Below are 510,227 nucleotides of genomic sequence, written 5' to 3'. Positions count from 1 at the left end.
GCACGTCCACATCATCCCGAAATGGTCAATAAGTCTCTTTCTGATCCTACTTACTACTAGTCACCTGGCTGTGCCTCCAACATTATGGGGGATGAAATGCAACAGATTTTAAACACCTTTCTGCTTAAAGCAAACAGCGTTCTTTTGGCACTAATGTACTTAAAAATCCATACTGAGAGCTAGTTAACCCAGCGATCCGAAGGCTAGCAGCAACATCCAGGTGCAGGATGATTTCTTTTCAAGAGAAACTAGCCCTTCTCCTTTACACTGAAGGAATGCAAGAAAGAAATGAGATTCCAGTGGATTGACTTGCCTATAGGTAGTCTCTCATTTGATAATAAAATACTTGTTGGGATTCTTGTGTGGTTACTTTAACCTTTTTCCCCCTAGTCTTAGTCCCCGAACCTAGAAAAACGTGTTGCTCGGAATGAACATTTTCCAGTCTCTAGTAACTGAGAAGTCTGGAGATCAGGTGAAGCCAACATTATGGGACCCAGCAGAAATATCATGTTGTCAGGACATGTTTGTGCCACAATCAGACACAAGTGGTGAGAAGCCCATAAATGAACTTATGAGTTGGGTTTGCCCAATACAATAAGCCACAAGAAACAAATGGGTTAACATTAATCAATCATAGCATGTTATAGAAATGTAGATGTTACGACCTTAATTGACTTGGCCAAGCAAATGATTGAATGAATACAACCTATGTGCACTATCAATTACAACAATTATAGAGTTGGAAGGGATCACATGGATCATCTAGTCCAACCCTTTACAATGTACAGCAAAGCTAATCAGACCATTCATCAGAAGTGACTGCCCAGCTTCTTCTTAAAAACCTCCACAGATAGAGAACCCACAACCTTCATAGGTAGATTGTTCCATTGTTGTACAGATCATACCTTCAGGAAATTTTTCCTTATATTTTAATGAAATCTAGGTAGCTGCAACTTCTACCCATTATTTCTGGTCCTAGTTTCTGTGGTGGTGGAAGAAGGTTCATGGCCATCTTCCCTAGGGCACCCTTATGTACCTGAATGCTCACATCAAGTCATGACATCATCTCTCCCCACTGCCTTTCTGAGACTAGGCTGAAGCTGCCATAACCGAAAGATGAAGTAGGCAGGTAAGCAGAGAGGACAAAAGCCAGGAATCTTCTCTATGAGATCCCTTCGGGGAGGTAGACAAGAAGGAAGCAAGTTGTTAAGGAAACAAAGGACCTGAACCAGACAAAAGAAGTTGGGCCTGAGCACATGGAAACCCTCACTCCAATCCCATCCACTTGTAAATCAACCAAGCAAGGACTTTGGGGGATAAAAGGGGTCCCAAAGCCTGCCCACTCTGAGTCGTCTAAGTCATCTGAGCTGAGTCATCTGAGTCACCTTTGGATCCAGACTTGGTGGCTTCCCTCCCTCTAGCTAGTGCCTGGCAGCCTAGTTGGGAAGGACATAGGTAAGTGTGGATGAGCATGTATGTGTGTACGAGAAAGAGCAAATGTACCTTGCAACCAGAAAAGTTTTGCTGTTACTTTAAATTCACTGGATCTCCGTGTATTACAAAGAACCTCTTGTGCCTCAGTGTTTGGTTGGAAGTGATTTGTGTGTGTGTCCCTAATGATTTCCCGGCTGTTGACCAGGGCTGTGTGTCTGTTTGCTCCAGCCGCACCTATCTGGAAAACCCAGGTAGAAAGCAAGGGGGGCTTGCAAGATCCACGTGCCTCAACAGGCTGTGAGTGTGTGAGTGAGCGACCATAAGCCGAACCTGGGAGCAGCGTGTGGAACACCTTCTTTTCTGCAGCTGAAGCCAAAGCAGGAACCCTATATTAAAGTATGACAAGGGTGGAATTATGCAGCTTTATGAAATGACAAAGTTTAAAGCAACCTCACCTTAGAATATAGCGCATTATTGTGTTTTAAAGTTTTCTATTTTGGATGTTACAACTTCTGGGTGTCTTCCTCCCACCTCCGGCTGAATAGCAACATTTTTTTCCTTTTTCCTTTTTTCATATATTCTTTTTTCCCATTCTCCCCCACCCACAGAAAAAAATAAAAAATTCATATCAAGGCAATGTACCCTGATTACATCAAATAAAAAATTTACAAAGAATTCCACATCAAGCTTCAAAATCTCTCCACTGGACAAGTGGGCATCTTATTTTCAGTGCGGCACATGCAGAGATCTCCTCCGTCCCAACCCCATTTTTGACATCTTCCCTCATTAAGAGTTTTTGAAAAGCCTGACCTTAACTTATAAACTCATCAGTTGGCCTAATACAGTAAAGAAATTGCCTTGCTATCAATTGAAGGCTTCTACGATTCTAGATTATCATTTTAGTCATCAGTGCCCTCTGGTGGTTATTCACTGATATCAAGAGTAAGTTTTAACAATCAAAAAGTGCCCAAAATGATTTAATTACCTAGAAAGCTAGATAAAGCCTTCCTCGAGTCAAACTGAGCTGCTGGTGAATAAATAGACCTGTTCATCCAGTTTTCTTTGTAACAATACAGATGTCAGGGCATTTGACAGCTGCCCAAAACCAAAACTTTTCCAAGGACAATTCTCATAGAGTTCTCTTTAGCAAGATTTATTAAGACAAACAGGTTAGGGTTATGAGCCTTCCAGCTGCTGCATTTTTGTTTGTTTGTTTTAGATTTTTTTTATTCCGCCTTTATTATTTTTATAAAACTCAAGGTGGTGAACATACCTAATCCTCCTTCCTCCTCCTATTTTCCCCACAACAACCCTGTGATGTGAGTTGGGCTGAGAGAGAGGGACTGGCCCAAAGTCACCCAGCCAGCTTTCATGCCTATGACTAGAACTCACAGTCTCCTGTTTTCTAGCCTGGGGCCTTTACCACTAGACCAAACTGGCTCTCTTTTTTTTTTCTTTAAATTTTCAGTTTAGAACAAATAAATGTTGTTTGTGAAATTTCTAACATTTCACTCACTGCTGCTGTAACTGAGTCTATCCACCTTGCTGCTGGTTGTCCTCTTCTCTTTCCTTCCAACTTTCCCAGCATCAGAACCTTCTCCAGAGAGCTGGATCTTTGCATAATGTGTCCAAAATATGATAATTGGAGCTTGAACCTTTGTGCCTTGAGTGAGAACTCTAGACTGATTTATTCAATGATCCATTTCTTTGTTCTTTGTTTTCTTGGCTGTCCAAAATGTTCTCAGGAGCTTTCTCCAACCCCAAAGTCCAAAAGCATCAATCCTCTTCCTCTCCTGCTTCTTCAAAGTCCAACTTTCACTTCCATAGAGTGTCACAGGGAATACTCTTGCCTGTACGATTCTGATCTTTACTTTCAATTTAGAATAAATAAATAGGTTAAAATTAGAACAATTGTGTAGATTTGAACAGAGATGTTCTGATTCTCTTTCTAACAGCCTTCTGATCAACTGGTGAGGAGGGAACGCTGCAGTTGGTTTCTTGCCTATTCCTTTCTTGAATCTCTATCAGCCAGAGAAGCAACTCTAACAGTGAAAATGGTTTGCCCTTGCCTCTTGCTTCCTAGGACAGTGTTTTTCAACCTTGGGAACTTTAAGAGATATGGACTTCAACTCCCAGAATTCTCTAGCCAGCCATGCTGGCTGGGGAATTCTGGGAGTTGAAGTCCACATGTCTGGAAGTTCCCAAGGTTGAGAAACACTGCCCTAGGGACTGGCCCAAAGACACCCAGCTGGCTTTGTGCCTAAGGCAGGACTAGAAGTCACCATCTCCCATTTTTAGCCATAGCTACAAAGCTCCTATGAAAAAGGCAGTTATGCTCAGAATGGTCAGTAGTAAAAGGAAACGCGGCCACCAAAAAACACGGTGGCTGGACACCATCAAAGCCGACACCAACCAGAGCATAAAACAACTGGAAGAAGCCATACAAGATTGGAAAATGTGGAGAGCGCTGGTCCATAGAATCGCCAAGAATCGGACATGATTGGACAGATAACATCATCACGAAGCTCCAGTCCTGTGAGAGCTTTCTTTCTCCGTTTTTGGGGTAAAAGTAGTTTTTCATGTTTCAAAAACCATCACACTTTTCCAGCAACAGTTTTATAGTGTTTTTTGTCAAAGTAAAGCTGCTCAGAGTAAAGCAGCTGAATCATTAAAACACACACACACACGCACATCATCATCATCATCATCATCATCATCATCATCCATGGAACGTTTTTCGGAAGCTTTGCAAATCCTCTATTATGTCAGTTGATTTTGCGGGGAGGCAATGAGGGTGGGACACAAACACTGAGGTCTAATATTTGCAATGGGCAGTTCTTCTAACTGAATGTCTGTCACCCTTCAAAGTAGACCAGACTAGAAAACCAAAGGCATGCAGGCCAATACTACTTTTGATATAAAGTTAAGATAACAGAATCTTGTAATTCTGAATGTGCCTCCTCCCCCCCCCTTTATCTTAATGAGAACTGGGGGGTGTCTAAGACACTTACTCGGTTTACATATCTGGCCCAGAGTCAAATATCTTTTATCTGTCCTTTGTCTTGGTTGAGGCTGTTCCTCAAGGTTATTCCTTCTTCCCATTATAGTGTCGGATTTGAATGTGTACCCTTTGTTGGTTTGATTTGATTTGAAGTCTGTTCTAAGGAATTATAAATATGTTATTGTAAACTGTTCTGGGGCCTCTGTATTGTATGATCCCTATCTCAGTGGGGTTTGAATCCCACTGCTATGGAGTCCTGTGGTGAAACATAAAGGCCAGAGAGTAATTTGGCACATTAGTCTGAGGGTCATATTGGCCTTGGAAGTTAGGTGACACTGAAGAGCCTTTCTATTTATTTCTTTTATTTCTAGATCAACCAACAACAAGCTTTCTCAGAATGGATTATATCCGGGAAAGGCAACTTTGGAACACCAATGGACACAGTTGGAATTTTGAAAACATGACATGGACACACTCACAAAATGGCCGTCATAGGACACTTGCCTATTCATGAAACAGGCAAGACAGAAAACATCCATTTAGCAGAAGGCAGACTGTTGAGGCTGATACCCTTCTAGGATGCTGTCAGCCCAACAAGAAACCAATGTCATATAGACCTAAAACTACTTTTGTTGGAACAGCTATAGCAGTGCTTCCCAACCTTAGCCACTTTAAGATACATGGACTTCAACTCCCAGAATTCCCCAGCCAGCCATGCTGGCTGGGGAATTCTGGGAGTTGAAGTCCACGTATCTTAAAGTGGCTAAGGTTGAGAAACACTGAGCTATAGTAACAGAGTCTTGCAAGTCTGAATGTGCTTCCCCCTCCCCCACTTTATCTTAGTGTGAAGTAGTAAGGGGCTTGTCTGAGACATTTTCTTAAATCAGTATCTTGGTCTGGGCTCAAGCCCCTCTTATCTGACCACTGCCGTGGTACTGGTTCTTCCTCCTGACCTTCAAGGCCATTCCCTACGCTCTCTACAGATGCTCTCTCTCTCTCACACCACAGCTCGCAGGTAGGTGCAGGTTCCAACACTGGATATAAAGTAGCAGTGCTGTTTCCATTCAGGTGTCTGCAGGGTATGGTCAAAAAAGTCAAGATGGCATTCAAAGCTCCACCCATATTTATGTGCATCACATGTGCACATAAAACACACATAAAAACAAGATCTTGGCTTTTATGACTACACTCTGCAGACACCCCTGGGCATAGCTGAATAATATTATTTTGGCCAAAAACACTGGAAAGCTGTTGTTGGATAGGTATAACAGCTTGTCAAACACAGGAAAAATTCTATTTCCAGGCTAAAAGTGAGCAAAGAAATCCCAACCCCACATAACCTTTCCCACCAGCATCTCATTGTTAAAGTTCTTGCCCCATCTCCACAAAGACTGTCCACTCTTGCATATTAATTTGGTTATGGACTGCAAAATTCTGCATAGAAGAGTATTCCTAGAGATATTGCTTTTTCCTTTGTTAAAAGCTTCCCTTGGAAGATCAATTGAAGTATGGTCATTTCTCCATTTGAGTGATGATGAAAGAGGAAGCTCATTTCGTGCACTCACCCCCCCAAATTCCTATCTGCTCCTTGGGTTATTTATTTGTATTCTTACTCTGCAGGATATCCTATTTATTGTCCTGGGACTCTGATGAATTATCTATGTTCTATAAGGTGCACATGGTCTCCTGCAGCTTCCAGCCCAAGTTCTGATTTTCTTGCATTCCTTTGTCCCTGTTTCTCTCTGCATAACCACTCTGTGAATTGCTTTTGGCTCCCTTGCTGGGTGGAGAGATGCGGCAATTCATTCTCAATCTGTCCTCTTGCCTTTTAATCTCAGCAGCAAAGGAGACCTATCGAAAAATAAGTGGACTTCACATGCAAAAATCAACACCAAATTCTTCAAATATATAAAAAAAAATCCAACCGGATGGTGTTGGGGAGGGGGGGCTGTCTTTCATATTGTCCTTTGCATCCTGAACTCACCCCCTTTAATCTTGAGGTTTATGGCTAGAACTACAAATACCAGGAGATATCAAGGGCAGTGTTTCAAAAATGCAAGGAATTGCCAATACACATTCTCCATGCAAGGTTGCATTCTTCTCTCCTTTCACAGTCATTTCCAGCCATTGTTTCTGATTCCTGTTTCACTGTTGAACACAATAGCCATCCCCCTCCTTGCCTCCCCAGTGACTCACTTCCTGCCCTCGCCGTGGCCTATAGCCCAGACTCTTGGAAGGACTAGCTTTCAAGAGAAAAAAATATATATTTCTGCTCTTCTAGACATTCCTCTTGATCTTCTCCTCAAAGCTGTTGGCTGTAGATGGCACCACAAGATCAGGAGAGAAATGTTGATAGGACATCAGAGCACCAACATCCCACTTTGAGTTTTCTCTAGCTTTGAATGCTTCTCAGATCTAAAAAGGCACACATTACTCCCGTTATGGCTTTGTTCACAAAATATGTTGACCCAGGGTTTGTTTCATCAAGGTTTACTGAATAAAGTAGATGCCAACCATGATGCACAAGCCACAACAACTCAGTTTGTACCACGCACTATGGAGTAAACATTGTGTGATGGTGGGTGATTTTATTCCTTTCTGCCTATGAAGACTTCTGGCTTGCAGCAAGGGGATGGTTTCACAGCAAACTGGTCTTGAGGACTGTTTATTACCTTCTGAATTACGGGCAGCATGACATTCAATGCCTGGAGGAAAGCAATGGGCAAAATATATTTTCTGGTCCTGCATGTTTGCTTCGCCAATGTCACCAGGCAAATCCTGTGGAAGGGGGCTGCTCTGGCACAGATCTTGTCTAGCTGGTGACAGACTCAAAGGAAAGTAGCTTCAGGCACTCAGACTTGGCAAACAGCCAGCCTGGCTGAGGTTCTTGGTATGATGCCAACGAATGACATCAGGAACGCAACCCTAAGCTCCCTGGTCCAGAGAGAGGAAAAATAAAATGCACTTTTTCAACTTTCCCCAAAGTAGCTATTATGTTTGAAAACAATGGCTTAATGTCTGCCTTCTCAGCCACTGAAACAGGCAGTTTGGGTGGGAGCAGCAGCAAGCTCTATCAAGTGGACTCTTGTTGGTTTTAATATTGCCCTGGCATAAAGTTTTTATCCTACTTTCCATTTTCCCATGGGAAAAAAATGGCCAGCATGTCATGAAATCTGTAAGCTAGAATCTTCTCCTTTCCCATTCTCTGCCCCAATCCATAAGTAAGTAATTCCAGAAGAAAATAAGGAGATCTGAAGTAAAGGGAGAAGTCCGGTAGGGCTACCAAATTTGGCTGCAAAGACACAAGGATTTGACCTAGGGGGCAGCAAAGAGCCACAGAAACCAATACCTCTGCTGCCTCTAGTGGTCATCTGAAGTTTCAGACCTGGTAGTCCTAAAGCAATGTTCCTCAACCGCAGCAACTTTAAAATGTGTGGACTTCAACTCCCAGAATTCCCCAGCCAGCATGGCTGGCTGGGGAATTCTGGGAGTTGATGTCCACTCATCTTAAAGTTGCTGCGGTTGAGAAACACTGCCCTAAAGTAAGGAGAGCTTTAAAAAAAGTCCACATCTGATTAACAGGGAAGTATCACCTTGCCTTTCTCAGAGGGAAAATTTACAGCCAAGTTTGGAAACATCTGTGATTGGGTCAGTTGTTTTTCTTTCAGCCTCCGAAAAATTGCTTTCTGTGAAATGGATTTTGAACAGAATAGAAAAACATTCAGTTGAAGGGAGTAGCTTTACGGTTGGAAGCTCAGAGGATTATCTCTGGTGTATAGTCAAGTTCCTGGGCAAATTATTTCTCTTGATTAGATGGGCTTTAGCCATATGGAATTGTAGTCACTGCCTTCCATCTTTGTTTGATTGTGTTGCTAACAGTTAATATCTGTCCGTGGTGTCCTTTGGCACACCAATTCAAGGCTGAAACCTCCTTCTGAGTTCAGAGATCTTTTTGAAGGCTTTTCTGTGGGTTTCCATCTTCACTGTCTTTACAGATGTTGCTGTAATACTGCTTCTGGTCTCTTCTAACAGCTCCTTCCTGAGAGATTTTTGTATTTCTTTGCTTCTTCTCTTCTCTTCTCTTCTCTTCTCTTCTCTTCTCTTCTCTTCTCTTCTCTTCTCTTCTCTTCTCTTCTCTTCTCTTCTCTTCTCTGACATTTCTACTTTTTATTCTCACACTCAGTTTCTATTCTTCTCTTTCTTGGTCTTTGGCAGCTACTTTTCACATTCACCCTTGACAACTTCTTTGATTTCATTCCACATATTACAATAACTTTAATCTTCTTATAGTTGGTAGGTTTTATTGTATGTCATGTTTTAAGGTTCCACGCTATGTGAAGAGGCCATACAGGAAGTAGGTAAGTATTTTAAATATATAGAAGAAAGAAACATACTTGTGATTTCAATTTTTAGGTGTGAGGTTCATTCTCCTGATAATCAGAAGGAGCCAGGTAGCACCTTTTCAGACTAACACATTTTATTAAAAAGCAAACACTCGTAAGTCTGAAAAGGTGCTACCAGACTCCTGATTTTTGGATACCATAGACCAGTGTTTCTTAAAATGTGGTCCTAGAATCTATTCTAGGAGTCCTCAAAATCAAAATGATTTGCCAGCCTATGTTGAAAAATAATACAATATTAAAATTCCATCAAACAATCGTGAGAACCGATAGCAGCTGCCAATGCTTCAATTTTAATTTTTAATAGTAAATTTAGATAAATATAACCATACCAACCAAAGCTCTTTTGGGACCCTCCATCATTTTTAAAAGTGGGAAGGGGTCCTGAGTGAAAAAAGTTTAAGAAACACTGCCATAGACTAACATCACTCTCCTCCTACAAATTCTTCTGATAAAAACCACTAAGACTTTGGTGACTAACCTGCACCGGCATTGTGCCCAAGGTGTGTTCATGTGGGGCAATTCAAAGAGAGTGAATGAATGTCACAATCGTAGGTAATTTGATAAACATTGTCACATTTGTCATTCATTAGCTTGGAGGAAAATCAAGGAACTGACAGTGACTGGGAATGGAAGCATTAGAGCAGTGTTTCTCAACCTTGGGAACTTTAAGATGTGTGGACTTCAACTCCCAGAATTCCCCAGCCAGCATGGGAGTTGAAGTCCACACATCTTAAAGTTCCCAAGGTTGAGAAACACTGCATTAGAGGCAGGGAGGGATCAGCAAGAAGATGGCAAATTCCATGCCAATATAGCTTTCTGCCACCTCAAGAATGGGTGAAAAGCAACCTAACCGAACATCACGGAAAGACCCAAAGCTCAACGCATTTGGAGGGCACCAGGTTAGAAAAGGCTGGCCCGGGTTTTTCTTAGCTCACGGATGACTCGAGCGCCTTGCAACTTGCAACACGTTTTACCCCTAAAATCCAGGAAAAACCATTTGTGCAAATAAACACCAGACCAGACAGAGCAATCTGCTGGGATGAGAAATCTTCAGGCAGCACAGACACGCACAGCTCGTAAACCCAGACAGCACGCACTGTTCTCAAAGAGGCTGGGACATTTTCCTTATCAGTGCGCCTGAAGAGAGTCAGAACTTTGTGAAGTTGCCCCAAAGATCTTGTTTCCTCCAATTGAGCAGGGACTCTGATAATGTGGAAGGCTTAGAAAAATTCTTTCTCCCCCTGCCCCTACCATGCCATTGTTTAAAATCTGAAACTCAGAGGAAGCTTTCCAGAAGAGCAACAGCATTTGTTTGAATGTTGGTGCTCCCTAATAAAGGTATTACTGAGAGATGAGGCTTTTTTTTTTTCATGGACTAACACACCCATCTCTGTGGTTTTCATATATGCAAGACTGACTGGTACATCTAAGAAATTGGATACATCTTCCTGGGTTGCACAGCCAAAAGGAGCATGTGGGAGCATGAATGCAATGCCCATCAGTGACACTTTACTGCAGGGCCACCTTCTTCTGAGATTCTCCACACTTCACAACCTCTTTTGGAGGTCGAAAATGAAGCACTGCAAGTCATCAAAGAGCTCATTGTGTTTTGTTCAACAAGCTGTGGTTAAGCAAAGAGCGGTTTATCAGTACGTCATGGTTTTATCCACCAGGATGCACTGAACAAGCTGCCACTGGCTAGGTTCACTTGATAAGCCACGATGGTTGGATTCATCCAATATGCTTTGCAAGTGCCGGTAAAGACCTGAGATGCATTACCACAACATGCTAAGCTTGGTTGGTGCTAATGTGAGGTCATCAAAGCCCTGCGCACAAAAAATGGGCAGAGCTTCAATTGCATTGTTGTGACCATCAGCTTCACTTTTTTGACCATACCCTGTGGACACCTCTGCAAACCACCCCTGCTTTTGTCCCTCCAGTTTTGGGGTGTGGCCCTCAAGGTAGCGTACAATGCTTGCTATAGCTTGCAAGCCAACAACTTTGCTGAAACCCCAATCTGCTTTTTGAAAACACAATTCCACCTGGGCGCATGCTTTCAGCTCTCCCTGCCCAAATCTTGGTGTATCTTTGAGGGAAGGGGTAGAGCTACTAAAGACCCCCCAGGAAATGCAGCTTCATCCTTGTCCTCTAAGATAGTGTTTCTCAACCTTGGCAACTTTAAGATGTGTGGACTTCAACTCCCAGAATTCCCCAGCCAGCAATTCTGGGAGTTGAAGTCCACACATCTTAAAGTTGCCAAAGTTGAGAAACACTGCTCTAAGTTATAAAGAGGACCCTCTTTTCTCCTCATCAGACTAGTCTTGGTTTGCTTGTGGTTTGTTGAAGAAATCACAATTGACTGGGTTTTCACGACATGCTAAGCCATGGTTTATGAACCAGTATAGCTGAGCTCACACAACCAAAAAGTAAAACCAAGAAACTGCACTGGCTATGTTTGCACAGTAAATGTACTGAAAGAATCAATTTCCACAATGCACTGAAGCATAAACTAAGCACATGGGTTGCATTCACCTGGCATACTTACCCAAGTAAAAGATTTTGCAACTGCTTTCATACAACATACTTAACCTAATTACTGAACCAACCATTTTCCAGTGTTTGCTTCATACTGAACCATAAAACAATCAAATGGACGGTGTTTACACAACAAGCTAAGCCTCAAAACTAATCACAGTTAGTACTAACTAGTAAGTCTTTCTCTAACTTGTTAAGCATGGTGTACAAACATAGTTAACATCTCCTGTAAGCATTTAACTGGTCATTTTTGGGTTAGGATCATACCCCAATAATTCCAGAAGCAGCTGTTGGACAATTCACTTAATTCAGAGCTTCTCTTCCTGTATGAACTGGAAAAACAGGGTTAACAGGCAGAGCTGCCAGATCTGAGCTGTAAACATCTAAATCTCTAGCTAGTCCTTGTTTAGCGACTGCCTCACACAGCGACTGTTCGCAGTTACAACGGTAATGAAAAAGTAAATGTGTAACCTCACATTTACGATCTTTGCAGGTCTATAAAGTCAAGGAAACTTTAAGTCAGATCGTAAGCACAGACTTAAGTGATCGCTTTGCTTAACAACCCAATTGCCAGTCCCAACTGTGGTCGCTAAATGAGGACTCCCTGTAATTTCTTTGCTGCCATCTAGTGATTTATTTTTATTTTTATTGAACATTAATCTGCACACACAAAGAAGGAAAAGAACAAGACAATACAAGGTTGCAAAGGGGAAAAAAAGAAAGGGTACTGTTGACAAAAAAAAATAATAATCAAAAGTTGTATAATATTTCTATATACCATGGCTGTTGGTGAGATTAAGCCTACTGCAATGACCGCAAAGAATATAATCTGCACAGATTTGATCAAACAGTGATTCTTGCCTCTAAAGTTAGTATTCTAAGATTATTGGTAATTCTTTCTGATAAGGTTTCCTTTCTGCTTCTTTTCAAGAGCGGCAGTTAACCCTAGCTAGATCAGCATATATATTACCCAATTATTCTTCAAAATGTTGGAGGGGCTGCATTCTGAAGGGATTATTCTACATAGGTGGTGGTCATGTGAACAGCAACTTTTGGGTGGAAAAGTTTTAGTGAAATTAGCATTATTACAAATCAAAGAGTCAAATGCTCCCCCAACCAAGTCTGTTACATTTATTTATATCAGCGTTCTTCAACCTTGACAACTTTAAGATGTGTGGACTTCTGGGAATTCTGGGGCTTGAAGTCCACACATCTTAAAGTAGCCAAGTTTGAAAAAACACTGATTTACATACTATACTTAAAAATAAGGAGCTGATTGTATTCTTGCAGAGTTATTGTTGGAAATTGCTTGAAATTTTTTGACAACTGATTTATGGACAAATAAAGCTTTTTTCAATCACCTTATTAGAAAAAAAAATATGGCTGCTGCCATCTAAGGATAGTGCTGATTTTTGTAACCTAAATGTGGTAGGCCTAAATTCCAAATTAGCATCCAGTATCCAAACAGAGAGGATACAGAAATAGGAAGCTACGATGGCTCCGTGAATTGAATTGACTCCTGCCATATTGTCTTTGCAGGTTTCCCCCCTCTTTTCATCCCTTAGTGTGTGCAAGCCTCAGATCTTGGAGGTAGGCCAGGTCAGAAAACACTCTACGAGAAGTATTAGAACCCTACTTTATTGACCTAGGCTATAATAACAGCATCTTGAAATCCTGATAGCATTTCTCCTTCCTTCCATCTTATACTAAAGAGAATCAAAGCAGGGCAATCTTGATTTTCTTTCTCCATCCTCCCTTCCAGGGCTAAGCTCAGGTTTTACAAATGGTTGCCACCTATTTTCTTCAAGGCCATCTCTGTACCCCTCTGCAGCATGAGAGCAAAATGAAAGCAAGGATGGGAGGCGAGACTCTGACCACAGATCTTTTAAAGTTTTTCTCTCTGCTAAAAGTTTAAGAAACAACCAACAGCTGTGAGAGATTATAGAGAGGCTGGGAAAAGCATGGAAGGGTAGGATTCGACATAATCAAGAGATAGCAGGACTCAGTGGCCAGCTGATCTCCTAAACAGCAACTCAGCCAGCTGGGAAGAAGCATTTCAGAGCACTCAAAAAGACCCCGCCTCAATTAACTCCTTCAAAAGGAGGGTGATAAACTCCTTTTGCAATCTCCAAGATTTTGTATTTTCTCCCAAACTAGCATTAAAGATATATGACCACAGTCTGTGTCATTCTTGCTCCCTTGGTCTTCCCCAGCCTCGACAGGGGTGTCCGCAAGGTGAGGTCCAAAAAATCAAGTTGGCACCTGTGACCTGTGGGCAGAGTTTCAATCGCACCATTGCAGATGCCAACCTAACTGTTTTGGCCACACCTTGCGAACACCCCTGGTGGGGCTGGATAACAATCTATCGTCTCCACAAAGGCTGCTTGATGCTCTCGGTATAATTGGAACAGCCTGAGTTCCTTAGGTTGTTCCTATGTCACCCAGTAACTTGCTTCTCCTTCTTGGCCCAGCTAGATCAGCCATGGCCTGCGAACACCACCACCAACACACAAACCAGCCACATATAGATCAGCTTAGCATGTTGTATCAATCTTGCTGCTATGGTTTAGCAGGCCGTGGGGGTGCATCACGATAGGCTCGCAACAAAGGGCAACTCTGTAGTTTTTGCAAGGACGTGTCTGAGAACAGGAGGAACATTTCAAAAGCGGTGTTTGTTTTGAGCTCTGCAAGAGCTGGTCAGCTGTTTCTTGCAAGCCTGACAGGAAACTTTTCAGAAAGAAAAGAGGGAAAAATAGCAGGGGCGCGGGAGCCACTGCTGACCACCCAAGTTTTCTTCCCATTCCTTGCTTGCCAGCTCCCTGAACAATAGACTTAAAGTGCTTCCCACGTATGTTTGTCTCGGCAGCAGCAAAGGAGCCATCTTTGTCCTAACGCAGCACATTTTTCCTCCCCTCCTTCTGCTGAGGACGCACAGACTGTACGTGCTCCCTGAAAGCCAGATTTCAGGAACAGACGCGGAGCAAAACAGTGTCTGCCAATTCCTGTTCTTTATGGCGGATTCAAAGGGTCCCAGACAGATGGGAGATGAATGGTTTGCCTCGGTCACCCACAAAAATGCCTGCAACTTGCACAAGGGGATCCACAGGGTATGGTTAGGAAAATGTTAAATTGGTGGTGCAATCAAAGCTACTCGGTTTTATGTCCGTTGTGTGAATTCACCCCAATGTAGTTCATTCAACCCATTTCAGCGGAGTAACAGGATGGGTAAAGCATATCAGGGGGAATTAAGTTTTTAAGGCCTGCTTCACACAACAGGCCTCAGCGTGGCTTGTGTGGGCATCCATGCGGGTCAAGAAGGGACGAATGGTCTTATGTGCACCACAGCATCATTGTGCAAATGATGAGAATGATCTAATTGGCAAATGATCCAATTCACATCATTTGCACAATGGCTTCGCAGCACACGGGACATCATCTTGGCTTATAACAAACCCCTATTGTAGTTTGGTTCTGGTTTAGTGTGTTTTATGAATCTAGCCAGTTTGGTTTTGTAGCGTAATGGGTGGTAAGAGTAACCTTGAGGAAAGGAGGAAGAGCTGCAACTAAGACACAGTCAGATAAAAGAAATTTGAGTCTAAAGCAGAAATGTAATTTGAGAAAACGTCTCAGACTGGACCCTCCCTAGTTCCCCTTAGGGGGGGAGAGTATTCAGACTTGCAGGATTAATGTTAGTTAGCCCTTTGAGGCAGACCAGGCTAGAAAATCAAAGTTATGAATGTTATTGCTACTTTTATTATATAGTTTCATAACACAGGGTTTCTCAACCTTGGTAACTTGAAGACGTGTGGACTTCAATGCCCAGAATTCCCCAGCCAGCATATGCTGGCTGGGGAATTCTGGGCATTGAAGTCCACACGTCTTCAAGTTGCCAAGATTGAGAAACCCTGCAATAACACGTAGAGAGTAAAGATGATGTCGATGGATATGCAAAAGCCGTTACCTAGGCAAAAGGGGCTGAAGCAATCTTTAAGTCCAGAACAATGAGATAATATATGGAAGTGCCTCAGACAGACACCTCCCTGATTCACTGGAGTATAAGAAGGGGGGGGGGGACGGACAGCACAATCAGACTTGCAAGATTCTCTTCTTATAGATCATCTCAATAAAAATAGTTTTAGCGTTTTTATGAGGTTGCTTTCCTGATCTGGTCTACCTAATGGGGCTGACAGGTTTATAGACCATTATGCACGGTTTAGTGTGTTGGGTGATCCTGCCCAACATCAATAAACTATTGTTAAGCCATCGATGGCCTAGTTCTGCTGGGTGAACCTGGGCAGAAAGTTGATTTTTTTCCCCCCAAGACGAGACCCCTATTCAGAGGTCAGCCACCCTGCTTTCTGTGGGGTTTACTTTCAGAAAAGTATGCAATTGCCAAGATGAATGGCATTGATTAGGAACTGCCATTAGCAAGTTTAAAAATAGGGAATCTTTCTTAAAATAATTGCAGTCAGCGCTACAGACATGCTGCTGAGTCTTACCGTACTGTGAGGCAGCCCACGGAGCAGGGGAAAAGGTACTTTAAACAAGCATGTGGGAGGCAGTTTTTCAGAGGAAATTGTAGATTAAAAAAAAAAAAAGCATTGATCTTTCTTTGAAAACAATTAACATCCCAGCTCTTGAAATCCCAGTGCTCTACAGCTTCTCAAAACAATGTTTCGGCTGCTTGTGTTTAAACAGATCACATTTAATAACTGTTTTTTTAAATATTATGATTTCGGCTCCAGGTAAATATACTCGAAGGGGAATCTGTACAACACAGTGTGAAGCACAATTGAGTCGCCCTCTTTTATTTCCTATGGACGACTCCTGTGGAGTGGGCAGGAGGGGCTGCGGCGGGGGGTGTGTGTGTCAAAAATCCGGATAGCAGCTGCAACTGTGCAATTGAAGTCCCACCCCTTTTTACATGTTTTGTGCGTGCAATGCACATATGGGGCTGGGCTTCTGTTACATAGTCACAGCTGCCATGTTGGTTTTTTTTTTAATGCCCACCTCCCATGACCTTGCTTCTTCAGGTACCAAGCAGTTTTAGATACTAAACAGACCAACAGATATTGAACAACATGTTAGGCCAGTGTTTCTCAACCTTGGCAACTTGAAGACGTGTGGACTTCAGCTCCCAGAATTCCCCAGCCAGCATGGCTGGCTGGGGAATTCTGGGAGTTGAAGTCCACATGTCTTCAAGCTGCCATGGTTGAGAACACTGTGTTAGGCTAATCCTAGTTGCCTTATTTGTGGTCCAGCAGATGGGTTGGCCTAACATTTTTTGGGGGGTTACTGAATGAACCCAGTTTGGAGGTTCACACAATCCATTAAATCAAATGGTCTAAAGTTTGCCCAACATAGTCAACTACCCAAGAACAAAACAAAATGCTAAGGTTTAAGGCTAACCCTGACTCAGCTTCTGAGTTGTACAAATGGAGTCCCAGGGTCTTGAACTGACCCCCGTTAAGCTTGGAGTAAATGCAGCAAAAGTGTTGTGTGAACTCAGCCAGGGTGTCTAGTCTAGAAGGGTTAGGGTTCACCAGAAAAGTCAAGATGGTGGCCAGGACCACCTGATCATTAAAAGGGGTGGGGCTTGCATCATAGCCACCATCTTAACTTTGACTGTGGTTGGATTCAGAAGTGGTTTTCAGATGACACCCAGGAGCACAAACTAGCTAATCGTGTTTTAACCGTGCTGTGATGAAATGTGGTTTGACTCAGAGAAGTGGAGGACGACGCTTAGCCATTACAAAAAATATGTTTGACTCCCAGGAGAGCAGAAAGAATGAGAGAGAACCTCAAAGCAACTCTGCCTGCGTTAGGTATAAGTTGAAGTAAAGAGGCGCTTTCATAGACTTTCAAGATTCTGCTAATTATCCTACGTGCCCTAAAGTACATTCCATGACTTCTAGCAACTCTTGTTTCCTAATCTTGCCTACCTTGCAGGGCTGATGCAAGCATTGTACTGTTTGGAAATGATACAAATTGAAGTCCAGTGCATTCGGAAGACCCGGGGTAGAGAAAAGTATGATTTGGATAAGGCATCCAGGACCAGATGCAGACCTCATGAGACCCTAAACTATGGGAAGGCTCCACCTGGTGAATATTAACAGAAAACAAGGCATTAGAATGACCGAATTTGGCAAGAAGGCCATGAGGATGTATAACAAACCATGATGGGATGGGGAAGGGTCCTCTTTGAACCGAAGGCATGAATGCAGTGCAGAAACAACGCATATTATAATCAGTTAATGAGGGTCTTGTGGGCCACGCAAGAAGGCTTAATTTACGGAGGCTTTCATATATGGGATTGTAATAAAATGGAAAAAAAATCTGACAGACCCCTTGAGACTGTGAAGCCTTTAGCTTGTTTAACTGAAGTCTAAACCGCGCTCTGAGTGGATTATGCTAGGCTGAAAATGTTGGGTTAGCTTAGACATTGTGGCTTATTCAAGAAATCATGGTTAACAAATCATTGCCTCGTGCAATAGGCAAGCCCACCTTGGTATAGAATTGCCCTACGCAGCTGCAGTGAAAAGCACATTTCCAGAGAACATTTGCTGTCAAACTCAATGAAAGTGACTTTTGAGAAGATGGGCATGGTATTCAAATAGAGACTGGACAGGTATGTGTTGGGGATACTTTGATTTTGACCTCTGTACTCAGGAGAGGATAAATCCCGTGGCTCCTTCAATCTCTTCCCCCCAAAGGCACTCAGAGGTAGTAGCTCTACTTTATTGTAAGGTTGCATTAACAGAATCTTGCAAGTCGGAAAGTACATCTCTCGCCTTGACAGTCCAAGAAATCAGGGAGGGTCCCTTCTGAGACGTTTGCCACACCCTGTTTCCTTCTCTGGGCTCAGCTGCCTCTTATCCAACTGTTCTCCTGTCTGTGCCCCCCCCCCATCTCCCAAGGCCATTCCCACATACCATTACATCCATGGACAGCCAAGAAAACAAACCAATGGATCATCGAACAAATCAGCCCAGAGTTCTCACTGGAGGCACAAATGACCAGGCTCCAATTATCCTACTTTGGATACATCATGCGAAAACCCATCTCTCTGGAGGAGGCTCTGATGCTGGGAAAGGTGGAAGGAAAGAGAAGAAGAGGACATCCAGCAGCAAGGGAAGGACTCAGAGTGGTGATGGGGGCACTGTTGGAAGACCTGAAGGACCAGGTTAGGGACAGATTGTCATGGAGGAAATCTACATGGTTGCTAAGAGTTGGCAACGACTTGATGGCACATAATCAATCAGATGAATCACACCTGAGTCCCATCGCCCTCAGCCAACAGGCTTCCCCAACCTGGTGGTATTATTCTGCTATTTGGTTTGTAGAGTGGGGATATGGCATGCCTATTTTGCTTTTGTGTTCAAAGACTTTGCATATCTCATCATCCTGATTATCTCAGTCCTGTCATGTGGGTCACTCCTGCCCTCCTGCTAACTTCTGAGAAGTCTCTTTCCTGGATTTGCATAACACACCAAACCATAAATCAATCACACGAGCGATATTCCCATGACCCACTGAGTCACAGATTGGCCAACCGCCTTTGAGCTTAGCATGAGTTGTGTAAACCCAGCCCATGTGCCTCGTTATGGTTTTGTGAAAAGTGGCTTGAGGAAACCATGGTTTGGGGTTTCACCATGGGTGGGCCCCACAAATACAGAGGAAGACTGTGTTCAGACAACGCATTATCTGATAAAATGAAAGAAGCTTCTCTTTGCAAGCTGCTTTGACCTCCAGGAGGAAAAGCAGGCTATAAATAAAATAAACACATTTACCCATGGTTAACTAAACCATGGTTTGCTGAGCAGACTCAGGGGGCAGGGCTTGCACTACACACTTGAACCACAAACTAAAGAGCCAAGCTAAACATCCAAGTTTATGATTCACTCTGTGATGCAAAGCTGGAAAAACAGATTAACTGAAGAAGCTGTGCCCAGGAAGAAGCCGGTTGGGGTGACGGCCAGCCAGGGAATTTGCAGCAGGGGAAAAATTCAAAACTTCAGACTGGCTTTTGTATTAGTATATTTATTTGGCACGTGCTTATAACTAAATGCAGTACAAAACTTATTTTTCTCCCACCACCACAGCAACTGGGTAGGGTCGGCTAGGCTGGGAGGGAGGGAGGGACTGGCCAAAGCCCCCCACGGAGGGGGGCAGAATCTGGGTCTGCCCGTTCCTCGTCCGACTCGTGACCCGCCCTCCGATCTCAGGGTCGACCTCACTTCTCCGCCTCCGAGCCGCTTCCGAGGCCCCCGCCATCTAACGGGCTTGCGTTATTACGTCTTCCGAGGGCACCTCCGCATCGCGGTGGCTGTTTTGGTTCCCAGACGCACCAAGTGGGCGGGGAGGGAGGACGCGGGGGGAGGGGAGGGGGAGAAGAGGGAGGCGGGGCATCCCCCTCCTCCGCCTCCCACCAAAACTACGACTCCCAGCATCCCAGTCGGCTTTGACCTGGCGCCAGCTGATAGAGAGATTTCTTTATATATTTATTTAAATAATTAAAAAAAAAAGCCTCGAAGAGAGAAAGCCAAGACGGGGCAGACGGGGCCAGTTTGCAGCGGCTGAATAATTATTGCTGTTATCAGCCCCCCCCCCGTTCCTTTCCTGGGCAGGGAGAGCGGGACCTGCCCCAGAAGCTCTCCGCGGGGGCGATGTGCCAAAGGTGTCCTCCGTCCCTGGCGTTCGGATGCCCTCGTGAACTCGAAGGGGCATTTTCACGGCCATTGGGAAAGCGCCTGGTTGCTCCAGTGGAATAGAGCCGTCGGCGCTGAAAACGTCCAGCCCCGACATTTCGCTTGGACTCGAGGGGGCAGCCGGAGCCCTTCCCTCCCTCCCTCCCGCCTGCCCGCCCTCCCTCGCTCGCTCGCTCGCTCCGGCGCAGGGCAGCCCTCTCGCGACCAGCCCCGGCAGCCGCCCTGATGCCGAGACATGGATAGAGCCACCGTCGCGCGCGGAGGTGCCCAGAAGATGGTCGAGAGGAAGGAAGGCGGCGGCGGCGGCAGGGCAGCGGCGGCGGCAGCAGCTGGAGGCGGCGGCGGCGGCGGGGGCCGCCGACCCCGGGCGGCCGGGCTGGGCCGAGCAGGCTACGCGCTTCAGCAATGCGGGCAGCTTCAGGACCTCATCGACATCTCGCTCTCCAGCCTGCAGGGGCTGCGCACCAAGTGCGCCGCGTCCAACGACCTCACCCAGCAGGAGATCCGCACCCTGGAGGTACGCAGAGCGAGGCGCCCGTCCCTCCGCGCCCCCCGCCCGAGAGGGGCGCCCTCGGCGTCCCGCTTGCCAACCTCCCCACCACCGCCAGGGCGCAGCAAAGCGTCGGGCCGGTCTCGGGCCCGTTGCTGCCCCCTGGTGGGTCCTCGGAGCTTTGCAGCTCAAATGCGCCGGTCCGGCTTTCGGAGCAGGGGGCCGTTGGTGTGTTTGTGCGGGGGGTGGCCGATCTCTCCGTTGACCCCCTCCAGCCGCCTCCCAAAGGAGGCGCTTCTGGCCGTTTTTCAGAAATTTGGGGAGGCGGGTGGGCTGTCCCTGTCCTCCCCCAAGCAGCGGTCTTCCGAAGCTGGTTTGTTTAAGAGTTTGGGGCGGGGGGATTCTTGACTGAACTAGAGATTGAAAGAGATGCGGTGCGTGATTTCCTGCGACCAGCTGAGGCGATGAGAAAACAGGACGGGGATTGAAACCCTCTTTGTTTTTGGCCTTTTTGTGATGCGTCTCGCTTATGAATATGAAAGGCGTAATATTGTAAGAGCGTTTGGGTCTCGCTGGACCGTTGGGCCTGGGTTAATTACGCCCCCCAGACATAGTTTACCCGGATTTTTAAAAACCTTCACTTTCCTGGGAACGGGACCTGTCTACTCGGCGGTAACTGCCACTGTTTTCAGCGGCCTTTTCTCTGTGCAAGTGAGCTGTAAGGCTGCTGCCGCTCTCTTCCTACTCTCTTTGGCGGTTTTGACAAGGCATAATAATCCTTGGTTGGCTTAACCATGGTTAACTGAATTCACCCGCTGCGCTGAGTTCACAAGACACCCTGAACCAGGATGGCAACTCGCTGAGGGGTAAGCCATCCAGCCCTGTTTTAACCTAGCCCGTTGGGCACGTCCATCTTTTTCTGTATGTGAGAGTATTGCCATCATCCAATAATTCATTTTTCCCATGGAAATAAGAGATTTCTGTTCCTGGAGAATTGTTTTCCCTTTAGTCTTCTCCCACCTGCTGTAGAAAGGTGAATCTCCTCGCCATACTGAGTGTATATAGTGAATATACGGTGCCTCTTTTTGAACGTACACTGAAGAATACCCGTTTCTTGAAGCATGTTAGTTTATAGACAGAGCCACCTTTCTTATTTTGCCTGAAAAGAAATTCCTCCAAGCAATGGATCAACCAGCCCGAAACAACAGAAATCACTTGATAATAGAAAAACTCCCAAGACACAGATCCAAATGGCCTTTTGCCAATTTCTCTTAAAACGGTTTATTTTTATAAATGCATATTTTCTTGGGGGAAAAAAGGGAATGTGTATATAATGGAGTGTCTAAATGCATTCCATGCTGCAAAGAAAGGAAATGTCTTTTCTTGACTTGTTAGGGGTGGAGATAAGTGACTATCTTCCTGCAACAATAGATTTTTTTTAAGGGAGGGGATTTCTCTGCCCCCTTCCTGCTTGGATGTTTTGGACTTCTCTTGGCGTCTTTTGCTGAGACAGGATATGCTTCTGGCATCTTGGGGTGCATTTTTTTGTTAGAGGTTGGGGGTGAAGAAAATTGGCTCCTGCTTTTGTTCCTGTTCCCTCTATTTGCATAATAAACCAAACTAACCAACCATAGCGTGTTTGGTAAACCCAGCATATGTTGGTGGTTTATGGTGTTGTGGGCTGCACAAACTCAGAAAAGTGGGTTGAGTGAACATGGTTAAGTTAGTCCTACACCCTGACTGATCTCAGAGGAAAAAGTTAAGTAGGGTTGGACCTGGTTGGTACATGGATGGGAAACCACTAGGACATCCAAGATTGTAGGCTTAACTAGAAAATTTTTTTTAAATCCTGGAAGAAGGGAATGATTTTCCTATGGTTGGCAAGATAACTACATGGTGGTCACCTGGAATGAGTTGCAGAGTCTTTACTTTTTTTATGGATAAATATATCTTTCTGTGCCTTTTATCCATGGAACAAGCATTATTTTGGTTTTGGTGTTAAGCCCAGGATAGCGTATTAATATATCCCAACCCTCACTTCCAAATTCCAAAAGGTAAAAGGATATTAACTGCTCTTAAATAAATGGACAAAGTGTGTTAAAGTGTGTGGGTGTGAAAATTGAAATTAAATTTTTGCTTCTACCCTCAAAGCAAACCAGAGAGACTTCTGGAAAATCTTCCTTCAAGAGGAGCCCTTCAGCTTTGCAGATTACCCAGTTAGCACTTTCTGGTGCTTGCGCTTCTGAATTTGCAATACCCGTCTCCTCGCTTCCCCCAGCTTAGATTGGCCTGGTATGCTTAACCGGGTCAGTAGCAGGGTAAGCTTGTTGTGGAAACGTAATCACCAGGTCAATAGTGGGACAGCATCTAAGTCTCACCGTCAGTCCTCCAGGAAAAAGAGCTGGAAGGATAGACAGGCAAAGAGGTGTCATTGTTGCAAACTCTCTGTTAAGATCAAACAGCAAGGCGTCCCTCACTGATGGGTTACCTGCATGCTCCCCAACGCCTGCCTCCTGCTGCTCAAACAAGGAGAAAGGGTTCATTTGCATATTAAATCCTCCTCCGTATTTTCCTGGTATGAAGGACTTACAAGATCTCTCGGGCAAAAATGTAAAAAGTAGGCAGGGATCCACATTTTACCAGACTGGCAGCTTTTCATCTGGTAAATGCGACCCTTTATTGTTGGTGGAAGATGCTCTGGCCAGGTTAGTGACCGGCTGGATTAAATATTACACAAACATGTCTGGTTTTCACTGACACTGACACTTTATTTGCTTTGGATGGAAATGAGATAGGGGTTGATTTTTATATTGGCTTGTGTGAGGAGACATATACTGTATTTTTAATCTTGGCAGGGCTATGCATGGAGAACAAATGTATGGAGCAGTTACCTAGTCAGAGCCCACCCACCCCAGTATTTGGATCCTGGTTTGGGTCATTTCGTATACTGTTCCAGGGATTCGGGAACATGTGGCCCCTTCAGATGTGTTGGCCCAAACAGCAAACTTTGCTTTCCTGCTTTCCTGCTATTGTTATCCTGCTCTGTATGTAATAAGAGGCTATCTAACACAAACATTCTTCATTCCCGTTATCCATCTTGGACTATCAGCAGGGAACATATGTCATTCTTGGAAACGTTCCTCTCCGTTAGAGCAGGTCAGCAGTGGAATCCGTGACCCAGAGAGGTGGTGACCTCTTAAGTGGAGATCTTCACGTGGAGATGCTTCGCTGGAAAGCCTTTCCTGAAGATGACATCACTGGAAGCTGGGGTGTTGTGCTACCAAGATAAATTTGGGCTGGGGAGATAAGGAATCACAGAATTGGAAGAGCTGTTGTGCTTGCAATCTGGGAAAGTTTGAGATTTGATACCTGTCAGAACATGTATGTTTAGACTCTTGTTTTGGCCCTTGGAATCCTGCTGTGGGATCCTGTTTTAGGCTAGCGTATAAATAAGTGGCTCCTATGTGTTTTGCTTCTCTCCGTTGGAGCTCCAAACTTTCTTTTAGGAACTGTTTTTTTTCCACTATTTCCATTCTCCTCCCCCTCCCCATCCTCCTCCTTCTCCTCCTCCTCCTCCTTGTCAGTGTTGACCCTGGTGACTGCCTGGACAGTGCCTGCAGTTTTCTTGGCAAGATTTCAGAAGTGGTTTATCATTGCCTCTTTCTTCCTAGGGCTGAGAGAGAGGGGCTGGCCCAAGGTCACCCAGATGGCTTTCCAAGCTGGCTTCCCAGTTTCTAGCCTGCTGCCTTAACCACTAAACCAGACTGTCTCTCTTTCCATTCTTGGTCTTCACATTATCCTGTGATGTTGCTTAATTACGTGCTTGGCCTGTATTGGAAGACACCATGGAGTACGAGAGAATGAGGCCATTGGTAGCCCATTGGAGATGCGTGGTGGGGGATGGACTCACTGGGTTACGTTAGAGCTGGTATGGGCACCTTGTAGCCTGCCATTTGTGGTTAGGACTTCCTTTCAGTCACACCCAGCCAACTTGGTCAATAGTAAAGGATAATGAGAGTTGATTTGCAATAGCTGTGTTTGCACATCACCCTATGTTATGCAAACTAAGCCCCTGTGTTCAGCATATGTTCCATGTCTTGTGCAAAACCAGATAATTGAAATTAGCTGAGAAAGCCATTGATCAATGTGTCTTTTTTTTAATTTGATTTGATTTGATTTTTGATGCCACCTGATTCCTACTCACTCTGGTCTGCTCACAAAGTAAAAAACCACATGAAAACAAGAAGTGAATAAGAATAACATTAAAAAAGTAGTTTAAAAAATTACAAAATAAGTTACAAAATGGCAGTCCAGACAACGTACATATTTGAAACTGGGAATCCATCCACCCTAACCCAAGTCCTGGGAAAACAGCCAGGTCTTCATGGCCCTTTGGAATGTCAACTGAGTAAGAGCCACACAGATCTTGGGGGGACCTCATTCCAAAGAGCAGGTTCTGCTGCAGAGAAGGTATACTTCCTGGGTCCTAAAAGATGACACTGTTTAATCGAGGAGACCTGGAGTGTACCAGGTCTGTCAGATTGACCATGGGTGGTCACGTGATCACCCATGCAGCCAAAATCTGGAGAAGTGATGGTTATCCTCTTCTTTCTTGTAGCATCTTGAAAGGTGTTTGAGGACCTGTGATAGATGGTTGTGGTCTGAGGCATCTTGGTTGGTAAACTGAGGTTTCATTTTGGTGTGGTGTTACAACAGTAGTAAGATTTAATCCCCCCCCCCTTTTAAATGGGTGCCAATTTGCTTTTATCCTCCTCTTTCCTCTCTCACCTGGCTTTTGACATTCTCTAGTCTGTAGCAACAACAACAACAACAACCGATTGGTTCAAAATAGGGAAAGGAGTACGACAAGGCTGTATACTGTCACCCTGCTTATTTAACCTATATGCAGAGTACATCATGAGAAATGCCAGGCTGGAAGAATCACAAGCCGGAATTAAGATTGCAGGGAGAATCATCAATAACCTAAGATATGCAGACGATACCACCCTAATGGCAGAAAGTGAAGAAGAATTAAAGAGCCTCTTGATGAGGGTGAAAGAGGAGAGTGCGAAAGCTGGCTTGAAACTCAACATTAAAAAAACTAAGATCATGGCATCTGGACCCATCAATTCCTGGTAAATAGAAGGAGTAGAAATGGAAGCAGTAACAGACTTCATTTATTTGGGCTCCAAGATCACCGCAGATGGAGATTGCAGCCATGAAATTAAAAGACGCTCCTTGGGAGGAAAGCTATGGCAAGCCTAGATAGCATATTAAAAAGCAGAGACGTCACCTTGCCGACAAAGATCCGCATAGTCAAAGCTATGGTTTTTCCAATAGTAATGTATGGCTGTGAGAGCTGGACCATAAAGAAGGCTGAGCGCCGAAGAATTGATGCCTTTGAACTGTGGTGCTGGAGAAGACTCTTAAGAGTCCCCTGGACTGCTAGGAGGTCAAACCAGTCAATCTTAAAGGAAATCAACCCTGATTGTTCATTGGAAGGACTGATAATGAAGCTCAAGCTCAGATACTTTGGTCACCTAATGCGAAGAGAGGAGTCTTTGGAAAAGACCCTGATGCTGGGAAAGATTGAAGGCAAAAGGAGAAGAGGACGGCAGAGGATGAGATGGTTAGATAGCATCACTGAAGCAATGAGCATGAAACTGAGCAAACTCAGGGAGGCAGTGAAGGACAGGAAGGCCTGGCGCAATATGGTTCATGGGGTCACGAAGAGTCGGACACGAATTAACGACTGAACAACAACAACAACAAAAGTCTGTAGCACCTGGTGAATCATCTCTGAAGCTTCCTGCTCTCCTCACTGCTTGAAACAAGGTTGTAGAGAGAAGGGCAGGATGAAAAGAACAATCTTAAGTACTACATTGGTTGAATTTTCAAGGTGCCACATCTAATGAGACATTAATTCATGGGATCTCATATAAAAATGCTGAAATCTTGTGTGATTTGGTGCTTTTTTAAAAATCCATTTTAATTTGTGCACTGATTTCAGGCACTTCAGACTGTATCCCCAGATGTCTTGTTGCTGAATGTTGTCTTAAATTATCAACTAGGAGTATTTGGTGGGAAGATGGAGTTTTCTCTTTACAGTACTTGCTCTTTCCTGTAAAACAAACAACCTTGGCATTTCTCCAGGAACATCTGGCTCCTACGAATATGCAACAAATATGGGATATAATTTTGGTGGATGGATTATCCAGTCCTCCCACTTTTTCATTTTGTTCTTTAGCAAATAGGGAATACAGTGCCTATGAGAATATCTTTTGATGCCTTCTGGACTCTACTAAAAGCACATTGGGGAAGTAGGCATCCTTCACAGCTTCAGTCTCAGCATAATCTTTTCTTACACAAATATCTCTCAATCGGCCTTATGATAATTCTCAGAAAACGTAAATGATGGTGGATGTAAGTGAGTGCTTTATTTGGAATTATGCATATCTGCCTAGGGGGAAAAAGGCAAAGCCAACCTGAGGTCATAATAGGGCTGCCAAATCTGAACTACCACATCTGACCAATAGAAGGCAGCACAGAGTTAGATGGTTTGATGTCTTTTTGCTTCCATCTAGAGGTCATCCAGAGGGTTGCATTCCAGATCTGGTAGCCTAGTAATAGAGGACCCTTGAAGGATTAGAGAGAGTGATGATGATGAACAGCACCAGCTTGCCTTCTGGTAAGTGGATGTCTGGTTCTGACTATTGCCACCCTGGCAGACATTTGTAGATACAGATGCTCCTCCTCCTGGCAGACCATTGGTAAGAGCTTGCACTCTTGCTTGGACTTTGTGGGTGGGCCACTAACTAGGCCTCTTCAGCCTCCCACTGCTGACAAAGTCCCTTGTAGACAGAGAGGTGGGGAGATGACTTGTGAGTAATGGAAAACCAACACTGGATTCCAGAGATGTAGAAAACCTGCTGTAGTTTATTCTCCCCAGAGCCTTAAGCATTCAGGGTACATCAGGGCTTGCAGAATGGCTGGGATGGCCTGTAGCACTCACAACATCTTTCCAGAATTCAGATATTGCTGGAAAGATTTGGACTGTATCTCCTTTAGCATATGGGGTAGTGGTAAATCCTCTTAAGGGTTCTGTCTCAAGGGCAAGGGAAATGGGTGTGCTCTTTTTCCTTCCCAGACTCTGTTGCTTAAGTCAAAAGCCGTCCACTAACCAGTCACCTAGGAAGGCTTAATTTATCATTTTTGTAATTAGAGATGCGAAGACTGGAATGAAAAACTTGGTACGTTAATTGCTTTCCATATGTATTCTTGGCATAGCTAGAGAAGTAGCTTCCTTCCTCCTGGTGTCACAGCCAACAGAGTTGCTGCAACCTTGCCTGTGCCGTCCTGGTCATAAGCCCACCCACTATATTCCATCTTGGTCCTATGCTAGCCTTGACTGCTCTGCTGCTGCAACCAGAGAGATGGGGTTGGACTTTCAAGGCAATCCATACTCACCCTGCCATTTGTGTAGCATTTTGTAGAACTGTATTCTCCCCCCTAGTTTACCACATCCTGCTGACATTAATGCTCATGGTCTGCAACTGCTTATTCCTCAAAATATATCCTGCTTGTATTACACCTAACCTGCATATCTGCAGCCTATCCCATTATCCACCATCTGTAGATTCACCCTTCTTCTGCAAACTCAGGGTTACGGGGATGGATCCTCTCTATGGTCTTCCCTGTTATGATGTATGGATGTGAGAGATGGATTCTGTACAAGAGTCAGAGGAAGAAGGTTGACTTCTTCGAACTGTGCATTTTTGGGCAGCCAAGGGGACCAGCCATTTGATACAAGAGAAATCAAGTCTGAATGTTCATAAGAAGTGAGGAGCACAAAGCAAAAACAATTGTCCTTGGGACCTATTATGCAGGCTGATGTGTCTGTGGAAAAGATGATAGTGCTGGGCGAGGTGGATGGAAGGAAAAGAGGCCAACAGCACACAAGGGGGCTGGATAGCGTACTGGAAGCTACAGAAATGGAACCACAAGAGTTGCATAAGGTGGCAAGAGGCAGGACAACTTGGAGAGCTTTTATCTATACAGTCATCCAGAGTCATGGATGTTACGATGCAACAAAATATAACAAGAAGTTAAACTCGTTTTTCTCTTGTCAGAAGAAATGTGCCAGCCTGGAGAAATACAACATGCATATTCTCTTAAACCTTTACACATTTTTTTTCTGGCCCTTGAACTGATTTTCTTTGCGGGGGGGGAGTTGTGATCATTCCATTCTAGTGAGCCACATCAAATGCTCAAATCCACCTGGAGCCATCATCTTTGCTGTAACCGTGTTGCCGCTGTTACAGATCTGGAGAGCTGAGTAGCATAGCAAGATAGATGGAGGGCTTTAGGTTACCCCAAAGAGATGTACTGTTTGACTCCACCTTGGTTGGTAGACTCTAGAGCTGAGCCTTTACCTGCTGGCAGCAATTGAGAAGCCACCTCAGTCTCTGCTTTGCTAGATATATTCACTCGAAGACCAGACAACCATCTATCAGTGATACTTTGATGTAGGTTCCTGCGCTAAGCAAGATTGAACTGAATGTTTCCTTGTAACTCTACAATATCTACATTGAAGTAGCCACCTGCTTTTTAAATTACCCACGATGATCTACCCAGGGCCCTGCTTGGGAGCATTATGGGAAATTGTAATCAGAGAAGGCAGGGCAGTTGCATCCCAGCCCTAGGGAGTGAACAGGTGGGAGCACCAAAGCTGGTGTTGGCACTGGTAGATCTTGGGGGCACCAAAGCCAGCTCTAGACACTTTGGCGTCCTGGGCAAAGTCATATTGTGGCATTCCCTATGGTTTGGCTCATCTTCCAATTTTGTTAGGAGGAATTTCAAAAAGTACCCTCTTGTTTCTTTTTTTTCTTCAAGTTTTTGAAATTTACACTCATGATTTTCAGTCCCAGACAATTTTTTTCTTTTCTTGGACATTTTTATCCTATTTACTATTTATCACAGTAAATAATTTTAATTACATCAGCACCCATTGTTGTCATATGGCTACAATTCTGTGAAATTATATTTAACCTGAAGCGCATAAAGTGCTCCGTTACCGCTTTTCTGGGTGTAACTTTGATAAGCTGATAGTCACATGACTCGCTCGTTCAATACCTTCCTATCAGACCTTTGTCTTGTCTGGTGATATTATGTAATGGTGCGTGGGAATGAACTTTGGAGACAGGAGGAAGAGTCACAGACTTGGCAATGGTCAGATAAGAGGCAGCTGAGCCCAGAGAAGGAATGGGGGCGTGGCAAATGTCTCAGAAGGGACCCTCCCAGGCTTTTTGGACTATAAAGGCAATGGTGGAGAAATGTACTTTCAGACTTGCAAGATTCTTTTAATGCAACCTTACAATAAAGATAGAGCTAGTACTTCTGGGTGTGCTTCTTGTCTGGACTACCTCGCAAGGCTGACATATGATCAGCTTCCTGAGGTCCATAGCTGTTATAATAATGTATTTTTCTTGACTTGCAACAACCGGTTAGTGTGCTGTTCAGTACCACTCGACTGACTTTGAGGGTAAGTATATTCGAAAAGTGTCGGAAGAAAAAGTTCTAAAACAACGAGGAAAGATTATCAGATTTTATACTCATATTGTGTATTTTGGAAGTCTTTTCAATGTTGATGGCCCCTAAAATTTTGCACCCTAGGTGATTGCTTAACACCATCCCTGTTGGGGGGCACAGCTCTCCAGGGACCCCTAATTAAGTCAGGTGCTGCCGATGCCCCGATATATTAATCTGGGTGTCCATGGGCATCTATGGGTACCTTGTATGCTTGGGGCTCATAAATTCAATTCAATTAAGACATAAATAAGGTAGCTATAATCTCATGAGAAGTCCATCAAGAACTCTTCATGAAACCATGTGGGTTTGAGGCAGTTTGGGGAGGTTGTCCCTCTAAGGTCAGAAGAGATAGTCAGCTTCTTTTATTTCATGGGTTTGTTTTGTAATTGTGCTAGCTGGGCCACGGACTAAATAGTACAATAAATGTCTGCTAACTGTATGCTCATCTCTTTTTAATATTATTCATTTGATCATAGCGAATCATTGTTTTAAACAAATTTGCTTGTCAATTATTTTGTAGGTAATTTATCAGTACATCGTGTCTCTTCCTCTGTTTTTGCTTGTTTGTTCTTTGATGAGAGTTAACCCTTTCACCTTTTTCTGAGGGCCCGCGTTATTAAATTTTCTCTTTTGTTGCTTTGGCCTGCTTTTGTTACAGTGGTGTTGAGTGAGCTTGGGCTAAGTTGTAGGTGAAGAAAACCATGTGAACTCTTCTGATCCCTGGTTGAAAGATTGCTTTCAGTTGTTCAGGTGGATTAGAATTTATTTTTTTAACCAACGAACATCCATTATTGTAAGTATAAAAGGTGAAGCTGTGAGGGCAAGAGTTAGGGCCACAGTGTTTTATTATTTTTGGCAAATGGGGTGACTATATTCAGTATTGATTTCTTTCTCTTTGTTCTTGATAATGTCACGGATGGCCTGCCTGGCTGCCTGGCTGCCTGGCTGCCTGCCTGCCTGCCTTCCTTCCTTCCTTCCTCCCTCCCTCCCTCCCTTCTCCTCCTCTCTGTCTTCTTCCTTCCTTCCTTCTTTCCTTCTTCTCCTCTCTGTCTCCTTCCTTCCTTCCTTCCTTCCTTCCTTCCTTCCTTCCTTCCTTCCTTCCTTCCTTCCTTCCTTCCTTCCTTCCTTCCTTCCTTCCTTCCTCATTGTATGTAATTAAGGGATGTAAAGTCCTTATGGAAATTGTTCCACTTTCTTTGATTCAGGGGTATCTGCAATGTGTAATAAAAAAATTAAAATGGCAGCCACAATGATGTGGGCAGAACTTTGATCACCCCATCACAGCCATCATCTTCATTTTTTTGACCGTACCTGCAGACATCCTTGCGTTGACTTCTCAGTGGAAATCAATGGAAAATCATGCACCCATTTTTTTTGGCAACATCAGTCAAGGGAACTACAGTATGTGGGAGCTGCAAAATGGGGGTTCAGGGACTAAATTGATTTGCAGGCTGCCAGTTGTAACCCTTGTGTAAAGAGTAGCTTGTCATTATAAGTAGGTGACCATAATCCTTCAATATAAAGGACAGTCCTTTGTTTCAGAAAGCTGTCCTTTAGATTTATTTATTTTTCAAAACCTTTTATCCTTTGTTCTGCTCATTTAACTTTTACTGTACAAATGGTGCCACTTCATGCACAGCCTTTCACATTCATGTGAAAAATAATGGAAATTGAATTGTCTTTTTAAAATGTATTTACATATACTGTTTGATTTTAGATATTTTTATTAGAATATGCATTTTTGTAAAGTTTTTCTTGGTTTTGCTCTTGAATTTTCCATTGTAAAGCAAAGTTATAAACAATTAACATTTTTTATCGTTATCCTCTTTCAAATTCGTCCCTTTTTTCAGGTTTGTCCTTTATTTTTTCCAAGAAAATATGGACGTTGTAATTATAAGTGGCTTAAGACCTTTTGCTTCAGAATAACACCATAAAACGTCTTCAGGTATCTTCCTTCAGGCCTATGTGACATAAAACCTGTGGGCATCAAGTGCTTCCCAAACAATTTTCTTCATGTTGAACAAACTCCCTGCCTTCTGACATCCTTTGTCAAGATGTGTTTAAAAAAAAAAAATAGGATGCTGGCATAGTGTAAAGTACCAGCCTTTTGTGTCCTATTTATTTTCAGTGCTGTGTTTGGGTTTTATAAAAGTCCCATTGATTTGTCTTCCAAGCACTGGTCATGCCCACTCTGGCAGCCATTTTGTGAACAGCCAAAGTTCCCACAGGGCCATCGTGCACTCTCAAAATTTGAAATGTGCTTCGTTTTGATGGGTCTGTCCTCCCCAAAAGTAAATAGGAGAACAAACCAATTTTTAAACTGAAAATGCATGAGGTTCTTGCACTGTCTTCAAAGACTCATTTTTGTCTAATTTGCAGTGCAGGTGATCAAGGAGCTGGAAGTGCCTTTTTCCCGCACATATTTTAAGCTGGCTGCCGAATTGCCTTTTTTAATATCTAAGAGAGACCCTCTCCACCACTGAGTGTTGCCAGAAATTGGCAGAGTGGGTTCATACAATATGCTAAACTTTAAACCCAGGTTAAACAAACACAGAAACTGTGTTTACATAACATACAAAATCCAAACCAACGCTTAATGTGACGACCTGGTCACACACCATACTAAGACAGTAGCTGGGTTCCCAGAAGATGGTGAACTGCAAACCACCCTATTTTAGCTACGTTGAACCATACATTAACCACAGAGACTGGGTTTGTATAACACACCATGCCTAAAAAGTAACCTAAGATTAAGACTAACCAAGTTGATAGAGTTATGTAATGCTTCTGCTTGGTTTTTACCTGATCTGGATAAGAATGTCCTGAAAACATCGCTGTTGTACAACATGGTGATGCAGCTCTCAAGTCCCACAATAAGTCAAGAGTGATCCTTGGTCATCAAAAGATTCTCTATCTTTGTCTTAAAACACAGCTAGAGTCCATAATAACAAGCCCAGAAGGGGAAAAAAGTATGTGTGAAAGAGAGACGCAAAATGTCAGCATCTTGTTGCTCACCTAAAAGGAACGGAGTTTGTCTTACATGAACCTGACCAATTGTGGAAGAAGCAGCAAATGACGGCTTAGCACAATTTGGAAACCTGTCCTTGTGCACTTCTCCGGTTTCCTTCCCTTCCATGTGAAATTGTAGGGCACTTTCGTGAGGTTCGATTAAAACTGGAGAGGACCACCTGAGTTGGATAAACATCACTTAGTAGGCCACCAAGCTGACTGTTCCTAAATTAGTTTGCAGAGAGGTTGGTCCTATCATTAGGTAGAGTAAGGTTGAAAGATCTAAGTATAAGACAGTTTCTTGCATACCTGTGAAATTGGCCTCCTGTGACTAACAGGAGTTCATGTCCAGGAAAGGAAGGAGTAGGAGCTTGTAGGCAAGTTGAGGAGGAAGTGGGTGTTTGCTGTGGCCAATATTATTTGTCCATAACATTTAGCTGCTTAGTGACTGCCTTGAATTAATCCTTAAGTACTTGATTCCTGTTCAGAAAAGTCAGACCACATGGGAAGGATCTTATGAATGGGATTACAGTATATTGACAATCTAAGGTGGCACAGAGGAAAAACAAACACCTCCAATACGTCAAACCCAAGGCCAGTAGAAGTCAGAGGCAGTTCTATGAGAAGGTAAAGTGAGGTAGGCTTGTAGGATGGTGAAATGGGGTGGTATTAAGCACACTGGGAAGGGGGTCGGGGGCATGTTCTGCTGCAACCTTCTACCTGCACGATGAGAAGAGCAGGAGAACCTGCTCATATAGGGGTGGTGGTGAACCCTTTGTAGAGGTTTTCCATCTTTCTCTAAAGCTGGCATTAGTGGAAGATCACTTGTTATTGTTCATGTCATCTTTGGGGTAGCTAATGAGGCTGATGGTAGCAGTGACTGCTTGCTCAAAGTCCTTAATGAAGAAAGTCTTGTAGTAGGATGTTCAAAATGTTCTGTTCCAGCAGATTTACTTTTGAAGCTTGCTGGGCCACCTCTGGTATGACTAAATTGATGTGGCCTAGAATGAAAATGGAATTTGGCAGCCAGCTGTTTTACTGTTGGTGGGAATTCTTGCCTCACTCCTTGGGCTGTCCCCAGAGATGTTAAGACACCATTGCTTCATGCTATAATTTCTCTGCTGTTTTAATATCATGAATAGAGGAATGGCATCATGGTGGTTTTGCAGACTCACCCTGAAAGAGAACACTTAAATGTTCTAAAACCAAATCAAACAGACTGTGTTTATGTGTACAACCCTGGTACATATTTTTTTATGTCCATTGTTGGTCAGTTGGAAGCTGCCCAGATAATTTCAAGGGATCTTCTTTGCTTTTCAAGGCGAGGAAACCTTGAAACTCTTTCTGAGGGTTTGGTAATAGGAACCAGGGGTGGTGGTGGAATGGTTCACAGTCCCCTTCATCAAATGCACGGGGGTCTAGTCTTGAGGAAGAAAGGAAACGAGACGAGGAGGGGAGAATGTATTTATTTTATTGTACTTGTTTTAGAGAATGTATCTGGCCACCCATCCTACATATGAACTCTGGGCAGCTAACAACAATCAGCAAAAAACAATATAATTAATCCTCCATAAATCAAGCAAAAAAGCAGAATTAAAACAATCAGAATACACCATATAATAGACTCCACCACACAAACCAATTCTATACTGGGCTGGTCTTTTGCACCTGTGGCTTCTGGAAAATGGTGAAAGCAATATGAGAGACATTTAGGGTTTAAAAATAAAGTAGCAGTTGAACATGACACAATTTCACACCAAATAGTTACTTAACACAGGTAGTGACATAAGATGTTTTGTTTATTCTTTTGATCTGCCAGGCATGGTGTTAGGACTGGTGAATTCTAGCTTAGCTGTTTCTTGAGAGAATTGGTTTTTGCAATTCTTTGAGCTCCGCTACAGAAAGAGAGAAGCGTTGCCCCACCAGTCTTGAGGTCCACTTGATCTCCCTCCTGTTCCTCTTTTGCGCAGAGATCGGATAAACTGGGTTAGGTTCAGTGTTGTAGGGCGTAGCTGATAGATGATAGTGCATGTTGCGTTGAGGGTGAGTCAAACATATGTTCTCCTAGTTCTCCTTTGGCTTCCACCTGCTGGATGTTTCCACTCGGTCTATTTGCTGTGCATATTTAACTACTACAAACAGCCTTGCGGCTTCAGAAAGCTCTCCGGGGACCCATAAGCTCAGAATTGGCTGATGCCGAGAGCTGCATCGGGAACTGAATTTACAGCTTGTTAAAACTTGGTTGGGAGTTGCCACTGAGCTGGATACAAAGACCGGAGGAGGCTGATGGAGGAGGAAGGAAGGATGTGGTTTGGAGTTACTGGGTTCGCTGGAACGACACTCCTGAACGCCTCCTGATTTGAAGCTGCACTAGTATATTTTTGACTGTATGAGTTGGTTTTATCTGTTGGAAACAGCATTATGCTTTTTTAAAAAATCCCCTAATTTTCCTGCTGGGTTAAATGCTTGTGTGTGTGTACAGTATTCATTTGGGGGTATTGTTTCTCTCTTGTTGCTGAGGTCTTGCAACAATTAAGCTGTGCTGAAGCTGAAGAAGACATAGGAAAAATACTCCTTCACCAATTCTCTTGAAGTTTCCACTAGACTGAGAACATCTCCTGTTTATACAGTTTTGTGGCTACTGGGATGCCAGTGTGGACTGAGAAAGAGTAATTTGGGAACACCTTGAGGACACTGAAAGAAAAATCTGTATGCTTTAGTAGCTGTCACTTTATCTTTTCAAACTAAGCTGGAGAAATTGAATTGCTTATCCTTCCCATTGGGCACCCACCAGCATGCTCTCTGAGTTTTCTAACCCTTCGGGGTGCAGAAAGCTTTACGGCCATAGGCCTGGACATTACCGCTCAATGTAAGCCATGACCGGGGCTGCGTCTTTGCAAAGATAGTACAGTATTTGGTTTAATTTGAAGAGAGATGCAAAGTCAGGATTCAAAGGGTGAATGAACCTTGTAAGAAAGAGAGGGTCCTTGGCCATAAAATGGCAGGCTTATTTTATGACAATCTCGGCTTGTCCGTGCCTTTACTGGAAGGGTATGGAATCTGGGCCATCTAAATGTTGTTGAACTACAACTCCCAATGTCCTTCCTTGTGGGCTGTGCTGTCTGGACTTATTGGAAATTGTCATTCAGCATAATTGGGAAGGCATCAACTCACCCGTGATTCAGTGAGATTCTGTGATTTGGTTCATATTTCCTGCGAAGCTATAATTTACTTGGGTTTGTTTTGGCTCAGCATGATGTGTGAGCCCTGGTAGTGTGGTTTGTAAACTATAATTTATGGTTTAGTGTGTTGCGCAGATTCGGCCAGTTTATTCAGTAAAACATGGCTATCAAGGAGCTGTGGATTAATGTGCTGTGTAAACCCTAATATTAGGTCAGGGAAATATATTCTGGCATGGGTGATAAATGTTGAGTGTGCATAAAAGGCTGATGGGTGTGTTGTAGGACCTCAGCGGCATCATGGCCAGAGTGATCCTTTAAAAAAACCCCATTTGTATAGGCAGTGAGTGTGCCCCACTCCTTGACTAAGTTCACAGAGCACCCTAGTCACGGGTGAGCAAAACAGAGTTGCTATGTTCATGTAACATGTAAATGCCCCCAACCCCCAAACTGTACAGGGTAATGCCTGGCTCTCGGGGCCTGTTTTATCGAACTGCCTAAAACAATCCTGGGTTCCTTGAACTCTGTACCCTATAAACTGGTCAACCCCATGTTAGTTTAGTCAAATGTATCGTTTGAAGCAAATGCATTGCTCTAGGAGCACTTTTGCGCCTAAATGCTGTTGTCAATTTTGCGTATGCAACTGGGAGAGCAGGTCAGATGTTTTGGTACCAGGAGTTGCGAACGTTGTTTAACCAAGAGCAGGCCTCTGGTGCTTCCCAGGAGCAAAAATCAGTATTTCTCAAACTCGCATGCTGGCTGGGGAATTCTGGGAGTGGAAGTCCACATGTCTTAAAGTTGCCAAGTTTGAGAAACACTGGTCTAAATCCTTGGGAACTGCTGAACCAGGACATATGAAAACAAGGTGGGGTGTAACTTTTTAACAAGGCAGCAGTTACAGATTCCGCATCTTGCTTAACCATAGTTTGCTGAGTACAACTTGGCTGGATCCATACATCATATGCATAAAACAAGATAGGCAACCTTTACTGACCAGGGGACACGTGTATTATTGAGTGTAAGGTGTGAGAGGAGGGTGTCTCTGTTATGCCCACTCTGTTTCTTTTCCTCTGGGTGGGCGGACACAGTTCTTTAAAGATCTGGAATATAGGCAGTCACTATTTTTATTTTCTAAGGATGTCTAAGCTAGTGTTGTCCAAACTTGGCCACTTTAAGATGAGTGGACTTCAACTCCCAGAATTCCCCAGCCAGCATGGCTGGCTGGGGAATTCTGGGAGTTGAAGTCCACTCATCTTAAAGTGGCCAAGTTTGGACAACACTGGTCTAAGCGGACCCGGAGGGGCTCTTGTAAATAAAAGTGATGATAGAACCTGCACCATTCAGGACGTTTCTGGTGGTTTGGGGCCAGAGGAGGAACTTGTGGGCACCCTAGAGCAAGAAGGAGCCATGTGGGAAAGAGAGGTAGTTTAGACTCTTATCAGGTATCTTTGGCAACCAAATTGGATGGAAAGGTCATCTGCACATTTAAGCCAACTGTTGTAATATTTAGATTTAGATGCATGAAGGCACCATATTTCCAATTGGGTGTGTGTTTTGATGAGGATTCGGGTTGACCGATGCACAGGTGCAAAAGAATGGATGTCTTGGGGATGAGATGTGCAGATCCCCCACATCTGGCCATATTCTTCCTACTCAAAAAGGAAAAGGGATGTGGGGAAGTTGCCTCTGCACTTGACTTGAAACAAATTCGGGGGGCGGGATTCGTTTTTTGCTTTTGCTTGATAACCGGGCAGTATTTTCTGCTCACAGGATTCCAAATTCCATTTTTCTCAGCTCCCGTAACTCATTTTAGGGGTCTCCTCTTCGGAGCACACCATCCAGATGGTAATCGATCTCTGAAATATTACACGTAAAGGCAGCCTAGCTCGTTTTGGCTTTCCACCGACTGATTCTCTGTGCCTTGCAAAACATGGGCATAGTTTTGACTTTGCAGCTGGAATATAAATAAAAGATAAACTTCATCTAGTTATGATGACAGGCCTGTGGAGCTTTCTTGGCAAAAATACAGAAATGATGTACAGTCTTTTGGGATGTTTTCGTGATTTCCCAGGCTAGCTGGCAGCTGAGAGCCGATACAATTCTTGGTGAAAGTGGTGGACTAGGAGCACAGAGACCCAAGTTCTAGTCTATCTTCAGCTACGAAAACCCACTAAGTCACTTTGGGCCAGTCCCTCTCTCTCAGCCCCAAACCGTATCAGGCTCTGCGATAACAAGCTAACTGAAGAACACCCCCCCCCATTGCATCATGCATCAATGGCTTTGCCATGTAAACCAGACAAGTACAGCGTCAACAGGTGGGCCCTGCAACCAAATGACTTTCTTTCTTGCTAAAACCAAGTAACTCTTTCTTACTAAAAGAAAAATATGATCTAGCCTACAAACTATAAGATTTCCTGGTGGTCTCCCATCCAAGTGCTACCCAGCACTGATCCTGCATGTTTTCAGAAATGGGAGTCCAGCCACCCTGCGTTTATTTCTTCTGCTCAGCAAACTTTGGAGAATCCTTCGGGCAACCTAACTCATCTCTGTAGCTGAAAGGATCTCATTTGGATCTTGTTTATCAAAGAATGAAACCTGGTCTGATCATGGCTTAAATATCAGCCATGTGTTTTCCCCTCTGCTGCCTTATTATTATTTTAAGCCATCGTGTCTGCTGACGAGTTCTTGGAACCCCCCCAATTTTAGAAACTTTTGGTGGGCTCATTGAAAGGGCTGCCTTGATCATTTTTATAGTTTTTAAACTCGTGACTGGCAGCGCTACCGTGTAGGAGGAACTATACCTTTTTTTGGCACTTGGTAGGCCTAGCCGTAATCATGTGGCCTCAGTGAGGACTGGTGGCTTAGGAGGGGCAAATGGGAAGCTGGGTTAATAGGATTTTGTTGTGGTGATTGCAGCGCAACACCATTGAAAGACGTGACGCTGAAGAATGATGCTGCCGGGTGTGGAGCTGAGTCTCCAGTTTCTGCAGAGGGAAATCCATCTGGCTGAGGATGGTGTTGGAAAGACTTGGCTGTTAAATGGGAAATGAACTTTTCCATCTCTCTCTCTCTCTCTCTCTCTCTCTCTCTGTCTGACTTCCTTCCTTCCTTCCTTCCTTCCTTCCTTCCTTCCTTCCTTCCTTCCTTCCTTCCTTCCTTCCTTCCTTCCTTCCTTCCTTCCTTCCTTCCTTCCTTCCTTCCTTCCTTCCTTCCTTCCTTCCTTCCTTCCTGCTGTTCTGTGCCCTTGGGAGAGAAGAAAATTGTAGCACTGTCCTGTTTTTTGTCCAGCACGTCACAGGGAAAAGATGGTGTGAAGATATGTGCAACCGTTGGTTGGTGGCCTTCCTTCCAGCCTCCCAATCTGGGCGGTGCATAAAAACCAGAATGCCCTGAGTGTGTGTGTGTGTGTGTGTGTGCGCGCGTGCGTGCGTGTGTTGGGGAGAAGGGAGAAAGTTCCACCAATAGACTGCTGGGAACTTGTGACTGTCCTATTGTGGTTTGGCTGCTAAAAATACCCTGCGGTCTCTCCCCTTCTTTTCAAAGCAACTGAGAAGAGCCGACCAGGGTAGAGGGAAGCACAGCAGCTTGGCAAGAACTGTTATCTGTCTTTCTTGTGACATGGCCCCGTGTAGACTTTGCCTGAGGTTTAATAGCTGTCTCTGTTGCTTTGCTCTGGAAGAAAAATGCGTAGTGCTTAAGGGTTTGCACAGAGAGCCAGCGACTGGGACAGTGCATTGCAGGGCAAGATGAATGTGGAGATGTGCTCGTATAGGCCTGGGGTCAAGCGGTGCAGGAGGTAGCTGCACACTCCCCCTCTTGCATTTTTGGCACGAGTTGTCCCTTGCTATGGATTGGCAACGTGGCACCCACAAGCGCCAAGGGACTGGTAGCATTCCTGCCTTGGGTCCATGGAAACCCAACATTCAAGAAATGATTGGAGCGGTATATACGTATAGTAAAAATAAATTAGTAAATTAAATTTCAATTTTCAAGTTTTGGCTCTTTTCACAGGAGATCTTGTAAGATTTCAGAGAAGAGCCCAGGAAATTTCAGCATTCCTGCCCTAGAACACTCAAATCTTCTAAGAGATTGCCCATCCCGGTCTGTTGGATGCAGCAATATCATCCTGTGGCTGATGCCGCATCCTGTTGCGTTTTTATTTTGCTTTTGTGTCAGGAAGAAGTATCCTACCCTTGGGGGTTAACGCAGATGGAGAACTGAAATGGAAAAAATATATTTCAAAACCAAACCATCACTTGCAGTGACTTTGGCCGGAAAAGGTATGAAGAAGCCAGGACCAAAATACATGGGGGAGGAGACAGTTCATGTTTGAAAGTTGCAGGAAAACCCTTGGTAAGAAAACTCTTTTAATAAGACAGATGACAGCTCCGTAGAGAAGATATCAAATGGGCGTGGCAAGGAAAAGGATCTAGCCATCTTGGTTTAACAGATGAAAAGGTGCTACTGTTAGACACGCTCCCAGGTTTGGCTATGGTTACTGCTTATGAGCACACACTGCCTGTTGAGGCATGAGGATCTTCTGGTCCCCTTTGCTCTTTACGTGGATTTTCCAGATAGGTGTGGTAGTTAAAGCATACAAGACATAAAAGCTGGGAAATAATTAGAAACACATGCAAATCGCTTTCAATCGAACACCAAGGCACGTTAGGTTCTGGTGGGATACACGGAGACCCATGGAATTCAAAACTTTACTGATGACAATATACCTTTGCACTCTCTCACACACACTTGCTCAACCCCACTTACCCATGTCCTTCTCAACTAGGCTGCCAGGCACTAGCTAGAACAGTGTTTTTCAAACTTGAATTCTGGAAGTTGAAGTCCACACATCTTTAAAGTTGCCAAGTTTGAAAAACACTGAGCTAGAGGGGCAGAAGACTCAAAGAGTGGGTGGCCTTCAGGACCCCTTTTATCTCCCAAAGTTCTTGCTTTCATGGCTCACAAGTGTGGTGGCTGTGGATGGGATTGGGGGAGCTTTCCCTGCGTTGAGCTTGGTCTGTCCTCTGGTGACATTTCTCCTTTGATCCTTAATGGCTTGTTAAGGGATCCTTTAAATAATCTTTTTGACAAGGTTCCTGACTTCTTTTTTTTTATCCTCTTTGCCTGCTTCATTTTTAGGTTATGAGAGCTTCAGCCTACTCTCATGCTACCTTAGGAACCCTCCAGTCCCATAACTGATAGGAATGGAATATCAAGCTCTCTGTGAACAATTGAACACTGCAGAAAAACAGGTGTTTTTTTGCTACCCTCATACAAAAAGATAACTGGTCAGGGAGTTAGATAAAAGGTGCAGTGCTTTGTAAGCAAATGGTAGTTCGAACCATTCCCCAGTGCTCTAAATCATTACATCACTTTGAAAGATTATGGCATACTTTGAGTGTGTATCAAGATTTCTAAGTCAAGTATTTTGCTTCAGTTGCCATTTTCATTTGTAAATGATCATTTTCTAAAAGGCATCCAAAAAGTTGGAGCTGTTTTCTTGACATGCCAGCTTATTCTGCTCTTCTGTACTTGACTTCCCAACAACTCAGCCGAGCTCTCCTGTGATCTGTAACCAGAGCTGTAATAAAGACATGAGTCAAATTATTTCTTTGTCTCTGGCAGAATCTCTGAACGTTGTGTTTTGGTTCCAAGCCAAGTGAAAGCCAAATCAGGACTGAGCCAGTTTTATTTGTGTGTGTGTGTTGTAGGTTTGTTTAGTTCTCCTTTGTTTCTTAAGTAGTGAACAGATAATCCTGACATTTGAAGAAGTCTACTTAACAGAAGACAACAATGAGACTGCGAGTGAAACCAGAAGCACACGCAACTGTGCAAGTCTTCAGACATTTACTAGAATCCACACATCAGTTGCCTCTGCATTCTGGTGCAAGTCAGTTTGACATGTGAACCACATTTGAGTGTACAGTACTGATTTTGTGTGAGGTTAGGATCCCACAAGGGTGAACGTGGACAAGCCTGGAACTCAGTCGTGTCCAGCCCCTCCCTTTGGTCTCTAGAGAGCAGAGAACAAAGTTGAATAAAGGTGCAGAGCTTGTTGAAATAGGAGAGGCTTCTCCTTGGAGATCAGTCTTCTAAACCCAATGAGAATGCACATAAAAAGACAGGCCTTCAATTGCACCATCGTGGCTGTCATCTTGGCTTTTGAAAACCATACATGGAACTTCTTCCCGAGTTCGGTCAGCAGAGATTGGGGTAAGCGAGGTTCTTGAGAGATGGGTCTTCTCAGCGGCGGCATTGAGAATAGGCTCGCACCTAACTTCAGAATACTTTCTCTAGAGACGTTTGACTGGTCACTCCTAAACTATTTTCCCAAGCTTTTAGACTGACTACAAATGGCTATTGTGGTTTGTGGGCTTTTTATTCTGATGGAAGCTACTTTGGTGAAATAATCTGAAATGAGGGGTTCTAATAAAAGGGCAAATAGGAATTCCAAGCCTGTTTTAGTTTAGGCAGATCTTCTTGTCCAGTTGCTTGGATGTGATTCTTGTATGCAGTAGGCAAGTAGTGATTTCATATCTTGTATTGCACTGGGGCGGTGGTGTGCAAGGCAGCAGAGGCCTTGAAGTGCAGGGTGGCAAAGGGCGACTGTGGCTGGCACTGGGCTGGGGTTCCTGGGGCGTGGTGGCTTTGGGCCATGCTGCTGGGACTTCCCAGGATGCAGTGACTTTGCATTGCACTGCTGGAGCTTCCTGGGGTGCAGCAGCTTTGCGCTGCGTTGCTGGGCTGGGGCAACTGAGGCTTCCTGGGGTGGCTGTGGCTACACGCTGCACTGCAGCTCAGGGGCTTCTTGCAGCCCCAGAGCTGCAGTGTGCCAAGAAGCCCCTGAGCCACAGCGTGGCAAGCAGCCCCAGAGCCACACAGTTCTCAGGCTGCTTGCTACTCTGCAAGGAAGGATGCAGGGTGACCAAAAGGACAGAGATGGGGGGAATAAGAAGTTGGGGGGAGTTGAAGGGGAGGCAGTCCCTTACCTTGGAAGAACCAAGGCTTAGGGCTGGGAGGGACCAAGCCCGGGATGGCTTGGATTGGGGTAAGTCCTCAGCTAATGACCAGTGGAATTTGCTTAACGACGGCAATGGGGAGTGCTGGGATTGCTGTCTCTAAGCAGTGCAGTCACAAGACATCGTGCTGCTAGACTGCATTGCTTAGCAATGGAAATTCCAGTCCTGATTGTGGTCATAAGTCGAGAACTACCCATATCTGGTCATTGCTGAGACTTGACACCAATTTGATGGCATATAATCAGTCAAAGGCCTTGGTTTATGACTTGCTATTCTGTGAAGTCAGGAAATTGTAATTTATCCAGTAATTCATGGTTAAATAAACTATGACTTATCACAATGTGTGAACTTAACTTTGTCCTGTTGTGTTCTTGCAGCTACTAAACTGGTAGAGGGTGCCTTGCACAAATATGGGAAGGTCAGCACCTGGATGCAATTATTTTTTCCCCTCTAGCATCCTGAATATAGATAAGAGTCACATTAACTCTGCCAAATCTTTGCCTGTACTATACCTGCTAGTGTAATCCCATCTGGTTAAGGCAAATCTCAAGAGGAAAATGTTTCCCAATCTCTGCCTATAGTGAGTGATTCAAGGAAAAGAGGGAAATGCATACCCAAATAATCCTTGTAAGTAAATAGAAAATTTGTACGACAGCAAAAAGGGTGAATTAGAAATCATTTCCTTGTCCTCCAATTTTACGGATGGGCATGCGTGACAACCTGCACTGTGCTGATGATACTATAATAGCCAAAAGCACAAAGGATCTGCAAGGTTTACTAATAAAAGCCAAGGAGTATAGCGAAAAAAATGGGACTAAAATTACATATAAAGAAGACCAGACTAATGACAACAACCAGCCTTAGAATTGATAATAAAGATATTGAAGCGATGAACTGCTCCTGCCTTTTAGGATTAACCATCAACAGTAAAGGAACAAGCAGTCAAGAAATACGCCACAGACAAGCACTTGGTAGAGCAGCCATGAAGGCCTTGGAAAAGATATTCAGATGCCGTGATGTGTCAAAAGATCAGACTTGTGCAAGCCATGGTACTCCCTGTGACAGTCTACGGAAGTGAAAGTTGGACTTTGAAGAAGCAGGATAGGAAGAGGATTGATGCCTTTGACCTTTAGTGCTGGAGAAGACTGATTCAATGGGTCATCAAACAAATGGATCCAGAGTTCTCACTTGAGGCACAAACAACCAGGCTACGATTATCATATTCTGGACACATGATGCAAAGACCCAGCTCTCTGGAGAAGGCTTTGATGCTGGGAAAGGTGGAAGGAAAGAGAAGACCAGCAGCAAGGTGAATGGACTTAGTTACAGCGGCAACTGGTCCACCGCTGCAAGAGCTGAAGGACCATGATAGGGACAGATTGTCCTGGAGAAAAATCTCTCTCTGTGGTCCCTAAGAGTCAACAACAACTTGATGGCACATAATCAATTGTTCAACAAGCTAGACTTGGCTAAAATGGGCTTGGGAAGTTTCTGGCTCACTATGGGAAACCCATTCATTGTCTCAGAAGGTTGTGTGTACCTGAAGATCATGTTAAGCCACAGTGTAGTACAGTGCACTATGAATCACTGAATGATAGCTGTAACCAATTGTACTTGGTTAAGGTGGATTCAGGATTATGGGTGTTGTGTGACTCTAACCTCTTTGTGATGTTTTTTTAATGTTTTATTTTTGGCACAGTAAGTAGGAACACAAAGAGTCTTGGGATTGTGGTGGATATTGAATGAATGAATGAATGAATTTTGGTTCATGAGTTTTGGATAGCCAGTTCTTATGTTTGCATTTGAGTCAGAGGGGAGCTTCCTAAACTCAGGGTAGAGCTATGTTCCTCTTCCCTGCATGAGGAAGAATCCTACAGCAGCGCCATCATAGGGGCACCCCAAGATGGAACCAAATGGGTAGTCCCGCAGTTCAAGATGTGTCAGTGGTGGGATTGTTGGCTGGAAAACCGGTGTAGGGTAGGTATGAGGATCTGGTGTGAGGGTCTTCAAATAACACACAGGACAAGGGAAATCCAACCCAACTCATTTATTACTGCAGCAATAAAGGAGGACGCATCCAAGGATCCCTACACAGGGAGCGCACTCAGTGCTTGTCACATTAGCCTTTTTATACAATATTCAAACAGGGAGAAAGAATATGATTGATCAAAATTTGATACACATCGCACATGCATATAACACCTTACCTATCCCATAATATAGTGTTCCTCAACCTTGGCGACGTTATGATGTTTGGACTTCAACGCCCAGAATTCCCCAGCCCGCCTAGCTGGCTGGGGAATTCTGGGCGTTGAAGTCCACACATCTTAACGTCACCAAGGTTGAGGAACACTGCCATAATATTCCAGTGGGGGTGCAATTATAATATAATTATAATAACATAGGAGGTGTGGTTTTAGGGTCCTTTCGTTGTAAGGTCACAATAGTTCACCAGTCTAACCACAGAACCCGTCTTGTCTGGCTCTGACCTAGTCCTGGGTTCCCCTCCTTGCCCTCCGTTTCCTAACCCCCTTTTCTGCCCAGCCACAGCCAGTAGAGGCCATCAGGGTGGTCTTTACTTCACTGCTTCTTCCAAGCGCTGACATTTTTATGACTTCCCTGAAATGCTCCAGGTTGGGATCGCTTATCAGTCCCTCCACCCTCTCAATGCCTCAGTTGGGTTTGCAGTGACTAAGCACCTTGACTATCTCTGGGGTACTTTCCCTGTCTTCACAGTGCTGCTACAGACAAAAGGGAAGCGTTTGGGCTGTCTTCGCTTGCAACATGCTGCCTTTCTCAACCCTTGACAGGTGCTTTTTTTCCTCTGCCGACAACCTAACAATGCTGCTGCGCGTCTCTGGGCCTTGACAATTCGTTGGGACGCCAGAGAGCTTCTTAAGACATTGTCTTCTGAGTGCCAAAGTTGACAAGCGGCTTCCTTGGAGGCCATGCAGGTTGCCAGTCACAGCCTTGGCTGGGGTGGCAGTTTTCTAAGTGGAAAACAGCGAGGTGTCACGAGAGAATGAATTCTGCACCACTCTCTTCGATACTAGGATGGGGGTAGCGTTTCAGATTCAAAGAAGAAAAGGTGCTTTGGAGATGTTTCTTCCCGAGATCGAGGTGCAGAGGGTGACTGTGCAGTCCAGGAAAAAAAAATTATTTGTATTCCATTTATATTTACAGTATTCAATTTATACAGCCACCCATGTCACATTCATGACTCTGGGTGGCTTACAATTAAAACGTAAGCAATACCAAAAAACCCACAAAAAATAAAGCAACTGTACAAACAATACAAATGTTAAAAACAATTTAAACAATTTAAAAACATTTTAAAACGATGCACAGTCTTTATGCGCTCTGAAGCACTGTTTTGCCTTCCAATGTATAGGACTGCAGAGCTCCATTAAATATTTTCCTCTCTCTCATTGGATTAGGAGAATGCCTGCTGCGGGCCTGTGTTAACGAAGCTTGCTAGGGAACTATATTCTGTATAACGAATGCTTATGGACTTGCCTTTGTTCCACCTAGGTGGAATCTAAATTAGTGGTCAAGCTTCGAGAGAGTACAAGCAGTAGAACTGCTTCCATGCAGACCAGTGCAAGGCACTCATTTCCTGTGAAATTAGAAACGGTAACTATTTCAGAGAACCAAATGAGAGGGAAGAAGTCTTTGAAGGACTTCGGAATCCAGTAAGGGACCTACAGCCAACACGAGTGCAATATTTTTTTATTATGCATTGATGGCTGTGCAGCTCTGTATCTGAAAAGTCCATTTTATTGGAGAATTTGTTTTGAAATGTAAAGTAGCATTTTATTATCCCCTGGAATGTAAGTATATTCATTGCAGAGTTTGATGTGTAAAAGTATGAATTCGTATAGTGTTCTTGGCACCCAAGTCCTTTGGGGGAGAGCGTCTAGTGTAGGTAGAGATTGCATAAGCATTAGAGAGCTGATTGGTTTAGTCTCATACCTTGTGCAGTCACCCTGCTGATTATAGCCTCTGCCTGTGGTCTTTGGGATTTTGTGTCCGGCAAACATAAGTGTATCCTAGAAGTCAGAAGAACCTAAAACAGTGCTAGCTTTGGAGAAGTGGAGTGGTGATAAAGTGGAAGGGAATTCTCATTAGAGAACATCTCTAAGTGTTCTTTGTTTGTATAACTTAAATAGCCCTGCATGGAAAGGAAGATGCCAGATGTTCAAGCTGGCTTTAGAAAAGGTTGAGGAGCAAGAGACGTTATTGCTGATGCACGCCGGACAGTTGAGAAAGCTGAAGAATACCAAAAAGAAGTCACCATGTGCTTCGTTGATTATAGAAAGGCCTTGGATTGTGTTGACCTTATCAAGCCATGGAAAGTGCTTAGGAAAATGGGAATCCCAGAACATTTCATTGACCTCATGTGAAACCTGTACACAGATCAGGAAGTCACAGTCTGGAGAAAATGTGGTCTGTGTAGTTTCTAAGACTCAACATAGAGTAGAGAGATCATTGTCATCATAGGGGAAGGTCTTGATTTGTAGATTTGCAGGATTTCCTTTGCATTAATGCAGTGAGAGCCAGTTTGGTGTAGCATTTAAGGCACAAGGCTAGACACCAGGAGGCCATGAGTTTTACTCCTGCCTTAGGCACAAAGCCAGCTGGGTGACCTTGGGCTAGTCACTCTTTCTCAGCCTAGGAAGGAGGCAATGGCAAGCCACTTCTGAAATCTTGCCAAGAAAACTGCAGGGACTTATCCAGGCAGTCGCCGGGAGTCAGCATTGACTCAAAGGTGCACACACAAAAAAAGCAGCGAGGACAAGGTAGAACAATGAAGCTACAGGTAGTCCTCTTAACAACCACAATTAGTTGTTAAGCAGTGCAGTCGTTTAGCGAGTCACCACATGACTGGACCCAATTTTACCACCATTTTTACAATAGTTGTAAAGCGAATCACATGGTCATTAAGTGAATCCAGCTTCCTCAATGGACATTTTGCAATTGCAATCACATGACCACAGGACGCTGCAACGGTCGTAAAGGACTTTTTCTGGGGCCGTCATAACTTCAGTCTGTCATTAAACAGATGGTTGTTCAGTGAGGACTACCTATATGTATTAAACCTAAAATGATAAATAAAACAGAAGTGATTGTTTCTGTAACCAATTATGCCTTATTTTCATCACAGCAACATAGAATTTGGCTGCTGCACAAGTGATAAAGGGTTGGAAATCTTCTTGAAGATGGTTCACACAGAAATTGTCTGGTCTTCCTAGAAATTTATATATTAGGGGCAAAATATCAGCAGACCTGATATCCCTGTAGAATTTACAATGTAATAATACATGCAAAATTATTTTGCTCTCCTTGTTGCCACATGGACATGGGCAGGTATGCTTGGTTAATGGGGTTTTGGAGTCTGTGCCTTCCAGCAGTGCAGATGGTAAGATGTTATACCTGGCTTTGAAAAGTGCTATTCTCAGCTTGGGGAAAGTTAGATTTTGTAGATCTCTTGCTCGTTCCCAAGTGCCCTTATTTATCCAATTTCTGCCATGTTGGGGTATTAACTTCAGTCTGAAACTCCATATCCCTTATTCTTTGGGTGAGCAGTTGTTTGGCTTGGTCATAGCCTAAAGAAATTAGGAATGGTGCACAAAGCCCATATAAAGCCAACTTCTGCTCTACGGCCTGTTTCCAGGGAGAATGAAAATTGTTTATTAAAACTAAAGGGGTCAGTCCGACTGGGAAAAATTGGATTTTCAGCCAGTAGTTCCTCCTCCTCCTCCAAGCCCTTACCTGGATTGCGGGCATTCCTATCTCAAGCCTTAACTGGGCGTTTGTTGGTCCACTGGGTGCAGCAAGGATTGATCCCAAAAAATTTGTTAGCACTGTTTCCAGTGCATCCTTCTTCGCATAAATTCCCACTTGTGCCCCATAAAGGATTTGGTCCAGTGGTTTGGCCTCAGAAAGTTTTAATGCCGCAGGGATTAATTGTCCCCCGCTTGTATAAAAGAAGTGCTTAATAGCACTTGTAGACCTAACAGCTAGACGCACTGTGATTCTGGTGCACGTTCCAGGTGCCTTTAGAGTGGAAAACCACCCTGAGGTATTTAAATGCAGTAACTTGCTCCGGTTTGTGCCCTTCTGCTCTCCAGGATGGTTGAGTGGCTCTCTTAGCAAAGACCAGAATTTTAGATTTTTCAAAGTTAAGAACCAGGTGATTTTGTCTGTAGCACCAAATTGCTGTGGCACTTTTCAGTTCTATGGGTGTTTGTGAAATTACGGCAGCATCATCAGCGTAGAGATGGAGAGGGATTTTGTGCCCTGCTAGTTTAGGGGCGTGGAAGTCTGGATTATGAAGAAGGTCCACTGCTGAATCAACGTACAAGTTGAAAAGAGGGGGGGCAAGAATACATCCTTGTCGCACTCCTTTCTGAACACTTACTGTGCCAGAGAGGGACCCTTGGGGATTGCATCTCACTCTTAAGATGGTATCGGAGTATAATATCTGTATCAGAAAGAGGCGGGACCTGTCCATAGTTGTGTTTTCCCAAAGGGCATTCCTGGAAATTGAGTGAAAGGCTTGTTTAAAATCTAGAAAGGCCACGAAGAGGGAGAATTGTTTTCTATGAGTGTATTTTTGTGCAAGAGGATGGAGCCCCAGAATGTGGTCTGTTGTTGACCTCCCTTCTCTGAATCCTGCCTGCTCATCTTGGATTATGCCCTCTGTCTCCATCCCGTCTTGGAGCTTGCGATTGAAATGTTTAGCACATAATTTGCTAACAACTCTCAAAAGGCCTGTAATAGCATGGATTGCCCTTTTTATAAATTGGGACTAGTATTGCCAGCCCCCAATCTTTTGGAACATAACCAGTCTGATCTATGAACGTAAACAGGGATGCTGGCAGAGGTGCCCACCAGCTGGGAGTCTTTTTAATTATTTCAGGCAAACACAACACCTGGAGCCTTGTTCACCTTAAGGGATTCAATCCGTTAGGTTACCTCTTGCACAGAGACAGGGGGCCGATTCTGAACTTGGCCCAGGTTGATCTCGTGCTCATTTATGTTACTAGCAGCCTAAGCCATGTACAACCCTCTACAATACTCCTCCCAGGCTTGAATTGGTTCTTAATTTTGTGGGTGGGGGGCGCTTAAGTGGGCTTTGTATTGAGTCTTTAAATTCTGTAGGGAACATAGTTGGTCTTCAGAAGGAAAATGTTTATTCTTTCCATACGCTGTAGGGTAGGACCTTTTCAGCCGTGCACCATCCTGTCCAAACCATTTTTTTATGTTTTACCACCCAGTTACCAGGGTGTTGCTTTGTTTCTTTGGCAAAAGCAGACTGCAGATTAAAAACTAACCGATCGTACATGTCTAAGGTTTTCTGAGACTTGTTGTCTAGCAGGTGTGCACAAATTTCTAAGGCTTCTGGGCCTGCCAGTCATTTAGCAACTGCTTTTGCACTACTTTCATTCCATTTAATTTGTTCCTCTGTGTTATTTCCCAGCATTGGGGCGTGGACTGTTTCTGTTCTTACTGATTCCCAGAGGGGTGGTGATCACTTTCTAATCATGAATCTACTCCCATCCATTGTAGGGCATTTAGGAGATTACACGATGAGATCCAGTAATCAACTATTGATCTTCTCCCTGCCCCCCAGTAAGTATGTTCTGCTGGATAATCCCCATCTAGGGAGCCACTGAGTATGCACAACTCCAGACGCGTGGTCATCTGCCCAACCCATATCCTGCCCAATTGGATTTTAGAACCTTAAATCCTCTGGTGCGTCCTCCTTATGAAAGATCTTGAATGGATGGAATAGGGAATGATCATTTGGCCCCATCCTGGCATTTAAATCCCCACCAATTATTATTGATGCTGCAGGGCGTGTATCTAGGCAAGTGAGGATAAGATTTTCTATATGCCCCCAGGTGCTGTTAGTTTGGGCGTGTGTTTTGGAAGGGGGGATGTAGATGTTAAGTATGATTTCAGCTTGTTTGAGGGACAGCAGGGAGGCTGATACCCATAGGTTTAAAGGCAGAGAAACACATTTCAGTTGTAAACGTGTACTAACTAGGGTTGCGATACCTCCCTTGGGTCTCCCTCCTACCTTACTTGGGGTAGCCAAGATTGAATTGACCCAGCAACCATCTAACTCCACCTCTGATGTGGCCTGGGTTTCCTGTAAAAAAAAGACCATCAAATCATGATAGGTATTCAAAGAAAGGTTGGTCTTTGGATGGTGTTGACCAGCCTGCAATATTCCAAGTTAATAGGGAGATCACGTGAGCACCTGGTAAGAGTCATATGAGCTGGTTTTGGCGAGCCAACGTTGTGAGATCGTGATGTTGGGATGGCGAACCACAGGAGGGCAACAGGGCCTCTGCCAAGGGCTGGCTTGCCTCAAGCAAGTCCTGTGGCTGCTCGTGGGAATGCAACTTTCTGGTGGCAAAGTTGGCATCATCCAGTGATACTTGCGTTGTGGCAGTTTCATTCCACGTAACTGGGTGCCAGGTTAGTGGATCATGATGTTTCTGCATGGGATCTACTAAGGCGCGAGTTACATTGACCAGCATGCAAATTACAACTTTTGCCCCAGGATGCTTTCCCCCATTCTGTGCAGATAAATATGATGCTAGAAGCCAGTGTTTTGCAGCATTTCATTTGTAAAACGTTATCCCGTACTTCAAAACCAAGTTTCCCAGGGTGGTTTACAACATATTAAAATTGGAAGTTAAAAATAAAGTAGTTAACTTACACGATACACTAATACAGAAAATGCTCAATTTAACAGACTAACGGGAGAAGAGGTGTCTTAAAACAGAATGTCTGTTAAATCCAGATAGGAGTTTATGCATGTGTATTCATGCATTTTACTCATGCATAAAATGATAAATGGGATTTCATGCAGAGACAGAAATTTTTTCATTGCATCTGAAGTCTGCTAACCCAAAGTTCATGAAATCAAGAGTTTATTGTATAAGCAATAAAAAAGCATGCCTGCTGCTTATTTCAGTTTTTTAAAAAAATTTAGATTGTCTTTTAGAAAGTTAGCTGAGGCAGGAAGCCAGATGAGACCCAAAGGCATTGTCTGGGGACACATTCTTATCCATGGGTATCATGTTGCTGACTCCCAGCTTAAAAGATCCTGGCTTAGTATAACGTATGAACATCTGTTGCCATACCTGCTTCCACAAACGCCTTCCCATTTTTAAACTGTCTCTTCTCAATTTATTATTCTAGAAACTTAACCTTTGCCAATTATGTTTGTTCTGGAACAGTTGGCCCAATACAGCCATTCCCTCCCTTCCCTCCCCATCCACCCCAAAAAATATTAAAGAAGGGCATTTTCTCCCCAGCCACCAGACAGAACACTCCTATCTTCCTTCAGCACACTTCCATTGAGTAATTGCTCCCTTGCGTCAATGCAGCAGTGAATAATTGATTGGCATCTCTATAAATTCTTGGCTGTAACTGATTGAAAGAAAAAAGACCATCTAATTAAAAGAGATGGAGAAGGGAGTGGATAAAATCCATTAAAAGAATGCAACAGGATTTCTATCACCGAGATGTTTTCTGTTCAAGCAAACCCCAGGGTCTGAAACTGCCTGCCTGCCTGCCTGCCTGCCTGCCTGCCTGCCTGCCTGCCTGCCTGCCATCCTTCCTTCTCTCTCTCTCTCTTTTTTTAATTATCTATTGCGAATTTGCAAAGGAGGCTTATAATCACATTTTGTTCAATCACATTTTTCCTAAGTTCCAACCCCTCCTTCTCAACTGACGAGAGTGTTGGTCTGAACAGCATATATTACCTCTTCCAATTCTATAATATATTTCTTGGAAATGCGTCCCTTCATGAAATAAAAATCATGCCAGTATGTGTGCTCAAGGAAGCGGAGGACACATCTCACTTACATCAAACCATGTTTTGCAAAAGCCTTATATATAGCTCAAGCCATAGGCTGCTCTACAACTTGGATCCTCCCAGTGCTGAACTCCACAAATTCATTCCTTTCTCCATGGTGCAAACAGATGATTGGGATAAAGAAATGATCTTATCTGTGGCTGATTAACTTAGAAGTCACAATTCTTGAGAACTGTGAGATTGTCAGTTTTCCATGAACATATCTAATCTTCTCAAGGCAACAGATGCAAGATTCTTGATAATCTAGAAGTAAAGACTCTGCTGAGTCAAGCTCAACTTTTGGTGACAGGCGGGACACATCCTTGTAGTTTTCATGACAACAATACAGAAGTGATTTTCCATAGCCTTCTTACAGGATGTGTTTTTTACTTCCTAGCTAGTTGCAGGATTTCACAAAAGTATTGTCATAGTATGTGGGAAGTTCCAAGCAAGGTGCTTTTTGGCAAAGTCAGCAGTCCCAAGTCCAGTAAATTTAAAAACTTCCAAATATTTTATATATCCCTCTAGTGTGACTCCATGACCTCTGATTGCATTGATATTATTTTTAGTAGCAGTAGTGTTGAATGTACATGCCACCAACTCCATTGAGGCTCATGGTGGCTTACAAGAACAAAATTAAAATATCCACGGTACCACATAACAATATAAAATGCCTATATAAAAAGAAAAACACAGGCCAAACCAGCCTGAGGTCTAACCGGGTCAGCTAGAGTTTGCAATCTGATGAGAGTAGACATTTACCTTGATATTAAAAATTACACAGTGGGAACACAGAAACAAATAATGCATCATTGATCAGCATGAAAAAAAGGCAACTTATATCAGTGTTGGGAGACTTGGGAAGTTAAAAAAAGGATTGCTTTTCCTGTCACAAAAGAAATGTTCTCCTTGCTCTAAAATTGCAAAGATTGTTATACAGTACTTCTATTTCTATTTCATTCTGGTAAGTGGGTGTTTTCTGACTGGCTACATCTACTATAGTGACCATTTTGGGAGTGAGCGGATCTCTCTCCTTGGCAGCCTTCTGCTCACCATATTTCTCAAAGTACCAAAGGTGCTTGCAATCTGAAAAGGCTGTCTATTCTTGTTTTAAGCTATGATTTGTTAGGCAAGCCTAACAGCTTGGCATGACTATAATATTAGCACAGCCATGACATGCAAATTAATACAATACACTAAGTCAAAAATTGGCTGCCCAACTCCAATGGATTATTTGGGGTAGCGGGGTGGTTTTACAATTTTATGGATTTTACAGTAATCTACCAGGAGTCTGTATGAAGTTGTGTTATAGACATCCCTAAATATGAATGTTAGTAAGTAAATACAGTGTATATGATGTGTGTTCTTAAGTCCTGACTTACTTAATGGGGCAGCTGGATATTAAAACAAAAGGGTTGATGTCATACCCTCTTCCCTTCCTCCTTTCCATGTGCCTAAAGACATAATATCCAAGATATTGTGGGGCCAAAATAAAATGGGATCTGGAATGAAATAGGAGCCTTTAGCACTTGAACCTTCCTGGGGAGAGCCAATATAAGAGTTCCCTATCTGATTGGTCCCTATCTGATTTACATTCAAGAACTCCAGGTGTGATCGTCAGCCTACATGATGCTTGGTTGAAAGGATGGACTTTTTGACAGCTTCTCTCTAGGCTGAGTTGGCTTAAGAGTGGCCTGGTTCATGTATTAGGCTGAACTATGGTTTATTTTACCATGATTCTTGAATAAATCACAAGTGACGGGGTTCATGCTTAAGCGAAAAGCAAACAAATGGCAGTTTTTGATAGAAAGCAGGAGAATGATTGGGAAATGCCTCTTGGGCTCCACCTCCCAGAATTCCTAGCCAGTATGCTGGGAATTCTGGGAGTTGAAGTCCGACATATCTAGTAGGCACTAGTTAAGGAGAGTTTGACTAGAAGCATCCGGAATCCACTGATCTGTGGCAACTTTGTTGTCGTGATGTGATCAGTTTATCCACAGAATGGTGACCCCTGGTCTCTCAAATCCAAGACTGTCGCCTAAAATCTTAATGTTTCCTTTTTTATATATATAATTTCTATTGAAAAAGAATTTTACACCGAGTTAAAAAACTACAGAAACAGAAGGAAAGAAAAAAGTAGAAAAAAAAGATATAAAAAGTTAAAAGAAAAAGTGAGAAACAGAGACAAAGAAAAAGACCTAAAGAAGCAACTTCTGATCTTCTTTGCAGCAGTTACTAGTATGATTATTACCATTTCCACCCTTCCAAATTACATATCTTGGTCCCCTTCTTCCCATAAACAACCCTTTTCAACCAATAAATCCTGAAATCACCTATTCATTTTTGTCCGTTTCCAGCAAAAAGTTCATAAAGGGTTTTCAGTCTTTTTTTTTTTTTAGATTTTTTATCCCACCTTTATTATTTTTATAAATAACTCAAGGCGGCGAACATACCTAATACTCCTCCTTCCTCCTACTTTCCCCACAACAACCACCTTGTGAGGTGAGTTGGGCGGAGAGAGAGAGACTGGCCCCAAGTCACCCAGCCGGCTTTTATACTTTTATAAAAGTAGTTACAGTATTGTTTCTTCCCTAATCAGACAAGTCAGTTTAGCCATTTCAGCAAGTTCTACCATCTTCACAATCCACTCCTCAGTTGTAGGTATTTCTATATTTTTCCATCTTTGGGCACACTTAAAATCCTAACATTTCCCACGTCTGTGTTCTCATAAAGGTGGCCTAGTTGTTCTTTGTCTTCCAACATTATTCTGCGTGGAAAGTCATAATATCCCTTGTTTATACGCTCGGTTGAATTTCTGGTGTGAAACGCCGTGCCCGTGGGACACCTCAATTCCTGCTTTCTGTTCTGATTGCTTTCTGATGCAAGGGTTCATAACGCATGCTGATGGCGAACCCCCCCCAGAAGAACACGGGTGGGTCCTTTGAACTGCGCTTTGTGCAGCCTAAGGATGCCTCGCTCGTTCCCCAAGGAGCTGAACAATTTGGCACCGCCAACAAAGCTGGCTTAGATCGGCATGACTTCATGCTGATCCGGTAGCAGTGGGAGAACAGGAAGGGGGGGGTGGCTGTGACGACACAGCTGGCTGGGTTGGACCGGTCTAGCCGCCCTGCTGCTGCTAAACGGCTGTACAGCTGGAGCAGACACCCAGGTAAATCAATCTCCCCAGCAGTGGACTTCCTGGTGGGAAGGGCAGCCACGCACCGCCGCTGGGAGAAGCAATGGTTTGGGGCAGGTAAGAGACCGAAACTGGAGAGAACCCGTTCTCCTGCCAGACGCAGTTGCTCTGGAATCCCTCCACGCCTGCCGCCCCAGCATCTCGGAGGGACTGCTGGATCAGAGGAGGAAAGGCCGTAGCGTGGATCCGGTTCTTATCCAAAGGATAGTTTACGAGGCGGCACGTTCAGAAGCAGCTTGAGCGCCGGCCCCTGCCAGAGCTTACAGGGCTCAGCTTGCAGGAGCTCTGAGAACCTCTGACTCATTATAATGTGTCTGCTCTGGACTTCCAGGGTGAGGAACTGTTTTTTCTGCTCACCCTGGCAGCTTCTTCTCCGGGGAAAGTGGAGCGGAGGGAGGAAACCTCAGCTCTCTGCTTTAGATGTCTCACTTTCACACTCCTGCACCCTCCAGGGCAGGGGGACTGTAGCTCCCAGAACCCGCTGTCCAGCATGCAGCAATAAATGTACACGGATTGATTGTTCTGAACCAACTAGGTAATTTTGTTTACATTAGGAATAATAAAACAGGCCTGCAAAAATCCAGGTGACCACGAGGTGCCAGCGGGGGCTTAAGAGTTCTCGGCATCGTTTTGCAGCCGTTCAGTGGTCATTTGGAATTTTGCAGCCTGGATCTGGTGTTCCCCTTCCAAATGTTCCCAAAGTTTTTAAGCATGTGTACACCCCTCCACCAACCGTTTTGAGACTGATGGCGTGCAGGGCCAAAAAAACTTGTGCAAGCCTCAATAACAGGAAAGGCATATCTGAGAGAACAGAAATGTAGAGGAATGTGAGACTTCAGTTAGAGGTGGGGGTGGACAGGGTTTTTGTTGCCATTCTTTGTGGGTGATAAAGGGGGGGCAAAGCTGTGAAAAACCCCACATTTTCCTGTTTTTGTTCTTGCTTTCATGGATTTTATTTTATTGCATCTGCAGTTCATTAAACATTTTCCGTTTTCCTTTAGCAACGCTAAAGAAGAGCACGGTTTCTCTAAAATAAAAAACTTTCCATTAAGAGCAGAAAATCTTCATCAGTAAGCGGTTCAGAGTTATGTAGGAGAAAATATTTCTTTAATTAGACCCAATCCTTTATTAATTTAGCATGGTATGCTGATTTGTAGGTCATTCACATGTATATTTTTGCAGAAAGAAGGGAGCCTTATTAGGCTAGGAAAGCATGCTTCTGATCAGGGAGGATCACAGCTGGAATCACAGCTGGATCACTTGCTGCTCTCAATCAGCCACAATGGCTGGATTCAGACTATAGGCTAGAACAGGGTTTTTCAAACTTGGCAACTTGAAGATGTGTGGACATCAATTCCCAGAATTCCCCAGCCAGCATTCTGGGAGTTAATGTGGAGACATCTTAAAGCATGCTGGCTAGGGAATTCTGGGAGTTGAAGTCCACACAAGGTTGAGAAACACTGGACTAAACCATGAACGATGGCTTATAAACACAATGGCTGGATTCACACAACCTGCAAAACTCGAATCAGCAGGCCATGTTATGGTTTAGCACACATGAACTTGGTGGGTTTTGCTTGGGAGAAGAGTAGATTTGCATTGAAAAAGATTGATCTGTGGTTTTGAATTTTACAATTAAAAAAAAACACACAAATTTACTCCGCATTCTAAGACCAGTGCCTGTAAGGTGGGGGGAAATAATAATAGCCTACCTTACAGTGTTGGTTTTTGGTTCAGTGTTATGCATCAGCTGTTGGGGTGGTTCAGCAGACTGTGGTTAATGTGGTTTGGTATAAAGGTGTATATTAAAAGTGTTCCCCATGTGATTGGGGAGAAGTGTGTATTTTCCCTTCTGCTGGTCTCTGCTCCACCCCCAGTTCTCACAATTCTTGCATTTTCCAGCAAAATGCCACATTTTCCAACATGATTTAGTCATCTGGGCAGGAGGTGCCCCTGAAATTCAGTCCTGTGGTGTTGGCATGCTTAGCAGATGGTCACATACTAAATAGTATTAAAGCAGAGCCATTCTTAACTGGGGGGGGGGGACTCTCCAGAAGTCTTGGACTTCAACTCCCAGGATTCCTAGCTAGGAATTGTGAGAGAAGAATTTTATAGGGTGCAGCTGGGTCCCTTGCAGCCCTTTGAGCAACCTGTGGCCCCTCCATGCTTTTCCAAAGGTTACCACCTTTGGAAGAGCATTGAGTAATTTTAAATGAAGACCTGGCTATGTAGAAAGCTAAGCAGAATCAGGTCTTGTTAGGACTTGGATGGGAGACTTCCAGAAAATCCCAGGAAGAGCAAGTAGTAATTTTTAAAGAGCCAAAGAAGGGAGAAATGAAATATTCAGGAAGTGATCATACTAGCTTCATAGAATTCTTTTAACTATGGGTAAAATGATGTTCCAGTCAACTAATGTTTTCTCCTGGTCCCACTTAACAAGTGTAACATAGTAGTCAAAGGTGAGGTGCAACCCATGGCCTGAAGTCTTGCCCACTTCTGAAGACAGTGGAAGTTGGGCAGTCCTGGGGCAGGGAATGCCAAGCATGTGAGAGAAAGAATACTAAAGTCCCTTTCAAGTTGTGCTAGACTCCTGCAGTTTTCTTGGCAACAGTATGGAAAGGGCAAGATCCTGCCTTCTTCTAGAATGTTTTTTCAATTTCTCAGTTAATTTACAACCTGGGATTTTCTGGAAGTCTCCCATCCGAGTCCTAACAAGACCTGATTCTGCTTAGCTTTCTACATAGCCAGGTCTTCATTTAACATCCAGCATGTTTTGCTTCCTCATTCCCTGTTTCCAGTTGCATCAGTCAGGATAGCAATCTGCATTGGGAGCAGATTAGGGATGTTGAGTTTGAGATTGAGTAGCTACTGTGTATACCCAACACACTTAGCCAGTTCAGGAAAAGATCTAACAGCTTCACTCATGCATCATGCTACGCTTGGTTAGTTTCAGCCTTGGTTAGGTGGTGTTTGCATGTGATGTAATGAGGGGTGAGAACCTAGGTTGTTTGGGGTAGTTTATCATGTGGTGTTCAGTAGAAGTTTGATGTAATGCACCATTTTGGGGGGTATGGATGTCCATTAAAGCCAAATGTCCATTAAATTCAATGTATGTAATTTACATCGTTTGTATAATTATGGTTTATGCAAAAAATGCAAAATGTAGTTATGTACATGATGTAAAAACATCAACTGTGTCATTCTTGAGATGGAGGAAATTAACAGATGGATAAAGTCAATTACATCATTACGCAGGTTGTCCAGCCTGGTTCAGAAATATTGGACTTGTTGTTCTAGAGTAAAGTTTAGTAAAATTTTGTCTGTTGAATCCAAAGTCCATTGAACTGAGATCTTGAGAATCAAGAGTTTACTCTATTGTGAGGACCCAGAATATGGGTTAGTTCTGAAATCAGAATTAGCATCTTGTGGTCTTGCAACAGCTTTTAACTATTCAAAATACAACCCTAAACACAATGTTTTGAGTGACTTCTTTCAGCCTGCTGGTTTCTTCGGCCCTGAATTATATGTTTAACTCAGTAGCCATTTGATTTATCTGTACTTTTAATCTAAGGTCCATGTTTTGAGATCATGTCTGAAACAAGTTTGCTGCTTGTCTCCAATCCCCTGTTTTCTGTAACATCTGGGCTGTGTTCTGAATTTTAAGGAACTTGAAAGTTTGCAACTTTTTAGATGGCATTTGCCGGGACAACTGATCAAGCTTTTTCCTACATTGTATACTATAAATGCAGTTGCTGGGTTGATCACTGACTTCCTCAAGTGTGTTGAGGGAATGCAGACTTTTGTGTAATTTGGGATGTTCCTAATTCAATCGAGGATTTTGCATTTTTTTTTTCTCCTACTGTCCCAGCATGGCTGCACATGCTTGTTTTTTTTTAGCCTTGCCTCTCCCATAAAAGTAAATTAATTCTCAAACTGAGATTAGTTCATGTAATTTTCTTGACACTGGTGTGGAAGAGGGTTCATCATTCCTTTCTTCTGGGAAGTTTCTTTTTCTTTTGTTTTTTGGTTTAATTGGACAATGAGCCCTGAGATTTCCTGATGGTCTCCCATGCTAATAACTAATCATAACTAATAACTCCCATAACTAATCAGGTCTGACCCAGCTTTGAGACCAACCAAGGTCATCTGAGCTTGTGCATCTGCTTAAGTCAAAAGCCGCGGGGGAGCGAGATCTCACTTTAAAAACGTCAATAAGTAACCTGGACAAAGATTGGTGCAAAGTTGTTCAGCTGGCCTTTGGGTCTGAGTGAAAGTGTAAAGATAGACGCTCAAGGTCTAGTCTAACATGTTTAATGTTTTTATCAATGTGGGTTAGCAACCTGCCCACTAATTACAATTTTTTTAAAAAATTGTCTTCTGCTTTGCAACGAGGTAGCGCAACTCCCCAAACCTGCTAAGAGTGCAAAGCTATCATTGTAGGATTTACTCATTCTCTGCCTCCGGGCCCACCCTCCAACATCTGGGTTGTTGACTCTTTTCGATGCTTTAAAGCCCAAAGAGCAGGCAATGGCTGCTTGTGCAAACACAGTAATCTCTTTGTTTTGATGTTGGGGTTAAATCCTTGGTTATCACTTGCTACGGGCCACTTTCTCTGTTTTGGTCAATTGCCCTGGGAGAGAGAGAGAGAATAGTGGGATATCATTTTCCAGAACTCTTGGATGCTGAGAATTTAGAAAAGGGCGAAGAAATCTCCTCCTCTGCTCGCTGGCTGGCATCTAGATAACCCTGGGAGCTTGTCTTGAAATCCTGCACTGCTGAGATGGTAACCCCCATTCCCTACCTGAGAACTCATCAGAAGGTTTAATGCGGCCTTGCATGGTTTAGAAGGATCATGATGCAGCAGGAGTAGGAGAAACGTGGAATGTTTGCGTGGTGTAGGTAACAACAGCTGAGAGTCTCAAAAACTCTTGTTTTATAATCCCTGTCGCTTGTTGGTTTAGCATCTTCTAGGAAAGGGTATGGCTGTGATTGCATAGCTAGCTAACTGCAGTGACTGAATTAATCCCCTTTCTGGATTTACACAGTTCATCAAACCAGAAAGTAATGAGACGGACTGGATTCGCCCGACAGGCTAAGCTGCCAAACGCCTAACCCAGGGTTAATCCTAAACAGATTTAGCATCTTGAATGAATTCAGCCACTTAGAGGTTCACTAACTGGGATGAAGCATCTTGGATAAACCCACCCTGGGTGTGTGAAAAAGCACAACCGAGACCCTCCTCAATAGTGCAAAATTGAGGCTGTGAAATGCGTGGGCTTGACCTCATTGGTCTCCAAGTGCGTTTTGCTTTTGAAGTTCAGAAGTTTCTGGTCTTGATTTTTGAACAGAGCATATTTGAGGTCAAAACCTTGTATAAAAAGCCGAACTTGCGTCCATGTGTCAGGGTTTTTTTGAACGTTCATTTAAGTTTCCCATAGGGCCTTTTCTCGTTTATTGTTATTATTCTGAAGTCCGCTTCAGTCTCTGATGCAAGATTTGGGGATAGGGAAGAACTTGGATTTTAAAATCTATCCTGAAATCTATCAATTCTAGCGTAGCTTTTAATTTTTGAAAAAACTTGCGTCCATGTGTCAGGGTTTTTTTGAACGTTCATTTAAGTTTCCCATAGGGCCTTTTCTCGTTTATTGTTATTATTCTGAAGTCCGCTTCAGTCTCTGATGCAAGATTTGGGGATAGGGAAGAACTTGGATTTTAAAATCTATCCTGAAATCTATCAATTCTAGCGTAGCTTTTAATTTTTGAAAAAACTTGCGTCCATGTGTCAGGGTTTTTTTGAACGTTCATTTAAGTTTCCCATAGGGCCTTTTCTCGTTTATTGTTATTATTCTGAAGTCCGCTTCAGTCTCTGATGCAAGATTTGGGGATAGGGAAGAACTTGGATTTTAAAATCTATCCTGAAATCTATCAATTCTAGCGTAGCTTTTAATTTTTGAAAAAACTAGGTCAGCAAACAAAATCTGTAGATTTAGTTGTTATAAAATCATGTCAGCAAACTTTGCCCTCCTGTGGTGTGTGTTGTTTTTCTGACTGATGGTTTGACGTCATGTTTTTTTTCTTCAAAGGCAAGCTTGTGTACTGAGAGTTTTGCTTAGTTATTGTATAAATAGTAAGGAAGGAAAATCAACTCTCTGAGAGAGTTTGACCCCTGGTGGCTTCATGAATATGCCCATATAATTTTCTTGGTAACGGTTTGGAAATGCTTTTAGTTGCTGCCTTCTGGGATTTTTTAAAAAATGATTACTTCCCAGTCTAATTTTCAGTCCCCAATGGGATGGTCTCCCATCCAAGTACTGACCATGCCTGACCCGGCTTAGCTTCTAAGCCTAGACCAGGTGCTACCACTTGCTGAGGTGGTATAAATAACCAACAAATAATATTAAAATTGGCAGGATTCCTGTATATATGTGTGAGTGGGTGAGTGCACATGTGCACGTGCCTTTTGATCCTGGGATATTTATTGTCACACTGACACATTTTTCAAAACTTGGACACTATTTTGGATAATGCATCTCTCAGCGTCCGCAGAGCGCTCAGCAGTGAATAATATCGCTACTGTGTTGCCCCAGATGCATTTGAACATCTGGAATAGACGTCTTCCTAAGTTTATGTCAGTAAATTGCATCTAGCTCCTGGTTGGTGGTGTGGCAGGCAACAGTGTCTCGGCTTGCAAGATAATCTCTAGATTACAGATCGTAGCTTGCGCAGAGGAGCGTGACTACGTTTGAGATAAAATTGAACTTTTGGTGCACTTGTGACATTCTGGCCAAACTGTGTCAAATATGATTGGGGCAAACAACCAAGCTCAGAGAGCACTGAGGACTCCACAGCTCAACCCTGAGCTACAGATATTCTCTTCTATGATCGGTGAAGTCTCTACAGCAGTATTTGTCAACCTTGGCAACTTTCAGATGGGTGGACTTCAACTCCCAGAATTCCCCAGCCAGCCATGACTGGCTGGGGAATTCTGGGAGTTGAAGTCCACCCATCTGAAAGTTGCCAAGGTTGAGACACCCTGCTCTACAGTGAACAAAGAATAATGTATGTGGTATAGGCAGTGCTGTGCTGGAGCTGGCTTGCATCAGCTTGTCAGAGCTGCCTGTTACATTTTCTGTAATTTTGCATGCTGGTTGACAGCAGAGGTGAGCCTTGGCGCCCAGTGTGCCAATCAGCCGTTCTGTGGCTAGCAGCGCAACGTCATGGTGGCAATGCAGCTGGCAGAGCCAGTTCTGAAATGTTTAGCAGCACGCCACTGTGTATAGATCTGATTAAAGCTAGTCTACATAATTCTCTACCTTACTAAAATGTTTTACTGAATGCCAAAGCTGAAACTGTGCAAAGCCAAGTCAGGATCTTTGGATCCATTTGGTGACGATTGTGACATATGACGTGACGTATGATTGCGACAAGATTGCACCTTGGAATGTGAGAAGAGGAAATGAAAAAGAGAATAAATTGCCAGATGAAATCCAAGAAAGAAATAGGTATGTTCTGTTTCTGTGTCCTTGTTAAAGGTGCGCCTGGGAAGGTATTTTGATCAAAAGGGGACGTAAATTAAAAATGAGCGACGTTTGGAAAGCATAGTGTGATTTTGTGCCAGGTAAAGAGGGGAGGCACCAGTTGGATTTTTAAGAAAAGTAAGAACGCGCGAAAGAAAGTTTATGCGCATTTGTTGATTTAGAAAAAGTGCACAAGAATGTTAATAGGTGTGAATTAGGTATTTTTTAATGTGGAAATTAAAGGTTAAGGTTAACCACATTTTATTAATAATAAAAATAATTTAAGGTTGGTTCCTGAAAGTGATGATAGCAGTAGATGATGGAAATAAAGCTTTTGTGAATATAAATGAAATGCTTAGTGAATGGTTTAAGGCTGATCAAGGAGTACAGGTAGACCTTGTTTAACAACAGCCCTGTTTAGCAACTGTTTGAAGTTACGATGGCGCTGAAGTAGTAATTTTCCGAACAGTCCTCGCATTTGTGATCATTGCAGTGTCTTGCGGTCACTTGATTGCCATTAGCACGCTTCACAGCCAGCTCCCAACAGAGTCGACGGAGAAGCCAGCAGTAAAATCGCAAGTCGCAGTCACGTGATGTCTTGTTTAACAACCTGCAGTGTCTTGCTTAACGACCAAATGGGAAGTGACATCATAAGTCTGTTGCAGTCGCATGATGTTTTGCTTAGTGACCATGTTGCTTAGCAATGGAGTTGCTGGTCCCAGTTCTGGCTGCTAAGTGAGGACTATAAGACAAGGTCATGTAACACTCCCATACTTAAGGTGTATAAGGAATGTTTATGGTTTACAGTAACTTTAGTGGTGTGCTGGCTGGTGATGCACATGTATTTCTTCTTGACTGAGAACTTGAATGTTACATATTTTGCAGATGCAGCAAGGATAAAATTAATGAATCAAAGACCAACATTGTTGTATTTGACAGGGGAATTGGAGTGAATGATTGCAAATGATACGTAAAGGGCAGAACCCTAAAACGAGTAGTTGAATTTGTGTACAGTATCATGGTAAAGTAATTACCAAATGGGAAACAGCTGGAAAAAAATTAAGATGTGCAAATGCTAGTAGAAGGGTAGTAGGAACTATGTTTCTGTTGTGAGGCATGATTGTTTGTTGAAAGAAGTGAAAATAGCTCTATTTTATTTTATTTTATTTTATTTTATTTTATTTTATTTTATTTTATTTCTTCAAAACTCCACACCTCCGAGCAACTTACAATTAAAAGAGAATTAAAATAAAACAACACATATCAAAGAAAAGAAATACAACTGACTGGAAGACTGACCCCATATCACAGATACCCCCCCCCCCAAGATACTCCAAACCAAAGGGAGTCAACCAGCATCCTCTCCCAAGACCTGGCAGAGCAGCCAAATTCTTAACAGTTTGTGAAAAAGCCCGTATGGTGGGAGCAAACATCCAGTAAGAGAGAAGTTGGTTGAAGGCAGAAAGAATGGAGTGTTTAAGCAGTGAGGGGTAAATCAAGAAAAGATGGAGTAAGGAATGCATGGATAAGGAATGGATAATGTGGGTTTAATACAAAAGTGAGTGAGCCAGGTGAAGTACTCAAATGTTTGCAGGTGGTTTAGTCATGCAGAGCAAAAGAATGAGTTTTCATTGCAAAACGAATAGGTGAAGGAAGAGTGAAGGGCTGGTTAAGAAGGGGAAGACTAAGGAACTCTGCTTGGCTCTGACCCTGTTGGCCTTTAGAAAAGCCTTAAAAACGTGGCTCTTCCTCTATGATACTCCATGGAAGCAAAATTTGGACTTTGAAGAAGCAGGTTAGGAAGAGTATTGATGCCTTTGAACTTTAGTGTTGGAGAAGACTCCTGAGAACACCGTGGACAGCCAAGAAAACAAACTGATGGATCATCAGACAGATCAATCCAGAGTTCTCACTCAAGGCACAAAAGGCCAGGCTCAAATTACTTCAGACATATTATGCGAAGACCCAGCTCCCTGGAGAAGGTTCTGTGCTAGGAAAGGTGGAAGGAAAGAGAAGAAGAAGATGACCAGCAGCAAAGTGGATGGGCTCAGTTACAGTGGGTGCACCGTTAGAAGACCTGAAAGACCAGATTAGGGATAGATCGTCATGGAGAAAATCTATCTATGTGATCGCTAGGAGTCAAAAATGACTTGATGGCTCATAAGCAATCAGTCAATCAATCAATCAATATTCCCCTGGGCACTGGAGCTTAGATGAGTAAATTCCCATCAGGAGAAAGTATGAATGGGTTTAATTGTTAGTGATCAATTGTGGTTTTTTATCTTGGTTGTTATCTGTTGTAAGCTACCCAGAGTCACATTGTTCGAGCCGAGCAGCTATATAAATTCTTTAAACCAAATCAATCAACCGATCAAATTGTGGCTGCAGGGAGATGGTAACATCCTCAAAAAGAGAGAGGCAAGAAATCTAAGGAACAAAAAGTGGCCTCTGAAGTAATGTGTGGGTGTGAAGGAACCAAACCCGGCTTGGAAGAATGGCAAGTTACAGAGGCATGAAGTGAATAGTGTGGATGACAAGCAGGTTGAGCTCTGCTCCCTTTCCTTCTCGTGGCTTTCTTTTCTTGGATTACTCCTTCCCCCTTCCTCTCTGTGCTCTGTGTGGAGTTGCAAAAGGGGAATCATGATGAGAATATATATCTATTTACAGAATAGGTCTGATTTCCAGGGGAAGAAGGGGAAGATACTGAGGTCTGCAGAGTGAAGTTTGAGGATTCCAGGAGGCGGGGCCAAAGGGTGCAGGGGTGGGGCTTAAAATGCAGAATGCCGTGTGGGTGGGCAGCTCGGGGTGCACCAGAAGAGCACATGTCACACCTCTGCTCCACGAGCTGCGTTGGCTGCCAGTCTGCTTTCTGGGGCAATTCAAGGTGCTGGTTTTAACCTCTCCCCAGTTACATCAGCCCGTCCCACCAGATCTGGCAGAGGAGGCAGGCTGTGGGTGCCATCTGCCAGGGACATACATTTGGTGGGTCCCAGGAGGCGGGCCTTCTCCGCCGTGGCACCCACCTTATGGAGCATTCTGCCCCCCAAAGTCAGGTTAGCCCCATCGCTGTTAATGTTCCTGAAGTCCCTTAAAACTTGGTTATGCCATCAGGGGTGTTCTTCGATGGCCCCACTGGGGTTGACCTTTTTCTCTCTCCGTGGGGTTTGTATAGTTTAATTTTTATAGTGTTTTTCATTTTTAATAATGGCTTTTATATTTTTATAATGATTTTTTTTTACATTTGTTGTTTTGTTCATGGTTGCGTGCTGCCCAGAGTCACCTTTGGTGAGATGGGCGGCCCTGTAAATGTGATTAATAAATAAAGATAAATAAATAAATAAAAGGGTGGGGCCTTGATCTTTAACCTTTTCTTGGACTGGCCTTTCTGAGTAGAGAACACCTCTCCCTTTAAAAATTAATTTTAATATGTTGAATTACCTTTCTTTTTAAGGATAATTTTTAAAAATATTAAATTTTAATAAAGTTTTCTTCCTATAAAAAGCCACGTGATTATTCCAGCTCCCTCCGTTCTGCATAACTCCTTTTTAAGAATTAGGCTGCTTTTTATGGGCATATTAAAGAGGAAATGTACGTTTTTACCACCATTGCAAATGCTGACAACACATGGTGTGTTTTTTCTCAAGTCTGAGTTTCCCTGGAGAGTTTTTGGGTTGTGTTGTAATACTTGAATAACCTCACATGTGTTGGAGTAGGAACTAATGGGTGCTGTAACAAAGTGTTGCAGTGCTCAGGGCCGGTGAGTCAGGCAGCTGGCTGGCCCTTCTTCCTGGATATCCTGTTTAATTATACATTTGTTTTCTTGCCCGTCAGTGAATTAGCATTCACTCTGAGACCAGCTTGTCTGCTACTCCCCTAAAATTCACTGATCCTTTTTTGCTTTTGTGTGGATTAAGCTATTTTGGGTAAATAAAGACCTACCCCCACCCCAAGCCTCTATTTTATACAGTGGTACCTTGAGTTACGAACGCCCCTCCTTACGAATTTTTCGAGATACGACCAGCTCTGGCCCCAAAAAATTACCTCTACTTGCGAACTCCGCCTCGAGTTACGAACCGGATCCACGGCCATTTTCCCTGCTGCCACGCGGTTGCGGCTTCCTGTGGGCGAGATCACGGTAGCAAGGAGACGTTCGGTGAGGCTTGTGGTGTGTTTTGTGGCATTTGGAAGGTGTTTGGTGTGTTTGTCAGCATGGCTCCAAAGAAAATGCAGAGCAGGCTTGGCAAGAATAAGGCTTTGAAGAAAAAAGTGATGATCGAACTTAAGAAGGACATTATAGAAAAGCACGATTGTGGTATTCGTGTGACTGATCTGGCCTTGGAGTACAAGATGGCGAAGTTGACCATCTCGACTATTTTCATGTTTTTGTGGTTTAAAAATAAAATGCATATGTTTCAGAACTGTTTAACTGTATGTATTTACATTGAACCTTATGGGGGAAATTTGCCTCATGGTGCGACCAAATTCGGAGGGTGGATTAGCCGTATTTACATTGAACCTTATGGGGAAATTTGCCTCGTGGTGCGACCAAATTCGGAGGGTGGAACGGATTAACCGTATTTACATTGAACCTTATGGGAAAATTTACCTCGAGTTGCGACCAACTCGAGTTGCAACCAGAGTCACGGAACAGATTAAGTTCGTAACTAGAGGTACCACTGTATATTACAACATTTGAACTGTTGCATTTTTCTTCAGTTCCCTGCTTTCTGTTCTGTTTAATAGTTGCACACTCTTTTGACGTATTCTGTGCATTGCATTCGTTATTAGCTACTTATTTATTGTCCTTCTAATCAGAAGAAGTTTAGTTTAGGAGCACCTTTTCTGACTAGCAAATTTCATGAAAAGGGATAATGAGCTGCCAGTTGGTTTCATCAGATCAGTGTTTTTCAAACCTGGCAACTTTAAGATTTCTTCTGGCTCTGAAATTGTGGGAGTTGAAGTCCAGACTTTTTAAAGTTGCCAGTTTAAAAAAAAACAAAACTGGGCTAGATCAATGTAGGATCTGAATTGGAGTGAAGTGGGGGTGGGAAAGGGAGGGTGGTTATGTAGATGCAGGTTCCATGTGAGGTAGACTGCAAGTACTTTATCCATTAACAATAGTAATTTGTTAAAAGCTGATTATGTTTGTTGAGATCTTCTGAGATGGCTTGAAGACTTTTGATAAAACTGCTTTTAGGGAAGCGTCTCTGGAGAAGGCTCTAATGCTGGGAAAGGTGGAAGGAAAGAGAAGAAGAGGATGACCAGCAGCAAGGTGGAAGGACTCAATTATAGTGACAATGAGGACACCATTGGAAGACTTGATGGTTCTTCCTCCAGGTTAGGAACAGATTGTCATGGAGAAAATCTATCTATGTGGTCTCTAGGGGTGGAAAATGACTTGATGGCACATAATCAATCAATCAATCAATCAATCAATCAAAGGAACTGAGCTGCAACTCACAAAAGCTTTTGCCTGTTAATACCATCTGTTAGTCAGAAAAGGTGCTATCAGACTCCTGATTTCTTTGCCACCATGGCTAACACTGCTTTCTCCTACAAGTCTGGCCTGCCTAGTAACCAAGGTTTTCTTATCAGAGCCTAAGATTTTGGCATGAGTTTGAGCCCATCCTGACTTAAATTGCATGTTTGGATTTATCTGTAATTTGAATTGCAAACTAAACAAAATAGTAATATTTGAAGTATTATAGGAGCTTGCTTTTTGCTTTTTTTTTTTTTTAAAGGACACAAGTTAGAACTGTGCTAAATTTGGCCATTCCAGTCTGGAAATATCTGCCTAGGGCAGTGTTCTTAAACTTTTTTCTCTCAGGACCCTTCCCGCTTTTAAAAATTATGGAGGACCTCAAAAGAACTTTTGTTTGTATGGGTTATATTTATCAATATTTACCATATTAAAAATTAAAATTGATATATTTACAGCTGCTACTGCTTCTCATGATTGTTTGATGGAATTTCAATATTGTATTATTTTTCGGTACTTTAAGAAACACCGGCCTAGGGAAAGCCCAGAGCAAGATACAAGCTCCGAGTCAATGCCTTTAAAAAATAATTCTGAGGTCAAAGTCTTCAGTTTCTCTAAATGATTCAGAATAATACCCATGTTTTCAGTAATTTTATTTTAATCTTCCCATCACACATTGACCCCGGAAGAGCCTGCTCAGCTATTTGGCTGACCTTTCCCAGGCATTATCCAAGTGCAGGGGAAGTTTACTTTTCAAATTAAACCTAAAAGCTGTATTTCTTGGTGAGTATAACTAGTAGCCAAGACTGATGAATGTATTATTTTAATTTTGGTAAGGTGTTTTTACCACCCTGTACATCATGGATATAATGAAGACAGAACTTGAAATTGGCAGTTTGCTCAGTAGATGAATACAGTTTGAGTGCCTTGCTCTCATTGCAAAGTTAAGCTTCAGACAGTGTGCCCGATGCTTGCTGAAATCTCAGGTATCAGAGGTGTACCTGGATCAGATTTCCAGTGTGTGGGGAGAAAAAAATTAGGATGCTGTAGATTTTGTGCATAAGGAGTCCGTCTGTCCGTCCATCCATCCGTCCGTCCGTCCGGAATGTTGTTTTCCACAGTGGCTCTGTTGCTCATTTTTTTAAGGAAAAACCTGAAAACGTTTTCTTCCATTGGAATGTACTATATTGATCTACTCTAGTTTGAACTGCATCTGGGTCTTGATTTTTTTTCTTTTAGTACTGTTCTGACTGGGTGAAAAGTTTTCACTCTTGCGATCCGGGGATTTTATCAGTACTGACTGCTTTTTATCATTACGCGGTTTTAATAGCATGAAGTTTTATTGTGAGTTGCCTCAGGAGGATTCCTAACCTTGACAGTTGTCCTAGAAATATTTTGAGTAAGCATAAATAAAACTGCATCGTTTTGCTTCAGGTAGTAATTCTGCATTATGCAATTATCTTAGCAAGAATAAGTCTCTGCCCTAATTGTAATCTTTGGAAGAGTTGTAGTTTAGGGTTAAAGGTTATGCTTTGGTTTTGTTTAAAATAAAACGGGCTAGTCAAAAGCTGGGTTCGCTTATTCTAACTTATCTCTGAGCCTCAGTTTTTGCTCCCCACACCTTAGTTGCTAGCAAATTCCCATGCACAACCTAGTTTTATTTTGTATAGATTATTTTAATTAAAAAAAACGGGAAGCTCGCATGCTTCAAAGAACCATCTTCACACTTAATCTGTATTTCCAAGCCTTTATTTCTTTGGAATTTTGCATGCCATCCTTCAGACCCAAGTGGCTTACAGTGCATTAAAATTGCAAGATTAAAATATGGAATACTAATTAAAATATGCAATAAAATTGAAGTATACAATAAAATGAATAGCAAAAGCATCTGGGTACTATAGGCATTTAAAATTTACAGATGAATGTAATGCTGCTCATTGACTGCAATAAAGGTAATTGAACGCATGAACATATTAAAAGGCCTGAGAGAATAAAAAATAGCATTGCCTGACACCAAAAAGACAAAGTGGGTTCTGGGGGCACCATTCGGGGAAGGTTTTTCCAAAACAGGGGACTGTCCCTGAAAAGACTCATTCTAGCCTCACCTGGAACCAGGCCTCTGAAACTGATGCTCTTAGATTGTTGTTGTTGTTCAGTCGTTAAGTCGTGTCCGACTCTTCGTGACCCCATGAACCATATCGCGCCAGGCCTTCCTGTCCTTCACTGCCTCCCTGAGTTTGCTCGGTTTCATGCTCAGATGCTCTTAGATATGGGTAGGTATATATCTATGGAATATACCTAGGATTCCAAACTAGGATTCCAAACCATGAAGGTCTTTCACAGAATCATAGACTAATAGAGTTAAAAGGATCAACAAGGATCAACTAGTCCAACCCTCTGCAGGGAAACTAATTAAACCATCCATGAGAGGTGGTTGTCCAGCTTCCACTTAAAAACCTTTCAAAGATCGAGAACCTACAACCTTCATACTGTTGTGCAGATCAGGAAGTTGTTTCTTATATTTTAATGAAATCTAGCTACCTGCAACGTATACCTTTATTTCTGGACATAGTTTCTGTGGCCCTGGAAAATGGTTCCTGGCCATCTTCCCTGTAGCTTCCCTTTATGGACCTGAACACAAGTATCATGTTCCCTTTTAGTGTTCCTTTCTTCAGATTGAACATCCCTTCAGCCTATTCTCATAGGGCATGTCCCCAACAGCATCTTCATTGCCCTGTTCTTAACCTTCTTTGTAAATGAATATCAGCCACATGAATTTGCATTGGAAATGACCCAGAACCAGAGACGTTCTTAGGGTAGATGGCTGTCACCCAGTGCTTTCTTGGAAATGTGTGGTCAGGTTTCTCCCAGTCCATACCAGAAATAGAAGTTACGCAAATACTGATGCAATATATCCTTTGATTATGATTATTGCAAGAAGTAGCAAAGCAGTTCAGTTAATGCCAGCTTGGTATTGTGGTTAAGGTGCTAGATTAGAAATTGAGATACTGTGAATTCTAGTCCTCCTTTAGGCACAGAAGCTGGCTGGGTAACTTTGGGTCAATCCCCCCGACAGTGTTGTCATTGTAGGGATAATAGGATCAAGGGAGTATTATGTGTGCTGTGGGATATAAATCTAATAAATAAATAAACTGCCAGATATAAAATGCGAGCCTGTGAAGGAATGGTTTGATGAAGGCCGTGCTCGAGGAGATAAGCATTCCCTTAGCCCCAAACAGGAGCGTGGGACGGTTAAGAAGATGAGACTGGTACCACCCTAAGGAATTCACGGTGTTTTGGCTGGCTTGGGAAGTTAGATGCAGTCTGGAGAGATTTCTGTCTGGAGGTGGAAGCTAATAAACGCAACAGAACTGTATCTTCGCTGTCTCGTGGAGTTCTTTGGGCTGAACCTGACAGAGCCCTATTTAGAAGCAACTCTTGGTTCTTCAGTTTCTTTCTCCTGCCTACAGAATGGAATGGGCTGAGAGCCTCCCATTTTGGGTGGAGGTGCAGTTCACCTGCTGTAATGGACCTGGCAGTCTTGGGCTCTTGCTTCCGAATCTTGCTGAGTTAGGACTTACAAGGTCCCCACTTCCTCAGAGGTGAGACTGGGGGTGGTTGGAAGGATCTCGGAAGGTGAAGATGGTGGTAGGGGAAGCAACCTTATCTGTTTGCCTTCTGAGAAATGGATGCTTGCTGACTATGGAAGCCATTTTTAATCAATCAGTCCATCAATCAATCAAACTTTATTACGGGTCACAGAGCCAGCCTGCATAAAAGAAAATACAATCTATAATACAAAGTACAATATAGTATGTATGGCAGAAAGGCTTTTAATTGGGCTTAGTCTACTATGCTTTCAACAATGCATGCATTTTTGGGGCTATAAATACAAACATTGTGACATCAAGTGTTTCTTTGATCTTTATCCACCGAAAGCGGTTGCACAGAGAATCGTTGGAGGTTTCGTGTGAGGTCTGTAGGACTCTTTTTCTAATCTGAAACGGGCTGACCAGCCCAGTGAAGTTGAAAACCCTTTGTGAAGCTATAATTTCAGTTGGCTGGTTTTGCCTTAGGTGTGAACCCAGCCATTGTGGCTTGGATAACTGATAGTACAGGGCAGTGTTTTTAAAACGTAGCGACTTTAAGATGTATGGACTTCAATTCCCAGAATTCCCCAGCCAGCATGGCTGGCTGGGGAATTCTGGGAGTTGAAGTCCACACATTTTAAAGTTGCCAAGTCTGAAAAACACTGGAGGGATATGTGAACTCAGCCAGTTGAGTTTTATTTAATAAACTACAGTATGATTAAATGAACTGTAGCATGGTGCAATACAGATAGTCCTCAAGTTACAGCCATTCATTCAGCATCTGTTTGAAGTTACAGTGGTGCTGAATGAAGGGACTTATGGCTGGTCCTTGAATTTCTGGCTGTTGCAGCACCCCACGGTCATGTGAACAAAACTCGGATGCCTGGCAACCAGCTTGCACTTATGACCAGTTGCAGCGTCACGTGATCACCATTTGTACCCTTCCCTGCTGGCTTCCCCCAAGCAAAGTCAGTAGGAAGCCAGCAAGGAAGGTCACAAGTTGCTGGGGTAAGTCTCCCCCACCTTTCTTTGCTGGCATGCACCATGCCCTCCTTCCCCCCTTTGCTTCCACCCAGTGCCCTCTTTCTGTGGGCCCCCTGCAATCGCATGCACCCTGTGCCCTCTTTCCACGCCCTCCCTGTGATCACACACACTTACCTTTGTACCCTCTTTCCTTGGTCTCCCTGTGATCCCACACACTTACCCCCATGCCCTCTTTCCATGGCCTCCCTGCAATCACACGCATGCATGGACCCCACACCCTTTTTTCATGGCCTCCCTGTGACCACATGCATGCATGCATGTACCTTGCACCCTCTTTCCACAGTCTCCCTGCAATCACACGCACATACCCTGATCCATCTTTCCATGGCCTCCTTGCGACACACGCACTTACCCCATGCCATCTTTCCATGGCCTCCCTGCGATTGCACACATGCACATACATATTCCATGCCCTCTTTCTTTGGCCTCCCTGCCCTTGCACACACACGTGCCCTGCACCCTCTCTCCATGGCCTCCCTGCGATCACATGTACCTCGCGCCCTCATTCCATGGCCATTCTGAGCCCGTGCCACACTGAGCATCCCCTCCCCTGATTCATGCACAGCCTCCCAGGGCCTCCCCCCCCCCATGGCACCTCTGCGCTCCTTACCTGGGACTCCCTCCACTTCCCATTAACAACCTGCACATCTTGGGTTAAGCAATGCAGTCATGTGACGTCATGCTTTACGACTGCATCACTTAGCGATGGCAATCCTGGCCCCAATTGCGGTCATAACTTGAGGACTACTTGTATATAAATTGAGTCAATGTATAGCAGAAGTAGGATGAAAACCATAGGAGCTACCCCGCCAGTGGTACTGGTTTAAAATTACTGTATTTTATCTGTCCTCTCCGCCCCCCCCCCCCAAAAATGGGCTTTGACATTTCAGAGATAGTAAGTGTTACTTGGAAAATCTTTTGGTTTGGGAGTTAATTTTTTTCTAATGAAATATGCATTTCAGAAAATATAATTATTCACCTAGAGAAGCAATTAATATATAAAACAATTGCCATTAGTAAATATGCCATCGAAACAATGAGGAACAGTCCTCAGCCTCTTTCATTGTGTACTTCTACATTTTCAACAGATGTTTTCAACCCTCCGTGTTTATAGACATGCTATTATCTGAAATTTTTGGTACATAAAGATTTTCTCTGCATAGTTTGATTTAAACAAGCAGATGGTGATTTATTGTTTTGCTTCTTAACCTGATTTAATCAAAGGAACCTGGAGCGCTCCAACTCTGCTGGGACATACTGGCCAGACAGAAACATGGAAGATTGGTGGTTCCTCAAATAACCTGACCCCCTATACAGCTTTATAGGGGATGACCAGCACCCTGAATTGCACCCAGAAGCATCCTGCAGACCTGGGCTGCTCATGAAGAAGAGGTGTCATGTGGGCATACCAAGACATGCCCATAAATGCCTGCACCTCTGCATTCTGGACCAGTGGAAACTTAAGAGTAGTTTTCAAGGGCAGCCCCATGTAAAGTGCATTGCAATAGACTAGCTGTTAGGTGGCCAGTGCATGAGTGGCTATCTAAAGGACCTCCTGATTGATGTGCCTCCATACTTTCCTTAGAAATAGTTGAGAGCAGGGGAGAGAGAAAGTACTGGATAAACCTAAAAGTAAAACAAAACTCTTCTCCAGGGACGGTTAGATACTGTATTATCTTTCTTGTTTTGGTTTTATGTCTTATTAATGTCTTTTGTGAGGTGATTTTTATTGTGTAATTTCTCTGGTCTCATTTGGGGAATTTGATGGAAGGATCCGAATGAAGGCATGCCCTATCATAGCCCCCTCCCCCGCTTACCCATCAGTAGGTTCCTGCTCCTATTGGAAAGGCTGCGGAATAAATAATAAATGAAATCAGTTAAGGAAGAAAAACCATATTAGTAGCACCAGGTAAGGATGGAGAACTTGCCTGTGATCTTCAGATGTTATTAAACCAGATCTTCAAGCAGTCTTAGCTAGCAAATCCAGCAGTGCTGGTGCATGATAGGAGTTATAGTTGAGTGATGTCCAGAGGCCCTGGCAAAAGGTGCTTTTCATCTTTAAGCATCCTTAACGGATGGATCCGGAGGTTACAGATGACATAATAATTTATTCCTTCCAGTTAAGAGTAGAGCATATTTCTATGAAAAAAGACTTAAGAGTCTGGAATAGCATGCCTCCCAATTCCCCCAATCCTTTATAGAAAGCTTTTTTCCAGCTATAAAAGAAAACTAATATAAACCTATAGTCCTCGTTTAGCGGCCACAATTGGGACCAGCAACTTGGTCGTTAAGCAAAGCAGTCGCTAATTGAAACTGTGACTGTGCTTATGATCTTCCTTCAGCTTTCCTTGGCTTTACAGACCTGCAAAAGTCGTAAACACAAGGATTGGTCATAAAGTTATTTTTTCATCACCGTTGTAACTACCAGCGGTTGCTAAATGAGGCAGTCGCTAAGTGAGGATTGCCTGTATGTAACATCCAAACTAAAGCTATCAAAACTGGGCTGCAAAAGTCCAGCAAAGATATACTGTACTGGCAATTCTAACTTTGTATAGGAGTGAGTAAATGCAATCAAGCCAAAGACAAAAGAATAAGGACTGGCAATGCTTGCAAGTTTAATTTCTTTTTTTAATCGCTTGAGCTTTTCTGCAGGGAGGCAATGTTCACCTGGCTCACAGCCAGTTTGGTCTAATGATGCAAAAGGAGAGGCAGAGGTTGAATGGTTGCTGGGAGGGGCCCACAGATATGTCTGATAAATGTCTCAATGTCTTTCCGAGCAGCTCAGGTGTCCCTAGAAAGGAGGGTTTCCCAGTGTGGCACTGCATAAGTGGGCTTTCCCTTTCCCCTGCTTTCTAGCTAGTCTTTCCTGTAACTTAAATTGGTAACTAATCCAGCAGGTCTTTGCGTAAGGTTCTTGTCTATCAAGATGTTAAGGTCCAACATGGGCTGACCAGCCAAGCAGAAAAACCCACAAAAATGCAGTATTGTATAATGACAGGGTAATAGTTAGAAGTTGACTTGCTAAATGCAAGATGCCAAGTCTGCAGCGTGCCTTAAAACTGCCCAGAATTGTTGGGAGTTGGGCAGAATAATAATGGTGACAGTGGTGGTGGTGGTGACGATGATGATGTCATCCTTTGGCTTCTAGGCAAACTCATTATTGTTAAGACAGGCCATTTATATAAAAGAGTCTTAGCTTCTGAAGATGGGGGTGCAGGACGTTTTACAATACTTTTAGATGCTTCTGTTTTTATTGAGTCTTTAATCATGCTTTAAAGGTGCTTTTAATTTTGTGGCTTCTACTGTTAGTGGAATTGAGCCCCATGTGTTGGGTCAAAAAGGAGCCCTGTTTTATTCCTTTGGTAAGGCATATAGAATCATAGAAACATAGGGTTGGAAGGGACCTTGGAGGTCTTCTAGTAGGTCTTCTAGTCCAGGGTTCCTCAACCTTGGCGACTTGAAGATGTGTGGACTTCAACTCCCAGAATTCCCCAGCCAGCAATTCTGGGAGTTGAAGTCCACACATCTTCAAGTCGCCAAGGTTGAGGAACCCTGTTCCAGTCCAACCCCCTGCCCAAGGCAGGAGTCCTCATACCATCTCAGACAATGGTATGATCTGACGTCCTCTTCCAGTAAAACAGAACAGCATTCTTGAGAATGGCATGGATCATATTTTGGAACATTACACTCTGGAAAGTACTACCATGAAATCAAAAATCCAAGCCATAAGGATGCCAATGGCTTTGACCCTCTCCTCCCCTGCTGCCCGCCACCTCCGCTTGCAAGCTCACTGATCGCAGATTGTGGGGAGGTGGGGCGGTAGGTGATAACAGGTTTCAGCTGCAAGTGATTTCACTGGGTCACTGAAATGGAAAAGTGGAAAATCTTGTCTTCCTGGATGCTGGCCAAAACCATCTGTAACCCGCCGGGCGGGAACAGCCTTGGAAGGGCTATTTCTGAAGTTGAGAGTTGCTTATGGGGTGTTGTGGTTGTTTGTGTACCGATCTCAGGTGGGGACTGAGTGGCTGGGGGGAAAACCAGAGGGGGCCCAGGGTGATACGGAAGCTGCCATTTGGCTTGTTTATTTCAGTGGATACAGAAGAGAACATAGATCCTCAAGGACCATCTCCAAGTCCTGTTTGGAGGTGGCTCCTGAACTGGGGTGGGGTGGGGTTGGCTAAAGGCTTATCCCTTATGTGCATCCCCCATCCCCATGTTTAACGTATAACGGTATTCATTCATTGGCTAAGATCTGCCACTTCTACTGATTTTCCTACACTGGTCTGATATGGCTGATGTGATAAAAGTGCAGGTATTCACAGAGAAATTGAGCAGGAGGCCTGCGCTCCAGTGTGCAGAGTGTGGGCGCTGTCTCTGGGCCTGATCCTGTTATGGGGCTATAATTGGGAGAGGAAGGTCAATTTGTGGTTCCTGGAACTAATGGAGGAAAGACTCTCTCTATAGTAAATATATTAAACAAAGCAGGAAATTAGGCCAAAATGGCAACCTTGCATGTCTGGATAACCTTGCCCCAGGTTGCTGGATGGGAAAATTGGCTAAACCTCCAGGTTTAGCAGCAGTCTACCTCTAAACAGCAAAAGATAGACAGTGATGAGGGAGGGCTATATGTACTTTAATACTGTTTGTAGGATGGTGAACTGTGAGAATCTTTTGCAGCTCAATTTGGAAAAGAAACATACAGTAACGTGGGTGGGTGTGCTGCTTTCCATTCTCTTGTCTTTTTTAACACATATTGATCTTACTGCTCCATACTTTTAAAACTCACTCTTTTTACTTTTGATTGCATTTCCTATCCAGACTTTAAAAACAAAGGTGACGCCTCTTGAAGATTCTGGTGAGCTCTTCTAAGTCCTGAGGAAGCAGCGGAAGCTTGCTTGCTCCAGAAAGCAATTGGCTTGTGCAAAACGCCCTTTAAAAATCATTGTTTGCATCTGGTCAGGCACACTCCGGATATATTAGCAGCGTACTACTAGAAATTGTTGCCCCAGCACTCTGAAAGATGCTAGAGTGGGCAAGCTTGGTAGACAAGAAAGAAATATTCAGCTTGATGGACTTGATGTAAAGCACTTCCTGTGTTCTCATAACAAGAGATCATGAGAACACAGACAGGGACTGTAACTCAGCGGAGGCCAGCCTGTGGCTTGCAGCAAGCTCTGTGTTCAGTTCATGGGTTCTCTGGTTAGAAGGAAAAGGTAGGTGATGAGGAAGGAAACACTGAAACCCAGAATGCAGTAGACGGTGCTGGATGATGGGGAAAGATCATCTGTAGCCAGCCCTGGGAAAATACATTTGCGTTCTTAGTATACATGTCAGACAGAAAGCGAAAGTAATCATAAATTACAATTTATTTATTAGATTTATATTCCACTTTTCGTTCAAGAGCAAAAGGTAGCATGCTTAGCGCTCCCTCTTCCCAATTTTCCCCACACTAAGTAGCCTGTAAGTAGGTTGAGCTCAAAGAGAGGGACTGGCCCACACTGACTTAGTGGGCTTCCTTGGTTGATGGTGGTTTAGAACCTGGGTACCCTTGCTACTGTTCTAGCCCAGCATCTTAACACTACACCATGTGGGTCCTTGGACTGAAAGACATTGACCCAAATTTCACCAGGGAGCTTCTGTGGCTAATGCGGATTAGAACCTGGGTCTCCCCATTCCTAGTCCAGCACCTTCACCACCATACAATTTATTTGTTAGATTTACATCCCACCTATTCTTGAGTTCAAGGTAGCTTATGTGGGTCTCTCCCTTCATGTAGTCCAGCAACCACAGCTCTGCGAGGGAGGCTGAGATGAGAGTGAATGTGAGTAGCCGAAAATTACCACATACCTTTTCATACCTCCAAAAGATCCATGTGAAGTGGAATTTGGGGGATCCAGCCATTTGTCTGCACCCAGTGGGTACAGTCCTGGCTGTGCTATTGGCAATGGTGTAGAGAGCCACAGAGAGGATCTTGGAGAAACTAAGCAGTGACCATTACAAAAAACATGCTTTAAGCCCAGGGAACAAAGAAAACACTAAAAAGAAACTCAAAGTAACTTAATTCCCTGGGTATAAATGGAAGGGAAAATCTAGTCAGATTTTCAAGATTCTGTTACTTTAACCTATATCAATAAAGTAGAATGCTAGCAGTCTTATGGAGTCTGTTTCCTGGCTGGGTCTACCTCAAAGGGCTGACAGGTGGCAATTATCTAAGTGTAGGCAGCATTCCCTTCTCCCCATGGCTGACTCACTGGGAAAGACCTATGGGGGGTTAACGTCCCGGCAGTTTGCTCAGTCATTCACTTGTTCTCCCAGATCTGCGGGTCCGTTCTGATAAGCAAGTCCTACACGGTTCTCAGATAACATCTCAAAAACCTGACGGTTTTGCAAAAGAGGGAGTTATGCAGAAATTCTTCTTAAATATTTATGGTCTAAATCAGGGAGGAGCAACCTGGGACACCATCTGGCCCCTCAACCTCTTTCTCTCCCCCTTCCCCGGAAAGACTTCTGACTTCACTTACTGAAAATTGGTGTGTGGTTTTTCAGCCTTTTGAGGCAGGAAGTGCATGAAAGCTCTAGTGTGGGCCCTAAAACAGGCTTGGGTTGGCCAAGTTGGAGAAACAAAGGAAGCCCCTCAAAGCTTCGGTCCATAAACCCAGGATAAATAAAATCTTGCCTCTCTTTCTCCACCCTGTCACTTCCCACTCCAGTTTTCCTCTGAGATGGTCCTGCTTAAATAGCTTCAACTCTGGACCGCTTAAACTTTCCTTCTTCTAGATCTAGATTAGTCTTCTCTAACCTGGTGTCCTCAAGTTCTCAAGAACTTTCAGACTTCCAGGTCATCCAGGTCAATAGCTGTCCAAGTCATTTGCAGCCCCCCATCCCTGTTTGAAGAAAGTTCCTGTTAGCCTGAATTGTGAGCTTTGACTTTCCATTTGATTATTTTTTTAAAAAAAATCATCAGCCATACCTCAAAGTTGATTTTGTCTTTTTGTTCAGGAGTTTTTTGAAGCTTGAATTTTTCTCTCTGAGGATTGGTGACCTGGAAGTCATGAGAAAAATTCCCTCCCCTTCTCTTTGCAAAATACCCAGAAAATTTAAGCTCTATAATGCAGACAATAAAATAGAATAATTGTCCTCTTGCAGCCAAGACTACAATATGTTAGTAATGGCTTAGGAGGTAGATTCTGTACTCTTTCACTCTTTTTCTCTTTTTATGCTTTGCTTTGTTGTTATACTCCTAACTTTGTAGGCCAGAAGACTTTGCAAGAAGCTTGCATAATTGAAACACAGCAGTAGGAATGAAATCAGCACTCACTTTTTTTTTTTAGAAACAGCTATATCATAGAGTAGTAACTCCAAAGTTAAGTGGGGAGATAGTTCCATAGCTCAGTGGTGGACCACCTACTTTACACAGAGAAGCTCCCATGGTCAGTCATTATTATCTCAGAAGAAGATCAGAAGAGCCCTGCTGGACCTGGCCAGTAGCCCATTTATGTGTCCCACCCTGTCCAATCAGATGCATTGAGGAAGTTCATGAACCTGGGTAGGAAACTAAGACTTTTCTTCTTCTGTTACTTAAGATCTCTTGCCTCTGATTTTTAGAGGTATATGATGATTTAGCACAGTGTGTGAGCCAGGTCATAAAGTTAATATGTTAACGTAATACTGCCTGGTTCAGTTATGGACTGTTCTCATGGACTGTCTTTAGTGTTCAACAGCTTCTCCCCAGAGACCTTTTGGGACCCTCATGGGAAACTGTTGTCTTGTGGTAATCTTGCAAAATTTCAACTACTTCCTTAAATAATCTGTTTTTTTAAAAACTTGAAGATCTGTATCTTTTCATTTATTCTTTTATATGGAAATTTGTATGTCACCTTCTCACAAGTTTCTAGGCACTTTACAATTATAAAAAGACAATAGTAATTCGTTAAAACCACAAGTGATCCTAAAGGAAGCAAATCATTTTTCACCCCCAATTTTTTTTTTTTTTTTTAAAGTTGAAACCACAGTTATAATCCCATCACTGCTGTCTGCTTAACTGGGGTTTGCCATACCAAAGACCCTGCAGAAAAACGTAGTTCTTCCAGCCTTAACCAGGTTGTTCAGAGTAAGAAGGCTGTGGCTGAGAAGGCTAGAGCCCTTCCCCTTGATTTCTCAGGGAGCAGATATTGCAACACTTCGTCCTGTCTGGTCCATATTGTACAGGTTGTCCTAGAAAAGTCCTAGTCCCAAAGATAGCAAGGATTTCAGTCCTGTTTATCTCCAAGTTTCCTACCGTAGAGGTTTTTTCATTGTTTTGGTAAGCAGCCTTTGATGAACAGGAGATGTAGCTAACTATTCCCCAGACTAGGAAGGGATCTGTTAACTTGCAGTACTGTAGTTTGGAAACACCCTGTAATTTCCCTGGGCTCGGAGAAGTCCACTGCAACCTTGAATGGGGCCCAGAAGCCTGCTGGCCACCAATGCATCTCCTACAGTACAGGTGTTACTCTGTTAAACTGGTTATCACCCATTAGCAGAGAGGAAGTCATACTTTGTGCCTCCTGTAGTTTCCAGGTCATCTTCAAGGACAGCCCCATGTGGAACAAATTGCAGTAATCTAACCTGGAGATGACAAGGGTATGAGCTGCTGTCATCAGCACTTCCTGGTCCAAGAAATATCACAATGGGCAGATCAGCCAAAGCTGGCCAAAGGTTCTCCTGGCCATGGCACCAGCCTGCTGCTTTGGCAGAACTATGAATCCAAGAGAACCCTCAGACCACATACCTGGTGCCTCAGGATAAGGGGAGCCCCATTAAGTGTGAGAGATAGAAATCCATGGTACTGTAAGGTCTCTGTACTGATAATAACTCCATCTTGCTGAGGTTCAGTCTGGATCCGTTCCACTAAGTCCAGTCCCTCATCGCCTCTTGCCACCAGACTCCCACTGCATCTCCTCTTTGGCCTGGGGTGAAGATATATAGCTCCAATAGAAGAGAATATCTGTAGCTCAGGGTTGAACTGTGAAGTCCTTGGTGCTCTCTGAGCTTGGTTGTTTGCTTGCAGATGTTTTAGTACCCGACTAGGTAACATCATCAGTGCTAGTGAGGACTCACTAGCACTGATGATGTTACCTACTTGGATAATGAAACATCTGCGAGCAAATAACCAAGCTCAGAGAGCACCAAGGACTCGACAGATATATAACTGGTTATCATCAGCATATTCATGATCCCCCACCACAACCTGCTGGATTATGTCTTCCAGTGTCTTCATGCATCTACATTAAGAGAATGTAGAGAAGGCCAAGCCTTTGGGGAATCCCATATTGAATGTCTAAGGGCTCAACCTTTCCTCTCCCATGAATGCTGATTGGAGCTGTCTACCCAAAAAGTAGCAAGACCACCGTTGCACGATACCTCCTGTCCCTAACCCTTGCAGGCAGTCCAAAGGGATAACATGGTCAGTGGCATCAACTGGTACTGAGAAATCTAAGAAGATCTGGAGGGACAACCAGGACCATCCAAGGCCCACAACAAGTCATCTACAACTGCAATCATTGTGGTTTCAGCCCCATACCTAGGCCTGAATCCTGATTGGAAGCAAGTCTAGATAATCCACTTCATCCAGAGCCCTCTCTAGTTGCTGACCCACCACCATCCTTCCATTCTTGTCTAAATCTGAAATTTAACACTGTTATGGAGGCCACAGTGCCAGCCCCTGGTCTTTTCATTCATCTGCTAAAGTCTCCTTCAGGTTGAGTTTGATTGTTAGTGACTTCATAGGCACATCCAGGTAGTTTTCTTGGCCAAATGCAGAAATGGTTGGCCACTACCCTCTTCTGAAATGCTTTTTTGACTCCTCATTTGAGCCTATAGTCCTGATTATTCCTGGTTTCCACCCAAATAGTAACCAGGTCCAACCCTCTTAGTTGTTTGTGGTGATCCAAGACCATGCCAGATTGTTTTTACTGGAAATTCTAGATTTTGAGGGTGTCATGAAGCATGTAGTTGAGAGTGTTCCCATAGATCAGTGTTTCTCAACCTTGCTGGCTGGGGAATTCTGGGCATTGAGGCCCACACATCTTAAAGTTGCCAAGGCTGAGAAACTCAGCCATAGATACTTGGAACTGGGCTTAGCAAACGAGAGTAGAGCCAACCCTGTTTTCTTCCTGGGTAGGCCATGAAGGAGATTGTGTGTCAATGCATGATCATCCGTCCAGATGGCTAGAAACTTGATCTGACCAGCCTATACGTAGTTGATCTCTGGTTGGTTTGGGAGGGGTGGGGAAAGAGACACTGATGCAGAAGACAAAAAGGAGGAAAAACAGTTGGTTCATGAAAAGCAGATAGAACTGAAAAGGCCTCTGCATGTTTTTATTTTTTGAAACTTCCGTTACGGCAACTGAACCTTTTTTCCTCAAACAAAACAAAAGTTGTTTTATAATATTTTAAGGCCTGACACATTTATTCTGGCATAGACAGCCATGTGCTTTTCTTGTTGAGATTACTGGAAAAACAACACAGGGAAAACTTTATGGCCATAGGCAGAGGACCTGAAAGGTTGAACATGTTATTTATCAAACAGAGAAGACATTTGTAGCTTGTCATTTCAGAATTTGTTTCTAAGTGCCCTGGGGGGAAGAGTCTTTGATTTTAGATATGAGTGTGAAGCTTGTTCTTTTCTTAAGCTGGCATAGCGTAGAAGCCATGAGAAAAAGTTATGAATTGGCCCCTTATGGACTTTTTGCTGAAAAAAGAGAAAAAATGAACTTATGATTTATGGGTTTGAAGAGTAGAAAGGGTAGCTTATGGAAAGAAGGAAATTATGATGTAACTTTAGAGAGACAGGGCAAAATATAAATGTACTGTATCTACAGTATAACTGCTCTCAAGAAGATTGGAAGATTATAATTCCTTTCCCTTCCCTTTTTTTTCCTTCCTTCCTTCCTTCCTTCCTTCCTTCCTTCCTTCCTTCCTTCCTTCCTTCCTTCCTTCCTTCCTTCCTTCCTTCCTTCCTTCCTTCACTCTCCACTATTTTTCTTTGTTATCTTTATTTTCTTTTATGTTTTTTATGGGCTGCAAAGATTTGGTCTGTCAACATTTGTCAAGTCAAAAATTTATACACAAAAGCATTTATTTGAGAAAACCTAGTTTTAAAAACAGGTTAGACAGGTGTGTCCAGAAAGGTGGTCCAAAAAGGCAAAAGGGCACCTGGACCACACAAGCAAAGCCCCACCCCCTTTCTGCATGTCACACATTAAAAGGGGGTGGAGCTTCAATGGGGCGGTCTCAGGTGCCCGCCTGACTTTTTGGACCATCCCTGTGGAGGCTGCTGATGTCAGAGGTAGTTTTTTAAAAAGCTTTTTTTAAAGCCTACTTTAAGGAAAGTTGCAAGTGACGGCAATGCAGATTTTTCCATTGTCTTTAAAAAATATATATATCGAGTACCTGTGACATAAATTGGATTTAGGCTGATAATCCTATTACAGGGTTCACATCTTATCTTTTTCATAAACAACAAAGATCAGAGAGCTAGTTTGGTGCAGTGGTTAAGTGTTGGGCTAAAAACCAATTCTAGTCCTCCCTTAGGCCCAGAAGCTGATTGATCCTTCATTCTCTCAGCCCAACCCACCTCACAGGGTTGTTGTTGTGGGGAAAATAAGGGAAGAGTCGCTTTGTGTGAGATGGGCAGCTATATAAATGTGATATATAAATAAATAAAATTATGGATGCCACCTTGAGTTGCATGAATAAAAGTGGGATGGAAATCTAATAAATAAATCAGGATAGTCAATGTCAAGATTTTACTGCTTTGACATTGAGAAAGAGCAAAAGAAAGAAGGTAGATGCCTTCATATTCTAGATTTGGAGATAGTAAGAATACAGCGGACTTCACGAACAACCCGTCAGTCGGCGCTGGGCCAGCCAAAATATGACGGTTTCGTTGAGGTATCGGTTGACAAATAAAAAAAACTCACATCCTTTGGGCATGTGATGCAAGGAGATCATGGGCTACAAAAAATGATCCTGCTTGGCAAGGTTGAGGGAAGTAGAAGGGGAAGAAGTTATCGGGAATATAACGGGAACATCCTGGCATTGCAACAGATAGAGGGATGTGTCCATTTGTCCAGGTAGTCCCCGGGGGTCAGGCATGATTTAGAGTCACCTGACCAACTAGATACCCTTCAACACTGCCGTGCGCTCTCTCTCCCTCTCCAGAATGAGAGATGATAATTGTAACTAACCTTGCAGGGCTGGAAATCATCATTTTCATCATCTCTTCCCTGTTACGAAACCTGCCCTCTGGAATAGCCCCCCCTCCCCAGAGATCTGTGTGGCTTCCATCCTGATGATGGTCAAAGAACAGTGAAACTTTTCATTTCTTTGACAGATCTTGGTTACAGTGGGTGCTGAGAATTTCATTTCCCTGTAGAATTTCATCTGATATAGTGTTGTGATCTTCCGGGCGCCCATGGTTAAGCTTTTATTGCAGTGTTTCCCAACCTCAGCAACTTTAAGATGTGTGGACTTCAACTCCCAGAATTCCCCAGCTGGGGAATTCTGGGAGTTGAAGTCCACACATCTTCAAGTTGTCAAGGTTGAGAAACATTGTTTTATTGTCTTACTGTTTTCTGCTTTTAACCTTGTAAGTTGCCCAGAGTCATGTGGATTAAGGTGGCCTCTAAATCATAGAATAAACCAACAAATGCCTATTTTAGAGGCCTCTTGTCCCAGCGTTGTTTTCCCAATGTAGATTTTAACTCCCATCAGAATACAGTAGTCTTATTCCCTAGTCCTGATCTCAGGAAATCCAGTCAAGTCAGATTCATCATACTTTAGTTATTTTTCCCCCCTTTTTATTATGTTATAAAATATAACATAATAAATCTTAGTACATTGTGTTGTTTCTATGCATTGATGTTTGTATAATATGTTTAAACACGATTAACATTCTATTATTTAAATAACAGAATATGGAGAGCAGGAAAAAGAAAGAAAAAATACTCTATCAATGTTAATTACAATTTAGGATGGCAGTCTTACAAGCATAAAATTATTTAGCTTTTTCATTCAAAGTTGAGTATGACGTTGAGAAAGAACTGCTACAACTCACATCAAAAGAATTGTTATATGCTAGAGGTTTTGATCTTAAGCTGATTGCTTGTTGAAGCCTCCCTTGTATTGTTATTTAGTGTGTGAGTACATATGTACATACACACACATATATTTATAATACTTTAGTTAATTTTGCTGAGCCAAGAGAAAATTTCCTAGCTTGATTTTCTCTCCTGTTATCAGAAAAGTTATACCAGCATCTCCTTAGTCAAGTGATCACACTGCAGATTTGAAACTTTATGTAGTCAGAAGTGTCTGGTATCTTTGCTTGAAAGGTAAAACAGGAAAATGGGGGTGGGGGGTGAGAAAGCAAAACGTTTTGAACATCAGGAACACATGTTTTCAGTTTTGACAAGAAGGAATGTAACACCTGTTACATTCCCCCCCCCCCGGGTTATAAAAATTCAGTTACTCCCGTTTTACAGATGTGGAATACTGAGGCTGGGCATTGATCACCAAGCGAAGGGACGGTGAATAAGATGCCTTGTTGCCTCTAGTCAAATATTGACAGAGTGAGCAACCCTGAAAGGCCGCCTGGTTTCAGTTTGTGGACGAGAGGAGCGTGTGGACGAATTTGCTGTCTCTGGCCTGTTTCTTGGATCCATTTTAATCTTTTTCTCCCCCCTCCGCAGGTGAAACTGGTCCGTTACATTGGCATCCAGTTACAGAGCAAGCTCAGCGTCCCCGTAAATGACAGGACGGCTGAGCTGGACAGCTATCCGAGGCTCAGCGACTGGTTGTACCTTGTTAACCTGCGGAAGGACGTCATCCAGGTAGGGCTAACAAAGTCCATCCCAGGATCTTCTCATGGGTATAACGGAGTGATCATCATGATTAATGGGTAGAGGTGACCTCCCTATTTTCCTTCTTGCATGACTCTCTCTTTAAAGACCTTTAAACTGGTGCCAGTTGCTGTGACGTTTCTGCATCTGCGTGCACAAGGGTAGACAATGCGTACAGCCCTGATTTCTTAGTAGCATCAGCGCCCATGTGTGTGTGTGTGGGTGTGGGTGTGTTTTATTTTTCGCTTTGTCTGCGTTTGTGACATTCTGTTCTTCCTCAGTACGTAATCTCCAGAGTTCGCTGTCAACAGAATGAGTTTGCTTTCTAACCTCACCAAATCCTACAGCAGTGTTTCTCAACCTCGGCCACTTTAAGATGTGTGGACTTCAACTCCCAGAATTCCCCAGCCAGCTGGGGAATTCTGGGAGTTGAAGTCCACACATCTTAAAGTGGCCGAGGTTGAGAAACACTGCCCTACAGTATTTCGCAGCAGCTGTTAAAGTGTAATGCTTCATCCAAGTTGTCTTGGCCAGTCATGCTCCTTTCTAAAGAGAAGGCTTTGTCGTCTTTTTTTTCTCACAGTTGTTTAAAAAGGAGCTGGCTTTAAAAGGGTGTTGGAAGGCACACAAGAATGCATTGCAATGTATTTTTTCCAGTCGCCCGTCCCAGGTCTCCCTTTATTTGGAGAAGCACGGCAGGAAAGATTTATATTCACCACCGTGCATCGTATTTCACGTCAGCTCTTGCTTTTGGGGGATGAGGGCTGACAGCTTTTGCACAGTGTTGATAACTTCTGCCTGGGTTTTCAAGTACAGGCACACATCAGCAAAATGCACCAGATGTTATCACGTCTAACCAATTTTCCCTACTCAACTTTCCACTGGGGGGGTGGGTGGGGAAGTTAACTCGTTTAGCAACACATTTTCCTGAACTATTATGATCTAATCCGATGTTTATTTTACAACCGCAGCCTACAAGAGCAGAAAAAGTGTCTGCTAGCTGGGGAAATTAACTTGTGACGGTCTGCTTCTGTTTTTGGATGAGAATAGCAAGGCTTTAGCCCTTCAGGTCTGCAGAGGCAAGCATAGAGGCGGTATTGAGCCCTGAAAAAAACTACTGGCATGTTTTGATGTAAATCTGGCACTGTTGCTTGTGGGTCTCTAAGAACCCATCACTCGATCTGAATACAGTGCCAGGCATATAAGCCTGTTGCAGTGGTGGTGGTGGTGGGGGGACCCAAAATGTTTAGATTCAGGCCACTTCAAATGTTAATCACCTTGTTCTGAGTTTGAAATGACTCATTCTGGGTTGAAAATGGCTTGTTTTAAGGGCAGAATATTTGACGCGGGCTGTTTTGTACTGTTCTTGAGCTGTTTCAGCCTCAACCCAGTTCAAACCAAAGCTTTTCACAACACCCCCAGTTTGCAGAACAGCCTGTTCAGGAGCTGAAGGCAGCTTTAATAGTGCTGCTCTCTCCTCCTGCTTTTTCCCCAAACGACGACGACTCTGTGGGGTAGGTTGGCTGAGAGAGAGTGGCTAGTCCAAAAGAAAAGCCGTGGGTGTCAGCCCTTCGAGGCAGGCCAAGTCCAGAAACATGCCCAGAATTCGAGAAATGCTCTTTACCGCAGTCAAGTAGAATAACAGAATCTTGAAAGCCTGTCAGAGTTTCTCTCTGGCCCCTTATGCTGAACAAAATCAAGATGGGGTTACTCTGAGTTTCTTTCTCACGCTTTCTGCTTTCTCAGAACAGGCTCATCTTTTCTTAAAGTTCTCCCTTTAGGACGCTCTCCACCTTCCCCAGTCAGCTCCACATTCCTTTGCGGTGGGCAGAGGGGGGAGCAGAGCCTCAGTTTCCCTGCTCCTGCTCCCCCTCCTTGGATCTTGGGCTGAGAGGGAGGGGCTGGGCCAAAATGAAATAAAAGCAACCTCACCGTTGGTTTATCAGCGGTATTCTGGCTGAAAGTGTGTCATGATCCGTGCAATCTGCTATTAAGGTAGCCTTGTTCTGAATGAATTCCCAGCCCTGTTTCAGTCCAGCGTAGGATCTTAGGCGAACTGAGCTTCCTGTACTTTTCCAGTCAGTTTGAATGAAGCTGTGGGACTGCCTTAATTTCAAGAGTGGGGTTGAGGTTTGTTATGGGGGGCTTCTGGAATTGCTTAAGCCTCCCCCCCCAAACAAACAATAAAAAAGCCCCGTTCTTGGGTCTTGTCAGTCCCCTAGAGATTGCATTCTTGGCGGTTGGAGATTGCTGAGAAAGACATTGTGAATCCCGCCGTGCTGCTTTATCCTTTGTTTGCGGTTGCAATCTGGCAGAGTCAGCCTTGAAACAGATGTTGAAAGTATCCAGCCAGCCGTGCCCTTCTGCAGCAACTCCACTCTGCCCACTTCACTGATTTCTATGTATCCCACCCCCCCATCGGTTCCCATGGGGAGGGATCTCGAGTGGTTTGGGGATTCCCCAATAATGGCTTGTGAAGACCCAATCATTTTGAGCAGCGGTTCTCAACCAGCGTGCCACGGCACACAGGTGTGCTGTGGGCTTGTTTCCAGTGTGCCACGAGATTTTTGTCTTATGTTATTTTTTTTCTATTTTTTTTGTCTTATGTATATTCTGCACAATACTTAATACAGTGCAGATAGTTTTTAAAACGTGTATAACTTCCCCTCGAACCATATCTTACACATTTAAAAATACATATTTTTTTCCCTAGCATTTTCCCGATAAGAATAGGGTCCATTTTTTCCAGATCAACTAAACGTTGATCCTTTTGGTTGTGACAGGAATTGACCAACTGGCTTTTCACCTGAGCCTGACGCCTTATTTAAATTTATATATACATTTAAACACATTTAAATAAGTATATGTATAATTTAATTTAATAATTAAATTGATAATTAAATTAATAACTATTCAGTGTAAATTTAAATATTTATATACACTATATACATACATACATACATACATATATATAATATGTATATATTTAAATACATGTATATACATATTTAAAAATACATATATACGATTAATAATGTTCTGGTGTGCCAAAGAACTACTGCTATATTCAATATTGTGCCACAGATTCAAAAAAGTTGAGAACCACTGATTTAGAGCATGGATTTGTATTGTTTTCTAACAATCTCTCCTATCCTGGGGAAGTAAGGGGCTTGGCTACAATTCCCATGATCCCCAGAGAATATGACCCAGATGGAGTGAGAGCAGCTTGTCCCAGGGCCTCTTCCACCTGGAGTAGAGTCTGATGTTGAAGCTCTCCTCCCCTTATTTTCCTTGCCACTCGAGTCTTCCCCAAGTGGAAATTTCCATGAGAAGAGAAATTCTATTCCAGGAAAAAAAAATACAGCAGAGAAGAGTCATAGGAAAATGTCATGGTGTGAAATATTATTTGGGAGGGAAGCAGCTCTTTAAAATATTGCTATTTAGTCCATAGACATTGGGAGTGGCCTTCAGGAATTGTGGGGCTGTGTTTCCCCCTCTGATCACGTAGATCAGAAGCCACGGAAGATCGTGTTTGGTGCTTTCCTTTGATTTCTCATCACTCTCCATTCTTTTCCAACAGGATCTCATCATTAAGGTACAGTACTTAATGACAGTTGTGCCATCCGTGCTGCTAGTCACACTTCCAGTGTCTCATCAAGGATGGTTGTCTTGCCCAATAACAAGATTTTTGTCAGCTTCAACATAGGATTAGTAAAAAAAATCCTCATTGGCCCTTCTTTCTCAGGATTGCTGTTTTAAATCTTTAAAAGAATCCACTCAGTCTAAGCGGTGAGATTTAGATTTGGTTTATATAGCATGCGGAGCCATGGCTTGTTCATTATGGTTTGTTGAATAAACCATAGTTGGTTAGGTTTGCACAACATCTTAAGCTACAAACAAGGAACATGTGTGTGAATCCTCAGCAGCATCGTACTGGACTTGTGTGGCTTTACAGATGTGATAATCAGCAAACAAATCAGACTAATTTTCATTAGAAGGAACCTCAGAGGTCATCTAGTCCAACCTCCATTCAGTGCAGATCCAGTCTCTGGAGACTTCTGGTGAATGAACATACTACTTCATGAGGCAATGTATTCTGCTGATAACAGCTCCTACTATCAGGAAATTCCTCCTAGTACCAAACCTGAATCTACCTCCTATAGTTTCAACCCACTGATTCTAATCCTGGCCTCTGGAAAACAGAGAACAAGTCTACCTCCTTCTGTACACAACAGCCCTTTTGATATCTGAAGGTGACTATCAGATCCTCGGTCTTCTCTTCTGCAGGCTAAACAAACCCAGCTTCTGTGACTATTCCTTATTAGACTTGGTTTCCAATCCCCTCACCATCTCGCCATCCCTAAATGCATTCTGGAAGATGTTGAAAATGGAGCTCTTCCGGAGTATGTTTTAATCTATTTGGGACCATCTTTTGATTTATTTTTGCTTGCTCTTACTTCACTGTTATGAAGCTTTATGTTTTTAGGCTTATGAACAGATGTTTTAACATTTGTTTTCGGCTATGGAAGCCGCTGAGAGTCGAATTGATGGTGGCGGAGTACAAATGAAGATGGATGGATGGATGGATGGATGGATGGATGGATGGATGGATGGATGGATACATCTTAGTAGCCATCCTCTGAATTTGCTCCAATTTGTTGATATTCTTTTTAGACTGCAGTGCCCAGATCTGAATACAGTATTCCAAGTGAGGGCTGACCAAGCCAGAACAGTACGGGGCAATTAATTCCCACAATCTGGACTCTCTGCCTCTGTTAATACTTCCCCAAACAGCATTTGCCTTTTTAGCAGCTGCTTCACACCGCTGGCTCAGGTTCAACTTGTGATTGACAAGGGACACCCAGATCTTCTTCAGAAGTGCTACTGCCAAGCCACATTTTCCTCATTTTACGCTTGGACTCTTCTTTTTTTCTTCCTGGGTGGAGAATTTTATATTTCCTTTTACTAATGTCATTCTTTTCAACACATAGTGAAAGTCTGCCTAGGCCGTTTTGACTCCCTCTGCTAATGTGTTCACACTCCTCCTAGTTTTTTGCCAGTTCTCCAGGAGTTCACAAAGATTACAGCTAGCGGTTCTGCTAGTCCCTTCAGTACACTATGATGTAATCCATCTGGCCCTCAAGATGTGCATTTGTTTAAATTAGCTAAGTGTTCTTTTATGCTCTCTTGGTCTGTTCTGAGCTGCGGCTCCCTCCTACTAGTCACACAACAATGGCCAGCCACAGCTTCATTTCTCCCGAAAAAAGAGAGATGAAAAATGTGAGCTACATCACTCTGCCTTCTTGCTCTCATCTATTACCAATGCACCCTTTTCTCCTTGCAACAGACCAGCAGCCACTTTGCTTTTCCTGATAAAACTGATAAAAGCCTTTTTTGTTGTTGTTGTTTGAGGCATTTCTTGCAGGCCTCAGCTCATTCTGTCCTTTTGCCTTTCTGACACAATCCCTACAATTTCTGGCCACTCCCTTGCATCCATCTTTGTTTACATGTCCCATTTTCTATTGATGATGTGCCATCAAGTTGGCGTTGACTCTTAGCAACCACACAGAAAGATTTTCTCCATTATGATGGATCCCTAACCTGGCCCTTTAGATCTCCCAATGGTGCCCCCATCACCACTATAACTGAGTCCATCTACCTTGCTGCTGGTCATTCTCTTCTCCTCTTTCCTTCTACCTTCTCCAGAAAGCATTAGAGCCTTCTCCAGAGCGCTAGATCTTCACATAATGTATCTAAATAGGATAATTTGAGCCTGGTCATTTGTGCCTCAAGTGAGAACTCTGAGTTGATTTGTTGTAATGGTATGTGGGAATGACCTTGGGAGACAGGGGGAAGAGCCACAGCCAGGAGAACGGTTGGATAAGAGGCAGCTGAGTCTGCAGAAGAAATGGGGGCATGGCAAATGTCTCAGAAAGGACCTTCCCTAGTTTCTTGGGCTGTAAAGGTGATGGGAGAGAAATGTACTTTCAGATTTGCATGATTCTGTTCATGCAACCTTACAATAAAGTATATTTAGTTCCTCTGCACATGCTTCCTGTATGGACTACCTCACAAGACTGGCATCAATCTTGCTGTCCCCCAAGGTCATTCCCACATACCATTACATTCATTCAGTGATCCATTGGTTTGTTTTCTTGGCTGTCCACAGTATTCTCAGGAGTCTTCTCCAACACCAAAGTTCAAAAGCATCAATACTCTTCCTATCCTGCTTTTTTAAAATCCAACTTTCCCTTCCATGGAGTGCCACAGGGAATATCATGGCTTGCACGATTCTGATCTTTGTAGGTATAGACACCTCATGGCATTTGAATATCTTTTCCAAGGCCTTCATGGCTGCTGTACCAAGTGTTAGTCTGTGGCGTATTTCTTGACTGCTTGTTCCTTTCCTGTTGACCCATTTTCTATACATGTCCTTTTTAGAAAGCTCTGTGTGTATTCACACTGGTCTCTTTAGCTGTCTCCCATTTTCCTTCTGGTTGAAATGGTTTGTGATCGCCCTTTCAGGATCTTTTTCATAGGATTCCCAATCCTTCTCAGACATTTTTCTCCTTCAGGATTTCAAGCCATCGGTCTGGCCTACCTTGAAGTTCATCAGCAATCGTGAAATCCAGTATGCAAGTCTAAATCTTCCTTTTCCTCTCTCCCTCAATGTCATGAACTCAAGGAATATACTTTCTCCCACTTACCCTCATTTCTTCAACCAGTTCCTCCTTGTTGGTCCAGGATCGCCGACTCCCTTGTCCCTTCTTCCACTTCATGAAAAATGTAGCTGCCAGCAAGAGAGGACAAACATTAGTTAGACCTCTGACTTTTGGCAGTGATTATCCAGTAGATGTCAGGGTAGCTGAAATCTCCCATTGTGACTAATGCTGGGCACTTCGCAAATTTGCTTGACTGTCCCATATTTTCTGGCTGTGCAAGAGGTCTGTAATAAACTCTCAAGATTATATCAGTTTCTATCTGTTCATTCTTTCTCCAACCCTGTCAGTAGGATTTCCCTGCTCTGATTAATGACCTGTGCAGTCATATGCTTTCTTTACATACAGCACAACACTTTTTCCCTTTCTACTGAGTCTGCTCCTTTTGAGTAAGTTGTAGCCTTCCAGAACATGCTTTAATCATGCGTGTCATCCCAAGTTTCAATGATGCCAGTGACATCCTATTTGTCCTCCTGTGTTAGGATTTCAAGTTCTCTCTGTTTGCATCCCATACTCTGTGCATTGGTGTAGAAACATCTGAGTGTGTGAGCAATGTCCCAATCTCTAAGCCCCCCCACCCTCATACAGTACTTCTCCTTGGCCCAGACCTAGACAATGGATGTTGGTAATTTCCCCCCTCCCCCGCTTGGTTGAATGGCTGTTCATTGCATTATCCCATTCCAAGCTTTCACACCAGATTTCACAAACACTATTTCTTTTGCACGACCAAGAGTCTCAGTTGACTATACAGAGGTTTCCAAACTTTTTTGGGCCATGAGTCCTGTTAATTAAAACATTTCCTGGAACCCCTGATTAAGAGGCAAAGTTCTAGTGATAGAAAATGGCTAAATAACATGACATTCGTGCTGGTTGCCACTAATCCTTCCCCCTTCCAAAAAAAAGGCTGATGAGGAATTGCCAGCCCACTAAAACCTTCTGTTTGACCTTGTTTCAGAAAAGGGGAGGGAGGATGGGGTAGGATGACTTTACAGAAGGCGGGGCAGGAATGCACAAAACGACAGCCATGGTGTTTTTTTGCAGGAGAAGCATTTTCCTAGATAAAGATCATGGCCATCATTTTTGCTGTATTTTAAAAAAATTGTTATGGATGCCCTGGTGCTTGCGTGAACTTTTTTTTACCCTTAATCTCTCATGGAACCTCGTCAAGTTCTGGTGGAAACTGAAAGCTCTGCAGAACACGGCTTGAAGCTCTCTGCACTAAAAGAGTCTTTTCTGGTTCCCTTGTTCAAGTAATCCAGCCCATGGGGGCCACAAACATTATTCCCAAAGGAGTTACCTTCCATCCACTCCAGTACATTCAAACACTGCAAGCGCTTGCACGGGAAGTTTTCCCTGCAAGTGTGCTACCTCCCTGAGATTCTGATCCCATAAGGCTCCACTTCTCTATTCCCTCCTCACTAGTTCTCCACTAGTGGCTGATTATAGACATCCTCAGTGAAGGGGGCCATTTTCATCCCCTTTCTTGGCACAGATCACCACAACCATTGCATCTGTGTCTCAGAATTCAGTAGCTTTGTGTCCAGGGAAGTTGGTTCATACTAGAAAGATTGTGACATATCAACAAACTAGACCTATTAGTGGTTTGGAAGGGCTTTGGACCTTCCTGGGCCAAAGAGTTCTGTTTGTATCAGATAAATAATGCTCCAGTGGTCTGGTATTTCAACCAACAAGGTGATTCCAAGTTCTGGCCACTTTTTCATGTTCATGGCACAGATTTGGCATTGAAATCCCCATGTGAGAAAGCAATGTCCTGGCTGACCAGCTAACTTGTAGCCAACCAGCCACACATGAATGGGAATAATATGTCATGTCAAAGGCTCTCATCTAGTCTTCTGGGAGCAACTGGAAGATTGTTCACTGCATCTTGGGACAAACCCTAGTATCTTCATTTCTACAGCAAGATGGGATAGATCCTGAGTTTCTAGCCAGTATCTTCCTGCTCACATGGAACAGATGTCTCCTATACCTCTTTCCACCATTTCCTTAGACAGCCAACTTCATTCTTCTTATCCCATGGTGGACTTGACAATCATGGGTTGCTCTGCTGTTGTTACTGGCTCATCATCTCCAGTATTTAAGACATCTGAACTTGCTATCCATCCTTAAGGTCAGGTCTATCACCTAGATTCATCTCCCTTCACTTCACTGGTTGGAGAATCCAGTTGTGAATTGCTTAGGTCTAGGGTAGATGAGGCGGTCCTAGCCACTTCTGAAGAGCCTCCTATTTGGCTGAGTGAAGAACCATTGTTTAGGCAAGAATGAACATTTTAATCTCTTAATCAAATTTGTCATGATTTGACATTCTTCTTATATTTGAAACAATATGGCTTGATTTTCATCCATAAAAGTCAACCCCACAGCCATTTCTTTCTTCTACCTTCCACTGGATGGTATCTCTCATTTTTCTAATCTCCTTGTAAAGCCTGTTATGAAGGAGTATATTTTCCAAGTATAACAATCTGATGATAACATGCAGCATATTACTGAATTGGTATCATGCTATTTAAAAAAAAGAAAAGAATCACACTCATCTGTGTAGTCCAGTGTTTCTCAACCGTAGCAACTTTAAGATGAGTGGATTTCAACTCCCAGAATTCCCCATGCTGGCTGGGAATTCTGGGAGTTGAAGTCCACTCATCTTAAAGTTGCTAAGGTTGAGAAACATTGCTATAGAACCTGAATCTAGTGATCATGGTTCTTCCTTGCATTCAGAGCGAGACTGTAGAGTTTTAAGCTGAGATGGGATTTGAATCTTCCCAGTTTTAATATGACACCACAAACTGGTGCCTTCCAGAGAAATGGGACTACAACTCCTGTCATCCCTAACCAGCAAGAACCTGATGAGCAAAGTTGGGCATAGTTGGCCGAGACATGCTGCACCCCAGATTACTGTGGATCTCCAAGATTTTTAACTAGCAGAGCAGACCCTTTTGTAAATATCCCTGAGACCAGGTCCAAAAGACCTTTTAGCAGTACATTCAAAGAAGCAGCTGGGAAAGTCCAAAGAGAGCTGGTTTTCCATTTGATCAATATCGAAAGATATGAACTCCTCCCTGATGGCTTCTTCAAACAAACAATCAGCCTTTTTCTCTTTTGCTCTGCCCTTCATTTTTCCAGCTTGGTCATGAACATTGGGGTGCTTTTTTGTTCCCTTTCTGCTCAGCCAAGTCCGAAAATAAATCTGCCAGACAGGTCGTAAAGCCCCGATACCCCCCCCCCTTCATAAATAGCCTGTCGGCTACAATTTAAAATATCTGCTGACACCACAGATCCTCAGAGCAGCTTGTCTTTCCAGGGCCAACGTTTTCCAAGCGCTCCTGGTTTCAGGGGTGGGAAAACTCTGCCTTGTTCAAACAGTGCCCTGCTTTCTTAAGCTGGTTCTTTCTTTCCATTTTAAATCTGGAAAGCCTGTGTTTAAAGTGAGGCTAATGACTGGCTGTCAGATCCTTTAGTTCAGGGGAGAGATTGCAGTTGGAACAATGGAGTGTTTATGGAACTGGGCCACTGGGAAAGTTCCTGCGAGCATGAACGACACGCAGCCAGTCATGTTGCGGAGTGTGAGAGTCCTCCTCTGCCCGGATGTTGCGGTCCCTGAGGTAGGTGAAACCAGCCCCTTTGCTGCACTTTCAGCCACCCAAATCTGTTCATCCATCTATCCATCCAGCTGTCTGTGAGGAGAGTGGAGCAGTGGCGAAGGTGGTGGACTGGCAGCCGGACGATCTGGGTTCTCGTTCATCTTCGGCTAAGAAAGTCCATTGGGTGGCTTTGGACCAGTCCCTCTCTCACAGCCAAGGGGCAGCAGGGTGAAGTGGTGAAGGTACCGACTGGGGAGGGGAGAGTCTGGTTCAAGTCCATGCTCAGCCACAGGAGTTGTCTGGGTGGCTCTGGGCCAGAGTCTTGCAACCCAAGAGCCAAAATGGCAATAAGGTGCTGGACTAGGATAGGGGCAAGCAGACCCAGGTTGTACTCCCCCATCAGCCATGGAAGCCCATTGGGTGACTTTGGACCCGTCCCTCTTAGCCCAAGAGTCAAGGTGGTCTAGCGATGAAGTTGCTGGACTAGAACCAGGGGGACCCAGAGTTTGGTCCCTCTGAGCTAGAGGTCACCAGCCCAACCTACCTCACAGAGTTGGGAAAAATGGGGCAAGGGAGTGGTGGGTACGCCAATTTGGTTCCCCTTTGGAAAACAGGATATAGAATGAACAAATACGTGTGAATAATTAAGGAGCCTTTAAAGTAGAAGCAGATCAAACTGAACATTTAAAGTTTTCATTTGAAAACCATATAAAGCAACAAGCAATAAAAATAAAACACGAAGTTCTTGTTTAGAAAGTATGATTGCTTTCGAAAGGCTACTTCTTTCGACTTAGCAGGGAGTTTCATGCAAGAAAGGCAGCTACAGAAATGGTTCCCCCTCAAGTCACCCCACAAAACACAGAGCAATTCTGGGGTGACCATTAGTCTAAGGCAGCGGGTCTCCAACATTTGGGTCTTGGGACCCCTTTACGTTCTTAAAAACGATGGAGGACCCCAAAGAGCTTTGGTTCATGTGGGTGATATCTGTGGATATGTACTTGATTAGAAATGAAAACAGAGAAATGTTAAAATAGAGGCGCTTGATGTGAGATGGGCGGCTATATAAGTGTGATGTCTGTATACATAAAATAAAATATTCGTGGACGCCCTGAAGGTGAGGTCCATCTAGGTGGGGTTGTATAGAAAATAGGCAGATATTTCAAGGCATATCATCTGGGGTTGTCTTTCCACGGTTTGAAGGGGTACAATCTCCAGGGCTAGCCCATTGCTTCTGAGCCATGTGCCAAATGATTCTTAATGCTTTTTTCTGTCCTGTACCAATTGATTAATTTATGGTTAAGCGGTACCAAACTGAAATGGAAGGGACGATTTGCGTATTGTTCATCCGTTCGCAAAAAAAACGCTCTGCGTTTAGAAAAATGCCATGGGCAAAGACACCTTCTTCCTGACATACTAGATTTCTATGTGCAGATTTCTTGCTGCATGCGGAGTGTAATACCATGTTAGTCCCCTATTGCGGTGTTTCTCAACCTTGGCCGCTTTAAGCTGTGTGGACTTCAACTCCCAGGATTCCCCAGCCAGCAGGGTTAGGGTTGGCTGGGGAATCCTGGGAGTTGAAGTCCACACAGCTTAAAGCGGCCAAGGTTGAGAAACACTGCCCTGTTGCAATAACTAACAGAAACCTACTTGGGACCACAGAAGCATCTTGGTTTCTTTTCTTTAGGAAACATGAGTTTAAAAGCTTGCCATTAGTTTCTTTAAAATATATAACTAAGAATTTAGAAAAGCAGAGCTCATTCTTGAGGGATTTTGGATTAGTCAGTTTCTCTCAGGCCAGCCTACCTCATAAGACTGTTTTAGGGGTAAAATGAGAGGGACCTGGCCCACAGATGCCATAACTACTCCCTCTCAGCCTAGTCCACCTCACAGGGCTGTTGTTGTGGGCAAAACCCCTGTTGGCCTTCCGGAAGGCTATAAAAACTGGCTTTTCCCTCAGTGTTAGGGTCAGGTTGTTAGCAGAGCCTGGGACGACATATTACACAGTACACACATTTGTAGTGTAATTTGTCTGTAAGATGCCTCAGCGTTTGTATTTTGTATTTATTATGCTGGTTTTTCATCATATTTGGGGGGGCAGTTATATTGGTTTTGTATTGTTAACTGTCAGTTATTTGCTTAAAAGGGAGGGCCATATCCATTTTCTCAATAAATGAATAAAAACAGGAGGGAGTGCCATGTATGCCATTTTGAACTCCCAAACAATAGATGGAATATAAATCGAATGTCTGTGCCCCATCTGGAGGGAATATTGCTAAGGTTTCTGGAGTTTTCCCAGATTTGCACGGATTCCATGCATTAAACCAGCCTTCTCCAAACTAGGTTATCTACAGACCGGTTGGAACTAAAACTTCCCAAACTCTGCTATTTTAGTAGATGCTTGTTTTATTTTTGAGCTCAGTCGTTTCGTGTTTACCTTACTTTAAATTTTGTATTATAAGTGGACCCGAGATAAATGCGGTAAATTAGCAGCCTGCTTGAGTTGAGTTGAACTCATGGATACATTAGGGTAGTGCTTCGTCAGCAGCACAGAAGCGGCTTGACACTGACTTCTTCTCAGATCTGTATTTGACTTTCCAGTCTAGCTCACAGCTGAGGTTCTCCTGATTGCCTCCCATCCAAGTACTAATCGGTCCAGTTTCAGGGGACAGTTTGTTGTAATCAGCCTGCTGTCCCCTAATTGAGCTTATCACTTGGGAAAAGAACACATTTCCCCCCCCCCAAGCTAGTTCTATCCATATTTGTGAAGCGTTAAATATAGCCTTGAAGAAAATCAAGTGCTATAGACTCAGTGGCACAATTAGCTAATTTTAGACTCAAGGAGTTGTGGGGAGGGCGGGGAGAAGTTCTTTAGATGTTAAAATTGATTTTTTTTTAATTCAGAGCTATTCTAAGTTTGTCATCCCCTGCTGATTCTGTAAAGCAGCTCTGCCCAGAAGTCCAGCCTTGGCAACACCCCTGTTGAGATTTGATTAACAAAACGAGATTGAGCAAGGAAGCAAGTAATGCAGGAAAAATGATGTGGATTATTTTACGTTCCCATGTCCCATCTTATCCTTCCCTGTGTGTGTTGATGAGTATGTGTGTGTATGTGTCCCTGCTCATGTTGCAGTCAACTCTTCTGTATTGTTTCCCCCCCCCCTTTTGTTTTTGGTATTTATTGGAATAATAATTGGAGCAGCGAAATCATTTGGGGGGATTGCAGCTCCCAAACAAATTTCACAGCAATTGGAGAATCACCCTAGAGAAAATTTGGCATTGAAAGTTTTCCCCTCTCCTCTGATAGGCTGTTTTAGACTTCAGCGTTCAAAGTTGGTTTGCAAAAGTTTCTCTCATTTCCTTTTCCCTCCAATTGCCTCGTTATTAAATTTGAGATGTGGGGTGTAGACCTTGCTTTATTTGATTTACATCATTTGTTTTTAAATGTAGCCAAGAAGCTCTGAAGTGTTGGTGGAAGGGAATCAGTTGATCAGTTTTGCACCAAATGCACAATCTGTACTGATGTTCACTCTGAGGACGTGAGACTTAAGGACACCTTTGATCTAACTCAGAAAAAACTTTTCTCAAACATTTAAGCAACTGCAACTAATCCTTTATATTTCTGAAGGAGGGAAAGCATTGTAGATAAAAAGTTTCATTTTTAGACAGGTTTGTGCTTCTGAACTCTCATTTTGGGAAGTTTCATTGCTTCTGTGTTCTGCTCTACTAGACAAACACAAGTCTAAGCAATTGTGCTAATGGCTGTGTTTGCACCCCATGACAGAAACTAATCAACCCCATTTTAGCCTAGCCAGTTGGGTGAACCCATCCCTGCTGAATAGTTAGTGGTTCACATAGGGTTTCCCAAATTAACCAATTCAGCATTATAATTTGAGACCCAGTTTGGACTAGGGTGAAGGCCCCAGACTAGAAAGCAGGAGATGGTGAGTTCTAGTCCTGCCTTAGGCATGAAAGCTGGCTGGGTGACTTTGGGCCAGTCCCTCTCTCTCAGCCCAACTCACCTCGCAGGGATGTTGTTGTGGGGAACATAGGAGGAAGAAGGAGTATCAGGTATGTTTGCTGCCTTGAGTTATTTATAAAAATAATAAAGGTGGGATAAAAAATCTAAAAAAACAAAAGATACAAACCAAACTCAAGGCTTGAATGTTCATTGTTTCTGCATTAGATTAAAGAAGAACGTTAAGATTTCTTGCCTAAAGTCAGTTTGGTGTAGTGGTTAAAGCAGTGTTTCTCAACCTTGGCAATTCTAAGATGCATGTGGACTTCAACTCCCAGAATTTCCCAGCCAGCATGGTGGTTGGGGAATTCTGGGAGTTGATGTCCACATATTTTAAAGTTGCCAAGGTTGAGAAACACTGGTCTAGGGCATTGTGGGAAATGGCAGGGAAGAAAGCTACCGTTTTAAACTTCCCATGATGTTGCCCAGGGAGGAACCTTCAGACCATCCCAGATAAATGGCTCTCCAACCTTTGTTTGAAAACCTTGAGTGATGGAGCACATGACTTTAGAAGGCAAGCTGTTCCACCCTTAATAGCTCTCACAGTCAGGAAATTCCTCTTTATTTCAAGTTTGGCTCTCTCTCTCTGTAAAGCTTCCACTCGCTGGTTCTTGTCCTACACTTGGGAGTTTTGGAGAATAAATCCACACCCTCTTTCCTGTGACAGTCCTTCAAATCTTGGAAGACGGCTATCAAGTCTCTACTTGGCCTTCTCTTCTTTAAGCTAAACATACCAAGTTCTTTTAATCACTCTTCATAGGATTTGGCCTCCTAGCCTCTTAACCATCTCTTTTGTTCTTCTCTGCACTCTTTTCAGTTCCTCAGCATTCTTTTTGTATTGTGATGACCAGAACTGGGCAGTATTCCAGCACGGAGCAATATTAACACTTCTTGTGATTTTGATGCTATACCTCTGTTGACTTGGCCCAAAACTGCATTGGCTCTTTTGGCAGCTGTGGCACGTTGCTGGCTTGTCAGTCTGTGGCAGTGTTTCTCAATCTTGGCAACTTTCAGATGTGTGGACTTCAACTCCCAGGATTCCTTGCTGGCTGGGGAATCCTGGGAGTTGAAGTCCACACATCTGAAAGCAGCCAAGATTGAGAAACACTGACCTATGGTCTACCAAGACACCCAGATTCTTCTCACTAAGCCAGGTGCTGCCTATCTTCTACCTGTGCATCTGGTTTTTCCTGCCTAAATGTAGGACCTTACATTTCTCAACACTGAACATTGTTTTGTTGGATAGGGCCCAATGTTCAAGTCCTTTTGAGATTCTTTTGAAGTTTGAGCCTATGGTCTGGGCTGTTAGGAATCACTCCAGCTTGGTGTCCTCCACATCTCTTCAATTTCCTCCTTTAAGTCATTTATAAAGACGTTGAAGAGCACTGGGCCAGGATGGACTGCAGAACAGCCCAGGTGCTGGAAACTAGATGACTGTGAGTTCCAGTCCTCCCTTAGGCATGAAAGCCTATTGGGTGATTTGGGGCCAGTTATTCAACCTACCTCGCAGGGTGGTTGTTGTAGGGAAAATAGGGAACATTTTGTACGGTGCCTTGAGTTGATTTGGGCCAATTGTTTTCTCTCCATCCGGTCTTCTCTATAAGATTAGGGGAAAGTGTGAATTGTCAGAAAAACTGCAGATGAATGTTCCTCCTTTCCCACTTTTTATCTAGCTGAGAAAAAAACCTACAGATGAACATTGCTTGTAAACTGTGTCCAGACACCAACTGGTTTTCACCAAACAATGGCTTTGCCATTCTTTATTGTAGTATTCATACATTACATTTCTGTTCCATGCTTTACTTCGGAAAACACTAATCATATCTCTGTTCAAATCTTCCGTTCCAACCCTATCACAAATCCATTCTTTCCGGCACCTTCCTCCCTTGTTCTCTCCTCCCAAATGACAGGATTTATGAACAAGTGTGCAGTTGATTTGCTAACCCATGCACTCAGTGTTTATGATTCTAAACTGCTAAATTTTTGCACAGTACAAAAGTGAGAAAGCTGTGCATATGAGAAGCAATAAGAACAAGCAATAATAGGAGCCACCTTGCCCAGAGCTTTGTGGAGTTATCCACAAAGTTAGCAAGAGGCGTAAAAAGTTGATAGAAGGAAGATAAAACGTGGCCTGTTTGATATAAGGGTCATTTGCTTAGCAGCGTCTGGAGGAAAATTGCCATAGTTACTTATCTGCGTTGTACATTAAAATAATCCTATTTTGGACACATTATGCAAAAATCGAGCTCTTTTGAGAAGTCTATAAAGCTGGGAAAGGTGGAAGGAAAGAGAAGAAGAGGATGACCAGCAGCAAGGTGGGTGAACTCAGCTACAGAGGCGATGGGGGCACCTGAAGGACCAGATTAGGGACAGATTGTCATGGAGAAAAACGATCTATGTGGACGCTTGGAGTCGAAAATGACTCGATGGCAGATCATCAGTTACTGTAGTCAACTGCATATTAAAAGTTTCAACAAGATGGGTGGTGATAAATTTGATATATAAATAAAATAAATAAAAATATCCATCTGATTGTAAAGGTGGAGATTGTGCTGAAGTCCTTTGGCTAACATCTGTGTCTTTTGAAACTCACACCAAATCCTATCTGAGATACATTGACCTCAACTTTATATAGCTTTCTAAACATGGCTGCACTGTCACATAGTGGCATTTTGATATGAGCAGATCTGTTCCTAATGATGCCCAGTGTGGGATTTTCCTTTTTCATAATAGACTTACACTCAGATGGTAATTTCATCAGGCCATGTGTCTGTGCTACTACCTAGGTGCAATATATGAGTGAGGGTTTAAAGATAGCTTCTGATTTATTCCATGGATCCATTTTTGGTGTATTTAAATCTGCCTGGGCCTTAGATGTCATAACACGGGGATTGGCAGCAATTTCTGCAGTGGTCTTTGCTCTGCCAAATAAAAGTCACTAGGAGAGTTTAAATATAATCTCCTTTGCTGTGTTTAGACTACTTACTTGCCATTCTGAAGTTCTGAAATTCCTGGGATGAAATTTGGATGGGTTGGGCAGGAGGGCAACCTTCGATCTGGCTCTTGCTAGGCCAGCCAATATGCCCCTCTTCCTTCGCTTGGAGGCTGACATGGCAGAGTGTCCCACCATATTTAAAAAGTGCAGAAAAAGCAGTCTTGAATTTGGAAAAGTAAGCATCAGGGATTAAGCCTCCATTCGAATGTTTCTCCTTCCTTAATATACTAGCATTTTCAGTATAAGGTAGCATCTCTTAAACTTGGCAAGTTTAAGACATTCTAGCACTGAAGATGTTACCTAGCCGGGTACCAAAATGTTTGCAAGAAAACAACCAAGCTCAGAGAACCCCAAGGACTCCACAGTTCAACCCTGAGCTTACACACATTCGCTTCTCTTGGTACAAGCCTACTGTCTGGATAAGAACGAGGCTTCCATGTTTCTCCCAAAGTTGGCACTGATCTCGCTTGCTAATAATAGCTTGCTTGAGCTAGAATATTGTACTTGTGTGTGTGCATGTATCTCTGAAGGGTGCATTCCTCTTGAGATGACAGCTGTCCTGGGTCCTGCTTAGCCTGAATTCTGACCTTTGACACTTAAGCACAGATTGCAAAATGCTTATGCATTTCTAAGGAGTGTGCCACATGCTGAGTAAGGATCCAGGCTAATGTTGCTTCAGGAACCAGACCTTTTCTGGGTTGCTGAGAAACAACCCAGTTCAGACAAACATTTTTTTTCTTTTCCCCCAAAAACTTTGTTAGTATGACCTATGCTATATATCCCTATTAAATCATGCTGTTAGCCCAAACAACAGGGACAGGGGATTTTCAGCAGGAAACCAACATGATCCCTAGATCCGGGTTGGCAGCCTTCTTGGCTGCTGTTTTTTCAGAATAAAAGATGCACATTGAAACTTTTTAAAAACCATAGACACAAGAGTAAGCAACCCATTTTCTCTATTTGGTCCTCGGCCCCTTTTTGCAGAGCCAGAAGCATCAGGATCCCATTCTGGATGGGGTCAAAATGAGGAGCTTCAAGTCCCTTTTGTGTCTTGATACCCGGCCCAAAATCAGGGAAGGGCTAAAGTTTTTGAACTATGCCGCAGGCTGTGTTCTCTGCCACCTCAGACTGAAGCTTCTGGCTGCAAAAATGTTGCCCAACTTGTAATGGGTAGCTAAGCCCCTTTCATGGAGTTTAGTGGCCAACTCTCAGTGTTTGATCAGTGTTTGATACTGCTGTTGACTGATGTAGGGGAGAAAATCACAGAATCATAGCACAAATTAGCCTTCATTAGGTGTTTGTGGGTGTGTCATGCAAATCTTCCCTGATGGACTAATTTCTGGTTCAGTGTGCTGTCCAGCTCAGAAAATGGGGTAATTCAGTAATCAGTTTAGGCATGTTGTAAGAACTTAAAAAGGAAAACGTTCAAAAGATAAAGTCTCTAGAAACCAATCTTGCTCAGTTCATGTTTGTTTTGAACCTCGGGGATCTAATATATGTTGATCCAGGGGACTATGGGAAGTTTGCTGGCCTAGCTCTAAAGCATTGTGGAAAATTTAAAATGGCAGCCTTCTTCCCTGCCATTTCCCACAGTGCCCTAGACCAGCGTTCGTCAACCTTGGCAGCTTTAAGATATGTGGACTTCAACTCCCAGAATTCCACAACCAGAATGGCTGGCTGGGGAATTCTAGGAGCTGAAGTCCACATATCTTAAAGCTGCCAAGGTTGATGAACACTGCCCTAGACCGACATCATGTTAGGGTTTTCTTGTGGAAATCTTCTGAATGATTAGAAATAAACAGGACTACAGATCCCCTGATGTGGGAAGGGTTGACCAGAAGTCTCCCAGTCCCCAGACTCAAGGAATTGTTTGTGCTTCCCTTCACCCCTTCACTTCTGCTCTTTTGGCCATTTCCTCCAAAGGCTGCTGCTTGTAACTCAGCTGGTTTGGCTTCCATTCTGGCTTGGAAACCATGCTTGATGACAGACCACTGTGTGTGAACCCATCACTGTGGCTTATTCAACAAATCATGATTGAAACAAGCCAAGATGTAGTGGCATGTGTGAACCCAGCTGTTGAATAGCCATAATTCTTCACAGAGGAGTCTTCTCCAGCCCTGCCTGAAAAAGTCAGCTTGGGGGCTTCTGCATGTAAACCGGGACTCTGAAGAAGACATTCGGACTTCCAGGAGTAAGTGGGCATAAAAGCTTGGACTCAAACCTGCAAAGAATTGATTTGGAGGTGCACCATTTTAATTTCCTGCACTGTTCCCGAGTGTAAGTGTGTGGGAAATGAAAACAGATTGCAAGAATCCTGTAGATCTGTCTCAAACAGGCCTGTACTTTGCCAAGAACACTTTCAAACTTGGAACCACCTATGAAATCTGCAATAAAAGGGTGGGGGGAGGATTAGGCACGTATAAAAGTAATCTTTCTAATTTCTTGCCTCAGAATCTCTCTGAAATTTTAAACAATGAGAACTACATGCTTGCTTTTTATAAGATTTAACAATTCTCAGGAATTCAGCAGAGCTACCAGACGTCTCTGTTGTTTTATGCTTTGAATCTGGGGGTAATGGTTCCCTGACAGTATTTGAATAAAGGCCAATTGGGTTTTAAAGTCTGTACCAAAGGATCCAGAAGCTTCTTTTACAAAATCCAGTGAAAGCAAACTTGCAAGTTACATTTTGAAGAACACTGACTGTTCACATGGTGCTTGCACCCATCCTCCTCTACTCATTGATAGCAGGTCTCTTTAAGATCCTGGGTGCAAGCCAGCCCATTGGCAAGCAATAACAACATGTTCCAGGCAACAGATTATGTGAGAAGATAGCCCAGTAAAATGTGGAGATTGCCAGTTTTTCAGCATACATAATTATGTTAATGAACAGACTAATCAGCGTTCCTTGAACTGGAGTGTTCCAGATGTTTTGCACTGCAGCTCTCATCATCCCCAGAAAAAACAAGCAATTGAAGTTCGGAGAGGTGAGAATTGTCCAGCATGTCAGAACGGTGGCAGTTGAGGGGACTGGATTATGCTCTCTGGCTAAAAAGGATTGTTGGAGTTTTTCGTGGTAGTCTCCTATCCAAAAGTATTTATCATATTGTTCTGTGATTTGTTTATTTTCAATCTTGCCTAGACATTTTTTAAAAAAATGTTAGTGACTTTTCAATCCCTGGTTTTGGTCCCCCCATCCTCCTTGCCCTTTCCCCCCTGCTGCCCCCATCCACCTTTCCCCCCATCCTCTCAGCTTCATACTACTCTTTAATATGATTGTGGCTATTTGTGTGATTTTGTGGATGTGACTGTCTCGTATGTCAAGTCACCTTCGAGCTGAACTCAGCTTCTGATGGTTTCATGATCTTGTCCATATTTTTTGGCTGCCAAATGGAAGTCATTTGCTGTTGCCTTTTTCTAGAAAGTTTTTCATCTTTGTGATCTATAGCCTAGAGCAATGTGGCTGGCTGGGGAATTCTGGGAGTTGAAGTCCACTCATCTTAAAGTGGCCAAGTTTGGACAACACTGGCCTAGAGCCTGGAGATGTTCTGGTGGTCTCCCATCCAGAAACTAACCAGGTCATCACCAAGGACAGGGGTGGATCGATAGGGCATATTATTCTCTAATGGTGTGCAGCCCTTAAGGTGTTGTACTAGGACAGGCAGAGTCAAGTTCACATCCACCTTCAGCCATGGAAACCTGATGAGCAGTAGCTCCAAACATCACAACATCCTATTTCAAGTTCAAGACTGCAAAATGACCTGTCTCAAGCACAACCCAGAGTCCTTCAAGCCCAGAACAGCTCTTTGTCCAGCTCAAAGCTCTTACAGAAATTCTCAAAACAGCCCACTTTGCACCTGAAATGTGACGTTTAGCACACTTTTGGACTGCAAATGGTTTGCAGTGAAATGTTTGGCATACCCCTATGGGGTGACTTTGGGCCAATCACTATCTCTTAACTCAACCTACCTCATTAGGTAAATAAATAAGTGTATGTTTATGGAGGAGGTAGATAAAACTATTTTGTCAATTCTTCCTATCTGTTTTCCTATGTTTTCAGTCAGTCCCTTTCACTACTCAGCTGTGCATGGATTCACCTAGCCAGCTTTCAAGGGTATACTTTGCTTAGGTGATGAAATGCAATCATGCCACTCCTTTTAATATTCTTTTAATCCCTCTTAAAGGCACATAACCCTTTTCTCTGTGGGCGCTGCCTCTTGGAACTGTTTTGGCTGGCCTAGATGAACGTGGCAAAGCCAGTTTTCTTTGTGGGCTGGCAAAAGTGTTGGGCTGGACCTTCTCAGTTGCCACTTTCAAACCACTCCAGGGCTGTGTTTCAGTTTGCCCTTTATACAGACCTACCTCATATTATTGTGCTTCGCAAATATTGCGTTTATCAAACAGCATAGCATGCTACAGAGAAATCTTTCGTGAAAGGAAGAGTCAGTCAGTGCGGCAAACTTCACTGTTGTCTTATTTTAAGAATTTTTTAAATTAAGGTATGTACTTTGTTTTTTTTTAGACATAATGCTATTGCACACGTAATAGACTTAACAGAAAAGTTACAATAGTTCAGAGTGTAAACATAACTTTTATATGCACTGGGAAGCCAAAAAGCTAATGTGACTCTCTATATTGCGATATTCACCTTATTGCAGTGGTCTGGAACTGAACCCGCAATATGGTATGTCTGTATCTGGAAGCCAATGAATCCTACACATGATTGCATCGGGTTGTTAAGAACGGAAAAATCATCCTCTGACTTGGATGGATGGCACTGGAAGACAGTGGCGTTCTAGTCACAGGACAAAGCAATGGGGTGTGTCTGTTGTCCTCCAAGCAACATACTTAACCTGGGTGCTGAAGTAACCCATTTTCAGGGATCGCCCTACGCTGAGCATTAAACTAACCAACCGAGATACCGATGAACACCTACATTTGCGAAATATGCAAAGCTTGATGAGTGATAACCTGGCTTCACATTCATCAAGCTATGCATGTTTATAGTTGCAGCTCTTAGTCTTTCCCTAACTCAGTTAAGCATGCTGGGTGACCACCAGCACTAAATTCCTCAGGCTGGACAAAGTTGTCCAGGGGTTAACCTGGAGTGTCCTCTGCCCGCTGCTAGGATTCTAACTTGGCACATCACCAGCATTTCCTTGGGTTTCTAAAATAGCATTGCCTTGAGCATGGCGGGAAATCAAAATGGTGCCTCCCAGACACAGCTGTCCAGCGCTCATCAACACCAGGGACAGTTGGCAGAAGAAAAGTCAGAAGACGTCAAGGGGTTGGCAACACGTTTGCCCAGCCTGACCAAGTTCTTGGAGCTAGATAGCAAAGGTGATCCCAGGATTGGCTCACTGGAGACCAAAAGATTCCGGGCAATGTTGTCATTCCGGCTTGAACCCTTCAGTTTCCTTCTCGGACCAATGTCTTTAGTGCGTTGATGTTGCTCAGGGTGGGTGATTCCAGTTCTGTGCCTTCTGGATGGCTTATATGCTCCCCTCCCTCCCTCGCCTTTTTTGTATTTGTTCAGGAGAAGAGGGGGAAGAAAAGGGGGAAAACCATCCCTTCTGAAATCAAGAAGCTGTTGTCTTGTGCAAGTACAGTACACATTAAGCTATGTCCTTGCATCATCTGGTGTTGGAACACATTCCTAGCACATGCTGCAGCTCCTCTGCTTCGTGACTTGGATCTCGGCCTGCTTTCAGTTATCCAACCCTCCCCGGCATGCTTTTGGGCTGCACATGGTCCTTTTCCTTTCCAGTCTCCCTACATGCGCTTTCGTGAATTAAGGCAAAGCCTGTATTTTGACAGCTGATGCAGCTTGGCGCGCGTGAGGCTGAGCTACGAATCTGGATGCTCCCAGTTTGAATCTCATCTGTCCTTTGCACTTGTTAGTTGCTTAGCTAAGCCAGCCTTTGGAAAGACCTTCAGTCCCTCTTCCCCTCACAGACCGGTTCGCAAGCTGAAGAGAATAATAATTTAGAGCTAAGATGTACAACTGAGGCTGGTGTGTGTGTGTGTGTGTGTGTGTGTGTGTGTGTGTCCCCCTCAAGACTTCCCAGAGCCGTTATCAAATTGTAATTGTTAATGGGCCGAAGGGGAGACTATTAAATAATAATAATTAATTGCCTGCCTTTGGAGAGTAATCGTATTAATGAATTGATTTTAATTATGTTTAAAAGCCAGTTTCAAATAAATTCATTTTAGTTTTTGTGTTGGCCTCTAGTATTAGAGTCATTTGGAGTCAGGCCGTATAGAAATAATAGTAATAATAGTAATAATAGTAATAATGGTAATAATAATTGGCTGACTGTGCGACCAACCATAATAATAATGAAACAACATTGACAAAATCACTATCAGTCAATTGCAAAAGGCAGCTTACTTGGAACATCCCGCGACAATACCTTTAACACCATCAAACAACAACATCTGCCTATCCCAGATCCTTGGGAAGGACTTGATAGGTGGATAAAAATGCCAGATCCGGTCTAAACATCTGTCTGACTGTGCGACCAATCATAATAATAATAATAATAGTGGAATGTGACTCCAAGCCCAGGTTCAGCTCCAGGCTACTGAAAGTTTGTCCCCTAGCTTTATGGGGCTGATTGAAGTCAGCTTCCCCCAATCTCATTGTTTCCAGATGTGTTGGATCACAACTCCCGTAAGGTCCAGCCAGACATGCTCCAAGCCTCTTTAAAGCATTGGCATGTGCGCCTCCAAGCTGGCTGTTACAGGCTCTTCTTGCTGTTGCGATGCTGGGTGGAATGTTTTGGCACCGTTGCGATTCCGGCAAAGGTCAGCGCACAATGTCGCTCTTTGCTGGTAGGGGAGAGCGTAGGGTTGATGGAGCATGAAACTCCGCCAGCCTTTCCCGCTTCTGCTTCGTCATTGCCCGAAAGCTGAAGTGACTGGACCATTGAACAGCAAATACATGTCTTTCCCCTTTGTTCTTGTTTTAAAGAGAGAGAGAAACGCAGGGAGGATTACGGGCTGAAGCAGCTGCTGCATGCTTTGAATGCGTTACGTCGGGGTCTCCGTTCTGACCCTGCCGAAATCCTTCAGCATCTCTTGACCACAAAGGGTGATTCATTCAGTCCCCAAATACAGCAGAGAGCAACCAGAACCAGGCTGAACTTAATCTCTGAAAACTTTCCCGGGGGTGGGGAGGAGGAAGCCGACCCTCTTCTAAAATATCTCCCCACCCATCTTTTCTGCAGAGGATTCCAGAGGACCTGACTCTCGATGCCTTCTTAGAAATGAATGACTTGAAAGTCAAAGACACGATGAAGAGATACGGGGCCAACACGGAGGAATGTTCCCGGCTGAACGGAGCCCTTAACTGCTTGCGGAAGGCAACGCGGATGGGTAAAAAAGGCTTTTTGGCAGAGCTGGGGTTTTCAGGGTGGAGGGAAAAGAGGGATTTGGGCAGGAAGAAGCTTTCCTTGAGTTCACACGGATCTGGGGCAGCGCAGAGGGGAGCAGGAAAAATGGGAGCAGGGAAGCTCTATGGGAGCAGGAGTGACATCGTTTTGCAGAGGGGCAGGTCAGACCTCTGAAAGGTGTGGGTGGAGGACTTAAGGTGGACTGAGCACCAAGAGGGAGGGAGTTTCAGGGTGGCTGATAAAAGCCTTGGAGGCAGCCCCTCCCCCGAACCTCAAAAGTTAATATCATCTCAAAATGTTTGAGCTGGGAGAAGGAGAAAAAGTAATTGGAGGATAATCCAGTTAACCGCATCTAAATTTAAATTCAATTCAAGGGAAGTGAAATTGAGTGATTTTTATTTTTGGGTTTCCTGGCCCCTACTTTACGGTGGGCTGCCTGCTTTGGGTTTCAGTACTGCCTACGAACCGCATGCAGCCCCAGTTGGACTATTCCCCACCTCCCCCCGGGAGTATGTTTCTCGACAAAAGAAGAAAAGATTCCCCACTCCTGTTTTAGGGATTCATGCCTTCAGCTTTTATAGCATGCATTAGAGAAGCTGCATAAACAAGAGGGTCAGGGTTGATGAGAGAGATGTATACAATTAGCAAGTGTGTGAATGCCTTTAAATTTTTAAAAACAGCAAGTGTGCATGGTTTAATCTTGCTTCTCAACCCTAGCAGAATGTAGATATAGATTTTGGAGGATACCCTTTGCGCTTGCTCTTTGCATGGGAAGTGGGGGGGGGGGGGGGAGAAATCTCAGCCAGTAGCCTGAAGTGGGAAGAGGGCTTTTCCCATAAGACAGATGGGATCTGCAAACAGCCTGAATGAGGCCTCAACCAGATGTTCCTCTAGTTCCATACAGCAGCTTTTGCAGTTGGATTGGACACCCTGCACTGGCTTAGATAATATTTATTTATTTATTGTTGTTGTTTTTTAAAGACATCTTTTTGTGTCTTAATATTACGTCTTGAGCAGTGTTTCTCAACCTTGGCCACTTTAAAACGTGTGGACTTCAACTCTGGCTGGGGAATTCTGGGAATTGAAGTCCACCCGTCTTAAAGTTGCTAAGGTTGAGAAACACTAGTCTAGAGTCTGAAAATAGGCACCATGCAAATTACTGAAATAAATAAATATTACTTTATTGACTTGAACAGTTGTTTAAAGCATTTCCCCATGTTATGTCAATAATCCCTTGCAGGGCCAGAAAGAAGTTGTTGAAGTACACTTTTGAGTAATCTTCCCCATTAACCATTTTGGCTAGGGCTGCTGGGAGTTGGAGTTCAGTAACATCCTGCGGTGGGGGGAGGCAAGGGGTTGCCCTTTTACAAAAACTTTGGGAAGTAAGTCAGCATTATGTTTTAATTTCTGTATACTACTCAGAGTCACCTTTGTGAGATGGGCAGCCTTGTAAATTATTTCAGTAATAACAAATACATTACCATCTCCTGCAGTTGAAGGCCTAGAGGCCGAGAAGAGATGGAGGGTGTGACATTTTGTAAGCCCTTCGAAGTAGTCCAGACAGGAAACCAAAACCATGAGTAACTAACACTACCTTCAGTGTAAGGTTACAGCAACAGAATCTTGCAAGTCTGAAAGCACTTCTCCCCTCCCTTCCCTTTACTTTCCAGAGAACTAGGGTGGGTCCGTTCTGAGATGTTTTCTCCACCCCCATTCCTTCTGTGGGCTGAGATCTCTTGTCTGATTGTTGTCTAGGCTGTGGCTGTTCCTCCTGTCTCCCTTATTCTCACAGCCCATTACGCATTTGAATTGGGGACTTGGGCTAATCTCTGTGCAAGAGAAACAAAAGAGTAGAGGATGGAATTGTAGCAAGGCAGACAGATGTTAGCTTGAAATTACAGCTGCCAGCAAAAAAAAAATCCATCTCCTTAGTCTGTCATGCCCCATCTGTTCCTCACTGCCTCATCTATGGCTTTCTTTGAACACTGTCTTAATATCTCCATGCAGGTGGAGAGTACAAAGACCATCTGGTGTGGAATCCACCTGATGTATGCCGGGAAACCAGTTTGATGCCCCCTTCTGAACTTTCCCCCTGCCCTCCAGGGCTGACGTGGATGCAGGGCAACCTTTCCCTTCTGAAAGGCAATGGCCCACAGCCCCGTTCTGTCTCAGTCTCCACCATCCCCTCTTCGGACAACTTGCCCGCGAGTCAAGGTCCCCCTGCCTTTGCCGATAACCTCTTGGAATCGTTTGCTTTCCCCACTCACTGTGGGCGGCGGAACCTCAGAACTCCTCACAGTACCGCCATTACCCCACCTACCACCCCCCAGCTCAAGAGAGGGAAGCCACCACGGACTCCACCTCCACCTGGCCGAAAGGTTTTCCAGCTGCTGCCCAACTTCCCAACCCTCACGAGGAGCAAATCGCATGAGTCCCAGCTTGGCAATCGGATAGATGAAGTTCCTCCTATGAAGTAAGTGTTCTTCTGTTTCTTGCCTCTCCTTGCTGTCAGAATTAGTATAGCACATTCAGAGACCCTTGGAAAGGCCTTCTGCATTGCTCCGGAGCTCTGAAAAATTCACTTCCTACTCTCAGGGAAGGTGTTGAGACCTTCTTGTTCAGCTGTTATTTCTTTAATTGTCTTATTTTTCAGTGTTTTTCACTGGCTTTTGAATGGTGTTTGTTTGAAGTGGATAGCCATCTTGTATGGCTTATAGGCTGGAAGGATGATGATGATGATGATGATGAAGAAGAAGAAGAAGAAGAAGAAGAAGAAGAAGAAGAAGAAGAAGAAGAAGAAGAAGAAGAAGAAAGCAGCAGCAGCAGCAGCAGCAGCAGCTTTTGCAAGATGTTGCTTTGCATTGAGTCAGACAGTTGTGTTAATGGTCTTTTAGCATTTAGTTTTCAAGGATTTAGGGGAGTTTCAGGAGAGTTTAGGGAAGTTCTTTGTTTAAGAAACAAAACTATGTACCACATTTTTTGTGTGTTTTCCAATCCAAGAGGAATCCTGCTGCTGATTTTTTTGCAGTGGTGGTCAGACTAGGCTCAGGGGGCCATAGAAAGAGTTTCAAGGGCCACATACTGTCCTGGGATCTCACACTGCTAATCTTGGACTTCAGCTGAATGGGAAAAGGGAGGGAGGGAGAATAAGCTGAGACTGAAAATGAAAGGGCTAAGGCCAAGTAGTGAAGTTCTAGTTCATAGGGTCTACCTTAAAGCTTTAGTTCTCAAACTAATCTAAAGCAGCCCTTGGCCTCTTGCCTCCAGCAAGAGTAATTTTTCTGTTTTGGGAGGGAGGAAAGAAGAACTTAGGGCTGAATATGACCCTGCCCATTTTCAGAATGGGCCCCTGAGACAGTATCTCCAATGATATGCAACTTAATCCATTGTTATAGTTCTCCTACCATTCTAGGAGAATCATTTCAGTATAGTTATTATCACTTTCCAAACACTGATAGACTCATTGTTCTCATTAACATTAATTAACTCCATTAATTTAATGATGGACTACTTTCAGTCCTTCCTGCCTTAGTTTCACGAGTCCCTGATGATTACAGTAAACTGATAATGACAGATTAAAGAGAAGAACTGAACTGTCAGCGTTTGCTGGAATAAGACCTTCACAGGATCCACTACTATGCCTTTTTCACAGAGTTCATTCCGCTACACTGTTATCTGGTGCCATATTGAAGAGAATACTTTTGAGGCTTCTCAGTGTATTTGTTAATAGTGTTGAACATCACTACATCTGTGAGAGGAATGTTTTGAAAACTACCAAACGCATGTACATGTGGACAATTGTATAGCCTTTGTGAAGGGGAATGCTAAGAAATGTAACTGCTATTCTTTTTGCAAAAGAAGGAAGAAATAGTGATTGTTAATTCAAGGAGCTCTGAAAGCTCTGGGTACAGCACAGTCAAACTTGTTGGCTAGTTTGACATAGAAAGACTGAGCATTGTTTGGCTAGTATTCTCTGTACTCAGTTATTGGCCAGCTCAGGCTGTTTGGGTAAATACACTAATGGTGGTCTGTGAGCTCTGAACTTGCAAGCATATAGATATCATCATGCTGAACATGTTTGAGATCTCAGATATTGAAAATGATGTGGAAACATTGCAGATAGGTTTTAAAATGCACTGGGAGTATTTAATAGATCAAAAACCCAGCAGTGTGGCAGATTTATTTTATTTTATTTATTTGTTTAATAAATTTATATGGCCATCCATCTGATGTACTTGACTCTGGGCGGCTAACAATTAAAAACAAAATAAAAACAGGATAAAACAACCAACTTTTTAAAAACAGTTGGCCATGTCAGAATTGTGCAAAGATGGTTAGCCAACCATGATTTGCAAGCCCATTTCAGACCAAGGTAATTAAGACAGTTTGGGTAGAAATGACTTACAAGCCATCCTTTGCAAGCCTGTTTTGGTGATTTCCCACAACAAACTATTTTGAGCATGAATGAGCAATCTTGGTGCGCTTCTGAACCCCTCAAAACTCTTATATAACATTGTTATTAATGTGACTGAAGAGGCAAGGTATTAAATAAATGAGTAATGATCATATTAAGGGTACTGGTAGTCCTCAGGTTACAACCGCTCGTTTAGCGACTGTTCAGAGTTACAGTGGCACTGAATGAGAGGGACTTATGATCAGTCCACAAAGTTGCAGCCATCAGTCCACAAAGCATCCCCATGGTCATGTGATCATGATTCGGGCGCTTGGCAGCCAGCTTGCAATTACAACAGTTGCAGCATCCCGCGATCGTGATTGCCATTTGCAACCTTCCTTGCTGGCTTCCCACAAGCAAAATCAATAGGTGAGCTGGCAAGAGGTCACAAGTCACTCCTGCTCCCACTGCTTTTTTGCCTGCCCACCTGCCTGTGGCATCCACCCAGCTGCCTGTGCTCTGTAGCATCTGCCCATAGTGTCCACCCGCCTGTAGTTCTCACCTGCTGGCCTGGTTGCCTGGGACTCCTGCCTCTTCCCATGTCGCAGTCACGTGAGGTCCTCACTTAACAACCCGTGCAGTCCTTGGATTGCGACAGCAACCGGGACTGCCAGGATTGCCATGGCTAAGCAGTGTGGTCATTGCACTTTACAACTGCATCACTTAGCGACAGCAATTCTGGTCCCAGTTGCTGTCGTAACCTGAGGACTACCTGTATTTCATATAATTCATATAACTCTCATTAACTTTAGATATTAAAACAAATTTTGTTTTCGTCCTACATACAGCCCATTTTCTTGTCTTGGTCCTGTTTATGTCCCTTGTTCATCATTTAAGGGCCAACTGTGTTTCTCAGACTGAAAAAAGTTTGTGTACTCTGGAATTGAACTCCTTCTAAAGTAGAGGAGTGCCTTGACTCAGCAGAGCAAGAAAGAAGGGGATGCACAAATCAAGGATAAAAGCATGATGTTGAAACCCGCACGAAAAAAAATTAACAGAGAAAACAGAAGTTGAAAGTAGATCCCCTAACAGGGATAGAGGTGTGGGGGGCTGCCTTGAAGAGCACTCAGAAGCTTCAGCTAGTCCAGAATGCAGCAGCGATGGGCGTGCCTCAGTATGCCCATGTGACACCCCAGCTTCACGGGCTGCGCTGGTTCGGGTGCGATTCACGGTGCTGGTTACGAAGCCCTCCGTGGCATAGGGCCCAGTTACTTGAGGGACCGCCTGTCTCCCATGGTGTCAGCCTGGATGGTTCAATCCAACAGAGTTGGTGCACTCCAGGTTCTGCTGATTAAGCAGTGCTATGTGTCGGGACCCTGGAAACATGCCTCCTCTGTCTCAGTGCCCACCCTCTGGAATGAGGTTCCCCCGAGATCTGTGTGGCTCCCACCCTGATGGCATACCAGAGGGTCTTAAAGCCCTGGCTCTTCTCCCAGGCAGTGGGCTGGGGTGGTAGAAGCCCCTTGAGGGTCTTTGATTTGTTGGCTAGATTCTCATTCGCCATCTTGTTACTGTTCTGTGCTTTTTGGATTATTAGTTGTTTCTATGCTGTGGACTGCCCAGAGTCGATTGGAGTCAGGTAGCACCCAAGTCAAATTAGATAATTAAACAATGGCCCTTAAGCCAAGCATCTTTATTTGAATGCAAGGGATGCTAGGACTGCCTGAGCATGGTTAAGTCGGGTTATCATATCTGGGCTGCAAAAATCTGAAAGGGCTGCTGCTATCTAGGGAACATCCAGATTCTTGCAGCCCAGACCTGGAAGCTCAAGTTTAGACAGCCTCCTGTTAGGACAGTTGCTGTATGCAGGATTCAGGAAAATGCCATAGCAAATTGATTTTCCAGCCTGGTGGCCTACCTGATTGTAAAGATGGAGTTCCAGCTGGGTCTTACCTATTCCAACTGGCAGACTTTGAATACAAGTAGTCCTTGTTCAGCGACCACAATTGGGACTGGCAACTTGGTCGTTAAGCGAAGCAGTTGCTAAGTGAAACCATGACTGTGATTATGATCTTACTTTGGCTTTACAGACCTGCAAAGATCATAAATGTGAGGATTGGTCACAAAGTTACTTTTTCATCACGGTTGTAACTGCAAACAGTTGCTCTACGAGGCAGTCACTAAACGAGGACTACCTGTAATCTCAAACTGATCTCAGCTTTGAGCTCTGCTCCCTAGTAAACTTCAGTTTGGAATGGCAAGAAATAGTCTGTTTGTTACCAGGGAGTTCTTTCCTTAAACTGCAGTCATATAAGCCATATGCTAAGAGTTTGGGCCCAGTGACCACAGTTCCTTACTGTAAATGTTGTAGCACCTCTGTAAACCTGGTTTATTTTTGTTCCATTTTACAGATGAGAAAACCAAAGCTGAAGACAGAATGTAGGGCTAAGACTGTTTCTCTTTAAAGCAACTACAACAAAGGCCCAAGGCGTTTGGAAGAGCTTTTAACACCTCTCATTGCTAGTAGCTTGTATATTCCAGTCCATTGGCTTCATGTTGAGAATTGTAGGACCTGTATAAAAATACTAGATCAGAAGACAAAAGTATGCGTGGGAGAGGCGTGAGCATTGATATGCGTGCATTTGCATCGCTTTGCTCAGATGATTTGCCAGGTTCTGCCTTACATGCAAAGAGTCTCAGATTCAACCCTGAGTATCCTGGAAGCTGCAAAAACCCCTTCTCTTGAAATCCGGCCAAGGTGCTGTCATGCAACAATGCTCAGTTGGATGATTCAATCGTGTGACTCAAATATAAAGTGATTTTTGTATGTTGGGTATGTTAACATGATTGATGTATGATTATGACTCACTCTTTTTTCCCCTTCTTTCTTATTGTGTCTTTTTAGATTTGGTAAGCGATGCTTTATTTTGGCAAACTGTAATCCCTGTTCCAGAGGGGGGTGAAAAGGCCGCAGAAGGACTTTGAACTGATCCCCTGCTTGTCTTCCTTGGAAAGTTGACTTCGGAATAGTAGGACCAACTATTTCTTACTGCTAGCTTAACAAAAAAAATTAAAGGGAGGGGGGAAAGCTGATAAATTACTTCCCCGAAGTGTTTGAGTCACTGACTTCTCCCAAACTTTGGGTGATTATCAAGATATACCCAAGTTTAAACTTGAGCCTGACCAAGATGGTGTTGGGTTCTTTGTGGTGCAATGTATTGTGGGAATCCGGCACGCTGTGTGAACCAGGCCTTGATGCTAAACCATAACATGGTTTATTTGCTTGGGCAACTATGAACCTGGCAATTGTGTTTTGTTAACCTGGGTTTTATTTGTATGAACCTAGCCAAGAAATGTGTGTATGAGGATGTGTGTATTAATATTCAGAGAATAATGTCAAAGATACACATACATACATTTGTTTCTAACAGTCAAATGCTCAGGGGACTGACTAGGTCAAAACCTGGGTTTTACTTCAGTGTGACGGATCTGTTGCTAGCCCAGATGCTGTTGAAACACAGGTTCCACCATGCCTTATGCTGGCTTGGCTATTTGGAGTTGGGGTCTTTCAAACTCTGGGGGGCTACTAATTCCACCCTGTGCTTTTTTGGAGAGGCTGAAAGGGGTGTGTACATCTAGTGTCACAGTGAAATCAACAGGAGTAGAACTATTTTTTTGCTTTGTAATTTTACTTTTCTTTCTTACAGGCTTTGGGGAAGGCCTAGAGCAGTGTTTCTCAACCTCAGCAACTTTCAGATGTGTGGACTTCAACTCCCAGAATTCCTTAGCCAGCATGCTTGGCTGGGGAATTCTGGGAGTTGAAGTCCACACACCTTAAAGTTGCCAGGTTTGAAAAATACTGATCTAGAGTGAGTGTATCCAAACTACGAAGTTCCTATGAAGTTTGGCACAACAATTTTCCTTTGAAGTTTAATGCACCTGTTTTGTCTTTTAGTGGCAAATTGGAATATTGATGATCCGTCTGTTAAATTTTGGCAGCTGCCTTCCTATGTCTTAGACTAGCCTTCCCCAATTTGGCACTCTCCAGATATGAGGACTTGGAACTCCCAGAATTCCCCAACTAGCGTAGCCATTGCCCAGAATTCTGGGAATTGAAGTCCACTCATTTGGAGGGCTCCCGGATTTGGGAAAGCTGTTTTAGGATAAACAGACCTGCCGTTATAAGGCTCTTTACACAAGTCTTTCTCATCTTGATGTCCCCCAACGAGTTGGATGAGAACACCCCTCATCCCCAGCTCACCTGGGAAAACAATGGGACATCGATGGGTGGTTTAAACCCTTTTGTCAGAGAAATAACGACATTCAAGAAAGCTGAGTTAAGTGTGAGCAACAACTACTTTTGTGCCTGAGAGGGAATTCCAGTGGCTTATAAATTTTAAAATGACTCATTTGGTGACCTTGGGGCTGAAACACGCTACATGGCTGCATTGAGGCTTTTCTTCTGTTGCTTTCTTGTCTCTTGTGTAGTGGCTGTTGAGGAGTGGGGTGCTTGAAATGAGCTACAGTCACCCTCTCCTTTGCTCTCTTCCGCCTAGAACCATCAAGGGGGCAGCTCCGTATCACCCCCCCTCCATTTTTCACCTAAAATCTTGCAGTAGGAAGACAAAAGCAAATTAGGTACACCAAAGAAATGGAGGGACTGCTCTCGCAGAATCATAGAAGGGTACTTAGAGAACTTGTAACTCAGTGTTTCTCAACCTCGGCCGCTTTAAGACGTGCGGACTTCAACTCCCAGAATTCCCCAGCCAGCCATGCTGGCTGGGGAATTCTGGGAGTTGAAGTCCGCACGTCTTAAAGCGGCTGAGGTTGAGAAACACTGATCTAGCTGAACTCCTCCTGGAGGCAGCCTGCGCATTGAATGACCCAGTTAAAATATTCTTATCAGATGATCATCTGCTCAGGCTTGGGTAAAATAGAGGATGAGCAGAGGCATTCTCTTGCATCTTTTTCCCCATTAAGGCTTCTTGTTCAAGCTGTTACAAGGGAATTTGTTTTCCCAATGTATTTTCAAGGGGAAGAGAATTTTAGATCAACCTCATGGATAGAGTACAGTAATGTTGCACTTAGTGCAATAGGTGGCCAAGGGGGGGAGGGTGTGCATGCGCCTTTGTGTTGTCTACAGTGATCTTTAGCAATTCCTCTTTATAAATCCAATGGGCATTTTTGAAAGGCTGCTGGAGTCCAGCTCTAAATCCCTAATCAGCTGCCAAACGGCTTTTGATTTTAGGAAGTTTCTCCTAAAATTCTGATTTCTGACATCAGGGCCTGTTGTAGCAGTGGGGAGATTCACTCCATTTCCTGCTAACAATTCTTCAGGCAAGCTTGCTTCTGACACTCAAGTTTTTCAATAGAAGAGGATATCTGAGGTTGAACCGTGGAGTTCTTGGTGTTCTCTGAGCTTGGTTGTTTACTTGTACATCTTTCATGACCCAGTTAGTTAACATCATCAGTGCGAGGGAGTCAAGAACTCCATAGCTCACGTGTTTAAAGAATTTGAGAACAGAGGGATCAAAGGGATGGAGAGACGAAAGAGTTTGAATGCCACATCCTAGCTTAAGTATGGTGCTTACAACTAAAGTTTCCTCAACTCCCGATGACTTTACGGAAACATTCATTCAGTCTTCTTAGCAAGACTGTGGTTTGTTACTGCCTTTTTCCAAAAAATTTTTTTTTAAACTTTTCAGTCCAGCACCCATTTCTGGGGGTAGTCTTCTTTCCAGGTAGTGACTAGTTTTGACCTTGCTTAACTCTTCAAAATCAGCAACGGTCAGCTTGGTATTGTTACCTGTTATCCCAGAGTACTAGATTATATCAAAATGGAGTAGGGTAGACTTCTCTGATTCTCTTTCTGCCTCCCTTTGGAATTCCCTAATACCTGAATCCTGGGCCAATCATGGCTTGCCTCCATCCGAGCTAGAATTGGGAACTGTGTTTGAACTGGAGGACCTGTAGATTTGTACATAATGTGAGGAGGGAAGGACTCCATATGTTTAGAGCCTGTTCATTGTGGCTGAGCTGTGATTTGGTTATTTCATCTATACTAAGCTACTGAGTGGGACTATCTAGCTAGGTTAACATAACACAATAATATATGGCCCTCCAGATGTTACCAAACTACATCTCCCAGCATTCTTTGGTATTTGCCATGCTAGCTGAACAGGGCCAGATTAAGGCCAACTGATGTCCTAAGCCAGTGTTTCTCAACCTTGGCAATTTTAAGCTGTGTGAACTTCAACTCCCAGAATTCCCCAGCCAGCCATGCTGGCTGGGGAATTCTGGGAGTTGAAGTCTACACAGCTTAAAATTGCCAAGGTTGAGAAACACTGTCCTAAGCGCAGCTCAACAATGGTGCCCCTCAACAGAAGCGCCACATTCACACCACCAGACAGAAACTAATGTGATATCTAATGACACCTTCAAACCAAACTTTTAAACTCTAGTCACTCACCATGCAGCGGATGGGAGGCATTCCAGAGCTGGTCTGATTGGAACATTAGAAAAGGCAAAAATGCTGTGAAAAACAGCCGTAGCAGGTCCTGCTGGGGCTCCTGGTTGGGAATGGTACATGCTGGTGTATGCTTGTGTCACTTCTCTGCACGCAATTCTCCTATATACAAATATTGGTGTAGTACTGGAGAACAATTGCTGGCTATTTAGCTAAAATGATATCTCAAGATATGCAAACAGGTGCAAACAAGAGCTCAATGGAAGTATACTTGCTCTGCACAGAAAAAGTCCAGAGATTCTATTTCTGGAAAATAGTTGCTGATCAGTGATGTGTTGAGTTGGACTGACCTGTTAAATGAGATGCTGGTACAGGCAGTCTTCACTTAACAACTCTAATTGGGACCAGAATTTCTGTTGCTAAGCGAAACATCACATCACTGCCTTAGCAATGGTAGTCCCGGTAGTGTCATTAGGTGAGGATCACGCTGTCATTAAGCGAGGACCTCATGCTTTTCCTGCCCTGCTGTGCTCGCCTTTGCTTTAACTCCCCCCACCTGCCTGTCTCCCCCCATCTCTGCCATTTTGGCTGCCCTGCACTCTACTGCTGCCTACTCCTGTCGCCCCCCTGGTGCCCCTGGTTGACCTTTGCCATCTTCTTCCTCCTGCTGTTGATGAGGCACACCCGGTCAAGACAGCTGCTGGCCCTTCGTGAGGCCTTCATGCAGCTTATCAGCAGTGGGAGGAAGAAGACGGTGAAGGTCAGCTGGGGGGTGTCAGGAGTAGGCAGTGGCAGAATGCAGGACAGCCAAAAGGGTAGAGATGGGGGGGGAGATGGGCGGGTGGGGGGAGTTGAAGCACCTACTGCAGTCATGAATACAGGCAGGCTGTCAAGTGCCCAAATTTTGATCAAGTAACTGCGGGGATAATGCAACAGCTGTAACTTCGAGGACCGGTTGTAACTACCATTCGTTCAGTGCTGCTGTAACTTCGAACAGTTACTGAATGAATGGTCATTAAGTGAGGACTATCTGTATATGTTATATCAAAAGAATTTCTCAATTGCCTATGGTTTTTTTTTTTTTTTAAATATCTGTAGCTTGTTGATTTCCAAAAGGAAAGCTACTCTAGAAGTAAAAGTTGCCCTTTCATTCTATTTACAGTTTTTAAAAAAAATTCTTTGTGTTGGATTTGAGTCAGCAAATAAGCAAATCTTTTAGAACAGGAGTCCTGTACACAAATTTTCCCAGGCAATGGCTCCACTTGGCCACCGAGTGGTAGGTCAGAAGTCACGTTCCCAAGCTGGTGGGTGGGAATGGGATGAAATTAAATCTGATTTCATTTCCATTACATTTACCATTCAATTAAAATTAAATATAGATACTATGATTCCTCTCCAATTTGTATTTAATAGTTTTCTCTTTCTATTATAGAAGTTACTACTTAGTAACACCTTTTACAAAACTTGGGTTTTCTGGGCCCACAGAAGTTTTGGTTAGACTGGTTTGAAGGCAGGTTAGGCTGTGGGTTTTAGAACTGGAACGAAATAGGTAGGTGAACTTAGAAACAGTTGAAGCTGTCTTACGTAAGGGGAGACTGTGGCCTGGTTTTCACACAACACCGAACTTTATCTTTTAATCTGGAGGTTGAGTCATGGCCACTGGACTTCTTTTCTTTTTGGTAGAGACGTCCAGTGGCCATGACTCAACCTCCAGACAATTCCACCTGGATGACTGAGAATCTTCATAAACATTACCTTTTAATATATATATATGATTGTTATTAAAGATGTTTTAAAAAGGAAGATTAATACAAACTAAGAAAAGGTAAGAAAAAGAAAGAAATCAAAGAGAAAGCTAAAAGTGCAAGAAAGGAAAAAAAGTAAAAGAAAAATAGAAAAGAAAGAAAAAAAGATTTAAAAAGTAGCTTCTGATCTTCTTTATAGCAGTTATAAGTATAATTATAAATTTACCTCTTACTCTATGGTTATAACACAACTCTCTTTTTTCTATAATCTATCCTGAGTAATTATCAATACCATAAATCATAAGTTCATTTTTTTCTGTTTTATGCAAATAGCCCATAAGGTGTTTCCAGTCAGCAGTAAATATAGATATTGTCTTTCTTTGATCAAAGAAGTCAATTTGGCCATCTCAGCAAGTTCCATCATCTTCACCAACCATTCCTCCACTGGGGGTAATGCTGAATCTTTCCATCTTTGTGCATACACTAATCGTGCTGCAGTTATCATATACAAAAACAAAGTTCCATGACTTTTTTTCCAACTGTTTGTCCATCAATCCCAAAATAAAAACCTCTGGTCTCAACTGTATAATGATCTTTAAAATCCTCTGAATCCGTGTGTGTATTTGAATCCAGAATTTTCCAGTTTTTTTACACATCCACCAAGCATGATAAAATGTGCCTTCTTGTTGTACACATTTCCAACATAAATTTGAAGTGCCTTTATACATTCTAGACAATTTCTCTGGTGACATATACCAAACACTGAACTTTATCTTAATTTGTTTGTCTGAATTATTCTTGGATTCTTAAACAGCCTGGCACGGAGTATGGGGTTGGACCTACAGTATATAGACCCTATAATTCTATAATTACAGTGAGAAACTCATGCAGAGAGACCTTTCTCAGTGCTGTTCCCTAAGTGGGTTTTAACTAGTGGTATCTGAGTCTGAACTGTTGGAAGACCTAAAAGACCAGGTTAAGAACAGATCGTCATGGAGAAAATCTATGCGGTCAGTCAATTGACACCAACTTGATGGTACATAATCAGTCGATTGATTGATTGATTGATTGATTGATTGATCTGGGAATGAACCTGGGAAGAGCTTCTGATGGGGAACCAATATTCTGGTAGTGAATGTTGACATTCCTAGAGAAGCCTGCTGGTTTCAGGAGTGGTTATATATCTTCACTTGCCTATGGTATAGCCTGAAACGAGGGAAGTATTCTGGTTCTATTGAAATCAGAGGAATCACTTCTGCATTTTCATTTCTGCAAGTGTATCAGTATATACGCATCCACCACAAATCAGATTTCTCTTTTACCTTTTTGAGTGATGCAGGGCTTCCTTTTAGACTAAACATAAGTGATCAAAGGGTGACTTTAGGAATTCCTGTTCCGGACTTTAGGGTTTTGCCCTCATTTGGAAATACAGGTAGTCCCTGCTTAATGACCATTCGTTCAGCGCCCATTCGAAGTTACAATGGTGCTAAAAAGGTGACTTATGACTGGTGCCCAAAGTTATGACTGTTGCAGCACCCTCATGGTCACGCGATCGTGATCCGGGCACTTGGCAACCAGCTCGCCCTTATGATGATTGCAACATCCCAGGGTAACATGATCACCATTTGCGACCTTCCCAGCTGGCTTCCGGCAAGCAAAATCAATCAGTGTGATTAACTAACAACTGTGGTGATTTGCTTAACGATGCCACCAAAAAAGTTATAAAATTAGGCCTGGTCACATGATGATTTGCTTAGCGACCGCATTGCTTAATAATCTAAATTCTGGTCCCAATTGTCATTAAGCGAGGACTACCTGTATGACAACCTTGCTTTGCCCAGAGTCCACTACTTGATTTGCTCAAGTGTCAGTGCTGTTCTGCAGGGATCACAGAAACAATCAGGAGGATCCCCTGGAAATCATGTAGTCCCACCCTTTGCTTCAAGTAGCACCTGTCACAGGTGGCTTCCCAGCCTCTGTTTAAATTTGACCAGTGAAAGAAAACCTACCATCTGCCACAGTGATGTTTTCTTCTGCTGAATGGCTTGCAAGAAGGTTTCCTAATGAGCTAGTCTGAAATTCATTTCTATCCACTTTTGTGTGGTGAAGGATGATTCTGTAGATACTCACCTGGAAGTTACCCCTGTTGAACCCAGGAGGATTTCTTTAAGGACTTGCCACATTTTTACATGCTGGGTATATACATAATATTTGTGCATGTGGGGGTGTGGGTGTCTTTGTATATGAACAAAGTCTTATATTATCACCTAATCTCTTGCAGTCCTTTCCGTGAGATCTCACATGAGTAACACCAAGATCTCATGAGATTTTGGCTGCTTTTTAAATGTAATTATTACGTTAGGGTAAATGTAATATTTCCTGTTAGGGATTTTGGACACTGTTATGGTAGGAACCTGAGCATCTGCATACCTGTGGATTCTGAATAATTTCTTAGTATGGATATCAAACCCTGCACCAAATCGAAGATAAATCTAGAGAGCTTTCCAAAACCTTGCAGTCCATCTATAGGGCATTGCAGACTTCAAACATTTTCTTCCAAGATGAAGCCTTTTCTTATTATTCCACTCACAAATTTCCCATGAATTCTCTTTCCTCAGCTTGGTTGTGCTGGCTATAAAATGAAAAGGGAGACCTACAAAAAAGTAGATTGGAAAGTAGAAAGATTGGCTCTGAAAGTTGTCTGTAGCCAGAGGAGAAGCAAAGCCTGGAGGCCCTGGATAGTATTCTTACTTCCTCAGAGGAAAAGTGATTGTGTTCCTGTTTTTATTTTTATATTTTATATTTTATTTTATTAAATTCTAAGGTGACCTCTGGTTGCTTCTGCTTCTGGAAAGGCTTGCTTGTTATTTGAACAATCTCATGGATTGACAGAAAATGAGCTAGCCACGCTCACATTCCCAGCAACTGACTAGGCTGGCATTCCCCTCCACTACTGTTGGGAAAACAATAAATAGTGTGGTTTTTTTTTAAAGTAATTTAAAAGTGTATTGCTTAAGTGGCATTGAGAAATGAGCATTTGGTGCCACCTAGAGTTGGGAAGGGAAAATAAACCCTGCTAGAAGCTTTATATGGATTACAAATGCTTTGGGCAAAAATGGCAGCCAACCCCTTTTTGTTGAGTACAGTAGGTTAGAGCCAAAAGCAAAAACCACTGTATGTTGGCCATGCTTACTGAGAATTCTGGGAGCTGATGTGTTGGGACTCCAATTCCCAGAATTCCACAGCCCATGAGCATTGGCTATCTCTAGCTAGAATTCTGGGAGTGGTTATCCTCAGACTCCAACCCCCAGAATTCCCCAGCTAGTATAGGTCTGGGCCATGTTGACTGGGACTTCTGGGACTTCAAGCCCTAAGACTTCTATTTTGGACCTTCCTGATATTTTTGTTTGTTCGTTTAGCCCCCAAAAGATTTGGAAATCTGAAATTATGAATAACATGTTGCACCCCTTACTTCTGTCTTCCAGACCCTGGTGATTTAGGTGTCCATGAGAGAAATGATCCCCTTTTTGCTTTAGATGAGCCTCCCACTGGCTTACATCTACCTGTTGGAAGTTTACATTTTTTAGAACATTCTTTTTATATTTGTTCACACAAGGGAATATGGAGCACCTTGACGGTTCCTTCAAGCTCAAGATTTTAGCTGCCTCCCCACTGGGATTATTTTTAGGCACCTAAATCTGCATCTAATAATTGCCTGTTGGAGTGGAGATGGAGGGTTTAGGGACATGCCAGCCTAAATAGTTGATTTCTGGAATGAGAACTCCAGGAACAGCATGGTCTTGAATATATACCCTCCATATGATCTGGGCAACTAGCCCAGCGTTCAGATTTCTTTTAAGATCACATTCATTGTTCACTTTTAGTGCTGCAAATGGTACCCAGCAAGGTATTCCCCCCCCCCCCACGGAATGGGCTGGGGGAATGGTCTGTGTTTTCTGCAGAGAGTGTTCCTACCAGCATTCCTTTTGCAGGGTAGAAAACTCCCCTTGTTTGTACTTTTTGGAGCATGAAGGTGGTTAAGGACAAACTGGGACTCTAAACCTTGCAGAGGATTAAGGCACCCACTTCACCGCTTAAAACCTCCAGCTCCTTTTCCCCCAGAGGATCCTGTCCCCATCCTCTTCTGGAGTACAGCTTTTGATGTGCTGTGCAAAGCTAGGTGTGAGCCTCGGGGTGATAAAAACGGCGCTCCCAGGGTAGAAAGTTAGTTGATTCACATACAGTACCAGAAAGTCCAAGTGAACCACCTAAAGTCGCCTCATTTGTTTCAATCTCAATGGCCCTCTGACTTGAAAAAGTCAAAGTCATTCACATCAACTAATAGGTTGACTTTTTAAAATCTTATTTTCCTAGATTTCCCCCAGGGATCTCCACAAACGGTACGAAGAGATATCGGTTTGTCTGTAACACACAGGTAAGTATTTCAGAAGGTTGATCAGAGCGCAAGTCCGATCAGCCTCAGTGAAGGGTTGATTTGGATTTCCTGCAAGCCCTTGGATGACCTGGCTGGGGCTGGAATAATTTCCCCAGTTCAGTTACTGTTGAATGAGGTGGGAGGAGGAGAAGAGTTTGAATTAATAAGAGCCCCTTAAGAAAACCGACCTGTACAAGCATCGTCGTCTTAGAGACAGACTCCATAGATTTGGCTATGATTTTCATCAAGCCTAGCCAAAGACATCTAGAGGACACCCGCTCACTAATTAGGCTGGGGGGGAGGAATGGGGGGTTAGTCAACCCAGATAGATGCTATATTTCAAAACCCATCAGCCAAAGCTTGTATGGGGAATTGTCTGGAATTGTGAGATTGATAGTCCAACATATGAGATGGTCAGCAAGTTGCCTCTCCTGTTCTAAGCAAAGCTTTAGATGCTTTCTACCAAACCTAAGTATACAGATTCAGGGACTTTGAAGTAGTTGCAAAGGATTCTGGTCTTCTTTTTTTTCTTTTTTCTTTTTTGCAATTTGGATTTAGTGGTACTTACACTGGGGTTCCTTTCAAAAAGAGGACTCCTCATACATTCTGCATTTCACAGTTACTCTTTCCTTGTTTAATGGGTCTTTTTTGTTAAGTCTCTGCCTCTAGCAACAACCACAAAAGCAATGGTGGAGAAAACTTGGCAGGGTTGCCAATGGAGGAATTTCCATTTAGAACCTCTATGACAGTGTTCCTCAACCTTGGCAACTGGAAGATGGGTGGACGTCAACTCACAGAATTCTGGGAGTTGAAGTCCACAATCTTCAAGAATTCTGGGAGTTGAAGTCCATAATCTTCAAGCTGCCAAGGTTGGGAAACACTGCTCTGTAAGAACCTGTGAAATAAGGCAGGGTGATGCTAAGGTAAAGTCTCATCTAGAAGACCTGCTTATTGGGAGTTTTCAGGTGTGTTGTGACAGTTTCAGATACAGTTGTCCTCTGCTTGGAATACTCCCATCCTTTACCACTTTGGTTTTCTTTCTAAGGAAAGGGGGGTGGGGGTGGGACTGGATAACAGCTTTGGTTGGTTAGTTTGGCATTAAAAATCCTACCTGAAAGCACCCAGTATAAGAATATGGAGATGCATCCCTGAAAACTTTGCAACATTACAGAGGATCCTGGGTGGTTTGTTCAGTTTGCATACAAAGATGGTTATATCAGTAACAGGATACATGCCCAAACTTAACTACTATACAGCATTTGGTTGTTGATCATGAACACTCTAATATCCAACGTGGTAGATTTGACTTTGATTCTATAACATCCACAGAGCTATAATTTCTAGTGGTCTTTTTCTTTCCCTTCTCTGCCTACTACTCTAAAATATTAGGTCTTCTGCAGGGAAGGCATGGAGCCAAAGCATTCCCCAGGGAATTTAGCCACACAACATTTTGACAAGTGACCTCGTAGCTTGATTGTATACCTTTCACCAATGATACTGTTTTCTTTAATACAATGTCTTCTTTTATACCTGCGTTCTGTTTCGTCTCATTCAGGTTTTCTACCAAATCCTGGCTCTCTCAGGTGTGCCAAGTGTGTCAAAAAAGCATGATGTTTGGAGTAAAATGTAAACACTGCAGGTAAGCAAGTGATAATGGCATTCCCCTTTTGGTTAAAAGTTATAGTCTATAAAAATATAGCAAGCAAATAGAGAATGCTAGCAGAGATTTGCCTGGGGAGTTCAACAGAAAGAAAGGAGGAAAATGACTAAAGAACCTGCATATTCTGAAATATTGCACACTCAGCTGTAGAGCAGAAAAGGTCATCCCCTGAATAGCTGTTGATTACAAAGGCTGTGGTGTAAAAACTGCTGATTGCCCACTATGAGTGATTAAATGACTACTTCCTGCTGAGTAAGCAAAGATTGTAAGAGGAATATAAGGCAGCAGGTTCCAAAGATCACTCACATGTTGAGTGAGCAAGTGAATGGGAGTTTTGGGGGGAATCCCAAAATTTTCCTTCTTAAGTCAAGAGTTTGTATTTTGCTAAGTGAGAGCCTGGAAAGAGAATAAGAAATAAAAGCTTTTTTTTTTTTTTAACTAAAAATGCCTTGAATAGAAAAAGTGATGGACTGGAGTCTGTAATTGTAACCAACAGTGTTTATGGCATGTTTGACATTCTGCCTGAGAACAGTCAGAAGTGAATGAGTCACTGAATGACCACAATGATTTATCAGTTCAAAGAAAGAAGTCTCTGCTATAGAAAATGGCTGTGAAGCACCTTAAGGAAAATGGTCAAACAGGGAATAAGATCCCTGGATGAGAATAACAACTAGAAGCAAGAGGTGCAGAAGATACTCTGTGCTGCTGTGGAACTCAGAAAAGTCTCTGAGCATTCAAGGGAAGAAGAAGAGAAATTCAAAATAGGAATATAGGAGGGTTGATTCCTAAAGGGTGGAGAGGATGCAGTTGTACCCTACAAGAAGTCAAAGAGAAGAGTCATTGTAGTTGTGATACTATGAGGAATTGAAACGAAGATATACTGACTGGACCCACCCACTCATGAAGAATGCTATCTGCAAGAAGAAAGAATCCAGGTATATGCAGAACAACATCCAAGATATATCAAGTCCACTGACAAGTATTCCTGTGAAGGATGGTTGGATGAAGGCCGTGCTCGGGAGATAAGCATTCCCTTAGCCCCCAACAGGAGCGTGGGAAGTTTAAGAAGATGAGACTGGCACCACCCTAAGAAACTCACAGTGTTTTGGCTTGCTGGCTTGGGAAGTTAGATTCAGTCTGGAGAGATTCTGTCTTGAGGTGGAAGCTAATAAACCCAACAGAACTGTATCTGTACTATCTCGTGGAGTTCTTTGGGCTGAACCTGACAATTCCCCACATATGGAGATAAATGATACTGCGAAGAACAGCTACAACTGTATCACCATGGTCTTTGAAAAACTTAGAAGTGCAAGACCTTGTCTAGATAGCATTCTCAACCATCCTTCCAGTCCAGGGGAAAAAAAGAATATTGCAAATCAACAATTGGCCATACAGTGGTTGTCAATATGGATTCTCTAGATCAGTGTTTCTCAACCTTGGCAACTTTAAGCTCTGTGGACTTCAACTCCCAGAATTCCCCAGCCAGCAAAGCTGGCTGAGGAATTCTGGGAGTTGAAGTCCACAGAGCTTAAAGTCGCCAAGGTTGAGAAACACTGCTCTAGATGATGGACTGTTGGGGATGGGTTGCCCTTCACAGAATTGGTGCCTTATTGGGAAATTGGCTTGGATGAATTACTGGAGAGATTGCAAGTAGGGCAAATCAGAGGTTTCATGGAATAGAGCTGTTGCAGTAGGACTCTAGAGCATTTTGGAAGTAAAACCAGAACATTAGGAAGTTAGATTAGTTTTTCTCAACCTCAGCAACTTTACAACATGATGTGTGGACTTCAACTTCCAGAATTCCCCAGCCAGCATGAGGTTGGCTAAAGTTAAGAAAGACTGAATTAGATTATGATGCTAGGTTTTCCCTGGCTTCAAAAAAAAAAAAAAAAATCCAGCATGATGTAATGATTAGGATGCTGGCTTAGGGCCACATAAACCAGCATTCATTTCCATTAAGTGACAAAGCAGTGAGCCTGTTCTGCAATCTGTCTACAATTTATCTTAGCCTGTGCCTCATACGTCTTCTCCCTTTTGCAGATTAAAATGTCATAACAAGTGCACCAAAGAAGCCCCTCCCTGTAGAATATCTTTCTTACCCAGTAAGTGCTTCCTTTTCTGGTTCTTTTTTAACTTTCCTTCCTCTTACCAAATTACTTGCTGTTTTTGTCCAATGTTGCTGTTGTGTCTTTAAGAAGGCTAAGTAACATGCGGTGGTCTCCATCTTCTCTCCTCTCTGCTTCAATAGTACCACGATTAAGGAGAACAGAGAGCGTCCCTTCTGATATCAATAATCCAGTGGACCGGCCTTCAGAACCGCAGTTTGGGACTCTCCCAAAAGCCCAAGCCAAAAAGGTATTGCATTTTGCAAACAGCCATGCTGGGTCAGGCCAAAGTTATAACTGTTTCCAGCTGGGTTCCCACATGGTGTTTAGCGACTACGTTCTAGTGAAATCTGTGCTGCTGAAAACCAGTAACTAGATGCCAGATTTTAGCCCTGTAATCTATAGGGAATGCAATCTTGGGATGAAAAAGGCTGCAAGTGGCTTGTGAGTGGCACATCCTGGCTTTAAGGGGTTGGCCAGACTTAGCCAGTTATGGCTTGTCAGTCAGAGTCTTAAAAGGCTACAGGAGGGAAGCCAAGAATGAGGGTTCCTCCCGTCTCCTCAAAAGCGGCTTATTTCCAAGAATTCTGTGTTGCTTTCACCTCTCGCAGGACCACCCCACAGCAATTAACCACCTCGACTCAAGCAGCAATCCGTCTTCCACCACCTCTTCCACACCGTCTTCTCCAGCCCCCTTCCAATCTTCCAACCCCCCCAGCGCGACGCCTCCCCCAAACCCGTCTCCTGTGGGCCAGCGAGACAGTCGGTTCAACTTCCCAGGTAGGTTGGTTTCGGAAGAGCTAAAACCCAGGTTTGCCAAAGGCCTTCTGGGTAGACTGCCCAATCAAATAACAAAAAATTAGTCAAGTTAACCTATTTGTCTTAATATGCTTTTTCTTTTGCTTGGCAACTTGCTTTAATTTATTTTATCAGTCACCCAGTAACAAAAGTTGTCTGGGTGATGTTCAGATGAAAACAATAAACTCAACTCACTTTCATCTTGATAGTAGGAATGATCCACCCCGAGCTTACTTGTGCCCAAAAGCACCTAGGACAGTTCAAACCAAAACAACTTAGCCTGGTGATATTTGTAATGTAATTAAAAATCCTGCCACACCTATGTTTCTGTCTTTGCCGGCATTTTGGCGTTGGGTCTCTAGCAGACCACTCAAAAAGCAAATCTGCTCTGCTCCCCTCCCCTCCCCTCCCCTCCCCAGAAAACTTGCGCACTTCCAAAATATTCTTAGGCTGAAAGGTTTGTGGAATAGAACAGTGTTTGTATATTCCTGGCAGGGATCTGTTCATCAAAGCTTCTGTTGTAATACATTTCTTGTTCCATACATTCTATGCGAGTTTGTGTTTGCTAAAACAGACTGAAGTTGCTCCCTCTCTGTAAAAAGCAAACATTGTTATGTACTGTAGGCATTTCTTTAAAATAAAAAACAAAAAAAAACCCTCTCATGGCCCTATCTGTAAACTTAAAATCCATCTCACCGTAAGTAGGTTTATCAAAAGTGTAAATTCAAGATAATGATTGCTAGCATGTCCTTTCATTCAGCTAAGAGGCTAAGGAAATGTTTTGGTTGTTTGGTGAATGTTGCTGAGTAGACTGGCAGTGGGTGGCAGGAAAGGAGGGGAAAGGAACTCTTGGTCTGTGAATTAAGGTAACATAACCCAGGTCCGTTTCTCCAGTACAGAAAGCATTTTTCTGCCTCTTCTGAATCTCAAAAGAAATAAAGCATTTTCCAGCCTGGCTGCATGTCCCTTTAACTGCCTGCACTCAGAAGCATTCTCACTGGTTGCTTGTTTACAGTTTACTAACTCTGAACTGGTATTAATTTACTGCATATATGTGTATATATATATATATATACACACACACAATAATTGCCTCACATGCTAACTTCTGTCACCTTTTATTTTGTCTTTCTCTGTCCCTTTTTTTCTCTTTTTTTTTCTGCCTAAACAAAACCAAACTAAACAGCTGCTCATTACATTCAGCATAGACAACAGTTTATCTTTCCAGGTAAGTTTACCTTCTAACACGTAGCTGCTGAAACATCAGTTGCTCAAGTGTCACTTTGTCCTCCCCAGGCTCCCTTCTTGTAAGCACAGAGAGAGAGAGAGAGAGAGAAGGGACTTTTCTTCTGCACGTTGCACTCAAACTGCATTCCTGCTTACTGAAAACACGTAGTTCATTTTTCTTGTTACCTTGTGTTGCTTAAATTCCTGTTATTTTATAATATTGGAAGTTGTATAGCTTTGTATTATTGCGACTTAATGAGGTATGTTTCTTGTTTGCCCTTTCTCTGCACAAATCAATTCAATGTATTCGCTCCTTTTATGAACAACATCCATAAAAGTAGTGCTGATGCCAGAATCAGTTGCATCCACAGGGAGGGGTCTCAAAGGCAAGATGGCAGATGTGATGTCATAACACCTTTTGTATAGACAGGGTTTGCATCACAATGACACCGCCATCTTGCCTTTTTTGACCCTTCCCCCCTCCCCCTGTGGATGCCACTGATCAAGATCGGCAGTCTTTCAGATTGAAAGCCATAGCTTTGATGCAGTAGAGGAAATCCCATTTTGGAAAGCTCCTACATGTGAAAACAAACTATTAAATCCAGCATTGCTTGTAGAAAGCTAGCACTTCAGGGAGAGTGATTACAGCCTAGTTTTCTACTTGCAGATAGGAATTTATAGAGGGTGTGTGATCCTCCAACTTAAAGTAGTCCGGCCTCAGGTGAGCTTTACCCTGTGGCTTTGTCAGGTATACATTTTGTCTTTTAGTTCTGTGCAGATAAATATTCCTTTGATGAATGTTACAGCGGTTACTAAAAACAGTGAGAACTTGAGGATTGTAAACTTCAGTCTTTTTTCATATATTCCTCTTTCTTGTAGAAATTCCCGGTACTCCACAAATAACGCAGCCTCCTGAAGCTACGGAAAGTACTAAGTAAGTCTGTTCTTGCTTCCAGCATTTCCCTTTACTCTTTAATCATCAGTTCTGTAGCAATGTTTGAAAGAAATGAGAAAACAGAGACCTCTTTTGCAGGAGCAGAAAATGTCTGAAAAGTTGCAAGGTGGGTTGTAGCCCAGTGTTAGTATCATTCTGTTGCTGAAATCAGGGCTTCCGTAAGCGGGGGAACGATGATGCAGAAGCCCTCATTCTGCAGCACTGATGAATAAGGCTTAAACAGGTTTACTAGCTGAGAATAAAAGTTTTTCTTTTGCTGAGAGGGCAGGAAGGGGTGGGGAAGAAAAGTAGCCCTCAGAATAAAAAAAAACCCATGCCTACTGCAACAGAATTGTGTTATACATCCTGTGGGGTGTGTTATACATCTTATTCCACCTTGCCTTTAATGTCCTTCCCTGTAGGAGGTCCTCACAACTGTCAGACTTTCTTCTCTGCAGCCTAGACTGGAAGCAGTTCATCCCAGAAATGAGAATCGGAGAGCCTTGATGACTAGTGCGCTCAATCCTTATTAACTGCATATTCTGTTACTGCAGATTCACCTATTTTTCATCAAACATGGTCTCTACCCAGCCATGTGCAGTAGGGAAAAAAGTCTGAGCGTCTTACCGCACAACTTGACAGAAGTGACATCAAGGGAACCACGTTCTTGTTCTCGCAGTGTTTGTTGTGATAACAAGTCTCCATGTGGTTCTGATAATAGATCACGTGTTCTCATGCTGCAATGGCCGCTTTTTCTGCTTCAGCAGGGGTTTTCAAGAATGTAACCCCTGTGGATAATGAGGATTGAATGTAGTTATTAGAAGGAAAGTTAAGGCCATGACGCAAGAATTCCAGCAAGGACTGTCTTTTCAAATGAGCCCCCTATATACGCAGGCGATGGTAGCAAATGCTTCTCTGTTTCCTGCCACTTTTTCAACATTGAGTTGAGGAAGTTTGATGGTTTTGTAAAGGCCTGTAGCCTGCATCTCTTAATTGTTTTATTAACCGCTGTTCCTTTTATCAGTCTGAGAAATAACTCTCACAACAACAAAACTTTGAGGTTGAGAAGAGTGACTTTGCTAGATTGTGCTGTGAGTTTCGTGGTTGACTGGGGATTTGAACCCAGGTATGGCCAGTTGTGGTTCAGCACTGGAACCACTCTACTGAATTGTCTTCCCAGTTCTGAGCTTCCTTCTCCTATAACTTACCCCCTGCAGCATTATTTTGATAGCAATAGCTAAAATAAATGCTCCTGCAACATGAGTCTGAACAGAGTTGACAGCATGTACATTCAAAGAATAATAATGATCCTGCAATATCAGTTCACTAATTCTCTTTTCTCTTCTCTCCAGCAATGCTGAGGTGCCCCTAGAGGCTGATGGGGTTGAAGAACGGGACACCGAGGTAAATTCCCACTTGCTAGCAGTTGCATGTAAAATAGTATTAACAGCGCTTGCCACTTTAGCAAATGAAGTTAGCAAAGAAGGGGGAGTCATTAGCTTGGTAAGGGTCATCACCCCCTCTATTGCTTGTGTTCCAGAACTAAGTTTTGAAATCAAAATGGCACTGTTCACATTCAAGAGATGGGTTGCAGCAGTTCTGAACGCTGAGAGGAGTTGTTGAATGCTGAGAATAGCCATGGAAAATGGAAGGTTGGAGGAAGGAGGAGGAATGGAGTATCCTAGGAGTAGGCATGGCCATCTAGCTTCTCAGAATAGCAGCATTCCATGCAGTGACATTGTCAGAGATGTTTTGCCCTGTGTTGAAAATTATGCTCTTTCTAAACTCAGGGGCAATATGGAGCTTTTACATCATGCTGTCATGACCCACACATTCTTCCTCCTCTGCCAATTTCTCTCAATCCTTTCTAAAGGCAGTTAAGCTAATTTCAACACCCACTGCTTTTGACAGTGCATTCTATAAAATAAATCATGAATTATAGAAAGAAGCATAATTTGTCTTGCCCATCTCTTAATTGAATGACTTCCTGTTCCAGTGTTAGCAGAGTAGTGGAGAAAACTTTTATTTTTATCTCCATTCTCCACTCTGTCTTACCCTCCTTTAGTATGGTTTCTCCTTCCTTCCCACACCATAAACTCAAAATTCACTCCTGCTCTGCAATATTTTGGATTGCCCAACATGCCCATATTCCATGTATTGGGACTACAGTCCCCAAAATTCTGGAAGATGGAATCCCAGCATGTCTGGAAAACATGCAACTGGAGAAGGCTATGTTATATGATATCCTTTACATCACATTATAATGATCTGAATAGGAAGGCAGTTCAACTATCAAACCAATGACCTAAAGAAGATCATGGGCCTTCCTTTGCTGGAAGGCAGAGGTTGATGATCCATCTGTTGGGCATGTTGTAATTTGGATTCTTGACTGAGCAAAGGTTGGCCCCGCCAATTCTCATGTTATGATTATAGTTTGTTTGGTGAATATGTAGGTAACCGTAAAAGCTGAACATAAGAAGCCCTGGATGAGAAAGGGCAGAGGATGGCCCAGATAGATACTGCTACATGGTTGGTTCTGTTTGGGGAAAATGTGGTGGGATTCCAAGTACTGGAACTGGCATGTTCATCAGCACTGCCATTGTTCCCCCTTTCTTCCCAAGCACGTGGAAGACCAAGAGCAAAACAAGTTGGAAGCTGAGGACGATGAAGACGAGATTGACGACCTGCCGACCCGGCGATCTCGATGGCGGGGGATGATCTCACGCAAGGCTAGCCAAACCAGTGTCTACTTGCAGGAGTGGGATATTCCCTTTGAGCAGATTGAACTGGGTGACCCTATTGGCCAAGGACGGTGGGGCAAGGTGTACCGGGGGAGATGGCATGGAGAGGTGGCCATCCGTTTACTGGAGATAGATGGGAACAACCAGGACCATCTGAAGCTCTTCAAGAAAGAAGTGATGAACTACCGGCAAACCAGGCATGAGAATGTGGTGCTTTTTATGGGTGCTTGCATGAACCCCCCTCATCTAGCCATCATTACCAGGTAAGGATCATAATCTCGGTAGATCTCAGCCCATTTGTTTGTTTTGATTTGTATGGCCGCCCATCTCATTGTCATGACTCTGAGTGGCTAGCAGCAATTCCAAAATACAACCTAACAACAACAGAACAGTAAATACACAATCAACAGGATAAAACTATAAACAAGCATCAGGATAACCATCTCACAGGCTTTGCCGTACATTTTAATCCCTGTGCCCTTTTTTTAAATACTCTTAGTAAGTTCAACAGCCTTAGGTTGCATTTTAAGATACGCTGCAAAATTTTACGTAACTCCAATTCAATTTTAGTAGCTGTTGGGAAAATTAAAAGTGGCAGTTTATTGTTTTAACAGACAAATGCCATGTTTGATGTCCAAACCTCCCATGTTCTGTGCCCAAGACCTGGATTTTTGGAGTAGAACTGGCAGCATTTTTAAGTCCCAGAGGCCATCCCCATGATTGCCTGAAATCTTGTGAATTATCCGTTTTTAGCCATCTCTCCTCAAAATCTCATACAGCAGTATTGTCCAAACTTGGCCACTTTAAGATGAGTGGACTTCAACTCCCAGAATTCCCCAGCCAGCCATGCTGTCATACGGGGTTTCACAAGATTTGAGTCTACCCATGTGAGGAATTGTGCAAAACAACCAAACTGTGGTCCTGGCAATCACATGAGGGTTGTTTTTTTTAATTCAAAGAATATTGCGATGGGGCAGTGATACCCATGATCCCTGTGGCCAACCAGTGATTTGGATCCTTGGGAGAAAATTCTTGGTAAAAAAAAGGAGTTTATCTTATTAAGACTGTAACCAATGCTTTTTCCAGTTCTCAAATCCATACCATTAAGTTATTGAGTGTTCTAAATGCCGAATCTGTAGGAAGGACTCAGTTTCTTGTTGAAGATTAACTGCGTAGTCTTGAGTAATTTACTACAGAGAACCTGAGTGATCTGCCAATTGAAATGCAGGATGGAAAAGGGTCCCATGTGGCTGCAGAAGAATAAGTAGGTTGAACTACCTGTGCTGTTTTCCTCCCCAAGTGGAGCTTTAAGACTAAAAGCCATTGGTATCATCAAGCAAACTGAGATGACATTCTCAAAGAAAAAACAAATAAAATGAAAATCACGCATATTGCAGGATTAGTCTCTCCCTCCATCTTCTATTTCTCTTTTAAACCTGTCTACAACCAGTATTTATCTGCACCAATCATAACACTAAACTGGGTTCATACGTTGCCCTATTAAGCCGTGGGTTGTTTATCCATGAATGGTTGAATAAGCTGTAATTGCCAGGGTTCCACATCCTGTCCTAATTACACCACGGTGATAGTTTACAAGCTATAGTAGGTGGAACCATGCAACGCTAAAGCCAAAACCGAGTAAGACGCATTATGCTTTAGTGCAAGGTATGAATTCAATCTAACTGTGGTTAACTTTTGTCAGACTTAGCAGCTTACATGTATATTGGGTTGGAGTTAAAGATGAGTTAACAGACAAGATGAGACAGTCAAAGTGCGAAAATTTTCTACAGTGACCTTCAAAAAGAGGAGGAAGAAGGAGTTTTGCTTATGAGCCAAATTCATTTCTTAGCCCTCATTTGACAAAAATGTTATCTCTGCCCTATATCCAGCTGGGTTGACTTTTTGGGAGCTATTACAGTTGTGTTAATTCCTGTGATATATGATACTTCCTTGAAACAATATCTAAGCCTAAGGTGCTGAATGTGCTGGTGCAGAGCGCCTGTAATATCTTTTGCAAACTCAAAAAAGCTATTTTCCCCCTGATTTTTAAAAAAGGGAAAATAATTTTGTTGCAATGTTTAAACAAGAAATCCAAAGAAAACAATCATTGATGGCCCCACTATGATTGATATTCTGCTCTCTCCATGGGGTTTGTATATTTTAAATTTTTTGATAATATTTATTTTAATAATTACTGTACTTTTTATCTAATTATTGTTTTTTATCTATTTGCTGTTTTATTTAATTATTGTACACCACCCAGAGTCGCTTTGTGTGAGATGGGTGGCTATATAAATTAACAGATTAAAAGAACAGCTCAATTAGTTATAAAATTATAATACCAAAACAAAAATAAAAAAAAATCAATAGAAAAAAAGTGAAATATGTACATACTAAATTGATACATATCCCCTAAATATGTCACATATTTATTTAATAATTTAATTACAATATATCAAATTACACATACAAATATGTGTGTGCTTGCAAAATATTATGCAATCTTTTATTTATTTATTTGATTTATCTCCACCCGTCTCCCCCTAATGGAGATTCCCTAATCTATGCTGAAGGGAATTCTGTTGTGTTATTACTTTGGGTTAATGCTAATGGAATTTCTAGTTTTTAAAAAATAAATGTCGTAACAATGCCAGTGTTGAATACTTACTGTAAGACAACTGGAGATTTATTTTTAGATCTGTATATTTTTAAGATATAATTTTACTTCCATAGTGGGTAGTTGCAATAGCCTGCAATTTACTTTCACTAGATTCTGCTTTGAAACCTTGCTAAACTGTAGTGTTTTGAGAATGTCATCCATGACTTATTCCACTAACTGGGCAGACTTAAACCAACTTTGTTTCTGGGACAAGCTGGGTTTTCATGGCAGGCACAGCTAGTTTGGACAACAGGATGGAGGTATTTTGGAATTGCATGAAGGAGGCTGTGCAGAGGTCCAGATTCTAAGGGGAAAAGTCATTCAGAACGTGTATGGGCACAAAAGTATCATCTATCAGCATCTCCTTAACCCAAGCAAGTTCTCCTAGGATTGTTCCAGCTGCAGACAGCAGCCAGAAGACCCCAGGAAAAGACACAGCTTCTTTAAGGAGTTGCTGGTCCCTGCCACTCCAACCCATCTCTGAATCCAGATCACTGCACCACCCTAACCTGTACTGCTTCTACAATAGATTTCAGTTGTTGCTAAGTTTTCTTTGTAATGTATTTGTCTGTGTTCCTTAGTTTCTGCAAAGGAAGGACGCTTCACTCAGTAGTCAGGGATCCCAAAACACCTCTGGATATCAACAAGACCAGGCAGATAGCTCAGGAGATCATTAAGGTAAGAAGAAGTTTGCAGAGGGATCTGTGTTGAATGTCCTCTGAATAAGACAGCTGCTCTTCTCAAGCTTCATTCTGGTGGAGGAGAACAATTTCACTGAACTGGACTGCAGTTGTGAGAGAATCTCTGGATTTTACTTAGGCGCATTCATTTTTTATTATGTTTCCCTATCTCTTTCTCCTTCCACACAGTGTTTATTTAAGGCTACATTCTCTTCCCCTGAGCAGACTCATAACCTTGGTCCAAGCAACAGGACCTATTCACTGGCAACAAACCTAGATGTGTATTCATGATTGTTGGCTGTGGTGGGGTCTGAAAATAACAGGAATCACAGGCTTTGCTGCTGCCGGGCACCTTTAAAAGAAACCACCATTGAATCATTGTTTGGGTGTTCCCCCGCTGTGCTAAACTATTGCCATTTAACCATGGTTTAGTAAACCACAATATCTGAATTCACACACAAAGCCATTAACTGTGGTTTACAGTGGTTAACTTCACACAATTTGCTAAGTAAAAGTCAAACAACCCACCTATGTAGTGTGAATCTGGCAATTGAATGGATTTTGAATGAACACTGAAACAAGATTGAAACAATTATATATTTTTCTGCTTAACATTCATTCTCCTATGCATACATGTATGTGTGATTTTTTTTTCCCTCTAGGGCATGGGATATCTTCATGCAAAAGGGATTGTGCATAAAGATCTCAAATCCAAGAACATTTTCTATGAAAATGGAAAAGTTGTGATCACTGACTTTGGCCTGTTTGGAATTTCCGGGGTGGTTCAAGAAGGAAGGTAGGCCTCCCACGACTGCAGTTTCTGTTAGTTTTTCTTTGCTGTCAGGTTCAAGATCTGCGCCACTGACACGCTGTGGAATGCAGAGTCCATCCAATAAAAGTATTTCTTCTGAATTCATAGGATCTGTACTCTTATTTTATTGCAAGCCACCCAGAGTCATTCAAAGTTGGGCAGCCTCTAAATCAGTGCTTCTCAATCTCAGCAACTTTAAGATATGTGGACTTCAACTCCCAGAACTCTCCAGCCAGCATATCATATTAACATAATTGGATACTTAACTATTTGTACAGTGGTACCTCTACTTACGAACTTAATCCATTCCGTGACTCTGATGGCAAGTCGAGTTGGTCGCAAGTCAAAGTAAATTTTCCCATAAGGTTCAATGTAATTACCGTTAATCCGTTCCGGCGTCCGCGGACCACGTGTCAGGGGCGGAAAAACGGCCGCTGACCATGCGGCAGGGCAGAAAAAATGGCCGCGGACCACGTGGAACGGGCGGAAAAATGGCTGCGGACCACGTGGAACAGGCGGGAAATGGCCACAGACCACGTGGAATGGGCAGGAAAATGGCCGCGGACCACGTGGCACGGGCGGAAAAATGGCCGTGGACCACGTGGAATGGGCGGAAAATGGCTTGTAAGTCGAGGCGAGTTCGTAAGTAGAGGTAAATTTTTGGGGCCGGAGCTGATCATATCTCGAAAATTTCGTAAGTAGGGGCGTTTGTAAGTAGAGGTACCACTGTATTTGGTTTCTTTTGTTTTGGGTTCGTTAAAAAAAACGAGACTGATACTGATCTTCAGTGCTTCAAACCATTTGTGATTAGGAAACTGTTTCATCCTCTATGGACTTGATCGGGCTTTTCAAAGAGAGTTTGCAGATTCAGGTCTTGACACCCATAGATGAGATTATCTGGAGGAAATAAAAATGGGGATCTTCTCAGTGATAAGCTGTCCATAATGGTGACATTTCCATCTAGTAGAAATTCCCCAATGTTTCTTTTATTTAACTGGATTTAAATCTCAGCTTTGCTGCTTTCAAATTTATGGGTCTGATCTTATGTTGGAAACTTTCACATTGATATGACAAATTCTTGTCCTTACTGTTTTTAGCAATGTGTTTTACAGGTAGTCCTTGCTTAATGACCACAATAGGGACTGGAAAAATTGGTCATTAAGGAGGGTGGTCATTAAGCGAGTCACCATGTGATTGGACCCAATTTTATGACCATTTTTATGACAGTTGTTAAGTGTATCACCGCGGTAGTTAAGTGAATCATGTGGTCGTTAAGTGAATCCAGCTTCCCCAATGGACGTTTTTGCCAGAATTAGCTTACTGACCATTGTAAAAAGTTGCAAATCGCAATCACATGACTGCAGGGTGGTCGTGTGATGGTTTGAGACAGTCATAAGTGCAACTACAGGTCGTAAAGTGCTTTTTCCAAGGCTGCCGTAACTTTGAACCATCATTAAATGAACAGTCATTAAGCGAGGGCTACCTGTATTGTTTTTTGTCTGATCTATTTGGCCATTTTATTACTGGAAAGCCACTTTATTCCAACAAAAATAAAATGCTGATTAACTTGTGTGATATGCAACGAGTCACGCATTTTAAATTCTCTATGACATGCAGCTAATTTTAGAGCTTTTAAGTCATGCTTGTTTTTGACTCTTCACCGGTTTGGCACGGCCATGTAGGAATTTTAGTAAGCCAATGAGCCACATTTTTCTCTTGTTTGTTTGGTTCCCAGACTGGCTACTAAGACAGAACAAGATACGCTTGTTCTTTATCACCCTTTTTGGTCAAAAGCAGCCTACTGTATTTCAAGGCTCATTATTTGCACAAAATAAGGACTGCCTTAAGTGCCACTGATTCAATGCAAAGATTGTGGGCTCTTGTTCTGAACCCTCGTGTTGAATTCAGTGGGATCCACGCCCTTCAATTACAGATCCAAGTAAAGCTGTGTGGAGTTGCAGTCAAAGTGCTTATGTCTGAATGGAACATACCTGGTTTTCCTTGTAGGGCTAAAATTCACTATGAGAATTAGTTTTCTAAGACTTGGAGTTCAGAAATGAAAGTGGTAGAGGCTACGTTGGGTTAATGTTTACTGCCAAGGACCTTAGCAAGCAAACGTATGACTGGTCAGAATATTGTCCAGTGTTTCCACACTACAGTTGGCCTGGCCATCTGGTCCTTCCCTCATTGGACTTCCTGTTCTATGCCATCAACACTTGATGGCTGGTCTGCCAATGAGATGGATCTTTTTGGTTCTGGACTGATCAGTGACAGCAAAGGATTAAAAAAATCCATGGCGACAAGATTTGAGTCAGTGTTGTTATGGAGAGGCTTAAGAGAGCCTTATTTACCCCCTCCCCATTTGTTCCCCTTTTTCACTACGAGGCAAGGGAGATGGGCACTCCCACAGAGGTCCTCCCTTTCTAGGACATCATCTCGCTCCCCAGTAAGCTGTTCACATGTTAACAAGGGAAAAGGTGAACAAGTGGGAGATAGCCAAAGATGACTGGGTGGCTAAACCATGTCTCCTTAGTTAGTTAGTTAAATGGGTCATTTGCATGGGTGAGGAAGAGTCTTCAATAGATCTTCTCCCCCCCCCCCCATTGTTTTAAACTAAAGATTGGACCTAGGATTTTTGCATTCAAAAGTGTGGGTTTTACCATGGGGTTGTGGCAGTTGCATCAGCCTGCAGACATCTCTTCTTTGTCCCTACAGAAAAGTAATTCCTGGTAGATGGAGCCTAGGGGTGGTAACACGCAAGGTGGGCCAGCACTAGAAGGGGGAAGGAAAGTTGGCAAGCCATGGGGCCTGGTGGATGCGAAGCATGATGCAGATCTGCACAGACTTGCAGGACCTGCTTTGTTCCTCATTAGGAACAGTATGCCAACAAACCAAAGCTCCAAAATCAAAATTAATTTTTTTCAATTCCAGAAATATGCAGAAATCCATATAGTTTAAGATAGTAAAGAATCATTTTGTTGGTGGAGCGATTACCTACTTGGGAACCAGGGTCTTTGCTGACTTGGTTCAAGCCCACCTGAATTCCGCCAGCTCTACCTGCAGCCGACCCCTGTTTTCATCTCCTCCTTTCTGATACCAGGCGTGAAAATGAACTGAAATTGCCCCATGACTGGCTGTGCTACCTGGCTCCTGAGATCGTGCGTGAAATGGCTCCTGGAAAAGATGAAGATAAGCTGCCCTTCTCCAAAGCTGCTGATGTCTATGCTTTTGGGTAAGAATGAGAAAAGGTCATAGCAGGTGCTTCTTCTCAAGGTCAGCAAAGATATCCTGCCGTTCTGGAAAAACCGTGGTGTGGCCATCTGGCAAAAGTTAAGCAGGCTTGGAAGGGAGACAATCTGAAAACCCCATATAGGTTATTTGGAACTCTGCTAGAGAAGGTTGGAAGAGAAACACAGTCAATGCTTTGGTGACACCCCGTGTTCTGCACTAAAAAGGCATACTGTGTTATACACAATCATGAATTACATAGCAGGAAGACTAATTTTCCTCCCAAATTATTACCTTTAAAAATGGAGGGAGGGGTGTATCTTTGATTCATTGCTCTTGGCATTCTGGTTCCCAAAGTTTACCTCCAGCTATTTAAACAACATTCCCAATGGATGTTTTGGACTACAACTCCCAACAACCCTAGCCAGCATGACATTTTTTCAGAGAATGGTAGATAACTCAATTTTAAGATGCCAAACTGAGGAGACTACCATAATGTATTGGACTAAGATTAAGGAGTTCAGGTACATAGGATCACTGGTAGCATTTGCACAACATGCTACATAAAGCTAAAATAGGGGTAAATCACAGCATCATAAATTGTAGAGTTGGAAGTGGCTACATCTAGTCCAATCCTCTGCAACGTGTAAACAATCCTTGAGAGGTGGTGGTCTACCCTCTTCTTAAAAACCTTCAGAGTTGGAGAACCTACAGTCTTCAAAGGTAGACTATTGGATAGCTTGTTGTCCAGTGTTTTATGGGAATCCAGTTATTGTCATAGTATATGATGCAGTCTACTTAGATCCTTGATGAAGAATCTAGTTTTGTGCTACTGCCTGAGATCAAATGACTAGGCATATGCAGATCTCTTTGGGTTGTTCTTGTTTAAGCTTGAATACCTCATGAATTCTTACACATACAGGGTGGGTGAATATTGTGTATTTAATGAAAAAGAGTCCCTGATTGCCAGTGGATGCTTTGACTCAAATATAAAGTAATAAATATAAATCATATCAATAATAACAACAACTCAACTATAGGACATACAGCAATGATCCTACTTTATTACAGTTTTAGATCAAAATCCATAGAATCTTAAAAGAAAATACATACATAAGTAAGTATATTAGTTCAGCTCCACCTCAGGTACCATGCTATGGTAACACCTAGATGCCTAAAAAACTTTCTTTTGTAAGCAGGTGACTTTATTGCAGGCTTAAATGAGTGTAAAAGCAGTATTTTGCAACAGCTTGGGTCACCTTCAGGATTCTGTCAGCCAAAAACTTAAAAGTATAGAATTCACCAGGTTGCCCTGGCATTTTATTTATTTATATCCCACCTTTTGTACAGAAGCTCAGGTGGCAAACATGGCGTTTCCTCCTATGAGAATTAATCTTCCAGCTGATATTTGAAGACCTCTAGCAAAGAACTTGCTACTTCATGTGTGGTGGTCTGCTCCACTGGCTGACAACTCATACAGTCCAGAAGTTTCCATTGAGTTTGAGCAAGCTAAAGGAGAATGAATGAATGAATGAATGAATGAATGAATGAATGAATGAATGAATGAATGAATGAATGAATGAATGAATGAATGCCCATTTGATGGCATGGCTGTCAGCATTGCTGAACTTGACCTTGGAACTGCTTTGTCTCTCAGGACCGTGTGGTACGAGCTCCAGGCCAGAGAGTGGCCCTTTCAGAGCCAGCCAGCGGAGGCCTTGATCTGGCAGATTGGAAGTGGCGAAGGAATGAAGCACGTCCTGCAAGCGAGTAGCCTGGGGAAAGAAGTCGGTGTAAGTAGAAGTGGGCTCTGCCCTCTTGGCCAAACTCTACCCCATGGCCTCCAAGAGTTTGAACCAGGGAATCTTGGATCTGTTGTTTTGGCAGAAAGACCAGGGCATTTCTCAGCATGGTCAGCCCCAACTAGGGGCTGCCTGGGGCCACAGAGGAAGGGGTATATTTCCCATTTACACATGCTGCCTTTGGGTCACTTGGAGGGGTGGGGCTTGAATTTAAGAACTCAAACCCCCAGGAGCCTTTCCTTGGGCATCAAAATATGGTTCCTTTGGGTTGATTTGGTTTATATCCCACATTTCATTCAGGAACTCAAGGTGGCACATATAGTACTTCATCCTCTTTTAAAATAACTCGCAATATGTTCTCCTGTTTCATCCCACCCAGTTCCCCAGGACAGCTACTTCACTCTGCCTAATGGCAGGGCCAGCCTGATTTCTGAACCTCCCCTTCCCCTCGCAGGGGCCCAAGTCAATGTACCACCCCCTGCAGCTGATGATAGATTATACAGGAAGACCTTTGGAGGTGCAACCACAGATATGCTTAATTCATGTGCAATTGGGGGCCATATTTTCTGCACCCAATTCATGGCTGCAGTCATGGACATGACTGAGCCTGAGGTCTGTAGTCTGAGACTCAACTTCAGTCTGGAAAAACTCGAGGTCTAGTCTTTGGCTTTACAGTTCCTCCCAAGCCCAGGCTGGTTTGAGGCTCCATCTCTCTGCACTCCCCGTAAGAGCAGCTCTTGGAAGTAGCTTTCCGCAGACTGACAGCTTGGACTACAACTCCATTACCACAAGGGATTATAGATGTCATAGTGCAACTTATCGGGGCAGCTTCCAGTTAACCCAGGCTGTTTTTAAACTTTGTACAATTTGGGCTCTTCTTAAACAAATGGTTTTGTTCTCCAAGGATGCTGTTGGTTAATTTTTTTGAAAAGATGATGTCATCTTTTAGGAAATCCTCTCGGCGTGTTGGTCTTTTGATGTCGCAGAGCGGCCCAGCTTCACCCTCTTGATGGAGATGCTTGAAAAATTGCCAAAGCTCAACCGGAGGCTCTCTCACCCGGGACACTTCTGGAAATCAGCTGAGTACGTATTGCCCTGTCCTTGTGTTGCCAATTTCCAGAAATTGCAGGTAATTAGGCTGTTGGTTGAAGAACAAATAAGCCATGCTCCTGGGACAGCAGGATTGGTAGACAGCTCCATATTCAGGATAACATACTAATGGGGAAGCCCTGTGTGTGTTTACCAAATGAAGTGGCCATTGAATCAAGTGGGACTTCTTTAAAAACATTATAGTATCATCTGACATTAAATCTGCCTCCTCCTTCTCCTCCCCCACCCCAATTGCTCTTTCTTTCACTTTCAGTTGTTCTCAGTGTGGGCTTGACTGTGCCTAAACAAAAATTTCTGATAAATCTTGTGCCATTTAAAGATAAATTTATTATACCAATAGTGACAGTTCAGGGAAAAAAGGAAGGAAGGAAGGAAGGAAGGGAGGGAGGGAGGGAGGAGCCCCAAACTTCATCCACTGATGAATGAACAAAGGGGATCAAAAATTAAAAAATCAAAAATAGCAGCAAGAGAGACCTGTAGGAAAAAGAAGAAAGGAACATTTAATAGAAAGAAGCTCTATGTTTCGGATAAATAAGACTTTATAACAAGCACAGACTTAAAACACTTTAAGCCCTTAATATTATTAGCAGACTATAAATACAGTGTTCAAGCACTGTGGGTTTTTTTTTTATTGTTTTAAACATTTTTCTGAACGTTTTAGTGCTTTTCTTTTTCTTTTTTTGCATTCTGAAATTTTCTGTTCTGCTTTTTTTGCTCAGAGCTCTTGTGGTCAAAATTCATCGGTGGCTGAATTGTTAGTAAGATACCTATGCACACGTACACAGCAGGGGGAGATTAGAGAGAAATGAAATTCAGGGTACCTACTGCAGTTCCCATCATAATCCATGTATGTAAAGTAGGAACAAAGCTACGCTGATGAAACCACAGGTCTTAGTGAGCAAATCAAACTGCAAGGCAGACCATTTGGCCAGCAGGGGAGTAAAAGTCCATCAGTCTCATGAAGAAGCCTAACAGGTTTACGTGCAATGCTCATAACAAACGAGGGACCACCCTGTGGATACCCCTAAAGTCTAGACAGAAACCCTCTTAGCCAAAATGCAAGCAGCAGGGGTATCTGTCTTAATCCCTTTTTCCCATCCTGTCCATGAATGCTGTGGGCATCTGATGGCATGTGAGAAACATGGACCTCACTCCCCCATCTCTTCCCCCCCCGAAACATCATTCACCAGCTGGAGTCTCCTTGCTTCTCAGCTTCCCATCATTTCACACCAGAGAAACCGTATCTGGGTTCACTCGTTACATGTGGCTTCCTCGATGGGGTATATTACGTGAATCTAGCTGTCCAGGTTTACAAACCATAGTTTATGGCTCTGCATACAGCCGAGTTTGGCTCATTCGCCAAACCCTAGTTTAGTCTGAGATGTGAACCCAGCCACTGGTTCCTAGTTGAAAATCTTCTCCACCGCCTTGAGGGTTCAGAGATGTTGGGAATATCTGAGAGGCATGGACTCCTCTTTCATCAGGATCTTTCATAGAATCCTAAGCTCAAATAATGATGATAATATCCAAAGGGACCTTAGAGGTCTTCTAGCCCAGCCTCTTGCCCAGAGAGATAGAAAACCTCAGACTCTCCCAGACCCATATTTCTGTGGGATCAGTTCAGTTAGGAAAGTGAGTGCGAGTGGCTAAACACACAAGCCTCTTTCTTCTGTGCTTCTGACCTTTGCTCTTGAAAGACCTTTTTAACTGTGGACTAACTCTGTTCCCTTCTGTGTGTCTCCTTCCTTCTACTTTCTCTCTTGCAGGTTGTAGCTACTGGTGCAATCGCTGAATTTCCCCTTGCATGAGCACTTGTGTCTAATCTATCCAGCAGCTCGGAGAGTCACTCTGCTCTTGTGCGCACGAGCGTGTGCACCCGCTTTCTGTTTTTAACCCCTGAGTGCCCCTGATGCTGCTAACGGCTCCTCCTTCTGTCCCGCCTCTTTTCTCGGTGTGGGCTGCTCGTTTGATGAAATAACCTGCCTGTAAGAACTCTGCCTCTCACTAACACTGAACCGGATGAGTCCTTCCACTCTTGCAAGCTCGTTCAGCCGGATGCAATCCCCTTGCTGGTGGCCTCTCCTTGGAGCAGCCCACCCTGTCCAGTCCCACCCCACAGCGCGCGCTCTCTGCACTCCTGCCACCAGCCTTGTCTGCAAGGTGTAAGCAAAAACAAAACACAAAATCCTAACAGCAACGTGTGCTTGTCTTTTGTAGGGGAGTTTTAAAATAAAGACATCTTGTACTATAGTGTGTATTTTGACTGTCCAGCAAGAGAGACATTAAAAACCTGTGTTGATTCTTCCATAACAGCTCCAGTGGGGCTAACTATAAATGTACACATTTTTCCCCTACCCGCCCAGGAGAAGAATTAAGACTAACTCTTAAAACTCTGAACAGATGATGAGTGATTGTAACAAGCGTCAAGTTGGCTAATTTTTCACTGTGTCCAAGTGGTGAACCTTTGCATGTTTCGAAGGAAGTGGCATCTGTTCCGTTGTCTTTTAGATATTGTACACCTTTCTTGTTTATCACTTTAACATATATTCTGCCTTTCTGTACATGGAAGAAGCGTTGCTGCATGAAAAAGGGGGTGGGGGGGAAGAGGAATGCTTTTTGAAGATCGTGCTGTTTGCATTATTATTTGTATTAAAAGCAAGAACATTTTTAAATGGCTGTCCAGTTGAAATGGGGGCAACAGTTGAATGGGAAATTTTAACACGAAGTCATTTTACTGATTTACAATGCAATCCTGTTTATGTCTGTTTTAAAGCAAGCAGGGATACCATTACAGCCTAAATGTTTCGACGGTTCCAGTTTCACCCATGGCATTTCTCCTCCATGGGAATCTTCTCATAGCAGAAAGCAGTGGAGCGAATGAGTACACCCATTTGGCCCATCTGTTGCAGAAGGAGCTGAGTGGGTGATACGGTGGCTTAGAGCCCAAGGGATTCAGGGTCTTCCAATTCCAGCTTTTCTTCCATAAGGAAACTCAGACAGAAAGGCCCAAACTCTGACAGCTAGAGGGTCCTGGGTTTCATTCCTCTTGGCCATCCAAGCAGCCAGGGTACATTTTTTCACAGATAAGAGTGAGCAAAGGGGCACACCAGAACTGTCCAGCTAAATATAAAATCCTTTCCTGTGCTCATATTTAAACATGGCCCATAGATAATGCCCATCACACTATTCCCATTCATGATGAACGAAGTTATAATCAAGAGCAGAAAAAGAAGTAGCGGGCCAAAGAAATAAAAGGTAGAAGAGGAAAGAAAAGGAAATCTAACTAAATCTAGTTGGCAGCACCATCCCCATACTTTCCGTGTTTTTCTATCCCTGTTTCCATCTTGTCCATACAATATTTCCTGTCTTCCCTGTTGCTCTATGTTCCTGGCCCTGCGCTTCCGAACCGCTTGAGTTCAGCGATGGAGCACGTCATTTTTATGCCAACAGTCCCAGGTCACAATCCCAGTATCACCAGGGTGGGCTAGGAAAGTTTCCTGTCTGAAACCTGATTAGGTTGGTGCCCATCAGTGATATGAGCGATATGAGGTTTGCTGGCCAATATTGAACATCCCCTGTTCCAAGTGGCATCTATTCAGAGTCTCCTAAAAAGCATTTTCGTATCGGAGCTGCAGGAATCTAGGTGACTGCTAGAGGGCAGCAAGGAGATGCAGAAACCCTTTGCTGCCATCGTTGCTGCCATCTAGTGGTCATCTGACATTTTGCAGGATATATATATAAAACCCATCCATCCATCCATCCAAAGAAAGGGAAAAAAATACATAAAAGTGCTTTAACATAAAAGTGAAAAAGTGTGTGTATATGTGTGTGTGTGTGTGTATACACACACACACATACACACACATATATATATATGTACAAGTTTTGCAGCTTATATATGATAATCATACCTGTCCTGCCATGGCCAGATCTGGGACCTCTTTCCTCTGCTGATTTCCTTGGTCAATGGTCAAGACCTCAAGACGACCTTGGTCAAGATCAGTTCCCCAAGACACTCAATAGTCTAGAGCGACCCTGCTTATAGGAGAGGGGTGTGAACAAGGTTCTCTTATCCTGAAAATTATTTTTCTGTGAGAAAATGTCATGGAAGAAAGTCCCCAGTTGTTCAAAAAGAAAACACATGGAGTGCGCATACATTCCCTGCAAGAAAGCTTCAACTTCTTGCTTTCTGTGTTGGAAACTAAAACCAGTTTGTTCATAGCATTTCAATTTGCAATAGGACTTAACATGTACCTGCTAACTGTTCCTTTCCTCCCCCCCCCCATTTCTTCTCCTCCTCTTCCTCTTCAGCCTTAACAGTAGCAAAATGGTCATCCGGTTTGAACGATTTGCTCTGGGAGATCTGGAATCCAGTAATCAAAAGATATAGCTTGCTGTGTTTTAATGGTCCTTTGCTCGCGTTTTCTCTCTGTGCCGTTCACACGCCCGGGAAAACCTGTTTGCGATCTTAAACAGAGAATCCCCACGTTATGGAAGGAGAAGATGGTGAGACCGCACCCACGCTGCCCTAGCAATATGGATGTTTGATGTATCTGCTTAAGTCTGGCTTCGTTTCTGAAATGTTTACATTTGGATGACTTTTTTCTCTGTGAGTTAATGGTTGATAATAAATGTGATAAAAAAGGTGTTTTTTTAAAAAACAAACAAACATTTTCACTTTCACTGTTCTTCTGTCAAATGATTTGGGCACTATTTAAACCGTACGGTTACAAATCTGGGTTTTGTCGGTAAAGAGCCAGTTTGGTCCAGTGGTGAAGCCCCCAGGCTAGAAAGCAGGAGACGGTGAGTTCTAGTCCTGCCTCAGGCATGAGAGCCGGCTGGGTGACTTTGGGCCAGTCCCTCACTCTCAACCCAACCCACCTCACAGGGTTGTTGGAGGGAAAATAGGAAGAGGAAGGAGGATTAGATCTGTTTGCCGCCTTGAGTTATTTATAAAAATAATAAAACCCTAACCCTCCTGCTGGAAGGTTTTGACAGGCCTTGGGGTGGGGGGGTAGCATCTGTATGCTGGATCTCGGCTGTCTGCAAGGCGCTGCTTCAGCACCTCCAAAGACCATTGCCAGCTTGGAAAACTGTGGGCCCCTTTCTCCAACCTTCCCTGCCACGGTGCAGTTTGAAAATATTATAATCCTGCTGGGTAAGAGATTGTGTATGAATCTCTGAAGCTGCCAAATTGAACTGGGTTCTGGGTGAGCGTGAAATATAGGATATGTCACACAGCCATCTTATCTGGAGACCTGAGATGGGATGTGGCTATACGTCTGACAATTGCCATCTTAACTTTAGTCCTGTCGAGGGCCTCTGAACGGCACAGCCTAAAACACCCAACAAGCACCCGGTTAGGAAAAATTGGCTTAGAAGCGAAGACTGTAGCTGAAAATATTTGAAAGCGGACTTTTCATTTGGGTGGGGGACATCTTGGAGGGATAAAAGGTAAAGAACCCCTCAGACTGTGTTTGGCTCCTGGTGGTCACGTGCATCCATGTCATTTTCTTTGCAAGAAAGTGAAAATGGCTTACCCTTGACTTCTGGAATCTTTTTAACTACCCAATCCCTTTCTTTGTGATCTCCCATCCCAGGCGCCCAGTCTTCTAATTTCCTTTCAGGTGTATAAATCACCATTTATCTGCTGCAGGTTGGAATCACAGTTCCTCCAATTTCAGAGGGCAGGGATGGGATGGGGGTTGAGGTAGTCGTGTGTGTACATGTGTGCAATTCTTGCACACTCCTGCACAGCCACTAGCTTCTCCTGTGTAACAACTGCTTCACCTTAAGGCATGAGTAGAGAAACCTGTACCCTCCAGGTATCGTTAGACTCTAGATCCCATCATCCTGGCCTCTTGAAAAGAGTGATTACAGTCTGTTCAACCACTTTTGGAGTAACATAGTCCTGCTCCCTTGTCACAGAATGTTGAAGCACTGGTTATTCAAAGCTGCCCTTTTTATGAACACAATAAATATTAAGCTGAGTATTTAGTTTATTCTAGGCCCAAATCTTAGATTGTTGGGTACAGCATTTTCTCTTCTCTCCTTTTTTCCAAAACATTTTTTAGATTTAACATTCTGTTTTTTCCAGAAACATAGAATGGGGTCTGGAAGCGATATAAGTGGTATAAATGTTCTTTTTCCACCTCTCTCAAGTGATCAATGAAGCATGGAGAATGGAAATTGGAATGGTGTTATTAGATGGGTTATTTGCTGGTGATATTATGGGCTCAGTCCAATTGTGACACTGTACACCATCCTCTGGAGGCAGCTGTTAGTATCGGAGACCCATTGCTCCAGCCATTTGGTTAGGAAAGGGGGTAGCATGTATGTACAATATAATGTACATACATTATATGTATGGGGACTATATGTGGGTTACAACTTGATTCACTTGGCTTAGATCAGTGTTTTTCAAAGTTGGCCACTTTAAGATGTGTTGGACTTCAACTCCCAGAATTCCCCACCCAGCATGCTGGCTGGGGAATTCTGGAACTTGAAGTCCATACATTGTAAAGTGGCCAACTTTGAAAAACACTGGCTTAGATTATATGCTCCACCAGAGAAAAACTAGGAACTGTTTTACAGTCCTGTTTTCCCCGTATACTATAATGTTAGGTATATTTACATCTGTCTTATTTTTCTTCTTGAGATTTTGCACAGATCTGTTTCATAAGCTTTTCAAAAGCAGTGAATATTTTCCCTGTCCAGTAATTTCATTCATTTGATGTATTTATTAAACTGATATGGTTTAAAAAAAAATGAGAAAGTTGCATTTGGCAAATTTATCTTAGGAGGGAGGAAGAGAGAGAGATTGTGTATATGTGCACACACGGGTGTGCATTGTTCAGCTGTTAGATTATATTTCTAATCACCCCAACCACCGACTAGTTTGGCTAGGGCTCATGGGAACTGTAGTTCTACAACATCTGGAAGGCTGCTATAAGGAATTTACTAGCTGGTGTTTTCTTACATTCTCAAAGCAGCAGTACAAACCCGGATAGATACATCTTAAATCCTGGTTCAGTTTTCTCCTTTCCTTTCCCTTTCCCTTTCCCTTTCCCTTTTCCTTTTCTCCTCTCCTCTCCTCTTTTTTTGCATTTTGCATGGGCTTGTTCCCATGCGCTTGTTGGACCTTTTTATTTTGCTCACTTGGGCACAAAACTGGAGGCAACTAGAAATGTATCTTTGTTCAAAATGAAAGCTTTGATCAGAAAGCCAGCTTCACCTTACATGATTCAGAATCCCTGCAGCACATTACTCCTACCAGCTCCTCCTCTTCCTCCTCATAGCTCCTATTATCCTTGTTTTTTCGAAAGAGTCTTGCTGGATCAGACTAAGATTCACCGTGTCCAGCTTTCAGACCACGTGCTTCTCTTTGATTATGAGAGATGCAGGATGAGAGGCCTCCCTTGTTATTCTCAACATCTGCTTCCATGTGGGCTTGACACTCTCTTTATGTACCAGCTATGACGCTACTGTGGCTAATAGGCATTTGTAATTTAGACCTCCATGACTTTGGCCTGGTTTTTCTTTGCATTTACCCTTTAAAAACACTGAATTTGATCAATACAAAAGTGTAATTCTTTTGAGCAAGCGGAATAACCTAACGCCATCTCTGTCTTTGCCTGCCAGGACCTTAGAAAAGTTGCCCGCAACTCACAATTCTTTTTTAATGTGCCAGAAGGGAAAATTACAAAATGGAGAGGACTCATACCAGTTGTAATTGTTGTAATGTGAATCTAATTAAGTTAAGGTTATGTACTTGCTCCACTGAATTCCTTTGTCCTGGGTCACGTGGCACCCCAAACTAAGTGTGGTCCCCAGCCCTAAAACAACTGATCCCCTCTGCTTTCAAGGCAGAGGCGCAGGTTCTGCTCTCATGAACCACCTCTGTTTACATTGGTATAAATCCAGGGACTCCAGATCTGCCAGCAAGTGAGGAATGGGTCTTTAGCACTTTTCCCCCATCTAAGGGGGAAGGCGTATTGCATGGCCAAAAATAAATAAATAAATCTGTGCTAGCGTTTGTTAACTACTCTTTTCATGGTGATTGTAAGAACGTGAATTAGCACTGTGAGATTGTGTCTTTTTGATGTTTTTTTTTTTAAAGGGAAGCACATCTGTACATTAAGAGTCTCCCTAGTTACACCTTAAACCATGTACGTAAATTTTAAGTCTGTAATATTGGTGAAATTTTACTTTTTTTTCCTTTCTAAATGTAAACTTTGTACAGTAAATACACACACCTATATATAAATATATAAATATATAAATATTTTCTATCAACTAAGTTTGTCTTCCGAAATGGCTATTAATTTAATTTAAAAATGGTTAGTGTTAACGAGTTCTGTATTAGTTTATCCAACTGTTGAGAGGGGGGGAAAGTTTGAAAAAGAACATTCTATGCTAATGAAATTCTGAATATTTTAGAGTTTCTCTAAATGAATAAAATTTTGCTCTGGATGAAACAGCTGGTGTGATGACTTTTTAAAAAATAATGCTGACTATTTCTCTGGCTGTGGGATGTCACTAAAATATAGCTTGTGTTAGGACAAGTATAGTTGGGAGTGAGGATCCACACAGGTTGTTGTTTAGTCGTTAAGTCGTGTCCGACTCTTCATGACCCCATGAACCATATTGCGCCAGGCCTTCCTGTTCTTCACTGCCTCCCTGAGTTTGCTCATGCTCATTGTTTCAGTGATGCTATCTAACCATCTCATCCTCTGCGGTCCTCTTCTCCTTTTGCCTTCAGTCTTTCCCAGCATCAGGGTCTTCTCCAAAGAGATCTCTCTTCGCATTAGGTGACCAAAGTATCTGAGCTTGAGCTTCATTATCGATCCTTCCAATGAGCAATCAGGGTTGATTTCCTTTAAGATTGACTGGTTTGACCTCCTAGCAGTCCAGGGGACTCTCAAGAGTCTTCTCCAGCACCACAGTTCAAAGGCATCAATTCTTCAGCGCTCAGCCTTCTTTATGGTCCAGCTCTCTCAGCCATACATTACTACTGGAAAAACCATAGCTTTGACTATGCGGATCTTTGTCGGCAAGGTGACATCTCTGCTTTTTAATATGCTATCTAGGCTTGCCATAGCTTTCCTCCCAAGGAGCAAGCGTCTTTTAATTTCATGCCTGCAGTCTCCGTCTGCGGTGATCTTGGAGCCCAAATAAATGAAGTCTGTTACTGCTTCCATTTCTACCCCTTCTATTTGCCAGGAATTGATGGGTCCAGATGCCATGATCTTAGTTTTTTTAATGTTGAGTTTCAAGCCAGCTTTCGCACTCTCCTCTTTCACCCTCATCAAGAGGCTCTTTAGTTCTTCTTCACTTTCTGCCATTAGGGTGGTATCGTCCGCATATCTGAGGTTGTTGATGATTCTCCCTGCAATCTTAATTCCGGCTTGTGATTCTTCCAGCCTGGCATTTCTCATGATGTACTCTGCATATAGGTTAAATAAGCAGGGTGACAGTATACAGCCTTGTCGTACACCTTTCCCTATTTTGAACCAATCGGTTGTTCCATGACCGGTTCTAACTGTTGCTTCTTGGCCCGCATACAGATTTCTCAGGAGACAGGTAAGGTGGTCTGGTACTCCCATCTCTTTAAGAATTTGCCACAGTTTGTTGTGATCCACACAATCAAAGGCTTTTGCATAGTCAATGAAGCAGAAGTAGATATTTTTCTGGAACTCTTGTGCTTTCTCCATGATCCAGCGAATGTTGGCGATTTGATCTCTAGTGCCTCTGCCTCTTCGAAACCCAGCTTGTACATCCGGTAGTTCTCGGTTCATGTATTGCTGAAGCCTAGCTTGTAGGATTTTGAGTATAACCTTGCTAGCATGTGAAATGAGTGCAATTGTGCGATAGTTTGAGCATTCTTTGGCATTGCCCTTCTTTGGAATTGGAACATAAACTGACCTTTTCCAATCCCGTGGCCACTGTTGCGTTTTCCAAACTTGCTGGCATATTGAGTGAATTGAATCCACACAGGAGGATTCTATAAAAAACATCAGTAGATGTTTTCAGCAGTTCCTGAAAAGGAGCTGGGATCCTTTTCTTCTGCAAAAGATACATATTGTGTCACTAACTTTCTGGACTTTCTGTGGTAATCCATGGGAGTCCATAGAGGGCAAATGATATGGGTGTTAAGACATCACAAGTGAAATAACACAACTCCTGTTCTCACATCCAACCTCATGATGGAACTGATGCAAATGACACAATCACATCATTTTTTGGAAGTCATCATGATACACATATCATCACTGGACATCTTTGTGTCTTATAATGGATATCTCTTTGGATATCTATAAGCCTGGAGACAGAGGTGGTCCAAGAGAGACTTTAGGCTTGGACTTCAAAACGCTTCAAGAAAATATTTCTGAATGAACTGAAAAACCGTAGCATAAAGCAGGAGGACCAACGTGTACCTTAGACTCACAAGCAATTCTCCATGACCCTCTTTGTAGTTCCCAGAGCCCTTTCAAAGTGCGGGAGGCCAAAAGTATTGGTCCTTTTTTGCATGTTTAGGGGTTGGGGGGGAATTAAAGAACAAAAGGTCATACACATGAGGTCTCCATTTGACTCCTTATAATTTCAGAGCCTCGGATCTGGCATCTACCTGGTATGGACATAGAATTGATAGAAGTTATGCATTCGTAAGCTATGAGGTCAAGGCCTTCCAGGAATAGGGAACTAGTGAAGAAGGGGGAGAGAATTATAAGAAGTGGACCATTTTTATATTGCTAAGGTTGAGAAACACTGGCCTAGAGACTTGTGACAAATGGAAGGCAAAGGATAGCTGAGTCCTGAAGGAGACCATGGATAGTTTGCAAAGCCGTCACAGCAGCAGCCTACCTCCAACCCAAAATCATAACACATCCTGGTGCCCCTTCCTCTGCCATAAAAAGTCAGGGCTTCCATTTGCTGAATACATTCTGGCTCCAAAGTGGTTTTCTTCCAGACACACCGGTAGAAATATTGGCGTGCTTAGCTTTGCTGATAAGTAGGCAATAGCTAGTAGCCACCAGCCAACAATAGCCATTAAAAAAAAAAAAGAATGGTCTCACTATGGGTATCCCCTGGGGAGACAGCTAGTCGAAAGAAGATGTGGAGATATCATTGCCTTGCTTTCAAAACTACGTAAGAATTTACCCGAAATCTGTTCTGAACGATAAGGCAGGCTTTGCATCCCCTGCTGCTTTATTCCAGCTAAAAAAAAGATCTCTTTTCTAGTTTACGCTAATTTTAGATTGCTAAGCAGCTGCTGAATCTTGCCCTTTCCAAAGATGGATAATTAATAATCATTTAAAGGAGGATTGCACTTAAAAAATAAAACAATTTAATCTTGGGCATATACTATTTCATGTGATGACTCAGTAGTGCCTGATTTAGGCCAAATGATAACTTTAGTTTACAGGAAGTTATTACTGTAACTGCTATAATTTGTTGAAAGAACTTGCTGAAATCTCTGTGGCTGAAGTGCATTGTTTTTCGAAGTGGAACATTTCTCATTGGCGTTCTAATGCAGGCTGAGAAAGAAGAAATAAGCGTGCTGGCTTCATGGCAACCTCCCGAAACTAAAGATTATGAAGAATGTAGTCTCTCTCTTGAGATCGAACTGGGAAAAATTTATTCATACACTTTCTCAGAAGTTGTAAGGAAAAAGGTAGTCCTCGCTTAACAACCATTCATTTAGTGAGTATTTGAGGTTACAATGGTGCTAAAAACAGTGACTTACAATTGGTAAGTCAAAGTAATGACCATCCCAGCACCCCTGTGGTCATGTGATTGTGATCCAGGCGCTTGGCAACCAGCTCGCACTTATGACAGTTGCAGCATCCAGCAGTCACATGATTGCCATTTGCGACCTTCCCAGCCAGCTTCCAGCAAGCAAAATCAATGAAGAACTATGTGATTTGCTTAACAACCACATGATTCGCTTAATGACCACAGCGATTCGCCTAACAACTGCCACAAAAACAGTCATAAAATCAGATCCAATTCGCTTAACAACTGCCCTGCTTAACAACCAATTTTCCGGTCCCTATTGTGGTAATTAAGTGAGGACTACCTGTACACCAGCATCAAGGCGCAAGGTCTGGTGGGCCGATACAAACCGTAAAGAGAAAATAAAACAGCAGACAAAGAAACCAAATACTGCTTCCCAAATTCAGTTCCAGTTCAAGACATTTAAATACCATTCGGCACCAATGAGGGTTATTTCAAATAAGCTAGAATCCTCCCTTATCCCTGGGACTGATTCCAATTGTCAAAAAGGGCTAAAAACTGCTCAAATGTGTTTTGTAAGGTCTGGTTGCATATTTAGCCTCTCCACTCGATGGCGACCCCGAGCTCCAGGAGCCCTGCAGCTTTTTGTCCACTTTGAAAAAACACAGTCTTGGGCCATTATCTGACCCCAAAGTCCACTTGCTCTGCCTCTCCAGGTCCTGATCCTCCAGGCTGAGAACAGGGGGGTGCCTTTCTAACAGTTTTAAGGTTATTCTGAGCACAAAGCACACGGCACAAGACACCTTGTTCAGCTTCAGCTAGTGGTTGATTGGTGCCAAGGAAACGGATAGGTGAAAGTCGCTGATCATTTGAGGGAGGCATGTTCTGGGCACAGTCAGTCTCCCATTAGGGCAGAATCCAATGGCCATCCTCCAACTCTCCAACCTAGAGGTAAGGGAATTCCAGTAAGGTGGCATCTTTCTTCTACGAGCCATTAGGTGGCCCCTTCTACTGCCACATCTGCTCTTCGGTGCCGTCTGGAAATAGGATCTGTTCCTTCTGATGGGCTTTGCAGTGTGCAACAGCCACCTGTATAAGAACATATACAACTTCCAACAAAATGAATACGGCTGGGGTTCATCTGATTTCAGCTCCAGCTGCTGTGAACAGTCCCTGCTTTTTCCACAATGCCCCACGCGTATACAAAAATCCAAAAACATATTTAAGATCAGTACAGACATTGAGAGTGTTATCATCAGCCAACTAGAGAGCTCGGATCGAAGCCAAGAGTTCTGCTCTCTGGGCGAAGGCTCCTAGGAGCAAAAGGTTAGTTGTCATTTTTTTGTTTTTAGCACTTTCCCATTGAGTGACAAACTCTGCGTTGCCGCTTCTGTGAATCACACTGTGGCTGCCACCAACAGAATAAAATGCAATTCAACTTGGTGTCATCCAGGGATCATCTCCTTGTCCAAAAGTGGTCACTGCTGAGTGTGGCTTAAAGGCTGACCCAAAGCTAATTTCTCAGCGTCTTTAACAAGAAGACAAGTTGCTGCTACACCCCCCTTGCTCATGCAAGTAAAGTCCTTCTCCAAGTTGGGCAGGGGGCTGACAAGAGCTTGGGCTGTACCTGCCAAAAGGCTGCGCTACCATCTGGCACAACGTCCAAGTTCCTCTCTAACTGTCTGGTTTGATTCTGCAGCCAAACAGGACAGACTCAGACTCCAACGGATAGCTAAGTCTGCAGAAAGGATCATTGCAACCCGCCTGCCTTCTCTAGAAGAACTGTATACTGTGAGGGTCAAAAGGAGGGCAAAGAGGATATCTGCAGACTCTTCCCATCCTGGATATAAACTGTTCCAACTTCTTCCTTCAGGACGGCACTACAGAGCACCATATATTAAAACATCTAGATACTGGAACAGTTTTTTTCCCTCGTGCCATTGCTCTGTTAAACACTACATGACACGATATGTGCTGGACAGTGGCTTCTCCCTTTGGAAAAGTTATTTTACTGTGTAGTGTTATTGTTTATTATCAATCCTTTTTCTCCTGCTATCCAAACGCACTGTTGCTCTTGCTGTTCATCGCCCAAGACAAATTCCTTGTATATATTTTACACATGGCCATTAAAGTAGTCTGTCTGTACTCTGTAAAAGGAGTCTGAGTCTCTGCCCTGGGTAGCCTCATAAGGATAACAACTCGGGCATGAGGACAGGGCCGCTGATTAGCAGACATTAATTTTATCATTTCACACGTGCGTACTAGAGCACACTACTGAATGCCTGTAGTTAAGCTGGAAGAGCACGATAACATGTGAAAGGTTGGGTTGAGGACACGTTGCAAGGAAGGTGCTCGGTGGAAGGGAAAATAAGGTTGCCAAAACCAGTTGCAAGACCACCGGCTGACCTAGTTGTAACCTAAAAGTTAATTAGCATAGCAAAACGCACAACCCTAAGGTGGAGATTTTAGAAAACACAGAACATGCTAAGCTCATTATGGGAGGTTAGTATGTCACATGGAACTGAGTATGCTTGCACGACAATGTGACCAAATGGAACCAGTTCTTCTTTTTCCTCACACATGAAATGTATAAAATTTGACAGAAAGCTTGGCTCAAGCTCCCTTTCCTTTGAGAGATGGGAACCTCTTTGCTGAAGCGCTTCAATAAAGTAACCAAGAGAGACTTCCCCTGACTTGGGGTGTCTGACTGGTATTACACACCAGGTAAACGAATCTCCTGGCCTTTTCAGCCAACAGGCATCTTGCAGTCGGCATGGGGTGCAGGGTGGGGGCTACCCTGCAAATAGCCTTTTTGTTCAGGTAGCACCCGTCTTTGTCCTTAAAGATTTGAAGACCCAGGTAGGTAACAGTCTCTTGGTCAGGGTTTCTCAACCTTGGCCACTTTAAGACGGGTGGACTTCAACTCCCAGAATTCTGGGAGCTGGCTGGGGAATTCTGGGAGTTGAAGTCCACCCGTCTTAAAGTGGCCAAGGTTGAGAAACCCTGCTCTTGGGTATTTTAATCAATGGGTTGCAAGCCAGTGAGAGGTGGTGGTGGGAGACAACCACCTCATTAACTGTCTTTCGGTTGGCAGTCCATTCCTGGTGGCAAACCTGTTTTTGCTTCTGGTGGGAGAGGGATTCCATCTCTTAGGAAAATTTTAAAAAACCACAGCTTGTTGGCATTCTCCACCCCTCCTCTTTCATCCAAAGGAGGCACTCTGAACTCAGCTCTCTACTCTCATTTTGCATCACAAATCTCTCCCAAGCAATGGGCCTCCAGGCTTGGTTGTAGATTTTACCTTGTCCCCACGGAAAAGCCCTTTAAATGTGGGGATACAAAATACAAAATTTGGCAAAATTTGGCAAAACATCCCTTGTTGAGTGCAAAACTGCTATCTTGAGGGCAAAATGGGCCACGTCAATGTGCACATAAACTGGTGGACTTTGACCACAATGTCTTTTGGGCATCCAGGAACATTCACCAAAAAACAAGCTCTCTCCTTTCTCCCAAAACACAATTTATCAATTAAAAAAAACAGTTCTAATCAGCCTGTTAAGGAATGTTTAAAACGGAGAATCAAAAAGTCTCCTCCCCCCCCCCGCTTTCCATTCCAACCAGGGGCATGGGGGGGGGGGAAGCAAGAACCGTTGCGGCCCCCCAGCCTCTCTTTCTAATTCACTTGCATTCATTGTCATCCATTGCCATCCATTGGGACTTTCTTTCTTTCTTTCTTTCTTTCTTTCTTTCTTTCTTTCTTTCTTTCTTTCTTTCTTTCTTTCTTTCTTTCTTTCTTTCTTTCTTTCTTTCTTTCTTTCTTTCTTCCTTCCTTCCTTCCTTCCTTCCTCCCTCCCTCCCTCCCTCCCTCCTTCCTTCCTTCCTTCCTTCCTTCCTTCTGGACTTCCTCCCCCCCAACTCAGGAACTGCACCGACCTCCCCTGCTGCCCTCCCTACTTATCTCCTCCGCCCCCATCTCCAGACAGGCTCCGCCCCCTTTCTTTTAGCCCCCTTCGCGGCTGGTCTCCGCTCCACTCCAGTGCAGCGCCCGATCTGTGAGGATCGTCTTTCTCTTGCAGGAGAGGGGGAAAAGTCCCATCGCGAAACTCGGGAAACTTGCCAGAGATTCCTCTTCCTCCTCAGCGTCCGGTCCCAGCTGACCAAATGGCCTTCCAGGAGCCTTATTTCAAACAGGTAAGTTGGGTTGGTTCAAGAAGGGGATGGAAAGGGGAGACAGAGAGGGGTTTCCTCCCCCCACCCCCGCTTTATGCCTCCTATACTTCAGCATCTTGTGGCCGGGTGTTCCTTGGTGCGCTTCCAAGGTGGACAAAACCTTGATTTAGCTACCTCTCTTAAGGCCAGGTGACCTGTCTTTCTACAACACAGGTCACCCGTTATGTATTGTTTTATTTCCTGAGTGTACAATCCACCTGTCACTGTCTCTAGCCAATCAACAGTACTTTAAAACATAAGAAGCATAGCAAAACACAATCCCCCAAACTATGGTAAACTACCAATATAGGAGCAAAAATCAAATTATCCAGTGAAACTCTTTGGCTGGGCTCACATAGCATCCTGAACCTTACGGTGGTTCTTCTTGTATGAGCGGAGCTGCTAGATCTTTGACGGAGCTATCCAGCACCTTGTGAAAAGTCTGCTTGTGAAGGGCGGCACATGAATTTTAATAAATAAACAATAAATAAATAAAAGTAATGATAATTTCTCAAACTTGAATACAGAAGAAACCAAACCAAAAACAAGCAAACAACCCCAAAACAAAATTCTGGTGGGGCGTCCACAATATGTTACGCTGGGCTGAAAAAGGGCCGTGCTAAATTTTGCTCCGGCCTATTGTTGGAATCCAGCTGTTGTCTCAACATGTTGTGCGAACCAGGCTCTCCCCATGAAGCCACAGTGGGGCTGATTTGGCTATAATCCATTCCACAAGTGTTGCAGTTCCAACAGCAATACTTGTTTATTAGGTGGACAGCTCGCCTTTTCTTCAGGAGCTGGAGGTGGCATAGTTTGCGCTCCCTCCAGTTCTTCTCCACAACAGCCACTCAGCAGCCCCGAGGCACAAAACAGGATTTCAGCACATTGGTCACATCATTTCGTTAGCTTAGGGTTCCGTGTATTGTGTAAATCCAGAAATCTGGGTTCAGAAATTTACAGTCACAAATAAATGCAGCCTATAAATTAGCTCTATTTATGGGGCCGAAGCCCCCTTCTCCTCAGGGACATCACTTAATAATTAGTTCATTGTCATTCGGGCGCCCTTTCGTGTGCAGAATAGGGGGCAAAGTCAAGCCATGGAGGCATTGTGTGGAGTGCCGTGAGGATGGCTCAGCCAAGCCCTCTGGGTTTCTCCTCCAACGTCTTCCCAACTCTTGCATTAGTTAGCATTTTAGAGCTAATGAAATGCTTAGTTTTGTTAAGTAATGTTGGAGGGTCTTGTGCCTTTATGGTCGCCCCACCCCAAAAATTTACCATCAAGTTTTGGAATTCCCCTAAATTTCTGGGATCTTCTTCTGGAGCTGGGGGCGTCCTATTTGGACTGACTCTTGGAAAAATTGATTATTTTCCCACCGGCTGCTAGATCTGCCCCTTAGGATCAGGGAGCATCATTTCAAGAAGCAGAGACCTTGGTGATCTCTTATGCAGGGACATCCACTGCGATGGTCCCTCTTTTCAAAATGCCGGGCACAACCAGGCAATCGAAGCCTTTTTAATGTCTGTTGTTCGCTTTGCACACATGTGAAAAGGGACTGGGCTCTCTTGATTGTGTTCACCCTTTTGAGCATGATCTGTGCTCTTATGCAGAAGCAATAGATGCAGATTTACAATACAAGCAGATTGTCTAACAGATTATTATTATATTGTATCTGTTTGCTTAAGGATGGTGGAGTTGTTTTCGCAGAAGACTCCTGGGTCCATTGAACCTGGTGTGCAACACCCAATTTATATCCAATGCAGAAATCTTTTTTAATGGCTTTATTCTGCAGAGTAAAGGGCACCTACACATTGACTTTTCAAGGCAAGTGGGCACCAGCTTGCAAATCAACACATCAGTGTTACAAATCACCATTCCATCAGTGTTGGCCAGTTTCCTTCAAGATGCGCACTCAGAGATCAACCAGTGATGCTGCTAAGTTTAGAACAGTGTTTCTCAACCTCAGCAATGTTAAGATGTGCGGACTTCAACTCCCAGAATTCCCCAGCTAGTATGCTGGCTGGGGAATTCTGGGAGTTGAAGTCCTCACATCTTAACATTGCTGAGGTTGAGAAACACTGAGTTAGAGGCCTTAACCAACATGCCATCTTGTGGGTAGAAAAATGACACCTTCTCAGGAGCGCCTCCACCAATTTCCCTCCTTTTAGTTTGCCCTTGCTGGCAACTTCTGCCTCCTTCTTCCTCTTTACTCCATAACATACACACTTTCACACCAAACACCTGCATAGAGCTGTGTGCACATAACACATATCCATGATCTTTCAGAAATTGTTTTGCTGAAGCGTTTAAAGTCGAAATACAATAACAAGGTTGGGTTCTAAAGCCTAACTTTATAATTTCATGGTTTTATGGTTTTTATAGTTCTGGGTTTTATTGTTGTGGTAAGATATCCAGAGTTCTGTTTTAAGATGGGCTGCCCTTCAAATCAAATCAAATCAAATCAAATCAAATCAAATCAAATCAAATCAAATCAAATCAAATCAAATGATACCACCAGCCTAAACATGGCTTCTTTTGCTTAACTGATGTTGCTGCATTTTTTATTTGCTGTCCTCTATGACAGTTTTTAAGGGCTATATAGCTTTTGAGAGTTGGGTTTTTTTCAGAATGAACTTATACATTTTTAAAAATGATAGAAAAGCTATAAACGAATAAAGAAATAATTGTAACAAGAAGAGGGTATCTTTTTTTAAATATTGCAATTTTAAAAAATTAAAAATATACTGCAGTTTTTAAAAGAGAAAGACAGGGAAAACAATATACACAAACAAATGAAAAGAGAAATATCCAACCAATTGATTTGTTACGAAATTGTAACACCGGGAAAAAAGAAAATAAATATAAATAAATAAAATGTGAAGTAAGCATGAAAAATAGAGCTGATAGATAATATAGTTGGAGCAGCAACTAAAGAACTGTGATACATTTCTAATCTTTCCACCTTTTCACATCCCTGTTCCTCACCAGAAAATACCCCTTTAGGAAGGAAAGAGGAAAGACTGTACAGTTCTGTTGGACTGGCGGTGCTAAGTTGGGCTTCTCTGCTGAAAATGTTATTCTATGAAAAAGACAAATGAAAATTAAAACATAAACTTCCCCCCACGCTGAAAACTGACATGACGTGAGAACATTGTTTCAGATTAATAAATATTAATTCAAGCATTATATCTTATATCTGCCTTGAGATGAGATGAAGGCTGTAGCTAAGATTGGTAACCCAAGGTCCCAAGATGGAGAAATGGGACCTTGCTCAGGATTTTTAATTTCCATTGACAATTTCTTTCTATGTGGTCTTCCTTATTGTGAGAAGCACCTTACATTCGTTTTTTTAGGGAAAGACAGTATTACTATGACCCGGTGGCGATGGAGTAAGCATTCCAGTTTCTTAAGGTCAGGTCTACTTATCTGGCACAATCTGCTGCTTAAGCTGCTCAGCGTCCCAAACTACTAGAAACTGAGACTTTTCTTTGGCGTCACAGTGACAAGCAGATACAAAAGCTGCAGTTTAACGTACATGCACTTCCAAGTGTATTCATACAGTAATGCAGGGTTTCTCAACCTTGGCAACTTTAAGATGAGTGGACTTCAACTCCCAGAGTTCCCCAGCCAGCATGCTTTACAATGTACGGCTGGGGAATTCTGGGAGTTGAAGTCGGCGCATCTTAAAGTTGCCAAGGCTGAGAAACACTGCAGTAATGAAATGTAATGAAGAGTTTATTACAGTCAAAGGACCAAAGAACAAACATAATAACAGAGTAATAAAGAAAGAAAACAGCATACATATTGACTTTTCATGGGAAGCAGTCATTCCGAAAATAGGTTCTTCCTGCATCTAGTCCCGACAGCCAAAAATTTAGCCAGTGCCAAGTCCCATTAGGCTTCAAGTAAGATGGGAGAAAATTTGCATATGCCTGGTTTAAACGCCCTGGTTGAAAAATCAGTAAAGGGGAAATAAAGGTTTGTCTCAGATCAGAATACAATCCACAAACCAAAGGGATGTGCTTCACAAGCTGCACTCTTGAGTTCTTACGAGCGCAGAGTCTTCGTATGGCCTGGAATCTGACTACTGAGAGCTGTGATGGAAAGCCGTCCAACTGCGCCTTTGCCAAAGAAATCTGATAAGTACTGAGACTTAGACTGGTTAAACATGAGGCCATACGCCAATTATTTTTATAATAGATGCTTAAATGAACTGGGGAACAGGCTGGGTTAGCTTTACTAATCAAGTCCTGCAAGCTCATATATAAAACAAGGACTGCCGTTGTAGCAGTGTGTCCTCGATCATTTCCTGCCTTTCTTTATTTTTCATTTGGTCGTACTTGACACCGCTGAAGTGTCACCAGATCTGATTTGGCCCAGAAAAAGTTTGCACCAGATGCTAGATGAAGCTAAAATGCACCTGCGTAAAGATTGGGGTCCAGCCATTCTTCGTGCAAATTGTATGAATGTCCTATGGTTTATTCATTTGGGCACAACAAAGATGGCTCCCTCTTGGCACCTTCTCTGCATCTACAAGATGATAAAGCAAACTGCAGAACTGTTGAATGCGCCTTCTTCCGTGTTGAGGTTAATGGGACAGAGAACTCTCCTGGGTGGTTGTAAGTCATTTCTTCTCTGCCTAGCGAAGGATTTCTTCATACAGTTTCTTCTTAACCTGTGGAACTTACAGCCACAAGATGTAACACTGACTACCAATGTACATAGTTTGTGCTGATGCACTCTCTCTGCTTCAACCCAACATTCAACCAATGAGAAGGAGCTCATACTTCAGGGTTGTAGTAACTCTTTAGATGGGCACAGCTCGATGGCTGAGTTAAAATCTTTGCACGCCAGTGGTAGTGAAATGAGAGCAATAATTCAACAAAACAAGGGGCTATCCGTATTATTTTAATGGGGGGCAAATTAAGAAAAGTGATGGGTGGGGAATTCTGGCTGGGGAATTCTGGGGGTTGAAATCTACGCATCGTAAAGGCTCTGAGATTGAGCAACATTGTTTTAAAGCCCCCCCCCCTTTTTTTTTTTTAAGCAAAGTTGCTGTCATAGTTCCCAGGCATTTATCCATGACAGAAATATCAATCAGATGAGCAAATCGGGAAGGTGAATTAATATGTCTTTGGGCTGAGAGTCTAAAAATCAACAAAACCTGGCTACCAATCCTGAAAAATACAGCCTGCAAAAGGTCAACGAACTCAGCTCAACACCAGGACGTGTGAACAGTTCACACAATGAACATACTAATCACCCCCAGCAGCCCCTCGTTAACAACTCAATAGAAGAAAAAACCCTGCCTAATCCCCAGGAAGATACACACAGATTCTGACACCAAAACAAGCAGCCACTCAGTAACCCAACCCCCCCCCACACACACCCAATCCCCCCCTTCCCCCCCCCCAGATCTCTATAAATACCCACAGAAGGGTCACATCACCCTGGGCACAGAAAGAACTGCTCCTGTCTGTGCTCCTGCACTCTGAAGATGCCGGTCACAGGTGCTGGCGAAACGTTCCAGAACACGGCCACACAGCCCGGAAGACCCACACCAGCCGTTGTATGCCGGCCGTGAAAGCCTTCAACAATACATTACCAAGTTATGTCTGAGTGCTCCTTACATTCTCCCACGTTCAGCAAATTCACACAACACTGTTAATCAAAACTTGGTTTAAGTGTTTTGTGTGAATCTGGTCCTTGTAATTTCTAAATCTTGGTTTGTGACTTCCCAGTTGTGCCTTACAGGTAGTCCTCACCTAATGACTGTTTGTTCAGTGACTGTCTGAAGTTACGGCAGTGCTGAACAATGGGACTTATGACCAGTCCCCAAAATTACGACCTTCGCAGAGCTGCCATGGTCACGTGATCAAAATTCGGGTGCTTGGCAGCCTGCCTGTACTTATGACCGCAGGGGCACTTCAGCTCCCCCCACCTGCCTATCTCCCTCCCATCTCTGCCCTTTTCGCCCCCTTCCGCCCTGCAATCTGTTGCCCCAGTTGACCTGCTACTTTTTACAATCCATAAACGTTTATCCTTAGCTTTCCTGTTTGTCAAGAAGTATAGTCCCTTTTAGTCTCTGTGTCTGCTTTGTCCACAGTTCTAGCTTTATATGTTTTATCTCCCTGGCCCCAGTATTTGAAAAATCCAATTTTCTTCCATCTCTCTCTCTGTCTTGAACTGAGTGAGTCTTCTTCACTGAATGAAATCTAAGTACTTTTGTGATGTCAGACTATTTCTGTCATATTGTACAATATATATAATAGTGATAACATACTCATATTTTTGTCATATTTCCTGTTTTAAATGCTGCAAAGGCTGCATATAATGTGTTGTTCCTAGAACAGACTACCTTTGCCCACCAGCCATGCCAGTAAGACTGCCAGCCCCATTACGCACTGTGGGGAACAGGTTTCTAGATAGATTATTGGCATGATCCTACATTCTCCTCTTATGCTCTTATTTCCCTTCCTTACATAGTTCACAATAATCTGGTGGGTTCCTCCATTCTATGAAGCACATTCTGGAGGTCACCAAAGACTGGAAGAAGAAAGAGGCATCATCAAGAAATGCATTCCCCCTCCCTTAACCAATTGGTTGAGCAAATAGGTCATAATTTGTTCCAACCTATTATTTTTAGTTTATAATATCTTTATACAGATACCAATAAGAATAAATAAGATTATCTTAAAGGTATTTACAAAATTTTTGTGCACGTTTTCTTTCACAATATATCAGTGTTTGAGTTATTAAAATCTTGAATTCATTAAAAAGGAATTATATTAAGTGACTGTTAATTAAGCTGTATCCTATGTATGTAAGTAAACATATAAACTAGCATCTTCTTGCTCCTGTGGCTGATGAGGTGTGCCCGGCCTAGCTGCTGGGCCCTACAGGCTGCCTTCACACTGCAAAGAAGGGAGGAGAAAGCTGCTTTTGCTCTTTTCCCCTTCTTCGCAGCACGAAGCCAGCCCCACCCCCACCCAGGACCACCAAAGAGGGCACCCCTCGCCCCCTCCCTCACCCGGCAGTGCCCGGGGCTGGCAACTTCCTGCCCGCTTCCCCACTGACTTGATTGCGGGAAGCGGGCAGGAAGTTGCCCTGCCTAACGACCGGGCATTCACTTAATGACAGCAACCAGGACTGCCGGGATTGTGGTCGCTAAGATAAGCAGTCACATGATAATTCGCTTAACGACTGCATCGCTTAGCGACCTGAATTCCAGTCCCAGTTGTGCTTTGTTCTGTCACTGTTGTTGTTCTTGTTGTGGTTTGATGTGACAAGTTGCTACCTTTCTTTCTGCATGTGCCAGGTTTTCATAGATGGAAGGGAATATTTGGAATTCAAGCACAGGATCCCCTTTTCCCACGTGGATACCATTGGAGTCTCAGGGGAAGTAGATCAGATCTCAATTAACTTCCAAGACTCTACTGTAAGTGTTCCATTTGTTCATTGTATTTATAAAACACCTCTCCTGCATTTCTCTGATAAACATTTCTCTCACAGGGCTGCAGTTACCATAATGACTTTTCTGACCCCCTTCCCAGACACCACTGGCTCCTAGACCAAACAGGCTGACCCTGAATATAAAAATAACCAAACAGGGTTGGACTACATGAGTAGATGGATGGACTTAAACCATTTAGGAAATCCCAAAGCTCTAGTCTAGACAAGGAAGTCAACAAAAATCCCAGGAGAAGTCAATGGGGAGCCATTTTTGTACTTCTGCCAAGAAAACAACAGGGGCCAGTCCATAAAATCACCCAGAGTCCAACCACAACCAGCTCAGGCTTGTTCTTGGATGGGAGACCACTAGGAATCTCACGGCCATAGACAAGACTGGGCAGTCAAAAAAACAGCCTGAGAGAAACAAGGGCCCTCCACTTCTATATCATTGCCAATAAAAGGATATAGACATGTCCATGTTGTCACTAGGACAACGTGACTTGAGGTCATCTTTATCATTCACTATGCAGCGCAAATTGTTGGAGGAGAGCTGTGTTAGTCAAAGAACAGAAGGCCTCCAGGAGCACTTTTCCTGACCAACAAACTTTACTAAAAGGTGTAAGGTTTTCTGAGCTGCATCTTGCTTGATCAGGTGCAGGGAGTGGCGAGATCAGTGTTTCTCAGCCTTGGCAACTTTAGGATGTGTGGACTTCAGCTCCCAGAGTTTCCCAGCCAGCATCTCTCTCAGCCTGACTCACCTCACAGGGTTGTTGTTATGGGGAAAATAGGAAGAGGAAGGAATGTTCGCTGCCTTGAGCTATTTATAAAAATAATAAAGGCGGGTTTAAAAAAAAATCTAAAAAAAAAAGTCTGCGACATATGTAAACCCCTGACATCTCCGACATGATCTTTAGATTCTCTAATGGGGGGGGGGGCAGTCTGCAAGTTAGGTGGAATTCGGAGGAATTTGGCAAACAATTTGATTATCATTCGGATCTAGTCTAACGCTGAAGTCCCCTGCTATGACAATATGGGCAGTTGGAAAGCATAATTGAACATTATTGATGTCCATTTCTGCTTTTGCCCAAAGTTCTGCAATGCACAATCGACTGATGTTGGGTGGTATATAGAAATTAAGGAGGAGCAATTTCTCAACAGAAAAATTTAAAATGACCATGCAAAATTCTCAGATGAGTCTAGTGACATGATCTCAGTATTAAGAGCAATTGAAATATGAATGCTCAAACCAGCACGATGTCTCCCTCATCCGAAGCCGGGAACTGCTGGGCGGGATAAAGATTTATATCCCTCATTAAACAGATCATTGATTGACCATGTCTCTTGAGACAGAAGTATACTGAACTGGGAAATATAGCTTAAAAAGGCAGGATCTCTTTTTCTGGCTTCCCATCCAGCAATGTTCCAAGAGAGCAAGGATAGAGATTCTGGTAAGATTTTAAGTGCGCTGGATCTTCTGGAGGAAGATCTGGGAGACCAAGGGGAGTCCCTTGTATCAGATTTTGGCCTTGGGATAGAAGGAGCTTTAAGAGTAACCGCAGTTTCGGTAGCTAAGCTTCCATAGAGTGGCTTATTGGAACCTAAAGGGCTCTCTTCAGCATCATTACAAGGGACTAACAACTCAACTCGACCCTCTGGTCATCTGAAAATGCCTGATGTTGTGCCCAAAGGTGAAAAGACTCAACATCACCTACAATGGAAGAACGGATGGTGACGATGATGGAGTTGGCTGAGATGGCAAAATTGCTTAGAGAAAAAACATCGACTAACTTTAATGCCAGTTGAAAGCCCCTTTGGGACTTTCTGCAGGAGACAGAAAAAAAGTGAAATTACAATATATGGATTTGACGATTAGTTGAATTAATAGGTTATACAAAATATGCATGTTAAGATGTAGTTCTAGAGTAAGAGGTCATTATATGATTTATCTATATCTGCTGTATAAGAAGTCAGAAGTCATTCTTTCTGTAATTTTTCATTTTTTCCCTTTTCTTTACTTTCCATCACTTTTGCATTCTTTCTTTACTTCTAACTCTGCTTTTCTCCTTGATTATTCATTCTTGTTGGCTTTTATCTTTATGCTTTTCATAACTTAATAAAGTTCTTATGAAAATACCTGATGTGTTCCAGCTACCCTACCCCCCCCCCCCATAAAGAACTGATAATGCAATGTTTTGGGAGTTACCAACTCAATAAGTGGGTCACCTGTGCCAATAGTAGCCAGCAGAGTTTTTTTAAGACTGTCCAACCTTTGCAAAATATCTTCTGGCTCTACCTTGAATAGGACCCCAAAGGCTCTGACAAGAACAGCCTCCTCCGTATCAAATTTAGCCTCATTTTGCATAACGATGTTACGCCCCGTGTCCTGGCTTAGCCAAAGACGAGCAGGGAGTGGCGATACTCTTGTTAATGGCAGGCTTTACGTTTGGCGGTCTGTGTGAATCAGAAGCAGCAGAGCTGAGCAAAGGAATGGCCCCTACATTATGAAAAACTCTGATTGGAAAAGTAGCCAGGAAAGAGTTCATTTGAAGCAACATGGGTGGTAGATTGCTTGAAGGTTGGTAAAACTGGTTTGCTGCCAGGCCAGCTTGGAAGTCACTTAGCCAGGCACAGATCTATTTGCCGGCGGTGGCAGTGAAAATGCTGTCCCTGAGAAGTTACCTGTCAGGCCTAGCCCAAGGAACTCCAGGAGACCATGCAGAATCAATCCAGCAAGGTTTATTAGCTACAACCCCTTAACAAGAATGTTCCCAGAATGAAACCAGTTCCCAGGCTCAGCCAGTTCACACCGATGGATTTTCTTAGGGAGGTGCCAGTCTCCTCCGCTTATCTCTTTCTCGCTCCTCTGGAGATGAGAGCACATTCTTTACTCCCCTCCCACCATTCCAGTCCATCACATTACCATTGCTTTTCTGGAGACCCAGTGACTGGAGTTAAGGCTGTTCAAAGATATACGAAGAGCAGCTTGATTTAATTGCAAGAAGCAGGTCAGCTTGGATGAGGTAACTTCTTTGAGTACTTGCACACCTCCCTCGATAATCAGATTGACACCTTTATTGGCTCGTAATTTATTATTCTTTTGCCCTAAGCGGTACCCCTTCACTAGATTGTCTGTTTCGGCTTCAGCTTCAAAAAGGCAGAGGGTCTTTCTATGTGTTTTTGTGCAAAGACATCAAAAGCGCTTTTTAACGGGTCCAAATTGTTTTTAATGGAGGCTTGTTTTGCCATGAATTCAGTGGAGCCATCACAAGTCGGCAGCTTTTCCCAGTCTTTGCCCTGTGCAAATTTATTTTTATTCTCTTTAGAGGAAACTGGAGAGCTATCAATCTGATTCCATTTCATTGACCACAGCTAAGTACTGTTCTACAGTTTGTACGCTATGCCATAGTATCGCCTCTAATTTTTCTTAGATATTTTAGAATTTTATGTGTTTCTCTTTTTTTATCTTAATTAATTGTGACAATTAAAAAATTGTTTTATTTGCTGGTCTATGACCAAATAAGTTGATTGATTGATTGATTGATTGATTGATATCACATTTATTATTAACCATTAATTTACAAAGAAAAAAGTAATCCAAATGTAAACATTTTAATTTTTTTTTACATTTTAAAAAATTTTTACAATCACAAAAACACATCAAACATCCATATTGCTAGGGCAGCGTGGGTGCGGTCTCACCATCTTCTCCTTCCATAACGTGGGGATTCTCCATTTAAGATCGCAAACAGGTTTTCCTGAGCGTGTGAACGGCACAGAGGAAAAACGCAAGCAAAGGACCATTAAAACACAGCAAGCTATATTTTTTGATTACTGGATTCCAGATCTCCCAGAGCAAATCATTCAAACGGGATGACCATGCTGCTACTGTTCAGTCTGAAGAGGAAAAGGAGAAGAATTGGGTGCAGGGGGAAGGAAAGGAAATTAAAAGTTACATGTTAAGTCCTATTGTAAAATGAAATGCCAATGAACAGATTGGTTCTAATTTCCAACACGGAAAAGAGAGTGACTGACCCAAACTCACACGGTGGATTTCCATGACTGAGGATGGACGTGAACCTATTTTTTCCAGTCCTGGTTCAACACCGTAACCACCACACTACACTAGCTGTCTTTCTATGGATGACATTAGAATTCTGTTGATTAAACAAAGGGAGCTTTCTTCTAATCAAAATTAGCGTACAATTAAATTTACTGAAATTAAAAATAGCTTCTTGATGTGCTTCCTTGCCGGGGTACGTCATTTGCGCAGTTTTGAAATCCCTCTATAAGTAAAAGGAGGGTGAATTTCTGCTTTTATGCCTGAGTTAAACTTGGCATAAAGAAAAGGGGACTGGTTCTGTACCCACAGAACATCTCCGATATGCTCGTAGCTAATTTTCCCTGTTCCTATTGCAATAGGAAAATTGGTTGTAATAAGGGACAATCGACAATTGATGACAGCAGGGGAGGGGTTAAAAAAAAACACTCCCATCTCTACTGGTGGGATGCCAAGCCCCTACCAGCTCTGTATGTGTGTGTGTGAATCCATTCAATTGTGTCCGATTCTCAGAGACTGCAGCCAGCTGGCTTTGTGTCTAAGACAGGACTAGAACTCATGGTCTCCCGGCTTCTAGCCTGGTGCCTTAACCCCTACACTAAACTGGCTGTGGTACCCCATCCTAGATGATGCTGAAATACAACCCACCTAAATCCCTACTTTGGCAACAGCTGTGATGAGCATCCTTTACAATACATCCCCTGCCCCCCACCCCCAAAATTATAAATATGGCTCCTGACCATCAAACTCATTAAAAAAAAAAAAGGAAGAACTTCCTTAATTCCAAACTTGATGCTTTGAAACCCTGATTCAAATATTTGGAAACAAAATCCTGCTCAACTTTGAAAGATGGATGGGTGTGATGAGTACTCCAGTGCTACTGACCCTGTCAGGCATCCGGGAAGGGTCAAAAAAGTCAAAATGGTGGCTACTACCATGCAAAGCTGTGTCTCTGATGTGCGTCATGCCTGTGACACACGTAAGAATGGGGTGGGGCTTGACCATTGGGTTGGGGCTACCATCTTGACTTTTTGATCTTTGTCCCAGGCCACTCTGGAAACTGTAAGAAAATATTTGCATTTTTCAAAGACTGGGGGGAAACAGGAAAGGCATATATTTCTCCCCTCTAAATTCTTCACACATTCAAACCCAAGAAAAATAAGTGCACTTATTTGTTAATCAGAGAAATGCAGGAGAGGTGTTTTATAAATACAATGAACAAATGGAACACTTACAGTAGAGTCTTGGAAGTTAATTGAGATCTGATCTACTTCCCCTGAGACTCCAATGGTATCCACGTGGGAAAAGGGGATCCTGTGCTTGAATTCCAAATATTCCCTTCCATCTATGAAAACCTGGCACATGCAGAAAGAAAGGTAGCAACTTGTCACATCAAACCACAACAAGAACAACAACAGTGACAGAACAAAGCACAACTGGGACTGGAATTCAGGTCGCTAAGCGATGCAGTCGTTAAGCGAATTATCATGTGACTGCTTATCTTAGCGACCACAATCCCGGCAGTCCTGGTTGCTGTCATTAAGTGAATGCCTGGTCGTTAGGCGGGGCAACTTCCTGCCCGCTTCCCACAATCAAGTCAGTGGGGAAGCGGGCAGGAAGTTGCCAGCCCCAGGCACTGCCGGGTGAGGGAGGGGGCGAGGGGTGCCCTCTTTGACGGTCCTGGGTGGGGGTGGGGCTGGCTTCGTGCTGTGAAGAAGGGGAAAAGAGCAAAAGCAGCTTTCTCCTCCCTTCTTTGCAGTTTTTAGAGAGTCTAACAATCAACAAAACCTGGCTACTGATCCTGAAAAATACAGCCTGCAAAAGGTCAACGAACTCAGCTCAACCACCAGGACATGTGAACAGTTCACACAATGAACTTGCTAATCACCCCCAGCAGCCCCTCGTTAACAATTCAATAGAAGAAAAAACCCTGCCTAATCCCCAGGAAGATACACACAGATGCTGACACCAAAACAAGCAGCCACTCAGTAACTCAACCCCCCCACACACACACCCAATCCCCCCTCCCCCCCCCCCAGATCTCTATAAATACCCACAGAAGGGTCACATCACCCTGGGCACAGAGAGAACTGCTCTTGTCTGTGCTCCTGCACTCTGAAGATGCCGGTCACAGGTGCTGGCGCAATGTTAGGAAACAAAACTTCCAGAACACGGCCACACAGCCCGGAAGACCCACATCAGCCATAACTTGGTAAGTCCAGGTCAAAAGACACTGTGGTCAAAATCCACCAGTTTATGGTTGCATTGACGTGGCCCATTTTGCACTCGAGATAGCAGTTCTGCACTCAACAAGGGATGTTTTGCCAAATTTTGTATTTGACACATTTAAAGGGCTTTTCCATGGGCACAAGATAAAATCTGTAACCAAGCCAAGTGTATTTGCACTTATCGTCTTAGTACCACATAGGAGGTGTAATTCACAAAAAATCGGATCTCAAAAGGGTGGCCTTTGTGGAAGACCATGTCGTAGTTCCTTTCTTCATGTTGCCAGCCCCCATTTTCATGTGAATTGCACACAACGCACTTCTGGTCAAAACGGACATTGAAATGGAAAGCGATATCTTGGGATCTGCCACACTGAAAATTAATTGCAAATCTGCAGAGAGAGTGAGAAAGAGAAATCATATGGATGAGGGTCATGCACTATGAGGGTAAATGGAAGAAACATCATGGAACAAGGTCCTGGCAAACCATTTACAAACTGTATTTTTCATTCATTCATCCCACTATCAATGGCTTGACACAGGCTAAATTTAATCTGGGTTTTTGAGTATATATACCATTCATTCCTTTTGAAACAGAAGCCGACAAAAATGGGTGCTGGGTATCTAATTTGACCCAGACTGAGATACCTTCCATATTTCCATCATGTCCATGAGGGAGAGAGATGCTCCTCTTTTAATTTTTAGGATTTTCAAACTGATTTGGTTGAAAGACACCCCGTCTTCTTCTGTACAGAACTACGCAGTTCTACCCTTTACAACTGGGATGCACTGGGAACGGGTGACTTAAGAAGCATATGTGGGAGAAAGCAAGAAGTGTGAAGGCTCCAAGCGACCAGCAACTTCTGTGTGTTTATTTGCAAAGCCTCCAATCTGTCTGGAAAGCATCGTTTCTTCTCAGAACTCATTCCCACCAATGCCAGGGTTACACGATATGGACTGAAAGTTGTTCAGAAATGGAGCTGGTTTTGGGTTGCGGCTTCACAAGTTCCACAGCAGCCCAGATATTTTGAGAACTGATTTGGATTTCTTGGGTGAACTTCTCATATAATCCTCTTATCCCCCATTTGGATGGCTCACCTTTTGCAGTGCTTCAAAACATTACCGGAGACTATTACGGTCATGCCACCTTTAAGGCAACCCAAAATTGGACCGCTGAAAGGAACAGCCTAACCAGAATTTAAAAGAAAAAAAAAGTATCCGTTAAATGCAGAACCTGCCACAGCCCAAAGACATATTAATTCACCTTCCCGATTTGCTCATCTGATTGATATTTCTGTCATGGATAAATGCCTGGGAACTATGACAGCAACTTTGCTAAAAAAAAAAAAAAAGGGGGGGGGGGCTTTAAAACAATGTTGCTCAATCTCAGAGCCTTTACGATGCATAGATTTCAACCCCCAGAATTCCCCAGCCAGAATTCCCCACCCATCACTTTTCTTAATTTGCCCCCCATTAAAATAATACGGATAGCCCCTTGTTTTGTTGAATTATTGCTCTCATTTCACTACCACTGGCGTGCAAAGATTTTAACTCAGCCATCGAGCTGTGCCCATCTAAAGAGTTACTACAACCCTGAAGTATGAGCTCCTTCTCATTGGTTGAATGTTGGGTTGAAGCAGAGAGAGTGCATCAGCACAAACTATGTACATTGGTAGTCAGTGTTACATCTTGTGGCTGTAAGTTCCACAGGTTAAGAAGAAACTGTATGAAGAAATCCTTCGCTAGGCAGAGAAGAAATGACTTACAACCACCCAGGAGAGTTCTCTGTCCCATTAACCTCAACACGGAAGAAGGCGCATTCAACAGTTCTGCAGTTTGCTTTATCATCTTGTAGATGCAGAGAAGGTGCCAAGAGGGAGCCATCTTTGTTGTGCCCAAATGAATAAACCATAGGACATTCATACAATTTGCACGAAGAATGGCTGGACCCCAATCTTTACGCAGGTGCATTTTAGCTTCATCTAGCATCTGGTGCAAACTTTTTCTGGGCCAAATCAGATCTGGTGACACTTCAGCGGTGTCAAGTACGACCAAATGAAAAATAAAGAAAGGCAGGAAATGATCGAGGACACACTGCTACAACGGCAGTCCTTGTTTTATATATGAGCTTGCAGGACTTGATTAGTAAAGCTAACCCAGCCTGTTCCCCAGTTCATTTAAGCATCTATTATAAAAATAATTGGCGTATGGCCTCATGATTAACCAGTCTAAGTCTCAGTACTTATCAGATTTCTTTGGCAAAGGCGCAGTTGGACGGCTTTCCATCACAGCTCTCAATAGTCAGATTCCAGGCCATACGAAGACTCTGCGCTCGTAAGAACTCAAGAGTGCAGCTTGTGAAGCACATCCCTTTGGTTTGTGGATTGTATTCTGATCTGAGACAAACCTTTATTTCCCCTTTACTGATTTTTCAACCAGGGCGTTTAAACCAGGCATATGCAAATTTTCTCCCATCTTACTTGAAGCCTAATGGCATTGGCATTGGCTAAATTTTTGGCTGTCAGGACTAGATGCAGGAAGAACCTATTTTCGGAATGACTGCTTCCCATGAAAAGTCAATATGTATGCTGTTTTCTTTCTTTATTACTCTGTTATTATGTTTGTTCTTTGGTCCTTTGACTGTAATAAACTCTTCATTACATTTCATTACTGCAGTGTTTCTCAGCCTTGGCAACTTTAAGATGCGCCGACTTCAACTCCCAGAATTCCCCAGCCGTACATTGTAAAGCATGCTGGCTGGGGAACTCTGGGAGTTGAAGTCCACTCATCTTAAAGTTGCCAAGGTTGAGAAACCCTGCATTACTGTATGAATACACTTGGAAGTGCATGTACGTTAAACTGCAGCTTTTGTATCTGCTTGTCACTGTGACGCCAAAGAAAAGTCTCAGTTTCTAGTAGTTTGGGACGCTGAGCAGCTTAAGCAGCAGATTGTGCCAGATAAGTAGACCTGACCTTAAGAAACTGGAATGCTTACTCCATCGCCACCGGGTCATAGTAATACTGTCTTTCCCTAAAAAAACGAATGTAAGATGCTTCTCACAATAAGGAAGACCACATAGAAAGAAATTGTCAATGGAAATTAAAAATCCTGTGCAAGGTCCCATTTCTCCATCTTGGGACCTTGGGTTACCAATCTTAGCTACAGCCTTCATCTCATCTCAAGGCAGATATAAGATATAATGCTTGAATTAATATTTATTAATCTGAAACAATGTTCTCACGTCATGTCAGTTTTCAGCGTGGGGGGAAGTTTATGTTTTAATTTTCATTTGTCTTTTTCATAGAATAACATTTTCAGCAGAGAAGCCCAACTCAGGGTGCTTAGCACCGCCAGTCCAACAGAACTGTACAGTCTTTCCTCTTTCCTTCCTAAAGGGGTATTTTCTGGTGAGGAACAGGGATGTGAAAAGGTGGAAAGATTAGAAATGTATCACAGTTCTTTAGTTGCTGCTCTAACTATATTATCTATCAGCTCTATTTTTCATGCTTACTTCACATTTTATTTATTTATATTTATTTTCTTTTTTCCCGGTGTTACAATTTCGTAACAAATCAATTGGTTGGATATTTCTCTTTTCATTTGTTTGTGTATATTGTTTTCCCTGTCTTTCTCTTTTAAAAACTGCAGTATATTTTTAATTCTTTAAAATTGCAATATTTAAAAAAAGATACCCTCTTCTTGTTACAATTATTTCTTTATTCGTTTATAGCTTTTCTATCATTTTTAAAAATGTATAAGTTCATTCTGAAAAAAACCCAACTCTCAAAAGCTATATAGCCCTTAAAAACTGTCATAGAGGACAGCAAATAAAAAATGCAGCAACATCAGTTAAGCAAAAGAAGCCATGTTTAGGCTGGTGGTATCATTTGATTTGATTTGATTTGATTTGATTTGATTTGATTTGAAGGGCAGCCCATCTTAAAACAGAACTCTGGATATCTTACCACAACAATAAAACCCAGAACTATAAAAACCATAAAACCATGAAATTATAAAGTTAGGCTTTAGAACCCAACCTTGTTATTGTATTTCGACTTTAAACGCTTCAGCAAAACAATTTCTGAAAGATCATGGATATGTGTTATGTGCACACAGCTCTATGCAGGTGTTTGGTGTGAAAGTGTGTATGTTATGGGGTAAAGAGGAAGAAGGAGGCAGAAGTTGCCAGCAAGGGCAAACTAAAAGGAGGGAAATTGGTGGAGGCGCTCCTGAGAAGGTGTCATTTTTCTACGCACAAGATGGCATGTTGGTTAAGGCCTCTAACTCAGTGTTTCTCAACCTCAGCAATGTTAAGATGTGCGGACTTCAACTCCCAGAATTCCCCAGCTAGTATGCTGGCTGGGGAATTCTGGGAGTTGAAGTCCGCACATCTTAACATTGCTGAGGTTGAGAAACACTGTTCTAAACTTAGCAGCATCACTGGTTGATCTCTGAGTGCGCATCTTGAAGGAAACTGGCCAACACTGATGGAATGGTGATTTGTAACACTGATGTGTTGATTTGCAAGCTGGTGCCCACTTGCCTTGAAAAGTCAATGTGTAGGTGCCCTTTACTCTGCAGAATAAAGCCATTAAAAAAGATTTCTGCATTGGATATAAATTGGGTGTTGCACACCAGGTTCAATGAACCCAGGAGTCTTCTGCGAAAACAACTCCACCATCCTTAAGCAAACAGATACAATATAATAATAATCTATTAGACAATCTGCTTGTATTGTAAATCTGCATCTATTGCTTCTGCATAAGAGCACAGATCATGCTCAAAAGGGTGAACACAATCAAGAGAGCCCAGTCCCTTTTCACATGTGTGCAAAGCAAACAACACACATTAAAAAGGCTTCGATTGCCTGGTTGTGCCCGGCATTTTGAAAAGAGGGACCATCGCGGTGGATGTCCCTGCATAAGAGATCACCAAGGTCTCTGCTTCTTGAAATGATGCTCCCTGATCCTAAGGGGCAGATCTAGCAGCCGGTGGGAAAATAATCAATTTTTCCAAGAGTCAGTCCAAATAGGACACCCCCAGCTCCAGAAGAAGATCCCAGAAATTTAGGGGAATTCCAAAACTTGATGGTAAATTTTTGGGGTGGGGCGACCATAAAGGCACAAGACCCTCCAACATTACTTAACAAAACTAAGCATTTCATTAGCTCTAAAATGCTAACTAATGCAAGAGTTGGGAAGACGTTGGAGGAGAAACCCAGAGGGCTTGGCTGAGCCATCCTCACGGCACTCCACACAATGCTCCATGGCTTGACTTTGCCCCCTATTCTGCACACGAAAGGGCGCCCGAATGACAATGAACTAATTATTAAGTGATGTCCCTGAGGAGAAGGGGGCTTCGGCCCCATAAATAGAGCTAATTTATAGGCTGCATTTATTTGTGGCTAACTTACTGTAAATTTCTGAACCCAGATTTCTGGATTTACACAATACACGGAACCCTAAGCTAACGAAATGATGTGACCAATGTGCTGAAATCCTGTTTTGTGCCTCGGGGCTGCTGAGTGGCTGTTGTGGAGAAGAACTGGAGGGAGCGCAAACTATGCCACCTCCAGCTCCTGAAGAAAAGGCGAGCTGTCCACCTAATAAACAAGTATTGCTGTTGGAACTGCAACACTTGTGGAATGGATTATAGCCAAATCAGCCCCACTGTGGCTTCATGGGGAGAGCCTGGTTCGCACAACATGTTGAGACAACAGCTGGATTCCAACAATAGGCCGGAGCAAAATTTAGCACGGCCCTTTTTCAGCCCAGCGTAACATATTGTGGACGCCCCACCAGAATTTTGTTTTGGGGTTGTTTGCTTGTTTTTGGTTTGGTTTCTTCTGTATTCAAGTTTGAGAAATTATCATTACTTTTATTTATTTATTGTTTATTTATTAAAATTCATGTGCCGCCCTTCACAAGCAGACTTTTCACAAGGTGCTGGATAGCTCCGTCAAAGATCTAGCAGCTCCGTTCATACAAGAAGAAGAACCACCGTAAGGTTCAGGATGCTATGTGAGCCCAGCCAAAGAGTTTCACTGGATAATTTGATTTTTGCTCCTATATTGGTAGTTTACCATGGTTTGGGGGATTGTGTTTTGCTATGCTTCTTATGTTTTAAAGTACTGTTGATTGGCTAGAGACAGTGATAGGTTGTAGCTAATAAACATAGGGAAGATTGATGTCAGGCCTAGCCCAAGGAACTCCAAGAGACCATGCAAATTCAGTCCAGCTATGTTTATTAGCTACAACCTCTAGCAAGAATCTTCCCAGACTCAAACCCCAGATCCCAAAGTCAGCCAGTCACAACAGTGTGAATTCCTCAGGGAGGTGCCAGTCTCATCCTTTTGTTCCTCCCACGCGGTTCCGGCGAGCTAAGAAAATGCTTATCTCCCTGAGCTTGGCCTTCATAATTCCATTCCATCACAGAAACCTAACAAAAATGAACCGGTATGAACCCAACTTTAGCAACTGGATGCTCCTTCTCATAGCAAGGAATCATGCTGAGGGCTGGACTTGAGCATCATTGGAATTTCCCACAATGCACCCGATGTAACTAGGCTCCTTGGGCATTGTGGGAAATCTGAACTGCTTGGGCCAGAAACCCTTTTGAAAAGGAATCTAAGATGTCAGCAGAGGACCATGGTAGGGCCTTGGCACTCTGGCAAAAACTGAAAGATGCCAGAGGCTGGTGCCAGCAGTGGACCCACTGAGGACACCATTTATAACTGTGACCAGGAAGAGCCACCTGTGCTTTCTCATGGAAAAAGGCTACGCTTAGATGGAGGATCAAGGCTGCACCTCCTTGATCAAGGTTGCCCAAGGAAGGAGGTCAAAATAGTTAACATGGCAACAGAAGTTCTGCCCCCTTTTATGAGCATACACATTAAAAAAAGGCAGGGATTTGATTGTTTGGTGGCAACTGACATTTTGACATTTTTCACACCCACTCCAGTGGGTGCCTATATACAATTGGCCTATGTTGATCTCTGATGGATAACCTGAAGGTGCAAAATGGAAGAAAAAAAGGCAGATTAAATCTAGTATCTTTATATGCGTTCTCTCCACAGCCTCTCCCTTACCGAGTTACCATCTATGGGGGACTTCTCCCATCCAGATTGATAATAATCTCAGGTTCTGTCTCTCCTACTGCCCACAGGTAAGGACCAAGAAATATTCTTGGTAAAACTCCCTTCCACACAATTTTATTTTGAACTCATTTACTCTGAATTCTTTTTGAACTAATCGTTTTTGGGTTTATGGCTGAAACCAGGGGTGGGTGACGTTCTAATGATGGAGGGAAATGCTTAATACTTTGAGTGAAGCAACAATGGAACGTGCACAGATTTTTTGGCTTGATTTGTGTTGAGATAGAGCTTAGAGTTTTCTTCATTTTGAAAAACTTATATGAAGCCTGTTTTTCAGCTGAGGCTACCATTTTTTGTGGGTTTTCCGAATCAGAAACCATGCTTTCGTTCTTTTCCACCTAAAATAGCCATGGCGTTTTGGCAATTGGTGGTAGGCAGGGATGTGCCCGAAATGGAAAATTATAGCTTGTTGTTAAATCCAGATCTTCACCATGAAACAAACTGCCGTTTGCAAACAGCTGCTAAGCCAAAATTTCAATCCAGAGCATGAAGCTGGATCAAAACCCACAGTTTGAGCCACTTAGTACTGCATCAGAACCAACAAACTGTTGTTTGGGAGAGTGTTTCAGAAAGGACAGGAAAAAAGAGAAATGTTTTTCTCTATGTATTCATGGAGCGTGTCAGGGTTTGGACGACCATGCGCGTTTAGTTTAGTTTGAAATTATATGTGAACCAGTCTAACATTTCAGTATCTTGTTCTTGAACGCTCTCCCAGGGCACTAATGATAATTCATTATAAATTACTGTCTTGTAATGCTCTAAATTCCAGGAGATAGTTTGAACAAGAAACAGAATGTCTCAATAGATATATTGCAGAATATTATTCTGCAGTGCAAGTCCATTCCACCAGCTGCATAATGTATATCTTCTATGCAGACTCACACACATGCATATCAGGGGAATATTTTTCAAAGAGTGAGGACCGAGAGGCTGTAAAATGCAAGTGGTATTATCTCTCAGAACATTTGCATAAAGCTGAGATGTCTGCAAAGTACGTAAGTGCAACAAAGATTCTTGGGACATCTTAAAAAGTAACAAATTGATGATCACCTAGGCTCAGTGACTGGGGATAACAATATATTTGGTAAAGTTGTGCAGAACTTTGGATTGAAAGAGAAAATGGTATTTTGTAGCACGGGAGGGCGCTCACGTTGCACCTATCCGTAACTCCTGAAATGACATGCATCTCTTTTCTGGATCTCCATCGTGCAGAGATGGAGAACAGCTGCATGATCCCTGGAAGAGATGCCGCAGCCTTAAGACGTTGCAGATGTGAAGTACCTTTTCGCTGTCAATCCAAAGGGTTGCATGGCTGTAATTTATTATTACATTTATTTTATTTATTATTAAATGTACACGGCCACCCATCTCACTGCCATGACTCCGGCTGGCTTACAAGATTTATTTATTTATATAAATTTGGATTGAGTTTCAGAAAGCTTAAAATACAAAGAATCAAAAAAGAAAAGAAACATCAGAAAAAGAGAAAGCATAGCAAAAGAAAAGCAACTTCCGACTCTCTTTGGCACAGGTATAAATGTAAAACGTGTTCACCTCTTGCTCGAGAATCTAAAAATGTACATTAAAATATCTTTTAGTCTAACATTTTAAAAAATTGTAAAAACAATCTATTTCAGCAGCACATATAACAAAAGATTAGTACAAGGTATTTCTATAGTTGGAGGCTTACAGGATTTATCAGAATGTAAAGGGAATCTCCATCAACAGACGGTTAAGGGATGCTGCAAATGAACCTCAACATGCCTAGAGTGAGTTGGGGATGCTTCTTAAATATTCCTTCCAGGAATAAGTTGGGTGACCAGGAACACAACCAGCTGGGTGACAGAATGGACACCTCTCCGTCACCAACGGTCATCGTTCAGATGTGTTACCTTGCTCTATGAAATAAAATGAACAGAAAGGACACACACATAGGTGGGCACACACCCATTCCAAAAGCCCTTGCAGTGATCAAATGAACTCTGTTATGCTTTTATTATTGTTTTTAAGTGCAAATAAAAAGAAACAATCATTACTAGCCACCTTCCAATCATGATGGGGGTAATCATTTTTTCCAGGACTGGAGGTCTCTTGATTAAGCCCTAAAGAAAAAAAAAATCTATTTTGCAAAAATATTCTTGCTCAGCAGATTCACCTGGGAATTTCCTTTGAGAAAAGCAGTTAACCATTTTTGAATCAGCTGTATAATATCCTCAGAAATTGGAATGTTCATTGTGTTATTTCTGGCTTTGGGGTCTGCCTGTTTATTCTGGGGCGCAATATTTGGGTCTTTTTACATAGGTTCCACATCAGTCTGAAAGCGGGGAATTATCGCGCTTTCCATCTCAACCACAGTTCGATGAGAACGGGATGGTTCGAAACTCTAGCCTCAACACCAACCCTTTACTGTAAGTTGAAGCAGTTTGGCTGTTCCACCAGGGCCAAATGATTGTGTGAACTGACTTAAATTTGCATTTGTCTAGCCCAGTGTTTCTCAACCTTGATACCTTTAGGAAGTGTGGACTTCAACTCCCAGAATTCCCCAGCCAGCAAGCTCTGGTTTATTTTTATTTCTAAGAATGCCTGTTGTACATGCATCATGACATCACATCCATGTATGTGAGGGGCACAGCTTGTGTCATGTGCCCTGTTTGGTTATTTTGTTGGTTTTTATTGGACACCTTAAAGAAAATCTATAAATACCACAAGAAAGAATATTAAAAAAAGAATAAAATAATATAATGCAAACAACCAAATCAGGGATTTTAAATTGTATGGAGGTTATAGCTTTCTAACATATCATTAATTATTTGTAAATAGTATAAATATATTCCCATGAAAAGTCTAAAATCACTGTTCAACTCGAACTAGAAATGAATATCAAGAACCATGGTTAGCACAACATAAATCACCAAATAAAATAATGCAATGTAATATAACACATTATTAATATGTTGTATAAATAAGATATTGTATAAGTAATACAGTATAATTCAGTGCAAGACGTTCTGTCCATATTACTAAGTATTTATCCTGATTTAAGTATCTTGTAAAAGATACTTGAAATAGGATTCTAAGATTAAATCCAAATTTTGGGTGTGGTACCAATCCATGTATTAGATTAAAATCTGACTGGTTTCCACTTTGAGTTAAACTCTTTCAAAGATTTACTTTTCAAGGGTGAAGTTATTCTGGATATCCATCATTTAGTCACTTTGATGACATCATCAGCTTCTGCAGTTGCCTCTGCATGAAACATCTTTGCTGATTTGTTTTCTGGAAAATGGGTATCTTGTGACATCGATAGACAAAATAAAGACTTTAAAACCTGGGTCATAGTATGGAGTCCCAATAAAGTTACCACAAATGTGTGTTCCGTCTTTATAGATCTGGATTCAGTGTGAAGCAAACTGCTTCAAGGTGGCTGGGAATGGACATCATTGGCTTGAATACAACCATCGCATACAGAACCTGCAGGTGATAAATCTGCTTGAAGTGGAAGGTGATATAATGTTGACCATCATCCAGGCTTAAGGTGGCTGGCAGAGGTGCATTTTTGGATAGATGTGTAAATCGGTGTAAAAAGTTGAGCTTTACTAGCTAAAACGTGAACAAGCTTCTTTCAGAAATGGCAGCCATTTCTTTATCCTTGTTGAGTGTATGCGTGTGCAGACTTACTTCCCTCTGTAAGTATAGACTTATTCCTGTTTAACTAACTGCATAATAATCTTTGGCCCTAAATCCATCTCTGGAAGAGGGGAAGATTAACAGCTGGTCTCCCCATCAGCCTGCAGAGTTTGGCATAGTGGTACATAGTGGAAGTACAACAAATCAAGTATTTGAGGGATTTCCACACAGGAGAGGGGTTGACTTCCTTGCCCCACAAGGCAGGACAGAGTCAGTGGGTTAAAACTACAAGGAAGGAAGTTCAAGTGAAACATCAGGAGGCACTTCCTGACTGTATGAGCTGCAGCCAGTGGAACAGGTGATTATTATTATTATTATTTATTTATTTATTGGATTTCTCCCCTGCCCATCTCCCCCACAACAGGGGACTCTGGGCAGCTTACAGAGACAATAAAACTATAAATATATATAAAATACATAATATATATAGAATTAAAACAATACTAAAAAAGGGAAATCCAAGAAGATAGAAAATCGGGCCAGGGACAGCTGGCCAGTATGGGGCTAGCCATCTCCCTGCTTGAGATATTCCCTCCCCACCCCAGGCCAGATGGTAGAGCCAGGTCTTCAAGGCCCTTCGGAAGGCCAGGAGTGAGGGGGCCAATTGCACCTCCGGGGGCAGAATGTTCCAAAGAGCAGGGGCCACCGCAGAGGAGGCCCTCCTTCTGGACCCCGCTAATCGGAGTTCTTTTACTGAGGGGGTTTGAAGCATGCCCTCTCTGTGTGAATGGGTGGGACGGGTTGAAGTCATAGGGGAGAGGCAGTCCCTTAGGTAACCTGGTCCCATGCCATGTAGGGCTTTAAAGGTGATAACCAACACTTTGAATTGGACCCAGAAGCAAACGAGTACCCAATGCAGCTCACGAAGCAATGGTGTTGCATGGGCCCTTCTCGGGGCTCCAAAAATAGCTCGCACGGTCGCATTCTGGACCAGCTGTAGCTTCCAGATACTCTTCAAGGGTAGCCCCATGTAGAGCGCATTGCAGGTTGCCACATGAAGTGGTGAATTGTCCTTCAGTGGAGGTCTCTAAACAGAGGGTGGATGGTTATCTGTCAGAGAGGCTGTAGTGGATCCAGCACTGAGCAGGGAGGACCTCTAAGATCCCATCACACTTGGATGATTCTATTGTACATTCATCATACATTAGATAGATGGCAATTATAGCAGTGTAAAGTATTGTACCTCCCCTCTCTCCTCCTCTATTTTTTTGCCTAAGCATGCTGGTTTATATACTGGGATGTTTGTGGAGAGAAGTGTCCCGAGAATTTTTTTTCACCCTAAAGTTTTGTGTTGAGCACCTGTAAGTCTTGGAGGCTTTCCTTCAGCTTGCTGATTATCTTCCTCTTGTGCATTGTTGGCTACACAAATAACCGGCAGTCGTTAATGGTATCAGAGCAAGAAGGATCCAGTTTTTGAAGGTTGCAACATGTATGGCCTGATGTCATGTACACTCTCTCTCAGCCCAACCCAGCTTGCAAGGTTGTTGATGTGGGGAAAATAGGCAGGAGTATTAGATATGTTTGCTACCTTGAGATAGCTAGATGATATAGAGAGAGAGCTAGATAGATAGTAGATAGATAGATATGAATAAAATAATAATAATAATAATAATAATAATAATAATAATAATAATAGAATCCAAAGTTTATTTAAAATGGAGATCTTATTCAATGAGCAAAGTATTACCTAATGCCAAAGAGGGAAAAAAACTACTTTTCTTGCCAACCAAGCTGAATATGCCAGTCTTTTGGAGTTGTTTTGAAATCCCTGTTGAGAAACATTTGAACTCTGCTTTACTTTTAAAGCCGATGTGGTCCCTGGAAGATGTATCTGCATCAGATATTGTTCCTTCTGATTTTCTACAGACAAATTCTTTCTATAAACCTAAATGTGAATGTTTAAGAACTATATCAGTGATCAGTTCAGATTTTTTTTTCTTGCAGTCTAATTCTAGGAATAAACTAGCTTCATTCATATTTACTGTTTGCTGACTCAGGCATTGTAAACTGAAATTCTGGTTCTGAGTTAGACACTGTGGACATTTCAGGAATGTATTGCTTCCTTTTTGTGGCTTTGAACTCTCAGATTTAAATAAATGGGAAAAGAATCTCAGTGGGACAAGCGCCAATAATATTCCTGACAGTGTCCAATTTATTTGGGTGATATGGAATTTATTTGAAAAGCACTTTGCAGGCTGAAAAGCCTGCCAGAACAGCTTACAAAATAATAATCAGCCTCCGTCTTTGAGTTTACAGTCTAAAAAGATGTGACTTAAAAGGAATACCGAAGGAGAAGAAAGCTGAAAATTTCAACCATCCTTCAGGGCCTGCTCAGAGGAACCCATGTGTGGTCAGTCACCCCAGAGCAGATGATCCTGCTGCTCTACCTTACAGTGGAGATAGTTTGGGAGAAGAGAAGGCCCACTTCTCAGCCCACATTACAGTAGCAAGTGAGCAGAGAATGGCCATTTCTGTGTATTTGTTCCTTTGCTTCCTCACAAAGTGGTGGGTGTCAAATCACACACATTCAGGAACTTTCCTCTTTGCCAGTGTGACTCCCATGTGGGACTAGTGGCTCAGCCCAGCTACCTCCATACGCTATTCATGATAGCTTCTGGGGGAAGCAACTAGAATGGTCCTTCTGGGATTGGGAGAGCCGTAATCTGGTTCAGGAAAGTCACCAATCTATATGGAGTCCATTGGAGTTGGGCAGCTATAATAAATTTGAATGAATGGATGGATGGATGGCCAACTGCTCCCCTGACACTGAAGAACTGTAGCTACCAACTTGGTGGATCGCTTTGGTGGATGGGATCAGATGGAAAACAGTCCAGTGTGTGGAGGTGATACCCATCTTGTCAAAAGAAGCTCCAGATGAATTTATCAGGATATGGATCACTTAAAAATGGGAGTTGGTTCTTCAGTGTTTTAGCTCTGATGCTGAATGTAGTGCACAGACCCCTTCACTACAGAGAATGATTGGAGAATTCTACTAGTATCTGATGAAGGGGGACAGTTGTTTCTTTAGAGTTTACTCAGTTAACCAAGCAGAAAAAATGAATGAATAGTGCCTGTGAGGAATTCACAAATGGTTTATTCAAGTTCTAACGCACAGTTCTTTCCCTTGCATTCACCAGTCTTGTTCCCCCAAGATGTGACACAAAAACATGTTCAAGTCAATCTGATTTTATTTGCCCTGTGCTGAAAGAGACCAGCTCCTTCAGAAGTGCAAGGCAGGTTCTTGGAGACCATTCTCAGTTGGAACAATCAATAGCCCATCATTTGGGCACAGTTCTTATTTACCATACAGTTTAGGGTCATCAGTATCAACTGCTTCTTAAGAAATGCTGGGCCTTTATTTGAAAGGTGCCTGGAGTGTCAATGTTGAAATTCTCAAAGAGTAGCCTCATTCTCACCAAACAGTAACATCCAGGGGACTTTTAAGTACTGCACCATGCTGGCTAATATTTTTGTTCTGAAGGTGCACCAAATGCTCTGTGCCTACAATGCAGATCAGAGGTGGACTGGGGTAGTTGCAATGATGTGAAGACACAAAATCAGTGCCTGCCAAAATCAAAGCCAAACAAATCCAGCCATTAGCTTTCCACAGCCTTCCCTGATCTGGTGTCCAGCAGATGTTTTGAGACTGTACACTCAGAATTTCCAAGAAGGTTGCAACGTAGCTAGGATCCAGAAATCACAGTCGCTTTCCTGTAATATTATGTGCCTGGAAAACATGACCTTCAATCGCAATGTGTTAGGCACATGTGCTAGGCCAGAGACATCCACAGAGGAGGTCAGAAGAGTCAAGATGGCAGCCACAATGGTGTGAGTAAAGCCCATCCCTTTTTAGGTGTGATGTGCATGCGATCATGTGATCACAGTCGTCATCTTGACTTTTCCGATCCTCCCTGCTGATGCCCCTATGCAAGATCTGTGTAAGTAAGCACCTACAAGCATTTCCAGTTTTTGGTTTTAAATGAGATTAGCTTTTTCTTTTTCTTTTCTTTTTCTCAACATTCAAAAGCAGGGTGAAAACAGCCCACAAAAGCTGCCCCTTTGTCCAAGAATGGATTTTAAATAATAATAATAATAGTAATAGTAACAGCAATAATAATAATAATAATAATAATAATAATAATAATAATAATAATAACTGATCACTACAAAAGTTCCAATAAAATATACATAGTCTAAAAGAATTAAATATAATTAAATAATGGAGTACGTAGTGTTTTTTCCAAAACCCCAACAGCTGGGTTTTGTGGTGCAAATTCTGCCTATCCAGTCCACACTGGCAGACTCTGCAGCAAAAACGACGTTTGGGGACCCTCGTTTTGGCTAACGGGGACCTGTGTGCAACGTTACGGCTAAAGTTTTAGCTGGGCTTGAGATTCCAAGACATTTAGGTCCCTTTCAGTTTTGATTTCTTCCACGTCTCTTTGGTTCTCCTTTGGAAACGTTGCTCCAAATATGTCTTCTTGGTATCGTTTCTGCCTCTGTAAAAAACAAAACCCCCAAGAAAAGTTAGGAATTGGCGGAATGACTTTAGTATACTTCCTGTGCAATTTTTAATAGATGCCTGGAGCGAAGGGCTCAATTAAAAGGCAAATTGTTCAAACCAGCTACATCCACAGGGAGGGTCAAAATCTGCCTGGAAGTGGGTGCAATGCCATGATCCAAACCTTGTCCCTTTTCTACCCACCTCCTCACGCGTGTGAAAAGGGTGAGGCTTGGATTGCAACTTCGTGTCTGCCATCTTGCAGATATTGATCACTCTCTGTGGATGCCCCCAATGCAAACCCAGTTTAACTGGGAAAAACTTTTCAATAAATATGTTATTCAACTTATTCAGTAAATACGTTGAGATACCCAGGACCACCATCTTATAAGTCCTCACCACCAATTCCAAGATTATCTTAGCCAGCTTGGTTATGGAGTGGGGCCTATGCTGGCAGAAGCCATCATCAGTCCTGAATTAAATTAAATGCTTTATTGGATCCTTTCTCCTGCTCATTCTGTTGTGTGGGGTCCTAGACCTCTTCCCTTCTTCTGGATTTGGGCAGCCTGATAATAATAATGCCAAATCATCGAACTGAACATCACAAAAACATCTAAAACAGGTTATTGTATCTCTTTTTTAACATTTCCATCCTGATATTCTTAAAAGAACAATCCAGGGCAATTCAGGCTGTCGTAAGTCTGATAAAAGTTGAAATCAATGCTACAAATTTGACTGAAAAACAGCTGAAAAATGAGGTGGCAATATATTTGTCAAGAATTAAATACTGGACAAGAAAAGTAACAAAAAAAAGATAACAGTCCCAGTATAATTTGCAATTAGATTTAACTTCATAGCCTGTCCCAAAATCTTTGCGGAAATAAAGATATTCATAATATAGCCAAAAGCCACAGGAGAAAAGGTTGAGCTAGTAGATTCTGAAATGGGGACTAAGTTCACCCTTAAAACAGTCTTACGTAATCCAATATGTTGGACTACAATTTGGGAGATGATGGAAATTAGAATCCATCATTCTTTTAGATAAGCTTTCCAAGCTCAGAGATCTTTAGGTCTCTGAGCTTGGAAAGCTTATCTAAAAATCGAAGATTACCAACTTCTTAAAGCTAGCCACAGCATACAGAGACAAGCATTTGTGTTCATCAAGGACATTTCTTTGCCCACTTAGAAGGCCATTCCTAATGTCATTCAACAAAATAATCAACTCAGCCTCCTTGTTGAGGAATGCCAGGAAGAGTGGATGACCCCAGGTGCCAAGCACATGAGTTGAGAACTTTCACTGGGGGGTGATTTCAGCCCCTTCCATACATCATATTTGTGACGCAAGTTCATTTAGGATTGAGTTTGGCAGCCAACCAACCTGAAATGGGTCATCATACCTTCAGCTGAAAGCAGTAATCCTCTGCTTCCTCTTCTGCCAAGCTCAGCTTCTTTGCAAACATCTCCTTTAAAGTCTTAGCCACTTCACTGGCCATGCGGATATCCCCACAGACATATAGGTGGCCCTCTTCTTTGTGGAGAAGCCTGTATACTTCTGCTTCTAATTCATTCCGAAGGAGATCCTGCACATAAACCTGAACCATTTGCATGATATCATTCAGATTTGTCTAAGAGGGCTGCAAGTTTTAATCACTTAATAAGCTAGATCTTTAGACGCAAGCAGTCTCATGCTTTCCAGATGTCCCTGGATTACAGTTCCCATTAGCCAGGCTAGCTGCATTAGGAGGCCCAATGCTAGTGGCCAGGATTATGAAGATTTCATGAATTTATCTGCATGGAAACAAGGTGCTTCAGCTACAAGGCTTCTCAGAGCAGAGCAAATTATAGGTGAATCATCATCGTCATCATCAACAACAACAACAAGCTTATACTCCAAAAGTAAGGAGGAATGAGGGAAGGGAAGAAGAAAGTTGTAAGTATAGTTCAAAACATTTTGAAGGCACTAGAGTATCTACTACCCCATCATTGGATAATCTATATCATAACTGGGACAAATAACTAGTACCTTCCTAATATTTTGGAGTACAGCACATTTTCTGTATACACTAATAAAAGAGAATATCTTAGCTCAGGGCTGAACTGTGAAGTTCTCAGTGCTCTCTGAGCTTGGCTGGTTGCTTTCATGACCCAACTAGGTAACTTCACCATGGTGGGTGAGTGTGAAGTTACTTAGTTGGGTAGAGAAGATGAAGTTCTTGTGTTATACTGCTTTTGAACACTCAGCTTCTTTACTGTCTTGTGCTCCTACTCTTTTTAATTAGTGAGACCAGAGATTAAACCCAGGACTTTCTGGATACAATATTAGTGCTCTGCCCTGAGCAATGTATCAAAGGGAAGATGCAACCGAGGCTTACTTTGGGACTCCCAGGTTCTCTGGAGTAAGCTGTGTAGACCTCTTGGAGAATCCCTTTCCGATGCATCTCCTCCATTTCTTCTCGATAGAGGTGATCCAGGCTGGAGTGCCGGCAGCCAAACAGCAGGATCAGACCCCTCCCTGGGATCCCTGAAATCCAGAAGGCCAAAATCAGTTGGGCTTCTTCTGATGCTCAAGAGCAATGTTTGCAGTGATACCCTTGGGACCAAACCAAAATAGAGCAGGAGTCCAGTGTCCCAGTCAGCAGAATGAACAGGGGGGCCTCCTAATGCAGCTACGTTATCACATTTTGGAACAAGTGAAATAACTCACAGTATCATCTAAACAGGAACAGAGCCATGCTACAAAACCACAATTTAATGATTTAACTGCAGCCCTGCATGGGGTATGTGAATATGAGTCTCATGAAGGAAGCATAAAAGGCAGCCTCAAACTAACTTGGATTTACCTTAGACCTATCTTAGCATGTTCTCCTTGCAAAATCTACTTCACAGAATTAAGCAGATGTTCCAAAAGTGGAAGGCTTGTCTTCTATGACCCCAAATAAGGAATTAGAAAGTTTACATTTAGATAACTCCAACTCCTAATCACTGCCCATTTCAGTTGCACGTGGATTTGTCCAGCCAGATCTCCCAGAAACTAGCAAAACCCTCTTCACCTTTATTTTCTAAGTCAAAGAGTCGCTGTTGCCAGAAGCTTCTAAAAGGAGCAATTCCTGTGCCAGGACCAATCAGGATACACGGTTTTCTCGGATCTTTTGGAAGTCGGAATCCACCGGCACTAGACAACAATGCCAAACAAAGAGAAGGCCATCTTACTCCTAGGAAGCTAGCAGAATGGTTGAACTCAGAAGCAGGAAGTGCAGATATCTCTTTCCATGAATGCACCCTTCTCAATTTATTTTGCAATAGATCATGTATGTTAATCCCTTCAGATTTCAGGCAGATATAGGCAGTCCTCGCTTAGCAACCACAACTGGGACCAGCAACTCCATTGCTAAGCACTGCAGTCACTAAGCAGAAAATCACATGACCATGACGGACGGACGACATCACTTAAGTGAAATATCGCGTGACTGCAACTTGCGATTTTACTTCCGCATTCTCTATTAACTCTGCTTGTCGCAAGCTGGTTGGGAAGCATGCAAATGGTGATCACGTGACTGCAGGATGCTACAACGGTTGTAAATGTGAGGATTGATGGCAAAGCTGGTTTTTACACTGTTGTAACTCTGAATGGTCATTAAATGAGATAGTAAGCGAGGACTACCTGTAGATTCAGATAGATTCTACCCATGCCAATTGGAAATGTTCAGTCCACCATGGCCTGCTTTTATTGTTCTTTTTCCTCTCACTTACAGAAAAGACTAAGATACAACCCATCTCCTTGATATCCTAATTTCTACTTGCAGGTCTTTGAACAGCACAGAAATCAGTCCACATGCTTCACACACCCAACAGAAACAGCTTGTGTTTCATATGATACCATTTGGGTTCTTTTGAGTTTGATCATTCAAGTATTTGTTATGAGCTACTTCTCAGCTGCTACCTTACCTGCGAATGAAACAGGGAATTGTCTTATTTAAGGCGATGGTATTCAACCAAGTACTGCATACCCCATGGTGCACTGGACCTTTTCCATCTGAGAAGAAAGGGAGATAAAAAGACAAGGAAGTTTTGTGAAGTATTTTGATAAGATTTATCTGAAATCACAAGAAAGATTATAAGTGGGTAGAGGAGGCAGATTTTACTATATAGTGAATTTTAGTAGGTCCCTACCCAAAGGCTAGAAAGAGTATTAATGCTTTTGAACTTTGGTGTTGGAGAAGACTCCTGAGAATATCACGGACAGTCAAGAAAATCCAATGGATCATCAAACAAATCAACCCAGAGTTCTCACTCGAGGCACAGATAACCAGGTTCCAATTATCATATGTTGGATACCTTATGCAACAACCCAGCTCTCTGGAAAAGGCTCTCATGCTGGGAAAGGTGGAAGGAAAGAGGAGAAGAGGGCAACCAGCAGCAAGGTGGAGGGACTCAGCTACAGAAGTGAAAGATGGCGGCCTTGACTGTGCAACACCTTAAAAAAGGATGAGGTTTTGATCGTACAGTTGTAGCTGTCATCCTGACTTTTTTGGATGCCCCTGGAGACACCATCATGATGAATAACTGTCTATAGACTGCGAACAACATACATAATTGCCCATCAGTAAATTAGTATGGCTAAGTTTGCCCTATGTTGTTCAAATTGTTCGTTCACTTTGTCCTTCCAGGCTAAATCTTGTCTTCTTTTACACTACTATTAAGAATTAAAGCATTATTTCTCAGCAATTTCTGCCAACAAAGAACCAGAGTGAGATTTCCTCTAAGGAAGCGTACATGACAGATTTATCCTGACTTTAGCCTTTATTGCCTTTATTATTTTTCCCAGAAGATCATGCTTTTCCAAGAGCCTAAACTTCCCATGATATTACTTCCAATGCTACTTCATACATACATCTGTTTACTTTTCTAGTTGCAGGAATTTTTTATCATCTCCAACAAAGGATGATCCTGGCAAGAGGATATAATCTTAATAGGAATATCTGCTGAGCCATTCAAAAGCACATTTGATGAAAAATCACCACAAATGCAAGGCCAAATGAAGTTTCCAGTGCAGAAGGCCCACTTACTTCTGGATCTATAGGTCACCACTGCCACAGTCAGATGTAATTCCTGGGGCTCCCAATCCTGTGAGGAACTGATGGAGTAGTATCTGGGCTTGAGTAAAGGCAGTTGGGAGAGTATGAAAGACGTTGAGATCCTGATGGATGGGAATTCCTCCAGGACTTCCAAGATAGTGGGGCTGTTGTAAAATTTCCACTTGTTGTACTCCTCCAAATTCTACAATGAAAAACAAAGCGTACACACATACTTACACACACTCAGGCACCTGGTGTTTATTTATTTATTTATTTTTGTTTATGCCTCCTCCAAAACGGGGGTGCAAGTTGTCATAGGAACAATGGCACCAGATAAAATTGCAAGAGATAACACAAATAATCAACATAAAACAGGAAAACAGCATAGAAATAACCACAGAAGGGATAAATTCAACTCAAAGCCAGAAGTGGACAATGTGCCACCCCAGACAGGGTTATCCATAGGGGTGGTCAACAATGTAATAGGGGCAAGGGCTTGATTGCCTGGTCATCAAAATGGTGGATCAGCCAGGCAACTGAAGTTCTGCCCTTTTTATGTGTGTGCATTGTGTGCAATGTATGTTAAAAAAGGGCGGCTTCTATCACCCCCAGCCATGCCTGCCATTTTGACATCATTGTCATCCTGTGGGTGCCTCTAGCTCCTGAAGCTCTGATGACCATTATTACAAAACTTGGCATGGCTTCCATCATTTTAAGCCAGGAAACACATGGAAACTAGAGTGAGTGGGCAGAGAAGTCCCCACCCCACGTGCCTTGGCAGACAGCAGTGTCTGCGTTCCAGTTTACGTTCAAGTCAATTGAGTATCACGTAGACTGGAAGGTCATCCCGTTCATTTCTGCTGATAGAAAAGGATGGCTTCTTTTAGAATAAGCAGAACCTGGGTATCAACACAGGAGTATCCATGCAGGATAAGGGAGGGGTTAGACTGACATCAGGAGTGTCACAACATTGTGATGTAAGCCCTATCTCTTTCCTACATGCATTGCAATGTCACATACATGCCTAAAGGGGCAGGCCTTGTGGTGCAATGGTGTGATATTGCTTTTGTCATGTTGATGAAATCAGAAAATTGCTATGGACACTATTATACCAGGGCTAGGTTAAAAAAAGGAAAGTTGACGTGGTTCTCCTGAGCCTCTGAAACTGGAGGCTCTACAAGAAGCTGGAAAATCCAGGAGAGCAAGCCAAGGACTTTTGCTTCAATAATCCATTTGTTTGGTCGGAAAACTACCTTAAAATTTTATTACTGCTATTAAAGGAACATCACCCTTCCATAATCTTCTAAAAATCCAGGGAAAGAAAACCTCAACCATCCTGCCCTGGCACATACTGTATAATCAGGCCCTAACCACTTAGCCTTACTGCCTTGCCCAAATACAGTGGCTTCTGATCACTAAACGTTTGCCAGGATGAACAGTATATGTTGTTCCATGTGATCAACCTACAAGTGCAGCATTAAATCAGAAATTCACAGAATTGAGGGTGCATCCATGGACCGTATTGGCCGCTGTAAAAAAAAATCTGAATATTTCATTTAAACCAGAATGCAATAGGGTTATTAAAAGAGCTCACTATTATGGTAACACTTTTCCTTACGCTAATAGATTGGAAGTAGTCTCCATGTACAGTTCAAAGTTCTTGGCTTGAGCTATGATGTTCTAAAGAAGGGAGCCCATCTTTTGGGTCAAGACCACCCAAAAATTGGGGAGGGATCACAAAGAAAAGTGGTAGAGGCTGAATCTTACAAACTGGAGAGCCTTAGATGTTAGGGTTTCTAAGAAGTTGGGGAGGTGGGAATCCTTTTTTTTTTTTTTACTTTTACTATTTGAGAATATGAGAATTCTAGAGATGGAAGAGACTATTCAGGCCATGGAGCCCTACCTTCTGCTTGTTGCAGGAATCCACCTTAAATGCTCCTGAGGGATGACTCTCTGGCTGCCCTTGAACCCGCCCAACAAACTCACCACCTCTCTGAATCATCCATTCCACCGTCAAAGTGTTCTTACCCTTAGAACATTTTTTTCCCTAACATTCAATCAGAATCTGCTTTCCAGTAACTTCGATTCAGTATTACATAACCTGCATTCTGGCAATGAGAGAGAATAGGTCCTGACCTTCTTCTATGTAAAGAAGAGTATAAAGAGTTTAGAGTTTATAGCACAATTTTCCTGGATTTCCTGTCTTTAAGGATAGGAAACTGCCCCACTCATTTTTGGCAATCACATTTTGTAGCATGTTTTGGGGTTAGAGAGAAGGGCTCCAGAGCGGTATAGTGTAGCCAGAGAATCTCCACCCTATTTGTTCTTCTAGGCATATATGAGAAAATCTTTTACTCTGGACTTCCAACCAATTCACCCAGTGGTCAGCAAGAAGTAAAAATGCTAAGAAGTGGCTGAAATGTTATGGGGTTTTGCAGGTCTCACCCCTGAATAATTGTACGATCTAATATGAGAAGAGGGAAAACTCATCTGATCATACATCTCATGCAAGAATACTGAAACCTTAAGGGGTTTAGCAATTTGCAAGATTACAGTCATTTACAAATTTTAAAAGTATTTTATTTTTTTTTGTTTCATTGGGGATTCCATATATGACATCCAGAGGCATCATGTCACTAATCCCTGATCAGTTCACTAGGGTTGCACTATTGTAGCTATATTAAAGACCTTCTTGAATTGAGTTTGACTCCAGATGACTACACAGACATGTCCATGTCGCTTTTTTGGTAACAGTACAAAAGTGATCTGCCACTAGGATGTTTTTCAACTGCACAGTATGGCCTACAGCCATGAAACCTCCTGATGGTCTCCCATCCAAGCACTGAGTCCAACCCTGCTTAGCTTTTTGAGATCAACCATGGTTGGCCATGTGCTGCCATTTTTCACAAGCAGATGAAACAGAGACATGCTCTACAAGCGGCATTTTCTCTCCCTGCCCAGTACTGATCCCAAACTCACATGACACAGGAGATTCAGCCTCTCCTTCTCACTTTCATCTTTTGCCAGTTGGGAAAGTGATCTGAGCAACTGTTGGGAAGGGGGAGAGGTGACATCAAGGAAATGCATCAAGGCTTGGGAGAGCGTACATGCTGGAAACTTTTTGTAAGGAGCCCAGTAACCACCTGGAATAAAAGAGGAAATGGGTGAGAATATATTCTGAGAGTCAACAGAGGAAATCAGCCGGGGAGAGACTTCATATAGATCAAAAGAGAGCACCAAATACATCTGACCAGTTGCCTTCCAGAATTATCTTTCCTGTTGACCTTAGCTGCTAACTGAAGTCAATATCTCCCCTGCAGGAGACACCTCGTCCCCAGAGCCTTTGAATCATTCTGCCCAAATTATAACTATTGGCTTTCCCATTTTGGAGCATGAAAGTAAGCAGCAAAACAGGAGGGTTAAACTCCCAATAGACTTAACACACCTATTTTACTCAGGGGAAAAAGAGCTAACAAAAATACCACACCCCAAATGGAAAAAAGGCAGTCCCAAATTCCATACACATCCCTCTTCTGATAAGACTACCTCCTCACTATGGGGTCCTTGGAAGCTGAAAGCTAAAATGTGGCCCACTCCCACTGGAGAGGAAAAGGGCCGAAGGGAACAATGCTGAGATAACAGAGGTAGGCTTTTCTTTTTCTTCTTCATTCCAACTTCATTTGGACATGCACCCACCCTTTCCTATGCCAAAGCGTATCTTTATTTATAAAGAGATCGGCTTCAAAACTATTTCAGACGTGAATGGGGGGAGAATTGCTGACTGCCTATCAGAAGCAAATAGAAACAAGGCAAACTCTTCTGGGGAAATTGCTATGTGTTTCAAGGGTTTCCCCAGTGCAGAGAATAACGGGTGACCTTGACGGAGATATGCAGGAACCACTACCTAGGCAAAGGGGGCCGAAGCCTTTTTTAAGTCCAGAACAAAGAGATAACATTCAGAAGTGGCTCAGGCAGACACCTGCCTAATTCACTGAACTATAAGAAAGAGGAGGAGACACAGCACAATGAGATTTCCAGCATTGATGTCAGCGCCACTAAGTAGCCCAGAGCAGGAAACCAATTCCACAGGAAAGTAAAACTACTTTCATTGAGATTACAGTAGCTATAATAACACAAACTTGCAAGTCTGCTTGTGCTGTGCCTCTTTCCCCTTCTTATAGTTCAGTGAACTAGGGAGGCATCTGTCAGAGTCGCTTCCTAGTGCTGTCTTATTGTTCTGGACTTAAAGAATACTTCAGCCCCCTTTGCCTAGTTAACAGTTTCCGCACATCTTCGCCAAGGTCGTCATTCTGACTCTCCTCATCCAGCCTTCAGGTTCTTCTCTTTTTGGGTGGGTGTAGGTCATTGTCTCCTCTCTGCAATTCCTGTAGCCTCAGCTTTGTGTGTGTGTGTCTGTGTGCGCGCATGCACTAAATTTTGCTTCTCAGACTGATGCCAGCCAATCAGGAATCCCAAAGGGAGCAGAACATCAGGTAGCCTATCAAGTTTCTGTTATCTAAGGCAGTGTTTCTCAACTCAGCAACTTGAAGATGTCAGGACTTTGACTCCCAGCATTCTCCAGCCAGCATGCTAGGGAATGCTGGGAGTTGAAGTCCAGACATCTTAAAGCTGCTGAGGTTGAGAATCATTGATCTAAGGCCTCAGTGGGAGAGTGAAACCGTCTGGAGTGAGGCAATGCTCCCTGAGTCATGTTGCCCTGATTCTCAGTGCAAGGAAGCAGGTGTGCAGTTATTTGTATCCCATAACAGAGACAGTGCCCCAGAGGGAGTCTGGAGCTGTACACCACACCTGATACCATCTCTTTAAAGAAGAAGTTGGACCTTTTCCTGGACTCCCAGGAACATCTTCACAGTGCCAGGAACGTACGCATTTCAGTTAAGGAGATGCCAACAAAGAAGTCACACTTGGGCACTGACTCCTTAAAACTACCTTAACTCAAATATATACTTTCCTAAGATGGTGCAGCTACCAGGCAGAGCCAGGAAAAGGTGTAGCTCAGTGTTGTCCAAACTTGGCCACTTTAAGATGAGTGGACTTCAACTCCATGCTGGCTGGGGAATTCTGGGAGTTGAAGTCCACTCATCTTAAAGTGGCCAAGTTTGGATAACACTGGTGTAGCTCCCTGAAAGAGTTGCTTCTCCTCCCAAGGTGGCTTTTGCTTTGGATCCAGACAACGGCCTGTCCCATCAATGCAAGTGCTTTGACGCCTTCCATGCTGCAAACTATTGTTGATATCCTGTAGCAAAAAGAGCTGGAAAGAGGGAATTCTTTATTCTCACTGGTCAAAAATATTGGTGGTAAGTATTCTTCCCTTTCAGCTCCATCTTATCTGATAGAGACTTGTTACAAGCACAACAAAGCATGGAAATTATCCACCCACCTTTGCAGGTCCAGGAAAATAATACCGACATGGCTATTTTTGTTTGTAGACAGTGAACGGCTCCCATTAAAAGAATATCTATTTGTTTGCTTTCTTATCAAGGACTCCTAACTTACGATCGCTGCGCACTTCCAGTCTGATGATCTCATTGAATGGAGGAGCATCTGCAACGTGAGTGATGATGCCATCAACCAAAGCTTTTTGGTTTCCAGGGAAGATCCCAAGATGGTCCCCAGGGAGATAGTTGGTTTCCTGATTGATTCCACAGGAAAGTTTAATTAGCATGGTAACACGGCTGCAAAGGAAGGGGAAACAAACCCATTTTAAGTCAACCGTCACAGGATTTCCTTGTCAAAACCACAGGCAGGATACTTTTCAAACATCGTGCAAGGGAGGAGGATGGTGTGATTCTTTGAAACCATTTATGGGAAAAATTGTTCAACTTCAATACATGTCATTGTATTTTTAGTTGAAGGAAGTGTTCTGTAGCCATAAGCTACGGAGATATGCAGTAAGGGATTTTAAGTCTCATACACATTTCAAGATGTAATTTACCCACACCAAGAGACTGAAAAATTTAATATCTTTTTCAGCAAGAAAAGGGAAGATTAAGGATGATTTTTCTTCTTAGCCCATATACATATTGCCAGATGCAGCTCCTGGCATGTCTTTTAAAAACTGAATGCAGCTTTTGGGCCTTAAAAAGAAGTGTCTCTCTCTCTCCCTTATATTGAGCCAAAATACAGTAATTTTCAATTCTATTTTATTTTGGAACAATGACCTTTAACAATGTATTGGTTATTGATATAAAACTGTGTGTTTTATATATTCCATGCAGTTTAGGCACTTCTGGTCAAAAGACATATTTCAGCCTAAGTACATAGAAGCTAATACAACCTCTTCGTGGCACGAAGTTAAACACAACATCTTTCTGCAAATTTGAATGCATACCTATGTGCAGTTAGATGTTTAACAGGTTCAAAATAAGAAAACAGGGAATATGGCAATCATGAAAGTTTGGACACCCTTTCAGTCAGTACTTTGGAACATTTCATTTGGAAGAAAAAAAGCAATTGTTGAGATATTGAAAAAAAATGAGGTTTTTTTTTCCTATTCTTGCTTTTGGGATTCTTTCCCACTCTTTCTTGCAGAACACTTCTAGCTAAGAAATATTCTTAAGTCTCCTTGCATGCACTGCACATTTGAGTTCTGCACCCAGTTTTTCAGCAAGCATTCATAATAAATGTTCACACTTTTCAATAAATATGGGGATGCTGAAAGCCATTCCAAAACCTTTAATCTTCTCTCCTTTAAGTAGAGCACTTTGGTTTGCCTGGGTGACACCTCTACTCACAAACTATACTGGTTACCAGTTGGTTCTGAGTGCAATTTAAGGTGCTAGTCACCATCCGTAAAGCCCTAATGGCAATCGGGCCTTGATAGTTATTTATTTATTTGTTTGTTTGTTTGTTTACTGCACACTTGCTGAAGCTCTGAGGATAGTTTACAATAAATTACCACCTCTTTCCAATTGTCTCTACCCATCCTAGAAGGTCTGGCAGGACTAGTGTGCTCCAGGTCCTATTGTTATTGGATTACCATCTTGTGATTATTTTGTAGTTATTTTTGTATTTGCTTTGGTTAATTTTTTGTATTCTGCTGTTTTGGTGATATTTATTGTTAGGAGCTGCCCAGAGTCAATTAGAGTCAGGCAGCATCCAAACTGAATAAAGAAATAAATAAACTAAACAAAATAATGTTACCTTATGGGACAGCATTCCCACCAAGGTCTGAGTGGCCCTGATCAGCAGTGCCAGGACACTTTGTGAACCTGAATGAGCAATGGGCTATTTTAATTCTTTTTTTGTATTTCCCCAGTGTGGTATATGTATATTATTACTAATTTCTTCCTGATGGTTCTTTTATGACTTGTTTTTATATTTTTGTAGATGACCTTTAGTTGCTCACATTTAGGCAGCTTACAAATCTAAACAAAGAACTACTTCGTGGTTGATCTGGAGGTATGTTTCAGATCATTGTTTTGCTGAAATATCCAATCTTTTTTCAGGTTCAGGTTCTTCACTCACTGGGGGACGTTACCATTTGGGAAATGTTATTTCCTGTGTCAAAGGCTGCCAGACAATTCCAGATCTTAATAGAGACACCTCTGTGCTTAACAACTGGCAAAGCAGTCTTGTCTCCATCCTTTTTTCTCCAAGTCTAGATCAGGGTTGAACTATGAAGTTCTTGGTGCTCTCTGAGCTTGGTTGTTTGCTTGCAAATGTTTCATTACCCAACTAGGTAACATCATCGGTACTGATGCTCAGTGTTCATGCTTATCAGCACTGATGATATTACCTAGTTGGGTAATGAAACAGCCGCAAGCAAAGAACCAAGCTCAGAGAATACCAAGGACCCCATAGAAAGATAAAGATTCTAGATGGCCTTCACAGTCCCTACATACACTCATGAGCAGTCTCCAACTTATGCTACTGTTCCATTCCTTGTACCTGTTGAACTTTTATGTATTGCAATGTTTATTCATACGCAAACATGTCATCTGCTGTATTTTACATTCCTTGTGTAAAGTCAAATTCGCGCAAGGTGTGTCTTGCTTAACATAGCAATTGCATGTGTATATCATAACGCACGCATTCGTATTCCTACCAATAATAGGGAGGAAACAGGAGCTTTCATCCATAGACATCCAGTACTAACCACAGTGATGAAAACATTACAAAAGGTTCATTGTGATACCGCAATGCAACCCCGCATTTTCAGACTTGCATCTGATGCCAAGTATGAAAGGGCGAGGTTGATGCCATGCCATCATAATGTCCTTTTCATCTCTTGCCCCTCCACGCCTCCCCTCTGCAAGCCGATGCATTCAACAGGTCATCAGAATACCTGGACTGTGAACTTTGAAGATTCTGCCGACATTTGAGGGTCAATGGAACTATATTTTTCCCATGAATATCGCCAAGCGCTATAGAGGAAAACAAAGAAACAAATTGTCTTTTGCCATAACTAAGCAAATTTCAGACCATTCCAGACAATACCTCAAAATCATCCCAGGACATCTTAAAGCCAATGCAACTTTTCCCAAGATTCTGGGGCAGCTGTGAAAAACATGCAGCTGTTTTTAAGGTGTTCTCAGTAGGTGCGACCTACACACCCACCTGCGCTCCTATCACATACTGCCTTTTGAATGTGGATCTCTGTACAACTAGAGTCTGTATTTGTTGTTTTTAACACAGATGGGTTGACTGATTGCAGAGGAGCAAGTGGAATTTTTAGTTTACCAGCAAATAATTTCTCTGTAACGCATCTGTTATAAGATAGGGAACAGGACTGGAAAATGAGATTAGGCAGTTATAATTTCAAGGGTATAATTGAAATTATAATTATATAGCCACCCAATGGATGGGCACAAAATGGGGAAAATGTTTTGTTTTGAGCTTGGAATAAAATTTGAAACATACAATTGTCAGTTTTTAGTGATGGAACAAATTCAACATAGTCTGTATGGAACAATGAGAATCTGAAATAATTCCTTGGTTTTTTCTTTTTATTCCTAGAACACAACAGTGAGTGTCCATACTGAATGCTATCCATTATCTAATGTACAGATAAAATAATGTAAAATCATATAAAATCATACATATGATTTTTAAAAATTAAAAATAGAGATATTTATTTTAAATCTTCCCCTTGGCCAATTTTATGTAAGTTGGGTTGTAGGTAGGACTCAGCATTAACTTTTGTAGGTCTATCATAAAAAATGGAGCACAATTTTGTTTCAATTTGCCATTGTTCCCTAAGGTAGAATAACTCAACACAAAATACTTAATTTTGTCCTGAATTTGGAAGAAAACCTTAAAAACAGGCTATTTTGTTCAAGCTCAGAACACAATATTGAGTTTGAAATACTTCCCTAATAACCACTAGAATGTATTCTTGCATTAAAAAGGATCAAAGGGATGATGATATCATTCAATTAAGAATAACAAAGGCACTTAAGGATCAGAGGAGAACATACCTTTCTCTAACTCCAATGGCTGAGAGACATATACAATCCTAAAATCTTTGGGGTTCCAGGTTTCCTTACATGTATATTCTTTTGGTAACTGGATCCTGTGCTTTCCGCGGATATCAAAAATTTCACAGGCCGTCTTTTCAAATATATATAAAAAGAATAGATGAAAGTTATCGAGGATTCTATGTAATCATCTTGAGCCTTTGGGTTAGTCATCTTGAACCTTCCAGTTAGGGGTTGAAAGTAAATGAAATTAATTTCAGTCAAATGGCTTGTTTAAAAAGATGGTTTCAAGTCACAGCAAAACAACTGCAAAGGGAGAGTTTTCAAGAACGATGTAATTAGCATCAATTATGCATGGAAGTGACATGATTTGGCTCTTTAGGAAGCAACGCCTGGATTAGGGGATTAGCTCTATTGTTCCTTCGAGTCCAAAATTTAGTGGATAAATACTGTTGGGAATAAGAGGAGAAAGGCCAAGGAGAGAGTCTGTTAGCTCAGTGGCATGGTTAATTGGCAGCGTGTTTGAACACAGACTCCACACAGGCTTTCTATAAGAAGAAATAGGAAGTAAAACAGGAACCAGTGACCATATACAGGTAGTCCTGGTTTAGCGACGGCCTCATTTAGTGACCATTGGCAGTTACAACAGTGATGAAAAAATAACTTTACGGCCAATCCTCACATTTATAACCTTCACAGGTCTGTAAAGCTGAAGTAAGATCATAAGCAGAGTTGCGTTTCACTTAGCAACCACTTTGCTTAGTGATGGAGTTGCTGGTCCCAATGGTGGTCGCTAAACAAGGACTACCTGTATACTGAGGCTAGGAGTGCCTCTCTATATAAGTCAAATACATTTATTTTTCTTTTATTGCATTTATCTCATTTAGATTCTTCCTCCCTAGGCCCTCTTCTCCAGGTCACCTCAAACTTCTTGCTTCCCCTAGGGAAATCAGCTAAAGCAGTTTGTTCAAACTTGGCAACTTGAAGATATGTGGACTTCAACTCCTAGAATTCCCCAGCCAGCATGGCTGGCTGGGTAATTCTGGGAGTTGAAGTCTACACATCTTCAAGTTGCCAAGTTTGAAAAACACTGAGCTAAAGCATGAGATTCTGCTATCCCCTTGCAGAGGCATTGCAAACTCTGAGCCTTGCTGTGCATCATGGTTATTGTAGTTACCTGGAATGTAAGAATGGCCCAGGCCCGAAAAGCTTCTTCCTGGCCATTGAGTTCATCTCCTTCACCCATTGGGCTGACTGGAGATGCCCCCAACTGTGCGAGTTTCTGGTGCACAGTGCGGGCAAAGGCACAGAATTCTGGATACATGCTTGAACCCAAGCCAAAAACCGCATACCTGTTTCAAGAGAAAAGCTGCATTAATGCTGGTTTTTTGATGCAATCCCGGACGACGTATTTGTGTTGGAGGAGACCTCATTTTAAAAGAGGCATTTTTCCTTCTGGGATCGGTCCTGTTGAAGTACCTCTGTGAACAATACATTGAAAAGTTCGCAAGTCTGCTGCTTGATAGAACTGGGAATCTTTTTTTAGCCAATCAACATTTTTATCTATTATACTCAACAGGTTTCATATCAATTGCGTTCCTGAGGATCAAGATAACTTTCCTTTACTTATTTATTTGTGTTACTATACTAGTATGCCACCACCAGACATTGTGCAGCTCACAACACATCAATAAAATCTTCCCATAATAAAATCACCATAAAAGATAGGGCCACACAGTCTCCTAACAGCTAAAACATAAATTAAAATCCGCAGAAAAACCAGAAACAACCCTGCTTTCAGTCTATCTTCTAAAAGCTTTTTTTTTACCTTCTCCTGGAATATCCTTAAGAAGGGGGTCATTCTCAAGGGACATGATAAACATATAGAGAGCCAGTTTGGTCTAGTGGTGAAGGCCCCAGGCTAGAAAGCAGGAGAAGGTGAGTTCTAGTCCCACCTTATGCATGAAAGCCAGCTGGGTGACTTTGGGCCAGTTCCTCTCTCTCAGCTCAACTCACCTCGCAGGGTGGTTGTTTTGGGGAAAATAGGAGGAGGAAGGAGTATTAGGTATGTTCACTGCCTTGAGTTATTTATAAAAATAATAAAGGTGAGATAAAAAAAAAATTTTTTAAAGGAGGAGGAGATGGGAACATTAGCTCAGAGGCCAAGTATAAACTCTGCAAACAGAAGGTTTAATTTTCTGTATCTCTGGATAGAGAAAGGACACATTCTTGCTTAAAAGAGAGAAGAAACTTTTGCTGTAGGTCTGCTTTCCACAATCTGTGCCATCCACCCATTTTGGATTCAATCATCATTTTCCATTTTGGTGGAACATAAGAACATAAGCCATGCCCTGCTGGATCGAATCCCTGGCCCATCTAGTCCAGCAGCCTCTTCTCACAGTGGCCAGCCAACTGCACAAGGAAGCCCACCGGTCTCCCACTAGATGGTCTTCAGAGGCAGTCCCACCACCATCAAAGCTATGACCCATTGACCCCCACTGAAACCACTAAAGTTATAAACAATCCATATGGACAGTGCCAGATTGAGGCAAGCTGGTTTAGACAATATTTGATGAAATGGCAGTCTGCCTCAAAATAAGAGCACTTTGTCTCCCTAAAAGATTCAATACAGAATGGGAATTGGTTAACTTGGATATGCAAAACTCTGGAAGTAATTACCGGAATTTGTTACTCAATTGTTTCATAGACAAGAGGGCATTCTGCAGTGTCTATAACAGAAAGAAAGACTGTTATATTGCATGCATAGTGTCACTGATAGTGGAAAATCAATATATAGCATGCATTAAAAATATTACTTTGCCATTGCTTGGTGCATCGCCATTTCCAAAAGTACTGGTGACCACCAGAAGTAGAGTTTCCTTTTCAAGGTCTCTTAGGTTGTAATCAACCATACAAGTAACCTAAAAGGAGAAAGAAATTTTATCAGGAACTGGAGAAGGTGGAGGGAAGTGGATAAAACATTTTGATGCAAAAAATAATATTCATTGTCCACTTTTCTTCAGAACATGGGAAACCTGTCCTCTAGACAATGGTCAAGACTGATTGGTAATGGCATTTCATAGTTTCAAGCAGAAGTTGAGTTCTTCAAGTAGGCTGTGTGAGTGGCCATGTATCCTTTTTAACCCAAAGTTTTTAACCCAAAGTGCTGCAAAGATCTAGTATGAAATAGATTTCAACTTAGGTTCAAGGGGACCCAGGTTAATTGAGAACATAGCCAAGCTTCTGTAGTGACACGATCCACTGTGGAAGGCAAGCTTCCCTGAGAGCTACCTTACCTACTTTATCAACCTGTCTCTGCTCTCTCTCTCTCTCTCTCTCTGTATGTGTGTGTGTGTGCATGTGTATACACACACACACATATATACATATACATACACACACACACACACACACACACACCTGAAAGGCAGGGACACTGCATTGTCTTCTAAGTAACTGCTATAATATTGCTCTTCTTCACATTTAAAGCAATATATATAGGTCATGGTCAATTACAGGCATCTTACCTTGGTATTGAAGGCACAGTTGAACATGTCACCCAGCTTTCGAGCTAGAGTCTCTGATTTCCCCGTTTCTGTTGCATAGAGCACTGTTACTTTGATCCTGGCAGCCATGACTCTTCGCATCAATGAGGATGCAAAAAACACAGCCCTGCGAAGAAGAACATTTGCTTTGATCCAGATCCAAGAATGGATTGTCAGACTGGTATCAGATCTTATCCTGGAAACTTACTTGGCCCAAATGCAGAATTTGATCTCTCTTTTCTTTGGCTTGCGTTTCTCATCTTTCCAGATGTGTGTTTTCCATGCATCCACCTTGAGGGTTGGGAGAAGTCGGATATTTCAAAGTCAGATTACCATGATTTAACCCAGTCACAACACTTTGCCTCTAAAGCTATCACTGATTCCAGAGACCTATGGCTTCTCCTGCCAATTCTCTGGCTCTTTCCTCATTCTGATTCTATCCCTTTTCCCCTTGCTGTGGAAAACAGCTGGGTTTCTGGACTTGGTAAGTTGAACTTGGGAGCACCAGTGAATTGTATTTCTTCCTAAGCTCCATGTCCATTTCCGAGCCCCTCTGAAGTCTTTTAGAAATCAAGGAGGCTTCACACAGAGATACTTGGAGATACTTGTGTTAGGGATGACTTCAAGGAGGGTTACGCACTTCCCCAATATATGTCCAGACCATTCCAATTTTAATTATAGTACATTTATACCTAATGTAGATAGCAAATGCTTGCTCCCTTAATAAGGAGAAAGGAGGGCAGGACTGGGTTTGAATTAGCTGGTGGCAGAGGTGAACCAGAGGTCTGGACTCAACTTACATGGGAGTGACACTTAGGAGCTGGGAGAACTTCCATCCATCCATCCATCCATCCATCCATCCATCCATCCATCCATCCATCCATCCATCCGTCTTATATTTCCCTAATATATCAGTTCCAATATAATAACTGAAGCCAGAATATTGTTTTCATGGAAGACGCTGCTGATTTTGAATTGAAAGATGCTACTATGGATCACACAATCAACTGAATTATGTTTAGCTCACCTGATAGTAATAGAAAGGCGAAAGGATGTAATTCAACATCTCCTGGTGGAAGAGAGGTGTAATGCTACCCGAGATGGGAGGAACCAGCCAAACCCAATCTGCCGGACATCCCCCACGAATCCGATATTCATTCTGCATGTACTTCATGAAGGATTCAGCAGCAGAGTGGTGGTCCATGATAGTGATGTTTTGTTTCTAGAAGAGTCAGAGAAATGCAAAACTTACTTGGCTCCGGTGTACCACTTGGGTAAGACTTTTAGGGCATAAATCCATGGCCTTATTTGCCAAAATGAACAAGAAGGGCCTCCAACAGAGGTGATACAGCGGACTATAATTAGGAATAAGTGAAATAATACAGACTGGGGCATTCATGGGAGGGGGAGTGTCAGAAAAGTCAAGATGATGATGCGCACTAAAGGGGAATGGGGCTTCGATCCCACAGCTGTGGTGTCTCTTGACTTTTTGATCCTCCCATGGACCACCTAAAATGCCTTTCCACCCATCCATAGGCAGAGCCAACCGAAGGCAGTTCGCTAAAGTTCAGTCAAGACTTACTTAAGCTAGTATAACTATGCAAATTTTTAATAGTAAAAGTTCTACCTTGCTTGAGCAAAATAAAACTGTAAGTGAAAATTGCATTATTGCAGACTCTTTCCTTGAATTACGCTCTAAACTCTTCTCGAGATGCAGCTTTGATTTCATCTTTTCCAGAAGACAGAAGGGAGGGACCAGTCAATATTATTCATAAGGTATCCAGCATTTCTTGCAATTCCTTGTTTCCTCACAGGTAGTATTTAAAATACTTGATGTGTTTTAAGCTATAAGCTTCATTTTTTGCATTATATTTCAGTCTAATCATTCCAGTGACCACTGCTACTACATCTTGCTTACTAAGTTTTGTCTGTATATTGATTCATACTATAACACACTTTTATGCAGAGGTGGGTGCTTGCTAAATAATCAGACCTCTTAGCTGAAGATTTATGTTGCTTTTCTGGGTAATCCCTTAAAAGCTATGGACAAGTAACACAACAGTTAGTTAAAGACTTAAAAAGAAACTGGACCCCAAAGCTATCTTCACTGTTTTTGATAAACCTCCCAAATCCCAAACTCAGGGAAGTAGGTGATGAATCAGAGTTAGCACATGTAGAGAGGTTTAAATCTTTTCACTGAGTCTGAAATTACCAGCTGTTTGACACTATGGATTTACCCATGCAATTACCAGAAGAGCAACAGTTCAAATGCACAAGATTTATCTTGTCCGTATAAATGTCAGATACTTTGCCAACTGATTGCCTTATCATTTGAATGTAACCTTCAAGGCTGTTGACTGGACAACAACTCAGCTGTTGAGAGCAGAAAACCAGTTTAGGATGTGACGCACACGCCACACAGGCTAGACTCCCAATCTATCATCTCATTGGCTCACTGCTCCAATGGTGCCTGTTTGCCAACCTCGTCAATCAAAACTGCCATGGGGCAGTAGGTACCATGTGAGCAGAACAAAACACATCCACAGGCAGAGGTCTTCCCTCTCTGAGATGTAGTAGGAGAAGACAATTGTCACAGTACCTGCCCTGTGGAACACCATGCCCCATGAGATTCATCTGGTCCCCACCCTACTGGCATTACATTAATCCTTGAAGACCTGAATGTTCCCTCAGGCATGGGGCCTGGAGGTGGGTGAGCCCATCAATGGGATTTTTTTTTTTTTGCATGACTGCTTTTATGTATATGGATTGGGTTAGATTGCCCTTGGGTACCATTATGTTCTTATTGTATTATTTTGTTATTTTTGTGCTGTTTTCTTTTGTTCTGTTGGTTTTTAATCTTATGCTTGCTGCCCAGAGTCACATCTACATAACTTGATATGACTGATGGATAGATAGATAAATCAATCTATCAATCCAGTGTGACAGCCAAAGGGCATGGCTGCCATGGATGGCCATCTTTGAAGGACATCAACAACCCTTCTCTGCCTTTTCTAATGGCAGGGTGGGCCGGGGAACATGCTTTCTTGGTGATTTCCCAGCTTCCCAGAGCTTCCCTCATTGATTATGATGAGCAACTGCTTTACGCTAAGAAGCAACTGATCCAGTCAACAGTTGGGTTAGTTGCTTGCAAAGGTCTCCAACAAAGCCTTTCCTTCTTTGAATGGAGAAATCAGTTCTGAACTTCAGGCCATCTCCCTGCAAAGGAAGTGGCTAGAAATAGGGGAAAGTGACACCCAACCTTCTGCCTCCTCGTTTTCCACTCACCTGAAAGCTATGGAGCACAGCAATATTAACCTCTATAACAGCTTTGTCTTTCCACAGTGAAGAGAGTTTATTTGTTTCCAGCCCCATCCTTCTCCCCACTTCCTAGAGCAAAAAGACAAAATGGAGAACAAACTATGTGTCATACTCTGGCTTTCAAAAGTCTCCTTAACATAGAATTCCAGATTCTTAAACTAGATTAGCAGTAATCCATTAGTAGTTATGGAAATGCTACAATCGTGCAAGATGTTCTAACTATTAGAGGGTTACTTTTCTTGGGTAAGCCCACCTAAAAGGGATGGTTTTCTGGATCTTGTGGTCTCTAACTCTCAGCGTGACCAGTGGGCTTGGCATTTGATATCAGGAGCATCTTGATGGTTCTATGGCCCACTTGGTTTAGAATAAATTAGGCCAACTCAACCAGAAGCTTATGCTGCAAGCACGGCTTAAGCAGCTGGGGACAAGGCAGTGGCCCATCTGGGCACCAATCGCTTTGAGAAATTAGTTGGCCACTCCCGGAAGCCAAATTTGGGTTGCTAAGTAGCAGATCGAAGTGCAAGACTGTCAAGGTAAGAGTCTTCAGAAATGCTGCCTGTCCCCTGACCAGAACCAGCTGGGAGGCAACAATGCAAGGATGAACCAGTGGTGTCAGGAGGAGCGCTTAGAGGGGAAGACGGGATGTCTCCATCTCCTGCTTGCAAGCCTCCCAAAAGCATCTCCTTGATTGCCCTAAGAAATGAAATAATGGGCTCACCATAGGCTTTGGCCTGACCCAGCAGGCCTTTTCTTATGTTCTTTTGTGTGTGTGTGCTTTTGAATCAGTCTTGACTCTTGCCAACTAAATGGACAAGTCTATGCAGTTTTCTTGACACTATTTTTTGGAAATGGTTTGCTCTCATGGCTTTCTTCCTAGGGCTGAGAGGGAATGACTGGCCCAAAGTCACTCAGCTGGTTTCTTGCCTAAGGAACTCCCAGTCTCCCAATTGCTAGCTTGGTGCCTTAACCACTACCCCAAACTGTCTCTTTTCATATGTTCTTAGTGTATGTTAGAAGGGCTCTGAGGGCTCTATCGTTCACCACAGAATCCTCCCAGTGAGTTTAGAGTGGTTGCCACGTTCAGGGCCTAGCAGTTCTGTAAGCAGTCACACCTCAAAACCAACACCATTTGTAGTGCTGGAGCTGAAACAGGAGAATTGGAAAAAAGATTGCTGAGGCTGCGAGGTTAAAGCCTCTTTTACCCACGTATTTACTGATTGCAAGGAATGTGTGTCTGTATATATAAGTGCGTGTGTGAATGGAATGGGCTTGCACGCTAAAATGCACTTGGCTAGATGGCAGTTCAGATTGCTGCGTGAACCCAACAAAAGTTTTATTGTATTTTAATTAGTATTTATTCTTGTTTTTATTGTAAACCACCCAGAGTTGCTCTTTGAGTGAGATGGGCGGTGACTAAATTTGAAATATAAATAAATAAAATAAATAAAAGTACATACTTTACAGTTCAATGCATTGCGTATTCAGGCTAATTGAATTATTTCAGTAAACCAAGGTTCAACCAGCCATGGATTGGTGTGTATTGCAAGCTTAGGTCTGAGTGTAAATGGAGTATATTTATGAATGAAGTATGGGCATATATTTGTAAATGGAAAATCCACAAATGTGTCTGCGAAGCTTCCATTGCATAGAAAAGATGCACTTCACCATCTTTTATAAGGACACTGATGCGCCTCTAAATGTCTACTTTCAAACAAAGCAAAGCAAGGGGCAACAGAGACTGATGTGGGAAAGATGAAGAATTTGAACCAAGTGCAGAGATGTCCAAGAATTGAAGGCTCTTGTTAAAATGTTTAAAGGCTCTGCCCCTTGCATGTGAGGTCATGGTGCATGTGAGGTCATGATCAAATAATGTCATGGCATGTGGTACATGTACAAAGGGGAAGAGCTTCTTTGAAACGGTATAATACAGCTTTCATCATCTGCAACCACCCCCTGCAGATGCCTCTGGCCAACTGAAACACAGTTTAACCACCCAACCAACCTTCAGAAAGGTTACCTGAAGAATATTGTAGCGCCGTGCATCACAGAAGTCCCGTACCCCAATCTCAGTCCCCATGTACCAGCCATTAAAAGGACAAGCTGTAAATTCCAGCCCACCAACTTCAAGGAGCATGTTAGACACAGCCGGAACTGCATACCACTTCAAATCTAGGTCTTTAAACCATTCGTATCTGCAGAAAGGATCACACAGAGTTGTATTAACAAGCCATCCCCATTTTTTGACTTGGATAACCTACTGGGACTGTTTCTTTTATTGTAAATTCACACTGCATCTCAGTTCCTCAGCAGCTATTTCTCATTATGCTACCTAGTTGTGGGGGGAAAATGCACAGCTAACTGGAAATTTGGACTACAATGGCCCTGCTATCTATGTTTGGACTCTATTTGTCTGTTTTGGAATGGTGACCCTAGAATCTGCTGAAAGTCTTCCCTGATAACACCGCTAAAAGAAAGAGAACACATTTTGATTGAAAAACAAGACGAGAAAAGCTGCAAAGCTTCAGGCCTAAACATTCCTGCTGTTTCATTACTTTCAGCTCAATTTTGCTTGCCTGTTATCTCCAAGGACAAATTCAACATCATTTAACCGAACAAAAGCCAAGCTGAACAAACCTGTCCCAAGGTCTCGGCAAACAATCTTGCTTTGATAATCACCCACCTGACCAATCCCAAACAGGCCTGGGCTTCTGTCATCTGAAGCCAAGATGCTTACGTGGGATGCTCCATCGACACCTCCAGGATGAGCTCTGGCGGCAATTCAAATAATTCCGGGTCTTGACCTCCGGCTTGGAGGACCAGTGGAATCACATCAAAGCAGCCATATTTGGCTTTCCAGCCAAGCTGGATGCAGAGCTGAGAGAGGGGAAAGAAGAGGGCTGTTTTTTCCTTTTCTTCTGAGATGAGACAAGGTATTCAACCCCTCGGGTGACCAGAGGGCATGAGTTATGGGTTCTGGAACTGGATGCAGTTTTGGCAAAGGTGGGAATGCACGGTTTTCAATATTTATTTTGCACATACTTGTGTAAACTCCACATTGGCTGGATCTCCCACAATGGATCCATCTGGCATCTGGTAGCCGGCATACTGGATGAGTTGGCTGTTCCATATTCGAAAGTCATGCTTTCCATCAGTCCTGTGGGGGAAGACCGTGATGGCGGACCTGTTTCAAGAGAGCGGGAGTGAATGTCAGTTTACGCAGTGATTCTACAGATCCAGATGAAACAGAAAAATAGAGCTCATACCTTATGTTCCCTCCATTCGTAGAATACTCCAAATGGCGACAAAGGTGTTCAAACATTTCTTTAGCACTGGTGCAACTACGGGCATCGAACACCTAAAAGGCATTCATTTGCAAACAAATGAGGAAACTTAATATTAGTACATGCTTCCAAGGTGGCTTTCCAATCCAGTCCAAGAAATAGCAAAAAGATAATTGTTGCAACCTTAAATAACTTTTAGATGACCTTTACTTGAATCTTGGAAGCTAATTAGTTTAGTGTGTTGTACAGAAAATAGCCTCAGAGAAAGGGGACTTATAGATTATGTAGCTCCAACTTCGATTGAGAGAATACATCATGCTAAAAGACATTTCTTGTGACCTTCGGTGTTCCATGGCCCATAAATTATGCCAGAGATCTCTCTAGGACAGTGTTTCTCATGCTGGCTGGGGAATTCTGGGAGTTGAAGTCCACACGGCTTAAGGTTGCTGAGGTTGAGAAACACTGTCCTAGGAGATCAAAGGAAGATTATCAGCCTCAAACATCAATTCTCATTCATCTTTTCCATTGTCCCCTGAAGCTTGTTCTTTCTCAGGTTGGAAATTCTGAACTTGAAAAGACCCAGAAGATAGAGTGTTGGGGACCCCATTAAGCAGAGTCAGGAATTTTAAGTCTCCCTCTGCCTTAGACTGCAAACTCCAATAAAATTTGTGCCAATTCTTTCTTACTTCCACCCTTGCTGGTCTGTTACAGGTGAGATGATTGACATCATCAGAGTATCCCAAACATAGCCCTAGAATGCTGGTCAGCATTCCATTTTTGTCCTTTAATTTTTGTGGAAGTATCGCTATGGAATACGATGAGCTCAACCTTGGCCGTTTCAATAGGATCTGGTAGGTCTTGCAGAGCATAAGCATATGGGTCACCTGTAAATTGGACCACTGGATTCTCCCAATACATCGAGGAGCATTTCTCCAGGCCTGCTTTGTTGCAAAGACAAGCTCTTCTTTGGTGAGTTGATATGTCCCTGTTCTTTCTATCTCACGAGCCACTGCTTCCAACCGTGCTGTGTGCTGTTCTGTTTCTGCCCTGCAAGGAAAAAAAATAATAAAGGAAATGGCAACGGTGCTAAACAATAAGCAATATTGGGAACTAATGTAATTCAGAAAGGAGATTTCCAAAAGGATTCAGGGTTTTTCCAGCCAAAGAGATGCACAGATGAAACTAGAACATTCAAAGCCTTTGTTCTTTCTGATGTCTATCTGGCGATCCTGAATTTATGGTGCTCCTGGTAGGAGAAGACAGCCTGTAAAATTCCTTGTTACCTTGACAAAATGCTGCAGGAGTCATAATAATGAGACATTTTTTCTTGCAGCACCAAGAACAACATTGTTTGCTTTTAAGATTAGAAGCAGTCAGCAAATGTCTGCAAACTCTGGCTCCAAATGGTGACATTAAAATACAGCTTTCTAGATAGCAGAGACCCTTCACCTAATGGCTTGGTTCAACCATTGCCATACTCCATGGTTTGTTTAACCAGCCACAATTGGTAGTTTCTCAAAATGCAAAGCCATAAGCCATGGTTTACTAATAACAGTGGCTGGATTTGATTGGTTAGGGTTTAAGCACAGAATATTAAGCACATATTCTGTGCTTAAGCCATAACCAATCAAATCAGAATATGTTTTTTGAGGGGGGGAGAAAATCTATCTATGTGATCACTAGGAGTCAAAAACAAATTGATGGCCCGTAATCCATCAATCAATGTTTCAGTGCAAGGAGAGAACCATCAGTGACAAGTAGTCCTGCCTGTTTTATATCATTGTTCCACTGCTGCCCTCAAAACATTAAAAAAAAAAAGTGCATGTATATTTAGAAAGCTTTGGATTCATTTCCCTTCTCCAGTTGCATGATTAATTATTCTTCTGCCAGCCATAAATAGGCACAAAAGCGTATTAGTCTAACACAGTGTTTCCCAACCTTGGCCATTTTAACATGTATGGACTTCAACTCCCAGGGTTCCCCAGCCAGCTTGATGGGGAATTCTGGGAGTTGAAGTCCACACATCTTAAAGTGGCTGAGGTTGGGAAACATTGGTCTAACACATGGATCTCATCTAAGGAGATATACTGTATAATGCCTGGGTTCACACAATACGTTAAGTCATTGCTTGCATTTACCATGGTGTGTAGAACAAGCCAAGATGGCTATGTTCACATACAGCACTAAGCCAAAACCAAGCAAACTATGTCATACCATACAGGATGCGTGAACCCACTTGGCTTGAGAATTCATAGCTCTCCAAGGTCTCAGAAGCCCGTCCTAAATTTTGCAAGACACTAAATAATACAGGATGTTGTTATATTACACGTAAAGCAGAATATATAAAAAGCAAGCATCGGAAGTTGTTTTCCTGTTTCACTGCTTTGATTCTTTGTTTTTATTTTATAAGTCTGGGAACCTGCCCAACATCTCTCTCTGTGATTTAAAACCAGAATAAATGACTGGCTTCAAAAAAGGCTTGGGCCAATTCATGGACATCGTGGGGATCAATGGTTGTTAGCCTTGATGGCCACTACCTCTGAAGGCCCCCTGCTGGGAGACCAGTGGGCTTCCTTGTGGAATTGGCTGGCCACTGTGAGAACAGACTGCTGGATGAGATGGGCCAGGGATCCAATCCAGCAGGGCATTGCTTATGTTCTTATATATACCTAAATAGGTGTTTCTCAACCTTGGCAACCTGAAGATGTGTGGACTTCCAGAATTCACACGTCTTCAAGTTGCCACGGTTGAGAAACACTGATCTAAATGAATAATTGCACAAACAGATTTCAGTCCTGTAGGCTAAAAATGGCCTGCTGAGGTCTCCATCTGCCCTGCCAGATCCTATTAGCTTCTCTTCATCTCTCTTCCTCTCTTTTGATCCCTCCTGGAGTTCAGAAATTGTGTTTTTAGCACTAGATTTCTAATCTCTTGTCAGCAGCTCTTTGGAGATAACAAGGTCAGCGCTCCCAAAACACTCATTTCTGTGCATTCTTCACCCTTCCTTTCCAGCCTTGAGAGGCAAAGTTTTCTGCACATGACAGATTTCTTCCTTTCAAAGGAAGTGTGGGACTGCTCCAGACTCCCTCTGCATGAAAGAATAGCTTAAGGAGAGCAGGCGGTAGAGCTACCTATCTCTGAAGTTAACTCCCTTTATCTGACTTGGCAAGGATGCAAGAGCTGAGATGTGGCTTCAAAAAAGGCTTGGGCCAATTCATGGACATCGTGGGGATCGATGGTTCTTAGCCTTGATGGCCACTACCTCTGAAGGCCCCCTGCTGGGAGACTAGTGGGTTTCCTTGGCAGTTGGTTGGCCTCTGTGAGAACAGACTGCTGGTACACTGCGCCCACCTTAGGTATCTGACACAAGAATGTCACGTGCATCATGACATCATACAAACAGCACCAATCACACAATTTGCAAAGGTATATAATTTGCATTATCTCCACAAAGGTGTCAGACCATGAGGGACATCGCTCGTCCCTCTCCCACAGATGCCCAGAACATTTGTTTTTGAGGTTGGTTGTAGGATTATATGCAAAGCAGCTTGGATGTCTGAAAGCACTGTTTAAATATAAATGTTCTTCTTTAACTTTTCTATATTCTGAGTGAGACCTTCCCTGATCAGTGAGTATTCACACCTGCTCTTTCCTTGTGTCTCACATACTTAAGACAATATAAAGACAGTTTATTGCCCTGTTAGCCCTGCAATTGGGGTAACAGTATCATGCCAATAGCAGCCTGATTCTAGTTTTTCCTTTAAAAAGGTCTTCCAAGGTTGCAGAAAGGAAGTGAATCACAGGTTGAGCTCAAAATAAACAAAAAAACTACTCACTCTTGAAGGGTGTTGTAGAAAAGATGGATAAACTCAGTTGCCTGGAGTAGTAATTTGTCTCTGGGGATGGGTTCATCTCGGGGACCTCGGACTAACCCTTTTGGATTCATGAGAGATCCCTGGCAAACTTTGGTCTGACAGTTAAGAACCTGGGAAAAAATACGTACAATCAAGAGAGATGGGTTAGCAAAGACTTCCAGAATTAACGGCCAACATTACAATAGGCACAGCCAGAATGTAGTTGATGGCTGCAGGGTTTAATGCCCACCCCAAAAATATTGCCCTTACAATGGAAAGTGCCGTGTGGAATAAACTGTTCAGAATTTCAGATTAGTCTAGATTAGCTATGGATGACTGTGCTCCTGAGAATACCGTGGACAGCCAGGAAAACAAACCGATGGATCATTGAACAAATCAACCCAGAGTTCTCCCTCGAGGCACCAATGACCAGGCTCCAATTATCCTACTTTGGATGCATTATGTGAAGATCCAGCTCTCTGGAGAAGGCCCTGATGCTGGGAAAGGTGGAAGGAAAGAGAAGAGGAGGAGGACTGGCAGCAAGGTGGTGATGGGTACACCGATGGAAGACATGAAGGGCCATTTAACAGTTTTCTGTAATGTTTAATTGTTCATTGGGATTAATAATGGGTTGCTATCTCTGGTAATGATAAATGGTTAGATTTTTTGTCCTTTTGTAATGTTTAATTGTTAACTGGTATTAGATTTTGATTATTGAGGGAGGGATTAGGGGAATTACGTCTGAATGGAAAGAGGGACTAAATGCTTATGTTGTTAGTTATGCCTGTTAATCTTTGCACCTTTTGTTGATTAGTAAGGAGAGCTGAAGATTTAGAGATGGGTCTATAGAAAATGGGGAGAAGTATGGAATGAAGATCTATTTCATTTGGTTCTATTTTAAGAGACAGTGATAAATCGTAAATGTTGTATATCCTTGCTGGGGATGAAGGGGGAAGTTTCCTCTTTTTATTTTTATTTGGGGGGATTTTTTTTCTTCTTTTCTCTGCACTTTCTTTTATTATTATTTTTAATGTAATTTTGTATTAGGTTTTTGTATTAGTGTTATCTTTCTATATAAACTTTAATAAAATTATTGGGAAAAAAGAGGAAGACCTGAAGGGCCAGGTTGGAAACAGATCATCTTGGAGAAGATCTATCTCTGTGGTCACTAGGAGTCAAGAACAACTTGATGTCACATAATCAATCAATCAATCTATCAATCAATCAATCAATCAATGAATGTATGACAGTTACAAGTGATGGCTTCCATTCACTGAAATGTTAACTGTACAACTTTGTATGTATGTATGTATGTATGTGGATATATGGCCTTGTTTTTGTTTTTAGCTCTTATAATTTTGTGTATTCTTTTTATTTTTCTTTGTTTTTGTGTTTAGTTAATTTTAAAAAGTGGGGGAATATGACTGCAAGATTCTAGTGATAGGATCCAAGAGTGAAATGGTAGCATTCCAACCCCTGTTCTGTGCAGGAATCTAACCAGAAATGTCCCTGAGAGATGCTGAGCCTCTGCTTGAAACAAGAGCAGTGAAAGGAAGGCCACCACCTTCCTGGGCAATGTGTCCCCCTGCAAACTTCTCTCACTAGTACAGCTTTTCCTAATTTAACAGGGAACTCCTTCCTGTAACTTTGAGGTTATTACAGTAACAGTTGTGGCTGGCAGTTGGGATGACAGGTGGTCCTATGTGACAATCCTTCAGGTATCGTATCTCCCTCAGCTTTCTTTTTTTTTAATATATAATATTTATTAAGAATTTTAAACAGAAGATAAACACTAACAAGCACTAATCTCCCTCAGCTTTCTCTGAGCAGAAGAGGTCTGATGGGGCAGCTTCAGCTGTGCATAGCCTGCTAGAGAGCCAGAGCAACACTCTGAGTCTAAGCATTTCTCTTACCTCTTTGGCCTGATGGTGCAATGCATCTTGAAGGAGTGTTCCAGTCTCCCAGTTTTTAATTTTTAAATGCCTTGGGCATCTAGATGTTTGTATGGTATTATTTTGGAGAAGTTTCTGGGCAGAAAAGAAACCAAAAACAATGAATTTGATTTGATTTAGATTTGATTGTTGCCCTTCCTATGTCTGTCTGTCTGTCTGTCTGTCTATCTATCTATCTATCTACAGGTAGTCCTCACTTAATGACCACAATTGGGACCGGGAAGTTGGTTGTTAAATGGGATGGTCATTAAGCAAGTCACCACATGACCAGACCCAATTTTAGGACCATTTTTACGGTGCTCGTTAAACAAATCACCATGGTTGTTAAGTGAATCATGTGGTCATTAAGTGAATCATGTGGTCATTAAGTAGTTGTTAAATGAATCCAGCTTCCCCAATGGATGTTTTTTGCCAGAATTTGCTTAATGACCACATGATTCGCTTAACGACCACATGATTCGCTTAACGACCAGAATGATTCACTTAACAACCATCATAAAAAGGTCACAAATCATGATCATGTGACCACAGGGAATGGTGCAATGGTTTGTGATGGTCATAAGTGTGAGTACAGGTTGTAAAGCACTTTTTCCAAGGCCATTGTAACTTTGAACCAGTGTTAAGCGAGGACTACATCTATCTATCTATCTATCTATCTATCTATCTATCTATCTATCTATCCATCCATCCAATAGAAGCTATTTCTTTTTATTTTCTCAAGAATTCTTTTCAAGGGCACCAAAGCTGAGGAGGACATTGAATTCAACATACAACCTTTTACCTGAATACCTATAACCTGATACTGTACTACATTTTCTACCGCGCACAATATTCTGAACATAAACAAACCAAGTAGACCTGAGCTGATGCTACACAGGAAACTACAAAAACTTAATCAAGGTTAAAACTAATCATGTTTAGCATCTAGATTTGTAACTGACCTCATTATGCACGTTTCAGTGAACACAGGATTGGGCACTCTCTCACAGAAACATGGAATTGTAGAGTTGGATGGGACCTTAAAAGTCTTGTAGTCCAGCCCCCTGTTCAGTGAAGGATCTGCTAGGGCAGTGTTTCTCAACCTTGGCAACTTGAAGATGTATGGACATGCTGGCTGGGGAATTCTGGGAGCTGAAGTCCACACATCTTCAAGCTGCCACGGTTGAGAAACACTATGCTAGAGCATCTCTGACTGATGATCCTCCAGCCTCTACTTGATGACCTCCAATGAAGAAGTCACCATATCAAGTGTCATAAGAACAGAAATTACTGACCTACATTAATTCTGAGCCACAGTGATGACAAAATGACAAAAGTTCATTGAGGTGCATGACACAAGCTTTTCCCTGTTGTACTTGCATTGCAAATTGCCTAATGGTCAGACTAATAAATCTCTGTAACAAAAGTATAATTCTGGCATGCAAATTCAGAAATCCAAAACCCACTTGGTTTGGAGCAAACCCTGTTAAACTTTGTAAGGTTTACTTTCAAGTAAATAAACACAGGATATTGTGCTGTATTAGGGGAACTGCAGAGTTACCTGGGTTTTAAAACCGTTTATGCCACAATGCCCTGGCTGACATGTAAAAGCAAAACCATAAACCATGGTTTATGTCAGCTCTTGTGGTAAGCTACATCAGGAAACAGACTCTACAAGGATCATAGGAATGCTACAATTTGCTGTCGGGTATAACAGCAGAAACTTGGAAGCTTGCCAGAGTTTTCCTCTGACCTCTTTCATACCAAAGAGAATCAAGGCAGGGTTATCTTGGGTTTCTTTCTCACACTTTCCCCTTTCCCAGGACTGAGATGTCATCTCTCCTCCCTTAATGGCTCTTGCATTCCTTCGTAAGGTGATCTCCACATTACTCTATGGTAGACAACCCATAATGGCTAGATTCATAAAATTCATTTTCTGCATATAAAATATGCTGAAGGCCAAATTGAACAAATTACATCTGAGCATAGCTCTTGGGATTCTGCTGCTCTCCAGATGAGGCTGATCATCCCATCATCCCTGCCCATTGGCCTCTTGGAGGGCCATCTGATCCCCACCTTTGCTTATCCCTGTATTTCACAGTCTTAACATCTGCTGTTCTTTCAGTAAAGGGACCCCAAAGCCAGACTCACTTCTTTTGCCTTCTCAAGGAGTGTGATGCCATTAGGTTTCCTGCTCAGACTCTTAACCAGAGCACCATCCTGCTTTGCCACACTAGAAGAAAGGAGAAATAACAATCCTTTATGAAGATATGGGAAATGCTTGATGGTGAGGCATTCAGGCTATGCTAAATAAGTGGGTAAGATCACTTATTTCCAGAGAAGAGAAAACCAAAAACTGCCAAGTTTCCCCTGCCCTTTAAGGTGACCCTATTGGTGAAGAATGGTTATATGATGCCCTGACCTGGGTGGAACATTAAAAAAAAAAAAAAAAGAGGGATTCCAGCTAGTAATGTCCTCTCCTCTGGAGGCCATCTTCCTGGGACATTAGCCCAAGCAATTGTAGGGAGCTTAATAGGATTCCCAGGGAGGTGGGGTGGGGTGGGGGCTATAAAAATTAATTACAGCTTGCTGAGTTTTATCCTATATCACTTTCATTTGTATCATCCTTTCTTGAAGTTGCATACGTGGTTCCCTACTGTCCCCATTCTTGCTAGGAAGTAGGAGATAAAGCAGGCTGAAAGAGACTGGTCCAAGGTCACATGGATAGCTTTCTGGGTAAGATGGAGATCTGAACCCATATCTCCCCAGATTTACTTTTATGCTTTCCCAGAGTTGAAAGAGCATCTCAGAAGAAGGTGGTAACAGACTGTTTCCTATCTTGCAGCCAACAGAACTTCACAGATGTGTCCATGAAGTCACTATAGGTAGAATTTGTCTCATGAGATACCATGAGGTCATGGGACATCATGGGTAGAGGTGTATCCTAAAGATGGTGTTTGGAATTGCACCCTCTTTATTCCTTCCCCCAAGGATTTCTGTACTTCAGTTATGGTTGCAACCTACATTGTGCTTTGTTTTAGCTGGTCCCATGGGCAAAACATGCTGGGATGTTGTCAGTTTAAGACCCCAGCTTCTTTTCCTTGGTCCCTCTCCTAATGAAATTAAGACGGTTGGAAAGCAGAGCAGGAAGATATAAACACACTTGAAGAGCTGGGCTCCCCATTTTCAAAACAGAAGCAGGAAGAATATTTTTCTTCGCAATGGTCCCAATCAGTCAGCCCTTCTCTTAGTGATTTCAGTAAAGGAAATCTACAGTTGGGCTCTCTCTCCTCCATCCCCCAGTTCTGACAGCCTGTTCATCCAGTTGCTGTGTAACTACAAGCTACATGCATGCCCTAATTGAGGGCCAGCTCTCCCTGGGTTGCAAATCAAGCAAGCCAAACTTGCATCAAGGAAGCTGGGTTGAAAAACAAGGTGGTTTCAAGCAGATTGGTGGCTCTGGAAGCAAAGAGGGAGCTGGCGCTATTCCACCACCACCTAGAGCAGTGTTTCTCAACCTTGGCAACTTTAAGATTCGTGGATTTCAACTCCCAGAATTCCCCAGCCAGCATGGTTGTTTTCTTGCAAATGTTTCATTACCCAGCTAGGTAACATCTTCAATGCTAGAAGGGAGCATTGAGAGCAAACCCCACTCCCTTCTAGCACTGAAGATGTTACCTAGACAGGTAACAAAACGTTTGCAAGAAAACAACCAAGCTCAGAGAACCCCAAGGACTTCACAAAATGAATGAACGAATGAATGAATGAATGAACGAACGAATGAATGAATGAATGAAGTAAATAAATAAATAAAGTAAATAAAGGCAACGTGACGAAAATGTAGCTGAGTTTTCTTCAATGCCCTTCCAGCGGGAGTTTGCAGCCCTTTCAACCCAGAGAAAACCAAGCCTACAGCACAGTTGTGCTGGAACATGGGACATGAAGAGAGGGAGTGGGAAAGCAGGTGTGAAAGACCTAATGAGGGTCCCATTGCTTTGGTAAATCTGGGAGGCTAAGCAGGAGCTCCCTGGGGTGCTGCTGGTGGGTAGAGGGGGTGCCAAGCCAGGGCACCACCCAGTGAGCTAAACAAAGAATCACGTCAAGCTGCCTCTGATATCGATGGGGAACAAGCTGGTTATAGGAACAAAACAAAGACAGGGAAAGCAATTCACAGAAAGGATGGCTTTGGGGAATTAACTGGGCGGATCTTTCAAAGAATTCCAAACCCGGGCTTGTTAAGAAAATAGCTGTGAATTTCATTGCTTTCCGGTACAATATAATAATAATGATTTTTGAACTCGTCTCCCTTCCTTTTCATTTCGAGGCTGGCTGAGGGAAAAGGATTTTTTTTTACTTATCACATTTTCCCACCCTTCCTCTAAGGCGTTTCCAGTTGAGTCTGTGGTTCTTTTCCTTTCACCGTTCTGTTCTGACGACGGTCCTGTGAGGTAGGCTGTAGTGAGAAAGAGGAGTGGACCCAAGGCTCTCACCCGGTACCATGGCTGAGATTTTCCTAGACTTAAGATGCCATCTCCATGTGAATGGGTTTCTGCATCTTCTAGAGCAGCGTTTCTCAACCTGGGCAACTTTAAGATGGGTGGACTTCAACTCCCAGAACTCCCCAGCCAGCATGCTGGCTGGGGAGTTCTGGGAGTTGAAGTCCACCCATCTTAAAGTTGCCCAGGTTGAAAAACACTGTCCTAGAGTTATCCAGCTATTGTTCCATGGTTTGTGATGGCACAAAGTGAAGGGGGTCAGGTTTCATTTATTTACATATGAGATTTATATCCCGCCTGTCTTTTTAGAACATAATGCCTCCTCCTCTTTTCCCCACAACAACAACCCTGTGAGGTGGACTGGGCTGAGGGAGAAGGACTGGCCCAACATCACCCAGTTGGCTTCTGTACTTAAAGGAGGACGAGACCTCAAGGGCCTTCACCACTACACCAAATATATCACCTCCCGAAGGGCTGTAAGATGCTACAAGATGTGACAAGTGCAAAGAGGCATTAGAGTCAACATGCCAAAAAGAGAGCCGTGATTGGCGCGCATCTCTGCCTCCTCCTGGTTCTTTGCCATTTTCAGGTAGAATCCAATTCCTCAGATAGTTCCCGGATTTTGAGCCGAGAAGAACCGCAGAGCAGCCTCACCTGTGGACATTTTCGCTTGCTTCTTCCATATTATTGTTGAGATCCATTTCTTCCCACAACTTGGTGTGATTGGATGGAGGCACACAAAGGAACGCCCAAGGATACCTCATTCTCTGCATAATCTAGACCAAGGTGGTTTGGATGCTGGTTAAATCCTAGTTAAGCATGGTAAGTCTCTTTCTGCAAAGGAAAGAAATAGCAGGCATGAAGGAACGAAGAAGATTCTAGTTGCTTTAAAGACAAGGGAAGGTCAGGGGTGTATGGGTGGGGTCAAAAAAGTCAAGATTGCAGCCTTGTGCATAAAAGGGGGGCAAGGCTTCAATTGTGTGATTACACATGGGTCCCACTACAGACTGCCCTGGAAGTGTGTCAATCTCAGAAAAATGTCTCTCAAATGTAAGCCATTAACCCATACTGCATTCCATCGTTCTCCAGTTGTCCACATCATCTTAGACTTTGTATTGAATGCTCTAAAATACACCTTTTAGATGCTGATGTATATATTTGCTAACTTTGAAATACGGCAAGTTGTGTGCGTTTTCCCCCCACCCCTTCATTCTGAACCTGTGTCCTCAAATTCTACCCAGACTGCGCTACTGACTGAAACAATACCCCAGCAACAACAATAATTTGGTTTCAGCATCCTGAAAAGCACTTGAGTGTTTACGTGTGGATTTCGGAGCACTTTAAAGTTGAGCTTTCTGACTTCAGCACTGAATTTCTATGAACAGTTTAGTGTTTGGAGCCTCAAATGTTTAACCAACTCTTGACATATATAGAATTAGAGCAATTAGTAACAATATCACCCCACAACTCTGTGTTCTCCAAAATGTCCAAAGTCCCTAACTGTTATATCCTTTCTCTGGGTCTGAACAGGCTAACCCTAGCAAGATGGAGGGGCTGTGGGTTTGAGGGCCCCCGGGGTGGGGTGATTTGCTATCTTTAGTTCTGGACTGAGTGGCACTACTCCAAACAGAACTGGCGTGCCAAGCGGGCTTTTGCCCACCTTCATCTTATGTATCCAGCTCCATCAATCAGGAACTGTCATCTGGCTAGATCTAGCAAGTGGTCTTTTTTGTTGCAGCACTTGCCCTCTAGAATACCATCCACCCTGAGATCCAGTTGGCCCCAACTCTACTGGCATTTTGTGAAGCCTTAAAAATGTAGCTGCTTTCCCAAGCTTGGAGGTCGGGAGATTAACTGGATCTGAGAGCTGGATCTGCTATTTGTAATGGATTGTGGTTCTCATTTGTGTGCATTTACTAATGTTTAGCTATATTTGACTTTTAAATCCTCTATTACAGTGTTTCTCAACCTTGGCAACTTTAAGATGGGTGGACTTCAACTCCCAGAAGTCCCCAGCCGGCTGTAGAATTCTGGGAGTTGAAGTCCACCCATCTTAAAGTTGCCAAGGTTGAGAAACACTGCTCTATTAGCTGCCCAGAGTTGCTGTTGCAAGCTGGGTGGCCCTGTACATTGATTGAAAATACAACTAAATATTTTGCCATTTTCCCCATTATGCAAAATACAATTCCCTTGGCAGTTGCTGCCAAATGACCACATTAATGCTTCAAGGCCTTTCAGATGAATATGTAGAAAACAGATATCCGACAAGCAAGCACTTCTGCCCTTCTCCAGGGCTATTTTGACCCTGGACTCTTTTGTGCTGATTTCCAGGAAGGAAATAGGATTAAATAAAGATTCCACATCGGGCTTAAGATAGTGGTACGTTAGCCAACAAGTTCTTCCTATGTTTTTCACAATCAGGTCCCATTAAGAAAAAGTCCCTTCCTGTTTTTAGTAGAAGCATAATAAATCCTGTTAATTCTGCCCCTCTTATTGCTTCCTCTTCAACCCAGGTAGGGAGAGAGGTGATGAAGTCTCACCTACGTTGGTTGATCTCAAAACGCTAAGCAGGGCCAGACCTGGTTACTCCTTGGATGGAAGACCAAAAGAAAAACTCAAGGTGGTAAGCTAGACTAAGAAGGTAAAACACAAAACAAAACACCCCTAAAGATGCCAAACTTTTTCTGCACAGGTGCAAGAAAACCACATGGACATATCTAGGGTGCTAACAGAACTCAAAGGGGCATTACCTTCTAATCTTCAACCAGTCAGCTCTCATTCCTGCAAATGGGAGAAAGCTTTCATTGTTGGCTTCCTTCCATTAAAAAATGTAGAGACACCATTATTTTGCAATGTCATCAAAAAATTGGGGAAAATACAGCATGGAAACGAACAGTTCTCAGGTAAGATGAGTATTATATGGCCAAAGTAGTCTGTCTGTCTGTCTATGTAACTATATTAATTAGATTTCTAAAGCACACATTACCATAGTCTTCAGGTGGTGCCTGTTTGTATGCGTGTACATACACCCATCGAGGTACAGGTAAGCATATTTAACCATATTGCTATCAATGGACAAAATTTGGGTTGCAATCCCAAATCTCATATTTTCGAGGAAGTAAACCTCCCTAAATAGGGAGGGCTATGAATTTAAACAGAGACTTGTCATTCTTAATGCATGTTAATGTTGCAGTTTGCCAGAAGAGAGATTAGTCTCCTTTTCAAATCATCCACTAAATACTCATCCTAAATACCACCACAGATGTTATGTTTTATCGTTATGAAAGTAACATGTTGAATGATCCTTTCTTTAATGCAACCAGTGGAGTTATAATGCAAATCTACAAATGTTTATTTTTAAATTAGTCCAGAAGTGAATGGATTTGGGCAGGACTGAATCCAGAGTTTTCTTTTAAAAAAAAAAAAAAAAAAGACCTTGAAAGATAAAATTAAATGCCATGCTGTATATTTATGAATCACAAAAGAACATCAGATCATTGTGCCATTTCATCTGATGAAAGTGAAGTAGATTGCTTTTGAGAGAGAATCCAGTGTATTTAATTTTTAAAAGGCACGGTAATGATTTCTTTAAAGAGTTTACTCAAAGGGTTGCTTTGTAGACCACCTATTCATTTCCATGTAAGAAACCCCCCTCCCATGCATTGAAATCACCCACAGTCTCTATACAAAATTCCAGTCAACGTGAAGAGAAGTCCAAGGAAAGCTGTGATTTCACATGAACTTACCAGAACCGAGAAACTCAGTGGGACATGTTTCTCAGCATAAGTGCCCGGCTGCAGATACGAAATCCAGAGCTCTTGATTTAGTTCCTCCTCCTGCCTTGATCAGATTTTCAAAAATCACTTTGGAGCGGCATCTGCCGGACCATCTGCCTTGTTGAGGGTAGTTCCTAGATCCTTCTGTAGTCACCTGGGCACTGCACGACCTAACAGACGAACAACGTGCCAGGAATTGGCATGTTTCATAAGCAAGCATCAGTCTTCTCTCTCCAGCATTTTAGCCCGAGACGATATTGGCCAATGTCTTGCGTGCCTGTTTCTCCCGGCCAAAACATCTACACTGACCCAACTTGAGAATACTCTGCTGCTCCCCGCAGGCAAAGGCTTTAAACATTTCTTTTGACACAGCTGGCAGGAGAAAGGCATCTTACCTTGAGCACTTTTTTTCCCTTTCTTTCTTTAACCCGTCGATTGCAAGAAGATCTCTTCCTCTCCAAACATTCACCACTCATGGGACCATAAAGCAAACCCAATGCATTTTATATCCTCTTTAAATGCAAGCAAAGATACGTGGGGAGGAAAATCCCCTACTTTTAAAAGATGACAGATGAGTCACCTTCGACTTTCCTAGCACATGAGCAGGAAGTGTAGCAATACAGTCCCCATTATCCCCAGCCAACCAGCATGAATATTTAGGTTCATTTATTTATTTATTTTTCCTCCCAAATTTCAGCAGCATCTTGTGATTTACTAACTAGTGAATTTCCAAGACCCAGCTCCTCCAGATCAGATCCTGTGGATGGGAATTAAGCGACACATTCATGGATTAGGACAGCCTGCACCACACGTGACTACTAAAAGGTAATTCTTAACATGACAGAAGAAAAGAAATCCCTGGACGTAACTGCAGTAATTGTATTGCCCTGATATTTTACATTCAGTTTAAAGCATTTTTTTTCTTTGACTCTGCTTACTGTTTCTCCTATCCCCATTCACTTTTTGGAGTGTGGTCCTTGGCCAGCCACTGAAAGATTGGGCAGCCCTCAGACCCCCCCAAAAGTGCTGCCCCTCAAACTATGGTATGCCTAGTTATCCAGTAGTGACCAGTTAATCTGACATGTGACTAGACAATTTGTGACTTTTCAGAGCTTATTGGACTATGCTTCCAATTATCCTTGATCAGGGGCTGATGAGCAATGGGATCTAATAATATTTGGAGGGCCACTGGTGCCCCATCTCTGGTTTAATCCTAACCTAAGAATCTCTGCTTAAGCTATTGGCTCAGTCACATAGCCCTTTTACCTGTTCCTGAATTAACCCATGTTGCAGGTTCATAATATATATTTTATATAGCTCATATAATTGTCTATTATATGAACTGTAAAGGGAGCCAGTTTGGTGTAGTGGTTAAGGCATCAGGCTAGAAACCAGGAGACTGTGAGTTCTAGTCCCACCTTAGGCATGAAGCCAGCTAGGTGATCTTGGGCCAGTCACTTTCTCTCCACCCTGGGAAGGAGGCAATGGCAAACCATTTCTGAAAAACCTTGCCAAGAAAACTGCAGGAACTAATCCAGGAGGTCGCCAGGAGTCAACACTGACTCAAAGGCACCAAAACAACATAAAGGTAATAATTTGATCTTGAGCCGACCTGCTTAAGCATGTTGAACATATCCAATCTTTTTCCTTTCGCATTGGGGTCAACCTGTGCTGCAATTGCTTATCCCAAGAGGACCAGAACTGATTGGCACAGATGCTCTTCTCTGGGAAGGATCCAAGCCGTCTGATGAAGAATGCCGCAATACGAATGCTGGCAGATCACGAACCAGCGGGCTAAAAAAAGCAAGAAGGGGGGAAAAGTTACTAATGTTAGAATCCCAACCATCTGCTTGGAAGGTCAGCTTCAGAGGCTGCTAGACAAGTTGGCTGCGTCTCCATGCAATTCTTTATTACTGATCATCTCCGATATGGAGGAGAACCTCCAAGGGAACAGGCAGGGATGCTTTTTAAAGAGGCTTTCCCTTGTCTTCTTTTCTGTCTGGCCCTTTGGTATGTAAGCCAAATGTTTGCTTGTTTTTGAACTTGCAACATAGAAGGGGTTCTTTCTGAGAGTGTTTTGTGAACATGATTTTGTGAACAGCCAAAGACTCCATTCAGATCAAGCAAAGCTGGAGAGTCATAAGAAAAGCAGGTGGGGGACTTGGCATCTTTCTAGATTTTTAACAAAATAAGAACACCAGAGGGTTAACAAACTGGTGGCACTACAGCATTAGTGTCACCTGACAATGGTCCCCATTGAATCTCACGGTGATGATAATACAGTACCATCTCAATTTAATGGACCATTAATAAGGGCTGTCCATTAAATCCAAATGTCTGCTAAACCTGAATGTAATCATCTGCATAATTACATACTTATGTAAATTCCCCCCATTGTCTGGACTGAATTCAAATTTAGCATACTTTCCCATTAAATGGAAGTGAATAAACTCACATTTTGTCTGTTAAATCCAAAGTCCCTTAAATCGCCATCTGTTAAATTGAGGCTTATCTGTAATAGAAAGATTCAGCAAGGCTGAAATTGCACAGGACCCATCAGGGGTAAGACCCATGAAATCGCAGGAGATTTGCGTATCTGTCCTGTTCAATTTCAACTTTTTTTTATTTTAATTTTTTGAGAGGCTCTCACTGCATGAGATTGCAACCCAACTGAAGTTCAGAGAACCTGCTCAACCCGGTTACTGAATGAACCCATTTTCAGGGCTCATCCACCAATTTTTATCTTAGGAACATTCACCCGCTTTGCAGCAATGGCTTGCTGATACATCTTGTTTGTTAATAGTTGGACATCAGCAAGTGAATTAAATCTTTTGCAGCAGAAGGGCAGGGCAGAGGACTTTCAAGCAAACAGGTCCCAGTTTCTGGAGTTATTCTATGATACAATTTTAATTTTATGGGTTGTTTATATTGTCAATTTTTAATTCAGACAATATGGTTGTCAGCATCTGTATAGGATAAAAGATTAAATTGATCTTTCTATCCTTTTTTGCTCCTATTATTATTATTATTATTATTTTATTTCATAAGTGAAAAAGCACGAACTTTCCCCATGTCACATGTCAAAGAGTTCCATAACTCATCTCTGAAAAGGTCCTTTCTTTTTTCTTAACCTTGCAGAAAGCCAAGGAAGATCCTTCCCGGGGTCACCATGTCATATTTCCTTCCCTTTTTTGTTTTTTTATGCACATGCATTTTTGTTTGCAGTTTCCCTTAATGTTCTGTTTTTGCAAATAGCTTTCCCTAACATAATGGCAATATAATGACAAAATTCCCTAAAATAGTGATAATAAATTTATGTTCGTAAATGCCTGTGTTTTTGTACAGATTTTCCCTAATATATATTTTAAATATATATGTGTATATATATATTTTGTGTGTGTGTGTGTGTGTGTATAACAATTCCCCTCTCACCCCTATGGGTGGTACGTGTCTTCCTCAATCTGGGGTCCTCTACCAGAGGCCTGGGAGTTTGAGGGCTCTGCCTTGTATCTTAGCCGTTCCTAGCACTGCACTCTTCTGGACAGAGAGCTCTGATGTCGTTCCTGGGATCTGTTGGAGCCCCTCTCCCAGCATAGGAGTCACAGCCCCAAGGGCTCCTACCACCACTGGGACCACTTTGGCCTTGACTTTCCACATCTTCTCTAGTTCCTCCATCAGGCCCTGGTACTTCTCCAGTTTCTCATACTCTTTCTTCCTGAGGTTGCTGTCACTTGGCACCCCTACATCTATCACTACCACTGTCTTCTGGTCCTTGTTTACTACCATGATGTCTAGTTGACTGACCAGTGCCTGCCTGTCCATCTGGATGTCCCACAGGATCTTAGCCCTGTTATTCTCCACGACCTTCTGTGGAATCTCTGATCTGGACTTGGGAGGGTCTAGCCCATACACTGAACCAAGTAGCTGGCATTGTGTGCAGATGTTCCTGTACACAATGCCAGCTACTTGGTTGTGCCGTTCAGAGTATGCTGTTTCTGCCTGCATCTTACACCCTGCCACTATGCGTTGGACAGTCTCTGAGGCCTCTTTGCACAATCTGCACCTTGGGTCCTGTCTCGTGTGGTAGACCTCTGCTTCTATGGATCTGGTGCTTAGTGCCTGTTCTTGTGCTGCTATGATCAGTGCCTCAGGGCTGTCTTTTAGTCCAGCCCTTTCCAGCCACTGATGGGATTTCCCAATGTCAGCCACCTCGGCTGTCTGTCGATGGTACATCCCATGCAGGGTCTTGTCTTGCCATGGTACTTCCTCCATATATAGACATAGACATAGACATAGACATAGACATAGACATAGACATAGACATAGACATAGAAATAGACATAGACATAGACATAGACATAGATCTTTTAAAAATTTATATATATATATATATAAAAATTGGGAGCACCAATAACTAAGTTTTGGTTTCTGCATTTCAAAAAATGCAGAATTAGATATGTTTGATCACATTTCTTGCCCACACTTAGTAGTGCAAGTTATTTTTCACTTTTGTCAAGACAAGGCTTGGCTCCTTTTGCGTTGCTTCAAAGGGCCACGAAACCTGATGGATAAAAAGTGCCAGCGAAAGAGGGGGAAAAATGCATGCATAAAGAGAAGTTATACAATGTTTCTTAACATTTATCTCTTTTTTTAATTAATCTGTTAATTAAATTACTGTTTGGAAACCGCTGGATAAAATAAACCTCATCTGAAAGTCTGAAATACCGTATTTTTCAAAATGCATTTTTGCTGCTTTCTTTCTTTTTTTTTAAAGACATTGTAAGAGGAGAGTCATGTTTGTCTTTGGTAGCCAAACATTAGGAGTCTGCCAGCACCTTTTCAGACTAACAAATTTTATTCAAAGGCATAATAAAATGAGTTCATCTGAAAAGGCGCTACCTGATTCCTCCTGATTTTTGCTTTTTTTAGAAACTGTGTTAAGCTTATTTTGGGGCTTACATATGTTTGCATTTCTGGCTGAGAAAACATGCCTCTGCTTTTCCACAATCCTGCCACTGAAACTGAGGGACAGGGTTGGAGTGAGGATTTGGGGGTGCCAAATGGCTTAGGAGCTACACGCAACTGTGATCTGCTGGGTTGCCCCCCTCCTCCCCGAGGAAAGAACTTCAGACTACAACTGCAATTCTATGAAGTAACTTCCGTGGAAATCTGTAGGCTTTCTGGGGGGAAAAATCCTGTTTTTATAGATGTATTGTTTGATCGCCTTCCATACTCAGGCCAATAAGAGTGATTTCATCTGGCAGCGTTCTTCTTTTGTTTCTTAGAATACAAAAGTTGGTGGCTTTCCACAGGCTGCCTGCAAAAAACCCGCACGCTTTCTGAGTATCATGGGGAGGCAACACAAAGGCCGCTCTAAAATGTTTGAAAAACAAATGGCATTGGAGCACCCCGCTGAGTGGACAGCCTTGAGATAAAGGCCTGCTAATGTTTTTGAAAGAAAGTGTTTGGACGGCATCAAACACGTTAGGATAACAGTTCCTAGGGAAGCTGCACGTCCAAAGCATGACGAGATGCTCCAAACCAGATTGTGGCAGGAACGTTTTCCATTAATTTCATTTTTTTCAGGTGAATTAAGATGCTTGCCCAGAAATCTTCAGCTGTCCTGTGTGGTTTGCTGGAAACTCTGGTTGGGCAGAGAGATGAATCAGTCTGTTCTCTACCCTGCCCAGAATGAATGAAAGCCTGGCCAGCCTACAAACATCAGGGTGGGAAAAATAAGTAAGTGAAAATGCACGCCAAAAAAAAGGGGAAGGGAGGGGAGAAATTGGGAATTGACTCTGTTTTCAGAACGAGAAATAAAGGCAGCCTCAAGTCATTTGCTTCCTAGTGATTTCATGGACACATCATGATGTTTTCTTGGAAATAATACAGAAGGATTTGCCAACATTTTCTTCTGATTGTTTTTTTTGACTTCCCAGTCTAGTCTATAGCTGTGGGATCGCCTGGTGATCTCCCATCCAAGTCCAATCCCGCTTACTTTCCAAGCCCAGAGAAGGCCATCCAAGCGCTATGAGGCACCAGGAGTTTTAAGAACTATTTTGTTGAAAAGCCTGAACAATTTCATGAGATTGATTTATCAGTGTGTAGGCCGTCTCTGTCCCTGGAGGAGCTCCCCCCGGTGATGGCCCAACTCTTGTGCATTGTGAGACCGGCAATTTACAGGAAACCTCTTGGACATGTTGGGCTATGCATTCTGTTACATCTAGTTCTGGTGGAAGTGGACGATGGGAGTTACAATTAAGGAGATCAAAACTTGGTTATCCATCAGCTTTCACACTTTCCAGAAGGTTTGATCCTGCCAAGATGCTGCCTGTTTCAAAGGCCTTTGAAGAGAAGAGGAGATGAAAATGGGAAATCGAAGTGTCCATTTTTGTGTAGATGAATTTAAAAAAAAGTTGCGCAGGTTAATGCAAACATGGGAGGGTAAAAGATTTATGGTAAGAACACGCAAAGCCAATAAACAGCCAACCCGGGGGTTGAGAGGCTGCCTGAAGCCCCCGGCTCCCCAAATGGGAGAAAATGGCAAAATTCAGGGGTACAAGTTTCTAAAAACTACACATTAAGGATAGGAATAATTGTGGGGCGCCTTCTGGATGCAAACTCACCCCATTTCCAGGTTCCTCTCTGGCGCCTGGGGGGAGCAGTTTGCAGGATGGGGAAAGGAAGGGTTTGCCTTTCAGAGGCTCCCGGGTCATTCCCGCTTAACCCCATACAACCAGAGTTTGGCACAAAACATTTCCCCCACAGGGGCTCTGGCAGGGAGAGGTTAAAGAAGTCAAGATGGTGGCCATGCAATGAAAGTCCCACCCCTTTTTCACATTGCAGAGACATCAAAAAGGTGTAGGACTTCAGTCACACAGCTGCGGCCATGTTGACTTTTCTGACTCTCCCCTGCAAACTCCCCTGAACGTGCACTAACCTGATGGCTGAACTTGATCTACGACTGAGGTTTGCAAAGGTTTCTTTTGCTTTTATTTGTTTAACCATGGTTTTAAATGCTAGTCGTATTTTAAGCCTGCACGACTACTACTTTTTAAGCAGAAAAGCGAGGGGGGGGGTGTTAAATGAGCAAATAAAGGAGGAAACCGGACTGCTGTGCACTTCCAAAGAAAAGACTGGCACTTTCTCTCCAGGGAAAAAAATGTCAGAGTTATGATCAGAAGCCTTGGGCGTGCCCGCCCTCCTTGACTTGCCTTCTACTTCTTGACACAGTTTCATCACACGTTGCCAGGCCAAAATAATAATATTAACAATCATATTGTTCCTGTCTGGAACACAGAGGCAAGATTATCTTGGTTGCTGGACACACAGAGACTGAGACTGGGTTAGCTGTCTTGCCACATCTCTCTCTCTCTCTCTTTCTCTCTCTCTCTCTCTCTCATCTATCAATGTATCATCTATCTATCATCTCTATCTCCATCTATCATCTATCATCTATCATCTATCATCTATCATCTATCATCTATCATCTATCATCTATCATCTATCATCTATCTAATCTATCAAACATTAACTGAAGAGATGAGATTTAAGGTAAGAACCAACAAGAGAGTTAAATCTCAGCTCAGCCAAAGGCTACCTGGAGCTGAAGCAGACCAGCCACAGCTGTTCCAACAGTGTCCTTATGGGACTGCCCGGAGCAAGGAGGAAATTAAACTTTAAAAACGCATCAGAGAAAAATCAACCCCTCTCTCCCAGCAGCAGATATTTTTCATTTTTTTGTCAATCCCAAAAGTGTGCATTTGTTCAGGCTAAAACCAAACTGAAGCATGCATTAAACAGCAGCTGGCAACAAAGGATGAATGTAAGATTCTGCAAAATTTGGCTTCGGTAGAAATATTCCAAAAGGCAATTTTTCCTTATCTGAAAGTCACCAACAAAAAGGGCCTTTTGTTAGGTAGATGAGAAACTCTTATTATCAAATCCTTGACTTCTTTAGTTCAGTCACAGATGTTAAATGTTGGCCTGTGTCATCATTTACATCTAGATTAATTTCTGTTAATTTTTATGATGCTGTGTGGATGCAGAGACAAAGATGACCTTAAACTAAGCACAACTCCTGCTAACTACATGGACCCATCCATGCACCTGCTTAGCAGATGTGTGGAAATGGCTGGCCTTTCTTTTCTTCCAAGGTGACATTTTGACTTCTAGGTTACCCCTGGGATTTCTTAGTGGTCTCCCATCCAAGGCCCAATTTTGCTGAACTGAACACAGTGAATGGGTGTAAACCAAGTTAAGCTGTTATTCTACTTAGATTAATTTTGCACATACCAGCCAAGAGTACAAGATAGATCTAGGATCTCTTGGAAGACGAGGGGCAAATCTCTGATCAGGAAAGATTTCCAGTTAGGTTTAATAGCTATAGCCAGGGTGCAATTTAAGCTGCTAAAACCAAGCGAGTTGCTAATGAAAACCGGAATAGATTTATGTGTGCAAAGTGCCGATTTCTCAATGTTACTTCATTCCTCTTGAGTACTGTTTTGCCTCTGGCCCCAACAGATGAAACCTGGGGTGGAATGGGAGAAAAAATCCAGTAAGCCCAAAATCTGCCCAGACCAGGCATTGCACAGGCTGAAGAGACTCCCCCCAGGGTCCTCTTTAACACTTCCTGGAGCTGCTTGGGATTGAAACCAGAGTCCTCTGCGTCAAAAGCACCTCTCGTCTCCTTGCAGACAGTGCTGGGACCCCAGGAGGAGCCTTTCCAGCATGTGATCGTTGTCCGCGGATCCTCTTCTGTTTTGCGGGACGTTGTCTCTGTTTCCTCAGCTCCTTTTATCTAACCAAAAACCCCCTCCACACTCTTGCTAAACATATTTTTTTATCTTGAAAAAAAAGTAACATAAAGAGGAAGGTTGTTCCGCATGACTGGGGCTCAAGTTCAGTCTGTGTCAAAGTTAAGTGTGCTTCAGGAGCACAGGAGTTCCAAATGTTTCTCTCAGACTGGGTCTCTCTAGCTGTCTGCTCTTAATGGTACGAGCAGCTTTTTTGACCTGTCCCTTCATCACCACTTCCTCTTCTACTTTTACCCAGTGTAGAAACTCTCATCAGGTATCTGTCTAACAAGTGATACCCAGAATGTCCTGCAACAGTAACAGACTTCCCATTTTGTAGGGTTCTCATGCAGTCAGGAGCTCTGCTTCTCTCTGCTCAGCGCTGAGTTCTTTGGGAGCATTTTTTAAAGCAGGTCAGGAAGCAAGTACAGTATGATGCCAGATGGTGCAAAACTCCCTAACTCCACATACCTGCTAGCAGCATCACAAGGAGCAATGATTGATTGGGAAAAGGATCATGGAGTCATGATGGATAACTCAGTGAAAATGGCAACGGCCAGGTTAGCTGAGGATTATGGGAACAGAGGTCCAACCCATGCAAATGTGTGTGCGTAATGAATGTTTGAAAATATGTTCATTTGATTGCATAGTTAATGGAAGCTGGAAAATGGTACAATTTCCCTCCTGTTCTGTTTTTTTTTTTTCTCCTTTGCCACTTGACTCATCCTATAGAGTCTGATGAGGGGCAATGAAACATTTGAACAGAAAACAGGAAAAAAAATTGCCACCAATTTAGGGTGGTGCCTAGATGCTGGATGGCACTAAAAACCTGGAAATTCTTCACCCAAAAATAAAGAGGAGAAAGAAAATAAACCAGGGGAAAATTGGGACACCAATTTGCATGAAATTGGGACACCAATTTGCATGAAGCAGAAGCTGGAAATGCAGTTCAGTTTGCCTTCTGGAAAATAGTCTGTGAGAATGCCCATAACTTGCTTTCAAAAATTCCCAGTGAGGGTACAAGCCCCCCCTCTCCCCTGACATGCCTGTCTCATTCCTGTCATAAAAAGATATATTTGCAAGGCATTACGTCTAGTCACAAATTTAGAAATAACGGCTGTGATATAAAGAAGAATAAAAAAAAATCTCACTATACTGGTGAGAACATAAAAGTTGAGAATATGTGATGGCAAGTTGGCTGCCATGGAAGACCTGCTGATTCACAGAATGGCTGCCATCACAAAACATATGTGAAAGGTTAAATGAGCCCTCCAGAATGTTCTCTGCCATCCTTGGGAATTTTAAAGGACTGGTGTATCCTTGGAGAAATATCCCAGCCTGATCTGGAGAGTTTTCCATCTCTGTGCATTTCCTTGCCTTCGTCTGCCACATGCCCAAGCGTAGGAGAAGACCATTCCTACTTGCCACCTGTGTTGCCCCCAAAACTGTAGTGTCCCCAAATCTGTACTTGTGATCCTATGAGGAGTATTTGTTGTGTACATCTTAAAATTGGGTGATGCTCTTTTGCTGCCCAGAAATGGAGGGTATGAAGAATCACAGTGTTGGATCACAGTGTACAAACTACTAACTCAGACTCAGAATACATGGCAGAAAATCTCAGTCCACGTTCATGGGTGAGGCACAGCTCTTGATCATCTAGACCAGCATTTCTCAACCTCAGCAACTTTCAGATGCGTGGACTTCAGCTCCCAGGATTCCCCAGCCAGCAGGTAATATGTAATATTATTAAATTACATAATTTCAGGTAACATGAAATTGTTACCACACTGGTTTCAAAGGGCTTGCCCATTGATTTCTTTCTAATATATACTTGGGCATCAGTGCCAGACTGCTGGACCACTCTAGTTCTTCAATCATCTGAAACTTGACAAGTTTTCCAGGGTGTTATCAAAGATAAAGATTCAGCTAGGCCACCAGCAAGCTCTTTGACTACACCATGATGTAATTTACTTGGCCATAAACATTTAAAGTAAAGTAAATAGATATTTCCTGGTGATATTTCTTTCAGTCTGCTTTTTTAATCCTGCTCTTCACAGTTTCCTGGTGGAACTCATACAGAGAAATCTTGTTTTAACAGACTAACTGAGGGGAGGAAGTGTCTTTATTTATGACCGTCCATGAAAAATAAAAGTACATTATTGTGGCAATGACATCATTTGTAGGGATGAGGTCATTCCAAATGACGGCATGAAAATTACAGCATTCACGTCAAAGTAAGTTATTTGTGCAACGTTAGGCAAATAACATGAATTGATGCAAAAGGATGCCATTTGCATAATAGCATGTATGTTATGCAGATCGTGACGCAAGTGACAGAAACGGTGACACAAATTTGGCTCAAGGGCTGCTAAGTCAAGGTTTCAAGGGCTGCTAAGTCAAGGTTTCGCTGTACTTTTCCTTGAAGGCTAAACGGGAAAGGAGTTGAGTGTGGCTCTGCCTTTTCTTAATTATTGTACTTATTAGCATTTTGCCATCTTCATCACGCTGTTGGGACACGGATTTTCTTTCCTTTTCCATTTCTTCTGAAGACATCTAAAGAAGGTTCTTAGCATCCTTCACCGATCCCACCCAGAGTTTTAGCTTTCCTGACATGAGTGTTTTCAGGGGAGGGTCAAAAGAGTCAAAATGATGGCTGTCAATGGTGTGGTTGAGGCCTCCCCCTTTTTAACTTGCACTGTGCATAAGGGGTGGAGTTTTAATATCATGATTGTGGGTGCTACTTTGACTTTTGTGACCTTCCCTTGTGGACACCTTTTTTCCTGACGCATTCTCCAGAGTCCCAGATGATCTGTACTGTTCCTTGGCAATCTGTCCCTCTTTCCATCTTCTATAGGTTTTTCCCTTTTTCAATCTTCTCAAAGCTTTTCGTGCCTCTCCAATGGCTTCGTCTGCTCTCTTCCATTTTTCTCCCTCCTTAGAATAGTTCGCAAGTAAGCTTTTAGTATCTCCTTTTTTGAGAAACTCCCACTCATTATGAATCTGATGCAACCAATTATTTAGTTTCCTGCTTCATGTCCCTCTGAGGTTACAAGAAGTTGGTATTACTCATCCCTATTTTATCATTCAGCAAAGTTGATAAGATCCGATAGGAGAAAAACAGTCTTCTTCCCATTTAGTTTCATTTTCCATTCCATTTACTATTAGCTATATCTAGGCAGGTGCCACATGTCCCTAGCTCTAAGTAATAAAGTCGATCACTCACTCTACTGATTGATGGCAGAATTATTATGAATACAATGCAGATATTTTTTCTGGAGCTGTAAACTTTCAGACCCTGTGAGGCTATAGATTTTAAATCTAGATTCTCACTATTCAGACAGCATTAACTCACATCTTTCTTTGGTTTTCTTATATCCAAACTAAGTTTATTGTTTATGACTAGCTCAGTCTGAAGGCATTCAGCTTATACATATCCTGAGGATGAGGATGAAGATCTTATGTTTGTGGGAGCGATAATATGAGAAGATGGAATGATGGGCAGATCACAGAGAAATATAGGTAAAAAGAGTTGTGGATTAAGTGATATAGAGCTGTTGATCCTGGGATCACATCTTGAAAATGGAAGTTCCTCATGATGTCTATTACAAGAAAAGGGATCTCTTGGGATCAGGTTGCTCCTTGACTTGTCTAAGCACCCAAAGATTTTAGGATTTAAGTAGCTATGGTGTGGATGGCTTTCAGCCATCCTATACTTGGGCGATCTACCAGAACATCAAGAACGATCAAGGACATTCAAGTTGCATCAATATCAGCAGCTGCATCTGGATATGGCAGGGAGCAAAGTTCTTTCCATCCCTTTCTTTTATAATTCTTTTTAAACAGAACATATGTTGCAATGTGAAGCACTCATTCTAGATGTCAACTGCACTAGACTCTGAATGCCAAGGGCTATGAGAACTTTTGCTACAGATTTGTCATATAGATAATAGCCATAATCAAACATTGTGATGGTCCTAACTGCACAGAGGTAGAAAGAGTTGCACAAAAGGAAAATCATCCAGTTGTGCTTCAAGCATATCTTTGCATCCTTAGGGGTAGAAACCTGGAGGAAACAAACCTGGTTGTTCTTGCTTCTTTATGATAGGCCAGGTTAGCACCACAGTGTATTTCAGTCATGTGTCCCAATGTTTTTGGGAAACCCACAAGGTGGATGAGAAAGCCACAGCCCTTCCCACATTATTGGGGGAAAGAAATCCCTGAATATCTTCATTGTTTACTCATTTTGCTACGTGTTCATTGCCTGGTAGCTAAGAAAAAAAATCTTTATTTTCTGCCTAGGTAAATTATGGTTCACACTTTCGTAACATAGTACTGCTTTTTCAATGAATGCAACCAAGTAACATCTGGAGAGCAAACAAGAGACTAACTGCACGTAGATTGGCCATATAACATTATCTGTCAAAAAGCATTGCATCAGTTTGCTAATTCCAGATGATTTGTCTCCAATTTTCTAAGGCTGGGCTTCTTTTCAGGATTAAAAATGGGTATTTCCAAGTATCTGGGAGCAAGAACTCATTCGTTTATAGAATATGCTGCTCATTTCCATGTCATGAAAGGGTAGCTGGGGAGAGAGGAACACACCTTCTCGTAACAGCTTTGGTGGTGTCAAGATGGATTTCTAAAATTCATAGTTGGAGAATTTCTTTGGCAGGGATATTGATTGCTCTGCTGAGTCAGCTGGGAAAACCCACGGGAGGTTCATCTCCACTTCCCAAATGGGGAGAGGCTATAACTCAGAAAACAGCCAAGATGGTGCATAATTGTACAGGATCACAACCAGATGATTTTACACTTAATTTTCACCACTGTCTTATGCACTTATGTTCACACCATTTGAGAGCAGTCTACCTTCCTGGGAATAAGTGCCATTTAATCACAGAAAAGAATCTCCCACACATCGACAGATACAAATACACATACACCCACATATACAGGTACAACATAATAATAAAACTTGCAACTGTGTGTGTGCACGTGCCTAGCCAGCTGCTTCCTGGCTCCAGAATGTTTTTAAAAAGAACAAAGAAGGCATGGTGCACCTTCAGGAGAATTGATTCCTAGTCAGCTGAAATTGAAATGGAGCTGAGAGATGTGGTCAGAGGAGAAGGTGTATTGGAGGTCAATGGTTTTGCTATGCGCACCCTGGAAGGTGGAGGCTGATAATCATGGATTCCTCTTTTGTTGCTGGTAAAGGTAAAGTCACTGTCAAGTTGGATTCCTGATGCTTTCAAAACCTGTCCCTGCAGACAGCAAGGCACATGCGGATGCCGCCTTCTCGTGGTGCTTTTTCAACTTCCAGGTCCAGCCTACAGATCAGGGATTTCCTGGTGCTCTCTCAATAGGAAGAGTATTGATGCTTTTGAACTTTGGTGTTGGAGAAGACTCCTGAGAATACCGTGGACAGCCAAGAAAACAAACCCATGGATCTTCGACAAATCAACAAGGCACAAATGACCAGGCTCAAATTATCCTATTCTGGACACATGATGCGAAGATCTAGCTCTCTGGAGAAGGCTCTGATGCTGGGAAAGGTGGAAGGAAAGAGAAGAAGAGGACAAGAGCAGCAAGGTGGAGGGACTCAGTTACAGTGGCGATGGGGCACCTTTGGAGAAGCTGAAGGGCCAGGTTAGGGACAGATTGTCATGGAGAAAATCTATGTGGTTACTAAGAGGCGACAACTTGATGGCGCATAATCATCATCATTAATCATCCCATCCAAGGACTAATCATACCTGGTCCTGCTTGATTTCTGAGCCCAGATGAAGGTATCCAGCTGAGATACTTATTGTCTGGATAATCTGCTCTATAACGTCATTTTCCATCCACAGTGAATACCAAAAAGTCATTTTTTTGTCCACTGGTGGTATGAGCAGGGACCATGTTTCTCAGCCCTTTGAAACTGTATGGTCAGCTAAGCAAAGTGGCTCTTGCTTCTGTCCTACTCTGAGGTGGGCAGAACCCCAAAGCTGCTTCCTTGCCAAGTCAGAACAGGGTTCGGATGTCTTTTAAAGCCCTTCTTTAAGCCAGCATAGTTTCCTGCTAACTTTGTATTGGGGAGTAGAACTTCAGTGGTGCTGTGCAGAACAGCTGTAATGTGGTATTGACTTGGTTCTGGAGCTGTATGATGTCCTATCCCTCTCCTGCAAACAGGAGCTACGATTGCACGAAAGCCAAAGGTCCACTGAGTTCAGTGTTCAGCATCACCAACTGAGGGAGCAAATACAGGTGAGAAGGTGACAAGAATTAGTAAGGGGACAATAGAGATTTCCCCCATATAAAATGTGTTAGGGCACACGGACACTGTTCCATGATGGAAAGACAACAGAGCAGGAACGGAGCATTTGAGCATTGTTTAACCTTCCCCATCAAGGCCTGAGAAAACAAGTAGAACCTCCCAATGGCTTTTGGTAACATGGACTTACGGGCAACTGCAGGGGCAGGGTAGTCGGAAAAGTCAAGATAACAGCTTCCACTGCACAATCAAAACACCGCCTTCTCTTTTTGCATGGGTTGCCTGCACAGTGTCCATGGGAAAGGGGCAGGGCTTGGATTGTGCTGTCCCAGGCCCCCTCTTGAATTGCTTTCGAAGCTCTTGAAGATGCCTCCGCATGGAATATTGGGGGCCCCCCTCGCCCAGCAACCTGCTCATCTTCTTTTGGCTGAAATGCTTAAGCAATGCCCAGGGGCACCACTGCCAAGACGTTTCACCAGCAGGCTCGTTGGAAATAAGGAAATTCCATCACAAGCATGAGAAAGGAAGCTGCACCTGGCTAGATGTGGGCAGCTGGAATCTCACATTTCTAACAAACACCACAATCCCAAATGCCTCAACCAGCCCGCCTGGTTTTATCAGCCAGCCTTTCAGCTTTCCTCTTATTGGATTAAACGTTGACCTCACCTGTCTATCACACAAGTTTTTAATGAGATCCTGTGAAAAGATGATGCACCTGAGCCATCCAAAGCTGTCAGGAGTCAGTAACCCATCCATGTGGGCAAAAATAACCTCCCTCTGCCATCTCCCCCCCCACCATGAGCATATTGATTCATTCATTCTTCTTTGCACAGTAAGCCAACACAGGTTTGTCTTCTTTATTATGTGCTTCAGTCTTATTACTACCCCAAGATTACCCTCAATTTTCCCCTTGGGATATTCATTTGCTCACACACGTGCACCCACACACACACGTGTGTAGGCTTAACTCCAAAATTGATTCTTTAGTCCCTAATTTCAGAAGTGCCATCTCTAAACACTCTGAGGGCCAGAAGAATAGGACTGAGGGGACTGCATAGGACCTACGGGTGGCCTGAACTACGAAGCCCATGCATTGCAGCAGAATGGAAATACTTCCAATTCCTTCTGTGGAGTTCTTCAGTTCACACAGTTCTTATCTTATTCTTATCTTATCTTATCTTATTTGTCTTAGAATCTTCCTGAGATTTTACAGACTTAGAGATGATAAACTATTGTTTATTCACTTTAAGGAACAAGTCATCTGATTTCTGGAGTTTATCTAGGTTGCCCAACTTACATAGTTGGGTGGAGATGCTTATTCTCTGTAATGATCACTCTTTGGGCAAAAGCAATCAAAATCCAGAGATCGCCATAATGTGGTGGAGGACATATACCTCTGCAGAGATTTTGGATTATTAAGCTGAGGAGATGATTATCTAATTATCATAATAAAGATATCATCAGGTTGAATCCAACTTTTTACAAGTCCATGTAGTTTGGCCACAATATGGAACTGAGTAGCCATTTCGTTCGTAGAGGTGCTTCTGTCTTTCCATGACAGCTCTGGGATGCCTTTGTAGTCTCTCATCCAAGAAGTAACCAGGCCTAACCCTGCTTAGCTTCTAAGCCCAGAACAAGGTCACCTGCTAAAAGGAAAATCAGGACAGGTTATTGTTCTTCTTCTTGTTGTTGTTCTTATTTTCTAAGTTCATTCATTCTTGGCATCCTCAGTTAGAAGACAAAGACACTAAAGATTTCTCATCCAGTTATGGTGAGAAAGACATTGAAGATTTTATATATTGTCAAAGTGGGCAATACTTTATCTCAGTGTTTCTCAAGCTTGGCAACTTTAAGATGTGTGGACTTCAACTCCCAGAATTCCCCAGCCAGCAAGCTGGCTGGGGAATTCTGGGAGTTGAAGTCCACACATCTTAAAGTTGCCAAGCTTGAGAAACACTGCTATATCTGGTAGCTTGGTATAAAAAATGGTCCAAACATAATTTCTTTAGGTAGCAGTATAAACACAACATCACATGCATGTCCACCACAATTACATCATATACAAATAATCTTCCGATTTATATTTATAGCCAGACACAATTAGCACAATGTCGGGAGGGAAGTGCATGAGTCAGAAATATTTAGACACGCAGTGGCCCACTCATTTCTGGAGGGTAGGAAGACAGACGTCATCTACGAACCACCCCTGGCCTGTGGCAAACGCAACTTCTGCGTTACTTTTCTTGCTTTGCATCAGAAGAAATGTATCCTAAAGGGTCTGTGTGTGTGTGTGTGTGTGTGTGTGTGTGTGTGTCAGTCTACTTTCTACGCTTCAGTTTGTTCTAGGCAAGTGACCCATTCCAGTTGGCTAGCATTTGCTGTGACAGGTGTGGACTTAAAGGTATGGACCTCCCCCCCCTCACCAATCACTGCCTTCCATGGCTGACCTCACCCAGGCAAGCAGGAGGACACATGGATAAGTCCTAAGCATCTAGTTCAACCTGGGCTGCTGACAGTGGCGTGCGTGTGTGTGTGGTGTGAGTGAAGATGCAGGTATAATAACAAAATGATTATGGCTCCCTCCTTGTGGAACATTCTCCCCCTGAAGTGAGGTTCACCCCTTCCCTGCTGTCGTTTAGGAAGTCCCTCAAGACCTGGTTGTGTCATCAGGCCTGGGGGCCTTTGGGACCCGGAGACATTGTTAGATGGCTCCCCTGTAATCGATATTCATCTCTCTCAGTGGGGTTTGTAGATTTTAAAATCTAAATTAAAATATTATTTATTTCAATAATAACCTTTTATCTTTTTATCATGCCTGTTTTTATTGACTTGTTATTTTATTTTAATTGTTGTATGCTGGCCAAAGTTGGTTTCGGTGAGATGGGCGGCTATATAAATGTGATGTATAAATAAATAAAATAAAAAAATCTTGAAAGCATTACAGAGATTCTCTCTTCTTCCCTCTTACACCAAAAAGCACTGAGGTGGGGAAATCTTGAATTTCTTCCTCTCCTTCCTTGCTTTTAGGGCGAAGTTGATAGCTGCCTAACAACTGTTGAATACCTTCTTCAGGGCCATCTCCATTCACCTCTAAAGTTTAAACCAGAGGGAAACTCATAGGAAAGGATCATAAATAGCAAAAACCCACCCACAGAAAGGAACACAAATGACACCTACTTTACTGACATTAGGAGGAGGAGAAAAGAAACAGGGGAACCCAAGCTCACTGATTTATTTATTTTATTAAATTTGCACACTGCCCAACTCCCAACAGGTCTAGGTGATTCACAGTAAAAAAAAAAAAACACTAAAGGAACAATAAAATAATACAAGAAGAAACAAGAATCAAAGATGGTAAAAAAAATTGCAAAAGCTGGACAGGGGCAAAAAACAGACCCACCCAATCCAGACAGAACTCCTGGCTGGCATCACAGGCCAAGCTGAGCAACGGACTGCATTCTGGACAGCAGTTTCTTAAGCTAACTTCACCTCCAGCTGGGTTTAGCATGGCAGACAAGCACCTTAAGGTTGCTGTGTGGCTAAGCCTGCAATCAAATCTGTAAATCCTTGTTGTAGGCCCCAGCTGTTCCTGGGATCAATGTCCCTAATGACTGAGAACACTTTAGCCTTCCCATAGGCCAGGGTTTCTCAACCTTGGCAACTTTAAGGCGCGTGGACTTCAACTCCCAGAATTCCCCAGCCAGCCATGCTGGCTGGGGAATTCTGGGATTTGAAGTCCACACGCCTTAAAGTTGCCAAGGTTGAGAAACCCTGCCATAGGCTGTCCCTCTGGCTGGGGAATTCTGGGATTTGAAGTCCACACGCCTTAAAGTTGCCAAGGTTGAGAAACCCTGCCATAGGCTGTCCCTCTTCCTCTTTGCTGGTGCACAAAAACTCCCAAAAGCGCATTCACACAGAGAAGTGGCTATCTCGTTTGCCATGAAATCGCTAAGAAAACTGTAAAAACATCCAACCTTATTGAAAAGGGTTGATCTGAAAATTTTCTTTCTTCAGAAAGTTGCTCGCTCTGCCCTCTCGCTGCTGACAGATTAAAAAAGGGAAAGTCACATTCAGGTCAAGAACACTTTATACCTTCTCGAGAACAGTGTCCTCATAAGGGGAAATACATTCCCACAACTATCTTAACTGAAAAATATTCAGTTAACATTTTTCATCAGACCAGTAGAGATGTTTGGGATTTCCAAGCCAAAACCAAGTGTATTCTCTCGGCTCCTGTGGCTGAATCCTACAGGTACATGTCTACTCAGAAGTAAATTTCACTTGAGCACACTGGATCTTGCTTGCAGTGGTAGGCAACAAGTGTATCATTGCAACCTAAGACAGCGTGACTGTGTTTTCCTGAGAGTTAGTGTAGTGCAGGATGAATTGGACTTGAACTGTGAAGTTTGGTGGTCAGAACCCCACCCAACCACAAACCTCTTTAGAAACTTGGTCAAGTCATTCTTTCTCTACTTGATCTTTGTTCTACACCAGAGACCTGTAGGTGTTGTTTGAGATACAGACATTGTGAAAAAAGACTTCAAACTTCAACTTCTGAAAGAATGTGCACAAAACAGAAAGGGAGGAGAAGGGAAGAACTTGGCTCCATCTCTTAGCAGACATCTGAAGAAAAGAATTTCGCTGCTTCTGGTACAAAGAATGCCACGCTAGATGGGCCAATTTGGAAAGTTATCTCTCTGGTCTTCACTCATCAACAAGATTCTCTTTTTTCCCGTTCCAGAAAAGTCCAAGGTATGCTCAGCCTTTCTGGCTTCCTGTAATTTTGTGTGTCATTTACTTGCATAATATAATTAAATGGCAACATCTACAGGAAACAAAGCATCCTCACCAGAGCTGGGGGCAAGGAGTGCCTCCAGCTCTACGGTCCTGAATGCGAGCAGAGTCTCAACATGGTGCGACTATGAAGCTGCATTTTCTCCATCTGTTTTTATTTTTTTTTTGCTCTGCAGCTTGGTTGCAAAATGTTTCTTGGCAGCTCTGCAAAACATACTCAGCCCCTCAGCTGTTTTTTTTAATCTGTTAGATTTATATTCCACTTTTTCTCCAGGAACCCAAGGAGGCTTAGAGAGAGATCACCCTTAATTTATGCCCATCGCAATAACCCCGGGAGTTACGCTGGGCTGAAAGAGAGCAAGTAGTCAAAAGTCACCCAGAGAGCATCCACTGCTGAGCATCAACTTTCCCCAGCAAATCTCTCTTCTCACAAACTGTTTCTGTTCATGTTTTGGGCTTGCCCCCTTCCTTAATGAGAGCTTTAAAACTCGCTTTGCCCCCTTTCTTTGCTTTTGGAGAAAAAGCAAATTATTCTTATAAATTTGGGTCCCTGGAGAATGGCCAGATGGGCTTCTGCTTATCCAGATTTAGGACATTTTTTTCATTCTTTACAATATAGCATTGGGAGAGCTCACCAAAAAATAGGGTGCTGGCATGGCTTGGTGTGCCATTTTTCTTCAGCAACTTGGTGGTCATCGTTTTCTCCCCTGCAAACGATCTTGCAAACGCCATGTTATTTGTGATCTGGTGTGTTGCTCAGTTTCTAAACCAGATTTTTCTGCTCAGTCCACCCTTTCCACCTGCAGATTCCATTCCATACTGCCTTTTCGGTCTTCTCCACTGGCACAAAGCTGTTCTTCTACTCCCTCTCTGTTGGACCCAACAGTGCCCCAGAATGGATCTCTTGTCACTTTTTTCCTCAACTGTTCATTTTGGCTGTCAGGTGACACTAACTGGTGGCACTGAAAAACCTTCCTTAAGGTAGCAAGATCCTATTGTACCAGTTTAACAGCTGGAAGAACTGTCTGGATAGGATTTCTTCATTGACAAAGTCCTTTAATGTTTGTTTTTAATTACTGCTGTTTCCATTCCCTGCTCCATCAGTTACTGTATATAATTAAGTTATTTTTTTAATACCTTAATATAAATGTTCACTGTTGGAAGACCTGAAGGACCAGGTAAGGGATAGATTGTCATGGAGAAAATCCATGTGGTCACTAAGAGTCAACATTGACTTGTTGACACATAATCAATCAATCAATCAATCAATCAATCTAAATGATGAATCAATTCAGCTGTACCAAATATATATTATTTAAAGGACCGCCTTTCCCCAGTTACATCTACCTGGCCCACCAGAGTGGGGAGGCAGGGTATATTGTGGGTCCCTTCAATGAGGGAGATACATCTAGTGGGACTGAGAAAAAGGACCTTCTCTGTGGTGACTCCCTCCCTATGGAATATTATTTATGTACTGTATTTGGTTTTATTGTATTTTATACTATTTTATTGTATTGTAATTAATATTTGTTGTTTTTATTGTAAACTGCCCAGAGTCACTTCCTCATGAGATGGGCGGTGTCCAAATTTGAAATATAAATAAATAAATAAATAAATAAATAAATAAATAAATAAATAATCACTCCCCCAGAGATAAGACTGGCCCCTATCTTGATACATTTCCGAAAGGCCCTGAAGACATGTTTCTGTCAACGGGCCTGGGGACCCCAGGCTGATATGGAGTCGATCAAATGGTTAATTTGAATGTGTTTGTTGCCGCCAGGGGGGTCGGGGTGGGGTTATTGATTTTTTGTATTTGGGTTTTAACTCTGTAAGCCACCCGGAGTCACCATGTGTGAGTTAGGCAGCCATGTAAATTTGCTTAATAAACAAATAAATACGGTACCTAGAACTATTGAGTTGAAATAGAACTGAGAGGTCATCTAGACCAGTGTATTTCAACTTTGGCAACTTTAAGGTATGTGGACTTCAACTCCCAGAATTCCCTAGTCAGCCATGCTGGGTGGGGAATTCTGGGAGTTGAAGTCCACACTTCTTAAAGTTGCTGAGGTTGAGAAACTCTGCTCTAAAAGTTTGTCAAATACCCTGTTGTGGAACACTTGCAACATTTACTTTTTTTGCACTGAGAAAAAGTTGAGGCTGTACGTGTGTGACTTGACACACTCAAAAATACCCATCCTTCCTCTTTTTCCTCTTTCGCTCTTCTTCTTCCTAGAGTGGGCTGCTGTTAGATATTTTACATATTAGATGTTCCAAAATTATCGCTCCATAGACACTCCTCTCCTTAAAAATCTGCCATCAAAAAAATGCTAAGGATAGAGTGAATCTGAAGAGGGGAAAATCGTATAATTATAGTAATTATAATGCCACATTTAACATCTATGCAAAAGCTGTCTCAGAAGGCCAAAAAACAATGCCACTGAGCATTCAGGGGCAAAAACAAAACATGTATGATGCCTCAAGTGTTCTTAGAGAACGGTGATACTTGTGTGATAAATAATATTGATTCACTGATTAATCAAATTTTTATAGCACCCACAACAAGACTCTTGGTGCTCAGAAGACTAATAATATATAATAATCTTTCCAAATTCTTCATTTCTGTGATGGTATATGGAGGGGTCGATGTCTCCACCATTTTATCTATTCCTTATTTTCTACATACCAAAGGCAATGTGTCCCACACAATCTATTTTGGGAAATATTCATTAGATAAAGGATCCCATTTCACTTATCAGCATCTAGACACCACTTATCCAAAAGATAAGAAAAATGAGAACCTAATGTGATAAGATTTTTGCCATTTTTAACAATTTAAACCTGGATGTTTCACAGATGTGAATGGGAAGGTTGAATCTATGCCACATAGTATCTCCAGGAGATGGAATAAGAAGCAGTTGTGGCAAATCAAAACTTGATTTTAATACAGCTTCCAGTGTAAACAGCAGCCCTAGATCCAAAGTTAATGCATTTTCCTGCATGCTACCAACATAAACTAAATTCAGTAATAGAGCATAGATCTAAACCCTGTGGAAACGTGGAATACATCTTGTGGAAACACAACTTCATGATGACTCCTGCTCCAAGCCCTGTAGAGGCCATGTCATTTCAGCTCAAAAAATTCAACTACTAAAGATCAGTCACTCTAGACAGCTTGTCCCTCATCTATTAAAGGTTGACCATCAAAAGAAGTTCCTAAATGCCAGCAGCTGGTTGAATCTGAGTTTGCCCTCTTACATTTTACAGTCACAGAAAGCAGTGGGGTTCCAATGAACCGGCTACTGTCGCAAACTGGTTTCTTCAGTCCAAGCGTTTTAAGAAACAATCTTCATTTCTCCACCAACTGTTTCTGCCTTATTTTGGTTTCTTATACTAAAGGGAGGAAGGGAGGGGGGAGGAAGAGAGAGGAAGAAAAGTCCAAAGATGGAGATTAATAAAGAAAATTAAAGAAGCGTGTTAGTAATACTAATGATTAATCTTAATACGATCAATAAAATATTCATAAATAGACTGACCCTAAAAGCCTACATTCTATATCCTTTTATTTGAAAGTTTATATAAAAATCATTCAGATACAAAGCTGTTTCCTATGAGACCTGACACAGCAGCATGTGGTCCTTTGGACCAAGCACTGCAGTAACTTAGTCATAAAACCCATTGCGTGGTTTGGTTGCATTCCCACAAGAAGCTAGGCACAAAAAAAAACCAAAACAAAGTTAATGCCAAGCTGGCATATTGCACCGGCATGTTACTGGAACAAAGTCAGCCAGACTGATCCCACAGGCTTAGTTATGATGCTTGCTACATTCGTAGACTGCTCAACCACACTACGCAACAATTCAGATTTGAAGGGGAAAAGATGGGGTGGAGTACCACAGCCCAACATACCAGCTGCTTGGCCCCCTCATCTGAACTCCGGCTTGTTTTTCATCTGTCCTGTTTTGGCAACCATCAGGTTTGCTATTACATTGGTTTTCACTGTCTGTGTGATAACTCTGGCACCCCCATGCCATTTTTCTGCCATTCACATGCTGTTTTATCCCAGTGACAACTGCTCAAAAGAAAGCCAGCTCAGCTGGAATTGTGATCCAACACACGTGAAGCACAGCAGGTTGGAAAACAAGCACATTTTTCATTGCTGCTTTGCTGGAGGTCTTCAAGCAAAAGGTGGAGGGTCATTTGCAGGGAAGCTCTGGAGATCCTGCACTAAGATCCTTCTCTGTTGCATCCCTTGCCCTCTGGAACATCATCCCCCTTGTGGGTCTGATGACCCTGACCCTTCTGTCCTTCCACAAGGCTCTAAAAACCTGGCTCTTCCCCCAAACATTGGGCCAGATCATGGGATGAGCCTATGCAGAATGTAAGAACCTTCAATGGAATATGTGTTGGTTGGGCTTGGTTATTTCTGTTATTGTGATGGTTATTCTGTTATTCCATTAACCTGTTATTTTGTATGTTCCAAGGATGTATTATATTATTCTATACAATATTTTTATTTTGAATTCCTTTTTTTTAATGTTTCTTCAAACTGTAAGTCGCCCAGAGTCAATCTTGCAGTTGGGTACCCATATCGATCAAGGGAAGAATAAATCAATCGGTTCTGCAGCAGATCCTGCGCTATGCAGGCAATTGGGCTAGACAACCTCTAAGTCCCTTCTCTTCGATCGCACGTGTCTCTCTTTAGAAACAAAGTGTTATGGGATTGGGGGGCTGCATGAGAGAGCTTCTACTGAAATGAAGCATATATATTTATAAATGAATTCTTGGTGACTTCAAGAGAGGGTTGCAGATGTGGGCCAAAAGATAAAGGCAGGAGAATACCTCTTACGAGGAAGTAGAACACTTAAGCAGAAGTGGCTTAAGATGTTGCTTAAAACCTAAATATAACTACAGCCACAGGATAGGTGGTGGAACGTTTCTGAACTTGAGAATCCTGATTTGTGATGCTGGTTTGCAGATCTCACTCACATGGTCTGCTGATAACACCTGACTGCTGACATCGTGTCACAGTTTGGAGGATAGGCTAGGGCTGGGATCAGGAGCCTCTGCTCCATGGGGCCCCTATTCTGTCATTGAAGTGGCATTTTCCCCCACGCTTTCCTCCGAAGAGGCTGTGGGTCACCCAACAGCAGCTCTCTTATGTTTTGCTGATCAGCTTTTCCTCTTTGGAAGCAAAATGGACGTCTTGGAGCCAACATTTCCAGAGCCTTCCAAATTAGGCCTGCAGGAGGGGGCAGGTTTTAAATACACTCTTCAAAGCCCATCCAGCTTTTCAGAAATGCCAGGGAAAGAACCTGCTCCTCATGCCTTACATGGGGCAGGTTTTGCAGGAGAGCCATGTTAGTCTGTGGTAGCCAAGACTCTGGTAGCACTTCTTGTTCACAAAAGCTTATGCCTTTTAATAAAAGGTGTTAGTCAGAAAAGGTGTTACAGGTAATCCTCACTTAATGACCATTCATTTAGGGACTGAAATTACAACAGTGCTGAACAAAGGGACTTACAGTCCTCACACTTACAACCATCCCAGCACCTCCGCAGTCACATGATCACAATCCGGGTGTTTGGCAACCAGCTCACACTTACAATGGTTGAAACATCCTGGGGTCATATGATTGCCATTTGCGACCTTCCCAGCCAGCTTCTGGCAAGCAAAATCAATGGGGAACTGCATGATTCATTTAATGACCACAAAAAAAAAAAAGGGTAGTAAAATCAGGCACAACTCACTTAACTGTCCCACTTAATAATGAATTTTCCAGTCCCTATTGTGGTCGTTAAGCGAGGACTACCTGCACTAGGCCCCTTCTGATGGGGCAGGTTTGTGTCTGTCTTTGCTGACAAGAGTCAGGGAATGTTGCCTTAGGTGGAAGTCCCAATGCTTCTTATACTGACCAGGCTTCCAAAACTTTTTGTGGGTGCTGAGATTCCATTCAGCTCAAGAGGGGGTACTTCAGATAGACACCCCCCTTTCTGGTACTAAGTGAGTGGAACAGCTTGACCCTTAAAGCAGAGCATCTACATACTGTTGAGCTTCAGGAAGACGTCGACAATGGTTTTGTTGCCCTAGGCATCTGGGATCTGAGTCGGAGCATCTGCAGGTCAAAAACGTCAAGATGGCAGTGGTGACTGTGTGATTGAAGTTCCATCTGTTTGTACATATGCACTTTGCCCCTATGTATGTACTAAGGGGGTGGAGCTTCAGTCAGAACCACCATCTTGACTTTTATTAACACACACACACACCCTTTGTGGATGCCACTGATCAGAGTGGTTCAGTATGGGTTGCCTTTTTGTGGGAACTAAACATTTGATTTAAAAAAAAAAAACTTACTGGTGCTTTGAATTTATCTATTTCTTAAATTTGGAGGCCGCCCAACTCCAGAATGACTTTGGGTGGCTTACCATTTCAGACAGAAAAACAATAAAGAAATTGAACTGTGATGGTATTTTTGTGCTGCGGGAGAGGTTTTATCACGTTCTTTTTTGCAATACATTTTGCTGAGGGTGAACCATCATGGAAATCCTGCATCATGGCAGGAGATACATATTGACGAGAAGCAAATAAAGAAATGGATTTGTCATTGCTATAATACATTTGCAGAAAGGCTAACGCAGCCGCCACCCTTCTGGAAACTGACTCAGGTTTAAAGTGTTTGGAGCCAGATATTCAGCTGCAGTTGCCCAGCCAGGAGAATCCAGGTCACTACTGGAGAGCAACACTTCTGAACATCTGGCAAAGATGACGGGATGCAGACCACTTACTTTCTCCATGACCCAATCAGCATCTTCAATGGCCCTTTGGATAATCTGCTGGATCCTCTCAGGACTGTCTTCATCGACATGAACTTTGAAGCTCTGCAAATAAACAAGTACACAAATAAATAATCCCCCACCAAAAGGTGGTCAGTCAAATAGCAAGCAGTGGCTTGTACAGGTAGCCATGGCAGCAGTTGATATTTACTCAGCCAGTTCAGACAGCGAGTGCCACCTTTCTTGAAAGGGCAAAAGTCCCCAGTGGCCACAGTTTTGCCACAGATGACTGAATGCATAGAACAATTTATATCCCACACCTCATTTTATTCTACAACCACCTTGAAAGGGAGATGAGAAAGTTCCTAGTCCCTAAGATGATGAGGCACTTGGAGGATAGACAGTAGGCTGCAAAGCAGGAGGAGGAAGGGGATCCATGGAAGCCCCTATGCTCTAACGCAGTGTTTCTCAACCTTGGGAACTTTAAGATGTATGGACTTCAACTCCCAGAATTCTCCAGCCAGCCATGCTGGCTGGGGAATGCTGGGAGTTGAAGTCCATACATCTTAAAGTCCCCAAGGTTGAGAAACACTGCTCTAACATAAGGGCTTATTCACACATCCCTGTTGTTCTTCTTCCCTCCTATCCACAAGATGGGAGAAGGGCATGTTCTTCAAGATGGGGCTGTCCTTGAAGACTGCTTGGAAGCTACATTTAGTCCAGAAAGCAGCAGCACGGGCAGTTATGGATAGGGCACAGTATGTACGTGTAATACCTCTGCTTTGCAAGCTGCTGTGGTTACCAGTAGGTTTCTGGCTGCAATTCAAGGTGTTGATTCTCAGCTATAAAGCACTTCAAGGCATAAGGCTTGGCCTGGTTGTCTGAGGGCCCTCCTGTCTTCAGTACTTTCTACCTGTCCCCCAGAGTCAGCATGCTCCAGATCCCTTTGATTGAATAGTTTGATGGGACCCAGGAAGCGGGCCTTCTCTATCATGGCACCTGTCCTCTGGACCAATACTCCCTTTGTCATTTGTATGGCTCCCACCCTGGCCATGTTTAAAAGAGCCCTGAAAACCTGGCTCTTCCCCTAGGCCAGTGTTTCTCAACCTTGGCAGGTTTAAGACATGTGGACTTCAACTCCCAGAATGAATGTAGACCCTCCAAAGATGATTGCAATAGACCGTCTGCATGGAATGTCTGCATATCTTCTGGTTTTTTGATGGAACATCCCACTTTCCTGCCAGAACACCTTGATTCAGATTCAGCCTGCTTCAGCAGCAGGCTGGCAATGAGACAGAGGCTCTGTTGCAAGGACATGATCTCCACCAACAGAAAAGTGGGCCATCCCAGAACCAAGGTAAGGTCTATGCAGCCATAAGGTCTGTTGCATGTTCCCCAGACTCATCTCTCTATGATTGGAAGGTCTGGATCAGTGTTTCTCAATCTCAGGGACTTTAAGACCTGTGGACTTCATGCTGGCTGGGGAATTCTGGGAGTTGAAGTCCACAGGTCTTAAAGTCCCTGAGAAACACTGGTGTAGATCAACTTCAGACAAGGCACCAAGGGGAACAACAGGACCTGCCGGATTGTGTGCTTGTAATGATCCTGGAGGTTCTTTTCAGGAAGGACCTTGCAGCAACGGAGCAGGTAGCGGTACAACTGCAAAGGGGTCTTTACCAATTCTACCCCCGGGAGAGGAGCCATCTTCCACCATCAGCTATGGAAGGAAAGAAGACAACATGATGATGCACAACCACCTTCTAGGCTGCCCAGATTGCACAAGGACTCCCTGGCGCCTGCAACAGATAAGTTTTAGGTCGTGGAATCAGCAGCCAGGGGACATTTTGAGGCTGTGGCTGCAATCAAGAGCTCATGTGCCACAGTCCGGGTTTGAAAGAGCCTCCCTTGCCCTGGGCTTCCTGAATGCCTTGGACTATATATTCCAGATTTCTTAGACTGCCTAGTGATTGGCTACCCCTGGCTCAAAATTCTGGCAGTTGCAGTATGGTGCATCTTTGGGCACCAGATGAGAAAATGCAGTTTAGTAGGAGGAGGGGACTCCATTTCTGGCCACCCATTATTTGCATTTTGTAACTCTTTGGGAACATGGTCAGTCTCTTGCAATGGGCAAGACCTCCACTGGCACCCCATAGCCCACAGAGCAGAGGGTGATGGGAGTTGAAATGTTCCTGTAATGGTTAGAAGGAATGACTTTGAGGAACAGGAAGAAGAGCCATTACCAAAACAAGGATTAGATAAAAGAAACCTAAGTCCAGGGTGGAACAGAACTGTAACCTGAGAAAGTGTCTCAGACAAGACCTCCCTAGTTCTCATGAAGATAAAGGGAGGGAGGGGGGAAGCACATTCAAACTTGGGAGATTCTGTTTCTATAACCTTATAATAAAAGTAATACAGTAGTGGTCTGCATGACTTTGGTTTCCTAGTCTGGTCTACCTCAAAGGACTGACAGCTCTAGGAAGAGAGGGCAGGACATGTTGAACCAAGGACTCGCGGCAGAAGAAATGGGACTTCATATAAACATTAGGAAGTTTTTCCTAGGGCTTTTCAACAGTGGTACAGACTAGCTTAGAAAGGTGATAGACATTATGTTAATGAAGATTTTTAAACAGAACCAGAATCACTTTTAGCAGAGATACTGTAGCAAGAGATCTCCTGCATCAATAGGGGGTTTGGCAACATGAACATTGAGGATCCTTCCACCTCCATGAAGCTGGGAAGTATTGCTACATGGGCCTTTTCTTCCAAAATACAAGCTACTGAGTTCATAAAGGCTTAAAGCAGTGTTTCTCAATCACAGCAACTTTAAGATGCGTGGACTTCAACTCCCAGAATTCCCCAGCCAGCATGGCTGGCTGGGGAATTCTGGGAGCTGAAGTCCACACATCTTAAAGCTACCAAGGTTGAGAAACACTGACTTAAAGGTTTATTGTCTTCACACAGTAGACTGGCAACAAACTAAATCAAGTGTATTCTAGCCTAAAATATTACAGGAACCCAACCGAGAAAGTTAATTCAGGAAACCATGGTTCAGCGCAAACAGTAAAGTAAGCTTTTGGTGGGGGAGGAGAACTCCTGGCAACTGCCTAGACTAATCCCTGCATTTTTCTTGGCAAGATTTTTCGGAAGCGGTTTGCCCTTGCCTCCTTCCCAGGGCTGAGAGAGTGACTGGCCCAAGATCACCCAGCTGGCTTTGTGCCTAAGGTGGGACTAGAGCTCATAGTCTCCTGGTTTCTAGCCTGGTGCCTTAACCACTAGACCAAAATGGCTCTCAAGTAAACTTGGGGACCACTTAATCATGAATCCAGTGTAAGAGATATAATGAGAAAGAGTAGTTAGGGAGTAGACAAAAGCAGGTTCAAATCCCCATTTGATTCTGAAGCTGACTGGTGGATTCAGAGTCAATTCTGTCTTTCAATGAAACCAACATCACATAGTTGTTGTGTGGACAATGCAAATGATTTGAAAGAGGCATTTCATAAGGCATGCAAATGTATAAAGGCACTTCTTTTTGGATAATTAGAGCAGCCATGTTTTCTTTTCAAGTTCCTGTGACTGCTTTGGTACCTTCTCCTGGATTGATCCACACACATGTGCATGAAGAATCTGCTTCCTTCTGTAGTTCCTCTTTTGAAGGATCTACCCAGCCTTACTGAAGAACCTGGGATGCTGACCCAAATTCCTTGCAGGGAGGCAGTTAAATGAGTCACAGTACAAATCCTAGAACTCAATCCTTTCTTCTGAAATGTAACAAGTGAAAGCAAACCATGTAAGACATATGGCCATGGCCCCCGCAGAGGCCACCTCTGGAGATGATGGGGAGAAGGCTGGGCAAGACTTGAAGATTGACGGGCCAAGGACCATCAGGAAAGCCATAGAAAAACCGGTCCTAATTCCTAGGACCATGATTCCTGCAATTCCGGATTCCAAGCAAGACTCTCCCAAACATCCCCCAAGTCCATGAGAGCAATGACAATACCATGTTGAAATGTGGAATTCTTGGTGCTCTCTGAGCTTGGTTAATTTGCTTGGAGACGTTCATGACCCAACTAGGTAACATCATCAGTGCAAGTGAGTGTGGGGTTTGCTGCCTGTTTCTGTACAATAGCTTGCCCTGCCAGTTTTGGGATGTGCGTGGTTTCCTCCTTGGTGGTTCTTTGATTCTTCTTCTTCCTTGATAAACATCTGCAAGGAAACAACCAATCTCAGAGAGCACCAAGAATTCCACAGTTCAATCCTGAACTTTAGCTACTCTCTTCTATTGGAGCATGTTGAAAGCCTGAGGGTGAAAGGCTCTTGGTAGCACCAATTCACTTGGAAATTATCACATGCACTGAACCTAAAATTCAACCAATTTAGAGTAGGAGCTTGAAATCTAGGATATAAAGCTGGCCAGCTAGGGATGACCTGATAACAGCTTCTTCACCTTTTATGCTCTACTGTGTCTCCCTAGGACTGACAGCTTGAACAGTATGGTCTGTGCTCTGATCTTGTTACAGTACTCTGGTCTTGCTATTCTCTTGAACCTCCTCCTGCAACTTTGCCTGTTGGCTGTGACAGACCCTGATTCTGCTTTGCTGGCTAACAGGTTGTAGCTGCGCTGTTAGAAAATCGTAGCAACTCCTATTGGCCTGCCAAGTGCAACTTCTCTGGGGAAACAGGACACGCACCAATTGCTGTTCCCTCGTCCATCTTTAGAAAGACAACAGGCAAGATTACTCCACTGCACTCCACAGCACAATATTCAGAAGCTGCAACTGAAACAAAATGCAGCAGCCCACGTTTTTGGGTGAGAGTGGCTACTCACATACAACACCAGTGTTGTGGGCACTGCGTCAGATGCCAAAAGGCTTCCAAGTGCAATTCCAAGGGCTGGTTGTCACGAGGGCTTTGTGGGTTCATGGGAAATGATTCAACACGCAGCACACCCAAAATCCTTCTTGTGAATTTTCCCTTTAATTATACGTTAATTAAAGAAGAAGAAAAGCATTTCAGATGCTTTTAAATCAAACAGCAATTTTCTAAGCCCTTTATACTGGTCTCTGCTGGACTCTCTCACCTTCCTGTTGCCCTTCTGGTAAGCAGCATACAACGGTAGAGCAGAGACCTGATTTAGGTGTGTCTGGCCAAGAATCAGCAGGTTCACTATTGTTCCATAGCTCTCTTCCTCTAGTAAAGTCTATCCCACTATGTGTGAAGCTATTTCTACAGCCCTCCTCGCTTGGAGTTAAGTAATGGTATTATGTTGGCTGGCAACATCTCTGAGGCTGGCAGGATGTGTTTTCTATCTTTAGCCTCCCCTGGGGGCCATCTACATCAAGAAGCAACATTCCTCATTGCCCATCTTCTTCCTTCTGTCGTCTTTGGACTTCACCCAGTTCTGCTTCAGGAGTCATGCCCTGAACAAGTCTTCAGCAGCAGCGAGCGCTGCCTAAAATGATCCCTTCCTTCTACCGTACCTCTCTCTTCCTTTTTTGCAATTCCTCAGCTCTCTTTCCGTCTATGAGAAAAAAATGTGTTCTCTCTTCTTCTGGCTTACGTTGTCAGATAAAAGAATAGCTTGTATGTTTACTGGTTTATTAGATTACTACCCCACCCAGGGGTGTCCAGGGGGTATGGTAAAAAAAGTCAAAATGGCAGCCGCAAGGGTGTGATCAAAATTCCATCCTTTTTAATGTGCATCATCCCCATCTTGATTTTTTTTTTTTTGCACCATATTTGCAGATACCCATGACCATGTCTTTTGTGCAGGAGCTTGAGACATCATAGAGTGCTCCTTCTTCCTCCTTTTTTTCCCACAACAACCCAGCAAGGTAAATCGGGCTGAGAGTGACTTGCCCAAAGTCTCTCACGGAACTTCCATGGCTGAGAGGGGAGACTGGCAATTTCACGTGACAGAATGGCAAGCAGTCCTTACCTATAGAAGAGAATATCTGTAGCTCAGAGTTGAACGGTAGAGTCCTTGGTGCTCTCTGAGCTTGGTTGTTTGCTTGCAGACGTTTCATTACCTGACTAGGTAACATCATCAGTGAGAGTGTGGGGTTTGCTCCCTGTTTATATACAATAGCTTGCCCTGCCAGTGCTGGTGCCCACTAGCACTGATGATGTTACCTAGTTGGGTTATGAAATGTCTGCAAGCAAACAACCAAGCTCAGAGAGCACCAAAGATTCCATAGTCCTTACTGCAAACAGTCACGCTGATATTGATCTCTGAAACCCTACAAGGCTTGGCACTCAGGTACCTGAAGGTCCATTGACTTGAAAGGGATCCTACCCCTGGGTGGACATGCTATAGGCTCCTTCCCTCCCAGAAGATTTGGGGGCGAGAAAGGAGTGCTTTTCAGGAACAAAACCTATCTTTTGGAATAACCTCCAGCTGGAGATCCGGACGGCACTTTTGTTCCTGAGCTTCAGGGAGGATCTGAAAATGGAGCCTTTCAGAAGAGCAACTAGGGCTCAGCATCTAGTCGCTGGCCGCCAAGTCATATCAGTTTTAATTCTACTCTTGAGATCTTTTTTATGACCCTGATTTACTGAGTTGTAACATTTTGATTTAACTAGACTCAGCCAGAGGTCCTTGGGAAATATGGCAGTAAAAATTTAGAAATAAATAAATAAGACCAGACACAATTTGGAGGGACTATTCTCTAAAAACAGCTTAGATTTACTAATTTAATATTTGGTTTGTTCCAGCCTGTTATACCTCTAAATTTTAATTGTATTTAAAAGTCCTGCAGTAAATACAACTAGAATGCACAGGTAGTTTTTTTCGGGGGGGGGTAATATTGCCCTTATTTATTATTTTATTTATTAAACAAACTTATAAAGCCACCCATCTACCTAAAGGCACTGTTAACACCCACATTGGAACATTTTTATCCCTACTCTTAGTCTGATTATTGGCTGCAAGTTGCAATTCCAGGGGCTTTACTACCCACTTTGATTTATGTGTTCTGCGCACAAGGCTGACGTTGCTGTGCAAATGTTACATTTTCACACTTTGGAATTGCAGCTCAAATCTGTGGGCTGCCTTCCCTAATTCTTAGTGACTCACTGTGCCAGGCTGAAAAGGAGGAGGAAGCAACCTTATATAAAATAAGACAGGAAAATTTACTGTACCTGGGGAGATGATCTGGGGGGAATTACCTTTTTTAAAAAGTTGGTCCCCAAAAACCACACGAGAGCCAGTTTGGTGTAGTTGTGAAGGCTCTAGGCTAGAAACTGGGAGATGGTGAGTCCCAGTCTCACTCAGGCATGAAACCAGCTAGGTGATCTTGGGCCAGTCACTTTCTCTCAGCCTTTGGAAGAAGGCAAGGGCAAACCACTTCCAAAAACCTTGCCAAGAAAACTACAGGGACCAGTCCAGGCAGTTGCCAGGAGCCAGCCCCCCCCCCCCCCCGCAAAAAGCTTACTTTAGTATTTACACTGAACCATGGTTTCCTGAATTAACTTTCTGGGTTGAGTTCCTGTAACATTTTAGGCTAGAAACACTTGTTTTAGTTTTTGGCCAGTGTGTCATGTGAAGACGATAAACTTTTAAGCCTTTATAAACTCAGAAGTTTGTATTTTGGAAGAAAAGGCCTATGTAGCAATACTTCATAACTTCATAGAGCTGGCAGGATTCTCAATGTTCACGTTGCCCAACCCCTATCGATGCAGATCTCTTGCTACAGTTATCTCTGCTAAAATGGGATTCTGGCTCTGTTTAAAAACCCTCACTCATGAAATGTTTATCATCTTTCTAAGCTAGTCTGTACCACCGTTAAAAAGCCCCAGGAAACACAGACACAAGTTACACCAGGATACTTTTCCAGAAACTGCAACTGGAATTCTCACAGCTTCCTTTCCGGATTGCGTGTGAACTAGCTTTCCTCATAAAGTAAAATCAGTGTTGTCCAAACTTGGCCACTTTAAGATGAGTGGATTTCAACTCCCAGAATTCCCCAGCCAGCATGGCTGGCTGGGGAATTCTGGGAGTTGAAGTCCACTCATCTTAAAGTGGCCAAGTTTGGACAACACTGAGTAAAATAGATGTATTCAACCCAACATAGGCTTATAGTGAATCTATCTTCAGGTTCGTGTTTTTTCTTAAGTGAAAAATTGCACTAGTGAAAACTGATCTTGGGGAACACCAAGAGCCCGCTCCCCCATAAGAACTAGGCTGTTCTCTGCTGGGCTCCCCCACTGCATACCTGAATGTGCTCTCCCACAGCAATGCTAAGGAAAATTTACACCAAGGTGAATCCTGCAGATGCTAAGAAATGTACCGTGTTCAGTGAGTCTTACTCATGCCGGCAAAAAGAAGAGAGCTGCCCGGGCAAGTGTTTGCTGCTTTTCAAGGTGCATTAGCAATAATTAATTGTATCAATTTTACAAGCAACCGATTGTATGGTTTATCTACTTTTTGCCTCCTAATTTTTCTTAAACCAGGATTTGGGCAGAAAGATCTAGGACTGAAATGTAGTTCCCAAAATACTCTGCACTGTTTTGCTCCTATTAGCTTTGTGTGTGGGGGGGGGGCAGTTTTGCACCCCTGCACATCTACACACACATTGTCACACTTTATCCTTTTTACTTACAATGGAGTTCTGGTTTTTTAAGTAAGTGGCAACTTTTCAGCCACTTGGAAATCTGCTCTCTCCCTCGCTTCAATGTATTTTTTAAGGTAGAGGGAAATACTACTGCTCTGTAGCTCTTTTTTTTAAAACGGATATTGGCCCAAATCTTACAAGACTAGCTTATTTATTTATTTGACTTGTCCCCGTCCATCTCCCCACAATGGGGGACTCTGGGCGGTTCACATCAAATTAAAACCATAAATACATAATTAAAAGTTATAAGCTTCTTCCCCGAAACTTCACGAGATCTTGCAAGATTCCAGGCAGAAATACCAACAGCTAATGAGAAGTGGCAAGTCCGCAACATTTGAGCCAGTTTAAAAATGATTTTTTTTTATTTTTTTTACTAACCTGGGTGGTCCCACGGACGGGGAGCAATAGAGATTTACTAACTGAGAATTAATTCCCCCTTAGCTTTGAAAATGCCTCTTTCTGCAGGGCCTCCGACTGCGTAGCAGACTCCTGCGCATGTTCAGTCGCAATCTGCCCCTTTGCTTTCCTCCAGCATGCATCTTTCCCCATTTTCTGCATCCCTCCCAATTTACGCCTTAGACCCGCTCCCCAACTGACCCCCACGCCTCGCAACTCCCCGCCTACAGCTGCAACCTTTTCGAATTCTCTTACCCAGCCTTCTCGGGACGCATGCGCAACCCAGGCCTTCCGGAAGGTCTCCTCCGAGCCGACTCCGCAGGTTCTCGTTGGATAACAGATAGAGATACGAAAATATAGAGGAACGCCTCTCACCGTCTGGATATGAAACTTCCGGGTTCGCATTAAGCCTTGGGAGCATCTCGTTGAAAGCGACTGTATTTAGAGGCGCCTTCGCTCCAGTTTATTCATTCATTCACTTATTTTAAATGTATTACTGCGTTGAAAGGAAATCTTGCTGATTTTATTTAGAAGCGTCTTCGCCCAGATTTTATTTATTTATTTTAAATTTATATTTAAAATAACTTAAATTTATTTATTAAGCTGAACTCCAATGGACTTTGCGTGGCGTACAAAACCAAACTAATCCATAAAAATGGATAAAACATAAAAACCGCACAGACAGCCCGGATTAAAGCGATCTAAAAGCAACACAAATCAAACAAAACAAAACAGGGGCTCCCAAAATACAACAATGTATTAACCCCAGGACTGGGACTAAAGCCGGATTATAAGAGCTTTCTGGAACCTGGGAAAGAGGGTAAGAATTTCAATAGGAAACTTCTGCAAGAACTACTTATTGCTGTATTTCTCAACCTCAGCAACGTTAAGCTGTGTGGACTTCAACTCCCAGAGTTCCCCAGCCAGCATGCTGGCTGAAGGAATTCTGGGAGTTGAAGTCCACCCCAAGTTTGAAAAACATTGCTCTGACGGTTCATATTATAATTTTAAAAGTAGAGTAAGAAGTGTCACTGAGGAAAGGAAAGGAATATTATACCAGCTGCTCAATCAGATCACAAGCAAAATCCTCACATTCCACTTTACCAGCTGTCGACATTTCTTACTTCGAAAAAACTTCAAATAAAAGGTATTGTCATTACCGGAAGTTATCCTTTTCTCTCTCTACATTGCGAGCAACCAGCGAAGGGGGACGTAAAGCAGCGAAAGTGCGCCCCCTGCTGAGTAAAGTGAAGAGAACAAGCAGAAGCTCATCTTGAGAATGAAAGACCCCCAAGGAAGGTGTAGGCTTACGTATTTATTCCTAAATGCCGGTCATGGTGGTTTACTGTTGAGAGAAAGGCACTTGTTTGCAAGCACTCTTGTTTATAATTTTTATTAAAGATTTTTGCAAGAATAAAAGATAAGCATGAAAAGATATATGGCGAGTTCAGAAACAGAAGAAAGATAAAAGAAGTGCAGGAAAGGAAAGGAAGAAGAAAAAGATATTTAAAGACAGAGAAAGGAAAAAGAAAAAGATATTTAAAGAAATGACTTCTGATCTTCTTTACAGCAGTTATAAACAAACTTACTGTCTCTCCTTCCTCTTTAAGGTTATATTACATAATTCCCTTCTTCCCATTTAATTAGCAAATCCAAAAATCACCAGTTCATTTTTTTTCCATTTGAAGCAAAAAGTCCATAGAGGGTTTCCAGACTTTTATAAAAGTACTTGTTGTGACAAGCACTCTTCTTTAGATCTAGGGGAAGGATTTTGAAGTCTGTCACAGAAAATAAGTTCCACTCAGTGGGCTACATCTTGTATTCAGGAGGTGGAGATGGAGAATCTCAGAGCTTGCTAGTCTACAAGCTCCCTTATCCCTCACCATTGCCTATGCTGACAGGAGCGCAAGCCAAATCACATCTGGAGAATGACAGGTTCCTCTGGATTGTGAAACTCTTAATTTATTAGGCAACAGATTTAAATCTAAGTAAACCATAATTATGCAAGTACTGGGAGTAAATTGTAGGAAGACCTCAGCTGCCCGTGGTAGCTCCCCTCCAATCATATCACATTCTAGCAAACTTCTTCAACCTAGAGAAGGTCCCAGGGGAGAGACTTCAATTCGCAGCATGACAAATGGCCAGGAGCTCTGTCAGTCCTACAATCTGCAAAGGAATTCAGATCTGATCAGGAAAGGTTAATCTGCCATTAGGTCAAGGGCTGCTGGGGGATTACACTGTCATCAGCCCACTGAGGTTGGCCAAGTCAAGAAGCACCGCATGGATTCCATTCCAGGAATGCTACTTGATTGATGAAGGGTGCAATTAGAGCATCCTGAAAGCCTTTCTCTCTGACTATCTTATACGAAACAAAATCAAGGCAGGGCTGTTTTGAGTTTCTTTCTCACATTTCCTTCAGTGTCTGGAGACACTGGACAGTCTCCAGTCACCTGTCTAAGCCTGTCCTTTGTGGCTCATTCATACCTTCCCCAAAGTCAGCTCTAAATCGCCTTACAACTGGGCAGCGCTGGAGATCAACCACCCCTAGCTTACCCATCCACCTTAAAAAGATGCTGATTGTTTCCCACTACTGTTCTTTCTTCTCCTTTTCCATCATCATCATCATCATCATCATCATCATCATCATCATCTTAATAATATTTATTTTTTATGTTTTTATTTAACATATTTATAGAGCCGCCCATCTCACAAACACATGACTCTGGGTGGCATACCACACAACAGTTAAAAATTCCATAACAATCTAAAAGCAATCAAAAACAAATAAACATATAAATATAGGAAAACCACAATTTAATGGACTACTTATCATTTATTAGCTTATGGCCACCCACTTGTACAAGGTGACAGGCAGCTTAACAGAAGCGTAATTAAAGCAAGATTCCAATGGCCATATTGGGGGGGAACCAAAACATTTGGTAATGTCCAGCCCCACCAGTGGGTACCCCAAACACCCTAGTACCTTTGGAAGCAGCCAGATCTTCAGTACTTTCTGGAAGGCAGGCAAGGTTGGGGTTTTATGGATATGAAAGAAAAGGGGACATTTGTTAAGTTCAAATGTCTATTACATCTGAATTGATATTGTTTGCTCAGTTCATATCATTTGTGTAACTGCATATGAGATAAACAATGTGATTTGCAGTTAAACCATTATTTAATGGACAAACTGTTAAAACAGGGAGGAAATCCCTGTTGCTTGCATAGTCCACTAAACTAAGGTCCATTAATAACAGATCAATATAGAATTAAAAAAATATCTAAAGAGAATAACGACAGCAATAATAATATTACTTAAAGTTGCCTTGGCAATGATTTGATTGATGGGAGAAATATGACTTTATTTTACTTGAAAAATAAAAAGGAGCAAACCACAGTAACACTTTGATGGAGCCAGCATTTTAATTTCCCACAATGCCCTCAGAGCAAAAGAGCATTGTGGGAAAACTAAAATGGTACCTCCACCATTCAGTTGTCTGTCCATAGACAGCCCCGACCCTGTTGGCCTTCAAATCAGAACCTTCACAACTATGAAAAAAATACCAGGACCATCTTTGGGATTGTTTCATTTTAATGTACTAAATGGGATAACTGCCTGTTGTTTGATCATTCTTCCTTTCTGTTAAAAGTTATAATTTGACAACGGCCTTGTTGGGAAGGGCTCTGCGCCCTGGGGGGTGGGGCGGGATGGACCATTGTGGTCAGAAGCAGAGTGTCCTTGATTAGGGTTCCTCAACCTCAAGAACTTTAAGATGGGTGGACTTCAACTCCCAGAATTCCCCAGTCAGCCATGCTGGCTGGGGAATTCTGGGAGTTGAAGTCACCCATCTTAAAGTTCCTGAGGTTGAGGAACTCTGTCCTTGATAATAAAGGCATATGACGTTGCTCTAAATGCCAGTTGCACTCAACTTCTGTCCCCATTCCTTCCTTCCTTCATGCTCTGCTGCATGGTGACTCTTTGGCTTCTAAATGCCAGGGACTGAGTGCCAAGCTCGTCCTTTATTGCTGAACAGTCCTCCTTCCTCCCCATATGTTTTGACAGGATTCTTTTGCGCCTTGCCACACCCAGCTTATCATCTTGAAAAACCCATTTGGGTACAGCCCCGGCTAATAGCTGCTGTGCAGTTAATGGAGAACCTGCTGCTACAGTTAATACAAACCTAGTGGGTTAATGAGCAACAAAGCTGAACCACGCTGCGTTTGGTGAATAAAGAGAAGTAATGGTCTATTTTAAGTATAAGGAAAACAATGTGGAACTCCCAGCCACCTTTTTGAGCTTTTGTGCTTGCCTGGACAACTAGGATTGGAAACTGAGGTTGGATTTCAGAAATGGGATGGATGGATGGATGGATGGATGGATGGATGGATGGATGGATGGGTGAGGAATCCTGGGGTTCAAGGGCCCTTCAAACCCTACGTAGCATTGGACCAGCTTATTTGCAAGACTTCCTTTTTCTGGTGATGTCCACCCATCCTACCAGACCCGGTAAAGTGGGCATGCTCCGGGAACCCTCAGTGAAGCAATGCCACCTGGTGGGTCCCAGGAAGTGTGCCTTCTCTGTCATGGCTCCTGTCTTCTGGAACAGCCTCCCTCCAAGATATGGACACCCCCAACCCTGTTGGCCTTCCAGAAGGCAGCGAAGACCAGGCTCTTCCCCCAGGTACCAGGCCTGGAGTGTTAGTTATGGGGACTCTGGTATGGGTGTATGGGATTGATAGTTTTGTGATTTTACTGAGCCTCAAGGTGGTTTTACTTGGTTTAATAGAATGCCTGGGTTATATTTGTTTGCCACCCAGAGTTTCTTGGACACATGGGCAGCCATATAAATTGGATGGATGGATGGATGGATGGATGGATGGATGGATGGATGGATGGATGGATGGATGGATGGATGGACGGATGGACGGATGGATGGATGGATGGACGGACGGACGGACGGACGGACGGATGGATAAAAGTTCATTTCTGTAGCACTTATCCTCTGGTGGACAAGCATTCCTTTGCAGGAAAGAGAAAAAGAGGCTATTTTGGTGACATATAAATTAATTTACAGAATCCATTGTTGGGTGGTTCATGAGTAACCACGGAGGATTCTTAGCTAATATGAAACCATAGTTCATTGCCATGCAGCTGTTTTAAGTAAAATGAGGATTTACACTTCCTCCCACCTCCTCTTTGGTCTCCCCACTCAGATATCTTCATACAGAGAGAACAAATGCAGGTCCAGTGAAAAACAATAGTAACAATACTCATTTGGTACTTTGCATTGGCTATCAAGCAGGAGATAGGGAATTGTCCATGAAAGAATGCAACCCGCTAACAAAGCTGGTGAAAAGCAGTTTTAGGATTTTTTTTATTTCATCCTTCTGCTTGCTCTGCAGTGTGGGGTTGTCAGGAATAGGTTGCTCACCGTTTGGCAGCTCAAGAATCATTTTATGGTAATTCTTCTACAATACCCACAGTAATTTTCTGCTTTTGCCCTGAAGCTTAAATCCAGGTTTTAACTAATGGAATTTCTTTCATTACCCCCCAAACAGTACCGATGGCTTCTGAATCCACTTAACAGGTGTTTATGACTAGATGCAGTGCAACGTTCTTGCACTGCCAATGTCCAAAGTCTGTCTCTTGGTCATTGACTTTATTTATTTATCACATTTATATAGCTGCCCATTTCACACAACGCGACTCTGGGCAGCATACAACAATTAAATAAAATAACAAATAGATAAAAACAATCATTATAAAAGATTTTAAAAAGTGATTATTTACTTTATGGAAATGACTCTCATTCTCTTCTGGCATCTGAGGGCTTAAAGGAAGAGGCTGGAAGAATTTGATGTTCAGATGAAGTCATCCCTACTGGACACTGATTCAATGGCGGTTCTTATCCAGTATAACTAACCAGATCAGAAAAAGACCTAGCAGATGCATTTGTACAACATGCTATGCTTGATTAGTGTTAATCTGGATTAGGTTTTTCTTGTGGCTTAGCAAACTATGTGAATCGAACCTGTTTGGTTAGTTTATGGTTCACTGTTACGTACAATACAGAAAATGGGTTAATTTAGTAGCCTGGTTAAGAAAGAGGACTGTGTGAATGCAGCCATGTAGTTTCCTATCTCCTTCTTATGATTGTGTGACCCTGGAATATTAGAAATTGGCAGGGGGTCATTTTCAGAGTGAAGGATTGATGAGATGACCACATCCTCTGGTTGGAAGATAAGCATTGCTCAAGACTCCTGGAAGCTGGCCAATCATGATCCATCTTGATGGACCTTCTTGATGATGTTGCTGGATTTGATGATGCTGGACTTTAGAAGGAATCAGGGGCATGACATCTTATGGTTAATCTTAAAGATGATTTCTTGAAACAGAAAGACAGTATATTAAATTATGCTTTGAAGTAGGTTTGTTTTACCAAACATAGTTATGATTAATTGTATAGTTACTCTAAAAATAAGCAACAGCATGAGAGCTCCTTGCAGCCATGCTATAGAGCAGTGTTTCTCAATCTTGGCCACTTGAAGATGTGTGGACTTCAACTCCCAGAATTCCCCAGCCAGCATGGCTGGCTGGGGAATTCTGGGAGCTGAAGTCCACACATCTTCAGTTGGCCAAGGTTGAGAAACACTGCTATAGAGAGTGGAAGCAGAAGAACACAACACCTCAGTCAATGAAAGATGGCCTGTGACTTAGATAACTTTAAAAACTGTCTCTTTTATAGAAGAATCATAGTTATCCATTACAAGCCATAGTGACATCAAAATGATGACATGTGGGTGATGACATCATCGCGCAAATGATGTAATGACAAAATTTGCATCAGTTATGTCAAGACCCCTGATGCAAGTCCACGAGGTACATCGTTTGCACAATAACATCACGAGACATCTCATCGTTTGTCCTTCTTATTGTCAGGTTCGGTCAGCACGGGGCTTCAGGGAAGCTCGCAGCCAGACCACGCGGAATCCACCAGCGGTAGCTAGCGGGGAAAAGAGGAACTGAAAGCGCCGCTAGTTAACGAGCCACCTGCGCCCAGCCAAACAGGAAAACCGCAGCGGAAGCTTTTAACTATAAACTGATAACGGCGCGAGCCAGCAATGAACGGGGCCACAGGCAGCGAAACAAGATCGCAACGCAGCACAGAACCCGCGGGCTTGCACGTAACGGGGAGGAACCAACCCAGCCGGAGGGGGACTGGCAATCAAGGACAATGGACCCTGACCGATCCTGCCATCATGGACAATCAAGGGGGATTATTGTGGGGCCGATAATCCGCAGCAGCAACGTGATCGCGAGGCGGGAAAAAAGCGCGGGAAGGGGGGAATATAACAAGTAATGCAATTGTACCAAGCCAGTCCTGGCTTTGCTTGTGACTACTACGTTACGCATGAGTAAACCTTCTTTGTGAACCACACGTGTCACGAGAGTTTCTCTGTCGAACGGGGCAAACCTCACATAAAGCCAGGACTCACCGTTAGCGCTACCCGGTACCACCGAGGAGCGTTTCCCTTTCCAATACAGGCATGACCAGCGACGAGGAATCCGTGGGTCAGCTGGAGCACGAGGGACCCAGGCTCGAGGAGGGATGGTCAGAGCCACCCGGGAGCGACGGGACAGCGACCAGGACCGGGCGCCCTCCAGCCGAGCGGTGGTCGATGTGCGTGAACCAAGGGCCAGACGGTTCAGGCGTCACGATGACCCGAGGTTCAGGGTCCCGGAACCGCGAGTGGGACGAGAAGTTCGCCCGACTAGAGGAGAGAGTCGAGCGGCGCCTAGACGCCATGGAGGCGATGCTCCAGACCCTGCTACAGAGAGTGGGACCATCGGCGGTGAGCGATGGGGCGAGCAACGGGGGTGGCGGTCCGGCACCCCAGCCGGCACCGCCCACGATGCCCCGGTCGGTGGACCGACGGGCGGCAGACGCCCTGAGACTTCGAGGCATCACTGGGAAGTTCTCAGGGGACCCTGAACAGCTGCCGCATTTTTTGACGCACGTTAGGGGGTTCATGCAGAGGGGTGGTCACCTATACGCTAGGGACGAGGATAGAGTATCCTACGTGGCCGAGCTGCTAGATGGCCAAGCAGCTAGCTGGGTGATCGGACTATATGACGCCAACGCGGTGGAACTACGGAGTTTCCCGGACTTCATGCAGGCGCTCCGGGACAGATTCGAGGACACATTGAGCGCCAAGCGGGCGGAGGACGACATCCTGCAGTTCAGACAGCGGGGCAAGTCGGTATCGGAGTACGCCCTGGAGTTCCGGAGGTTGGCAGAGAAGCTCACGGACTGGCCGGAGTCCCTGAGGGTGAAGTATTTTAAGAGGGGGCTCAATCCAGAGATCCTGGAGCGGGCACTGGGACGGGACGACCCGTCCACAGTGAAAGATTGGATCTGGCTGGCCGGAACGGCGGAATCGGCATGGCGGCAGATCCAACAAAGCGCGAGGCGACGGGACCAGACGAGGGACCAGCCGAGGGAGAAAACCCCCGAGGAAAGGCGGAGCAGTCGGCGGCAGTCCACTGGGGGGTGAGAGGCGACCAGAGCCCCGAACCTGTGCTTCCGGTGCGGAGGCAGAGGCCACCGAGCGGCGCAGTGCCCAACGGAGCGGGAAGGAGCCCCACCACGGCCCGAAGTCAAGCCCCCGCGTGTGACCAGGAAAAGGGCCGGCGACCGACCGCGGAAGGGGGCAGTGGCGGCGGTGACCGAAAAAGGACGCGGGGGGTGGTCGACCCCGGAGACGGCGTCCTCTGGAGAGGACTCGGAGCCGGCGGGAAACGAGGCGCGCTCGCACTGAACAGCGTCCCAGTGCGAGCAGGGAAGTCGAGGCGCGCGGACCCAATCGGAGATGAGGGCTGCCCTCCGTTCCGGGTGTGAATACACATCCGGGGGTGAGATCCGGAGGGGAGGCACAGCTGCGGGCGCTACTGGATTCAGGCTGCACCCACTGCTTGATGCACCCAGCTGTGGTCTCGGGGCTCGGACTACAGCTGAGGCGCCTCCGGAAGCCCATTGCATTCAGCCAGCTAGACGGCACGCTGGCAGGGGGGGGGCCAGCTCAGTATTACACCGAGCCGGTCCAGATGACGATCGGGAGTCACCGGGAAGAACTAAGATTTGTGGTGGTCCCGGTGGCCGACTACGCGGTGGTACTCGGCTTGGCGTGGCTGCGGCGACGGAACCCACGGGTCGACTGGACGGCGGAGGCAGTGCGGTTCGGGGTCGACAGACCGGCGAAGTGCGAGAGCAGAGGGGACCGAGCCGTGGAGACGGGTGCGGCCGCAACCACAGACGGGCAAGTGGAGGATCCGAGACCCCGGGAGATGGGGCGAGAGCAGACGGAGCCTGAGACCCGGGCGGCAACAGCAGCAGCAGCAGCGCCGGGACCCCGGAGACTTGCAACGATCCCGAGGCATGGGGAGGCAGCGGCGACTGGCGAGACAACTGCAAAGCGAGAGGCAGGGTCCGGGGAACCCATGACGGGCGGCGGAATCCCGAGGCAGTATCGAGACCTGGCGGCAGCGTTCGGGGAGAAGGAGTCCGACCAGCTCCCTCCACACCGGCCCAGTGATTGCGCCATCGAGTTAGAGCCAGGGGCGACTCTGCCTAAGCCGAAAATGTACTCCCTGTCAAGGAGAGAGATGGGGGCTCTGCGGGAGTTCATAGACAAGAACCTAGCGCGGGGATTCATCCAACCCGCGAAGTCACCATTAGCGGCCCCGGTACTATTCCGAGAGAAGAAGGATGGCTCACTCCGAATGTGCGTGGACTACCGGGGGCTGAACGCAATCAGCACCGAGTACAAATACCCCCTCCCCTTGATGAAGGACTTGATGTCGCACCTGTCTAAGGGGAGGGTGTTCACAAAACTGGACTTGCGCGAAGCTTACTTCAGGGTCAGGATCCGCACTAAAGATGAGTGGAAAACGGCGTTCAACACGCCGCTCGGAAGCTACCAATTTTCCGTGATGCCGTTTGGATTAAAAGGGGCCCCGGGGGTATTTATGCAGCTAATAAATGAGGTGCTGCACGACCTACTCTACCGGGGCGTCCTGGTCTACCTGGACGACATCCTCATCTACACCGAAACCCTGGCGGAGCACGTGAGCCTGGTGCGCACGGTGCTCCAGAGACTGCTGAAGGCACAGCTGTACGCGAAGCTATCGAAGTGCGAGTTCCATCGAGAGCAACTAGACTACCTCGGCTACCGAATATCCAGCCGGGGAATTGAGATGGACCCGGCGAAGGTAAAGGATGTCCTGGGCTGGGAAGCGCCGTGAACCCGGAGGCAACTTCAAAGCTTCCTAGGGTTTGCGAACTTCTATAGACAGTTTATCCCGAACTTCGCCCAAATCGCCCTTCCCCTAACAGACCTGCTAAAAACCAAGGGCACCGGAAAACCCCCCAAGCCCAGCATGACACTTGCGTGGACTGCAGAATGCCAGGGGGCGTTTGAGGAGCTAAAACGGCGGTTCACAGCGGAGCCGATCCTGCGCCATCCCAACCCAGATCGGCGGTTTATAATCCAAGTAGATGTGTCAGACGTGGCAACGGGGGCAGTCCTGCTCCAGCCCAGCCCGGAGGGGGCCATCCACCCATGCTCCTACGCCTCCCGCAAATTCACCGAGACGGAGAGGAGGTGGATGGTGTGGGAGAAAGAGGCGTACGCAGTCAAGTGGGCACTGGCCACGTGGAGGCATCTACTGGAGGGGGCAGCTGAACCATTCGAGGTGTGGACGGACCATAAGAACCTCGAAGCCCTGAAGACCCCGCGTAAGCTATCCCCCAAACAGGCGCGGTGGTCCCAATACTTCGGGAGGTTCAGGTTCACCCTAAAACACATCCCCGGGAAGCGCAACTTCCTAGCCGATGGACTGTCTCGCATGCCCCAGCACGCCAGCCTACGGGAGGAGATTGTGGACTCCATCATCCCTGCCAGCAGACTGGCTGCAAAGGCGGTGACCCGGAGCCAGACCAAGGGGGAGCGACGGGACGCGGCGCCTGAAGTAAGGCAAGGGTTCATGGAGGCGGCGGAGCGGGACGCTTGGCTCAAGCAGAACCGAGAGGCACTAACCAGCCAAGAGGGGTTGTGGTGGCACGAAGGAAAGCTGTACGTGCCCGAGGGTTGCCGACGGGAGGTCATGGAAAGAGCCCACGACAGCCGGAGCACGGGGCATTACGGCTTCGTGAAGACGCTCCACTTAATTAGGCGGCAGTTCTGGTGGCCCACGCTCCGTAAGGATGTGGAGGCGTACTCGGGGGGTTGCCCGGTGTGCGCAACGGCGAAAGGGGCCAAAGGCAAGCCTAGAGGGCTACTCCAGTCGGTAGCGGAACCCGACGGCCCATGGCAAGAGATCGCCATGGACTTCATAGTAGAGCTCCCGGAGAGTAAGGGGAAGACCGCCATTTGGGTGGTTACGGACTTATTCTCCAAACAAGCGCACTTTGTAGCGTGCCGGCGAGTCCCCACGGCAGAGGGATTGGCGAGACTATTCGTGCAACATGTTTACCGGCTCCACGGCGCGCCCCGACGAGTCGTCAGCGATCGGGGCGGCAACTTCGTCGCGCGGTTCTGGAGGGAGTTCCTGAAGCGGGTGGGGACGAAGCAAGCCCTTTCTTCCGTGGCGCACCCGCAGACGGACGGAGCCACGGAACGCCTGAACGGGGGGCTCGAACAGTACCTGCGCTGCTACGGGGGGCACCAACAGGACGATTGGGCGGAGCTACTACCATTCGCGGAAGTGGCATACAACAACGCCGTCCACAAGAGTACCGGGTTCACTCCGTTCAAAGTAGCCACCAGGAGAGACTTCGTCCCCATGCCGGAGTTGCCTCAGCCGGAATCCCAGATCAACTCCCTGGACGCCTGGTTCGCCCAAATCGACGCGACCCGGCGAGCGGCGCACGTGGCATTGCAGAGAGCCAAAGCCGACTACAAGAAACACGCGGACCGCAAGAGGCTCCCCGAGGAGCAGTGGAAAGTGGGGGACCAGGTGTATCTGTCAACCAAAAACCTAAAGACGCACCAGGCATCGAAAAAACTCAGCCCGAGGTTTGTGGGGCCGTTCCCCATTGCAGAGGTCATCAATCCAGTAACCGTCAGGCTGACGCTCCCGAAAAGCCTCGGGAAGATCCACCCGGTGTTCCATTGCAGCCTGCTAAAGCTGCACCAGCCGGGGAACGCCTGGCACAAGACAGAGGGAGTGCCACCACCCATCATGGTCGGGGGGGAGCAGCATTTCGAGATCAACCAGATACTGGATGCCAGGAGGCACAAGGGGCAGGTCCAGCTCCTAGTGCAATGGAAACATTTTCCCAAGTCCCACAGCGAATGGGTGAGTAAAACCCACATAAGGGCGCCGGACCTAGTGCGGGACTTTTACGATAAATACCCCGGGAAACCGAAATAGAGCGGGGGGGGGAGTTGTCTTCAGGGGGGCGGTATGTCAGGTTCGGTCAGCACGGGGCTTCAGGGAAGCTCGCAGCCAGACCACGCGGAATCCACCGGCGGTAGCTAGCGGGGAAAAGAGGAACTGAAAGCGCCGCTAGTTAACGAGCCACCTGCGCCCAGCCAAACAGGAAAACCGCAGCGGAAGCTTTTAACTATAAACTGATAACGGCGCGAGCCAACAATGAACGGGGCCGCAGGCAGCGAAACAAGATCGCAACGCAGCACAGAACCCGCGGGCTTGCACGGAACGGGGAGGGACCAACCCAGCCGGAGGGGAACTGGCAATCAAGGACAATGGACCCTGACAGAACCTGCCATCATGGACAATCAAGGGGGATTATTGGGGGGCCGATAATCCGCAGCAGCAACGTGATCGCGAGGTGGGAAAAAAGCACGGGAAGGGGGGAATATAACAAGTAATGCAATTGTACCAAGCCAGTCCTGGCTTTGCTTGTGACTACTACGTTACGCATGAGTAAACCTTCTTTGTGAACCACACGTGTCACGAGAGTTTCTCTGTCGAACGGGGCAAACCTCACACTTATCTCCTATCAGGCTCTTGGTATCAGCATAAAACCAAAAATTATTCTTTCCCACGCACAATTCTCATGGAGCATCTTTTGCCAGATTCATTGCAAAGAAAAGGATAGGGTTACAAGAATTCCGGCAATGAAACTATTTCCCATTCTAAAACCAATATGCATCCCAAGGACATTAGGGTAGAACCTTATAGCCATGCCATGCACTGGTGAACTACCAGGACTTTTCACTGCTAAAAAAGCTGCTTGCAATGGTTGGGTACATAACCATCTCCTAAATTTGTATCAGTCTGGAGACAACCCATTAACCCCCCACACACGCCCAGATGCCCATGAGAGGAATAGAAGATGCTGGGGAAACATAACTGGGAGGAGGGATCTTTTCCTAAATCTATCATTTCTAATGTCAGCCTTGAGAAATGCATAATCATCGGTCTGCGTGCCACTTTCTAGGCGTATGAGTTCCCTCCTCCCTGACTTGAACAGCATTCACTGAGTGCCAAATAACTTTCCAAGTGGAGCTCAGTAGGCACAGAAATGGGGCGGGGTGGGATGGGGGGAGGAATCTGCTAATTGTGCTGCTTCTGGAATAGATGACGGTATAACGATGCTCTCATCAGAAAGCTGAGACTGCATTTGCATATAGATAAAGAACTTGTGATTCTTGCTTTAAAGAGACAGGCCTGAAAGAGATGAACGGAGGCTCCCGCTGTCTACAATCAAGCAGGATTTTGATAGGATATTCAGGCAGGGATGCCGAGGTCGGACGTACCCAATTAATCCACACACTCAAGTCTGTCAATTGGCTAATTCAGTCCCAGGCTGAATTGACACTGTAAGGGACGTCACCGCGTGACACCCCTTGCGGTAGGATGGTCTTGGGAACTGTCATTTCTTGCAGCTGTATCTTCCTTTTTCTCAGTCCAATTTCTCCCAGGCACCCCCCTCCCCTTGCTTCCATTCTGCGCTACTGAATCTCCTTCAAACCTCCTCCCTAAAAGCTTTTAGAATTACAGGATGAAAATAGCAGGGAAGCCGGATGCAGAGAAACATTCGGAAAAGCTTACTCACCGCGTGAGTTCTTTAACAGTCTTCGTTGGGCTCTTCTCAGTGGTGGTGGGCTCTTCTCTCCTGCAGTTGTTTAAGCAGAGGAGTGAGAATTGTCTCCTGTATTCTCAGCTGCAACCCCCCAGAGGACCACTGCAGGGCAGGGAAGAGATGCAGGAGGCAAACTCTTTACCACCATCTCATGGTCATGGAGGTTTTTGCTGTCCAGATCCACTAGCCATTCCCTTCTTGCTTGATCCAATCTGGCTGGCAGTTCCTAAACAGGAGGCTGAGATTATGACCTGAATATTTCAGCTTGAAGCAAGAAAGGGTCCAGGACTGCCCAAAGTGCAGGGCCTCCCCCACCTAGCATTGTGGAAGCGAGCTGAGCCGTTCGCTCTTACTGAGCCTAAAATGAAACTCGCTGCCTCGGACATCTGGAGCATCATCAGATTCAACTCACGCCTTTGCAATTGGGCTCTTCTGCATGGCCAGCTGAGCTGCTTGTCTGTGTATAATCCCGTTCCAGATTTCAACCCCTGCCTGCACTTCATCCTCCACCATGATGGCCTGATGGTCTGTCCAGACGATGCTTGACAGATCCCCCAACTGCTGGATTCCCCTGCTGCATTATCCTGCCCTCCTGGGTCAGGAAAACAAATACCAAGGGCCTGGACATTCTTTGAAGGAATGGATCTGTTTTAAAGAAAGTGTTTTCCAGTTCTTCATCTAGAAGAGAAATTGGCAGAAGTCTTGTCAATTTCATATTTTTTATAAAATAAAAATATTGTTTTTAAAAAAACAAAACAAAAAAGGAGAAGTAGGTTATTTCCCTGCTCCCCTGTTGCATTAGTGGAAGGGGAGGGGGGAGGGGGGGGGAGAGGGGAGGGAGGGAATAAGGAAGGAGCAAAAGAGAGAAAAAGAAAAAGAGGGAGGGAGAGAGGGAGAGAGGGAAGAAAAGAAAGGAGGAAGGAAATAAAGAGACGGAGAGAAAGAGAAAAAGGAAGGAAGGAAGGAAGGAAGGAAGGAAGGAATGAAGGAAGGAAGGAAGGAAGGAAGGAAGGAAGGAAGGAAGGAAGGAAGGAAGGAAGGAAGGAAGGAAGGAAGGAAGGAAGGGACAATTTCTCAGCTCCACTGCTCCAGCTGTGAACTTGGTAAAAAAAAAAAAAAAAGTGCGTAGGGCAGTAACTAGAGAGGAGGGGGTGTTTGGGCTTCATGCTAAAAAGGAGAAGTAGGTTATTTCCCTGCTCCCTGTTGCATTAGTGGGAGGGGAGGGGAGGTGCGAGGCAGGCAGGCAGGAGCAAAAGAGAGAAGAAAGAAAAAAGAAAGAGAAGGAGGGGGGAGGGAAGAAAAGAAAGGAGGAAGGAAGGAAAGAGGGAGAGAAAAAGAAAAAGGAAGGAAGGAAGGACAATTTCTTAGCTCCACTGCTCCAGCTGTGAACTTAGTAAAAAAAAAAAAAAAAGTGTGTAGGGCAGTAACTAGAGGGGAGGGGGTGTTTTGGCATCATGCTTAGTAGTCAAATGCATTTGCCTCCAATGAAATTAAGCCCAGCAGACAAATTGACAATGCTGCTTGTGTCACACAAGTAGAAGAAAGTGGTTTTTGATGTACAAATGAAAAGATAGGAAGAATTCGTCTTTCTAGTGGGCTTGGGGCTGATGATATCATGCCTTCCTGCCCTTGAGAAATGCTTAGAAGTCTGTCCTTGTGCTGGAATCGGCTGGTCATGTGGATCAGCCCGTTGATTTATTCTAAAAGCCACACTAGAAGGGCTAAGGGCCAGTAATGGGTTTCCTAGACTGATCATCGATCTTCCAAGACTGATGTCAGCCCTTTGAGGTAGACCAGACTAGGAAACCCATTACAGGGCTCAAGCATTGATTCAGGGTTCTGGGCTCCCCTGAAATGGTGGGTGTGCAACTTGAACTCAAGGAAGGCAAGTACAACCATCAGCAAAGAAGCCATACTGGGCTTTGCATGGCACTCCAAGGTCCCATTCCAAAATGGGTTTGGCCAGAATCAAAAGGTGGGAGTTCATGTGGAGGTTTTACTCCCTTTAAAATCCCCCCAAAACTAAACATGTTTTCAAACAAGGATAAATCTTTTGGTTTCACTCTCTCATAGGGTTGCTGGGGCCCTAGAAGTGGTGTTGGCAGACTAAACCTTTTGCAGTCCTGACAGGGAAAACTAAATTTGCTGCTAATTTTGAGATGGACTTCCCAGGAGAACAATAAGTTTTTACTTAGCATGCTGCAATCCTTCTGGAACTTGCAAAACGTTTACGTGAAAGGCTGCATTTTACCAGCGGGTTTATTCTATTTTGCTTTAGTTTGACATTGGCCATTTAAACAATGCCTGTCATAATATTCTCAAGAGAGGCAGGGAGTTTTTAAACTTTGCAGTGGGTTTTGTTTAATCTCAAGGAAAAGAAATATTAGCCAGAACCTTGCTAGATACTCCAGAGAAAAGGTTTAGAGTTCTGGACTGTCTGCAAAGAATTATGTTTTCTTAGCTCAGTGTAAAAGGGAGGGAGGGCCAGATGCAGAAAAGTCAAAGCAATACAAAACATTCAACTGGTTCTGAAAGAGCATCAACAGTTTTCTACAGATCTCATTATACTGTGCGTGTCATTCTGAAAGCCAGTTGTGTTCCAAATTCAAGCTTTTGATTACTCTCTTTCTCTCTCTCTCCCTGCTATTCCATTGGGAGAAAGTGCTTTTACTATATCCAAGGAGGAAGCTGAAACATTAGGCTCTTGACTTAGATTTCTCTTTCTTTATTTCTTCTGGGAGCCAGATCAATTACCTTTCTTTTTCTGTACACCCAGGCATCTTTGCTATAAAATGATGCCATATAAAATGCAGTTGTTGTCTTGACCTTCCTGTTTCCTGGGAGGGGGCATATCCACCCTGAGTCTGCAAGATTCACTTACTGTCTTTTGTGTGCATGTGTGATGGGGGAGGGATCAAGTGACATTAGAGAACACTGATAACACTCCTAAGACCACCATTTGAGGAATTCAGAAAGGCAGAGAATGAACCAACGTGCTGTATTGGTCTCATCATGCTGCTGTAGACCTCTTAGGGTCACCCCTCAAAACATCAGGAGAAAGAAGACAGTCAATCCAGAATTCAAATCACAATGCCCATCTAATATCACTGTATCGTACTCGTGAGAAGAAAATGGGCTGTGGATCATGGCCCTAATGCTATATTAGGAAGAAATAGAGCAGGAACTCTAGACCATGGTCACTAAACCTGAAGCCCAACACGGCCCAATTGATAGGCCTATCAGTTGGACAGTGTGGGGCTTCAGTTTTAGAGACCTTGGTCTAGACAACAGATTTCCTGACATTTTGCCAGCAACTGTGGTTGGCATCTTAAGAGGCAAGGTGGTCTGTTATGCAGACCACAGGCAACTAGGCAAGGACTGACTGGGCTCCTGTTTTTATAGCCAAGTGTCCTGACTTCTGACTGGTCTTTAGCCGAGCTGGTTTCTGAATGGGTGCAGGTTTTCCTATCATATAAAGTCACTCAGAAGCTAACCACTACTGAAGCAACAGCTCTCTTTCTGTGCTCCTGGCTAGTTCCTTCCTTGAGTGGCCTTACATATGAACCAGGATTGTTCACGGTCAGGTCTTCCACACTTGAGTATATAGTCCTTCTACCATTTCCACACGCTGATAAGAAGAAAACTACAATATAGCTTTTGGCAGTTTATATAAAGTTTCAGATACCCTCAGTTCTGCCTTGAGGTACCATCTCTCCAACTGGCAGGGAGCTGGCCAGGGTGCTGAGCTCTTCTGGGAAAGATCTGAGTGAGATACAATAGACCCTATCTCGGCGTTTCTCAACCTTGTCAACTATCAGATGGGTGGACTTCAACTCCCAAATTCCCCAGCTAGCCTTGCTGCCTGGGGAATTCTGGGAGTTGAAGTCCACCCATCTGATAGCTGCCAAGGTTGAGAAACACTGCCCTATCTGATTATTTATTCTTCCTCTGTAAGCCTGAACTTCCACAGAGCAGTATAAGTTCAATGCAGAAGTAAAGTATTTGAGTCTTATGCTCACCACTAGTGACATATCAAAGAAAACCAGTGGAGCACTTCCTGTGAGATGACGTCGCATGAGGCTGTATGCATGTGAGCACCATCTGATAATTTAAAATTTTATACCATAAACATTGGGGTTGGAGCTTTTTAATTGAAGCATTCAGGATTAGTATTAGCTGTGGTTTGACTGTATAAGCTAAGTTATTGCAGAAGTGTGGTGTGCCAAAGAAAACCAGGGTAGGGTAAGATGTTGGACAGGAACACCCAACTTCAGATCCCTATTCAACTACAGAGATCACTGAGTGACTTTGGGCCGAACACTTTCTTTTAGATCAACTCTTTTTAAGACTGCGTCCTCATGTGGTCCTCACCCTGGCACAACCATTCCTTGGCAACCTCTTCTTTCAGCTTTGTCCCCATGAAGCTGCTTTCAATTTGTCCCCAGTCCATGAGGGAGATAGACTTAAGCCATCCTTAGCTATACCCGTACTAAAGTAATATTTTCACCTTCCCCCCCACCCCAGTCAAAAGCAGCCTCAAACTGGGTCAAACCTGTTAGGCTCTGTCACCCATTATTTTTGTCTTAGAGCAAACTATCTTGAAAGACTACATCCTCGCTTGCTTTTAACCATGGCACAAGCATATAGAATCCCGTCCCATGGCCTTCCAGAACCTACTGAAGACTGAACTCTTTTGCAAGGCTTTGGAGATGTGATTGTTTGCTCTCATTATTATGGTTTCTTAAAAATGGTTATTGTTGCTTTTGATTCTGTGACTTGTTTTGGGGTTTGGATTCTATTAGGGTTGTGAGTTACATTTCTTTATTTTTCTTAACCATGGCTGTTTTATTGGAATTGTTTTTCTTTACTAAGGTTGCTTGACTATATCTGATCTTGTTATAAACAGCCAGGAGTCTGATTTGGCAGCCTACAGATGTAATTAATAATAGTCATACCCACACTAGGATGGGGTAAAATGAGGGGCAATCCCCATGTACACCACTTTGAACTATAAGAAAAAAGCCAAGCCATAAACACAATACCTCTGCAAATACAGCACAACCTTTTCCAGCAGAATACAAAATGAGCCATAAGATCCTGTCCAGATCTGGTTTTCTATGATTAGCCTGTGATCGCCAAGATAAATGTGAAAGGATCTACAAATGCTCTGGTTAAGATAGTAGGGAGGTCACGTTCTTTGGAACACAGTGAAGTGCAATGACTGATTTCACATGTCTTGGTCTGGATGTGGGTTAGGGACTGGGTGGCAAATTACACAGTTCAGGGGTTATTCATACTAAGAGAGAATTAATTAGCAAGTTGGTCCAGAAATTAAAAGCCAAGCCAATCTCAATACTAGGTGAGCCTCCAGAGAATAAGGACAAGAAAACTACGATTAGGGTCCAGGTAGTGAAGAGAGACAGTAATCTAGATTGGTCTGCAAGGGTTTAAGGTGCAGAAATAGCCAGATATACTGTACAGTCTCACTGCTTTCAGCTGGGCTGCTTTCAAACAGAGACCTTGGTACCAGAGGCTGTATAACACTGTTAGTTAAGCTTCATCTCATTGCAAGGCCATCCGGATTTCCTGGTGATTTCACATCCATATATAGTAACTCCCCTTGATTTAACAGAATAATTGGGAGGAGAAATGTCCATTAAAACAGAAAGTCCATTAAATCTGAACAGGGATATTATGCACGCATATTTTATATATTTTAAGCATGTGTAAAATGGCATGGGATTTTATGCACGTAGAGAAGCAGATGGATTTTGTCCACTGCATCCCGAGTCTGCTAAACTGGTCCAATAAATCAAGGCTCAACTGTACTATACAGGTCCAGTCCAGCTTAACGTTTCAAAATCTGCCAAGGATAGTCAGGGGCTGCTAGTACCACCTGTGAAGGGCTAAACTGATATACTGCATAACGTAGAATAATCCTATTAATTGTATATAATTTTTAAATTATAACTTTACATGACATTTAAATGAAATCCAAGTCAATATTTGTCGGGCTTCACCCTTTTTGAAAGGTTGCCTTCAGCTTTCCACTTAAAAGTGAAAACTGAAAAAAAGGTGTACCCATGGTTCAGGGATATCTGCAAGGGGATCAGGCAGCATTGTGTCCTCACCCTGCAAAGCCCATTCCCTTTTGTAATGTGTCAGGACATGTCAAAAATATCTAAAAGGAGCTTATAGTATGATGCTGTCATTTGATGGAAGCAGCTGGAGCCTATGGACATCTAGGACTTGTTTTGTGGCCTGGCTCAAACTTTCTAATACTTTTCAAGAACATGGAAGAGAAAACAATATATTCTGAATGAAAACCATCAATGTTCCAAGAAGTTTGCCCTCGAGACCGGGAGTTCTTGTCCTGCCAAAGCCAGCTGGGTGACCTTGGGCCAGTCACTCTCTCTCAACCCTAGGTAGCAGGCAATAGCAAACCACTTCCAAAATCTTGTTAAGAAAACTGCAGGGACTTGTCCAGACCATCTCCAGGAATGAAGACTGATGCAAAAGCACAGTGCACATAGAATTAGGAACCTTTTCATGCAGCACCAGAAAAAAGTCAGGAAACACCACCCCACAAATCCAGGAGACTACTAGCAGGTTTTCAGAGCTTTATTACAACAATAGAAGCACCTCACATCCACTCATTCACTCACTTGCTCGCTCACTCATTGAGTCCGTGCCAATGGGACCTCCTTGTTGCTGGCAAAGGAATAAAAGGGAGAGGGAACGATGAGATGATCTTTGATGGAATGGAAGGTGAGACTTCAAGCTTCTCTCCCCTCCAGCTTTCTTTTTTTAAGTCAGTGTTTCTCAACCTTGGGAACTTGAAGGTATGTGGACTTCAATTTCTAGAATTCCCCAGCCAGCATGGCTGGCTGGAGAATTCTAGGAGTTGAAGTCCACACATCTTCAAGTGAGAAACACTGGTTTAAGCAGTGCTGGATTACCTCAGATGAATAGCTGGTGCCCTTAGCACCGCTCATCAGTTTTTAGTGGTTACTCATCTAACAGTCTGGTTAGTTGTCAAAGCATCTTGGGTCATGACCGTGCTATGATAGTAGGAGTACAAGAATGGTATGTTCAAAAATACCTTCACATCTTGGCTTGGAACATCTTGTGTTTGGATATGCTCTTGCGCAATCTTTATTCAGACATTCCAGATCTCTTTTTTCAGCGAGTGCAACTTTTCAGTCTTTAGTGTCTGGCAGTGAGCTCATCCTGTAACACCTGTGTCACTGTCTTAAAAAAAAAAGAAGATAAATATTGAAATATAACATGTTTTAATAATAACCTGAGCATTTCGTGCATCCCTTAGAAATCTTAATGGGATGTATGAATTTGCATATGGCACATTTCCTCAATATCTGGAGTGAGATTTGTTAAAGCAAGTCTTAATGTCATATTTAGCCTATTTGTTATTTGGTCCTCGTTGAAGTGAGTACTGGAAATCCACTTTCACAAAGATACATGGAAGGAAAAGAGAACTGGCCCTTTAGTGCCTTTTCAATTAAAAACTGATCTTTTGTGTGAACTTTTGTTCAAAATCTTCAAAGGATTTTTAGAAAAGGTTTCATTGTGATCTCTGGGGAGTGATCTGTAAACATCTGTTCTTCATTCATCCATTCCTATAGTGAACTAGATGGCTCCCATAACTACAAAGAAATTATTTTCCTTGGAAGCAGTTCATGGAACAGGTTTTGTGGGGATCACCGCTTCTCTGCAGAACATAGTTTAAAAAATTAAATTATGGCTTCTTCAGTAAACCATGGTTTATTGAAAGCATGGCTTACCATAATGTGTGAATGTTTATTTGAGTTGAATTAATCTATGGAGTTTTTGTTGGGGTTGAATGAGTCTAAGTCAATTCAGCTGGGGAGATTAGAAAGGTAGAGGAAGTATTTTACTTTCTCGCACAGATCTGCAAATACGATGCATAACTTTGAGTTTATAAAAATGACAAAGTTATTACTCCATTCATTCAGAGTATTCAAATCAAGAACTGTTTGCTATGAACTTCATTTTTGCAAAGCCACATTATTTTTCCCCATCGCCTCTGCAGACGGTGACATTTAAATATTATTATAGATCTATTATCTTTCTACATCATAAAGTCTTTTTTGCAGAAAGGACACATTTAAGAAGATGGTTCTTGGTATAACTTCTGATGGCTCTCAAAGGAGAGAGAAAGTACTTTAAGAAAATACAGTAAAAACCTGACATTGCAGTATCATTCAATTAATTGGAGTTCTTACCTGACCGGCAAATCCCACGGGTTGGTGGGGGGGAAACGGAGGGGCGGAGAGCAATGAAATTGGAAGGCAATGAAAGATCAATGGGATCTCTGCAGTTTGCAAAGTTTATGGAGTGTGGCGGTTGAGCATTTTAGGAGGCGCTTAATTTGCACATCAGATTGCCTGGGAAAACACAACCTTCTTTTGAATGTGCTGGGTTTTGAGGAGACTAAAAGTGTGATGATGGTATTGTAAAGCACATCCTTTACCAGCTAGGACTGGGAAAGGATTCATTCTGTTGGCATTGGACCAAAAGCCCAACTTAACCAGTTTCACATTCTTCATCTAGTTCCCATTTTCCCCTGCAAAACGGGCCCAAAGCCACTCATGATATATTGTTCAACCATGATTTGTGATTAAACCAAAACTAGCTTAGGTTGTCATGCATCACAATGCCTAGATTTCCAAACCATGCTAAGGCACAAACAAGCAAACTGAATTATGGCTTAGGATGTGGCTTAAACCTCGCCAGTCACTCAGTCTTCTTTCTTGTGGTGCTCTCTCGATGGAGAATGACAAGAGCTGGAAAGGGCCTCTAAGGCCAGGAAGACCAACTTCCTGCTTAGGGCAGGAATTAAAACTGAAACATCCCAAAGATAGTATCCACCTGAACACATCCAGCCAAGGGGAGCATCCTACCTCTCAGGGTCACTGGCTGCACTTATTCTTAAATGTTTTTTAAACGTTCAGTCAGAATCTGCCTTAAACTCTTAATAGAACGTAATTTCCAGTCTCTTGATCATCTTCATTACCTTCTCTGAATCTGTTCCAGTTTGGCTGAATCCTTCCTGGTGGGATGTGACTAAAGCGGAATAAAGTTGAACTATTTATGTCCCATGATTTGGAAGCTACGGTACAGGTCAATTGATCACACTGTGGACTCGTCACACACTATTTATCATCACATACTATTCTACAGTATTTTTCCCCAAGTATCAAGCAAAATTGATTGATTGATTGATGTGCCATCAAATTGTTTTCGACTCTTAGTGACCACATAGACCTTCTCCATGATGATCTATCCCTAATCTATTCTTTCAAGCAAAGTATCTCCAATAAAAAAAATAAAATCTCCCTCGAGTTGAGCTTAATTCCTGGTGTCTTCATGAACACGCCCATGTTTACTTCTTGGCAATAATACAGAAGTGGGTTATGATTAACGTCTGCCAAGTTGTTTGTTTTTTACATCTCAGTTGAGCCTTTAACTCTGGGATTAGTGGACACCAATCCAAGTACTGACTAGGATTGAGCCATTTTAGGAGGTTCCCCTTCCTCCCCAGGTTAGCCAGGTTCAGCTAGGGGCTTATATCACCTGAAAAGGTAGCAATGCATCTTCACCTCCAGTCAAACTGGACTCCTGGTGACTATTTGGACACCTCCGTGTTATTTTCTTGGCACTAACCTGAAAAGAGTTTGCCATTCTTTTTTTAATTTTTTTTAAACTTTATTAATTAAAAATAGCAAATGAATACATATAAGACATTGCGTGATACATACAAAACACCAGTGACATATAACGATATATATGCAAAAGTATGACATAGAAGAATATATACATGGAAAAGAAGAAACATAGTAAAGAAGGAAAAATTCAGAGAAAGAAAAGAGGAGAAAAAAAAGGAAAAAAAAAGAAAAAAAGCAGAACATTTTAAAAATGGGGTTTCTAACAGTCTGAACGGTGAATGTATCTACAAATATGTTATTTTCGCATCTTTACTAGTGCCAATAAATATCTCCTCCATATTCTATTTTGGCATATTTTCCACTCAAGGACATAGGTAATTCCCCCAGCAGCTTTATGTTACTGCATGTACAGATTGAATAGTGTTGTTTGGTAACAAAGCTTAGTGTGTTGTGTGAACCTTGCCTATTTGGTTAATCCATTAGCTGGCTTGATCTATAGCTCAGTCTCAGAAAATGGATTAATTCTGTAACCAGCGTCGAATTGCACCAATGCAGCCTTAGCATGTGGGTCAAACCCAAGCCTTTGGTTCAAAGTCCTACATGCAACTGAAGATATTCTGACATGTCGGTATGACTTCACTTTTGGATTAGGGATTGTTGACTTTGGCCCAACGGAAACCAAGCCACTGATAGAAATCTAAGAATCCTGAAGTTGGGAATTTGGAGGCAGTTTCATCACCTCTGCCAACAGCACTGCAGTTTTTGTCCTGAGTAAGCAGGTGTTGAACTAGGCAGATGTTACCACATACTTGCAAAGCCGGACCACACTACCTTACTCAATCAACTGTGATGCATAGTATCTGTGACAGCACCAGATACCTAGTTGTTCCAGAATGTCAGTGTGTGCCGAATGGAAACCAGAACCCTGAGAACATGTTTTTTTTTCTGATATAGAGTTCTGTGTTTTCTATTATGACTGCATAACCATGGCCAAAAGTCTTCCTTGGTTTATTATCCGCCTTGATGGCACTGCTGCGGTGTTTCCTGTTCTTGTTCACAAACAGACAAACAGGAAGAGTTTTGCTCTGTGGCATTATTTGGAACTTCTATTGAAAAGTGTATTCTGAATGTTTGTTTATCCTCCACATGAAGGCCTTGGGCTCAATTCACATATCCTAGGATCTGGTTTATTGGTGGGATTATCATAACATGCAAAATCAAAAGTAAAGCTTAGTGCAACATGCAGGGTTTCAAGGCAGGCTGCACAATATAAATCTGGTTCATTAATGAAACCATGGTTTGGCGTGAAGGGTGAGCCAGGTTTATTTCTGTGTATAAGAAGGAATTCAATGTTGCATTGGCCAATTCAATGCCTCAGATTGTTAGCAGAGAGACCTTGAGCAAAATACTTTAATATATTTTTTCCTTTTTATTGTGTTGTTATAAATCTTGATACATGATGTTATTTCAGTACGATGATATTGATATAGTATAATTAAATTCTTGATATTCTGTTATTTAGATACCTTAGAGGAGTGTTTTTCTACTTCAGCAAGGTTAAGATATGTGGACTTCATCTGCCAGAATTCCCCAGCCACACATCTTAAATTTGTTGAGGTTGAGAAATGCCACCTTAGAGTACTGGAAGTAAAGAAGAAGAAAAAAAAAAGTGTATGGTCTATCAATATTAATTACAATTTAGCATATCAACATTATGAGTGTTATAGTTAAGCAAAATCCTTTTGCACGCAGCTACTGCGTACCTCTTGGCACAATTAAGTAAGCAAATGAAGAAGGGGAAATTAGGCAGGATTAAACTAGGCTTTGTTATTGGTTTATGAATCCTGGCTTGTTTTTGGTTTATGAATCCAGGCATTTCATCACAGCTTGTGATTTGGATGTCAAATGCAACTTTGAACTCTGACATTCCCAGCTTCTTCATCAGCTTGCATGAAGGGAAGAATGAGAAGAATAAATCACATTTGCCCACATTGCTGCCTTAAGCCAACATGTTCAGTCCTTTGCAAAACAAGGAGGATAAGAATGATCGGCTACATGCCTCAGAGTGCTGAAAAAGGCACGTAAATGCAGCTCGCTCCTTCCTTCCTTCCTTCCTTCCTTCCTTCCTTCCTTCCTTCCTTCCTTCCTTCCTTCCTTCCTTCCTTCCTTCCTTCCTTCCTTCCTTCCCTCTCCCTCCCTCCCTCCCTCCCTCCCTCCCTTTTTTTCTTCTTTTCTTTCCCTTCCTTCCTTTTCTCTCACTCACTCCTTTCTCCCTTCCCTCCCTCCCTCCCTTCCTCTTTCTTCCCCCCTTGGTGTCAGTGATTTATCAGACTGATAGTGCCAGTCTCCCTCCCTTCCAGGGTAGCTTTTCAAGACAATGATGAAATGCTCCCTTTTATTAAACCGATTGAAAGATAGCGCAGTGGCATAAGAAGAAGGAGGCTTCTAAATCCGGTTTTGTTCTGATTCCCACTGGCCTTTGCTTCCTACATGTTCATCCAACAATGGAATCATCTGTTCTTTCTCCTCCCCGCCTGGACAAGAGTTAACTTCGGTGACGCAAATCTGGAGACCTGTTTTAAAGTTGTTGGAAATTGCTTTTTAATCCTAGCTCTTGAGGATTGTCTCTAAAACCATCTGCCGCGCACTAAGGGTGGCGGCCACTAGATTGCCATTATCACCAAAGGCTGTTCCACTGTTCGGCGTACAGTTGTTCGGGGCAATAAATAAAAGCATCAGAGTAAAACTGCAGATGGGGATCAGCTTGTGGCTTTGCACACACATTGCCCAAACAAATCAGTAAATAACGGGAGAAGTCCAAATGCATTACAATGACTGCCCAGGGGGCAATGCTACATTGTCCTGCGAGCCTCTTGCTTCTCCAAACAGCAGTAAAATACTTTGATTAAATATAACGGTGAACTTTTCCTTTGTTGTGTTGTTATGGATTATTAAAAATGCTTAATAAAGAACAGGGTCTTTAAAATTCCAGACCACCAGGTCTTAGCTGCTCTTCATTGATGACATTCATGCCCCCTTGGTCATTCCTCCACCCCATCTCCCTTTCCGTGGCTGTGAATAACACCCTCTTTCTGTTTAAGTAGCCACAGGGCAGGGTAGTTACATGTATATCTCCCAGACTTTTTGCAGAAAGAACTTAAAACAGGGAACCTGAACACTCACTTCTTTGATCATAGCAGCAGCATGGTTCTGATGTGTTCTCACTGTAAACAGAAAAGGACAAACACGCGGAGGGACCACACCGTGCGTTCTGACCCCAGCGCGGAGGCCAGATGGCTACATATTTAGTGAGATATGCAATTTACTGATGGCCTTGACACAAACACAAAGGCCCACTTCCACAGGTGTCTGTGGGGGGTGGGGGGAGCATTTGTGTGTGTAAAAAAAGATGGCACCTGCACCTGCACGATGAAGCCCCATCTTTACATCTCACGATGCATGTAAAAAGGAACAGGGCTTCAATTCTACCTGACCTTTTGCACCCCCTCTGTGGACACCCCCCCCCCCGTCAGCTTTCCCTTTGCCATATGGAGGTTTATCTGAGTTTGACAACATACTGTACAAAATCCGTCGTGTTCCACTTTTCAATCATATTGTACGGAAACAATTAACCCGATGAAAATATCAATAAATACAACAGTATTAACAAATGGTATTAATGGAAGGGTGTTAAGCTCAGATCATGGTTGCCTGCAACAGTCTTAGCTTGCAAACTAACTTTTGGTAACTCAGGCAATTGTGCATCAGCGAACCATGATTTAGTGCAATGAGTGAACCGAGTCAGTCTCTCATTCTATGAGGAAGAGACAGGGAAACACAGATGCTGTTCTGAGCTCCTGGGAAAAATTAGGGTATAAATATAACAAGCAAATAAAGTGACAGATGTCACCGCCAGATTGCCCTCACATAAGTAAAGTGAAATCTTGAGTATTTGGGTAATCTGAGGCCTAGGGAGGGGTGTCCACAGGATAGGGTCAAAAGAGTCAAAATAGTGGTCACGACAGCATGACTGAAGTTCTACCTGTTTCTTATGTGAGATCACCTATCCTGACTTTTCTGACCCTACCCTGTGGACACCACCAAGCCCAGGCCGACCTCCCAACAACCAGTTTTCCCACATGTTGTGTTTCCTCTACCACCCACTGCTGAAAACTTGCATTTTGAGGAATGAAGCATGAAACTGAGCACAAATCTGAAAAGCAGCTTAATTGGTAGTGAATTGTCTTGAATTCTAATTTTAGACAAATGTGCACCTCACCTTCTTCACACAACGCGAAGCAGCTTACAAGAATGCAACAGACCGTATGGCAAAATCTAAATCAAGGTAAAAGTTAAAAATACAGCAACATTTCAACTACCAACAAGGTCGGGAAAACACCCAACCCAGGGCTTCTTGAATTCTTCCACCCCCTTTGCCAGCAGAGACTGCAGGAAACGGGTGTATGTTCTTCTGAGTAATGAAGTAGCATGTCACATCGCTGGGTGTTTCTCCTCAGGGACTAATCAAGATGACCACAGGGTTTGCCTGTGGGTGTGTATCTGTGGGTGTTTCTTGGAGGGTGTAATCAGAGTGGGTGCAAATGTGTTGCCTTTGTGTGTGTGTGTGTTTCTGCTTCCCCCTCATGCTGTGTGTTTGTGAAGATGTGCGCCCTGGGAAGTAGAGGTTTGGGTGCTTCCTCTGGGCACTGAGTCACATGGACCAGAGGCGGGTAAAGAAGGTGGCTCTGTATGCCACACTGGAGGAATTCTGGATTTCTTTCTCTGCAGCCTCCATCTTTTTCTCTGCAGCCCCCAGATCTGGCCCGTTTTCAGACCTGCTCTTTACTTTGTTGGCTTCTCCCCTGCAGCAAATGTGATCCTTCACCGTTTGCATTTCAGAGAGAATTACTCTGCCGACCGGGTTCAGAATAACTTTATATCAGGTCCTTCCAACATTCCTTTGGGTTGAAAAGAATGGAAAACGAAAAGCTCAGTCACCCTTCATGTCCAAATATCTTGCAGAACAAAAACAAGACTCAGGTGCTTTCTTGAAGGCCAAGAGGTCAGGGGCACCCTATACCCCAGGAGGCAAGAAATTCCAAAGTATGGGGGCAGCCACAGAGGAAGAGCCTCACTGAGCCCCAAATCTTTCTTCACGTGGGGTAGGGACCCTTCACCTGTGGTGGGGTCTCTCAGCATCTGTACAGAGTAAGGAAGATGACCTTGATGGAGATAGGCAGGAACTGTTACCTAGAAAAAGGGGCTGAAGCATTTTTAAGTCCAGAATGTCCACATAACATTCAAAGTGCCTCTGACAGATGCCTCCCTAACTCACTGTATAAGGAGGAGGAGGAGGTCCAGCAGAATGAGACTTGCAAGATTCTGTTATTATAGCCCATCTCACCAAAAGTAGTTTGAGCCTTCCTGTGGAGTTGATTTCCTGGTCTGGTCTACCTCGTGGGGGTGACAGCATCCTCTCCCTAGAAGAACATCCTGGGCAGATTGAAACTTGCTAGGAGAGACAGATGTGTGAGTAAGTGGGAGCTGAACCATGTATGGCTTTAAAGTTGATAACTAAAGCTGACCCAGAAGAAGACCAGTAACCTGTGCAAAGACTGTAGCATTGGGGGTCACACTGCTAAATTTGCTCCTGCTGGCTAAGCAGATGGGCTATCACATTCTGGACTGACTGTAGCTCCTGAGTTCTCTTCAAAGGCAGCCACGTGTAAAGAGTGTTAATAATCTAACTGTGAGGGGATTAGAGTGTGAATCACTGTCATTACAGGACCTCCTGCTATTGTAGCTGAAGCTTTAAGTCCAAGAGGGGCCCCAAATATCAGACTTCTTCCTTCAGGGGAACAGTGACCCCCCACTCAGAGTCCATGATTGAAAAATAAAGATTTCCTGGTCCTGCCATTTCATCTTTGCCTTTCCTTGGTCCCTAAGATTAAGTGCATTCTGGCTGGAAAATATTGTTCATCTCTTCTCTGCTTTGTAAAACCCTAGAAAATGTCAGGAGCTCTAGTCCAGCTGAGCTGAAGGAACTAGGTTGAGAAAGGTTGTGCCCAGCTGTAGCATGCCAGATCAGCTTGTAATCTTGATGGAGTCATTCAGGATTAAAGGTTCACCTGGAAATCAGACTCAGTCCCATCACTGGGAGGGGAGAAGTTTGCTAATTTGTGAAAGGATTGGAAGGGGGCTAGTCAAACATTGGCGCAAACCATAAATGGCTACAGCAGAATCTGCATGTTTAAGATGGGTAATTATGACTTGTAAATAGTGGTTGCAAGAGAGAAGCATGGTGTTGGGTCACATAATCTGTATATTTAACCTACAACATCCGAAAAAGTATGGGGCGTGGAGATTAATGAGCTTCAGGATTGAGCATCATTCCCAAGCAACCCCTTCAAAAGGTCATTCAGATTTCCCCTAATGACTGAAGAGTAAGACTTTCTCAATAAAAATTACAGTACTTCTTTTTTTCTTATTGATTGATTGATTGCTCCATTGGTCTCTATGCTGCTTCAGTTAATGGAGTAACTCTAGATGGCTTTAAGTGTGACCGTAGTTATGGAATCTCCACCACAGGGTGGGAATCTTCATTTGCAGCGTAACTCACTCTAAACGTGCTCTGTTCTTGGTCAAGTAAAACAGCACATGGTATGCAGTTAACACACTTTCACCCATCAAACGTTGCACAGTTTAGAGGGGTTCCTTTGCTGGCCTGTGACAGAAGTCATCACCTCCAAAGGATCAGGTGGTTTATTAAGATGATCTGGTTGGCCAGTATATGCATCCCCAGAAGAAGACCCCACAAGTCCCAGAAGAGCCTCCCTCTGCATAGGGGTCCCTGATCTGTTCATCCCAAAATTGGGCTTCAAGGTCCAGGAAGCAAGACCAAGCTGATCTAAGTCTTTCAAAGTCAGTATCAGACTAGTTTTGTGCAATAATGTTCATGATGTGCGGATCACTGGCACCAGACTTGTGGTGATGACTCGTGGTCCTGGTGACTGTGTAATTCTTTCTAGGTGGAAAATTGTGGAAGGTTGAGAAGCATTTTATTCTCAGAGATGTGAGTGGATCATGTAATAGGACCTGCATTTGGGGGGAAAAAACCTGATTCTTCTATTAAAAAAAAAAAAACAAAGCTCATAAGAAATTATTATGGAACGAAGAAAACTTGTAAAAGCAAAATGATGCAGTGAAGAGAACTGAAAAGCAGAATAATTTGCCAGTGATTTCTGAGGCGTGTGCTTCTAATGTTTTTTTTATCTTTTTTTTTTTGCATTAAAAGCAACACATCTGCTATCAACTCACTCCTTCCCAACCTCACATCTGTTATTTGCTGTAACAAAATCATTTGCTTTTAGATTCGTCTCGCATTCTCCCAACATCTGCACAGATCTCTTTCTCTCTCTCTCTTTCCCTCTGTGAGGCCATTATTTTTCCACCACTGATTGCTTGTGCATTTGTATGGAGAATAATAATGCATATTTTAAAAAGCATAAAAGGAGATGGTATTTACAGGCTGAGATCTATTTGGGTAGCTTGATTTCAGCATTAGGAGAGGAGGTAATAATTTAGCTTCCATATCTGGGCCTGGTACTGCCATGTCTTAAAATATCTGAATGCCGCTGCTAGACACGCCTTTCTAATTCTTTGCCTTATCGCAATAATAGCCAAGACTCATACTTTCAAATATCCAAAGAAAATATAACCACTTTGCTGACACTCTGTTTCCTGTTTCTATGTACAGAGGCTGAAAGGAACATTAATCTTTCGCTAGCCTCTGCCCTCACATATATATGCCAAGAAAACTGCAGGGACTTGGAGACTGCCTGGACAAGTCCCTGCAGTTTTCTTGGCAAGGTTTTTCAGAAGTGGCTTGCCATTGCCTCCTTCCGAGGGCTGAGAGAGAGTGACTGGCCTAAAGTCACCTAGCTGGTTTTGTGCCCGAGATAGGACTAGAACTCCCGGTCTCCCAGTTTCTAGCCTGATGCGTTAACCACTACACTAAACTGGCTCTCATAGATATACACAGCTGTAATTAGGTTAATTGGTCTGCTTCAAATCATGGAATTGACCAGAGGCATCTGTGGGGAGTGTCAAAAAAGTCAAGATGGTGGCCACAACTGTGTGACTGAAGCTGCCATCTTCATTTCTTGACTGCTCTCTCCAGCTCTGTTGTAAAGCTGTAAAGAGTAAGGTTGCAGATAGTCCTTTGACATAATAAAATCCATTCTCTATAGCAGTGTTTCTCAACCTTGGCAACTTTAAGATATGTGGACTTCAACTTCCCGAAGTCCCCAGCCAGCATGCTGGCTAGGGAATTCTGGGAATTGAAGTCCATGTATCTTAAAGTTGCCAAGGTTGGGAAATACTGCTCTATAGATTGGGAAAGCCATTGGAAGTCTTTTTCTGAGATTAGAAAGAACTGCTCAAGTAGATGACCAGAAGACCAATGGCTACCAAGATGAGCCTCGGTGCTCACTGGGAAAGATTTAGGACCATACATAAGTCTTCCAGCTAAAGATGTAGATTGTAGAAGATTATGATACAATGAAGTATATGATTTTGCAACGATATCATGTCACTCCATATACTGTACATATCAAGTGATGTTCAGAGTTTAATACGATAACAGCAGCAAGGCTTTTATATGTAGAGAGGTGGAAAGATACAACATTACTTACCTACAATGGAAGAATGGATGGTGAAGTCGATGGAGTTGGCTGAGATGGTGAAATTGACGGCTTTGATTTGAAAAAAGACTGTGTAATTTTAATGTTAATTGGAAACCTTTTTTGGACTTTTTGCAGGAAACAGGAAAAAAATGAAATGATGTTGTACAGATTTAATGTTTAGAAATAATATGAGTAAACAGAAATAATGAAAGTTACGTTGTAAACCTAGAGTGAGAGTTTGATGTTTTTATTTTTATTTGCTATTTTTATCTGTTGTGAGGAGGGTTGGAAGTCGATCTCTTTTTCTTTGCTTTTTCTTTTCTTGTTTTCTGCACTTTTGATCTTGACTGCTCTTTTTTTCTAATCTTTCTTTCTTCTTTTTACTTTCTTTAATATTAGTTCTTGTTAGTTTTTACTGTTTCTGTTTTAAAATGTAATAAAGTTATTTGAAACAGGGGAAAAAACAATAGAAGGAGAGGTTCAGAGTTTGCACTTAAAACTCTGAGGAAAATATTAGGGTGTTATGAGCTAGGCTGGGGGATTTATATATCTAATCAAACCAAATCTTTATTACGGTCATAGACCAGCATAAGGAGGGGGAGGTATATATCAAATAGGTACTGCATGATGCTGACCCACTTAATGAGCCAAATACATCTGATTGGAGATTTCCATCCAGCCTGCCATCTTCTTCTCCTGATCTCAGCCTTCCCACCATGCTGGAGATGAGAAAAACTTTTACATGCAATCAGCAGATGATCACAAATAAGAGATTTTTCCAGCCTTCAGGACCTCAAAACTTCAATCCCACCTAAAAAAAAAAAAACCAACCAAAAAAGAACCCTATCCTTGTATCAGACTTAAAATAGTGCTGGATTTAGATCAGAGGTTCAAATATATACCAAGGAAGCTTCCTGGATGATTTGGGGCCAGAATTATTGTGGGGATAAAATTAGAGGCAACTCTTCTCTATGACGTCTTGAGCTCCTAGAAATGCTACAATAGAAATGCAGAATTAAATAAATACATTACTTATTCATATAAATGAGTGTTAGAATAATCCTCCCTCTTTCTTGCAGGAACTGAAACTGACATGATGCTCTCCAGTTTTTCCCCACAACCACAGTGTGAAGTAGGCTGGGCTGAGAGATACAACTTATGGTTGAACACCTAAACCATTATACAGCAGGTCTTCAGAAATTTCTGTCTCTTGTTAGTTGTAAAGTTATGTTGTTCCATTGGATCCATGTTCTTTAGGGAATCCCCTTATTGTCATATCCATAACTTCATTTATTTCAGAATGTGGCTTTGGGTGCCCCTCTTGCTAATTTGCCAAAAATCTGCCCCAAAATCCTGTCCTGGTTGGTTGTATTTCTTGGCTGAAATAAAACCAGACCCCAGTTAGGGTGGAACAAATTGAGCTGCTGTGAAACGTTTTCTTTCTGATGCACATTAAATTCAGATTTAAAGTAGGGGAAAACAGGTGAATCTCATCTCCTCTGCTACCTAAGGATAGTAAAATAACATGGGGTCAGCCATGGTGCGGAGGGGATTAATTTGGTTTACTGGGTTACCTTTCAGGAATCTTGAACAAATTTCTGAGGTGATAGCTTGATTTTTCTTTCATCAGAGTGTAATAAAGATAGCAAAATGAATTTTTTTTTCTATCCTATCTCTAAAACCTCCATTCAAAGAATTGATCAGAAATCTACTCCAGTAGGTTTGATCAGGAGGAAAAAAAACAAAACAGGATCCATCAGCCTCCAAGAGTGGACCAGCTTAAGCTGGGGTCTACTCCAGTAAAGTGAAGTTGGTTGTGACCACCTAACTTTCACCAGGCAGTGATCTATCCATGGCAAGGCATCAGTTCTGGAACCACCTTATAAGGGTCAATCTCCATTTGGACCAAATCCAGTTTGAGGGTATGATCTGCCTCATGAGTAAGTTAGGTTCTGAAAAGTTCAGGTCACAGACTTGAGGTGCTCCCATTAGGACAGCCTCAGCATGAATATTGAAACCACCCATGACCAAAAGCCTTGGGTGTCCAGCAGAACCTTTTCAACCATCCAAGTTAGTCCAGTCTGGATACTGCCAGGCAGCAGAGTGATTCATACATCAACACTCTTGATTTGTCAGAAAAAGACACACATCCTTGAAAGTGGCAAAGTCTTAAGAAGGAACATGGAAGAGGAGATGGAATCCTGATGGTCAGCAGCAATGGCTTCTCCTTGGCCATTAGGTCTATGCCATTCTTGTAACAGGTGCCTGGGCAGTAGCAGAGAAATCCCCATAGAACTCCTGCCTGCCTGCCAGTAGTATTCATGCACCCAAACTGTCCTTTGGTCTCTTATAGAAAATGAAGTCTCTCTTGAGTGGCACTCAATCTCTGGTGACTGCATGGATCCAGCCCTGTAAATTTGTTGGCCACAGAATGGGTTTGCCATGGCCCTCTTCAAGGGTTTTTTCTCAGCTTCCAAAACTAGCTGACAACCCTGATATTCCTCCATTAGTTTCCCATCTAAGTATTAACCAGACCCAACACTGCTTAACTTCCAAACCCAAGAGGTTGACCAACCTTTCATTTGTTGTGACTTGATCAGTTATGAAATCACAAATATTATCTTTTGGATGAGACAGACCTGGCATTCAACAAGAGCAATGTCAGGAACAATGATGGCTCTGGCTGATTCCCCAGTTGATGCGGGAATGGTAGAAAAGTAATAATTATTTTTTGAAAATTGTACTAAGATCCTTTTTGACTTAAAGAACAGGGTAAAAATGTCTTGAATAGATAAATGAATCTTATATATTTTTCTTGCATGGGAAATCTTATATCAATGAGGTTGTTAAATAAAGCAACAATTTCTGGAAAGGTTGAAAGCTTGTCACTTTTTGATATTTTGATTGGTCCTAATAAATGCATTGCCTCATGATGGATTAGGACATTCTTTAGATCCTTGCTAATCAAGCGAAGATTAAAGGCAGAGAAGCAAGAACAGGTTGTTCTTCTATCAGCTGAAGTCGATCTGATAAAAATCTTTCACAGAAATGAATCTGAAAATCTACCTGCTTAACAATATTTTATTTTTGGGGGGAAAAAAACCTGGAATGCGCTGTTTCTGCATGGGATGTTACTACAGTTGGACAATACAGATGAGAATGCTTTAAAAAAAGGCTTTCCATCCATTCAGCTGAGGCATGAATTAAAATAGGCTCTAAGACCATCGCAGCACAAGCTGAAATGACAGGGGCAGTGGGGGGCAAATTGTATTCCCTGCAGTTACTGTCCTCTTTTGGGTTGTACTTTCTATCCAACATCCGCAATGCCAGTAGGTGTATCAACTCAAACGTCCTTATCTTCATCCCACAGCTGAGCAGATGGGGGCTGCTTGGTAAAGGCCAAGCAGTAAATCAGGGGCTCAGTCAGGAGGATAGAGCCATTTCCTTTCCAGAGTCTCCACAGTCAGATCATCAGATGCCTGGTGACAAAAATGCCCTCTGTTATCTCAAAGAGGTCCACTTCCAGATATCCCCATTTTAAGAACGACATTGATAAACTGGGGGGACCAGGAGGAAGGCTGAGAAGAGGTCCAAGGAGAAGTGGTGGAAAAAGACAGATATTGTTTAATGTTGTGATGAAGGATTGCTTGCTGAGGAGACAGAAAGGGGAGGGGGGTCCAGTTCACACAACACAATAAGCTGGGAATAGGAAAAGTGCCACTTTAGCCTACAGTGACCTATGAGCATCTATTTTGTGGTCCCCGATGCCTCAGATTGTATGAGTCTAAAATGTCCTTCCTTTTTAATGTTTGTAAAGCTTTGGGGGGGGGTTTAAGAGGTGAAAAGAGGTGACTAAAACTTTGCAGATTCTTAAGACACCCATTTCTTCCTTTAAAACTGTGATACCCAGCCAAATAGGGTCTCAAGCCAATGGAAGTTGGTTGTTTCTATGCTAAGCCATAAGGTGGTCTGGTTGGTTCTGGCTCTGTTTGTTCTGTGAACCTAACCACCACAGGGTAGGTAAACCAAATTGTATGACTTCCTGTATTGTGTGAACTGTGCCAGTTGTGGTTTATTTAATAAACAATGGTCAAATGGTGGGTTGGTGCTGCAGGATTAGAAGCAATGGCCTGAAACTTCAGGGAAACAGATTTCTGAAAAGCTGGCCTGTGGCATATTGGGGCCATTATCCTTTGAATAAGATGCCTTTCCCCCACGTTTGGCCCAGGTTACCCACCCTGTTGGTGCTTCTGCAACAAAGCCAGCCAGGTTGGGTCTTTTGGCCTTTCAAGGGAAAGACGAGGTGCGGATAAAGTATCAGCCCAGTACATTTGTGAATGGGGGATTCTTGCCAGATGGCTTCTGACAAATTCTATTTGTTCAGCACATATATCTCCCTAATTTGGGGTAGACAAAGTGAATTTCTCCAAAACGGAGAAAAGAGGGAGGGAGGGAGAGAGGGAGGGAGGGAACTTAGACTGGCTCTGCCTTGGGATATAAGAGGGAGGGGAGGGGAAACCCAGGGAGTCTTTCAAGATTCTGCTATTATAGCCCATATCAATGAGACACAGTTCCAGTCAAACTTGTAGTCAGTTTCCTGATCTGGTCTACCCCAAAGGACTGACAGGATCCTGGGAGGGCCTGTTAAGGAGGGGATGCACCAGAGGCATCTCCGAGGGGTTCCCTCCTGCAATCAGGTGTTCCTAATCTCTCAGATCCAGGAAACATGAAGAAGCAGGTGGGGCAGGGATCCAGTTGCAGGTGGCAGAGGACATCCTGGAGAGCACCCGATCATCTTCATCAGAGGTCAGAGGCAAAAAGGAACCCCAGGCAGCCAAGCCAGACAACACACCAGTCATCTCAATGGATGATAGGCACAGGGCCAGGTTACTGATGGGACCGCCTGTCTCCAAGGATTTCTGCCCATCCCACTGGGTCTGGCAGGAGAAGCATGTTGCGGGTCTCATCAGCCAGGGAATTTCATCTGGCAAGACCTAGGAGGGAAGACTTTTCTGCGGTAGCCCTTGCCCTGTGGAACATCATTCCCCCCGCCCCTGAGGTGAGGATCGCCCCAACCCCGTTGGCCTTCCAGAAGGCCCTTAAAAAATGGTTTTGTCAACTGGCCTAGGGATCCCATTATAGATGGCTATATGAGAGTTAACTAGAATGCACTCACTTATATGCTTTTTGCCATTTTGTTTTTGTCTTTTGTCTTTTGTTTTTGTCTTTTTAATTTAATTTAATTTGGCTTTAATTTTAATTTAATTTGGCTAATAATTTAATTATTTCAATGTTTTTTTTAATGTATTTGGACTATTTTATTATGTATGCTGCCCAAAGTCACTATGTAAGATGGGCAGCTATACAAATGTGATAAATAAATAAATATGTTCCAGGTCCCTTCTATGAAACAGTGTAATCTAGTGGGACCCAGAAGACATACCTTCTCTGTCATGATGCTCACCCTATGGAACAGCTTCTCCCTGAACTGGCAGACCTGATCTCTTTGCCTTTTGGTAAGGCATTAAAGACCAGGTTTTAATTCAAGGTGTTTGGGGGGTACCTAAAAACCTGGCATTAGGGCCAGGATGTTAATGGAGCCCAATGTGAGTGTTCTTGGATTGCGTAACTGTAGTTATGCAGCTCCTTGGCTAGTTTATTACAATTATTTTTTCATTGTATTTTTTGTTTTGTTTATATGGGTTTTATCATATTGTTTTTCTTTTGTGCATTAGTCGTTAGCTGCCCAGAGTTGTTTATTTAAGATTGGCACCCATATATATTTTCTGAATAAATAAACAGACTCTGCTCCAGTTACAGAGTGCCATAGAAGTGTGTAGAGCTACACTAATGGGAAATATGTAAAAGGATAATTGATGGAGTGGTAAGAAGGCCACAGTTGAGAAAAAAAATACATATTGTTGTTGTTTTATTGTTGTTGTTGTTATTTAGATTTAATATAGCCACCCACTTCAGTGGACTCTGGGAAGCTTACAAAATCTAGGAGAATGATTGCTATTAAAATGTGTATAGACAAAGAGATGAGTGAGGAACCATTAAGATGAAAAGAAACAGAGAAAATGCAGCATGATTGTGATTGAAATAAAGTTGCTGTGAGAATATTCAAAAGTTGTAAGGGTGCAGTGTACGTGGATTAGTAGGAGAAATGTTAAAACATGGATGAAATTGACAATTGGAAGAATGCTATTATTGTCTTTTATACAAAGGGAAAGGGAGCAGGAGTGAACACAAAATCCATAGAAGGATTAGTTTGCTAAGTATGCCTGGCAGAGTGCTGACTGAAAGGGTACAAGAGGTGACTATGTGCAAAATTTGGGAAGTCAGTGTGATGTTATGCCAGGCAAAGGGTGGCATTTGCTCTCTGGCATGTCACTGAGAAATGTGTGAATGTGAGAAAATGTGTGGTGTTTTTGTTGAATTAGAGAAGACATGATAAAATGAAGAGGCTTGTATTATAGAATGGTTTGTGTGAGTTGAAAGTTGTTTAATGCTTTATGGATAGGTCTATAAGGAATGCTTGTGATGATGTACAGATGTGCTGGTTGCAGAGTTGAAGGTAAATGTACTTTTGCATGAAGACGCTATGTGTTCTTGATGAGAATCTGAATGATTTACATGTTAGATACTTTGTAGGATGCAACACGGAATATGGCTCTGAAAAAAATAATATATCCAAGATCAAATGTTGTGCTTGTCAGGGAAAATGGAGTGAACAATCTCAAGGTAGGCATAAATAGCAAAAAATGAGAGCAAGGAAAGGAATTTATATACCTCAGTGGAAATTTCACTAAACATGAGGAATGGGTGGAGACATTTTTTGACATGCAAATGGTGGTAGAAAAGTAATGGGTAGTCTGTTGGGAGGAATGAACATTTGTCGAAAGAAAGAGGGAGCCAAGAATAATAGGATGAAGAATGAGGTGTTTTGGCCCATATAAAGACAATGAATGAGGACTGAATTGAAGGATGAGTGAACAGATAAAGAGGAAGGGTTAGGGTTAGGGAGGCAAAGGAAGATTTCACAAGTTATGGTGGGATAAAATCTTGAAAACATTGAAGTTTCAAGAATAAAGGCAAATGTTTGCCTTTAAAGAATAAAAGCAGTCATGAACATGTTGGAAGCAAAGATGGTTTGCACAGATTAAAAAATAAGGAGAAACAGGGTGTGGTATTGATGTAAATTAGTTGCAGTGGTGTTTCTTCCTCTTGCCTCTTAATGTTTTGCCTTACTATTTGTTAATCCTTTTCTGTGCCTCTGCAAAACACCGCAGGGAAGAGGGTGCCGGTCAGAACTTGATCCAGCAGGACCTTTCTTATGTTAAGACAGGAAACTAAAGCCAAGCAAATCATATTAGGGCTTAGAACCAAGTGTAAATCCAGCCAACCTTTGGGGGCATTTCCTCACAAAGGAATGGAGAAAAATCTATGCAGAAACAACTTGATGGCACATAATCAATCAATCAATCCTCACAAGGGATTTATAGCATCCCTACTGAATCCCATTTCAAATATTATTACTGTATAGTGATATAACATTAATGAAGACAGCACTAAAAAAGTGACTTACAACCAGTGCCCAAAGTTACCACCGTCGCAGCAACCCTGTGGTCACGTGATCACGATTCGGGTGCTTAGCAACCAGCTCGCACTTATGACAGTTGCAGCACCCAAGGGTCACCTAATCGCCATTTGTGACCTTTTCAGCCGACTTCTGGCAAGCAAAGTCAATGGGGAGTCATGTGATTTGCTTAACAACTGCTGCAAAAAAGGTTGTAAAATCGGGTCTGGTCACACGCCGATTTGCTTAATGACCACATCACTTAGGAACCTAAATTCCGATCCCAGTTCTGGTTATTAATCCTGTACAACATTATAAATCACTAGTTATGAAATAAATTCCAGTTCTTACATTTCATTTTGATCTCCCCTCACTATTCTGTCCCTTTCCGCACCCTCAACCCAGCATGGATGAATATATAATATTATTTTCTCAGGATATATACCAGGTAGCTGTTGAAATAGTAAAAAAGGCAACACCTGTCCTGGGTTGATGACAACTTTTCCACCTTCATGGACGGGTGCCTAGAAGTGACTTGCCATGGCCTTCTTCCAGCTCTGGATTTCCTCCCATCTAAGTCGGACTCCCTGCTTAGCTTTTTCAGATCAGCCAAAGTTGGCTAGGTCCTGTCACTTGCTGTGCGATGAACTGGACGAAAAACATTATTATTTTATGTTATTTCTGTTATCTTTAATTTTGGTTGCTTTTATTATGTTTTTACTCTATTTTTATCTGTTAGCCGACCAGAGTCATGAGTATGACATGGGTGACTGTATAGATGTATTAAATTATTATAGTTGGTCCACAGTCAGCCAGATGTTTAGACTGGATTTGGCATTTTTATCCACCCATCGAGTCCTTCCCAAGGACCTGGGATAGGCAGATGTTGTTATTTGATGCTGTTAAAGGCATCGTCGCAGGATGTAAGCTGTTCCAAGCAAAGCTGCCTTTTGCAATTGGCTGATGGTGATTTTATCAATGCTGATGGTGTTCAAGTGGTGCTCCAGACTTCTTCTTCTTCTTCTTCATTATTATTATTATGGCATCATAATATATGAATGTAAAGTGGTTACAACACAACTATTCCTCTAAGACAGTGTCTCTCCAAGTGTGGTCCGAGGACCCCCGGGAGTTTGCCAAGATCCTCAAAGGGGTCCACGAAATCAAAACTATTTGCCAGCCTATGTTGAAAAATAATACAATATTAAAATCCCACCAACCAATAGTGAAAAGCGGTAGTGGCAGCAGATGTGTCGATTTTAATTTTTAAATAGCAATAAATATAACCCATACAAACAAAAGCTCTTCTGGGGTCCTCCATAATTTTTAAGAGTGGGAGGGGGTCCTGAGACAAAAAAGTTTAAGAAACACCGCTCTAAGATAGACCGTAACATTCTTCCTCACTGAGGTCCCCCTCCTTGCCAAGCCTTTCTTCACAGCTCCCCCGTGCACGCTCAGCCCCGCCCCTCCTCGTCAGCAGCAAATGCACAAGCAAAACCGGCCGAGGAATCCCGGCTCCGCTTTTCCTACCGTGGCTGCAATGTCCTCGGCTGACCCCGCCTCCTATTCCTGCGATTGGCTCGTTTCGGGGTCACGTACGCCCGCTCCCTTATTAAGTATCTAATTCTTGGGTCCCTCGAAAGTGAAGCGGCTGGCGGGGGCTCGACCTTTTGTACCCGAGACATTAAAATAAAATAAAACACTTCCGAGCCCCTATTGGTCTCGGTCACACAGTCCCTATGTTCTGATTGGTTAAAAACCTTCAAATCGGGGCGGGACCAACCAATCAATCTTCAGCGGCCCGCCCATTTTCCCCTTTCCTTTCCGCAAACTAAAAATCTAGGTGAAGGTTGCGTGAGGTGAGAGAGTCTCGCGGGGTCTCGTTGGCAAAAAGAACGTGGAGGGCTGGGCCGAGGGTGGGGCCGAGAACGGGGAAGGGTGTGTTTCATTGGCTGGAAGGCAGTGGCTCTTTCCCCACCCCTCGCCTTTGATCTTTTTCGAGCAGTGAGAGCCGCCGAAGCGGAGTCCCGCTGTGTGGGTTGAACCGCTTCTCTGGGATTGGATGAGACGGCTCCGGCGCAGCCTTCCAAGCGATGTTCCCTATTGGTTGGAAAGATAGAGGTGGGGAGGATGCGCGCGCGCGCCCCCGAGCGGGAATGCCGCGCGCGCCGGCCGAGTGATGGGAAAGACGAGGGGGGGAGTTAAGCGAAGGGTGGCGGGGGCGCGCGCATGCGCGCCCCCGCCGCTCTTTCGCTCTTCGCTCCGCTCTGGGGCTCCCGTGAGGAGAAGGAGGTGGCGGCGGCGGCGACGAGGAGTCGCGGCGGCCGGTCCGGCGGCCCGAGGGGACGACGGAGGAAGACGAGGAGGCGGCCACGGCTGCCAGTGGAGGAGGCGTGGGGGGGGCGCCGTCTGCGACGACGTGGGGCGGCGCTGTGGGCCCTGAGTGACCCCCCGCCCGCCCGCCTCTCTCCTCATCCCTCCCGCGCCCCCCTCAGGAGGGACCCAGCTGAGGCGCTCTCCCTGCCCGCATCCCCCCGCCCTTTTCTTTCCTCCTCCATCCTCATCCCGCCTGTGGCTTCTCCGCCGAGGGGGGCCTGTAGACGCCACCGGTGACGAAGGCAACGCGCTGCTACTTCCACCGACCGCCTCTCCCGCTCCCCCCCCCCCCGCCATCCCTGCGCTCGCCTCGCCTTTTTCCTCCCTACCAGCACTGGGTCAGGCTGTCAGGCAAGAGCACCCACCTAGCAAGGGAGACGGGTCTAGAAATAGGCTGGGGGGGGACTGGGGGACTGGGCTGAGGAGTCTCAGGAGCGTCCCTGGGTGCTTCCTCTTCTGGCTTTTCTATCACCCCTTTCTCTGTCTCGTCCATCCCATTCCTTCCTTTCTGTCACCTTCCCCTTCTGTTTTTTTCCTAGCTCCTGTCACAGTTTCTTTTTCTCTCTCTGCTACATTCTTCGCCTCCCATTCATTCTCTTTTCCAGTTTTCATGCTCCTCCCCCAATCTTTTAACATATAGGAGTTTCTCCTGCACTTCAATTCCTCCTCTAGATTTTTTTTAATTTCAACTCCCCTTGACTTTTTTCTCATCAGCCTTCTTCACCTTTAATTCAAGACAGCATTTTTCTTCTCCTTGACTTCCGTTTCCCATTTTGACTATTTCTTACCTATTTTTGCACATACCCGCACAGCAGTCATTCCCTTTGCTTTAAAAAAGTTTGTCTTTCCACACTATCAAGTATGCTGTTCATCTTTGTTTAGTACACTGTCTATATCTATACTTTTGGTTCGCAAACTCTTTTTTCTTACAGCAAGAGATTATTTCCTTCTATATTCTTGCACCCTTTAATGTTTTCCCTTGTTTAAAGTATTGTTTTCCCCTTTTTACTTTGACGTTTTCCATCTTTTTTCTTTCAACTGCTTCTTTAACTGTTTTTAACCTGTATTTCCCTACTCTCACCTTTAAAAGGTGCTTGTCTCGTAGTATTTGGCCTCTTTTCTTGCCACTTCATCATTTCTATTTTTAATATTTAAAATCCATTCATTTCAAATCTGTTTTCTTTGTTTCTCCATATTTCTCCTTTTTATGTTTACTCTTAACTCTAATTTTTAAAAAATCACACTTTTACCTGATTGCCTTTCATTCCTTTTTACAGTCTTATTTTCTCTCTGTCTTTTGTTCTCTCACTGTTCTTTTTTCTGCCACTAGCTTTTCCCTTTTTTCATCCTAAGATTTTAATCTTCTCTATCAACTTCTTGCAACCCTATGTTTCTTGTTGATAATTTCAATTGCCTTATTTCACTTCCAAATTTTAAATCTTCAGTTTGCTTCCTTTGTTCTGTTTTTTCCCCTTCATTTTTAGTTGTCAGTCCCATTCTTCCATTCTTTCCTAACTTTTTTCCCCTTATTAATTTCTGGAAACTTTCATTTCCACTAATTTAACGTTCCTTGATCTGTTCAGCCCCTTTCCTTTCTCATCCAGTGAAAGTTGTTCATGTATTTCCAAATTTAATATAAAAGGTGGATGGATGTGTATCCAGAGCAAAAAGGAGCAGAGCTGTAGAAGGCCTTGAGGATCCTACATGTTTTGACAAGATAAATGAAAAGGATGTGGGAATGGAAGGGTTGGGCTTGTCAATACTCCTAACATTTTTTAGGGGGGTGAACTTACATCCTTTTTCTGGAGGGGAGGGGGATTGACTTGAAATTTCAAGACTGGCCCAGAAGAAGTGGAGGAGGTATGGCATTTTAGTACCAACTGCACCAGCCACCTTGGGGGAAGGGGGTTTATTGCATGCTCACACGCACATATACAAGCCTCCATTTTCTCAAATTGACGAAGACATAAAGGCCTGTTGAGCTCCATGTTTTTGAAGGTGGGCAACTTGTTTATGAAAGTGTAGTAAACTTCATTTTTGTGGCCAAATGACAGCTTGACCCAGTTGTTATCCAATCAGAGGGCATCATCTTGAATGTCTCTTTGTAGTGCCACGGTCAGCGCAAAAATGATGGCGGCTTACAATGGCGGTACATCTGCAGCAGCAGCAGGTCACCACCACCATCACCACCATCACCTTCCTCACCTTCCCCCTCCTCATCTCCATCACCATCACCATTCTCAACACCACTTGCACCCGGGTTCTGCGGCCGCAGTACATCCTGTACAGCAACATAGTTCTTCAGCGGCGGCAGCTGCAGCGGCAGCAGCTGCTGCAGCCATGTTAAATCCGGGGCAGCAGCAGCCATATTTTCCATCCCCGGCACCAGGTCAAGCACCTGGACCGGCAGCAGCAGCCCCAGCTCAGGTACAAGCTGCAGCAGCTGCTGCAGTTAAAGCGCACCATCATCAGCATACTCATCATTCACAACAACAACTGGATATTGAACCAGACAGGCCTATTGGATATGGAGCCTTTGGCGTTGTCTGGTGAGTAAAGGGAGCAAAGCTCCTCTTGTACTCTAGTGGTTTCTAAGCCACAGTATGGTATTTTATATTGTGATGCAGGCTGGAGGGGTAGAGTATTTTTCAACAAGTTCCTGTGCAGACCTGTTGTGTTATAAGGCTATCTGAGGAATGTAGTGTGATATAGAAGGCTTCAAATAGAATGTATTTTTAATATTTTTAAAGCAATATAATGGATGCAAATTAAATCTTTCTGTTAATGTGGCATATATCAAAATGACTAATTTTGTGATATTTTCCAGTGATAAATTGTACTTTGGGGGAAAAGGGGTTGGTCCCCAACATGGGCAACCCATAAGGATTTAACTGTTTTTGACTGACCAGCATTTTTGCATACTGGTCCCTAAACATTTTTCCAATTTAAAGGCTACAAGCATTTCAAATGAAAGTGGAAGCTGGTAATTTTTATCCTTCCAGGAGTATATTACTCATTTCTCTGTGCTTGGAAGTTGGCTTGCCCAAACTTTTTCAGTAACTGCAGCTTAATAGTATAATCCTTTGAATCTCAGTTTATATAGAACTCCCACTGAATTCAGTGGCATCTACTTTATTGAAGCAAAATAATACAGTTATGGAGGGGGAATGATGACAAGTGCATCATGATGTCTTTGTACAAATGATATGATTTATCATATTGTACCTGTATCAAATGTCATGATGCTAGTTTAGAACTTAGTCACTTGCCTAATTATGTCATTATGCATGTGCTGTCATTTTGAAGTCACCGTGGCTTGCTATGAGGGTATGTAGAAATGTATAGGATTACTGCCTACATTGTATGTAAGAGGCAGCAAGAGGCAGTACTGCCTACTTCAAGATTAATGCAGCATGCTTACATTTTTCCAAAACATTTTATTTTAGAAAAGTTTATGTTGCCCTTCAAAATCAGGCTATATTTTGCTGTTACTGTGATTTTTACCATAGAAAAATTAGCATTTCATCCATATGTTTTTTTAATTTCAAATCAAAAAACAGTTGAACTGATTTCTTGATTTTCTTGATTTAATAACTGGCTGGGGCATTGGAAACAATTTATTTTGGACTCTGGTCTTGGCAGTTGATTGGAGCCTGCATTTCCCCTGCAGTAGCACATAATGTATACCCTTAATTTGTGATCTCAGTACTTTACACTTCACCCAATGGCTTTTTCCATCTTGTTTTGGTTGGATATGATCCTGTCACCATGGCACAATCTGCATGAGTTCTGTAGAAGGAATCTATCTATCTATCTATCTATCTATCTATCTATCTATCTATCTATCTATCTATCGTCTGTCTATCTATTCCCACCATAATTGTGAGAATTTCAGGTTTTAATGACCCCCTGCTTGGTCTAGCTTACATATGGATATATGTTTTAAAGAAGAAAAAGTTTCTTCTGTCACTTCCCCCACATTTTGCTTTTTATAGCAAGTATTAACCCAAAAGGCATTTCGATTTTTATGGAATAAGTTTGGTTTTTATCTTTTATAGGAATACATATTTATAACTTGTTTTCCTATATTGAGACATGAAGCCATATGTGCATGAATAAATGTTCATTTTTATTTAAAACAGAGTCAGAAATTAGACAGCTGAAGAGCTTTTCAGTGGCCCAGTAAAATGATCCCAAAAAAGCTATCCTTTTAAAAAAATTTTATATTCTCTGATATCACCAGAATAACAATTCTTGATTCAGCAAAATTTGCCTTTTGTCCTTTAAGGAATGCTTTGCTTGCTTTAGCTGTCATGCTATGACAGTGCTGAACTAAAACCATTGCATATATTAATGCTGTGATTCACTGGATTAATATGTATTGTAACTGAGTGCTTTGGAACAGAGTGGTTTTGACAGCTAAAGCACAGTTGGTCTTAGATTGGTGACTGAAAATATGAAAATGCATTGCTTAAACAGGTTTCATCATTAAAAAAACTTAAATGAATGCCTTGCTTTGTAATTTGTGAATGTTCCCACATCACAGATGATTATTTTGTCAAGTGTATTTTCTGCACTGCTTGTATCTCTGCTGAAATTAAGAGAGAATTTTAAAATTAAGATACATTGTTCACCCTCTTCAAGGAATTATACTTACATACTTACTTTATTTATTTGTATGCTGCCCTCAGCTCTATAGTTTATTTCAGCATGTTTAATAAATGCTATAAAAGTGAACCTTAGTGAGTGTTGTATAGTTTAGTTTTCTAGGTCTTTGCTGTTAATGGCTTCTGTCTGTTGAAAAAGATGCTTGCATTATTTCTAATCCAGATGATTTTGCTGCTAGACGGCAGTTTAAAATTATTGGCATGTTACATATTCACAAAGGGAATAGCAAAAAATAAAAAAATCTTAAGATACAAATTCAGCAGATTTTTAAAACTTAGATACAATGACATATATAAAAGCTGTTAATTTAAAGTATGATTTTAAAAATTTCTGCTCAGAAATGCAAAATTTTTAATTGTAAAAGTTTTAGATATAACTCTGCTAATCAATTGCAGCAAAGACAACATAAAGAATCTTGTGGCATTTAGAGACTAACACATTTATTTTCACATATGATTTCATGGATCTTGTCCACTTCATCAGAAGGATCTGTTTTTAATGGTATTTCTACCTACTTTGTTTGCTTAGGGTAGAGCCTTGGTTTAATATTTGGTTATCAAGTTTAAAATATATAAACACAAAGTTTTCTTCTGCTTCATATAATCCAGATCAATTATATTTATTTTGTCAATATAGCCACTATATAAACAAAGACTTCTCTTTCTAGTTTGAAGAAAACTGTATCTCAGCTTTAAAATATGAACTCGGAGCTTACATGCTGAAAAAGTTAGTTCTACACTTAGGGAAATAACATATTTGCAAGTAAGTTTAGGATTGATCTTTGTGACATTTACCGTTTAGTCATGTGAGTCCTCAGTTGCAGTCTGAGGTGGTAAAACTGGTGCACATTTACCACCTCAGTGAGAATTGGACTTTGTGCTCAGGATTGGTTTTGTATCTCTAACAAAGATGTGTGGTTTATCTTTGAAGTAATCTATAGGGGACAGAAAGGTTGTAAAATGTGTCTGAGTTTTAAGTGCCACAAGTTTTTTAAAATTTAACCATGGCAAGGATAATAGTTTTCCTTTTCACTTTATTAGACAACTTATAAAAGTTACTTGTTCAGTATTGGAATATTTGTACAGTGGGATAAATACTGGCTAAATCTACTTCAGAAAATGTTGTGTTTCTGTAGAGTTGAATATAATTTTAACTGAGATACTGTAATGTATAGGTAACTATCCTGAACTCTATTGTCAGATAAATCAGACCATTACAGATTGAGCTTCAAATGTAAACTAAAGTTGATTGTTCATAGAGTCAGAGTTTTAAAAATTATTATTTATTGATTCTGTGACACCACTCATGGTTTTCTATCAGTTTTTGGTGGCACCTGTCTTCAAAGCCAGTGGAGGCTTCATAGCACAGGGCTCGCCAGTGGGTTCTGTCACTACAACAATGGACTTCCAGTGCCCCCATTGTGCTAGACTCTGCGCTTCCAGACTGGAACTACAGAGCCAACTCCGTGTCCAGAGATGAACTGCACAACAGTGTGTCTTCTTCAAACCTGAAGGACTACCATATATTTATAGATTAGATTTATATCTTACCTTTCATTCAGCAGCTCAAGGCAACATACTCAACACCAACAATCCTGCTATTGTAGACCATAATATTATCTTCCATGAATATAGATCCATCCGTCATTACTAGTCATGATGGCTATATATCACTTCCAGCATTTGAAGTCATAGGCCTGTATGTAAGAGTGGCTTGTTAAGGCCAATTGGAAAGTGCTCATATTGATCCCTGTGGACTTTCCATAATCCTTTGATGGACTATGTAGGAACAGAAAGATGAACTATTGAGTGCTTGTTCTGAATCCAACAGACATTTATATTTATGTGACATTTATATTTATATGACTTTATTGGGTATTTTTTAAGATAATTACAGAATTATACACTGCTGTGGTGTAAGTACTTGGTTTTGTTTAAATCCACGAAATGCTTATTGTAATATTAAGGAGGCTCAAAACTGTCCATTATGGATGCCTAGTTTGTTTCAATGAACATTGAAAAAAAATAAGGTAAACATTTGAAGAAAGATTGGCCCCATTTTTTACCTTTTTAAAAGCAATAAGAAATATTCCCATTTTGAAGACTCCTTGGATAGGATTAGTGTTGGTGTTTCTATTGTAGCCCTCTGTGTTGTAGTTGAGTGGCTGGTGTTTATTGGATCTTTTGTTGCACACTGACTTCTATTTTTCCCGTTCACTGATGTAGCGCATTAAGCTATTACAGCATGATGTTTTGGCAGATTTTCACATATAGTTGACTATTACTGGTCAATTGAGTATGTGTCCAGAGTATTCTTTTGGTTTTGCTATCGTTGACAATATTGCTTCTCTTTTGGCTGAATGTGATTGTTGAGGAAATGGTGATAAACAGATTACTGTAGTTGTATACAGTATGAAAAATTTCCGGTTGTTTACAGCAGAATAAATCAGTTTCATTTTGTTTCAGAATAAGCTAAAAAAACAAAAAGGTAGATTCAGTTTTAGCTTGCTATTGTTCAATTTATAAAAGCTATGTTAAAAAATGGAGAGCTTTCTTGGTATATGAGTAAGAATATTAACAACAGTTTAACTAAAGTCTACACCAATTTACCTGAGGCTTCATTGATTGGAAGTCCTAACATGGAATCTCTTGCTTAAAATGAAGCAGGCTGATATTCATAATTCTAAAATCATGCAAAACTTTTGAAAACTATACTCTAAAGTGTTTCTATTAAACAGAAGAATCCTCAGGAGTTTAGAATGGGTGAAATACCTGTGGCATTTGTGAAATCCTTCCAGGAAACCATTGAAGTGGAATTATTTTCACTATGCTATTATCTTGGTTGCTGAAAAACCAGTATTCTATGGATTCTGTAATGATTAAAACACTTTTTTCTAGGGAATGGCAAAAGAGTTTAAGTATTGTGCACTAGGTACAGTACTGTTCCATGGTGCTCATCACTAAGAAACCTTGGATGACTTTTTTTTTTTCTGGAGAGTATGATGCTCCTGACAATACTAGAGAATTGCCCTCTGGTGGAAAAAGCAGAATTTTAAAAGGTTGACTATTACAGTTTGTGGCCAAGTCACAACAAAACAGGAGCTTGGGCAGATTTCTTATCCCTAAGATACACTTTGATAATAATAGCACATTAAGGGCAAATTCTTTGGTAGATTAAGCATTTAGAATCTAGCCATGTGTTGGTTTAATTTTAGAAAACTCAAACTTTTTGACCATCTAGCCCAATATAGGTAGTCCTCAGTTAATGATGGCAATTGGGACTGGAATGGCCGTCACTAAGTGATGCGATCGTAAAGCATGATGTCACGTGACCACAACACTTAGCAACAGCAATTCTGGCACTCCTGGTTGCCATTGTTAAGCGAATCACCACAGATCACTAAGCAAGGACCTCGTGATCGCCATTTGCGACCTCCTGCTGGCTTCCCCATTGACTTTGTCAGAAGCCAGCAAAGAAGGTTGCAAATGGCAACCACAGGACACTGCAATGGCCAAAATTCCGAGGACCGGTCGTAAGTACCATTTGTTCAATGCTGTTACAAGTTCAAATGATTGCTGAATGAGTGGTCGTTAACCGAGGACCACCTATAATGTGTATTCTGTGTGGGAGGCCTCCAAAGCCTCAGGCAGAGCAGGGTCTTTCTCACCGGTTGCTGCCTGATTTTTAAAGTCTCTCTCTCTTTCAACAGGGATGAACATATTCTTAATATTTCCTGTTTTCCACTTGGTAGTCGTGGTGTTCATGGTTAGGATAATTGGCATGGGATGCAGAGAAGACTATGCGTTTGGTGCCACACAAGAAAAGTCATACTAGAACACATAATTTCAAGGGTTACTGGGTAATGTTTTTAATACCTGAGTGAGGTCATCTGTCAGGAAGGGGTGAGGTATTATCAATATGCAGATGATGATACCCAATCATATATCTCTGTCCCTGGCCGTTCAAGTAAAGCTGTCAAGGTTCTATCCCAGTGTGTGGAGGCTGTGAAGGAGTGGATAGGGAAGAACAGGTTGCAACTCAACCCTGCCAAAACTGGGTGACTATGGGTTTTGGGTCCCCTGGATCTGGGAGTTGGAGTGTTTTTATCTTTGGTCCTGGATGAGATGGCCCTACCCCATTCAGACCTGGTGTGCAATCTAGGGTTTTTCCTGCACTCAAAGAGCAGGTGGCAGCAGTGGCCGGGAGGCCTTTGCATAGCTGCATCTTGTTCACCACGTGTGCCCATTCCTGGACTGGGACGCCCCACTCATGGTCACTGTGCCTTAGTCACTTCCCAGTTGGACTTTCAACATATGTGGGGCTGCCGCTAAAGACCATCTGGAAGCATCAATTGGACTAGAATGCAGCAGCATGGGTAGTTATGGGTGCAGCTCATTATACCTATGTAACATCACTGCTCCACAAGCTGCACTGGCTTCCAGTAGGTTTCTGGGTGCAATTCAGAGTGCTGACTATCACCTTTAAAGCCCTACATGAAATAGGACTGGATTACTTGCAGGACTGCCTTCTCCCAAAAACATCTACCTTCTCTGTTCGCTCCCACAGAGAAGGAATGCTCCAGGTCCCCTCTTTTAGATCTTATGAGACCTAAGAAGCATGCCTTTTCAATGGCTGCCCCTGTTCTCTGGAACAATCCCTGCCCCACCCCGGATATATAATGGTCCACAACTCTGCTGTTAACACCTGGCTTTTCCCCCAAGCATCTATGGCCAGTTGAGTGGAGTCCCCTTTTGGTTGTTTTTATTATGGTGTTGATCACCATTTTATATTCTGCATTTCACATTCATATTTTTATATTGTGTATATTTTAACATTATGTGGTTCTTTTTTGATTTATTGTTTGTTTTTTGTTGTTGTACACTCTCTCATTACACTGTTAATTTGAGCAGCCATATGAATTCATTAAAAAATAAAAGTAAATCTTACATATAGGAAAATATAAGATAAAATGGAAGAACAATCTAATATTAGACACTTAATTTGTTTCTTTTTGAACTTTAAATTTATTTTAAAATTTATTTAAAATGTTTTATCCTGCTTTTGTACTAAAATACTCAAATAAGGTAAAACAAATATTTGCATAACCCTCTCCCCTTCTCAATCATAGTTTAAAGCTGAATGCAGAACAAAAATACCTAATACTTCTGGATTTTTTGCTGCTAAAATTTAATCCTTAATAAACATATTCATATGTTACATTTGACCCTTTTTACCTGTTCTTATGCTACCAGAGCAAATGCAAATGAATATTTAATATGCATGTATTACTGTTTCAGAGGCACAGACTTCATGCACAAAAAATCTTGTTTAGATCCTATGAAAAGAGCCTATTTCAATGAAGGGAATGTCAGTATCTAGGTTCTTTATTCTTTCCTTTTCATATTATTATTCTACAAGTTTAAAAAGAAACTTCTGAGTTTAAACTTCAGTCATCCTTTACATTTTTTAGAGAAACCATCCTTTGAGTGAGAAGCATAAGGGGAAAAAAGCTACCCCTGGATACATTTTGAAGAATGCAACACTTTAAAACTAGATCTTTTCAAGATTCGAGTTTTGAAACTTACATATGTTGCTAGACCAGTAAGATAAAGCATGCCTAAGTTTTTAATATTCTTTGTGTCAGAAAATCAGCTATGTGTGGGAAATAATATGTTGCTGCAACTGTAGTTGACTCTATCAACTACAATGTTCACTGCTATCAAATTAGGCCAGCTTGGCCTTTTCCCCTATTAGTGCTGCTAAAACGATAGGTCCTTTGGAATGGTCTTCTAGCATAGATAGCGTACACATAATAATGGAATCTATGGGCTTTTTAAGGCTTAAACACCTACTCCTACTGAATGTTAAAAAAAACCCTCGTTTGACTAGGTTTAGCTTGCCTCTCTTCTCTGTTTAAGATGTCAAAAACACTGTACATTAGCTCAAACTGATCGGCTACCTCTGCTTTCTGCATTGAAAAGGGCACTTGATGCTACCATATGCTATTTTGTATTGGGTGGCATAAATTATAACAAGCTATAGATAGTTTCTTCTGCATGAATCATTTAAAAATATAATAACTGTAAAAAGTGTTAAAGCAGAAAAAGATAGCTGCTGGAAAAGTTACCTAATGTTTTGTTTGGCTTATCTGAAAAGAACTAGATACAGGTAGTCCCCAGGTTAAGAACATCCTTTTTAGGGACGACCCATAGTTAAGAACAGAGGGTACTGTAGCAAAATTCAAGTTAAATGCACAATGGTTTGAGTTAATTACACAATACTACTTATACAATATTATACAATAATACTCTTCTGGCTTACATACAAATTCGACTTAAGGACAGACCTTGGGAACAGAACTCATTCTTAAATGGGGACTACCTGTACACATTTTGAAAATTCAGTGGGATAAAAGTTTTTGAGATCTATCTTACCAGGGATAGTCAATCTATGACCCTCCAAATGTTGATGAAATGAAGCCTTCAGCATCCCTCACTATTTACCATAGTGGCTGAGGTTTTAAGTTCACCAATATTTAAAATTACATATGTTGTCTATTTCTGCTTAATATTATCAGTAGATACTTGGTTCCACAGCTGATTTCATTTCTTGTCCACTGGCTAGATAAGACATTCATTCATTCATTCATTCATTCATTCATTCATTCATTCATTCATTTATTAAATGTATATGCCACCCATCTCCCCCAGAGGGTAACTCTGGGCAGCTTACAGTTCAAAACCAAGACAATAAAAACAATAAAAATATAAATACCCCCCAATTAAAACACAAATAACAAATCTATAAAAGCAATGTACAAATCAAGAAGATGGGGGAAGCAGTATCAATCATCCCACAAGCCAGCTCCAGCAATGCGAGCCCCCATCAGGCCCCCAGGCCATCTGGCATAGCCATGTTTTTACACATTTTTGGAAGGCCAGGAGAGTAGGGAATGTAATACTGTATGTCAGTTATTTAAGGACAAAAATACTTGGAGAATGCTGAATACTGTATGAAAGTATCTTTTTGGTATGGTTTTTTTTTCTTAACACCAGAGCCACACGGTGTAAAAAGCCACTGCTTGCTCGTTTCCCTTCAGAACACATTTTTGAATTATTTCTTACAGCTTAGAGTTTAAAAGAAATACAGATCATATGACCTGGATTTCAGTAGCAGAGTGCCAGTTTGGTGTAGTGGTTAAGACATCAGACCAGGAACCACGAGACTGTGAGTTCTAGTTTATTTATATGTCACATTTATATAGGCACCCATCTCACACAAAGCGACTCTGGATGACTCTAGTTCTCTGTTGGCCACAAAGCCAGCTGAGTGATCTCGGGCCAGTTACTTCTCTCAGCCCTAGAAAGAAGGCAGTGGCAAGCCACTTCTGAAACTGCTGCCAAAACAACTGCAGGGTACACTCACCAGGAGCCAAAGCTGACTTGAAGGCAGGATTTTGAGAGCCAGTTTGATATAGTGGTTAAGGCACCAGGCTAGAAACCATGAGACCATGAATTCTAGTCTTGTCAGCTGGGTGAACTTGGCCAGTCACTTTCTCTCAACTCTAGAAAGAAGGCAATGGCAAAGCACTTCTGAAAATCTTGCCAAGAAAACTGCAAATACTAGTGCAGGCAGTTGCCAGGAGTCAACACTGACTCAAAGGCACACACCAAAAAATTGAAATTTAGTGTTTTGAATACTGAATCTTTGATTTATGCAACTAGTATTTTGAGACAAAATATTAGCTATGATAATTAGCTGTGATAAAATATAATACAGTGGTACCTCGCGATACGAATGCCTCTACTAACGAACTTTTCGGGTTACGACCAGCTCCGGCCGCAAAAATTTACCTCAATGTGCAAACTCCGCCTCGAGGTACGGTCATTTTTCCGCCCTGACACGTGGTCCGCGGCCATTTTTCCACCCCTGACATGTGGTCCGCGGCCATTTTTCCCCCCCGACACGTGGTCCGTGGCCATTTTCCTGCCGCGCCGTGTGGCGCCCGGCCGTTTTCCTGCCGTGCCGCACAGCGCCTGGCCGTTTTCCCGCTGTGCCGCGCGGTGCCTGGCCGTTTTCCCGCCCCTGACGTGTAGTCCGCGGACGCCAGAACAGATTAACGGTAATTACATTGAACCTTATGGGAAAATTTGCTTCGGGGTGCGACCAAATTCGGAGGGCGGAACGGATTAACCGGATTTACATTGAACCCTATGGGGAAATTTGCGTCAGGTTACGACCAACTCGGGATACGCCCAGAGTCTGTTCCAGAGTCACGGAACAGATTAAGTTCATATCCCGAGGTACCACTGTATTGTTAATATTCTCTCCTATGTCAACCTAGTTTTCCTCAATTTTCTGCTATTAATTAATTGTTAATTTCAAATAATGATTAAGTCTGATTAATTTATAATAGTCATGTATTAAGATTTTTCATTATCTTATAAAAATCAGTAATGTCATAAGAAACAATAGGAATTTAGACTTATGCAAACACTCTTTGAAGAAAATATGTTACCTGACAGTTATACCAAAAACTTTCAGATCTCTTCAGAGAGTAACAGAACGACAGGTGATGTTTTCACAGATTATGGGAACATCTAAACCTCAGTTTGGTTACTTAAATGCACACTTTTAACCTTACAAAGTACTATTTCAAAATGAAATAACTACGTTGAATATCTGTATTTAAAACATTTCTAAGTTTTTATGATGATATAGCAGGCCCTTTTGTTGTCTGGAGCATTTAATGCCAAGCACTGTGATTTCCTGGCTGACTGCATCAGCTTGATCCGTTTATTGCTTGGAGGGAAATTGTGGGGGAGCCTGGGGCAAGCAACCCAGCTCTTCAGTAAGCTTGTGACAAACTGGTGAACACAGGGAACCTAACTGAGATGACTATACTTTTTAAAAATTATTCATTATTTTTGTTTTGAGGCCATTCTGGTATTCCAAAATAAATGTCCTACTTAAATTCCTTAAGAGTTTTGACTTTCTTCAGTTTTGGATATAGGGAGAAATCCAAATTGCTTACCCATATGTGAATTTTTACTTAAATTCACACAGAATTTCTGTGTGAATTTTCCCTCCTTGTCTTGCTGAATAAATCAAGGAGGTAAATTATTTCCCTACATTGATAAGTAATTTAGAAAGTCTTCATTTCATGTCATCTTAGAAGGAATCAATTGATAGGCTGAGGGATTTGCAACTTCTTAGCCATTAAAATAATTTGATGAAGACCTGGTTCATAAACACCATGGCATTTCTAGGAACTCTCAAAGCCCAATCATTAGTTCTTTTGAATATTTGAATTAATTAAATTGCCTTAAATATTTGGTTGTTTATGAATAAAGGATATTAGCTTAATCTAAATAATGTGAAGGTATTTTTCCCACTCTGCAAATACAAAAGATCTGGGTTGACAGTTTGTGCCAAGTCATGGTTTACTTAACCATGATTTGTCATAAACTGCAGTTGGCTGGGTTTACATATTTAGCTAAATCAAAATCAAATCTCATTATGGCTTAGTGCAATGTTTCATCCCAGTCACACTTGTATAAGCTGTATTAGTTCTAGTCACAGATGATAAATTGATTTGTTAACGCTTATGCAAATGTACTTCTAGTTCAAATGTTTAAAAATTGAGGAAATTATATTTAATTTCTTCTTCTAGTTCCCCACCTCCACATTTCATTTCAGGGGTTACAGACAAGTCTTCATGAATGAGTCAGTGTTTGAAAAACATTTATACAGGTCAGCCTCATGACTAACCTGGTTGTTTTCTTCTAGTACAGCATTTGCAGGTCTTGATATTGTTTGTGTCTGTGTAACTGCATGTTGGCATTACACACAGAAGTGATCCAATATTTGTTTCAACTCTTCTCTGCAAATGTTATAGCTGAACAGATTGTAACTATATTGAGAACCAAATTAGCTTTCCATGAGGTATTTATATTTCAAATGTGGATTATTTTCTTTTACACTGATTCTTATACATTCTTTCTTCCCTACCCTTTGCACTGAATGTACTTTCAGATGAAATTGTTTAAATTGGTCTCCTTGTTAATATATTTAATTGAATCATTTGGATACCCCCTCCCCCCAAACGTGGAATCATGATCAGCAGCTGGTTTTAAAAAGAATCTTTTTTGGGATGAAATTCAGTGCACTCATATTCTCCTAGTAAGTCTAAGAAAGCTTGCTAGGATATCTCATTGCTACAGCTACTGTTTCTACCATACACAGCAACTACTGTGACCTTGGTAGCAATTGATTGGAGATGGTTTATGTTAATAGTGCTGGCTTATGATCTATTGGCTTAACTTGTTTCAGTCTGAGTGCTGTGGGAGATGCTGCTGGACTCTGGGCAATTTTCACTGTTTTGTTTTGGGATTTAGAATTGGCCTGACCTTGTACAAATACAAGATCAGTCTAGATATTACTGCTGAAATATAATCTAGTGTGAAGAATATAAGAGGGTAATAATAATCAGAAGAAGCTTCAACATGATGTTAATGTAGTGGTTACTAGGGGGGTCTCTGCATTTTCTACTGAATTCAAGAATTGTTGAATAGCACAAATGTCATAGTTACATAGCACCTTCTCTTATTTTCAAAGAACAGTGGGAAATTCTTTTCCCATCTTTGTTCAAAACAGGAAAGGATATCAGTACAAATCACATTATTGATTCAGTGATGTACTATATTTTCCATAATAGATTATTCATTTATTAAACTCAAGTGGCTTAACTTGTTTCAGTCATGTTGCATGCTGTTCTGAATTAATGCTTTGGGCAAAGTGATTTAGGCTGATAATACTACTTTATTTTGGGATTTTTAGTAGAAAATGAGATTATAAAATAAAAAGATCAAAGTAATCTGAATGGTACCTTAGAAATATATACTGTACACCTAAATAATTGTGTTTATGGGATTTAGTTTTGCAGCCTTGTAGTAGATTTTCTTTTCCTCCTCCTCGAACAGAAAAAAGTGAGAAAGAGTTTGTTTTCAGGATAAAATAAGCAAGTAAAAAGAACAGTTTTATTTAAACATGCCATAGTATATGGAAGAGCAAATATAGTAAGCATCAGACTGTGACACTCTTAAGTAACTTTAAACTAGTGGAGTGGAGGGATGTGTCAACTAGGTCTTGTACTCCATGTTTCCATTGTGAAGTTCTTTTTCCATAAATAACCCATTGTTCTAAGCATAATCCCCTTCATGGATCACTGCCTTGTCGTGGCGAAGGGGCTTGCGTAACTCAGTGAAGCCATGAGCTATACCGTGCAGGGCCACCCAAGACGGACAGGTCATGACAGAGAGTTCTGACAAAATGTGGTCCACTGGAGAAGGAAATGGCAACCCACTCCAGTATCCTTGCCAAGAAAATCCCATGGACAATGTTAAAAGGCTAAAAGATATGACGCCGGAAGATGAGCCCCTCAGGTCGGAAGGTGTCCAATATGCTACTGGGGAAGAGCGGAGGGCAATTCCAAGTAGCTCCAGAAAGAGTGAAGCGGCTGGGCCAAAGCCGAAAGGACGTTCAGCTGTGGATGTATCTGGAAGCGAAAAGAAGGTCCGATGCTGTAAAGAACAATATTATATAGGTACCTGGAATGTAAGATCTATGAACCAAGGCAAGCTGGATGTGGTCAAACATGAGATGACAAGACTGAACATCGACATCTTGGGAATCAGCGAACTGAAATGGACGGGAATGGGTGAATTTAATTCGGGTGACCATTATATCTACTACTGTGGGCAAGAAACCCTTAGAAGAAATGGAGTTGCACTCATAGTCAATAAGAGAGTGGGAAAGGCAGTAATGGGGTACAACCTCCAAAACCACAGAACGATCTCAGTGCGTATCCAAGGCAAACCATTCAATATCACAGTCATCCAAGTCTATGCCCCAACCACTGATGCTGAAGAAGCTGAAGTTGACCGCTTCTATGAAGACCTACAACACCTTCTAGAACTAGCACCAAAAAAAGATGTCCTTTTCATCATAGGGGATTGGAATGCTAAAGTAGGAAGTCAAGGAGTAATCGGAATAACAGGCAAGTTTGGCCTTGGAGTACAAAATGAAGCAGGGCAAAGGCTAATAGAGTTCTGTCAAGAGAACAAGCTAGTCATAGCAAACACTCTTTTCCAACAACACAAGAGACGACTCTACACATGGACATCACCAGATGGTCAATACCGAAACCAGATTGATTATATACTTTGCAGCCAAAGATGGAGAAGCTCTATACAGACAGCAAAAACAAGACCAGGAGCTGACTGTGGCTCAGATCATGAGCTTCTTACTGCAAAATTTAGGCTTAAATTGAAGAATGTAGGGAAAACCACTAGACCACTCAGGTATGACTTAGATCATATTCCTTGTGAGTACACAGTGAAGGTGATGAATAGATTTAGAGGATTAGATTTGGTAGACAGAGTGCCTGAAGAACTATGGACAGAGGTCCGTAACATTGTACAGGAGGCAGCAACTAAAACCATCCCAAAGAAAAAGAAATGCAAGAAAGCAAAATGGCTGTCTGATGAGGCTTTACAAATAGCTGTGGAAAGAAGGAATGCGAAAAGCAAGGGTGAAAGGGAAAGATATAAGCAACTGAATGCAGATTTCCAGAGAATAGCAAGGAGAGATAAGAAGGCCTTCTTAAATGAACAATGCAAAGAAATTGAGGAAAACAATAGAATGGGGAAGACTAGAGATCTCTTCAAGAAAATTGGAGATATGAAAGGAACGTTTAGTGCAAAGATGGGCATGATAAAGGACAAAAAAGGCAGGGACCTAACAGAAGCAGAAGAGATTAAGAAGAGGTGGCGAGAATACACAGAAGAACTATACAAGAAAGATCTTAATGTCCCTGATGTCCACGCTGGTGTGATCACTGACCTTGAGCCAGACATCCTAGAGAGTGAAGTCAAGTGGGCCTTAGGAAGCATTGCTAACAACAAAGCTAGTGGAGATGACAGTATTCCAGCTGAGTTATTTAAAATACTAAAAGATGATGGTGTTAAAGTGCTGCACTCAATATGCCAGCAAGTTTGGAAAACGCAACAGTGGCCACGGGATTGGAAAAGGTCAGTTTATGTTCCAATTCCAAAGAAGGGCAACGCCAAAGAATGCTCAAACTATCGCACAATTGCACTCATTTCACATGCTAGCAAGGTTATGCTCAAAATCCTACAAGCTAGGCTTCAGCAGTACGTGAACCGAGAACTACCGGATGTACAAGCTGGGTTTCGAAGAGGCAGAGGAACTAGAGATCAAATCGCCAACATTCGCTGGATCATGGAGAAAGCACGAGAGTTCCAGAAAAATATCTACTTCTGCTTCATTGACTATGCAAAAGCCTTTGATTGTGTGGATCACAACAAACTGTGGCAAATTCTTAAAGAGATGGGAGTACCAGACCACCTTACCTGTCTCCTGAGAAATCTGTATGCGGGCCAAGAAGCAACAGTCAGAACCGGTCATGGAACAACCGATTGGTTCAAAATAGGGAAAGGTGTACAACAAGGCTGTATACTGTCACCCTGCTTATTTAACCTATATGCAGAGTACATCATGAGAAATGCCAGGCTGGAAGAATCACAAGCCGGAATTAAGATTGCAGGGAGAATCATCAACAACCTCAGATATGCGGACGATACCACCCTAATGGCAGAAAGTGAAGAAGAACTAAAGAGCCTCTTGATGAGGGTGAAAGAGGAGAGTGCAAAAGCTGGCTTGAAACTCAACATTAAAAAAACTAAGATCATGGCATCTGGACCCATCAATTCCTGGCAAATAGAAGGGGTAGAAATGGAAGCAGTAACAGACTTCATTTATTTGGGCTCCAAGATCACCGCAGACGGAGACTGCAGCCATGAAATTAAAAGACGCTTGCTCCTTGGGAGGAAAGCTATGGCAAGCCTAGATAGCATATTAAAAAGCAGAGACGTCACCTTGCCGACAAAGATCCGCATAGTCAAAGCCATGGTTTTTCCAGTAGTAATGTATGGCTGTGAGAGCTGGACCATAAAAAAGGCCGAGCGCCGAAGAATTGATGCCTTTGAACTGTGGTGCTGGAGAAGACTCTTGAGAGTCCCCTGGACTGCTAGGAGGTCAAACCAGTCAATCTTAAAGGAAATCAACCCTGATTGCTCATTGGAAGGATCGATAATGAAGCTCAAGCTCAGATATTTTGGTCACCTAATGCGAAGAGAGATCTCTTTGGAGAAGACCCTGATGCTGGGAAAGATTGAAGGCAAAAGGAGAAGAGGACGGCAGAGGATGAGATGGTTAGATAGCATCACTGAAGCAATGAGCATGAAACTGAGCAAACTCAGGGAGGCAGTGAAGGACAGGAAGGCCTGGCGCGATATGGTTCATGGGGTCACGAAGAGTCGGACACGACTTAACGACTAAACAACAACAACAACAATCTAAGCATAATCACTAGTATATATTTTGCCCAAGGCAATATCTCATATAAGGATCTGAATCCCACTATTTGAAAATTAGAATACTCTGCGCTACTTAAGAATGTTTATAGGTAGGCTTAGCATCATTGATATTTCTTCTGAAGCCTAGGAAAGAATGCCTAGTTGCTTGCAGTGGAGATCAGCAATATGTACTGCTCCCCAAAGTATTTTAGACTATAAGCGATCTAGTGTGCCTGTGAGGTGAATGAAAAAAATCTATTGTTTTTTAAGGTCTACTAGCAAAAAATAGATTTTTATTGAGCTTCTGCTGAACAATCATATGTGACTGCTGTGCTTTTGATGTGATGTACAAAGTTCCACAGAAGTCCTTTGAGAAATATAAGTACTGTTTTATGGGGGGAAATGAAATGGGTAAACAGGTTGTCAGGATAAAAAGCTGTAAATTAGTTCTTGATACTTCTTGTAACATCTTAAGTGTTTAGAGCAATATTAGTGCAAATGTGTAATCAAAAAGACGGGTTTTTTTTTCTTGGTCTGACTAAGAAATAATCCTGAATACAGTTTTTGTCTGCTGGGCCAGAGAATAATAACAGCAACATATACTGGGACTTGCCATATAAAAGTACCTAAAATGTAAGAGGCAATGCCTGTAGAATCACCAAACATTAGGCAGGCCTTTCATTGCTTAATCTTGTCTTCTAGTGCAACTTGTCTTTTGTGTGTAATCTTTATCTCTTTGAAGTCTCTTGTAAAACTGTTGTTCACTGCTTTGGAGGGACCATAAGTCTTTTGTGTGTGCTGAAGTGGCAATTAGAATCAATTTTGCAAAGTCCCCTGAGCTGAGGCACTTTTTCTAAAAACAAAGCTGTTTATGTCAAGAAAGGTGAATGCACAGAAAGTGGATATCTGTGGGTAACATTCATAGAAATATATAGCTCCAGCTCTAACATCAGGAGAACATGTTTGAAGTTATAACCTGGTATTGCTTTTCAGTTGGCAGTGGCATTGGGCTTATTATGGCATTGTGCTTATTAACTGCCATCTATGCTGTTAAAAGAGAAGAAATAGATAACAGACATGAAGAAATGAGACTTCATGACGGGGAAAGTTTATATGGTGGTGGGGACTATATTTGCCAATGGTAATTCCTTAAAAAAATAAAAATAATTAACTGAACTTCTCATAACATTGGCTGATGTGAAATCTTGGAATGTTTCTACTTGCTAGTCTCTATGAATTAAGGAAAAATTAATATAGCAGGGATTAATTCATTGATAGGATAGTGGGGCCAAGGGACCATAAAAATAAATTGAAGGGGGCTTAGAGAGCAAACTAGATGGGCCAGCTTAAGGAAGTAAGACAAAGCATCCCATGGCTCAAAGAATTCTCAGGAACTAATGAGTAGTGGAGAGAGGAAGTCGAAGAAAATAAATTAAATATAAAATAAAACTTGAGCTCAATAAGACAGGCCACGCTTAACATTTTTACTTTTTCAAGGACCATAGCAAGCAGATGGTTGGAGTATATGGAACTATCTCATACACATAGATGGGCCAGGATTTTCTGTCTCCCTTTGGTTGGCAGGGTAACTTCATAGCATCATAGAATGCAAGGAACATTAACCTAGAATAGGGGCCCACAAACTCTTCAGAACATTGACCCCTTCATGAACTTTCAGATTGTTCATCGACAGCCAAACATTTATTATATGAAAATAATTTAATAAATACTACTTTAACCAATAGTACTATGAATAATAACAATAACAATAAATAATAATGACTTCATAAAAATAGGTATTATTTAAAATATGAAAAATATATGATTTAACATACCTTTTTTACTGAAACTGTTGATATCGTTAATGGGAAGGATACATCTGATGAGTGTCAACAAGGGCATTGATATTTGGTTGGAGATTGGTGAGGTGGGTGAGGTGAACAGGAATACTACGTGTACGCATATCCTTCCTAGGACAGGGGAAATGAGAGAGACAAGCGAGAGGGTGGAAGGTCACAGACACACCATGCAAAGCATGCTGGTAAATGAGGCCAGTAACAACATGCAGCTGATAGAGACAGCTCAAGACTACTCTTGCTGGCAGCTGACCATCCAACCCTGGTAACACTGTTTCACCACTAGCCACCTCACCTTTAGGAGTAGGAACTGGCGTGGAGCTCTATAGAGACCTCAAAAGATTAATTGACCCCAATCGACCTTCTACCATTTATCTACCACCTATTGACCCCCAGCCATTTACTGACCCCCTTTTGGCCCCCCCAGCCATTTATCAACCCCTTGGATAGTCCCATTGACCCTTGGGGGTCGATATTGACCATTTTGGGGAACCCTGACACAGAACATTATGTTAAAACTATGTAATTTAGGGTTTACAGTAGTGTTCATTCAGCAGAATATTATGTTGCCAATTTTGGGTAATTGTGGTCAGATGGAAATTTGGGGCTAGGCTTTTAGGTTGCTATCCCTGAGCTAAAGAAGCAGGGCTCAGTAGTGTTAGGAAGGAAGAAGGAAGGAACCAGAGATATTCTGCTATTTGTGCCTTAGAGACTTGAATTTGTCATATTACTTTGAACTAGCCTGTTGAGGGCTTTGTTTATTTGTTTGTTTTATTTTTACTGCCAGCTGGTAGTAGTTTGTAATTCTTCCATTTAGGTGTATGAATTAATGTCTCATAATTAATCACTAGTGAACTAATACACTGGCTAATTTTTTGCCAATTTTTCCAGGGATCTTGATTTATAAATGCCCCCAAACTGTTGGATTTAACATTTGATTATTAGAACTGTTCTTTTGAGCTGATTGGGCAGTGTTATTTTTTGTAATCTGAAAATCTAAATACATGTTTTACTTTTGGAAGACTGGCTTAATTCTGTTTTGATCACAGGAGTTGATTTGATATCTGTATACACAGTTCAAAACAGTAGATAATCATGATTGGATTTATTTTGTAAGAGGAAAGTTAGTGTAATTTTTAAAAAGATGGTAACTGATTATGCTACAGTAGTGTTTACACTGCTGTTCTGCCCTTTTTCCATGTGATCTTTTTCTTTGCAATACAGTATATAAGATAGATTTAGTTTAGAGTCGATGAGTACCCCAGATTATTCCAGCGAGCATTGAGACTAAATAGCTGCTACACAGGCTTTTCGTTTTCTTTCTTTTCCCCAACCCATACCCCCAAGTTATATGTAAGTACTTACCCTATGATCCTGACTAAAATATAAAACTGGTTTAGCTATGTCATATCTGAATTTGAATTATTATTCTGTTACTACCACCACAGTGTTCTAATATAAGGTTGTGTTACCATCCCCTCATCCACACATATCTTGGTAACATGCAATTTAAAAAGATTCCCACACAAATCTGTTTTTGAATTAGTATTCTGACTTATAGTGTCAACATGATTTTGAACAGCATAAATGCTGCATGATAAGTACTGTAATTTTTAGAACTCTGTAGATATGTTGCAAAAATAGCTTCTCTGCGATGACCTCTTTATGATAAACTGGTCCTAAGACCATCTGCGGCTTCTTCTTACCATTTTTGACTGGATTATATTACCAACTATCAGGACCTTTTAACTGCCTGCTATAGACACTTTTCTGAACTGTTAAATTTTGTGTAACCTTTAAAACCAAGTTTTCTTATATATTGCCAGTATCTTGTAAAGAGCTTTAATGGTTGATTAGTTGTTTGACTAAAAAGGTTTACCCCCCAACTGTTAAAACTCTTATTTATTTGTTTATTTGTTTATTTACTCACTTGTGAATAAAATCTGTACATTCTAAATTGATTATACTACACTACAATACAAAAGAGTTATGCTATTAAAAAAATAAAATTCATTGTAATGTTAAGCACAATTAACAATTTCCATGTAGCTAATTCAACCACTTCACGGTGTAATGTTTATTCAACAAAGACTATGCCCTGGTAGAGTAAATGTCAGGTTACTTAGATTACTGAGGTGACACATGAGTGACCATATCATTCCAAGAGAACTTGTAACTGATGTAGCAGCTGAAGCTTGCCAAATGCCACAGCTTCCACCTGCTGATTTAGCAGAAGCCACAAATCCAGGAGATCTCCCAGAATACAAACCTGGCCTTCAACGGGAGTACAACTCTATCGAGAGCCAAAGATTTTTGTATCCTAGAATCAGATGACTTGTGTATCAGTAGCTACTCTATTTTGCTGGGGTGAAGCCTAAGCCTATTTCCTCCTATGCTGCCCTTATTACCTCCAGCACTGGATCATGACTTCTACAGCATTTCCTGTTTAGCCCAGGAGGAGATACACAATTTGGTATCATCTCAATTTGGTATCATCAGTAGTATCTCACTCTAGCAGCAGATGATTCTTCCAGCAATGTTATACAGATGTTACATAACATGGGAAAGAGGATTGAGACCTGGGCTACCCCATCCTGGCTGAGAGAACTAGCAGGACCAACATTTTTGTATTCTCCCTATTCAAGTCCTGGTGTAGATCATCCACAAGAGCAGCTAATGCCGTTTTCTCCCATGTCTGAGCATAAATCCTGACTGAAAGAGATCCACATAATCTACTTCATCCCAGGACCTCTGTAAGTGTTTTTCCACCACTCTCTCCAACAGTTTCCCCAGAAAAGGAAGGTTAGAGATGGAATTGAAGTTTGAAATTCCCCAATGCTAACAGTCTTGGGGAATCTACTACCAACCCTGCAGTAAGGTCAAGCAGCCTAGAAAGGGGTGCTGCTAAGTATAGGAAGGATAGTAAAACAGCACCACTCTCAACTTATTCCTAAAACCTAAGTTCACAAGAAAGGCCTCATATCTGGCAATCTGCAGAACAGAGCATTTGGTGACTATCAAGGTCTCCTGGAGGATTATTGCTACTCTTTCTCTCTACTTTAGAGTGACAGCTGGTGTCACCCAGATGGGGATAGGGAAAACCACTTCATCCTCACCCAATCAGATTTCAGTAATGCATACCAGTTCTGCCCTCTCAATCACAGCTTGGGGATGAGGATAGATTTATTACAGGAATGGCTGGTGTGGGTCTTCCGGGCTGTGTGGCCGTGTTCTGGAAGTTTTGTTTCCTAACGTTTCGCCAGGCGAAACGTTAGGAAACAAAACTTCCAGAACACGGCCACACAGCCCGGAAGACCCACACCAGCCATCGTATTCCGGCCGTGAAAGTCTTCGGCATTATTACAGGAATATTTGGCATTTAGCAGCAGTAGCCTGAGGCCAAAGCTCCCAGTGGGTAGTAATCTTGGATACCAAGATGAGGGCCAGAAGAAGGGATTGGCCTTACATTTCCAATTCCTTTTCCTTGTAACTGCCTCCTATCATATTTCCCTCCTCCTCCAACTTCCAGCCTCACATGTTTCTTCCCAGCTACTGTACAACCAGAGCCCTCCCAAGCATCCAGGGTGGTGCTTTCATGTTAAAAGGGCCCTACAACATATCAATTCTTCATTCTTCCCAGGTTCCAGTTTGGACAAAAGATTCAGGAATCAATGCACATATCCACTTACATTTACTTTACCCTCACCAATCTCACCCTGGAATCTCCCATCCCACTCTCAACCTCATTCTATGGGTAGGTGGGATCCAATCTCACTCCAGGGAATAGGAATTTATATCAACAGCCCTTTATCTTTAGCTGATAAATCCTCTTGTATATAGCTGGAGGAACACAGACAGCCATCATTACTAGAATCTAGCAGAATTGTTTGAATTGCTTAGGGTCTTACAGTGATCATTCTAGTCATGAGAATCTCACCACTTCCAGTTCTGTAGCAGCTAAGAAAGATTAGAATGTTCTTCAACACCTTCAGGTTCTCCAGCTTGCTTCCATTGTTGGTGGTCACCACTTGTCTCTTCCAGTGTCTCTTGTTTCTGATAGTCAACTCTTTTCTAATCATGGATATTCTTCTCTCAAGCCACATCTCCTCTCAGCAACCAAATTCCAGATGGCAGCATCCACAGATACACCCTTCTCTGATTGTGGCGGAATAAGCAACATACCAGCCTTCATCCTCATTCTTTGTTTCCACTCACTCCGCAATATTTTTCTGACATGGCACAATTCCATGACCTTTGTTTACCTTCTTTCCAGTCATTCTGCTCAATCTCATACAATCCCTCACTTAGATAATAATTTATTGAATTTATATGCCACCTGTCTCCCAGCGACTCCATTCTCCATGTGTTTCATCTACTCCCTTCTTCCAAGTTTCCATGATCTTATTCTTTCCTCCTCTTTTCCACACTTCTTCCTTAATGCTTCTCTGATTCTCTCTACTATCATGGATTCGTGCATTGGAATAAACACATCGCACAGAACCTAAAGCTGAGAAATCATAACTATAAGGGGAAAAAAAGTAAATATCAGAGATAAATTTGTGTTAGCTGCAAGAAATAGAGAAAGATGTTTAATTGGGGGTGTGAGAAGGCAGGGAGAAGTGAGGGCCTCAAACGAACCATGTTTGCTAGGGGAGAGCGCTGTGCACCATGGGGCAGCCTTGGGGGGGTGGCAGGAGGGAGGATGGGCAGAAGGCACACTCGCACCAGAGTGGAGAGGGACGGCAGGAGGGAGGAAAGACTGCAGGCAAGAGGCACGTTCGCACCAGAGTGAAGAGAAACGGCAGGGGGCGGCTGTCGGGTCAAGTGGGGATTGGAATGTGTATTGCGCTGATTGGATTCGGAAAGTGGAATGTCTGCGGTTTTGCGGTTAATTAGCGGCGCTCCAGGGCAGTAAAAAAAGGTGAGATTGTGAGCCAAGCCCTCGTAGGAGGGGGAGGACAGATAGGGGGTATAAAAACCTGTCAGACCTTGCTTCGGGGTTCCTCCATTGCTGCGGGAGGGACCCACCTTTGCAAACGTGCCCAATAAAAACTTCTGTCTACTGGACAACCGAACCCGTGTCTGTCGTTTTCTGACAAAATTGGCGAGCCAGCCAGGAGTCCTCGACGTGGACCGGACTGTGGGGAACCGGTGAGTAATCGGCCGTAACACCCCGTTGAGGTGTCTCCCGTTTTCCCCGGAGTCGGGTCCGGGACGGGACTCCAATCGCCAGTCAGACAGAAGTAAAGAGGAAGTCGGCCGACGAGGAGACCTCCAGGAGGTCTGGTGAGTACAGCCTACCCATAATCTCGGGGAGATTAGCGTGGTTACGAGGCGTTGGACGCCGCAAGGGGACAGAAGAGTCCGGGACCTTCTGTAAGGTGGGAAACGTAGTCAGGAAGGATGGGTAAGGCGCAGAGTAAGAGTGTAAGGCCAGGGGCCAGTGGGAAAAACGCAGTAGGGGGAATCCCCACGGATTCTCCATTAGGACAATTGTTGCAACAATGGGAGACACCCTGGTTGTGTCCATTCACCAGGGGTCTGGAAAAACCGACCATGATAACTTTGTGCACTAAAGAATGGCCAAAATATCCACTAGTGGACCCCGAATTCCCCTACCATTGGGATACTCTTGGAATCCCCAGTAATTACTGGGTGACCCAACTAAAAAACTACATTGTGAAGCATAAAATGTTAACACAGGAACCCTATGTAGAAGTCTGGTTCCATGTTCATTGGGAGGGGCCTCGACCCAAGTTAGCCAAAATTTTTGTCCAAAAAGAACAGGAGGATGAGGAGGACCTCTGGCTGACTGGACCTCAATGGGGGCCGCCACCTCCTCCTCCTCCTCCTCTTCCTACCGCTCCCCCTCCGGCGCCCCCACCCTATCCCGGGCTGCGGAAAGAGCTGGACCAGCTGAACCAAGACATTCAGAACTTGCCCTTTATTCTAAGGTCGGCCAGTGCCTTCTCCGTCCTGGAGGTCCCGAACGGAACGAACGCACAGGGGGTGACCGTCACCAGTTACGTAACGGTTCCCATCAAACCCAGTGAGTTGAGGGAATTAAAAAAAAAGACCGACCCTCGTATGCAAGAGAACGCCCATACCGCCGCTGAACAATTGGAACTTTTTCTCGGCCCGGTGGAATACTCCTGGGGGAACTGAATTACATTTTAGCCCACCTCTATACGCCAGAAGAGAGGGGCCAGATTCGGCGAGCTGCGCTCGGGGCTTGGGAGCGAAGGAATGCAAATGTCCCAAATGCCCCGGCCGCAGATACTAAATTCCCTCTGGCAGACCCAAATTGGGATCCCAATAATGCTGAACATCGGGAGAACATGAGAGGAGTTTCCCCCTGTACGACTAGGGGGGTCATGGTTCCCCAACCGGGACCCACGGGGAACCCTTGGTAAACATCACGGTGGGTCCCACTGGCGAGGAACAGCAGTTCCTCGTGGACACCGGAGCCTCTCGAACATCGCTGTGCCAACCGATCCCAGGGATTGCGAAATCCCGGGGCACGTCGGTATCGGTGATGGGGGTGGGAGGCTCTCCGGTCAAGGCAAACGTACTGGAGGGAGTGAGACTGGAGTGGAATGGGAAGGAGGTAACTGCAGATGTGTTACTGATCCCACAGGCGAGAGTGAACTTGCTGGGAAGGGATCTAATGGGTAGTCTAGGAATGGAGTTGTGGAATGTGGAACAGGCAGAAAGGATGTGTTTGTTGCGGGAGGCGGACGTGGAGGTAGTGAACCCTGAGGTATGGGCAGGGGAGGGGGGGCGGGTCGGTTTCGCATCGCCCCAATTAGCATCCCCTTGAAACCAGGGGTGACGGGTTTGCGGCAAGCCCAATACCCGCTGTCCCGGGATGGGAGGCGCGGGCTGAAGCAACAACTGAGATGGACGGTGCTGCCCCAGGGGTACACCGAGACCCCCCTCTTGTTTGGACAGGCATTGGAAGAGAAACTCCAGGGGTTCCGGGCCCTGGGGGGTTCTCGGGTGCTGCAGTATGTGGATGATTTGTTGGTGTCTGGAGAGAAGGAAGTAAAGGTGAGAGAAGACTCAGTGGCTTTATTGAACTGGTTGGCTGAGGAAGGATTGAAGGTGTCAAAAGGGAAGGTCCAATTTGTGGAAAGGGAGGTCAAGTATTTAGGACATGTACTCCGGAAGGGCGAGAAGTTGATTGATCCTTCTCGGATACAGGGGATAATGCAGTTGAAGCCCCCTCATACTAAAACGGAGGTGCGGCGGTTTCTGGGTCTAGTAGGATATTCCCGGCTATGGATAGATGAGTACATGAGCAAGGCTCAGTTTCGGTATGCGAAGTTGAAAGGATCATCTGACAGGGTAGAATGGACAGAGAGGGACACAGAGAAGTGGGGAGAATTACGAAGGAGCCTGGTGACGACCCCGGCTCTGGCTCTACCGAACTTGGCCCTCCCCTTTCACCTGTACGTCACAGCCCATGGGGGAACTGCCATTGGAGTGCTGACTCAGAGACGGGCTGGGAAATATCAACCAGTGGCCTTCCTGAGCAAAGCCCTAGAACCGGTGGTGAGGGGATGGCCGACTTGTGTGCAGGCAGTGGCTGCCGCTGCTGTGCTAGTGACAGAAGGGAAAAAACTCACTTTTGGGAGCCCCGTGATTTTCCATTCACCCCATCAGATCTTAAGTGTGCTTAGTCAGCAGGCGGCTGCTTGGATGACAGAAGGAAGGATGTTGAAATATGAGACAGTTCTCCGGATAAGTCCTGATGTGGTGGTAGGAACAGACAGGAATTTGAACCCAGCGGAGTTTCTTGCGGGGGAGCAGAAAGAATGGGAGCCGGCGGAGCACGAGTGCTCCACCCTATTGCAGCTGCAAGCAAAGACCCGGGAGGACCTGCAGGAGGTCCCGCTGGAGGAGGGTGAGGTCTGGTTCGTGGATGGGTCTAGCCGAGTAGAGCAGGGACAAAGGAAGTCAGGGTATGCGATAGTGACGGCGGAGGGAGAGACAATAGAGAAGGGGGCACTACCAGCGGACTGGTCGGCTCAGCTGTGTGAAGTGCACGCTTTGAAACGGGCACTAGAGTTGGGAAAGGGAGTGTCCCTCACAGTCTACACAGACTCGCGATACGCCTGGGGAGTAGTGCACACTTTCAGGAAAATTTGGCTGGAACGGGGTTTACTCACAGCTGCTGGAAAGGGAAGGTTGCAGGGAGGAAGCAGGTCATTGGGTTACAATTGAGGGGACCCCAGTAGTGAGCCGTGCTGACATGAGGGGGATGGTGGAGAAACTGCATGAAGGGTCTCACTGGGGGATGCAGGCTTTGGTAGACACTGTAAAGCCGTGGTACTGGAGCCTGGGAGTTCGATGGGAACTCCACACCCCTTGGCATCCTGACTCCAGTGGGAAAGTGGAAAGGGCCAACGGGGTGTTGAAGCAACATCTCACCAAACTGGGATTGGAAACAGGGCTATCTTGGACAAAGACACTTCCGGTTGCCCTGCTTCGAATGCGGACAGCCCCTCGCAAGGATGTGGGGGTCTCCCCGTTCAAGTTGATGATGGGAAGACCTTTCCTGGCTCCAATGGGAGAGCCTATCCCCGAGCTAAAGGATGCCTTCCTAAGAAAGTATCTCTTGGTACTGTCACAATCTCTCTTGTCTCTAAGAAAACAGGGACTCCTCGCTCAACGGCCCCCTTGCTGAAAGACCAACACCCCCACAAGCCAGAGGATTGGGTCCTGATAAAGACGTGGAAGGATGAGAAGCTGAAGCCGTCTTGGGAGGGACCATACCAAGTTCTCCTGACAACTGAATCAGCGGTTCGGACCCGACAGGGGGGTTGGACCCACTACCATCGGGTTAAGCGAGCTCCCGACCCCCGACCATGGACTGCCCAACCGGGAGACGGACTCAAAGTAAAACTTAAAAGGAACTGAACTAAGGCAGGGGAGGAGATGACCAACATAAAGGCGTAGAATTGGCACAGACAGCTTTGATCACTGGGGATGATCCCCGTGGGGGGGGGATGTTCTATCATTTTGGGTCTTCTCCCATACCAAGACCCTGGACTAATCAAAGGCAAATGGCTCTAAATCTCTTGGGGACAACCAATGCAACTCAATGTGTATATTTCAACAATACCCAGAACCGTACCCCCCATTGCCCTCAAAAGGTCCTGCTTTCACTTGTGGAGGGGTCTATAATATCCCTTAAGCCTCAACCCCTCTATACCTACCTAAAGGTTTCTTTTTGTTATGTGGACATGAAGCTTACACCTATGTTCCAGCCTATAGTTCAGGGGGCCCTGTGCCATAGGGCGCCTGACCTCTCTATATGCCCTGCCTCCAATGCAAGCGCACCCATCAAAAGAAAAAAAGAAAAAGGGAGCTGCCATCTGATTGTGAGAGTGATGTGACACTCTTGTCCGAAACAGAAGCCATGGCTCTGGCCCTCTCCTTAGTAGGGGTTCCTGCACTAAGCGGAAGAACTTATCTGGACCTAAGGAAGGTGGCCTGCCTCCTGGCTAAAAGTGTCAACCTTACATCCTCTCTCATTGCAGCCCTCACTGAAGAAGTCACTGAGATCAGGAGGGTGGTCATTCAAAATCGGATAGCTATAGACTATCTCCTATTAAGGGCAGGACAAGGCTGTGAATCTTTTCAAGGTCTTTGTTGCTTTAACCTAACCAACAATGAGAATTATATTGAAGCAAACCTAGCCAAGTTGAAGACCTTAGCCTCTCGCATATCCGAGGATCCAGAGGGATGGAATTGGTCGTGGCTCACTAGTTGGTTATCTAACTTTGCTTGGTTAAAACAACTTTCTGTACTAACTATTGGCTTCATTGCCTTACTGGTCCTAGTATGTTGCTTAATGCAATGCCTCCCTGCTTGTGGGAATTACCTGTCCCAGTGTGTGAAGCCCCGGGTCCGGGACGAGGGAGCAATCCTGTTAGCCAGGTTTGAGGCCCAACAGAGGCGTGAAAAGAAAAAGGGGGGATTGTGAGAAGGCAGGGAGAAGTGAGGGCCTCAAACGAACCATGTTTGCTAGGGGAGAGCGCTGTGCACCATGGGGCAGCCTTGGGGGGGTGGCAGGAGGGAGGATGGGCAGAAGGCACACTCGCACCAGAGTGGAGAGGGACAGCAGGAGGGAGGAAAGACTGCAGGCAAGAGGCACGTTCGCACCAGAGTGAAGAGAAACGGCAGGGGGCGGCTGTCGGGTCAAGTGGGGATTGGAATGTGTATTGCGCTGATTGGATTCGGAAAGTGGAATGTCTGCGGTTTTGCGGTTAATTAGCGGCGCTCCAGGGCAGTAAAAAAAGGTGAGATTGTGAGCCAAGCCCTCGTAGGAGGGGGAGGACAGATAGGGGGTATAAAAACCTGTCAGACCTTGCTTCGGGGTTCCTCCATTGCTGCGGGAGGGACCCACCTTTGCAAACGTGCCCAATAAAAACTTCTGTCTACTGGACAACTGAACCCGTGTCTGTCGTTTTCTGACAGGGGTGATCTTACCTTGTTGCTGGACCATTTTATGTCCAAATAACTAGTGTGGTTGTCAATGTGATTTGAAAGACTTTCTGTTCTTCTAAGATTTTTGTTCATGGTCCATGCAACCTGAACTTTTGTTTTGCCTAAAAAATATGCAGTAGTCCTGCTGCTCATTTCTGGCTTAAAATATAATGGCAGCTATTACCTTGCCCCTTCCCCTTGCAGCTAAAATTACTTAGAAGATGACAAAATGTGTTAATTTGACATCATTCAGTTATTGACTTTGATTCATGGTATTGTATCACTATGTTGTAGGCTAAACACAGATGTATCACAGGGATAGATAGTTCAGCTCAGCTCACCTCACAGCCTATTCCATACATTTGGCCCTGAAGGGTTTTTAATCTTGATTCACTGTGATGGCAACCATTTGATCTGTTTATGGGCTAAAATTCCTTTGTGGGATATTTTAATTGTGGATACCTATTCTAAGTCTGGTTTTAGGGAATAGCCCAAATTATGTTTTGTAGCTGATAGTAGTTGAAACACTCAAGATTAATGGGATCTGCCATCTCTGCTTTCTTGATGGGGAAAACATAATCCGTTCTTTTCTCAAGTCTATTACATATTTATTATGATAACACTCTCATGTTGTACTAAGGTCTTTATGCTTCTAATGTGGACAAATGATGGCCTTGAACCACAGCTGAGCTACCATGTTCCTAAGAAAAAAGTGACACATTTGCCACTTTGAGAATTGGAAACATGCATGTCTTTCAAATTATTTGAATGAAGTACTCACTCTGTAAGAATTGTTAAATGTACAAATGGCTTCCAGAATTCATAATATGTGATTAGGCTATGTAATGAACAAGGTTCAAGGGGGAAAAATGATTTAGAGCATTTGTGGATATGCACATTACGATATCAGCACCCCCTTAAATCAAATATGTAAATCAAGCATGTTTTTTCTCACATGAGCCCAAGAAAAGACACAGCTTCATTAAGGAGTTGTTGACAGGAGTATGATATAACCACCCCCTACCCTCAGGCTTTGAATCTCTTTTTCCCACGCAGATCCAGATTATTGCACAGCCCTAATATGTGACTTCTAGGGAAGGAGGTCATGTTAATGTGTTACATTTAACTTGGGAATTACTCACAGGCGTTAACTAGTGAGTGAAAAACTTTAATGGGATGAATTGGATTGCAGTTTTAAAGGCCTCTTGAACAGATATCCTGTATGCATTGTTAGTGTACGTACTATGTGCTAAAGAAGCTATATTCATAACACACATTATTATTATTATTTTTGAATAATTCTTGCCTGTATCAATCATAGGTAGGAACAAGATTCTAAGTAAGGCTCTGAAATCACATCTCACATTGCAGCACACAATATTCAGTCTGCCATTATGATTGGTGTGATTTTATCCTGTGTTAAGCTTTTTTTTTTTTTTTTTGGTATACCTGTCCATAAGATCTAGGAACTTTGTTTCACATTATTTATTTATAAATTTAGAAGAGCGCATTTATTAAAATACTAAGAATATTAGAAGAATACATTTATCCTAAATTCCAAGCTTTCAGTGCACTTACATAGTGACAGGTGCATATTTTCTATCATTCTTTAATTAGTGGTCATGGTTTTGGACTAGGACTGGGGAAACCCAGAGTCAAGTTTACCTTGAGCCATGGAAACACAGTGAGTTTGGGTCAGTCTCCTCCTCTTAGTCCATTGTACCTTAGGATGGCTAAGGTGGGGATAAAATGAAGGGTGATTCCCAACATAAGCCCTGAGCTTCCTGGAGAAAAGATGAATATAAATCCAAATATAATAACAATGATGACAAGAAGAGATTTCTTAACATTGGTACTTTAGCCTCTGTATAGAAGCTGATGCGTTACTTGTGTCACTGTCTCTTTAGTATAAGGTCCCACAAGAATCGATCAGAAGTTAAATTTTTGGTGAGCTTTTAAATGATTCAGGATAATTATTCAATTGCTTTAATGGTTTTAATAAGGAATTTATTTGCAGTCTATTCACTTACCTATGCCCTGAGATCCTGATAGGATGAACTGTTATATATAAATGTTTTAAATAATTTTGTTTATTGTGTCACCTGGTTAAATTATGGAAATCTGTTTTTTTTTTAATACAAAGTATTCCAAAGATTATTTTTTCCTTGTGGAAAAAGGTCCTCATTTTGGTAAATGTATTAAAAGTTCTAAAATGTGAAACAGCAGGGTACTACATCCTCAATCTCTTGTAGAGCCTTAGCATCTCTAAGGGATTTCGATATTGATTGATGGAATTCTCATCTGAATTGTAAAACTCCATTGCCTTGAAAAAAGGAAGTAAAGGTTCCTACGGCCAGAATGTCAGGTTTGCCTACTGAATTCCAACGTTTTTAAATGCTGACTTCTAATTTACTGGATCCTGAAAGGTATCCTGGAATCTATTTATCAGGGAGAGAAAATGTGTTTCTGATTTGGCTTTACAATAAAGTGCCTATTTTCATGAGGTATGGTTCTTTCATCTTTCGAGTATTGTTGATGGATTCATAGCTGAACTAGATTTCTTATTTCAGATAGTGCCCTAAAATTCTGTGTCTGCATGTCTTAAAATTCAAGCCCAAATAAAATTTGGTCTAAAATTCTGTAATTTGAATGTAGATATATAGATTAGGTTGTATTTTTAGAAATTACTTGATTTCAATCTTGTGAGAAAGAGTGCCCAAAATACAGCTTTAGTCAATGCTGGGAGCTTGACAAAAATCCCATTTGTACTCATTAATTGAAAATGAAAAAAGAAAGTTGTCAAGGATCTGGAAAATCACCATGCATGGTTGTTAGGCTGGTTTAGCCTTAGTAGGCTAAACTGTACAGGCCTTCTCTAGTGGATCACGGCAGATAGACTCCTTGCCTACCTGGAAGATTTGCAAAAATCAGAATTAATTTAAATATTAAAACTCATACAGCTGCAAATGTTATATTACACATAGTAGAAAATTACATGTTCTCCTTTCCAGGCTGTCTTGTGGTGAACATGAAAAGTAATAACATTGAATTCTAATTCCAAACATTATCAACATTTCAGATAATTCAGAGGCTGTACTGTATGATGCTGTCTTCATCTGTTAATACTAAGCAGATTGAAAATTCTAAACATACTATATATCTGGAATTTTCATTCTGAACACAATAACGTCTGGAATTTTTCTGTAGCCTCTAATAAGGAGATGAATAAGAAATTAAATCTATTTGCTGAAGATTAATGCATTTGCTGAACAGTTAGCTCCTATCTATTATATACTTGTCCAGAGCTCATGCTTCTTTATCCTAGCAACTGTACTGAATAACTGCTATCTTTGGTCATTGAGACAGCTTTATTTTCCACGAGAACTGATCATGAAATATCTTAAATTTAATATCTGTCTCAAAAGTAATCATGCCAGAGCACTTTTTAACTATAGTCGCCAGGCTCAAATAGCCTCAGAAAACTCCTGCCATAAGGAAAAATAGAGGAAATGGCTGACAGCATAGTGTTCCTTTTAAATTGCCTTGATGTCTAATATAAAGATTAAATGGGCTAGATTTAGACTTACTGATCAGAGAGGAAAATAAAATGATTGGAACTGTTGTTGTTTTTTTTGCTGTTGAATTGAGTTAGTTAATTGCCTTGAATTTGTAACTAACTCAATACTACCTATTTGCTAAGATCTTAAATGGAGCGAATGGATCTCTGCAGAAGGGGCACATGACACAATTTGGTTAACAGCATCATCCTGCAAATACTGTAATTTATGTACTTGCATCAAATATCAGGATGCAGGTGTGTAATCTTGGCATTTGTGTGATGAAAATGATTTTATTTAACCCATCAATATCCTCTATTCTTACTGGCCAAAGTGTCTAGTGTTCCTTAAATTGTCTGTGCTGAGAATGAATCTGGGACATCCTTTATGGAGGGACGCCACACATTCCTCAGTACTTAGATTGGCTTTAAGGAAGAAGTGATGTAAACAAATATATGAGACATGGTATTTTGCACTTTACTGAATGGTAGGAGAACAGAAAATGTGTGACTTTTTCTAGTTTCCATTCAAGCATGCCATCATGGGTTGTTCCCAGATCTTTTTACAGTAGAAGGCCAAAAGTATTTTTTGTTATTTTTTAAGCAAGTAAAAGTAGGAGGCAGCCTAATACAGACGCCTACCAAAGATATTTCTGCAAAGAAGGCTGATGCTACTTGAACAGTACACTTCACCAAAGCCCCTGTTTATCTGAATTTTTAATGGTAACCTGTATTTTTACCTCCATCCTCAATGGTTTTTGGCATGTGTCTATCTAAAATAAAAGGAATTTTGAAATGCTTTTTTTCTTATTTTTAATAAAGTCAGTATCTTGTCCTGCTGAACTAACTCCCTGAAGAAATTAGTAGCCATGTGCCTCAAAGTTACAGAGGCTAGGAGGTGGCTATAGAATTTGAAGAAATTTTTTTTTTCCTCTTTTTCCCTTGTTAGTCACAGATAAAGCCAAAGGCTGAGGGGGTCCTGTCATTCCCACAGACCAGATTTAAGGGGAGGGCACTAGGTAAAAGCATTCCCTAAGAAGATAGATGGTGGCAGTGATAACTACCAAGCAGGAAAGCATGCCAGGATGTGTCAAATTAGAGGACTTCTGGGAGAGGAGGCTTGAGATCTCCAATCTTTTATCTCATGGGCTCAGCCATGTCACTACAAAAATAAATGATAGTGTAAAGATTATGAATCGATTCAGATCTGGTAATAAGCCACAATATTTTGGATACTGGATGTTTAATTTTTTTTATTATGGTTATGATTAGAAAAAAGAAAATAAATAATGCTGATACAAATACACATTTAAAAGAATATTGGAAATTAAGGAAGGAAAAAAGGGAAAACAGTATAAACATGAAAATACTGGATTATTAAAATTGAGCAAACATGCTGGTGCATGCAAGCTGACTTATTTTTGCCAACAGGAGCAGGTATATAAACTAGGGAACTTCCACTGATGTTTGTTTTGTTGTAAGTCTGAAGCAGGATCTGTAATTTGTAGTTCTTATAGGAAAATAGAATGAAGAACCAAGGAATAGCAAGATATAGATGCTGATTGTAATATAATACTGAACAAACGATGGATAGAAGTTCCATTTTTTATTTAGCTGCAGTACTGACAGAAAAACAGCAAATAGAGCATTAATTTAGCTATGTAAGCAGCATACTTCCTTTGTCATAAATCAGACTTTTGATTTGAACTGGTTTATCATAATGTCAGAATCAGGCCAACTTATGCATGATAATGTCATGGGTGGCAATACTGTCTTAAGAATTCCCCATTCAAATCCTTTTTCATATTGTTAAAATAATTCAGTGCACTTTGTTTTTTATGGTTAATTTCCCATCAACAGTACATTGAGTACTAACTGTACAATTGTGGTAACTCCTTTTTCCACTTACTGATATTATATTTCTGTGTCAGTTTTTTCTTTCTTTTTTCCTCCTTTCACTTGTTCTCTTTTTTCCCTTGTAAAAATATTCATAAATAAATAAATAAATCCTGTATGATAAAAGATAGCATAATTACAATTCTTTGGTTTATAAAAAAATGGGAAAAATATTAAAGGGACGCATTTCCTAGAAGGAGAAATAAACAAGAAAATGGCTTCTGATTTGAAGTGTCCAGAAAGAACTGGTTTTTCAAAAAATATGTTATTGATGAGAGTTCACTTTAATTTTCTCGCCCTTCTTCCGAAAAGTCTGGTTGACCTGGATTTCTTGTAACAATCTTTTTTAGTTTTAGCTCTGAATTTTTTTAATTTAATGGTAATGATTCACATGCTTGAGGGGGTGATTAGAACATCCTAAAAGGCTTTTTAATGCTATCTGCAGTTGAAAAGAAACCCTGGAAATCTCCAGTTGGCAGCTGAGTGAGATGTGAATGAAGGTTACCTTTGAAGTATGGTGTGCATTGCAAGTTGCTAACTCATTTATATGAAAATGTGCATTTCTGTTAATATCAGCTTAATATAGGACATCTTTTTAAAATATTCATGTTCCTTAGACAATTTTCAATTTTGACAGTCCCAGTAAATCCTGGTTTATAACAGTTAGGTATATTGAAAGTAATTCTAAATTTTGGAGGTATAAGAACTTCTGGTTCATCTGGCTATTTCTAGATGAGTTTAAATTATGGTTTAGAGACAATAATTGTAAATTGCAATGTAATGTTTGTGGTGTGGCATATTAATTAGATCTCTTTCCTTTTATGTACAGCTCTTTTTGGTGTGTGGAGAAGTTTATTTCTAGCTGCTTGCATGGCTACTCTGCTAGAGATCAAACAGAAATCCCTGGATTGTAACATTTATTTGCTTCAAGAAAAGCACCGTAGAAAAAAAATAGCTGGGGAAATAGTAGCTTCTAGGTCCCAGATGTCTAATTATAACTAAGACCTGTTTTTGCCTTTGTCTGTTAAGATATTCTTTCAGTTTTCAAAGTACAGGCAGGATACATAAAGAATGTGTGAGAACACTTTTGTTGCAAATAACCTACAGTTGGAGTATGGACCAATTTAATTAATATTCAAAATAATGGAAATATAGGGGTTCAGCATGCAAATAGATCATGCTGTATGTATTTTTCCTCACACAGAGGAGTGTATGTGTTTACCCTCTTTAAAATTAAGTTGCTTATGTCCTCTGTGTTGTATCCACTTTTAATATTTCATTTTAAACTGTCCAGGTGGGCTATTCTTTTCTAATAACCAGAAGTAGCAAAATTGAAGAAAAGTATGTTGAATGAGAACTGCCAAAAGGAAATGTGCAAGTTGCAGTAGACATACATGCTTCCTATTTATTTGTTCATTTAAAAATTTGAACTGCCGTTCATTAAAAGTAATCCCATTTCAGTTTGGCCCTAGTTCTTCAAAGACCAGTCAAGCATCAGTTTTGTCTGATGGTTGAAGATGCTGCCTCGATTTTATTGTCTCCCTAGTTGTCTCAGTAATATTTTTAGAGCACTTCTCTAAATGAAGCACCCTCATTCCCTGCTGGTTTCTGAAACTATTCTTTAACAACTCTTTTTGTGTCTTTTCCAGGGTGTCATTTTATCCAGACTTCTGCTCAGCTGTAAAGATGTAGAAATTATTGCAATATAAATAATAACTTCGCATGTTTCCTTAAAAGTATTGCTTAAAGGGAATAGCTTCTCTGTGGTAGTACATTGTGTCTTGTAATGAGGTAGTGCTTTGCTATGTAAGCCAAGGTATAAGGTGGTCATTTGTAGTCCTATAATATTTCCTTTCTTCTGTAGTGTTATGGTATTTCCTTTAAGCAGAATTTGGGGATTGTTATTGTACGATTTTTTTTCCCTGCAACTTAGGGTTAGGGTTAGGGTCTCTGATTTGCACATAATTATAGCTAACCAAGATGATGATGATGATGATGATGATGATGATGATGATGATGATGTTTTAAAGAATCTATACTGTGGGAGCCATGGAAAAAAGAGATGGGCAGACTTTCCCATAAAAGCATTGTGCAAATTGATGCTGCTGTGGATATCTTTGAATGAATGAAAAAACTTTATGTCTTTTTACCATTTTTAAAATGTTCACCATACTACAAAGCATAAATGGTATTACTTGAATAAGAGTCACTTGTCTCCTGTTATTTGAGGAGATGCAGCTTGTCAGTATTGTTAAAAAATATATCATTTGGATGTAGCAATGCATCGCAGAATCATACATAAAAACATTTTTGGCAGCAACACCAGCCCAAAATTTTTACAGAGCAAACAACCATTCCTTATGTAGAGCAATTAAATCATACAGGTAGTCCTTGATTACCAACCACTCATTCAGTGACTGTTTGAAGTTACAACAGTGCTGAAAATATAACTTTACGGCCAATTTATGACCATTTACAACCTTCGCAGCATTCCTTAGTCACATGATCGCCATTACAGTCAGTACGCATTGTCCTGTGCCTGACCTGTGGTTGGTTCTTTCTTTCCCCCCATGCAGAGCAGAGATTGGAGAGGAAGGGATTGCAAGAGAATAAGCTGTTTGCTCTTCTACACATTGAAAGCAATGTGATTGTGCAGGCAGCGGGAAAGGGTCAGGCAAAGGAGAGATTGCCTACATAAATTGTTACCCCCCCCCCCGCAGAGTGGAGAGATTGGAGACAAAGAGATTTCAAGAGAGTACTGTACACTGTTTGCACAGTGTGCCCGCAGCTCCCAGCCCCAGGCTGCTGGCACAGTCACATTGCTTTGAATGTGTACAAGACAGTAAGCAGGCACTTGAGCATTTCAAAGGGCGGGGGAATGGTTAGGAGGCAAACAAAAGCCCAAGGTATGAAACAGAGTAGTCTTGACTCTTACCAGACAGAAAGCACAGTTGCAGTCATGTGATTTCCCACTTAGTGACCGCTTCACTTAGTGGCGGAGTTGCCTGTCCCAATTAGAGTAGTTCAGCAAGGATTACCTGTAATGAAATTTTATGTATAGACAAATTTAAAAGGAATGCTACTTTCATTTGGATTGCATTTTCATTTCATCACTGGCTAACATCGTAGGTCAGGATTTAGAAGAATTTCTATTTTTTAATTTGAAAAACCCTCCACTTGCCTATACAAACATCATCTTAAAATTTTGTTGGCTATGTATATAAGAAAAGGGTTTTTTTCTATTATTTTGTACTGTACTATTATTATATTGTATTATTTATTGCTTTACACTATTGGCATATATTATTGGTGTATATTTATGTATTATTTATTGGTGTATATTTATATTCCTTTCTATTCCATTGGAGTGTGTGCTGCTTTCAAGTGGTCTATAGGTGTAAGCAAGTAAATAAATACATATGTATATACAGTACGTACATTGTTCATCAGTTGAATTGATCTGCTTAATAGAGCAGATTAATCCAAACAATCAGACTTGAAAATGCCTAATGTTTTAAAATCTTGTGAGATCAAAATAATTTTTGCTGTATTTTTTAAAGGTGGCTTGGATTTCCTATAATACTTAGTCTGGATGGGATGACAAAAACATTGTAAACTAAAAGCAGAAGTGAATGCTTCTGAAATCTTCCTAACTCTGTAGAAGAGTTGGTACATCATGTCTTAACATGATGTGCAAATATGACTAGTGTCTTAAACTAGTAGAACAGAAAGTTTTTACTTTGTTTACCTTTGTTAATCATAGACTAATTTAGCTTCTAGCTGAGGCAAAGAAGCTGCTGTAACTTCTTTCATAATTTCTTTTTTATTTTCACAATAGGGTCTTAAGTGGGGTGAATGTGAGTGAGTGATTGCTTAATATTTTTCTAAGACGCTTCTTGCAATTATTATAAGATTATCCTTTTACATTGCTATAGTAAGAACAGACTGAGTGGCCATGGTACCTCACATTTCTTTTGTAAAAATATGTACATGTTCCTTAACAAGGAATTTACCATTTAAGTCATGTCTCTGCCAGCACATCTCTATAATTTTGTTCATTTTATTTACATGCTGTGAGGCTTTTTCCTTTTTTTTTAATGTAAGATTCTTCCTTCCTTTTCACAAAATCGAAACTCTGCTATGCTCAAGAATCTTCTCAATGATCAACAATTGAAGCAGGAGTGAAATGTTGAGACCTAGCAGATAGTAATTAGAAAACAATGCCCTTGATAGGTTATGAGATAGGGGTAGAGAATGTTGTAGCTAAGCCACATAGAAGAGTGAAGGGCGGTAGCTACACAATATTGAAAATGTCAAGAAAAGCAGAAAAAGAGTGAAGGATCAGTAGGTTTTGGAGAGAAAATCAGAATAAAATTGATGAAGTCCATTGCAGTGTGCTGTCTATATGAAAATTTTGGATTTTTTGGATAGGCTAGTTGACTCTATTCTAGCCTCTACATTAATTGTAAATGATTATTTGCTTATTAACTTACGACAGTTAAGTTCAGGCACAACTTTGTAAATGAATGAGTGCAGGAGAAGAGAAGAAAATCAGAACTTCCATTAATTTTGCTGAAGCACTAGTTTCATTGGGCCATCTAATGGCAATCTGTCAACCCTTTCTTAACACTCAGAAGATGGAGAGATAGGATTTAAGGCTGACATATTAGGCCAGCAACGTAGTCAATTTCTGTTTAAGCAATTTCCATTCTAGGTACTCATAGTAACAGTATCAACAATTCCTGTCTGCCTTAGAGCACCACATCAGCATCATTACTGGTAATTATAGATTTGTCTATTGCTAGGAATTTTTATTTAGGTTTTCTTCTTTTCCTTTTTCTTCTCCACTGCTTGTTCTTTCAGCGTTGTCTGTGTAAGACTAGGTCTGGAGGCTCTGTTTTATAAACTGCACCAGAAGTAAGTATAAATGCTTTAATATTTTCCCAAGCTGAAGAAATGCTACCAGTAAACAACTTCTTAGAAAGGATATTAAACATTTTATGGGCAAATAATTTCAGTATTTTCTTTCATTTTTTTATAGAAATTTTTAAAAGAATAAAAACAATACAAATTTTGAAAGATAAAATTTAGATATTTTCTTTCAAAAGAAGTGATAAACAGCATCAATTAAAATAAAGGGTTTTTTAAGAAAGATTTTTGTGGGCATGTGTACATTTGAGTAATAATACTAGTTACTTGGATTCTTGGAATTAATGGCTAAAAGTAGTGTTTTTTGTATAAATTTCTGTCAGATTATTTTTTTCACCATAGAACTAATATTTCAATGTTCCACAGGCAGATATATATTTATTGTTCAGTTTATATTATAATTATGGGGAAGTCTGGCTCACAAGCAGCATATATGAAAAGCACTTGGGTGAACTAGTGGATCACAAGCTCATCATGTCCCAGTGGTGTAATGCAGCTGCAAAGAAGGCCAACAACATCTTGAGGAACATCAAGAAGAGTGTAGAGTCCAAATCGCTGGAAGTAATTAGCTTCCTCTACTCTGTCTTGGTCAGGCCTCACTTGGAGTACCGGGCTCAGTTCTGCACGCTCCAGTTAAAAAAAGACATTGATAAACTGGAGCAAGTCCAGAAAAGGGCTAACAGGATGGTGACAAGTCCTACAAGGAACAGTTAAAAGGCCTAGGTATATTTATCTTGCAGAAGAAAAGATTGAGTGAGAGGGGACATGATAGTGTCTTCAAATATCTGAAGGGCAGTCACATTGTATAGGGTTCGGATATATTCTCACTTGCTCCAGAGGGTAAGACTAGAACTAATGGGATGAAACTTCAAGGATGTAGATACAGATTAGACCTGAAGAAAAATGTCTTGACAGTAACAACTGTTAGTCAGTGGAACAGGTTATTGCATGGAGTGGTTTCTTCCCCTTCACTGGAGGTTTTCAAACAGAGGCTGGATAGTTATGGTGGAGATGGTATAGTGAATCCTGCAGCAGATCCTGCAGTGTGCAGGGGATTGGACTTGAAGACCTCTTATGTCCCTTCCAACTCTATGATTCTATGATAAAGTAGTGATTACAAAAGTAAAATTCTGGAAGTCTGGAAAGCAGAGTTAATGAGACCAAAGTCTATTGATCTCCACATGCAAGAATGCTCCTTTGAGTGATTGTTGAATTTCAGTTTGTAAAATTTGGAATAAAATATCAGGTGGTTTTGAGTTGTACAGCTTGCCTATTCCTGGTTTAAGAAATGGGATAAGGAAGGCAAAGTAAATAATTATAACAAAATTAACATCCTTGGAGGACCTGGGCTGCATAACTGGTTAGCTATCTTTGTTGATTGTCAGGCTTTTTAAATTATGTTTTTCCCTATCCTGGAATCTTGATATAAATTAATAGGTGTTGCATAAAAAAGCATGATGAGAGGGAGGGTACAGTCCATTCCCTTGAATATTCAATATTTTCCCTTGAATATTATTATTATTCCAATATTTTCCCTTGAATATTATTCCAAGTTTAAAAATAAGTGCAAAATTATTTCCACTAAGAGGACCACATTTTAAAATATTAAATGGTGTATTAGATGGGAGAGGGACAGAGAACAACCATGGTACAGGATTTGTGTTATGTAATCACCAGCTAGATACTTTGCTATTAGCATGACAGTCAAGTGAGCCTCCTGGGAGCCAAATCCCCATTTGTCACCCCAAATAAATATGAGCTCTGAGGGCAGGAGGAGTCTAGATTAGGCACTTTGTATTATTCAGCCTCAGATTTCCATCAGTTATATCTTTAAAAATATTATTGGCAGAGCCAATTATTTATAGTACCAATATAAGGTAGTTACCAAGAAATTTTAAAAATACACAATGAAAATAATACGTTTTTCCAATAAACATTAACAATGTCATCCAAACTGTTAGCAGTGCAATTTAGTAGGAGATTCAGATAAAATCTAAAAAAATAAAAAAGACGAAAGCAGGATGTAAAATAGAATTATTTTGAAAGGATAGTCCCCAGGTCAAGATGCTACCCAGAAAAGTCCTTGTCCCAGTTGTCATACATTTCAACTCAGAAGGTGGAGGCATTTTCATTAATAATCTAAATCAATGGCTGTCAGATTGGAAAAGGCAGTCTTCAAGATATGAGTTCTAGTCCTGCCTTAGACATGGAAGCCAGCTGGGTGACTTTGGGCCACTTTCTCTCAGCTCTAGGAAGACCATAATGGCAAACCACTTCTGAAGATATTGCCTAGAAAATGTAATGGACTTGTTGCCCAAAGTTAGTTGAAGGCAATTTTTATCTCCTTCAATTGTTGGATCGCTGTTACAACCTCACTCACCCTTGGCTCATTTTCCTTCTCCTGACTCTGTTATGTAAATTACTGTTGGAATGGAGAGGGAATACCATTTTGCACCATAGCTGGAATGAGTGTGATAATAAAGGACCATTTTCCTTGATATTTCCCTTCTATCAGTAAATGAAAGGCTTGCTTGAGAAATTTGGGATCTGAAGGATGTGTGGTACATAATAGAGGGGGATTTCACTTAAGTGTTATATAACACCATGCCTTTTAGAGTTCCTTCTCATTGCTGCTTGATATGACACAATGAAGCTGTGAACTGATAGCAGAGTACAGTGCACTTTTTACCCTGATATGAAGTAACCCAGTGTTTAAGGCAGTGTGATTTGCATCAGCTTAAACCTTGCAAACATTGGCTGAGAGAAAATTATGCATTTATGCTCGCTGTGAGAGATCTTTGTCTTTGTTGCTCATGGGAAACTGTTAAACACAAAAAGTCCTCAACCTTCTGTGAGAGTGATTAGAGGAAATTAAAACAACACTAAAGAGTTTTACACTTTCCAAATACAGGGGTGTTTTGGAATTCAGAATCTGTCACTGACTGGAGGGCAGTTTGTGAACTGGATAAATGGTGGTACAGTATATGCAATACCCTTTCAAAGCTTAGCCTGTAGACAATAAAATCCTGTTTCTTGAATAAGCAGTCTTGTGATCCATGATGTTCTAGATCCAGAATAACAGCAATCCATGATCTGATAGGAAAAAAATGAGTTTTTTTTACCCCTGCCCCACCAGAGAATATATTTAGCCTGGATTGAGTTTGGGGCCATAGAATGACCATTTAGGCATGGTAACTTTTTCATAAGTCAACTTATGTGCTATTTGGGAAAGCTATGCAAAGAAATTGCACCTCCTTTTTAATACAATTAATAAAAGCTGTTCATAGTTTAAGTTCATTGGAACATTTGGAGAATGCCTGTGCTCACAGTAATAATAGTAAATAATAATAGGTTTTTCAGTGTTGTGTTTGAAAAACAAGGATTCCTGCCATTGATCTTATGCTTCAAATATAGTCCAAATTAGGGTAAAAACTGCTAAATCTGTTATTAATTCAGCACCTCTGGTTTTCTTTAGTTCTCATAGTCCTGTTGAGGTAAAACAGCATTCAGTTTTTGGAATATCTGCTGTTTCCAGCTGACAACATTCTTCCATGGAAAAGTTTTCTTAATTGTCCCAGATGCCCTCTGCTTTCCAGCCTGGTTGTAGGGCTGCTGATCCTAATATTTTATATTATTAACATGTATTTCTAAGACACATATGGGTCCTTTTATGAATTAGATAAAGAGCTGGAATGGTTATGGTTTTGTGTTTACTGGTTCCTTGGCGGCTAGATCTCTACCCTCCTTCAGCTATATTCCCTGTGAGATATAACATGCCATGGATTTCACTGAATGACAGCTAGCAACCATGGCTGTGTGACCTCTCCCGGCATTTTGTCAAATCTGTGAAAAGTAAAGAGTACCAATGTGTTAGTATAGCATAGTATAAAATAGTATACTATAGTGGTAAATATATTAATAGAAATGGAGGGACCCAGGTTGAATTAATTCCAGCTTCAACTATGGAATCTCAATGAGTGTTTTAAAGACAATCATTATCTCTCAACCCCATCTATATTATAGTTGGAAGAAAAAAGATGATGTATAACATCTTAAAATTCTGGAGGAGTGGTAAGAATCCATCTAAGTAATAATGGTACATACAGCCACGTTACTGGAATTTTAAGGCAGAAATGTACTTTTTAACGGTTGTTCCCCCATACATCCAAAATTAATCACCAAATTAGACTCTCATTTTAGCACTATGTATGTTTCAGACTCCAGATCTATACGTGTGTTATTTTAAGGCAAGAGTTAATGTTAATTCCTTATCGTACTGAACATTTAGTAATGAAAATAATCTTAATTTTTGAAGTTCAAATACTGATTTAGGGTTAGTATTTTTCTCTTAGGCAGTTTTCTTGGACAGTAAATAAGTATTTTGAATATGAGATGTTGCTTTGAAGAAACTAATATAACTAACATTTTGGCAGTCTGAATTTCTGGATTAACATGGGACAAGCTAGATATGTTGGAGCAATGAATTCTGTTTTCCAGTCTCTTCTCTTCTAAAACATGGGTGGGAAATGTATGCAATTTTAAAAAATGAACATAGATGAAGGCAGGCTAAAAATATAATTTTATATATATAGAATGAAGTCACATGAAGGATAAATATGATTATTGCATCTAGCTTTGACTTCATGTTTAAGATGCATAGATTCTCTTGTTTGACTGGTGGAAATTGTGCTCTATTGCAGTATTTTGCACATTTATGTGACTGCTACAATTCATTGGTTTACAAGTGATCATAACCCACAAAAAGATCTCTGGTGTCATATCTTTCTCTGGACAGCATAGCTATTAACTATCTATTCTGGTCAGGAGAGTGCATGTGTCTGTTTTCATCTTTGTTTAGCAGACACCAGGGCTTGTCAACCTGCACCGTCTTGCATTTTGATAAGCAGGTTTTTGAGTAGTCAAGAGCAGTTTTCTGTCAAATACAAATACAAAGAAGAATGTGCCCTCTGTTGCAGGACTAGTATCTTTCAGTGGTGATCCATGCTCCTGCAATTTAAAGACTTGGTGATCATAATATACTTTTTGCGTGGCATACTTTGAAGACAACTCGGAAACTTCACTTGGCGCAAATGCTTCAATCCATTTACGTTTGAAAGTTAGAAGAGAGATAACATATTGCTTTTGCTTGTTGAACTGCACTGGCTGTTGGTGTCCTCCAGATTCAGAGTGCTGGTTTTAATGTATAAATTCCTTCCTGGGCTGGAACATGCATACCTCTGAATGTTTTTCTCTGTATTAATTCTCCTGACATTTGTGTATTAAATCAAACTCTCATTCAGTTTATGAAGTCTGCTGTTAGAAGCAAGGCTTTTAATGTGGTCATGAAACTATGGAAAGGCTTACCTCTGGATCAGAATAATTGTTATTTTGTCACTTCTCTCAAATTTCTCTGGAAAAAAAGTTTGACTGACACATTTTCTGATACTTTTATTCTGTCTTTTATATTATTATGGTTATTTTCACTTTTTCATTGTAAGGTACATTGAACACATGAATGATATGAACATGATTATTTTATTAAGCATTTAAGAAAAGGATATAAATAACAGAAATTGTCCAATGTTCTGTTTAATGTGCCACTTGTCCTCTTTGCTTACGTCTTTCCCATCACTTCTCTTGGTAGCTATCAGATATGGTGAACAAATAGAATCTTTGTGCTAATTTATCTGTTATAAGTTTAATAGCTTTGAAAGATTGGTTTCATTATTTTTAAGCTTTTGAATTGTCCATAGTGAGATGCTGCATATAAGAACTGTTCCTATAAAGCTGATTCGATTGATCACTAAGAGGAGAACAGTACTTACAGTTCTTCTGAGATTTTGAACTGAGACCCTACCTTATCACTCATGGGTACCAATGTGGCTATAGGTGCCTGCTTCAGTGTCCACCAGGGTCCCTGTCCTACTTGACTGTCGATCTTTTAAGATTTAATTAAAAACCATGTGAAAAGGTCTTTATTTAATTAAAATACATACAGCCCATCCATTACAGCCTCCAGAGGATATTCTGTAATATAAGATAAATAAGAACAAGATAAAATATATTTTAAATTAAAATAAACAGTGAGGAGTTAAAATAATAGTTTAAAGCATACAGTAACAAACAAGTCACACTGACAAAGAGTTCCCAATACAAAACAAAAAACAGCTAAGAGATCAAGGAAGATTGACATAGTTGCACTTTCCCCTAATGCTGATCATCTGACAGGGTGACCATAGCAGTTTTGATGCCAAAACAGTCCTGAACCCAACTGGAACAGTCCAGATAATCCTCCAAGAATGCATAATGCTGATTAGCTGCCATGTTCTCAGGTATCTTTTCCTAGAGGGAACTGATTGCAATAAGGCAACATTATCCAGCAACATGTTTTAAAGTGACCTAGGACCTGATAAAGAATGATAGCCTGAAAGAACCACTAACTGACTGTTGTGGTGGCTGGGTGTTTTGTGGAATTATGTGGCTTGGACAGAATCTGGTGTGATATCTTGTAATGTCACTTGAAATGTATTTGAGCCTGTGGATGTCAATGAATTGGAGAAGGTTATTTGTGAGACAAGTGCCACCAGTGTGGACTTGATCTCTGCTTTCTCTATCTAGTACAAGCTGCCAGGGAGGAGTAGTGTGGCTGAATCCAGGCTGTGGTGAATGTGGGAAGGGGTGCCACTGTCTTTGAAAGAGACACTGGTATACCCTCTCTTTTAGAGACTATCCCTGGACCCAGCTGTACTGGGCAACTATTACCCTGTCTCCAACCTCCCCTTCTTGGGAAAGGTTATTGAGAAGGTGGTAGGATGGCAGCTCCCGATGGCTCTGTAAGAACTGGATTACCAGGAAGCTTTTCTGTTAAGATTAACTCTGGAGCTGATACAGAAAACACATTGAATGCTGTCGTGGATGACCTATAGTAAGGTTTGAATGGAAAGTGCAATGCTCTTTGACCTGCTGGATCTCTCAGTGTCAGGACCAGTTCCAACTCTGAGGAGGAGGTTGATTCAGATGATCCTATGAAGCAGCAGCCTGCCTCAGAGAGCAACAAGGAGATACCTGGGGCTGATTTGCCTGCAGAGCATGTGGAGTAGCTGGAAGATGAAGGGTCTGATCAAGGATCTCTTCCTAGTCTTAAGAGCTGAGTGAAGGGCAGAGCAGATTTGAGCACCTCCTTGTGAGGCGAGGGCATTCCCACTGGTGATTGCTTGTACCTGTGGGGCTCTGTTTCCTCATTGGGAACAACTGCTCCACTACCTTGGACTCTTGTCTGTTTCCACCCTGAACTCCTGACTGAGGAAATTCTGTGCATTTGAACCTGGACTTGCTCACAATCTCCCTATAACACTGAGACCTTTGACCATGCCCCAATGACACTTCTGCCTGCTGCTTTGGATACTGGAAACCCTTTAGAAGCACGTTTCCAAGGATTTGGGCCTGCTCATAACTGCATATGATTACATGCGTGCCCTGCCTGCTGCTGCTTATAATTGCACAAACCAGAGTAAATCCTTTTGCAATTAAACTCCCATGTGTGTGCGTGCGCATGCATGCATGTGGCTACATCTGACCTGAGACAGGACATTCAGCATAATTTAATACCATTGATTGTTGCTTCCTTCTGGATCACCTGCAAGGGTTGGGGATTGGAGACTCCATTCAGTAGTGGACAATTCCAGTCAATGATTGTGGGTAAGGTTGAGCCTTCGAATACTCTAATATGGGGTGTTCCAGGGCTCAGCCCTCGCCCCCGTTTTGTTTAATGTCTATATGAAGCATTGGAAGATGTCATCCATCCGTACAGACAGAAGTTTCATCAATATCCAGATAACACTCAGTTGTATGTCTCTACTACCAGAGCCAAACAGGAGGTGTGGTGGAAGTATTGATCCAGTGTTTGGAAGCTGTTATCATCTGCATAGAGGACAGCAGGCTCATTGTCAGCCCAAGCAAGACAGAGTAGTTGCTTAGTCAGAAACCAACTGATTCCAGGACAATACCAACTATAATAATGGTCACTCATACCCTTGTCACCTCATGTCTCTATTACTATAATTTGTTTTGCATGCAGCTGCCTTTAGAGACCATACAGAAACTTCAGCTGGTGTAAAGTGTGGCTGTTCTCCTGATAAAGGGGATGGGGGGGGGACTATTATTCTTATATTACATATCTATTGCAGGAGTTGCATCTGCTGTGCTTTGTTTACAACTGCAACAAGGTGTTGGTTAGCATCTATGAAACCCTATATGAATTGGGGCCTAGATATCTCTGAAGCTTCAAGTAGAATTTGCCTGCCTGATACATGTGAACAGAGAGTCTATATTAAGAGCCTTATCAATCATGATGTTTGGTAGGAAGAAACTTAGAAATGAACATTCTCATTTGGGTTGGGGCTCCTGTCCTCTGGAACACCTTACTCCCTAAAGCAAAATTGGCTCTGTTCCTCATAACATTCAGGAAATTTGTTAAGACCTGGCTTTTTCATAAAACCTTAAGAGGCTGAGGATGTATGGTAACTGTAAAGTCCATAACAGCGTAAGTCTCATTAGTTAAGCTTATTGTCAAGAGGATAAGGGATTAATATTTAGAATTTTGGAAACTGAATAAGCCAAATCTTGCACTAATTTAATAGTGAATTTATTAGGGTAAGTTTTCTTTGGGCTGTTTGAACCTCTTTTTCCCAGATTGCAAAGCCAGAGGGCTAATTGTCCTTTTCTCAGATAAAACTAACTTTGAAATATTCATCTGTTCATTGTTTATTAATCTTTACAATATTCTCATTTCTTTCCCTGTTCCCAGAGTCAGCCCAGAGATCTCTCTTACAGGAACTTTCAGTATGCTTGTCCTGGGTATGAGAAAAAGGCATTATATGTAATGCTCAGTTTCAGGAAGTCCATTGACTCATAAAGGTGGGACGAAAAGGCCTAGAATTTAAAGTAGACATATTTAAAAGGCTTGATTTTTGGTGTTCTGCAATAGGCAGATTTTCTGTATATTATATATAGGTAGTCCTTGCGTTATGACAGAAGTTGGGACTGGAATTTCCATTGCTGAGCGATGCAGTCATAAAGTGCGATGTCACATGACCACATCACTTAGCGATGGCAATCCTGCAGTCATGGTTGCTGCCATAACTCAGAGACTGTGCGGGTTGTTAAAAGAGGACCTCACAGACTCTTAGGCAAGCAGACTGGTGGGAGAGCACTACTGGGCACAGGCAGGCCGCAGGCCGGCGCTACTGAGCACTGGTGGGCCATCGGGGACCACGGGCAGGTGCTACTGTGTGCAGGTGGGCCGATAGGGGCTGCAGGCAGCGCTACAGAGCATGGGCAGGCTGGCAGGAGCTGCTACAGAGTAGTGGGGTTCCTTGGGATACATGGTGGGAGCAACTTGCGACTTTCCCTGCCAGCTTCCCCATTGACTTTGCTTGTGAGAAGCTGGCAGGGAAGGTCACAAATGGCGATCATGTGACCACAGCTCATTGTGACATCACAATCACAAGCTGGGCACCCAAGCACCCAGATTGCGAACACATGACCACGGGGACACTGCAGTGGCTAGAACTGCAAGGACTGGTCATGAGTCCCTCTCATTCAGTATCATTGTAACTTTGAACAGTTGCTGAATGAGTGGTCATAACCCGAGTGCTACCTGTAGTCATGTTATGTCTTTAAAGCAAGTTCCTGAATATAGGGTTGAGTGTCTGGAGATTAAGATTTATTGTTGTGCCTAGTGTGAAGTCTAACAGCTAGTGGAAACCTCTGTGGAAGCACTGATTTTTGAGACTTTTTATTTACTTATGGTTAAAGATCAAAATACCAGATACAATAAAGCCAAGGAAAAACAAAATGGAAGGTTAAAAGTATAAAAAAGAAGAAAAAACAAATAAAATGGATTAACAGCTTATCTAAGTAATGGAGACTTATTTTGGCAATGTAACTGAATGAAATTTGCCTACATTTTTAAATACTATAAAAATTGATCTACCAGCATAAAAGATTTCTCTTCTTCAGACTGACCCAAGTGACTAATCAACTAATATCTTTTAATTCAGAGCATCAGAGTTGATACAAATGCAATGCAGCAGAACATGCAATGCTATTTTGATCAACCCATCCTACAGGCAATTTTATTAAACTTCCCCTCTAGAACCAGAAGTGGCAACATGTTGGGTCTAGTCAGTGATAGCTTCCAATTGACTAAGGAGACCATGGCACATGAATCTAATCAGACTGTCAACATTTCTACCACTTAGCCTCCCAGCATCACAAAACTTGCTGAACCGGATGGATTCAGCTACTCACATTTCAGCTGGTCACAACTACAATCATGGATATTGAAGGAGACCATCTTGTCAGCCTAGGATATGATAGCCAAACCATACAGACCATCCTAGCATCCCAAAGAGCTTCTGCAGCTTGTGTATACAGTTTATGTAGTGAATCTTTTGCAAATGGGCCAAAAGAATGGAAACCACCAATATTAGCTTTCACTCCCCAAGTCCCAGGGTCTATAACCAAGCATTCACCACAGGCAAGTGTCAGCCCTCTCTTCTAACACTAGAGAAGCCTACCATCACATCAAGATTCCTAAGAATATCCCTCCTACTTAAGGCCATCTTTAATTCACTGGTACCTTTCATATGGCCTGTAGAGGGCATAGGGGGTGGCCCTGAAGGACAGTGTGAAGATCTATTTCTAAGGCAACAATCAGACATGTGCGGCTTAAGTCCATTCCAAGAAACTCATTTGAGAAAAGGCTTCAGATGGGCCCTTTCCTAATTCACACAAAGATAAGGTGAGGGAGGAGGGAAGCCCATTCAGACTTACAAGATTCTGTTACTATACTATACTATACTATACTATACTATACTATACTATACTATACTATACTATACTATACTATACTATACTATACTATACTATAAAACTACCATACTATCTGCTTTCCTAATAAAAGTAGTTTTAGATCTATATGGTTTCTTAGTCTGGTCTACCCTATAGGGCTTACATGACCTCCAACTAGTGCTTCAGATTCTAGCTCAAGCTGGAACACATAAATGGAAATATCATTTCTAGTAGCCATAACTTCTGCCAGGCAAGTGTTGGAAATAGGTGCATTTTTGGCCAAGGAGAAATTCTGTACAATCAGCTAGACATTACACTATGCTTAAATCCGCTCTTTATTTTCAAGGTTAATTTGGTATTCCACTGAGGCCAGGAAACAAACATAACTCATATGCCTCAGCTGAATCTTCCTTTGGCAGGAAAGTCCTCAGAAAAGTTTTCCTAACAAGGTTTTGAGGTCCTCTGAATGTAAGTTCTTATCTTTAGGGATAACTCTGGTGTGTCCCACTTTAGAATGCCCTTTCTCCACTAAGAAAATGGTGCTTAATGGTTGGACTGAACATGTAAGTCTGTTTTCAACAGCAGAAACAGGACATTCAGCTATCTAAGTATTTTTAAAAAACAGTAGTGGAAAATTCAGGGTCCCCTCAATATACTACAACCAGTTGTATGTATGTGTGTAGATAGATAAATAGATCTATAGAGACTGATTATGTGCCATCAAGTCCATGTCAATTCTTAGCAACGATATAGATAGATTTTCTCTGTGTACAGGTAGTCCTCACCTAACGACCATAGTTGGGACTGGAATCTCAGTCGTTGAGCAAAGCGATTGTTAGGCGAGATGCCCACGTGACTGCTTTGCTCAACAGCCACAATCTGGGCACTCCTGGTTGTGGTCATTAAGTCATTAAGTGATCTCCCACATCGTTAAGTGGACGGAGCAGAAGAACCGTCTGCTGAAGTCTTTCAGTTCAGTGTGGAGCTGAAATCCTCCCAGCAGATAGCTTTTTGAGAGCAAAAGGGCTCTGCGTAAAGCTGAAATCTTCCCGGCAGGCAGCCCTTTTGGTCTCAAACGTTCCTAAAGCCCACCAAAGGGTTTGCCCTCCCCTCCATGGACGGAGGGGAAATCCTTCCTGGGGCTGGAGGAATGGAGGCCAAATCTTCAGAATTTGAGCTCCGTTTCTTCCCACCGCCAAGGGGTTTCCCCTCCCCACTCAGCGGTGGGTAGGTATGGAGGTCAAATCCTGAAGATTTGACCTCTGTTCCTACTCACCGCTGAGTGGGGAGGGGAAACCCCTTGGCGGTGGGAAGGAACAAGCTCAAATCCTGAAGATATGAGCTCTATTCCTTCAAACCAGTGGGAAGGAATGGAGGCCAAATCTTCAGGATTTGAGCTCCGTTCCCACGGCCAAGGGGTTTCCCCTCCCTTCTGCAAACAGAGCGGAAATCCTTGGTGAGGCTAAAGGAAAGGAAATCAAATCTTCAGGATTTGGGCTCTGTTCCTACTCACTGCTGCGTCCCCTCCACTTGCAGCCTTCCCTGCCGGCTTCCAGTGGGGAAGCCGGCAGAAAAGATTGCAAATGGTGATCACATGATCGCGGGGCACTTGGCAACCAGTCGTGAATGTGGGCTGGTTGCCAAGCGTCCAAAATGTGGCCATGTGACCGCAGGGGGCACGCAACATTTTAGAGTGGCCGGGAACACCCTTTCCAAGGCCATAACTTCAAACTGTCATTAAATGAATGGTTGTTAAGCAAGGACTACGTGTGTGTGTGTGCACGCGTGCACTTTTTTCCTATGTTTCTTAAGCATTATTTCCTTGAGTTTTCTTGGCTTGTCATTCTGAAACTGGGGCATAGCTATCTCTTCCCTCAGGAAACATCATCAAGAGCTTCTAGGCTTACCTCCAGAGTGAGTGGGAGGAAATTTCCCACTGTAGAATGTCCTGTCTTCCCTGCAGTGAGTGAATCTTCATGGTAAGTTCAATACTGTATACTAATTTCAGCCTCATGGGGCCAGTGGCATCCAAGAAGGAACAATGATATAAAGATACTTTTATCTGTGTTGCAACTCAAATATTTTATATACATGTGTATATACAAAATGTCCAGTTGTAAGGTGGATCCAAATTACAGAACATGAAAATATGTTTTGCCTCACCATCTGTGACAATGGAGCAAACCTTATTTCAAATACAGTTATTTTGCAATAGAAACCCGCAATTGACCGGCTCCTCCACATTTAAGCAATTTATTTCCTTCTCATGACTTCATACCTTCCTGAATACTATTCCTAAAACTTGGAGTAACTTTATTCCTGAAATAACTGTACTTTGATAAATAAGATAGGGTGATTTCCTGGGTAAAACTCTTGCTTACCACAATACACTAGGCAAATTGTTATTTACATGGCTAGCTGATTATCCCTCACCTCACCGCCCAAATGGAATCATTTTATAATCCTGCAGATGTTCTTTTCTTTTATTTCTCCTTGCAGATTGTATAAGGAACTCTGGAGAAAGTCTATGATCATTTATTGTGTATAGTTCAATATTTTGCACTCTGTTAATTATATTACAATAATATAACACTATGTGTTTGGTGACTACTCCAGTGTTCTATGTGCTGATGTGTTAATTGCTGAAACAGATCCTAAATGATAGATTATATTACAGCTTATGTTGATGAATTTCAGTTAACTGTTTTTTATGTTTTTAATTATAATTTTTAATTCCATCTAGTATTTTACTGTTAACCACTTAGAGCACCATTTTGTAACGGAAAGGATAGACAAAACTGAAATGGAATAATATATTAGACAAAGATCATGTAAACCAGAAAATTAGTGGATATTTCCAAAAGAAAAGGAAGAAAGACCTTGGAGGACAATGCAGTGGCTATTTTTAAAATCTAGTTTGGCATAGGAACTTCTCAAAAGAACACTCTGATATATGTATGCTATGGGTTGTATGAATATGTCATTTCGATGGATTGCAACCCTTGTGGTTTATAGAGTTTTCACATCCATTCTTTTATGTTTACAGATACATGTTTAGTTTTTATCTCATATCTATGTCTATTTTCAAAAGTTATTTTTAGGTTAAATCCTCTTAGTCTCTTATCTCTTATCCACAGCCACAATTGATGCATAATAAATGAAAACCTTTTTCAGGCTTCTGCGGTGGCTTCAAAGAGCACCCCTGTTGATTCTGAGCTGGGTGATGGATAGATTCTCATCCCGCTGCTCACTTTGCTGCCATAGTCACCCAGGATGCAACATCCTAACAAAGCTGAATAGGGAATGGAAAGTGCTCTTCAGAGAACAGCAGTAATCTAAGTAAAGTCACTTATTCTCTTTCAATTAGGACCTGGGAGATTTCTATACTTTCATAAGTTTCTTTGGGATATTTATGACTGGGTAGCTCACTGTTTTATGCTAGTTTTTGGATAATCCAAATGTGTGCTGGATTATGAAAACAAATGATATATTTTTCTTAATTAAAGAATATATAAATAGCAGGAGCTGGGTTTTTTTTTTAATGGTGGAGTATTTGGTTTCCATTTATCATAACTGATGGTACTGAAAGCTGCTGAGAAATCAAGAAAGGATAGGATAGATGCAGTGCCCTCATCCTAATCTTACCAAAGCTCATTTACAAATGCCATCAGTGCTGTCTCAGTCCTATAGCCTGGTCTAAAATCCAATTGGAAGTGATCCAGTTAATCTGTTTCTTCCAAGGTTCTCTGGAGCTGTAAGTCAAATCAGAAAGGGAAGGTTGAAGACTGAACAAAAATTATCCAGTGCTATTGGATCTAGAGATGGTTTTTGAGGAGGGGATGGACCACAATCTCTTCAAGAGTCAAAGGGACCATTTCCTCCTTCAAGGAAGTATATACTACTGCCTGAATCCAACCACATGTCTTCTGGAAAGCCTTAACCAACCAGGAGGGACACTGATCTGATACACAGGTGGCTGTATTCACAGCACCAAGGACCATGTCCAGTTCCTGAGGACCATCAGGTTCAAACCCTAACCCAGGATAATTATGTCAGACCCTGCACTAGTCTATTCTTGGAGACTTGTGCTGCTGGAGTCTAGCTCAGAGCAAATTTGAACAATTTTATCCAAGAGATCCCTAGAGTAGTCCTCATAGCATCCTTGTAGATGTTGCTCAGGCCCCTCTTTTCCCAGGAGAGATTGACAAGGCTGCTGGATGGTTATCTGCAGATGGAAAAAGACCTATGTTTTGCCAGTTTTATTCCCACAAAGTAATCTTTAATAAAGGCTTTTACCCATGCTCAATCAGTTCTCTCTTTGTCTTCCTCCAGCAGTATTCTAGGTGTCTTTTGTTTCTTCATCTCCTGGGCTTCCTCAGAAAACCACAAGCTCTCTGGGATCTTAGTACAGACAGAAACCAGCCAGCTGTGATCTGATCCAAGGCCATGATTGCCCCTCATTCCAGGTGACAACCTAGGCCTAGGAATAACCCCAAGTTTCCTTTTAAACCTAGCAGGGTTCATCAGGCATTCAAATAGGTTCTTATTCACTGCAAATGAATAGGGGCTGGAGAGAACTCAAGAGCTAACAGAGAGTGATCTGACCATGGCAGGGGGCTGATAGTAATATCCCACAATTCCAGATCACTTGCTACTATCCTGAGAGAAGAAAAAATGTGACCACAGCTGTGAGTTGGTCCCATTACTACTTGGTCAAATCCATGATTATCAAAAACTCCTGAGGCACCTCAGAATCCTCATCTAGAAGGCAGAAAAGTCCCCCAGGAGTCTGAGGAGCTCCACCACCAACCCAGCTAATATTTTGACCATTTTGTAATTTAACCTTCAATAGGAAGGCACTCTGGATTTTTTCTTATATCTGCTGCCTAAATATAGAATCAGTATTGATTTTTCCATTCAGTTTTAGTGCAAGTAGTACAGTTTTAATTGTTTCTGAATATGTTAAACAAACCATGGGTCTTACTTTAAATTTAATAGTGTATGTAATGGATTCACTCTGAACAGAATAATCTCTAATGTTGGACCCAGTTTGTTAAGCTTTTGATTACACAAATATGTATATATTTGCATATGAACTGGTTTTCTCTCCAATAGCTTCAGCTACCTTACTTTTTCATCCTCCATACCTGATTTAATGTTGCATATGCTGTAGGATATCAGAGAACCATAAAGAAGTTGCACAGGACTAGATGGGGGATAAGAACATCAAATGATATCAAGTGTTAGACTTTCACCCTTCCTCAATTTTTCTGTCATGAAAAATATCATCTGGTGAACAAGCTGCTTATATTGTTCATATGATGGTAACAGTTTCCATATTTTCAGCACAGTTCATTTCATGTTTCAGAGAGGAATGATTAAGTACAGTTGATCTGACAAGATAGGTAACTTATTTTGGGTTGCCCTGTAAGTATGCAACTAGTTTCTTTCCCTTTTCCCATGGAGGATGGTGACTATTATGTTTGCTACTAATACTGAATAACTTCTCATATGTGTTTAACAACACAGAGATACTTTTCAAAGTCTCCATACATTTATGATTAAGAAGCAAAAGAGTGCATATATAATGATAGCGTAGATAGCCTCTTTCCTTGTAAACCATCCTCACAGAGTGCTTTTTGGCAGGGGGAGAGTAATATTTAGCCTTTTTGTTGCTTTGCCCTTTGAAATTAACCATATTGCAGACTTCATGGAATTTTAAAGCATTTGTTTAAAACAGGCAGATTAACAGCTGCTAAAGTAGAAAGTAACTGGCAATGGCAGTGGATAAGCAGATCTTTTTTCTTGCAGTGCAACAATGCTCCTTGGTGAGGATACTTTGCACTGCAAAAGGAGTTAAATTTGGTTCCATTTTCAGTGCAATAGTTTGTCTCTGACATCTCTGATCCTTGGAATATACCATATCTAAATATTGAGCATTTATTCTCAACACTTGAAAAATCTTCTAAATCTTAAGATATTTTAAGGATCACAATTCACTTTTCAGGTATAACAACTCTTTATGCACATGCACTCAAATACCAGTCTTTTTCCTTCTGCCAGTCATATTATCTCTGTGTGTGCATTTTGGATTATGCTCAGATTTTTTTTTTCCAAGTTCATATTAACAGCTAGGAAGTTCCCATACCTCATCCAGATCACACCATCTCTCAGTCTAGCTTAGTATTGTCTGTGAGCAACATAGCAGTGAGCTATGGCTTTTCCCCTATTTATTTATTTATATCATTTATATGGCTGCCCATTTCACACAAGTGACTCTGGGTGACTTACAAGATTAAAAACAAACAAGCCCCTCAAACATAAACCTCCTGGTGCCCAAGGATAAACTGTTAACTATTAACCATCAATAGTAGCAGGGCTCACCTTGATGTTAGCAAAATTTCCATCCTAAGTTAATAACACTCTGCCTTTTTCAGGAACCTAGAACCCATAATTTTGATAACGTCATTGGACTTAAACTGCATTTTTTGCTATGATTTTTACCACCTCCTTCCCATATGCCAGATACCTTTCTCCCCATATGATTTTCTGGCTGCTTGTAACTGTCCTAGAATGTTGTGCTATTTATGAATTGACAGCTGCTTCATTACACTAAGGATACTAATGTAGTGTGTACTGGTTGTGCATGCATATATGAATTCCATTTTGGACTGAGCAGCTCTTTGATCTTGGTTTTAAAAGGGAATACAAAGAAGAGGATAGTCTATCAGAGCTTATTAGCCATTATGTATAGATGTGAAAAGCAAGTTATTTCTGAACTCCTCCGTTCAAACCTGAGAAAACGGTTATTTTTGTTCCCTGTTTATGGACTACCTGAAAGCATCTGACTAGCTTCTCCCAGGAATAGGAAGCTGGGCTAGATAGACTTTTGGCCTGATGCAGTGGAACTCTTGCTTCATTGTTATAACATATGCAGCAACAATGAGAGAAACTTTGCCTGGATATAAGCAAGGAAGGATAGAGCAAGTATAACTTGATTATGTGCCATCAAGTCAGTGTTAAGTCTTAATGCTACATAGACAGACCCAGGATCATATGTCCCCAACTTAGCCTTTCAGGTCTCCCAACGATCTACCCATCACATCTGTAATAGAGTCCATCCATCTTGCTGCTGGACATACTCTCATATTTTTTCCATCTGCCTTTCCCATCCCAGCATTATGGATTTCTTAAAGGAGCTGGATCTTCACATAATCCGAATTATGTCTAAAATATTGAGTCTGCTCACATGTGCATTGAGTGAGAATTCTGGATTGATTTGTTCTGTGATCCATTTGTTCAGTTTTTTATCCATCCATAATATTGTCAAGAGCCTTCTCCAATCCCAGAGTTCAAAAACATGAACTCTGAAAAAAATACTCTTTCTATCCTGCTTCATCGAAGTCCAACTTTTGTTCTCATACAGTATCACAGGGGAAAGCATTGCCTGTGCAATTCTAATATTTGTAAATATAGACACCTCCCAGCACCTGAATATCTTTTCCAAGCCTTCATTGCTACTCTACCAAGTTATTGTCTGTGGCATATTTCTTGACTGCTGGCTCCTTTACAGTTGGTAGTCAGTCCTAAAGGACAGAAGCTATCCAACACTTCAATTTTTCATTGTAAACGCTGAGGCTGATTGTGTGGCTGACTGTACCTGTTGTCATTAGTTTGGTCATCTTTGTAAATCCATTTTTTCATTGAGCTCCTTCACTTTCATTATTAGAGCTTGCAGATCATTTGCATTTTCAGCTATTGAAGTAGTAACAAACTTTAGTATCTCATTTACTTAGGAAAATTGTTTGTTAAATAAAGTATGCAATCTTATTTGTTTGTTTGTTTATATATAAAATTTGTCACCACCCATCTTGTTAAAAAGCAACTCTGGGCGGTTTTGCTTTGCTTTTGATGATTATAGTTTTGCCAGAACTGATGGAAGGACATTGTGTAATTCTAGCTATTTCCTGTTCTATACGTACTAGCTGATGTTCTTTTTTAATAAAAAAATATCTAGTTAAAGCCAATGCAGGTTTTTTTGAATATATCAGAACTAACACACGTTCTTTTACTTGGCTCAAATGCTGTCCGATATTCCATGAAACCAAGGTCTCTGCTGTGTAGGTAGTAGCTTTGTCTGGTTTTATTTGGTTACAGCATCCTTTGTTAATAATGGGCAGATGTGAATACCGTTTCTTCTCCAGCCCTATAATAGTCAGAGGCAAATATAGCAACAAAGCTTCTCCTACTAGCCACCTGTTAGAACTGCAGTCAAATCCATACAGGATCAGAAGCAGCCATCAGCGTGTCCTAGGATAAAAGCCAAAAAAGTAGAACTGTTCAGGAAACATTTATAAGCCCTCCATGGGAATGCACAAAATGTAGAATGGAACCTCATCTCCTAGTCATGCATGCCCGGTAGGCATAAGAAGAAAGATTCAGACATATAGTTAGAGTAACATAGCTTTACTAACAGCATAGTCAATATACAGTAGGTATCTGGAAGGTTAGCATATATGTGTGCATGACTAATAAATTAATATCCCTTAAACCATTCTCCTACAGAAATCTTGCCAGCTTTACACTGCTTTGTATATAAGTTACTTTCAGTGAGATAAACGTGATCTATTGTAACAATGTATGTGTCTGTTCTGTATGATTGATGTTTAAAATATAAATTATATTTCATAAATCTATAGATCTACTCTTTTAAATTAGGCTAATATCCAAATCTGTAAATTTCATGCTAGTGTCCTTTTTGGAGGAATATTTGTACTCTGCTTTGATATATGTCTCTGTGTTTGATATATATGTGTGATACGTGTGTGATACATACATATACCAAATGATTTTATATTATATATCAAATATTTTCATATCCTGTAAAAGTCTTTACTGGGTTGTTGCAAAGTTCTTCCACAAGTCACTGAACACAGACATTCCTAACTGATGCTGTTAAAAATGTTTTGTTGCATTGTAGTTAATAAATATCTCTGTGAAAAGCTTTTTAAACGTCTCACAAATGTAACTGCACAGGAACAGTATGTAATACCTTTCTCAAATACATTAATGCTTGTGATACAAGTATGTAATCTTTATATTCTACATAGAATATAATATAAAGAAGTGTTCCTGGATCTGGTAATTACATCAGGCTCAGTTTGTAAACTGAGTTTTTGATAGGCTTAATCCAAACAGATAGTTATTTCTCTAATTCCAGGCACTTGCTTTGACTTATTTTAATTAAATACACACTGAAAAAATGTATCAGTATAAAAGATCCAGTAGTACTTCTACATTGCCATTGAGCTATAACTTTAAAACATGAGCAAATACCTAATAAAAAACAATGTCATTTGTCCTGAGAGTGCACTGCTTATATTGAATCCTTGGCTGTTAAACTACCAACAAAAAGGGAAATTGCTGTTCTCAGATATGTGCTTGTTTCTTGGAAGTGACATGGACTTTGTGCAGTAATTATGCCATGTTGTTGTAAAGTGGGTTATTTCATTTGTATTGAAATATATTAATAGTTTCTGGCTAATGGTTAGATTGGAGTTAGCAATTTCTGATGAATTATACTAAATTGCCAGCTTTTATTCAGGGTTACTTAACGTAGTTTGTAATATCAACTGATTAATCTTTTTTTCTTTTTCTTTTTTTAAATCTGGCAGTCAAGTTTGTTAGAGGTAACAGCATGAATATTTCCTTGTTTTCTAATACATGCTTGCTTGGAACACATCATTATACGGGTAGTCACTTGTATAATAGTATATTCACCAAACACAGAAAAGTTAATATGTGTTCTTTTTTTAAAAAAAGACATAGCTTGAGCTCTGTGTTCTCCTTAAAAAGTCAAATGTAATGTTGGAAATTTAAGAATGATCAGATGTATTTTCATGTATGGTGCTTTTGTACAATGGAGATTAATCTTAGATTGCTTATTTAACTATTCAAGTGAAAAGATGTTACTTTTACATAATAGTTCCATTCTATTTTGTTCAGATCCTCTAAGAAAATTATGCTCAGTTTGGAGCATTACATTTTAGAGAAGATCAAACTGAAAGAAGTTCTGAAATAGCAGTGAATATGATCTGGGGACTAGAAGCTAACTCCTGAAAAATTGAAGGAACTGTGTATGTTTAGCTCTGAAAAAAAAAAGGCATGGGAGTCTGTGGTAGTATTCTTCAAATACTTGAAAGAACATTATACTGAAGAAGGTCAGGGTCTTTTCTCTATCATTTTGAGGGGAGGGGACACAAAATGCAGGATTTAAGTTACAGGAAGAGAAGACTCCAACTTAATGTTGAACAAAATAATAATTTTGACAGTGGAACAAATCAGACAGATGTGATGGGCTCCAGTTCACTGTATATGTTCAAGCAAGGATTAGACAGCCATATGTCATGGATGGTTTAATTTGGATTCCTTCACTTTGTGTCCTAAATGGCCCCTTCCAATTCTGCAGTTCTATGATCTGTGGAGTCACAAAGTCAGATAACTGAATTTTTAATTACAAGTTCAGCCAAAGTTGAGTGGTTTTTGTTCAGTCTAGTAAAACAGATGTGGAAAACTTGCTAAGAACCATATTCCTGGGGTGGTAATCTGTCAAAACTGTCCATGTTGCACATAATCAAAACTAGTGGTAGACACAAACAAAACCAAACTGGGTATGATCAGGAACTTGGATTGTCTGAAGACCATTTACTCTTGCCAAAGGACACTGATCAAATGCTGAGGGCTTTTGAAATTAGGTTGAAGATAGCAGGAAATTTGTAGAGCACAGGTTGCTCATTACTGCGATAGGGCCGTGAGGACTATTTTGGCACTTTAGTTTCCATCCGCTTCAGCCAATATGGCTAATGGAAAGAATTGTGAGAGTTATGGTTTAAACATCTGGGGAGCACCAGGTTTTCTGCCTCTTCTATACTCTTAGAAGCAGTCTGACTTGGCAATTTGCAAAATATAAGGCACATAGAAGTATGAAGGATAAATATAAATGCCAGATTAGCAGGTGGTTTGTATCATTTTGTCTAATTAGCCTTGTAGATATTTTTGAGGGTGTCAGCAAACATAGGTAATGGTGACCTAATATGTATTATATACTTGGATTTTCAAAAAGCCTTGATGAAATTTCTCACTAAAGACTCCTGAGCAAACTCAGCTGCTATGAGATTAAAGTACAGATGCTTTCTTGGAATAGCAACCAGATAAAAAATGGGAAACAGAGTGTAGGAATAAATAGGCAATTCTCATATTAGCAAAATGTAAAAGAGGGGTCCTCAGGAATGAGTATCATGACCAGTGCTTTTTAACTTATATTTGGAATTAGAGTTGGCAATATCATTTACTGATGATACTAAATTTTCAGATTATATATATATATATTTATATATATTTTAAAGGATTGTTCAGAGCTCCAATAGGACCCAAAGTAAGTAAAGTGATAGTGATGAAGCACCTGGCTGCCATGAATGAGTTAAAGTCTCCAAGGCCATACTAGTTACACCTGAGAGCCTTGACAGATTTGCAGATGTCATCTTGGGGCCTCTTTTTGTGATCTTTGAAGAATCATGGAGGATGAGCCTGGTGCCATGAGATTGGAGAACAGTCTTCCTGTCTTCTAAAATGGGAGAAAGAAGGGGCCCAGGTTAATTACATTAAGCTTGACCTCAGTACCAGGCATAACTCTGAATCATTATTAAGCAACCTGTGAGTATTTAGAAAAGAATACATTTACTTGGCAGGAGTCAGCACAGATGTATCAAGAATATATCATGCCAAATCATCTTGATCTCTCTTTTGGATAAAACAACTAGCCTACTTGAATCTCTGACCTTTCTCTGCCTCCCAGCTAGCCATTTAAATGATAAATAGAGCTCTTGACAGAAGCTGATTGTGGGAGCTGCTGCAGAGGCAGGTGGGGAGCATTGTGTTTGGATGCTACAATTTTGGTTGTGAGTAGAAGGCCCAGGGAAGAAGACAGTGAGATACAGATAAGAGCTGCTGGAATATCAGAGAATTAGGAGGAAGAAAAAAGGTAGTTACAAACAGCCTGGTTAAAGGAAAAACTGCTGTTGCGAAGCAAAGAATAGAAAATGAACAGTTTGACAGAGCTTGAGTGAATAATCCAGCAAACACAACCACAAAAGAAATCTGCAGGAAGAAAAACAGACTGACTGTAGCTGGGACAGAGAAGAAAACTATACTTAAAGCTAAAGAAATGTATTTAAGCACTCTGTGAATAAGTAAATAGGATAATAGAAAAAAATCTAGAGATTAAGAAGTAGGAATAAGATGGACTGGAGTATGCTAAAATTAGGTCAAAAACTTTACTTTTTTAAGAACTAAGCTTGACTTTTGTAACTATTCTATAAAGGCATTCCTGTGCAGGTAAAACAATCCTGCTTGCCCTCCTGTTTCTGTTTCTACTGTCCAAAAATGAACCTGTGACAGTGTAAATAAGTGTGAACTGAATCATGTTCACAGTAAATGCAGGCTACATGTTAATAGGATTTCAATTGGATGTAAGGCCAATCTAATGTGACATCTATCATTGACTGCCAGCGTTGATTCTGCTAATCTGCCTGGTAGGTGGGGGTCCCTTTCCTCCCTCAGTGCTCCATGTGTGTCCCTACCAAAGCTGTATTTAGGATCTGAACTTGGCAGTGATTGACTAGAAAAAGGATCTTGAAGTCCTAGGGCCAGCGCAAAAGGCAAATAATTAGGGGGGGAGTTGAAAATAGAACTGCTGATATAATACTAACAACAATGACAATAATAACATTATACAAATCTATGGCAAAATCACAATTGGATCATTGTGCCTAGTTCTGGCCACCATATTTTCAAATACTATGTTATAGAGCTAAAAAACATGCAAAACAGGACAACCAAAATGTTAAGGGGCCTGTAGCCCCAATGAAGGAAGGCTATGGCAGTTGGGTCTTTGTTGCTTTGAATGAAAAAGATTAAGTGGAAACATGAAAGAGAGATAGAAAATCATGCATGGATGGTATAGATAATGTACAGTGAAATCTTTCCCCCCTTTCATAATGTTTGAATTCGATGTCCTTGATTCAGCAGCATACAAATTCAATAAATAATAAAGATTTCGTTGTGACAGAAATAATTTTTCACATTTGGGGTAGCCTCTAAACGTAAATAAATGTGTTACATATATTTCCCCTTTTACTGTTTTCTCTCTCAGTATTTAGGGTACAAACTCCACTAGGAATGGGCTTGGTTCTTTGATCCTAATCTATAAAATGCTAATTGAAGATATATAAATAGTCATGTAACGTGAACTTCCACAGGCATCGTGTGTTCTGTCAGATTTATGAAACATCTCATGATGCAGCCAGTTGCCTACAAAAACTCATACCAGTGTAAACCAATTAGCTTTTCAAGTATCATGTTGCTTTTTTGTCCCTTGGGCTCTGCACAAATTAATTTTTCATGCACATATGTACTAAGCAAAGTCAGGAATAATTGTTCTATTAATCTGCATCCCCAAAAAGCCTGTTACAAGGATCTCAATTTGATATTATGTTTTGCTTCATAGAGTAGATTTTAACACTTTTTAAAAACTGGTTCTGTTCAAATGTGTTAGAATTCCCTCCTTAAAAATGAGGCATTGGAAGATACTGTCAAAGCTAGCTGCTATCTTTACCAGCTGTAACTCATTAGCTCATACAGATGACAACAAGCTGAAGAGCCCAGCACAGCCAGCCTTTTCAGCAACAAAGAAACCGAAAGCATTCCTGTATAACAGTCTTCAGCGCTTATCTCTGTTTTCTGGTGCTATTTGTGCTGAACTAAAGCAGCTGTTACCCCCAGTTAAGAGAGAACAAATTCAACATGCCGTGAAATTACCACACTGCCATTCACATTCATTAGAGTTACATTGCTACAAGCGAGCAAAGCTGGCCTTTGTATGAATAATTGAGTGAAATTTTGCTTTCTGATTTTTGTTTCAATCTTATAATATTGACAAACTGCAAGCCAATATTTGGATGTATTTCAACCACAGGGTGAACCATAAAATATTTTTTGCTCTTCTGCTTTTCAAAGCTGTAAAAAGATAAGATGGAACTTTAAGGGTGTCTTTTAAATAAATAAATGTTTAATGTTAAGCGATGCTCAGTTATTGGCACGTTGCTTCAACAGATTTTACAGATAAATTTAAATGTAAATTTATTTTCATAAGGAAAAATTACTCTACTTTGAGAAACTACATATTTTCATTCTTCCACAAGTGAAATACCACCTTATTTGTGGTGGAATTTGCGAAGTTTTCAGAAACTGTTACATGGTACTGTTACATTCTGTACAGCAATTTAATAATCTGCACACAAATGAAGAAATTGTTCAGGTTGTTTTTGGGAGGCTATCGCTCAGATTTTTGAGAATAAAATAATCAAATGTTTATGTACTACAGTAGTGTTTGCAGCTATGTTTTTGAAGTAATCCCTACATACCACATGCACATGAAGAGATTTAGTTAGGGAGTCTATATGTAAAACATTGTGCTTGCTGATAAAAGCTTAACCTTATCCTTGTTTTAGAAACAATATTTTTGAGTAGGAACTACTTGTTTTTTTCCTTATTGGTTCCCACTAGAAAATATATTATGCATAAGGTGTCCAAGTTCAATCCCAGAAGGGATTCAGTTCAGGTAGGGTTAAGAAACTTAGCCTCTGTTTGAAACTTCGGACAGCTAGTTACTGGCAGTGTAAATGGTACCGAAGCCTGATATTTTTTGACATCTCATGAAGGACTTTGGTACTATCTGGGTATGGCAAAGTGATAATTCTACATAATGGAAAGAAAGTCACCCTCCTGATTTTAAGAAATGGATCTAGAATGTGAGTTTGTTATCTCTTTTTTAGAACACAGAGAATTTTCAAACCCTGGATAAATTGAGAAAATGGCATACAGGTAGTTCTCAAGTTATGACCGTTCAGCGACCATTCAGAGTTACAACAGTGCTGAAAAACTGGACTTACGACTGGTCCCCAAAGTTACAGCTGTTGCAATATTCCTATGGTCATGTAATCGTGATCTGGGTGCTTGGCAACCCATTCACACGACTGATCACCAAGCACCCTGTGATCACATGATCGCCATTTGCAACCTTCCCTGCTGGCTTCCCGCAAGCAAAGTCAATGGGAAACCAGCAGGGGAGGTTACAAGTTGCCTGGATAAGTCTCCCCACCCCACCCCGGCTTTTCTTCACTCATGCACACCATACCCTCCTCCCCCCCTTCACTTGCATGCACACACTGAGCCCTCCTTCACCCTTTGTTCCCACCCACACACTGTGCCCTCCTCCCCTCTGTTTGCTAGCACACACTGTGCCCTTCTTCCCCTTCCCTTGCATGCACCGCATCCCCTTTACGCTGCATTGTGGCTCTGGGGCTTTGCAGGAGGAAGGAGAAAGCCTCACAAATGGCAGCTTCCAACTAGAACTGCAGAGCACGCGCTGGAAACGCCCCTGGAGAGTCCTGGAGAGTCCATCAGCTCCCAGAAGCATCCATGGAGCACTCCTTCAGTGCCAGAAGTGCCCCTGGAGAGCCCTTGAGTGAGCTAAGGAGGGAAGGAAGGCATGGTGCATGCAAATGAGCGAAGGGGGAAGGAGGATGCTGGTGTGTGCAAGCAAGGGAAGGAGAGTGCGGTGCATGTGAGGAGGAGGAGGGCCAAGAAGCCCCTGAGCCACAACGTGGCAAGCAGCCCCAGAGCCATGCAGTTCTGAGCTGCTTGCTGCCCTACAAGGCAGGGTGCAGGGCCACCAAAAGGGCAGAGATGAGGGGGGAGATAGGTGGATGGGGGGAGTTGGAGGCAGTCTCTTACCTTACTGAGGCTCAAGGCTGGGAGGTACCAAGCCCGGAATGGATTAGATTGGGGTGGGTCATCAGATAACAACTGGTGGAATTCGCTTCATGATGGCAATGGGGAATGCCGGGATCGCTGTCGCTAAGCAATGCGATCACAAGGCATCTCACTTTATGACCGCATTGCTTAGCAATGGAAATTTTGGTCCCAATTGTGGTCGTAAGGTGAGGACTACTTGTAGTATGTTGCTATGGTCTAGATTTAATGGTAAGCTTAACAACTGATAAGCTTAATTTTATACAGGATCTTTCATATGGATCTTATCTGTGGTTTTATCATATGGATCTTTCTGTTAGGGTTTTTTTTTTTGTTATGCTTCACTATTTTAATTATATAATATATTTGTTTTTTCTTCACTGTATAATCACTATTTAATGTAGATTCTTTTGTATTTTTATAAATTATTTATTTTAAAACAAATAAATTTTTAAAAAGTACTGAGACTCGATAGACCAATGGATTAGCCTCAGTATGAGGTAGCTTCTTATTTTCTAGTAGATAGTTTGATTCAATGTTATATGAACAGACCATGGCCATTTTATATGGGTCTTGAATAACCAGAGAGAGATGTCTGTATCATCCGAATAAGCAGTAGCATCTGTTGTCATTTTCCTATAATATGTTGTCATTCTTAGATAGTAAAATCTAACAATCTTTATTGCAGAGGAAGCTGAATATCAGGAAACATCATGATACATGAGAAATGTATCTTCCTATCCTGTTCCCCAGTGATCCAGAGCTATGTACAGCACACCAGACCGGAAGATAGCATTATAGTTGAATCTGCTGTAAAAGACAGAACTTTCTTTCATTCTGTATAACATTTATTAGTGGGCAGCACTGAAAAGCAGTATAATGTAGCAATTTTATATTGTAATACCTTGTTAATGGGGAAGGTGTCCCGGGATCAATACAGTAATTAAAGAGAAGAAAATGTATGTATCAGATGCTGCCATTTATTGATTGGAGAATAAAGAACATTGTACAGTTGAGTTGAAGAGTTTTACTAACACATGATTGAAAGATCTGTGTGTCCAGCAGTTCTGTAGCTGAATAACATATAGAGTTGTGATATGTCTGAAATGCGGTTGGAATTCACTTAACATAAACAATAAAATTCAGTGAGACTCATTGAAGAGTTTTGTTTGCCTCTTAATATGTAGAGTCATTTAGGAAATGCTTTCATCTGTCTTTTCCCTGGGATGTAAGCATGAAAATTGCTTAAAATCAATTTTATGTTTAATCTTTTCCTTTAGGTCAGTAACAGATCCACGAGATGGAAAGAGAGTTGCACTCAAAAAGATGCCCAACGTCTTCCAAAATCTGGTCTCTTGCAAAAGGGTCTTCCGTGAATTGAAGATGTTGTGTTTTTTTAAGCATGACAATGTAAGTGGCCTGTAACTTGTTTTTGATAAAAGTTCCATTTTCATGTCTTTTCATTAAATTTTTTAGCATTTTAAACAGAAGTTTACTGTAAGACATTACAAATATTCATAGGCTTTAGAAAAACAGACAACAATTTTGGAATAAATTACATCTGATATCAGTGGAAACCAAGCTTTTTAAGAACTTTGGAGACATCTGAACTACAAATCTAAATCTGGTTGAATCAGTTTTGTATGTTGCAGTACACCTGTTCACCTGAGATAAATAGCCAGTGCCCCCAAGGAAATGCATAAAAATGACACATTATATCTGAGCTGTTTCCTTTACTTTCTAGGACAGTAAAGAATCAATAGCTTGTTTGCATGTCGCCCTAAGCCATAGCTTATTCTTTGTGCATGAAAGGAATGAACTGCAGTGAGCCTCATCTGCTCCTCTTCCCTTCCTCTTCCCAAGCATCCCAGAGAATTCTGAAAGCTTTCATTTCTGCTTCAAATTAACCACAGTTTGTAATGTGTCTGGAGAGACTGTAATAAATATTAACTGAGGTTAGTTTCAAACAAGCTTCAAACATAGATACTGAAGGGTTTTTTTTGCTTAAACTAATAATAGTTAAGACTACAATTTTGGGTCTAGAGGCTATGGCAGGATCAATTAATCAAAAAAGATATCAGCCTTTATTTTATTTGTTTGTTTGTTTGTCTAATTTATATAGCCAATGACTCTGGGCTGCATACAACAGAAATAAAACAATTAATACCTAAAACCATTATCATTATTAAAAACATTAAAAACTATAAAAATAGAACTGATACCAAAAAAAAAAAAATAGAGAAATGTTAATAATAATGGGACCACCTCACTAGTTCACCCGTCCCCTGAGATCCCCAGGCCTGCTAACATAACCAGGTCTTGAGGGACCTTCAGAAGTGATGAGGCCAACCTCATCTCAAGGGGAAGAAGATTCTACAATGCAGGTGCCACAGCAGAAAAGGCCCGCCACCTAGGGTCTGCCAAATGTAGCTCCGTAGGTGACGGAACCCATAACGTACCCTCTCTGCTGGATCTGGTGGGAAGGGCAGATGAAATTGAGGAGAGGCGGTCCCTCAAATAGCCTGGTCCCATGCCATGAAGGGCTTTAAAGATCAACACCAACACCTTGAATTGGAACCGGAAACAAACTGGTAACCAATGCATCTCGCAAAGCAGAAGTGTAACGTGCGTTCTACCAGAAACATACATACCTGCTCACATCACTGCATTTTGCACCAGCTGAGGTTTCTGGATACTCTTCAAGGGTAGCTCCATGTAGTGCGCATTGCAGTAGTCTAACCGGAAGGTGACCAGGGCATGAGTGACTCTGAGTAGGGTTCCTCGATCTAGGAATGGGCACAACTGGTGCACAATACAAAGTCATGAGTCCAGGAGGACCCCCAGATTATGCGCAGGATCTGTTTGGGGCAGTGCCACCCCATCCAGCACCAAAGATGATATAATCCTAGAATCAGAGGGCTTCAAAGCCCAAAGCCACTCAGTCTTGCCAGGGTTCAATTGAAGCCTTTTGTTCCCCATCCAAACCCTCACAGCCTCCAGACACCGGGATAAGACATCCACCTCACAAGTGATCTCCTAATGCACCTCATGCCAGGTAGAGGCATATTGTGGCTATTTATACTCTCATGCCAGATTATAGTTTAGCTTGATGACAAAACATAACCAGTGTTAGGGAAAGAGAAATAATAGCAATGTAACTAAGAAAAGCTAAAAAAAGGACTGGTGTAATGTAGTGCAGGCATCCTTCAAGCATCTAAATAGGAACGCATTAAGAATCAAGCAGAGCCAGTACTTTCAGATAGTCCTGTATGAATATTCCCCAGGACCCAAGGATGAAACTAAAGTGATTCATTCCAGAATCCCCCAGCAGAAGACTGTCGTATCTTATAACCTAGTGCCTTTTTTTTTTTTTTTTGGCAAAATGTTTGCAAGAATCTACAAGTATGACCCTTTGCAAGTATTTCATTTAAAAGCTTGCATAGGATTAAGTCTTTCTGAGGTGAGTAGTAAAGTTTTGTTATTCCCTTAGTACAGCTTTTCAGACTGTGAGCACTTGGGGCAAGAAGGCTAGTTCAGGTCTGACCTAAGCTATAAACTCAAAAGAGGCCTGAGGGAAGCTGTTGTCCTGCAGCTTCAGCATTACAAATAGAGTAATTCTAGATCTATCTTAATGTTATGAGGGCTAAGAATGTATGTGAACTTGTCATTGTTTTGTAAATTAATGGCAATATTTTCTGTAAAGAATCCAAGAAAAAAAATAATTCCAAGTATAATGTGTTTTACTTCCTTTGTTCCTTTAAGGCCTATTCAAACTGTTGTTCATTGAAATTTACAGCAGAATTAAGACAGTCGTGCCATGTGGTGTACTATTAAAAAAATTGGCACAACTCATTTTACTTCAATGCTGCTAATTTATAGTCATATTTTGGCTACAGAAACCTGATGTGCTGGTATGTTAATGGTTCTGGAGAATGTATAAACAGCTGATGAAAACAACTTTTAATGGTAACTATGCAAGCAGAGTTTGAAGAATGAAAGGGTAGCTTAAATGTGTATTTATATTCACAACTTCCCATCTCTGACTCTGATTAGTGCTGGTTTGAACTGATGAGATTCTACACATTGCAGATGGAGGTCAGTTTTGATGTTTTCTTTGCCCGAGGATCATTCTTTGAAGTTGGTCTCTGAGTAAAGCAATGAAAAGAAAACAGGATGCTAGAGGTTATCTGTCCTAAATATTTAACAGAGATACAATTTTTATTATGGTTCTAAAGTTGTTACTTTAAGCTTTGGCTGACTAGAATGCAAAATCATTGCAACGGTATACTAAATAAACCCTGTTAGCAGCATAAATGTTATTCCTGAACTTTAAACAAATGAGGACCATGTATGGATTACACTTCTTTTCTCCTGTACAGAGAAATTGTTTGCATAAAAATCTAGTTCATTCTCTTTGTGACAACCAGGACCATATAGATTTAAGGCTCCCTAAAGAGAGCATTTGACAATTCTGGAATCATATTGTTTTCTTCTTTAACCAGCTTGTTGTCACAGTGTTATTTGTGATTTGGTATAACTAAGCTGGAGTGATGTAACTGAATTTAGAGTGTTGTACTGTGACCTTTGTTCCATGTCACCACTTGACTCATTGGATGACTTTTCTCAGCCCAACCTCTTTTTTTTCAGTAATTTTTTAAAGAATTATATTAAACAGATAAAACTAATACAAAAACCTAAAGAAAAGTACATTGAAAAAAATTTAAAAAGTGCAGAAAACGATCCTCCCAAAAAAAGGAAAAAAAAAAAAGGAAAAAAGAAACTTTCCCCTTCATTCCGAGCAAGTATATTCAACATTAACAACTTATCACTGTCTCTTAAAATACAACCAAATACATCTTCATTCATCCCATTTTCTATAAACTCATCTCTAAATCTTCAGCTCCCCTTATTAATCAGCAAAGGTCCAGTAAAAGTTAACAAAAATATCTGACAACATAAGTATATAGTCCTGCTTTTCATTTAATCAAAATCCCCCTAATCCCTCTCTTTAATAATCAAAATCTAATCCCAATTAACAATTAAACATTACAAAAAATTGAAAACTATTAAACCTTACCAGAAGTAGTAACCCCTTATTTACATATCAAAAATAGTAATGTAGATATTGTAACAAATCCATTACACCAGTTGAACATTTCCAAAAAGAACTATCCAGTCAAAATAACCATTAAACATCACCAGAGATAGCAAGTCATTATTATAATCAAATAAACCAATTTTGTATTTTTTTTCTTCCTCCCAGCAATCCTTAAGTCCTATAAAGTTCTTTTTCATGTGTTTCTTGTGCTTCTACTATCGTTGTCTCTTCTCTCGAAGTTCTTATCATCTTTATCCAAGTCCATTTGAAATTTCCGTGTAGTAACTCCAGTAGATCTCTTATATTCCAATTTAAAAAGGTAATCCACATCATTCTTTTGATACATTATTTGTATGTCTTTTTTAAAAATTTTAAATGATCATCCAATTCCATATGTAAATCCAATGTTTCCATCTCTTTCTTGTAGGTTATAATTTCCCCCTTAAAGTCCATTTCTGTTTTCTTCAAAGGGTCTTGTTCCTCTTCAGTAACAACTTTTGGTTCCAGTATAGAGTTAAATAACTCAAACACTTCTTGAGCCAGCATATCAAACGTTTCTTTTAAAGTAGCCATCTAGTGCCCTCTAGTGATCAGCCTTCAAAGTCTTGTTATCAGCTTAGAATGTAAGCAAGAAAAAATTTTCTCAGGCAAGAGAATTTTTCTAATTAACTTCAAAGTCTTTCTTTAAACCAATTTTATCCAAACCCTTAACATTTAAAAACTTTCCAAAAACAATACTATAATTACCCTTTTGCTGTATATTGCAAAAAATAAAGAACTTACAAAGCTGGAAACCAGTAATTTTCTTTCTTTTTAAACGGATTGAAGAGAGACTCACCCAGCAAATACTAAACTTGCAGTTCTGAAGGTTTTTCAATCTTAAAAAAACAGTAAAAAAAAAAAATTAAGCTCCAAAGTGATTAAAAAGATGAGGTTTGGTTGAACGTTGAATCCCTAACCGGCTGTATTAACAGCTCAGAGCATGATGGAACCCGCGACTCCAAGCTGATCACAGTCACTGCAGAAACATTGGTGTCTGCTGATTACTCACAAAAAACAGCTGTCCAGAGTATATATGGGTAATCTCAAGATCTTTCTTTAATCCAGAGAGAATTTTGGCAGTCTGGATCCCGCATCCAGCTGCCTTTTCAGACGTAATGTCCCCACGCAGTCCGCGAAGTGGAGAAAATGCAGGGGATTAGTTCGCCATTCCTCAACGGAATTCAACCTTATCTCACAAGAATATTGTGATACTTGTGACATGACCCATGTATGTCACCCTGAGCATATTAAAGGAAATAAATAACAACCCGGGTAAAAAGAGGGAAATTTCTCCAGTGAATAACATGGTAGCTGGAAGAAGGCATTTGTTCTGGTCTTGGTTTATTACCCGTACAAGTTTACACAATTTGGCTTTTGTGTTTTTAACCTGGGCAATTCTATTCTGTTAAATAAATGTTTCACATTAGTTCCAAAGAGGTTAGTTTCCTAAAAGAAAGGAATATAAATCAAAATGGTTTTTTGCTAGTCAGCTATATCCAAAGGGGTACTCAGATGCCAAGAACAATAAACTTAATACAGTATAGGAATCAACAAGCTTTGCTGGAATAGCTACTGTGTTCAGTTGCAAAAGAAGGAAGTTTTCCAGTGTACAGAAAATGTCAGGTTAGTTAATAGGAAAGTATGTTTTATCTCAGACTTAATTGTACAGGAATATGGTGACCTGATTTTTGTTACTAAGACATGGCACCACACACAGCTCAAGAGGCAAGGAGGAGGATTAACTTGATCTATAAGGAATCTTTTCCTCCTGGTCAAGTTCTGTTCAGCACTCAGTTATCTTTCAATATCTGTACTTGTTGACTTTTCAAGACAGGATTTGAGTAATCTGGAACGCTGCCTGCTATTCTCTATCAGTTCTGCTAAGCTGAAATAAATTTAAGAAACAAGCAGACTAAGAAATATGATAGGATCAAGATGTTTGTATCATATGCCATTTTTAGCACAATAAGAAGTCACTATGTTCTTCTGAACTGGGAAGATTAAGGGGATTTTGTAAGAAATGGCAAGGTAATTCAATAGTATGTTATATAGCTGTTTTGTGGCAAAGATCACTGAAATATCCTAATAGCATTAGGATGTTGTCAAAAAAGAACAACCAAACCATGATATATTCTAAATAAGGAAAAATATTTCTTTGTAAGAAATTTAGTAATAAAACTAAAATACAGTTAGTGATTTTACTTGATTGGATTTTGCCAAGGTTAGTGAATATTTAAGGGCAATACCTGCAGTCCTGGGTTGGCCACTTTAGATGCAGAGCAGATATTGGGAAAGCTGCTTATAATGGTCAAGTTTTGTCTGTGAATGGTTGCCAAGTGACTAGCCCTAAATAAGTAGTTCTGTCCAACATACCACCCACCACCAAAGATAGCATTTTAATATTGAAATAATGATAATAGAGGCCAATATACACACAAGGAAAAAAAATACTAAACCCAGAATTCATCAACCCTACTTTCTCTCATTTTTTTCCCCCATTCTCCGCAAATATCATCTAGGCCTCATGTCAGGGGATAGCTCATCTCTTTTTAAAACTATTCAGTCATGTGTTGTTTACCACTTTCATTATATCTATCACCTGATATAGCCACTCCAGATATGGAATCTGTGCTCTATTCTGGCAGATCCAAACATGTAAAGGCAGATGTTACAACTACAGTATCAATAAGGAAGTCTACAGTAAGTAGACATCGGTTGTTGTGATAGCAACACTGTCAAAACCAACTATAATCTTCAGCTGGGGAAAACCAGGTGGATACCTTGTGTGAGATGAGGGGCTATATAAATATGGTTGGTTGGTTGGTTGGTTGGTTGGTAGGTAGGTAGGTAGGTAGGTAGGTAGGTAGATAGATAGATAGATAGATAGATAGATAGATAGATAGATAGATAGATAGATAGATAGATAGATAGATTACAGGTGAAGCAATCCAACAAAACAGATCAACCCTATACAAATGGAAATATAAAACTTGCAGTGATTAAAAGGCATCATCCCTTGAGAAATTAAACATGATATGTACTGCAGACACTGATCAAAACACACTATTTCTGCCAAATCAAGAGAACCTTTTTCTTTGTTGCATACGTTTCCTAGTAAGGATTTCCTCCACTTTGCAGAGAGAGGTTAGGACAGAACCATCTGTTCTTATTATCCTGTAATAAGTGGGGTATTGTAATGTACTTTGTGGAGTGAGTGCAGAAAAGGCAACCTGTTGTTTTATTGTCTTCATGTGTTTTAGACTACTGTTTCCTTAGCCATTCTTCCAGGCTTATAACATAAAGGTTTATTTAAACCTCACCAGCCAACTCCTTCTATGAATTCCCTAGTAAAAATTCATTACAATAGGTTACTATCAGTCAAGCTGAATCTCCTGATTAGGAAGTTCTTATTCCTTGTACCAAGCTCAGCCACGGGGGGTGGGGGGGGAGATTTAAAAAGGTATTTGGGATCTTTCTGCCCCAAATCTAGAAATACAGAATTTTAAAAAACTGTGCAATCCCAAAACACACAGTTTCTTTTTTAAACCAATGATGTCAGATCTCTAGATTTCAACAAGATGGAACAAGAACAAAACAGGAACACCTGAAAAACGAGGGAAGGCATCAATCACACATCCAGAATTCCAAATATAAACAATAATTCCAAATATAATCAGTACAGACAGCCTATCTAAATTAGTTACTTATTACTTACTTGAATATAATATTTCAGCACATATTTAGAGATTATTGCAAGGGGGACAGTTGTTGGAAAGACATCATTGTTAGGCAGACCTTCCTTCTTGAGTACTATCCTCAGTTTACCAAATAAGGAGGATAACTGAAAGCTTGCTGTTTGAGATGTCTTACTTTGACCAGTCAAGCAAAATGCTCCATCTCTCAGACACATAGTCTAACCAGCAATCAGAGATTTATTTAGCAGCTGAATCTACCTTCCTAATGACCTAGTGACAAATTTTTGATTAATTTTCACTAGTGCTCTATTGAAATTCAATTGAAATTCATAAATGAATTTTGTCCGTTCAGGTTTCTCAGCATGGGGTGGGTGTACCAAATGCTTTAGATGGCACTGTCGGGTCTTACCAGAAACTAAGGATTTGTCCCAGTTTACCATTGTCCATGCTGCCTGGGGCTGATAGGGATGCAAAACATCAGATTGCCCACCCATTGATCAGACTGTCAATTCCGGGCCTGTCAATTCTTGTGACTTATGAGATAACAAATATTAATGCCAGCTCTGTGTCTGAGACCAATTTAAAGGTCTGGTTGTAATTTTTAAAGCCTTAAATCATTTTATTTCAAATTTAAGGGCCACTATTACTTGTACTCTTCCTACCTACACTTCTTCAACATAGGAATGCCTCATTTGCTGTCATGGGTAATTAAATGAATAAATATAAAGAGGTGGACTTTTACATTATCATCCTGCACCTCTGGAGTGAGCTGTTCTGAGGGTTTATCAGAAGCCTTCTCTGAAAGTCAGCTGATTATGTTTTTAACTTTGCTTTGTATTCAAAGGGACCTCAATGAAAAAGCTTCAGCAGTCTTGGTTCTCCTTGATTCAACTGAGCATTTCATTTGAAAAAGTTTTTATTGCAGATACTCCCATAGTCCCACTGCCAGTGCTCAGGATGGATAGTTTCAGTGGACTTCTGAACTCTTTTGTGTGGCAGAATATTAGCCCTTGTCATATATCAGTAGTGGCAGTACATCTTGCAAGATGGTTGTTGTTGTGGGGATCTTTCAGATTGGAAGGGTACATTTTGTTCATTGATTTCAGGTTGTAGAGCTTCAGTGCATTAAGCGTTATTTAGTTCATGGACCAACTAAATACAATTAATAAAACAACGTAGAAATACAATTAATAAAAACTGTATATTGCACAGAATGTTTTAGAAAGGACCTTTCCTCTGGTGCTTATGAATGAAAGGGAAGTATCTCCTGTAAGACCGTGCCTGTTGTGACATTTCAGTGATAATCTAAAACAAGTTTCTTTCTTTAGGAATATTGTTTCTCAAATGCAAGTGTATGCCAGTTTAGTTAAGCAAAACATTAGCTTAGTGCCCTTATGAAGTTCACAATATTGCTGTGAAAATCAAAGTTTCAGCAGTGTCCATAGTAGAGATTGCCAGTGAGGAACTGAAGGAGATTAAGTAATTTTCAGTGATTCCTGCTTGCTTCCCTTGTGGCTGAGTTAGTATTCTTTGCTGATCAAAAGTGAATACCTGTGAACATCATTATTCGGGGGGAAACCCTTGCACTGTATGGAAGAACACATCTGGAATGCTGCTGTTGAGGATCATCTTGGAAAATTATATGATTTGGAAGGAGATAACTGTGTCAAATGATATTTGCAGTTCTGGATTAAAGGATTGTATGCAACTACAGGTAGTCCTCGGTTACCAACCACTTGTTCAGCAACTGTTCAAAGTTGCTACAGTGCTGAATGAGTGGTACTTATGACCAGTCTTTGAAGTGCTGGCTGTCACACCACCCCTGCGGTCATGTGATTGCGATCTAGGCACTTGGCAACCGGCTCACACTTACAACGGTTGCAGTGTCCTGCGGTTCACGTGATCATTATTTGTGACCATCCCTGCCAGCTTCCCACAAGCAAAGTCAATGGGGAAGTGGGCAGGGAAGATCGCAAGTCACTCAGGTAAGTCTCCCCCACCTGGCAGCAGCCACCCCCAGGCCTAAAAATGCTTGTGTGTGTCACTGCAACTACTCACACACCCTCCCCCTTCAGCAGCAGCCACCCCTCAGCCTGAAATTGCTCACGCGCTACTACAGGCACTTGCACATCATCCCCCACCCGGCAGCGGCCACTTACCTGCCTGCTGGCCTGCTTCCAAGCCACCTGGGACTTGGAAACTTCCTGCCAGCTTCCCCACTGACTTTGGTAGTTGGAAGCTAGCAGGAAGTTGCAAGGAGGTCCTGACTTAATGACCCACGATTCTCGCTTAATGACAGCAATGGGGACTACCGAGAATGCTGTCTCTAAGTGATGCGGTCACGTGACATGGCGCTTTATGATCTTATCACTTAGCAACGGAAATTCCAGTCCCAATTACTGTTGGTAAGCAAGGACTGCCTGTAGTGTTTTTAGTGTTCATTTAAATTAGGTCTCCTACTCTGGAAGATAAGCATGGAAATATTCACTAATTGGAATATATTAAGCACTGAAAGATATACAAATATTTATTTGTTTCTGTAGTTACTTATATATATTAGATATGAAGGCATAGCCAGTTGTACAGTGGTATTTTTTTATTAGCATTTAAACCTTAACCTTATCATTTCCTTGAATCTGCTATGATAAAATATCAGTATTGCTCTTTCTGTTGGTGAGTTTCTCTTTCAGTTTTCCAAAGTTTGTATCACCCTTCCCTCCAGCAAAGGCATAGTTGCAAATTGAAGATACTTTTCCTTTGTTTATTCATTTCCTTCTGTAAAATGAGGCTTTAGTAATCAAATCAGCTTCCATCTTATTTCCTAGGTACTCTCTGCTCTCGACATACTCCAGCCACCACACATTGACTACTTTGAAGAAATGTATCCTAAATGTTAAATAAATAATTGCATTTGAGGTAGGTGTAATTAATTCTAGTTTATAAAACTGCCTGCTGATTTTGGACTTTTTGCTCTGAGCCTTAGCATCTGGAAAGGCAATAAGGAGGCTGGCTGTATAGCAAAGCATTGTTACAAGAATCGGTTGCTGAAGGAAGGAATTGGAGGGATGTATAGATATTTATGATTATTTTTACAAGAATTGAATACATCAATCTGCTTCATGGGATTTTTTCACCAGATTTATCTTTTGATCATGTATAGAAAAGTATTCAGAAAATGGCTGCAGATTAATGCCCTGCAATGTGCAAATGCCCATATGGTAGTTTGATAAATATAAATGATGGAGAGGATTGTTAACAGGCATATCTTGAAATGCATATTCATGTTATTTGTTACATTTTAATAATCCTGTTGTCCCCCACATAGGGAGGGCTGCCATGCAAAAGGAAGTTTCTTTCAATGCCAGAACATGGTATTTATTTTATATTGAATAACACAGAGCATGAAGCTGCTGTAGCCCTAACCTTGGACTTTTTTCCAATGGAAATTTTGAGGAACACCGAAAAAAAATCCTGCACATTTTTTTTTGTAAAAAACTGAAATGTTTTTAAGATTAGGATTCAATTTTGCCATCAAGTAGTATAAAGATTTTTATAAAAGGCAACCTGCAGCATTAGAAAAGCATTTTTATGTATACTGTTCATTTATATACTACAGTCCAAAATGCCTTCCCATGTATTCTTGTGTATTCCCATCTTCATTACAGAAACATCCGGTGCCCTTGCTTCCTTGCAAATTGCTGCTTGCTTGCTTAGGATGACCTTTGATCTAGTTTAAAGATATGAGAAACAAACATTCTGCATCTGCCCTTTTGCTTATACAAAACAAAGCTGCAATCCTATAGTTTGAGTCCCGTTGCACTCAAATAAATATAGGTAAAATTCTGCAATAAGATAGTTACAATTATGAGGCTGTGAAGATTGCCCTTCAAAAGTCATAAATGTGCCAGATAGAACAATTTAAATGGTCTTTTAATTCAATGCTGCATTTAATGTTGTTAAAGCATAGGAAATTTACTCTTATATACATTTAAACTTTTACTGAAATTGTTTCCTCACATCCATGGCTTCAACATCTTCAGAAATGTTACTTCTCTCCTTCTCTAAATCAATTTACAGCTTGTAAGAAATAACTACCTTTGATCTAGAAATGTAGGTACACAAATTAGCTTTAGGGATTTCCTTAGTAGTTTATTTCAGTTCTTCAAAATGCTTCAGGATTTTGGACCAGGATTCACATCAGTTCAGCTGGGTTCTATACTTTCAAGAAAGGGTTTCCCCTTTCCTGGTTTTCCTCAATGAAAACTCCTTTTCACTTTTGAATAGAGAGGATCAAGCAAAAATAGAGGCTCCACTGCCACAGTAGTGTCAAAATATTGATCTGATTTATGTTTCATAAATATTCCCACCAGTGTGGTATAAGGGTTGAGGTACTGGACTAGGACTGAGGAGACCCATGTTCAAGTCCATCCTCAGCCATGGAAGCCCCTGGGGGACTTTGGAACACTCAGTCTCTCTCAGCCCATTGTACCTCAGGGATGTTGTGTGGAGAAAAATTGGAGAAGAAAGTGTTACATATACTGTCTTGTGCTCTTGGAGAAAAAGTATGATTTAAGTCAATGAAACAAATGAAATAATAAATATTAATTCTTTTTAAACTGATCATGGGCAATTCACAATCAGGTGTAGTTTGGTAAATTGCAGCTATTTGATTCTGAAGTCTTAAAACTGAAGTTTTAAAGAGCTGTTCGCATAAAATATAAATATTATATAATATTAAAGACTTATGGATATCTGGGGTTGAAGACTCTGCGCTTTGGTTTAATCTTCAGTTCCCCTAGTAAGAAGCATACTGAGAACATGTAGCAGGTGGCACGTAATTAATGAATTATCATGTGTTGTCTTTATATGTAAAGAATTCTTTGTTGGTGTTTATTGAAAATGTTTTAATATAGAAATGAGCATTACTAGTTCTTTAGCTTTTCTTCCTTTTTTAAAACCCTTGCATCTTAGTAAATCTGAACTTGCTATGATTTCTTTTTGTGAATTTCGGATGTCGGGGGAAACCACCAAACCAAAGACAGGGATTTAAATAAGATTTGTTTTGTTCCTCTTAGGAAGTTTATCAGCTTAAAAATCTAAATGACAACAGTCAGCTTATATTCATCCAGTTAATCTATTGCTATATTTAGAGCTAATTTAAAATGTTAGATTATTGTTGAAAAAATGTTTGGAAAGACTTTTGTTTTTTTATTTGAGGAAAAACTAAGTAGGCAAAGAATTTTTAATGTGTACTCTTTTTTCAGAAACATTTTGCTAAGATTCGTTTTATAGCAAAATAAAAGTTTTTAGAAATGTTTGAAACATTAAGAACACTGTCTGACAAAATGCCTCATGTCTGGATTGAAAAAAAGCATGTTTGGAGAAGTTAATATTGTAATGGCTAAATATGTTGCCGTTTGTGCTCTCTTTCTTTCTAGTTTCTGGAGGGAAATTTTAAAAAGAAGGATGGGGAAAAGAAACTTGTTCATTCTCACTTTAATTTGAACATTATTCACTTTTAAAGCAGCATGAAATTTCACTTCTCCCATTTTTGTAATACATATCTGCATTGGAAAAGATGTGTGCAGAAATTCATAGATCAGGAAAATAATGCTCAAAAGGAAAATTGCTTTCCAAGAACAAAAGTAAGAGAAACATACATATAGAAATGCATGTATTCAGAGAAAGGTACAAAAAATACAGTTAAAGGTTAATGTGAAATATAAAAAACAACAAAAAAGATGCAGAAATGAAATGAACCAAAGTTAAGGCTGAAAAAATGAAAAACTATTTTTTCTGATGTACTGAGTGTACTGCATGAGCACGGTTTGTTTTAACATGTAAAAGTATGTATTTTGTGATTGGAAAAAGCAACTTCTGTATTTAACAGTCATTTAGTAGAGATTTGGAGACACCTCTTCCTTCTGAACAGTCTATTGAATTGAGGGTCTACTCTGCATTTCCTTTTTGTCCTCATTTCTTCAACTTATTATTTCTTACTCCCTTTCTGCTTACAGTATTGCCATTTCCACTGTTGCCACTACTATGCAGCGAGGTAGTTATTCATAGGATTAAAGATAATATCCATATGTATAATTTGATTATGATGTAGTAGTCCACAGAACCTGAAGACCTCTAGTATAGATAGTTGCTGAGCTATTTTGGTCTCTTTTACTATAATGTAGCTTCCTATGATCCTGTCTTGTCCAAAGAATTGTAGAAAAGATAGTACTAAAAGAAAAAGCAGAAACAGAGGCAGGACTTCCCTGTTATATGGACTACAGAATGTCTTATTTGTTGGATTCAATTGCTTTTCTATGCTGATTCTCTTCCTATAACTGTAGATTTGCTTCTTAGGGCTGTATAAAATTGTGCACAAGCTCCACAAAATGGCTATCTCCACTTAAACTAAATTTCTGCCTAAGGCAAACAAATAAAGTCTGTGCTGTCATGAAGGTTTGCCTGTAGAGTGTTGTATTGTATAAGGATTTTTTTAATGGAGAGGAAAAGTCAGCCAGATGAAAATAATTTCACAGAGACACTGACATTTTTGTGACTTTGCTTTTCACATCACTAAACTAGACTGACAGACACAAAAAGCCACTGCTCATGATATAAAGCTGCTTTTTCTGTTATTAATTTGCAGTAATCATTTGAGCTTGAATCTTTGTGAATACAGGTAGTCCTCGTTTAACGATCACAATTGAGACTGGCAACTTAGTTGTCATGTGAAGTGGTCACTAAGTAAAACCACAACTGTGCTTATGATCTTACTTCAGCTTTCCTTTGTTTTATAGACCTGCAAAGGTCATAAATGTGAGGATTAGTCACAAAGTTACTTTTTCATCATCGTCGTAACTGTGAACAGTCACTAAATAAGGCAGTCGCTAAACAAGGACTATCTGTATGTCAATTTAGGTAACTGGAAACACCTATATCCCTATATTTGTATGCAAATTTTAATCCAATTAAATCTTATTTGCATAAGAGATGAAATCCTTCATCTGGAAGCAAGCATGAAATATTGGCCAATTAGACATTCCCATCATTTTCAATAAGAATGCAAAAAAATAATTCATTGGTTGATTATCTGCCATCAAATTGGTGTCAGCTCTTAGCAACTAGGCCTTCTCCTGGATGGTCTCTCTCCACCCTGGTCCTTCAGGTCTCCCAGTGGTGTACCTGTCACCACTGTAATTGAGTCCATCCACCTTGCTGCTAGTTGTCCTCTTTCCTTTACTTCCATGTTTCTCAGCGTTATGGACTTCTCAATGGAACTAGATCTTTGCGTAATGTGTCCAAAATACAGTAATTTGAGTCTGGTCGTTTGTGCCTCCAGTAAGATCTCTGAATTGATTTGTGCTATGAACTGTAATAGACATGGTGTAACGTCTGAATATCTTTTCCTAGGCTTTCATGATTGCCTACCAGATGCTAGTCTGCAGCATATTTCTTTACTGGTAGTTCCTGTATTGTTGATAGTCATTCATAAAAGATAGACACTATCTAGCACTTAAGTATCTTCATTGTCAGTTCTAGTTGCTCCATCTGTTGCCATTAGTTTCTAAATCTAAATCTTCTTTAGATTTAATCATCATCCCATTTTTTCAGTGTGCTCCTTGACTTTCATTACTAGAGCACGCAGATCCTTTGCATTTTCAGCTATCCGAATAGTGTCATCAGCATAGCACTAGTTAATTGATTTTTTTCCTCTAATTTTAAAAATATGGTAATTGTCTTCTAAGTCAGCCCCCCTCAATTCATTATGTAAGTTGAATAAATAAGAGAAGACTATACACTCTTGTCTCACTCCTTTGCCAACGTGGAGCCAGTTTGTTTCACCAAGACCTGTCATCCTTCTGTAAGGCCTTAAAGGCTTGGTTCTGTCACTGGACCTGGGGGTCAGGAGGTGGGGCTGAGCCTCTGCATTGGTTACATTGTTACTGATGAATCTGTTTTTATCCAGGCTGCTGTTTAAGTGGGGGTTTTTTCTATTTTTCTGTTTTTATATTTTTAACATTGTTAGCTGCCCAGAGTCATTGATTTGAGATGAGCAGCCATATCAGTTTAACTACAGGTAGTCCTTGACTTACAACCACAATTGGGACCAGAATTTCCATCACTAAGCGATGCATTGTAAAGCGAGATGTCACGTGACCACATCACTTAGCAAAAGCAATCCCAGCAGTCTCGGTTTCCATCATTAACCGAGAATCGTGGGTTGTTAAGTGAGTACCCACCCCAATCCAAGCCACTCTGGGTTTGGTCCCTCCCAGCCTCGAGCCTCAATAAAGTAAGGGACTGCCTCCAGCTTCCCCCACTTTCCTGTCACCCCCCTCATCTCTGCCCTTTTGGATGCCCTGCATCCTGCCTTGTGGGGCGACAAGCAGCCCCAGAACTGCATGGCTCTGGGGCTGCTTGCCATGCCCTGGGAAGCTGCAGCCATCCCAACCCAGTCCCAGCTGCAGTAGCCCTCACCATCGTGCACTTGGAAACCCCTGCCACCCTATGCTCTGCCGCCCTTCTCTGTCTTGTTCCCACTGCTGACAAGGCATGCCCAGCCTTGTTCCTGGGCTGGGCTGGGGCTGGGCTTCAGCTGCAAAAAACGAAAAGCCAAAGCAGCTCCAGAGCTACAATGCACCAAAAAGCCATCTCCTGTCTCCCATCTGCCGTTTCCCGCAAGGTGGACCCCTTCCCTCCGTTTCCTCTTATTTTTTCCTTCCCCTGTGGGTAGACCTTCTGCTCCTGGGAACTTTGGTCCTCCGGCTGTGATAGCCAGGTAGATCGGGTCCTTGCAGCCCCCTTTGTCCCTCTCCCTTCCATTTTCCATGGGTAGACTGGTCCTCCTTTTTGGGAAGGTGCGTAGACCAGTCCCACCTTTGGCCGCTGCTAGACCAAGCCAGCCTTGGCCCTCCAGAGCTAAAGTTTTTTTGCACACTGTGGTACAGGGGCTGCTTTTGGCTTTTTTTTTCCCCCACAGGCAAAGCCCAGCCTGACCCACCTCAGGAGCACGACGCAGAGGGGCATTTTGGCATGCCATGGCACAGGGGATGCTTTTGGCTTTTTTTTTCCCTGCAGCCAAAGCGCAGTTCCACCTGGGCCCAGCAGCCAGGATAGACAAGCCTCATCAGCATTAAGAGCAAGAAGATGGTGAAGGTCAGCTGGGGCAGTGGAATGCAAGGCAGCAGAGGGGCAAAAGGGCATAGATGAGGGGGAGATAGGCAGGTGGGGGGAGTTGAAGTGACCCTGAAGTCACAAGTGCAGGCTAATGACCACGGGAGCACTGCAACACCCATAACTTCAGGCACAGGTTGTAAGTCCCTTCGTTCAGTGCCGTCGTAACTTCGAATGGTCAATGAACGAATGATTGTAAATCGAGGACTACCTGTAATAAATAAATAAATTGTTCAGACTGTGGCTTCCTGACCTGTGTATAGGTTTCACATTAGGACAGTGATATGTTCTAGGATTCCCATTGTCCTAAGCACATTTCACAGTTTGCACTAGTCAACACAATCAAATGCCTTTCTGTAATCATTTAGGTACATGCTGACTTCTTTGTGATATTCTTTGGCTTTCTCAATTATCCAGCATGCACCAGCAATAATATCTCTTGTTCCATGGCCTTTTCTAAAGCCAGCTTGAACATTTTGCATTTCCCTTTCCATGTAGGCCTTTAATCTGCATTGGATGATCCTAAGCATTATTTTCCTAGTTTATTTAATTAAGGTTATTGTTAAATCTCTTTTCTTTAGTAATGGTATGTCAGCTGGTTGGTGCCTGTATTGTTCTCCAGATTTGCTGGGAGAGTTTGGTTAGGAACTTTACTGATTCTTCTTCTGTTGCTTGCCATATTTCTGTAGATATTCCATCAATCCTTGCTCACAGTCATTCATGCCTTGGTCACTTCTTGTTTGGACTACTGCAGTGCACTCTATATGGGGTTGCCCTTGAAGACCACTCGGAAGCTACAACTGGTCCAGAATGCAGCAACACAGGCAGTGCTGGTCTGTGATGGAATGGCATGGGACTGGAAGGGGGGTAAAGAACGTGATCTTATCTCCAGTGTGTTGCTCTGGAGACGAGATCACGTTCTTTACCCCCCTTCCAGTCCCATGCCATTCCATCACATGGTCACTCCTAGGTTCTTCCATGTTACACCTCTGTTGCATGAGCTGCACTGGCTCCCAGTTTCCTTCTTGGTGCAATTCAAGATGCTGGTTATCACCTTTAAAGCCCTACATGGCATGGGACCAGGTTATTTGCAGAACTACCTTTCCTTGAGGTGTATTTACCCATCCTACCAGACTGGATAGGGTAGGCACTCTCCTAGACTGTGTAGTTAACTTCTGCTGGAATCAATTTCTGGAAGTGAAATGTACATGACAAGGAAGTCTGATTGGGAGTTGTGGATTGAAGGACAATGGCAGGAACAGTGACGTTTGAGGCGTCAACCTCCAAAAGGAAGGGCTTTGCTGGGTTGGGATGTGGTAGAAGGTGGATGGAGGTAAACTTCTCTTTGAGATGCTGGAAGGCCTGCCATGCCTCAGGAACCCAGCTAAAAGGGGTCTTGTTTCTAAACAGTCCTGAGATGAGAGCAGTAATCTGTGAAAAGGCTGCAATGAACTTAACAATTAAAGTTTGCAAACCACAGGAACTGCTGCACATCTTCCTTGTACCAAGGGGGCTGTCAGTCCTGCGATGCTTGGCTTTTGTTGGATCCATGGCTAGGCCCTGAGTGGAAGTAGAGTACCCCAGAAATTCAACCACCATGAGGTCAAATGTGCACTTCTCCAACTTCATATACAGCTGGTGTTCCTGGAATCATTGCAGGGCAGTCCTAATATGGACTGTATGCTCTGGGGCGGGGTGGGGGGGGTACTGGGAGTACATCAAGATGTCATCATGGTAAATAATAGCGCACTGTTCCAGGAGATCCCAGGAGATGTCATTCATGAAGTGCTAGAAAGCCACCAAAGCGTTGCATAGGCCAAAGAGCATGACCTGATATTCGAAATGCACACTGCCACCACCACCACCGTGATGAGGTAGCATAACAGGATTTGGGAAGGATGCAAAAAATACTTGAAATTATTTTGAAATTAAAATTGCATATGTACAAACATAATTGGATCTTTCAGCATTTTTATAACTCTTAAAATATAAGATGATGGAAAAAAAGGTTTTTATTCCAATAAGTAAATAGATGTTATAAATTGAAACCAATGCACAAATGTATACAAAAGAGATGTAGGTAGGAAAATACATCTAAAAATTTAGCTTACCATGTCTGATCAAGATTGGAGAATGATGCCGTTGTAGTATTTTTTGAAATGCAGTCACTAATGTTTTCCAGTAGTTTCAGTGCTCAGCATTTGGAGTAACAGAGTAGTTATTCTGTTCCTCTGAAATCAATCTGTAACTCAGTCATGTTATTTATCCTGGGAAAAAAAGCTTACCCTGGGAAAGTAATCATCATCTTGAAGGTTACCACACTCTATTTTTCATAAAGACCAACCAAATAGTCCCCAAAAGTCTAAGCTTTCATGTTCTTTAGAATTTTAAATCAGGTAAGCCATTATACAAAGGAAGGATCAGGAAAAGCAAGAATGTAACAAAATTGGGGCAGATGTTTCAGACACAAAATAGAGGTTGTGGTCGAAAAGAACACATGTTTAAGTGAGATGGGTGGCTGTATAAAATAAATAGCAACCTTGGTTAGCATTAGTTGTTATACACCTAATACCAATTACATCTTATACTAATAATGCTATTCTGTGTATTTTTGTTAAGTAAGCAACTGGCAAAGTGAATGACTACAATGGGATAGGAAGTGATTCTGTTCCAGTGGGATGCCCATACAGATGTAACAGCATAGCAGTAGCTGGAAGAAATGGGAGTTGGAAAGGAACAGAGTGAAGAGGGAGAGAGAAGAAGAAAATCACAGACTGTGAAACTGAGTTCTTCAAAACTAAGAACTGAAACAGCATTCTCCTACCAATGTTGTTGAACTGCAGCTGCTGTAATGCCCAGCCATCAGAGTTACACTGGCTGGGGATGATAGGAGTTGTATTCTAGCATAACTTGAAGGTTTGTTGGGAAGGATAGAGTGAATTTTTTAGCTCAGCCAGTGACCATACAGCAAAATGTGAATGAAGATGCCTGAAAAATTGGCATGGCTGATATGACATTGCCTGGTTAAAAAGAGAATCTTAATCAGCCTGCTTGCTTCTGAAAATACAAGGAAGATGTACTACTGAGAAATATGGTTTGCATAAAATAGCCAGGTTTTATGACTCTGCTGTATGTGCAGCTATTAATATTTGATCCACATTTATTGCGATATGTTTTTGGTTTTGAAGCTTTTATACAAAGCTTTGAACTGAAGCACAACTCCAATTATATTGCCTCTTTTACACATTTCCCCTGCCTCAGGAAAACCCTTAATACCACTGCAAAGTCTCTAGCAATTTGTCTTGGATGGTTGTGGAAGCTAGTTTTGGATTTTATTTTCATCTCCTATTGCTCTCATGTTAATCCACTTCTGAGATGGTGTTCGGTAGTGTATTTCCCCCCTTAACATAGGCATAGCCAAGTAATACAAAGTGCTTTTGGGCAGGATTCCAGCTGGCTGCAAATTTATTTATTTATTTATTTATTTAAAAGTTCTGTATGTCCACCCATCTTAAACAACTCTGGGTGACACAACAAAAAAACCAATAACTATAAAATCATAAACCATAAAAACAAAAAACTGGCACCTCAGTTATCCCCTTCAGATGCCCCACAACCAGCTCCAAATATCCTCATTCTATCCCAATGCCTGGTTAAAAACCCAGGTCTTGATGGCCTTCCAAAAGGCTGAAAGGATGGGGGCCTGCTGGATCACTGGGTGGAGGGTGTTCCATAAGGTAGGGATAGCCATGGAAAAGACACACTTCCAAGGTCCCACTAGATGGCAAGATTTCAGGGAAGGGACCTGGACCATGCCTACCTTATCTGATCTGCTAGGACAGGCAGATACTCTCAGGGAGAGGTGGTCTCACAAATAACCTGGTCCTATGCATTTAGGGTTTTAAAGATGATAACTAGCATCTTAAATTGCACCTGAAAGGAAACTGAGAACCAGTGCAGCTTGCACAACAGAGATATAACATGGGCAAACCTAGGAACACCCAATACTTTATGCACTGTTGCATTCTGGACCACTTGTAGCTTCCGAGTGGTCTTCAAGGGCAGCCCCATGTAAAGCACATTGCAGTAATCCAAACAGGAAGTGACTAGGCATGAGTGACTGTGAGCAAGGCCTCCCAGTCCAGGAAAGGACACAATTGGCACACAATGAATCTGTGCAAAGGACCCCCTAGTCACAGCTGCCACCGCCTTGAGCAGGAGCCATGAGTCCAGGAGGACCCCCAAATTGCACACCAGCTCAGTCCAGGGAAGTGTGACCCCGTCCAGAGTCCAGGATGACAAATCACCAGAGCTTGCGGGGCCAAAAACCCAAAACCACTCCATCTTGCCAGGGTTGAGTCGAAGTCAGTTTCTCTCCCGATCCTCACAGCCTCCAGGTGGTTGGTAAGCACCGCAATCGCATCACTTGCCTGGGCGGGATGGAGATGTATAGCTAGGTATCATCAGCGTACTGATGATACCACACCTGTGCCGTCGGATAACCTCACTCAGCAGTTTCATGTAGATGGGGCCTAGGGCTCAACCTCTCCCCCCCTCCACAAACACCAATTGAAACCGGCCACAGAGAAGGATCAGAACCACTGTAACACAGTGCCTCCTACTCCCAACCCCCGGAGCCGGTCCAGAAGGATACCATGGTTGATGGTATAGAAAGCTGCTGAGAGATCCAGGAGAGCCAGACGGTTGCACCACTCCCATCCCGAGTCCTCCAAAGGTCATCAGCAAATCCCAGCTCCCTAATACTTGAGCTGTAAAGTGATATATTTAAATTTGTAGCTGACTGTCCAGGTCTCCCGCTACCCTTTTGTAAAGCATAGCACTGGTCTGTTTGTCACTCTCCGCTGTTAAGTGATCAGGGCTACCTGAGTGTGTTTAGATGAAATGGAGATCCGTGCTTCTACTTCTGCCTGTTGAGAATCCTGAGTTCCTTCCACGGCTGCTTCATGGCCCTGCCACATTTGCCAAAGGTCCAAAAGCGAGCTGAGCTTTTGTGATAATGTGAATGTCTTCATTTTTCCCCTTTTTCTGTCTTGTATCCACAGAGAGAAAGCCATTTTAAAGGTTTATTGTATTGTTTTAAAACACTTCTGGGCAAGTATTTCATCTTTTCTTTTCTGTAAGCCTGTTCTCTTGCAGAGATATAGTTGATATCATTGCTGATTCATGGAAGTATTGCTGGTGAACAGTAGGAGTGCACAAGATTAAGAAAGTGGAGGGGAAAAAACGTCTTGGAAGAAGACAGTGGCAAACCATTTCCATGATGCTTCCAATAAAACTTCATGGATACAATTGTCATATATTTATTTGTTAGATTTCTACCCCACCTATCCTCCAGGAATTCAAGGCCTCCCCAGTTTTCTTCACACCAACAACCCTGTCAGATAGTTCAGGCTAGAGCAGTGTTGTCCAAACTTGGCCACTTTAAGATGAGTGGACTTCAACTCCCAGAATTCCCCAGCCAGCATGGGGAATTCTGGGAGTTGAAGTCCACTCATCTTAAAGTGGCCAAGTTTGGACAACACTGGGCTAGAGAGAATACCCATCCAAAGTCACCCAGTGAATTTTTGTAACCGAGAGTAGACTTCAACCTGGTCCCGGTCCCTAGCTTTAAACTCTGTACCACACTGGCTCTCAGACACCAGGAGTGGCACTCAATCATTTTCTTTTCTTTCTTTTTTTTTTTATATTTAGGAGAGTGAGACAAGGTCCACACAAGGTCCCCACGTAGCAGATTAAGGTCACAATAAAACCTAAGTTTCATTTCATTTTGTCTACATTTACATTCAACTAAACTTAAATACAGTTGATATGATTACCCTTAAGTTGTATGTATGCTCTCCTGTCATTTAGAAATAGCAATTTGATAGCAATTTTTAGAAATCTCTAAAGGACCACTCCCAAGGCTTTCGGGGGCTGCATAAGGCTGTGGGCTTCAGACTAGTTTAAGCTATTTTGATTAAATAGGAGTTTTGCAACCTCTCAATTTGGAGTCAGTTTATACATGACACTATTTTTATTGGCTATACGCTTACACTGGGGAAAGGAAAGCTAAGGATACTTTGCTCATATGCTTCTGAATTCATTTTAAACCTGAGAATCAACTCAGGAGTGAGGGCAGAGTATCACTCTAAATGTACGTGTATCTGTAGAAAAGTGTGTTAAATAATTAAAAGTAGCAATATTAATAACATTTTCACTCACTCCCATAAAGTCTTAAGGCTATTTATGTGGCCTTGTCACATTTTCATTACTGCCTCCAACGTACTGTTGAAAAACTAGTATGATCCTTGGCCTAGCAAAAGTTGTGTGCCTATAACAGAAGTCATTTAATTCTCACTGACTTAAAAGATGTGAACTGTTGTTTGGAAAAATTATATGATTTGAAGTGATATTTGGTGATTTGATAATTCTGTTTTTATAAACAGAAATCACTTGGATGACACATGTTACGATGATGAGCAGAGATATGGTCCCACTAATGATTCCACGTAGCTTGGCTGATTTCTCAGTCAAGCCACACCAGTATGCTTAAAATTGCCTGAATCATGTGGTTTCTGAGTTTCACATAAATAGCGCACGGTTCAGCCCTGATATAGTTACAGTAAGTCTAGTAATAGGCCAATCACCACGATAATACCATAATCCTGAGCTTTTTGCCTAGTGAGCAGTGCATTTAAGCTCTTATGTTTATGCAAGTTGTTTATGCCCATATGGCCTTTCTAGAATTTTTTTTTTTTTTAAGACTGGAATATTGTAAAGGGATTGAGTTTGAAAACAAGCTCAACCTGAAGTGAATAAAAAGTCCAAGCCCAGGTAGTAGTAGTAGTGTTAGTAGTGATTTTTATGTAGTGTGCAGTTATATCTAAGTGCAGAACAGGCAAAGCAATAAAATATAACACAATTTAAACCAGTACCAGCAATAAAACAATATAATAATCAATATAAGACATTTCCAAATTTCAGTATAACCATTATATATATATATATATATATATATATATATATACATACATCGAATAATAATGAAAAAAGCTTTTTCAGCACTACAAATATATGGAAAGCTTCACAAATGAGTGTCTTATTTTTATACAGTTGGGTCTCCTTGAGCTGTGATAAAAATATGATAAAATAAATGTAGTGAAGCCATTCCTTTATTACAGATATTCACCTTCACATCTAGTTCCACTCCTGGTGACTTTACAGGCATGTCCATGTAATTTTCTTGGGAGTAGTTCAGAAATGATTTGCTGTAGCTTTCTTCTGGGATTTTTTTTTTTAATATTCCAATTTTTGTAATGCACAGCAGACCCAGTCTCCTATTCAAGTAATGAACAGGACTAAATCCTGCTTACCTTCTGAGCTGAGGCAAGATCCTGCTGAGATAATTTCTCAAGAAACCATCACTGGATCCCACTGTACTGGACAACTTTCATCCAGTGTCTAACCTCCCTTTTTTTAGAGAAGATTGTGGAGAAGGTTATTGTTGCACAGCAGCTTCAATGGGCCTTGAATGAAGTGGATTATCTGGACCACTTTCAGTCGGGATTCAGGCCTGGGTATGGGACGGAGACAGCATTGGTCATGCTTTTGGATGATCTCTGGCAGGAGCAGGACGGGGTAGTACATACCATAGATCATGGTATCCTTCTGGATCGGATCCATGGTCTGGGAGTGGGCGGCACAGTTTTGCTCTGGTTTGCTTCCTTTCTGCAGGGCAGGTACCAGTCATTCATTGGGAGTGAGAGGTCCTGCTCTCAACTCCTATTATGTGGAGTTCCATAGGGTTTGGTACTCTCTCCACTCCTATTTAACATTTACATGAAGCCACTGGGTAAGATCATTCGTTGCCATAGGGTGACACCATTGGGCCTTTTGGATCTGGGAACTTACCAGTACTGGATGGGGTTGTACTACCCCAGACAGACCTGGTGCACAAGCTGGAGGTCCTCCTAAACTCTTGACTCCTGCTCAAGGAGCAGGTGGCAGTCGTGACTCGGAGGGCCTTTGCACAGCTTCATGTGTGCCAGCTGCACCCCTTCCTGGACCATGAGGTCTACTCACTGTCACTCATGCCTTAGTCACTTCCTATTTGAATACCGCAATGTGCTTTATGTGGGGCTGCCTTTGAGGAGCATCCGGAAGCTTCAGCTGGTGCAGAATGCGGCTGCGTGGACAGTTATGCATGCCTCTAAGATGGCACATATTATACCTCTGCTCTGCAAGCTGCATTGGTTGCCAGTTTGCTTTTGGATGCAATTCTAGGTGCTGGTTTTGACCTTTAAAGCCCTACGTAGCATGGGACCAGGTTATTTGAGGGACAGTCTCTTCCCGATTACAACTACCCATCTCATTAGATCCAGCAGAAGAGAGATGCTGTGGGTCCCATCTGCTAAGGAGCTCCATTTGGCCTGACCCAGGAGACATGCCTTTTCTGCTGTAGCCCCTGCCCTCTGGAACATAATTCCCCCTGAAGTGAGATTAGTCCCATCTCTGTTAGCCTTCCAGAAAGCCTTGAGAATGTGGTTCTTCCATCAACCCTGGGGATCCCATGGCAAGCCTGCAAAGGCTAAATGATGATTGTCATCCTGCTTTCTTGGGTTTTTTTTAATGTTTTTATTCCTTTTATGTCTTTATTTTCTATTTTTGTTATTTATGTCTGATGTTTTTTATGTGGTGATATGGTTTTAATTGCTACTCTGCTTGTAAGCCACCCAGAGTTACTTTTTGTGAGATGGGCGGCTATATAAATTTGCTAAATAAATAAATATGCAGGTAGCCCTTGGTTAATGACGGTAATTTAAACCAGAATTTCCATCACTAAACAATGCGGTCATAAAGTGCGATGTCATGTGGTCGCCATTTGTAAACTCCTGCCAGCTTCGCCACTGACTTTGCTTGTCAAAAGCTGGCAGTGAAGGTCGCAAATGGCGATCATGTGACCATGGAGTGTTGTGCTGGTTGGAACTTTGAGGACCGGTCGTAAGTACCACTCATTCTGCGCTGTTGTAAGTTTGAATGGTCATTGAACGAGTGGTAGTTAAGCGAGGGCCACCTGTACAAAGTTGAACAAAAGTGCAACATGAACCACAGCTGAAGGGCTTCATAATGCCAGTGTTAGTGTTTCCTGCACTAAAAAGTATAAAGAGGAAGTCTTTATCCTCATGACCATTCTTTAATTTTGCATCTGTTTTCCTGATACATATTTATTATATACCAAAATTGAATCGATAGGGCAAACTTTAACAATATTACAACTGAACTGAAACCCAACCACTGGAATTGTTTGGATTTGGGGAATATTTTGGAGTTGACGCCGCTGTGGATCTGCATAAACAAACAAAGGTGCAATGAGCAAAACAGGATTTTTGTAAATCCGGCTGCTTATTGGAAAAAATGCTATTTTTTTTCTATCAGGGAAGAAGCTAGCAAAAGGTTTGGTTTGCTGCAAAAGGGATTGCGAAACAGTACTTAGACTTGTACTTTCGCTTTGCTTTGTCAGTGTGGCTCAGCCTACTGACTTCTACAGGTCTCTCAGTCAGCACAAATTAAAGCTCTGCTATTGTCCCCTGCTATGGCTGTTCTGAAGTAAATTGGTATTTCGTAGTTCTAATTTTATGCAGCGACTTCCTAATTATTACTGTCAGTATTTTCTGCCCAGGAGGTACTGTTTGGTTTGAGGGTATTGTAACCAGAGCAACCTCACGTGCTCACTGGCCATAATGTGAACTGAAGTTAAATGTTGAACGACGAGGCATCCACTGAAACCTGTTTTTGATTATATTGTTTAAGCATACCTTTATTGTAGGTAGGATGGGGAGAGAAGTCCCTACAGATTACCAGCACCAGCTGACAAACCACGTTTGACCTACCCAGGTGCCAGCTGCTTTTAAAATGCTGCTCGAGCTGTGGAGCGCCAAGTAAAGTCTGCTTTTGCTCTTGTTTCTGGGCCCTTGTTAAATTGTCCAGAGACAATCAAAAGATATTTGCTATTCAAGCTAATAGCACCTCTGAGTCCTTCCGAAACACTTTTTTTGTAAAGCACAGCAGACCCAGAGCGGTTCAGGGGCCATTCCAGGACCTTATTTAATTTAAGCTGCTTTAGTTGGCATAGCAACTAGTTGAGACATCTGGGAATTATCTTGTTTGGGATTGAAGCTGAGGAGGGTTTAGGTGGGAGAGCCAAACAAGGAAGATTCACGTGACACAGTGAAGTACAGAGTACTGTATTTCAATCACTTTTCTGGAAATAAATATTGGATACATGGAAGCCTTTTACTTTCTAGCCCAGTGAAATGGAGTGAAGTGGCTTGGGACTCTGTCAGGCAGGCATGCAGCAATATAACTCTTTGAAAAAAGAAAACAACCAGGCCAGAGTTGGTATTGGGGAGAAGTTGACTAAGGAAAGATCAAGTTTAAAGAATCAGTTGGATCCAGCTGGGGGCTGCAGAGAAAAAATCCAGAAAAAAATTCTCCGATGCATCCCTGTGGGAGAAGCATTTGGCCAAAGACTTGGAATGTTGCTGATTCATCCACTCTAAGCCGACTTCCCTCCTGGTCACATGATCCAAAGCATATGCACACACAGAGATGCATTGCAAGGGGAAAGCTGACACACACACATTAATTTCACTTAAGAAAATATAGACCTGTCCTATGGCCATTGGTAAAGGGGTTGGAAATAATTGTAGACATTATTCTCTGCATGCTTTCCTTACCTTGTATGGTTGGATGAAAAATCTGTACAGGTTGCACTAGAGGTAATTAAGAAGAGTATTGGGAGAAGTTAGCATCCTTGTGAGGATCATGAGAGATAAAAACTAGGAGAGACTTTGAGAAAAGAGACATGATAGCAGGGGGAGAATATGATAACACTTCAGGTACCTAAAGGATGTCACACGGAAGGAAGTCAAAACCTATTCTGTAGGGTTCTAGAACACAGGACACAAAAGAACAGAGTAAGTTATAGGAAGGCAGGTTTCAGTTGGATGTTAGGAAAAGCTTACTAATGGGTAAGAGCAGTTGAACAGTGGAAGCAATTAGCAAGAAGGTGGTGAGTTTTCTTTCACTGGGAGCAGAGATTAGACAACTATTTTGGGACTGGTTGATTTGGATTTCTGTAGGGAATTGGACTCTGGGCCTAAATTGCTGGTCTCAGCTGTGAATCGAAGTATGAAATCTGCCTATGCTTCCAAAATAAGCTTTCTAAAAATGTATGACTTGTCTTTCTATCAGGCTTTGCCAGGACACTGGAGATAATAAGGAGGTCTTACAAAAACATACTGTATGGAGATCTCTACCAAGCTGAGCATCATTTGCCCAGCTAAATAATTACAAGAAACTCACAATAGGGGGCTGGATTCTCTGTACAAAATCCCAAAATGTTTCAAGCAGCTTTTTGGAGGGCAAATTGTGCTGCAAAGCAACGGTCCAGTTTTAAGAGCTACCTGTAAAACAAGGTACAACAAGTTGGGCTGGTGTGATTGATGGCTATTGGTTTAAAAGGACAAATTAACATTGAGAAGGATTTTAAAACTTGTCAATGAAGGAGCCCTAAAAAGATTTCGGGCAACTTAAAATACCTTGCCTGGTCTTTGGATTAAATCAAAAACAAACTAGTGTGCTCAGAGGGTAGAGAACAGCAATTAGCCATCATGTAATAGTAGCATGTCGTGAATACACATTCCATATTTTGTCAGAGTCCATCCATCTCAATTCCAAAACGTATTTACAAATCTTATGCAGGTATGCAGGAGCACTTAAATAGGATGGTTCTCATATGATTCACACTTCTCTTAGAATATGTGATTTTCTCCAGGAAAAAATATCATTAACTGATTTAGAACTATATTGTAAAGGGGAGAGGGAATATTCTTGAAGGACAGAACATAGAGGGACTACCAGGGCAATGGTCAGATAAAGGGGGGCTGAGTTTAGGCCAAGAAAGTAACATGAGTAAATGTCTCAGACAACCCCCTCTTTGCCTGAGACACTTTCTCAAGTTATTTGTTGGCTTGGACTCAAACTCCACTCATGTGACCATTGCCTCGCTAGCAGCTCTTCTTCCTGTCCTTCAAGGCCATTCACTCTGCCCTCTACATATATCCTGCTTTTTGACTAAATGATCCTCAAAATATAAAAGACTGTAAAAAAAAAAAAACTTGTGCACACACATATTCCAGGAGCACACCATGCCCTGGCTAATGGGAAACATCTCTATGTTTTCCTTCTCTTTTGCAGTCCCAGGGCAACCAGTTGTTAGGGCTGAGTGTTATTTCCTGCAGGGAAAAGAGGGATGCTCCCAGAAGCTGCTCTTTGTCTGGCTGATAAATGGGAGGTGGGAGCTGCTATCTATTAAGGGCTCCTGACCCCCCTGGCTGGTATCATGTTTTTACTATCTTATAACATGCCAAACACATGTCCTGCATAGGCAGATGACCTTCAGAACTGGAATTAGCTGTAAAAATAAGAGTTTGGTTAGTACATGGGCATGATGCAAACACTTTTGAAATGCTCTTTGCATCTTTTGAAACAGAGGCATATTTGGCTGAGGCCAGGCATCCAGCTATGGGCTCAAGGCAATAAATATTGTCACAGCCATTTTTATTTATTTTTTGCTCCACATTTGCCTTTTCTTTGGCATATATATTTTGTCCGCATTGCCTGTTTAGATTGTCTTAATTTCTGCTGCTGAGATGCAGATATAATTAACAAGGAATAATTAGCCACCTGTATACCATTTCTGTGTCAGAGGTGTGGACCCATTAGGCTGATATGTGAGTATAATTCTGAATTCAGAATCAAGGATGGGAGATACCAATTTCTTCATCTAGAAGACAGCATGTTACTCTCTTGTGCCTTAAATTTCAGTTGTGATTGTTGTTTTTCTCTGCTATTTCTAGCACAAATATAATTAAACCATTGGAAGGAATATATTTGTCAGTTTACCCCTCATTGTAAATATATCCTTACAAGCCACCTACAAAGTAGTTTTGAGAAGCAGAAAAGAATAAATAAAATATGCAGATAGGGTATCAAATTGTTAGCTGCCCTGAGTCACATTTGTGAGATGGGCCACCATATAAGTAGATTTAAAGGAATAAATAAAATTTGAGGCAGCAACAGCCTTTAAAATACACACACACACAGACACAATTATATAATGTATTGTTCCAATCCATAGATTTCTTTTTAGATTGTATAAATCTCTTGCCTTTTCCTAAGTAAAATCAGTCCTACTATAAGTTTTAAAAATGCAAAGAGTAGCAATTCCTAAAAGGTGGCAAAAAAGGAATGTTTTTGAGTAGTGCTGCCTCCCCTTCTCCTCCCCTTCCCCTCCCCTCCATTCCAAATGAGAGGAGCCAATATTGAAAAGAAGGGTATGATCTGTGCCACCCTTTGCATATCAGATCAACATTCCCTGATCCGGCTCCTTTTAGATACGCTGCGCCTGCAACTCTCTGTCTTTTCTTTTTAAAATTTTGAATTAGTTTCTTCACTCCTGCTTGTCCCTAAAATCTTTCAGTGCTGCTACCAAAAGCACAGCTTGATACTCGAAAATCAAGATACACTGGTTTTGCTTCAGGCTATATGTCCTTCCAGACTCTTGTCTACAACCAAGATTATACATCAGAGATTTTGCTTGGCAATTGCATTGATGAGGAAGATGGAGCCAGGCTCCTGTCTTGATCTCCCTTTCAGTTATATTGAAAGAGTTTATTGGAAACAGTAGAAAATCATCTAAGCAGGTATGATTCAAGTGAACAGATAGGAGCAATTTCCCAAGGTGCCTCTTTAACTTACATTCCTAACTTAATGTTGCATGTGAGAAGTGGGCGGGTTCTCAGGTATGATTTCAGCGGGTTCTCAGGTATGATGGTAACCCTTCATGGGATGAGGGGTTACCATCTCAGTAGGTTTCTGTACTGTTCCTAATGCTATTTTGTAATTCCACCTTAAAACAGTCATCAGGAAGAGGGTACTGATTTTTGTCACATTGAATAGTGCTTGCTGATCTGATTGATTGATTGATTGATCAATGATCAGTGAGCAATTTCATCTCCTGTCAGTCCAGATCTATCACTGGGACTTTTTGTCTTGTTTCCTCATGTACAGTTGCCAATCTGAAAAAAAGAAAAGTGCATCTTTAAATAAATGGGTGATGTGTAATTGAAAAGAAAAAGAGAGATTTACTGCCCTCAAGCACAAAGATTTTTTTAATGGTCCTCTAGTCAAAAAAACTGTCTTAGAGGTAAACAGCAAGGCCTTTATGATAGAAATAATCCTTAGCAACTGTTCAAATCTTTTCTAGTTCTGTAACATATAAATAGCTACAGATTAAAAGATATGAGAAAGAGCTGTTGTTGTAATGTCTCTTGCATCTTGCAGGAATTGAAATTATCTGATCCACTTTCTCTCTTGAATTTTCCTTAATGAATACAATTAAAGATATGTTGTTACAGAATTGATGCAGAGTGATCTCCATAAGATTATTGTCTCTCCTCAGCCGCTCAGCTCAGATCACGTCAAAGTTTTTCTTTACCAGATTTTAAGAGGTAATTTACTTTGATTTTTAATGCGGAATAAATATATTGGAGTCCCCACTGCAATATGTAAGCGTATTTCCCCACTGCTGACCATGTAATATAAACACTCTAGTAGAAGCCAATTTGTGGGACTGCCCATAAAATAGAAGACTGGTGATGGGGAGATTGAAGGCACATCTGAAACAAGAGGAGGGGGCGTATAAATTAAAATGAGGTAAAGGGTGGCCTGCAAGTAAGCACATTTTAAAAACCACTTACAGCTGCAAAGTAATTTGTGGATTAGTCATACTCCATTGCTTTTCTAATATTAATATAGTTCATAGTTTTATGAACTATATGAACATTTATGAATTTATGAATTCACTTTACAATTGATAAAACATATGCTTTTTTAATTTAGAAAGGTTTTTTTTTTAATCCAAATACTTTTTAGAAAAAGGGGAACTTGAACCTGAGTCTCCCTAGTCTTAGTCTAGCATATTCCCCATACTTCTTGAACAGTGTGATGTGATACAGTGGCTAAAGTATTGGGGTAGGATTAAGTGCACCCTCAACTACTGAAGCTCACAGGGTGAATTTGGGTGAGTAGCTATCCCTCTTCCCAGAGGAAGAGGAAATACTATATACACCACCCTGCTCCTAGACTCAATGGGGTTGTTTTTCTTAGGGTTGCTCTGCATGAATTCCATTTGCCTAGTTCTTACGGTGAAGCTTATCAGTGGATGAAGCAAAAAGGATTGTTTCTTCATTTCTTGGCCAGCTTGTTGCAGATTTGGGCTGAGAGGGAGTGACTGGCCTCAGGGCACCCAGCTGGCTTCTGTGCCTAAGGAAGGACTAGAACCGAGGTCTCCCCGCTCCTACTACAGCACCTTAACCACTAAATCATGCTGGTTCCCTTCTGGACTTTATTGATTAAGTGCCATCAAGTCAGTGTTGACTCTTTGCGACCACAGGGATAAATTTCCTCCAGGACCCTTCTGGACAAAAGGGGTCTAAGAGTGAAAAAAAGAATGTTTTGGCTAATGTGCTATAAACACGTCAGTTTTTGCAGGCACAGACTTGATACCACAGCCTGTTTCTGTGCACTGTGTTGATTTTAAACTTCTGCTCTGCTTTGCTTTTTTCTAGGCCTGAAATACTTACATTCAGCTGGTATTTTGCATCGAGACATTAAACCAGGGAACCTTCTTGTGAACAGCAACTGTGTTCTTAAGGTATTTTTTTAATGCCTGCATGAAATAGGCAGCCTTTCTGAGTCCATGCAGAAAAGCATTTGTGTGAGGACTTGCTTTTGCAATCTGTGTAACCCCAATATATTTAGTACAAAACCTGGGAACTTTGCATTTCTTGAAACAACCATAAATATTAATGATGAGTTTGTGCTGATGAAGTAACTGTCCCTATTTTAAAAATAGGATTTCGTTGAATGCATTATTGGCAGTACGATTGCAACACTGAGAAGTGTTGTTAACTACTCACTTGCCATATTTCACAGCTGTGATTGTCTTCTAATGGTATAAACAATTTCACTTGGGCTGAGTAGTGGCAGAGGGAGAATTATATTTCTCCTTATCTCCTCCCCATAATAAAGCTAAATCAAACAAACCGTGCTTAAAAGCCAGAGATTTTCCCTTGTTGTAAGGTATTCTCACCAAGTCCCACTGAAGGCAATGGCTTTTCTTCCCTGTTAATTTAGTAGCTTAGGATTCTGGTCTGGGCAGAATCTGGTCTCTTTTCTACTCTAGCATAAAAGTGTTAATGTTTACTCCAGTGCAAATAATGATATGATTATTTGAATCTCTTCATATTCCTATTTCTGAGAGCATTGGCTATACAATTGTTTTCAATCTTGGCAACTGGCTGGCTGGGGAATTCTGGGAGTTGAAGTCCACACATCTTCATGTTGCCAAGGTTGAGAAACAGTAGGCTATGCAGTGGCTTACTGCCACATGTGAGCTAAGGACTCACTGCTACAAACAGCAAACTGGATTGTACTTTAGACACTTGATAGGAGCCCCTATGATTGAATCTCTTTACATACAAAATAAGTCAGCATATTAAAATAACAATGAGGGCTAGGTTAGAATTCCTTTTCATGATATACAGTACTGGTTTTCACTTTGGAGAGACTTATAGCTCTTTTGTGTAGAAGAGCATAAGCCCCACCTGCTCTTCCAAGTAAGTACAACCCAGATACAGCTGGACTTTATCTGCTTGTGGAAACGAGGCCTTGAAAGATCAGCACAGAGGAAATCCTGGGTAGAACATTGGCCAGTGTTAATTCACCTTCCCACCATGCACCCTAATCATAGCCATGCACAAACAGTGGTGGGGAGATGAAGTGGGTGGCAGGGAAGGAAGTACACTTGCCTTCTAGCATGCACAGACATTCAGGGATGATCTGGACTTTTGTGTGAATGTACCTTCCACTGCATTGTTTCTATTCCAACAACGGTGAGAGGATTACAGGAGTTATAAACTACAGGTATAGTCTATATTTGTACATATCTGACTCAAGCCCAAGCCGTGTTTCATATAGGCTATTACTAAGATGGAGAACCAGTTTGGTGTAGTGGTTAAGGCACCGGGCTAGAAACCAGGAGACCCTGAGTTCTAGCCCTGACTTAGGCACAAAGCCAGCTGGGGGACCTTGGGCCAGTCACTCTCTCTCAGCCCCAGGAAACAAGCAATGGCAAACCACTTCCGAAATCTTGCCAAGAGAACTGTAGGGACTTGTCTAGGCAGTCGCCAGGAGTCAACACTGACTGAAGGGAAGGGAAGGGAAGGGAAGGGAAGGGAAGGGAAGGGAAGGGAAGGGAAGGGAAGGGAAGGGAAGGGAAGGGAAGGGAAGACAGACTATGATGACATATCAGAACTCTTGTCCCTACAGTCACTGTGTGTAACATTAGCAAATATTTACTTTTTCAGATCTGTGATTTTGGCCTAGCCAGGGTGGAAGAATTAGATGAATCTCGTCACATGACTCAGGAAGTTGTTACTCAGTATTACCGGGCTCCAGAAATCCTGATGGGAAGCCGTCACTACAGCAATGCTATTGACATCTGGTCCATAGGCTGTATATTTGCCGAACTGCTGGGACGAAGAATATTGTTTCAAGCTCAAAGCCCCATTCAGCAGGTATAAAGGTGCTTTGCTTTTCATGTGATAGATCAAGCAATCTACACCCTCCTGAGGTGTTGGATTGCAACTGCCAGCATGCCCAGTCATTCAGCACATGAGGGGCACTAGAATGGGAAAAGATATTTCTATATTTGGTGCTTTAAGGGTGGCTGCTTGCTGTTTTGTGTGTGCGCGTGTGTATGTGTGTGTGTGTGTGTGTGAGAGATCTTTTTATATTAAGAAATTGTGTTTAACCATTAGAGACCTAATGATTTAAATGAGTTTGTTTAATTATTATTTTAGCTAGATGACCATGAGCTGTTCTCCTTACTTCTTTTCTCTGTTGGGTTTTCTGGGCCCCCACTTCTTGCGTAGGAATAACAGAGTTGCGTTTGCTTATCTGATTCATCTCAGAGCAACCTTGTGAGGTAGATTGTCATCCTTCCTGGGTGACAGATGGGGAATGGAGGTTGAGATAGAAGCCCGCTCAAGGCTGCCCATCTTGTCCAGGAGTTGCGAGGACAAATGTGGGTGGCTTATCTTTAGCATGCTGAAAGTGCTTTTTAAACATTCTGATTAGCTAGAAAAATGAGAAGCTGCTCTGAAATCTTTTTGTGAAATATTTAAGTAGAGTGGATAATAGCAGAACTTTGGTAGCTATTCTTTACGTTTTCTTCTTTTCACAGTCATCCGTGATCTCCACATTTAGGGTGACGTTGCAACCTTTTTCCATTGTAACAAAATAAATTGTAATATAGCCTAATTGAGAATGAGACTGGTTTGGTTTGGTTTGGTTTGGTTTTGCCAGATTAAGGGTGGAAAACTATTACAGCTGGGCATGGATGTAAAGGTTTTGTGACTATGTGTCAGTTAATTAGATTGCTCTAAAACAGTATTGTCCAAACTTGGCCACTTTAAGATGAGTGGACTTCAACTCCCAGAATTCCCCAGCCAGCATGGCTGGCTGGGGAATTCTGGGAGTTGAAGTCCACTCATCTTAAAGTGGCCAAGTTTGGACAACACTGCTCTAAAAGAATCTTCCTCAACATAACACCCTTCATATTTGTCAGGATCTTCAGCTATGCTGTCTGGGGATTCTGACAGGCAGCAGCACACTGGGGCTTTGCATAAATGTGTTTCAGTTATTTGATGTTTAAGTTTTGAAGGCAGCTTCCTAGGTTCGTTTGCATGATTTTTAACTATTTCTTATGTGTACCTCTCTAAACATGCTTGTTCCATGGTCTGTGTGTCATCTTTACAAAAAAAACTTGGTGAAGCAGATGGTTTCTGTTCTGTGAATCGAAAACTGAGGTCAAGAGATTTTGTAAAGGCTATTCCAGTTAACAACATATAGCCATTGAATCAAAGTTCAGTGCTGACTACAGATCTTTTGTCTCCAGCTTTCTGTTAAATTTGGATAGGAATAGTATGTCCATTTGAGCTTTATCTATCCTAATGATCTTAAATCCATCTACATATGTTCTGTTGTGGCCTCTCCACATTAAATTTCTTGGAAATATAGTTCATTGAAGGGATTAGGGATTTGAAGTTACAATTGTCAGGTTTCTCCAGGCACTTAAAATAAAGAGACAGGGTTGCAGAGCTTGAAGGACTGAATTCCCACTAAATGGGCCTGCCAATTAAGGTAGTCTGCAAAGGCCTTCTTATTAACCCTGCCTTCTAAGAGAGAGGCAAGTGGCTGTCATAGAAAAGATATGCTCTGTAGTAATGCCCGAACTACAGAGTTTTCTCTGTAGACAAATTTATATGCCTTCATGTATTTATTATTTCACTTTATATGGCTGCCCACTCAGGATGCAGCTTTAGGTGGCTAACAGAGAGTTTAAAATATCCAAAAATAAATAGAAATCCATAAAAACACATCGCACCAGAGGCAACTCACTTGTACAGGCTTATTTGCTTGCCTGACTCAGAGCCTGCAGAGAAAACCAGGTCTTCAGTGCCTTTTTGAGGGCCAGCAGAATCAGGGCCCTCTGAATCTGAGGGGAAATGCTGTTCCATGGGGCAGTCGCAGTGACACAGAGGTCTCCTGGGTTCCATCGGATGCTGCTGCTTGGGACCCGAAGCATGCCAATCATGGTTTTGCTGGATGGGCAGAGATAATTAGAGACAGATGGTCCCACGAATATCCTGGCCCTGGGCCATGAAGGGCTTTATAGGTGACCGCCAGAACCTTGAATTGCACTTGGAAGCCAAATGATCACGAGTGCAGCAGTGTTACACGGGTGTACTAGTCTTGCTGCTGCATTCTGGACCAGCTGTAGCTCCCAAATGGTCTTCAAGGGCAGCAGGAAGTGTGAAGTCTGTTGTCATCTTTTTGAGTTTTTAATAATCAAAATCGTTTTCTTTGTCCACTGCTTTTATTGTTATTTTTTGTGGTTTTATCGCATTTTGTTGCTTCTGTACAAATAGTCTGTCAAATCCTACACGCACACCCCCCCACACACATGTACACTTGCCCAGTTTCAAAGAATACCTAAAAGTAGTGAGGAAATGCACAGTGTATTCATACTTTTGTATTGAGAGAGGTTATATCTCAGTATAAAATAAAATTGGAGTGCTTTTTTGTTTTTTGTTTTGTTTTTGTTTTTCACTTCTATAGTTGGATTTGATCACAGATCTTTTGGGGACACCGTCACTGGAAGCAATGAGGACAGCTTGTGAAGGCGCCAAGGCTCACATACTCAGGGGTCCTCATAAACAGGTAGAGTGACGACTTTCTGACTTGGAGAATTTGGTAATGCCACAGTCTTTCAGTTCTATAATTGCAACTTTTGATTTTCAGACTAAGAGCAATACGGGATGGAGATCGACACTGGGAGCAATCCCAAAGCAATTTATCTAAGCAATGCCGAATTGATGCTTACATGTAATGCTCTCTGTTCTTTGTGGAACTTTTTTTGTTCAGTTTTGTTGCAGAGAGTAGGTAGGGCTGTTTGGCCTGAGGAGAGTGTAACTGGCTAATGTGCACTACTATAGGTAGTACTAGAGAGTCAAGCTAAGGAAAAGATTCAAAGATTTTTTGCATTCATGGGGATTAATTACAACCTATGAACCAATTACCCTGAGGCTAAATTAGACTTAAATGACCCACTTAACTTAGTTGGAAAAGGTGCTACTGGGGACCTGATTTTAGTCATAACCTCAATTTCCTTTACCATCTCTGTTTGGGTATTTCAGACAAAAGTATGAAATCCAGTATAATGCTTGGAGGCTATAAAATAGACTTGTAATATCTACTTCAGGATGTTATCCATTTTGTTTGAGGAGCCATTGTTCTGATAGAACTGCCTTTTGACCAGGAAGTTCTGATGTGTAATAAGTAAAAATATTTGCAGCACAAAAATAGCCCTACTTTCATTATCCAAACATCATTTCACAAAGTGATGAAAGCTGTATATATACCAATCATTTAAAAAAACATAAGAAATAAAGATATTTTTGTGCGTGTTAGAAGAGCTCCATAAACTCCTGCTGCAGCCTGAAGTTGTGTTTAGTGTTGTATGCGTGTAGCAGGGCCACCCATAATACAGCTGCAGAATTATACTAATGATAATTGATGAGCATTTGTAAACAAAAGAAATGGAAAGCCTCTTTGTAAATGCAAGCTCAAGGTTTTCTCAGGTACTATAATAGAACGGAGTACTTGTAGATGTAAATACAGTTGAGGGGCAAGAAATGAGAGCTGGAAAAAAAGTCTTTTTTTTTTCTTCCAAAATTCCATGGTGTTTCAGAGTTGTTCTAAGGTCGTGTTATAATTATCTTGTATAAACAGGTCAGATTTGCAGTTCCTGGAAACGTAGCCTTAAATCACTGCATGTACAGTGTCCCAGGTTCAGCTGCTGGATTTTCCAGTTAAAAAGTACTGCTAATAAAGAATTACTTTCAGTCACAATCAACAGTCTTGGTCTAACACAGCTTCGTATGAAACAGAGCTGGTGTAGAACAATTCGAGTATTTGTGTAACCCAATGGCACCCTACTAGCATCCTTCCAGAATATTCATTCTCACTAAGAAACAAGCCACGGTGTCCTTATTTACATGGAAAACATCCCATGAAACCTATCATAAATCCCTGCTGGGTTCTGTAAAGCTAACTGTAGCATCTAACCTTTTCTGTTAATATTGTTACATAAATAGATGAGGCAAAAGCTTGATTGCTTAGTTTTATTTCAAGCTGAATATGTGTTAGTTCTTGGTTAGGTATAACATATTCCTCCCACATACCAATAACAATTAATCATCTGCCAGTAATAGGAAGAAAAATTATGTAATCATTTCTTTCTTGCTCCTAATGGTTTTTCCCAACTCGTGCACATGTTAGGTCTGTAATGCTTTCCTTTTTTAAATTTGCATAGGAAAGCAGGGTTTTTTAGAAGCACCATGCTAAGGAAATAATAGTGTAGGAAGTGATGGAGAACAAACAGCTTCTAAGCTCAAAATCTTTTAATGTGCCTTCTTTTTTCTAACAAAAAAAGTAGACAGCCTTTACATTTGCATAAAGAGGTCAGGTCTATTTTTAGTTATGAAAATTACTTTTTAATTTTGGAGCTCATTTTTTTCTCTCCTCATTCTAATGCAAAGTTCATCAAGCCCATTAAGTCTCTCTATATGCTTACTTAGAAACAACTCCTGTTGAAGTCAATGAGGGTCATAGGATCAAACAGCTAGAAGATGGGAGTGGGCCCCTGTCCGTGATGCTTCCCCAACCACTGTCTTCAGCCCAAATTCCTCTATGTTAGGAATTCTAGAAATTGCTAGTCTCAATGTATCTGAGGAGTACCAGATTGAGAAAGGTTGCAGTAAGCCATATTGCCATATTTTCCCCCAAGGAAGATGAAGGTGACTTGGGAGGGTGGTTGTCTTAAATTTACTAAAATATGGTAATAAAGAAAGAAGCTATTGGACAAATGAAAAGGCAAAGGGTGAAAAGTGCCTGAAAGGGATGCAGGAAAGGAGGCAGGCTGCTGTACTTCATTTCAAGAGGCCAAGCAAGCTATCTCTGTTTTCCTCTTGCCATTTTTCATCTATAGAGGCAAATATTTGCAATACTTCTTCTGTTCATGGAAGCTCTCCAAACCAGGTTTTTTCACAATGTAGGGTTCTGCTAGAACTTGATAGGGTTTCATGAGAGACTAAGATTTTAAAAAATACACTTAAACACAGTCTGGGACATGCATAGCATTTATTGAAGGTAAAGAAGGGAGGGTAGAGCTTGTTAGTTGACATTCGAAAGCACCACCCACCCAGGGGGCATTTGTGCTCATGACAACTCATCACTCTATGTCCCTATGAGAAGCAGGCAGCAGAGTTCCAGGAATTTTTTTTAACTTTTTGCAGCCTGAAAAAAAAATTGAAAAACTCTGCTCTAAACAAATGAAGATTCTGGAAAATCATGATCCTATGGAGAATCTCCTTCTAGGCTGCAGGTAGCACCCCTAGAAGGATCCAGCCCATTTTGACCACCATTGCCCAATCTCCAACCTTTCCTTTGTGTGAAGAAACACTATCCTAGAAGAAGCAGGCTATCTGGATCCTTTTCAGTCAGATTCATACCTAGGCATGGGGCAGAGTCAGCATTAGTAAATGACCTTTGTTGGGACTTAGATAGGGTAGTGTACCCTTCTAGTTCTCTTGGACTACTCACAACATTTAATATATCAACCGGGGTATCCTTCATGAGTGCCTACAAGCATAGGGAGCACTATTCTTTTTTTTTTTTAATAATGATTTTTATTGAAGTTTAAAAATATAAAGATAAAAAACTAATACAAACTAAGAAAAATAGAAAAATTGCAGAGAGAAGAAAAAATGGGGGGAGGAAAGGGAAAATATATATATAAAGAAAAAAGAAAAAAAGATATATAAAAAATGACTTCCCCCTTCATCAAGACAAGTACAAGCAATTTCAGTAACTTAACACCTTATCTAACGTTTCAACCAAAAATCTCTTCATCCCATATCTCATCTTTTATCTATTATAATAAAGCCTCATTATTCTATCTTAATCAGCAAAAGTCCATTAAGTTACCAGAAATAACAATTATTTATATATATATATATATATATATATATATATATATATATATAAACCTTAAACAAGTAAATCAATTTCATATTCCTTTACTTTACACAGTAATTTATCATTTTCTCTAAAAATGCAACAACAAAAATATCTTCTTCCCATATTTTATCTTATATCTATAAACAAATCTTTAAAGCCTTGTCATTCAAACTTAATCAAGAAAACTTCCATTAAGAACTACCAGAAACAACAACATATTGAAAATCTTAATCTTTAATCCCTTCAAGTAGTATCCCACAAATTAATTTCTTATCATTTTTTCTTCGTCTCCTCTCAGAAATTCCTTTGCAAGTTTAATACTTTCCTTCAGTTTCAATACCGTAGCCCATCTCTTTCTCCAAATGTACAACAAAAAAAATCTCTTCTTCCCATGTCTTATCTAAAAAGAAATCTTTAAAGCCTCTCATTCAGTTCTGGTCAAGAAAAACCCATTAAAAGCTGCTAGAAGAAAAATAATCATATATATTTTAATCTTGATTGAACAAATAGAGTTTATAATCTTTCTTTTTGGTTTTAAAAGTCTTAAGGTTTATTCCTTTTAAATAGTGTCCCAAAAGCTGGTTTCTTTTCATACTCTCTATCTTTTCTCAGGAACTCCTTTGTAAGTATAACACATCTCTTTGGTAAGTCCAAGATAAGAAAGTTGTCCAAGTCACCCTTCTGAGTTAAAATCCACACATCCAAGTCACTCTTCTGATTTATTATTTGGGTCCCTTTTAGCTGTTAAAACATCAGTTGGTTTCATTTGTAAAGTCCTGTGTAGCATCTTTGTCAATATCATTCTTGTATCCTGTCATTTTTAAATCCATATCCAAAACAGCCTGATTCCCAGTTGTATCCTCCTCTGCCTCCTCTTTAAAACCCATTTTTAAAGTTCTGAATACATTGTTGCCAAATATCCTTGAATTCTTCCAGAGTTAAAATAGTTTTCTCCATTCTGTATTAGTGGGTCTTCTCCTTTAATTATAATCTTTAGTTCTTTCTGGTTGCCTCTAGTAATTAGCCTTCAGAGTCTCCTCTTACCATGTTTTTCTCTAATCCACAACATTTTCCCATGGAAAGATTTCTTACGCTTAACTTCAAGATTTTCATATATTTTTAATAGGGACTTTAAACAAACCACAGGAAGGATTCTTCTAGTTTCAAAATCTTATTTCCAGCTAACCTAGCTCCTTAGTCCCTTTATAACTTCCCAGAATCAGTGTTCCAATCACCCTCTTCGCTGCTTATTTCCAAATATTTTTTTTCTTTAAGTTCTTAAACTTACATGAAATTTCTTTTGTTGAGGATTGAAGGAGAATCACCCAGTGAAATGAAACTTGTCCTTCTGAAGGTTCTTAGTATCCAAAAAGCAATTTACAAGCTATTTCCAGAAGTGATTAAGAGAGAAAGTGGGCAAACCCAGTGTCCCTTTGAAGGCTCCGAACTGCGGCTTGGGCAAAGTGGACTCTCCCAGCTTCTAGAGCTCTAAAACCCACTGGAGATCATTGTTTTACTGTCTCATCACGGGGAGCATCTCTGTGGAGCCCTATGGGCGATCCCAGGTCCTCCCCTTGGTTCCAGAAGGAATTTCGAGGTGCTGATCTATTCACCGACTCTCATTCTGCCACGGTCATTGGCTTCACTAAAAGTGGAGCCATCTTCAGTTCTCCATTGCTTCCCCAGAAGTCCAGGGGGCACTATTCTTCCTTGGTTCCACTTCTGTCCTGAGTGGGCAATTTCAGTCAGTAGTTACAGTAGAAGAAAGATTGGCCCAGTGGCTGCTCCTTTATGGGGTAGTGCAGGATTTGGTTCTCTCTCTCTCTCTCCTGTTATTTAACATCCACATATAAAATTGCCAGGAGAGGTCATCCACTGGTACAGGTTCATCAATATCCTGATAATTCCCAGCTTTATATTGCCACTGCAAGCCAGGCTGGCAATGCCAAGTAACATCCCAGTGCTTAGAAGCTCTCAGGGTATGAATGGGATAAAACAAACTGAAGCTTAACCCAAGCAACATAGACTTGCTATTTGTACAGTAATGTTTTTGGACTGCTCCAGTGTTGTCTCTTGAAGGGAAGGTGCTACCTATGAAGGAGAAAGTCCACTACTTAAGGATCCTCCTGTACTAATGACTACTGCTAAATGGGTAGGTGAAGGCCATGGCCAGGGAGCTTTTGTTATGCTTCAGCAAAGGAGCACCAGTTGAAGTTCTGTCTGAAATGTGAGGATCTTGCAACGATAACTCATTCCCTCATCACCACACAAATAGAATACTGCAGTGTGCTCTACATGAGACTGCTTTCAAAGACTAAACAGAAGTGGCAGCTGGTACAAAATGCAGCAGTCCACGTGCTGTCATGTTTTAACCTCCAGGAGCACATTACACCTGGTTGTCAAAATAGTTCAAAGTACAATTCAGAGTATTGGTTTTGACCTGTAAAGTTCTATATCACTTGGTGCCAAAGTATCTTCAAGACAGCCATCTCCAACCAGAACCAGCCAATGTATCCAGTAAATCCATCACTGGAAAAGCCTTTGGGGATCTCCATTTTTATGAAATAAAAGAAACCAAAGCCAGGAGATTATGCTTCTCTGTTATGGCTTCAATGGACTTGCTTTGGATACCAGAATTGCCTCCAATTTGACAGCCTTCCAGGAAGCATTAAAAACTGGATTATTTCAGAGAGCCTTAGATGGTTGAGTGTCATTAGCAACAGATGATTGCTGATATTTAATTCTGAGGACTTTCTTGGTTTATTACGGTAAGGTGGGTATAATGATGTATAATGCAATCCAGTGTGTCTGGATGTCATTGGTCAGTGCTTTGTTAGTTTATTATCATGTTTTTTGTTTTAGACATAACTGTGGATGCTTTATTGTTTACACATCTATATTGTACCATGGACATTTTAGTTTTTGTTGTAAGCTGCCGTGAGTCTGTACTGAATTAGTGGCATATAAGTTTAATAAACAAAAAACATAAATTAATTAATAGTATAGCTTACATTAATCTAATGAAATTACTAACGCTTTCCACATCCAGGCCTTTAAAAGTAATTCCTTATCCAATCTATCTAAAATACAAACAAGAGGGAATTAGCTTTTTTACTGAACAGCTTTCATGGCTTCTTTATAAATTCCTTTTTATATTTTTCTTATTTAATGATTCACATCTTGTGTTTAATAGGCAGTCGTGGATCACCTGAGATAACATTACCTTCTTTCTCTTTTTTTATATATATAATTTTTATTAAGAATTTTGATTATAATAGTAAAACTTAATACAACTTCTTTCTCATAGAATAAAATAGATTGTTGGATCCTTAGTGTTTTCTGAGCTTGGCTGTTTACTTTCAGATACTCCAATACCCAGCTAGGTAATATAAAGAGCCAGCAAACTTCACTCTTCCCTGCACTGATGTTGTTACCTAGCTGGGTAATAAAACATCTGCAGGAAAACAGGAGGTGAGAAACCACCTCACTGAGAAAGAGCTGTAGCAAGGTAGGAGATGGACAAAAGAGAGCGAAAAGTCATTATCTCTGGGGCTCAGAAAACACCAAGAACTAAACAGTTTAACCATGAGCTACATATATTCTCTTCTATTGGAATAAAATATACTTTTATATATTCTTGAGATAGATTCCTGTAAAAAACAAACTCCAAAAATTTGATTATTTCTGTACATTATTTTCTGTCACTCTTTTGTATAACTTTCTGGAGGTTTGGTACCTAGGAAACGTTGTTGTTGTTGTTCAGTCATTAAGACGTGTCCGACTCTTCGTGACCCCATGAACCATATCGTGCCAGGCCTTCTGTCTTTCACTGCCTCCCTGAGTTTGCTCAGTTTCATGCTCATTGCTTCAGTGATGCTATCTAACCATCTCATCCTCTGCGGTCCTCTTCTCCTTTTGCCTTCCATCTTTCCCAGCATCAGGGTCTTTTCCAAAGAGTCCGCATTAGGTGACCAAAGTATCTGAGCTTGAGCTTCATTATTAACCCTTCCAATGAGCAATCAGGGTTGATTTCCTTTAAGATTGACTGGTTTGACCTCCTAGCAGTTCTTGAGGTAGATTCCTGTAAAAAACAAACTCCAAAAATTTGATTATTTCCATACATTATTTTCTGTCATTCTTTTGTATAACTTTCTGGAGGTTTGGTACCTAGGAAACATACAGTGAGTTAATTATTTTATTATCCTATATTTTAAGTTCCTTGCTAGGTCTGTGTTCACTGGTAATGTCACCAGACGCCAGGTTAGGGAATTGAGGACTCTCCATCATATTCACTCCCTTTCACAAGCCTGTTTGTTTGTTTATACAATAAAACTGCCCATCTCACAGCAGTGATTCTGGGTGGCGTACAAACATTCAAAACATCCCCAAAGTACAAACTCATTATGCCCCAATTAAACAGTAACCCCCCAAAACAAAACCACATCACCGAAACCACACAACTCATTTTAACTACCTAGCCCCAAAGCAGGTATTGCTTGCTTGTTCTGTCAAAAAAAGTTTACAGTAAGAAAAAAATTAACCCATTAAACACATATTTCCTAAACCACAGATCTGAGCACAAGGGGAAAAAAACTTTGGAGGGACACTTCGGAGAGATTTTGGGGTCTCTGTAATAAAAAGGAAGCATAGTTCATTGAATGATGTGCATAAAATTAGAATAAATGAAAATAAAAGTTTTTTTCTGGGTTTCCTTATATAGCATGTTCCTAGGAATTTTGAGGAAAGAGATTAGGATAACAACCTTCATTTTCTATATACACATACAAGCTTACCCATTACAATGTTCCATTTTGGGTAAGCAATGCTATGCAAAATCCAGAAAGGGAGCAGAAATAATAAGCCAAAGAAATTAAAGGCATGACACAAGAAAAGACAAAATAGCTGAATCTAGTTTATACCTATACCATTTATTATACCTCCTCAAGTTCTGCTGGAGAGCAAAATCTGGTCTGTATACCCCCTACATAGAAAAAAGTCATAATGCACTTCCCAGATTTTGCACATTGTCATCTCTCACACCCCCTTCATGGATCACTGCCTTGTCGTGGCGAAGGGGCTTGCGTAACTCAGTGAAGCCATGAGCTATACCGTGCAGGGCCACCCAAGACGGACAGGTCATGACAGAGAGTTCTGACAAAATGTGGTCCACTGGAGAAGGAAATGGCAACCCACTCCAGTATCCTTGCCAAGAAAACCCCATGGACAATGTTAAAAGGCTAAAAGATATGATGCCGGAAGATGAGCCCCTCAGGTCGGAAGGTGTCCAATATGCTACTGGGGAAGAGCGGAGGGCATTTCCAAGTAGCTCCAGAAAGAGTGAAGCGGCTGGGCCAAAGCCGAAAGGACGTTCAGCTGTGGATGTATCTGGAAGCGAAAAGAAGGTCCGATGCTGTAAAGAACAATATTGTATAGGTACCTGGAATGTAAGATCTATGAACCAAGGCAAGCTGGATGTGGTCAAACATGAGATGACAAGATTGAACGTCGACATCTTGGGAATCAGCGAACTGAAATGGACGGGAATGGGTGAATTTAATTCGGGTGACCATTATATCTACTACTGTGGGCAAGAAACCCCTAGAAGAAATGGAGTTGCACTCATAGTCAATAAGAGAGTGGGAAAGGCAGTAATGGGGTACAACCTCAAAAACGACAGAATGATCTCAGTGCGTATCCAAGGCAAACCATTCAATATCACAGTCATCCAAGTCTATGCCCCAACCACAGATGCTGAAGAAGCTGAAGTTGAACGCTTCTATGAAGACCTACAACACCTTCTAGAACTAGCACCAAAAAGATGTCCTTTTCATCATAGGGGATTGGAATGCTAAAGTAGGAAGTCAAGGAGTAATCGGAATAACAGGCAAGTTTGGCCTTGGAGTACAAAATGAAGCAGGGCAAAGGCTAATAGAGTTCTGTCAAGACAACAAGCTAGTCATAGCAAACACTCTTTTCCAACAACACAAGAGACGACTCTACACATGGACATCACCAGATGGTCAATACCGAAACCAGATTGATTATATACTTTGCAGCCAAAGATGGAGAAGCTCTATACAGACAGCAAAAACAAGACCAGGAGCTGACTGTGGCTCAGATCATGAGCTTCTTACTGCAAAATTTAGGCTTAAATTGAAGAATATAGGGAAAACCACTAGACCACTCAGGTATGACTTAGATCATATTCCTTGTGAGTACACAGTGAAGGTGATGAATAGATTTAGAGGATTAGATTTGGTAGACAGAGTGCCTGAAGAACTATGGACGGAGGTCCGTAACATTGTACAGGAGGCAGCAACTAAAACCATCCCAAAGAAAAAGAAATGCAAGAAAGCAAAATGGCTGTCTGATGAGGCTTTACAAATAGCTGTGGAAAGAAGGAATGCGAAAAGCAAGGGTGAAAGGGAAAGATATAAGCAACTGAATGCAGATTTCCAGAGAATAGCCAGGAGAGATAAGAAGGCCTTCTTAAATGAACAATGCAAAGAAATTGAGGAAAACAATAGAATGGGGAAGACTAGAGATCTCTACAAGAAAATTGGAGATATGAAAGGAACGTTTAGGGCAAAGATGGGCATGATAAAGGACAAAAAAGGCAGGGACCTAACAGAAGCAGAAGAGATTAAGAAGAGGTGGCAAGAATACACAGAAGAACTATACAAGAAAGATCTTAATGTCCCTGATGTCCACGCTGGTGTGATCACTGACCTTGAGCCAGACATCTTAGAGAGTGAAGTCAAGTGGGCCTTAGGAAGCATTGCTAACAACAAAGCTAGTGGAGATGACAGTATTCCAGCTGAGTTATTTAAAATACTAAAAGATGATGGTGTTAAAGTGCTGCACTCAATATGCCAGCAAGTTTGGAAAACGCAACAGTGGCCACGGGATTGGAAAAGGTCAGTTTACGTTCCAATTCCAAAGAAGGGCAACGCCAAAGAATGCTCAAACTATCGCACAATTGCACTCATTTCACATGCTAGCAAGGTTATGCTGAAAATCCTACAAGCTAGGCTTCAGCAATACATGAACCGAGAACTACCGGATGTACAAGCTGGGTTTCGAAGAGGCAGAGGAACTAGAGATCAAATCGCCAACATTCGCTGGATCATGGAGAAAGCACGAGAGTTCCAGAAAAACATCTACTTCTGCTTCATTGACTATGCAAAAGCCTTTGATTGTGTGGATCACAACAAACTGTGGCAAATTCTTAAAGAGATGGGAGTACCAGACCACCTTACCTGTCTCCTGAGAAATCTGTATGCAGGCCAAGAAGCAACAGTTAGAACCGGTCATGGAACAACCGATTGGTTCAAAATAGGGAAAGGTGTACGACAAGGCTGTATACTGTCACCCTGCTTATTTAACCTATATGCAGAGTACATCATGAGAAATGCCAGGCTGGAAGAATCACAAGCCGGAATTAAGATTGCAGGGAGAATCATCAACAACCTCAGATATGCGGACGATACCACCCTAATGGCAGAAAGTGAAGAAGAACTAAAGAGCCTCTTGATGAGGGTGAAAGAGGAGAGTGCAAAAGCTGGCTTGAAACTCAACATTAAAAAAACTAAGATCATGGCATCTGGACCCATCAATTCCTGGCAAATAGAAGGGGTAGAAATGGAAGCAGTAACAGACTTCATTTATTTGGGCTCCAAGATCATCGCAGATGGAGACTGCAGCCATGAAATTAAAAGACGCTTGCTCCTTGGGAGGAAAGCTATGGCAAACCTAGATAGCGTATTAAAAAGCAGAGACATCACCTTGCCGACAAAGATCCGCATAGTCAAAGCTATGGTTTTTCCAGTAGTAATGTATGGCTGTGAGAGCTGGACCATAAAAAAGGCCGAGCGCCGAAGAATTGATGCCTTTGAACTGTGGTGCTGGAGAAGACTCTTGAGAGTCCCCTGGACTGCTAGGAGGTCAAACCAGTCAATCTTAAAGGAAATCAACCCTGATTGCTCATTGGAAGGATCGATAATGAAGCTCAAGCTCAGATATTTTGGTCACCTAATGCGAAGAGAGATCTCTTTGGAGAAGACCCTGATGCTGGGAAAGATTGAAGGCAAAAGGAGAAGAGGACGGCAGAGGATGAGATGGTTAGATAGCATCACTGAAGCAATGAGCATGAAACTGAGCAAACTCAGGGAGGCAGTGAAGGACAGGAAGGCCTGGCGCAATATGGTTCATGGGGTCACGAAGAGTCGGACACGACTTAACGACTAAACAACAACAAATCTCTCACACCCTCACAATATCACAATTCTCCTGAAGACCCTCCCTGGCACAATGAACAGACTAATCCCCCTCTTGTTTTTGCATTAACTCTTGCTACTTTTCCCTTGTTTTTTTGTTTGTATGTGTCTGGGTGGATCTGTGTCTATGTATCTTCGAGTCAGTTTCTGATTCCTGGTGACTGCCTGGACTAGTCCCTGCAGTTTTCTTGGCAAGGTTTTTCAGAAGCGGTTTGCCATTGCCTCCTTCCTAGGGCTGAGAAGGAGTGACTGGCCCAAGGTCACCCAGCTGGCTTTGTGCCTAAAGCGATAGAACTCACAGTCTGCTGGTTTCTAGCCTGATGCCTTAACCACTACACCAAATTGACTCTCCAGATTTCCCTTGGTACAGGGCATCAGTAATAGGGTTCTTCCAGTTGTCCAGCACAGAAACATTCTTCACAAACAAACAAAGTTACACAACCACTCCTTAAGCAAGCCATATCTGTCTTGTAACATTTCTCTGGTTGCATCATCTATAGCTGCAGCCTTGTCATTTTAGCATTTCTTTCAATTCAGTCTTTGACATATCACTGCTATTCCCATACAAATCTGTAAAATATTCGTTCTGGCATTCCATCACTTCAGTTTCATCCCAAATCATTTTATCAGTTTTATTTTTAATCTGCTCTGCTGGAAGAGCTTGCCTTAAAGAGGCAAGAAGAGCTGGAAGAGCTTAAAGAGCTGGAAGAACTTAACCTCTTCATTCATTTCCAAAACAGTTTTTTTTTAATTTCCATCAAAATTATTCTGCATTTCCTCTGTTTTTTTTAATCTTAATTATTCTTTGTTTTCTTTGGAGCTATCTTTTTTCTCTGTTCACATTATACACTATCTTTCTCTCATTCTCAATTTTGCATCAGTTATTCTCTTTTGGACCTTATTTTTTCATCCACACCAAGCATCCTTTTTTTCATGTTTCCCAGTACTGATATAGACTACATTATCTCATGTCCCACTTAAATTTCAAGTAGCTTGAAGCTACCTGATGGGCTCATGTCCATGGCAAAATTTGAATAAGCCTACTTCCTGAATGTACACTGAATGTTCTTGAAGAGTTATAATTTACTACAACCATTCCCAGTGTGGTACCCTCTCAGGAAATTCCAGAAGAAGTCTTGGAGAAGGTTGAACCATGTATAAATGAGACTTCCAGTCTGGTGGGAAGGGGGGTGGGTCACATGACTTATCTCTCCATCATAGGTCACTCATAGCTTTTGGTTACTATTGATTTATTTGCTTGTTAAGCATTATACTGCTCACTACTGAGGCCTCTCAGCAATTCGTACCATTCCACTTGCTATGAAATGTATCTCAAGTACATAGAACCTGTCCCAGCTCTGGACTTAGTCTTCATTCTTGGAAGACAATGATAATCTTAAATACTTAAATACCGAGACTAAATTATTTAGTCTTAAGACTGCCCTGTTTTTAAGGCTCAATTATTGCAATATTTGCTACTCCTCAATGCAGTTGGAAGCATTCCCCCACATTTGTACAGGAGCAGAGCTCTTTGGCTCTTAATTTCATTATATTTGCCTTTCAATGCTGCTATAGGCCACCCTCCTGCATTAAACCTCCTGAGATCTCAGATGTGTTCAGTGTACCCAACTCATATTAGAAAAATCTCAGATTAGGGAAATGGTTGGGTTGTGATTCAAATATATGTTGGATTTTTGCTGTGGTCCCAAGTATGGATATACAGTATCTGCTGCACTCAGAATTGGAAGCCAAGAAGTCCTTTGGAACAGGTATGGTATCTGTTGACACCTTCCTAAAGAAGCTGCATTTTTTCCGGGGTTGCATGGCAGCTGTGTCATTCCAGGAAAACATAGGTTTGAGTTAAAGAAGTGCCAACAGCACTCCCATACTTGTATACAGATTTTTTTCCTACTGCTGTGGATTATAGACATGGGGTTGGTGATTTTATCAATGTTATATATATTTTATTGATGGTTCAGTGTCATGTATTTATCATCAACGTTTGGATAATGCATACTGTTGGGAGTCTTTGGAGGGCAGCAGTACACAAACACCTCAAATTGATAAGTAAATGCATTTTACCAGAATTGTCTCCTATTCTTCTTGTCCTCCCTGACTTTGTATAATAAAGTGAGTTTTATAGCAATTCTGTGAAAGTCCATAAAAGAAGATTATTCCGTTAACAACTTTAAAGTAATATTCTTGGGGGGGAGGGAATACACTAAAGCCCAAACAATTCTAGCAGTGCAGGCTTGGACTGCCCAGCTGTATTTTGAAATGCATCTTTAGTTTGATCCAATAGAATTACTCTCATGAACTTGCCTGAATATACACAACAACTTTATATGAAATGAGCTAGTGATGAATTGAAAGTCTTAATCTTCTGTGTATCTTGTATACAGAAACCCTGAATGGAATGTATTCAGTAATTTTAGCACAGATTCAGAAAATATAGTGCTGCATTTTGGCATCTCAGTGCTTTTTCTCTTTCTTTTCACAGCCATCCCTTCCTGTCCTGTATACATTATCCAGCCAAGCTACACATGAAGCCGTTCATCTCCTTTGTAGGATGTTGGTCTTTGATCCAGTGAGTTGGTGCTTTGCGTTATATATTTAAAATAGGAAAAGAGAAGCAGGGGGTCATAAACTCTGACAAAAGGTATACAAGTGGTCCATAAAATATACAGGAAAAAAGACTTTGAGAAGCATGTGGCAAAGAACATTAAGACAAACAACAAATATCCAAAGGTGTGTCAAAGGAAGATAGAAAAATAGCAGAAAAACCTAATGAATTCTTGGTTCTGACCTCACTGCTGAGGGCATAAGACAAATACTAGTGGAGTCTTTGGTGTTCTCTGAGCGTGGTTGTTTGCTTGCAGACGTTTCATTACCCAACTAGGTAACATCATCAGTGCTGCACCTGAGCTGCATATATTCTCTTCTGTTGGAACAAAGAGTAGTGCCTGAGCTGGCTTTTTCAGAGGGAGGAGATTGGATAAACAGACAAATAGAGATAATATAAGATAAATTTAGGAGCCAGATTGATGAAATAGAAATAAATCCCTGAGTCCTGGTGATGTCCACTCAGAACTTCTCAAAGAACCTAAATATGAAATTGTTGTTTTTCACAAGAATATACAATCCTATGCAAATGTTGGCATCTGTTCCTAAGGACTGGAAAGGAGCTGTTGTGACCTATTTTTAAAAAGGGATTGAGGGGCAATAAAGGAGAGTAAAAGCCACTTAGCTTGTGATTTGTTCTAGAAAAAATGGTTGACAGTATTTTTAAAGAGAAAATAAGAAAACGCAAAGCAAACCTGGAAGTCCTATCTCAATAACCTTCTACATATTTATGAAACTTTCAGTAAGCATGTAGACAAAATGACCCAGTATTATATGCTTGGATTATCAGAAAGGATTTTGAAAAAAATCCATCGCCACAGGCTCCTGAGCAAACTCAGTTGCCATAAGTTAAGAGGAGATATTGTGGATCAGTAATTGATAAAAATAGGAAATAAGGAAGAAGAATAAATTATGAGATATGCAATGGTGTCCCCAGGGATTCACATCAGGACCGATGTTTTTTAACTTTATATAAATTATCGGAAGTTAGGGGTGAATAAGGAAGTGACCTTATTTGGTATTTCCTGATATTACCAACTGATAGGTGGACAAATTAAAAAAGAAATTGTCTCCTCACATGATTCCTAGGCTTCAAAATAGCAAATGCAGTTCAGTGTGTGTGCAAAGTGATCTATTCTGGCATGAAAGGAATATTGAAGTCATGGATAGCTCAATAAAAACGTTAACTCAGTATGCAGGTGCAAAGAGGCAAATTCCTTACTTGGAATGGAAGAAAGAATTGTTGATATAATCATGCTCTTATGGCAATCTGTGATGAGACTGTATTTGAAGTATTGTGCACAGTTCTGGTCACTTCACCTTAAGAAAGATATATAGAGCTAAAAAAAGAGCAAACAAAGGCAACCGGATGATTAAGAGGCAAAAAAGCTCCCTTGTGAGAAAATACTACAGCAGTTTAGGCTCTGTAGCTTGGAGTGAATGAGGGAAAGGATGGAGGATAGAGATTGATAAAATCATGCAGAAATAGGTATCATGGAGAAAGAGACATTTTCTCCCACTCTCACAGTGTTAGAATGAACTCAGAGTTATCCATGAATCTAAATGTAGGTTGATTTAGAGTTGACAAAAGGAAATATTTCGTTGCATAGTTTAACTGGAATTTTTATCAGCCATTATGATAATGGCAGCCAATTTCAATGGTTTGAAAAGTTGACAGGACAGGATAGGTCCTTGGAAAATCAGGCTATTGGTAGCTACAAAAGTTGATGGCTGTTCTATACCTCCTGAATCATGGGCAGTAGGCCTTTAATACTGTTTCCTGGGAAGCAAGCCTCCATTCCTGGTTTGTGAGCTTCTCATATACCTTCATTTGGCCAGTGTGTGCCAAATAATGCTGGACTAGATGGATCTGTGGCCTGTTCCAGCAGGGCCTTATGTAGGGAAATCAAGTGATTTAACTTCAGTAGTTTGCAAGTCCTATGCCTGGATAGATTAGATGAAGGTCTGAAACAATATTAAAGATTTTCTAGCTCTACTGAAAGAAAATTAGATCAATTATGATTGTGTACTAACATAGAGAAAAGAAGATGGTACATAGGTCCAAATTCTTACCTGTGGGACAAGGAAGTAGTTATAGGTAAGAATATATAGTTGGGCTCATAGTACTTTGTCTCCTACTACTTTGGCAATAAAAGAAAGAGGCTACAGTAAAGAGAGGGGGTTCTCTTTTTTTTTAAGTCACACATGAACTACTATTTTAGTAGCAAAAGGAAGGTTTCTTTTATATCACTGGAGTTCTATGACACATATTTGCAATTTCCTCTTACTATCTTGTTCATGGACTCCCAATTTTTATGTGCATTTCTCTAGTGAATGCACATTTAAGATATTCACAAAGACTGAGCATATCTGAACCTCTTTAAGATAGGTGGTCCATCTTTTCAACCAACCAGCCCCAAAGGGAAGAAGGATTCTGATATCTGAAGAAGTTTGATGACCTCATCTCATGAGTCCCCTGTCATTTTGATGGAGGTAGCAGTGTTGTCATATTTGGCAAGCTGGCATGTGTGGCTGCTTGCCAAGCTGTAGCAAGTTCACTTTCCATCCTGTTATTCTTGTGGAAACGTAACGCCTTCCTGACTGGTGTTGAGACCTTTGTACAGGACTTCAATTTTCCTCCTTCAATGAAACTTTCTCCAACATGCTCTCCTTCAGTTGTGTTGGACTTCTGCTCTGAACAGCCATGCTGAAGAGCATCAAAGTTCACTATACTAGTGAACTGCCATCATGAGAGAGATCCTTTTGCTATGCCATCTTCTTCCCTGAAAACTCTGTTTCATCTACAGACCTTCTAGGAAAGGAAAAATGTAATCTGGCAAGTCTGTTTCCCTGTGGACAGCCCTGGGAGGAAGAGGTGGTGTGAACTTTGTAAAGAGATTGTATTCTGTGAATCTTCTTTGTCTCTCCTGCCTCTCTTAGACAGTCAGTTTGTTTTCCAGAAGAAAGGCTGTTTTTAAAGCTAGTGGAGAATTGAACTGTATCAGCAATTTTGGGGCACAAGGACAGAAAGGGCTTATTATAAAGCAGATTTCTACCTTCTTATCTATTTCCTCAGTATTCAGCATAATGAATAACTCCATGTCCATGTTTTTGCAGCATACTGTTCTACATTTCTTCATATCAGCCTTGGCCTTTGCACAGAGTGTAACGTGTTGTTAATAGCCTTGCACAAACATCCCTTTTCAGAGCCTTAGTCTTTTGCCAGTAGCATTTTTTGGAGACCACAAAGACCACATCCTGCACCTTGACCCTTTCCATGGGTCTCTTAAGCTGTGGCTACTTGCAGTTCAGCACCTTGTCATGTTCCTGATGGCACATGATCCACCAGGTGATGATAATGTTTCCTTACAGCCAGTTCTTCCTCCATTCCATATGGTGTCCAGAGTGATAATCATGACAGAGTTTCTCAAATGCAGTGTTATATGTTATTGAAGCCAAATGTTGTGGTGCAGGAATGAGTGGGAAGAACCATAGCTAAGTGGTAGAGCATATACTTTGTATGCAGAAGGCACCAAGGTTAATTCCTGGTATGCCCAATTCTCCTCCTTCTCCTCTTAAAAGAGAATGGCGTAACACTTAATATCATATGAAATACTTCTGTCAGAGACCCAGGAGACCCTAAACCCTTGAAGGCAACTCTCAGGCAACACTGAATTATGGGACCAATTGATTGCTTCATATGGTCCTAATTATACAAGATAAAATAGAAGCTTTACCCCAACCTGGCTTCTGGAGGGGGCGGGGGAGAGAGATCTTATATTATAATTTATATTTTTATATTTATTTTTATTCATTTATATATCAAATTTGTCACCACCCATCTCATTAAAAAGCTACTCTTTTTAACAAGATGTATATATAATCTCCAGATTTTTTTTAACGAGATTTATATATAAGCTCCAGATCACTCAGAGAGAAACTCTTTGTAGTCCCACACTTGGAGGAAGTGAGGGGAGCCAAAGCCAGGAGGAACTGCTTCTCCGTAGCAGCCCCACTGTGTTGGAACAGACTCCCAGTGGAGATCAGAATAGGTTAGAATAAAAACTGAGTGATTTCAGAGAGTATTCTGATTATGTTTGGTACCATACCATCTTTTATATTTACATTTTTATTTAATTGCACTGAATTTATGTTCATTACATGTGTGGGTTTTCTGATTTATTGATCGAACTATAATTTTTTAATGTACTGTGAAAGGTTTGATTTTCCTTATATTGTGTGAACCACTGAGTGTCATCAGATTGTGGCAGGGCATAAATGCAATAAATACACACACATACACAGACAGGTACATGTGTATGTCTGACCACATATAGCAATAATTAAAACTGAGTTTTTAGATTCAGGTTAGCAGTCCTTAAATATAAAAAAGGTTTTCTAGGTGATAATAGGCCTATGTATGCCTCAAAAATAATTTAGATGAAGCGCTTTGGCCTTCACGTGAGCACAGCATTTCTCTGTCAATCATTAAAGTTGACTGATACTGTGACTCTTAAAACAGATCCAGTTTTTTTCAGGCTTGTGTGGAAACCTGTGAAAAGGCAGGCTGCTTTAATGACTAGCAGAGAGGTGCTGTGGCTATGCTGATGGTTTGAGCAAAGTTGCGCTTAGGTGGCCAGGGACTGACGGAAGAACCGAACGCTGTTCTCAACTGCATTTCTGAAATGGCAATAAAACAAAGTATTTGCTTTTTAGTAGTTAGCCCTGTCTCAAACAGGTTCAGAGCAGGAGTGATAGCTTCTTACTGAAATACACTGGCCGATGACAAAATAATAAAGTTTGTTCTGCTCTGAAATATGGCTGCTCTTTTTGGATAAGGTTGTTGATCAGATTTAGATTGGAGGAGAGGAGGAGAGGAGGAGGAACGAGGACTGAGAAACCCAGTTCACCCACTCCTAAAAGGCATGTCTTTCTTTGAACCTTTCCCTCCCCCCCCCGCCCCCCTTAAAAGTCACTAAAAACTCGAGCAGCCTCACCGAAGCACATTTCCATATCACCTGCAGCTAGAAAAAGAGGCTGCTTATCTGCTCCCACTGTTCAGGCAGGTGCCCTTCCCTTTTAGTCCCTGGAAAGTGGCTTCCTGGACTGTTTTGGTGTGGCAACGGGAGAATCCATTTCTGTCACACCTGGCTCTCCCTGCCAGGTATCTAAGCTGACCTGGGTCTGCCTGAGCAACAGTTGACCCCAAGGGGCAGCAAGGGGTGGCCTGTGGCAAAGCAGGCAAGAGGGAGCGCCCTCTTGCTTTCTGCTTCATGATGGTACAACCCTCCCTGTGTCTGTCAGCTGTTTCTGCTGTTTTTGAACATGGGTGTCCTGCTCTTCCAGAATAACACTAAAGTGGTGTTCAGCTCTTTTTCAAGACGGGTTTCATGTTTTTGGATCACGCCTGCACTAAATGTGTAGCAAAGCAGAGCAAGGTTTGACAGTTACCTAAGCCCCACGGTCTTCCCCCAGCCCCGGCCCTGTTAAGGAGAGTGACTGGTGGATGTTTTGCTAGCTCTGACTTTGGTGGGAGGGAAGGGAAACAGCGCCAGAAGAACCTACCAGTCCTTACCCTTGACATGCCCTGCACCCTGCAGATAGGAATAGTGCTGTTTGCTGGTATGTAAATAAATAAATACATAAATATTCCTGTGCCATGTGGAAAAAGTTCAGTTTCAACAATGCTGGCTTTTTCAAGTGAACACTGCCTCCTAATGGTTACAATTGTCAAACAGGAAAGTTAGGAAAAGTTTACAACAAGAATTTATCATCTCTCCACATGAGTATGTATGTATCATATAGGTACATGATAAAGTATATATGTAACTAAAATCTATAGGTAACAACAATTTGTATTTTTCTGCATTCAGTCCAAAAGAATATCCGCTAAGGATGCCTTAGCTCATCCATATCTTGACGAAGGGCGTTTACGATATCACACCTGTATGTGCAAATGTTGTTTTTCCACTTCTACTGGAAGAGTTTACACCAGTGATTTTGAACCCATCACAAATCCTAAATTCGATGATACTTTTGAAAAGAACCTCAGTTCTGTCCGGCAGGTTAAAGGTCAGTATTGTAAACTAGGAAATATCATTCTTTCCATTATTTAGCAACAATATACCCTTAGCATAAATATACACTTCTATAATTCATGCATATTTGTTTGCTTAATATAAATCCTATTAAGCCAGGAAATGGGCAGTACATCTGTTCTTCAGTATTTGCACAGAAAGGATCTTTTAGGTGGGAAATTTGAGATATGTATAAAATGAAAACATTTTTCAGAATTCTACAGTTACAGAAGAATGCTGAAAGTTTGTATTTTAGACTTTAGGTTCGTCCATTTCCCTCAGCCCAACCAACCACAGCAGGTTGTTGTTGTGGGAAAAGTAGGACATAGCATTATGTATGCCACCATGAACTATGTGAGATGAGTGGCTATATAAATACGATAAATAAATAAATACAGTATTTTTCCGACAATAAGACACCCCCATGTACAAGACGACCCCCACTTTTCCAGCCCAAAATTAAGAAATCAATATTTTAAAGATAGTGCAGAACACATTTTTATTTAGTAATTAGTTAACATTGACCTGATACACTTGGTGGGAGGAGGTCCAAACCGTCTCTCTGCAGCTCTATTTCCAGGCTCTTTTGCATAACTGATTACAGGGTCAGTTTGTGCAATCCTTGTGGAAAATTCAGTCTGAAGTGAACTGGACTTTTTGCATTTTATTGCAATAAACTGATCCATTGAAGGAATTGGTATGTTTTAGAATGTGACCAGATTAACAGCAGGCAGGTGTCCTAAATACGTAGTATGTACATCGGTATTAATTTACTCCCAGCATTTTCTATACCGCACTCCACACGGACTCCCCAGTGATTTGCAAAAACTTGAATATAAAATCTATAAAATGTGTCCTCCCCACAAACCCAGCGTCCACCAGTAAACAATGTCCTGTTTTGTGCAATTTGTATCAGAAAGCATGAATTCAGATTTACTTTTTTCTCCTACTTTTTTTTTTCCCCAGAAATAATCCATCAGTTCATTTTGGAACAGCAGAAAGGAAACAGAGTACCTTTGTGCATCAATCCACAATCTGCTGCTTTTAAGAGCTTTATTAGGTAACTGTATGTAATCACTTCTGATATTCATTTACTTTCCTTAACGGTGAAACATCTTTTAAAAGTCCTCTTTGAATTAAGGACCCTTCCAGCAACTTTACCTGCATGCCTGATTGGTACTCAAGAATGCCTTAACATTTTGAATGACAGACTTGTGGTTAACCAAAAGCAGCCATAAATACAACATTCCCCTGAAAAAGAATAAAGTTGCTGCTTGGGAGCGTTCTGCCTGTCTGGCTCGATATGGAAGTAAGAACTTTCCAATAAGTGGCTATTTCATGGGAGAGATCCCTCCAGTGGTTTAATAGAGCGGTGTCCACCCGTGTCTTGCCCCTCAGCCAGGCCTATCCATGCAACAGACCCAAAGGATAGAGTGGACGGGATCCTTTCAGGCTGCAGGTGAGAAATCAGGCTAGTTCTATAGATAAACTCTCCCCATAATGAGAAGCAGATTGGACTAGAGCATCCCTAAATAGCTACTATGATACTAGCATGCCAGATTTTTTATATAAATAAGAGAACCTTCCAAATTGTATCCCCTACCTGCCCCTTCTCAGAATTTTACCATCTTCTGCAGTACTCTTCTGTGAACATATAGAGCGGATTGATGGCTTGAATCTGGCCAAGCATCTTGGCAGCCTGATAGCCTACCTCCATGACTATATGCCTGCTTTGTGGCTACTCCAAAAGGCCAATAAATGGCTTGCTCTTTAGCTAACTGCTGGCCGCCCTGACGCTTCTCTGGAGAATTAGGGCAGGCCTCAACCTGGGTCTACACTTCCCAGGACCAGCCACCATAGGAGTTTTTAGCGCCTTTATTCAGTTCCAGACCACTGTGAGCAGATAGGAGCCATAGCTCACTGGCAGAGCTCTTGCTTTACATGCAGAAAGGTGCTATCTCTGTTCCCAGGATGCGCAGTCACAAAGAGGATGGAAGAAAGAGCCTTCCTTGCATAAGACTTTGAAAAGCGGCTGTTGGTGCCCAGAGTAGACAATGCTGAGCTAGATAGACAGATACTCTGACTTGGTCTGTAGCAACTGTACTTTTCCTCATTGCTCATTATATTCTACAGACAGTTTAGGACAGTGTTTCTCAACCTCAGCAACTTTTAAGATGCGTGGACTTCAACCCCCAGAATTCCCCAGCCAGGTGGCTGGGGAATTCTGGGAGTTGAAGTCCACGCATCTTAAAAGTTGCTGAGGTTGAGAAACACTGGTCTAGGATACTAAAGGGGAATCTGATTGTTTTGCAGCTAAGCATTCAAATACAGGCATTGACTAATATACCATCATCTTCAGGTTAGGCTTGTATGATTTGGGATCTGAACAACCATCCAACCAGCTGGCCTCTCCATGGAGCTGGGGATCACTTAGCAGATCACAGCTTGGTATTCAAACAGTATTCAAACAGTTTATCCTCCTGGCTAATTGTAGAAGGAAGAATGTCCACGTTTCTGCATATTGATGGTGAATGATACAATATACAGTGGGGCAAAAAAGTATTTAGTCAGCCGCCAATTGTGCAAGTTCTCCCACTTAAAAAGATGAGAGAGGCCTGTAATTTTCATCATAGGTATACCTCAACTATGAGAGACAAAATGGGGGGAAAATCCAGAAAATCACATTGTCTGATTTTTAAAGAATTTATTTGCAAATCATGGTGGAAAATAAGTATTTGGTCAATATCAAAAGTTCATCTCAGTACTTTGTTATATATCCTTTGTTGGCAATGACAGAGGTCAAACATTTTCTGTAAGTCTTCACAAGGTTTTCACACACTGTTGCTGGTATTTTGGCCCATTCCTTCATGCAGATCTCCTCTAGAGCAGTGATGTTTTGGGGCTGTTGCTGGGCAACATGGACTTTCAACTCCCTCCAAAGGTTTTCCATGGGGTTGAGATCTGGAGACTGGCTAGGCCACTCAAGGACCTTGAAATGCTTCTTACAAAGCCACTCCTTCGTTGCCCGGGCGGTGTGTTTGGGATCATTGTCATGCTGAAAGACCCAGCCACGTTTCATCTTCAATGCCCTTGCTGATGGAAGGAGGTGTTCACTCAAAATCTCACGATACTTGGCCCCATTCATTCTTTCCTTTACACAGATCAGTCGTCCTGGTCCCTTTGCAGAAAAACAGCCCCAAAGCATGATGTTTCCACCCCCATGCTTCACAGTAGGTATGGTGTTCTTTGGATGCAACTCAGCATTCTCTCTCCTCCAAACACGACGAGTTGAGTTTAGACCAAAACGTTCTACTTTGATTTCATCTGACCATATGACATTCTCCCAATCCTCTTCTGGATCATCCAAATGCTCTCTAGCAAACTTCAGACGGGCCCGGACATGTACTGGCTTAAGCAGGGGGACACGTCTGGCACTGTAGGATTTGAGTCCCTGGCAGCATAGTGTGTTACTGATGATAGCCTTTGTTACTTTGGTCCCAGCTCTCTGCAGGTCATTCACTAGGTCCCCCCATGTGGTTCTGGGATTTTTGCTCACCATTCTTGTGATCATTTTGACCCCACAGGGTGAGATCTTGCATGGAGCCCCAGATCGAGGTAGATTATCAGTGGTCTTGTATGTCTTCCATTTTCTAATTATTGCTCCCACAGTTGATTTCTTCACACCAAGTTGCTTGCCTATTGCAGATTCAGTCTTCCCAGCCTGGTGCAGGTCTACAATTTTGTTCCTGGTGTCCTTCGACAGCTCTTTGGTCTTGGCCATAGTGGAGTTTGGAGTGTGACTGTTTGAGGTTGTGGACAGGGGTCTTTTATACTGATAACAAGGTCAAACAGGTGCCATTACTACAGGTAACGAGTGGAGGACAGAGGAGCCTCTTAAAGAAATAGTTACAGGTCTGTGAGACCCAGACATCTTGCTTGTTTGTAGGTGACCAAATACTTATTTTCAACCATGATTTGCAAATAAATTCTTTAAAAATCAGACAGTGTGATTTTCTGGATTTTTTTTCTCATTTTGACTCTCATAGTTGAGGTATACCTATGATGAAAATTACAGGCCTCTCTCATCTTTTTAAGTGGGAGAACTTGTACAATTGGTGGCTGACTAAATACTTTTTTGCCCCACTGTAGATGGCAATTTCATGTAAGCAGAGGAAAAACATTTGCCTCCTTAAAGCTTAGTGTCTACATTTAAGCCTGGGCAAAAGTAAATAGAGGAAACTGAGATAAGAATACAGTTTCAGGGGCAATCTACTGTCCATGGATAATTTCATGCAACCTTCAGCCTTATTTCGCAATCCTTGTGCAAGAGATCAGTTCATGTATATGTTATATCTCAGAGGGAGAGGAAGTTAGTAGAAAGAGAGAGCTTTGGGGCTCTCTCCCAACCACCATTTACTTCAGCCCTACCCAGCAGGCAACCTCCAACCAATTACTCCTGAGGGAATGTGGTCTTTGACTTGTCCATCTCTGCTTAAGCAATTATATGCCACCATTGAACTGGATAAACCTCAAGGCAGCTTATAATAAATTACACATAGCAGAAATGTACTCCAAACTAACGTATCCCATCAGTTATTGGTCCTTGCATAATAGCTGAGGGCACCGGATGCAATCCTGCGTATAAGATTTTGTTTTAGTTGTTTTAGTTTAGCTTTAGGTCTAAGTGCAAAGCTTCACAAAACAAGTGGGTGAGGAATTATTTAAGTAACTGAGAAGCAAAGTGGTTCCATTGAGAGTGTTTAGGTGGGAATTCTCTCCTAAGGGGGCAGCAGAAGAATGTCAGCAGAGACATGAGAGAGATTTCTACGATGGTATATGTGGAAAGAATGAAGACGCCAAAGGCAAGAACATAAAATGGATGTTACATGGCTGGCTGGGGAACTCTGGGAGTTGAAGTCCACACATCTTCAAGTTGCCAAAGTTGAGAAACACTTCTAAACAGCAACAATTGGGAATGAGCGGGTCTAGCAGCTAAGTTTTGGTCAGAGACAAGAGGATTGAGACGCGATTAAAAAAAAAACAGGAGAAGCTAATCATGATCTCGGCAGGAGGTGGGAAGCCATGAGACTAGCATTTTAGTTAGGAAGAAGAGGAGGAAGAGCCTTCCTTTGCCACAGGATGTCTTATTCTTCCTAAGCTTTTACTTTCATTCCCCTTTGGTGAAAGCAGAATAGTGTCTTTCTTTTTCAAAGTATGGATTCTAGCCCCCTGGGATGGAAGGTTTTGTGGTGATTTTGTAAACTTGTTTTTGATTTATGACTGAGTTTTTATGTGTGTGTTCTTAGGGTTCTCTGTGCCCTGGCATCCCCTTGAGAGGGGAAGTTGACCTTCTCTGTTTGTTGCCTTCCAGTTCCACTGTGGCTCAGCCGTCCGAGATGCCACCATCTCCGCTGGTCTGGGAGTGAAAGTGGAAGATACAGTATACTACTGAAGACATAATGTAGCTTTCCACTGGATTCTGGGATTTGCAATTCTGGAGATTTAATCCTGCTTGTACTGTAATTTTACTAACGAAGTTTTAAATTAACAACCACTATCCTTGTATGTTATACAATAAGAGTTAGAAAAATGTTAACTAGGCTTTTAAATCCTGTCAAAGGTGGGGTTGTGCTTTTAGAAAAAAAATATTTTATCCAGGGTTGCACTTTTCTTTCTTTCTTTTTTTTTTTTAAATTTATGAATTGTAGTGCAGCTGTGAATTTTGCTTGGCTCAGAACGAAAAAGATTGAACCAATTTTTTTCTTCAGTTTTAAAAGTGGAATTGTATAAAAGGACAAGCTATTTTGATATTGAGCCATTCCTGAAGATTTGGGACTTTTGTTTGAAAAACAAAACAGGGAATACAAAACTTAATCATGACCAATCATGAAGCCTCATCAGAGGGCAGCGTCCAGGCATGAGTGGGCAGAGTCACCTGATGGTCACATCCATCTCCATAGCTTCTCAGTAGCAAAGTGGTGGTGCCTGTGTGCTGTTTTCCAGTCTGATTTTGTGAGTAGAGAGAATGAGTTTTAACTAGGAGAGAAAAGTGTCTTTTCCTTTGAAACCCCTCCCAAGTTATAAATAAATATATATAAATATATATATTTAATCTATTTTTATTAGAAGTTTTTTCTGCTCTTTTTCTTACATAAACCATCCCCTTCCCTTCCCTCTGCCCCAGCACGCATTCCATTTGGGGGCTAATATTTCAAAAAAATCTTGATATCCATTGCCATGGAGAGAAAGAGAGAGAGAGAGAGAGAGCGCGCATGAGAAAGTAGTTTACACATTTTTAGATCTGTGAAACTTTGTGATTTCTTCTTTTTTTTTAAATCCTGCACTGGACAGTTGGATGAAAAAGAAATGAAAAATAGTGGGGGAAAGCACATAGGGAATTATGTTAATTGTATTTGTGTCATTAGGCAAAGCCGTGGAAGTCTTGAAATGTCACAGTAGTAAATAACTTTTATTACTTTTTGGCTAATTTCTTTTTGTGTGTGTTCTGTTCAAACACTGAATTATTCTGTGCATATGTATGTATATATATATATGAACACAAATTGAAGGCCTCTACCTCCTGGAAGTATACAACATGGCTTGTTTACCTCCACCTGATTTTTTTTTTTTAAGTCCAGTGTGGAGACTTGAAACTTGAATGTCCCTTCCAACTTTTATATTTAAAAAAGGCAAGAAAAATTGAAGACTGTTTTTCACCTGTACAAAGAAATAATGAATGGATGGTCTCGAATTTTTGAATGTTGGTCTGGGATATTAAAAAATAAGAGAAACCTTGGTGTTTGTCATGGACAATTAACTGTTAAAGTTATTGTAAGTTATCTGTATTTAGCAGAGTATTTTCAAGAAGGGTGATCTGAGTTGGAACTGGATTCTATTAGTTACGTTTTTGGAAGTTTTAACTTCAATGAAGTAATTATTTTGCTGTGAAGAAAGACAAACGTTGAATTTCTCAAACAAAGATGCTGAAATATCTTTGTTTTTTGTGTGGCTCCTGCGAATTTAAAGCAAACAAAACCAACTGCAACATTTCAATTCACTTGAATGAAAATCGTGTTTTTACTTAAAAGAGCCCAAGAAGACACTGGTATGAAAGGTAAAATCTCAGAGGTTGGTCTGTTAAATGTGGCACACTTGCGGGTCACTTTGTACAATGTAGATTTTGAAGTACAGTGGTGAAAACATTAAATGTGACATTTGAAACAAACAAGCAAACAGAAAATTCCATGACTAAGTCTTCTTGTTGTTGTTGTTGTTCCATCCTTCAACTGATTTGGGCCGCATGTGGAATCTCTTGTTGATTCAACTCCCTAATCTTAGATTTGGGTTCTTTCCAAGTTTAGTTATATGGAGCTGCATATAAACAAGGCCATTCAGAAGCCACAGAGAGCTGGTTGAAAAACTGGAACTCCTGAGCACTCACATATGACTGACACTTCAGAGGTGGCAACTGAATGCAGCTGCAGGACTGAGATCAAGTTTGGGTTTTCCATATTAATTGGGGTGAGAATTCTAGAACTTTCTGCTTCACTTGTGTGCAGTAGGCACTCACCTCAGGTCCTGGGCATCGCACTTTTGAGAAGGATTCAGACAAACTAGAAGAGATTTGGAGAGGAAACATGGGTGATGAGGGGATAAGAAGCTAAATCCCATGAGGAGAAATAAGGGAACTGGGGGTGTTTAGCCCTGGATAAAGTCTGAGTAGGAAACACTGTTGTGCTCTTCATATTTCTAAAAGGATGGCATATTATACAGGAGTATAGAGCCTGGAATAATGGACAGGATACAGGAAGGCAGATTCCAAATGAATGTTAGGTGAAGCTTCCTAACTAAGCAATTGGACAGTGCAACCAATCTGCTGAATACCTCTGCGAGATGCAGCAACTCTAAGAGATTGGGCAATGGGTGGATGCTTGGGCCCAATGACTACATAGCCCCGCGTAACTCTGTTAGATTCTGTCAGGTCATAAAGGTTGAAGAATGGGGAGAGAGGCAGGTCACTGCATATTTCTAATGCTCTTCCACAAGAAAGTATATTAAATAATTAATTATGTGCCATCAAGTTAGCGTTGACTCTTAGCAACCATGTAGACAGACCTTCTCCAGAATGATCCTCAACTTGGCCTTCAGGTCTTCCAACAAGACATCCATCACTGCTGTAAATGAGTCCCTCCACCTTGTTGCTAGCCCTCTCCTCTCCCACCTTTCCCAGCGTTATGGACTTCTCAAGGGAGCTGAGTCTTCACATTAGGTGACCAAAATATGATAATGTGAGTCTGATTATTTATGGCTCAAGTGAGAACTCTATGATCCTGAAAGAAAGAAAAGAAATCAGTTTGTGGTAAAACTTCAGAAACAAGAATGGTTGATACCAAATTCAGGTGATTGAATATTGTTTCCCCAGATTCCTTCCTTTCTAGAAAAGGTTAGTATAGCAAAACAAAACAATGCATTGCTGCACCTAATTTATAATACCACATATGAGGAAACCTGTGATCCTCCAGATGTTGCTGAACTATATCTCCTAGCATCCTCCATTGGCCATACCAATGGAGGCTTGTGAGGAACTGTAGCTCATCAACATCTGGAGAGCAATTGGTTCCTAGCCCTGCATAGGATGTAAAATTCTGTTTCCTTGACAGAGACTTTAGATTACCAATAAAATAACTTCTTTAGCATTTAGCTTGGAATTGCGGTCTCTCTCTAAATCCAACCATTTGATTATGTTTAAATATTATAAACTGGTGTTCAGGAATTGGACCTCTACTTTTTAAAGAGGCTAAAGTTTAGCCACTAAATATAATACTTATTTTGAATTGGGAGAGTGGAAAGACTGAATTCTTGCCACTAGACTCAGCTGGCTTCAAAAGTATTATTTAGCAATGCCTTTTCCAACTAACAAATTTCATTAAAAGGCATAGGCTTATATCCTGATTTTTGGCTACTATAGACTAACCCAGCTCTCCTCTTCCTTTATTTAGCAAGCTAGCCTTTTACTCTCTTAAGAGTATTTGTGCAACAATCATATGGAACAATAGTAGTTCCTTAAAACCTGTATATTTTACCACAGTCCTGTAAAATTCATGGCTTAAGAGTATTTTTCCTGTAAAGATGTTGGGACCAAAAATCAAGAGAAAGGAAGATTAAGTTGTCTTATTTCTTAACCACTTGATTACAACAGCTCATTGCTGCACTGTTGGGACCTACTTAGGAAATCAGAGATTTTAGCTGAACCTCAGTGATGGGTGAAATTCCCACCTGCTGGCTGGGGAATTCTGGGAGTTGAAGTCCACATATCTTAAAGTTGCCAAGGTTGAGAAACACTGGTCTAGTTCAACATTCTGGAATCCACTACTGCTGGCAAGTCAACTGTGGACTTCCCAAACTCACCAACCACATTTTTAATCTACGCGATTGTGTGGACCCAACCTGTGCAGGTCATTCAAGGTGTTCTTCATTAAGCAAGTCGTGGTTAAATTACGGGCAAGCACGCCACGCAGACTCAGCCAATCTTGCTTAGATGGCTTCCCATCCCCCAAGGCTCTGCTATTTTCCTGGCTTCTACTGGGCAACTGCATTGGACTACAGTAGGAGAGACTTGCGCGCCTTGCCCCCACCCCCGACAGCCACCCCCAGCCGATCTTCCCTAATCTCCAAAAGCAAAAGGCAGAGGAACCTGGGAAATCATCCTGCGGATCCACCCAGTACCCGAGGGGCGAGATTAGCGCGAAGATCCTTTCCACCGCCCAGAGGACAACCTGAAGAGCTGGGCGGGGCCAGCTGGGCAGGAGGCCGCGCCCCCTCCGGGAGACCCAATGGATGCGGAGAAAATCGATCGTTCGTTCCCGGAGCCTGCCAGACCGATTGATACCGAAGGGGCGATGGCGGCGGCGCGCGTCTTCGAGTGGATCTTCGTCTGCTACTTCCTCGCTCACATCCCGATCACTTTGTTCTTCGATATGCAGTTGTTGCTGCCCGGAGTTTACCCTCCCGCCGTAAGTAGAGAGACGCCGCTGAGCTTTTGCGGCTGCTGCAGCCTCAAGCATCGGGGATCCGCGCCGCGTAAGGATGTGGGACCTGCTTGGCGTATCTAGAGCAGAGAACTTGCGCCGCGGTCCCGTCGGGCGCTTTTGAGGCTGAAGGACCCGGTTGATCCGGGAACGGGGAAGCTGCGTGGGACCCGGCCGTTGGTCCGTCTAGGTCTGCATGAGTCTGGCCGGGGACGGTAGGATCCAGCGCCTCTCCTACCTGGGGGCATCCAGGTGTATTGGCTGGATTACCGATGGTCTTTTGGAAACATGGGTGGCTACTCTGAGGAGGCGCTAGCCTGCACTCTGTGATTTGGAAACAAGTTGTGCTACCAAAGCCCAGGTTTTTGGAAGTAAGCCCTGTGATGTGGTCCAAGGAGGGGGTTGTGCGATAGGAAGAGATTACAGTTGTCTTGTTCACCCAACATGCTGAACTTTGTGATTGAATCAACCCATTTTCGAGGTTCACACAATTCATTGAATATGGGATGGGTTCAGGCAACCCCTAAAGCCACCAGCAAGCTGCAAGGTTGAATTAACCATGGGTTGTGTGTTGTGTGAACTCTGCCACTAAGGCAAGAACCAACCTGTTGAAACCTGCTTTGCCAACACAGCTGGGGAGGGAATAGGAGAGAGACCAAGAGTGCCATAAATGAGAGGGGAGGGGGGAGTCCAAAGGGGGTTTAGGAGCCCCTCCAGTTGTCTAGACTTCTTAGTGTGATAGCCCCCTGCTTGTCACTTAACCAGGTACATGATTTTCCTGAGGAACAAATTCTTTCCATCAGACCTCCTTGAATGTTGCAAGATGGAGCACAGCTTTAACTCCTTAAATCTCACAACACATGGACAGACTGAACCATACTTTCAACTGGGAAACTCTGAGCATCCTAGGCCAAGCTAAATCCCAAAGCGCTAGGGAATTCCTGGAAGCTTGGCATTCAGACAAACCAGCTATCAATAGACACACAGAAATAATCCATATTTACACAACATTCAAAAGAGAATAAGAAAGCTAAGAAGGAAACAAAAAGATCAGAACACATCCTCTCCAGCAGGCAATAAGCAGGGATTAACACCAGACAAACAATCAAGCACAGAACAATACCCTAATCAAGGAACTACCAAGGAGAAAAATCATATCCCCACAAAAACTGGCAGGACAAGCCACTGTATATAAACAGGGAGCAAACCCCGCACTCGCACTGATGATGTTACCTAGTTGGGTCATGAAATGTCTGCAAGAAAACAAGCTGAGAGAGCGCCGAAGACTCCACAGTTCTACTCTGAGCAACAGATACTTTTCTATTGGTATGCAGAAGTTGTAATCAGAGCCATCACATAGTATGAGAAAGGAAAAAAAGTCCCCCCAATGCTAACAAAACTGGCCATACCCACTGGTGCCAAAATCTACCTGCCCACTTTGCATCACCATCCCACCGAACACGTTAAAAAGGGGCAGAGTTTCTATCACAATTGGCAATTCTATGCCAATTGACTTACATCACCTCACCCCACTATAGATGGAAGATTTAGGGGCCTTCTTTCTCCTCCTCTTCCTCCTCCTCCTCACTCACCAACCATCTTCTCTGTTCCTAAGCTGTCCAAAATGATGACCTGGTACACAACTACGTTCAAGGATCCACTGATGGCGAGCCCAGAACCCTGGTTCCAGGTCCTCCTCTACCTTGAAGCATTCCCATCACTGTTTTTCTTCCCTGTTGCTGCCTACGCCTTCTGGAAAGGTAAGTGTGCCAGTTTGCATGAATCATTTTTGCTGGTGGTTCAGGTGGGCACAGCATGGGGTGGGCATGGAGCCATTAGCAATTGTTCTTGGAGAGAAGAATACAACTATTTCCTAATGGAGTTTGAAGGCTGGGAGGCATTCATGAGAACCGTTGGGCTCAGAGGTGCTCATGCTGGACAAGGTAAACTGGTGTCAGCCTGGGTGGACTTCTCTTTCTGTCCTGAAATGGTGGGAAAAAAAGGCCCTTTTACGGCACAATCTGCATATTAATTATGCAAATCAGGAGATGAGCAGCAGAGTTTTGACCCAGGACTGCAGCTATTAAAAAACTGGCTTTTCAATCCAGGGAACTGCAAGTGGATCCGGACCCCTGTGACGATCTACGCGACGCACGTAACTACAGCTGTGACCATTTGCCTGGCCCATATCCTGTTTGCCGATTTCTCCAGTGCCAAGGCTCCTGGCCCACAGACCCTGCGGGAACGCCTGGCCGTGTCTGCTATCTATGCCCCTTTCTTGGTGATTTCCCTCCTGATGCTGCTGCTTGTACTGTTCAGCCCTGCTTATCAGCAAGTGGAAAAAAAGAAAAAGAAATAAAACCATTGGCCATTCTCCTTTGGGAAGGAAAATGTGCAAATTAGCTTAAGGGAAGTGTGTTTTGTGTTCGGAGGGCAGCAGATTATGAACTAGGCCTCGGTGTACCTGTCAGATGGGAAATGCTCTCCAGGGGGATCTCAGAAAATCACTCTGAAAAAGTGTTATGCAATAAAACAGCCTATTTTTCTCATAAAACGGATCATTTCATCAATTTGAGGTGAAAAGAGCACCAGACAGTGAGGATACCTTTGCAAACTGATTGGTTACTGGACCCGCTTGAAAGCCTTTTCTTAACCACAGGAAAAATTCCAGATGAAAGATTGCTGATGTATCTCCTCCCTTAGCAGAGGCCATGGGGAGAGGTGGTGTTAATAGCCACTTCTGTGCGAGAAAATAGTGCTTTTCTGCAGCGCAGATTTGGTTTTGTAGCAAGTATGGCCAACAACCCCTCCCCGGGGTAAAGATGGCAGATGCAGGTTAAAAAGGGGGTGGGGCTTTGGCTGGTTATGGGTGCCATCTAGACTTTTTTGAACTCCACCGTGGACTCCCCTGATGAAAGATGAAGTTCTACACCAATGTTTCCCAACCTTGACAAGTTTGAAATGTGTGGACTTCAACTCCCATCATCATTATTTTTAACCTTCATTTCAAGGCTGAGTATTTTGTTTGGACTGGGTGATTGGCAAATGAAAGTGGGCATTCGTGCATGAGTTTTTCCTTCCTAACAGCAAGGGCTGTTCAACAGGGTTGCTTCGGGGGGGGAGCGGGGGGGCTCTTTTGCACTGCCGGTGGTTAAAGAGAGCCTAGGTGGCCATCTGCTGGGGAGGCCATACTAGTGAATTTCTGCCCCAGGCTGGGGGTTGGTTTGGATCTCCCAGATCCCTTCAATTCTCTAATTCATGGTTTTTGGCAAAGGAAATTGCTATTTTACCTGTGGCCTGTTTTTCTACCTGCACTGTTAGAAGAGAGGACAGAGTGCGCTATTTCATTTATAAGTACAAGGAATAACAAGATTATCAGCAAGCTTTTTCTGGAGGAACTGCCCCCAAACGGACACATTCCATAGTAGCAAAGGCTAAATTAGTGTCTTCAGTTGTACGTTGTCCAATCATATCATTTCTCCCCAAGTCATTATTTTCTACATAGAATGAGAGCCACAAATGGAATTGAAACATTTCCCTTCTCTCAGAAAATGGGATACTTGGATTACGAGGGTACTTCTCGTGCAAGCTGCCTCCAAAAGAAGTGAGGTTCTCCCCCCCCCCCCCCGTAATGTGCTTTCCCTCTTGCATGGACCATCTGTTTTGTTTTATGTATTTCATGTTCTATCTACAGGACAGAAAAATAGTTTCTGAAGACTATGAATATGGGACAGTGTTTCTCAACCTCAGCAACTTTAGGATGTGCTGGCTGGGGAATTCTGGGAGCTGAAGTCCACACATCTTAAAGTTGCCGAGGTTGAGAAACACTGACAAAGGATCATAATGGCACAGCTGCTTAGGCATTTTAGGCTCTGGGCTTAATGATTATATGGAAGGGAGGTCTTTAGAAACTTTGTGCATTAATACATTTACTTCAAAATACAAAAAAGACTCAACTTTTCCTGAATGGAGTAGTGCAGATGTCTGTCCCCAAATCCTGCCCTGAAAGCCCCATATTCAGTGAAATAAAGCCGTTGCTTAATTAATACATTAATGTTTCTTTAATGAGGTTACAGTCTAAATAAAATGCAGAAGGAGGGCTCCGTCCAGTTAATGCTCAGCCCTTGCTGAAACCAGTGGCTGAATCTGGTTTTCTAACAGCAAAAGCTCGATCTATATGCAGGTGGGATTTACATTCAGCCTATATCGAAAAGTGGATTTCCAGTGTCATGACAGTTTCGCTGGATTGAAAGGGCTTATTCCCCCTCAGCCTGCGGAGGACCACGATGGCAAATATTGCTGAAATTGGCATCCAGCTTGATGGCAAGAAAAAGAGTTGCTACCATGTATTTATTAGCAACTGTCATGTTGCAACATACAGTATTGTAACCAAAAAAGAGGAGTTTGGTGATACTTGAAAGAATTAACAAATCTGAAGGATGTGACAGCCTTTCTCAGCCTGGTGCCCTGCAGAACATTTATCATTCCCAGCCAGGATATTTCTAGGCTGGGGATTATGGGAACTGAAGACCCAATACACCTGGAACGCAACAGCTTGGGGAAGGTCTGTCTAGCTAATTCAGGTCTGCTTCAGGATGTCTTCAGGGTGCCAGAGCCTCAGTTTAAGACACCAGGAATCCCTTGGAAAACAGCAACAAAATCAGACGGTGTATTGGGCTCCAGTTCAGTTCAAAGGGGGACATGGGTCTTTCTGGGACTTTCCAAACTGGTGCTGAGCTTCCATGGAGTAGACCCCCACTGGCCAGATGCACCGTCTCCCGGCTGCAAAAGCTGGGTCCTCAATACGTCTGCTGCTCGTTGAGGCACGTTTGCTACCACGGACTTAAAGCTTCCTATCTTTGTATCAGGGAGGCATTGATAGGCACATAGGAATATACCTGTCCAAACCACCTTATCCCCCGGGTAGAAAGGTAAGGACTTGCCAGTTGTTACTCTCCTGCTGTGGGTTATAATGAAACAGTCGTACAGCCAACTTTCACTCCAGCTGCATGAGTCAGCCACCAATGTCTGTCTAATTGCAGTTGCTTGTGGACCAACAGTGGTTGCAGAGAGATCCTATCCAGCGTAAGCAAGTGGGCTACCAGGGCTACGAATTCCCATCTACACCAGCCTGGCTGATGGGCTAAAGGAGTTGGAATCCACACTTAGAGCTGGCATGGATGAACCCTGGCTGGCCTGGGAGAGAGGCAGCTGATGGTTGCAGGGGGCCCTGCAGTGGCGATGCAAAGGCAGAGGGTCCTTCTCAGGCCAGACCGTCCCCCCCACCAATGGCTTGCAGAGTAGTTGGAGTAGTTCTTCCTCTGGCCGTTCCTTGGAGGCCCTTTGCCCCACCAATGGGCGGTGCTGTCACCTTCCCCTGGTCAGCAATTGTGTCCCGGGGCCTGGAAATGCAGCGCTTGGAGGCTGTTTCAGGCCCTGAGAGCTTTTCCAGGTGGCTTTTGGAGTTCCCTCCAGAGAGCATTTCCCACCTAACAGGTGCGCTGAAGCCTTGGCCATGCTCTGCTCTCCTCAGAACACAACACATGCTTCCCTTGACCTAACCTGCACATTTTCCTTCTCAAAGGAGAACGGCCAATGGTTTTATTTCTTTTTCATGTTTTCTGCTTGGTGATAAGCAGGGCGGAACAGTACAAAACTCAGCACCAGGAGGGGAATCACTAAGAAAGGGGTGTAGAGAGCAGGCAGGGTCAGGCGTTCCCGCAGGGTCCATGGGCCGGGAGCCTGGGCGCTGGAGAAAGTGGCAAAGAGCAGCTGGGCTGGACAAGCAGCCATTACCGTAACTGCATGTGTCACGTAGATCGTCACAGGGGTCCGGACCCACTTGCAGTTCATTGGATTGAAAACCCAGTTTTTTAATAGCTGCAGTCCCCGGTCAAAACTCTGTGGCTCATTTCCTGATTTGCACAATTAATATGCAGATTGTGCCGTAAAAGGGCCTCTTTTTTTTTCACCATTTCAGGACAGGAAGAGAAGTCCACCCAGGCTGACACCAGTTTACCTTGTCCAGCGTGAGCACCTCTGAGCCCAACGGTTCTCATGAGCGCCTCCCAACCTTCAAAATCCCTCTGGAATGGGGCAATGGCTCAGGGCTCTGTGCCCATCCCACGCCATTCCCACTGTTTTGCCATTCCCCAAAATGATTCACCCAAACTGACACCCTCACCTTTCCAGAAGGTGTACCCGGCAACAGGGAAGAAAAGCAGTTGTGCAAATGCATCTGTGCAGAGGAGGGACACAAACTAGGGGTGGAGATTTCCCATCAGTGGATCCTTGAAGGTAGTGTTAGCAAAATTTGAGAGTTTCTGACTCTCCCCAATTAGGATTCAGTCCGCCAGAAGATCAAACACGAAAGTACCAGCTGAGATTTTAAAGTTTTATGGAAAGTAAGCCAACTGAGTCAGCCGGGGTCTCCCCTTAAGGTAGAGGAGACCCCTCCCACGTCCAAAGAAGACAATTTTATACATGTTTCTTACAAAGAGATACAGCAATTAACAAATGATTGGTTGAAATTAACTTAAGTTTTGGATCCTTCTTATGATTGAGGGAAATTTATCTTCCTGATGACCTCTTGGATACTAGTGGATAGTAGTCAGAGTTCAGGGCATGCCCCCCCACCCCTTTGTCTTTATGGCCTCGACCCTTATGGAGACAGAATGTCTGAATGAGAGAAATGTGTGAAGATTCATGACTGTCTGTGTCTGTGTTATCTCTTTGGTTTTCAAATGTAAAGAAGTGAATATGATGGAAACTAAGAGCCCTTTTTCATAAGGTTTCAGTCCCCCCTTTTTAAATTCTTAATATTTTAAATCAAGAATTTAAACCTTGTAAGGAAAGGTTTTCTGTATCAAGACAAGGTACTTGTTTTTCTGCAGAGAACTTGGTCGTGTTCAGGTGCTACGTGTAGAAAGAAAGATGGGGAAGCAGTACAGACATGTGCAGATTAATAAACCACAAACAATTACAACTACTAAGCCAACAAAAAGATAGCGCAGCCATGAAAAATTAGGTAGCCAGGAGGTTAACCAAGACCAGTTCCCCCTAGAATTATTCCAATCTTCAACATACTCTTCTCTATCTTTTTGTATTTCTGCCACAATGTGAGCAATCTGTTTATGGTCAACCAGGAGTCCTTTTGTCTGGTCATGGAAGATGCAACATGACTGATTAATATACACGCAAACACCACCCTGACTCTTCAAGATCATATCTAGGGCCATCCTATTCTGGAGGACCACATCCTTAAGGGAGAGGACTTCATCTTGTAAGTGTTCCTCCAGATTTAATGTAATATTCTCCATCTGCTGTAAATATACCCTCACCCTCTGGATCCAGTTGTTTTAGGAACTGAAATATTGTGCAAACCATTCTGTTTAAGTGTGCTGAGGGCAGGGGAGAAAAGAAAAAGTAAGGGGGTATGTGAAATTGGGGTTGCATGGGTCAGAGGAATTCACAATTGCCCCAATATCTGTGAATGCAAGAGAGCCCAAAATGTAGACAGGAGAGCCTGAACAGTTCCTTGCGCTGACATCCAATCCCCAACCCCCCCAGCTGCATATGAGAAATATTTGACATAGTTCTGACAAGCAATTCAATTCAGGAGAGGCTTAGAACTGGTCCTTAACTTGCACAGTTCAGCTCAAACTGTGATAGAAAGATCCCATGCCTTCAGGATGGAGAGAGAAAATGGCTTAGGCGGTTGAATACAGGCCAATCCACCCCTGCAAGCTCTCTCTTACAATCTGCATGCCCAGTCTTCCACAGGATGCCCTGAGTTTCACTTGAGGGGTTTTGCTTGCCCATTGTACGTACTGTAGGCACATGGCATATCAACAATAAAAGTACTTTTAGAGTTTTAGATGAGAATTAGAGAGTGCTGATTGCATGCCCACTCTCTCACAAAGTCAAAATTGTCACAAGAGTCATCCAGTGGCTTTGTGTAGACAGGGAATCTTCCTTGCCAGTGATGAGGCATAGATGTGTAGACCCAATGGTTATACTGCTGTTCAGCGATGCCAATCTGGTAGTTGAAATGTCAGTATATGCAGTGGTCAGCGAGAGGAAGAGGCAAGCACTTTCAGTCAGCGCAGGCATCCATGATTTAAACAGATTCACGCCCCACTCAAGAGCTTGGAAAACTCCTCCTGAGGTGACTGCCATACTCATGAGTTCCTACTGAAATCTACTGAACAAAAAGACATTAACCACTCTTATAGGGGAGTCTTCTTCTATTTGGAGATGTGAAGCATGTTCCCCCCCCCCCGGACAGAATACTTTGCCTGCTTTCAATTACTCAGTGCCCCCCCTCTTCACCCACACTTGCTCTTGTGGCCCCAAATTCTTTCCCCCTTTTCTTACTCTGTACAGGGGAGAGGGAGGTCCAAGATGGCTTTAGAGTAGCAGCTGCTGTGAACAGCTCTCTCACAGTTTATTCTACTTCTCGGGGGTATCAGCATAATTTTAATGATAAACAAGGATGCGGAAACATAAATTAGAAATGAAAAGGACCTTGAGAAAAAAAATCAAAACATGGTACTCACAAGACACTCATCTAAGAAAACATCACAACCAAGGCAAGGCAGAGATGACCACCAGACAGCCAAAGATAAGTGATTTATTACAGCCTAAGGGTGCTAAACGTAAGTCCTATTTCCCTTCACCTTCGACTCCTGTATCCCCTGATAACAACCTCTACTCTTCATTAGATTGGGATGTGGAAGAGTGCTCTACTTCCGAAAACGAGGCCGTCAAAAGTGACAGAGGGGAGGATATTGTCCATACTAGAACAAACTTTAAAGGTGATTTTGATTTGGCTGCTAAGAACTGCCTCCTAACACCACAAACAGTAATCGCAATATTTGACCACCTCCTAGATGCTAACAAAAAAATAGACGAACTAAAAAGTTTACTGGAAAACCTTATCTCCAAACCGGTTAAGGAACTGGATAACAACGTGAATACCTTAAAGTTTATCCCTGACATGCAGTCTAGGCAGCTGCAGATGGAGCACAGAAACTCTGGCGAAGATGAGGCAAAGAACAGGCTGGTTCTCTAACTTTCGTGCAACCCACTTTACCAGCAATGGTCTTGAAGCTCAAGAAGCAGCTATGGCGATATCATATCTTCCCGGTACGTGTGTTCCATAATAACTGGATTCAGCCTCTGTTAAACACCAGGAGGAGAACCAAGTATGAGAGGGAGGCAAGCATAAGCCTTGGAGTCACTAATGATAGCGAGCCCTTGTTTGCAGAGGGGAAAACTCCTCCTCCACCAAGGCCAGAACATGACACCCAAAGGAAAGAATCAACCTCAAAAACTCAGGTGCTGGATAATTTAAGGAAAGATGAGGAAGAGATGATCCAATTGTTTGCCACCCTTACCTCTGACGAACAGCAATTGATTTTGAAGAAACTGGAAATAGTTAAAGCAATGCTCCTATCGGCCATGGAGGCAACTGAGACCCTAGGCTCCTTATTCCCCACTACCTGCATCTCTGTAGAAATGCTGTTAAGGCCTAGCCCCGAGAGTATAAAATTTCCAACAACAAAAAATCCAAAAGAAGTTGTAACAGCTAACAGGGACAGGGTTGTAAAACAGAAAAGGCTAACCAACCGGTCAATGTAATACAACGCCTAAATAACTATTCTGGGAACTGACCCTTAGGGGGTGATTTAAAACTGTTGCCACCGGAGAGGCACCCTAGGCAAGCTCTAGAAACACTCCTGCAAGTGCACCATAATATGGACTCTAATATTGACTTTATCCAGCAAGAAGACACCCCACTTGCTGTTGATCATCCATCATTGCGTGGGACCAACGCTAGTAGGAGCTTAGAGTCAGAGCAGCCCGTGGACACTGACTACCAGTCTGTCTCTGGCGATATACTGTACTCTGTACAGGGGGTTTCCTTTTGTCACAGACGGAAGGTGATTTTGTGCAGGATCAGTTGCACCACCCTCTCTCTCTCTCCTGCTGTGAGGCTCCTTTCAGGTCTCTCTGGGTCTAGGTGGAGAAGCATTCCTTGGCAGCCAGGGTCTGTTACATCCTCCCCCGTACATCTGTGCCCAGTAGTGCCAAGTCAGTTATTTTTTTTTAATTTACATTGATGTCACTGGGCACTCTCGAGTCTGCTCCTGCAGCTTGCTCAGTTGCAACCGCCAGCAGGAAAGCACCAGGTTCTGACTTCCACACATGGAGCGTGCAAACCTTCTCTCCTGGGGTGAGGTTTTGATATTGGGCATAGACTAGGTGGGGGTCAACAAATCATTGATTGAGCTTCAGGATGGCTTTATCCAATAGTGGTCTCCACCCCTTCAATGATTTGTGGCCAGACAGGACGTGGAATTGCTGCTTTGGGAGGCCTTACCTGTGAAAACCCAGTGCCAATATCCCAAGAGATCTCCAAAAGACTGGCTTTGCCTCACAGTGCAGAGAGTGGCTGAGTTCCAGATCCAGTTGATCATCTCTATAGGGATCCTTGAGCCTTGTTAGGATTAATTACCTGATCATGCAGTGTAGGATGAAGCTGCTAGGCTGATTCTTACTACCACAAGGAAGACAAATCATGAGAGGTTAGCATAATTGTAGAAATGCATACCCAGATAGCAGGCCTTCATACTGTGAAAGGGTATGGGTGAATGCAAGCAGCCCTGAGACAAAACTTGGACCGTTTATCACATTTCTACTTAAATGAAGACATCATTATATACTTCAACTGCTAAGGACTGTAATACCTTCTCATTCTTAATAATTTCCTAGAATTAGAACTTGGAAAGCTGGAAAGAAGGAATCTACATTGACATAGGAATTTATAGAGTGCCTTGATTGCTTCCAGAGCCAAAAGTTGTTAAAAATTTTTTTTCAGATAGACCATACCAGTTCATGGAAGCTCTACCAAATATTGTCCTAAACATTGTTTCCCTTTTGTTCATAATATCCATATTGTGGGACAAAGATGAAACCTAGTAAACCTCTCCTCATAACCCATTTAGTTTAAAACACACGAAGACCCCCTTTAGGGCCAATGCTGGATTCTTGTTGCAAAGCAGAGAATGAGATTGCTGATAAAGGTTGAAATGCAAAGCACTCTTGGGGGCAGCACAGCAATTAAGCAATAGGGCAAAAAAAAGGTACCTCCCTCCCCCTTCTCTGACTACAAAATACTGGGGCATGTTGCAAAGATGTTAGCCATTACAGTAGCATTTGAGCCTTCAGACTTTTATTCCTACCTTCACTTCTGGCCAAATGTTTTCCTGCACCAGGAAAAAAGGAAAACATAAGAACATGCACTCCTTTGCTTCTTGGTGGGCCAATTCTTGGTAGCTTTTCTGGTATAGCTGCTTTTTTCTCTCTCTTTTTTTTCCTTTTAGATCAGCTGCCTTCCCATCTTGTTTTTCATTTCCCAGGGACAAACTACTTTTTCGGTTCCCCCCTTTTCCTTTTTTTTTAACCTTTCCCTGTGGTACCTTTTCCTTTTTATACTTTTCCTTGTGGTACCTTTTCCTTTTTGACCCTGGATTCCCGGTCTCAACGGCCCCTCCCTCCCTCCCTCCCTCCCTCCCTCCCTCCCTGTGCCACCTCCCAGCAGTCGCTGGCCTCAGAGAATTTAAAGGTGGTGGGATCAACCCTTGCCTCCCACCAGCTGACGCTGGCCGTTTAAGGGATCGTTCAAAGGGGGGGGGGTCCAGGACACTGGAATCCACAGGTCTGACTTCCTAGGAGATTTCTCGGACCTTTCCTTCGGTTCGGGGTGTGGCCAAGCACCCTCTCCTTTTGAAAGAACCTACCTCACCAGTTTTCCGTGCCTCTTCCAATGCCAAGAATTCAGGAGGAGCCTCTTAGAAAGAAACAGCTTTTTATTCGGCCGAGTAAAAGGAAGCTGGGTGGTCAGCAACCCAAAGCATAGGCAGCAAATATGCCAGGGTTTTGCCACGCCCACAGAAATGCAGACTTAGTTTTTATAGTCTTTGTTACAAAGATAAATTAATTTTTCTTTCGTCATCCCGGACTGGGAATCTCCCAGAGCTCGCCAATTTTTCATTACACACCCAAGAGGCGTCCCACTGTGAGGGTGTGGCTTACTGGCACATCTGCCCATGCCAGAAGTCTTCCATGCACCTAGCACTAGGTTTTTCTTCCCTGGTCCTGTTAGCAAAATTTGAGAGTTTCTGACTCTCCCCAATTAGGATTCAGTCCGGCAGAAGATCAAACACGAAAGTACCAGCTGAGATTTTAAAGTTTTATGGAAAGTAAGCCAATTGAGTCAGCCGGGGTCTCCCCTTAAAGCAGAGGAGACCCCTCCCACGTCCAAAGAAGACAATTTTATACATGTTTCTTACAAAGAGATACAGCAATTAACAAATGATTGGTTGAAATTAACTTAAGTTTTGGATCCTTCTTATGATTGGGGGAAATTTATCTTCCTGATGACCTCTTGGATACTAGTGGATAGTAGTCAGAGTTCAGGGCATGCCCCCCCCCCCACTTTGTCTTTATGGCCTCGACCCTTATGGAGACAGAATGTCTGAATGAGAGAAATGTATGAAGATTCATGAATGTCCGTGTCTGTGTTATCCCTTTGGTTTTCAAATGTAAAGAAGTGAATATGATGGAAACTGAGAGCCCTTTTTCATAAGGTTTCATTGTGATGGTCATCTTGATGTTTTGGATATGACCTCCCAGACACCACTGCTTTAACATGGATTGCTTAATTCACTGCATAACACACTGCAGTACAGAGGACAGTATTCTGAATGTGCAGAACCCATTTGGCTAAACCTTGGGCCCAATAGCTGCATTCGCAAACCAAGCTAAACTGGGTTGAGGGCTGGTGCACTGAAAAGGCTAGAGCAGTGTTTCTCAACCTTGGCCACTTGAAGATGTGTGGACTTCAACTCCCAGAATTCCCCAGCCAGCATGGCTGGCTGGGGAATTCTGGGAGTTGAAGTCCACACATCTTCAAGTGGCCAAAGTTGAGAAACACTAGTCTAGATAGATCCCCAGAGCATTCAGATGGGGGGAAATGCAAGGATTAGTCCAGGCACTTGCCAGGAGTCAAGACTGGCTTGAAGGCACCAAAAGAAAAAGAAAAAAATCTTTACACACTGCGCAGATTCAACAGCTTGACTACAACTGACCTCTGCTCAATCCTACTGGGTGAACAAAGCTTATATTTTAGGTAGCTTAGCCACTGGAGTTAATTTAAGGTTCTATAGTCAGTAAGACCTTAAAACAAACGGATGGGTCTAGAGCTCTCACTGGAGGCACAAATGACCAGGCTCCAGTTATCCTCCTTTGGATGCATGATGCGAAGACCCAGCTCTCTGGAGAAGGCTCTCATGCTGGGAAAGGGGGAAGGAAGGAGAAGAAGAGGAAAACCAGCAGCCAGGGGGAGGGACTCAGTTACAGCGGTGATGGGGGCACTGTTGGAAGACCTGATAAACCAGGTTAGGGACAGGTCATCACTGAGAAAATCTACCTATGTGGTTGTTAAGAGTCAGCACTGACTCGATGGCACATAATCCATCAGTCTGTGGCCAGTAAACCAAAGCTTAGGCTGTTGTGCAAATCTGTAACCAGAGAGGCATCCCTTAGCTTTCCAGGTGGATCACGCGCCAGCAGTTCGGCACCGCCTCTTTGCAGCCACAGGTCGAAAGTCCTCCACCCGGATCATCTGCCTCGTGCCCTCCCCAGTCCTCGCAACCCCCCGCTTCCTCCGCTTTGGATTCTTCCCACCGGAACTACGATTCCCAGAATGCCAAGCGAAGCCAGCGCTCCCCTTCCCCCACGACCGCATGGGACCCGCCGTGTGGGCGGGGCGAGTCGGCGGCGGCGGCGGCGGCTGTTGCTGCTGTGTCTTCTGTCGCCGTGGCAGCTGAAGGCGGCGGCGAGCTTGGGGCAGCGGGGAAACTTTTAGGGACCCGCCAGGTAAGCAGGGCAGGGAAGTCGGGGCTCGAGGGGAGGCAGGGCGGGAGAGGAAAGCAAGGAAGGATGCGGAGGCTGTTCACTTGTGTGTCCCAGATGGAGCCTCCATGTTCAAGAGCAGCGATTTCACCGTTAGCTGCAGGGGAGCGGTGGTAGAGAATGGCTGGAAACGTCGGGTGGCTGGTGGGAACAGAGAATCGCATTGCAACAGCTTTGCCCAAGGTGTAGCTGGCTAGGAATTCTGGGAGTCGAAGGCTCCCATATCTGGAGGGCACCAGGTTGGGGAAGGCTGTAGTCCCTTGTGTTTCCAGAGTGAGCCCTACTCCCCCCCCCCCACGTTGTCTTCTCCAGTTGATGAAAAATTGTGGGTATGATAAAGAAACACGGTGGACCCCCAAGGGAATAGCAATCCCCTTTCATCACAATAATTAAAGTTTTAAAAACTTACCAGTTTGGGGTATCCACCTGCCTCAGTACTCCTAACAAACCTGTTCCACGTTACAGGTAGTTCCTGGTTAAGAACCCCAGGGTTACTGTTGACCCATAGTTAAAAACGGAGTCTATTGTAGCAAAATTTGAGTTCAATACGCAATAATTCGAGTTCATTACACAACACTACTTATATGGTATTATAAAATAATACTGTTCTGGCTTACATAAATATTCGACTTAGGGACAGACCTTGGGAACCGAACTCATTCTTAAACTGGGGACTGTCTGTATATTTCGTACTAGTCCAGCTTGTGGTTTTCTCAGAAGTAAACTTTGCTCTGTTCGGTGAAGATTACTGCCAAGTAAAAGTGCCTAAAGGACAGTGTTTCTCAACCTCGGGAACTTTAAGGTGGGTGGACTTCAACTCCCAGAATTCCCCAGCCAGCCTTGCTGGCTGGGGAATTCTGGGAGATGAAGTCCACCCACCTTAAAGTTCCCGAGGTTGAGAAACAATGCTGTAGGATCATAGCCCTTGCATGTCAACCTGCAGTCCTGAGCAGACTTACTCTGGAGTAAGCTTTGTGGTGAGGCTTACTGAGGAAACCCAGAAAAATGGCATTGCAAGGTTGCAAAAGAATATTGCTTTCATGAATAATCATCTACATTAGTAAATATGACGAACGATAATAAAATTGGGATTAAAAGGGAATTGGATGTATCGCTTGTTTCTTTATTTCCCGGAAAGCTTTCTTATTTAGTATTACAAAATATGGAAGAACGAAAGAACTAATCAATATCCTCATGCCCTGATTTTCAGAGGTCTACAGTTTCCCTCCCTCTGGAACGGGTCCTTGATGTTTCTCGCACCTGATTCTTTTGTCCAGCCACTTGCAAAGAGTTCGTAATGGCCAAAGACATCCTAGGGGAGGCGGGTCTTCACTTTGATGAGCTGAACAAACTGAGAGTTTTGGATCCAGAGGTGGCCCAGCAAACCACAGAGCTGAAAGAGGAATGCAGGCTATTTGTAGACAGTAAGTCTTCTCTGCTGACTGCAGAGAGAGCTGTCCCTCCTTAGCAGGGTCAGGATGACGTCGGAGGGCTGGTTCACACATGTACGGTTTAGCAAGGGATGGGTGTGGAGGGAATTGTAGCAGAGTCCATCTGGAAGACACTATAACTGGCCACATGGTTCAGTTTTCTTTCTGCCTTATCCAGCTTTCGTGCAGAAATGGCTCATTTAGACCAGGACAGAGAAGACCACATGGGCTGAGAATGTTATGACCAGCTGGGCTTGGAGTTATGGCCAAATATGGCCCCATCAACCCCCACCAGGCCCTGTATGTCTTTCAGCTCTCACTTTTGTGGGTCCTACCAGCCTGCACATCACAGATCTCTTTCCCTGAGATGGAAAAGGATGTTTCTTCGCTTGACAGGGATAGCGGTTCAAATTATTGTTGCTGGTGGGACCTGCAAAAACAGAAGGTGTCTTAATCTTCTTCTCCAAAAGCAAGTTAAAGGCACCGTCTGCCCTCTTAGGCAGGGCTGCAGTCTGCGGCATCTGTGTGCATGTGTGCTTGGATGTGTGTGCCTGTATGCAGGAGAATTGTCTGTGTGCGTGCGAGTGTAGATATTGTGGGTTTCTAAAAGCCCTTGTTTGATTAGATGAGCAAATTGTCAGAGGCGCCTTTCTCTAATAGTTCCAAGCAACAGTGATGATTACTTAGCACTCCAAAAAAAAAAAAAAAAAAGGAACTGCAGTTTTTTGTCCCTTTTCTGATGATGTTGGATGTAACCCCTTTCTGTTACTGCTTTCCTCCTTTACAGAAATTGCAGAATTTAAAAAAATAGTGGGCAACCTCATTGAACTTGTAGACCAACTAGCAAAAACCACCGAGAACGAGAAGATTAAGGTAAAGGGGCATTGTAAAGGACTGTTTCCCACCTCTGATTTGAAGGACATTCCCCCTCAATCTTCCAAAAAGTCTTTCTGCCTTTGAGTAGGAAGGGGTGTAAAAACTCCGGGGCCAAAGTGTTCTGATCTGGAGATACCCTTTTCCAGGTTAGCTGGAACTGTTCTGAGCTCAAAATGGGGTGTTCTGGTCTCCAGTTTTCAGTTGGAAAACTTCCATTGATGCTTCCGAGTCACCAGATTTTGTCCTCCAAAAGTCGTGCACCCCTGTTATTATGTGCAGGATAAATAGGACCTGCAAGGAAATATTGAAGGGGGTGCAGGGCTGCTGTTCAGAGTTTCAGCCAGCCAGGCCTGGGTTGAAGATATTCTGTTCCGTTCCTTTTCCTCCTGCCCCATTTTCTGCTCTCAGCAGATGCTCTGCGTTCTATAGCCAGTGAATGTCCTCAGTCTTCAGGGGTTGTTTTTAGAGTCTTCCCTTCCACCCCTTAGGAATTTTTTGCTGAAGATGTTTGGTTTAATTTCCACAAACCTTCCAGTTCTGTATTGGTGAACGGAGGGTGCCCCTTTAGCTCCTTAAAGATGCACACTGGAAATGTGAGTTGGAGATTGGTTTGTCGAGCAACAGAGCTTTGAGCAGGCTGTTGCTTCTGTTGGTCTGGGTCATCTCTTCCTACTTGCCTGAGCTCTTTGGTAACATTTCATAAGGACCTGAAAGGCGCTAGACTTGTCGTAACATTAAGGTCTATGGGTAGCCGTTCTCTCCAGATATCTTCGGCCCTACTGGGCCTCTGCTCTGTCTTATTTTTAAAAAGGTTATGGGAGAAAAAATTAAAAATCAGAAGCTGCCAGATTGCAAATCAGAGTACCAGCCTAGAGAGCCTCTCTGTTTGATGCTTGTAGAATATGGGGTAGGCAGCAGCAGCCGGGAGCTTTGTGTGGAAGGATGGCCTCCTGGCCAGGTTGGAGAAGGCATTTTGCGAGCATGCTCTCAGACCTTCAGACTTGTACCCTGGCCCCATTGGTTTTGAGGGTTCTCCCTTTAAAGAAAAGCAATTACTTTTCCCTCCTTTTTTAAAATAAACACTCTGGTAGCCAGATAGTTGCAAAAAGTCTGCTTCCAGATGTGGTGTAGGAGTTAAGGTTTTGAATTAGGATCAAAAGGCCTAAGTTCTGGTCCCCTCGAGCCACAGAAGCTCCCTGGGGGCCTTTGGGTCAGTCACTCTCTCTCAGCTCAACCTACCTCACAGGGATGCTGGTGTGAGAGAGGAAAATTGAAGGAGGGAGTGCTTGGTACTGTCAGCCTCGCTGGGTAAACGAGATAGGAATCATGACCAGATGAGCTAATTCTACTTTATTGTAAAGTTATGGTAACAAAATCTTGCAAGTCTGAAAGTACAGTTCTCCCCCCCATCTCCTTTACATCCTGAGAGGCTAGGGAGGGTCCCTTCTGAACCTCTTTCTGCACCCATTATCTAGCTGCGGATTATGCTGCCCCTTATCTGACCATTCCCTTGGCAGCATCTCTTTGCCCCGTCTCCCAAGGTCCTTCCCGCATGCCATTATGGGTACGCTGCCTTGAGCTCCTGGGGAAAAAGCAGATATAAATCTCAGAAGTAAATAAATGCCTGCTTAGGACAGCTTTACTTGACCCCATTCTGTTGATGAAGTGAACAGACTGGCCTATTAGGTGGCCATGGTCCCATGGCTTTGGCCAAGAGTGTAATTAGGGCAACGGTTGCAATGCATTATATGATGCTACAGTGGGAAAGTTCCCAGATTCTGCAGATTGGAAGAAATTGTGGCAGATGGGCTGGTAGCCAATGAAGATATAAGGAATGCACAACAGATGTGTTGTGCTGATTTTCAATTGCATCAAGATCTCGATTTCAGTTTTGAATGTCATTAACAGCAAACGGCTTATCGCTGTTGCCTTCATCCTGAACAGGTTCCGACATTAAACAAAGGAGGGAATCTTTTGAAGTTGACATGCTTTCAGAAACCCAATTAGCCATGCTGGAGAAGACCACCTCCTGCATTGCTCCCAAACCTTGAGACTTCTGTCTAGGTTTTCCTGTTTCAGAGTTAGAACAGGAGTTAAAAGGAGACAGACCTTTTAGTTTTGTATTTTCCTTTCTGTCTTATAAGCTGCCTTGATGTCCTGCTTGGATAGAAACGGGCAACATAAATACGTTTTAATCAATCACATTAAAACTCCTTTGATGAATTACAGGTTTTTAAAATAATTATTGTATCAGATTTTTAAAAATACTTGTCCTGTTTCTGTTTGTGTACCCCTCCTTTGGAAGAGCAACATTCTATAAAACTGAACAAACCAGATACTTTTTTTAAAAGAAGGAGCCAATTGTTTGCTTTAAAGAAATGGTCATTATGTTTAAGGATTGGAGTTTTTAACAGCTGAATCCTGTGGTTTGTTTTTCCTTGATAAAGCAAATCCATATTTAAAAGGATTTATATCAGAGTATATTTAAGTTTTTAAATTGAGCCATTTATCGAGAAGTAAACCCCCACTGAACTAAATGGGATTACTTCTGAAGAAATAGCTCTGGGAGCTTAGCTGACCCACAAGTTGTCCTCTGTTTAAAAAAAAGTTTTTCATATTCTTTTTAATGCAGCCAGTTACAAAAATTGAAGAGGGCAAGAAGTGTTCTGTGTCCTTTGCAATTGAGTACAGGGAGTCCTCGCTTACTGACTGCCTCGTTCAGCAACCATTCAAGGTTACAACAGTGTTGAAAAAATAACCTGACGACCAATGCCCGCATTTACAACCTACGCAGCATCCCTCAGGCACGTGGGCACCTTTATAGTCAATACATGTTGGCCTGTGCCTGACCTATTTTTTTTCTTTTTTTTCCCCCTTGCAGAGCAGAGAGATTGGAGAGAAAGGGATTACAAGAGAGTAAGCAGGCAAACAATGGGAAATACACCGGGCTGTTTGCATAGCGCACTCGGGGTTAATGATGCCAGTGCATTAGTTTCAATGTATATTCCCCATTGTGTGCCTGCTTACTCTCTTGTAATCCCTTCCTCTCCAATGAATATAAATACAAACATTAATCCCCTTCTTGCTAATTATCCCAGCACTGGGGTGAGCATTTCAAAGGGTGGGGAAAAGGAACGCACAGTTGCGGTCACATGATTCCCACTTAGCAACTGCTTTGCTTTGTGACGGAGTTGCTGGTCCCAATTGTGGTCGCTAAACAAGGACTACCTGTAATTGCAAATTGTCAATTAAAAGTGGTATTCAGTTGGACAACATTCATTGTACAGTGTCATTGCTTACCAATGATTATTAGATATAGTTTGACCACCAGGAGGCAGGTGAGGTCCAGTAAGGATGAAACTGTAGCACACTGCCTCCTGGTGGTCACGTAGTGTGTCACAGCCACTCAAATATGTATGTCCACCACCTGGGAGTCATGAAACCTCCAACATGAAGTTTCCTTTCCCTTCTTTTATTTCCCGTGCTGGCTGGGGAATTCTGGGAGTTGAAGTCCATACATCTTGAAGTTGCTAAGGTTGGGAAAAACTGGACTAGAGAGATACTGTCATTATGTCATGGGGGCATGACATAATATCAGCTCTCCCTCTACTCAACTTGTATAAAAGGAGGTGTATACTACACATAGTTGCTTACCAATGGATGACCAACAGATTTCTTTAGAAGTGTAGCAACCCTAATCAACCATTGCTCCATTTAGAAGGATGGCAAAAAAAAAACCCCAATTTTTTTTTTTTTTTAAATAAAGCCTTCTCCTTTCCACAGGCAATTGGGGCCCGCAACTTACTGAAGTCAATAGCAAAGCAAAGAGAGGCCCAACAGCAACAACTCCAGGCGTTGATCGCCGAGAAGAAGACGCAGCTGGAAAGGTTAGGAATGGCCAGAGGGGCGGGGGTCTTTGTGGGATTTTCCAAATGGATGCTGATCTTCCACGGAGTAGACCCCCGCTGGCCGGATGCAGTCTCCAGACCACGAAAGCTGAAGCCCCAGTTATATCAGGGAGGCAAATTATACCGTATCAGTCCCTGGCCCCCCAGTTGTCTGAAATCATGCATGCTTTTGGCAGTCTTGCTCCCCAGTTTTGTGCCATAGTGTTAGTGTTTCTCAACGTTGGCCACTTGAAGATGTGTAGACTTCAACTCCCAGAATTCCCCCTGCCAGCCATGCTGGCAGGGGAATTCTGGGAGTTGAAGTCCACACATCTTCAAGTGGCCAACGTTGAGAAACACTGCCCTAGGTTCTCCTTTTTTTTTAGTTTCTGCTTAAAAACTATTAATTTTTTAGGGGGGGGCGGTCACAGAAGGTATTTCTGCAAGCATAGATGCTGTGTTTTCTGCTTCTGCTGAGTGGAGTTTGCTTCTGAGTAGACACAGAGAGGATCACGTTGGCCCTGATTGGAAATGGCTAATAAAGAGAAGATGAGGCTCTGTTTTAAGACCCTCCCTCAAGCTGACCTCCTCCATTTCAGTCACTGCGCTGGAAATTCTGGGAACTGCAGTCTCAACATGTAAGGAGGGCGCCACGTTGGAGAAGGTGGCTTGCTTAATTTATTACATTATCATTATAGTGCCAGTTCCCCTCTTTCACGTGCATTGTGTAAAAAGGGGCGGGGCTTTGATTCCACAGCTGTGGTCCCCGTCCTGACTTTTTTTATTTTCTCCCTGTGGCACATAGGACAGAGCAGGAGTGCGTCACTGGCCTGCAATTTGGGAGGGGCAGGTTATTTAGCATTTGAGGAGGAAGACCCCAAGACTAGCTATCACTGTTATGGAGTCCTTGGTGCGCTCTGAGCTTGGTGGTTTGCTTGCAGACATTTCGTTACCTGACTAGGTAACATCGTCAGTGCAAGTGAGTGTGGGGTGCTCCCTGTTCAGCCATCAATAGACTCATAGAAATAAACCGTATTTACACACCATTCAAAAGAGTCAATAAAAAAGCTAAGAAGGAAACAAAAAGACCAAAACACATCCTCTCCAGCAGCCCAAGCCGTGTTTGGCCCAGCCAGCTCACCCTTTGCTTTTCTTGCTCCTCAGGTACCGAGTAGAGTATCAAACGCTGTGCAAAATAGAAGCGGACCAGAATGAATTCATTGACCAGTTTATCTTCCAGAAGTAGAGCAAGAATTGAGGGCAGCCAACAGACCAAGAGAACTTGAACCATTCCCGTTGTTCCAGAACAGACAATTTGCACATGCTGTGGAAGCATTGACCAAGGACACACCCTGCAAGATCCCCCCCCCCCCCCCCAGTCCAGCGAGTTTTCATCGACCCCAAGCAACCTGCCTTGTGGTTGGGGTTGATGGAAGACCATGGTCTGCAGGTTCCCTGGGAAGATCATTGCAGTTGGATGTATTTCCAAAGGATGAAAAGAGAGGAGCAACTCTTGTATTTAAGTCTTTTTTAGCAGCTGTTTCTAATCAAAGTTTCACCCCCCCCAGACTGGATTTCTCACTGAGTTTATGCAGCTTCCCCCCTTTTTAACAAAATAAAAAATGACATACTTTTAAGGAATTCAGTGGACCATCCTTTGAAATGACAGGTGACCTGTTGGTTCAAACTGCACTTGCAACAAGCCGATGCTGGGCAGAGAGAAGAAGGTAGCATGCCAGAAACACTTTTGTTATGAAATGGAGGTTTGTATACCTGTCCAAACCATCTTACCACCAGGGTAGAAAGGTAGGGCCTTGCCAGTTGTTACTTTCCTGCTGCGGGTTATAATGAAACAGTTGTACAGCCAACTTTCACTCCAGCTGCACAAGTCAGCCACCAATGTGTGTCTAATTGCAGTTGCTTGTGGACCAACAGTGGTTGCAGAGAGATCCTATCCAGCGTAAGGAAGTGGGCTACCAGGGCTACGAATTCCCATCTATACCAGCCAGGTTGATGGGCTAAAGGAGTTGGAATCCACACCCAGAGCCGGCATGGATGAACCCTGGCTGGCCTGGGGGAGAAGCAGCTGATGGTTGCAGGGGGCCCTGCAGTGGCGATGCAAAGGCAGAGGGTCCTTCTCAGGCCAGATCATCCCCCCCCCCCGATGGCTTGCAGAGTAGTTGGAGTAGTTCTTCCTCTGGCTGTTCCTTGGAGGCCCTTTGCCCCACCAATGGGCAGTGCTGTCGCCTTCCCCTGGTCAGCAATTGTGTCCTGGGGCCTGGAAATGCAGTGCTTGGAGGCTGTTTCAGGCCCTGAGAGCTTTTCCAGGTGGTTTTTGGAGTTCCCTCCAGAGAGCATTTCCCACCTAACAGGTGCACTGAGGCCTTGGCCACGCTCTGCTCTCCTCAGAACACAACACACGCTTCCCTTGACCTAACCTGCACATTTTCCTTCCCAAAGGAGAACGGCCAATGGTTTTATTTCTTTTTCATATTTTCTGCTTGGTGATAAGCAGGGCGGAACAGTACAAAACTCAGCACCAGGAGGGGAATCACTAAGAAAGGGGTGTAGAGAGCAGGCAGGGTCAGGCATTCCCGCAGGGTCCGTGGGCTGGGAGCCTGGGCGCTGGAGAAAGTGGCAAAGAGGATCTGGGCTGGACAAGCAGCCATTACTGTAACCATGCGTCACGTAGATCGTCACAGGGGTCCGGACCCACTTGCAGTTCTCTGGATTGAAAAGTCAGTTTTTAATAACTGTAGTCCCCGGTCAAAACTCTGCTGCTCATTTCCTGATTTTCACAATTAATATGCAGATTGTGCCATAAAAGGGGCTTTTTTTCACCATTTCAGGACAGTGCGCCGTTGGAAGACCCGAAAGACCAGGTTAGGGACAGACTACCATGGAGAAAATCTATGTTGTTGCTAGAATTCTGGGCAACTGCTTCTTCTGAGTTGCCAATCAGTGTTTCCAAAGGACCATTGGTAATCCAGCCACACACACTAGAAGCTGTTAAATACCTTTCAAGCCGCTTAACAGGAACCAATTGGACATGTTCCTGCTGAAGCTAACAATAGCACTAAGGGAAGTTGGGGTTTTCATCATTCCAGTGGGGGCAGATGCAGGCCTCCTGCCATCAAGCTTCTAAAAGTGAAAACGATGTCCCAAACACTGTGTGGGCCCAGGTATGCTCCTAAAATGATTCAAAGCCTTTAGATCAGTGTTTCTCCACCTTGGCCACTTGAAAATGTGTGGACTTCAACTCCCAGGGAATTCTGGGAGTTGAAGTCCACACATCTTCAAGTGGCCAAGGTCAAGAAACACTGCTTTAGACCTTGTTCAAACCAGCTTCTTATGCACACTCTCGTGCGTCCCATGCAATGTTTCAGATGCTTGGATGTGCATGGAGCTTGCTATGATTCCATTGGAGGCAACAGTCTGTATTTCTTACTGGCAGCCCCATTACTTTTCCTGGTTGATTTTTCCTCCAGGTGGGGAAACAAAATCTCAGCTGATCTGTCTTAGTACAGCCTTTCCACCTACTTTCTGCTGCCCCAAAGTTTAGAGAGAGCAAAAGCTGAAATCGTCAGTATGACCTTGCACGGCAGAGGGATTGGGGTGCTACAGCCAACCTTCGGGGGGGGTGTTCCAAACTGGAAACCTTTCACACCCACAAACTCCCTTATTCAACCAGCAGACAATGGAGTTTTTCCTTTGGCTTCTTTCAACATCACATCTGCAGCGGTTCGAGACGGGAGAACCCCAGCCAAGGGGAAAAACTGTCGCTGCAAGTCAATGAACTCGAGATCAAACCGCATGTATTTATCTGTTGCCAATTTGTCTACACTTCCCAATTTGTCCGTGGTGGTCCACTGGCTATGGGCAGATCAGGACCCGCCCATCGCGAAGAGAATGGCCAAGTTTTCTATCTGCAGCCAGAATATGTCCTAATCTGGAGTGGCGACGTGAGGAAGCCTCTGTTCTTTATTGTATTTTCATTTTATTCCATTTGATCTCATGCTTTGCACGGCTTTATTATGTTTTATTCAATTCATCACTTGTTCTGGGCGTTAAGTCTCAATTTTAAGGTATTATTGGGCTGCCACTGTTTTTGTATTTGGTCATCTCTTCCGTGGGTTATTTATTTGTTTTGCCTTGCTGTCCTTCGCTGTAATTAAATCAATTTGATTGGATTTGATAAATGCTTGGATGGTAGGAGAGGCGCTGGATCCTACCATCCCCAGCCAGACTCATGCAGACCTAGACTGACCAACGGCCGGGTCCCACGCAGCTTCCCCGTTCCCAGATCAACCGGGTCCTTCAGCCTCAAAAGCGCCCGACGGGACCGCGGCGCAAGTTCTCCGCTCTAGATACGCCAAGCAGGTCCCACGTCCTTACGCGGCGCGGATCCCGATGCTTGAGGCTGCAGCAGCCGCAAGAGCTCAGCGGCGTCTCTCTACTTACGGCGGGAGGGTAAACTCCGGGCAGCAACAACTGCCCAGCGAGGAATAAAGTGATCGGGATGTGAGCGAGGAAATAGCAGCGAAAATCCACCCGAGGACGCGCGCCGCCGCCGCCGCCGCCGCCGCCCCCCCCCCTTCGGTAGCAGCCAGGCGGGCAGGCGCCGGGAACGAACGATCGCCTTTCTCCGCACCCATTGGCTCGCCCGGAGGGGGCGCGGCCCCCTGCCCAGCTGGCCCCGCCCAGCTCTCCAAAGAGGCCTGTGGGCGTGGGAAGGGTCTTCGCTAAAGGCCAAGCCGGCCGTCCTTACGCGCTTCTCGGTGTCCGGGCGATCCGTCGGGACGATTCCCCGGGTACGTGGGCCCTAACTCCGAGGATTGGTAGTTTAAACCAGTATAAAGGGAAAGACTCCCGCGAGTTTAATCCACTGTGGGTGACCTCATGAACAGACCCTGCAGTTTTTATTTCTTTCTTTCTTTGTCAAATGTATACGGCCGCCCTTCTTCCCCGAAGTGACTCTGGGCGGCGTAGAATAAAACCAGGAATTAAAACCTTTTGCAAACCCATCAAAACAGCAAGCGGAGGTAAAACGCTTGGTCTTGAGGGAAGATGTTCCATACAATGTCACCAGCGTGCGGGCTCCCTATTACTGGGGGATCCGCAGGCTTGCTGAAAAAAGCAGGTTTTGAGAGCTTTCCGGACAACGCTGGAATGCTTTTTCTAGGCAACGCCGAAGGTTCTTCGTCCCAGATGTTTCTTGGGGCCCGTGGGTAGCCTACCGCCCTGGGATTTCCTGGTGGTTTCCCATCCGATTGCCAGTCAAGTTCTACACGCTTTGCTTGTGGAGATCAGTGGGGGTCGCCTGGGGGCTGCTGTGAGGGAATTCGCTAATGTCAACTCCCCCATCCCCATTTTGAAATGTTAACTAGGCCAGAGCTGTAGCAAACGCCTTGACACTGGCTTAATATAGCATGAGAAAGAAAGGACCTAAAATCAGTCTAATGGAATATATGAGTCAGTCTGGGATGGTGATTAAAGGCACTTGTCTAGGAGCAGGGAGACCTGAGTTAGTCCTGCCTTAGGCACGGAAGCAGCATGGTACTCTGGGTCAGTCCCTCCTTCTCAGCCCCAGAAAGAAGGAAAGGACAACCCTGAAAAAGGTGGCCAGGAAAGCTGCAGGGGCTGGTCCAGGGAGCCCTTGAAGGGCATGTAATCCTGGCCCAGCTCAGAGGTGTGACCGGCTCTCCTGATCCCAAATCAGCCTCCCACCCAGACCTACATGCAGAAGAAACAGGGCTTTTATCGCACACCATCTTGACTTTTTTGCCCCTCCCCACCCCCCATGGATAGAGATTACAGGAGGACTCAGGTGCCTCCTCCTCCTGTTCCTCCTCCCTTTCACTGACCAAGTGTCTTCTGTCCCAATTTCTCACCTGATGTACAACTACTGAAACCTTATGAAAAAGGGCTCTTAGTTTCCATCATATTCACTTCTTTACATTTGAAACCCAAAGATAACACAGACAGTCATGAATCTTCACACATTTCTCTCACACTTCATCTTTCCTTCTTTACATTTGAAAACCAAAGGGATAACACAGACACAGACATTCATGAATCTTCATACATTTCTCTCATTCAGACATTCTGTCTCCATAAGGGTCGAGGCCATAAAGACAAAGGGGGGGGGGGCATGCCCTGAACTCTGACTACTATCCACTAGTATCCAATAGGTCATCAGAAGATAAATTTCCCCCAATCATAAGAAGGATCCAAAACTTAAGTTAATTTCAACCAATCATTTGTTAATTGCTGTATCTCTTTGTAAGAAACATGTATAAAATTGTCTTCTTTGGGCATGGGAGGGGTCTCCTCTGCCTTAAGGGGAGACCCCAGCTGACTCAATTGGCTTACTTTCCATAAAACTTTAAAATCTCAGCTGGTACTTTTGTGTTTGATCTTCTGCTGGACTGAATCCTAATTGGGGAGAGTCAGAAACTTTCAAATTTTGCTAACAACAACACATGTAAAAAGGCCATGGGACTTCAGTTGCCTGGTTGTGGCTGCCATCTTGACATTTTGGACTCCCCCCTCTCTGCAGGTGGCCCTGTAAACTGGGTACAAGTCCCATCAACACAGTCTTTCTCTTAAGCCACATCCCAATGAGGGAGGAAAAACGCTTACATTACAGCCGAGTTCACTCAATATACATAACCTGGTCAGTTGAAGACCTAGCAGCTGTAATTCCACAACGTGCTAAACCTGGTTTGTAGTTTTTGTAGCTTAGCAAGTTGTGTAAACCCAGTTTGTTTGCTGATAGTATGATTCAATGTGCTGGGTTAATCCAAGAAGGGTTTAAGTCAATCACCTGTTTAAACCTGTTCAGTGGCAGTTTGGTAGGAAGCTGGAGTCCCAACCCAACCTTTTCTTAAACCAGGAACAAGCCCCATTTAATTTAAACTCAGTTTTGAGTAGATAAACAGGGAGGTCACAGGTTGAGGGTTTTTTTTTTTCAGATTAGAAAAGTTGAAACCTTGCACGCTATTGTCCCAATTGGGCTAAGAAAAGTATTGCCATATATTTTCCAGATGTGTTGACTGGTAATGACAGGAGTTGAAATTCAACCCTTACGGATTTTATTGATTTATTTTAATCAGTCTTTGGTATGACTTCCTGCCTGAAAGTGCTCGATAGCTCCGGCTTCAGCAAGCTTGCCTGGTTGGATGGCGAAGGACGTAGCCGTGGCTTGTCGGAAGATGCAGTCCTGGTGGCGTATGACGGCGTACGTCGGGGGTGGACGCCGGAGCGCGGCGCATGCCGGGAGTTGTAGGCTGAGTTCTCTCGATGGGAAAGCCTGTTGCTGCAGCCCGGCCTGGAGCTCCGCCCTTCGGTCGGGATTGAGAAGCTGAGGGCGCGCCGACTGGCTCGCTCGCTCGCCCGCCCGCCCGCCCGCAGCCGGTTGAGATTAGTTCCGCTCCCTTACCTGGCCGTCGCCCGGGGGTTCCGCGGAGCCATTGGTAGCCTAGCGTGGGAGCGGCGCGGAGCGGCTCGGAGGCAAGTAAGGAAAGAGCCGGCGGTTGGAGGGGCGAATCAGTGGTGGGAGGGCCCGTTTGGAGCGGAGACGGGGGGAAGTGAATTTGATTCTGTGTTTCGGGGCGAGCGGTTTGAGAGAAAGCGGGATAGGCGGGAATGAGGGCAGGGTGGATGCGAGACTTTCCTCCCCTCTTGTTTGTTTATACGACTTATAGGCCCCCAGACTCCCAGCGACTCTGGCTCGTCCTCTTTTAACGGCGGTAGGTAGGAGTCGTTTCAAACAGCCTGGTGGCTGGAGGCGGGGAAAAGCTGCACTTGTTGAACTGCAGCCCAAAGTTCAAACCCATCAGGGGATCATGGCAGGGCCACTTGGTCGTTTTGAACGAGGTTAAAGAGGGAAATTGCTGAATACCTATTGCACTGTATTTATTACGTTTTAAAATGAGACTGAATCAAATTTAGGGATCCCCACCCCGGTCATGCTGTGCTAGCTTTTGGTGCGCAGCCCCCGGCGTGCGTTCAGAAGCAAGGGCGCTCCTTCGCTTGAAGAGGCTGGGGGCCCTTCCGTAGACATAGCGGTTGAAGCGTTGGTTCAGAACTGGGGAGACTTGGGTTCAAGTCCAAACGCAGCCGCGGAAGCCAAGTGGGCTTGTAGCTCAGCCTGACCTACCTGACTACTCTTTGGGGATTAAATGAAGGGAGCCACCTGGGCAGAAGGTGAGGTAGAAATCTAAATAGTCCAAACCCTAAAAGAATTGAAAATGTGAACAGTAAATCAACCCACCAGATCTAAAGGGAAAGAATAGAGGGGAACCTCCAGCAGGAGCGATACAAAAAATAAGTGGCCAATCAGGTCCCACTCCTGAGCTGATTCCCAGCATTTACATTCTTACACTTTCAATAGTTACTGGGGTGACCAGGACAGCTTACATTTCCAAATTGACTTGATGCTGAATAACTAATTGGATATGTCTGGACAGGAGTATGAATGGTAACCTAAAATTGCTGTACAGGGAGTCCTTGTTTAGCGAGCACAATTGGGACCAGCAACTGGGTCGTTAAGCAAAGTGGTCGCTAAGTGAAACAACATGATTTTACGATCTGACTTCCACTTTCCTTGGCTTTACAGAGCTGTGAAGGTCATAAATGCAAGGATTGGTTGCAAAGTTACTTTTTCATCACTGTCATAACTTCAGACAGCTACTGTGCGAGGCGGTTGCTAAATGAGGACAGCCTATAAGGCAGAGTTCTAAAAGGTGGCAAAGGAGTTTTTCTTTCTCCCATCGCTCAGCCCACCAAAGACCCAGCTCTCCGTTAGAGGTCACAAACCCACAGCAGACGATGCTTTCTAATGGTCATTTTCAGAGCGCGATGCTCATTTACCCAGTGGGGCCCTTCCCTCGTCACGGAAAATCCGGCTTCAAGGCTCTGGGGAAAGAAGTTCTGGTTTAACAATTTTGCAACTCCAAGCTTGGCTTCAATGGAACGGGAAGAGCAGCCAGGAAGGGAGGCTTAATGTTTTATTACATTTTCATCCGGCAGCAGATGAGATCCTCCGCTGTGGCCTTGCTGCAGGCCAACTGAGTGAGAGCTGTTGAGCCAAGGACATTCGGATAATTCCTTTGGTTGAGTCCCTCTGGGGAGATTTGAATCCAGCTCTCTCCCGTCTAAATCCAATGCTCTAGCCCCCAAGCTGCCATCCTGGCTAAGCATTCTGGGCAATTCTAGGCTGCCAGTCTAGATACGCCATGCTTGTAGTTGTCTTCTCCTGGGGCCCCACAAGGCAGAGATGTGGCCCATGTTGCGGTTTACACTCCTAGCTCACCAGCTCTGCAGATCTGGTAACCCTAAAATCTGGCAGCATTTATCAAAATTCAGTTGCACTAATCGTACCTATTGTCCATTTTAAAACTAATAAACAAACTTCGCTCTCTATCCCTGTAAAAAAAGCTATCAATGTGTACCTTAGCAGGTTGCCTTTCCGATGTGCTTGGGTGGTAGATCCTATCACCAGCAGTGGCTCAGCATGATGGGCCATGTAATCGAAATACATGCCCCCCCCCTTTTTTTGTCTTCAGATGTCCTGGGATTTTTAAAAAAGTGGTATAACTATTTCTTTCCCTGTCCTGTTTTGAACCAGCAGCTCTTTACAGGTAGTCCTCATTTAGCAGTTGCCTCATTTAGCGACTGCAGTTACAACAGTGATGAAAAAGTAACTTTGTGCCCAGCCCTCGCATTGACAACCTTTGCAGGTCTGTAAAGCCAAGAAAGCTGAAGGAAGATCATAAGCACAGGAGTGGTTTCACTTAGTGACTGCTTTGCTTAATGACTGAGTTGCTGGTCCCAATTGTGGTCACTAAACAAGAACTCCCTGTAATTTCTCAATCAAGTTGAGAAAAACAGCTTCAGCACAGCGATCGTTCCTGGCACACTCTGACGTCCTCAGCGTCTCCAAATAGGGCTGGAAGTCTCTTGCCTGAAATTGAGGTGAGGGGGAGAGAGGAGCAAGCTATTGCCATGCATGGTGTACTTACCCATGGTTAACATAACCTTGGTTTATACATTAACCCGATTTTGGGAGGTTCACCTAACACACTGAACTATAAACTAATTGGGCTGGGCTCACACAAGGTACAAAATAAAATTGTGGTTGGCTTGTTTGCGGTTCCATGTGCTGGAAAAATTCATCCAGAATGGACAGTAGACCACTGGTCTGGCTTAGGAGGCAGCTTCCTTCACTTCCATCTCAAAGGAGCCTAAAATGCAACCCTAAAACCAGGAATTGATGATAAGGTCATTTAGCTTCTTCCGTGGATCTGCCTTTCACTTAGTGGAGCTGCTTGTTGTATGTCTTGAGGCAGGGAGTTCCATAGGTTAACAAGGTACTGCTTGAAATGCTTCTTTCTCTACCAGAAAAAAAGATTTTGGGGGTTTGGGACTAGGTGCAACCCTGGATGTCCTGGGAATCTGAGACTCAGAATCTTTTCTAATCAGACTTCTGTAATTAGCAGAGTTAGGGAAAAAGCGTTTGGCCCCACAGCAGAGTGCCCCTAAAGTGAATAAAAGCTACAGGACAAAATTATTTTTAGGAGTGTACAAAACATGCTCAGACCAGTTCTTTTGCTCTCAAAATGGGGTATTTCACACTGGAGATGGGCTGTTTGGGACCTGAGACAGGGTGTTTCGTATTTGAAAACAGGCAGAAATGAAACGTTTTGCCCTTCCTGGTGTAGAAGATCATGCAATGGGCATGGTGCAATTTGACATGCGTTTTAATGGCGAAGGGGGGGACGCCTGCTTTGGTCAGACCTGGGCATCCCCAGTTAAAAGGAGCAGCTGGAAGAAGGTAGCAAAGCCTTTGAGGTCTTGGTGCTCGAGCAGGCTTCGCTGGGTTAAGGAGACAACCAACCTGATCTTCGGCAGTAAACCCAGGGACCTCCGGTTGTTGATGGAACCAATTCTCTTCAGCATGGTCAGCAGCGACAAGCGCAACCGACGCTCAGCTCTATCTCCACACTCAATCGGGTCATTTTTATGGCCGCTTTTCAGCTTGGGGAGCTGTCACGATCTTTCCTGAATGCCATCCAGTTGGCACTTGAAGAGCTCAAGCTGGTGCTGTTGGAAACAGAAACTTGTTATGACTTTGGGTATTTCCAGTTTACTCCTTTTTTTTTTTTTTAAGGCAATTAAAAAGAAATAAAAAACCAAAGGCCAACTGGGAGGAAGGAAAGGAAATGTTCCTATTGTTTGAGATAGGCTGAGTCAGACCCATTGCGTCATCTCTCTGGTTCCTGCTGCCCCTCCGAGATGCAGCGGTTGAGTTCTGGACTTTGCCCCCTCATCCAGAAGGTAGCATAGGATTGCCCTGGTTGTGGATACGGCTTTGAAAAGCAGGTACTTCTCTTTTCCTTCATTTCTCAAGTTAATTTTTATATCCCAGCTACAGTCTTAGCTTGATTGGTTAGATTGGGGACATCTCATTAGATTTAAGCAAAGGTGAACTGCCGTTTAGGGAAAAAAGCCTTCCTTTTTGTCTTGAACCTCTTTGTTGAATGGTTGCTGGAAACAGGAGGCGTGCTTATTTTTTCAAAGCTTCACAGGCAGGTCTGGTTTCTTAATTTGTCTTAAAAACGCATCAGCTCTCTTAAAAAAAAAATCGGACAGGGGGGGAGAATGATTATATATGTGTCCACCTTCCATTTTTTCTGGGTTTTTCAGTCTAGGAGAAAGAGAAGTTGGCTGTCTATATGACACTACTATGGACCTGGGCAAAATTCTTAAGACAGAGTCTGCCCAGCGCAAGACATGTTTGAAACTAGTACTTCCCATAATTTGGAAACTATGTTTTTATTGGTACTGTCTTAAACAGCATTTATCCTTTTTAGCAACTGTGTAACGTTGCTGACTTATGTTCAGCTTGTGATCAATAAACATTTAAGAGTGTTTCTCAACCTCGGCAACTTTAAGACGTGTGGACTTCAGCTCCCAGAATTCCCCAGCCAGCATGCTGGCTGGGGAATTCTGGGAGCTGAAGTCCACACGCCTTAAAGTTGCCGAGGTTGAGAATCACTCATCTAAGATCTTTTTCACATATACTGTTCCCAAGGTTAGGGTTAGTATACTATACCTGTGCATTTAATTTCTTTTTGCTAAGCAAAGATCCTTCATTGGTTTCCCTTCATTCTCTTTCAGCAATTTTCACCCCATTTCGCTAAGCAGTCAAGATTGCTTTGCCTTTTCTTTGTGGCTTCCTGGTTATTAGCAATCCCACATGGCTTGGTATCATCTGCAGCTTTGATCCTCTTTCTTTTTGCCTTCATTCAAGTCATTAATGAAAACATTGAGAAGTATCAGATCAAGAACTGAGCCTTAAGTTGTCCTCCTTGAAGCTTCACTCCAGGTTGATGAGGAACCATTCACAAGCCCTCTTTGAGGATGATTTTCCAGCGACTTGGGGATGTTAACTAGCTTAATCAGAATGTTCTAAGATTTGTTCCTGACAAATCCATGCTGGCTTGTAATAATCCTTATGGGGCTTTCAAATGCTCCCAGCTCCATTGCTTTACCAGCTGCTAAAAAATCCTTAAAAATAATTTCCTGGAACCTTTTCTAGAAGGAGCTCCTAGTTGTTTTCGTGAGCTCCTGTGGAGATGGGTCAGTGAGTATCACCAACTCTCAGCTGTAGAGAAGTCTGGATAATCAGCATCCTGTCTCTATTTTAGTAGTAATACTTCTGATCTCGTCTTACAACATGCTAAACCATAAGATAGTTTCATAAGTTTTTGGCATAGAGTGTTGCGGGATTCAGACAAGGTGGTTGGTAAAACGTGAATGTGTTGTATGAACCCAGCCCAGCATGATCATTTCAACAAACAAGAATTAAACAATTCCCTTTTCTCTCTTCCCTGCTCTTAGAGTTCCTCAGCATCAGGGACCTGCAGCTTCCAAGAAGTTCTTAAATCCAGTTGGAGACTCCACGGTTTTCCCCTCCAACCACGGCGGAATCGGTCAAGCCCACCCTCTGTCGTGTGGTCATCTATTTGCAGAAGGAGATGTCTGGCGACACCTGCTTAACCACCATCTGCCCTGCTTCGGGAGCGAAGCCAAAGAGCTGCAGTTCGAAAGTCGGCACCCTTGGCAATAAGTACGTGCGACTCAATGTCGGGGGCTCCTTGTATTACACCACTGTGCAGGTGCTGACACGCCATGACACCATGCTGAAGGCCATGTTCAGTGGAAGAATGGAGGTGCTCTCCGACAAGGAAGGTGAGTGCTGAAAAAAACAGCAAAGGTGAGAGCCTACAGCAGTGTTTCTCAACCATGGCAGGTTTCAGATGGGTGGGCTTCAACTCCCAGAATTCCCCAGCCAGCAAGGCTGGCTGGGGAATTCTGGGAGTTGAAGTCCACCCATCTGAAAGCTGCCATGGTTGAGAAACACTGGCCTGTAGGCATGTTTATCCAAACACGCCTCCAGCTCCCTTTCCAGTTTGAACTCTACAAGCAAGGATAACTTAGCCTTACAGTACTCACATGCTGGGGAGTGTTTGCGTTGGGCAAATATGGGCTTTGGAGTCAGCCAGAAAGAAGGCGGTTGGGCCCTCTCTTCACTGCACAGCTGCCTAAGCTTGTTCCCCCTCACATAGTTTCCACGCTGCATCTGGCCCTAAAGCGGCATTTCTTAACCTCATGATGCCATCGCGGACCAAGATCTGCTGGCTGCCTTCCCACGTACTTAGGTGAGGATGATCAGGCTTCCCACTGGCTGAGAGAACAGCATCTTTTTGGTTCCGGTCGCCCCCAAATTGTTTTAATTTGCCCTTACGGTATTCATTGCTTTTCTTTTGGGTTTTGGTACGCTGCTCAGAGTCATGCTGTTAGAGTTGGGTGGCCATATAAATGTTCTTAAATAAATAAAGGAAACATGTACATACATGTTATTAAATAAATGTGTAAATAAACATGCTTGTTGTTAAACTTGTATGCCGCTCAGTTCTCACCAACTCTGGGTGGCTCGTGACGATCAAAGAAATTACAATAAAGTCAATAAAATAAAAAAAAATAAAGAGAAAAGATGGCCAGCGCAATGAAGCGAAGGGTCTCCCTCCCTTGCTGAAGGCCTGGGTGAAGAGCCAGGTCTTCATGGCTCTTCTAACAACAGCAGAGTTGGGGGGCATCCAGATCTTGGGGGGTGCCTTGTTCCTGAGGGCAGGCAGAAGGGGCACTTCTGGCGTCCCCATAGATGACATTGCTTAATTGAATGAACCCGGAGTGTGTCAACTCTTCCAGATCAAATTGGCTAGGCAAATGTTATGGGAGACAGGTGGTCCATCAAGTAACCAGGCCCTATGCCTTGGAGGACTTTATAGGTAACAATCAGCACCTTGAATTGTACCCGGAAGCAAACTGGCAACCGGTGCAGCTCACGAAGCAGAGGCGTTACGTGGGCATATGGAGGCATGCCCGTCACTGCTCACGCCACTGCATTCTGGACAAGTTGAAGCTTCTGGATGGTCTTCAAGGGCAGCTGGGGAAACCCACAGACCTCTTCTCAGGAGCATGTATTTGAATGCATTAAATAAAATATGTAAATGTAGACTGTATTACAAAAGAAACCAATACTGCTCAAATACAGTTATTAAATTATTAAAAAGTGACAAATATGTAAGACGGTAATATATGTGCTTCTTTATTAATCCATGACAGATCCTCCTGGAGAAAATTTGTTTAGTTGCTGAGAGTCAACACAGACTCGATGGTACATAATCAAATATTAATCCATGAAATCAGTCACAGGACAGTACCCTTTTTAAGGGTATAGTAATTTTAGATAGGGGGATTTCTTAAAATTAAATATTTTTGGAGTTTGGAGGCCATATATTACTTTGTTGCCTACATACTTTATTCAGTGAAAAGCTAAATTTCAATTAGAGGTTAGTGAAAATAAAGTTGTAATTTTTTTTCCCACCCAAGTTCACGGAACCCCTAAAATCTATCCACGGACCCTCAGGTTAAGAACTTCGGCCCTGTCCTTGCAGACTTTTTAGCCCTTGTGCCCTTTGAAGAAATTGGCGCGGGGGGAACCACTCAGCCCTGCCCCATTCTTTGAAGCCCTCACTACACCAGATGAAAAGTAAATGTGGGGAGTCAGAGGGGGCCCAGGAAGGAAAGGGTGAGCTTGCTCAACAGGAGAACAGGAAGAGTGCCCGGTGATGTGGTCAGTGCAGGAAATGCTATGGAAGAGAAGCTGTCTCTGTGGAAGTTGTGTGCCACTGTGGTTGTGATATTGTTGCTTTTAAACGAGGGAGAAACCCCAAACCCAGCTCCCAGAGTTTTCAAGAATCAAGTCACATTTCTCTCAGAGGAAAGACGAACCAGAATTTCATTCTTTTTACTCTTCGTCCTTCATGAATCTTCTGGAAATGAAAGGAATCTAGATTCCGCTTCCCCCAGGATTTACGGTAAAACGTTGGGAACATTATTAGCAGTATATAACCTTGAGGGAAAGAAAGATTTTGCAGCCCTGTAATACAAGTGGAACCTCAGGTTACGAACGCTTCTGTTAACGAACTTTTCGGGTTACGACCAGCTCCGGCCGCAAAATTTTGCTTCGGTTTGCTAACTCCGCCTCGGGGTACGAACAGGATACGCGGCCATTTTCCCTCCCGTGACACGGTCCGCGGCCATTTTTCCGCCCCTGACACGTCCGCGGCCATTTTCCGCCCCTGACACGTGGTCGTAGGGAGGGGGACTCTCCCTCCAAGCAATAGCCGCCTCCCTGTCCTCCACGCCAGAACGGATTAACGGTAATTACATTGAACCTTATGGGGAAATTTGCTTCGGGTTGCGACCAATTCGGGCTGCGACCAGAGTCACGGAACAAATTAAGTTCGTAAACCGAGGTTCCACTGTATCTCTCCCTGTTATCACAGCATAGTCATGTATAAGGGCTGCAACTTAGATATGTCGTCTTCCTCAGTGCATGTTTTATGGACGTGTTAGGTTAAGTCAATATGGTTGAGGGATTCTGAGTGATTATAAAAACAGCCTTTGGACGTTGGGACTGACTCACTGCTTTCTGAGATTTCTGTATTTGGAAGCTTCGCACTCAAGACCCCGGCTTGCCTTGTGTCCGTTTGTCTTAGAAGATTAGAGTGGGGTGGTAAAGTTGAGTAGTTTAACCTCTGTCAGTTAGGATAAGAGTTTGCTTATTTCAGATAAAAAATATTTTAAAGATAAAAAACATTCATGCTTTTTTTTTTGCATTTTTGCAACCGCCTCTCCAGCTCCTCTCGTAAGTGTTGCATGATGAAACAGGACTGAAAGAGCATTGATCATATTTGTGGATCACCTCTGGTGGGAGCAGGATGGTGTTGTGCGCCCATTCTGGCTCTCTTGATCTCTCAGCGGCTTTTCATGCCCTTAGTCATGGTATTCCTCTGCTCTGGTTCCAGGGGTTGGGAATGGGAGATACAGTTTTGCACTGGTTCTGCTCTTTCTCTGAGACTGGTTCTGGTTGGTGTCGGTAAGGGGGAGAGGTCTGCCCCATGGACCATTTTGTGTGGAGTGGCTCGGGGTTCAACTATCTGTTCCTTATTTAACATCTAGATCAGGGTTTGCTGGCTGGGGAATTCTGGGAGTTGAAGTCCACCCATCTGAAAGTCGCCAAGGTTGAGAAACAGTGATCTAGATGAAGACGCTGGGTGAAGTTATGCTGATGATAACCAGCTCTTCATCTCTTCCCCGGACTGACCAAATGATGCTTGTCTTGTCTCGGTGTGTGGAGGCCATGGGGCTCTGGGTGGAGAAGAACAAGCTTCAGCTCAACCCTAGAGCGCCTCTGGGTGTTAGCCCCCCATCCCCAGATCTGGTGATTTTCCACCTCTAGTTAAGGATGGGTTGCAGTACCCCAAACAGAACCAGAGTGCAATTTGGGGGCCTCCTGGACTCGTGGCTCCTATTTGAAGAGCAAATGGCAGCTGTGGCCAGGAGGGCCTTTGCACAACTTTGTCACGTGTGCCAGTTGTGTCCTTTCCTGGACCCAGAGCATTGCTCACAGTCACTCATGCCTTGGTCACCACCTGAGTGGATTACTGCAATGTGCTATATATGGGGCTGCCCTTGAGGAACATCTGGAAACTGCAGCTGGTCCAGAATGCAGCAATGCAGATAGTTGTGGTTATCTGTTAGCACACCCATGTTACACTTCTGCTCCATGAGCTGACTGGCTCCCCGTATGCTTCAGGTGCAATTCAAGATGCCAGTGGTCACTTAGTGTAGAGACTCGGGAAGATGACCTTGACGGAGATAGGCAGGAACTGTTACCTAGAAAAAGGGGCTAAAGCATTTTTAAGTCCAGAATGTCCAGATAACATTCAAGGTGACACTGACAGGTGCCTCCCTAATTCACTGAACTGTAAGGAGAAGGAGGTCCAGCAGAATGAGACTTGCAAGATTCTGTTCTTACAGCCCATCTCAGTAAGGTAGTTTTAGCTTTCCTCTATAGAGTCATGTCCTGGTCTGGTCCACCTAGTGGGGCTGACCCCTATAAAACTTTTCATGGCATCCATTCTTTGCAAGACAGCTTCTCCCCAGTTTTTTCTACCCATCCCATCAGATCCAGCAGGAGAGGCATGCTGGGGTTCCGTTCATTACAGAACGTCGCCTTGCAGGACCCAGAAAGTGGGCCTTCTCGGTTGCAGGGCCTGCTCTTTGTAATACCACGCCTTCAAAATTAGATTGACCCTGACCCTGCCACCTTTTCAAAAAACCCTTAAGACTTGGAGGTGCTCCAGGCATGGGGCCTAGGGGGTTAGTGGGACCCCGTGGGGCTTTCCTAGAGTATTAGATCTGTTTTTACCTTGGTGGTTCTTATAGGTTTTATGGGCACTGCCACCACCAACATACAAATTAAAACCCAAACCAACCAGCATATAGGTTTGATATTCTGGCTGGTTTTGATTTTTATTTGTATGTTGTTATCTGTTGCTAGCTGCCCAGAGTCATTACGGTGAGACGGTTGGCTGTATAAATCTAATTAATTAAATAAAAGTTATAATTGGCCTCTTCCTGTATTTGTTTGCAGCCAGTTTGGAATGAGCACACAAGAGTAGGGCAAGTTTTCATACTCCTGCGAGTCTTTTTGGTCGGGAAAAAGGCCCCCTGGGGTAATACTCTTGTATATTTGTCCATCCGCTTTGCTTGAAGGTCTCCTGTTTCTTTCCCAGGCTGGATCCTGATCGATCGTTGTGGAAAGCATTTTGGAACCATCTTAAATTATCTCCGGGACAATACGGTCATTCTACCCAAGAACCGGCAGGAGATCAAGGAGCTGATGGCCGAAGCCAGATATTACCTCATCCAGGGCTTGGTGGACCTCTGTCAAGCTGCCTTGCAGGTAAGAGAGCTGTATATGCTGAATTGTAGAAGCTTAGAGATGGAAGGGAGCCTGGAGGTCATCCAGCTCAACCCTTTTTCCTCAAGGCAAGAACCCTGCTCTAAAAGCATCCCTGACAGGTGACATCCAGTGTTTATTTAAACTTCTTTGGGTAAGGATAGACTGCAGCCTCCCACGTAATTTATTATTCTAGAGATGGGGGCCCATATGGCCCTGCGGTCCTGAATTTGGGGCCTTTGGACCCCCCCCAGAATGGACAACCACAAACATTTCAGGCCCTCTTCCTCTGTTTTAAGAAGTGAAATGGTGTCTTAAACTTTAAAAGCCTTCACATTCTTAGAAGACTCGGAAGAGGCTCTCCTGGAATCTGTTCAGGCCATTCTCACTCCTTCTTATGGGGAGGGCAGAATTAACCATCAAAATTCTCTGCAAGGTTTAAGACATAAATTATGCCCTTTAACAGCCCCCCAAGTTCCTTGGCTTAAAAAAAAAAAGCCTGGTGTGCTTTCTAACTTAAATCTTCATTTCTGCAGTTCAGAACAACGAGATTTCAGAAGGAGAGGCAGTCCACCCTGCCTTAATCTGTCTGGATGTGTGCACTTCTCTTTGCAGGACAAGAAAGAGACCTACCATCCTATCTGCAATATTCCTGTCATCACATCTCCCAAAGAAGAAGAGAGACTCATTGAGTCAGCCATGAAGGTATTGAGGGGGGAGGAGGAGAGAATGAGCAGAAGAAAAGGGCCGGGTTCACACATTGCACGAAACCAGGACGGCAGAACATTCAGCGTGCGGGCTGCCCCCTTTTGTTTTACTCGATTCGTTAGGGTGGCCTGACTCCAAAACGTCACTTAAATAGCATTTCCCTCTTTTAGAAACCCCAAAAGCTCCAACGCACGGATCCTGGCCTCAAGCTTGGTGTAGCCCTTTTGCTGGCAGAGGTTAAGTGCAGCCTGCCCTGAGCCCGTCTCAGGGGAGCTCAGAACGGCTTCCCTGGGATGAGACCAAGGTCTCTGCCCATCTGGAGTATCTGGGTTCTCCTGGGTGTCGGAGGACTGTTTCCATCTCCTTTGACCACTGACCACGCTGACTCCAGGGTCACCTGGAGAGGAGCAGGTTCCCCTCTTTCTGTCTGCCGGGGGCGTCAACAGACGCTGCAGGGAAGTGTGCCAGCGGGTTTCTCCATGGCTTCCAGAAACACACTGCCAGAGCTGTGTTGGGAATCTGAAGGCCTGGCAGGGCACATCACCTCCAAGGCCTGCTTCTTCTCCTTTCTGCCAGTGCAAAGCACCTGAGTCAGGAACGGGTGGTCTCAGTTTCCCATAATGCCCTGGGAATGTTCAGGGCCACTGTTTCCAGAGCATTGTGGGAACTACAGCAGCAAGTCTCCGCGTGCTGCTATTGGCACCCAGCGGCACAAAAGTTTGGTGTTCTCTCTTCTGCCTGCATTGATACCCCTTTTCTCCCCCCTCTTTTCAGCCGGTGGTGAAGCTTCTTTATAACCGAAGCAACAACAAATACTCGTACACAAGGTAAGCACCTCCGCTCTCTGGGCTAAGGTGAAACTTAAGGACAAGGCATCGTCCGATCCGCCATTCTGTCCTTGTGGTGATCCACCAGTGGCATCTAGGAAGATCCCAAACAGACCTAAAAGCTTTGCAGAGCTGTACAGATACTGAAAGATAATGCATTCCTTATTTGTGTTTGAATAGAGCCACATTGTGTTTCAGGGCAGAGTGGACCCTCCAATCTGTTGCATGGTTACAATTCAGAAGCACAGGTTTGAGGACCTGGGACTGCTCCTCCAGAATTTGCCGCTCTGCTACATTTTTAAAGATGGGGGCAATTCTTACATCTATAGAAAATAATCCTATTCATTATAATTATTTTGGTATTTCATGTTTACTGGGAATCCATCTATTCTTTATGCTGGTTCAGTTTCATTTGTGGAATGTACCACCAAGCCTAGTGCTTAAGGGTAAATACATCCCTCAGCCTTGGGATAGCAGGCTAAGTAGCAGATTCCTTGTTTAATTTATAATTCTTTATTTTAATTTATCGTTCTTTATCATTAAATTATCCAGACCTGGCTCTTCCCCCAGGGCCTATTGAGTGGGAGTCCCCGCTGTGGTTGTTTTGTTACGTGCTTGGTCGCCATGTCACATTTTGTATTTATGTATTGTATTTATATATTTATACACTGTATTATATATTGTAATATATTTATATATTAGTTATTAATAATGTATTATATATTAATATATATTATATATTATTTCAATATATATATTGAAAATAGATATAATTTACAATATATAATATAAATTTATATCTTTACAATATAAAATGTAAATTATACACTTTCAAGGTAAATACATTTCACGTTTTGTATTTATACTGTATATTGAACCAAGTCAAAAGGACATCTTGGAGAGACTAGGAATTTGTCAGATCCGAAAACATCTTAGCACTCAGTTATTAACCAGTTGCACCCAAAGTCTTCTAGCACAACATGGCAGGCTGATCCCTGAGAGCAAAACTAAAAAGGGTTGAATGTTCTGCCATTCATTTGTTTCCTTAGTTTGCTCCTCTTGTCATCTTGACCATTAAAATTGATAGATAATCCATGCTGATTCGATCTAACACTCAGTGGAAAAATTGGCAACAGGGATATTTTTTCAGAAATAAACCACTGGGTGGGCAAATTGCAAAAAGCAAGTTTAATTATTTTTTAATAGTTTGCTATGAGATTTTTAAAACATGTTTAAAACGTTTTTTTTAAAAAGCATTCTCTTGGCTGACTTTTCAGGAGGTAGCCGTCAGTACGGACATTCACCCCACCTTCTGTTATGGCTCTAGGACAGTGTCTCTCAACCTTGGGCACTTGAAGATGTGTGGACTTCAACTCCCAGAATTCCCCAGCCAGCATGAACCACATCTTCGTGCCCAAGGTTGAGAAACACTGCTCTTGGATAATAATAGGAGGAGCAAGGGTCTTGTTATGATTTCCTGTCATTCCTGATGGTGGCACCCTCAAAACAAGGTGGAACAAAACTGCTCATATTCTGAACTCAGGACAAACTCTAGAACGCAAGGTGATATGCTTAGAGCCCCTGGTGCTGAAAATGGCTGTTTTGGGCTTTGTTATTATTCACTCTTTATCAGTTAGACCCACAAATTATTTCCTTTTCAGGGGCAGCTCAGAAGCTGGTGTTAATCAGTTACTTTTAGGGGAAGGGAACTCTCGATTATTAAAAAAAAAAAAACAGGTTAGAGGAAGACTAAAAGAAAGTCCACTTCTCTTTCACTTCCACCCTGTTGGCACGATTCCTAGAAACCTGAAGGTATATCCAAGCCTTCAGAACAACAGACGAGATGACTCTGCCACTGACTCAGATTTAAAAGCATTTATTTGCGTGGCTTATCTGCCTTCCTGGAACAAGAATTCTCTGGTCAGAGTGCAAGGTAAAAAGATATTAATTACGATAGGGGCCATAAAAATGAAGGAGTCGGGTTCCTGCTGCTTTAAAGCAGATCACAAGACTGATGCAGTAGCAATGAGAAATCAGAGTTAAGGGTTAACTGGGACTTGGACACAGATTCACCTGTTTTGTAATCCCTCTGTAATTTGGGGGGGGGGGTGTCAATTGTCTAGGTCTCCTGAATAACAAGCAGGTACCGCAGGACTGAACTGCTTGGCAGCCAGGAACATCCAAACCAGCCATCTCTTCCTCTGCAGGCAGAAACGTGCAGCCAATCGCTATTTGGGTAACGTTTCTCCTGGACCTTTCCCCATTTTTGAACTTCTGGCTGTCTTACTCACCAGAGAGCCCAGTTTACTCACCTCTGCCGAGCGAGATAGCGCATCCTTTTTGCCCCACTCTGGTGGGTATATTTGGAATGGCCAAAACTGAGGAAATTTGCTCCCCGGTAAAGTGCTTGGAGCCCCCTCCCTTTGCAACCCCTCCTCATTTTTTTTCTTTTGGGTGGGGAGCATGCCTCCCAGCGAAGCCCCTGCCGTTTTGATTTTCCAGGAATAACCACGGGGCCAGAGGCTGGTGTTCTTTTGTACAGCCTGCCAGCTTCTAAGTAGATTGCTTTAGTTTATACATCTGTTTACATTACAGTCAAGAAAGATGTTGACAGGCAGAGGGGAGACCACAGCCAGCTGCCTGCCTTTTGGTGCCAGAACTTAATTCTGAATTATGTGAATTTAATTTGCTTTGTTAGAGCAGAAAAGACAAATGACCCCTTCGTCCAGTTTTCTCTGGGCGCTCCGTGCAGCCCTGAGGCTGAGGTGGGAAAAGCTCTGCAGGCATTAGTTGGCAGTCCTCGTCCTTTACTACTGGCCTTGCTGCCTGGGGCTGATGGGAGTTGTAGTCACGCCCTGTCCCTGCCCTAAGAATACAGATGCATACAACTGCAGAAGCTACTGAGCTTCAGACTAGCAACCCCAGGTCTGGTGACCCCTTCTTGCTTTCTCTTTGACATATTGAATAGACCTCCAGAGGCGGGGGCTGCATCTGTGACTCCCCCTCCAGCCGCTGTGTGTTGTATAGAAAGTCAGGTTCTTGCATGGATAGCGCAGGACTGAGTGGGGATTCTCTGCTGAGCCGGAATCCTGGTTATATGGACTTGTGGTTATATAGCTCCTGTCTGTTTGTTCTGGAGAGTGCAAGGTAGAGCAAATGATTTAATCCCACCCCGACAACCCTGTGAGGTAGGCTAGGCTGAGAGAGGAGGGTTGGGGACAAACTGGGATTCCTCCCCCATCTCCAGTCAAGTCTGAGGCTTTTAACAACTCGACTACACCAGCTGTCAGCCCTGTGAGGTAGACCAGACCAAGAAACCAAAGCCATATAGGACTAAAACTACTTTTATTGGAACAGCTATAGAAATAGAACCTTGGAAGTCTGAATGTGTTTCCCCCTCCCTCCCTTTATCTTTCTGTGAATTAGGGAGGGGTTTGTCTGAGACATTTACAGAGAGTCTTCGTTTAGCCACCACAATTGGGACCGGCAACTCAGTTGTTAAGTGAAGCGGATGCTAAGTGAAACCGCGCCTGCGCTTATGATCTTCCTTCAGCTTTCCTTGGCTTTATAGACCTGCAAAGATTGTAAATGCGAGGATTGGTCGCAAAGTTTCTTTTTCATCACTATAGTAACTGCAGATGGTCACTGTGTGAGGCAGTCACTAAATGAGGACTGCCTGTACTCATATTAGTTTCTTGGAATGGCCTCAAAGCCTGCTTATTTGACACTTGCCTTGGTAGCGGCTCGTCCTGTCCTTCCCCAACTCCGAGTCTGTTTTTTTCTGCTGAACACAAGTTGCCATCAGCACTTGAAGCAGGAGGCCCTGCTCCACCACCTGGTAGGTGAGGGCGGTCTACCTGTGCCAGAATGCTTAGTGTGCGAGAACCTCTGTATGTCCAGATGTCTCTGCTTGCACAATGGAGCAGTTGGAGCTAGTGAGTTGCTGCATGTCCCTTGACACAAACTCTGGGGCACTGGAGGAGAGCCGAGAGGCAGAATCCTTTGAGCCTTCCAAAGCCAACGCTGCTTTTTCCATTCCTCCTTCCAGCAACTCCGATGACAATCTCCTGAAGAACATTGAACTCTTTGACAAGCTCTCGCTCCGCTTCAACGGGAGGGTCCTTTTCATCAAGGACGTCATCGGGGACGAGATCTGCTGCTGGAGTTTCTTCGGGCAGGGGCGGAAGCTGGCCGAGGTCTGCTGCACCTCCATCGTTTACGCCACGGAAAAGAAGCAAACGAAGGTATTGGCAATTCTGGGCATTTGGACGGAGAGAGAGATCAGGCTGAGAGTCCTCCGTGAAGGGCTCAGGATTGATTGAGAGACTCCAGCAGTTGTGGGGAGGGGGGAGGAAGCATATTCTGAACAGTGGAAAGTCCTGTGGGCCTGCTCACAAAGTGTCTGCTGCCTGTTCGTGAAATGGCTGCCATGGTTAGCCAGCCTGAATCCCCATTTTGGAGTGATGGGGCTGAAAGTAAAGTCACTGGCCCTCAAATCTTAGGATCCAGAATCTACCCGAGCCATTCTTTCAAAGTGCTTTTACTGCTCCAGTTCCCATGTGACAGGAGGGAAGGTCAGGGGGCTGAAAGGCATTCTCTGAAATGAAGATGGCATTGGAGCATCTGGCAGCAGGCTAGCCTTCTGCTTGACTCAGTTGGGTGGGAGACCACCAGGAAATTTAACTCTCCTCGGAGTCGACCTAGTTAGGCTGGGCACCCATTTAGGTAGCTGAAAGGAGACCAGACAGATTCTTGGGGGATGGAGACTAGCTGCTCTTGGTTGCAGTTGAATACCTCCTAAATTGCAGAGAGCAGAACTTAAATGCCAGATATTGGAGGCGGGGGCATCTGGAAGGGGCAGGTGGGAGATACAAATGTCAAGATTGGCACCTGCAAGTGGGCAATCCAAGCCCATTTTTCACACGCATAAAAAAGGGGCAGGTCTCAGAGGCCATCTTTTTTTTCTTGTCCCCCATGTGGACGTCCTTAACCAGAGGACAATAGCGGGAGCGATCTATCTGTGCCTCTGTGCCCCCAAAGACCTCTGGGGGTCACTGCATGGGCTCCAGGGCTGGCCCAAATGGGAGCTTGACGGCTTCCAGGCTCTTCTGAGATCTCAGGGTTAGGGGTGATGGCGTGGGGGGAGGCAGGACAGAACCGCTGCTCTGATTTCCAGGGCTGCATCCTCTTCCTCCTCCTCTTCCTCCAGGTCGAATTCCCCGAGGCCCGCATCTATGAGGAAACGCTGAACATCCTGTTATATGAGACCCCCCGGGTGCCCGACAATTCCCTGTTGGAGGCCACGAGCCAGATTCGGAGCCAGGCACCCCGGGGGGAAGAGGAGGATGGCAACTTCGAGCTGCGCGACCGAGTCCGGCGCATTCATGTCAAACGATACAGCACCTACGATGACCGGCAGATAGGCCACTAGGGCCCCAGGGGGGCACCCAGAGCCCCTCCTTCCACATCGGGGGGTCATGTGGCTTCGACACTGGGGTCCCCTCATGTGCCCAAGTCTTCCTGGGGGGGCAACCTAGATTTCAGCTAAGCCGCGATATAGTTTGTGAAACTTTGTTCTCTGGTGCCGAGTTACAGCTGGGTGAAACCTTGTGGGTCTGAAGCCATCCCTTGGACGTTTTGTGTGGAATTTGACGGGGTCCTTTTCTGCCTTGAGACTCTTCCAGAAGAACTCTGTGCTTAAAAACAAAAATCCAGATGCTGAGACCAAAGAATCAGTCTTAAACACTACGTTGCAATGATGAAACACTACCGTTTTGCACCCCTGGTCCCCTTCCTTGGGAAAGACCTGGTTGGCCATGACTGTTTTTCCTCCTCTAGCAGAATGTGATTTTTTAAAACAATTTGCCGTAATCAAGAACTTCTGATGCTCCCTCGGCTAGAATCCTTGGGGCTCGATGATGCTGGGGAATAACTGGAAATCAACTTCATCCTGGTTCCTGGGAAAACTCTGTCCTATTTCCTGATTCTTACTGACGCGTCTGCAGAGAAATTTGAAGGGGAGGGATGTACCAGGTGCGTCCTGTATTGCAAACAGCTTTGGATCTTGCAGATCATTGGTGTCTGGCTGCTGTTGGAAACCTTTTTTTGGGGGGGGGGGGATTGCGAAGGAGGAACAAAGCAAAAGCAGCAGGATCAAATTTTCTGAGATCTGTGGACAGACGTGCTTTGCTCATTCAGTGATAGATAACCTGGCCTGGATAATCTGGAATTTGATGATTCTTCTAGAACTTTTTTTTTTAAATCCCCCTTTTGGATCCCACAGTCTAGTTTGTGGAGAAGGATGGGTGGATGGTCTAAAATTGCTTTCCCCAACCTGTTGCCCACAAAATAAAGTTGGGCAAGTTTTCATTAGCTACCTACAGGGCACTAGGAGTGGGCCAGGCAGCTCCTTGATGCATCCTTGGCGAATGTTCTCCCCCTAGTGTTGACCTCTATGAAAGTGCTGATGCATTTAAAATTAAGGAGCTTGGTGTATTCGGTCCCAGGGTTTCTCAATCTTGGCAACTGTAAGATAGGTGGACTTCAACTCCCAGAATTCCCCAGCCAGCATGCTAGCTGGGGAGTTCTGGGAGTTGACGTCCTTGTATCTTACAGTTGCTAAGTTTGACAAACACTGCCCTAGGCCTTAGACCGTTCTTCCGAACTGGGTGCCCGCTGCAGTGTGGATTACAACTCCCATGGTTCCTAGTCATTACACCATGCTGGCTAGGAATTGTAGTCACAGAGATGGGGGAAACTGCCAATTGCATAAAGTCAACCTTTACAAACAGTTCTGGAAGGATGAGTATAAAACTGTGTTACCCTCAGATTTAGGAAAGGCTGTCAAGATTTTTTTCTAGTATGTCCAGAACTGGGACATAAACTTTGGCTGGCCAGATATAGATCAGTGACTTCTGCCACTCCCGGGGGCAAAGTGTATGGTGACATACATCACAGTAATAAAAAAGTATGAACTTCTAAGCGGAACTTCCCTATTCAGGAGGTCTCAAGAGCATCAGATACCAGTAAGGGGAAGGATATATCCCCTGTAGTTCCTTTTTGGAGGTCCAGTGAAGACATATTCCTGCTTTAAAAAGATTTGTGGTCTCTCCTAGCTAGACTTCTGTATTTGCCAGATTGAGGAAAAGCCAGTAATATAAAATGGGGTGCTTCTGTGTTCCTAAAAAGATCAGAAAGGGACAGTGTAGAGGACTGTTTGAAAGGAAGCGCAGTTAATAACACCGGCCACAACTGAGTAAGGTCCTCTCTTTCATGAGACTAGATCTCATTGAGATAGTCAATCTTTGGGTACTGAGAAAGCATCCATGACTGGAATATTCAAAGCATAAATAGCCACAGCAGGTTGAAACCTAGCCCTTCATCCAAACAACTTTCCCCCATGATTTTCTAACTTTCAGCTCCATCTGGCCTGCCCCAGCGGTCTCAGCTGGACACAACCTTGTTTCACGTCCCTGAAGTCTTTCTGCTGAAGACAGAGGGCAAACATTTTCCTTGCTGCGGTTCAGGTTAGTGGCCACGTGGGATTGAAATGCTGTCACATTTTTAAAACGTGCAGTAAGGTTTTGTGCCTAAAATGCTATATCAGTGCAGGCGCAATAGCCAAGGCTTGTCAGTTAAAGCCACTCCAAGCGCTGTGTCTTGGTGGGTCATTGACCGGACAGCCCCAGCCTTTCTGCAAACGTTTCTGGAAAAACAGCCTGAAGGTAGTTCCGCTTTTAGGGTGGCAAGAGTTGTAAAAGCAGGTTTTTCTTTTAGGCGAAACCAAAAAAAGCTTGAGACGGAAACTGGCGGATTAATTCATGCAGGTTCCAAAGTCAGGAGGGCATCAAGCCTTGCACGTTGCTCCGATGGCATTTCCTGGAATGTAACTTTGTGTCAAAATCATGACATGCAGATTGATGGGGGAAATGGAAGGGGGGGGGAATCCCAAAGGCACATGTTACTGATTTCTATGGCCATTTAGGTGTGTGTATCCCCTTGCTTTAGCACTGGCCCATAGCACTGGCCGGTGCTCTCCTTGAGATCCAGGAAGCCTTTCAGATTCAGCTGGGACTCCAGCTTTGAGGAGCCTCAGCCAGCGGGATCCGTGGCGAGCTGCGCTGCATGTGAACGTGCAGCCTCCTTTGGAGAGCTCCAGATGTGCCATCTCTGCTTGGAATAACGGAAAGTCCCAGGAGCAGATGGTACCGAAAAAAACATCCATAAGGCAAATACGGTTCCAGATGATTCAAGTCGAAAGCAAGTGATGCTAATTGCCAACATTGCGTAGGGGGTGGTGGGGAAGAAGGTTGGGCATGCAGATAAGCTAAGTAGTACATAGGGCAGCGGGGTAGAGAAGTGCTGTGGGAAAATCCACTTTTTATGTGGTGACAGAGGAAGGTTGCATTGGGAAAAACAGGAAGAAGGTTCAGGGGCAGGTCGATACGCTGGCGACTGAGACAAGGGCCCCTTTATTCAAAAGCTTTTGAGTTGGGGGGTTTGCTCGTGACAATCCCTGGTGCTGCAGAAGACCAGCTTCTTCAGGTCTTCCTTTCACCTTTAAGCCTCTTTCTGGATGTTAGGCCCCAAAATATAAATTGGGGGAACGTGTTTCCAGATGCTGGAGTAGATTTTCAGTGAATGAAAGGCTTTGCGTAGGATAAGGAGTTGGCTATGTTAAAGCTAGACGCTCTGAGTGCTGTGAGCTTTGCATTTTGGAAATTGGATTGTGATTTCTCTCTGTACCTAGCACTGAACAAATAAAATGACATTTTGGGCTGAGCAGCACTAGTTTTTAAATGTATCTAGTCGAAAAACTTGTGGGTTGGTTTGGACATAAGGAACAAGGAGCCAAACAGAGTTCCCCCATTTTTTCCCCCTGATCAATGGAGGGTCTGGCTTGTCAACCTTAGAATTGGCTGCAAGATTAAAACAGGAGAAACCATTGAGAACTGCCATTCTTTGTACCCACAAGGGCTGGAAGTTTTGAGCTTGTTTTAATATTGACAGTGAGTTATGAGGTTCATGGTAAATGAATCTGCTTGCATGAGAACTTTACAGCTGTTACATTAATATATTTGTGGGTTTGTATATATACCTCCTGAATGGCAATTCTGATCATTTGTGTGTGATACCTTAACCTGCTCTGGTCCAGAATGATAAATGCTGCTCAGCCTTGGTTTTTATTTTATTTTTTTAAATGCTCAGAGGCATATTTTAGAAAGGCCACGTCAACATCTAGAAGCATGTTTTTCTCTTTTCTCTTTGCACCATAATTTTAGAAGACACTTTGCCAGAAAGGAATTTTGAAATATATCTGCGGTGAATTTAATTCCCAGGATGGGATGAGGACACAGAGAATGTCACGCACACATTTTCTGCCAGCAACGATAATGTAGACCTTAAACAGAGATTGGTTTGTTTATGTTTTGAGGCCTAAAACAACTTACTCAAAGGCAGTAGGAGCTCCTGCTTTTAACTCCAAAAGCTACTCTGTTCTGTAGTAAAGGACTGATTGATTGATTATGTATGAGAGTCATTGTAGAGTTGGGCAGCCTTACAGATTTAATTCAATCATTAAATAAATAACCCTTTACCACGGATCAAAGTATGACGTTGGCCTTAATTGTACTTATCAATTTATTTATTGATGTACGTATTTATTTATTTCATTAAACTTAATTATAGCCGCCCGCTCCAGCAGACATTGGGCAGCTTACAAAATCTAGTACTAAATTGAAACCGATTAAAACTTAGACACAGCAAAACAATTAGTCATATTTGTAGGTCACCCTCTCCCCAGAATGCCCCTGGGCAGTGAACGGATTAAAACCTAAAAAGTCAGTACAATGATTGAAAGTGTACAAAAAGGAAAAGATGCTCAAATAGGGAGACAACAGGCACAATAAGGGGTCCCACCCCGGGTCTTCTCTGTGCCAGAGAAGGTGCACCTCCTGGATCCCATTAAACGACATGGCTCAATAGGTGGGACTTGCAGCATGCCAACTCTGATCTTACAGGACGGGCAGTCCTCATGAGTGCAAGACGGTGTCTAAGGCTGCCCCCATTTTGACAGTCGTCTTGTTGAAAAAAATGACTGGACCATGTTGAAGCCACCTGGCTGGAGGCAACGGGATAATTCCCTCAGGTAACAAGGCTCTCCTTAATAGGGAGCCAACCTGGGAAACGTCCCATCTCTGCACTTGACATAGTAGATATCGATTCAGCATTATTATTTCAATAATAGAAGCGTCTCACATTCGCTCACTTGCTCGTTGGAACCTCGTCATTGGTGAAGCAACAACAGGGAGCGGAAATGCGCTTAGAGGGATCTCTGAGATGATCTTTGATGGAACGGAAGATGGGACTTCCATCTTCTCTTCCCTCCAGCTGTCTTTTTTTAAGTCAGTGTTTCTCAACCTTGGCAACTTGAAGACGTGTGGACTTCTACCCCCAGAATTCCCCAGCCAGCCGTGCTGGCTGGGGAATTCTGGGAGTTGAAGTCCACACGTCTTCAAGTTGCCACGGTTGAGAAGCACTAGTTTAAGCAGTGCTGGATTACCTCAGGTGAATTGCTGGTTCCCCTTAGCACCATTCATCAGTTTTTAGTGGTTACTCATCTAATAGTCTGGTTAGTTGTCAAGGAACATCTTGGAACATCTTGTGTTTGGATATACTCTTGCACGGTCATTATTCATCCATTCCAGAGCTCTTTTCCAGCAAGCATAACTTTTCCGTCCTTTAGTGTCTAGCCATGAATTCATCCTACAACACTGTTACCACTGACTTCTGGCCTCTGAACACAGAGACCACAACGCCTGCTAAATGGGGGTTCACTACTCCTCAAACATCTCAAATCCTATCTATGGTGGCTTTAACCCATTGGTTCTCAACGGGGGCGGTACCAGGATGCTGAGGGGCGGTGAACTTGTTTTGGGCGGTGGGGGGGCGGTGGGCATGTTTTGGGCGGTAGAGGGGCGATGAGCATGTTTTGGCATTCGAACTTAATTTTAAAACTCCCAAAAAACTTTATTAAATCGATTATCCGGTTTACACCATTTGTACCAGCAATAAAACGAGCTTACGCGACGGCTGCCCTCACGCACTTCTAACAATGGTGAGACGAATTTGTATTCTAGGTAGGCTGACCTTGAAGAACTCGACACTACGATTCTTCTCCGATCCCAGCCAGCACAGCGCGTGCGTCAGCTGTTTTCCCGCGCGATTAATCGCAGCGCGTGCGTTGAGCGTCCTTTCAATATGAATGTTTGGTTTGACCCGTGTTTCTTGAGTTGCTTTTCGTTCGCTTCATTTCTGTTTTTTCCCCTCAGTTTCGATTTACTTTCATTGTTTATTTGGCCAGTCGGCTAGGTAAGTGCGCTTATTAGTTCTTTATCGTGGTCGTTTTATAATTCAGTAACTCCCCCCCCCCCCCCGCATACCCTAAATTACAGGATTTTCACAAAGGGTGGCGTTGAAAAATTTTCCGCTCCTTAGGGGGGCGGCAGCTTCAAAAAGGTTGAGAATCACTGCTTTAACCAGACGTGGTTCTCCATAGATTTCTATTACCTTTTCTTACAGCCAAGACAGGTGGGATGAATACAGTCTACCAACCTAAGGTTACATTTGCTAGATCTTCATGTTGCTATCTGTGGTTTGCACTAGACTTTGCATAACATGTAAGAATGGGCTCAGGTGTGAATAGGCAAAATCTGTCTTGGGAAAGTAGTGATATTTTATGTTGCTCATAAGAATCATCATTGCACAATGCATACTAAGGCAAATTCTAGAAAGACATGGGCATATCCTTGCCGGAGGGGGGAATCCTAAATTTAAATGTAAGTTAGTGGCAACTTTTGGAGATCCTTTGGAGCCATACCTGCAGCTTTCAGAAGCTATGCCCAGCCCTGGCTCAGGTTGTATATATTTAGGCAAGACTTGAAATCAGCAAGACTTCGCTTAATTGCAATTAAGATCCATTCATTTTAAAGGAGTTCCTCAAAGTATGATCACAGCACGCCATAGCATAGATTCAATGGACTTTGGCTGACCTCAAAAAGTGAAGCAGGATCAGGCCTGGTCAGTATTTGGATGGGAAACCACTGGTAAATCACAGTGACTTGTGGAACATTTTGATGTCTGGAAAAATGATTCTAGTGCAAGGTATCATTTAGTAGCAACTAAGTGGAGTGCGGCCTGTAGCAGAGCTGTAGACAGGACTGAGAAGCTGAAAAAAACATCTTTAAAGCAGTGGCCAACCACTCCTGTATTGTCACCAAGAAAATTTCATGGATGCTTATAAATAGGTTCTAAGGGGTGTTTATAAACAGACAAAATAAATCACACCAGCAAAAAGAAAAAACTGTCTTAAAAGAAAAAAATAAAAGACCTTACATGTGAAAACCATTCATTTCCAAGAGATGAATACCAACCCCCCCAAAGAATGTTACCATCGAAAGCAAGGTTGCTTCTAGGAAGCTCCATTTCCTTTGAAGTAGATTTTAGTTAGGTTTCTAGTCCTCATGAAGAACAACCTGGAAGGAGCTCCCCTCCTGTCCAATTTGATAGCTAAATACTAGTCAGGCAAAAGTCGGCAATCACAGAAGCCGGAGCAAGTGGCACAGTGCAGAAGGCCTTACAAATGCTGAACTGGTATCTACTATGCCAAGTGTAGAGACTCGAGGTTTGTCAGGTTGGCTCCCTATTAAGGAGAGCCTTGTTCCTTGAGGGAATTATCCTGCTGCCTCCAGCCAGGTGGCTTCAACATCATCCAGTAGTTTTTTTCAACAAAAAGAGGGTCAAAAGGGGGATAATTGCTGAGCCAAATCCAGAAATGTTTAATGCTTGAGAAATGCCAAGACAAATCCAGAATGTTTAACCTTCACCTGATATTTACTGACATTTATCCATCAGTAACATTCTGTTCTGCTGGCATTTTAAAATATCGCTTTGCACCGTAGAGAAGCTGATAAATTACATTAAAAGGGAGTGGCGGTGGAATAATTATTGGCTAAATCTGCCCTCCAGTGGATCAGAGTTAATGCAGTGGTTGCTAGAAGACAGTGTTTGCTTTAAAACACACAATTCGGGATATGTCCACCTGGTAAGTTCAAAGCCTCACCTGCTAAGTTCAGCCATACAAATCTGAACAAACCTAGGCACAGGATGGAGGAGATCAGTACTGGCATTTGAATATATGAACATATCTAATTTTGCTTTTCAAAACACACACACACACACATACAGAAACATTGGCTATCCTCTGAATTTTACTATGTAAATGGGGAAAAGGCAATGGGAAAAAGAGCAAATTAGAAAAAGGTAAACCAGGAGTTCATCAAACAAATCAACCCAGAGTTCTCCCTTGAGGCACAAATGACCAGGCTCAAATTATCCTACTTTGGATGCATGATGTGAAGATCCAGCTCTCTGGAGAAGGCTCTGCTGGGAAAGGTGGAAGGAAAGAGAAGAAGAGGACGACCAGCAGCCAGGTGGATAGACTCCGTTACAGCGGTGATGGGGGCACCATTGGAAGACCTGAAGGACCAGGTTAGGGACATTTCTTCATGGAGAAAATCTATGTGGTCACTAACAGTTGAAAACAACTTGATGGCACATAATCAATCCATCAATCAGTTGCAAAAATAAAATTGCAAGCAAAAAACATGCACATATGCACAATTTAGTTCAAGTTTTTAAGTTTGGATAAACTCTTTGCGGGGGGAGTGGCTTGCTAAAGCTCAGAAGTGGTTAAAAAATAAAAGTGGTTAAGAAATTAAAAGGTGCTCCATTCTGTAACTTCATGGCTAAGGAAGTCCTGCAGCTTCAGAGCACAAATCCAGTTAGCTTCCAAACAGGCTTTTTAGAGAGGTGCCTCAGATGTACTGCCCCTGAATGTGGAGGCTCCATTTTTTAAAACATTTCAATTAGCCACAAAGGAATTCCTCCTCCAAAATTATCTAGTTTGGCTGATGGGCAGGAGATAAAGTAGTAGTGACGATCTGAAGCCATTGTAGTAATGTGTTGAAACCTGTGTAGTGGCAAAACATCAGCTTTTCTGACTAATGAATTTTATTAAAAAGCATAAGCTTTCGTGAGCTGTGGCTCACGAAAGTTTATGCTTTTTAATAAAATTCATTAGTCAGAAAAGGTGCTACCAGACTCTTTGTGATGATTTGCAGGAGCCAGAAATCATTACACCTAGATTATCCATCTGTTTCAACAGTAGTACATTACCTTTCTCTTGAAAATTAACATTTGTTTCCTTGATTCTTTGGGGAGGTTCTCCTTCTGTTCCACACATCCACGTTCTCTCTCCTTCCGCCCCTTTTTTAGCCATCTGCCTGCATTTCTAGCAAGAACAGTTGGTAAATATCTCCCTGGTTGTAGATTTTGGTCAAGCTGTTGATAGGAAATGTAGTTTATGCAATAAAGCAAGAGCGCTGCGGCCGTTGTCTCATCCTGCAGTCCCAAGCAAATCGCATTTGGCTCTTTTAATGGGATTTGCTTGGGGGTAAGGTGGCCACGATCCCCCAGCGGACTTCACTTCAGCTGTGCAAAAACAGCCTGTTGGACTGTCTTGCGAACACCTTTTATTCACGGACAGAGCGGGCACTGCGGCGACTTGCCTCCCATACGATTAATGCCTCGCTGGACCAGACTAAAGATTTTTATTTCATCTCGGGTTGGGTTGGGTGGGTGGGTGGTTCTAGAGTGAGGTTCCCCAGTTTTTTGGGGGGAGGGCTGGTGAGGCCTTGGGAATATTGGGAACATCTTGGGGGCACTTTTGCAGAATGAGTCTGGCGGGGGGGCTTGTTGGTTCAGAATTGGCTTCCGAGGGCTACATAATTAATTGCAAGGCACTGATTTACTCACCCCCTCAACCCTCTTCCTCCTTGCACAGGATGCTCCCTATATTTTTCAATCAATTATTGGGGGCCATCCAGTCGAAACAAAGGACTCTTGGGGGACTTGTTGGCTCAGAACTGGCTGCCGTGGGTTACGTCACAAACTCCAAAGTGCTGATTTACCAATTTGCTGCCGGCCTCCCCCTCCCCTCACTCCCTCCCCTTGCACAGGATGTTCCCTGTAATTTTTTAAACTTAATTATTGGGGGGCCCTCCCATTGAAGCAACTCTGCGCAGTATTTATTCCACTCTTTATATGAAAACAATAAAGCCCAAACATCTAACTCCCCCCTCCACCGATCCTCACACTCAACCAATACAGTTTAAAACAATCAAAACCCAACGAGCCGTGGTCCCACTTATTCAGGAGACAACCCTATCCAGCTCTTTCCTAAAGACCCCTCCCCAAAGACCCAAGTCTTAAGGGCTCTCTGGAATTCTAGCAGGGAGGAGGGTGGCTTTTTCTCAGGAATAAGGCTTTCCAGAGAGCCAGTCTGGTGTTAGCGGTTGAGGCACCAACTAGAGACCAGGAGTTCTAGCCCTGCCTTAGGCACGAAGCCAGCTGGAGGACCTTGGGCCAGTCCCTCTCTCTCAGTCCTGGGAAGGAGGCCAGGGCAAACCACTTCCAAAAAACCTTCCCAAGAAAGCTGCAGGGACTTGTCCAGGCAGTTGCCAGGAGTCAACCCTGACTGGAAGACACCAAAGGGGGGGAAAAAAAAGCTTTCCAAGGGAGGGGACTTGACTGAGAAGGCTCAACATCAGGGCCCTTGGTGATGACAATCTTGGGGCCAGACGCCTCTTTTCTTTATATTACCAGAATGGCAGAATGTAGCCAGAAAAGGCAGCCATACAAATACCAGGATCCTGAGTTATTAGGACTGTTATTCCCCCGCTGTTCTCTCTTCCTGGGCAGGGGACAAGAGCTTGCGGTCTCATTTTTCAAATCAAGCTCATGGCTGGTGGTCTCACGGGGCCACGCAGGGAGATCCAACCCCCACGGTCAGTTAATTCTGTGGTTACATCCGCCTTCCGCTGATGCAGAAGTACGCTTTGCCTCTGAGTTCTCCAGAACCCTTCCTTGGGTAAGATGTTACACGAAAGTAATGGACGAGGAAGCAGCCAGAAAATCTAAATCAGTGTTGTCCAAACTTGGCCACTTTAAGATGAGTGGACTTCAACTCCCAGAATTCCCCAGCCAGCCATGCTGGCTGGGGAATTCTGGAAGTTGAAGTCCACTCATCTTAAAGTGGCCAAGTTTGGACAACACTGATCTAAATATTAGGGCAGATCTTTCAGCCAAGCTAGAGATGGATAGAGGTCGGCTTTAGTAGGATCATTTTGTGAGACCTTGGCTGAAGATTTCTGAAGGACAACATTTGAAAACTTGTCTGTGTCCTTTGGTTGCTCTTAAGGGAGACATTTGTTCTCAGGCTGCAGTTAAGATTGGGATTAATGTACTCTTCAGCTCCTTTAGGCAAGAATCAGCTCCCCTTCACTGCTATGGAGTAAATATGTTAAGATTTCAGCATCATACTATTTTTCTGCACACAAACCTGGTTATGAACCTCACTGAATGTCATAGGATTTGCTTCTCAGTGAATATATGGGTTGTTCCACGGGTGTTCAGGAGACATCCTAGACAATACTTTCAAAATGTGGATAACATTTTAATGCCAACATCTACAAATTGTTCTCAAAGATGCATCACCAGTATTGTGGACAGCCAAGAAAACAAATGCTGGATCATTGAACAAATCAACCTAGATTTCTCACTCGAGGCACAAATGACCAAACTCAAATTATCCTACTACAGACACATTATGCGAAGACCCAACTCTCTGGAAAAGGCTCTAATGCTGGGAAAGGTGGAAGGAAAGAGAAGATGATGACCAGCAGCCAGGGGGATGGACTCAGTCACAGAGGCGATGGGGCCTCTGTGGAAGACCTGAAGGACCAGCTTGAGGACAGATCACCCTGGAGAAAATCTATCTCTGTGGTCGCTAGGAGTCGAAAACATAATCAATCAATGAATGCATTGCCAGGTGGGTGATAAAGAAATCTCCACCTTTAGATTTGAACGTGCCCTGTGTTAAGCAAAATTATAGCCTGATTTGTGGGGGAGTTTTTCACCGGCAATTTAACACGTTAGAATTTCCCCTGAAAACTAAAACCTTGTATAACAGATTAACCTGTTTCTTGCAGGGTTAGAATTTGTGGTTTAGATCCTGTTTCTTCAGAGATATGATGAATCTTAGCTAGCAAATGCCGATAAATGTATATAAACATGTATGACTATAGAAAAAGATAAAGGTGCATATAAGGATATATAACAATAGAGGAAAATATAGATGCTATGCTTTTTATCGCATTATCAGTTTTTCCAGGATCAGCCCAGGACCAAATTCCAGGTAGAAACTAAAATTTTCTATGCTAATGAATGCCCTCTGAACTGGAAGCCAAGTTACCAGTCAAATAAATAATAATAACTTTAATTCTAGTAGTGGGAACAAAGCCTTGGGTCTTGACTGATTCTCAGATAAATACAATTGCACTTATTTTGGAAAGCTAAGCCTTTTTCCACCTTAATGTAAGCTAATGTGTCCTATTTTTCATACCCACTTAGACACAAAAAAAGGAACTCTCGGCCTTTGTTTTCAGAGCTCTTGAGTTTGCTTTTTGGAAAGGCAATTCATACACAATTGTCTTGCCCCCTCCCTGTTTTAGCTTTGGATTTTTTAAATTTTTATTTGGTTAACATTACGTTCATGAATGCTTCCAGCTAGTAAATATTTGGTTGTTTTTCAGAGGCAGCATGTAGAAGTTCAAAATCTGTTTGGTTGCTATTCCCTGGACACGTCTTCTTCCAGCTTGTAATTAGATAGCATAGAAAAAAGAAGTGTCAAAATGCTTCTTTGAAAATTCCCCGCTCTGTGATTTTGTTTTCAAGCTGCAGATAAAGTTTATGGAGAACAGATGGTGCAGGCAGTCACACAGCAAAAGAGACTTTCGATCACTCTGCAAACAGGCGTGAGCCATTCTGATTGGAAAACAGGAACCTAGCGAAACAGAAAAACCCTTTCTGCTCTTCCTAAGCCACAGGTTTCAAGTTCCTTTGGCTATATGCGGGGAAGATTTTGTAGAAGAAAGGGAAAAATCTGGAATAAATGTATTGCAAGGGTGACATTTTAGTGACCACCCACATAGGAATGATTGTCACATGAGCTCTTCATTCTGAAAATGTCAGCTGCAGAATTTAAGATGGTCAGTAGATGGTGACAAAGAGACAGTGAAAACGCTTTGCTGACCTCTATTGGCCTTAAGAAGGTTTGTAGCACAGATCTGTTAGATTCATATTCAGCTTGTGGCCCAGATCAAATAGTGATTGGAGCCTTCTCTGAAAACCTGAAGAGCTCTTGTTAGTTAGTGCAGAGTAGAAGTGCTCAATCAGTCCCCTTAAGACATAGTTTCTCAACCTTATCAACTTTAGGTGTGGACTTCAACTCCCAGAATTCCCCAGCCAGCAGGGGAATTCTGGGAGTTGAAGTCCACACCTCTTAAAGTTGCTGAGGTTGAGAAACCCTGCCTTAAGAGCTACTGGACCAGATGTGAGATTTATCTCAATGTTTCCTGGAGCCTGTCCAAAAATTGCCTGCAAATGGACACAGGGAGAAAATGATGGGTGAATGGGGAATACTACCTGGATTTCATTCATGTCATCTTAATTAAATTCCAATTGACATTTAATTAAATCAATCGATTGTTTGGCCTTGATCCCAACTACTTTTTGGAATGCTGCTTCCAATACTCTAAATGCGGCTATCAGCCAAAAAAGCTCTAGGATCAGCCTATACTGGACCAGAGGAACAATAGTCTGCATAAAATTGCTTCCTGTGAGTTTTTGTGTCCAAAACAAGAGCTGAGCCAGTCCATCTTCCTTCACTGGTGGTTCTTCTACTACTTTGCATTCAATTCTGTCTTTCTTCTAGGAGCTCAGTGGCTTATGAGGACATCTTCTTCTCAATGGACATGACTGCCCAGGCAGAATCACCCTGTGATGTCCACAGTCAAGCAAGAATTTCTACCTGGGTTTCCCCACTCCCCAGCCAACACCTTCACCATGACACTGTGCTGCAGTGTTTCTCAACCTTAACTTTAAGAAATGTGAACTTCAACTCCCAGAATTCCCCAGCCTGCTTGCAGTCCACATCTCTTAATGTTATCAAGGTTGTACTGGATCAAGAATTATGGAAGGTCCTTACCAGTTGCTTGATAGTCAAGCAATGGAGTGGTTAGAGTGCCATTCTAGGACCGCTGTGGAAGGCAAGATCACATCCATGAAGAAATGGATGATTTTAGACCAGTCTAGAGCTGGGTCCTCTAACATTAAGTTGTAACTTTAATTCAATGGAAATCTCCTTTAGTGTCTTGTAGCTTCATGCATCTTCATGGAGTTTCCTTGGTGGCAGTAAAGAAATGTTTTGCCATTGTCTTCCTCTGGTTTCTTTCTTTCTTTCTTTCTTTCTTTCTTTCTTTCTTTCTTTCTTTCTTTCTTTCTTTCTTTCTTCCTTCCTTCCTTCCTTCCTTCCTTCCTTCCTTCCTTCCTTCCTTCCTTCCTTCCTTCCTTCCTTCCTTCCTTCCTTCCTTCCTTCCTTCCTTCCTTCCTTCCTTCCTTCCTTCCTTCCTTCCTTCCTTCCTTCCTTCCTTCCTTCCCTCCCTCCCTCCCTCCCTCCCTCCCTCCCGATCTGGTCTATAGCTCTGGGATTTCATAGTAATCTCCCACCCACACACTAATAAGGTCTAGCGTAACCTTTAAACTTGGATCATCGGTCAGATGGAGCCTCAAACACCTTATGCACTTATAATCAACAGAATGCTTATACAGCTCAGCCACCATCCAGCATAGTGTCTGAATTCAGATGCCAAGTGAGATTATTAATCTATGGTTAACTAGGCCTCTAGATCAGTGTTTCTCAACCTTGGTGACTTGAAGATGTGTGGACTTCAACTCCCAGAATTCCCCAGCCAGCCATACTGGCTGGGGAATTCTGGGAGCTGAAGTCCACAAGCATTTGTCGAGGTTGAGAAACGCTGCTTTAGATAGAAGGACGAGGAAAAGGCACAACTGCAAAATGGGGCTGCTATAACCACAAGGTCTCCTCTCTCTGACCCTGTTCCCCCCTGCTCCATTTCTTTTTATCAAAAAAATATAGTTTTAAAAACCCAAACCCAGATTGAAGGTATCACTAAACCAGCCCCTACAGCGATGGAAGGATAATGGGCACAGTGGAGGCCAACTACTCCCCAAGCGGTCAACGCTTCACGGATGGATAAGAAATTTATCTTACAGTACTTATTGTTTAGTTCCAAATGTGGCTTCACGTGTGACAGGAACACATTCCGTGTATCTTTCTTGAAAGTACCTTGCTGGGTAGTGGTGAAGGTAAAAGGGAGGCGAGAGCAGAAGTAAGGGTGCTGTTTGATAGCACAGGGAGGAAAAACAGGTTATAAATATAGTTTTCCTCTGCAAAGCAATTTCTCTGAATTGATCGGCCCTGGGATTGTTAAAAGAAAAAATGTGCTTATTCTAAAAACTAAAAACAAAGGGACTGCTTTCCTTGATTCAAAGCAACTGCCAGAAAACATTTTTTTAGCCTTTTCTGATAGTAGAAGCTTATATTTCAGGTATTCCCACCTCTCCCCTCCAACCCCCAAATTACTTTATTGGCACAATGCAACTGGTGAATGATTTGAAACTGTATATACGCCTAGCGTGGTATTAAATTAATGGTAGAATAAGACCAGGAACATGTTTGATTAAGACCAGGACGATACATGGATGTTCGCTGGGTAACTTCAGGCCACCTGCTCCTCCCATTTAATTCTTCTCCCTGGTGAATCTACCTTACAAGGGGGTTGTTGTTGGGAGAATAAAAATGAGATGTGATCCCTGCATATCCTTCAGCTGCCCTTAACCTATTAGAGGAGAAATGTGCTACATACCTAAGGGGAAAAATGAAATAACTAAGGTGAGTGAGATTAATGTAGCATATTCCCCTTTTCACCTCTGCATCCTTTTAAGTACAGATCAAGAACACACACATTTACTGACATTGCTCATCAATTTCACCCAGGCTTGCTCAGGTAAAAAAAAAATTGGTTGCCACAGTTATGATGGAATACATATCACTTGAGTCAGTGTTTCTCAGCCTCAGCAATTTTATGATGTGTGGACTTCAACTCCCAGAATTCCCCAGCCAGCATAGTCTGGGGACCCACAAATTGTAAAATTGCTGAGGCTGAGAAACACAGATCTAATGGAAGTCCTCCGCCTTCATCTTTGAAAGAAGGGGCATCTTTTATCTATCAACATGGCAAGGTCTCGGAAAATGAGCTCTCTTGGAAGACTGATGCAGTTTTGATTTCCTGGAATTTAAACACAACAGGAAGCAAAATTGCCCTATTTCTGAGAGTTAACATCTAATTTTTAAGAAATGAGGCTTGTGTGAACCTTGTGTCCATATAGGCTGCATTATGGCCGTGAGCTTGGTTGAAATCCCTTGAGTCCCAGCTGCTCAACTCACAAGCCAGCTACAAAAATATCAGTTCTTTCAGTCTGTTCA

General features: G+C 42.6%; 8 protein-coding genes and 2 long non-coding RNA genes across 23 annotated transcripts; 5 read left to right on the top strand and 5 right to left on the bottom strand.

Moving 5' to 3' along the window:
• Positions 1-19,928: 19,928 nt before the first annotated feature.
• Positions 19,929-157,933, top strand: KSR1 (kinase suppressor of ras 1). Its single transcript, XM_088152570.1, has 19 exons — positions 19,929-20,598; positions 87,803-87,943; positions 112,504-112,651; positions 114,676-115,141; positions 119,967-119,971; positions 129,647-129,707; positions 131,263-131,346; positions 133,408-133,469; positions 133,616-133,722; positions 134,084-134,252; positions 136,377-136,431; positions 137,784-137,835; positions 139,053-139,435; positions 142,413-142,509; positions 143,174-143,307; positions 146,423-146,554; positions 148,208-148,343; positions 149,302-149,435; positions 153,774-157,933. Exons 1-19 carry the CDS (start codon positions 20,317-20,319, stop codon positions 153,850-153,852), a joined length of 2,727 nt encoding a protein of 908 aa, XP_088008696.1. The 5' UTR covers positions 19,929-20,316; the 3' UTR covers positions 153,853-157,933.
• Positions 157,934-176,525: 18,592 nt separating this feature from the next.
• Positions 176,526-180,699, bottom strand: LGALS9 (galectin 9). The gene is made up of 5 exons (XM_088152564.1): positions 180,625-180,699; positions 180,238-180,326; positions 179,336-179,531; positions 178,150-178,269; positions 176,526-176,751 (listed from the first exon to the last, which is right to left on the bottom strand). The coding sequence occupies exons 1-5, from the start codon at positions 180,697-180,699 to the stop codon at positions 176,740-176,742; spliced, it is 492 nt and encodes a 163-aa protein (XP_088008690.1). The 3' UTR covers positions 176,526-176,739.
• A 12,410-nt stretch (positions 180,700-193,109) lies between these two features.
• Positions 193,110-233,304, bottom strand: NOS2 (nitric oxide synthase 2). Its single transcript, XM_025175618.2, has 27 exons — positions 233,168-233,304; positions 230,076-230,255; positions 227,077-227,158; positions 224,908-225,021; positions 222,977-223,125; positions 220,025-220,187; positions 219,123-219,214; positions 218,899-219,040; positions 218,594-218,733; positions 217,877-218,051; positions 215,827-215,928; positions 213,569-213,763; positions 212,750-212,832; positions 212,524-212,668; positions 211,813-211,917; positions 211,676-211,725; positions 210,174-210,348; positions 208,997-209,129; positions 207,865-207,943; positions 205,074-205,252; positions 202,536-202,699; positions 199,548-199,758; positions 198,427-198,514; positions 197,532-197,653; positions 196,854-197,002; positions 195,879-196,073; positions 193,110-194,479 (listed from the first exon to the last, which is right to left on the bottom strand). Exons 2-27 carry the CDS (start codon positions 230,192-230,194, stop codon positions 194,351-194,353), a joined length of 3,480 nt encoding a protein of 1,159 aa, XP_025031386.2. The 5' UTR covers positions 230,195-230,255; positions 233,168-233,304; the 3' UTR covers positions 193,110-194,350.
• A 10,806-nt stretch (positions 233,305-244,110) lies between these two features.
• On the bottom strand, positions 244,111-269,708 carry LYRM9 (LYR motif containing 9). Of its 10 annotated transcripts, XM_088152272.1 has the most exons (5): positions 269,071-269,171; positions 261,389-261,527; positions 259,823-259,915; positions 252,220-252,286; positions 248,227-249,891 (listed from the first exon to the last, which is right to left on the bottom strand). In XM_088152272.1, the coding sequence occupies exons 2-4, from the start codon at positions 261,512-261,514 to the stop codon at positions 252,221-252,223; spliced, it is 285 nt and encodes a 94-aa protein (XP_088008398.1). In that variant the 5' UTR covers positions 261,515-261,527; positions 269,071-269,171; the 3' UTR covers positions 248,227-249,891; position 252,220. The 10 variants fall into 10 exon arrangements, with proteins under 10 accessions (XP_088008400.1, XP_088008397.1, XP_088008398.1 ...); XM_088152274.1 differs by lacking the exons at positions 248,227-249,891; positions 252,220-252,286 and adding an exon at positions 244,111-248,220; XM_088152269.1 differs by lacking the exon at positions 261,389-261,527 and having other exon boundaries at positions 248,227-249,888; positions 269,071-269,708.
• A 992-nt stretch (positions 269,709-270,700) lies between these two features.
• On the bottom strand, positions 270,701-294,830 carry LOC112542668 (uncharacterized). Of its 2 annotated transcripts, XR_015798177.1 has the most exons (5): positions 294,157-294,830; positions 290,026-290,174; positions 283,336-283,601; positions 282,897-283,149; positions 270,701-275,198 (listed from the first exon to the last, which is right to left on the bottom strand). It is a non-coding gene; the product is annotated as an uncharacterized LOC112542668 (long non-coding RNA). The 2 variants fall into 2 exon arrangements; XR_015798176.1 differs by having other exon boundaries at positions 282,897-283,601.
• A 16,299-nt stretch (positions 294,831-311,129) lies between these two features.
• NLK (nemo like kinase) lies at positions 311,130-445,483 on the top strand. The gene is made up of 11 exons (XM_088152566.1): positions 311,130-313,818; positions 381,111-381,240; positions 391,491-391,546; positions 412,306-412,412; positions 413,532-413,617; positions 415,332-415,541; positions 418,147-418,248; positions 432,385-432,471; positions 438,380-438,578; positions 439,550-439,643; positions 443,955-445,483. The coding sequence occupies exons 1-11, from the start codon at positions 313,364-313,366 to the stop codon at positions 444,007-444,009; spliced, it is 1,581 nt and encodes a 526-aa protein (XP_088008692.1). The 5' UTR covers positions 311,130-313,363; the 3' UTR covers positions 444,010-445,483.
• Positions 445,484-445,636: 153 nt separating this feature from the next.
• Positions 445,637-448,407, bottom strand: LOC112542581 (uncharacterized). Its single transcript, XR_003086285.2, has 3 exons — positions 448,278-448,407; positions 446,699-446,913; positions 445,637-446,196 (listed from the first exon to the last, which is right to left on the bottom strand). It is a non-coding gene; the product is annotated as an uncharacterized LOC112542581 (long non-coding RNA).
• TMEM97 (transmembrane protein 97) lies at positions 448,405-451,013 on the top strand. The gene is made up of 3 exons (XM_088152567.1): positions 448,405-448,596; positions 450,227-450,371; positions 450,720-451,013. The coding sequence occupies exons 1-3, from the start codon at positions 448,417-448,419 to the stop codon at positions 450,968-450,970; spliced, it is 576 nt and encodes a 191-aa protein (XP_088008693.1). The 5' UTR covers positions 448,405-448,416; the 3' UTR covers positions 450,971-451,013.
• An 11,410-nt stretch (positions 451,014-462,423) lies between these two features.
• Positions 462,424-470,425, top strand: IFT20 (intraflagellar transport 20). Its single transcript, XM_007444807.3, has 5 exons — positions 462,424-462,555; positions 463,802-464,015; positions 464,809-464,894; positions 468,681-468,784; positions 469,949-470,425. Exons 2-5 carry the CDS (start codon positions 463,889-463,891, stop codon positions 470,028-470,030), a joined length of 399 nt encoding a protein of 132 aa, XP_007444869.1. The 5' UTR covers positions 462,424-462,555; positions 463,802-463,888; the 3' UTR covers positions 470,031-470,425.
• Positions 470,426-476,156: 5,731 nt separating this feature from the next.
• On the top strand, positions 476,157-494,677 carry TNFAIP1 (TNF alpha induced protein 1). 4 transcript variants are annotated; one of them, XM_088152185.1, is made up of 7 exons: positions 476,157-476,296; positions 481,691-482,041; positions 487,000-487,169; positions 487,782-487,871; positions 488,649-488,701; positions 492,750-492,945; positions 493,911-494,677. In XM_088152185.1, the coding sequence occupies exons 2-7, from the start codon at positions 481,828-481,830 to the stop codon at positions 494,130-494,132; spliced, it is 945 nt and encodes a 314-aa protein (XP_088008311.1). In that variant the 5' UTR covers positions 476,157-476,296; positions 481,691-481,827; the 3' UTR covers positions 494,133-494,677. The 4 variants fall into 4 exon arrangements, with proteins under 4 accessions (XP_088008311.1, XP_007429108.1, XP_088008313.1 ...); XM_007429046.4 differs by having other exon boundaries at positions 476,157-476,300; XM_088152187.1 differs by lacking the exon at positions 476,157-476,296 and adding an exon at positions 476,517-476,535.
• The last annotated feature ends 15,550 nt before the right edge of the window (positions 494,678-510,227 follow it).

This window comes from Python bivittatus, unplaced genomic scaffold (assembly GCF_059951505.1).
Source record: "Python bivittatus isolate LINGU-HERP-01145 unplaced genomic scaffold, Pbiv_v1 ctg000690_np1212, whole genome shotgun sequence".
Classification (NCBI taxonomy): domain Eukaryota; kingdom Metazoa; phylum Chordata; class Lepidosauria; order Squamata; family Pythonidae; genus Python; species Python bivittatus.
The sequence above is the reverse complement of the archived record's forward strand: the minus strand, read 5'-3'. Positions and strand labels throughout refer to the sequence as shown.

Bases quoted from the DNA above. Each gene is read 5' to 3' on its own strand.
- KSR1 (XM_088152570.1), top strand. From the start codon at position 20,317: ATGGATAGAGCCACCGTCGCGCGCGGAGGTGCCCAGAAGATGGTCGAG. The intron at 87,944-112,503 runs GTAGGGCTAACA...TCTTTTCTGCAG, and splicing joins TGCGGAAGGACGTCATCCAG to AGGATTCCAGAGGACCTGAC. The intron at 136,432-137,783 runs GTAAGTCTGTTC...TCTTCTCTCCAG, and splicing joins GAAGCTACGGAAAGTACTAA to CAATGCTGAGGTGCCCCTAG.
- LGALS9 (XM_088152564.1), bottom strand. From the start codon at position 180,699: ATGGCTGAGTTAAAATCTTTGCACGCCAGTGGTAGTGAAATGAGAGCA. The intron at 180,327-180,624 runs GTATTATTTTAA...AATTCTGGTTAG, and splicing joins AACAAAACAAGGGGCTATCC to GCTGTTCCTTTCAGCGGTCC. The intron at 178,270-179,335 runs GTACTAAGACGA...TGCATGTGCCAG, and splicing joins TGAATTACACCTCCTATGTG to GTTTTCATAGATGGAAGGGA.
- NOS2 (XM_025175618.2), bottom strand. From the start codon at position 230,194: ATGCAGAGAATGAGGTATCCTTGGGCGTTCCTTTGTGTGCCTCCATCC. The intron at 211,918-212,523 runs GTAAGATGCCTG...TTCTCCTTTTAG, and splicing joins ACTGTGCCTTCAATACCAAG to GTTACTTGTATGGTTGATTA. The intron at 205,253-207,864 runs GTATTCTGATGA...CTTCCTTTGCAG, and splicing joins CTTCAAAGTTCACAGTCCAG to CCGTGTTACCATGCTAATTA.
- LYRM9 (XM_088152269.1), bottom strand. From the start codon at position 269,220: ATGCGAACCCGGAAGTTTCATATCCAGACGGTGAGAGGCGTTCCTCTA. The intron at 259,916-269,070 runs GTAAGAGAATTC...GTTTATTTGCAG, and splicing joins ATGCGTCCCGAGAAGGCTGG to AGCTTCAAAGTTCATGTCGA. The intron at 252,287-259,822 runs GTAAGTGGTCTG...TTAATCTGTCAG, and splicing joins CTGATTGGGTCATGGAGAAA to CAGCGAGAGGGCAGAGCGAG.
- NLK (XM_088152566.1), top strand. From the start codon at position 313,364: ATGTCTCTTTGTAGTGCCACGGTCAGCGCAAAAATGATGGCGGCTTAC. The intron at 313,819-381,110 runs GTGAGTAAAGGG...CTTTTCCTTTAG, and splicing joins GGAGCCTTTGGCGTTGTCTG to GTCAGTAACAGATCCACGAG. The intron at 413,618-415,331 runs GTATTTTTTTAA...TTACTTTTTCAG, and splicing joins ACAGCAACTGTGTTCTTAAG to ATCTGTGATTTTGGCCTAGC.
- TMEM97 (XM_088152567.1), top strand. From the start codon at position 448,417: ATGGATGCGGAGAAAATCGATCGTTCGTTCCCGGAGCCTGCCAGACCG. The intron at 448,597-450,226 runs GTAAGTAGAGAG...TCTGTTCCTAAG, and splicing joins CCGGAGTTTACCCTCCCGCC to CTGTCCAAAATGATGACCTG. The intron at 450,372-450,719 runs GTAAGTGTGCCA...TTTTCAATCCAG, and splicing joins TGCCTACGCCTTCTGGAAAG to GGAACTGCAAGTGGATCCGG.
- IFT20 (XM_007444807.3), top strand. From the start codon at position 463,889: ATGGCCAAAGACATCCTAGGGGAGGCGGGTCTTCACTTTGATGAGCTG. The intron at 464,016-464,808 runs GTAAGTCTTCTC...CCTCCTTTACAG, and splicing joins ATGCAGGCTATTTGTAGACA to AAATTGCAGAATTTAAAAAA. The intron at 464,895-468,680 runs GTAAAGGGGCAT...TCCTTTCCACAG, and splicing joins CCGAGAACGAGAAGATTAAG to GCAATTGGGGCCCGCAACTT.
- TNFAIP1 (XM_088152185.1), top strand. From the start codon at position 481,828: ATGTCTGGCGACACCTGCTTAACCACCATCTGCCCTGCTTCGGGAGCG. The intron at 488,702-492,749 runs GTAAGCACCTCC...TCCTCCTTCCAG, and splicing joins AACAAATACTCGTACACAAG to CAACTCCGATGACAATCTCC. The intron at 492,946-493,910 runs GTATTGGCAATT...CTCTTCCTCCAG, and splicing joins CGGAAAAGAAGCAAACGAAG to GTCGAATTCCCCGAGGCCCG.